This window comes from Chlorocebus sabaeus, chromosome 24 (genome assembly GCF_047675955.1).
Source record: "Chlorocebus sabaeus isolate Y175 chromosome 24, mChlSab1.0.hap1, whole genome shotgun sequence".
Classification (NCBI taxonomy): Eukaryota; Metazoa; Chordata; class Mammalia; order Primates; family Cercopithecidae; genus Chlorocebus; species Chlorocebus sabaeus.
In genome coordinates this window covers 35,999,401-36,506,485 of record NC_132927.1, presented here as the reverse complement: position 1 = coordinate 36,506,485, position 507,085 = coordinate 35,999,401, and the positions used below count along the sequence as shown (strand labels likewise).

Below are 507,085 nucleotides of genomic sequence, written 5' to 3'. Positions count from 1 at the left end.
TCCTCAAAACTATAAATGCGGCCCTAATTTTTTTTTTTTTAGTTCTTGGCTCTTGGCTATCCTAGAAATGATAACTTTGTATTTAAGTATTTAGGTTTTCAGATCATAATAGAAAAATAATTACTGTGTGAATATTAAAGCCAAAGTTGTATTTATTTATTTATTTTTAAGATATTCTGTTCAGAGGAAAAGTGTAGTTTGTTGAAAGCGTGTGGAAGAAAACCCGGGATATACATATACTTGTCTTCAAGGACTTAATTTGCAGGTAGACCCTTTCATAGTTTGGTGTCTTCACGATTTGATAGAATATGGGAAAATGTGCTGTTGGTCCATCCTAAGTTTTTCTCATTGAAGCTCACTTATTGCGGGTCAGAGTACCACATTAAGCATCTTGGAAGCACCAGTTACCGCTAAGAAGTCTGTTTCATGTGGTTAAGAGTAGAGGCTCCAGAGTCAGGAACTCTGGGTTGAAACCCTGGCACCACTGCTCACTACTTGTGTGATCTTGAGGTTATGTAATTTCTCTAGTGCTCAGTTTCTGCATATCTTGTAAAATAAGGCAAACAATAGAACTTAACCCACAGAGAGTTATGTCATTGGATTAAATCAAATAATTGTAAATTGCTTAGCAGAGTAAATGGCACAGCATAAATGCTTCGTAAGGATGAGCTATTATCTTTATGTAGAGAGTGTATTTATGCTTGTTCTTCTCATGGCCTTTGCGTATGACCCAACCAGAATTAACATGTTTATTGTTGAAATATCTGCTGTTTTTCAAATATATTTGAACATCACACTTTCTTAGAATAAAATTAGTAGAGCATATGGTACAAGCCCTTTGGTTAGCTGTGTATAAAATATTCATTCAGCATTTATTGAAATAGTGAAGGGAATAGTGGTTCCTATTTGTCAGGAACTACACTAATTGCTATAGAAAGTCAAATAAAACATGATCCTTAAGGAATTTATCAAAATGTAACTTGGACATCAAGGATATAACTATTGTGAAAAATCTGGAACTGCTGCTTCAGCCAGAGAAGATGTTTAGTCAGGCATTATCATGACATACATGTTATTGTGTAATGGTAATGCCCGTTTTCAGTTCATACCCAAGTTACTTCTCTTGCTAAAAAACAAAACAAAAACAAAACCCACCCCATAAACCCTCACTCTGCCCTGTTCCCAGAGACCACTGGCCAGAAGTCTCTGAAAATAATCAGAGCTGCAGCACTAAGTATGGGCTAAAGGGGAGGCAAAATCAGGCCCACAGTTCCGGGTGCCTTTAAAGAAGCACAGGAGGAATGATAGCTTTGGGAAGAAAGATAATGAATCTACTTTGAGACCTGTGTGTAAGGGATTGATGGGATATGCAGGTGCCTATGACCAGCTGGAAATACAGAATACGACCTATATTACATATTGACCTTGGGAGAGAAGTTAAGACATAGAATATTCTATAATTTTTTTTTAAAAAAAGATAGTTGCAGTAATAAGATTGGAAAAGAATGCCAAAGTTTATATCTTAATGGGACAAGAAGAAAACTGAAGGACTATAAAATAAAAAGATTGACTTGTTATATGGCTTATTGAAAGTCACTGTATCATAGATCATGATATGCATCAAAGATCATGTGAAAGGGCACGTGGTGGGTAGAAATTTTAGAGTGTCTCAGCATGTTCGTGAGATTTGGGTTGGGCAAGTTGAGAGTTATCAGAATATTGAAGACAGGAAGTACCCAATGGTTAATTACAGTGTTTCATATTGAAATTTCCTTTAATATAGAAACTTTCATATCCCATAAACATTCATAAATAGAACCATCAAATAAACAATATATAATGTAATCATAGCTTTGCCATTGATTGGTCTCAAGCTTTACTCTAAGATATAATATGTGTCTTTTAAATTCCAGTACTGAAAAATTTACAGTAATTACTGATGGGGAGTGTATGATAAAGATAGTTTCAAATTTTGGTTATGATAAAGAATTTTGAGTTTTCCTGTATAACTGTTAAATTTCACTATTATTCCACATCAATAACTTCACAGATGAGACTTCATTTTAGAGGTGTTCCAGTGGGTATTATTTTGGAACATTGTAACTACTGGAAACTTATTTTGGATAATCGTTTAAAAAAACAGGTGTTTAAGAAAGAACACAGTAGAATTATTAGTGGACTGGAGATCAGTAAATTGGAATATTTAAAAAGCAAGACTTTAATTTTTTAAATTATGTTACAATTTGTAAAAATTTTAACTTCACAGAAAGATCAAATTTTAATGGTAACAAAACTGTAAATGTCTGTCATGCTGGACCCCATTCACTTCAGTATGGATGGCACCAGGTTCAAGAGGCCAAATAGAGACCCAGAGCCAGCAAATGAGATACTGGGTTTGTTGAAGGGAACTTATGTACAGAGCAGTACAGTGGCAGTGGGCTGGACAGGAGAAGTGCCACCATGTGCAGAAAGCATGCAGTTTAGATAGTGCTTGCACTTAACACCCTCCCCCTAGCAACCTCCATCTGGCAACCTTCATTTGACCCAAAACAAAGGACCTCAATCTTCTGTAAGGCCCGTGTTCCACAGGATGGGATGGGGCTCAGATGTTCTCATAGATAAGGATGAATCTCTGGGTTGGCCATGATGGGAAGACCGAACCTACATTGAGGTGTGTCTGCCATACAGGGTCATTCTCAGGATATGTTTATGTTTTGCTGTCTGGTGTGTCTGCCATACACCATCCACAGGCATACTTAACAATTTGATTCTACAAAAATTAAATTACACACATCTGAATTAAGTACAATCATTCTCCTTTATTTTTGCAAACATTATTGATAGTTGATGATGCATATTTCATAGTCTTTCTCCCAGCATTTTACACTAGATTGGAGCATCAGTTAACTTACTGACAGTAACCAAGGATATGATGCCTTATTAATTTCTAAAGCTATAACTGAAGTTAGCAACCTCAAGTAGATGCCCCTTTCCTGGCATTTGCCTGCCAAGTTCTCCATTTATAAATGTACTAACCATTTAGAATTTTGTGAATATTATCTTCACTTTCCTTTTGAATGAATATGTAAATGGAAGTGCCATGTGCAAATTAACTGAGAGAATTTCTACTGAGTAGGAAAGTTATGATTACATAAGAGTAGGGGGGAAAAGTTAGGTGTAATTTGCCTAATGTTGGAGGAAAGCCTGTTGACCCCTCTGCAATCTTTCCAGCCTCATTATACTGTTGAGTGGAAAAGTCCACATTTGTTACAATTACTTCCTGCAGTTTACATTGTGATGCTCTCTTTAGGTTAATATATTTTAAAACACAAAAACTAGAGGGTACTCATATTAAATAATTATTTTTGGGAAATGAAACCACATTTAGCAAATACAGTTTATGCATAAAATAACAAAAACCAGTTTTGGTGGGATGGTAGATTAGAGGTACATTTTTGAAACTTAGCTTGGCTGTGTTTAACAAAATTTAAAATGCAGTTCCCTTGACACAGAATTTCATTTAAATGTATTGAACCTATTCCTTATTGAAGACTGTTCAGTGTTTTTGCTATTACAGGTGTTTGTACTAGAAAATTTGTAATATCAAAAAAGCACAAAACAGTCTTCAATAGGGGACTGATTATATAAAAAGATTATGTAAAAAGGAGATACATTGGCATGTACATCTATGCAAAGATGTCCAACTTACATTAATTAAAACAATTAAAAATTATGATTTGCATCGTATGATTTTATGTTAAACTGGATGTAAGCATGAGCATGTTTTATATATGCATATTTCTGAAGGACATATAAGAAACAACAGACCTTAACCTCAAGAGATTAACTGGGATTTGACTGGAGGGGGAACTTTCACATTTTACCTTATACTCTTTTGTGCTGTTAATACATTTTTAAATAATATATATTATTTTATAATCTTTAAATAATAAAAAAATTAAAAACAAAAGCCTTAAATTAGCTGCAATACTCCTACCCTCCAAAAAACTCACTAAGCCGTTAAGTGATTTAGCCACTGTATAACAAGTATAGAGGTGTAGTGGATTTTTGTTTTTATAATAGTACCTTTATCCAGAATATATTTGGAAAAATCGTTGTTTTTCTGAATAAAGAAATTAAAGTATTGTTGCTTTCATAGGACGAGAAGTGCCATATTATTTTTTAAAGTTGTATTACAGTTGAAAATTACTGTAATTTATTTGGTATATTGGTAAATTTTGAGCTTTGATAATCAGACAGTGGGATACTAGACTGCTGTAGTATTAGATTAATAGGTCATCTTTTGAAATCTTTAAAATTAGTTCATTTTATATAGTAAATGAGAACATTTACTGAATTTATGTATACATTCTGAAGCTTGTTTGATTTTTTCAAATGTCTGTAAAATATAAATTTTAGCATATGTGTCAAAATATATTAGTGTATATATACAGATACGTATATCTACAAAAATTTGTACAAATGTAAAGTATATGTTGTATATAACATGCAAAATAAAATATACTCTATTTTGTTGAATCAGCAATGACTAAGTATTACTGTAGGAAATTTTTAGATGTGGTTTCTTTTTAACAATATAGTTTTGAAGTGTAATCATTTTAATAACATTTATGCTGGTACTTTAAAATATTTTTATTTTACCAGAGCTGTGTTTTAGACTCTTAGTTTAAATTAAAACCAATATATAGAAATAAATATTAGAATAATTATTAATCCCATGGAATTTAAAAAATTCTGTTATTTATGAATTCCAAGCCAAATATCTGATTCATGTCTTTATTACGTATCAGTTTTACTCCTATAAGACTTTGTAATTGGTAGAAAATTCATACACATTTAAAGAGCAGTATGCACAAAAGAGATGCATATACTAGTAGAGATAACCATATAGTAAGAAACAATGGATTGTTTTTATTTGTGACTTTTATATAAAACTAGCCTATGGATCATTTTCCCTGTGAACTTTTTCCCTGATAATTTTTCTCTTGACATCATAATAATGAAAATAATAAAATTTTAGAGGCAAGCTTTAAGAGCATGTATGCCCTGCCTAATACAGCTAATAAAACCAAAAAACTTACCCGTACTATATACTGCAAAAATTCAATGACAGTTTTTTTATTTTGAGTGGTCGAATTCGTGTAGAAGCATACACCCTGAATTGCACAATTCAGTATCCCTGGGCAACTTGTTTCTGTATCATTCATATTCCCAAATGTACTCTGGGCTATAAGAGTGGGCTGTGAAAACCTAAAAGTTATATTTACTCTTATGAAAAGACTTCCTTTTTTTATGTTTGCCTTCTTTCCCCATGTACAAATTCTTTAAAAATACGGTACATCTTAAAAGTACTAACCTGAATATAGTGTGGACTCTTCTAGAATTTTTATTCCACTTTCTTCTGATGCACAGAATGAATAGTATTTGCTTTATGAGTCAGTAAATAATCTTTAAGAACAAGGAAGGCCTGAAGCCCATTTCCCCTCCTTTTGATTATATCCAAATACCCCGTCCACTGATGCCTCCTTCCAAAGACAATGGAATGATTCCTTCCTTTCATAAGCAAAAGCAGCCCTACTTAAGAACACTCTGAAATATGTTGTCCTCTTTGCATGATCTCCATTTACTAGACCAGTGATTTTCCTCATTCCTCGTCAAAGCATGAACTCAATAACTGATTAAGAAAACAGTGTTCTTAGTGTGAAAGAAAAAGATAATGATGTTCATAAGGTGATGGAAAGCATATTTAACAAGAAATAATGAGATCTGAATTACCATTTGAGCTCTGCAAGAAACTTGATAATTTTCTTTTGGGCAAGTCAGTCTCTAGGTTTCCTTTTCTCCTCAGTGATATTAAGGATCGGTCTGTCTCTAAATTTTCATATAACTGTATATTTCTACTTCTATATTATTTTTCTGTTAGTTTTATCATGCTATTGGTGGAAATAAAGATAGTCTATACAATTTTATTTTTTATGCAAATACATTTTTAAAAGTGCATAAATTTTTTAAATAACATACTTAAACATAAGAGTGAACTTTATGCTAAGCAGACCTAAACAAAACATGATTATCATTAGAAAACTAACTCTCTTTACTTCAGTATTGACCGCTTTTCTTGGGACAGTGATTTCTGTGAATATTAGCATCAGGTAATGTGTCACCTTAATCAGTATTCATTAAGTACCAACAGTTTACCTTCTGAGGGCTCTTTCTTTAAGGTCAGTTAAGTAAAAATGTTAAAGCCAGTTATTATGAGGATTTCTGCCATGTAATAGTCAAATTATTTTATACTTTGCCTCTTTTTGATTAAAAGTAGTAGTCAAAGATGTTGAAGCCCTCAAAGGTGATTTTGAACATGAAGTGCTGGAGCTACCCAGGCAGCAATCAGAAACAATTAGGAAAAATGTACCAAATGCTTCATTCTTTCTCTAGGCTGCATGGCAAATTACATTTAATATTTCAGGCTTGTTGCATTTTAAAATAAGGCCTCCAACTAAGCAATTTTCAAGACAACTCCAATCAAAAGATATTTCTTAAAATTTTCTTATTGCTATAGAAATGAAAAGAGTGATTGTCTATGTTGATTAGCCTTGAAGATTGCTTTGGGAAAAATTTGATAATTCTAGTACCATTACCATTATAATTTACAATCTGTAAAGAATTGAATACTACATTGACTACCAGGATAGTTTAAGGCTTCCTTTTTATCTCCTCATTTTATTCTACCACCTTAACATAAAGAAATCCTTGTAATATGTATTTAATGCATATATAATTTATTTTTATCATGATTCTTGAAAATTATTCTCAATTAGATCAAACAAAAATCAGCCATAGAACATAATAAATATGCCTGAAATATTTACTGATGCCTACTATGTGCCAAATTTTGTGCTAATCAACTTGGCAGATAGAGATGAAAAAGAAGCTTTCAGCTTAATGGGTAGGAAATTCACAATAAAAAGAAACGAACAAAATAAGAAAAATTTAGAGCCAATTGCATTTCAGTTATGATGAGTTGTATATGGTTGATACAATTTCATTTTCTTATACCAAATGCTAAATAGAGGTTACAGTTACCTGATATGGCAAAACCTGGCAAGTTAGAAAAGTGCTCCCATAATAATGCTTTTATGGTTAGAAAGAAAAATTATAATGGAATGAAATTACATTACACTTGGCAATGTATAGAAAAATGTTTAAATACCAAGAAAGACCTTTATTCTGGCAAGGAGATTCATTTCTTATGGACCTTCTGATTCAAAGACCAAGTTTTTAATTATTTTAAATAGTTTTAAAATAGCTAAAATGTACCAGCTGTCTTAAACTAGAAAACAAAATAAGATTCAGTGATAGTGAGGATTCAGTAACATGGCATTCTCATTTATTCACTCATGAACTGAATTAGTGAACATTTATTGTGTGTTTACTAGGTGATAGACAATTTGTTAGAGGACTAGTGATGAAAGAGTACCAGTACCTCTTGTTATGGGCCCCACTGGTGAGAGTGCTGAAGTAATACACATCTATATGATCACTTTGAAAATAAATGTATTCATATTTATCAGCAACTCTAAAAATGTGCATACTTTTAACTGATTAATACTTTTCTGTGCAAAGGATTCAAAAGAAGTAAAGATTCATGTACATATGTATTTATTGCATGTTTCTAATATTAGAAAATTGGAAGCAACTTGAATGTTCTATAGTTTAATGATTAAGAAAATTATAGTATTTCCCGTTGGTTGACTATAACATAAACATTAGGATGATAATTATAATGGCTTTGTAATGCCATGGAAAATGCTTAGATACATAATATGAAGAAAATCAAAATTTTATAAACTATTAAAATTCTATGAAAATATACAAATGACAAAACTTGGAATTTTACAAAATGATAGTTGTATTTGCATGGAGGTGTTCCAGATGATCATCTCATTGTGTTTTTGAAATATCATGTACTATTTAACAATGGTTAATAAAATATTTTAATGTATAAAAGTCCCGAATGGCATACAACCTTTATGCATTGCTGATGAGAATGTAAAGTGGTGTAGCTGCTGTGGAAAACAATATGATGACTTCTCAAAAAGTTAAACATAAAATTACCATATGATCCAGCAGTTCCACTTCTAAGATACCCAAAAGAATTAAAAGCAGGAACTCTAATAGATACTCATAGCAGCATTATTCACAATAGCCAAGAGGCAGAAGTAAACCAAGTATTCATTAACAGGTAAATGGATATGCAAAATGTATATACATACAATGGAATATTATTTAGCCTTAATAAGGAAGGAAGTTCTGACACGTGTTGCAACATGGATGATAAACATGTTTTTTTTTTTTTTTTTTTGAGACAGGGTCTTGCTCTGTTGCCCAGGCTGGAGTGCAATGGTGGGATGCTCACTGCAGCCTCGACCTCCTGGGCTCAAGCAGTCCTCCCACCACAGCTTTCCAAAGTCCTGGTGTTATAGGCATGAGCCACTGTGCTCAGCCCTGGATGAACCTTGACAACATTATTCTAAGTGAAATAAGGTATTCACAAAATTATTGTACAAATATTGTATGATTACACTTATATGATGTATCTAGAGTAGTCAAATACATAAAGACGGAAATTAAAATGGTGGTTTCCAGGGCCTTGGGGAAGGAAGGATGGGGAGTTATTGTTTGATGGTTACAGAATCTCAGTTTTGCAAGATAAAATGAGGCCTGGAGATGGGTAATAGTGATGGTTGCATATCAATGTGAATGTACTAAATGCCACTAAACTGTGCACTTAAAAATAGTTAAGATGGTAAATTTTATGTGTATTTTATCACAATTTGAAAAATAAAGGTTAAAATGGTAGATTTTATGTTTAGTGTATTTTGCTATAATAACAAAAATTTTTTAAAGTAGTTCAGAAGCTGTGGATGGATTTCTATATATGTATCAGAAGTTGAAAAGGGGACAATTTATAGAGTAAGAGTATAATAATAGTACAATGAAAAAAAATGCATAAAGCAGTTTCAAAAAGAATTCCAAAGATAAATATCACCAAATTATATTCTGTGTTAAACTGAAATGCGTGATTTGAAATGTTTTGCGCAAGTATTTCTCCTGCCTTTTTTTGTCTAAGCTCATGACTATAGATGGTAGTATAAAATGTATTGTTAGACTGAAATGAACTTTGAATGTTGTCACAATTTTAGAGGTGAAAGAGATGCTTGCTATATCAGAGTTCTCTAGAGGGCCAGGACTAATAGTATAGATGTATATATAAAGCAGAGTTTATTAAGGAGTATTGACTCACAAGATCACAAGGTGAAATCCCAGAATAGGCCATCTGCAAGCTGAGGGGCAAGGAAGCCAGTCCAAGTCCCAAAACCTCAAAAGTAGGGAAGCCGACAGTGCAGTCTTCAGTCTGTGGCCGAAGGTGTAAGTCTAAGAGTCCAAAAGCTGAAGAACTTGGAGTCCAATGTTTGAGGGCAGGAAGCATCCAGCACAGGAGAGAGACAAAGGCAGGAAGACTCCACCAGTCTAGCCACACTGGCAGCTTATTAGATGGTGGCCACCCAGATTGAGGGTGAGTCTACCTCTCCCAGTCCACTGATTCAAATGTTAATCTCCTTTGGCAACACCCTCCTGGACACACCCAAGAACAATACTTTGCATCCTTCAATCCAATTAAGTTGACAGTATTAACCACCACACTTGCTTTAGAGGTAAGACACCACAGGTTCAGATAAATTAAGATTATATGGATACATAGTGAGAGATCTGTCTAGAATGGATCCTTTGACTTTTATTACAGTATTATTTAGACTTTGTATTAAGCAGGCTAGATTCTAATCTTTTAAAAAATAATGAAACATTCAATTATTTCTTCTCTATTAGGAAATTCCTATATTTTTTAATTTAAAAAATTTATTTCAATAGTTTTGGGGGTAAAGGTAGTTTTGTTACATGGATAAGTTCTTTAGTGGTAAAGGAAATTCTTAAACATGAATTTCCTGTGGTATAGTTTACAGCTATGTCTTTTACTCATGCTTTTGATGTTTTTTATATTCTCAAGGAATTGTTAACTTCACAGCTGTCTTCTCAAAGCATTGTTCCTTTGATTCTAAGAGAGGTTGCATTGTCTTAGCTTTTAAAAATAATCTACATTATGAATTGTTGTTCAAATATCTTTCCTATCCCACTCTTATCTTGAACTGTATTTCTTCAAATATTTGTAACTGTGGGACTCAAATGATACTGACCTTATTATCTCCTAGATCTTATGCATTGCACAAAGTCAGAATACTTGGTTGCAAGTGACCGAAATTCAACTCCTCCAAAAAGGATTTATTGGTTCATGTAATTGGAAAGTGCAAGAGTGCATCTTAAGGCAAGAGTGCATCTGGAAACTCAAATGCTGCTGTCAAGACTGTCTCTTCAACTCTTTGTTTGCATTGCTTTATTCTTCTAGAGTCTCTCCTAGTGGCAGACAAATGGCTGCCAGATAAACTCAAATCTCCCAGTTAAGCAATCGCAATGGAGGAAATAAACCAAATAACTCTCTACTGTTGTCCATATCTCAATTTCAGGTTCTGTGTACATGCTCCTATGATTAGCAGCCCCAGCACTAATGCATAGAGGAGATATTTCCCAAAGGATTCTGAAGAAAGGGGGGTGGGAACATTGGGCAGAAAAGAAGAACAATTCCCATAGTCTATTATACCAATGTTTCCCCACTTCATAGTGAAGCAACTTTTTAAAAACTTCTGGCTACATTACAAATCAATGTTTCTGTCCATTTAAAATCATTTAATGTACTACATAACGTCTCTTTTTAGCTGTGCAGCATTTGAATCCCTGTCCTTTCTGGAATTTGCCACTGTGAGAGTCTTAGTGGGAAGGCAGGCCACATCCCCCATCACAGATGTTAAAAAATACATATGCTTTTATTTATTTTTTTGCTGTGAAGGTATTATTATTGTTATATTTTTTATTATACTTTAGTTCTGGTGCAGGTTTGTTACATAGGTATACATGTGCCATGGTGGTTTGCTGCACCCATCAACCCATCATCTACATTAGATATTTCTCCTAATGCTATCCCTTGCCCACCACCCCACAACAGGCCCCAGTGTGTGATGCTTCCCTCCCTGTGTCCATGTGTTCTTATTATTCAGTGCCAACTTATGAGTGAGAAAATATGGTGTTTGGTTTTCTGTTCCTGTGTAAGTTTGCTGAGAAGGATGGTTTCCAGTTTCATCCATGTCTCTGCAAAGGACATGAACTCATCCTTTTTTAAGACTGCATAGTATTCCATGGTATACATGTGCCACATTTTCTTTATCAACTCTGTCAGTGATGGACATTTGGGTTGGTTCCAAGTCTTTGCTATTGTGAACAGTGCTGCAGTAAACATACATGTGCACATGTCTTTATAACAGAATGATTTATAATCCTTTGGGAATATACCCAGTAATGGAATTGCTGGGTCAAATGGTATTTCTGGTTCTAGATCCTTGAAGAATTGCCACACTGTCTTCCACAATGGTTTAACTAATTTACTCTCCCACCAAAAGTGTAAAAGCATTCTTATTTCTCCACATCCTCTCAAGCATCTGTTGTTTCCTGACTTTTTAATGATCACCATTCTAACTGGCATGAGATGGTATCTCACTGTGGTTTTGATTTGCATTTCTCTAATGACCAGTGATGATGAACTTTTTTTCATATGTTTGTTGGCTGCATAAATGTCTTCTTTTGAGAAGTGTCTGTTCATATCCTTCACCCACTTTCTGATGGGGTTGTTTTTTTCTTGTAAATTTTTGTAAGTTCCTTGTAGATTCTGGATATTAGCCCTTTGTCAGATGGATAGATTGCAAAAATTTTCTCCCATTCTGTAGGTTCCCTGTTTACACTGATGATAGTTTCTCTTGCTGTGCAGAAACTCTTTAATTTAATTAGATCCCATTAGTCAATTTTGGCTTTTGTTGCCATTGCTTTTGGTTTTTAAGTCATGAAGTCTTTGCCCATGCCTATGCCCTGAATGGTACTGCCTAGGTTTTCTTCTAGGGTTTTTATGGTTTTAGGTCCTATGTTTAAGTCTTTAATCCATCTTGAGTTAATTTTTGTATAAGGTGTAAGGAAGGGGTCCAGTTTTAGTTTTCTGCATATGGCTAGCCAGTTTTCCCAACACTGTTTATTAGATAGGGAATCCTTTCCCCCATTGCTTGTTTTTGTCCGGTTTGTCAAAGATCAGATGGTTGTAGATGTGTGATGTTATTTCTGAGGCCTCTGTTCTGTTCCATTGGTCTATATATCTGTTTTGGTACCAGTACCTTGCTGTTTTGGTTACTGTAGCATTGTAGCATAGTTTGAAGTCAGGTAGCATGTTGCCTCCAGCTTTGTTCTTTTGGCTTAGGATTGTCTTGGTTATACAGGCTCTTTTTTGGTTCCATATTAAGTTTAAAGTAGATTTTATAATTCTTTGAAGAAAGTCAATGGTGGCTTGATAGGGATAGCATTGAATCTACAAATTACTTTGGGCAGTATGACCACTTTCATGATATTGATTCTTCCTATCCATGAACATGGAATATTTTTCCATTTGTTTGTGTCCTCTCTTATTTCCTTGAGCAGTGGTTTGTAGTTCTACCTGAAGAGGTTCTTCATATCCCTTGTAAGTTGTATTCCTAGGTATTTTATTCTCTTTGTAGCAATTGTGAATGGGAGTTCACTCATGATTTGGCTCCCTGTTTGTCTATTGTTGGTGTATAGGAATGCTTGTGATTTTTGCACATTGATTTCATATCCTGAGACTTTGCTGAAGTTGTTTATCAGCTTAAGGAGATTTTGGGCTGAGACAATGGGGTTTTCTAAATATACAATCATGTCATCTGCAACCAGAGACAATTTGACTTCCTCTGTTTCTATTTGAATATCCTTTATTTCTTTCTCCTGTCAGATTGTCCTGGCCAGAACTTCCAATACTATGTTGAATAGGAGTGGTGAGAAATGGCATCCTTGTCTTGTGCTGGTTTTCAAAGGGAATGCTTCCAGCTTTTGCCCATTCAGTATGATACTGGCTTTGGGTTTGTTATAAATAACTCTTATTATTTTGAGATACGTTCATTCCATCAATACCTAGTTTATTGAGAGCTTTTAGCATGAAGGGCTGTTGAATTTTATCGAAGGCCTTTTCTGCACCTATTGAGATATTCATGTGGTTTTTGTCATTGTTCTGTTTTGTGATGGATTATGTTTATTGATTTGCATATCTTGAACCAGCCTTGCATCCCAGTGATGAAGCTGACTTGAACATGGTGGATAAGCTTTTTGATGTGCTGCTGGATTCGGATTGCCAGTATTTTATTGAGGATTTTTGCATCAATGTTCATAGGGATATTGGTGTGAAATTTTCTTTTTTTGTTGTGTCTCTGCCAGGTTTTGGTATCAAGATGATGCTAGCCTCATAAAATGAGTTAGGGAGCAGTCCTTCTTTTTCTGTTGTTTGGAATAGTTTCAGAAGGAATGATACGAGTTCCTCTTTGTACTTCTGGTACAATTTGGCGGTGAATCTGTCTTGTCCTGGGCTCTTTTTGGTTGGTAGGCTATTACTGCCTCAATTTCAGAACTTTTTGGTCTATTCAGGGATTCAACTTCTTCCTGGTTTAGTCTAGGGAGGGTGTATGTGTCCACGAGTTTATCCTAGATTTTCTGGTTTATTTACATAGAAGGGTTTATAGTTTTCTCTGATGGTAGTGTGTATCTCTGTGGGATCAGTGTTGATATCCCCTTTATCATTTTTTATTGTGTCTGTTTGATTCTTCTCTCTTTTCTTCTTTACTAGTCTAGTTAGCGGTCTATTTTGTTGATCTTTTCAAGAAACCAGCTCCTGGATTCATTGATTTTTGAAGGGTTTTTCATGTCTCTATCTCCTTCAGTTCTGATCTTAGTTATTTCTTGTCTTCTGCTAACTTTTGAATTTGTTTGCTTTTGCTTCTCTAGTTCTTTTAATTGTCCTGTTAGAGTATCAATTTTAGATCTTTCCTGCTTTCTCTTATGCACATTTAGTGCTATAAATTTCCCTCTAAACACTGCTTTAGCTGTGTCCCTGAGATTCTGGTACCTTGTGTCTTTGTCCTCATGGATTTCGAGGAGCTTATTTATTTCTGCATTAATTTCGTTATTTACCCAGTAGTATTCAGGAACAGGTTGTACAGTTTCCATGTTGTTGTGCAGTTTTGAGTGAGTTTCTTAATCCTGAGTTCTAGTTTGGTTACACTGTGGTCTGAGAGACTGTTTGTTATGATTTCTGTTCTTTTGCATTTGCTGAGGAGTGCTTTATTTCCATTTATGTGGTCAATTTTAGAATGAGTGCAGTGTGGTTCTGAGAAGACTGTACATTCTGTTGATTTGAGGTGGAGAGTTCTGTAGATGTCTGTTAGGTCTGCTTGGTCCACAGTTGAGTTCAAGTCATAAATATCCTTCTTAGTTTTCTGTCTCATTGATCTGTCTAATATTGACAGTGGGGTGTTACAGTCTCCCACTATTATTGTGTGGGAGTCTAATTCTCTTTTTAGGTTCATAAGAACAGCTTGCTTTATGAATCTGGGTGCTCCTGTATTGGGTGCATATATATTTAGGATAGATAGCTCTTGTTGTTGCATTGATCCCTTTACCATTGTGTAATGTGATTGTCTTTTTTGATCTTTGTTGGTTTAAAGTCTCTTTTATCAGATACTAGGATTGCAACCCCTGCTTTTTTTTTGCTTTCCATTTGCTTGGTAAATATTCCTCCATCCCTTTATTTTGAGCCTATGTGTGTCTCTGTCTGTAAGATGGGTCTCCTGAATATAGCACACCAATGGGTCTTGACTCTTTATCCAGTTTACCAGGCTGTGTCTATTAATTGGGGCACTTAGCCCATTTACATTTAAGGTTAGTATTTTTATGTATGAATTTGATCCTGTCATCATGATGCTAGCTTGTTATTTTGCTCACTAGTTGATGCAGTCCCTTCATAGTATCAGTAATCTTTACAATTTGGTATGATTTTGCAGTGGCTGGTACAGGTTTTTTCCTTTCTGTATTTAGTGCTTCCTTCAGGACCTCTTATAAGGCAGGCTTGGTGTTTACAAAATCTCTCAGCATTGAGGCTTGAGTAGGTAAACAAAGCAGCCAGGAAGCTTCAACTGGGTGGAATCCACCACAGCTCAAGGAGGCCTGCCTGCCTCTGTAGGCTCCACCTCTGGGAATAGGGCATAGCTGAACAAAAGGCAGCAGAAACTTCTGCAGACGTCAACATCCCTGTCTGACAGCTTTGAAGAGAGTAGTGGTTCTCCCAGCACGGAGTTTGAGATCTGAGAATGGACAGACTGCCGCCTAAAGTGGGTCCTTAACCCCCCGAGCAGCAAGGCTGGATCAACGTATGCAAATCAGTAAATGTAATCCATCATGTAAACAGAACCAAAAACAAAAACCACATGATTATCTCAATAGATGCAGAAAAGGCCTTTGACAAAATTCAGCAGCCCTTCATGCTAAAAACTCACAATAAAGTAGGTATTGATGGGACATATCTCAAAATAATAAGAGCTATTTATGACAAACCCACAGCTAATATCATACTGAATGGGCAAAAACTGGAAGCATTCCGTTGGAAAACTGGCACTAGACAGGGATGCCCTCTCTCACCACTCCTATTCAACATAGTGTTGGAAGTGCTGGCCAGGGAAATCAGGCAGAAGAAAGAAATAAAGGGTATTCAGTTAGGAAAAGAAGAAGTCAAATTGTCCCTGTTTGCAGATGACATGATTGTATATTTAGAAAACCCCATTGTCTCAGCCCAAAATCTCCTTAAAGTGATAAACAACTTCAGCAAAGTCTCAGAATACAAAATCAATGCCTAAAAATCACAAGAATTCCTATACACCAATAACAAACAGAGAGCCAAATCATGAGTGAACTCTCCTTCAAAACTGCTTCAAAGAGAATAAAATACCTAGGAATCCAACTTACAAGGGATGTGAAGGACCTCTTCAAGGAGAACTACAAACCACTACTCAACGAAATAAAAGAGGACACAAACAAATGGAAGAACATTCCATGCTCATGAATAGGAAGAATCAATATTGTGAAAATAGCCATACTGCCCAAGGTAATTTATAGATTTAATGCCATCCCCATCAAGCTACCAATGACTTTCTTCACAGAATTGGAAAAAACTACTTTGAAGTTCCAATGGAATCAAAAAAGAGCCCACATTGCCAAGACAATCATAAGCCAAAAGAACAAAGCTGGAGTCATCATGCTACCTGTCTTCAAACTATACTACAAGGCTACAGTAACCAAAACAGCATGGTACTGGTACCAAAACAGAGGTACAGACCAATGGAACAGAACAGAGCCCTCAGAAATAATACCACACATCTACACCATCTGATCTTTGACAAACCTAACAAAAATGAGAAATGGGGAAAGGATTCCCTATTTAACAAATGGTGTTGGGAAAACTGGCTAGCCATATGTAGAAAGCTGAAACTGGATCCCTTCCTTACACCTTATACAAAAATTAATTCAAGGTGAATTAAAGACTTAAATGTTAGACCTAAAACCATAAAAACCCTGGAAGAAAACCTAGGTAATACCATTCAGGACATAGGCATGGGCAAGGACTTCATGTCTAAAACACCAAAAACAATGGCAACAAAAGCCAAAATTGACAAGTGGGATCTAATTAAACTAAAGAGCTTCTGCACAGCAAAAGAAACTACCATCAGAGTGAACAGGCAACCTACAGAGTGGGAGAAAAGTTTTTCAATCTACCAATCTGACAAAGGGCTAATATCTAGAATCTACAAAGAACTTAAACTTACAAGAAAAAAAATCAAACAACCCCATCAAAAAGTGGGTGAAGGATATGAACAGACACTTCTCAAAAGAAGACATTTATGTAGCCAACAGACACATAAAAAAATGCTCATCATCACCGGCCATCAGAGAATTGCAAATCAAAACCACAAGGTGATACCATCTCACACCAGTTAGAATGTCGATCATTAAAAAATCAGGAAACAACAGGTGCTGGAGAGGATGTGGAGAAATAGGAATACTTTTACACTGTTGGTGGGACTGTAAATTAGTTAAACCATTGTGGAAGACAGTGTGGCAATTCCTCAAGGATCTAGAACTAGAAATATCATTTGACTCAGTTATCCCATTACTGGGTATATTCCCAAAGGATTATAAATCATGCTGCTATAAAGACACATGCACACGTATGTTTATTGTGGCACTATTCACAATAGCAAAGACTTGGAACCAACCCAAATGTCCATCAATGATGGACTGAATGAAGAAAATGTGGCACATATACACCATGGAATACTATGCAGCCATAAAAAAAGGATGAGTTCATGTCCTTTGTAGGGATGTGGATGAAACTGGAAACCATTCTGAGCAAACTATCGCAAGGACAGAAAACCAAACACCACGTGTTCTCACTCATAGGTGGGAATTGAACAATGAGAACACTTGGACACAGGATGGGAAACATCACACACCAGGGCCTGTTGTGGGGTGAGGGCATGGGGGAGGGATAGCATTAGGAGATAAACTTACTATAAATGATGGAGTTAATGGGTGCAGCCCACCAACATGGCAGATGAATACATATGTAACAAACTTGCACATTGTGCACATGTACCCTGGAACTTAAAGTATAATAATAAAAACTAAAAATAAATTAAAAAATAAAAATTTCTCAGCATTTGCTCGTCTGTAAAGGATTTTATTTCTTCTCCGCTTATGAAGCTTAGTTTGACTGAATCTGAAATTCTGAGTTGAAAATTCTTTTCTTTAAGAATGTTGAATATTGCCCCCCCCCCCCCACCCCTTTCTTCTGGCTTGTAGGATTTCTGTAGAGAGACCTGCTGTTAGTCCGATGGGCTTCCCTTTGTGCTGGCTGCCCTTAACATTTTTTCATTTCAGTCATGGTGAATCTGACAATTATGTGTTTTGGGGCTGCTTTTCTTTGTGGTGTACTCTGTATTTCCTGAATTTGAATGTTGACCTGTCTTGCTAGGTTGGGGAAGTTCTCATGAATCATATCCTGAAGGGCGTTTTCTAACTTGGTTCCATTCTCCCCATCACTTTCATGTATACCAGTCAAATGTAGGTTTGGTCTTTTCACATAGTCCCATATTTCTTGTAGGCTTTGTTCATTCCTTTTTATTCTTTTCCCTCTAATCTTGTCTTCATGCTTTATTTCATTAAGTTGATCTTCGATCTCTAATATCCTTTCTTCTGCTTGAACAATTTGACTATTGATACATGCGTATGCTTCACAAAGTTCTTGTGCTGTGTTTTTCAGCTCCATCAGGTCATTTATGTTCTTCTCTAAACGGTTATTTAGTTAGCAATTCCTCTAACTTTTTTTCAGGGTTTTTTGCTTCCCTGCATTGGGTTATAACATGCTTCTTTAGCTCAGATGAGTTTGTTATTACCCACCTTCTGAAGCCTACTTCTGTCAATTCGTCAAACTCATTTTCTGTCCAGTTTTGTTCCCTTGCTGGCAAGGAGTTGTGATCCTTTGGAGGAGAAGTGTTCTGGTTTTGGGAATTTTCAGCCTTTTTGTGCTGTTTTTCCCTCATCTTCGTGGATTTAGCTACCTTTGGTCTTTATCTACCTTTGGTCTTTGATGTTGGTAACCTTCAGAGGGAGTTTCTTTTTGTTGTTGATGATGCTATTCCTGTTTGTTTGTTAGTTTTCCTTCTAACAGTCACACCCCTCTGCTGCAGGTCTGTTGGAGTTTGCTGGAGGTCCACTACAGACCCTGTTTGCCTGGATATCACCAGCGGAGGCTGCAGAACAGCAAACATTGCTGCCTGTTCCTTTCTTTGGAGGCTTCATCCCAGAGGGGCACCTGCCAGATGCCAGCCAGAGCTCTCCTGTATGGGGTGTCTGTCTACCCCTGCTGGGAAGTGTCTCCCAGTCAGGAAGCACAGGGGTCAGGAACCCACTTGAGGAAGCAGTCTGTCCCCTTAGCAGAGCTTGAGCACCATCCTGGGAGATCTGCTGCTCTCTTCAGAGCCAGCAGGCAGGAATGTTTAAGTCTGCTGAAGCTGCGCCCACCTCGCCCCTTCCCTCAGGTACTCTCTCCCAGGGAGATGGGAGTTTTATCTATAAGCCTCTGACTGGGGCTGCTGCCTCTCTTTCAGAGATTCCCTGTCCAGAGAGGAGACAGTCCGGCTACAGCAGCTTTGCTGAGCTGCGGTGGGCTCTGCCCAGTTCGAACTCCTGGCAGCTTTGTTTACACTGTGAGGGAAAAACTGCCTACTCAATCCTCAGTAATGGTGTACGCCACTCTCCCCACCAAGCTCGAGTGTTCCAGGTTGACTTTAGATTGCTGCGCTGGCAGCGAGAATTTTAAGCCAGTGGATCTTAACTTGCTGGGATTCATCAGGGTGGAATCCACTGAGCTAGACCACTTGGCTCCCTGGCTTCAGCCCCCTTTCCAGGGAAGTGAACGGTTCTGTCTTGCTCTCATTCCAGGCACCACTGGGATATGAAAAAATAACTCCTGCAGCTAGCTAGGTGTCTGCCCAAACAGCCTCCCAGTTTTGTGCTTGAAAGCCAGGCCCCTGGTGGCATAGACACCCAAGGGAATCTCCTGGTCTGCGGGTTGCAAAGACTGTGGAAAAGGCCTGTATCTGAGCTGGAATGCACCGTTCCTCAAGGCACAGTCCCTCAAGGCTTCCCTTGGCTAGGGGAGGGAGTTCCCTGACCCCTGTGCTTCCCGGGTGAGGCAACGCCCCACCCTGCTTCTGCTTGCCTTCCATGACTGCATATACTAACTAGTCCCAGTGAGATGAGGCAGGTACCTCAGTTGGAAATGCAGTAATCACCCACTTTCTGTGTTGATCTTGCTGGGAGCTACAGACTGGAGCTGTTCCTATTTGGCCATCTTTCCAGCCACCCCCTGCTTTTCTTTAATAACTAAAGTTGTGGCGGGCAACCTAAGTTTAGCCATCTCATTCCTGGGCCTTTCAATGTAGAACATGGGAAGCAAAGAAGCAGGAATATTTAGAATTCATTTTGATGGCAACAGGAACATCAAGGCCTTATTGCACTCATCTAGTGGCACCCATGCCTGGGGCAGTAGCATGGCACTGGCACCATAATTAAGGTGATCCTGTGGCATGATACTATCTGGGGTATTGGCCGCTACGCTCCCCTTGTTCTTATTCTATGAGCCTGGTTTCCCAGCCTTTCTGTTCTGTGAAGTATCATATGAGCTATATTCCAGAGTAATTTTCTTTTGCTTGCAACAAAAACCACTGTGTGATACACTCCGCTAATAATTTTTAGCCAAGATATTTTGAGGTACAATTATTTTCTCTAAGATGCTAATAATTGGTGAATATAAGTATGATTTCTTTTTCATCTTAAATGTATTTAACAGCTTCAAATTCTAGAGTTTATTCTTTCATGACCCCCTTTTTATACTGACATTAAACCACTTCCAGTGACTTTCTTTTATGATTCATTCAGAACCAATTGCTGCCTTCATTTTGCCATTATCTAGTTTATGCTCTTCCATAAAATCTACTTTTGTTCTTTGCTTTTTCATTTCTCATTAAGTTGTATCTTTCTGCTATAATTTTAGTACCAAAGTCCTTCAAATCTCTTTTCTGGGAACATTTCTGTATCAGTTAGGATTAGGTTGTACTTCTTGTAACAGAGAAACCATAATAACAATGGTTTAGTAAGATATAAACTTATTTCTTGCCATATAAGTTAATTATTCCAGGGTTAGAATGGCGGTTCTGTGGACTAGTGGGACAGTCCCATTTATTATGCTGTCATCTCTAAGGTTTTTTTCCTCCTGGTCCAGCCAGACTTCCTCCATCATAATCTTGTTCCAAGCTACAGTATGAATAGAAGGGAACTTTTTCTTCCTTTCCTTTTTAAGACTTCCAGTAAGTTTCCATATAACACTACCACATATAAGTCATTTGCCAAAACAAAGGGCCACATTTAACTGCAAGAGAAGCACTATTCCTAGCTAATAATCAGGGTTCTTTTACTAAGGGAGAATGACAGAACAGGCCTGGGAGGCAATTGACTGTTTCCTCCACAATTTCGACTTCTTTTGACTATCTCTAAGTAATTTACCATCTTTCTAGATAAAACAGTTTATTTTGTGTTTTAGGACTACTTTGTAAATTTTTAGTTCAACTAATAAAAGTTTAGTTCAACTAGTAACAATTTGGAACAAAAATAGTGGTCTTAATGCGATACATATTTTATTTAATAATTATACAGTTTTTATCATATTGTTACACTCATTCTAATTGCCTGAATAAAGTGGTTTTCTTACAAAAATTCCTTAGTTATTTTCAAGATATGATGGCTTCAAAATGAGTTAAGTTCTTACTTATAATAGGATTGTGTATTTTTAAAGTAAACTAACATATTACTTTTAGATTGTGATATGAAAATAAAATATGGAAGATTCCTAAGACTTTCCAGAACTTGTTAAGAATGTGTGAAATAAAGTGATGGTTGGGCTCCCTCCCCTATAGTTTTGCTTCTACACCAGTAAAATAACAACTTGAATCAGGAACACTTTCAATAATTTATATTTCAAAATTTAAATTCTTGTTTTTAAAGAAATAATTTTGAACATGCAGAAAAGTTTTAAATATGGTGATTGCCGGGCGCGGTGGCTCACGCCTGTAATCCCAGCACTTTGGGAGGCGGAGATGGGCGGATCACGAGGTCAGGAGATCGAGACCATCCTGGCTAACCCGGTGAAACCCCGTCTCTACTAAAAAAATACAAAAAACTAGCCGGGCGAGATGGCGGGCGCCTGTAGTCCCAGCTACTCGGGAGGCTGAGGCAGGAGAATGGCGTAAACCCGGAGGCGGATCTTACAGTGAGCTGAGATCCGGCCACTGCACTCCAGCCTGGGCGACAGAGCCAGACTGTCTCAAAAAAAAAAAAAAAAAAAAAAGGTGATTTCCTCACCCAGCTTTTCCTAATGTTAACATTTTATATAGCAATGATTGAAACTAAGCAATTAACAATTATACTGTTAACAAATCTATAGACTTTATTTGAATTTCAACAGTTTTCCCACTAATACCCTTTTTCTGGTTCAAGATCCAATCCAAGATCTTGTGTATTATACTTAGTTGTCATGTTTCTTAGTTTCTTCCAATATGACTTCCTCAGTCCTTATCATGCAATGCCCTTGATCCTTTTAGAGACTTACTGGCCAATTATATTGTAGAATGTCTCTTAGTTTTGGTTTGTCTGATATTTTCTCATGATCAGATCGTTCTCATTCTCATGATCATGTGGTATTTTTGGCAGGAATGCTACAGAATGATTTTGTGCCCTTATCAGCGCATCATATCAGGATATTGATATATCTTATTTTTGGTGATATTAAATTTGATCTCTTGGTTAAGGTGTTTATCAGTTTTTTCCACTGCACAGTTACTATATTTTCTATTTGTAATTAAAAAGTATCTTGTAGGGAAATTCTTAAGAGACCATGCAAATACCCTGTTTATACTGTCATCTACTAATTTTAGTATCCATAGATGATTCTTAACCACAGCAATTATTACTTTGGTGTTTTCCATAGTCATCAATATTCTTTACATGTTTATTGAATGCAGAAGAAAATTATGTTCATAAAAAACATCTATAAATGTGAACTTGAGGAAATTCTTTTGATCAGTAGGGTTAAAGATACAGCCAAGAAGTTCTGTGAAAGTTACAGGGAAAAATGTGTTTAAATGTTAAATTATTTGTGGCATTTAACTTCAGTTGAGAAGAACACAGTTATATGATCCAGCTATCTCTATTTATTTGTGGGGTATGATTCTTGATGGGACCAAAGAACTCCAGTGTTCTAATCCCACTCTTCTCTTTGTTCAGAATAAATCTTCTTGTCCCATAGCCAGGTATAGGGAGTGCTATCTAAGCAACGATAAACTAGAACTCTCTCAATCCCAGTTGTTTTGTTTTGCTTTGCTTTTTTATGAAACTAAAAATATAGCTCCCACAATTCAAGTCTGTTTCCATGTTGCACATCACAACTCTAACCTGTCGTTAACATCTTGCTGTAAAAGAAAGAGGTGTCAGGTGTCTAGGCCTAAACCAGAAGACTAATGGATTATAAAAGAAAACAATTAGACATTTCAGTTGTACATTGCTAGTTTTTCCATTTTAATTTAAAATATAATTCCCCAGTATCATACATTTGTATCATATAGGTTTTGTATGTACAAGGGTATCAGCAGGAAACAAGTGGCGGAGTCAAATGGGGCCATTGAGGAGTTTAGTGAAGGGACTAGACTACTTCAAAAGTGTGGATAGAATTAAGGAAACAGACCAGGATTAGTGAAGCATTTTATTTTTTATTTTTTGAGACAGAGTCTCGCTCTGTCACCTGGCTAATTTTTGTATTTTTGGTAGAGTTGGGGTTTCATGTTTGCCAGGCCATTCTCGAACGCCTGGCCTCAAGTGACACGCCTGCCTTGGCCTCCTAAAGTGCTGAGATTACAGCTGTGAGCCACCATGCCCTGACAGGTGAAGCATCTGAACTTGCAATGCCTGTAGGCCTGAAGGTGTAAGAGAGAGTTCACCAGAACCAAGATACTTTAGGAAAGCCCAATAGAAGCTAGAGTTCTTGTAGAATACAGCTGCTACTAAAGCCCAAATCTCACTCTTTTACTGTTCAATCTACTTCTAGTGTCTTGATTGGCTACAGCCAACTGCCAGCTAGAGGGACAAATGACCCTAAGTGATGTTGTCCTTAAAGGTGAGTCTTTAGAGTCACCGAGCAGGAGGAGAAAGATGGAGAGTAGATCTGGAAGGACAAATGGAGGCTATCTAGCAAATTGTATTTCAGAAAAAGTGCAGTTGATTATATTTCTGGCTGTAGTTTTTCTTACGTTTGGCCTCCTTCATTGAGGTTATGTGACGTGTTTCTGAAGACTTTTTCATTCTTTGTTTTATCTTTTTTTGTGATGGAATCTTGCTCTGTCTTGCCCAGGCTGGAGTGCAGTGGCTCGATCTCGGCTCACTGCAACCTCCACCTCCTGAGCTAGCAATTCTCCTGCCTCAGCTTCCTGAGTAGCTGGGATTACAGGTGCCTACCCACCACAATGCCCAGCTAATTTTTGTATTTTTAGTAGAGATGGGGTTTTGCCATGTTGGCCAGGCTAGTCTTGAACTCCTCAAGTGATCTGCCCGCCTTGGCCTCTTGAAGTGCTGGGATTACAGGCCTGAGTCATGGCGCCCGGCCCATAATTGAACTATTAAAGGATGACAATTATGTGACTGACATTCTCATAGTTATACTTCTTGTGAGTTAACAACTGCCCAATGTGTTAGCATTAACACATGTTTGGGCTTTAGTTTTATTGTATCATTTCAATGTATAGAGTTTAGCATGTTTCCATAAATATAATCATATCTTCATTCAAAACATAATTTAACAATATAGTAATGGCTCCATTAATATTGGAATCTTCAACTAACTAAAAAAGTTATTTCAGCATCATAATAATTGAAGGGACACACAAAAAAAGTACGTATAAGGGAATTTGGCCTTAAGCAACTGCCAAGGTTATAGCAGAAGTTCAGAACACATTCTATACACTATAAATCATTGAAAATAAAATTTTGTTTAATGTATTCTAGTTGTTAAAGCAGGAAAATACATCAATGCATTTAAGAACAATTTCCCCAAAATGTATAAAATAAGCCTGATTGATTACAGCTAATTTAAAAATTAAACCATTTTATCTATTTGTACATTTGCACCTTTGCCACTAAACCTAAACTAGCCTTTTTTCTTTCCTAAATGGTAGGAAGTTTCATATAGTGTACTGATTACTATAGACTAGAATATTAAGTTGTTGCAACTACGTGAGATCTACATGTATTTCTACTTCCATGTATATATGTGTATGTTTGTAAAATTCACATATTTATACTGTGCTGTTTAAAAACCCCAATTGTGGCAGTGTAAATACTGCTTTGTTGCTAATCATGGCTTAATACCTAAAACAGGACAGAGTCCTTCACAAGGTAACCAGGGAAATATGCCAATTTTGACTTCATTGCCATCCTATTGAATGACTGTATTCATTCTCTTTAGATTTAAAGCTCCCCATTCAACACTCTTTATAGAATTCCAGCTTGCTTTTTCACCTATCTTTTAACAGTTTAACATAGATGGCTGGATCAAGTCCATTGTTCCAATTGTATGAACCTTAAAAAGCTCTGCAGTATTTTACTCTTTCCATTGTATCTGGCTTCCCTGAGTGCTCCACTCACTGCATTTTACTCGTACTCTGATTTCTAAACCCATTTATGCCTGAGTCTTTCTGAAGACACTTGTTTGTCTGGGAGCTCAAATTGACTTATCCTCATTCTATTTCCTTAACTAAAAATGCACCATTAAGGTTGATTGAACTCTTTTAAAGCACTTCATATAAAATCAAAGGCCATAGGAAAGTAGGCTACCAGTGTTTGTAAATACCTGTTTTAAACCAAATTGATAGGGGAATAAGAAATAATTAGAAACTTTAAAATGTTATATATATATATATGTTTTATATATATATGTATTTTATTTTTTTGCTGATTAGTCTTTTTTGGTTGTTCTTTGAGAGACACACTTGTAAAACATTCTGAGAGGGAAGGGAGAGGAAGAGCTATGCTATAATTAAAGATGGAACAAATAGTAGAGCCAAACCACTAAAATTACTGAAAACATTTTCTAGAAAAAATAATGTTCTACAATAAGCAAGAAGAAAAACGTGCAGCGCTTGATTAAAATCTACAGCTTTTAAATCACTCCAACCCCACTGGAAACAAACAAACGAAAATCATATCACCATATCTTTTTTCTATTTAAACTATAGTCATTGTTATTTTTGTGGTTTACAACAATAGTAAGATTATCACTAATTCTTTTCCTATTTATAATGTTTAAAATTAACTGCTGGTATAAAATATCTTTAAACATTTAGAAGTCAATTACAATTATAAAATTAAAAACCAAATGAAAATATAGAATGCTATTTGTTAAAAATTCTTCGCATCCATTTCTATTTTAATGTTTGATCAAAATGTAACTATTTTGAAAAGACAGACTATGTTATCTCAATGGATTTTTATTCAGAGCATGAAGAAATACTGTTATTTTAAATATTAGAAAAAATCTGTTCTAATTTAAAATTTAGCATTTCAGAATCTATGGAATCTTATATGGAAAATGACAGTGTTGATAAACTCGCTTTTTGATTTACCTAAAATAGCATATAGTTGAGGTAGTGCTTAATAAAATATAAAAGACAAATAATTTGACTTCAGCTAACTAATACCTTCAAAGCTACTTCTAAGTTCCTTTGAATACGCTATTCTATTTTTTTTCCTTTTGAATACGCTATTTTATTTTTATATAACATTGTATGTCTTTGCTATTAAATCATTCATTTTATCTTAATTTTTAGGAAAAATTATTACCAAAACAAAAATCTTAAGATAAAAGTGCATAAATTAAGTCTGGGAAATATCTTTTGAGTAGTTTACAAAACAATTTTATTCACAATGGAAAGAAAAACAGTAATAGTAGAATGGTATAATTTATATATTTGTAAAATAAAAACTTGTAGAAATAATATTACTAATAAAATAGCTGTGGTATTTCTTACTGACCTAGTAGTTCTAAAAGGCAACTGACAATTTAAACCACAATTCAGCACAGGTTTTTCTTCAAAACTACTTCAATAATGGAGAAGGGAGAAATATGTAGAAAAATGAACAAGTAGTTAGCACTTGCAGGTGGTCTAGAAGCTCTAAGTTTTATAACAAGGCATCAGAAAAACCAGCCAGTTTCTAGCCTGTAACCAAAATGATTTGGTTAGCTTCACTGAATAACCAAAGGAATTTGGCCATAAGTGCTTGCTTCTACTAATATAATATTATAATAATCTTACCTCCCTTTATGTAAGTAATATTTAATTGAAGCCAAGAGCCTAGAGCATGACTAAGAGTGAGATGTAATGTTTTAAAACATTAAACACTTTTCATAATGTACGATAGCTTATAAAGAGTGAAATGGTATGTTACTTAAATATAAGGGTTATTTTTAAACTAGTCAGGAGTGCCTGCAAACACACGTACATAATGCACACTGGATATTCTAGGCAAAAATATATTTACAATCAGTTAATTTTGTGTCAATAGTCAGAAAAATCTAAGACTAGAAAAATTAGAAGTAAATGGCCAGGCATGGTGGCTCATGCCTATAATCCCAGCACTTTGCGGGAGCCGAGGTAGGAGGATTGCATGAAGCCAGGAGTTTGAGACCAGCCTGGGCAACATAGTGAGACCCCATCTGTATAAAACATTTTTTAAAAAGAGAAGTAAATAATAAAGTTCATATTGGACAATTAATCGTGGTTAATTTTATATATAGAAATCAGACTAATTTGACACTGTCTATATTCAGTTCAGCTTTGGAGGCTTCTAATCTATAAAGTGCCTTAATTTCTAGATTACCAGGTTGTTTGTGGAATTGTCTTTAATGAAAACAAGTTATATAATCATACATTTGACTACTTGCAAAATAAATCAAGACATTTGCTGGGAGCAAAGACATAATAACTTTACTAGATAAATTATACATTTTATCTAAGTGAAATATCTTGATGAATAGTTTACAGTCTTTTACAGTTTCTTTTTCTTTTTTTTTTTTTTTTGAGATGGAGTCTCGCTCTGTCACCCAGGCTGGAGTGCAGTGGTGCCATCTCAGCTCACTGCAATCTGTGCCTCCCTGGTTCAAGCAATTCTCCTGCCTTAGCCTCCTGAGTAGCTGGGATTACAGGTGTGTGCCACCATTCCAAGTTAATTTTTGTATTTTTCGTAGAGATGGGACTTTGCCTTGTTGGCCAGGCTGGTCTTGAACTCGTGACCTCAGGTGATCTGCCCGCCTTGGCCTCCCAAAGTGCTGGGATTACAGGCGTGAGCCACTGCACCTGACATGATGGTATAATCCCAGCTACTCGGAAATTTAGATGAATTTTCTTTTTTTTTTGAGATGGAGTCTCGCTCAATTCGTCTGCCTCAGCCTCCCTAGTAGCTAGGACTACAGGCGCGCACCACCACGCCTGGCTAATTTTTGTATTTTTAGTAGAGATGGGGTTTCATCATATTGGCCAGGCTGATCTTGAACTTCTGACTTTGTGATCTGCCTGCCTGCCTCGGCCTCCCAAAGTGTGGGATTACAGGTGTGAGCCACCACACCCGGCTCAGATGAAATTTAATTAACAATTTATAAGAATTATAAATAGCTCAAAATTTAACAATGTGTACATAAAAATCACATGAAGATCTCAAATATATTAAAAGTCCATAGGAAATATGGCTAAGAGAAAATATGCCAAAATGGTAAGTGAATACAGTGTAAGTTATGTTTTTTCTGCTTTATGTATTTCTATTCTGAACATTTTCCTGCAGTGAAACCTATTACATTTATTTTCCCACTTAGTTATTTTAAGACACTTTCCATTATAAAAGTAACATATTTTCAGCATTTAATGTATATGTAATCATAAAAGAAAAATACAGATGTGCCAATTTAGTAATAAATAGTGAAGAGTAGACTGTCACAACACTGTAATGAAAGCAGTTGTCAAAACTAAAGGGCAACAAAGACATCTTCTGGACATCTTAAGAACTGCACAGTTGTTTTTAAACAAAAGATCCTATTTCCATCTAAGTGTAATAGTTGTTTAAAAACCACACATTACGAAGAGCAAAATCAATCTGTAATTGGGTTTGAAATTTTAAATATTACATGATTAAATTATAGACATACAACATTTAAAAAATAAAAATACAAAATTGTTGCATAGACATTGGAATTATATCATCTCCAAAATACCTTTAAAACTATTTCCAGACAGATTATAAAGTCTACATATTTTAGTTAAAGTAATTTATTTTCGTGTAAGAAAAGTATAAAATATTATGAAACTACATGTACTGTTGAACCAATAACTTTAACATTTTAAATAGAATACTTCATGAATCATGGAGCTCATTTACATCAAAATATGACTGGCAATTTGGTTATCAATTTAAATAACTGTAACGAGCAAATTCATAACCACATTTGATTAATTTGTGATATGTCCTAGTACTATGCAATGTAATAGTTTAGAAAAGTTCTTTTTGGTGAAATATAATTATCGAAGGTCATATTTTTAAATGTGTCCACTCAGTTTGGATACGTGTTCTCTTCAACCTGAAACTACTTGTAAAATTATATCACTGTAGGTGTAATTAGTGATTTGTATATGAAATTGGGCTCTTTTTTTATTCTTAGAGCATGAAGGACTGGTTGCACCCATAGTTAGCCACATTTAGAAACTACTATTGATCCACAATTTGCATCTCTAAACAGTTTTGAGGGCAGATCTGGTTTGAGGGTATTTTATTAAAAAAATACAGTCCTAAAAACCAATCTGCAGTTCAACTAGCAAAACTCATCTTGCTTTAGTAATAGTTGCGTTTGGTAAGAAATGTGCTTTAGTTTTATGTAATCTCAAATGAATAGATACTCTACAAATGAAAGTATGCCTATTTCCTAAAGTTATCTTTTCTTAGTATCTTCCTATGACATGCCATAATGACATTTCATGACTAAATGTTTCTAATACCAGAACTAAGCATTCAGTTCTCTGGACTTTGTTTCATGTCACTTTTATCTTTTCAGATTGTTGTCTGATGTAATAGTTCATGATTTTTATGATATAGAAATTTAAACAAATAACTGAAGATAACCATAAAGAAAGTTTAAGAGAGGTGATATTAAATCAAGTTCATGAAGGGTAATAGATTATCTTCATATGGAACTGAAGTGCTTCAGTAACTTAAGTAACATGATTATCTTTTTTTTCTTTTTTTAACTGACCACTGTCAGCTAGTTTTTGTACAACTACTAAACAGTTAAGTTTCTTGGTGTATGCTCATTTCTCTTTAGGCAGTTACATTCGATTTGATCTTGGAAAGTTGCTCCCAGAAATTCTGCAAGAAGTAAGATTTAATTAGTCGAATAGTGGTGACTTAATTTTGTAATGGATCAGCTAACTTAAGGTAATTCTGCAATAAATAATTTCTGTGTTTTAGATGTGTGCAATTTCAAAAAGATAAAATGATCCCAGTGGTGGCTCACGCCTGTAATCTCAGCACTTTGGGAGACTGAGGCAGGTGGATCACCTGAGGTCAGGAGTTCAAGACCAGCCTGGCCAACATGGTGAAACCCTGTCTCTACTAAAAATTGGCCGGGCATGGCGGCACATGCCTGTAATCCCGGCTACTCAGTAGGCTGAGGCAGGAGAATTGCTTGAACCCAAGAGGTGGAGGTTGCAGTGAGCCAAGATTGTGCCATTGTACTCCAGCCTGGAAAACAAGAGTGAAACTTTGTCTCAAAACAAACAAACAAACAAACAAAAACTGTGGACTCAGTGGGACATGGCTGATTACATCAGGAAGAGTCAGTGCAGCAAGAGCTAGATCTGCTGCTGGAGTAGGTCATTTTAACAGATGAGCAGGAGCATGGATGCCAGGAAAATGGGGGACAGGTGGACTCTAAGAAGTCAAGTGTTGAGCAGAAGAGTGTATTCTTAATGAGAACTAGCAAGGTTCTTAGGCTTTGAGCTGGGCTCTAAGGCTAGATTCAGACTGGAGAAGGAGGCAAGTAGGAATTTTAAAGAAAAATTGGAAGAATTTACAAAATTCTTAGCCTTCACGATTTCAGAGAGTTGAATTTATCTGCTGTTTAAAGCGAACTGCTTTGCAAATTCAGTGAGCAGAGTTGGTAGAGGATACAATTAAAGTAGTTCCCATGTAGCTATTTCATTGTTCCCTCACTAGTGAGCACTAGTACTCTGAATTATTTGACCTTCATAGCCATTTCTCAGCCTTTTTCAATTATTATGTAAATATACCGGACTTTGGGAACGGTTTGGTGAATGTGGTAATTAAGAAGCCTTATGCTATCTGACAGTTTTTTTCTAGTTCCCAGAGTAAATATATAAGAGTACATAACAATATTTCTTGTTTTTATACATGACTAGCAAATATGGAGAGTACTTTTTTAATGATGAGAAATATTAAGACACAGAGAAAATAGCTTTACCTTCTCTCATCTTGGTTGCTCTGGTATGTTTGTACAGTCGGAGATGCAATATTCTGATGTGATAAAACAGATGGAGAGATACCTATCCCTCTGAGTTGCTGGAAAGCTATTTCTGCATGGATGCTCCGAGGATTATTTGTCAGAATCCCAGCATTCTTGTTTTTTTTGTCTGAAATTAGAAATTTGAAATTTGAAAAATTAAAATTATGAAACAGTGAGAAACATTAACATAAGCATTAAGCAATATAGTCTGGTTGTCCTTCAGCTGAATATATGCTATACATGTTTCATAAAGTGAGTTTAAAATTTCAAATAAAAATATAGAATTAGAATGTATTTTTAGCATTTGATGTGGCTTAAATTTCTGTGAGGTAGTGAATCAGTTTGATTTTTCCTAGATAATATTTTAAACATATAAATATCCAGACCTGCATGCTATAATAAATGTGCAGATAAAGTGATTATACTTTTAAAAATTGGGGCAGCACAGTCAAAAAATAGGGAAGAGATTGCAGGACTTTTTCAGCACATAACAAATCTTGAAGAAAGTAGCAGGCATACCTCGAAAATATTGTGGGTGTGGTTCCAGACCATTGCGATAAAGTGAGTCACATACATTTTTTTGGTTTCCCAGGACATACAAAAGTTATGTTTACAACTATAGTGTAGTCTATTAAGTGTGCAGAAGCATTATGTTTAAAAAAAAACACTGTACATACCTTAATTTAAAAATACTTTATTGCTAAAAAATGCTAATGAACATGTGAACCTTCAGCGAGTTGTAATCTTTTTGCTGTTGGAGGGTCTTGTCTCAGTGTTGTTGGCTGCTGACCAATCAGGGTGGTGGCTGCTGAAGGCTGGGATGACTGTGGCAATTTCTTAACATAATACAACAATGAAGTTTGCTGCATAGATCAACTCTTCCCTTCATGAAAGATTTCTGTGTACAACGTGATGTTTGATAGCACTTTCCCCACAGTAGTTCTTTCAAAATTGGAGTCAGTTCTCTCAAACTCTGCCACTGCTCCATCAACTAAGTTTGTAATATTCTAAATCCTTTGTTGTCATTTCTACAGTGTTCACAGCATTTCACCAGGAGTAAATTCCATCTCAAGAAACCACTTTCTTTGCTCATCCATACGAAGCAACTCCTCATCCATTCAAGTTTGATCATGAGATTGCAGCAATTCAGTCACATCTTCAGGCTCCACTTCTAGTTCTCTTGCTGTTTCCACACATCTGCAGTTACTTCCTTCACTGAAGTCCTGAACCCCTCAAAGTCATCCAAACTCCCATTAGGGTTGCTATTTTGACGTCCTCTCATGAATTAAAAATGTTTTTAATGGCATCTAAAATGGTGAATCCTTTCCAGAAGGTCTTCAATTTACCTTGCCCATATCCATCAGAGGAATCACTATTTTATTTTGTTTTATTTTATTTTATTTTATTTTTTGAGACAGAGTCTTGCTCTGTCGCCCAGGCTGGAGTGCAGTGGCGTGATCTTGGCTCACTGCAAGCTCTGCCTTCCGGGTTCACGCCATTCTTCTTCCTCAGCCTCCTGAGTAGCTGGGACTACAGGTGCCCACCACCTCGCCTGGCTAATTTTTTTGTATTTTTAGTAGAGATGGGGTTTCACCATGTTAGCCAGGATGGTCTCGATCTCCTGACCTTGTGATCGGCCTCGGTCTCCCAAAGTGCTGGGATTGCAAGCGTGAGCCACCACTCCCGGCCAGGAATCACTATCTATGGTAGTTAGAACAGCCTTACAAAATATATTTCTTAAATCATAATACTTGAAATTACTCCTTGATCTATTGGCTGCAGCATGGATGTTGTGTTAGCAGGCATGAAATCAACATTCATCTCTTTGTACTTCTCCATCAGAGTTAGTAGGTGACTAGGTGCATTGTCAGTGAGCAGTAGTCTTCAGAAAGCAATCTTTTTCTCAGCACTAGGTCTCAATAGTCAGCTAAAATACTTAGTAAACCATGCTGTAAACAGATGTGCTGTTATTCAAGCTTTGTACATTGATAGAGCATAGATTGATAGAGCATAGACACAGTAGATTTAACATAATTCTTAAGAGCCCTAGGAGTTTTACAATGGTTGAGCAATGGTTTATTTAAGTTGAGCAATGTATTCAACTTAAAGTCACCAGCTGCACTAGCCCCTAACAAGACAGTCAGACTGTCCTTTGAGGCTTTGAAGCCAGACATTGACTTCTCCTTTCTAGCTATGAAGGTCCTAGATGACATCTTCTTCTGCAAAGCTGTTTCATTTACATTGAAAATCTCTTTTTTAGTGTAGCCACTTTCATCAATGATCCTAGCTAGATCTTCTGGATAACTTGCAGCCGCTTCTATATCAGCACTTGCTGCTTCACCTTACACTTTCATGTTGTCTGATACAATAGTTCATGATTCTTTCCTTAAACCTCATGAAGCAGCCTTTGCTAGCTTCAAATGTCTCTTCTGCAGCTTTCTCACCACTTTCAGCCTTCATAGACTTGAAGAGAGTTAGGGTCTCTGGATTAGGCTTTGGCTTAAGGGAATGTTGTGGCTGGTTGATATCTTATCCAGACCACTTTATCCATATAAGCAATAAGATTGTTTCAATCTCTTATCATCCATGTGTTCCTTGGAGTCGCATTTTTAATTTCCTTCAAGAATTTTTCCTTTGCATTCACAGCTTGGCTATCTATTTGATACAAAAGGCCTAACTTTCATCTTGTCTTGGCTTTCAACATGGCTTCCTCACTAAGCTTAATCATTTCTAGCTTTTGATTTAAAGTGAGAGATGAGAGATTCTTCCTTCCTTAGAGGTCATTGTAGGGTTATTAATTGACTTAAAAAGATTACTGATCACAGATCACCATAACAAATATAATAATAATGAAAAAGTTTGAAATAGTAAGAGAATTACCAAAATGTGATAAAGACACAAAGTGAGCACATGTTGTTGGAAACATGGCATCAATAGACTTGCTTGATGCAGGGTTGTCACAAACTTACAATTTGTAAAAAACTCAGTATCTGTGAAATGCAATAAGACAAAGTATGCTTTTACCTGAGAAGTAAGTTAGTATCTGAGAAGTAAGTTATGAAGATGAATTCAGGGTTAAACTATTAAAAAATGTAAAAAGATAATGACATTCCTGAAGATGACTTTGTTCTGTTAACGAGGTAATAACAATTTGGTATGCCCAATTTTACTGTAGACAAAAGCATAACAATCTTTGTTGTAGACAAAAGCATAACAGTCTTCATTGTTATTAAAACCTGGAAGTCATAATGACATATAAGTATGAAAAATGAGACAAAATATAACATCTTAATGGAGTAAATTATGCTGGTTTGTTTTTCACTGGGTTTCTTTAAAAAACTTTAATCACATGGAACAATCTGCTATTTTTTTATAGTAGGCTCTTAGATCATTTTATAATTATTGTGATGTTCAGTTTTATTGTCTAAGAGTGGTCTGAGGTCAAATGAGAAGTCAGAAGGAATGGAAGAGGTAAGCCCTCAGAGAAGGAGTAGTTACCCCAATTTTGCCAAAATGATAACCAGAAAAGATGTGGAATTAGGGAACAGGCTTATTCTAAACTTGAACTAAAACTTATACAGCAGAATAAACCGCTTCCATGCTTGTTCTTTTAATATACTCCCTGTTTTGAAACTCCACCTCTTGAAGCTCTTCTCTAGTATTTGCTTAATGAATATTTTCTAATGATTTCAAGAGGAAAGTGAGATCTCTCTGCAAAATATCCTTTGTACCCCAGGATTCTGTTATGCTTTTACACCTCTGATTTCCACTTTTAGCAGGATGCACTAATGAACTGCTTTTAGTAGTTGTTTGCTCTGACATCCATGAAATGAGATAAAAGCTTTGGAAAGATATGTCAGGAAATAACTGTTCAAGTATCACAAAGTTCACATTGCAAGTAAGCAAATGTTTAGTTACAACATACTAGTAGCTGAGTACAAAAAAAGCTATAATAAAACTAAAAATAATAAAACTATAATCTCTGAAATCAAAATGGCCACAGGAAACTTGAGCAAACATGCAATTTTAGGAAATGTAAGTGAAAAGGAATTTTAAGTAATATTAGAAATTAAAGTGATATTTTTATTTCAAATGAAGTGATTCTTTTACATTCTATCTGAAATTCTTTGTCAAAATACCTTCAACTTCAGGAGTTATAGTGACGTCAGATCCCAAGCAATGGCTGAATCCACTAGGCAGAATTACATTTGTTACCTTTATGGGAGGAGTTTTCACTTGGCCAAATGATCTGCCATCCATAGGACAGTGGGTAACAGGAATAAGCTACATAATAAAATAAAAGTTAATAACATCTCATCTCCAAAACTCAGATCAATAGGCTTAATCCTTATAATAAGTCCGAGTTGACAATCAACATTTTTTTTTTTTAGTCAGGAGCTACCTGCTTGCCTAAACTCAGAATTGGTACTAGGTAAAACCTGTAAAATCAGCAGAGCTTTTTGGGGAGTAAACCTCCCTCAGAACCTTGTGTTCTTTTTTTTTTTTTCAGACTGCATTGCACCATCATTAGAATCTAGTGCTTAACAGCAACTCGCCCTTTCCAAAGAGTCTTAACAAGGTAAGTATGGAACTAAGAACATAAGAATTAAAACTTCCCCATTGTAATGCTTTTTCTTTTTTTGTGTGAATAGAATTTCTGGAAGGTAAAAGTTATTTTTTGAAATCTTTATATTTTTCACATTACCTAATCAGATGACTTGCAGTTAGTTTTCAGAAAAAACAGTAAATATAATGGGAGTTAAGAAAGGCATCTTATGATAATCAATTTTAGTGAATGTAGTAAAACTCTCTAAATAGTATTTACATTTCACACCTGCTGAGGATTAAGGGACTTTTGTAAGAATTTCAGGAATCAGCAAATAGAGGAGAAAAATATTTTAGGCAGGAGACTCTTGCTTCCCCTAGAAATGTATGCCTTCTCTCCTTTCGTTAAGACTGACCTTGTTTATACGTGTGAATTCTGAACATACGATTCAGCTTATTTAGAGATGGAGGCCTTTTCTGTAAAATTACCTATTTAATCTCATACTTCAGTAAGTGTTACCAAGAATGCTGCTTTATAATGAATGCTAAGGTATTAGTCCTTTTACTAAAGCTGGTCAGTCCTAAATTCCCTAATGAATTCCTTTCTGGGAGTTTCTTCCCATCACTAATCTAGAATGCTGTCAAATTTTCTTCTGAAATTAAACCCCCAAAATATTTTGGTTTAAAAGAACTTTAGATTTCATTTATTTCCTCCATATTTGCTGTTAAAAAGAAAGGTCAGTAGCAACTAAGACAAAGACAAACACATTTGACTGATAAACTTCAGAAGTTTTCTGGACTTGAGTCTCCTGAACAGCTAGTTAAAAGAAATAATGGCTTGATTTTGTTCTAGTCCTGAAAATAATTAGTGTTGAATCTAAAAAAAATTCTCTAAAATAAAGATTTCAAATACCCCCTTTATTTTACTAACCATATATAGACAAATAAAAAATAATTTTAATGAAGTATTTACATACAGAATAACTAAGTGGAAAGATGGTTAAATTCCTATGTATAGCACTGATTTAAATAGCAAGAATATGTATCTAGAATAACTGAAGATGATATCATAGTACTGTAAGGGGAAAATCTGAGTTCACTATATGATAAATAGAAAAGAATAGCCAACAAACAAACCCCTTAGTAAAGTATTAATTATTGGTTGAATTTTGAGTTATGCCAAATTAAATGCTAAATTAAACCAATGTTTAAAGAATTTTATATGAAAACTGCGATCGTCAAAGTTCTAAGTGGTTATTTTATGTCTTTTCAATTTAGCCTGCATTACCTTAAAACAGAATTTATGGATTTTTATATGGTAATTTCATAGGTCTTTCACTGGAGCCCTCACATAAGTGGTATGGCAGGAAGAATAATGCCCCTCCCCCAAAGATATCTACATCCTAATTCCCAAAACTTGTGAACCTTGCCTTACATGGCAAAGTACTTTGCAGGTGTGATTAAGGGTTTTGAGATGGGGAAATTATCCTGAATTATCGAGGTAGAAGGAGGCAGAAGGTCAGAGAGAAGGGGAAGTGATCATGGAAGCAGAGGTCTAAGTGATGGCATTGCTGGATGACAGCCAAGAGCCAAAGAATGCAGATGGCCTCTAGACGCTGGTAATGGCAAAGAGTAAACTCTCTCCTAGAGCTTCCAGAAAAAATGCAGCCCTGCCAATCTTTTTTTTTTTTTTTTCCCAAGACAGGGTCTTGCTTTTTTACCCAGGCTGGAGTGCATTGGCACGATCTTGGCTCACTGCAACCATCACCTCCCAGGCTCAAGAAATCCTCCCACCTTAGCCTCCTGAGTAGCTGGTACTACAGACATGTGCCATCATGCCTGGCTAATTCTTTTTTTTTTTTGTAGAGACAGGGTTTTGCCATGTTGCCCAGGCTGCACTCGAACTCATGGGCTCAAGTGATCCACCTGCCTCAGCTTCCCAGAGTGGTGGGATTATAGGCATGAGCCGCCAAGCCTGGCCCCTGCAAGTATTTTTAATTTTAGTCCTTTAATACCGGTTTTCAGACTCCTGACTTTCAAAACTGTAAGATAGTATGTTATTTTAAGCCACTAAATTTGTGGCAATTTGTTGTAGTAGCAATATGAAACTAATACAGGTGGCATACATTTTTCAAGAAGTGACCTGCTTCAGGAATATAAAAAAGGGAAAAGGAAAGAAATCATCTTAAATCACTGAACTAAATTTTATTTGACCATTTGCTCTCTTTTGAAAGACTGGGGCCTGTGACAAGGATTTGAGTAGATGGCATTAAATGATGCACTTTTTTTGTTACATCATATAGATCAATGGCTAAATTTCTTTTTGGAAACCATAGTTTTTAGAAAAAAATTTGTAGATATAGTCCATAAATGAATCAATTTCCTTTGCCTAAACTAAATAATCTTTTTAAAACATTGTACAACTTTTTAAGTCACACAAGTCTCTGTAGTCACTTTGACCTATAATAGAAGCCCTTTGGTTAATCAAAAAATGTCAAGATTAATTTTAAAAGAGTTAATAAAAAAGTAAGGGGGCTGGGTGCAGTGGCTCAAGCCTGTAATCCCAGCACTTTGGGAGGTCAAGGTGAGTGGACCGCCCAAGGTCGGGAGTTTGCGACTAGCCTGGCCAACATGGTGAAACCTCATCTCTACTAAAAATACAAAAATTAGCCTGGTATGGTGGCACATGCCTGTAGTCCCAGCTACTCGGGAGGCTGAGGCAGGAGAATCAATTGAACTTGGGAGGCAGAGGTTATAGTGAGCCAAGATCATGCCACTGCACTCCAGCCTGGGCAACAGCGCGAGACTTCGTCTAAAAAAATAAAATAAAATAAAAAATAGGGGAATCATTGTCTAATTGATATTCATCTTAAAAATATATGTAAAAGTACATGCATTCATCAATCTTTTGATGAAGGACCAAGGCTTTTTCTGTAGGCAAGGGTCCCTTGATTGGTATTTTTTATGTGATTGTTTTTGGAGACATCATAATCTTATTTTGTCTACAATTTCCAGTTTTGGTTTCTTTAAAGTAGTGAGAATTTAAAGGCATGTGGAAAAGATCCGAACTTTGAATTTGTCTAGCTTTTAAAAATAATTTCCTTACATGTTTTCTCTGCATCTTTATCATTTTCTTCATATTTTGTTTTTTTCTCCCACATCTAATTTGATCCTATGGGAGAGGGTGTTGGAAGGGGTGAGGAGACAGAGAGTGCTCTTTATCCAGACTTTCCAAAGTATTCCATTTGGTTTTCATAGACAAATAGAAATAATAATTTAAAATTTGCACTTAGAGTTCCTGTTTTTGTTTAAAATAAAAAGAACTGACATACAGTTAGCTCTTGATAAGTATATGAATGTACTGCTGAAGGCAGAAGTGGACTAGAGAGGAGCCTACAAGTATCAAAAGTTGAGTGTGTTCTAGAATTGGGAGTGTCACTGGAATTCATCTGGTGAGTTCAGTGAAAGTCCGTTAGAGCGTGTATGGTAGTCCTATCTCTTTCCTATTCAGTATAATGTTTTTAAAGTCACCTCTGTTCATGGACTCTAATGTCCTTGGTTTCTGGTTTTCACTTACATCAGAGATTCATTTATATTCTCTACTGTGGTCCAGGTCTTCATAACATCTCTCTTGGATTATTTTAAAAGCCTCTTAGCTGGTTTCCCTTCCCCTTCCAGCCTCTTTTTTCCTCAAACCACAGCATTCTAACAATGTGACCTCTCTGTTCAAAAACCATAGATTTTCTGTGTTAAATTTAGTCTTTAGAAGATGGTCATGAAGAAACTAGGTGGTCAAAGACAGAATTTTCAAATGACATGCTTTTATTATTTCTTCTCTCTTTTAATCTCTTTCCTACCATGATCAGATACATTTTAGGGCTCCTGAGTAAAAAGCCCAATTATCCTGACAAAACACACAGATAGAGGGACACATCTCCTTTCTTAGATAAACTACACAATCCAGAGAGTTGAGTTCAGAATTCCTTCCTTCCCTTTCTGTGTGCCTAAATGGAAATAGTTTTATTGTTAGTTTCTATTTATGAAAGTGATATGTTATAGTTTCCTATGTTCTAGCATCATGTGACGTATTGAGCATACAAATATTAAATAACTTCCCTTATGTCAGAGTATGAAGTATGCTATTAAGAAAAGGATGTTCCCTGACTTATATATGTATCTGTGTGTATGTGTGTGTGTGCACGCATGCTCTGTTCACCAAATCAAGCTGCCTTTGATAGTAATCACTAAATAGATACTAAGATCATCCTCATCAAAAACACCATAGGTTTAAACATTTGAATCAAAAGATATAATAAAATGTTCATTTACTAATAATTAATGTGCTTCAGAAGGAAAATTGTAAATAATATAATTATTACCGAATTTTTCTTTGCTTGTAGTTCAGCGAGGTGAAATTCAGCTTTTGCCCTATCATCTGAATTCACAGGACTTCCATCTAACATCTGTAAGTTAGGCAGTCGAAATATGAGCATGTGGCGATGTAGCATTTTTCTACAAATCTGAATAAAGTTAAACATAACAATTTATTCCCACAAAACTTTTATTTCAAAGATTAACCTGTATAGAGAAGGAAATTTAACATAGGCAACAAAGAGGACAAATAATAGCTAACTTATAGTAATAGATGCTACAGATAATGAGCTACCTTTTTGAAAAATTACTCAATTTCCTATTATGTCAAATAAAGAATTCTTTTTTAAATTATGACTACCATTTAGAGGTTCAGCCTCCTTTTATAGTAACAGTATTGTTCACTAACTACAGGCAATACAAACTCATGAATAGGATTACATTAGGGAAGTTCACTTAAAAGTAACTATTTTGAAACTTATATTTTCCCACGGGCACTATCTAATTAATTCAACACACACCTACTGAACTATATGATCCATCTCTTCATAGTATCAACCTACTCTAAAAATTTGAGAGGGATATAACAAAGTTGGCTTGAGGTTGTTAACTTCAGAAGGGTCTGCTTGCAAGGATAGCTGTTGCTGGTGTTAGGTATTTGGTGTTTTGTGAGTGTTCCCACCATTCCTTAATTGATAAGGGGAGTTTACTGTGTCTGGACTATTAATACGAACAATATGATTTATGCTCTACCTCATTTCTTTCTGGGGTCTGGAATTTTGGTACATGATAGGAAGAGGGTGCCTGTGTAGCCATCCCCCAACAAAATCATTGAATGCTGAGTCTCTAATGGACTGCCTTGGGCAAAAACATAACATACAAGTTGCAGCATTTTTCTCGCTGTGTGAAGAGTGTGCTCTGTGTGACTCCTTGTGGAAGAGAAGGAGCATAAGAAAGCCTGCCCATGGATTCCTCCAGAATCTCCCTGTGTCTCCTTCCCTTATCATCTGGCTGTGTATCCTTATTATGTCACTGTAATAAGTCTTAGCCATGTGTACAATTATATGTTGAGTCCCATGAGTCCCCCTAGCAAATCTGTGATCATGAGGGTGATCTTCGGGATTGCTGACACAGATAGTATGCAGCAAACAAAAAGAAATAGAATAAGAAAGAAACTATCCAGAAAGTATGAATAAACTATCTTAAAAAAAAGAATATAGTAGATTATATATACAGTAATAGAGAAAGATTGCTAATACATAAAATCGAGTTAAAAAAAAATTTGATTGGATTCTAGACCACAAAGCAGAATTCATAAATACCAAGAAATTTATGTTTTCCTCTGATTGTTTTCTCTGACTAAATTATGATAACATTAGAAATAAACGACGATAACTAGAAATTCTCTATAGATTTGAAATTAATATAGACACTCACGTCTCCCTCAGTAACTCATGAGTTAAAGAAGAAATGCTTTGGGAAGTAGATTTTAAGAAATAAGAAGCAGTAAAATATTACATATCAAAACTTTTAGGATGTTGCTAAAGCAGCAGTTTATAACCTAAAATGTATTGACTGATTCTGAAAAGAAACTGAAAATTAATGAGCTAGGTATCCTACTTAAGACTGACTTCCTTCCTTCCTTCCTTCCTTCCTTCCTTCCTTCCTTCCTTCCGTCCCTCCCTCCCTCCCTTTCATTTTCTTTCTTTCTTTCTTTTAAAGAGATAGGGTCTCACCCTGTTGCCCAGGCTGAAGTGCAGTGATACAGTCACAGGTCACTGTAACCTCGAATTTCTGGACTCCAGTGATTCTCCCACCTCAACCTCCCAAGTAGCTAGATCTACAGCTGCACACCACCACACCTGGCTAATTTTGAAATTTTTTGTGGAGACAAATCTTGCTATGTTGTCTAGGCTGGTCTCAAACTCCTGCCCTCAAGAGATCCTCCTGTCTCACCATCCCCCCAAAAATAATTTTTTTGAAAAGCAAACTCAAATAAAGTAAAAGAAGGTAATAATAAAGAGTGGAAATTAATGAGATAGAAAACAAAATAATAACACACTTGATGAAGCCAAAATATGGCTCTTTAAATAAACTATTACAATAGACAAGCCTGTAGCAGGATTCATCAACAATAAAAAAGAGAAAGAAAAATGGACAATTTTAGGTATTAAAAAGGTGACAAAAACATGAATATGATGAACATTTCAAAAATTCACAAGAGGGTTTTGGTTCCAAAATGGTAGCAAAGAGGCAAGCTGGCTTCTCACTCCCAATAAAAAACAGAAAACAAATATACAGTGCTGAGATCTTCACCAGCAACAACCCAGAGCTCAAGAATGAGGATAAGACAGTTCCCGGGGCCACAGAGAAGTGGAAAAACTCTTAGTAGATGGCAGGAGAACCAGCCTTCCACATACATGATGCCTCTTGCCCCCCTACCCCTCCACGGAATCCTGCCAGACACCAACTGCGTAGAAAATCTGCCCTTAACTCATGGTTTATACCCTGGAAAAAGTAAAATGGAGGTGATCAGTCAGCTTCTCCATCTTCTTGGGCTCCCTAGCAGGAGACCTGTCATTGTGTTAACCTGTGGGTAGCATCATGACTGCCTGAAGGGAGAAATATCTCTGAGAATAGGCAGAGACAAACAGGGGAGGCAAGACTACCATCCCCAGCCCAGAAACTCTGCTCTGTAACTTGGCCAAAGTAGATGCCAAATAAAAGTGGCTGCAGGAGGTACATTCCCCTGGTCCCCCGTCACAAGCTCCTAAAAAGCCTTCCCACACAGTCAGGATAATCCCTTTGGGATGCCCCTCATTTGAGATAGGCAGTGCTCTGACCAGTTACTAGAGCTGAGGTGAACTTGGCCTTAAAGTGCCACCCCACCCAGAACCAAAAGGCAGGCAGCAACCTAACAGTGAAGATTTGCTAAACAAATATATTTAATAAAAAGCAAAACAAGCTGGACAGAGAAAACTGGAATAAATAACTAATATTTCAATGCAAAGACATAGATGTATACTCACAAGAAACAATAGTAGACAGGGACCCATGACCTCCCCAAAAGGATAAAGCAAAAATCCAGTGACTGACCCTAAATAGATGGTGATTTGTGAGCTTCTGACCAATAATTCAAAATACTAATTTTAAGAAAATTCAGTAGTCTCCAAGATAACTCAGAAAAGCAATTTGGAAATTTATCAGAAAAATTTAACAAAGGAATTGAAATAATTAAAAAATATCAAATAGAAATCTTAGAACTAAGAAATAAATTTGCTGAACTGAAAACCTCTTTAGAGGCTCTCAACATCAGAATAACCAAGCAGAGGAAAGAATCAATGAGTTCAAAGACTTGCTATTTGAAAATTTACAGGGGTGGGGCAGGGCAGGGGAAGGAATGAAAAGGAATGAAGACCATGTACGAGATATAGAAAATTGCCTCAAAAGACCAAATCTAGATACTCAGGAGGCTGAAGCAGGAGAATTATTTGAACCTGGGAGGTGGAAGTTGCAGTAAGCCAAGATCGCACCACTGCACTCCAGCCTGAGTGACAGAGCCAGACTCCATCTCAAAAAAAAAAAAACCAAAAGAAAACCAAAAAAACCCCCCAAAAAAACCAAAAAACAAAAATCCCAAAATGAAAACATGTAAATTGAAAGAAAGTTAAAATTTAGGGGGCCAGAGAATAGAGTTGTGTAGAATTTTTGTGTGTTTTTTTCCTTTGTTTCTGTTCTTTTTTTTTTTTTTCCTAGGTTTTTTGTTGTTTGTTTTGTTTTTGTTTTTGTTTTTTGAGACAGAGTTTTGCCTTTGTTGCCCAGGCTGGAGTGCAATGGCATGATCTCAGCTCACTGCAACCTCTGCCTCCAGGGTTCAAGTGATTCTTCTGCCTTAGCCTCCCAAGTACCTGGGATTACAGGCATGTGCCACTATGCCTGGCTAATTTTGTATTTTTAGTAGAGACAGGGTTTCTTCATGTTGGGTCAGGGTGGTCTTGAACTCCTGATGTCAGGAGATCCACTTGCCTCATCGTCCCAAAGTTCTGGGATTACAGGTGTGAGCCACCACACCCGGTCATTCCTATTATTTATCTTCTCAGATAAGTTGTCATCTGTTTAAAATAACTTGTTATATGTATAATTTTTTTAAGCTTATGGTAACCACAATGCAAAAACCTATAGCAGATTCATTAAAAATAAAAGCAACAAATTAAAACACTTAACTAAAAAAGAAGAAAATCACTTATCCACAAAGGAAGACAGTAAAAAAGGAAGGAGTTACAAAACAATGAAAGCAAGCAACAAAATGGCAGTAGTAAGTTCTTAATATGAATAATAACACTGACTGTAAATGATCTCAGTGTTCCAATTAAAAGGCATACAATGGTGGAAAGGATATAGAAAAAAGACCTGAATGTGGGCCAAGATGGCTGATAAGAAGCAGCTGCGGTCTGCAGCACTCACAGAGAAGAGTGAAAGCAGTGAGTGAACTCAGCACCTTCAACTGAAATATCCAGGTTCTCACACTGGGACTGACTAGGCAATCAACTGAATCCATGGAGAACAAAGAAAAGCAGGGTGGGGTGACAGCCTACATGGGAGTGGCACAGAGCCAAATGAACCCCCATCCCCAGCCAAGAGAAGCAGTGAGTGTGCCATCATGCCCACGAAACCACGCTTCTCCCATGGATCTTTGCAACCCACAGATGGGGAGATCCCCTTGTGAGCTCATGTCTCCAGGGCTTTGGGTCTGATACACAGAGCAGTGTGGAGTCTTGGCAGAGTAGCTACTTAGGCACAGAGACCCAGGAGTTTTATATACTCCAGAGTCGGGATTCTGGCAAGGCAGCAGATCTGTCTGTACATTCCCCTAGGAAGGGGGCTGAATCCAGGGAGCCAAGCAGTGTCAGTCTGCAGGCCTCAGTTTCATGGCACCTCGTAAGTTAAGACCCACTGGCTTAGAATTCCAGCCAGCCAAGGGCAATAGGCTGAGTCTGCCTGAAACCAGAGGCAGTTCCTGGGGGAAGGGTGAGTCTGCCTGAAACCAGAGGCAGCTTGGGAAGGGGTGGCGGCCATTTTTGTGGTTTGGTCAACTTAGCGTTCCAGCCCGCCATCTCTGGAGAGTCCAGGTGGTCTGGACGAGGAGGGTTCCCCCCAACTGCAACACACCTGCTTTGCCAGATGATGCTCAGACTGCTTCTTTAAGGGGCACCCTGATCCATTCTTCCTGACTGGGTGGGACCCCCTTGTGGGGGGCCTTGAGTCACTCCAGCCAGGCTTACGTATAAGCACTGAACCCTGATCTCTCCTTGGGATGGAGCTCCTGTGGAGAGAGGCAGCCAGTGTCTCTGTTGTTTGGTTGACTCAGCTTTTCCAGCCTGCTGGCTCTGGAGAGTCCAGGAGGTCCAGACAAGGAAGAGTCTCTCACCAATGCAGCACACTGGCTGTACCAAAAGCAGCCAGACTATTCCTGTAAGTGCGTCCCTGATCCTGTTCCTCCTGACTGGGTGAGACATCCCAACAGGGTTCTCCAGACACCTCCTACAGGTGCGTTTGGGCCAGCAACAGGTCAGTACCACCCTGGGATGGAGCTTACAGAGGAAGGAGCAGGTTGCCATCTTTGCTGTTTTGCAGCCTTCACTGGATATACCTCCAGGTATGGGAAAAATGGAGGCAATTAGGGTCTGGAGTGCACCCCCAGCAAACTGCAGCAGCCCTATGGTTCCTAAAAATTAGTGGCCTGATTGTTAAGAACAGACAGACAACAACATCAACAAAAATGACCCCACAAAAGCCCCACTCAAAGGTCAGCAGTCTCAAAGATCGAAGTAGATAAGCCCCTAGAAAAGAGAAAAAAATCAACGCAAAAACATTGAAAACACAAAAAGCCAAAGTGCCTCTTCTCCTACAAATGATCACAACACTAAATAACCAGCAAGGGCACAGAACTGGGCAGAGGCTGAGATGGCTGAATTGATAGAAGTAGGCTTCAGAAGGTAATAACGAACTTCGCTGAGCTAAAGGAGCATGTTGTAACCCAATGCAAAGAAGCTAAGAAACATAATAAAACAATACAGGAGCTGATAATCAGAATAGTCAGTTTAGAGAGAAACGTAACTGACCTGATAGAGCTGAAAAACACAACATGAGAACTTTACAATGCAATCACAAGTATCAATAGCAGAATAGACCAGGCAGTGAAAGGATCTCAGAGCTTGAGAACTATCTTTCTGAAATAAGACAGGGCCAGGCATGGTGGCTCATGCCTGTAATCTCAGCACTTTGGGAGGCCAAGGAGGGTGGATCACCTGAGGTCAGGAGTTCGAGACCAGCCTGGCCAACATGGTGAAACCTGTCTCTACTAAAAATACAAAAATTAGCTGGGTATGGTGGTTTTGCCTGTAATCCCAGCTACTCAGGAGGCTGAGGCAGGAGAATCGCTTGAACCCAGGAGGTGGAGGTTGCACTGAGCCAAGATTGTGCCACTGCACTCCAGCCTAGGTGACAGAGTGAGACTCTGTCTCGAATAAAATAAAATAAAATGACAGAAAAGATTAGAAAGAAAAGAATAAAAAGGCATGAACAAAACCTCCCAGAAATATGGGATTATATAAAAAGATTGAACCTATGACTGACTGGGGTATCTGAAGGAGATGGGGAGACTGGAACCAAGTTAGAAAATATACTTCAGGATATTATCTAGGAGAACTTCCCCAACCTAGCAAGACAGGCTAACATTCAAATTTAGGAAATTCAGAGAACCCCAGTAAGATACTCCATGAAAAGATTAACCCCAAGACACATAATCATTAGATTCTCCAAGGTCAAAATGAAAGAAAAAATGTTAAGAGCAGCCAGAGAAAAAGACAAGGTCACCTACAAAGGGAAGCCCATCAGACTAACAGCATACCTTTCAACAGAAATCCTACAGACCAGAAGAGATTGGGGGCCAATCTTCAACAATCTTAAATAAAAGAATTTCCAACCTAGAATTTCATATCTGGCCAAACTAAGTTTCATAAGCAAAGGAGAAATGAGATCCTTTGCAGACAAGCAAATGCAGAGGGAACTGTCACCACCAGGCCTGCCTTGCAAGAGCTCCTGAAGAAAGCACTAAATATGCAAAGGAAAAAACCATTATCAGCTACTCCAAAAACACACTGAAGTACACAGACCAGTGGCACTATGAAGTAACCACATAAACAAGTCTGCAAAATAACCAGCCAGCATCATGATGACAGAATCAAATTCACACATAACAATACTAACCTTAGACATAAATGGTCTAGATGTCCCAATTAAAAGACACAGAATGGCAAGCTGGATAAAGAACCAAGACCCATCGGTATGCTGTCTTTAAGAGATCCATCTCACATGCAAAGACACACATAGGCTCAAAACAAAGGAATGAAGGATAATTTACCAAGCATATGGAAAACAGAAAAAAGCAGGTGTCACAATCCTAGCTTCTGACAAAACAGACTTTAAAAGAACAAAGATAAAAAAATGACAAAGAAGAGCATTACATAATGGTAAAGGGTTCAATTCAGCAAGAAGAGCTAACTATCCTAAATATATAGTCATACAATACAGGAGCACCCAGATTCATAGCAGTTCTTAGAGACCTATAAAGAGACTTAGACTCCCACACAATAATAGTGGGAGATTTTAACACTCCACTGACAGTTTTAGATCACTGAGACAGAAAATTAAAAAAGATATTCAGGACCTGAACTCAGCTCTGGATTAAGTGGATCTGATAGATACCTACAGAACTCTCCAGCCCCCAACAACAATATATACATTCTCATTGCCTCATGGCACTTACTCAAAAATTAATCACATAATTGGAAGTCAAACACTACTCAGCAAATGCAAAAGGACTGAAATAATAACAGTCTCTCAAATCACAATACAATCAAATTAGAATTTAAGATTAAGAACTTCACTCAAAACCACACAACTACATGGAAATTGAGCAACTTGCTCCTGAATGACTGCTGGGTAAATAATAAAATTAAGGCAGAAATCAAGAAGTTATTTGAAAGGTATCAGAATCCCTGGGGGCAGATAAAGCAGTGTTAAGAGGGGAATTTATAGCACTAAATGCCTACATCGAAAAGTTAGAAAGATCTCAAGTTAACAACCTAACCTCACAACCAAAAGAACTAGAAACCAAGAGCAAACAGACCCCAAAGCTAGCAGAAGACAATAAATAACTGAGATCAGAGCAGAACTGAAGGAGGAAAGAGACATGAAAATCCCTTAAAAAAATCAAGAAATCCAGGTGGTGTTTTTTTGAAAAAATTAATAAAACAGACTGCTAACTAGACTAGTAAAGAAGAAAAGACAGAAGAATCAAATAAACACAATCTGAAATTATAAGGGGAATATCACCACTGACCCCACAAAAATACAAACAACCATCAGAGAATACTATGAACACCTCTGTGCACACGAACTAGAAAATCTAGAAGAAATGGATAAATTCCCGGATATGTACACCCTCCCAAGACTGAACCAGGAAGAAATTGAATCCCTGAATAGGCCAATAGTGAGTCCTGAAATTGAGACAGTAATTGATAGCCTAACAACAACAAAAAAAGTCCAGGAGCAGACAACTTTACAGCTTAATTCCAGAGGTACAAAGAACAACTGGTACCATTTCTACTGAAATTATTCCAAAAAAATAGAAAAGGAGGGTCTCCTCCCTAACTCATTTTATGAGGCCAGCATCATCCTAATACCAAAATCTGGCAGAGATACAACAACAACAAAAAAACTTCAGGCCAGTATCTCTGATGATTGTTGATGCAAAAATCCTCAATAAAATGCTGGCAAACCAAATCCAGCAGCACATCAAAAGGCTTATCCATCATGATCAAGTTGGCTTCATCCCTGTGATTCAAGGTTGGTTCAACACATGCAAATCAATAAATGTGGCTGATCACATGCAAAGAACTAAAGACAAAAATCACATAATTATTTCAATAGATGTAGGACAGGCCTTTGATAAAATTCAGCATCCCTTCATGTTAAAAATTCTCAATAAACTAGTTATTGAAGGAATATACCTCAAAATAATAAGAGCCATATATTATAATCTCCCAACCAATATCATACTGAATGGGTAAAAGCTGGAAGCATTTCCCTTGAAAACTGACACAAGACAAGTTATCATGTCTCTATCCTCCTTCAGTCTCTCACCACACCTATTCAACATAGTATTGGAAGTTCGGGCCAGAGCAATCAGGCAAAAGAGAAGAAATAAATGGTATCAAATAGGAAGAGAGGAATTCCAATTATCTTTGTTAGCAGATGACATGATCCTGTATCTAGAAAAACCTGATAATCTCAGCCCGAAACCTTCTTAAGTTGATAAGCAACTTCAGCAAAGTCTTGGGATACAAAATCAATGTGCAAAAAAGCTAGCATTCCTATACACCAACAGCAGGCAAGCAGAGAGCCAAATCATGAATGGAACTCCCAATCACAATTGTTTCAAAAAGAATAAAGTACCTAGAAATACAGCTAACAAGGAATATGAAGGACCTCTTCAAGGAGAGCTACAAACCACTGCTCAGGGAAATCAGAGAGGACACAAACAAATGGAAAAACATTGCATGCTCATGGATAGGAAGAATCAATATCATGAAAATGGCCATATCACCAAAAGTAATTTATAGATTCAGTGTTCTTCCTGTTAAACTGCCATTGACATTCTTCACAGAATTAGAGGAAACTATTTTTTTAAAGAGCCCAAATAATTAAGACAATCCTAAGGAAAAAGAACAAAGCTGGAGGCATCATGCTACTTGACTTCAAACTATACCACAAGGCTACACTAACCTAAACAGCATGGTATGGTACAAAACAGGCACACAGACCAATGGAACAGAATAGAGAACTCAGAAATGAGACTGCACACCTACAACCATCTGATCTTTGACAAACCCAACAAAAGCAAGCAATGGGGAAAGGATTCCCTATTTAATAAATGGTGCTTGAAGAACTGGCTATCTCATACGCAGAAAATGGACACTGGATGCCTTCCTTACACTTTATACAAAAGTTAACACAAGATGGATTAAAAACTTCAATGTAAAATCCAAAACTATAAAAACCCTGGAAGATAATCTAGGCCATAACATTCAGGACATAGGCACAGGCAATGATTTCGTGACAAATATGCCAAAAGCAATTGCAACAAAAGCAAAAATTGGCAAATGGGGTCTAATTAAACTAAGGAGCTTCTGCATGGCAAAAGAAACTATCACCAGAGTGCACAGACAACCTACAGAATGGGAGAAAATTTCTGCAATCTATCCATCTGACCAAGGTCTGATATCCAGAGTCTACAAGGAACTTAAACAAATTTACAAGAAAAAAGCAAACAACTTTATTAAAAAGTGGGCAAAGGACTGGGCTATTCTTTTATGGGAGGCTATTTCACAGCCTCTATTTCATTACTTGTTATTGGGTTTGTTGAGGTTCTCTATTTCTTCGTGATTCGATCTTTGTAGGTTGTATGCATTCAAGAAGACATTATCCATGTCTTCTAGGTTTTCCAATTTATTAGAGTATAGTTCATAATACTCTCAATAATTCTTTGTATTTGAGGTCTCAGTTATTACATCTTCTTTTTCATTTTTGATTTTATTTGTTTAGGTCTTCTCTTTTTCTTAGTCTAGCTAAAGGTTTGTCAATTTTGTTTATATTTTGAAAAAACAACTTTTTGTTTTGTTGATCTTCTGTTTTTTAGCCTGAATTTCATTTATTTCTGCTCTGATATTTATTATTTCTTTCCTTCTACTAATTTAGGGCTTGGCTTGTTCTTGCATTTCGTGTTGCGTAAGGCACACCATTAGGGTGTTTATTTTTGAACAGAGTGGTGCCCACTACAGCTCAAGGAAGCCTCTGTAGACTCCACCTCTGGAGGCAGGGCATAGCTGAACAAAAAGGCAGCAGAAACTTCTGCAGAATTAAACGTCCCTGTCTGACAGCTATGAATAGAGTAGTGCTTCTCCCAGCATGGAATTTGAGATCTGAGAATGGACAGACTGCCCCTTCAAGTGGGTGCCTGACCCCTGAGTAGCCTAACTGGGAGGCACATCCCAGTAGGGGCCGACTGACACCTATTACAGCCGGGTGCCCCTCTGAAGCTGTATGATCATTCCTCCAAAGGAAGGATCAGGCAGCAACATTTTCCGTTCTGCAATATTTGCTGTTCTGCAGCCTCCACTGGTGATACCCAGGCAAACAGGATCTGGAGCGGACCTCCAGCAAACTCCAACAGACCTGAAGCTGAGGGTAGTGACTGTTAGAAGGAAAACTAACAAACAGAAAGGACATCCACACCAAAACCCCATCTGTACATCACCATCATCAAAGACCAAAGGTACATAAAACCACAAAGATGTGGAGAAACCAGAGCAGAAAACCTGAAAATTCTAAAAATCAGAGTGCCTCTTCTCCTCCAAAGGAACGCAGCTCCTCGCCAGCAATGGAACAAAGCTGGAAGGAGAATGACTTTGATGAGTTGAGAGAAGAATGCTTCAGACGATTGGTAATAACAAACTTCTCTGAGCTAAAGGAGGATGTTCGAAGCCATTGCAAAGAAGCTAAAAACCTTGAAAACAGATTAGACGAATGGCTAACTAGAATAAACAGTATAGAGAAGTCCTTAAAATACCTGATGGAGCTGAAAACCATGGCACGAGAACTATGTGACACATGCACAAGCTTCAGTAGCCAATTTGATCAAATGGAAGAAAGGGTATCAGTGATTGAAGATCAAATGTATGAAATGAAGTGAGAAGTTTAGAGAAAAAAGAGTAAAAAGAAACGAACAAAGCCTCCAAAAAATATGGGACTATGTGAAAAGACCAAATCTACGTCCAATTGGTGTACCTGAAAGTGACAGGGAGAATGGAACCAAGTTGGAAAACACTCTTCAGGATATTATCCAGGAGAACTTCCCCAACCTAGCGAGGCAGGCCAACATTCAAATTCAGGAAATACAGAGAATGCCATAAACACACTCCTCAAGAAGAGCAACTCCAAGACACATAATTGCCAGATTCACTGAAGTTGAAATGAAGGAAAAAATGTTAAGGGCAGCCAAGAGAAAGGTCAGGTTACCCACAAAGGGAAGCCCATCAGATTAAAAGTGGATCCCTTGGCAGAAACTCTAGGAGCCAGAAGAGAGTGGGGGCCAATAGTCAACATTCTTAAAGAAAATAATTTTCAACCCAGAATTTCATATCCAGCCAAACTAAGCTTCATAAGTGAAGGAGAAATAAAATCCTTTACAGACAAGCAAATGCTTAGAGATTTTGTCACCACCAGCTCTGCCTTACAAGAGCTCCTGAAGGAAGCACTAAACATGGAAAGGAACAACTGGTACCAGCTACTGCAAAAAAAAATGCCAAATTGTAAAGACCATCAATGCCAGGAAGAAATGGCATCAACTAACGAGCAAAATAACCAGCTAACATCATAATGAGAGGATCAAATTCACACATAACAATATGAACCTTAAATGTAAATGGGCTAAATGCTCCAATTAAAAGACACAGATGCTCAAATTGGATAAAGAGTCAAGACCCATTGGTGTGCTGTATTCAGGAGACCCATCTCATGGGCAGAGACACACATAGGCTCAAAATAAGGGGATGGAGGAAGATCTACCAAGCAAATGGAAAAAAAGAGAAAAAAAAACAGGGGTTGCAATCCTAGTCTCTGATAAAACAAACTTTAAACCAACAAAGAACAGAAGAGACAAAGAAGGTCATTATATAATGGTAAAGAGATCAATTCAACAAGAAGAGCTAACTATCCTAAATATATATGCCCCCAATACTGGAGCACCCAGATTCATAAAGCAAGTCCTTAGAGACCTACAAAGAGACTTATACTCTCACACAATAATAATGGGAGACTTTAACACCCCATTATCAACATTAGAGAGATCAACGAGACAGAAAGTTAACAAGGATATCCAGGAATTGAACTCAGCTCTGCACCAAGCAGATCTAATAGACATGGAACTTTCCATCCCAAATCAACAGAATATACATTCTTCTCAGCACCACATCACACTTATTCCAAAATTGACCACATCATTGGAAGTAAAGCACTCCTCAGCAAATGTAAAAGAACAGAAATTATAACAAACTCTCTCTCAGACCACAGAGCAATCAAACTAGAACTCAGGATTAAGAAATTTACTCAAAACCGCTCAACTACATGGAAACTGAACAACCTGCTCCTGAATGACTACTGGGTGCATAACAAAATGGAGGCAGAAATACAGATGTTCTTTGAAACCAATGAGAACAAAGAAACAACATACCAGAACCTTTGAGACACATTTAAAGCAGTGTGTACAGGGAAATTTATAGCATTAAATGTCCACAAGAGAAAGCAGGAAAGATCTAAAATACACACCCTAACATCACAATTAAAGGAACTGGAGAAGAAAGCAAACACATTCAAAAGCTAGCAGAAGGCAAGAAATAACTAAGATCACAGCAGAACCGAAGGAGACAGAGACACAAAAAACCCTGCAGAAAATCAGTGAATCCAGGAACTGGTTTTTTCAGAAGATCAACAAAATTGATAGACTGCTAGCAAGACTAATAAAGAAGAAAATAGAGAAGAATCAACTAGATGCAATAAAAAATGATAAAGGGGATATCACCACCAATCCCACAGAAATACAAACTACCATTAGAGAATACTATAAACACCTCTATGCAAATAAAATAGAAAATCTAGAAGAAATGGATAAATTCCTGGACACATACACCCTCCCAAGACTAAATCAGGAAGAATTTGAATCCCTGAATAGACCAATAGCAGGCTCTGAAATTGAGGCAATAATTAATAGCCTACCAAACAAAAAAGGTCCAGGACTAGATGAATTCACAGTAAAATTCTACCAGAGGTGCAAGGAGGAGCTGGTACCATTCCTTCTGAAACTATTCCAGTCAATAGAAATAGAAGGAATCCTCCTTAACTCATTCCATGAGGCCAACATCATCCTGATACCAAAGCCTGGCAGAGACACAACAAAAAAAGGGAATTTTAGACCAATATCCCTGATGAACATCGATGCAAAAATCCTCAATAAAATACTGGCAAAGCGAATCCAGCAGCACTTCAAAAAGCTTCTCCACCACGATCAAGTGGGCTTCATCCCTGGGATGCAAGGCTGGTTCAATATACGCAAATCAATAAACATAATCCAGCATATAAACAGAACCAAAGACAAAAACCACACGATTATCTCAATAGATGCAGAAAAGGCCTTTGAGAAAATTCAACAGCCTTCATGCTAAAAACTGTCAATAAACTAGGTATTGATGGGACATATCTCAAAATAATAAGAGCTATTTATGACAAACCCACAGCCAATATCATACTGAATGGGCAAAAACTGGAAGCATTCCCTTTGAAAACTGGCACAAGACAGGGATGCCCTCTCTCACCACTCCTATTCAACATAGTGTTGGAAGTGCTGGCCAGGGCAATCAGGCAGAAGAAAGAAATAAAGGGTAGTCAGTTAGGAAAAGAGGAAGTCAAATTGTCCCTGTTTGCAGATGACATGATTGTATATTTAGAAAACCCCATTGTCTCAGCCCAAAATCTCCTTAAGCTGATAAACAACTTCAGCAAAGTCTCAGGATACAAAATCAATGTGTAAAAATCACAAGCATTCCTATACACCAAAAACAGACAAACAGAGAGCCAAATCATGAGTGAACTCTCCTTCAAAATTGCTTCAAAGAGAATAAAATACCTAGGAATCCAACTTACAAGGGATGTGAAGGACCTCTTCAAGGAGAACTACAAACCACTACTCAACGAAATAAAAGAGGACACAAACAAATGGAAGAACATTCCATGCTCATGGATAGGAAGAATCAGTATTGTGAAAATGGCCATACTGCCCAAGGTAATTTATAGATTCAATGCCATCCCCATCAAGCTACCAATAACTTTCTTCACAGAATTGGAAAAAACTACTTTAAAGTTCATATGGAACCAAAAAAGAACCCACATTGCCAAGACAATCCTAAGCCAAAAGAACAAAGCTGGAGGCATCATGCTACCTGACTTCAAACTATACTACAAGGCTACAGTAACCAAAACAGCATGGTGCTGGTACCAAAACACACATATAGACCAATGGAACAGAATAGAGCCCCCGGAAATAATACCACACATCTACAGTCATCTGATCTTTGACAAACCTGACAAAAACAAGAAATGGGGAAAGGATTCCCTATTTAATAAATGGTGCTGGGAAAACTGGCTAGCCACATGTAGAAAGCTGAATCTGGATCCCTTCCTTACATCTAATACAAAAATTAATTCAGATGGATTAAAGACTTAAATGTTAGGCCTAAAACCATAAAAACCCTAGAAGAAACCCTAGGTAATACCATTCAGGCCATAGGCATGGACAAGGACTTCATGACTAAAACACCAAAAGCAATGGCAACAAAAGCCAAAATTGACAAATGGGATCTATTTAAACTAAACAGCTTCTGCACAGAAAAAAAAAACTACCATCAGAGTGAACAGGCAACCTACAGAATGGGAGAAAATTTTTACAATCTACCCATCTGAGAAAGCGCTAATATCCAGAATCTACAAAGAACTTAAGCAAATTTACAAGAAAAAATCAAACAACCCCATGAAAAAGTGGGCAAAGGATATGAACAGACACTTCTCAAAAGAAGACATTTATGCAGCCAACAGACACATGAAAAAATGCTCATCATCACTGGCCATCAGAGAAACACAAATCAAAACCACAATGAGATACCATCTCACACCAGTTAGAATGGTGATCATTAAAAAGTTAGGAAACAACAGATGCTGGAGAGGATGTGGAGAAATAGGAATGCTTTTACACTGTTGGTGGGACTGTAAACTAGTTCAACCATTGTAGAAGATAGTGTGGCGATTCCTCAAAGATCTAGAACTAGAAATACCATTTGACTCAGCCATCCCATTACTGGGGATATACCTAAAGGATTATAAATTATGCTGCTATGAAGACACATGCACACGTATGTTTATTGAGGCACTACTCACAATAGCAAAGACTTGGAACCAACCCAAATGTCCATCAATGATAGACTGGATTAAGAAAATATGGCACATATACACCATGGAATACTATGCAGCCATAAAAAAGGATGAGTTTGTGTCCTTTGTAGGGACATGGATGAAGCTGGAAACCATCATTCTGAGCAAAGTATCACAAGGACAGAAAACCAAACACCGCATGTTCTCATTCATAGGTGGGAATTGAACAATGAGAACATTCGGACACAGGATGGGGAACATCACACACCAGGGCCCGTCGTGAGGTGTGGGGAAGGAGGAGGGATAGCATTAGGAGATATACCTAATGTAAATGATGAGTTAACGGGTGCAGCACATCAACATGGCACATGTATACATGTGTAACAAACTTGCACGTTGTGCACATGTACCCTAGAACTTAAAGTGTATATATATATATATATATATATATATATATATATATATATATAAAAAATAAAGTACATGATGCCACAGAAGGCAAAAAAAATAAAGAGGCAAAGAGTAACTTTACAGCAGAAAAATCTGGCAAACACCACTTCAATCAAGTGATCACAGTTAATAGGACAAATTAAAATTGTATGACAGATACATGGAGAATGCAATATCCACCTTTGCAATATCCCTCCCCAAAATGCACAACCTGAGTCTAATCATAAGATGTCATCAGATGAACCCAACTTGAAGGATGTTCTACAGATTAACTGTTCCATAATCTTCAAAAGTGTCAAAGTCATCAAAGTGAAGGAATCATCATGTCCCTTTGGCTTCTCTGGTCTGTAAGATTCCTCAGTCTGGAAGAGGAATCTTCTAGACTGGAAGAGCTAAAGGTACATGACCACTAATGTCTCTTAGCAATGCATGATCCTGGCTGAATACTTTTGCTATAACAGACATTATGAGAACAATAGGTGAACCCTGAGTTGAGGCTGAGGATAAAGTGTTGCTATGGACTGAATGCTGATGTGCCCCCAAAATTCATATATTAAAGCCCTAACCCCTAATGTAATGGTATTATTAGGAGTTGGAGTCTTGGGAGGTGATTAGGTTTAGATGAGGTCATCAGGATGGGGTCCTTATGATGGGACCAGTACCCTTATAGAAAAATATAGTAGAGACCAGGAGTTTTTGTGCCCTCTTCACACCCAACCCTTCCCACCAGAGCCATGTGAGGATACAGCAAGACAACTATCTGCAAGCCAGGAAGATGGTCCTCACCAGGAACTGGATCAGTTGGCCCTTTGATCTTGTACTTTCAGCCTCCAGAACTGTGAGAAATAAATATCTGTTGTTAAAAAAAAAAAAGACAATACTACCCAGAGCAATTTACATATTCAATGCAATCCCTATCAATATACCTAAAACATTCTTCACAAAAATTAAAAAAAAAAAATCCTAAAATATTCCCGAATAGCCAAAGCAATCCTGAGCAAAAAGAACAAAACTGGAGGCATCACACAATGTGACTTCAAATTTTATTACAAAGCTATAGTAACCAAAAACCCATGGAGCTGGCATTAAAAAAAGACACATAGACGAACGTGACAGAATAGATAACCCAGATATAAATCCATGCATTTACAGTCAACTCATCTTCGACAAAAACACCAAGAACTTACAGTGAGAAAATGACAGTCTCGTTAATAAATAGTTCTGGGAAAAGTGGATAACTCTGTATAGGAGAATGAAAATTGACTTCTATCTCTCACCATATACAAAAATCAAATCCAGATGGATTGAAGACTTGAATCTAAGACCTTAAACTATGAAACTACTAGAGGAAAGCATTGCTGAAATCCTCCAAGACATTTATTTGGGCAAACACTGTGTAAGACATCAAAAGCACAGGCAACCAAAGCAAAAATGGATAAATGGGATTACGTCAAACTGAAAAGCTTCCGTACAGCAAAGTAAATAATCAACCAAGTAAAGCTACAACCCACAGAATGGGAGAAAATATTTGCAGTCAATCCATCTGACAAGGGATTAATAACCAGAACACATAAGAGTGCAAACAACAGCCAAAAATAAATAAATAATTAAATTTAAAAACTGGCAAAAGATCTGAACAGACATTTCTCAAAAGAAGACATACAAATGGCCAACAGGTTTACAAAAAAAAAAAAAAAAAAATGCTCAAAGTCACTAATAATCAGAGAAATGCAAACCAAACCACAATGTGGTATCATTTTACCCCAGTTAAAATGGCTGACATCAAAACTACAGGCAATAACAGATGCTGGTAAGGATGTGGAGAAAGGGGAACCTGTGCACACTATTGGTGGGAATGTAAATTACCATTATGGTAAACAGTATGGAGGTTCCTTAAAAAACTCACAATAGAACTTCCATCTTTTCCAGCCATTCCACTACCGGGTATGTATCTAAAAGAAAGGAAATCAATACATCAAAGAGATACCTGTACTCCTATGTTTATTGCAGCATTATTCATAATAGCCAAAATATGGAATCAACCTAAGTGCCTATCAGCAGATGAATGGATAAATAAAATATGGTATATCTACACAATGGAACATTATTCAGCAATAAAAAGAATGAAATCCTGTTATTTGCAGCAATATGGATGGAATTGGAAACCATTATGTTAAGTAAAATAAGCCAGGCACAGAAAAACAAATATCATATGCCCTCACTCATATGTGGGAGCTAAAAATGTGGATCTAATGAAGATGAAGACTAGATTGGTGGTTACCAGAGTCTGGGAAGGGGAGCGGGGATGAGAGATGGGAATGAAAGGAACAATAAAGAATATAAATATATTTATTTACACTAAACTGGACATTTAAAAATGTAAATATGGTAAATTGTATATGTATATTTTACATCAATACGAATTTTAAAAAATAAATGAAAACAATTCATGAAAGTACTATGAGAGCAATACATTAAAATTTTACAGGCCAGGCACGGTGGCTCACGCCTGTAATCCCAGCACTTTGGGAGGCAGAGGCAGGCAGATCATGAGGTCAGGAGATTAAAGTCATCCTGGCCAACATGGTGAAACTCTGTCTCTACTAAAAATACAAAAAATTAGCCAGACATGAAGGCACACATGTAATCTCAGCTACTTGAGAGACTGAGGAAGGAGAATTGCTTGAACCCTGGAGGCAGAGGCTGCAGTGAGCCGAGATCGTGCCACTGCACTCCATCTTGGGTGACAGAGACAGACTCTGTCTCAAAAAAAAAAGAAAAAAAAATTACATAAAAAGGGCAATTTTCTAGATAATATAACTTCTCAGAATAGCTGTTTTAAGAAATACAAACGTGACTAGCTTCATCGCCATTAAAGAATTTAAGTAGTTTAAAAATATTTAAAAATATTAAAAATATTTAAAAATACCTCAAAAAATATTAAGCCCAGAGAGTTCTAGAGATAAGGTTTAATTATCCTTCCAGAAGTATATGAGACATTGCATATAAAAACTCCATAGATTGGAGAAAGAGGGAATGCTCCCAAATTATTTTATGAAGCAAGTAAAACTTTGAGAGAGTTGAAAAGAATACTAAAAGAAGATAAAATTATAGGATAATTTTACTTATTTCCATGGATACAGATATGCTACATAAAATATTAGCAAATTGAATCCAATAAAATATAAAACATGACCAAGAAGTATTCATCCCAGAAATTTCAAGATGGTTTAACACTAGTCTATTATTGTAATTTACCATATTAACAGATTAAAGAGAAAAAGTATATTACCAATTACTGAAAAAGCAATGCCCATTCAAGACAAAACTGGTAGGAAACTGGAACTAGAATTTCCTTAAGCTGTTAAAGGTTATCTTCCCATAACCTACTGCAAACATCATATTAAGTAGTGACAACTTTAAAGGATTCTTTTGAAGTTAGTAACTTACTATAAGTACTTCTAATGGTACTTCTAATTCAACATTGTACTAGAGGTCCTAGATAGCATGCTAAGAGAAGCAAAGGAAATTAAAAATGTGAGAACTGGAAAGAAATGATAGTCATATTTGCAGATAATAGTCTACAGAGAAAATCCAAAAAAAATTACAAACCATTATAATTAAAAAGAGGGTTCAGCAAGGGTCCTAGATAAAAAGCAATATACAAAAATCAGAATGTATACACTCTAGCAACAAACAATTAGGAAAATAAAGACACTATTTTAAAAAGCAATTAAAACAACAATAAATCTAACCAAAGATGATTAAAATCTTTATGGAGAAAATTACAAATATTTATTCAAAGACATGAAATAAATGGAGTGATATTTATGTTAATGAATGTGAAGGCTGACTACTATAAATATTAGGGGATACTGTTTATTGCTATTTTCTTCTTGGTGGAAGTAGCTCTATGATGTGGCCCTCCTGGGTTTTCTCAAACCCTTCACTTCCTCTCTACTAGGGGAAGTTGAGTGATTTAGCTCCCTTCTTGGGAAAAGAGTGTTCTCGAAGAATGTGTTCTTCTCTCCAAGAGTAGCTCTCCTCTTATGTGGAAAAAGCTCAGTGTAGTACTTTCTATATCTGGGTGATCATGACTGACTATTTCTGAAATCTGATAACATGCCCCTTTGATTTCTCACTAAGCTAAGCTGATATTTTTGCCTCTCCATTGTCATATTACTCAATCTGTTTAGAAATTAGGTGAACAAAATCTCTAAGCATTTGCTTATCTGTAAAGGATTTTATTTCTCCTTCACTTATGAAACTTAGTTTGGCTGGATATAAAATTCTGGGTTTAAAATTCTTTTCTTTAAGAATGTTGAATATTGGCCCCCACTCTCTTCTGGCTTGAAGAGTTTCTGCCGAGAGATCTGCTGTTAGTCTGATGGGCTTCCCTTTGTGGGTAACCCGACCTTTCTCTCTGGCTGCCCTTAAGATTTTTTCCTTCATTTCAACTTTGGTGAATCTGGCAATTATGTGTCTTGGAGTTGCTCCTCTAGGCCTGCCTTACAAGAGACCCTGAAGGAAGCACTAAACATGGAAAGGAACAACCGGTACCAGCCATTGCAAAAACATGCCAAAATGTAAAGACCATCAAGGCTAGGAAGAAACTGCATCAACTAACGAGCGAAATAACCAGTTAATATCATAATGGCAGGATCAAGTTCACACATAACAATCTTAACCTTAAATGTAAATGGACTAAATGCTCCAATTAAAAGACACAGACTGGCAAACTGGATAAAGAGTCAAGACCCATCAGTCTGCTGTATTCAGGAGACCCATCTCACACACAGAGACATACATAGGCTCAAAATAAAGGGATGGAGGAAGATTTACCAAGCAAATGGAGAACAAAAAAAGCGAGGGTTGCAATACTAGTCTCTGATAAAACAGACTTTAAACCATCAAAGATCAAAAGAGACAAAGAAGGCCATTACATAATGGTAAAGGGATCAATTCAACAGGAAGAGCTAACTATCCTAAATATATATGCACCCAATACAGGAGCACCCAGATTCATAAAGCAAGTCCTTAGAGACTTACAAAGAGACTTAGACTCCCATACAATAATAATGGGAGACTTCAACACTCCACTGTCAACATTAGACAGATCAAAGAGACAGAAAGTTAACAAGGATATCCAGGAATTGAACTCATCTCTGCAGCAAGCAGACCTAAGAGACATCTATAGAACTCTCCACCCCAAATCAACAGAATATACATTCTTCTCAGCACCACATCGTACTTACTCCAAAATTAACCACGTAATTGGAAGTAAAGCACTCCTCAGCAAATGTACAAGAACAGAAATTATAACAAACTGTCTCTCAGACCACAGTGCAATCAAACTAGAACTCAGGACTAAGAAACTCAATCAAAACCGCTCAACTACATGGAAACTGAACAACCTGCCCCTGAATGACTACTGGGTACATAACGAAATGAAGGCAGAAATAAAGATGTTCTTTGAAACCAATGAGAACAAAGATACAACATACCAGAATCTCTGGGACACATTTAAAGCAGTGTGTAGAGGGGAATTTATAGCACTAAATGCCCACAAGAGAAAGCAGGAAAGATCTAAAATTGACACTCTAACATCGCAATTAAAAGAATTAGAGAAGCAAGAGCAAACACATTCGAAAGCTAGCAGAAGGCAAGAAATAACTAAAATCAGAGCAGAACTGAAGGAGATAGAGACACAAAAAACCCTCCAAAAAATCAATGAATCCAGGAGTTGGTTTTTTGAAAAGATCAACAAAATTGACAGACCGCTGGCAAGACTAATAAAGAAGAAAAGAGAGAAGAATCAAATCGGCGCAATTAAAAATGATAAAGGGGATATCACCACCGACCCCACAGAAATACAAACTACCATCAGAGAATACTATAAACACCTCTACGCAAAAAAACTGGAAAATCTAGAAGAAATGGATAATTTCCTGGACACTTACACTCTTCCAAGACTAAACCAGGAAGAAGTTGAATCCCTGAATAGACCAATAGCAGGCTCTGAAATTGAGGCAATAATTAATAGCCTACCAACCAAAAAAAGTCCAGGACCAGATGGATTCACAGCTGAATTCTACCAGAGGTACAAGGAGGAGTTGGTACCATTCCTTCTGAAACTATTCCAATCAATAGAAAAAGAGGGAATCCTCCCTAACTCATTTTATGAGGCCAACATCATCCTGATACCAAAGCCTGGCAGAGACACAACAAAAAAAGAGAATTTTAGACCAATATCCCTGATGAACATCGATGCAAAAATCCTCAATAAAATACTGGCAAACCGGATTCAGCAACACATCAAAAAGCTTATCCACCATGATCAAGTGGGCTTCATCCCTGGGATGCAAGGCTGGTTCAACATTCGCAAATCAATAAACATAATCCAGCATATAAACAGAACCAAAGACAAGAACCACATCATTATCTCAATAGATGCAGAAAAGGCTTTTGACAAAATTCAGCAGCCCTTAATGCTAAAAACGTTCAATAAATTCGGTATTGATGGAACGTACCTCAAAATAATAAGAGCTATTTATGACAAACCCACAGCCAATATCATACTGAATGGGCAAAAACTGGAAAAATTCCCTTTGAAAACTGGCACAAGACAGGGATGCCCTCTCTCACCACTCCTATTCAACATAGTGTTGGAAGTTCTGGCTAGGGCAATCAGGCAAGAGAAAGAAATGAAGGGGATTCAGTTAGGAAAAGAAGAAGTTAAATTGTCCCTGTTTGCAGATGACATGATTGTATATTTAGAAAACCCCATTGTCTCAGCCCAAAATCTCCTTAAGCTGATCAGCAACTTCAGCAAAGTCTCAGGATACAAAATTAATGTGCAAAAATCACAAGCATTCTTATACACCAGTAACAGACAAACAGAGAGCCAAATCAGGAATGAACTTCCATTCACAATTGCTTCAAAGAGAATAAAATACCTAGGAATCCAACTTACAAGGGATGTAAAGGACCTCTTCAAGGAGAACTACAAACCACTGCTCAGTGAAATCAAAGAGGACACAAACAAATGGAAGAACATACCATGCTCATGGATAGGAAGAATCAATATCGTGAAAATGGCCATACTGCCCAAGGTAATTTGTAGATTCAATGCCATCCCCATCAAGCTACCAATGAGCTTCTTCACAGAATTGGAAAAAACTGCTTTAAAGTTCATATGGAAACAAAAAAGAGCCTGCATCTCCAAGACAATCCTAAGTCAAAAGAACAAAGCTGGAGGCATCACGCTACCTGACTTCAAACTATACTACAAGGCTACAGTAACCAAAACAGCATGGTACTGGTACCAAAACAGAGATATAGACCAATGGAACAGAACAGAGTCCTTAAAAATAATACCACGCATCTACAGCCATCTGATCTTTGACAAACCTGAGAGAAACAAGAAATGGGGAAAGGATTCCCTATTTAATAAATGGTGCTGGGAAAATTGGCTAGCCATAAGTAGAAAGCTGAAACTGGATCCTTTCCTTACTCCTTATACGAAAATTAATTCAAGATGGATTAGAGACTTAAATGTCAGACCTAATACCATAAAAATCCTAGAGGAAAACCTAGGTAGTACCATTCAGGACATAGGCATGGGCAAAGACTTCATGTCTAAAACACCAAAAGCAACGGCAGCAAAAGCCAAAATTGACAAATGGGATCTCATTAAACTAAAGAGCTTCTGCACAGCAAAAGAAACTACCATCAGAGTGAACAGGCAACCTACAGAATGGGAGAAAATTTTTGCAATCTACTCATCTGACAAAGGGCTAATATCTAGAACCTACAAAGAACTCAAACAAATTTACAAGAAAAAAACAAACAACCCCATCCAAAAGTGGGCAAAGGATATGAACAGACATTTCTCAAAAGAAGACATTCATACAGCCAACAGACACATGAAAAAATGCTCATCATCACTGGCCATCAGAGAAATGCAAATCAAAACCACAATGAGATACCATCTCACACCAGTTAGAATGGCGATCATGAAAAAGTCAGGAAACAACAGATGCTGGAGAGGATGTGGAGAAATAGGAACACTTTTACACTGTTGGTGGGATTGTAAACTAGTTCAACCATTATGGAAAACAGTATGGCGATTCCTCAAGGATCTAGAACTAGATGTACCATATGACCCAGCCATCCCATTACTGGGTATATACCCAAAGGATTATAAATTATGCTGCTATAAAGACACATGCACACGTATGTTTATTGCAGCACTATTCACAATAGCAAAGACTTGGAATCAACCCAAATGTCCATCAGTGACAGATTGGATTAAAAAAATGTGGCACATATACACCATGGAATACTATGCAGCCATAAAAAAGGATGAGTTCGTGTCCTTTGTAGGGACATGGATGCAGCTGGAAACCATCATTCTTAGCAAACTATCACAAGAACAGAAAACCAATCACCGCATGTTCTCACTCATAGGTGGGAACTGAACAATGAGATCACTTGGACTCGGCAAGGGGGACATCACACACCGGGGCCTATCATGGGAAGGGGGGAGGGGGGAGGGATTGCATTGGGAGTTATACCTGATGTAAATGACGAGTTGATGGGTGCAGCACACCAACATGGCACAAGTATACATATGCAACAAACCTGCACGTTATGCACATGTACCCTACAACTTAAAGTATAATAATAATAAATAAATTAAAAAAAAAAAAAAAGAAATTAGGTGAACAAGGGTGCTACTTATTGGGTCCCCTCAAAGATTCCAACAAGAAAGGTTGCAACCTTCTCCCCAAATTAATTTATAAATTGAATGCCATTCCAATTAAAATATCAACAAGATTCTCATGTAACTTGACGGGTTGGCTCCTAAAATTTATAGAAAAGTGTAAAGGGCCAAGAATAGCCAAGGCAGTGAAGAAAGAGAAAGAAATAATGAGAAAGAGAAGGAGGTAAAAGAGGAAGAATTAGAGGTGCTTATTCTACCAGACATCAAGGCTTACTACAAAATGTTAATTAATTAACACTATATAATATTGGCACAGGGTTAGAAAAATAGGCCAAGGAATATAATGTGGAAACCTGAAACAGACCTTATTTATACATGACAATGACAGTTTGCATTGTAATCAGTTGGAAGAAGTCAATACATTTGGGCTGGGATAACTGGCTATGCATACAGAAACATAAAATTAAATCCCTTTCTAATACCATATAAAAATAAATTTTATAAAACTACCAGTAAATTAACTAATAAATTAGAATGGTAACATACTCACTGGATTGCCGTACACTGTAAGCTCCCTGAGAGTAGAGATAACATCAAGTTTTTCCAGTTCTGTGATATCCTATTCAAAAGTTAATCAGTTATTATTTGGTTAGACTCAACATCTTCAAATGTAGACTCATTTGAAGTAATTATAAGTGTTAGATTGCAGCTAGCTCATGATTGAATTCTCTGAAGTGAGCTTGAGTGACAGTGACAGTCTTCTGTATTCTTGAATAAAGGCAGATCTGTGTACTGTAGATTTCAAATACATGACTGGCAAAGATAACAGTCTAACATGGAAAATTGGATATATAGCAGCACTTGTAAGAAAAGACCAAATTTTTTCTCAGAATTATGATTTATTCTAGGACTCACATTATATTTGGTTAATTCCTCCAGCACATTGACAAAAAAGTATGGAAAAGGTGAACCAAATCTAAAAGTTTTAAAGGTACATAACTAAACACAACCTTAACAATAAAAGAATGTGTGCTATTGAGTGGATTGCATCTTGATATACTTGCTGGGAATATATATAGCTGAAAAACTATCTCTCATGTTAAATAATTTGCCTTCTCCATTGCATGGCATTATTTATTAGCTTCCATTTAACATTGGTGAAAGTTTGCAAATATATTTTAGTTTTTGCAAAATTATTTCTAAAATGTTATTTCTGACAAACTTTAGTCAACAAGCTCAGCCTAAAGTTGTTGCTAGTTCGTGTAACACAACAAAGTTATTGACATGCCTGTATTCCTTTGTGGAATTACAAGTGGACATATAGCAAATTCTTCTAGTATATGTAAAAATATTTAGACCTATTTTAGATCATTTGGAAGTGAATTTGATTTTTAAAATGACCGATCTTTACTATTTTAATTTGGGAGTATCATAAAGGAGGGCTTTGAAAAATCTGTAAATCTATAGAGATATTGTGCATTTTTACCCACAGGCAGTTTCTGTCTGTGGAACCAAGGCCTGATCGGTAATCACGGACATGTGAAAAGTCTTACATTATTTTCTCAAATTAAACCAAACATAACAGTAGTCACTAGTGAAATATTCCTAATCAAAATTTCTGTTTTCACAGAAAATGTTAATATGGGAAATAGACTATTAAATTTGTAGAAGATAATGATGGCATAAACTTTTAAAGAGACATCAGGGAAACTAATATGTCCATAATTGGGGGGAGAGGGCTGATGGCTTCCCATTTTTAATATGCAGCATTATTTTTTACAGTAGTGTGCTGCTACTGGCTCACAAAAAGTCAGCTGGTAAATTTTTAGGAATTTTGTGAGATGGTGTGTTAGCCTGAAATTGGCTATGACAGAAGAAATTATACCATAGAAATTGGCAAACGTTACTCATTAGGGATTTTTTTCCTCTTGGAGAGCCAGTTGTTAAGCATTAACCAGGATACCAATAGTAGTTACAATGTCAGCGTAAGTACTTAAGGCAATCATAATAATAATTGTGCCTGGATTGGGGCCTTCACTGAGGACAGGAAATAGCAATAGACTATTCTTGGGGTTCTTTTCAGCTTCAGGTGATTAATTATATGTTTAAAAGTAGACAGAGTAGCTAGATGCCTGGTAGGGGAATCATTTAGACACAGGGATCAAACAGGACTATAAAGGTGAATTAAATAATGAATCTTTCAATTGTGTTTGTGTGATTCTTTCTTTAGAAGCAAGACTATAGACAACAATTTGCTAAATCTATATTATTGGACATGATGGCTAAGTAAAAAGCATCACACCAGAATCAAGGGTATGTATTATATTTTATCAAGGATATAGCTTCTGAAGGATGTTAAAGTAGGCCAACGAGGGACTGCATATACCTTCACTTGAAATATTGTTCCTTTGTTAATTTTTCTAGGCTTTCTCCCTTCTACCAATTTTTATTAACCCAAAGTTATCTGATTGTCCCTTTGTTGAAATTAATGCTGGTATCAGCCTGCCCATATTGGTATGAATCTAGAGACAGAATCTCTCTCAAAAATAAAATTTGAAAGGAGAGTTCAGAAGTTTGAAGAAAATATGTTTTCAGTAGAATTCAACAGAATTTCCAACATAACCTTTCTATTCCTCTGAGTTCATTTTTTCCCCATCTAAATGTATAGTCACATTAAGGTACTATAATATTAATGGTTAGAATAAGCTTAAAGGCAAAATGATCTATCTAAATTCAATGGAAAATACCATTTCAAGGATAAAAATAAAACAAATAAGGGATGGTCATTAAATAATAATACTTCTTCATTCAATGATATGTAGAATCTCTCATGATATATAAGTTGTCATTTAGCTATATTAGATTTTGTTAATAAATAAGCTTGACTAAGTATAGTTGTTATACCAGCTGATCTCTATCGATTCATTTGCTTAAGAGGGATAGAGGAGTAGAGAGTAGGGACACTCTTGTGGAAAAGCAGGCTACCAGGTCTAATCTGGTAACTGGACATCCTGTCAAATAAAGCAATGATACTTGCTAGGAAGAAGGTCCTCATTTATGATATTGTCTTAGCGGTCCTCATTTATAATATTCTCTTAGCAGATCTTCTTGGTTAAGGACTGCCTATAATAAATAAACCTAGAATCTATAGAATTATAAGGCATGGATCCCTGTAAAATGTCACATAATTTCAAGTTTAAAATGGAGATGGTTCGTAAATGAAACATACTCCCTTATTGTATAAGATCACCTCATGGAATCTCACTTGAAGACCTCACATTTTATTCTAAGCTCGATGGTGTGTGTGATGTGGGAAGGAAGGGCCTGAGAAGGCACTAGGCATGTCCTGGGCCCTGTGTGTCCTTGAAATTATTTATAAAGCTCGATACTAGGTAAGATCTCTGATAAGTGTTGAGTCTGATTTGACAGTCTTTTTTGTTAACTCAATTGCTATCACTGGGAAGATCTCCATAGAAGGGCAATTTTCCTAATTTAGATTTCTTCTTGATAAATCTTAGGAAGAATCATCCCCAGTTTTGGCAGGCTTTTCTCAGATGAATGTTTGAATCTGTATAAATTAGTTGTATACTATTTTTATCTGTATGTACATTCCCTAATTGCTTTGTAGAAAGGGGCATGGCTCATGATTTCCTTCTAACCTTGTCCAGGGCTTTTAAAAAATCACCCCCAGAAAAGGCTTCCTGAACTCTATAGCAAGTAGAGCCACAAACGTTTATGGAGGATGTATTATGTACTGGGTACTATGCTGTATACTGATACAAATGTAGACAAGACAGACTTGCTGCCTGCCCTTGGCGGTTAGTCCAGAGTTCAGTCTGTCTTTGAGGCTATCTTAGAGGTATTGGCAGAAGTAGAAAAGCTGGTAAAAGGAGAGCTAAGAGACCACCACAGAAATGCTGAGAGAAATGTGAGGGCTGTATAAGGTTATGTCTTCAACTCTTATCTGTATGCTATCTCAGGAGAGAGTCTGAGCGGTTCAGTTGGGGCGGTGACCTAAAAGTAACAGGTTAAATTCTCAGCAGGTAAAACTAAGCCAGGATCCTATCTAAGGAAGCCTTGAGTGGGGAGAGATATAACATTAAAGCCGAGTCAAAGTCCATTATCAGGAGTTGATTCAAATGCTGGGTAGAACAAGTACATATGATAAGTTTAAGGGGCCAAAGAAGTCCAGAATCAAGATTCAGAAACAACTTGGATCAAGAGCAGTCAAGGAACAAATGAGAACTCTCAGAGAGGACTGCTGAGAAGAGCCTTAGGACATGTAGAACTAACCTTTGTTAATGAGCTTGTGCATGTGGCTTTGTCCAGTTCTTAAGTCTAGAAGTAGGGTGAATATTTCTGCATCACAGACTATTTCTATGCCTTGAAATATAGATGGTATATAAATGATAAATAACATGCTAGCAACATTTTCATTGATGTTCTTGGAAGCTTTATGTTCAGAACTCAGAGAAACTAAAGCTTGTAAATCCCATAATAAAAAAATAATAGTTACCTGGATTTTATTATATCCTAGGAAGAGTTTCTCTAGTTTTACCAAAGATTGTAATTTGCCCAGTTCTCGCAGTCTGTTTTCCTCCAAGTGAAGTGCCAATAAAGAACTTGGTTTGGCAAAAGCACTGTCATTAAATGATCGGATGCGGTTATGATCCACTACCAATTCCTGAAGGACTACTAAGTTGTCAAGCCCTTCCACTTGGCTGATTTCATTACCTAAAAAGAAAGAAGTCATGATATATCAAGTGAGCCCAAACTTCCTGAATTAAAGGATATCTACTTACATATAAATATCTTTTAATCAGATGATTTTTCGAAAGAAGTAAAGGATTCAAGAAACTTATTTCCAAAGAGAAATTGAAATGTAATTTACAGGAAGGTAGCATCATCATAAAATAATATTTGCTAAAATTTCTCATTTGTGAATTTGAAAGATCAGGATGTGATGTACACAATGTACTGAAATGATCTAATATGTCTGTTCAGTAATTGTTAAAATAGTTGGTATTGACAAAAGTAGATACAGAAAAGTGCTGCAAAACATATGCTTCCTGAGTATATTATTACTCTAATAGACATTACAATAGTATATTTAATTATTTCTTAAAATAGACTAATTTGTTGTATTATGTTAGAAGAACACCATTAATTATGCTGTTCTTTCTCATATTTTTGCACTGCAACCATATTAAACACATCAAAGTTCATTTAATTCTTCAAAACTCTAAACTCTTATTTATAACCTATGATTTCTCTCTATTGTAGCTATCAATAGCTATATAAATAGTAATGATAACTTATATGAAGACTTTTCACTTTACAAATTTTTTTATATGTACAGTATTTTCTATCAGAGTCTCAAAATACTAGAGGGGAAATATTTTATCTCTTTTTTCTAATCAGAAAATTGAGGGTCAGAGAAATTAAGTGGCTTTCTCAAAGACATAAAAATGGCAATATCAGGCCTAACTTAGACTTTTTACATTTTAAGCTCAATTATCTTTCTAGTATGCCACACTACGTTTCATTCAATATTCATTCTCCTTGATATTATGTGCTGAATTGTGTCCCCCTGAAATTAATATGTGAAAATCCTAACCTCCAGTACCTCAAAATGTGACTGTATTTGGAGACAGGGTCTTTAAAAGATAATTAACGTTAAAATGAGGTCATTGGGATGAGCGTTAATTTAATATGACTAGTGTCCTCATAATAACTGGCGTAAAGACAGACACGTAGACCAATGGAAAAGAATAGACAACCCAGAAATAAATCCACACATTTACGGTCAACTCTTTTTTAATAAAGGTGCTAAGAACATACATTGGGGAAAAGACAGTCTCTTCAATAAATGGTGTGGGGAAAACTGGATATCCCTATGCAGAAGAAATGAAAATTGACCCCTATCTCTTATCATATACAAAAATCAAATCAAAATGGACTTGGCAAAGATTTCCTGTGTAATACGTCAAAAGCACAGGCAGCCAAAGTAAAAATAGACAAATGGGATTGCATCAAGCTAAAAAGCTCCTGAACAGCAAAGGAAACCATCAACAAAGTGAAGAGATAGCTCACAGAATGGGAGAAAGTATTTATAAACTACCCATCTGACAAGGGATTAATAACCAGAATATATAAGGAGCCCAAACAACTCAACAGGAAAAAGGAAATGCATAGACATTTCTCAAAAGAAGAAATACAAATGGTCAATGGGTATATGGAAAAATGCTCAGCATTACTAATCATAAGGGAAATACAAATGAGATATCATCTCACCCCTGTTAAAATGGCTTTTATCAAAAAGACAGGTAATAATAAATGCTGACAGGGATACAGAGAAAGGGGTAGAATGTCTTCAAAGCTCTTTTCAGCCTTTCACTCATCTTTCTGTGTGCTTACTTCCTAAGTAAGCACATACATTTATGACTTCACCTTTCACTTCCATTGTGATCATTCTAAAATAATATATCTCTAGTCCTGACTTGTGGTCCAGTACTATTGCTAGAAAAACTTTCTTGTTTTTTTGAGACGGAGTCTCGCTCTGTTGCCCAGGCTGGAGGGCAGTGGCGGGATCTCGGCTCACTGCAAGCTCTGCCTCCCGGGTTCATGCCGTTCTTCTGCCTCAGCCTCCCAAGTAGCTGGGACTACAGGCGCCCGCCACCACGCCTGGCTAATTTTTTGTATTTTTTAGTAGAGACGGGGTTTCACCGTGTTAGCCAGGATGGTCTTGATCTCCTGACCTTGTGATCCGCCCGCCTCGGCCTCCCAAAGTGCTGGGATTACAGGCGTGAGCCACTGCGCCCAGCCAACTTTCTATTTTTAATGCATCAAAATTGTTACAACACAAACTGATCTTTCTCTACTCTCAAATAAGCAACATTTCCCAATGACTTTAGCTTTAGTACCTCCTCTTGCCCAATCTCCCAATGAAATTATAAAAACATCTGGGACAGTTTTTCTCCTTATTTTACATCTAATTAGCCACTAAGTCTTAATATTTCTTCTGCCTTAATATTTTAAACAGCCTTTTGGACTCACCTCTTACCACTCCCACTGCCAGCACTCTAGTCTATGCCCTTATTATGTCATTCAAGCTGGATAGAAACTGCATGTGCTTTGAAGGTAGATAGATCTAGGTTTGACTTGGTACCATAACACATACTGGTGCAAACTTGGCAAATTATTAAACCACACTGAATGTCACTTTTTTCTTTTGTAAAATACATGTAACAATCCTTACCATGTAGAGTTGCTGTGAAGATTAAATATGACAATGATGTAGACAAACACCTTACCCATTGACTCCACAAATGGCAGCTGTTATTGTCAGAGTAAACTGCCCTACTTCCTGCATAAGGCTGCCCTACTCTAATTTGCCATGCTAGCCATGGCATCAGAACACACTCCTCCCTTACATTATTCGATTGAAATAGACCTTCCAGGGTTAGGTTGTCTGCTTTTTTGTATGTCAATGTATCTTTTAAAAGATCTAGGCAGGGAGTGGTGGCTCATGCCTGTAATCCCACCATTTGGGGAGGCTGAGGTGAAAGGATCTCTTAAGGCCAGGAGTTTGAGACCAGCCTGAGAAACAAATTGAGACCCCATATCTACAAAAAAAGAGAGAAAAATAAAAAAATTAGCCAGGCATGGTGGCACAAGCCTATAGTCCCAGCTACACAGGAGGCTGAGGTAGGAGGATCACTTGGGCTCCAGAGGTTGAAGCTGCAGTGAGCTATGATCGTGCCAATGCACTCCAGCCTGGGTGATAGAGAGAAACCCGTTCTCAAAAAATAATAATAAATAATAAAATAAAAAATAAAACAAAAAACAAACCAAAAAAACACACGAAAACAAATACCAATCTGTCATAGCCATAAAAAAGAATGAACTCATGCCCTCCCTCTACAGCAGCCTGGATGGAGCTGGAGGCCATTATCCTCAGTGAACTAACTCAGAAACAGAAAATCAAATACTGCATGTTCTTATCTACATGTGGGAGCTAAGCAGTAAGTTCACAGTAAGTACACTCCAACAATAAGTACACTGCAAAAAGGGGGAGAATGGGAGTAGGGGTGAGGGTTGAAAAATTAGCTATTGGATACTATATTCACTATTCAGGCGATAGGTACGCTAGCAGCCCAATTCCCACCAGAACATAATACCATGTTAACAAAAATACACATGTACCTCTTGAATCTAAAATAATTTTTTTTTAAAAAAAGATCTGTCGTTGTGCTTAATTTCTTGGTTTTAAGGCCAAGTCTCCGGGTTCTTGATCCAAATCACAAGTGCTTTTGATAGATGCATTCAAATTTTTAAAAATATGGTCTAGAAAATCCTGTCTTTGAGAAGTTACTGTACTCAGATCAACTACCTCAGTATCTCCCCACATGTCCCACTGATGGATATACCTGCCTTTCTCCTATGCCATTAAAAATTATTGTTAGACTAATGTCCCAAGCCCTGTGTTTTTCTCATGCTACTTTTCTTAAAGTTTCAAGCTCCTACCTATTATGGACTATATCCTGTACAAATTTCTCTGCTTGACTTTCCCTACTTTGGTCCTGCTCTATATTTTCAACCTCAATTTTTCACTATTATACAAAATTTAAAAATTACTAATTGTTGGTGGGAGTGTAAATTAGTTCAAACATTGTGGAAGACAGTGTCGCAATTCCTCAAGGATCTAGAACCAGAAATAGCGTTTGGCCCAGCAACCCCATTACTGGGCATATCCCCAAACAATTATAAACCATTCTAATATAAAGACACATGCACACATATGTTTATTGCAGCACTATTCACAATAGCAAAGACTTGAAACCAACCCAAATGCCCATCCGTGTTAGACCGGATAAAGAAAATGTGGCACATATACACCATGGAATACTATGCAGCCATAAAAAAGAATGAGTTCATGTCCTTTGCAGGGACATAGATGAAGCTGGAAACCATCATTCTCAGCAAACTAGCACAGGAACAGAAAACCAAACACTGCATGTTCTCACTAATAAGTGGGAGAGAACAATGGGAACACAAGGACACAGGGAGAGGAACATTACACATTGGGGCCTGTCAGGGAGTAGGGGGGCAAGGGAAGGGAAAGCATTAGGAGAAATACCTAATGTAGATGACAGGTTGATGAGTGCAGCAAACCACCATGGCACGTGCATACCTATGTAACAAACCTGCACATTCTGCACATGTATCACAGAAATTGAAGTATAATTTAAAAATTACTGTAAAGTAATGAGGCTTATTTAAATAAAAACTAAATAACATGATCTCATATATTGAAATGAGGATTATTTATCAAATTGATCATGTTTAGAGGATTTATAACTCTCTTAGAAAAGTGCATATTCTTTGTTCTCATCAGGTTGTTCCCTTTTCAAGTGGTGGCCCACAGACACCACAGTCATGTCCTGTGACTCTTTTCCTCCTTTCCCCTGCTTGCAAAGCACTCAGTAATGCTCACCTTCAGTCTAGATTCTATCACTCATTTAAAGAGCTCTATACATGTTGACGAGCTAATCTTTTAATTTCTCTTTTCTCTGAACTTCTGTTGCACTTAAGTTAATAATATGTAGTCTGAACTTAATTCATCTTTGTCTCAGTACATCTCCACAGATAGATCTTAAACTACTTAGATCAAGGATTTCAATGATACATAATTATAATAACATAGTACCTCCATATCTTTCATAGTACTTATGACAATTCTGAGTTTAATAAATACTTGTGAATTACCCACTAGTTTTTTTTATTGTTTTTTAAGTTGAATACTATATACAAGTAAATTATGATGTAATACTGTCTATATTCTCAGAATACCGCATTGACCTTTGAAAATGGTTTCTAAAAGTATGTAAGTAGCCAGGTAAAATTCATTTGTGATTACTAAAATATTTTTGTCTGTGAATCTGTTTGAGTAAATACTGATGCTTATATTTGCTTATCAAAACAGAATGATGATAAAATCAGTTTTTAAAAATAAAGGCTTATACAATAACAGTATTTCTACTTACCCTGTAGAAAGAGGAATTTTAAATTTCTTAGTCTGTTAAGTTGTAGCTGGATCAAATTACAAATTCCATTGTAGCCCAAATGAAGAACTTCTAAACTGTGCATTATTGGAGGCAAATTTTCACTGTTCATTATGTCTCTGAAACACATAGGTAAGTTTGAGGCCATAAACTTAACTTCAAACCATGTATATTATAAAAAGACAGTTCGGTATGTGTTTACTATAAACTGAAGTTAAGAAAATATAAATTTATTAATATATCAGAATTAAGCTATAATACATAGTCTGTTTATATTTTATATAATATTCTTTAAAAAGAATGGTCTAGAATAAAGAAGTACATAAGGTGTTACAATGAAATCAATAGAAAATGCAATCAGGCAAGAAAAAAATGCATCCAGATTGGAAAGGAATAAATAAAACTGTCTTTATTTTCAGATGACATGATCCTATATTTAGAAAATCCTAAAAGATCCACCAAAAAACTACTTGAAGCAATAAAGGAGTTTAGCAAGGTCACAGGATAAAAGATTAATATATAAAAATCAACTGAATTTTCTACCTACTAGCAATAAAAAATCTGAAAATGAAATTAAGCAAAAATTCTTTTTCACAAAGTATAAAAAAGAATAAAATACTTCAGCATAAATTAATAAAAAGTGGAAAATCTGTACACAGAAAACTACAAAACATTACTGAGAGAAATTAACAAAGATCCAAATAAATAGAGAAATATTCCATGTGTATGGATTAGAAGATTCCATATTACTAAAATGGCAATTCTTCCAAATTGATCAACAGATTCATTTAATACAATCTCTATCAAAAGCCCAGAAGACATCCCCCCTACTCACTGTGAATAACCATCTTGTCCTAAAATTTTTAAAGAAATGTAAAGAATCTAGAATAGTCAAAACAATCTTTTAAAAGAACAAAGTTGGAGAGCTTAAATCACTGATTTTAAAATTTTTTATAAAACCACAGTAATCAAACCAGTCTAGTACTGGCACAAAAGGACAGACATACAGATCAGTGGAACAGAACTGAGTACAGAAATAAACCCTTACATTTATGCTCAACTGATTTTTAGCAAAGGTGCCAAACAATTAAATAGAGGAGAGTGTTCTAATAAAATGGTGCTCAGACAACTGATATCCATATATCCACATACAAACCATATATACAACCATATATCCACATACAAAAACAGATTTAGACCTCACTCCTACCTCACAACATACACAAACATTTAACTCAAAACAGATCATAGGACTAGATGTAAGAGTGAAAACATAAAACTTTTTAAAGAAAACAAGAGAACATCTTTGTGACCTTAGGTTAGGCAAAGAATTATTACATATAACACCTAAATTGCAATCTGTAAGAGAAAAGTTGATAAATTAGACTTTATCAAAATTAAAATTCCTTCAAAGACATCATTTAAGAAAATGAAAAGAGAAGCCACAGATTGAGAGACAATGTCTGTAAATCATTTATTTAATAAAGGGCTTACACCCAGTATAAAGACACTTAATAATGAAAAGCCAAGCAACCTAATTAAACAATTAGGTTTTTTAGGTTTTAGATTTGAATAGAGATTTTACCAAAGAAGATATATGAATGATTAATAAGCATATGAAAAACTGCTCAACACTATTTGTCATTAGGAAAATACAAATTAAAACCACAATGAGATACCACTTCGAATGTATTAGAATGGCTATACTATAAAAGACAGGCAAGCACTGGCAGAGATGTGCAGGAATTAGAATTTTCATATGCTGCTGGTGATAATGAAAAATGGTGCAACCATTTGGGAAAACAGTTTAGCAGTTTCTTAAATAGCTAAATGTTAAGTTACCATATGACCCAACCATTCCATGCATAGGTATCTACCCAAAATAAACACAATGAAAATATGAGTGCACACAAATACTTGTACACAAGTGTTTAAAGCAATGTTATTCAAACCAGTCAAAAAGTAGAAACAATCCAAATTTCCATCAACTGATGAATAAACATTATGTAACATATCCATATAGTCATATCCATAGTGAAATAGCCAATATATTCAGCAATAAAAATGAGTGAACTACTAACACATCCTATAATGTGAATGAACCTTGAAAACATGCTGAGTGTAAGAAGCCAGAGGCAAAAGACCACCTATTTTATAGTTCCATTTATATGCAATGTCTAGAAAAATACAATTCTAGAAAACAGATTAGAGGTTGTTTGGGACTAGAGGTGGGAAAGGAAATTGACTATAAATAGACATGAAGGATCTTTTTGGTGAGATGGAAAATGTTATGAAATTATATTGCAGTTATTATTATACAACTATAAATTTAGTAAAATTATTGAATTATACATTTAATATAAGTAAACATGATACATAAACTGCCACTTCAATAAAACTATTAGAAAAATCAAATATGAATAGGATCCAAAAAAGTATGTATATAAATGAAATGTTCATAGTAGCTTTAATCATAATAGCCTAAAATTAGGAACAACCAAAATGTTCATCAATGATAAAAGCATAAATAACTTGTCATATAATACATATAATAGAATACTATTTGGCAATAAAATGAAATAAATTACTGACACTTGCAACAAAATGAATGAATCTCAAAAGCATTATGCTAAGTAAAAGAAGCCAGACACAAAAACTACTTACTACATAATTCCAATTATATGAAATTCTAGAAAAAGGTGAAATTACAGCAAGAGAGCAGATTAGTGGTTGTTGCCAGGTGCCAGGGTGTCAGGGGAGGGATTACAAATGAACTTTTTGGAATGGGAATACTTTGTATTTTGATTGTGGTAGAGGTTTTATGATTGAATACATTTGTCAAAATTCATTAAACTTTACACTTAAATTGGTCAATTTTGTTGCATGGAAATTATACTTCGATAGAGGTAATAAAAAGCACAAGGAATGTTCTTTATTGGGAAAACTGGAATGAAAGTATTCTGATTTGGAGATACACATTATAAATATATATATCATATATATGATATGTATTATATGATATGATATATATATGTTCTATCAAAATATGTAAGGAGGTGGAAGGTTTGTCTTCATTTTTTGCGTAAAGTATATATTCCATTGGTGCTGAGTCATTAAGTGACCAGATAAATAATTTAGAAATAAAAGCAAAACAAATGCTTAAAAAAAAAACCCATTTCCATGCTACTGTGTATAGGGTTCCTTTGTGGGTTGATAAAAATGTTTATGATGAATAAACTAAAAATTGCTAAATTGTACACACAGGGTGAGTTTTATGGTATGTGAATTGTACCTCAATTTTTAAAAAAGAAACCCAAGGTCACCAAACATGCAGTACAAGGCCTTTTGTTTGTTTGTTTTTTGTTTTTTTCCCTTTGTTCACAATACAGGTTTGAAATGGAGAAGGCAGGGAATAAACAATGAGAGAAATATTTTGAGTACCTTTTTATTTATGAAGTTTATTTTTGGCATGTAGCTATAAATAAAATAGGTATTACAATAAGCTAAATGTTATGTACTGGAATGTGTTACTGCTATCATTAATGTGATTAACTGCTTTTAAAATTCCCAGCCAAAATTAGTTATAATCATAAAAATAAAGAATACTACCTGTTTGTTTTTGAAATTCCTTGCTGTCCATAGCCACTTGAAGGCACTTTCTGGTACAGTAGTTGTCTATTGGTTAAGTGAGTCTGAGGCTTTAGTCTGGGCATGATTGATTCAATATGATTATAGTTGAGGCATAAGACCTACAGAAAGAATATCTTTTTAATCAGAAATCCTGGAAATTATTAAAAATTGTATGGATAAAACTTGGCATATACCACATAATTTAATAATATATTAGTGCTAAAACAACAAATGTTTATATCCTAAATAATCTAGACTTAGTTTTGAATGTGTTTTTAATCTGACATTCTGGGAAATTACAATACTTCACATGGAGACTCTAGAAAGCTCCTCAGCTTTCTCAATCTGTACTCCTGATTTCTCCAAACCTGACAAGGATGAAATAATTTTTAGTCGAAGAGACAGCTATTTATCTATGTTTAAAAGGCCTTAGTAGATGGCTGAGTCAAGGAAATAATAAAGGAGGCAATAAGGCCATTTAAAGAACCTAGAAACTTCTTTCCATATCTGCCTTCAATCCCATCTCTGACTACAGAGGAAAATTTACTACATATGTGACAATCACATAAAACTAAGGTCAAAGCAAAATCACTTTGGAAGGTAATAGTTTTTTTCTTGCTTAGTAAAAAAACAAACAAAAAAAACCCAAAGAAAATTTAGGAATAATTTATCTACTTTAATAATGTGGAAATATCATTTAATCCAAAGTAAAGAAGATAAAAACTTGCACTGGAAACCTTGAAAGAAAGAAAAATTTGTGAATGACTCACCTTCACATTAGGTAGATAGATTAATCCACTGAATGAAGTAAGATTATTGTTCTGTAGATTCACATTACATACATTTCTAAATTGGTCGACTGGAATCAAATCCACTGTTCTGAATTTAGACAAATACAGTTACTATTTTAATAGGACAGGAAAATATAGGAAAAGGTGAGTTCCTTCACATATAGCCACCAAAGACATAAAAAAAAGTCTCACCTGACAAATATAAAAATAATTACTTTAATGTAAAATGAATTGGTTAAATGATTAGCTGAATATACATTTTGGTTGGGTACATATGCAAGAAAGTGACATAGAATTTGGTTGCTTTCAAAAAAAATCTATTACCATATAAACATAGCACTATTATAGAAGAAACTTGTAAAAGAGACATTCCACTTTCTTTATAAATTCACATATATGTTCATGAAATCATAGTGAAGTTGATATAGTAAATCATAAGATTTTCAGGTTATAAACTTCAGATGATATATATGAAGCAGGTCATTTCTAAAATACCAGGAAGTGGCTAGGGATGGGAAAGGAAAGGAAAAGCAGGTGAGGGCTTTGAAAATAAGAGTTTCTGTGAGATCTTCTGGAAACCTTTATTGCATTCCACCCTGTGTGAACATTTTGGTAATTAAACAGAATGCTTGATTCACAGTCCATAGCTATATCTTCATTTGAGCCATGACAGAGAAGAGCATAAAACTACATCCCTTTCCCTAACCAGTTCTCTAAACAAATCCTAAACTTGAAGTTACAATTATGACATACTTTTACCCATTAATAAGTTATTCATTCATTCAACATAATTTCATTAGTATTTCCTAAGTGCAGTGAATGTGTTTGGAAAGGCTACAAGAAAGATGAAAGAAACGTTTCAGCCCCCAAGAAGAGGGAGCCAGAAAAATGAAAATAAAGAGGAGAATTGCTATGATAGAGTTAGCATCTCTATCATACCAATGTAATGGCATTTCGGGGAAATAAAATCTGTAGCATGGAGCAGAAAGATCTTGAGATGATATTTGGAGCATTTGTAGGTATTTGTCGAGCAAATTAGCAGAAAAGAGTTCTAGGCAGTGCAACAGGTACAAACAAAGGCAGAAACAAACATGAAAAAATATCTTATGATTGAGATTCAGTAACTAGAATATTTCAGAATTCCTGAAATATGAAGTGTCATGGGCAGTAAAGAAAAGGACTACAATAGATAATAATGGACAGATAATAAAGGGTCTTTTATGCCATACAAAGGAATTTTTAATTTTAGGCTGGGCACAGTGGCTCACACCTGAAATCCCAGCACTTTGGGAGACTGAGGCAGGTGAACCACTTGAGCCCATGATCGGAGACCAGCCTGGCAAGATGGCATAAATGCTGTCTCCACAAAAAATACAAAGAAAATTTGCCATGCTTGGTGGCATGTGCCTATAGTAGGAGGATCGATTGAGCCTGCAAGGTTGAAGCTGCAGTGAGCCATTTTTTGAGACCCCATCTTAAAAAACACGCATTACTTAGCATGAACCTTTGCAGTAGAGTAGATAATTTTATGAGTTATTGATTATATTTATATAAGATGTATACATTTATAAGCTTCAGAAAAATGATAATTATATAATGTAATTATAATGTAAAAAGGCATATAATAAAATGATTGTACCTAATGGATGATGAAGTCCAATTTAGTTCTTGCATTTGCATGAAGTTGGAATGCCCTTGTCGTTCTGCAATCATGTCAGAAGTAAGTCTACCACCAAACAAATCTTTTGCATTCTCAGTCTCTGGTGGTTCCTATATGAAGGCATTTACAAAATGATGTCCTGTCTTACAGATGACTAAATTATGTAGTTCTCTGATTTCAGGTAAAAGTTCAGTGGACTTATTTTTCCAGATTCCTCCTACTAAGTATAACTAAATCCTGTGCATTATATATAAAACAAACATATGCAGGGCAAGGTGGCTAATACCTATAATCCCAGCACATTGGGAGGCCAAGGTGGGAGGATTGCCTGAGTCCAGGAGTTCGAGATGAGGCTGGGCAACAAAGTGAGACCCTGTCTCTACAAAAGCAAAATAGAATTAGTTAAGCACAGTGGCACATGCCTGTGTATGTAGCTATGTGGGAGGCTGAGGCCAGAGAATGTCTTGAGCACAGGAGTTCAGAGGCTGCAGTGAGCTATGATCATGCCACTGGATTCCAGTCTGAGTGACAGAGTGAGACCCTGTCTCTAAAAAATTTTTTAATTAAAAAAATTAAAACCAAACATATGAATACTAAAAGATGCGGAGAAGGCAGCAGACCAGGTAGGTACCTCAGGACCTGAGGAATGACACCCTGGATTTTCTTTTTGCCTCACCTTCTCTACTGGGTGCTAGAGAAGCTAGAAACCCAGAAATGACAATAAGAAAAAAACAAGACAAAGTACACAAAAAGCCTACTGTCTCTAGTCAAAGGATCAGGAAAGGGGAAGCCTAGCACAGCAGAAAACTTTAGACAATAACAAGCCTACTCCTGCTAAACCCTACAGAATAAACTGTGGCCCCAACTTCATGCCCACAAGTAAAAGCAGAATGGGCTGCTTAGACTTTAACCTGTGCTCATTTGTAACAAGGCACTTCTCCATTATCCACCTGCTGAGTGGGAACCTGGACTTTCATCCCCTGTCAGCAGTAACACATGGCCCCACTCCCTACCTGCAAGTGTTATTGTAGATAACATGCGGAGTCTGGATTCCCACTTCTACCCACTCATAATGAGTTATCTGTGGAGCATCAATTAGGTGTTCCTGTCTCTCCCAGCCAGGATGAATCAGTGGAGGGAAATAGTAACAAGGAGTTCCTTCCTTCCCAGCCCGAGTAAATCAATGGAAGTCTGGTGGGGAGCATGAACTCCTACTCTAGCCTAGCAGTTAATGAACAGCACACCTCCAGGTTGTCAACAGAGGCCACATGGAGGAACTTGGACTTCTATCTCCCACCTGACAGCAACGAAGTGGTTCCCCATCTTCTCACTGGTATAGTGTCAAGGGGAGGCTTGCTAAAATAGAAATAAGACCCACATAATACCCCAAATGTCCAGAATAAAATAAAAAATATGTCATGCTAAGAACCAATAACATCTCAACTTGAATGTGAAAAGACAATCGACAGATGCCAACTTTGAAATGATACAAATATTTTTAATTGTCTGACAGGCATTTCAAAGCAGTCAAAGGAAAAATGCTCAACAAGCGATTATGAACATACTTGAAACAAATGAGAAAACAGAAACCTTTAGCAAAGAGATAAGTGATAGCAAAGCAATAGAAGATATGAAGAATGAAATGAAAATTTTAGAATTGAAAAATACTATAAACAAATAAATGCAATGGATAGGGACTCAATAGCAGAATGGAGAGAAAAGAGAAAAAAATAACTTAACTTGAAGACAGAACAATAGAAATTACCCAGTATGAACAAAAGAGAGAAAATAGACCCATAAATAAATGAGCCTCACTTTACCAAGACAGACATATCCTGTACTTGCGGAACCATACAAAAGATTTAATATTAGTATCACTAGATTCATAGAAAAAGGAGAGAAATAATGTGAGGCTGAAAAAGTATTTGAAGAAATTATAACCAAAAATCTTCCAAATTTGGCAAAAGACATAAACCAAGAAGCTAAGAATCTAATCAAACCTCAGATGGGAAAAAAACCCAAATCCATGCAAGGACACGTAATAATAATCAGAATCAAATTTCTAAAAACTAATGACAGAGAAAAAAGGCATGAAAACAATGACAGAGGAATTAAATCTTACCTGTGAGGGAAAAACAATGTAAGTGACAGCAGATTTCTAATCACAAAGCATGGAAACCAGAGGATGTGGCACAACATTTTCAAGTGGTGAAAGAGAAACATCAACCCAGAATTGTATACCCAGGGAAAATATCATTCAGAAATAAAAAGAGAAAGCAAGACATTCTCAAAGGAAGGAAAACTAAGCAAACTGTTACCAGCAGACCTACCTTAAGAAATGACTAAAGAAAGTTCTTGAAATGGAAAGAAAAAAAAAGGAATCTTGGAATGCCAGGAAAGAGGAAAGCACAATGGAAAGAGTATTAATAAACTTCCCTTCTTTTCTTGATTTTTCTAAATTATCTTTGATTAGTTGATGTAAAAAAAAACCTATAATATTGTCTCATTGGTTCTCAATGTATATAGTGAAAATATAAACAGGGGAGAAGAAATAGACTGAAAGGAAAGTAACATTTCTACCCTTTACTCAAACTGGTAAAATGTCAACCCTAACAGACTATAATAAAGTATGTATATGCATTGTAATACTTAGAACAACCACTAAAAAAACTATATGGAGAGATACACCAAAAAACACTATGGATAAATAAAAATAGATTTTCAAAATGTGTTCAAGAAGCTCACGGGAAGGCACAAAAAAAGAAAACAGAAGAAAGATAAACAAAGGAAACAAATATAAAACAAGAAAACAAAGTGGCAGACTTAGGCCCTAACAGGTCAGTTAACTATATTAAATATAAATGGCCTTTGTTCATCAATTAAAATATAAAAATTAGCTAAAAGATAACATGATCCAACTGTATGTTGTCAACAAGAAACTCACTTCAAATATAATATATGCAGGTTGAAAGTAAAAGAACAGAAAAAGATATCCTATACATTAATCAAGAGAAAGCAGGAGTGGCTTCATTAACCTCAGATAAAGTAAACTTTGAAGCAAAGGAAATTACCAGAGTCAGAGGGGACATTACCTACTGATAAAAGGGTCAGTCCACCAAGAAGACATAACAGTCTTAAATGTGTATGTACCAACAACAGAGCTGTAAAATATTTGAAGCTAGAGTCCCCCATTATTTTAGCCAATGATGTAGGTATTGCTGTGAAGGAATTTTGTAGACATAATTAAAGCTCCTAGCAAGCTGACTTTCAATAAGGAGATCATCTTGAACAATCTGGATGGGCGTGATTCAAACAATTGCAAGGCTTTAAAAGCAGAGGTGAGGTTCCTGAAAGCATTTTCCTGAAGAAAATCCACTCATGGACAGCAGCTTTCATCTATGCCTGTGAGCCCCAGCCTGCCCATAATCTTCGCTTCCTGATGGCCTGTCCTATGGATTTCCGACTTGTTTAAGCAGTCCCCTCCATTATTAAATATTCCTTGATATCTATATATCTATATTTAGACATAGATATCTCTATATGTATATCTGTCTTACTAGTTCTGTTTCTCTTGTTGAATCTTCAATAATAAAATCTCAAAATAAGTTTTAAAAACATTAATTCAGCCTTAGAAATACCATTGCTTTTGTGTTTTTCATAATTATACAAGCAACATATGATTAGTGTCCTCCTAAATCAGGGATTGGTAAATGTTTTCTACAGTTTTTCTGTAAAGAGTCAGTCAATATTTTAGCCTTTGGGAACACTAGCTTCTCTGTTACTATTTAATTTTGCCACTGCAGTGTGAAAGCAGTCATAGACTATATATAAACAAACAGTCATGGATGTGTTCCAATAAACTTTTATTTACAAAAATAAGTGGCAGGTCACATTTGGCCCAAGGGCTATTGTTGACAATCTATTTCAGACAAATGGTTTGAACTTGATCTAAATAAAACTGGTAAGTCATTTGATCTACTTTTACTCAAACTCCCTTCTTTTTTTCTACTTTGTTAAAACTTCATATCTAAATTGAGAATATGTATCCTTAATGCAAAAAATAATTTTTTAAAAATAAAAGTATGTGGGAACAAAAGATAAAATGAAAACACAACTACCCAAATCGTTCTTTGGTTCCTCCTAGTCTATGCCCTCCCTGGGTTTCTACTCCCACTCCAAAGACAATGTAATTATATATCTAGAGAGTGTTGGACAGAGAGTGAGGCTCATGTGCCCATGATTTACCATTAAACAGTCATATAATTTGGAAGAAGTCATGTAATTTCTCTAGAGTTGCTTGTGTTCATACATAAAATAAAAGATTTTGACTATGCCATTTCCAAAGTCTATTTATATCTCAGACACTCTAGCATTATATATTACTGTATTACCTACCTCTGCACCCACTTTTCATGACTTCTTTTTCTACATATGTTTAATAAATGCAAGTATTAGAGCCTCACTTAGATTTCTTTACTTTCTCTACTCTCTTTCATTAGACAATATTGCATATGCTTTTGGTCTTAACTGTTAACTCTCTTCAAATTACATTCAAGTCCAAACATATGTAAAGTAAATTTTCATATGCAAATTTAATCCTGTGATTTCAACTGCCTGCTTGACATCTCCAGTCAGATGATCTCCATATAAAACTAAAGTCCAATACTAATCATCTTACACCCCCAAATTGCTTTTCTTCCTATATTCATATTCTGTTATGGTGTCTTTTATTGGCATAGACTCAAACCTTGTAGACATCTTTCAGTCTTCCTTTCCCTTGCCCTTCAAATCCAATGCATTCCCATTACCTTGCATTTAAAATCTAAATTCTTCAGTCTAGTCTTCAAGATGTCCAATTATTAATTCATACATTTATATTCTGCCTCATTCCACAAATAATTTGTGGCAGCTTACAGGAAACACATATAATCAAAGAGTAAAATGCAAATCAAACATAATGAAAATCAAGCTCACTAGGATTAGTGACAAAAAGACTATAAGATCCTATAGGGTTTATATTATTGAATCATAAATTTGGTCCTGAGCTTTTAGGTAAAGCGAAAAGGAATATAATTAAATAATACTCATTGATATGGATTGGCTCTGTGTTCCCACCAAAATCTCATCTTGAATTGTAATAATCCCCTCCTGTTTTGGGAGGGACCCAGTGGGAGCTCAGTGAATCACAGGGTGGGTTTTTCCTGTGCTGTTCTCATGATAGTGAATAAGTCTCATGAAATCTGATACTTTTATAAAGGGGAGTTCCCCTGCACAGGCTGTCTTGCCTGCCACCATGTAAGACCTGCCTTTGCTCTTCCTTCATCTGCCATGATTGTGAAGCCTTCCCAGCCATGTGGGACTGTGAGTCCATTAAACTTCTTTCCTTTATAAATTACACAGTCTCAGGTACGTCTTTATTGGCAGCATGAGAACAGACTAATGCAGTAAATTGTAGAGTCATGTGCTGCTGTAAAGATACCCAAAAATGTGAAAGAGACTTTGGAACTGGGTAACAGGCAGAGGTTGGAACAGTTTGGAGGGCTTAGAAGAAGATGGGAAAATGTGGGAAAGTTTGTAACTTCCTAGAGACTTGTTGAATGGTTTTGGCCAAAATGCTGATAGCGATATGGACAATAAGGTCCAGGCTGAGGTAGTCTCAGATGGAGAATAAGGAACCTGTTGGGAACTGGATTAAAGGTCACTCTTGCTATGCAAAAAGATTGGTGAGATTTTGCCACTGCCCTAGAGATCTGTGAAACTTTGAACTTAAGAGAGATGATTTAGGATATCTGGTGAAAAATTTCTAAGTAGCAAAGTGTTCAAGAGGAAGCAAAGCATAAAAGTCTGAAAAATTTGCAGCCTGATGATGCAGTAGAAAAGAAAAACCCATTTTCTGGGGAGAAATTCAAGCTAGCTACACAAATCTGCATAAGTAACAAGGTGCCAAATGCAAATCACCAAGAGAATGGGGAAAATGTCTCCAGGGCATGTCAGAGACCTTCATGGCAGCCACTCCCATCACAGGCCTGGAGGCCTAGGAGGGAAAAAATGATTTCCTGGAGCAGTCCAGGGCCCTAATACTGTATGCAGCTTGGGGACTTGGTACCCTGTGTCCCAGTCACTCCAGTCATGGCTAAAAGGGGCCAATGTATAGCTCAAGCCATGGCTTCATACGGTGCAAGCCCCAAGTCTTGGCAGCTTTGAAATGGTGTTGGTCTTGTGGGTACACAGAAGTCAAGAACTGAGGTTTGGGAACCTCTGCCTAGATTTCAGAGGGTGTATGGAAATGCCTAGATGTCCAGGCAGAAGCCTGCTGCCCTCTGCTAGTGCAGTGCCAAAAAGAAATGTGGGGTGGGAGACCCCACACAGAGTCCCCACTGGGGCACTGCCTATTGGAGCTATGAGGAGAGGACCACCATCTTTCAGACCCCAGAATGGTAGATCCACCCACAGCTTGCACTGTGCAACTGGAAAAGCCACAGACACTCAATGCCAGCCTGTGAAAGCAGCTGGGAGGGAGGCTGTATCCAGCAAAGCCACAGGAGTGGAGCTGACTAAGGCTGTGGGAGCCCACCTCTTGCATCAGCATGACCTGGATGTGAGACATGGAGTCAAAGGAGATCATTTCAGAGCTTTAAGACTTGGCTGCCTCACTGGATTTTGGACTTGCATGGGGCCTGTAGCCCCTTTGTTTTGGCCAATTTCTCCCATTTGGAATGGGTGTATTTACCCGATGCCTGTACCCACATAGTATCTAGAAAGTAACTAACTTGCTTTTGATTTTACAGGCTCATAGGCAGAACGGACTTGACTTGTCTCAGCTCACACTTTGGACTGTGGAATTTTGAACTAATGCTGAAATGAGTTGGGGGACCGTTGGGAAGGCATGATTGGTTTTGAAATGTTAGATCATGAGATTTGGGAGGGGCCAGGGGTGGTATGATATGGTTTGGCTCTGTGTTCCCACCCAAATCTCACCCTGAATTGTAATAATCCCCACGTGTCATGGGAGGGACCCAGTGGGAGGTAATTGAATCATGGGGTTGTGTTTTTCTTATGCTGTCTCATGATAGTGAATAAGTCTTATGAGATCAGATGGTTTTATAAAGGGGAGTTCCCCTGCACATGTTCTCTTGCCTGCTGCTATGACTTTGCTCTTCCTTTGTCTTCCATTATGATTGTGAGGCCTCCCTAGCCATGTGGAACTGTAAGTCGATTAAACCTCTTTCCTTTATACATTGCCCAGTCTTGGGTATGTCTTTTTAGTAGCGTGAGTTGAGACTAATACACTCATTGTCAGTAAGCAGAACATAACTTTTCCTTGGGGTAAATGTTTTTCTTACATTTATTTCTATAAGTGCTTTCTCATGTGGCCCTTCAAATGAGGTCACAGAGAGATAGGACAGATAAGATCCTCAACACCTTTAGAGTAAATGCAGTACTGGTCTCATAGGAGTATTTTAAAAAACATTCTTCAGTGAAAGCTAACAACTAAATAAAGCCCAGAATACAAGGTTCTAGGGAATTTGTATGTGTTGGAGTGAGAAAGTTTTAGTGACCCATTCTGAGGAGGGTCCAGAAAACAGAAGGGCTAGGATTAGTAATCTTCTGGGAGTACCTCAGAATACTAAATGATCATGAACTATCTTTCAATTTTCTAGAAAATTTGATGTGTTTTCTTCTCTGATAGGAGCTAGGCAACATTACACAGGGAAACCTTTTACTCTTTACACATTTGTCACGCATTTACCCTGTTATGTGGAAAACAGGAGCCCTATGAATTTGCTCGTTATAGAATCCAAGTATCCAAATGTTGCTTTCACATTCAGTCCTAGGGTCTGTGTCTGTTTTTCTTTACAGCTTACTTAGTAATGTTGACATACCACGTTTGTTGGTTCAAATATATTTTTATTAATTATTAATATTAGCAACTATATTTTCACTGAAAATAGAAAGCTGCTTTTAGGCTTAAGAGGATGGTGAAGCTCCAGTGCATAATTTTTCTATCTTGCCCCATAAAATTGTGTTCTTTACCTTTTAGGCACTGAATTCAATGGGTTCTATTGTAAGCAGCACAACCCTCCCCTTCCACCACAATTCGGACAATTAAGAATTGACCAGATGACAAAATTTAAAAACCCAGATCTAAAATAAGCTTTGGAGACTTAGATTACAAGTATAATAAATTTGGCTATCATGCTAGTGATAAAGCAATGTTCAAAATGACCATGTCCTGTGAATATGTGACTGCAGCTTAGACCAAATGTTATGAGTCATAAAACAACTTACAATTGATATCCCATCCAAAGCTTTCAGTTCTGGAAGATGAAATATTACAAACAACCGGTAGTTTTCTTGATTCCATATAATAATGTTTCCACACATGTCTAGAATGACCAAGTTGCATAAACCCTAGGTAATAAAATACATATATTTATCTATATGTATATTTAAAGCACTCTAGTAAGAGGTTAGCCATCCTCAAATTTTAATATTGGAATTATATTAGCTATCTTTCCATGGGATTTCAGTGCTTTTAAGTACTTTTTTTTTTTTTTTAAAGACATGGTCTTATGCTGTTGCTCAGGCTGGAGTGCAGTGGTCAGATCATAGCTCATTGCAACCTCAAACTCCTAGGCTCAAGTGATCCTCCCACCATGGCCTCCCAAAGTGCTGAAAATTATAGGCATAAGCCATCATACCCAGCCTAAGTACACTTTTAAGAGCAAGCGTTACCCTTTCAGACCACTAAGGTATAATTCTGTGCAATATTTCAATGGTCTATGTTATAAAATCAGAGTCTCTTTTAGGATACTAGTGCCAAACGTATTATCTATTAATGGTAAGGGCTTAGAGGGAACTTTGCTATGTTCAAGACAAATACACTTTATTTATGGAATAATGGCTTAATAAATGGATGTATGTGTCTATATAGATATAACAGGAATAAAAGACACTGCTTTTTGAAAAGCGATGAAACTGAACTGCTTCTACTTTCTGAGAGGGTAGTAGAATTCATCCTAAGGGAAATGTGCTGTTTTATTAGACAAGACACTTTGATATGCCTTTGTTGTGAAGGAAGGGTCTTGGTAGGTATGGAAGGAGAGGTGAAGACAAGAGGGAGTAAAACTACTGTGCATCATAATGTGAAATGGCTTATTGTGTTGCTGGTGTTGTTGATTAGGTTGCCTCCCTAGCTCTATAAGTAGTAATTATATTGGGGGAATAGAATGGGGAGAAGTCTGAACTAAGAAAAGACAGGAAATGGACACAAGTTTTTGGTAGGAGATAAAGTCCTAGTAATATTGTATCAGCAAAAGGAGAGGCCAGTGTAAGACCCATAGTGTTAGAAAATGGCCACTGAACTTTAGAAACAATGAAGTCAAACATGACATTTGAAGTCGATTCTTGTTCTGTGCTATAGAAACCCTCTGTTTTGTTCAAACCTTTAGTAAATCCTATTACACAATAGCCTTAAATTAGTGGTTTCTTTGGGGGAATTAAAGAAAGCAAATCTGAGCAAAGGTGACCGAATTTGAGCCACTGCTAAGAGAACAGTGAGAGATCATCAAGAATTGTACTGAGAACGGGAGAATGCTAAAGAATCCCTGGAAATATGAAGAAGGCACTAGTTAGGAAGAATAGGTTTGGTTTATCATACTTGAGTATTAAAAAAAGTTACCCCAGAAGGATAGCAAATGGGGACATTATGTATACACAGATATATATTTGTATGTATACAAAATTGAATGCAAATACATTTTAATAACCTTGTTATTCTTATTTTTATTTTCTTTATATTTTCCAAATTCTGTGCAGTAAACATGCATTACTTTCATAATATAAATAAACAATACATATTTTAAAAAACAAAAAAATTACTACCCCAGATGATTACCTTTAAATTGTACATCTCCTGATTGACAGCAATATAGTTATTGCTTATGTATAACTCAACAAGAGTAAAAGATTTTTGTAAACCACTCAATGAAGTGATTCTGTTGTTCTCAAGAGAAAGGGAGTGAAGATGAAGCATATTATCAAAGGTATGCTGTTCCAAACCAGTGAGAAGATTATTATTTATGCTGAGGCGAGTTAATTTAGTCATCTTGGAAATACCTAGAAAAATAAGCAAATTCAAGAAAAGATTCAGGTAACACTAAAGGGTTAATTTAAAAAATAACTGGCTGGTCATTTTATTGTAATCAAATAGCTAGGCTCAAATGGCTTTAAAGATTGTGTAATACTAACCATATTGCTTTTCCCTTTGTTTTGGAAGAATATAATCTTGTATATAAGCCTCATCTCAAACATTAAATTCAAATTTTGTATTTCTAAGTAGATTCCTTCTTCTTAGGAGTTAAGGAAAGGCATTACATGAACATATTGAATTTCTCTTTCAAATAACCTTAAAATGATGTAATTAATTAAGATTTTCACCATTTTGAAAACAAAAAGCTCTACACAAAGCTGAAAATAATCACCAGCCCTCATTTTTAAACATTAAGGGGAAGGAACCACATTCTGGAAAGTGCATCCTTTGTATTAAAATGAACGATTTAGCCTACTTTTACTTTCATATGCCTAAAAGTACTCTAAGATGGAAGTTTAGAAAATAGGACCAGTCTAACTCCTGCATACATTATGTACTGCAAGCACTTTATAAGTATAGCCAGGCTGGTGCAGTTGAAAGACAAGAACTTCGGAATCTTAGTTGGCTTCAAATGTATCACTACTAGGTTTGTGGTGATACATAAATTATGTAACTGCTGAGCCTTAATTTCCTCATCCAAGGAGTTATGAAACTCCATACTTCCAAGGAGTTATGAAATTAAATGGAATAATGTTTGGAAAGTATCAAATAATTATCTGTGGTCCCTTTCACATTAGTTCCTATTGTGGGACTGTACAGTGTTGAAGGTGAATCAATCCAGGGCAAGACAGGATCAAAGCCATCAGAGCAAAAATCATTAAATGGATATGGAACCTACCCATGTGTGAAAAAAAAGGAGAAACTCCTGTTAAAGTTTAGAGGGGTAGCTATCTTCTCCAAAATGTAGGCGTAAGAAAAATACAGATTGGAAGATTCTTCTGTTTATTAAGTTTATGGAAGGAAATGAAAAGGAAATAGGGTTTTTAATTGTTATGTACAAAGCAAAACTAATACCCAGCTGTAGGGGAATGGGAGACTGGTGATAGTTCTAGACACAGGTGCCTGAGCTACCCCTAAGTTTACTCTACTGAAATCTACAGAAGAGAGGCCTGTGAATCTGTGTCTTCAATAAGTATCCCAAGTGATTCTCATGATCAAGAAAGTTTTAGAAACATATTGTTAACAACCATTAAAATGAAATATTTAACAAATGTTATGTATGCTTTCTTAGATATATTTAATACTTGCTTTTATATATATAATTTTTTGAAATCAAATCTTCTGTTTTATGAAAAATGTAGTATATACACATGCTAAAAATAATCCAATTCAAAAATGAATAAAGTATAAATTCCCTTTCCCAGCCATGATTTCTAATTCTTACCTTCTCTCCTTGACAAACACAACCATGTTACCAAAATGCACATACAGAAATATTCTTTATTCAGATAAGTGTATGTGTGTATACACATATACATATTTCTCTTTTCAATCAAATAGTGCACACTTGTGGAAATATTTTTTAATTTCTAGGAGTTAGTTACTCTTTTGAGTAGATGGAGAGGGAGAATAAGAGAAAGTTGGTAGCAAGTCATGGAAAGCTTCCTTCAATTTCTTTCTAATGAAGGTAAGAATAAAATAAAGCTGGGGAGGAGTCAGAAAATACTTGACTTGGTAGTATATATTCTGGGACACGTTCTCTAAACTCATGATATTTAGCTGTTGATAAGCATAAATCCAAATGAAGAGAAGAATCTAAGAAGCGTGGAAGGAGAAAGGGAGGAAAAGTCTTTTTTATTCTCTCTGGTTCAGAAAAATATGTTTTAACACTGAACTTTAAACAGTCAAATAAAATATGTTATATTGGTATCATTATTATTAAGATATTACTAAAGCTGCTTAATTGGACTTGTATGTGGATCCATGGAAAAGGTTACATATAGTATATTTTATTTTCAACCTCTAATGAGTATAATTTTCATTTTTTGTTGAAGTATTCAAATTTCCAAATATAACCTTAATTTTATATTTTTAAAACAGAACTAGTCTGCTTCATCTTTTTCAAAAGCATACCTCATTCATTTGTGCATTCAACTTTACAGACGTTAATGACTAACTAGTTGGTATGTGCTAGTGTTTGGTAACAGATTATAAACTAGCACAGAGGAGAGGAGAGAGAAGGCACAGGAGATAAAGTCAGCTTGCCGGGCTCATATAAAGTAAAATAGTCACAAATTCCATGAATAGGTATGAACTTGTTTTAATTTTTTATTTATCTTTTATTTTTTAATTGGACAGATAATATTGTATCTATTTATCTTGTACAACATGATGTTTTGAAGTATATATATATATTGTAGAATGGTCCAATATAGCTAACTAATAGTTGTATTACCTCACGCAGGTATTTAGAATACTCTGCCACAAAACTTAACTTTCCTAGAGATCTTCCTCTTCAGAAACTCTGTTCTCAGGGTTATTTTTTGCTTTGTTGTTTAGACATCCATATTTTGAGACTTCAAAGTTCTTAAGTACCTTACCTTCTATCTTTGAGATGCAGTTTCCATCTAATGTGAGCTCTTCCAAGTTAATACAGGATTCCAGACCCTCCATTTTAGTGAGATTATTATTGCTGAATGATGCCCATTTCAAATTTTCCAATTTTTCTAAATTTGTGATTTCAAAAAGATGTTGTCCATCTAAATTTAAGGCAGTTATCTGTAGAATAATTTACATTATATGTTATTTCTAAATCTTATAAATAAATTCAGTTAATGTTAGTAACATTTTAAAAAGCTAATGAAATAATTCAAATGTGATAAGTAGGTATCAAAAGAATTCCTTCAGGAATATTATGAAGCTATTAGTTTACAGAAAAGTAAAATTTGACAAGATTATAACTCCAAGAAGGACTTATATGGTATTAAGGACACTGTGATGAGCTAGAGTCCCATTGCAGTAATGGACTTGTCCCCAGCTGCTGGGAGTGCTTCTGGCAGAGAGCCTTCAGCTGTCAGTCCCCTGCAGGGACTGCCTTGCTGTAGACAGCTGCCAAGATCACGCTCCTTCCCAGGTTGGCCCTCAGCCAGTGATGGAGGCATATAAAGGCCTGACCATCTCAACCCAACTTAGGACAAATTTAAAGGGCCATTCTGGCTCCTCTAACTCTGGAACTGCCTGTGGGTCAGCCAAGGCTGTCACTGGGCCTTCATTTGCAGCTCAATATCTATATATATCTTGTAATAAAAGTAATGCGAGTAATATCTCCCATTTTCAAGGAGCAGCTTCACTTAGCCCAGTTTCTATGTTTGGCAAGAGGTATAAGGACACCTAATGTAGCAAGAAGCTGCTAGTGTTCTATGACCTTTTCCCTTATCCTTGGCTGAATTCTGACCAGCTCCCCTACTCCCTTGTCAGGATACCTGACTCTTGCTGTCCAAATTTTGGCTTGATCTCTGGCTCTGAGTCTTTAATGTTTGCTTGCCTATTCTGACATGTTATCAGAATCCAGAATTAGAATGGCCCTTTAAATTTGTCCTTCAGTTTTAGTGCACCTTTATCTTAAATTTCCAATTCTGTGGCAAGCGCAGTCAAGGCCCAGCCCATCTGACACAGCCACTCATGACTTGACCTCCCTGTTTTTTATTTTTTGGAATATGACAAATGTATTACTTTTTTCTAATAATAACAATGTCTTTCTTATTTTTATTTTTTCCAACTCTATTGAAGTATAATTGACAATTTAAAATTACATATATTAAAGATGTATAACTTGATACAAGCATACATTATAAATTAAAAACTGCATGATCTCAATTATATATGAACTCTAAAACAGTCAAACTCATAGGAGAGAGTAGAATAGTGGTTGCCAGGGGCTGGGGGCAATGGGAAATGGGCAGATGTTGGTCAAGAGGTACAAAGTTTCAGTTATGCACAACGAATACTTTCTAGAGACCCTAATGTACAACACTAAAGTTAATGATAACTTTAATGACTAAAGGTAAGGACTAAAGTTAACGATACGGTATTGTATACTTGAAATTTTCCAAGAGGTAGATCTTAAGTGTTTCTTCCCTATTTTAATTAATCTCTTCCAGCTTTCTGTCCCTTACCTATCTGTGCCTTCTTTATGATACACAGACCAACAATGACTTAAAAATAGATTTAAATTAAACTTTATATTAAGTTTAGTAGAATTAACCTTTACCTTCAAGTACCAGTTTCCACTCGGATGTAAATGAGGTCCTAACTTTGAAATCTGCGTCAGAATTTTGGCAGAAGGCCATATACTAAGTATCCGTGGTCTCTCCTCTTTAGTACTAGAATGCCGTAAGAGAGATAACTAATAAAATTTAAAAAATACAATGAAAAAAGGAAACAGTATACAGAGGTTAGTTGATACATAGCTAAAATTATTGTTTCCAGGGAAGATGAGTGGCCCAATAAATAATTTTAAAATGTAACATTTCCTTTGCCTTAAATTGTTTTCAATATCCAGACATACTTTAATTACATTGTTTCTTGTTTTAGCAAATATGGAACCATTACAAGATCATATTTATAAGATTGTAAAAGGATTACTATAATATGAACACCCATATAATCCACCCATGAAACTAGCTTAAGAGCTAGAATATTATGAATAGATTACAAGCATCCCGTGGGCCCGATCCTAAGTCCTTTTCTCTCCTTCTCTGTAGAAGTGATCATTATTTCAAATGTTTTGTCCACCATTCACTTGCTTTCTTTATAATCCTATGTCTGTGTCCATAAGCAATATATAATTTAGTTTTGCACATATTTGAACTTCCTGTAAATTGAATAATATGTATGTATTCTTCTATGACTTGCCTTTTTTGTTCAATATCATATTCATCAGATTCATCTAAGCTTCTGTATGTAGCTGTAGTTCATTCATATGTCCTGTGTATAGTATTCCCTTAATGACTCTCCTGTCAATTAACATTGGAGTTGATTCAGTTTTTGCTATTATAAACACTGTTGTCATGAATATTCTTGTGCATGTTTCCTGGTACATACATGCAAGAGTTTCTTTAGAGTATATGCACAGAAGTAAAGTAAAATTGCTGGGTTGTAGAACACACACACACACACACACAAATATACATCAGCTTTACTGAATAATGTCAATTTGTTTTCCAGAGTGGTTGTACCACTTCAGAAAAATTACACTTTCACTGCATATTCTTGCAACAGCTTGGTATTGTCAGACTTTAAAGTTTTTGCTCATCTATAAAACTGGCAAAAATTGGTAGGTCATTACGGTTTTAATGTTCATTTTCTTGAATACTAATGTGGTGGAGCATCTTTTCCTAAGTTAATTGGCTGTTCTGATTTCCTCTCCAGTGAAGTGTATGTTCAGATCTTTGGCGCATTTTTCTGTTTGGCTGGTTGTCTTTTTCCTTATATATTCTGGATATATAAAGAATATCTTTGGACAGTTGTGTTGCAAATTTCTTTTCCCAGTATGTAGCTTGTCTTTTCACTTTCTTTGAAAAAAGATATATTAATTTTAATGTAGACATGTCCAATTATTTATGGTTTATGCTCTTTGTTTCTTGCCTACTAAATTATTCACAAATTCAAAGTCGTAATGATAATCCCTGATATTTTCTTCAAAAATTTTTGGTTTTGCCTTTTACAATAAAGTCCTTAATGCCTTTTATTGAATAATCTCCCTGATCTGCAAAGGCAGTTCTGTTATTTATAAAGTTTCCACAGTCTATATTAGGTCTTTATTCTGTTCCGTTGGTCTACTTGTCTAGCTCTGTGCCGATACCACATTGTCTTAAAGGATTTTAGCAGGATTTGATTTCTTTTAAAAAAACTAATTTTCTTAATTTCAATTTTAATTTTAGATTCAGGGGGTACATGTGGAGGTTTGTTACAAGGATACATTGCATAATGTTGAGGTTTGGGGTAGGATTGAAGCCATCATCCAGGTAGTGGGCATAGTACCCAATAGGTAATTTTTCAGCCCTGCCCATCTCCCTCCTCCCTGTTGTATTCCCCAATGTGTATTGTTCCCATATTTATGTTCATGTGTACCCAACGTTTAGCTCCCGCTTATAAGTGATAACGTGGTATTTGGTTTTCTGTTTCTGTGTTAATTCGCTTAGGATAATGGTCTTCAGCTGCATCCATGTTGCTGCGAAGAACATGATTTCATTCTTTTTTATGGCTGCGTAGCATTCCATGGTGTACATTTACCATGTTTTCTTTATCCAATCCACCACTGACGGGCACCTAGGTTGATTCTGTGATTTGACGATTGTGAATAGTGCTGCAATGAACATATTAATGCATGTGTCTTTTTAGTAGAACGAGTAATTTTCTTTTGGTTATAGCCCCAGAAATGGGATTGCTGAGTGGAATGGTAGTTCTATTTTTAGTTCTTTTCTTAGGGTAAATTCCCAACTCTTCTTTAGGATTGTGAATTTTTTATCAATAAAAAGTTTCTTTTCAAAATTTTGAATAGATCCAAAATTAAACATTACATTGCTTAAGGAATTAATATTCTGATACTCCACAAAAAGTAAACAGCTGGAAAACTAGAGTAGATATATTTAGGATGTTGAAGCTACTTTGGCTAAAGTACAGCATTCTTAATATGGATAACAAAGATATTTCCCCTCCTTCCATGTTAATGGATTTTGTTCTTTTCAGCCAAACAAATACAATGTTAATATTAAGTAGATAGATAATTCACTAAATGCTTTCTGAAAGCGTCTCAGCTTACCTTATCCTCAGAAAGTTGCTTATTTTCATGTAGGCTCTAGAAAGGGCTTCGGTGAGTTCAGGTGACTGGTAAAAAAGCAGTTACTCTCAAGGTATTTTTGGTGTAGTGTTCATGGATAATCAAGAGAATCCATACAACAATTTGGTATTTAAATGAGATACATTTAAACAGAAAAAAATCAAGTGGTATGATTGCTCTATATTAATTTTTTATCAATAGGCTAAGAGGGAATATAAAATCTTAATGACAGAAAAAGAGTATGCAAAATATTATTTGTATGTTCTAAATAGCCCAATGAATAGTAAACAGTAAAATCCAACCTGAGTAATCCTTGTTCCAGCAATAAATTTCATAGCTGCTGTTGCTTCTTCTTCAGAAATGAAGACTCCATTTAAACGGGTAAGAGTCTTTAATCTGCCAATAACACTCAGCCTCAATGTGGCTGGCTTGGGAAAAACAAAAAAAAATTTTTTGATTAATTATTAAATATGTTATGGCATGAAAATGAGTGTTTTCATGTCTTTCCATATAATTCAAAATCATACATTTCCTTGTTCATGACATATACCTAAAAATAAAAGCTTAATTATTTAAATAATAGTTGAAATTATATTTAATGATTAATCTATTTGTTTGAAGGTTGGTGATTCTACTCTGATGAGGGAGGGAAATTCCATAAGCTATTGAAAAGTGAAAAGTGTTAAAAGAACAACTGTAGTGACTCCTGTTTATCTAGATCAGCAGTAAGCTAGTCATCTCCCTGTGTGATTCAATACGGATCTTTAGCCTTTGACAATCCAATTTGGCAACAGGGAGATAGCTGTAGTGTGATCATCCAGGAAATATGCTTTGGCAAAGGAAAAATATTATTCACTTTTACTGAGCAAAAAAGAAGAAATACAGCAATATAAACTTAGTAATATGGTCAATTTAATAGAACCAGTTGTGCTTTAGTTTCCTTTTTAAAGGCTGAACACAACCTGATTACATCTTTTAAGGGCAGAGAAAGGAAGATTCTTGACTTTATAATCTTGGGACTTACTTTAAATACTTGAAGATATACTTAAGTATAGTCATGGAATATGGAAATTACCTAGCATTAACCTACATATTTTTGTAATGAGAAAAAATAATGTTCAGATTGCCTTTTTATAAGAGAACATAAGACTTTATAATGCAGGTTTATGAGGGGAGGGGATTTCTGGACTTAAAATTGAAAACAAGTAATGAATAATGCAAAATGCAAAATAAAATTGTAAAACATGTTGCTCAACCACAGATTAGGATATATTATAAATCAAATTATGTTTCTTCCTTAATAGTATGCCCCTCTCACTGTATTATATTATTCTTGGTTCCTATGCCTCATTAAAATACAGTTCCAGCACACTGAACTATATAAAATCTCTGGAGGTTTGCAAATGGCAATGACATCAATGACTCAAAGCAATAATGTTCTCAATCTATTAGAGGTTACAAAAAATCTGATATGAAATTATAGTCTGTTCTTATAGTAACATCTGATTCATTTGATCAGTATATTAAATCCAATTTATGAATGACTTCCACGAAGGAAGTCTAGAAAAATGAAGATACTTTGCCTATCTCTGGCTATTACTGAATAGTAAAGTTAGTAGGGAAATGGCTCTGAAATAAAAATGTTTGCTTTTTAGTAACATGTCTGTGGCGTACCTTTTGCCATGGATTATGTTGAATATCAAGAGTGAGAAGGCTTGTGGTGTGTTTGCATAACATATTTATTTCATCGCCAGATTTTTTCAGTTGATTCCAGCTCAAGTCTAAGTGCTTCAGTTTCATCAGACCTCTAAATCCCTCAAGGGTTATCACATGGTTATGGCTGGCATCCAAATATTCAAGGTTATACTGCAACACATATAAATAAAAGTTATGCTAAGAGAATCATAATTTGTATTTACAAAATAGTTTCTCTGTGGTTCTTTACATACTTAACACACTTCTTGCTAATTCTCACAGGACATATAAACAGTAGTTATGTTGCAATGATGGTATCAACATATGTATTTGTCTAAAGAGCCACAGGTATTTTGTTTTAGTAATTCTCTTTTAATTCATATTTTACCCTTGTAACATAGAGTGGCAATGTCTGTTTTCATAGCAGAGGAGACATAAAGAAACCATCAAGATAATTTATCCCCAACAAACAAAACATACTTTTTAATATATAGGCTTCTGGTTTATACGGTTGAGCCCCATAGCCTGCTTTAAAAAGGTTCATCTTCAGAGTTAGAAACTAAACCTATTAACTCAATACTAATAATTTTCTTTTTAAAAAGTGCATACTTTTAAATAATAATTTTCTTAAATCATAAAAGTAACACATGTTCCTTGTTGGAAATTTGGAAAATATAGCAAATACATGAAAAGAAAAAATAGAAAACATATATAATCCCATTGCTCAGAAAGAGCCACTAAAAGCACTGTTTTTTATTATATGCACATATTTTTTCTTATGTAAAACATACATAATTTTGTATCCTTTTAACATTTTTCCACATTATTAGATCTTCTTAAAGATGATTTTTTTATGACTGCATAATATTTAACTATGTGATCATAATTTTAAAAAACATTTTAATATAGATCTTTATGTTTCTAATTGTTGGCAACTCAGCAACAAACATCCATGAGAGTTATTCTCCAATTGCAGCTCCAAACTATTTTTCAGAACAGGTTTTTGGAAACAGAATCACTGGTTCTTAGACTTTCTGTATTGTTAATACTCTTGATAAATACTGCCAAGTAGATTTCAAGGAAGTTTTACCAACATTTTCTTCCAACAGTAGACTAAGAGAATGCTCATTTTCTCAAATACTCACTGATCCACCTGCCTTGTTTTAATTTACATTATTACTGGTGAAGTTGAACGTTTTTCTATGTGTTTATACTGGTCATTTTAAAATTCTTTGTTTATTGCCTTTCTTATCTTTGGCTATTTATCTATTCATATCTTCATCTTATTTGTTTGTAAGAAATCTCTGAGACTTTAATTTGTTATGTTTGATTTTTCTACAACTTAATTCAAACAACTCTTTAAATTCAGAATAGAATTAGTGATTCTTTTATAAGGTATAATTCTCATTGTTGGGATAGAACTTCTTATAGTGGTTCAGGTTTCAAGAGTTGAATCAAAACCTAAAAAAATTTCTGAACTAAACAATTACTGACTTTTTATTATCAGAAGCAAGCATCAGCAAAACAAAACAAAAACTATTGCTTACTATAATCATTTCTTGAACAAAAGGATATTTGGCAGTAAAAAACTATTAAGGCCATAACTTAAAAAAAAAAAAAAAAAAAAAAAAAACACCTTTAAGTAAAGTAAATTAGGCTTTATAAAAATTTACTACGTGGCCCTTCTGTTCCCAATTTTCATCATAAGCTGATGAAAACTTGTCCCACATTGTAGCACCTGCCTATAGACCAGCATTTGGGAACTACACATCATAAAAAAATAACTGTCTTCTGCCTGGGCACAGTGGCTCACGCCTGTAATCCCAGGACTTTGGGAGGCTGAGGCGGGTGGATCACGAGGTCAAGAAATCGAGACCATCTGGCCAATATGGTGAAACCCTGTCTCTACTAAGAATACAAAAATTAGCTGGGCGTCGTGGTGCATGCCTGTAGTCCCAGATACTCAGGAGGCTGAGGCAGGAGAATCGCTTGAACCCAGGAGGTGGAGGTTGCAGTGAGCCAAGATCATGCCACTGCACTGCAACCTGGCTACAGAGCAACATTCCGTCTCAAAAATAAAATAAAATAAAACAAAAAAAACCTGTCTTCTTCCATCCCTTGAAAATGGGGGGGAGGGAAATCTTTATTTCTGTATCTTCAGGACATAAAACAGATTCCAGGAACTCATTGAATATTCATGAAACAGTATTTCAGTTTTGCGATAGCATTTTGTTTTAATATTTCTTGTGCTTCAGTTTAAAAATCTCTCTTAAGTTACAGTACAGTACAGTCCAACTTACAAAGATTAAAACTCAAAACACCTCTTAAATTTTCTTGGGATACTGGTTTATTCTCTAAGTGTAGGTTAGCTATCTGTAGACATCAGGAACAACCTCGCAACAGATTTCTCATTCAGAAAGATAATACATTGAGTATTATTTCAATAAAAAATTAGAATTGTAAATTAGAATTGTAATTTTTATCTAGATCAAGGTTGCAAATAGCCATTTACATTTGTCTTTCCCTAGTCAACACTAATTATGGTGGAGCTATTTTCAGAGAAAACATCTCTATTTCCTTCTCCCAGATATTCTCTTTTCCTGATAGTGCTGGTAAGTGAATGACAGACATGCAGCTTATTACATTTCAATTTACCTTATGTGGATATCTTGTTTAGATTTTTGAAAAATTCCATAAAACTATATGGTGTATTTATTTTCTATGACTTATGAATTCCAGTTCTTCCACTGCATAAAGAAAGCCTTAGTTTGAATACACTGATACATAAGGCAAGGCCAGGAATGATGAACACTGTAACAGCAATACATTTACCTTCTACAACCTAGTAGAACCAGCTTACCTCACTGATACGAGAAGCATGCAAGAAGGACATAGAAATTGTCCCTTTTAGTACACACTTAAGGAAAATGACAGTAAAGATGAGTATCCCACAGCAAATTTAAAAACTTAAAAAATAGGAATTATAAGTGAGTGATTAAATTAGATCATAACCTTTTACAATACTGGAATAAATATAATAGTAAACATGCATATAAAACCAAGTATTAGCGAATATAGAGGCAGAGGCAACAAAAGTTTTCAAATGCTGTGAATCCACACGTAAAAACAGAGCAAATAGATAAAACCAAATTTTCATGGACAACGTTTATAAGAAAACTACATGACAAGGTTGCTCTATAGGCTCCAAAAGAAGTTGGTAGCGATAAACCACCACCAACACAAGACCTGCATGGTATTCATGTGGGAGAAGAAGGAAGTGTCAGGGCAGCATCTAATGGACCTGAAAACAGGAGAGCCCCAAAATAGTCAACAAATATTCACTGGAATGCGTGGAGACCAATTTACAGCAATTGAAATAGGGAGGGGTTTTGCTCTCTTCAATACCAAATGAGTACATGGGATCCACAGTAAAAAGGTCTGAAGGGGCCTGGTACAGTGGCTCTTGTAATCCCAGCACTTTGGGAGGCTGAGGCAGGAGAATTGCTTGAGACCAGGAGTTTGAGACCAGCCTAGGCAACATAGTGAAACCCCATCTCTACAAAATTGTTTTTTAAAAATCAGCAGGGTGTGGTGGCATGCACCTGTAGTTCCAGCTACCCAGGAGGCTGAGCAGGGGGATCACTTGAGGCCAGGAAGTTGAGGCTACAGTGCACTCTATGATTATGCCATTGCATTCCAGCCTAGGTGACAGAGAGAGACCCTGTCTAAAAATGAAGAAAGAAAAAGAAAAAAGAAAGGTCTGAAGAAAGCAGTCCCTGGAGCAGTCTAGCCCCTATGAATCTAAAAACCATTCCACTAGGACTCTCTTCAAGACAGAATCCTTCTCATAGAAGAAACTGCTGGGGCTAAACTCAAAATTAAACAGGATAAGGACAAGAGAGGTGAATAAAAAAGAAGGTCTAGGCTGGGCGCAGTGGCTCACGCCTGTAATCCCAGCACTTTGGGAGGTCAAGGCAGGCAGATCACCTGAGGTTGGGAGTTCGAGACCAGCCTGACCAACATGGAGAAACCTCATCTCTACTAAAAATACAAAATGAGCTGAGCATGGTGGTGTGCACCTGTAATCCCATCTACTCGGGAGGCCAAGGCAGGAGAATCACTTGAATCCAGGAGGCAGATGCTGCGGTGAGCTGAGATTGCGCCATTGCACTCCAGCCTGGGCAACAAGAGCAAAACTCCATCTCAAAAAAAAAAAAAAAAAAAAAAAAGAAGGAAAGAAAAAGGCCTAAAGTGGAGGATTGGAGTAGAGCCAAAAAAATCTCAGAAAGTAAGCATTACAATTTTTAAACAGTACATATAAACAACAGAAGAAGAAGATCTGTGAAGGTAGGAAAACTTTCCTACCTCATTTTAAAAGTTAAGAAAAACTAATTTCATTTGCAAATGAGCAGAGAAAAGTACGGAGGTCAAATTCAAGACAAAGCTATGGTGGGAGTGTGGAGAGGGGGAAGACAGAGGTTAATATTGCTGCTAGCAAAAAAAGTACACCAGAAAAATATGCTCAAGAAACATATCATGACTATTAACCTACCATTTTAAAACAAACAAAAAGATATAAAGAATAATATGAGACATAAAATAACAGTGTAAATCTTGATTACAAAAATTTAAAAACTGTTTTAAAAGTGGAGTGAAAGGACCCAGAAAAAATGAAATAAAATAATAAAATAATTTAAGAAAGACTAAATTAGTCATATCCAAGAGTGAATAAAAAATAGATAACACTTTGAAAAGAAATACAAGGTGAAAAAGTGAAAAAAAATTAAGATAAGAAATGAATGAAGAGACAAAAAGGATTGAAGAGAAAGTGACAAATACTGATGATAAAGAAGATTTCACATATGGATAATGGGAGTCCCTGAAGACGAAGACAAAAGCGAGAAAATAGAAAAATTGCTAAAAAAAATTCACATTTAAAACATCTTTCCTGAAAGAAAAAATGATTTTAAACTACATATTGGAAGATCATACTGTGAATCTGAAAAAACAACCCAGAACAACCAACACCAAGACAAATGCTAATAAACTTATTAGATTTTAAAGAAAATTTAAAAAGTTATTTGGCCATCTAGAAGGAAGAAAAGTTTGTGATTTATAAAGGGTAAAAAAAAATCATACATTCTCATCAGACTTTCTACAACACTTTGTGATAGAACAAAATGAAGTAACATTTAAGATGCCCCAAAAAATAAATTGTGAGCCAAAGATTTTATATCTAGCCAAACCACCTTTCAAGTATAAACGACATAGCTAAACTGTTATTAACATTCAGTAATGGAAGGGGTATTATTCCTATAAGCCCTTCCTGATGATCTATAATAGGATATATTTCAGACAACCAAAATGTTTAGAGAGATACCAAAATAAAGACTGGTGATGAGAAGTAAATATACAATTACCAATGAATTAAAAGAGAGAGTATACAGAGCATAAGGCTACATGCAATGACAATATAGTTATAGTACAATTATTTTAATTATTTTTTAAAATGGGGAAGAATGGGAAGAACATACACAAACTTTTTAGAAAATCTTTCCAGTAAATGATATTGATAATAGTATAAGTACTATCATTATGACACTGTTATGTGTACGATAGTAGATAAAACAATGAGTAATTATTAAATATTCTATCATCTTGTATCCTTAAGAATCAGGATTCTTGGTATGAGAAAAGTATACATATGTAAGTAATAGAGAAGAAATTAAAAGCTTTGTGGTCTTGAACCTGAATTGGAAGTATAAAAAATTCATGAGGTTATTTATACACACACATGCATGCATGCATGCAACACACATGCACACATATATTCATATTCTCTCCAACAAGTTCAGTCCAGTGAAAAGACCTAGAAATGATGACCAATTGCATTGTGTTTCTGAAGGACCACTTCTGTCTAAAAGAAACTAAAGTTTCTTGAAGACATGGCTGATACCATGTCTGCAACAGAAAATATATAAGATGTGTATGGAACATCTTTTTATACCAATGTCAAATAAGCTATCAAAGACTATTAGGGTCATGGCAAAAGAAGTTAACTTTGAAAAGCTCTCACTGGTTGAAGATGAGACAATCTGAGCTTCAAACATGATAAAAAATTACAATGGATTGAATATAAGCAAATATGGTGAAGTCCCTGCATTCATACTGTTATTAAAACAAGAGTTGCTCACTTTGGGAAATGATAGGGAACCAATTCACTATCTTGAAAATTGGTGGATAAGCATCTATTCTGTACTTTCCATGTGAATGCTACTACTGGGAAATAATAGATAATGAGAAATGTCTCTTTGTAAAAGTATTCCAAATAATAAATGAAATAATGATAGAATAAAATTATCACCATTTTGTAATCCCCAACGGCATTAAGTAATAATGGCTTTTGGCATCATAAAAGTGAGACAAGGAGATATCATGTGTCTCCTACAGTCTTGTCAAACATTAGTTTTGCCAGAAAAATGGAACCTGGGTCTGATCCTATCTCTGGATCCACCTGCCCATTTGCAGGAAATATAGAAAATGGAACGTATTTGGGGGGGGGCAGAGCAAGATGGCCGAATAGGAGCAGCTCCAGTCTCCAACTCCCAGCGCAAGCGACACAGAAGACTGGTGATTTCTGCATTTTCAACTGAGGTACTGGGTTCATCTCACTAGGGAGTGCCGGACAATCGGTGCTGGTCAGCTGCTGCAGCCCGACCAGCGAGAGCTGAAGCAGGGTGAGGCATCGCCTCACCTGGGAAGCGCAAGGGGGAAGGGAATTCCTTTTCCTAGCCAGGGGAACTGAGACACACAACACCTGGAAAATCGGGTAACTCCCACCCCAATACTGCGCTTTAAGCAAACGGGCACACCAGGAGATTGTATCCCACACCTGGCAGGGAGGGTCCCATGCCCACGGAGCCTCCCTCATTGCTAGCACAGCAGTCTGCGATCTAACCGCAAGGCAGCAGCGAGGCTGGGGGAGGGGCGCCCGCCATTGCTGAGGCTTACGTAGGTAAACAAAGCTGCTGGGAAGCTCGAACTGGGTGGAGCTCACAGCAGCTCAAGGAAACCTGCCTGTCTCTGTAGACTCCACCTCTGGGGACAGGGCACAACTAAACAACAACAAAAGCAGCAGAAACCTCTGCAGACGCAAATGACTCTGTCTGACAGCTTTGAAGAGAGCAGTGGATCTCCCAACACGGAGGTTGAGATCTGAGAAGGGACAGACTGCCTGTTCAAGTGCGTCCCTGACCCCTGAGTAGCCTAACTGGGAGATATCCCCCACTAGGGGCAGTCTGACACCCCACACCTCACAGGGTGGAGTACACGCCTGAGAGGAAGCTTCCAAAGCGAGAATCAGACAGGCACACTCACTGTTCAGCAATATTCTATCTTCTGCAGCCTCTGCTGCTGATACCCAGGCAAACAGGGTCTGGAATGGACCTCAAGCAATCTCCAACAGACCTACAGCTGAGGGTCCTGACTGTTAGAAGGAAAACTATCAAACAGGAAGGACACCTACACCAAAACCCCATCAGTACGTCACCATCATCAAAGACCAGAGGCAGATAAAACCACAAAGATGGGGAAAAAGCAGGGCAGAAAAGCTGGAAGTTCAAAAAATAAGAGCACATCTCTCCCGGCAAAGGAGCGCAGCTCATCGCCAGCAATGGATCAAAGCTGGACGGAGAATGACTTTGATGAGATGAGAGAAGAAGGCTTCAGTCCATCAAACTTCTCAGAGCTAAAGGAGGAATTACGTACCCAGCGCAAAGAAACTAAAAATCTTGAAAAAAAAGTAGAAGAATTGATAGCTAGAGTAATTAATGCAGAGTCATAAACGAAATGAAAGAGATGAAAACCATGACACGAGAAATATGTGACGAATGCACAAGCTTCAGTAACCGACTCGATCAACTGGAAGAAAGAGTATCAGCGATTGAGGATCAAATGAATGAAATGAAGCGAGAAGAGAAACCAAAAGAAAAAAGAAGAAAAAGAAATGAACAAAGCCTGCAAGAAGTATGGGATTATGTGAAAAGACCAAATCTACGTCTGATTGGTGTGCCTGAAAGTGACGGGGAAAATGGAACCAAGTTGGAAAACACTCTGCAGGATATCATCCAGGAGAACTTCCCCAACCTAGTAGGGCAGGCCAACATTCAAATCCAGGAAATATAGAGAACACCACAAAGATACTCCTCAAGAAGAGCAACTCCAAGAAACATAATTGTCAGATTCACCAAAGTTGAAATGAAGGAAAAAATCTCAAGGGCAGCCAGAGAGAAAGGTCGGGTTACCCACAAAGGGAAGCCCATCAGACTAACAGCAGATCTCTCGGCAGAAACTCTACAAGCCAGAAGAGAGTGGGGGCCAATATTCAACATTCTTAAAGAAAAGAATTTTAAACCCAGAATTTCATATCCAGCCAAACTAAGTTTCATAAGTGAAGGAGAAATAAAATCCTTTACAGATAAGCAAATGCTTAGAGATTTTGTCACCACTAGGCCTGCCTTACAAGAGACCCTGAAGGAAGCACTAAACATGGAAAGGAACAACCGGTACCAGCCATTGCAAAAACATGCCAAAATGTAAAGACCATTGAGGCTAGGAATAAACTGCATCAATTAACGAGCAAAATAACCAGTTAATATCATAATGGCAGGATCAAGTTCACACATAACAATCTTAACCTTAAATGTAAATGGACTAAATGCTCCAATTAAAAGACACAGACTGGCAAACTGGATAAAGAGTCAAGACCCATCAGTCTGCTGTATTCAGGAGACCCATCTCACATGCAGAGACATACATAGGCTCAAAATAAAGGGATGGAGGAAGATTTACCAAGCAAATGGAGAACAAAAAAAAGCAGGGGTTGCAATACTAGTCTCTGATAAAATAGACTTTAAACCATCAAAGATCAAAAGAGACAAAGAAGGCCATTACATAATGGTAAAGGGATCAATTCATCAGGAAGAGATAACTATCCTAAATATATATGCACCCAATACAGGAGCACCCAGATTCATAAAGCAAGTCCTTACAGACTTACAAAGAGACTTAGACTTCCATAACAATAATAATGGGAGACTTCAACACTCCACTGTCAACATTAGACAGATCAAAGAGACAGAAAGTTAACAAGGATATCCAGGAATTGAACTTATCTCTGCAGCAAGCAGACCTAAGAGACATCTATAGAACTCTCCACCCCAAATCAACAGAATATACATTCTTCTCAGCACCACATTGCACTTATTCCAAAATTGACCACATAATTGGAAGTAAAGCACTCCTCAGCAAATGTACAAGAACAGAAATGATAACAAACTGTCTCTCAGACCACAGTGCAATCAAACTAGAACTCAGGACTAAGAAACTCAATCAAAACCGCTCAACTACATGGAAACTGAACAACCCACTCCTGAATGACTACTGGGTACATAACGAAATGAAGGCAGAAATACAGATGTTCTTTGAAACCAATGAGAACAAAGATACAACATACCAGAATCTCTGGGACACATTTAAAGCAGTGTGTAGAGGGAAATTTATAGCACTAAATGCCCACAAGAGAAAGCAGGAAGGATCTAAAATTGACACTCTAACATCACAATTAAAAGAACTAGAGAAGCAAGAGCAAACACATTCAAAAGCTAGTAGAAGGCAAGAAATAACTAAGATCAGAGCAGAACTGAAGGAGATAGAGACACAAAAAACCCTCCAAAAAATCAATGAATCCAGGAGTTGGTTTTTTGAAAAGATCAACAAAATTTATAGACTGCTAGCAAGACTAATAAAGAAGAAAAGAGAGAAGAATCAAATAGACACAATAAAAAATGATAAAGGGGATATCACCACCGACCCCACAGAAATACAAACTACCATCAGAGAATACTATAAACACCTCTATGCAAATAAACTAGAAAATCTAGAAGAAATGGATAATTTCCTGGACACTTACACTCTTCCAAGACTAAACCAGGAAGAAGTTGAATCCCTGAATAGACCAATAGCAGGCTCTGAAATTGAGGCAATAATTAATAGCCTACCAACCAAAAAAAGTCCAGGACCAGATGGATTCACAGCTGAATTCTACCAGAGGTACAAGGAGGAGCTGGTACCATTCCTTCTGAAACTATTCCAATCAATAGAAAAAGAGGGAATCCTCCCTAACTCATTTTATGAGGCCAACATCATCCTGATACCAAAGCCTGGCAGAGACACAACAAAAAAAGAGAATTTTAGACCAATATCCCTGATGAACATCGATGCAAAAATCCTCAATAAAATACTGGCAAACCGGATTCAGCAGCACATCAAAAAGCTTATCCACCATGATCAAGTGGGCTTCATCCCTGGGATGCAAGGCTGGTTCAATATACGCAAATCAATAAACATAATCCAGCATATAAACAGAACCAAAGACAAAAACCACATGATTATCTCAATAGATGCAGAAAAGGCTTTTGACAAAATTCAACAGCCCTTAATGCTAAAAACGCTCAATAAATTCGGTATTGGTGGAACGTACCTCAAAATAATAAGAGCTATTTATGACAAACCCACAGCCAATATCATACTGAATGGGCAAAAACTGGAAAAATTCCCTTTGAAAACTGGCACAAGACAGGGATGCCCTCTCTCACCACTCCTATTCAACATAGTGTTGGAAGTTCTGGCTAGGGCAATCAGGCAAGAGAAAGAAATCAAGGGTATTCAGTTAGGAAAAGAAGTCGTCAAATTGTCCCTCTTTGCAGATGACATGATTGTATATTTAGAAAACCCCATTGTCTCAGCCCAAAATCTCCTTAAGCTGATAAGCAACTTCAGCAAAGTCTCAGGATACAAAATTAATGTGCAAAAATCACAAGCATTCTTATACACCAGTAACAGACAAACAGAGAGCCAAATCAGGAATGAACTTCCATTCACAATCGCTTCAAAGAGAATAAAATATCTAGGAACCCAACTTACAAGGGATGTAAAGGACCTCTTCAAGGAGAACTACAAACCACTGCTTAGTGAAATAAAAGAGGACACAAACAAATGGAAGAACATACCATGCTCAGGGATAGGAAGAATCAATATCGTGAAAATGGCCAAACTGCCTAAGCTTATTTATAGATTCAGTGCCATCCCCATCAAGGTACCAATGAGTTTCTTCACAGAATTGGAAAAAACTGCTTTAAAGTTCATATGGAACCAAAAAAGAGCCCGCATCTCCAAGACAATCCTAAGTCAAAAGAACAAAGCTGGAGGCATCACGCTACCTGACTTCAAACTATACTACAAGGCTACAGTAACCAAAACAGCATGGTACTGGTAACAAAACACACATATAGACCAATGGAACAGAACAGAGCTCTCAGAAATAATACCACACATCTACAGCCATGTGATCTTTGACAAACCTGACAAAAACAAGAAATGGGGAAAGGATTCCCTATTTAATAAATGGTGCTGGGAAAATTGTCTAGCCATAAGTAGAAAGCTGAAACTGGATCCTTTCCTTACTCCTTATACGAAAATTAATTCAAGATGGATTAGAGACTTAAATGTTAGACCTAATACCATAAAAATCCTAGAAGAAAACCTAGGTAGTACCATTCAGGACATAAGCATGGGCAAAGACTTCATGTCTAAAACACCAAAAGCAACAGCAGCAAAAGCCAAAATTGACAAATGGGATCTAATTAAACTAAAGAGCTTCTGCACAGCAAAAGAAACTACCATCAGAGTGAACAGGCAACCTACAGAATGGGAGAAAATTTTTGCAATCTACTCATCTGACAAAGGGCTAATATCCAGAACCTACAAAGAACTCAAACAAATTTACAAGAAAAAAACAAACAACCCCATCAAAAAGTGGGCAAAGGATATGAACAGACATTTCTCAAAAGAAGACATTCATACAGCCAACAGACACATGAAAAAATGCTCATCATCACTGGCCATCAGAGAAATGCAAATCAAAACCACAATGAGATACCATCTCACACCAGTTACAATGGCGATTATTAAAAAGTCAGGAAACAACAGGTGCTGGTGCTGGAGAGGATATGGAGAAATAGGAACACTTTTACACTGTTGGTGGGATTGTAAACTAGTTCAACCACTATGGAAAACAGTATGGCGATTCCTCAAAGATCTAGAACTAGATGTACCATATGACCCAGCCATCCCATTACTGGGGATATACCCAAAGGATTATAAATCATGCTGCTATAAAGACACATGCACACGTATGTTTATTGCGGCACTATTCACAATAGCAAAGACTTGGAATCAACCCAAATGTCCATCAGTGACAGACTGGATTAAGAAAATGTGGCACATATACACCATGGAATACTATGCAGCCATAAAAAAGGATGAGTTTGTGCCCTTTGTAGGGAGATGGATGCAGCTGGAAACCATCATTCTTACCAAACTATCACAAGAACAGAAAACCAAACACCACCTGTTCTCACTCATAGGTGGGAACTGAACAATGAGATCATTTGGACTCGGGAAGGGGAACATCACACACCGGGGCCTATCATGGGGAGGGGGGAGGCGGAGGGATTGCATTGGGAGTTATACCTGATGTAAATGACGAGTTGATGGGTGCTGATGAGTTGATGGGTGCAGCACACCAACATGGCACAAGTATACATATGTAACAAACCTGCACGTTATGCACATGTACCCTAGAACTTAAAGTATAATAATAATAATAATAATAATAATAATAAAGAAAATGGAACGTATTTAGGGATGTATCTTAAGTAAGCAAATCCCAGGCTGCTGGAAACTCTTTTGGTCAAAAGGCTCAAGTATTTCTAGAGATAAAATATGGGAAATGGAACGGAAATCTATCAATTAAAAGCGACTTAAAAGACAGAGTACAAAGATGTTAAGGTTGATCTCTGGGTGGTGAGAATGATTTGTCGTTGGCCTTCTGTTTTTATACAATGCATATAAACTTCCACTGTAATGATAACAAATTGTTACAAATAATGTAACTGGTTGCCAAAAGCAACAAAAAAAAGTGTAGTACATTTTTTTTAAATGGCAAAACCAAACTATTGTGCTAGGGATGTACATTTGGGTGACTGAACTATCAGAAAAAAATCCAGGGAGACGATTACTGCAGAGGTTAGGATAATATTGTGGAGAGAGAAAGGCATGGGGCACATAGAAGAGGCTTTTGCCCTAGGTGGCAAAATTGTATTTCTTGATCTGGGTACTGATTACAAGCATTTTCACCTTACAACAATGTACTAAGTCACATATGTATAGCATGTAATTCTCTGTATCTGTGTTTTATTTTATAACAAAAAGATGAAAAAATACACATAGACATCAATGTAGAGTTTCTCCTCTCTCTGGCTACCTCTAATAACCTTATAGTCATTTTTAGAGATTTGACATTTGAAAAGTCTATAGCTAGCCACCTTTACTCATCCTAAAATTTGAAAATACTACTTTGGCATAAAATTTACCCAGTTACCTTATCTGTAAAATGACTATGGTAATTTTACAGATAATTTTACAGTTCACCTTTAATATAAAAATTATTTTCATTATCACGAAAATAATTTTTATATTAAAGGTGAACAACACTACCACATAGCAAAATAAATGCTGGGCAGCTGGCTAAGCTCACTCTCCATCTAAAGTGTCTTGAATTAGTTTACTCTTTAAATCTGTGCCTAAGCAAAATTATAATAACTGTCATAACCTTTGGAAGTGCTGGCAAATAAATAGAAAAAAATAAAAATACCAAAAATCTACATACAGTCCTGAGACCTCTTTTAAAATACCTTTTCCTTCAGTTGCATACTGAATCCAGACTATCAGGGATTCTATTTACTTAAAAGGGCTTGGGCATATCAAAAGAAAAAGGAAGTGAGTTTAACACTAAATCTAAACCTAATGCCGTTAAGTAAAAGAAACAGCTCCCATTACAATGGTAGAAGAAATAATGTAAACGCTTTGATATAGTTGCAAGGAGCTGGAATAGAGAATGAATAAGAGCTGAAAATGATGATATATTCTGAAGAGATAAGTGAGTGACCAGGAACCCATGTAAGTAGGGGATGCTGGGTTGAAGTTCTGGAACCACATATGTAATTATTTTCGTTATATGATACATAACAAAATAAAAGCCAGACAAGATCCATGCCTATGTGTACATGTGCTTTCCTGTATTGTCCTATGATACACAAGAAGGCAAACACAAATTCAACAAAATCTATGAATGTGATATTCAGGTAAAAGGGCAAGACAGAAAGAAAGATAAATAATAACCTGGATGAGCAGATGGGAGGAACTGACCATGTTAAGATGTAAAGTGGTGAACTATAAAATGAAAAAGAAATAGGGAATCATGAGAAAGAAAGAAGAGTGGGAAAACAAGAGTAGAAAAAAATGGAAATTACACCAAAGTACATTTTAAAAACAAATTTGAGAAGTTATTTTAATATATTCTTTTAAAAGTAGATAGAAATGAGATATGACCACTGGTATGGATTTGGTTTGCAAACAAAAGTTCAACCCAAGACCTGTTTTAGAGAAAGTAACATAATACAGTATATGTATTTAGGCTGATTTAGGCTGCATAATCTTGTAAATGGTAGATATGAAGCCATAATTACAAAAATAATTTATCCATTAATTATTTTATTTTACATTAATATTTTCAAAAGGACTCTTCTTTTTTCAAATACTTATTCCAATTTATCATTTGTCCTCTGACTTCATGATCTTTTTTCTGCACCAAAATTTTTTCTTTTTATTTTATAGCTGTTCCTTTGGGAGCAGGCCTAACTCCTGGGCAGTGTGCCCAGAGTCAGCACAGTTTTTAAAAAATATTAAATTGGATATATGGGGGTCAGGCAGCACCCAAGATGGCCGAATAGAACAGCTCCAGCCTCCAGCTCCCAGCGTGAGTGACACAGAAGATGGGTGATTTCTGCATTTTCAACTGAGGTGCAGACCGACACCTCACACCTCACACGGCTGGGTACACCTCTGAGACAAAGCTTCCAGAGCAAGAATCAGACAGCAACACTCACTGTTCAGCAATATTCTATCTTCTGCAGCCTCTGCTGCTGATACCCAGGCAAACAGCGTCTAGAGTGGACCTCAAGCAAACTCCAACAGACCTGCAGCTGAGGGTCTTGACTGTTAGAAGGAAAACTAACAAACAGAAAGAACACCCACACCGAAACCCCATCAGTATGTCACCATCATCAAAGACCAAAGGCAGATAAAACCACAAAGATGGGGAAAAGCAGTGCAGAAAAGCTGGAAATTCAAAAAATCAGAGCGCATCTCCTCCTCCAAAGGAACGCAGCTCATCGCCAGCAATGGAACAAAGCTGGATGGAAAATGACTTTGATGAGTTGAGAGAAAAAGGCTTCAGTCAATCAAACTTCTCAGAGCTAAAGAAGGAACTAGATAACCAGCGCAAAGAAACTAAAAACCTTGAAAAAAAGAATGGATGAATGGATAACTAGAATAATCAATGTGGAGAAGACCATAAAAGAACTGATAAAGATGAAAATGATGAAAACCATGACACGAGAACTACATGACAAATGCACAAGCTTCAGTAACCAACTCGATCTACTGGAAGAAAGAGTATCAGTGACTGAAGATCAAATGAATGAAATGAAGCGAGAAGAGAAGTGTAAAGAAAAAAGAGTAAAAAGAAATGAACAAAGCCTCCAAGAAATATGGGATTATGTGAAAAGACCAAATCTACATCTGATTGGTGTGCCTGAAAGTGACGGGGAAAATGGAACCAAGTTGGAAAACACCCTGCAGGATATCATCCAGGAGAACTTCCCCAACCTAGTAAGGCAGGCCAACATTCAAATTCAGGAAATACAGAGAACGCCACAAAGATACTCCTCAAGAAGAGCAACTCCAAGAAACATAATTGTCAGATTCACCAAAGTTGAAATGAAGGAAAAAATGTTAAGGGCAGCCAGAGAGAAAGGTAGGGTTACCCAAAAAGGGAAGCCCATCAGACTAACAGCAGATCTCTCGGCAGAAACTCTCCAAGCCAGAAGAGAGTGGGGGCCAATAGTCAACATTCTTAAATAAAATAATTTTCAACCCAGAATTTCATATCCAGCCAAACTAAGCTTCATAAATGAAGGAGAAATAAAATTCTTTACAGCCAAGGAAATGCTTAGAGATTTTGTCACCACCAGGCCTGCCCTACAAGAGATCCTGAAGGAAGCACTAAACATGGAAAGGAACAACTGGTACCAGCCATTGCAAAAACATGCCAAAATGTAAAGACCACCGATGCTAGGAAGAAACTGCATCAACTAACGAGCAAAAGAAGGAGCTAATATCATGATGACAGCATCAAGTTCACACATAACAATATTAACCTTAAATGTAAATAGACTAAATAGTCCAATTAAAAGACACAGACTGGCAAATTGGATAAAGAGTCAAGACCCATAGCTTGCTGTATTCAGGAGACCCATCTAACATTCAGAGAAACACATGGGCTCAAAATAAAGGGATGGAAGAAGATCTACCAAGCAAATGGAAAACAAAAAAAAAGCAGGGGTTGCAATCCCAGTCTCTGATAAAACACACTTTAAACCATCAAAGATCAAAAGAGACAAAGAAGGCCATTACATAATGGTAAAGGGATCAAGTCATCAGGAAGAGCTAACTGTCCGAAATATATATGCACCCAATACAGGAGCACCCAGATTCATAAAGCAAGTCCTTACAGACTTACAAAGAGACTTAGACTCCCATACAATAATAATGGGAGACTTCAACACCCCACTGTCAACATTAGACAGACCAACGAGACAGAAAGTTAACAAGGATATCCAGGAATTGAACTCAACTCTGCACCAAGCAGATGACCTAATAGACATCTACAGAACTTTCCACCCCAAATCAACAGAATATACATTCTTCTCAGCACCACATCGCACTTACTCCAAAATTGACCACATAGTTGGAAGTAAAGCACTCCTCAGCAAATGTAAAGAACAGAATTTATAACAAACTCTCTCTCAGACCACAGTGCAGTCAAACTAGAACTCAGGACTAAGAAACTCAATCAAAACCGCTCAACTACATGGAAACTGAACAACCCACTCCTGAATGACTACTGGGTACATAACGAAATGAAGGCAGAAATACAGATGTTCTTTGAAACCAATGAGAACAAAGATACAACATACCAGAATCTCTGGGACACATTTAAAGCAGTGTGTAGAGGGAAATTTATAGCATTAAATGCCCACAAGAGAAAGCAGGAAAGATCTAAAATTGACACCCTAACATCACAATTGAAAGAACTAGCGAAGCAAGAGCAAACACATTCAAAAGCTAGCAGAAGGCAAGAAATAACTAAGATCAGAGCAGAACTGAAGGAGATAGAGACACAAAAAACCCTCCAAAAAATCAATGAATCCAGGAGTTGGTTTTTTGAAAAGATCAACAAAATTTATAGACTGCTAGCAAGACTAATAAAGAAGAAAAGAGAGAAGAATCAAATAGACACAATAAAAAATGATAAAGGGGATATCACCACCGACCCCACAGAAATACAAACTACCATCAGAGAATACTATACATACCTCTATGCAAATAAACTAGAAAACCGAGAAGAAATGGGTAATTTCCTGGACACTTACACTCTCCCAAGACTAAACCAGGAAGAAGTTGAATCCCTGAATAGACCAAGAGCAGGCTCTGAAATTGAGGCAATAATTAATAGCCTACCAACCAAAAAAGGTCAAGGAATAGATGAATTCACAGGAAAATCCTACCAGAGGTACAAGGAGGAGCTGGTACCATTCCTTCTGAAACTATTCCAGTCAATAGAAATAGAAGGAATCCTCCTTAACTCATTCCACGAGGCCAACATCATCCTGATACCAAAGCCTGGCAGAGACACAACAAAAAAAGAGAATTTTAGACCAATATCCCTGATGAACATCGATGCAAAAATCCTCAATAAAATACTGGCAAAGCAAATCCAGCAGCACTTCAAAAAGCCTCTCCACCACGATCAAGTGGGCTTCATCCCTGGGATGCAAGTCTGGTTCAATATATGCAAATCAATAAACATAATCCAGCATATAAACAGAACCAAAGACAAAAACCACATGATTATCTCAATAGATGCAGAAAAGGCCTTTGACAAAATTCAACAGCCCTTCATGCTAAAAACTGTCAATAAACTAGGTATTGATGGGACATATCTCAAAATAATAAGAGCTATTTATGACAAACCCACAGCCCATATCATACTGAATGGGCAAAAACTGGAAGCATTCCCTTTGAAAACTGGCACAAGACAGGGATGCCCTCTCTCACCACTCCTATTCAACGTAGTGTTGGAAGTGCTGGCCAGGGCAATCAGGCAGAAGAAAGAAATAAAGGGTATTCAGTTAGGAAAAGAGGAAGTCAAATTGTCCCTGTTTGCAGATGACATGATTGTATATTTAGAAAACCCCATCGTCTCAGCCGAAAATCTCCTTAAGCTGATAAACAACTTCAGCAAAGTCTCAGGATACAAAATCAATGTGTAAAAATCACAAGCATTCCTATACACCAATAACAGACAAACAGAGAGCCAAATCATGAGTGAACTCTCCTTCAAAATTGCTTCAAAGAGAATAAAATACCTAGGAATCCAACTTACAAGGGATGTGAAGGACCTCTTCAAGGAGAACTACAAACCACTACTCAACGAAATAAAAGAGGACACAAACAAATGGAAGAACATTCCATGCTCATGGATAGGAAGAATCAATATTGTGAGAATGGCCATACTGCCCATGGTAATTTATAGTTTCAATGCCATCCCCATCAAGCTACCAATGACTTTCTTCACAGAATTGGAAAAAACTACTTTAAAGTTCATATGGAACCAAAAGAGAACCCACATTGCCAAGACAATTGTAAGCCAAAAGAACAAAGCTGGAGGCATCATGCTACCTGACTTCAAACTATACTACAAGGCTACAGTAACCAAAACAGCATGGTACTGATACCAAAACACACATATAGACCAATGGAACAGAATAGAGCCCCCGGAAATAATACCACACATCTACAGCCATCTGATCTTTGACAAACCTGACAAAAACAAGAAATGGGGAAAGGATTCCCTATTTAATAAATGGTGCTGGGAAAATTGGCTAGCCATAAGTAGAAAGCTGAAACTGGATCCTTTCCTTACTCCTTATACGAAAATTAATTCAAGATGGATAAGAGACTTAAACGTTAGACCTAAAACCATAAAAACCATAGAAGAAAACCTAGGTAATACTATTCAGGACATAAGCATGGGCAAAGACTTCATGTCTAAAACACTAAAAGCAATGGCAACAAAAGTCAAAATTGACAAATGGGATCTAATTAAACTAAAGAGCTTCTGCACAGCAAAAGAAACTACCATCAGAGTTAACAGGCAACCTACAGAATGGGAGAAAATTTTTGCAATCTACTCATCTGACAAAGGGCTAATATCTAGAACCTACAAAGAACTCAAACAAATTTACAAGGAAAAAAAAAAACAACCCCGTCAAAAAGTGGGCAAAGGATATGAAGGATATGAACAGACACTTCTCAAAAGAAGACATTCATACAGCCAACAGACACATGAAAAAATGCTCATCATCACTGGCCATCTGAGAAATGCAAATCAAAACCACAATGAGATACCATCTCACACCAGTTAGAATGTCAATCATTACAAAATCAGGAAACAACAGGTGCTGGAGAGGATGTGGAGAAATAGGAACACTTTTACACTGTTGGTGGGACTGTAAACTAGTTCAACCATTGTGGAAAACAGTGTGGCGATTCCTCAAGGATCTAGAACTAGATGTACCATTTGACCCAGCCATCCCATTACTGGGGATATACCCAAAGGATTATAAATCATGCTGCTATAAAGACACATGCACATATATGTTTATTGCAGCACTATTCACAATAGCAAAGGCTTGGAATCAACCCAAATGTCCATCAGTGACAGACTGGATTAAGAAAATGTGGCACATATACGTCAGGAATACTATGCAGCCATAAAAAAGTATGAGTTCGTGTCCTTTGTAGGGACATGGATGCAGCTGGAAACCATCATTCTCAGCAAACTGTCACAAGAACAGAAAACCAAACACCGCCTGTTCTCACTCATAGGTGGGAATTGAAAATGAGATCACTTGGACACAGGAAGGGGAACATCACACACCAGGGCCTATTGTGGGGAGGGGGTGGGGGGAGGGATAGCATTAGGAGATATACCTAATGTAAATGACCAGTTAATGGGTGCAACACACCAACATGGCACATATATACATATGTAACAAACCTGCACATTGTGCACATGTACCCTAGAACTTAAAGTATAATAATGAAAAAAAAAATTAAATTGGCAGACGTTCAAGGTGTATAATGTAATGATTTTATATAGCTGTGTAATGATTACCGCAATCAAATTAACACATCCATCACCACCCTTGCTGTGCATTAGATACCTAGAACTTGTCTAATTTATACTAAAAGTTTATACCCTTTGACCAATATCTCCCCATTTCCCCTAGCCCTTAGACCCTGATAACCACCATTCTACTTTCTGCTTCTATGAGTTTCATTTTTTTAGATTCCAAGGAACAGTTCTTACCAAGTGGTATACATCATCTAAACAGGTAAATTCATTAAAGCTAATATTTAGTTTTCGAAGTCCTGTTAACTTGGAGAGATCTCTCAATTTACTCAAGCTGTTTCCATGTAGATTCAGACTCTGAAGTAAAATAAAATATACATTAAAAAATAATACAGTTTACGTTCTACATCAAACTGAAGTGTGGATATCTAAAATGTTTAGAACAATTATTTGAGTCAGTATACTACAAAATATATGTTATTTTAAATAACATTAAGAAACTGTCAAAAAGAAAAAAATCTATCATGTTAAAAGATAGTTTGTAATAGTATCACTAGACCTGGTTCTTGATTAATATGATTTCTCACTTGGTCTAAGTTTATCAGCAATTGGCATGAAATTCTTTTTAGAAAACAAATATATGTGTTAAGATATTTATTAGGGTAGATCTATTTCTCAGGCTAACCAGTGAACAATGGAGACCATAAAAATTTGGGGTATCAGGTAGGATACCTCATGGAAGAGAGATAGCAGGAAAATGTATGAGGGCACCAAACCAAAGAAGAAAGGCTGAGGGTGTTGAAGTAGGAGGACAGAAGGTCAAAGGAGGAGGTGGGAGATTGTTTAAGACAACACCTATATCAGAATTTGGCCCAGACTTTTCTTGTCTATTTCATTCTAGGCTATATAAAAACAAATGTTATTATACATTTATACTAAAGGAGAGATCCTGATGCCTATATGGTTTTCTGTCTTTCTACCATTATGAGTGATATCAAGTGAAGACTGTATTCATGTATAGCTCACAAAATAAACAAGGGTACAAGAAAATGTATTAATGCAACTGACTACAGTATCAAGTATCTATCTCCCAGCTGTCTTCATTCACCACCACCATTATGCCTTATATTGTGGACATAACAAAATTCCTAGAAGGGAGAAACAATTAAATTTCTAATAGCTGTCAAAATTAGCTAAAATTGTTAAGGGCCAATTTATGCAGACTAGTGATTTTACAAGTCACATATGGGTATCATCCATGATATATTCTACAGAACCCTTACATTTAACCTGTCCGCAACTGAATTTATCTTCCCTATGTGTCTGATACAGAGCTTCACTATCTAACATACTGTTGATCATCCCCTTTCCCTCTTTTCTTTATACATTTGATTGTAGAACTGTTTCTCAAACAGGCCACACCATTATATCACCACTATCAGTGCCTTAGCAGACTTAGGCAGTGTTAGTGGTGATATAATAGTGCAGCTGGTTTTCTGGTTATCCAGAGAAGAAATGAATGGATTTTTCTTTTGGATAGTGCAATAGTTTTCTACTGAATTTCTATACCACCAGTCTGATTTCAGTTAATTCCATTCATAAGCTATCAAAGTTAGGGTCTTTAAAGAGAGTCTGTTCCTTAAACACAAGAATCTAAACTTTAAAATTTGGTTTCCAAAATCCATCCTAATTTGGCTACAACCTCATACTCTTCCAGCCCTGGCTTCAAGTGTCTTTCTTGAATTCCAACCTACATCTTTACCCTCCACCACTGTAACACTATATTCTTGGCATACTAAATTTTTCAGTGTTCCCTGAAGACATCTGGATCTTTCAAAACCATGTTTCTACAGGTAAGAATATTTTATCTGTCTGGAAGATGTAAACAACTAAATTTCTCATGTCCTTCAGAAATCCACTCAAAGCTCACCTCTTTCTATAAATCTCTCCCAGTAACCCTGTGCTTCCTACATGTGTTCACATATCTATTTCCTCCACTAAATTGATGTTTTTGATGCAGGTAAACTAATTTCTTACTAAAATAGTAAATCTAGATATTATAGTGCAGAAATAACAATTTCTCAGTACTGTCAGCCAGAAGATTGCTCTTATTATACTGCACATTTACAGACACAGGACAGGGCCTCTGTTGCATAACTCTAGAGGCATCCTACTCCCCTTATATTGAGTTCTATTCAGTTATATAATGAATGGCACTCAGAGGGTACACTAAAGAGAATATAATGTGAATTTTGCCTTCTGGAGTTGTGCAATATTGCAATAGTAGAGTACAGAGAGTCTGGTTGGAAGGCTGGGGTAATAGTCTAGGTCAGAAATTGTAGTAGTTTGGATAGAGTGGTAGCAGCAGATCTGAAATGAACACATCTAAAAGTCAGACATGGAAGTAGGTCTAATATCTCAATAGAATTGTCTCAGCATAAAGTAAGTCACTTTAATAAGTAACCTGATTTCTGTTGATTAATTTTGTAAAGATCCCATATTCTACGTTGATTAATTCTAGAAGCTTATTAAAAACTTATCTGCCTTTATCTTATTAAAGAGAGCTGACTGGTTATTCAGGAATAAAATCCCTTGCTAATTGGAAGGCCACCTCAAATGGCTATTGAGCACTTGAAATGTGACTAGTCTTAATGTGCTCAGAGTGTAAATATACTTCAGAATTAAGAGTTAGGATGAAATTACCTCATTAATGAATATTCATACTGGTTCCATGTTAACATGCTAATATTTTAGATATGCAAGTGCTATAGTTTGAATGTGTCCCCCAAAAGTTCATGTGTTGGAAACTTAATCCTTCTGCCTTCATGAATGGATCAATGTCACTTTCAGAGGAGTGGGTCTATTATCCTGGGAGTAAAATTTGTTATAAAACCAGCTCTACCTGGATCTGTTGCTCTTGCCTTATTGCCATGTGATGCCCACTGCCATTTTATGACACTGCAAGAGGCCCTCACCAGATGCAGGCACCATGCTCTTGGATGTCCCAGCCTCCAGAACGATGAGCTAAAAAAACTTATTTTCTTTATAAATTACTCACTCTGTGGTATTTTGTTTTAGAAATAGAAAACAAACTAAGATATTTCAGTTAAATAAAATGTATTATTAAAATTAATTTTACTTTTTAAAAATACTTTTAAAAACAGCCACTAGAGAAGTAAAAATTACATATGTGGTTCACATTATATTACTACTAGAGAGCACTGTTTTAATCCATATAGAAAAAGAGAAATGGGCACTTTAGGTAGCATTGTACCTGGCATCATCAGACAGGCAGTTTAGTATCTTTTGACTTCACATGCTAGATTCCGATTCCAAATTCAAGATTTCTGTTTCAAAGCTGTATTCCTCACAATACTCACCACAATATGACTGTAAACGCTAGTTTTTGCAAGGGAAAGTATTGTTTTATCATCCAAACTAATCAGTTTTGGTCGGGCCTTGATTCTGGGCTCCATTTTTATAACTTCATCATCAAATTTCAAATCCTTGGAAAATACTGATCCTTCTGGGTTTTTTTTACTTTCTTCTAGAATAACATTGTTGAATACAGAAAATAAAGAGGGTGACTTGACCTAAAAAATGTATTAAAAATATTGCAAAATCAGTTGCTGTATTTATCATTTTGAAAAAACAAACAGGCTATGTAGAAAAGATGAGTTGACATTTTTAGTTATACAGTCATATCTGTGATTATCAGAATCACATTAGGACATCTATGAGAACAGATTAAAATTGTAGGCTACGCATGGTGTATCTATTCCCACCCACTGAAAATTTCTTAAAACTGGCAAAAGATAATTTTAAAATATTTCATAACAGTGAAGAGGGTACCTACAAAGGTCTAGAAATTGTGACACATAAATCAGAAAGGACTGAATTGACAGGTAAATAGGATCAGAAATGTAACCTCTGGCTAAAGAATATGCAGGAGATAAACACTTTTAAAATCAGATCCAGAGAAACTTGAACAAAGAGCAATTAGTTACCTTAATTATCAGGTAATTCAGTAATTATGATAAGAATTGTGGATGAATGAGCAAGAGCCACATAAACAAACAGAACTGGTTCTAGAAGAAACGAAAATACTTCATCAGAGAATTTTTAAAAATCTAGGACAATAAAGTATCTGTGATAAAAGAATAAGCTGCTATGGAAAAGAAAAGGACATACACTTTGAAGCTAAAATAAAAACAATTATTAAAATAAAAATTTAGTAAATACCCTGAGAAACAAGTGGATATGGTAGCAGATCAAATTAGCAATGCTGAAGCTAAGATTGAGAAAATATTTCAAAACAAATAATTTAAAAATAGAGTATAAAGTAGAAGAGAAAAAATTAAAAGGCATGAAGGAACATCCAATATTTAACTAATAGGGGTGTTCCAGAGGGCCTAATAGAGAATGGTAGAGAAGAAATAACCAAGGAACTAAGAGAAGCAAGCTTTCCAGAAGAGAAGAAAGAATGGAATCATCACATCAAAAGAGCTCATAAAGTGGCAAGCAGGAGGATGATGATAGGTCTTTGCTGACATCATTGAATGGTCACAACTGCCAGGTATTGCCCATCTCTTGACTTGTTATGTGAGTTAAATGAACTTCTATCTGCTTACTGTTTGTCTAGGTTTCTGTATCTTTTGCTAAAGGCATACTTGACTAATATAATCCTATTCATTATAGCAATATAACATATAAATGCCCAGAACTAAACTTAACAAGAAATGTTGGAGACCTATATAAAGAAAACTGTAAGACAGGACCTGAGTAAATGGAGTAGATAGACTATCATGTTCCTAGAACAAGAAGTCCAATACTGCAAAGTAGTCAGTTCACACCAAATTAAGTTTTAAATTCAATATAATTTCAATCATATTTTAATAGGATTTTAAAATAGAGCTTGACAAGCTGTTCTAAATTTTATTTGGAAAAAGATACTGTTTAAGAATAGTCAAAAACAGTTTAAAAAGATGAGTGGGGACAGAGGAAGGGGATTTGCCCTATCACATATCAAGATATATGAAGTTTGTAATAACCAAAACAAATATGATAGTGATCCAAAATTAGATGAAAGAGCTCGATGGAACAGAATAGATTCATATAGACAGATTCCTAATATATGCAAGTAATTTTAATATAAAGATTGTATTTCAAAATAGAGCAGAAAAAGTAATGCCTAAATAAGTATTTATTCATTTAAAAAATTGACCACTTTTCTACCTCACACACCATAAAACAATTTCTAGATGGATTTAAAAAGTTAAAGGCTTTAAAACAAGTTATGTAAGTATTGTAAGAAAATAAAGAATATTTATTACAGGCTTTTTGAAATAAGACATAAAATTCAGAATCCATACAGGATAAGATTGAGAGAGCTGAACTCTTAAAAATTAACTTGTGAATTACAAATTAAAATGACAAGTTTTTTCTTACAATTAAAATTAAAAGGCAAGTGACAGAAAATATTTGCAACATATATAAGATAAATGATTTTTAATTTTTTTAATTTTTAAAATTTTTTGTAGAGACAAGGTCTCACTATGTTGCCCAGGCTAGTCTCAAACTCCTGGGCTCAAGTAATCCTCTCACCTTGAACTCCTGGGATTATAGGTGTGAGCCACCATGCCTGGGCTAAGATAAAGTACTAATATCCAGAATGTATGTAAGGATTTTCACAATGAATACAAGAAAGACAGAGTTTAATAGAAAATGGTCAAAATATATAACAGTTGGTTCATACAACTCTAAATAACTTTAAGCATATGAAAGAATAAAATATCTTGTTTTTTGCCTGCCATACTGGCCAAAAGAGACTGATAATATCTTGTGTTGGCAAATGTAATGAGGCATGCACTGTCAAACACACTTGGAAATTTGTAAAACAGTCAAGTCTTTGTGGAGAGAATTTGGCAAAATCTAACAAAATTTAAGATGCATATATCCTTTGACTCTCCAAGTTTTACAAATCTATCCTGTAGAGAAACTTCCATATTTGTATAAAGATACATCCACAATGATGTTCACTGAAATATTATTTTAAATAATAAATATGGACACAATCTATCAACAGGGGACTAGTTAAATAAATTAGTATTACTGAATAATATACAGCCACCAAAATAATAAAATACCCATCTATATGTACTACAGTGGAAATATGTTCAAAACATACTGTTAAAGGCAAAAAAAATCACAGAATACTTAGACCTTATTTCTACTATGTCAAATGGCATCTGTTATTATATATGCAAATGCATAGAAAAAGGATTGAAAGCAAACCCATAAAACTGTTAACAGTGCATTCCCTGGTGAAGGAGAATGGCAGGCAGTGAGGGCAAAATGTTCATGTTTATTCTTCAATGTAGTTTCAATGTATTTTGAATATTCAAAGTAGACTCAATCTTTTCCAGTGAGAGTACAGCCATATATTAATCATTTGATTATTTGCCTAAAAAATATTAGTTGTCATAATGACTTGTTTTGAAAATTAAGTTATTCACAAAATAACAATTATACACACAGGCACATAATATAAACTTGACATAGCATTATTTGACTTCAAATTACCACTCTGTTCCCATTTAAGGAATTCTAGTCTTTAAAAATATGTAACAATTCATACCATTGTAATATACTCAAATTCAACAACGTATTCTGGCAAAACAAGGTCATGATCAAAGACAAACCACTTGCACTGCCGAACACTGCAATCACAGTTTCTTTGTCCCATGACAGAATCTAGAGTAAAAACAAAAGAAGCAAAGCAAACACATTGCCTCAAATTGAAAGATACTTTTTCATTCTTACATAGATTAATAAACAACAAACTCAATAAGTTGCAACAGTTATGTTACTGAAGATTTTTTCTTTCATTTTTAATAAATAACAAAGTCAGTAAGTTGCAACAGTTATATTATTGAGGATTTTTTCTTTCATCTTTTCCACTCTAGCTTTTTAGTTATATAAATATTTACTAGTCATCCTTTTACTACATAGACTAGTAGTGCTTAATTTTATTCATATCCTTTTCCTTTTCATACTTTTTAACTTTTCTATTCCATGTGTGGCCATGTAATTTTGACAAACGTATTTCTCTAAAACTCTTGTTAAAAGTTGGGTGGTTTTTTAATTCTTTGAAAATGAACACACACACACACACACACAAATAGATAATTACATTAAAATTTGCCAGATTATCTACCCACACCCACACATAAATGTCTTTAAGGTAGGAAACATAAAAATTATTAGTGGCTAGTAACAGATTTTTGTAGAAAATTCTACAAACTTTGTTAAGTAGAAATAAAACTGTGAGTATCCGTAATAAACACAAACATTTTTCATTCAGAGAAATGAAACCACATTAATCTTTATGACAGACATACTTAGTAAATATTTCCGAGGAATGAACACTGAATTAACCATTGGGTAGTTGGATTGACTGATGGATTCTTTTTCATGGGCCTGAGCACTCTGGCCAAGGAAAACTTTTGTAATGAGGAGGATGCCTAAATATAAAAAAAAGAAGCAATTCTTAAGAATAATTAACTTTAATAATTTTCCAACATAACCTTCTTTATTGGCTTAAAGACTAATCTGTATGTATGTTCTGTAAACACAGAGATGCTGGCTGTCTTGTTTGCTACTGTATAGCGCATAGCACATTGCTCGATCCAAAATAGATGCTCAACAAATATTTATTGAATAAATGAAATGATTATAAATAAGGTGGTGTGTGATTATATCAAGCAAAGCTTTACAGAAGAGGGAAGAGGAAAGAACACATTAATTTGGCAAGGTTTTTTTAGTTAAAAATAAATTTTTGTTGTTGTTAACTGGGTAAAAGTTCAGTAGCACCTAGCACATAGCCTAGATGGTAGGAGACACTCGATATATGTCTACTTAATGAATAAACATTTCATTTCCCTTTAGATTCTTAAGGATCCTTAGGATTCATTAAATCCTAAAGTCAAGAATCTAAAAACATAATTTATAATCATAACACATAAAACATTCAAATAAATTTTGTTTGCTTTTACTATGTACAAGATATAAAATGTAAATTAGGAGAACCTAATTGTTTTGGAAAACATTCCAGAAGGATCTAGCAGAACATTATGAGGTATTCTTAATATGAAAATGGAGAAGAATGATAAAGAACGAAAGGTTTTTTTCAAGTAAGGAGTTAAGGAGTTCCTTCTAGACTAAATAACCTGCTTAATTTTATAATTATTATTAACTGAATAAAAAACTGCAAAACACATATAGTTTAGTTCAGAATGATTCACCTTAGCATTCTGGAACCTAGAATGTCATTCTTATAGAATTAAGTTAACACAATTTCTTTAGTACCGTGGTCTCCAACCTTTTTGGCACCAGGGACTGGTTTCATGGAAGACAATTTTCCCGCAGACTGGGGATGGGAGGATGGTTTCAGGATTATTCAAGTGTATTATATTTATTGTGTACTTTATTTCTATTATTATTACATTGTAACATATAATGAAATAATTATACAACTCACCATAATGTAGAATCAGTGGGAGCCCTGAGCTTGTTTTCCTGCATCTAGATGGTCCCGTCTGGGGGTGATGGGAGACAAGTGACATATTATGAGGCATTAGGTTCTCATAAGGAGCACACAACCCAGATCCCTCGCATGTGCAGTTCACAATAGGGTTTGCGCCCCTATAAGAATCTAATGCTGCCACTGATGTGACAGGAGGTGGAGCTCATGCGGTAATGCGAATGATGGGGAGTGGCTGTAAATAAAGATGAAGCTTTGCTCACTTGCCCCCTGCTCACCTCCTGCTGTGTGGCCAGGTTCCTAATAGGCCACAAACTGCAACCAGTCGGAGGCCAGGGGTTGGAGACCCTGCTTTAGTAGGTTGGATGGTTGAGACTAAAGAATAGGTGTTCCTTACTCCCTGACCTGATCTATTCTCCATATTACACATTCTTTGGTACTATGCATTAATACTATATGTTTATAGCTCCTATATGATACTATGATTTTATATTTGTGGTTATTAATATTTATAAGCACCATAAAGATGAAACTGCCTAGTTTGCATAGACTGTATCCCTTCCGGTGCCTAACACACAATAAGCATTCAATAAATACTTGTGGAACTAAAGAATGTGCAGTGGAAGAGGGTGAGGCAAGAAGGACATGATAAGCTGTAGTCTTTTTACCCAATCCGTGGGACCAGGGCATCTTTCCCAGAAGTGTACTATAAATTGGTTTCTGTACTTATATTTCTACATATTCAAGCTGCAAATGAAGTACTAGTAACTATGAGTAAGTTGTCAAAAATTTGTCTTACAAGTTATAAAGCAATCCATACACTTTCCAATTTGTCTTTAGCTAATTTTAACCTAAACCCAGGTTTTCTTATCATCTTACATTATGATGATTCAGGACAAATCAGGCCTACCTTCCAAAGTACTTTATATAATTATTATATAATTATCACATATATGGGCCAAATTCTTTTTTCTGTGAATTTGGTGTGTGTTTGTGTTATATAATATGTATATTATATATGTAATATATATGCTGAGTTTTTGAGAGACAACATAATGAACAAAAGCAGACTGTGAAAAATGTCCTTGAAAAGTTGAATTAAATATCTGAGTAACAAATGTTCCTCTTAATGCTGACATAATAATCACTCAGTAAGTATCTGTTAAAAGTGTGGCTAAATTAATGATGAGAAAGTCATGTATTACTACACTGGTAAATATGAAATAAAATGGTTTGAAGAACATCTCCTTGGTTGATGAAACCAAGTATCATAAATGATATGAAGATAATTAATGAATTTGAAGACTTAGAACTTAAAAGTTCAGAAACATGGAATATTTGTATTTACCATGTCTGAAGAGCTCATGCTTAAGAGAGTTTTTCTTCTCATCTTTGTGCTTTTGCTGTAAAAATTCAATTCTGGGACACTCACTTATACTTAAACTGTTAGAAAGAATGACAGCTTCTTTTTTGAGAGGCAACTGCAAAGAAAAAACCAAGTCTGAGTATTTTTATAAAATTGACAATACTTCAACTTCAATACAGAGGGTTTATTATTTTATGTTTATGTGTCTGGGCAAAGAAATCTGCAGGCCAGACTCACTGAAAAGAAATAGATAACCTTCATGTGCAACTTCATTTGGCAAAGCCATTTATATATCTTAAATTCATATGCAAATAGGTTAATAAAAGGTGATGCAGAACAAAAATTGTTCCTGGAAAAGCAGCCACAGTCAAGACTGACAACACTATGCGAAGCAAGAGCAATAGCTTTCAATGGGTACTCCACTAGTAATCTTGCTAACTCCAAAAAGAAAATCTAATGGAATGAGGTATTATATCAGTGAAGATTCTTATTTGTACTATAATTTTTTGGTCTAATAATCTACATTGTTTTCCAGAAACAAAACACTTTTCATGTGCTAAGCCATGGAAGTCCTAGTTTGTATTGTGACTAACTTTATTTCTTGAAAGTATTCTATCAGTAATGTTCACATTACCTGCTTGCCATGAAAACAGCTCTAATAACCAAAAATCTCTATTTTTAGATTTTAGTAGTAAGAAAACTAGAGCTAAAAGAGATTATACGATCTCTCCAAGGACAGAACTAGTAATTGGCAAAGTCATGATTTGAACTCAGGTCTATTTGTCCTTGTCACAATCTCAAAGGTTTGAAATTACTATTTGTTTAACATTAATAGCCAAATTACTTAGAATTATGTCTTATCTGTAAATGCCAAATTACTATTTTTTTTATTGAAATCTGCAATCCAAAGAAATTCTTAAAAAATAAATACAGTCAGCCTTCCATGTCCACAGTTCCCACATCTGAGGATTCAACCAACCATGGACTGAAAATATTTAGGAAAAAAATGCAATACAAAATAATACAAATAGTAAACAATGCAGTATAACAACTATTTAAATAGTATTCTTATTGCATTATAAGTAGTCTAGAGGAGTTTTAGAGTACACAGGAGGATATGTGTAGGTTATATGCAAATACTGCACCATTTTATATAATGAACTTGTGTATTTGCAGATTTTGGTATCTGCATGAGTCCTGGAACCAATCTCCCGGAGATACTGACGGATGACTATACTCTAATAGGGCTTATCTGACCACAAATTCCACACCCCAGTAAGTAACCTTCTTAGACTTTCAATGAACATCACTAAATATCCATTTGATATAACCCATGTGCATGACATTGTAAGGTTACAGTATAGTCTTGGTCCTCAGTTAAGAAAGGCAAAGATAGAAACTCTACACGATAATTAAAAAAATACAAGGCATCACAAGATGTGTCAAATAAGATATACTTTCTAACTGAAGGGATTAGGAAGGAGTTTATAGAGGTAATGAAATCATGGGTAGGCTTTGAAGATTGGACATAATTCAAATAATCAGAAATTTAAAATGAAATTATATTTTAAGAGGAGGAAAACATATGAAGGTATGCAAATAGGTGTGATTGCTATCCATCTATCTAACATCCATTCCTTCACTAGATTTCTACTAAGAATCTACTCTATAAATACAGATCCTGCGCTTACAAACTGGTAGAAAAATGCACACAAATGATTATACTTAAATAAAACAAATGTGTTACAATAAAAATTCTCGGTTGATCACCACTTAACTAACACTTAACCAGTTTGCAGGATTAACCAGTATTTTCTGTTGTCTATATAACTCATAGTATGATGGCCGTTCAGGGATAAAATGGAACTTTTAAAAACACGGATGTACTTCTACTGTATCCAGCTGTGTTGTATGCTTACCAAGAGTCAGTTAATTTTGTTCCCAGACTTGCTTATGCCAGTTGTAGTTGTTATGAAATTACATATATTATTTAAAGCTATAAAATAGAAGAGGAGTTGTTTCTTTGAACAATTTTGGAAAAATGAGTAAAATTCAATAGAAGATAATCATTAAAAACTTCTGGCAAGGCATGTGTAGACAAAGCAAATGCAAAAGTTTGGGGTAGTAGGGGGAATCAGACAAACTAGAAGGATTCTTACATTCAAGTTACTTTGCAAGAATCTTTAAGGGCATGCTCAACTTTAAGGAAACCAAAACTAATATGAAACATGGTTATGGCTGATACAAGAAAGACTAGTAAGAGTTCCAATTTCATAGTCAAAGCGTTTGGCCCTACATAGAAGATTGACACGAATGTAAATTTATGTTTTACGTTATATTAAAGGATTTGTTAAGTAAACGATTTGTTTACAGTTCTCCATTTTAACTGACTTTTTGGGTTAACCTGCAAACTAGGTAAAAGGGCACCTACTGTTTGAAAATTCAGGAAAAGTCACACAAAGGAAGAAGCCCTTGAGCTGGGACTGCAATGATCAGTAAGTCTGTTACAAGGAAAAAATAGAAAACAGCATTTCATCAAAGGGAGATATGAGCTGTACTTAGGAGAATCACAAGTAGACTACATACTTCACTGGGGCACTTGGCATATTTGGTAATAGGGAGATAGGTTGAAGCTAGATTGTGAGGGTTGTCAGAGGCCTTCAATGCCAGGCAGAGGAATGTGGACATCATCATTATATGTAATGGGAAGCTACTGAAAGTTTCTCATCATGGACACAGTGCAATGTGCACTATGAAAATCATGTTTTAAGAAAGATTAATTTGTTTGTACTGTGAAAAATGGAAGAACTAGGGGGCATGACCAAGGGCAATGTTGCCTATTAGGAAACAATGGCAAAGATTAGAAGGAAAGTTCTAAGGGTTGAAAGTGGTGGCAGACAATGGGATTAGGGAGAGAAGTGAAGAACCACTGGAGAATTATTAGATGTGGGGATAATGGAAAAGGGAGGGGTTGAACATAATTCCAAGACTTTGAGCATGTTCAGTGAAGGAAATGACAGTATTGTTATAGAAATTAGGAAAGAAGACCAGGAGAGAGCTGCTTATGGGAAAAAGATTAAAGGCTGGTTTTAAAATTAGAGATGACACAAACAAATGGAAAAACATTCCATGCTCGTGGACAGGAAGAATCAATATTGTTAAAATGGTCATACTCCCCAAAGCAATTTATAGAGTCAATGCTATTCCTATCAAACTACCAGTGACATTCTTCACAGAACTAGAAAAAACTATTTTACAACTCAGTTGGAACCAAACGAGAGCCCAAATAGCCAAGCCAATCCTAAGCGAAAAGAACAATGCTGGAGGCATCACACCATCCAACTTCAAACTACACTACAGTTCTACAGTAAGAAAACAGCATGGCACTGGCACAAAAACAGACACATAGACCAATGGAACAGAATAAGAAGCCTGGAAATAAGGGAGCACACCTACAACCATTTCATTTTCAACAAAGCTGACAAAAACAAGCAATAGGGACAGGAACCCCTATTCAATAAATGGTGCTGGGATAACTGGCTAGCCATATGCAGAAGATTGAATCTGGGTCCCTTTCTTACACCATATATGAAAAATCAGCTCAAGATGGAATTAAATGTAAGGACTTAAATGTAAAACCCGGAACTGTAAAAACCCTCACACAACCTAGACAATACCATTCTGGACACAGGAATGGGCAAAGACTACATGAGGAAGACATCGAAAGCAATTGCAACAAAAGCAAAAATTGAAAAATGGGATCTAATTAAACTTAAGAACTTCTGCATAGCAAAAGAAACAACAGAGTAAACAGACAATCTACATAATGGGAGAAAATTTTTGTAAGCACACATCCAACAAAGGTCTAATATCCAGATCTATAAGGAAATTAAACACATTTACAAAAGATAAAATCACCCCATTGAGAAAATTTTTGCAATCTACTCATCTGACAAAGGGCTAATATCCAGAACCTACAAAGAACTCAAACAAATTTACAAGAAAAAAACAACCCCATCAAAAAGTGGGCAAAGGATATGAACAGACATTTCTCAAAAGAAGACATTCATACAGCCAACAGATACATGAAAAAATGCTCATCATCACTGGCCATCAGAGAAATGCAAATCAAAACCACAATGAGATACCATCTCACACCAGTTAGAATGGCGATCATGAAAAAGTCAGGAAACAATAGGTGCTGGAGAGGATGTGGAGAAACAGGAACACTTTTACACTGTTGGTGGGATTGTAAACTAGTTCAACCATTATGGAAAACAGTATGGCGATTCCTCAAGGATCTAGAACTAGAAGTACCATATGACCCAGCCATCCCATTACTGGGGATATACCCAAAGGATTATAAATCATGCTGCTATAAAGACACATGCACACGTATGTTTATTGCGGCACTATTCACAATAGCAAAGACTTGGAATCAACCCAAATGTCCATCAGTGACAGACTGGATTAAGAAAATGTGGCACATATACACCATGGAATACTATGCAGCCATAAAAAAGGATGAGTTTGTGTCCTTTGTAGGGACATGGATGCGGCTGGAGACCGTCATTCTTAGCAACTATCACAAGAACAGAAAACCAAACACCGCATGTTCTCACTCATAGGTGGGGACTGAACAATGAGATCACTTGGACTCGGGAAGGGGGACATCACACACCGGGGCCTATCATGGGGAGGGGGGAGGAGGGAGGGATTGCATTGGGAGTTATACCTGATGTAAATGACGAGTTGATGGGTGCTGATGAGTTGATGGGTGCAGCACACCAACATGGCACAAGTATACATATGTAACAAACCTGCACATTATGCACATGTACCCTAGAACTTAAAGTATAATAATAATAAAAAATAAAAAATAAAAAAATCACCCCATTAAAAAGTGGGCAAAGGATATGAACAGACACTTTGCAAAAGAAGACATACATGTGGTCAATAAGCATAACAAAAAAAGCTCATCCTCACTGATCATTAGAGAAATGCAAATCAAAACCACAATGAGACACCATCTAATTCAGTCAGAATGGCTATTATTAAAAAGTCAAAAAATAACAGAGGCTGGCAAGGCTGAGGAGAAAAAGGAATGCTTATACATTTTTGGTGGAAGTGTAAATTGGTTCAACCATTGTGAAGAACAGTGTGACGATTCCTCAGAGACCTAAAAACAGAACTACCATTTGACCCAGCAATCCCATTACTGGGTATATACCTAAAGGAATATAAATCGTTCTGTCATAAAGACACATGCATACATACGTTCGTTGCAAACTATTCACAATAGCAAAGACATGGAATCAACATAAATGCTCAGACTGGATAAATAAAATGTGATACATATACACCATGGAATACTATGCAGCCTTTCTAGGAACATGGATGGAGCTGGAAGCCATTGTCCTGAGCTGGAAGCCATTTTCCTTAGCAAACTCACACAGGAACAAAAACCCAAAATACTACATTTTCTCACTAATAAGTGGGAGCTAAATGATGAGAACACATGAACACAGAAAGAGGAAAAACAGATACTGGGGTCTACTGGAGGGAGGAGGGTAGGAGGAAGGAGAAGAGCCGGAAAAATAACTAATGGGTACTAGGCTTAATACCTGGGTGACAAAATAATCTGTACAACATACCCCCATGACACAAGTTTATCTAAATAACAAACCTACACATGTAACCCTGAATTTACAGTTTTAAAAGGCTGGTTTTAGACATACTGTATAAGAGAATAAAGTATATTAACCATGCAGGAATGGCAGCTGTAGGTGTCACAGCAGAGAGGAAGAGATAGCCTAACTGAAGATGTACATTTTGGAGAAACCATAAGGGAATATGTGATAGTCTTTGCGTTTATTGACCAAGTCCTTGATTACAAACAATTTGATAGGGAATGAAATCAAGCTATGTGAGCAGATTTACTCACATACTCTCCCACCCTTACTACTGAACGCTTCATCCTGAAGTGACAGAAAGAACTCCTTCCTCTTCCAACTAGAAAGTGGACTTAACCTTAGATATGTTTGTTAGTCAAATAGTTTCTTCTTCCCTACTACAGCCAGCCCTCTGCCTGTAGATACTGCCAACCTTAGCCAAACCTCTCTTCTAAACTGCTTACAAAGCTGTCTTTTAAATCAGAGCCCATCTCTTAAACAATGCAGAACATAAATATTTATCCTGACCCATTATGTACACATCATAGCACAGAAATGTAGCTCATCTCATCTTTTACATGCTACACGCTGATGTTTCTCCCATTTCTAGGATCTTAACAATGACAGTAATTGACGGTGTGTGAAGAAAAAAAGGGAAGATCAGGAGACTTTAACCTGTGTTATTCTCATGTTTAGAGGCAAAATGGGGAACAAAAAGGAAGGAAATAACAATCAGAAAAATAGGAGGATAACAATAGTATAATATCACGGATGCCAAAGGAGAGTTTCAAAAAGGAGAAGGCAATCAATAGTGTCAAATGTTTCAGACAATAATAAAAATTCAAAAATAAAAATATTTAAAACTTTCAAAATAAAATATCAAAAACTTTCCTGGTGCCAGGCATTGGTCCAAGAGATTTTTTTTGGTAAATCTTATTATCTTATTTAATCTAATATGTCCAAAATACTATCAAGTCAACATGTATTCAATATAAAAATTATAGTGTTTTTTTCCATACTCAGTCTTTAAAAACAGTGCTTGTTTTAAACTTTCAGTATACTCAATTTGAACTAGCCACATTTCAAATGCTTAATAGTTACATGTGGGTGGTGGCTACTCTTTTGGACAGAGCAGCACAGAGAGCTGTGGGAGAATTAAAGGAGATGGTTCATTCTTTTAGGAGATGCAGAAGATGAAGTACTCAGCAGAGGGGCTGGTAGGTGGAAAACACAGAAGTGTTAGCCTCATCCTTCCCTCACCCTCTCCTGATAATGGTTCATAGTTCTCTGGACTGAATGTGAGCAATTCACTCTGCCTTGTAAAACCCTGAATTCCTCACCTCTTTCTTACTTCTCCGTAAAGTACAATGAGAGCACTCTCACCACCACCCTGCAACAGAGTACCAACCTCTACGGCCTGAGCTGCTGCAATAACTCCCCCACATAGTGCCTTGTCATCTGCTTCTACTCCCACCAACCCATTCCCCATTGAGTGTATGGAATGCTTTTTTGGGGGGTGATTTTTTTTATTGTGGCAAAATACACACAAGATAGAATGTCCCATTTTAGCCATTTTCAAGCATACAATTCAGTGGCATTAGGTACATTCACATTGTTGTGCAACCATCACCACCATCCATTTCCAGAACTTTTTCATTATTCCAAACAAACTCTGTACCCATTAAACAGTAACTCCCTACCCCCTCCTCTCCCAGAGCCTCTGGTAACCTCTATTCTACTTTCTGTCTTTGAATTTGCCTATTCTAGGTACTCCACATACATGGAATCTTACAATCTTTTTCCATTTTCGTCTGGCTTATTATTTCACTAGCATAATGTTTCCAAGGTTCTTCCATGTTGTAGGATGTTTCAGAATTTCATTTCTTTTTATGACTGAATAGCATTCCATTGTATGTATATTCCACTTTTGTTTATCCATGCATCTGTTGATGCATATTTGCATTGTTTCTCGTTTTTTGGCTATTTGAATAGTGATGTCATGAACACTGATGTACAAATATCCAAGAACTTTTTAATGCATTATCTCACTAAATCCTAACAACTCTGCAAAATAGATATTATTATCTTCATTTTACAGATAGGAAGAAACAGATGAACAGAGAGGTGAAGTCACATAGCTGCTGAGGAGTGAAATCGGGATCCAAATGCAGCAATATTATCATTTTATGTGTGTCATGATGTGAAAAGGATTGGGAAGCGCTGCTCTACACCAGTGTGCTACAGCTGCCTCGTGAAGACGGTGGAGGTCTGAGAAAGATTGGTTGGGTACTTGGGGCATCAGAAGTTACCAATGATAAAGCAAGATCAGCAGCAAGATGGGGATAGTGAAGTAGAGAATAAAGAAATGGTAGCAGTAAAAAGAAAGTGAAAACAGGACAATAGCTACAAAGTACAGTGGAGTTAAGTGACTGAATTGTTTCAAGGTGAAGACTCTGGAGAGTTTACAACAGATTAAATATGTATAGCCAATTTAAAAAGCAGATTTCAAAACCATCAACAAGAAGATCACAACATAAAAATAAGATGCCTAGAAGGATTAAGTAGGGTCAGACAGTAGTAATTGATAGACTTACTTTAGTATAATCCAAAGAGGAAAGATGCTATACTTTCCATAATAACACTAAGCTTTTTGTGAAACAGCAGTAGAAGTTTACTATAAATATGGATAAAAGGATTGGGAATCATGGTTAACCAGTGGCAGAGCTCCACTTGCTAGGAAGAAAGCATTATTCTAAATGACATTCTATGCTACCTTGCTTGTTTCACTCTCTTTGAATCCTTTTTCAAGTATTTGTAGAAGATGCTTTTTCTTCACTGTAACTTCAGGATCAAAAACATAAAAAAGGCATTCCAGCATCCTTCGGTAGCTCCTTAAGAATAAGTGAAACAGAAGAAGTTTGAGGATTGATTTCACAAAAGCTTAGCCGTAGATAAGATAACCATATGTCCTGCCAGGGATATTTCTCATTTACATGCAATGTTCTAGTGTCATTATTAATAGCTCCCCTGCCTTCAACCTCAAAAACAGGCTCTATGTGGATAAATTATGAGGTCATCCTAGCCATGGGAAATGCATAAAAAGGAAACATTTACTAACAAGGTATATGTGTATTTTTAATGCTGTAAACTTTTAAAATAGAAATTTTACAAATACGGTCAAACTTTTTAAAGTTGTTCCATAAAGAATTCAACTTCTTACTCTGAATCATGCATATCTTCATTCTCCAAAAACTTTTGAAATTTCTCTTCGAATTTTAATCTCAGAATACGGTTGTTAACTTTAATGATGCGTTTTACTTTTACTCCTGTAATACCATATGTTCTGAAGTCCCAGGCACAAAAACGTGACAGAATTAATTCATAGCAGAAATTAAACCTATGTGGGCATACAGAATATACATGGAGAGAATAACAGATTTTCCTTAAAATGTTTAAGAACAGAAGATTACATATGATAAAAGCTATGGCTCATATTTTGCGTTTTTTTGCTAAAGATACTATAATCATATAGTGGCTCTGTTTATCTATTCATTTATTGCACATTTGTTCTGCCTGGAAGACACGTTGGTTGAGCAATCCTCACTTTCTGAAACATGTTCTTTCTTAGCTTCAGGGAAACTACACACGCCTTCCTCTTATTGGCTGCTCTTTCATAGTTTTCTTTGCTGGGTCTTCTCAGATAGACTTTTAGATGTTGAACTGCCCAGGGATCAGCCTTTGGCCTTCCTCTTGTTTCCATGAACTAGGTGATTTCACGTGGTTCCTTGGTTGTATATACATCCTGATAAATTACAACATTTTATTTCTAGTCTTGATCTCTACCCAACTTAGCTGGTTATACCCGGACTTGAATATCTACCTACCTACTTGATATGTCCATCTGCATATTAAATAGGTGACTCCAACTTAACATAACTAACACTGCACCCCAAACCTGCTCCTCTGAGTATTTTCCATCTCAGTATATGGCACCACCATTTAACTGGTAGCTTAAGTCAAAACCGTAGGAATAATCCTCTCCTTTCTTCCTTACCAGTATCCAAATCTTTTTTGTTTGTTTGTTTTTGTTTTTGTTTTTGAGACGGAGTCTCGCTCTGTCGCCCAGGCTAGAGGGCAGTGGCGCGATCTCCGCTCACTGCAAGCTCCGCCTCCCGGGTTCACGCCATTCTCCTGCCTCAGCCTCCCGAGTAGCTGGGACTACAGGCGTCCACCACCACGCCCGGCTAGTTTTTTATATTTTTAGTAGAGACGGGGTTTCACCGTGTTAGCCAGGATGGTCTCAATCTCCTGACCTAGTGATCCGCCTGCCTCAGCCTCCCAAAACGCTGGGATTACAGCCGTGAGCCACCGCGCCCGGCCCCAGTATCTAATTCTTTAGGAAGTTCACCTGGCTCTACATCTAGAATCCATCCTGAATATGATCATGTTTTATCATCACCACTGTTACCATCCTAATCCAAATCACCACGATCTCTCATTGGACTACTGAAATAACTTCCTGACTATGAATACGGATATGAAAGAGGCAATGTCTGCTCTAATGAAGCCTAAACAAGTAAAGCCAGAAATAAAATTTCTAAACTGATAAGCGCTCTGAAGAGAAGCTTGGGGTAAGGAATGCAAAGGGGACCTACTTAAGATAGGGCCTTGGGGAAGACCTTTCAGAGACGTTAAGATATTTGATCTGAAAATTGGAGGAGCAGCAGCAGGAGCCAGCTGTGTGAAGAACACTGAAGTGCTTGTTTGCTCTCTGCTGCCCTCACCTGGCCATACGCATAAAATTCCAGTCCTGTCTAGCACAGAACCTAGATTAAGATGAGATTGAAAAATGGATCATCTTGAGAAGGAAGTAAATGATCTTATAAGGAATACATTTGCCTTTAATGAAAGATCTAGGTCCTCACCTACATAATCAACCAGGATCTGAAATGGGTGTGAGCTAAAGTCACAGAGGTGAGCTTCCTGATGGGTAGCCTCTCCTTGAGCCTAAGAGCAAGCTCCTAACTTAGGGCATCTATATTTCTCACAAGCAAATACTTAATCAATGCAGCCAGGATCTTATAAATTACTTCTCCCTTAGAGTTGAAAAGACAGCTGCCTAAATCAAACTAATCTCAGAGGAGCTCACAGTCTGGTAGAGAAGACAGATATGAATAGTGTTGCAATCAAGCATGATGCCTGCTAACCAGTTCAGAGGACCTACTAAAACAGCCACATTATCATCTGAGGTGGGGAAGCTAGTGCCCCTCCTATAGAGGGATCATTCGCTGGGCCTAAATCTGTCAAGTTTCCCCTAAATAACATGTCCTGGAAGCTTTCTGCACTCTGATAGAAACTAGGGCTGCAGGTGTTTTAGATAAAGCTTTTGCTATATAGTGGATATTGGGCTTGAGGTGTCTCATGAATGGGTGGAAGGAATGAATAGGCAATATCTAGCTTCTAGGCTGGTCCCCCAGGAAGGCAGGAGCTATGAAGTGTGATTTTTTCATGGAGATTTTATGTTGCCCAGGAATTCAACCGCTGAGCAATGATGAAGTAAGGGTGAGGTATGCAAAAGCATTCTGGGTGAAGGAAGCAGAACAAACAAAACCACTTATGTGGTGGAGTACTGCATTTGCTTCAAGAGCAGTGTGGTACACAGTTCAGCTGACTTTAAAAGATCTGAACAGAAGTTATGATAGTCTAAAACCATACAGTAGAGAACACTGATCCCTCACTGTAAGTGAAGAGTCTGCCAATAAAACAAAACAAAAGCTTTTGCAGCTATTTGTTGCCTTCCAAATTACATTCAGACTCTTTACCTACAGTAGAGGATTCATTATTCTCCACTGTATGGTCTCTAAACTAATCATAACTCCTGTTCAAATGCTTTAGAATCAGCAGAACTGTGTACCTTATCCTCATTCATTCAGCGGGACTTGACGGTATAAACATTCACAATGATATGTATCAATGACTAATATATTCAGTTACACAAAAATATGCCTACAAATTTTGTTAATATACAATAATGTGCTCATTTAGCAAATGTAGGATACATATGTTTTTAAATGTTTGACGCTTAATCTATTAAAATATACTTTATAATCCTAGATAAGGGTTTAATAAATATTTTTACAGGCTTACTGACTTAAATCAACATCATAACAGTTTCAAAACCCTATAAAACAAAAAGTTTCTGCTTCTGTAGCTCCTTGAGATAGTATAGCATGAAATCTTTATAAAGAGGCAGATTAATTACTGAAAGTCATTATATACATCAAAGCAAAACTGTTGAGTATCTATAAAGTGATATGGAAGCTTCAACTAGTAAATATATACTGGGCTATTAATCCAGCCCCATGCTAGATGTTATGACTTGTAAGACACACAAAACATCATATCTTCCCCAAAGGAACTTACAGAGTCACTTATATATTGTTTCGTGGTATTTTAAAGGTTTTTAAAGTTGTAAATAGACTGTATAACCAAGTTGACAGCTTCTCAGGCACAAGGACAGCATCTTTTATGCTTTGGAGTCCCTACTTGATAAATGTTGTCTGATGTCAATGGGTACCTCAATTGGCAACACATCAGTAAATAATATGAATCTATAATAATGAAGGTATAGTAGCAATAATCCACTCAACTAGCATGTCTCTATAAAATAAGATTTTTTAAAACTGGAAAATATAATAATTTTATTTCATAAAAGAAGTGAAGCTAAGAGATAATGACATTCAATTAGAAACATGCAGTGTTTTGTTGTTGTTAAAGACATAAAGGTAATTTTAACAGAAAATCTTTCAGTCCTAGTTCTACTAAAATACATTTTATTTAAATACTGAATCCTTAGCCTTAAAAATATTAATAAGTCAATGTTTAAATAAAACAACTAGAAATGTAGCCTAGCAATTTAAAGCACTTAGTAGTTATTTCTTTGCATAAAAGATCAGAGGAAAAGTAGCCAAACTTGCAGTATGCTAAAACTAAAAAACAGTCCTTTAAATTCTGCTAACATATATTTGATTTATTCCTTAAAATAAATCAAGGTTACCCTTTTTAAAACCAAGTAAACAGGTTAATGCTAATCAAAATCCATCAAATCCACCTAATTTACTATCAGGCTGACATAGTTATCTAAATGACTTTTTGGTCATTTTGCTTTTACATTTTTTTTTCACTAATCCACTTGTCGCAAAGAGCTTTCTTTGCAATAAGTTAAAAAGAAACAGAAATAAGTTTTAAAAATCCTGCTTAGGGCTGGGCACAGTGGCTCATGCCCGTGATCCCAGCACTTTGGGAGGCCGAGGTAGGAAGATCACTTGGGCCAGGAGTTTGAGACCAGCCTGGCCAACATGGCAAAAACCCATCTCCACTAAAAATACAAAAATTAGCAGGTGTGGTGGCATGCACCTATAATCTCAGCTACTCGGGAGTCTGAGGTAGGAGAATCGCTTGAACCTGGGAGGCAGAGGTTGCAGGGAGCTGAGATCAGGCCACTGCACTCCAGTCTGGGGAACACAGCGAGACTCTATCTCAAAAAAAAAAAAAAAAAAAAAAATTCCTGTTTAGGTTGAGTGAATATAAATGTGCACCCAGGAGAGACACACCATTCAGTTTTTGCACTTGAAAAGTCAAGGCCTTTACTTGTTTACATGGGAACTGGATGAATACCTTTTATATCTTTGTATATAAAAATCAAATAATGTGGTTAAGCAAACAGTAGTAACTGCTGGGCAAATGGATGTACTAATACAAAGGAAAGTATTTTAAAAGACCTCTTTTTCCCCTGCAAAGAGCTTCTTACGCTTTTCCACCAGAGTTCTCCCAAGACCTTTGAGAAGCTTTTACTCACAGAGGTGAGAGAAAAGCCATGTCTAATAGAAATCAGGGGACTTGGTTTAAAGTAACCCATAACAATGACAGTTTTTTTTCTAAAAAGTTAGTGTAAGTTTTACATTCTACACTATAAAAAGTAGTATTTATTTTGACATTGACTTCAAGTAAAATCATGCTCCAGGGTTATGTGCCAACTCCGTTCTATAGTTTGATATGTCTCCTGGTGTATTTCCATGTACCCAGTTCCTACTGTGGCTCTAGAGCAATCTTTCTGTTTCACAGGCTCTTCAATTCTGGAAAAAAATGACTCAGAAATGTGAAAGTCATACTTAACAATATTTTTCTTCATGACTTTTTTTTTAAAGGGTAATTTTAAATTGTGCCCCTCTAATTGAAGCAACACAACCACTTCCTAGTATCTACTAGTAGGCCTTGGTTCTAAAGCCTGGCTGTCTCATTTCTGCTTGAATCTGGTGTCTCTCCACTTTTGCTGATACAAGCTTTTGACCTGAATTCCTGATATAAGCATATACTTTATCCTAACATGTAGTGTTCTTGTGCATCCCTACTGTAGCTATCTCTAAACAGTGGGTTCCACTCTGATCACAGACCTACAGAAGATTTGCTAGACAGTCTGCTCCCATGTTGGCAACCTGCTGTTGCCAGTCCTGCTTTGGCATTCTTGCTCTGTTCCAGTTTCTCAACCAATATTCAGAAACATGCACTCTATCCAGTCCAGAAACAAACAGTATAAACATATGAAAAATTCAAACTTGATTATAAACTTTTTTTTTCTAAATTATATTCTGCTCTTGGGCTAAGGAAAATTGGGTAAAAAGCAATGATAAATCATTAGGATGTCTTCAAGGCTGGCTCATGATAATGGCATAAACAGAAATGTATAGGTGGAAAGTAGGTAATTTTCAATTTTCAATAGATGCCTGCCAATTTTTAATAGATGAATATTCTGCATGAGAGATGTTTCAAAAATGGGACATTCTAGGATTTTACAAGTTGATATTCTGGTTGATGATCCTAAGTACTTAAATTATTTTTAAAGCTATACTAAATTTCTAACAGATTTACCAGTCATCAGATCGAGTGCCTTCTTCAAAATGGAAATTTCCCACAGTCTCTAACTCAGTTAACAAAAGTGGGATCAATAAGCCATGACTTTTCTTCTTTTGTTTTACTTCAATATGATAAATTGCTTCAATTCTGTTGGAGAGAAAAATACATACAGCTATTAGAATGATCTACAAATCACAACATTAAAACTTATGATAGACTTTTTTTTAACTGATGTTAAAACACAAGGCTTCCTTTCAATGGATAAAGAAAATTTCGTGTTAACAGTTAAACCATGTAAAGGATATTCTATTTTTGGCAATTAAAATCACTTTTAATTTTGCTACTCTCAGAATATGCGAAGGCTAGAAGACTATCCTTGCTCTACCACTTACAGCTTTCAGCTCTCAGACATGTCACTTGGACTTTTTATGCCTCAGTTTTCTTAGTAAAATGGCAATATTCATAGTCCTTATTTCTAAAATGGCTGTTTTATATATATGCAAAATACATGTAAAGATCTTAGCAAAGAGTCTGGCACAAAATAAAAACCCAATACATGTTACCATCATTTTTAGTATTATCACAGGGCACACTAATTTATCCACTTAGTGCCTTAGTAAATAAAAAAATTCACAGTCCTTGCTAAGCCTTCTTGCTTTACATTTCGAATTGATAATTGAGACTGAACTTGTTTCTACTGTGTGTGGGCTTTGCCAGGTCTCATCTAATTGGTGAGTTTATGCACCAGCAGAGGCTCTATTGTGTTTAGTTTGCAGACACTAGAGCAGTGATATGACAGGAAGCCACTGGGAGGAAGCTTACTGTTCCTAATTAAGAACTGCCTCTGCAAAAAAAACTGTATGCCAGCTTTTAACCCATGATGATTATAAGTACTAGGAACTAGTACTAAGAATATAATTCATGCTTTACTTCATACTGTAATTGTTCACACTCCTGAAGAAGGGAACTAGGGTCAATGATGGCCCAAAACATTCTGATTCTCTCGGTTTCAAATCTGAACAACTAGATAATTAATTAAACATACTCATCTAGTTTTTTGTTCCAGAATGTTACCCTTTCATTCAAGGCACTTAGTTTGGTCAATATCTTCTGTTGAAGACTTGGTTCTTCAGTGACAGTTTCACAACTCTTCAATGTTTCAGGATCAGTTACTTTACTGTTATTGGATCCATCACTGTGCCCTTTGCCCGAGCCCTTGAGTTCAGCCAGTTCTCGTTCCAACTGTGGAAAACATCGCATCAGAGAGCAAAATAAAAATAAAACATGGTCTAGGCAAAGTCAGAATTCAGATATTAATTTTTAATGGGATCTATTAAACAAATGTCTAATTTAAATGAACAAAGTGGAAATCTAGGTAATAAACAGGCTAAATTTCATAAAAGCATGCCAAACATGTGATTTCAACTTGGGTGCAAATTCAGTCAGCCAGTTTCTCTTGACCAAGTGCCAACCCTAACCACTTCAAACATAGCAGTCTCTCAACTGAAAATAAGCAAAGCAACAGATTTTCAAATAGTTTTAATAAGTTTGCCTCTATTAAAGCCAAAGTAAAATTAAAATAAATACTGGTTTTAGTACAAATATTTAAAATTCAAATAATGTAATTTTTAACACACCTACTTTTCAATTTTTAAGTATTTTTCAACCATTTTGGTGTTCGGGAAAAAAATAACTAGTAGAAATACACAAAAGCATATATATAGGGGTGCATATTTTTCCTTTTGTCTTAGTCTCTTACATGACTCAGCACTGGTCTTACAAGACAGCACTGGTCTTAAGATTTTGTTATTTTGGGGTTTTTACATTTATTGTAATGAACTTTTTGCATTAATGTAGATATTTAAAAATGCTGCATTGAATATTATTTATCTTGATTACTAAGGTTTTTGGGTACTCCCTTAAATTCTGGGCCCACAGCAAGAACCTCTTTTGTCTAACTCTAATCTCAGCCTTATGTAATTTAAAGATAAATTGTACTGAGGAGGGGGGCCAAGATGGCTGAATAGGAACATCTCTGGTCTGCAGCTTCCAGTGAGACCAATGCAGAAGGCAGGTGATTACTGCATTTCCAACTGCGGTACCTGTTCATCTCATGGGGACTGGTTAGACAGTGGGTCCAACCCATGAATGGTGAGCAGAAGCAGGATGGGGTGTCACATCACCAAGGAAGTGCAAGGAGCAGGGACCTCCCTTCCCCAGCCAAGGGAGGCCATGAGGGACTCTGCTATCCAGCCAGGTTACTATGCTTGTCCCACTATTTTTGCAATCTGCAGATCAGGAGATTCCCTCTTGTGCCTACGCCACCAGGGCTCTTGGTTTCAAGCACAAAACTGGGCAGCTGTTTGGGCAGACACTGAGCTAGCTGCAGGAGTTTTTTTGTTTTGTTTTGTTTTGTTTTGTTTTGTTTTGAGACATGGTCTTGCTCTGTCGCCCAGGCTGAAGTGCAGTGGCATGATCTCAGCTTGCCGCAAGCTCCGCCTCCTGGGTTCATGCCATTCTCCTGCCTCAGTCTCCTGAGTAGCTGGGACTACAGGCGCCCGCCATGGAACTCCTGCGAGATAGAATCATTCACTCCCCTGCAAAGGGGACTGAAGCCAGGGAGCCAAGTGGTCTCGCTCAGTGGGTCCCACTGCCATGGAGCCCAGCAAGCTAAGAACCACTGGCTTGAAATTCCTGCTGCCAGCACAGCAGTCTGAAGTCGACCTGGGTTGATTGAGATTGGTTGGGGCAGGGGTGTCTGCCATTATTGGGGCTTTAGTAGGTGGTTTTTCCCTGACAGTGCTAAGGAGGTTGGGAGGTCTTGGCTGGGTGGCAAAGCGGCTGTGGTCAGACTGCTTCTCTAGATTCCTCCTCGCTAGGCAGGGCATCTCTGAAGGAATGGTAACAGCCCCAGTAAGGGGCTTACAAACAAAACTCCCACTTCCCTGGGACAGAGCACCTGGTGGAAGGGGTGGCTGTGGGCACAGCTTCAGCAGATTTAATCGTTCCTGCCTACCAGCTCTGAAGACAGCAGCTAATCCTGACAAGAGAGATTCTCCCAGCACAGTGCACCAGCTCTGCTAAGGGACAGACTGCCTGCTCAAGTGGGTTCCTGACCCCCATGCCTCCTGACTGGAAGACACCTCCCAACAGGGTCGACATACACCTCATACAGGAGAGCTCTGGCTGGCATCAGGTCAGTGCTCCTCCAGGATGAAGCTTCCAGAGGAAGGAGCAGGCAGCAATCTTTACTATTCTGCAGCCTCCACTGGTGATACCCAAATGAACAGGGTCTGGAGTAGACCTCTAGCAAACTGTAGCAGACCTGCATAAGAGAGGCCTGTTAGAAGAAAAACTAACAAACAGAAAGCAACAACATCAAGATCAACATAAGGACCCTCACACAAAAACCCCATCCGAAGGTCATCAGCCTCAAAGATCAAAGGTAGATAAATCCATGAAGATGAGGAAAAACCAGCACAAAAACGCTGAAAATTCCAAAAACCAGAATGCCTCTTCTCTTCCAAATGATTGCAACTCCTCTCCAGCAAGGGCATAAAACTGAACAGAGAATGAGACTGATGAATTAACAGAAGTAGGCTTCAAAAGGTGGGTGATAACAAACTCCTTTGAGCTAAAGGAGGAAGTTCTAACCCAATGCAAGGAAGCTAAGAACATTGATGAAAGGTTACAGGAACTGCTAACTAGAATAACCAGTTTAGAGAACATAAATGACCTGATGGAGCTGAAAAACACAGCACAAGAACTTCGTGAAGCATACACAAGTATCCATAGCTGAAACTGATCAAGCAGAAGAAAGGATGTCAGAGATTGAAGATCAACTTACTGAAATAAGGCATGAAGACAAGATTAGAGCAAAAAGATGAAAAGGAATGAACAAAGCCTCCAATAAGTATGGGATTATGTGAAAATATCAAATCTCTGATTTATTGGGGTCCCTGAAAGTGATGGGGAAAATGGAACCAAGCTGGAAAACACACTTCAGGATATTATCCAGGAGAACTTCCCCACCCTAGCAAGACAGGTTAACATTCAAATTCAGGAAATACAGAGAACACCATTAAGATACTCCTTGAGAAGAGCAACCCCAAGACACATAATTGTGAGATTCTCCAACACTGAAACAAAACAAAGTAAAATATGTTAAGAGCAGCCAGAGAGAAAGGTCAGGTTACCTACAAAGGGAAGCCCATCAGACTAACAGCAGACCTCTCAGCAGAAACCCTACAAGCCAGAACAGAGTGAGGGCCAATATTCAACATTCTTAAAGAAAAGAATTTTCAACCCAGAATTTCATATCCAGCCAAACTAACCTTCATAAGTGAAGGAGAAATAAAATCCTTTACAGAGAAGCAAATGTTGAGGGATTCTGTCACCACCAGGCCTACCTTACAAGAGCTCCTGAAGGAAGCACTAAATAGAGAAAGGAAAAACTGGTACCATCCACAGCAAAAACATACCAAAATATAAAGACCAATGACACCATGAAGAAACTGCATAAATTAATGTGCAAAATAACCAGCTAGCATCATGATGACAGGATCAAATTCACACATAATAATATTAATCTTAAATGTAAATGGGCTAAATGCCCCAATTAAAAGGCACAGACTGGCAAATTGGATAAAGATTAAAGACCCATTGGTGTGCTGTATTCAGGAGACCCATCTCATGTGCAAAGACACACATAGGTTCAAAATAAAGGAATGGAGGAATATTTACCAAGCAAATGGAAAGCAAAAAAAAAAAAAAAAAAAAAAAAAAAGGAGTTGCAATCCTAGTCTCTGATAAAAGAGACTTTACACCAACAAAGATCAAAAAAGACAAAGAAGGGTATCACATAATGGTAAAGGGATCAATGCAACAAGAAGAGCTAACTATCCTAAATATATATGCACCCAATACAGGAGCACCCGGATTCATAAAATAAGTTCTTAGAGATCTACAAAGAGACTTAGACACTCACACGATAATACTGGGAGACCTTAACACCCCACTGTCAATATTAGACAGATCAACAAGACAGGAAGTTAACAAGGATATTCAGGACTTGAACTTAGCTCTGTACCAAGCAGACATAATAGACATCTACAGAACTCTCCACCCCAAATCAAGAATATATATTCTTCTCAGCACCACATAGCATATATTCTAAAATCAACCACATAATTGGAAGTAATATACTCCTTAGCAAATGCAAATGAATAGAAATCATAACAAACGGTCCCTCAGACCACAGTGCAATTAAATTAGGACTCAGGATTAAGTAACTCACTTAAAACCCACACAACAATATGGAAATTGACAACCTGCTCCTGAATAATACTGGGAAAACAACAAAATTAAGGCAGAAATAAAATAGTTATTTGAAACCAATGAGAACAAAGAGACAATGTACCAGAATATCTGGGACACAGCTACAGCAGTGTTAAGAGGGAAATTTATAGCACTAAATGCTCACAACAGAAAGCTGGAAAGATCTAAAATCGACACCCTAACTTCACAATTAAGAGAACTATAGAAGCAAGAGCAAACAAATTCAAAAGCTAGCAGAAGACAAATAACTAAGATTAGAGCAAAACTGAAGGAGGTAGAGATATGAAAAACCCTTCAAAAAGTCAATGAATGCCAGAGCTGGTTTTTTGAAAAGATCAGCAAAATAGATGAACCACTAGCTAGACTAGTAAAGAAGAAAAGAGAGAAGAATCAAATAGACACAATAAAAATGATAAAGGGATATCACCATTGATCCCAAAGAAATACAAACTACCATCAGAGAATACTGCAAACACCTTTACACAAATAAACTAGAAAATCTAGCAGAAATGGATAAATTCCTGGACACATACACCCTCCCAAGACTAAATCAGAACAAAGTTGAATCCCTGAATAGACCAATAACAAGTTCTGAAATTCAGGCAGTAATTAATATCCTACCAATCAAAAAAAGCCCAGGACCAGATGGATTGACAGCCACCTATCAGAGGTACAAAGAGGAGCTGGTACCATTCCTTCTGAAATTATTCCAAACAATAGAAAAAGAAGGACTCCTCCATAACTCATTTTATGAGGCCAGTATCATCCTGATACCAAAAGCTGGCAGAGATACAACAGAAAAAGAAAATTTCAGGCCAGTATCCCTGATGAACATCCATGAAAAATCCTCAATAAAATGCTGGCAAATCAAATCCAGCAGCACATCAAAAAGGTTATCCACCATGATCAAGTCAGCTCATCCCTGGGATGGAAGGCTGGTTCAACATAAGCAAATCAATAAACGTAATCCATCACATAAACAGAACCAATGACAAAACCCACGATTATCTCAATAGATGCAGAAAAGGCCTTTGATAAAATTCAACAGCCCTTCATGTTAAAAACTCTCAAAAAAACTAGGTATTGCTGGAACATATCTCAAAATAATAAAAGCTATTTATGACAAACCCACAGCCAGTATCATACTGAATGGGTGAAAGCTGGAAACATTGCAGAAGACAAAAATGCCCCCTCTCACCACTCCTATTCAAAATAGTATTGGAAGTTCTGTTCAGGGAAATCAGGCAAGAGAAAAAAATAAAGGTATTCAAATAGGAAGACAGGAAGTCAAATTGTCTCTGTTTGCAGATGACATGATTGTATATTTAGAAAATCCCACAATCTCAGCCCAAAACTCCTTAAGCTGATAAGCAACTTCAGCAAAGTCCCAGTATACAAAATCAATGTGCAAAATCACAACCATTCCTAAACACCAATAATAGATAAGCAAAGAGCCAAATCATGAGTGAACTCCCATTCACAATTGCTAGAAAGAGAATAAATCACCTAGGAATACAACTTACAAGGGACATGAAGGACCTTTTCAAGAACTACAAACCACTGCTCAAGGAAATAAGGGAGGACACAAACAAATGGAAAAACATTCCATGCTTATGGATAGTAAGAATCAATATCGTGAAAATGGTCATACTCCCCAAAGAAATTTATAGATTCAATGCTATTCCATCAAGCTACCATTGACTTTCTTCACAGAATTAGAAAAAACTACTTTAAATTTCATATGGAACCAAAAAGGAGCCTGTATAGCCAAGACAATTCTAAGCAAGAAGAATAAAGCTCAAGGCATCACACTACCTGACTTCAAACTATACTACAAGGCTACAGTAACCAGAACAGCATGATACTGTTACCAAAACAGATATATAGACCAATGGAACAGAACAGAGACCTCAGAAATAACACATTTCTTCAATCATCTGATCTTTGACTAACCTGACAAAAACAAGAAATGGGGAAGGGATTCCCTATTTAATAAATGGTGCTGAGAAAACTGGCTAGCCATATGCAGAAAACAGAAACTGGACCCGTTCCTTACACCTTACACAAAACGTAACTCAAGATGGCTCAAAGACTTAAATGTAAAACCCAAACCCATAAAAACCCTAGAAGAAAATCTAGGCAATACCATGCAGGACATAAGCATGGGCAAAGACTTCATGACTAAAACACTAAAAGCAACGGCAACAAAAGTCAAAACTGACAAATGGGATCTAATCAAACTAAAGAGCTTCTGCACAGCAAAAGAAACTATCATCAGATTGAACAGGCCACCTACAGAATGGGAGAAAATTTTTGCAAGATACCCATCTGACAAAGGTCTAATATCCAGAATCTACAAGGAATTTAAACAAATTTACGAGAAAAAAACAACCCCATCAAAATGTGGTCGAAGGATACGAACAGACACTTCTCAAAAGAAGACATTTATGCTGCCAACAGACGTATGAAGAAAAGCTCATCATCACTGGTCATTAGAGAAATGCAAATCAAAACCACGATGAGATACCATCTCATGCCAGTTAGAATGGCGATTATTAAAAAGTCAGGAAACAACAGATGCTGGAGAGGATGTGGAGAAATAAGAACGCTTTTACACTGTTGGTGGGAGTGTAAATTAGTTCAACCATTGTGAAAGACAGTGTGACGATTCCTCAAAGATCTAGAACCAGAAATACTATTTGACCCAGCAATCCCATTGCTGGGTATACACCCAAAGGATTATAAATCATTCTACTATAAAGACATATGCACACATATGTTTATTGCAGCACTATTTACAATAGCAAAGGCTTGGAACCAACCCAAATGCCCATCAGTGACAGACTGGATAAAGAAAACATGGCACGTATACACCATGGAGTATTATGCAGCCATTAAAAAGAATGAGTTCATGTCCTTTGCAGGGACATGAATGAAGCTGGAAGCCATCATTCTCAGCAAACTAACACAGGAACAGAAAGCCAAACACCATATTTTCTCACTCACAAGTGGGAGTTGAACAATGAGAACACATGGACACAGGGAGAGGAACATCACATACCAGGGCCTGTTGTGGGGTGGGGGGCGAGGGGAGGGAGAGCATTAGGACAAATACCTAACACATGTGGGGCTTAAAACCTAGATGACAGGTTGATAGGTGCAGCAAACCATCATGTCAAATGTATACCTATGTAACATTTGCATGTTTTGCACATGTATCCTGGAATTTAAAGTAAAATAAAAGCAACAACAACAACAGATAAACTGTACTCTATAAGGGCAAGTGTATATAAGTGGAAATTTACTAGTTATCTGTACTCCTCTATAATAGATATATCCAGGTATTAGAAAAGAGATTAAGCATATTCATTAAAATGTATATATTTGTATATATCTATAGCCATTATTTTTCTCATTTGCAGATTTTACTTAATACATGCATTTGCACATGAAAATAGCAGATATAAAGTGATATCCATATATTGATCTCTTGTGATTTTTATTGAAATCTTTTTATTATTAATTTTAATTTTAATTAAATTTTATTAATGTTTTACTTTAAGAATATTTTTCTGATTATAATAAGAACTGCTCTCTTTAAAAAAGCATTAAATGTATTTCAAAACTTTGGTTTTTAATATTAATAGCTACACACTATCTTGAGTGTATAACTCTTCTTATTAAACAGTTTCCAATTTTTAAATTATTAATAGTGCAATGATATATAAATATTTATATATATATCCTTTTATATACATATTTACAATGGAGTGCTAGAAGCAGATTTACTGGGTCAAAAACTCGGCTTTTTTAGGCTGTTATACATATGATCAAAGTTACACTTCCATAAGTGGTATCTAGTGTGTCACATCCGTCTTCACCAGCCTGAGTACTGTCATGTGTCATACTTTGACAGTTTATAGGTAAAATGGTTTCTTGGTATCTTAATTAACATTTGGAAATTAATCATCAAATTGAGTTCTTTCAAATGCTTCTTAGTCATTTTTATTTCTACTTTTGCAAAATTCTAGTTTACATACCTTGCTCAATTTTTCTATTTAGACATTTACCTTTTATTTTATTTTACATATGAGCACCTTTTTATACTAAGGATATTGACCCTTTGTCCATCATGTTTGTTGAAGACACTTTTCAGTTTCATTTTTTGTTTACATTTATTAATGATGATTTTAAATACAAAAGCATTTCACTGGTTTTTAAAAAATCAAATCTACATTTTATTCCTTTGTGATTTCTAGTGTTTCTTTAATTTAGCAGGCTGAGATCAGATAAATATATCCATCTATATATTTATTCTTCAAGTTTTCATGTTTTGATTTTTACATTTAATTCTTTTTTTCCTACTGGTATTTACATTTGGTAAAGTGCAAATGAAGGATCCAACTCTCCAGCTCCCAAATAGTTTGACTACTTTTCTAACACCATTTGTTGAATAATCCATTATTTCTTCATACTGAAAAAAATACCAGAATTATTATATATACAAGATTCTGTTTTGAGTTAAATAATGCTTACTTTTTCAGGGTCTACTTTTAGTAAAAGAAATCCAATTTATTCTAAATAAAAATGCATGCATATTACTAAAATATAGCTTGACTTAAAATTCCCACTTTGTTGTATACCTTAATATTATTAGTAAAGGGTTTTTTTTTTTTTAGCACCTTAAACAAGCAAATGAATTTTGAGCACAGCCTGCTGGCATCTAATAAAAATGCAGCTGAAATAAGTCTAACATTGTAACACTCTAACTCATATTAAAATACATAGTTTTTTTTAACAAAATTCATAATTTAATAAGCCTACACCTTTTTTGAATTGCAGACTTCTAAGCACAGAATGCAGCTTAGTTAAGTACTTGGAATCAAGACTTTTTTGGAGCAAGCTTAACTTGAAATTCAGTAGTAATTACGTGTGTGTGTGTGTGTGTGTATTATATACATAATTTAAAATATATTGCTTGCTATCTTATCTAACAGTTTTCTTAAGATATGGCCACTGGAATTTTACATTACTAAATCTTACGGTTTTCTTCACAAAGCTGAATAATTTTATTCGTTCTTCTGGCAACTTTTGTAATTTGCATTTTCGATCATTCAGTTTTTCAAGGTCTTCATTAAGATGCCTCTGAAGAGTTTTTATACGCATATTGTAATACATTATTTTTTTCATTGCTGTGGTCTAAAAGTAAGAAAGAAAACAACATAAAAATTAGCTAAAACAAATTATAGGCAATTGTTAGTGGTATTATATAAGTACAGTATGTTCTATATAACAATTTAGATGATTTGCATGCTCAGGTACTAATAAAGATGATAGCTGGAGTGACAATGGCTACACAGAGTTCTATATTTAAACTTAATAAAAAATATGAAATTCCAAAGATTTTCTTCGTGAGGCATAAAGTGTGAGGCAAATTCACATTTATTTCCAGGATAACAACATAAAGAGACTACAGATAAAATGTAATGTATAAAATAGTACAGGTAATGAGGCAGTACAATTAGAGCAAACATATAACTCATTATTCCTATTTGATTAACTCAGGGAATAAAAGAAATTAATAAGAATTAAAAGCAAATATTACATTACTCAATTCATTTTTTAAAAGCATGGCTAAGGAATATAATTTTTTTTCAAATTTATAAAAGAATGTTCATTAGGCTAAGCAAATTACTAAATGTCTATCAAATCCATTTATCTTGCATTCCTTAATAACAATGCATCATTCAGTTATTAATAAATTTATCATGATAAATTGATTAAATCCATAATTAAGAAATGCACCAGCTAAATGGTACTTGAGAGTTATGTTAGTTAAAAAGAACTATCTGAGAAGACCATAAACAAATTTGAGGCATTATAAAAAATCTGACATGGTTTTGTTTACCTGAAATAATGAAAGCAAATAAGCTGGAAGACTTTTACACTCTTAGACATGTATTTTCTACAGATGCAGTCTTTTCTTATGAAATTTATTTAGTATGGAGTAGATAATCAAGATCCTAATGTAATTTTCTGGCATAAAAGGCAGAATAGAAACAAATACATAGTATGATGAGAGGCCAAAAGAATTCTGTTTCCCCATGCATATTATGAAGTACTGCAACTGAAATCACCAAATTCCCCTGCCAAAAATAAGACAATCATAACAAAGAACAGTCAAGAAAAAAATTTGTTTTAGGATCATGATAAACTGATTAAATATCTTTTATAAACAAAAGCTTAATTTCTGAAGTGCAACTGAGTTAAAAGAAAAAATTGTAACTTAAGAAATGGGAAATGGTGTTTCTTGATTTTTTTTTTTCCTATTTGGAGACAATAGGAAATCCAATACAAAATTCTGTGGGTCAGTTACAGCTAAAAATAATTCTAATAAATTCTTAAATCTAAAACAATAGGATATCTACATACAGAAGAATGAAACTAGTCCCCTATCTCTCAACATATACAAAAATCAACTCAAAAAATGGACTTAAATGTAAAACTTGAAACCATAAAACTACTAGAAGAAACAAGAGAAAATGTTTCAGGACATTGATCTAGGCAAGGATTTTATGACTAATACTTCAAAAGCATGGGCAACAAAAACATAAATAGACAAATGGTACTACATTAAACTAAAAAGCTTCTGCACAGCAAAAGGAAACAATCAACAGAGTGAAGAGACAAACTATGGAAGGGAGAAAATATTTGCAAACTACTCATCCAATAAGGATCTCATATCCAGAATATACAAGGAACTCAAACAACTCAACAGCAAAACAAAAAACAAAAAAAAACCCAAACACATACACACACAAATGAAACATGCACACACACACACACACACACACACACACAAATAATCCAACCAGAAGGTGGGCAAAGGAACTGCATAGACATTTCTCAAAAGATATCATACAAATAGCCACTAGGTATATGAAAAAATGCTCATCACTAACTAACCATCAAGGAAATGCAAATAAAAATCACAATATAATCTCATCCAGTTGAAATGGCTATTATCAAAAAGACAGAAAAAAAAAAAAAAAGAGATGCTGGTGAGGATGCAGAGCAAAGGGAACTCTTTTTTTTTTTTGAGATGGAGTCTCACTCTGTCGCTCAGGCTGAAGTGCAGTGGCGCAATATCGGCTCACTGCAACCTCTGCCTTGTGGGTTCAAGCAATTCTCCTGCCTCAGCCTCCCGAGTAGCTGTGATTAGAGGCACCTGCCACCACACCCGGCTAATGTGTATTGTATTTTTAGTAGAGATGGGGTTTCACCATGTTGGCCGGGCTGGTTGCAAACTGCTGACCTCAAGTGATCCGCTCACCTGGGCCCAAAAAAGGGAACTCTTATATGCTGTTAGTAGAAATGTAAATTAGTACAGCCATTATGAAAAACAGGATGGAGTTTTCTCAAAAAATTAAAAGCAGAACTTCCAAAGGATTCAGCAACCTCACTCCTGGGTATTTATCCAAAACAAAGGAAATCAGTGTATCCAAGGGATACCTGCACCCCCACGTTTACTGCAGCACTATTCACAATAGCTAAGATTTAGAATTAACCTAAATGCCATCAATAGGTGAATGGATAAAGAAAATGTAATATATGTATATATTACACACACACACGTGTATACACATAACGGAATACTATTTAACTATAAAAAAGAATGAAACCCTGTCATTTGTGGCAATATGGTTGAGCCTGAAGGACATTATGTTAAGCGAAATAAGTCAGGCACAGAAAAATAAAGACTGCATGTTATCACTCATGTATGAGAACTAAAAACATTTTTTGAGCTCATGGAAGTAGAGAGCAGAATTGTAGCTATTGGAGGCTGTAGGCGAGGTAGTCGGGAGGAGAGAATGGGGAGAAAGGTTGGTTAAGGGTACAAAATTACAGCTAGATAGGAAGAATAAATTCTGGTGTTCTGTAGCACTGCAGGGTGAATATGGTTAACTATAATGTGTATATTTTCAAAAATCTGGAAGAAGGGATTTTGAATGTTCACAACAGAAAGAATAAATGTTTGAGGAGATTAATATGCTAATTACCCTTATTTGATCATTATATATAGAATTATTATGCATCAATTGTAAATAAAAGGGAGAAAATAACACAACAAAAGAACATGGGATGGAGTTAATTTGGTCAGATAAAATACAGGATGCCAAATTAAATGTGAATTTCAGATAAACAACAAATAATGTTTTAATATACATAATACTAAACTTACTTATACTTATTTAATTATACTAAAACATCTTTATTGTTTATCTAAAATTTAAATTTAACTTGGAATCCCCTAGGTGGGGTAAATAAAAGATTAAAACATACTAGTTTTATTTTAATTTTTTTGAATAAGCAATATATTCACATTGCAAAAACCAAAAAAATTGATTTATACAATGAAAAGTCTGCTTCCCACTTATGTTTCCCATCTTCTCAATTGCCCCATCTTCTGCAGAAAATGACTGACTTTAGTGTCTAGTAAATCTTACCATAGTTTCAACTTTTTCTAATTTATTAAGAATGTACCTATATCTTCATATAGAAACAAAAATTATGATATTTTACTATTTCTAAACTTTTTCAAAATCACTTAGTACATCATAACAATAAATAAGAGTTGTCAATGAACGGGTTTTTTTTTGTCCTTGTTTGAGAGTATATAGTAAGATTTTGGGGAAGGAGGGAAGACTATTTTATAAACTGTAACTCTATAGCCAATCAACTTTGTAGGCTGACCACATGCAACTTGCTTTTTGTATTCGGACTTTAAAAAATTAATGTCAAAGTCACTTTCAAAGACTTTGGTAGAATTCTACACCTGTCAAAACAAACTTTTAAGAAAAAGAAATTGGACTAGTTATAATGCTAAATTCAGCTGCATGTTTGTACTAAGACAAAATTTGATCCCTTTGCATCTTAGGTGGCCAAAAAAGAATTCAAAGTCATAAACTGAATTATATTCAACTATAGTTTCATAGCACTTATTTTTATACTACTTAACAATTAAAATGGGCTTTTATGTACATTAACTCATTGGCTCCCCCAAACAACCCTGTGCTGAAAAGCAGATACTATTTTCATCATCTTCGTTTCAGTTCAGAAAACTGAGCTTCAGTAGTAGCACATGCAGTTGGGGGCTTGAATCCAAGTCTTCGGATTTGAACCCATATGTTCTTCCCTCTGTCTCACACTAACTCTTTGGTGGTCCTCCTGGTAGGTTCTGACTTTACCTGCCACTTGTAGTTTACACAAACTAGGTCACAGTCATAGGTGAAAATCTGAAGAATCAATAGCACTCTGTTCAAGAATTTATCACAAAGAACTGCCACAACTTGTCTTCTTATGCATAGTAAGGAAAAAAGCATTTTAGAAATCTGTATCGATCCATAAATTAAAAATACTTTGAATTTGAAAATCATTTTGTCTGAATCTAAAGTTGGACTATAGTACATATCTTATTTGTGCCTTAAAAGGTAAAGGGAGGGTAAATATTTTACAATAAGAAAATGAAATATAATTACTTAATTTAAGATGTTAGAAACTGTCTAACAATTCCTTTTTTGTTGTTGTTCTTTATGCTACTCCTGACATTTACAAGACTGAACCAAATGTATGAGAATCTCAGTCAGAATGTCAGAAGAACCTGCCTCTCTTAGTTCTCCTTTTCAGTCTCCTCTGTAGGTTCCTTCTCATCTACCCAACATTTAGCACCCAAGTGACACACTTTCTCTTCCACACCATTCCCTTGGTGACTCATCCAGTCCACAGCTTTAAGTACCAACTTTCTGCTTTCAGTTCTCATATTTTAATTTATACCCCCAATCTGGGGAACTCTCCCACATAGGAGACTCATATGGATATCCAACTACTTACTGAGCATGTCCCCTTAGGATATTCAAAAAATTGTTCAAACTTTACATGCCTAAAATTATCGTGATTCTAAAATAATGATTTTTCCTTCTAAACCTACTCCTCCCCTACTCCTCCCATACTCTTCCTCATGTCGTCAAATAGCAACTTACTCTTTGAATTGCTCCAGTCAATATCTTGGAATTATTCTCTACTTCTTTCCTCTGTACTTAATATCCAATCCATCAGTAAACCCAGATAGGTTCCATCTTGTAACTGCTACCAGAATCCAACTTCTTACCACTTTCTCTGTGAACACCATGCATTGAACCATCCACATTGCTCATCTAAGTTACTGGAATAATCTCCTAACTGGTCTCTCTGCTTTCAACTTTCTCCCTCTAATTGTCTATTCTTAATACATTATTCAAAAGGATCCCTTTAAACCATAAGTCATCTTAGTCCCACCTCTGATCAGAATTTTCCAGTGGATCCCATCTCACTCAAAATAAAGACCAAAGTCCTTACAACAGTCTACAGTCTCACATAATCTGGCCTCCACCACTCCTGTCTTCATCTGTTACTTCTCTTCCCCCGATGTCCTCAGCTACTTAAACTTTCAGATAATCACAAACTATCTTTAATTAGATTAAAATCTACCTAATCCTTGGTCGACTACCATAAACCATAGATATTTTCTAATTTTGATATGTAATATTCCAAAGGAGAAGTGGTTGTTACATTTCTGTTATTTAAGCTTTAATTTATATATACATGGCACTAGTCTAATTATTTTTGACACTTATTTTTTTCAATTTCCTTCTTGTTTTGTAGATTAGAAGCAATATTACTTCATTATTTCACCTTCCAGTACTGTCATCAAAATTAAGATTCTAGTATTAATATTATTATTTATATACTTTTATGTGTAATATCCAGTTCACTAGGGCAAAAGTAGACTTGGCAACAAGAACTGAACTGATAATCCTACCTACCATATGTGGACATGGCCAGAAAGAAGCCTAACTAATAAACTAACTAATAAAACAGAAATCACAGATGCCTGATTACGGATGTACTTACATCTGCCAGTTCCTTGATTTGCTTTGCTGACACATCCAATGTGTCAAATCTTTGAAGGCAAGGCAAATGATATAATACATGTGTGGAATAATTACACAGAAGACAAACTGGATTGGTTTTATATTGAGGATCATTCAGACATAAATCCTTTAAGCAAGGCAGCCTGGTTAAGTTCGTGAGCTCCTAAAACACCAGCAAAGATAATGTTCAATTAATTGTGACTGTCATTTCTAAAGGCAGTATTTGAACACTTAAGATCAGCCATACTCTAATGCATTCTAATTATGTGCTTAAATACATTAAAGTGATTTAGATGCCTAAAATGTTTCTCTCTATTGAAAAACAAGCTAAATTCCCGAAGAAAATAGCAACAATAATTAAACAATACGCTATACCACTATGCCTTTTAAATATTTACTAAATCATGTATTCCAGCTGGAACATTGAAGCCAGTGATGCGAGCACATTTGTTCATTAATATGTTGCCTCCCCTACACGGCCCCTCTTGCTAATTGCCCCCAGGATACCTGTAGGTCTCTGCTTTCCTCACTCCTATTTCCTATACTTATCACCTAGAAACACTCCTGTCCATCCTCCCTGCTTCCAGATCTGCTCTACTCATTAAAGGCTATGGGATCCCCTGTTCATTACAAACAATCATCATGGAATTCCTGATTTTTGGGTTTTTTTTTTGTTTTGTTTTTTCCATTAAGTACCTGTTTTACCTATTATGGTCAACTGAAGTCTAACTTTCCTTGAGGGCCTCAGTTCTCTCACAACCTATGGATGAGGAAGGATTGATATGCACTCTCAGACCAATGTTTCTCCTTAACATATTTTTTCCTGATGTTTAAGTCATTATTTATACTTTCCTTTATTTGTCATCTGGCTCTTGATTAACTCTTCCATCCTGCCTCTTCCTGTTTAAACCCTAATATTTTATGATTTAGTCATATTGAACCAGTTGAAGTTTTGGAATGTGCCAAGCCCTATCTTGTCCTTAGACCTTTACTCATGCTGCTCCTTTTGAGTGGCCTGAACTTCACCCCAGTTTCACCTTTTAATCTGTCAGGGCCCAACCCCAGTGTCATATTCCCTGGGAGCCTTGTTTCATCCCCCAATGTTGGGATAGATGTTCCTCCTAAGAGCTCTTTTAGCTACTGAGCTTAGTTTTGGTATGGACTTTATCATACCCTATTGCCAATTGCTTGTATCTATAAGCCAAGGGTCTATATGGGCTTTGGCCCCCCAATCTGCAAAAAAAGAATGTTATTTACATTTTTACGTATTGAAAAAGAAGAAGAATATGCAGTAGAGGCCACATGTGGCCCACAGAGCCTGAAATACTTTCTATTTGGCTTTTTTTTGTTGTCATTACAGAAAACGTTTGCTATCCCTGCAATAAACTTGTGGAGAACACGGTTTGTGTCTTGTTTAACATTGTATTCCCAACACTCAGCACTCAGAACACAGCAGGCACTAAATAAATATGTAAAGTAAATTGATTACTTTCAACCAACTTTGAGGATATCCTCATACTTTCTCATTAGCAGGATGGTGCCTGAGGTAGGAGGGTACTGTGGTGGGGTCAAACGTGAAAGGATGCAATTCTAGCTAGAAAAATCAGAATCAGGGTTAAGGGAAATCCAAAGGAAGAACCAGGAAGCATTAGTTCTAAAGTTACAGTAAAAAGGGAATGGAAAAGAGAATAGTGAAGTCAGGTTGCTGGAAACAAGAGTAATACAGGTTGAGGTGGTTAATATATTTCCAAACTCTCTCTGGACAAGTGAGAATGTGGCTCACTGGTCTGACCTGAGGCTTGGGCTGAGCCTATGTGGGGAGGAGGACTAAGCAGAGTTGCTCTAAAAGGAAAATTTATGGACAGAGCTGTTCAGAGAATTATTTGGTCAAATTCTGCAGGGGCAAGAAGGTAAACCATTTGGCAGCCTTTGATTACTGGGTTGCTATGTTTCATTTGACCATAGTAGATGGTGGGTATAAATGAGCTGGTAGATGGTGGGTATAAACTCTGAATTCCTACACAGAAATCCCCCAACTACATGCCAAATTCAGATGACACTGGAGTCCATGAAGGCACAAAGTCTCACTGAAAATTAGTGCTCTGGTGCCTGGTATGGTTGGAAGGTGGGCACAGAATTTATTCAGTCACCACCAGGATAGGATAGTTATCTTCTTAGAGTAGGAGGAAAGGTTAGAGATAAAAATCTAAGATAATAGTGTTCCAGGAACATTTCTAATATGAAGATAGTAAAAGCTCCTGTGAATCAGGTTCAATGTTTTCATGACAGTCATAATGCCATAAAAAGCCTTTTTAAACATTATGACACACAATGAATTTTTATAATAATCCTGTTATCACCATTTTTAAAATAAAGATACTGAAATACAGCACGTCAGTGTAATTAAAGTAATGGTAATAAAATAATAAGAACAATGGATCTGTTGAGTCCTTACTATGTGCTGGTCACTGTTTGGGTACTTTACATTGTTATTTCACCTAAACTTCATGTTCCACTGTATTATGCTGCCTCTAGTGTGAGGCAGAGCTAGACCTGAGAGGTCTTTCTGCCTATGCAGCCACAGCTTATAACCACCACAAGGGTGCCATGGCTAGCCAGGTAAGATAAACTTCCCTATAGTTTCTTGGCAGGGCAATGCCTTATTTTCCCAGAATCCTGCACTTATCTTCTTCAGCCTTATGTCATATTTGCTTCCCTTGCTGTGTTCCAGTCACAGAGGATTTCTAGTTCGTAGAATCTGCCATACCCCTTTCAACCACCTTGAGCCTTCACACATGCTTTAACTTTTGCCTGGAAGGGTCTTTGCCTGGGCAACTCCTACTCACGTCTGATATCATTAGCTGCAACATTAGCTCCTCAAGGGTGTCTTGTCCTGATATCCCAAACAAGGCTAGGTCTCCCTTTTATATGTTCCCACAGCACTCTGAATTTAACGTTCATAGCTCTCTCTGATCTCTTCTGGAATTTTAGCCTATTTTAAGTATAAAAGCTTTATCCACATTTCACATTATTTTCTTGGAATAGATTCCTAAAAGAGGAATTGATAGATTAAAGGATAGAAGCCTGTTTAAAGGACTTGGTACACATTATCTAAATGCTTTCTAGAAAAGTTCTATCATTTTAAATGATTACCAATGTCATATAAATGCCCATCTTATCCTAATCTTTCTAACACAGAGTATCATGTTTATCAAATGTTGACTATATAAAATATTATCAATTACAATTATATCTTCTTCTTTTTTTTGAAACCTAGTCTCGCTCTGTTACCCAGGCTGTAGTGCAATGGTGCAATCTCAGCTCACTGCAACCTCTGCCTCCCAGGTTCAAGAGATTCTCCTGCTCCAGCCTCCTGAGTAACTGGGATTACAGGCGCCCACCACCACACCTGGCTTTTTTTTTTTTTTTTTTTTTGGATTTTTAGTAGAAACAAGGTTTCACCATGTTGGCCAGACTGGTCTCGAACTCCTGACCTCAAGCGATCCGCCTGCCTTGGCCTCTCAAAGTGATAGGATTACAGGCATGAGCCACTATGTCCAGCTTTATATCACGTTTTATTTTTCATTTTATTCATTCTTAGTAGGATTGAAAATTATTTTATGAATCTACTAGTCATGTGGAGTTCAATTCTATGAATTATCTGCTCACTTATCCTTTATTCTACTGGGTATCTTAGATTATTTGTTTCTAATTGATTTAAAAGAGCTCTTTTCAAAGAAAGAATTATTTCAAAGGTTTTTTTGTGTTTGTTTTAATTTTATGATGTGTTTACCAGGCTGAAAATTAGAATTTCCATATAGTAAGTATGATTTAAAGATTTAGTATAGTATCTTAAACTGGCAGAACTAGAAGGGGAAAGATACACGTGTGCATGTGTGTTCATGCATGCACGCGCACACACACACACAATCCTGTTATCTATCTTACTGCCTGTCCCTGTCACAACTGTTACCACCCTCTGAGTGTCTCTGGTTTCTATCATGGCTTATTTTCCACATGTTTAATCTGATCTCCTATCTGATGGCCTCAATGTTGGTAGAGACAATTTGCCATGGCCCTAAGCATTGCTTCACACTCTTGCTTGTTATGCCAAGATTGTAAGGTATTGACTGCTCTTTACCCATTTCTCAGTGTTGTGTGTGCAGATCTTCACCTGGAGGGCCCCACTAGTACTCTAAACTCAACATATCCAGAACCAGACACATTCCCTTCCCCTCACCCCCACAAAACTAGCCATTATTTTTCTGATTTGTATATTTTTTGAGCTTGCTAAGAACTGTAATCACAGATTCATTTTGGACTCTCTAGCACTTCACATTCTACTAGCTGTGAAATTCTGCAAATTCAACAACCATAATGTCTCTTGCATCTATTTCTTCCTCGTCTTTCCTCCTCCTTCTCTTCTTCTTCTTTTCTTCTTTTTTCTCTTAACACTCCAATTCGTAGTCTCACAATCTCTCATTTAGATTATTCCTGAAATCTCCTGACTGGGTTTTCTTCTTCTAGCTGTTCCAAGTCAATAAACACTAACTCCAGATCACTATCCCTAAAGAACATTTCTGATCATATCACTTTCTTGCTCAAAAATTTTACAGCTCTCTGTTGTCTATAAAATACAGTCTATATTCGAGACCCAATTGACCTTTCTAGTTAACTTCCAATATTGCTATATATACTCTATATTCCAGTCAAATGACAATGCTGGTGTTATTCAAATATACCCCTTGATTTCTCACTTCTCTGTGTTTGTACATATTGTTTTCCCCTTCTTAGAATGCCCACGCCCTACTACCCAGAAGATCCTCCCACCAATGCTTGTTCAAATTCTGTTGACACTTCAAAGTTCTTATCAAATATTTCCTCTTGAATTTGACTAATAGAATTTTGTTTACATATCTTTTTAAGGGACTTAATCTGCCTCATTCTATAGCTTTTTGGTATTTTTATATTTTTGCCTGAGTAGAATAATGCCTACTTTAATACTTATGAACTCAAAGTTATTTCTATAGTAAATTTACCTTTCTTCAATATTTTCTAGAGGATGTGTTCGAATATGCACCTTCAATCTTACACTGTCAAAATTACAAATGTCACCTTTTAACCAACATTATATGTGATAAATATTAAGTCCCTTTATTTGGTTGTTTCTCTTTCATTCATGTTCTTCACAAATGTTTATTGAGATTTACTACATGTCCAACACTATGTTAAGGATTGTGGATATAGCAATGAAGAGAACAGGCAAAGTTCCTGTACTCAGAGAGCTGGTATTCTAGTAAGGGATGTGCCAAGAGGAAAAACAAAACAGTGGCACAGTGATAGCGAGTGCTGCAGGTTGGGGAGGGTTGTGAGGGTTTTCCTATTACACCTAAATTGGGAAGGAAAGGTGTCACTTAGAACATAATATTTTGACAAAGACCTGAAATAAACGAGGAAATGAGCCATGCAGGTATATGAGGAAAGAAAATTCCAGCAAGTGCAAAGGCCCTAAGATTACTGTGTGCTAGGTATATTCAGACTAGTGTGGCTGAAACTGGACAAACGAAGGAGAGAGTGGTAGACGCTGTAGTCAAAGCGACAGGTTGAGGGTGGTGGGGTGGCTAGATTAGGTAGTCTTATGGCCCATTGTAAGAAATGTCTTCTACTCTGAAAGAGATGAGAAGCCAAGGGAAGGTTTTAAGCAGAAGGGTGATTTTTATCTGACAGATTTTTAAAGGTTCCATCAGGCTTCTGTGTGGAGAACAGATCTATAGTAGGGAAAGGACAAACAGGAAAATTGTTAGGAAGCTTTTCCATTAATGCAGGTTAGAGATCATAGTGTCTTGAATCAGCCTGGTAGTGATGCAGGTGGTAAGAAGTGATCAGACTCTGGACATATTCTGAAGGTGCACCCGATTGTACTTGCTGATGGATAGGATGAGGGTATGAAGGAATAAGAAGAGTCAAAAATGACTATAAGGATTTTGGCTTAAGTTACTGGAAGAATGGAAACTCCATTTAGAGAGGTGAGGAAGACTGCAGGAGAAGGTCTGGTAGAGGAAAAATTAGTTTGCATTAAGATATGTGTACAGTTCTGGAGAGCTGTCAAGGAAAGTAAAGGTACTAGTTTAGAGTAATCAGTAGACAAAGGGTATTTAAAGTCTTAAGGCATGATGAGACTATTTAGAGAATAAATGCAGACAGAAATGAGAAAAGATGTCAGTACTGACCAAGGGAAGTCCATATCTTACATGCTAGGAGAGGATGAAAGAACAGAAACTGAAGAGATGTAGCCAGAAAGACTGGAAGAAAACTAAGAGAAAATGGTATCCTAAGAGCCAGGTAAATAGTTATTTGTTGGGTTTCAATAGTGTCAGATCATTAAGGCCAATGTGGTCAGATGACTTTCAAATTTCCTGGAGCATCAGCCCAAAATAATGAACTTATTCCTTAATGGGGGACTTTTTAGTACAGTTTCTGCAACACAATGGTTCATGATTCAGGATGATAAGTAAAAATTATTCCACTTAAACATACCTTGAAAGAACATACTAGGTTACCAGAAAGGTTTAATCTTTCCAGTTGTTCATTGGAGTCAAGACATCGGCCTTTAAAAAATAAGATGAAAAGAATTAAATTTATTATTTTACCTTCTGTTTATATTCTGTCATACTATTGAGTTGTATGTAGCCATCATTTCTTGCATATAAACAGACTGATGATACCATTGTATAATTAGTAATCACTGATTAATGAGTAATATTTTCACAGGTTTCAATATGCTTTGCAAATATATCACAGAAAAAAGCCTAAAACAAAAAAAAATCTAAGCATATACTTTTTATATTGATAAAAAATGATTATAGCATTATCTCAGATTCCAAATGAAATAGTACATACCAATGCTATTTATTAGATTTCCAGCAAGGTTGAGATCTTTTAAATTCTTCAAAGTTTGCAAACCCTAAAAATTTAGACAACATATAATTTAGAACAAATAATTAAAATTAACATTTTCAAATCATCTCTGATTAATCTGGTTAGTTCTCCAGGTGCTCCGAGCACAGGGTACTTTGTGCATCACAAGCACAGAAGGAAATGAGTGCCTCCAAGAAGCCACCTTTGTTCTCTATACTGGAACTTAGAATTATTGGAGGAGGGAACAGGAAGCGGAGTAGAGAGGAAAAAAAGGAGGAGTAGGAGGAAAAGAATATATCACACAGAGTATATTTATAATCTTAGGCAAGTTATGTAACTTCTCTAAACCTCTTTTTTTTTTTAACCTTCAAAGACAGAATAACAATGCCTTACCTTTTAGGCTTGTAAAGAGTAAAGAAAGTAATGTATACAATATCCTCTGTACCTTATAAAATGCTATATACATGTTAGTTCTTTTTGACAACAATAATTGTACTAGTCATGAATAGTTTGGCCTTTAACCACAATATGATCTTGAACATTGCGGTTTAAACTCTACTGTAGTAATTGGTTTTACATATAGATAATTGAAATTATTATCTTACCTCAATATTTTTAATTGTATTGTGGTTCAGCCAAAGAACCTTCAATTTGATTAATTTCTCTAAATTTTCTATTTTGGAAATTTTATTAAAATATAAATATAGTTTTTCCAAATTTCTACATTTCTGAAGACCTTCAATTTTCTGTAAAGAAAAGGAGACTGAATAGTGTTAGTTTAGGTTTTGCTATTAATCCTTCCAATAAAGTAGGTTTCTAAGTATATTTTCTTTTAAATATCATATTTTATTACAAAATCAACATCCAGCAAAATGAACTGTTTTAAAAGAAAAAAATATATTCCATGTTTTCCACTTAAATACAACTATTTTCAATTTTGCATGTTCTCTTTAAATTTTAATCAACTCTATATCTATTTATATATGGTTATGATTATAATTATTATATATAATCATATATTTCTATATGGTTATGATTATAATCATATATAAATGATTATGATTATATGGTTATGATTTTTTTAAATTTATTTATTATTATTATTATACTTTAAGTTCTAGGGTACATGTGCATAATGTGCAGGTTTGTTACATATGTATACTTGTGCTATGTTGGTGTGCTGCACCCATCAACTCATCAGCACCCACCAACTCGTCATTTACATCAGGTATAACTCCCAATGCAATCCCTCCTCCCTCCCCCCTCCCCATGATAGGCCCCGGTGTGTGATGTTCCCCTTCCTGAGTCCAAGTGATCTCATTGTTCAGTTCCCACCTATGAGTGAGAACATGCGGTGTTTGGTTTTCTGTTCTTGTGATAGTTTGCTAAGAATGATGGTCTCCAGCCGCATCCATGTCCCTACAAAGGACACAAACTCATCCTTTTTTATGGCTGCATAGTACTCCATGGTGTATATGTGCCACATTTTCTTAATCCAGTCTGTCACTGATAGACATTTGGGTTGATTCCAAATCTTTGCTATTGTGAATAGTGCCACAATAAACATACGTGTGCATGTGTCTTTATAACAGCATGATTTATAATCCTTTGGGTATATACCAGTAATGGATGTAAGCACATTATAATCCTAATGCACATACAATTTTGTGGGACTCTTTTTAAATTAAGACTAAAATGTTTTCATAATCCTTCAAATTATATTTAATAATCATGGAATATTTCATTAAGTTTATAATTGTCTGAAAAATTACCTGATGTATAGCATATTTATGTTTCAAGTTTTTAGTTATAAATAATGCTGCAACAAGTAGCTTCATGCATATGGTTGTTTTCTGCTGTTGAGTTACTTTTCTAGGATAAAATCTTAGAGTAGGGACTTCTAAGTCAAAACGTATGCCCCGTACGTTTCTGTGATGGCTCTTGATGTTTTGCAATATTTCTTTTCAAAATAGATGTTATAATTTCAACATAACCAACAGTGTCTAAGTGGACCAATTTTATTACTAAGTAATACTGGCTATGATTTGATTTGATTACTAAAAAGTAGAATATGTTTATGTTTTAATTCCTTATTTCTGCTTTTCCTTTGCACAAATCAATTTATTTATTTATTGAACTTTTATTTTAAGTTCAGGGGTGCACATGCAGGTTTGTTATTTAGGTAAATTTCTGTCATGGGGGTTTGTTGTACAGATTACTTTGTCACCCAGGTATTAAGCATAGTACCCGTTAGTTATTTTTCCTGATCCTTCTCCCACCCTCCACCTTCAGTAGGCCCCAGAGTCTGTTGTTCCCCTTTATGTGTCCATACGTTATCATCATTTAGCTCCCACTTCTAAGTGAGAACAGGTGGTATTTGGTTTTCTGTTCCTGTGTTAGTTTGCTAAGGACAATGGCCTCCAGCTCCATCCATGTTCCTGCAAAAGACATTATCTTATTCTTTTTTATGGCTGCATGGTATTCCATGGTGTATACATAGCACAGTTTCTTTATCCAGTCTACTACTGACGGGCATTTAGGTTGATTCCATGTCTTTGCCAGTGAATACTGCTGTAATGAACATACACATGCATTTGTGTTTATGACAGAATTGTTTATATTACTTTGGTTATATACCCAGTAATGGAATTGCTGGGTTGAATGGTATTTCTGTTTTTAGGTCTTTGAAGAATCATCACACTGTTTTCCACAATGGTTGAACTAATTTACACTTCTAATAGTGTATAAGCATTCCTTTTTCTCCACAACCTTGCCAGCATCTGTTATTTTTTTGACTTTTTAGTAATAGCCATTCTTAGTGTGAGATAGTATCTCACCGTGATTTTGATTTGCATTTCTCTAATGATCATTTATTTTAAACTTTTTTTCTTATGCTTGTTAGCCACATGTATGTCTTCTTTTGCAAAGCATCTGTTCATGTCCTTTGCCCACTTTTTAATGGGGTTGTTTGTTTTTTTCTTGTAAATTTGTTTAGGTTCCTTGTAGAGGCTGGGTATTAGACCTTTGTCAGATGCACAGTTTGCAAAAATTTTCTCCCATTCTGTAGATTGTCTGTTAACTCTGTTGAAAGTTTCTTTTGCTCTGCAGAAGCTCTTTAGTTTAATTAGATCCCATTTGTCCATTTTTGCTTTTGTTGCAACTGCTTTTGGTGTCGTCATGAAATCTTTGCCTGTTCTTATGTCCAGAATGATATTGCCTAGGTGGTGTTCCAGCATTTTTATATTGGGTTTTACATTTAAGTCCTTAATGCATCTTGAGTTTAATTTTGTATATGGTATAAGGAAGAAGTACAGTTTCAATCTTCTGTATATGGCTATCCAGTTATCCCAGCACCATATATTGAATAGATGATCCTTTTCCCATTGCTTGTTTTTGTCATCTTTGTCAAAGATCAGATAGTTGTAGGTGTGTGGTCTTATTTCTGGGTTCTTTATTCTGTTCCATTGGTCTATGTGTCTGTTTTGTACCAGCAACTTGCTGTTTTGATTTGATTTGCTTTGATTACTAAAAAGGAGAATATGTTTATGTTTTAATTCCTCATTTTTATTTTTTCATTTGTACAAATCAATTTCTATCCTTTGCTCATTTATCTGTCTTAACCCATGCCTTATGCATATATTTCAATGAATTATTTTTCTAAAGCCAAAGAATTCAGAATAAAATACTCTGTGTAAGGTTTTATGTTTACACTTACCTCTATGCAGCACTCAGCAATCCAAAGTTCTTTAAGTTGTAAACAAGGCTCTAACCCTGAAATTTCTTTTATATCTTGAGCAACAATGGTAAGACTAGTTAAATTAGGAAATAATGATAATCCGACTATACGAGGATACCCTAAGAAAAACATCTCCAACTTTGATGTATCTGATCCTTCTTGTCCAACCATCTCATAAGATAAGCCATTGCACAAACACTGTTTTAAAGGAAAGAAATTTGGTCATTACCTGTTTTAAATAATCAAAAGATTACTTTTACCATTAGAAATTATAAATTGTCAACTGCACTGATGCCATTTTTGTAATCTCACGAGAGAAAGTTATATCACATATATGATTATTCTCTGCTTCCAAAAGTCACTAGGTAGAGGAAATCACTAAGTAACCCTTCCAGCTCTAGAAAGGAGCATAAAAACTTTCCATTTTCTATTACTGCAAATGTTATAAAAAGAAATTTGACTTTGACTCACCAGTTCTTTAATTATTTCTTCTTGGTTTAGATTTTCACTTTCAATCATCTTCCGTTAAAAATAGTGATCATAACATTATAACTGTTAAGGAAAATGAAAAAATGAAATAAATATTAAAGTCATTGTCATTCAAAGTTGAAATAGACCTTAAAGCTACTAAGGTTGAACCACCCAACTGTAGTTTGAAATCTTCACATAGTACATTACCAAGTATCTGTATAAACTCTGAGGGGGTTTTCTGTTAGGATGTTATTTTTTATTTTAATTTTAAATCTCTCTTTCCATAATTCCTTCCCTTTTGTTGTCAGTATCCCTCCTTGGTATAAATTTTTTTCCACACGATGAGCCTTCAATACTTGAAGAAAATGGTCATCTCTCATCCACACTCTTACCTTACTCACAGTTGAAGTTGTTAGTTCTCTCACTATATACTCATGTTTCTCTCATTTGAACAGGCTCTGGTTGTCCTTTGTATTACACTGTGTGTCTAAAAGTGAACACAGTTCTCTAAATATACTTAGACTGCAAAGAGAAGAATCCATAGGGCTTAGCAACATATTTGGCATAGTAATAAATGCTTATTTACATAAATACTCCAACTTCTCCTTCATTCTAGAGAATATGAACCAATTAATACTCAAGTAGCTTCAATAAAACTTAATCCAACTTTCATAATTTGTAATATTTTCTGAATATTATTCCAGATATATACTATCTAAAAAATATAAGAATCCTGCTTTTAATATAATGACCTGACAAGGAGAGATGTATATAATGGTATACAGCATAACCCCTTTCTTTACAACAGCAACTCCCCCATAGGCATGTGTGTATATATGTAAATGCATGTATGTGTATAATTATTGTCAGGAGAAAATATGGAAAGATATATACTAAGTTGTTAATATGAGTTTCCTTAGATGCAGGTGAAAGTTGTTGTGGCTAGAATATAAATGTAAAGCTGGATGGGGATAGATCCAGGCAAAAATGGAAAAGAAAAAATGATACTTTTTAAAAAGCATGTTTAGAATTGCCTAGTTTGAGTGTACAGACATTTATTATTTCTACCATGGGTACACATTTGGACTGTTTCCAGTTGGGGGTTAAATAGTGCTTCTCTGAACATTTTGTCATACAGGTCATAGCTACAGATTTCTTTGAGATTTCTACCTAAAAGTGGAATGAGAAACAAACAATTATTGTTATTTGCAACATGAGTGAGTTTCACGTAAACAAATGCTGAACAAAAGAAGAGACACGCAATGAGTAATACTGTATGACTCAATTCATGTAAGATAAACAAACTATAGTATTAGAAGTTAGGATATTGGCTACCTTTCAGGGAGGAGCAACTAAGAGGAGGCAAAAGAGGGGCTTCTAGAGTGCTCATAATGATGTATTTTTTGATCTAGGTGCTGGTTATGTTCAATTTGAAAATAAAGTTAGATACCTAAGATGTGTGTGATTTCTGTATGTATGTTATACTTTAATGAAATTCTACCTAAATTTTTATTTTAAAAGCATTTATATGCTCATTTTTATTCATTTATACAAAATTATGTACATGTGTTGGCATATACATAAATTGTTAAGAAAAACAGATGATGATTTGAGTCCGTGTATTGACCTATCTTCCCTCCCCAAATCCCACTAGAATGACTACAGAAATATGAAAACAAGAAAAGAATATAGCAGTGCTACAGAGAGCAATGATTGCCAGAAATATTGAGAAAGGTCTTTAAAAATGACACAGACAACATCAGATTGAGAAAAAAAGCCCATCAACACAAACCAGAGTCTGTTCTCACACTGCCAATAAAGACATGCCCGAGGCCGGGTAATTTATAAAGGAAAGAGGTTTAATTGACCCACAGTTTCACATGGCTGGGGAGGCCTCAGGAAACTTATAATTGTGGCAGAAGGGGAAGCAAACCACCCTTCTTCACAAGGCAGCAAGAGGCGGGATGAGAGCTGAGTGAAGGGGGAAGCCCCTTGTAGAACCATGAGATCTTGTGAGAATTCACTATCACAAGAACTCATGGGGGAAAGTGCCCCCATGATTCAATTATCTCTCCCTAGTCTCGCCCTTGAAATGTGGGGATTATTACAATTCAAGATGAAATTTTGGGTGGGGGCACAGCCAAACCATATTACAGACCAAAATTTAAGGGAAAGAAGTTTCACAAAACGATTCTTAAAAATCTTCAAATTGAAAGCAGAAGTGGTTGGGAAAGGGGTAGCTGTGTATTATACATAAGGGACCAAATCAAAGGAGTTTGAGAAATGTACCAGAAAATTGCACACAATCTGTATTTGTACTCATGCTTTGTAAATTAAGGACATTGCCCTACCATGATGAATGCTATGGTTTAAATGTGTCCCCTTCAAACTTCAGGTGTTGCCAATATGATAGTATTAAGAGGTGGGCCCTTAAGAGGTAATTTGGTCATGAGGGTTCCTACCCTTCCAAATGGCATTAGGTGCCCATTAGCTGCCCATTTAAAGGGCTTGATGGAGAAAGTTCATCCCTTTTTTGCCCTTCTGACTTGGCCATGTGAGTACATACTGTTCCTTCCCTCCAGAAGAGGCAGACTTCAAGACATCATCTTAGAAGCAGACACCAGATGCTAATGCCTTGATATTGGACTTACTAGCCTCTAGAATTGTGAGAAATAAATTTGTGTTGTTTTTAAATTGCCCAGTTTCAGGTATTTTATTATAGCAGCGCAAAATGGACTAAGACACTGAGTCAAGAAGGAGGGACGGGACCCCAGCTAGCACCACAAAGAAAAACACAGTCAGTAAATTATCCTAATACATTGGACTCTGTTCATTCATTCACTCATTGTTAATATTCATATTGAAGGCATAAGACAGAACCCCAGACAGAGAATGACAGGGGTGGGAGAAAAGAGAAGATCAAGACCTTATCAGATGATAATGTGGAATGTGGGCAAAGAAATGAAGGATATAAGGGAGTGTGAGTGTGAGCCATGCGGGAATGTAGAGAAAATGCATACAGGCGAAGGAAACAGCAAATGAAAAAAAAAAAAAAAAAAGCTGGGGCGAGGGGCAGTGAGAGTATACGTGGCATATTTGCAGAATAGCAAGGAAAATTATGTGTCTGGAGTACATTGAGAGAAATAAATAATGGTAGGATGTGAGGTCAAAGAGGTATTTCAGGGTCAAATCATGTGCTATCTTGTAGACCAGGATTTTGGATTTTATTATGGTAAGATGAAAAGCTATATGAAGATTTTGAATGGAAGAGTAACATGAACTGTCATAAGTATTAAAAAGATCACTCTGGCTACTATGTTTAAAATAGATTGTAGGGTTTGGAGCAAAAGCAGGGAGACTAGTTAATGGGCAGTTGTAATAATGTAAGTGGGAGAGGATGGTGATTGGAGTAGGGTGGTGGTAGTGGCAGTGGGGACAGTGGTCAGATGATGGGTCTATATTGAAGGAAATGCTGTGCATTCCTTCCCTGCTTCCTATTGGCAATTGTGTCTTTATTCCATTCTTGGACAACCTCAGGATATTACAGCATAGGCTGCAAGAGAAGCCAGTCAAGAAAGCAACCTGAAAGAATTTGGAAGCTCCATCAAAGGCCCACATATAGATGCAGGCCACAGTCTTACCTCTCCAGATTTATTTGAATGGTGCACCAAGTTTAAAAAGTGTTTTAGAGCACCTCTACTCATGGGAAGAGAAACCCTTATATACTGGATTAAAGTCTGTGATTACCAAAGGATAGCCTAGCTGCCCACCACGATACAAAGGACAAAGGCTTCCCTTCAACGCTCTAAATTCACCAAATGGTGTTCTAAGTTATCTTGCCTTTGTCCAGGATATCTATTGTAGAAGGAATTAAATCATTCTCTTTGTTATATTCGAAATGATCACATACGCTGGGACCTAATTGTATTGGACTTTCTAATCTGTGTTTTTCCTTAGCTCTGTCTATTCCTGCACCAGTATCTGTTTTTGTTTGTTTGTTTGTTTGTTTTTTAAGACGGAGTCTTGCTCTGTCGCCCAGACTGGAGTGCAGTGGCGCGATCATGGTTCACTCTTAGCTTCACCTCCAGGTTCACGCCATTCTCCTGCCTCAGCCTCCCGAGTAGCTGGGACTACAGGTGCCTGCCACCACGCCCAGCTAATTTTTTTTTGTATTTATAGTAGAGACGGGGTTTCACAGTGTTAGACAGGATGGTCTCCATTTTCTGACCTCGTGATCCACCCACCTCGGCTTCCTAAAGTGCTGGGAGGTGTGAGCCACCACACCCTGCCATATCTGTTTTAATTACTGTGATTTATATTGAAAATTCCCACCTCATGTTCTTTTTTGGCAGTTTCCTGGATATTCTTCCATATTTTTTTCCAAATAAAATTTATGATTATTTTGTATTTAGTCTTAAAAAATTCAGTTGGGATTTTGATTGAGGTTGCATTGTAAAGATTAATGTAGGGAGAACTTCCATATTACAGTTTTGAGTAATCCTCAAGAACAAGGTATAGCTCTCCATTTATTTAAGGAGACTACTTTTTCTTGGAAGAAACATACGCCCATTTGGGATACAAATCTTACCTCTCACTTCAACTTATTTTCTCTTCATCAATGCCCTTATTTAGCAGAAAATCTTATTCTAATTCAACAGCTAATTAGAAAAATACAATTTAATTATAAAAACCCCAAATTCTATAAGTTGCATAACTATTTCTGAATTGCAAAGATGCTAGACCTTCCTGGTACTTACAAGTCTTGTATGCTTTCTCCAGTCACAAATGGACTCAAGGGTTCCAGATGAAGTTACTGAATTCATCAAGAGGTGAATGTCCTGTTGGCCAGCTTGTAACCACTCTCCTGCTCTTTGAAGCTCTTTCAGGGCCGGCCCATTTAAGAGGCTAAAGGTCTTCTCTAGTTCCCCCACAAAACCAGAAGCCACCAGGAACTTCTATAGCTTTTACACCTCAAACTGCATATCTTGGATTAATCTTTCCACTTGGGATTGCTGCTGGAAAATTTCACCTAACCAGCATGGAGTTGAAGTCACTACAAATGTATGACCTCTAACTTCCGTTAGATCTTCAGCAACAAGTATTTTATATTTTCCTCTCCTAGGAGAGTGGGACTAGAGACTCAAGATTCATGACACTACTGACTATTCTAAACTTTCACCACTCTTTTCAAGGTCTTTCTCTCTGTCTCAATAGATGATCTTGACCCCATTTTCATAGAGAACAGTGGTGCTATCAAATGTGTGTTTCTTATTTCCTTCCCCTCAAACATGTATTTTTCTTTCCATTCTGACTCCTGTCTTAGTAGGTGTTCTTCCTTTTGTCCAAAACAAATCCCTTTTCCTATGTATTGATCCTGTCCTTATCTGTCTCTTTCAGAATACTGCTGTCAAATTTTCCTCTTTCATTTATCCCCAAATTTCCTTCTCAAGGATCTCTTTTATTTCTGTATATAAATATTAGGTCTTTCCTATATTAAAAAGTCTCTCCTATGTTCTTCTATAAATAGCTGTTTTTAGATACCTTTATGGTAAACCTTTTAGATAATCATTAGCAACACGTCACTACCTGCATTCAGTCCTGTATTCACTGCCGTCTGGACTGAGGACACCTCAAGACACTACAGCATATTTTTACCAAGGTCAACAATAACCTTCTAATTGCCAAAGACAGTGGACATGTTTCAGTTCTCAACTTGACCCTGACATGGCATCTGACAATGCTGATGACTCTCTCCTTTAAGTTTTCTTCTTTGGTTCAACTTTTCTCCTTGGCTTCTCTCTACTTGTTATTTCAAAGCCACTTGGTGCCTTTTTTTTTTTTTTTTTTTTTTTTTTTTTTGAGGCAGAGTCTTACTCTGTCGCCCAGGCTGGAGTGCAGTGGCACAATCTTGGCTCAATCCAACCTCTGCCTCCCGAGTTCAAGTGATTCTTCTGCCTCAGCCTCCCAAGTAGCTGGGACTACAGGCGCGTGCCACCACGCCTGGCTAATTTTTATATTTTTAGTAGAGACGGGGTTTCACCATATTGGCCAAGCTAATCTCGAACTCCTGACCTTGTGATCCACCTGCCTCGGCTTCCCAAAGTGCTGGGATCACAGGTGTGAGCCACTGCACCCAGCTTACTTTGTGCTTTTCAAACCAATTATTTTCTTCATGGTGAAAAATCCTTCTTTTCTGTGCAAAAAAAAAGAAAAAAAATCCAACTGCCCACATGAAAAAGCTCCATCTGAATGTGCCAAAGGCATCTCAAATTCAGTGTGTCACTGTGTTCGAAACTGAACTCATTATATTTTCCAACCAGCCTCCTTCTCCTAATGTATGCCTTCTCTTGAAAAACACCACCACCATTCTTCTATTGGTTGAGCTATTATCCTCAACCAATCTTTGACTCTATCCCGCTAGGTTCATTCACTCATTAAATCCTTCTGCACATACCTCTTAAAAGTCTGACCACAATTTTTTCCTTCTCCTCATTCCAATTGCTTCTGCCTTGGTTCAGGCCCTCATCACCTCACCTTAACTGGATGTCCTCCCTATAGTCTGTCTTCCCTCAAGTCCATCCTCTGCACTACTGTGACAGCCTCCTGAAAGGTAAATCTGCTCATACTTTACCCCTTTGGAAGCTATTCACGGTTTCCATGCTCTGACTCCTGCCTACCTCACATGCTCATCAACCACAACCTCCACAGAGGACCCTAGGTTCAGGCCACAACTATCGTTCTCTGGAACTGAATGGGATGTTTCCGTACTTTGGCATGGGCTGTTTCCTCTCCCTAAAATGTCCTTTTTCCTTGGCTGTATGGCATACTCCCTACTTCCCTAAAGATTTAAATCAACACTCTTCTCTCTGAAGACTTTCATTCTCTCTGGTAGTATTATAAGCATTCCCTTTCTTGTGATTCTGGTTGCACATACTCCATGTATAGCACTTGTCACACTGTAAAGCAGTGTTTACGGGCCTTTCTTCCCTACTAGGTTACATGTTCATTGAGGGCAGAAACTATGAACCTATCACAACTTCACTGCCTGGCATATGCTAGGTGTTAAAAAAAAATTGTTTAATGGGTTAATTGTCATGCCACAGGCATATGGTATAATTTAAAGACATAATTGTTCTCCATGACCAGAGTACAATGATAAAGGACCATGTTTCTGTCTGCCATGAGCGTTGGTTAGGGTGTTATTCTGAGAAAACTCTTTTTTTTTTTTTCTGCCCAGTAGAAGTCCTGTATGGGTCAAATTATTTCCTCGTTTGGGTATAAAAGGATCAGAATCCATCAGTTATCACTGATGGTCCAAATAAACCCCCTACACTCTTTGGACGAGCAGTGTCAGGTTTGGTCAGGGAGCATTTGGTTCTCCCAGCCCGGAACCTTAACTGGTGCAGTAAAGGCTGCATAGCTGGCTGTAGGCCACCCTCCCTTTCCTTCTCTCGAACTTTGTTCTGGTACCCTGACTGCCTCAACAACGCCACCTCACTGTCTTTCACCATTATCATCACCATTGCACCATTACGGAGTTCCCTTGACCTCAACTTTGCTTCACTGGCGTCTTCCTCTTGGTATGGCTTGGAAGGAAAAAGAGGGGATCAAAGACTCCCGGGGCCCTGCTTACAGGTGATGTACGCCCAAAGGCCACCAGGTGACGGATTCTGACCTTATCAAGAGAGAGGATGGATTCCAGGGCAATCCGATTCAAGTCAGAGTCCACTCTGACTTCCCAATCCCTGTCTTGCAGCAGCAGGCAGGAAACCCTCTCCCGCCCCAGGCCTGGTGTGTACAGACTGCCTGTGGCGGTTGCCTCGGTAACCGGCTCTCCACCTCCCGCGACCTCCGGGTGGGGAGGGGGAAAAAAGGGGCGGGGAAAGCGGAGGCCGACCCGGGTCTGCATCACGTGGGGGCGGCCTACAACCAATCAGCAGAAGCAGGGGTCCAACCGGAAGACTCCCCGCTGGGGCTCCATGGGGAAACAGCGGGAGCCACTCCCTCGCAGGCTTCTGTGTAACTGCGCTTATCTTTTCGCGTGCTTTCGCCAGTTCGCGGAACGTGACTGAAAGCAACGCGTTATGGGCAAGGTGGCGCAGACCTATTCCTTGCCTCTTCCAGTCTCGCTCTCTCTCACTGAATATCTTTGGCTCTCGGGTCCTGGAAACCCGGAGCCTCTCTGACCTTGAGCCCTGAGGGCGTGGCGCTGTGATGTCACAAGGTGGCGTGACAGCCGAGACGAGCCCCGACCACCAGCGCGGCATCCTTCCCGCGGTCAAAGGTGGCTGACCGCAGCCGGAAGTCGCTGTGCGCCCGGCGAGCCGCGTAGAAGGACGGCGCCGGCAAACGAACGCCCAGTGCGGTCCGGAGAGGAGAGGGGCCTTACAAGGGTCTTCTAGTCTTTCTCGGACAGGCTTTTGAGTGCCTTTTAAGCATTCCAAAATGTTCAGGAGACAACAGCTATTTACAAAATAAAGTAGAATTAAAAGAGGGGAAAGGGGAGACTTTTCAGAGTGGGCAGAGAGGCTGAGAAATGAACTTAGTAAAAGGCAAACCAAAGCAACCGCAGGTCTCGTGTCGTTCTCTAGATCTGCGCTGTCCAGTAGGATAAGCCGCTAACCACAGACTGGCGGGGCCCACGATCGCTTGAAATGTGGCTAGTCCAAATTGACATGTACTGTAAGGTACGCATTGTAATTTGAAGGCTTAATATGAAAAAAATAAACTCTTTCGTTATTAATCTTCATATTGATTATATGTTGAAATATTTTTGATACCTTGGGTTAAATAAAAAATATTGTTAAAATTATTGTTTCTATTTTGAAAATGAGGGTGTTAGAAAAATTTTAAATTGCATGTATGACTTGAATTATGTTTCTTTTGGACAGTGTTGCTCTCTTTTATGTGGTTCAGTCGGTTTGTGTAGAATAGTTGTGATGTTCAGTTAATGCAAAATATTGTCTGTAGTGCTCTTTTCTGTCACCAGATGGCCACCTCATTAAATAGACTGTAATTCTGAACTGCTTTCCCAAGAAAAAGTTCAGATTTTAGAAATATTCTCATTTAACAATTGTCAACAATTTCAGCATATTTACCCTTATTCAGTTAACTTTATCTGTAACATAGACCGTTCGTAAAGATACATAAACATAGAAAAATTAACTGGTTTTCCCTCTACATTCTTATTTCACAGAACATTGTTTCTGTCATTAATAGATAATTAGAAATAAGCTAATTAAAATTATTTGTGGCTTAGGAGTTTCAAACTAATGCCAGAAAAGTCAGATTCATAGTTTTTACTTTTACTATTTTCTTCTCTGAAATGTAGTTGAAGAAGGTGACCTGCTTTGGGAGAATTTTCTTCATAAAGACGAGTTAGAACATAATAGTTGAGATTTCTACAATTTTAGACATAGAAATTTGATCAGAAACCAGTTGAGTGTATTATCTACACTATTTCTTATTTCGAGGGGTCCAGCTCTTGGATGAAAGTATAGACATTATCAAAGAATATTTTTAGAAATCTAGTGGGATTTTCCTGAGCAGTAAAAGACTAGGAGAGAGCTAACAGTTTTCTTTACATGACATAAACAAGTAATTTTAAGATTATTATTATTCTAGGTAAAGTTCAAGGATTTGGCCGGTCAGCAATTAAGTCTGAGTTCTTGTGTAACTGTAGACTTAATAACCATTGGTGACTTGCCAAAAGAAAGCCTTTGTCCACAGGGTAAGTCTTAAAAGAATCGTCTGCTGTTCACATATTCAAAATGTTATTTGATGCAAAAGATGCTTACAGTTAAAAGCCATAGAAGCAATGCAAAAAGAGTGATCATTTTTGTTAATCTCCTTTTGTCACTTTAAAGTAGTTTTATTATAAGGTTTTATGTCTGAACAAAAAATGATGGAAATTGAAACTACTAAAGAGTCAAGCAAATTAAGTCATCATCTGATTGAAATGAGACTTCATTTCATTCACCTCTGATCATACTCCTAGACAAAAGCCAAGCCATATTAATTTAAATTTGTTTATTTATGGTAAAGGCGTATTAAAGCTAAAAACAATTGGAAAGAGATATTATACCACTAGTTATAGCAAAGTTACTATATCATATCCTGAAATAAAGAATCACTTAACGAAAGAGGTGACTTTGCAGACCCAAATAAGAAAATCTTGAATTACATAGTTATTTGTTAATTATAACCTTTTAAATAGATTGTTAAATTTGTTTTTCAAAACAGCCCTATCCTTATTGGTAGAGAACTATGGAGAAATCTAACTTCAATTCTCCCTTTTAATAGTGCCTTTACTTCCAGAGAACCAAGTCTGGAGGTTTTAAATGCTAATTCAATTTTTATATTTGTGTAGACATTTGATCCTTATGTAAATGAGTCCTTTCCAGCTAATGATTTTATCTGTAAAGTTTTACTGTTTCACATTTAAATTTGATATATCATAAAAATCACAAATGCAGCACTACTTAGGGTTTACTTTGGCACTGGAAGAAATAATTATGTGGTGCTTATAAAGTCATCAACAGAGCCCCTGTTGTTATTGATGCCTAGCAGCGAATATGTATTAAGATGCAATTAAAAGTTAGGGGTTGCTCTGAAGTAAAGTTTTAATTAGACCAACAGAATGCTATTTCTATTGGGTCTATCTAAAAATGCTAAATAGCCTTTGTCCCTGATTTGCTGATATGTAATTAACGCACAAGCTTTTCTTAAAAGGCAGCCAGAATGGAATTTTAAGAAGGCATTTTGGCTGTTTCAGATACATTTGTATTTAGCTGTAAGGCAACAAATTGAGGATAATAAATTTAAGCAAGGGTGGTAGTCTTAATTCCTTGGGGAGCTCACCGGTTCTTTGTGTCGGAGAAGTCTTTCCTCTCTTCCTCTTTTACTTTCTCTCCCTTAGACCTTAGGCTTATAACGTTGATTATATTTCTCAGGTTGAAGCACATCTTCATCACCGGTCTATACAAGAGCGTTCTCTTATTTTTTCTCCAGTTTTTTTTATCCAGCCCCCACCCTTATCCCAACCATATTTAATGTTTCTTACATACTTTTAGTTATGTATTTATCTTTGAAAAACAGGCAGTGTTATTTGTGTGTCTATTTTTAATTTTCATAAGTGGTATCACGCTATAAATTTTTTTCTGATCCTTTTTTATTCCATGCTATTTTAAGATCAATCCATGTTTTTATATATTCTTCTAGTTCATAGATTCCTATTGTCAGCTATGAGAGCTAGCTGGGATGCCAGTAGGAATATAGCACATTTTCCACTGTGTACTCTAGCTCCGTGTCTCTTTTGCTGGAGGTGAAGGGTAGAGCTAAATGGAGGGAATAAGTGGAAGCAGAATGCCACAGGACTGATTACCTTTAGATGGCTCTAGAAAGTAATCTTCAGGGTGTTTTGTTTTTGTTTTTGCTTTGTTTTTTTGGCGTGCAAGAATGGTGTGTATGTTGAAAGGTTGTCAAATCATTAGTTAGGGTCTCCTGAGAAGTAGACAAGATTAGATTTGCAAAAGATATAGTGGGCAAAGGAGCAGAAGGTAGGAAGAGTCTTCTAGACCACAGTGCAAATCTGATACCTGAGAAAGGAGGGAAGGAAGGAAGGATTGGATAGAGAGAACCTCAGACTATGGTGCAGTTCAAAGAAATGTTCTGCCAGGTTGGTGGGGAGCCCTTGAGCCAAAGTCACCTGTTGGAGGAGTTCTGCATCTAACTTGTATTGTGTTTCCTTAGTGTCCATTGTCAGTCACTGAATGCTTTGCTCTGCTCCCTGACACATTGGAAGCTGTCCCAGAGATCTTCCCTGTACAGATCAAAGCAAAGAGTTTGCCTTTTGATTCACGGGAGCAATATATGTGGAGGCTATATTTTCTGTTTTCTGTGCAGTGCTTTGTTTTAGGGGAAGGAATTAGTGAATCGATATGATGAGATAGATGGATTAGTCAGTTGTCTTAGGAAATGTAGCAAAAGAAATATGCATCCAGGTTAGTATATTCTGTCTGACAGTTGACCTGTGGATGATGAGCAGCAAACAGGTCATTACAAATATGGAAAAGTTTGAACAAGTGCTTCTTCAAATAAAAAAAAAAAATGAAGGCCATAATTAGAAATAAAGTGTAACTTATGGAGGAAGAATACTTTTTTAAGACAGGCAACAGTTGGGATAGATGAAGTTTGGTTTAAGTAATAAATGCACTATCCTGTGAGGGAGTCAAACAGTTTAACAATATATTGGCATCTTGGGAAGGGACTAGGAGCATTATACAATTAATAATGATCATTTTAAGCCTGGGCAACATAGTGACATCCTATCTCTAACAAAATGAAATACAAAAATGAGCCAGGTATGTTTGCACGTGCCTGTGGTCCCAGCTACTCAGGAAGGCTGAGGCAGGTGGATCACTTGAGCCCAGGAGTTTGAGGTTACAGTGAGCTGTGATTATGCCACTGCACTTCAGCCTGAGCAACAAAGCAATACCCTGTTCTAAAAAACAAACAAAACAATAATCATCTTAAAGGAGCATTTGGGAGTTGAGAAGGAGTATGTTTTATTCCATTTGAGTTGCTATAACAAAATATCATAGACTGGGTAGCTTATAAACAACAGACATTTTCTCACACTTCTGGAGGCTGGGAAGTCCAAAATCAGAGTGCCAGCCTGGTCACAGATTCTTGTGAGGGCCCTCTCCTGAGTTGCAGACTGCTGACTTCTTTCTGTGTTTTCACCTAGGAGAAAGGGTAAATGTGCTCCTTTGGGCCTCTTTTATGAGGGCACTAATCCCTGTGGAAGGTTCTGCCCTCATGATCTAATCGCCTCCCCAAACACCCCACCTTATAATCACCTGGGGGGTTAGTATTGCAATGTATGAATTTGGGGGAGACACAAATATTCAGCCCATAGCATTCCACCCCTGACCCTCCAAAATTTATGTCCTTCTTACATGCAAAATACATTCATTCCATCCCCAAAACCGCCAGAGTCTTAACTCACCCCAGCATCAATTTAAATCTAAAGTCCAGAGACTCATTTAAGTATCTAAATCAGATGGGTGAGACTCAAGGTATATTTCATCCTGAGACAAATTTCTCTCCAGTTGTGAACCTGTTAAATCAAGCAAGCTATGTGCTTTCAAAATGTAACAAGACGGACTAGAATAGATGTTCCCATTGCAAAAGTGAGAAATATGAATGAAGAAATAGGCCCCAAGTTCAAAACCCAACAGGGCAAACAACATTAAGTCTCAAGGCTTGAGAATAATGGAGGCAGGAGTTGGGCACTTGAGAATTAAGATGGCCCAGCCCCATGGCTTTGTTGGACACTGCCCATGCTGTAGCTCTCATGGTTGGAATCACTTGCCTGCTGCTTTCCCAGGCCAGAGTTGCACATCGGTGGCTCTACCAATCTGGGGTTCTAGGGTACCCTAACATCTCCTCTGGGCATTGCCATAGTGGGGGCTTTTTGTGTATTTTTGGAGGCCCTCAGTCTAGAGCTCCTGACAACTAACCCATCCATTCAGCAACTGCGAAATTGTATTCTCAGTGTAGGTGCACCTTTGTCTGGAAAATGTGGCATTCTTAATGAGGTTCTAATGGCTAGGAGTGGGGAAGGATGAATAGGGAACAATAGGAAAGGAAGCGTAAAGAACACTGTTTGCCTAGAGCAGCGATTGCGTGGCCCTTGAAGTCAAATCTAACCTGCCACCTGATTTTTAACAAAGTTTTTATTGGAACACAGCCACATCCATTTGTTTGCACATTTTAATGGCAGAGTTAAGTAGTTGCATAACAGAAACCATATTGCCTGCAAAGCCTAATGTTTATTGTCTGGACCTTTAGAGAAAGTTTGCCAACCCTAGATCTAAAGCAGCGCAGAATGCAGAAAACCAGTAGCCAATTTATGAGCTTTACCTAGGAATGTCCACAGCTAAAGGCTTAAAGGGCCAGCATTCAGGGTGGTTCCCCAGTCCGAATATGTTATTCTTCTACTCAACAAATACTTCCCACTTATAATTTTAGACTATGGAAATATAGCAGTGAACAAATAAACAATTCTTGGAGTTTCATTTTATTGAAGGACCTTCAATTCCAAACTTCTTTTTCAATCCTGTTATCACTAGCTTCCAGATTAAAGGTACTCAGACAGAAAGCTGAGGCCTCGTGATCTAATCACCTCCCCAAACACCCCACCTGAGGTGAGGTCACACATATGCTTATCATGCCAGGTGAGGGGAGGAAAGATCTGGTGGGAGGAGCCTTTAGGTTTCCCATGTGGGAGAGAAGCAAAGGGACAGATAATTACCAAAGGGAAATTGGGTACTACACTGGGTTGAATAGTATCTCCCCAAAATATATATCCACCTGGAACTCCAGAATGTTACCATATTTGGAAATAGGGTATTTAAAGATGTAATCCATCAAGATGAGGTGATCTTAGATTGAGGTGGGCTCTAAATCCAATGACTGGTGTCTTTGTAAGAAGACAGTGTGAAGACACAGACCACAGAGGGAAGAAGGTCACGTGATGACAAGAGGCAGAGATTTGGACTGATGGCAACTGCAAGCCAAAGAATACTAAGGATTGCCAGTCACAACCAAAAGTTGAAAGAGGCTAAGAAGGATTCTTCCTGAGAGCCTTCAGAAGGAGCATGGCCTGCCAACACCTTGATTTTGAATTTCTAGCCTCCTGAACTATGAGAAAATAAATTTCTGTTGTTTTAAATCCCAGTTTGCAGTAATTTGTTATAGCAGCCCTAGGAAATGAGTACAGGTACTGTTAGGGAGGGGAAAGTATTTTACCCCAAATTATACATACAGCAAGTGATCCAGAGCAGGACTTGACAACCAAAAGCTAGAAATAAGATTCAAGTTGAGGGACAAAGCCAAGAATTTGGAGAATTGGGCAGTGACAAGAAAAGGGGGAAGTGCAGGTCAGGAAAAGCAAGAAGGGTGTCAGCAGTTGCCACAAACGGCCATTGGGCAGAGGTAGGGAATGTCGAGAAAAGGATTCTTGAGTGGTACTACACATTTTCATGCCTTATCTTATTTACACTTAATGTATGTATTGCCATTATTCCTATTTTACAAACAGGGAAACTAAGTAACTTGCACAAGGTCATGCCAATAGTGGCAGAGTAGAGTTCAGGCCTTCTGACTTGAGAGCCAGACTCTCAACCAGAAAATATTTGACTGCTTCCAGTGAATAAGTCTGTTTGCCACTTTTTGACCTCAGGATATTGTAAAGACTCCCCTGTAGGATTCTTCCTTCTAATTTAATAAGTTGCAGCGTCTGTTTAACAGTTGTTAAAAATCAGATAATAGGAACCATAGATTTTTAGTATAAGGAAAAGTTGCAGAATTAGGATGCAAGCAGGACTAGAGAATCTGTGGCATTTTTAAAACATCAAATTGATGAGGAACAATTCCAGTTTAGGCTGTCTAAGTCAGGGCCCTGATAACCTGGAAAGCACCTTTGTAGAAATGGAAAATGTCTGGAAATGCACAGCTTATGGACAGCACCTCTGAGCAAAGGAAAGGAGACTCCTCCTGACAAAGATCAGGTTGCATGAAGAGGGAGTGCTGGATGCGGTTTAGTGGGCCCCCTTTGCCAGTGCCCTTTTACAGTATTCAGACTCTACTCCATGGGCTGTAGTCCTGTCCAACGTGAAATAGAGGAAGGTGACTACTGCTAACTACTGCAGGGCTCATTAGGGCTTCTGACAACCTAAGAAGAATGTGTATGGGAAAGCCCTTGAGTAGTACAGTTTAGGCCAGAGGTAGCCCCAGAATTCACAGGGCTTTCCACATGGACTCTTTAGGTGGGATTTAAGACTGGCAGAAGGAAGGAGTAAGGTTTGGGAGGCTGGCATCTATGACAACGAAGCTGACCAGCTGCTTTTGGCTCTAATGGCACCTTTCATGCCTTCTCTTTCCATAAATGTAATATTTTTTATCCATGAATGTGTATGCTATATATATACCTTGATATACGTATTCTTTAATAAAATAGTCAAAAAAAAATGTGAGCGTTCTTCTACATCAGTCTAGATTTATTTTGTTTTTCTCATTTCCAGCTTCTAATAGTTAAGTAGCTCCTGTCACTTCACAGTTATAACTAATAAGTAGAAGAGTAAACACAATCTGAAATCATTTTTACAGTGATATATGTGGCTCTCAGATGCTCTTCTTTCTTGTTTGTCTGGCATTTACCCAGAGGGAAAGGAGTGGGGATAGTTACAATGGCCGTGGGGGCTGAACTTCCACTTGTAGGTCCCTCTTTCTACTCCTTGGCTGGCCAAACTTTTCTGCCCACCTCTGGCATAAGATTAAGTAGTATTAACCCACAATCCTTACACACCCTTACTACCCATTGACTTTCTTAGTCCCTATCCCAACTAGTCCAGCTCATGTACTTCTCTCTGTTCTTACCACCACTGTCTTAGTTCAGGATGCAACATCTTTTGCAACTGCCTTTAAACTATTTGCAAAAGCCACTAATCTCTTCCCACTAGATTACTATTATTTCCTAAAAACCAAATCTGATAAAGACATGCTTTAATATACTTCTATTGGTATATTATTGCACATAGTATACTATCAAATATAGAACATAATTATTTGCATGTTCATTCTTTTGTACATTCATTCATTTAGCAAATATTTAGTGAACTTCTCTGCATGCCAAGCACTATTCTAGGCACTAGGAATACAGCAGTAAACAGAACAGGTAAAAATGTCTGTTTTTATGTAATTTACATTCTAATGGAGAGATGATAATAAATTATATGTAGCAAGCTGGATAATGATAAGTGCTAAAAACAAAAGTAAAGCAGAGAAAGATAGGAAGTGTGTCTATGTTTGTGTAACTTTAAATTGGATGTCCAGGAGGAAAGGCCACAATCAGGAGATGATACTTGAGTAATAACTGGGAAGAGGTTAAGTATGAACCATAATGATATCTGAGGGAAGAGCAGACAGGAAGAAGGAAAAGCAAGTGCAAAACCTCTGTAACAGAATAGAGAACACATAAATAAACCCAAATTCTTACAGCCAACTGATCTTCAACAAAGCCAGCAAAAACATAAAGTGGGGAAAGAACACCCTTTTCAACACATGGTGCTGGGATAATTGGCTAGCCACATGTAGGAGTATTAAACTGGGTCCTCATCTTTCACCATATACAAAAACCAACTCAAGATGGATTAAGGACTTAAACCTAAGCCCTGAAACTATAAAAATTCTAGAAGATAACATTGGAAAAACACATCTAGACATTGGCTTGGGCAAAGGATTTCATGACCAAGAACCCAAAAGCAAAGGTAATAAAAACAAAGATAAACAGCTGTAACCTAATTAAACTAAAGGGCTTTTGCATGGCAAAAGGAACAGTCAGCAGAGTAAACAGACAACCCACAGAGTGGGAGAAAATCTTCACAATCTGGATATTTGACCAAGGACTAATATCCAGAATCTACAATGAACTCAAATCAGTAAGAAAAAAAAAAACACAATCCCATCAAAAAGTGGGCTAAGGACATGAATGGAAAATTCCCAAAAGAAGATATATAAATGGCCAACAAACATATGAAAAAATGCTCAACATCACTAATGATCAGGGAAATGCAAATCAAAACCACAATGCAATACAACCTTACTCCTGCAAGAATGGCCATAATCAAAAAATCAGAAAACAGTAGATGTTGACATGGATATGGTGAACAGGTAACACTTCTACACTGCTGGTGGGAATGTAAACAAGTTACTATGGAAAACAGTGTGGAGATTCCTTAAAGAACTAAAAGTAGAACTATCATTGGATCCAGCAATCCCACTACTGGGTGTCTACCCAGAGGAAAAGAAGTCATTACTCGAAAAAGAAACTTGCACTTGCATATTTATAGCAGCACAATTCACAATTGCAAAATCATGGAACTAACCCAAATGTCTATCAATCAATGAGTGGATAAAAAACTGTGAGAGATATATATATAAAATAATCACTGTGATATATATATTATACATACAATAAACACACACGTAATCACATATGTATAATCACAGTTATATATATCAGTTATATATATCACAGTTATATATATGTGTGTGTGTATATATATATGATAGGATACTATGCAGCCATAAAAAGGAATGAATTAACAGCATTTGCAGTGACCTGGATGAGATTGGAGACTTTTATTCTAAGTGATGTAACTCAGGAATGGAAAACCAAACATCATTGTATGGTCTCACTGACAGGTGGGAGATAAGCTGTGAGGACACAAAGGCATAAGAATGATATAATGGACTTTGGGGCCTTGAGGGGACAAGTGGGAAGGGGATGAGAGATAAAAGACTACAAATATGATGCAGTGTGTACATGGGTGATGGGTGCACCAAAATCTCACAAATCACCACTAAAGAACTTATTCATGTAACAAAAAACAAAAACAAAAACAAAAAAAACTATGTAATAGGAATGTGCCAGAGCAGCAAGTTTTCAAGTCACAGGAGAGTAGGTCAGAGAAGAAATTGGAGGCCAGATCACATAGCTACTTATAGGCTGTCATATGGCTCTTATACGGATTTTATCTTTTACTCTGAGGGCAACTGGGAGTTACTGGAAGATTTTTGAGAAGAGGAATGACTTTATCTGACTTGACTTTCAAATGATTGCTCTGACTTGTGTGCAAAGGACAGTTAGAAGCAGGGCAATAGCAGAAGAAGAGTTATGAGTAGAGTGGTCATGTAATGTCATTTAAGTGGGACATCTTTTAAAAGAAAGGAAAGCACTGGGCGGGCACAGTGGCTCAAGCCTGTAGTCCCAGGACTTTGGGAGGCCGAGGCAGGCAGATCACCTGAGGTCAGGAGTTCGAGAGCAGCCTGGCTAACATGGTGAAACCCTGTTTCTACTAAAAATACAAAAAATTAGGCAGGTGTGGTGGTACGCACCTGTAATCCCTGCTACTCGGGAGGCTGAGGCAGGAGAATCAATTGAACCTGGGAGGCAGAGGTTGCAGTGAACCAAGATCACGCTATTGCAACAAGAGCAAAACTCTGTCTCAAAAAAAAAAAAAAAAAAAAAAAAAAAAAAAAAAAAAAAAGAAGAAGAAGAAGAAAGGAAGAAAGGAAAGCACTAATCCAGGACAAAAAGCAAAAACAGGGACTTTACAGGGCAACCAAGATATGTAGTCATCCTAGGTCATGAGGCTATTGTAATACTTGAGTTCTTGGTAGCTTGGATGAAGATGGTAACAGCAGAGGAGGTGAGAGGTGTTTGGATTCTGCATCTATTTTGAAGATACTGTCAGCAGGTTTTATGAGGCTTTTGTTGGGAGGTGTGAAAGAAAGAGGATTCTAAGGCTTTGGTCAGAGCAATTGGAAAAACGAGTTGGCATTTTCCAAAATGGGAAAGCTGTAAAGGGAACAGGGTTTAGTGAGTGGGATGACAGTAGAGCTTGCTCTCAGATACGTTAGGTTTGAGATTCTATTTGGAATGCAAGTGGAGATGTTAAGTAGGAAGTTGAACTTACGAGTCCGGAGTTCATGGGAGAGTTCCAGGCTGGAAATATAAATTTGGGTTCATTAATATAAAGATTAATGAAACTGGATGAAATTGCCAAAAGAATGAGTGTGGGTAGAAAAGAGAAGAGGTTGAAGACTGAATTCTGGGGAACTTGAATATTTAAAGGTCAGAGAGATAAGGAACCAGTGAAGACTGAGTCCTAGCCAGAAAGGTGAGATAAAATCCAGGAAAGTGTGGTGTTCTAGAAGCCAAATGAAGAAAATTGAGTGATAATAGGTCAAGGAAGATGAGAACTAAGAATTGAGGTTACTGATGCTGCTGAAAAGAACAGTTTCTATAGAGGGGATTCAAGAAGAATGGAAGAAGATAAATTGGAGACCATGGGTATTAAAGGCAGCTCTTTCAGGGAGATTTGCTGTAAAGGAGGAGGAGAAATGGGGCAGATGCTGGAGAGGAGTAGGGTCATGGGGGTATTTTTTAATATGGAAGAATAAGAAGATGCTTTTATGCTAATGGGAGTGATCCAATAGGGAACAAAAATTATTCAGTATAGACGGATAGTTTTTGGAGCAATGTCCTTGCGGAATTGACAGAAGATAGGTGTGCACAGGACACAGGGTTAGCTTTATTTCAGAGCTTGGACAGGAGACAGGACAGTCAATGGGCACAGAAGCAGATAGGTAGATATATGTGGTGGTGGTGGTGGTGGTGGTGGTGGTGGTGGTGTGTAGAAGCCCTCTTCTTGTGGCCTTAGTTTTCTCAGTGAAGTAGAAAGCAAGGTCATCTGAGAGTAAGAATGTTAAAGAAGGTGGAGGTTTGATGACAGAAGAAAAAGTGTAATTTAATGGTCCAGGAAAATGGGAGAATGAATGGACTAGGTCAATAGAATATGATTGCCTGGCTGCATTACTCTCTAGTGAGTTTAACGATCAGGAATGTAAGGTGAGACCACTCAATATGGTTATGATTTTTCTCCACCCACCTTTAGCTGTGTGTATGACTAGTACAGAGGACTGGGAGAGTTAGATTTAACCAAGGATGGGATTTAACCAAATGTATGCAGCCAAGTAGAAAAGGGGCAGAAGTGTTGAGGATGTAACCATGTGGAGGTCAATAATGGCCTTGCAATTTAAGCTAGGAAGGAATGTGACTTCATGAGGAAAGTAAGAAAGTAACCTGGGTTGATCAGTGGATGATACATAACCAGTGAAGACAGTTGTTTTGGTCTGTTTAGTGTTGCTGTAAAACAATACCTGAGGCTGGGTAATTTATAAATAAAAGAAGTTTATTTGGCTCATGGTTCTGCAGGCTGTATGAGAAGCATGGTGCCCTTATCTGCTTCTGGTGAGGGCCTCAGGCTGCTCATGGTGTAAGGCACAGTAGAGCTGGCATGTGCAGAGACCACGTGGTGAGAGAGCAGCAAGAAGGAGCATGGAGGTTCTAGGCTCTTTTTTAACAATCAGTTCTCTTGGGAACTAATAGAGAACTCACTCACCTTCCCCCGCAGGGAAGGCATTAATCTATTCATGAAAGGTCTACCCCGTGACCCAAACACTTCACATTAGGCCCCACCTCCAACACTGGGGATCAAATTTTAACATGAGATTTGGAGGAGACAAACTATAGCAGTCACACAAGAAAACCCAAATTCTGAGCATTTCATAAGTCAAAGGCCTAATTACCTGTCTTACTTCCTCATCTCCTACATCCCACTTTGCAGAAATTCCTTCATTCACACCAAACTCATAATTTTCAGAGCATTCCAAGGCTTTTCACCACACTACCCTTTCGTATCCACTAGTCTCTAGGCCTCAATGCTTTTCTTTTTCCCTTTCCCACCAGCTTATCTCTATATCTCCTTTTCAACTATCTCCTCTTTTTCAAAACTTTCTCTCAATAGACCCCTGCAGGGTAAGCCTTTTTCCCTTCCCAACTTGTCCACTCAGATCTTGACTTATGCTTCCATAGAGCCCATAGGGTCAGTCTCTTGAACCAGGCTGTGAGCTCTTTAATGAGTCAGGTCCATGTGTTATTCATACTTGCATTTCTGTGGCATTTAGCAAAATAGAAACCTAAAAATAATGGCTTAATGAATAAGTGAGTGAATGGATACTATCAGGGTGCATTATCACCAGCTCAGTTTAGACCAACATTTTGCAAACCTGTCTGATTATTTAATCACTTGTAACTTGTAGAAATTTGTTTAAGTTTCTAAGAATATAACCCAGAGAATATCATTCAGTAGATTTAGACAGAGATTTATAAACTTATGTTTTAAGAAGTTCCCCAGATGTGTTTAGTAATCAGTCCTATTTAAAATACCCTGGCTAATTATTAACCTTTAACTAGAAGCTGATTCAATGAAGAAGAAATTAGCCTCTTTATCCTTTAGCTTTACTTAGAAAAATTCAAGTATCCTTGATAAAAATGTTCATTTTCCCTCTGTTCTTTTTTCCCCCAAAGCTGGTAAATGACTTTACAGTAAGATGTCCTAATTGACAATGTGTAACTTCTAGGAGTCCTCTTATGGTACAATTTCCAGCTGTGTGACAAATTTGTGAAAGAGGGGTATGTGTGTGTCTCTGTGTGTGTGTGTGTGTGAGAGAGAGAGAGAGAATTTGTTTATTAGTCTAGATTTTTTCGAAGTTAAGGGAAGAAAACCCAATTCAAAAAAGTTTAAGACATTTTTAAAAAACCCATTGACTTTCATAAGCAACAGGTTAATTTCCAGGAGTAGGACTGGCTTTGGATAAAACTGTAGATCCAGGATTTATTCAAGTGAAATATTAGGACTCAGAAGGTTTCCATCATTCTGATTTATTTTTTGGCTTTATTTTTGGAAAGGAACATCTCCAGGTAGTTCCAGGATTACATTCTGCCTTTTTTTAAACCCTAAAGGAAAGAGGATGCCCTTTTCCCAGTAGTTCTAGGATTCAGGCTGGTTGGTCTAATATGGGTCAGATACTCAATAGAATGCTCTGATTGACCTGGGCTGAGGGGTGGGGTCAGTCCCATCAGAATCCCATGTACTATAAGAGGAAGAGGGTGAATTTCATGAAGGAGAACTAAGGTGTTCTCACCAGAAATGCAGAGTGCTAGGAAGGCAAAAACAGCAGATGTCCACTGTAGCCAGCCTTACTTAAACCACAATATGTAGGGAGGGTGTTACCCCACAGACCCCTAAACCAGTAGTACTGCTTTGACTTTGTACCACAGAGATTTATCCTCATTCTTTTTCTATCTGTAGCATTTTACTATAAAATATTTGAGAAATTAACAGAGTCAATGTGAGACTTCATTGGCCCACATTTCTTGACTTGGAGAAGCTAATCTACTATAAGACTAAAAATACTGGGGATTTTCTTCTGTTTTCATCTGTTTGTGCCCCGGATGAGTAGTGGGAGGGAGCAATTTTGCCTAAGTGAATCTCCTGCACAAACCCAAACTTTCTCTCCTGTGGGCTGTTGCAAGTTCTAGTGGGAGTAAAGAATGTTAGTGAGCCCTTTTCTCTACAGATTTACAGTCATATTTTCCCAATGGCTTTTTCAGTAATAGAGCTGATTTTTAAAAATCTCCATTTATCTGCCTCATGTCTTATTCCCAGTTGGTTTCAAGCTTGGAGGGAAAAAAGTGGGGGTGGGGGGCTATTATTTGCTTTCTAAAGTCTGACTCTGTACTTGAGTTAACTGTATTTTTATATAATCCAAATGTTGAAACTTGAAATGCATAATGACATTCAAAAAACCAGAATATTCCATTAGTCAAAATAATGAATTCCTTTTTCATTTGGAAAAAGTAAAACTTTGCAATACTTTACTGCACACCCATTTCTTAGATGTATACAAAAATGTATCTGTAGAAATTAGAGCCAGCCTACATAGAAACACTTGCTTTACAAACCATGGCTCATTTGTATATCTGTGCACTTGACAAGAAGTCTTGGGAAAGAGATGCATCACTGTTATTAAATATAGAGAACTTTGAAACAATTATTAATGTGGCTAGCCCCATTTTGCTAGCTATACCAGAATGATCATTACATGAGCCAATCTGCAAATCCTGCCATTGAGAAATAGAATTTAATTGTGCAAATACGAGATGAACTTAGCCAAGCAGACTACTAAATTCCAAATAACTTTAGATAACCTTCTTAAATCAGACCCATGACATCAAAAATAAGAACGCCATTAATGCCCTTGAAAATAATAGTAAATACAATAAAAGCTTATTTTATATATGTATAATAGAATATATCATATGTATTTGCATTTGTATATATGTATTTATATATACATATAAGAATTTTACTTAATATAGTAGATTTTGTATTAATTATCATAGTTTTAAAATTGTGTTTTGGGGACGTTGTACACTAATTTAATTTTTATCTTAAAACAATTACACTTAAAATCATCCAAGATACACTTTCTTTGGAAGATATATTAACAATCTTCTATTCTGATTTTAAAAATACCTGCTGTCAGGACATTCACTCCATGCCTAACCTAAATCTGGAATGCTATAGTGTCTGCCTTCTTTGTTCTTTTTGATCTTCAGTGAAGACAGCTACTGACTTGATATCTATATTAAAAAGTTTATATTCTAGATCAATGTTGTTCCATAGAAATAATTCTAGATGTTTTATTAGCCACATTAAAAGTAAAGATAGATGAGGTTAGTTTTAACAAATATTTTAACCCAACAAAAGACAATATTATTTCAACATATAATAAATATAAACAGTTACTAATGAGCTATTTTAGTCTTTTTTTCATACTAAGCCTTCAAAATACAGTGTGTATTTTATACTTACAACACACCTAAATTCAGTCTAGCCACATTTGAGGTGCTAAAGACACATGTGGCTACCATATTCAAGTATGCAGTTCTAGGTAATTGTTTTTAATTTTTTCATTTAGAATTTAAATTAATATTTGGTTTTAATTTGGTAACAGAAAACCAGAAATAATCATGACTTTATAGAGATAGAAGTTTATTTATATCTAATACAAAGTTGGGAGGTAGTAGTCTGGGTTAGCAAGGTGTCAGGAACCCAGACTTTTAAAAAAAATTCTTGTTGCTTTGCTACGTGTGTCCTCTATTAGGAAGGTCACCTTATGGTTCAGCTCAAGTCATCACATCTGCATTTCAGCCAGCCAGCAAAGAGGGGTAAAGGAAAGGAGGAAATTTCATATATAAGCGTGTTCCATGAGCCAGAACTTAGTCACAAATCCACAGATAACTGCAAGAGAGGCTGGAAATTTTAATGTTAATTTAAGGCAGCCCTATTTTCATTTTTTAAATGGAGGTTTTATTACTACAGAAGAAATGGAAATGGATAATGAGGGAGAAACTAGTAGTCCTCATTTCAATAGGGTCTTTGAAAACTTGATCGATTTTTGAGGAGGTTGCCTTACATATACCTGTCACTGTTTGGAGGTGAAATGAGACATCTCTAGGGTTATACCCACGTTAGAATTAACCCATGAATGTGTTAGTTTGTGGTGAATCTGCTGATATTTAACATTTCCACAAGCTAGAGAATTCATGTGACCTTCAAACTATGATAATGAGGATGACTGGAGCTATGCTTGTGTAATATTCAGAGGGATTTCTGCCACAGAAGAAAGGTCTCCTCAATCTTGGTTTATAACTGGATCCTCTGACATGACTTTTTTGTCTTCAGACATGCAAACATTTAAATGCTTAGTTTAAAAATATGTGTTGCCGTGTGTCCAAGAATGTTACCCTGTTGAATTGAGAGCTATCTTCTGGTGAAACAACTGGCTAAGTGGAGGGTAGACTCCATTTTCTTTCTTTCTTTTTCTTCTTCTTCTTTTTTTTTTTTTTTTTTTTGATGGATTGCTTTGTTTAACCATTTTGTTAGGTATCTTTTTTTCCTTCCTAAATATCTTCAAATGCCCAGAAGGCAAAGGCCTGTGTTTTATTGCTTTCGTGTTTTCCAGACACAACTTTAGTACAGCATTGGAATAAATAGATACTGAATATCTCTAATTAAATGTACTACTATGTTAAAGCTATGAAATCTAAGGCAAATATCCAAGGGCTACTATTAAAGATGGTACAAAAAACTCAAAGCTATACTCTTCCTGCTTTTCTTCAAAGCCAGTTTTTCTACACTCTAAAGATATATCTGTTAGGTTTTGAAGGGAAGGGGAGGGTTAAAGAAAGCGAGAGAGAGTTGGCAGCTCTTTGGTAATGCAGATTTTTTTTCCAGCACAAGACCTGCAGAGATGAGGGAAACCAGTTTTTCTGTCTCCCAAGATATTCTGTTATGTTTTGAAGGAAAAGCAAGGGTTAAAGAAAGACAAAGAAAGAGTTGTTAGCTCTTCAGCAATACAAGTTTTATTTCCAGCACAAGACCTGTGGAGGTGGGGGACCCACTTAATGCCAGAGCTCACTGCTGCTTCCAGGCTGGGGTAATTTATAGGTCTAGGGGAGGGAAACAGCGGTCTGGGTGGTCTGGCTTTCTGCCCAGCAGGATATTGATAAGATGTTCTTATGATCAGGTGGTTTGGCCCTTTTTCTGGTGGGATGTGATAGGATGTTCCTTGGACCTTTGCTCAGCGGGATATGATAGGGACGTTCCTTCAGTTGGGACTTTGCCTCGCAGAGTATGATAAGGATGTTCCTGTGCCCTGTGGTCAGTTGGTCGTGGCCCAAACCCCTGTGGAATGTTTCACTCTGACCAAGACTGCGAAATGGCAAGGGGCTTACAAAATGGTGCAGTTTGGACTAACACTGTCCTAACAGTTGAAATAAAAGTCCTCTCATTCTCCCTCCCTCAATCAATCTTCTTAATTTCTGGTCCAACAAAAATCATCACTGTCCTCAGAAAATTACTTAAATTGTGTGAAGACTTGAAGACTGGTGATAAGCAAATGAGTTTCCAGCTCGGTTTTATGGCATCTCAGAGTGACTTCTATAAACTAAACAGGTGTAGTAAAATTTTCAAAATAAATTCTTTTTATTTGATTTTAATTTAGTAAATGAACACATTAGTACACCGTGGGCTTTTTGGTTTGTTTGAGAAAGGGAAGGCAGAGAAACCAATGAGGGAAAGTAAAATGGCATACAAGTAAATCAATGGGAAAGATTCACTCTGTCAGTCTGAGCCTCACCGTTATCTTCTCCGCTAGACTGGGCAGCTCCCAGTTGCAGGGCCCCTCTCTCAGTTCTCTCCGGGCCTCAGGTCTCAGGAGTGCTCCTTCCATGTAGTGGTTACTCAACAAGTGTGAGTTGTGAAATGACAGAACAGTTATGACTCTTATTCGGTATAGAGACCCTAGGAAATAACCCCTGAAATGATGCCAATTTCCTTTTACTAATCAAAGCTGGTTGAGTTACAAAAGATACTTGAGCAAAAATGATTTTAAAGAAATCACTGTCGCCCTTCCCACACGAAACTCTTTTTCACAAGTTTAATCATGGTTACAATTCTCATTTAGAACTATTTCAGCAGCCCCTTGATGGAGTTCAAAGGGAAAGTAAACTTTAGAAGACTTTAGGCTTTTCTAAAGTTGTAGATCAGAGAATGGAGAGGAGAAAACAAACGAGATGATTGCACATGAGATCTTTGTGTTCTTCAGTTGTAGATATGTCTCATTCCCCCAGGTGCACTTTATATCTTTAATTCCTCACTTATCATTTTTACTTATTCCTAATTCAACTGAATTGCTTATTTAATTCATCTGTAATCCTTGTTTTGAATGCCTCAATTCTTTAGATTGTCATTTAGAATTTTCCAACTGGATGTTCCATTTAATGAAATAAAAGTTTATTTCCTCAAGACTTCCTAAACATTCTTTATTTTGCTCACTGATTTTCTTCCTGTTGGTGGTTTCTACCTCTAATTTAAATGAGTTGCTAAGCATTAATAGTTTTGTTAGAGCCACGAATACAGGGAGTCAAGTGTGAGCTACAACGTATCTTGATGAATAGCCATGAGTGACTGACAGGTATGTCTCATCACAAGTTATTGGGGTTTTTTGGCGATAATAATATCGAAGCATATTTAATGATAGCTTTTAATTTAGAGTTTCACCACAAAGATCTTTTGATTAGAAACAGCTATTCTTAAACTTTCTGGTTTCCTTCATACTCTTAAAAATTACTGAGGACCCCAAGAAGTTTTTGTTTATGTGAGTTACAACAATTGATGTTAATCATATTAAAAATTAAAATTCAGAAATTTAAAACATTTATTAATTTTGAAATAATAATAAACTCATTGCATGTTAACACAAAAACATGTTTTTATAAAGATACTCATATCTTATAAAACAAAACTGTAGTGAGGAACATGACGTGGTTTTACATTTTTAAAAAAAAACAAATGTCTGACTTAAGGGAAATCATTTAGGATTCGCATACTGCTTTCGCAATCAATCTGTTACAAAATCTCAGATCATGTAGCTTCTGGAAACCTCCACTATGCAGTTGTGAGCAATGACAGTGAAAAAGCAAATAACATCAATATTATTGGAAAAGCTCACAAACCCTGAAAGTCACTAGCCATACACTGAGAACTACTTGTCTAGAACAATATTTGGTTCATGAGGGGAAATTGTATAATATTCATAATTGAGAGTGAATCAGTGTGGAACTATAGGACTAGAAGGCGTCCTATTAGTTATTGGAACATAGTTTAAAAATATATCTTAAAATAATTTACTGTTTAAATTGTAGTAGAAATTAGTTTAAAAATTCTAAAAAACATCACATATTTGACATTATTGAGTGGCAAAAATACAAGGATATATATACATCGAGAAGCACTTTAAAAAATAACAGTCTTTAGAAGTTACCATTTGTGTCCTTGCTACTTGAACTAGTTTCTACCATCTTATTACCTGATCAAGTCATCATGGTACAGTAGAAAGAGCTCAAAAGTGTGAGTTCTAACTTCCAATTTGTCTGGTTTTATGGATTTGGGCAAATTACTTCACTCCCCAAAGTTTCAGTGTCCTCATTTGTGAAACGGGAGTAAAAGTACCTACACGGCAGAATTGTAAGGTAGGGGAATGGGGGAGCCATGAGTATAAGGATTAAGCTCCCACCTCAATATTTAGCACAGATTTTGACGGACACCAATATTGAATTCCACCTAGAAACAGGTGGGGGCAGTGGTGAACTGCGTGAGTAGGGAGGCACTGACAAATCTTAGCTGCAAATAGCCGCAAAGACCCTAGTGAAAGAGTATCAGGCCCCTGGACGTGGTGGCTCATGCCCCTAATTCCATCACTTTGGAAGGCTGAAGCAGGAGGATCCCTAAGTCCAGGAGTTCAAGATCAGCCTGGGCAACATAGTGAGACTCTGCCTCTGCAAAAAATAAAAAAATATTAACTGACATTGTGGCACACACCTGTGGTTTCAGTTACTAGGTAGGCTAAAATGGGAGGATTGCTTGAGCCTGGAAGGTCAAGGCTGTAGTGAGCTGTGATGTACCACTGCACCCTAGCGTGGGTGACAGAGCAAGACCCTGTCTCAAATAAAATTACAATAAAATATCAGGCCAAATCCAAGCTTGATGCAGCAGTGGCATCAGAAGACCAGACAAATCAGAGTAACTATGAGGTAAAGAGATACAGAAGCCAGAAACCAGGGTGAGCACAGGAACCAAAGCCAAAGAGCAAGCTACCATGTCACAGAAGGGAGAGTCAGATCAAGGCCAGGAACCAGGAGTAGGTTAGGTCCAGGAGGGGGTACAAAGAATCCTGAGAGAGAAATCTCGGGCCCTGGGTGAACTTGATGAGGAGTGAAGCACTAGGAAGTGGTAGCCTTGGCTAGTCACATAGGCCTAGGCTGATCCAAAGGACAATCAAGAAAGGGGCAGGTTGGGCCTCTTCCCACACTTCTACCCAGGCATCAGATAGATCTGGCCTGGGCAAAGTGAATACTCCCCCTGCTTCAGCCCCTCTCACCTCTTCATCTTGTAACAGAAGTGCTCTTTCCTGTGGAGAACTCATTCCAGACGAAAAAAGTAAGGCTGACTCCACCTAGGGTGACCAGACTTCCTGGTTTGCTTGGAACTGAGGGGGTTTCCTGGGACCTAGGACTTTCAGTTTTAAAACTGGATGAATCCCAGGCAAACTGGGATAAGCTTGTCACCCTGCCTTATACTATAACTGCCCCTACCCTAAATGAGTGCACATATGCCCCGAGTTGGGCTGATGGAGAGGCTCCCCAGGACATTCGTCTCCGAGCTGTCAGCAAAGATGGTTCTATTACTTCTGGCTGGACTAAGTCAGTGGGATAGATGTTATCTGTCAACTGTCATTTCATTGACTACAGGAAGAATGTCTGTCTGAGAGATGAATATAAATCCCTATCTCTGATGAGCATCTCAATCCTGCTGAACCTGAAGCAAGGACTGCCCAGGAAACTTTCAGCGACATGAGCTTATGAATTCTTTCTTCTGAAATTTGGATTTGGTTTCTGGCCTGGCTTAATATAGTGGGTACTTTGAATAGAAGGCAGATATAAATCATGGTGTATACTTACAGGCATTTAGCTACCAGAAGACTCCCTCACTTCATGAGACATTATAGCTCACTGGGTTAAAAGCTGTAATACAGGACTGCCTAAATGACAAACTCCTCTGCTTTGATCAATATCACACAATTGCCTATCTTATGGTGGTTTGATGTGTGTGTCAATATGGCCTTCTTTTTCTGTGTTAGCTTGTTCTTTGAATTCTTCTGTTCCTTGAATTCAGTGCCTTCTTTCTGCCCTAAACTGTCCTCAGTGTCTCTTCATTCCTCTGTCTCACCTCTTCTAACACCATACCTTGCTCTAAATACCCAATCACATTTCCTCTGGCTGCCTGCTAGTATTAAATACTCCCAGCTCTGCCATTCTTTCTGGGTTCCTAGCTACAAAGAGTTCTCTCTGCCCTGTCTAACTATATATGGCAGCAGGAGGGACTTAGAACCAATGAGTGGACACTTGGCCTAATCTTTGGGTGATTGGATGTTGTTCTCAGTTGCAAAAGCCTGTTGTTGTCATTATTGTAAACATGGTCCTCTTCCAAATAATGCTTTCAGGATTTGTGTTGCTTTAATGTTCAAGAACTTTCCATCACATATGACATAACTGACTGGGTAATTGAGTAGGGTTAGGGGATAGAGTGTGGAGAATTTGCAGAATAAGTTTGTGAAAATGCTGAGTCAGAGCTGAGTTAGGAAGGATGCTGCCACAGCTACAGTTTTCAAATTTTACTGCATATAAAAATAACTTGAGGTGCTTATTTAAATTGCATGTTCCTGAGCCCATCTCCAGTGAATCTGATTCAGTAGCTCTGGAGTTGAGCCCAGGAGTAATCATGTTAAACAAGAACTTCAAGTGATTCTGATGTAATTTGGTCCCCAGACCATACTTAGAGAGACGTTCCTCCACCCTGTGTTTAGGAACTATGCTTGGGGGAGGAAAGACCCTGAAAGTCAGGATGTGTTAGAATAAATGCAGGATAGATCATCTTTGAGTTTTTTTTTTTTTTTTTTTTAATGCCTTTTGAGTGTTTTGGAATGCTGGGCTTGCTTTCCTTAAGCAGTTTGGTAAACTTGGAAGTCAGGATAGGGAAATATGGTGGAAACTACATATACGTTCCATGTCTATCCCATAATATTCCACACACCCCAAAAGTGTTAAGGACTGTTGAAACTCAGTGGCCTGCACAATCACACATATCACGGAATGTCTTGAGCGGGGGTTATTCTGGATAATTGACCTTTACAGTCTTATATTTTAAATTATTCAACTCAGCAAAGAGCCAGCATTGCTAGCAGCAATTTCGGGTTATAAGGGAGAGTGGGTCAGGTGCCTGAAGTTGTGAGGCAATCGTCTGGAATATGATGCATACTCCAATATGTATCAAAAGATGCATATCCTCAGTTGGAGCACTGTCATAGACTGGTTCGAAGGAAGTCTCAGGGTACCTGGATCTCTTATTCTGGGATGGATGGAAATATCCCATCAGAAATGCAGCTCTTAGCACCAGGATGATAGTGTCTAGTGTACTGGAAGTGTTGGTAATAGTGTCTAGTGTACTGGAAGTGTTGGTAAACATATCTCAGGAAGGCTTTGCTTGGCTGCTGGCTTCTGGGTAGAGTCCAGGAATCCCACAGGCCTTACTAGGTGAGCAAAATGCTAGCTCTGGGACAGACTAAAAATTCTGAGACCTATAGGAAAATTGTGGGATATATGATACATTCAGTGTGACAGTCTTTTGCTGAAACTAAATATTTATCATAAGTAGTTTATTCTCAAGGTTGGTTACCAATGGTTTCAACACCAGTGGAGCAACAAAGGCTGCTGCTGTGTTTGATTCCTAAGGATATATACACATAGAGTGCAATGGGCATGGAGCATCAAGGAATATTTTTAACACGATAACATTGGGAGAAACATTGAGTAAAAATATATATGATCATTGGTTATCAGCCCAGGTTTATAGTTCTTGAGGCTGCTGAGGTTGGTAGAATCTGTTAGGGGAACTGTAGGGTGATAGATACAGGTGCTGGTGGCTCAGGATGAGACAGACTTTGCTAAGGACCTCAAAATTGACCAAAGCTGATTTTTTTTCTGCTCCCTCTCTCCACTTGGGACTTGTAAATGGCATAGTGACTGGCTGTCCAAATGTAAAGAGGAAGAGAAAACTGGAGTCTGGCCAGCCTAAGTGTATCAATTTAAGTTAGTCCCTAAGGAGATCATCAACTCCAAGAATAATTATGTAGACACCTGAGCTGGCATTTAATGGGTGTTGAATCAGCTTCAAACAACGGGTGTTGAATCAGCTTCAATCAGTAGGCACAGTCATCTGGACAGAATCTTAATTATCTCCACTTAGGTGGCCCAAATGGACTGACTGTTCAGAACTTCCCGAAACTCATTATCTAGGTGGCTTTCTTCCATTCCAAACTTAGTGCACCACATTAAATAAGCAATCTAGGCCAAGACTAAGATATGGCTCTACTATCACCACTGAAGCTTTCAGACCCAGCCATCACCCCTGGGCATCCTTCAAAATCAACCCCAGTTTAGCTGTGGAGGATTCTCCATAGCAGTCAAGCAGGAGACTGTATTTATTATCACTGGAGTTTTAAAATTCTATATCTCTCTTTCACAGTGGTTTTTGAGGAAGCCCAAACTTCAAGCCACCTGAGGTGAAGTGATTTGAAATGTAGGCCAAAGATTTTAGCTAAAGCTACAGTCATGCCAAGAGGTTGGACAAAGTCTTTTGTTTCTTTCAAATATCTTTGGAAGGATGAAGGGGAGTATTATAAGAGGATCAAGAGAAGAATGCGATAGACCTCAGTTTTCAAAATACTTGAGTGCTGTGACCTTCATCCTGCATGGCCTTGGACTGGGAGCTGTTTTCCTCTGTGCGTATTGGTGTTAATGGGTAGAGATGGCATGGACTGACAGTCTGAGACGTTAATCTCAGAGCCTGCAGGTGCCACAGCTGCACAACGGTCTCTATCCTGTGTGTAATGGCCATAGGGAGCAGAAAGCTCAGGAGTGGAGAGTTAGTGACTCAGACTTATTGGGGAAGCAGGGGAGAATACTTGCAGGTGAAAAGAGGTTGATGAGGCAAGGCCAAGTCATCAGGGTTGAAGCCGTATCTAAGGGAGAAACCAGGAAAGACAGGGATAAGGAGCCAAAGTCTAAGCCACACCATCTCCAGAAGGTCAAAGGACCCAGAATATCACAAGACCTAGAGGTGCCTGCTGGAAACCCTGGGCTGATATCCCAGGGCTTATAAGGAGGAGCAGTGTCCCTTGGAGGAGTTAGGCTAAGGGTTCTGTGATCCTGCTTAGTCTAAAGGATCCCCAATGTGTCTTGTTCTTATGAAATTCTTCATACTTCATTCATTTATTCAGTCATCATATACTAAGTATCTACTATATGCCAGTTACCTCTATAAAATATGCATGCAAATTAGTGAGATAAAAGGACATCTGAGAACTCAATGATACCCTGTATGTGTTTAACACAACATACAGGAAGAAGTTCATTTGTACAGGACCAGAATAACTCTTAATCAACATGTATCAGTCTTCACAATGCTCTTTTACAATAGTGCTCCTGGCAGCACGCCCAGCAGGTCTGCCTAGCACTGCTTTTTCTTGTCATTTTGTAGCCAAGCTGTACATCATTGCCTTTGGCTGTGTATCCATTGATTTTATGCAGTTTCTTCAGCCTGCAATTACTTCAATTTTTTTTTTTTTGTTCATGTCAGAGTAGCTACTTAAAATCTTGCAGCCGTTTGTGCTTTATGTGTGTTCTGCTCAGGTGCTATAAGATAATTTAGTTCTCAGGAGCCCAGCTTGCTGCAAATATGTAAAGATGCCTTTCGTTAATGGTGTTTGAAATACTGGCATTGCCAAACAGGCTTGATCGTCAAATATTTAATACTGGATCAAAATCGTCTTGAAGAGACACTAAAAACTTTATTTTTAGAAAAATTTAGAACTGTTAATTGAGAGTGTTGTGTCAGGCATTGTGCTGAATACTTTACATAATAATAATACATAGTATTTATTAAACCCTGTATATCAGACACTACATTAAGTGCTTTCCATTATTTCACTCAACCTTCACAACAGTCCTGTGAAGAACATGCTATTATTCTGATCTTGCAGATGAGAAAACTGAGGTATAGAGAGTAGTTTACCTAAGGTCTCACAGCTAGACAGTGGTAGAGCTGGTATTAAAACCCAAGCAGTCTGTTTGCAGAGCTCATGCTCATAACCCTATGTTATGGTTTATTTATGCTACGGCTCATTTTATGTGACCTTCACAACAGTACTGTAAGGTCTACATTGTGACTACTCTTTAACCAGCTATTTTATTATTATAGATTTTATCAGAAACTGAGGCTTTGGGGAATAATTTACCTAAATTGAGTAGGTTGAATAGTCGCAATCTGAACCCAGGAAGCTGGTTGTCACAATTCTCTTCTGCTAAACTATTCTCTAGCAAGTGGTGCAACAGGTTTTCAAATCTTGCCTGACTTCAGAATTCCTAGCCAATCCAATACTAGTCCATCTGGAAAGTCAATCTCACATGGTTTTCTTTGTCAGTTTGTTTTGGTTAATGATTTTTACTAAGATCTAGAAGTAGTGGGATTGCTACTGTGGCTGTTTAAACATTAAACTCCACTGGTGTCACTGAGAACTTTTAGAAATAGAATATCTTAAAATGCTTTGTGTATGTTCAAGTTGATTATTCATTTCATTATTATTTTCTTCTGTAGAGAACACATTAGAATGCTTTGGATAAAGCGCATTCAGAAAGCTCTTTAATCATATTGGAATTCTCCATTTGAAGATTTAGAACCTAAAAGATCTGAGTAAGAATGTACTGTAAAGTTATAATGGGGAAGTCAATTGGGAAAAGCAATACAAATTACATACAATAGACTTACATGCAACCTTTCTTCTTCTCCTGAAACCCCATCCTTGCCGGCTTCATGCTTTGCAGATGACTCTGCCTTATGAAAATCATAAGCCATAGAACACAAACCTCCCTCATCTTCAGCTTGAACTTTTTCTCAGTCTTCATCTGTCTTGTGTTTTTTTCCATCTATGGAAAAGAATTAATTTTTCTACATCCAAAATTTAATCCTTACCCTCAAATGCTCGTACCAGGTATGAGGTCCCACAGTGAGACTAGATGGGATAGGGCATTTTCCTAGCTAAGATGGGAGTTGCCAAATTTCAAAGGGTTACTGTGAGATGTGGACCAAGAGGGAGACCAAAGTCATCACTGGAGACAAGTATCAAGCATCTATTGCACAGAGAGCTTTCAAAGCTATGGGGAAGGAGTCAGAATCTAGGATCTAAGAAAGGCAGAAACATATCAGAATGTGTTCATATGAAATGGCTTAGGATCTAGGCAAGGACAAAGGGAGTGAGTTGGTACCTGCTTCTTTTTGGTGATGAGTATGTGAGATGAGGAAAATCATGTGCTTGTTCCACTCTTATCCACTGGCTTCATCGATTATCTCCTCTTTCTTGAATCTACAGTTTTCCCCTTTCCATTGTATTCTCACCCTCACCCCTTTAGGCTATACACTTTCCTCTCCCTTTCCAAAAACCCACTTTACCCCTTTAGATCTTCCAGCAGGTGTCATCTTTTCCCCACTCCACACTCCCCAACCCCCAAAGGCTACAGTCAATGGTTTTGATCAGTCATGATGCTCATGAGGCTCTTTGTGGCATTAAACATTATTGAACATGCCCACTTTTAAAACTCTTCCCCTCGTGGTGCCTTCCTCCTGCTTCTTTGGGTGTCTTTTCTTTCTTCCGTTTCTTTGGGTTTTTAAATATGTATTTTTATAAGGATATGTTATTGGTCTGCTTCTCAGCTCTGTCTGTACTGTCTTTTCTCTGGCAGACTCATCTAATTTTATGATTTGGATTCTTCTCTCTACCCAGGTGACTCCTAAATCTGAATTACCAGCTTTGACATTGATCTCCCTTTTCTCCCTTTCACATTTCTAGTGGCCAGCTAGCTACTTGCACCTAAGCATCTCATCTGCATTAAGTTCTACATGGATAAACATACACTCATTATTTTTCTACAACCAGTTTCTCTTCATGTTTTTTATTTATGTTAATAATATTTATGAACTCCTAGTCTTCTAAATTCTAGACCTTTGGGTCAAGATTTACTCTTCCTGAATTCAGTCAGGTACCAAGTTCTGTTGATTGAAATATTCCTAATATTTATCTCTCCTTTTGATTATTATTTCTTCTTTCCCAATGAACTTCATCAAAAATAACTTCAAGTAGCCTGCGAGCTGACCTCCTTACCATTAGTTTTCTTTTCCTCCAATCCATTTTAATTAATTGATTCTATCAATTTCCAGATAATATCTGTTATATCTCTCATTCAAACTCTTCTCCACAAACAAGTTAAACACCCTAATCTAGCATCCTAGGTTCTTCACATTTGACCCAACAGATTTTTCTATTTTTATTTCCCACTTTGCATACCCTTTGCTGTAGAAAAAAATAAACTGACTTACTCTTCTCTGTAAATGCCTCAGAATTTCTCTCTCCCATGCCTTTGCTGTTCCTTTAGACCAGAGTGAGCTCTATTCATCAACTCCTTATGTACAGATCCTACATCATTCAAAACCTAATCTGATACCTCTCATCCCATGAAGGTTTTCTTGATGTCTTTAGGTGGCAGTAATCTCTATAGTTTCTGACCTGCCATTGCACTTTTTCTCTGAGTTTTTCCTAATTCTTATAACTTTCTAATTTGCATTTCAATTATTTACAGACACATTTTATCTCCATGGTTTCACTGTAAACATCTTGAAAAATGGTTCAGACTCTGATTCATTTTTGTATTCCCAAAGTGTCTTGTGTAAATATTTGAACAAAGTTGATAAGACTCACCAAATATTACACAAACTTACTTAATTCCCCAGCATTCCTTGCTGTTCAATTCAGGGCACATGATTAGTCTTGGTGAGTAGTTTATAAAAGTTATGTGTAACACTTCCAGTTTGAGGTATTTTGGAACAGAGGAGAATTATCCCCTCTTTCATCCCTCTTCCCCTTCTACAACACTGTGTGTTCCAGATGGCCTGTCTACAAGTTGGTGGAGTTTCTACAAGCCTGAGTCCCTGATTGCCCCTGTGGATCAGAGCTCTCCCTGAACTTTACTAGATGTGAGTCTAAGTGAAAAATTCCATTATGTTAAGCCACCAAAATCTCAGTGTTAATATGTTACTGCAGCATAGGCTATCCTAAGCTGACTAACAGAGGAGATATCCAATAAATTTATGAATATGATCAAATGGCAATTGCATTGCTGGAACTGTTCAAGAAACTTGATCTACAGTTGTTAGGAAGTTACAGTTTCATAGCTGAACATCCCAAAAGAACAATATCATCAGATTATAAGTGGTCTACCATTTGATTACAAATCTTACAAACCTGTTGCCTTAAAAAATTTATTTGGTAATCTATTATGCATGTAGTTTCCTGTTTTGTTTTCAAGTAGTGGAATTTAAATTTAGGCACTAGAGCTGCATTTCTCATTAAAAGGTATAAATGGGGTTTTCTTGACATAGTCAAATGCATAATCTTTATTGTCATTGGCTTACTGACAGACAGTAGTGTTGCTTTCATGAATTGATTCTTGATGTCTAAGATGACCTTACAGGTATAATTTGTAAGCAAAATGTATTCATATTTAAAGAATGCTGGCTGATTGAGACATCTTTAGTGTAATTTATTTTTTCTTCAAGAATTCAAGAAAGAAGGAAAAGTTTAAATAAACTTATTCACAACCTAGAGATAACTTCGGTTACCCTATTACAGTCTTCAAGGATTATTGAGCATGTTTACAGTTTGTCAAAATGTATTCAGCCCTGAGGAAGTTGAAACATTTTCCTCTGGCTCTCAAGGGCTTGTGATTGCAGTTTCCCAGACTGTTTTCCTTGCAGAGTGTGAAGTGCTTTGGATATAGCCTCCTCCCCTTACCAAAATCTAAACACAGCTTAGTACAGCTGCCTGATAATTTATTATGAGATATTAATACTATGAATGCTGAGTTACCTTTCCTGAGCAGCCTGCCATTTATAACAGTACCAATCTACCAAATCTATAAAGTCAAAATGTTAATTTCCATGACAAATGACAGGCTAGAGTAGGGGCAACATTTGGCACAGAGATCCTTCTACAGTCCCCAAAATTAAGTTGCACAGGAAGCCATGACTGTTTAAAAACAATATTATTCCAGAGGGTCATCTAGCTGTTCCTGCAGATCAATTGTTGCCCTACATAGCTGGCCTAGCATTTTCGAAACAGAAAGCTAGCCTCTGGACTGAGGTTCTAATATGCTGTGCCCATTTCAAAGAGACAAAGTTCAAGGTTCTCTTTCCTTTTTATTTCTTGAAATTAAATGAAACAGACCCAAAGTGTTTCTGCTTATTACTGACTGTGCTATGTCTCCTGGACTATCTTCATGCTAAAGACTTTTGTTTGGAACTTTCTGCTACCATCAGGACTTTCACAGAGGCTGTTTTCCCACTTGTGATAGGCTTATCCTGATTTATCACTGTCTTATACCTGTAACCAGATAGGGCCACTGTGGGACAGATGACCAACTATTCAGTACAACTCATAAGGGCATGCAAGCACAGAGTTTGAGTGGTCCTATCTGCTCTATGATACCAGTGGCCAAATTATAACATATTCCGTATGTATTATGGTGCAGATGGAATTATAAACACATCTTGACTCTGCCCTTTTATATCAGTATTTACCCCAGCTTTCATTGGCACTCTAAACTTAAGCTTCAACCAAGTATTGTTTCAGGTCCCCATTTACACTCCAGTCTCTAAATGTGGATGGAAAGGCAGCTTTATGGATAAAGGGATCCAAGAAAGAGGAGGAAGAAAAAAATCATACTTTGGACTGGCCTAACTCCAAAGAAGCTCTAGGGACCTAGGAGTTTCTATCATATTTGTTAGGCCCAAAGATGAGAGAGGCCATGTCACTTGACAAAGACTACGAACTCTTAGACGATGGTATGGCATTTTCGCCTGGAGAGGTTGGAGCCGTATAAATAAGGTCAGAGCCCTTTAAATTGGAATTAACCCCATAAAGTATGGGATTTTAACCACCAGTCTGAGGTTTCAACTACTGCAGTTTAAAGTTAGATGAAAACTGTTTTTTTTTTCCATGTTAACTCAGAACTGCCCAGGGTTCTGCCTGCCACACAGGACATCGGTATCGTTTCTATCCCTGGTCTTGATGCTGGTGTTTTGCTTTAAAATCTGCATACTTTGGATATGGCCTGTGATCACAAATCTTGACTATCTTTGTAGTTTATTGTGAGCTTTGCTAAGGTAGGCTCTTGTTAATGGCATACTGCATAAAAACTGAAAAAGTGATTACAATAGTTTAAGATTTTTAAATTGGGGATCATGAGACATAGCCAGAAGACTTAGACTTTAGTAACAGGTATATTAAGCATGTGACTTTGGGGAAGTCTCTGAATTTTTCTGATAAGAATCTAGCTTTTCTTATCCCTGAGCAATAAAATATGAAAAATATTTGCAACATAAATGCCAATATTCAATACAAAGAACCTTTAAAAATATAAGAGGAAAATAATACTTGATTGGGACAGTAAGCATAGAACACAAAAGGCAACTCACAAAGTAAGAAAGACAAATTACCCACATGATATACATGAATTAATTAAAAATGGATCAAAGGCCTAAATGTAGACCTAAAACTGCAAAACTCTTAGAAGAAAACATTGGTGTAAATCCTAAACGTTGGTGAGATTAGGCAATTTTTTAAAGATATGACACCAAGCCTATAAGCAACAAAAGAGAAAATGGGCAAGTGAGACTTCATAAAAAATTAAACAGTCTTGTGCTCCAAAGGACACCATCAAGAAAATGAAAAGACAGCCCACAGAATGAGAAAGAAATTGCAAATCATGTATCTGCTAAGGAATTTATATCCAGAATATATATTTTAAAAAACCTTTTATAACTCAATAATACAAAGACAAGTCAATTTAAAAATAGGCAAAGTACCTTTGGAGAATAGACATTTCTCCAAAGAAAATATACAAATGGCGAAAAAGAATGTGAAAAGATACTCAAATCATTAGTAGTCAGGGAAATGCAAATCAAAACCACAATAGATACTACTTCACACCCACTAAGTTATCTTTAAAAAGACAGAAAATAACAAGTGTTGGCAAGGAGGTGGAATAATTAGAACCTTCATACACTAACAGTGGGATTTTTAAATGGTACAATTGATTTGGAAAACAGTCTGGCAGTTCCTCAAATGGTTAAACATGAGGTCTCCATACAACACAGCAATTCTTATCCTAGATTTATGCCCAAGAGAAAAGAAAACATGCCCACAAAAAACTCATGTATACATAGCAGCATTGTTTGTAATATCCAAAAAGTGGGAAAACCTAAATGTCCATCAATTCATGAGTGAATAAACAAATTGTGGTGTAATCATACAATGGAGTATTATTCATCAGTAAAAAGAAAGGGAACACTGATACATGTTACAACATGGATGAACCTTGAAAACATCATGATAAGTGAAAAAATAAATTGTCTGATTCCATTTATGTGAAATGTCCACAGTAGGCACATCTATGGAGACAGTAGATTAGTGATTGCCTAGGACTGGACTTGGGGTTTTGAGGTTAGAGAATGACTCTTAATGGGTATGAGTTTCTTTTTGGAGTGATGAAAATGTTTTAAAATTAATGGTGGTGATGATTGTATAACTCTAAGAATATACTAAAAATCATTAAATTTAAAGTATATGCTTTAAATTGTATAATATATAAGTTCTCTCAATAATACTGTTATTAAAAATACAAGTTAACAAGAAACTCATGAAAAAGCTTCCAATTCATTGGTCATTAAATAAACAAAAATTAAAATTAGCATGAGACACCATATGTCTCATCAAATTATGAATGAAAAGTGCATGTGTTAAATGCAATATATATGTGTATATACTCTGTAAACTGCAAAGGAGTATTTATAAGCAATTTACTTCTATCATATCTATTTTGGTTCTGCTTCTCAAGCTCAGAATATCTTAGACATTTTTATTGTGAGCCCAAAGCATGGATAATTCAAATTACAGATTTCCTAATTAATGTTTTTTTCTGCCCAAAGAAATAAAAAATATTTACAGTTTTACAGAAATGTACAAATAAGTAAAGAAAGAGGAAACTGGGTTCAATGAAAAGTGGCCAACTTTCTTCTTCCCACCCCCTGCTGGAGGACATTAGAAGCATCTATGCTTTATCCCCTCAGATGGCAGATTAAATAACAGCAGCCATTCTCCATAGACAGAAGGAGCCTGGTGTGTTCCAAATGTGTTGTGTGGCATTTATGAGTGCTGTAGTGATGTCCTGGAGAAAACACAGCTGTCTCATGCACCAGCCTGTAGCCTCTATAAATTAGTGTCAATCTAAATATTCTTTCCTTGCATTGGGAAATGGAGAACTCTTCTCTGTATCAAATTCAAGAGCTTCCACACACTGTAGAAAGTGAAAACTACGTTACAAAATGATTTGGATGCTACACAGACAAATTAAGCCCTAAACGAACTCCACATAGATTGATTTCAGAGAAATTTGAGGCACCAGAATGAGTTTCATCTTAAGTCAAACATTTATCTTGCTAAGTCATGGGAGTGATTCCACCATTGCATTCTCTCTTAAAAGGTTCAAAAGTAGGCCCTTAGCTTGGATGCTGATAAGCTTAAATATAAGCCAGAGAAGGAAAATATTTGGCATATGTTGTTGCTTGACTCCTTCACTTACCTGAATGTAGCTATTACTTATCCTTCTAGACACATCTATGGAATCTGAATATGGCCCAAGATTCTTTCTTAACACAGCCTTCTCAGCATTCATTACTAATTAGTCAATGAACCCTGTTTGCCTTTCCTGTTATAGGTTATTCAAAGTTGAAATGTATGTGTATATATTTTTGACCCAACTACTTAAAATAACTTTAAAAGTATATTTGTCTTTATATAAGGTTTACCTTTTGGAATATAGGAATTGTAAGTAGAAACAGTCCAGTGGTTACTCAATATAGGGGAACATTCCTCATCTAATTTGCTTTAAGTGCCTGAAGTGGTTACCATTGACTCTTTGTAACAAATGTAAATACCCAAGCAGAACTTTTAGCATTATAAGCCATTTCCTAGAAATGATTTAGCATGTGCTATTATCATCTTAATTAATAATATGCTTTACATATGTCAACCCATTTAGTACTCTCCTAAAGCCCCTGCAGAATGTACTGTTAAAATCTCCAGGGAGAGGCTGGGGGTGGTGGCTCATGCCTGTAATCCCAGCGCTTTGGGGGACTGAGGCAGGTGGATCACTTGAAGTCAGGAGTTCGAGACCAGCCTGGCCAACATGGTGAAATCCCACCTCTACCAAAAATACAAAAATTAGCCAGGTGTGGTGGCACATGCCTGTAATCCCAGCTGCTCAGGAGGCTGAGGTAGGAGAATCGTCTGAACCTGGGAGGCAGAGGTTGCAGTGCAATTCCGCCACTGCACTCTAGCCTTGGCAACAGAGCGAGACTCCATCTCAAAATAAACAAACAAACAAATAAATAAATAAAATCTCCAGGGAGAAAAGGCAGAGCAAGATGGCTGAATAGAAGCCTCCAGCGATTGTTGCACCTCCCACAGGAACACCATGTTGAACAACTATCCACATGAAAAAGCAACTTTATAAGAACCAAAAATCAGGTGAGTGACCACAGTACCTGCCTTTAACATGATATTAGGGAAAGAGGCTCTGAAGAGGGCAGGAATGACAGTCTCAAATTGCCTACACCAACTCTCCCCAATTCCCTTGGAGTGGCCACATGGTGTAGAGAGAGAATCTTTGCATTTAGGAGAGATAGCACAGTGATTGTGGAACTTTGCTTTGGAACTCACTGCTGCCCTGTCACAGCAGAAAGCAATCTGGGGCAGAATTTAGCTAGGGCCCATGGAGGAAGTATTTAGGCCAGCCCCAGCCAGAGGTGAATCGTCCATCCCAGTGGTCAGAACCTGAGGTCTAGGAAGCCGTGCCACCATGCACTAAAGAGCTCTGGGATCCTGAATAAATTTGAAAGGCAGCCTAGGCCACAAGGACTTGCAGTTTCTGGGCAAGTCCTAGTGCTGTGCAGGGCTCAGATGCATATGACCCAGTGAGACACAAGCCAGGGTGGCCAAGGGATGGCTTACATCACCCTTTCTCCAATCCTAGGCAGCATGGTTTGCAGCTCTAGGAGAGACTCCTTCCTTCTGCTTGAAGAGAAAATGGAGAGTAAAGAGGACTTTGTCTTGCAACTTGGATACCAGCTCAGCAACAGTAGAATAAGGCATCAGGCAGAGTCCTGAGGCCCCAGTTCCAGGTCCTAACTCCTGGACAACATTTCTAGACACACCTTGGGCCAGAAGGGAACTCACTGCCTTGAGGGGAAGAACCCAATCCTGGCAGGATTTATCATTTGCTGACTAAAAAGCCCTCGGTCCTGAATAGTCATCAGTGGTATCCAGGTAGTAGTCACTATGGGCCTTGGGTGAAACTCAGAGCTATGCTGGCTTCAGGTGTGATCCAGCATATTCCAAGCTGCTGTGGCCATAGGGAGAGACTGCTTCTGCATGAGGAAAGAAGAGGGAAGAGTAAAGGGGATTTTGTCTTGCAGCTTTGGTACCAGTTTGGGTACCAGCTTGACCACAATGGGGTAGAGCACCAAATATCTCCTGGGGTTCCTGCCTCTAGGCCTTGTTTTCTGTATGGTACTTTGGGACATACCCTCAGCCACAGGAGCGCCCACTTCCCTGAAGGGATAGACTCAGTACTGGCAGCATTCACCTCAGACTGAACTAAGAGCCCTTGGACCTTCAGTGAACACAGGTGGTAGCCAGGCAGTACTTGCCATGGGCCACTGGTGGTGATGGCCATGGGGATGGTCTCCTCTGCTTGAGGAAAGGGTAAGGAAGAGTGGAAAGGGCTTTTTCTTGCAGCTTGGGAGCCACCTTATGTGCAGCAGAATAGAGCACTGGGTAGATTCCTAAGGATCCCAACTCCAGGCCCTGGCTCCCAGATGACATCTCTGGACTTTTCCAGGACTGGGGGAACTCACTGCCCTGAAGGAAAGGACACAAGCCTGGCTGGATTTGCCACCTGCTGATTGTAGAGCCGTTGGTCCTTGAGTGAACATAGGTGGTAACCAAGTGGTGGTCACTGCAGGCCTTAGACAAGAGACAGTGTTGTGCTGACTTCAAGTCTGATCCAGTACAATCCCAGTGGTGATGACCACAGGGTGCTTTTATCACCCCTCTCCCAGCTCCAGGCATCTCATCACAGAGAGAGAGACTCTGTAAAGTAAGGGAAGACAATAAGAGTATCTCCTTGGTAATTCAGGGACTTCTCTCAGATCTTACCCAAGTTCAGCAAGGCAGTATATCTATGAGTCTGCAAGAGCCATAGCATTACTGGGTTTGGGGTGCCTCCTAATGCAGATATGGCTGCAGTGACCAAAGACTTAGATTACAATGCCTAAGTCCCTCTGAATACCTGGAAAGTCTTCCCAAGAAGGATGGGTACAAACAAGCTGAGACTGTGAATATAAATATTTAACTCTTCAATTTCAAAACAACATACATCCACAAGCATGAGGACAATCCATGAGCTCATGAGATGAACTAAATAAGTCACCAGTAACCAACCTTGGAGAGACAGAGATGGGCGGTCTTTCAGACAGAGAATTTAGAATAGCTGTTTTGAGGAAGCTCAACAAAATTCAAAGTAACACAGAGAAAGAATTCAGAATTCTATCAGACAAGTTTAACAAAGTCATTGAAACAAACTTTAAAAAATAGAAATTCTGGAGCAGAAAACATAATTGACATACTGAAGAGTACATCAGAGTCTCTCAACAACAGAACTGATCAAGCAGAAGAAACAATTAGTGAGTCTGAAGATGGGCTGTTTGAAAATACACAGAGAAGACAAGAGAAGAAATAATGAAAAGAATGAAACATGCCTACAAAATCTAGAAAACAGCCTCAAAAGGACAAATCTAAGAGTTATTGGCCTTAAGGAGGAGATAGAGAGAGAGATAGGGGTAGAAAATTTATTCAAAGAGGTAATAACAGAGAACTTCCCAAATTTAGAGAAAGATATCAATATTCAAGTACAAGAAGATTATAGAACACCAAGCAGATTTGACCCAAATAAGACTGCCTCAAGACATTTAATAACCAAACTCCCAAAGGTCAAGGATATAGGATTGTAAGAGCAGCAAGAGAAAAAAAAAACATGCAAAAGAGTTCCAATACATCTGGCATTAGACTTCTCAGTGAAAATCTTACAGGCTAGGAGAGAGTGGCAAGACATATTTAAAGTGCTGAAGGTAAAACAACTTTTATCCTAGAATAATATATCCAGCAAAAATATCCTTCAGACATAAAGGAGAAATACAAATGTTCCCAGAAAAAACAAAAGCTGAGGTGTTTCATCAACACCAGACCTGTCCTAGAAGAAATGCTAAAGGAAGTTCTTTAATTTGAAAAAAGTCAACTGAAGGTACAATACTCACTGGTAGTAGTAAGTACACAGAAAAACACAGTATATTGTAACTCTATAACTGTGGTGTGTAAACTACTCATATCTTGAGTGCAGATACTAAAAGATAAACCAATAAAAAATAATTACAATAATTTTTCAAGACCTAGTCAGTACAATAAGATATAAATAGAAACAACAAAAAGTTAAAAAGCAGGGGGATGAAGTTAAAGTATAGTTTCTGTTAGTTTTCTCCTCGCTTGTCTGTTTACACAATCAGTGTTAGATTTTCATTGGTAAAAAATAATGGGTTATAAGATAGTATTCACAAGCTTCATGGTAACCTCAAATCTAAAAACACATGACACACACAAACAAAAGCAAGAATTTAAGGCATACCACCTGAGAAAGCCACCTTCACTGAATGGAAGACAGGAAGAAAGGAAGGAAGGAAGAAAAGACCACAAAACAAGCAGAAAACAAATAAAATGCAGGAGTAAGTTCTTACTTATCACGAATAACACTGAATGTAAATGAACTAAACTCTCCAATCAAAACCACTTCAATACAGTGGTTGAATGGATTAAAAACCAAGACCCAATAATCTGTTGCCTACAAGAAACACTTCCCCTATAAAGAACTACATAGACTGAAAGCGAAGGGACAGAGAAAGGTATTTTATGTGAATGGAAACACACACAAAAAAGCAGAAGCTATACTTATACCAGATAAAATAGATTTAAACATGATAACTATAAAAAGAGACAAAGAAGATCATTATATAATGATAAAGGAGTTAATTTGGCAAGGGGATATAACAATTATAAATATATTTGCACCCAACACTGCACCCAAATATATATAGCAAATATTAATTGAGCTAAAGAGAGGGACAAACCACAATACAATGATAGCTCTAGACATGAACACTCCACTTTCAGCATTGGACAGAACATATAGATAGATAATCACAAAAGAAATATCAGACTTTATCTGCACTATAGACCTAATAGATATTTACAGAATATTTAACAAATGGCTGTAAAATATACATTCTTCTCCTTAGCATATAGATCATTCTCAGGAATAGACCATATGTTAAGCCACAAAACAAGTCTCTAAAATTTCAAAAAAATTGAAATCATGTCAATGATTTCTTCTAATTTCTTTATTGAAATTCAGAATGAAAAAAATGTCTTAAACTACATGAAAATGGAAACACAATGTACCAAAACCTATGGAATACACTGAAAGCAGTATTAAGAGGAAAGTTTATGCAATAAGCCGTACATCAAAAAACTAGAAAAACTTCAAATGAGCCACATAATAATGCATCTTAAAGAATTAGAAAACCAAGAGCAGATCAAACCCAAAGTTAGTAGAAGAAATAACAAATATCAGAGCAGAAATAAATGAAATGGAAACAAACAAACAAAAATAAATGAAATGAAAAGTTGGGTTTTTTTGAAAAGATAAATTGACAAAGCTTTAGACAGACGAATAAAAAAGAGAGAAGACCAAATAAATCAGAGATGCAAAAGGAAACATTATAACTAATACCTCAGAAATGCAAAGGAACATTAGAGACTACTATGAGCAACTATATGCCAATTAATTAGAAAATCTAAAAGAAATGGGTAAATTCATAGACACATACAACCTACCAAGATTGAACCATAAAGAAATCTAAACATGAATAAACTAATAACAAGTAATGAGATCAAAGTTGTAATAAAAATCTCCAAGCAAGAAAAGCCTGATGCATTAATTGCTGAATTTTACCAAACATTTAAAGAAGAACTAATACTAAACCTCATACTATTACAAAAAATAGAAGAGGAGGGAATACTTCCAAACTCATTCTGCCTGGCTAGTATTACCTTGATATCCGAACCAAACAAAGACATATCAAATTAAGAAAACTACAGGCCAATATCCCTGATGAACATTGATGTAAAAATCATAAACAAAATACTAGCAAACTGAATTCAACAACATGTTAAAAAGATCATTAATCATGACCAAGTGGGATTTATCTCACAGATGCAAGGATGGTTCAACATATGCAAATCAATCAGTGCAGCACATTGTATCAACAGAATGAAGGGCAAATACCATATGATCATTTCAGTTGATACCAAGAAAGCATTTGGTAAAATTCAACAATTCAACATCCCTTTGTGGTAAAAACTCTCAAGAAACTGGATATTGAAGGAACATACCTCAACACAATAAAAGCCATATATGACAGACCCAAAACTAGTATCATACTGAATTGGGTGAAAACTGAGAGCCTTTTCCCCAAGATCTGAAACATTATAATGATGTCCACTTTCACCACTGCTATTCAACATAGTAGTGGAAGTCTTTGCTGGAGCAAACAGATAAGAGAAAGAAATAAAGGGCATCCAAACTGGAACAGAATTTGTCAAATTATCCCTGTTTTGCAGATGAGATGATCTTATATTTGAAAAAATGTAAATTTTCCACCAGAAAACTCTGAGAATTGATAAACAAATTCCATAAAGTTGCAGGATACAATATCAACATACAAAATCAGTAGCATTTCCTTTTTTTCTTTTTTTTTTGAGATGGAGTCTCACTCTGTCCCCCAGGCTGGAGTGCTGTGGTGCAACCTCAGCTCACTGCAAACTCTGCCTCCCAGGTTCACACCATTCTCCTGCCTCAGCCTCCCGAGTAGCTGGGACTACAGGCACCCACCACCACGCCCGGATAATTTTTTGTATTTTTAGTAGAGACGGGGTTTCACCGTGTTAGCCAGGGTGGTCTCGATCTGCCCGCCTCAGCCTCCCAAAGTGCTGGGATTATAGGCGTGAGCCACCGCCACTTGTCCATTTTTGCTTTGGTTGCCTGTGCTTATGGGTTATTACTCTAGAAATCTTTGCCCAGACCAGTATCCTGCAGAGTTTCCCCAGTGCTTCAATGTTTTCCTGTTTTTGTTTGTTTGTTGGGTATATACCCAAAAGAAGGCAAAAGTATATTGAAGAGCTATCTGCACTCCAATGTTTATCGCATCACTATGTTAGTCACACTAGCCAAGATTTGCAAGCAACTCATGTGTTCATCAAGAGACAAATGGATAAAGAAAATGTGGTACGTATACACAATGGACTATTATTTATATGTGGACAAATGGGATCACATCAAGTTAAAAATCTTCTGCACAGCAAAAGAAACAACAAAGTGAAGAGATAACACACAGAATAAGAGAAAAAAATTGCAAATTATCCATCTGACAAGGGATTAATAACCATAATATATAAGGAGCTCAAATAACTCTATAAGAAAAAATATAAAAATGGGCAAAATATCTAAATAGACATTACTCAAAAGAAGACATACAAATAAATACCAAACAGACATGTGAAAAGGTGCTCAATATCATTAAAAAGGTACTCAATATCATTTTTATGATCTCATTCATAAAAAAGAATGAGATCTTGTCATTTGCACAACATGGATGGAACTGGAGGACATTTGTTAAGTGATATAAGCCAGGCACAGAAAGACAAACTTCTTATGTTCTCACTTATTTGTGGTAAATTAAAATTAAAACCGTTGAATTCATGGAGATAGAGAGTAGAAGGATGTTTCTCAGAGGCCAGGAAGTATAGTGCTGGGAGGTTGGTGGGGGCCTGAGGGGCACGGAGGTGAGACAGTTAATGGCAGATATAAAAATATAGTTAGATACGAGTGAATAAGATCTAGTATTCACTAATACAGCAGGGTGCCTACAGTCAACAATAATTTATTTTATATTTCAAAGCAACAAAAAGATTATAATTGGATTGTTTGTAACACAAAGAAAGGTTAAATGCTTGAGGTGATGGATACCTCATTTACCATGATGTGATTATTATCCATTGTATGCCTGTATTAAAATATCTCATATACCCCATAAATATATACACCTACTATGTACCCACCCACAAAAACTAAAAAAAAAATCTCCAGGTTACAGCTGGGATGTAGATGTGTTAAGTAACTTTAATAGTGAGGCTGGAAAGAATTTCATCTTGGTTACAGTTTGTTACTTGCGGCGCTCTTCCTGCATGTCCCCACACCCTGTTTCCCCATGATACACGGTTTGGACTAAGTTAAGAAGCTAGTGCTAAATAAATGCTCCTCATTCCTTCTTTTCAAATGATGAACAAAACTTCTTTTCCTGAAAACAAAAGCTGAAAACAAAACCTGACAGTTCTTTTGTCTCAACTCTTCTTACTCAAAAGCATTTTAGAGTAATTCATAACTTAGAGCAACTTGTAAGCCCCAGAATCCCATTGCCAACTGTGTGTTTTGCCCATAAATCTTCAAATTAGTCAGGCTTTGTCAGTTCAGAAGGGTGCAAGTCATTTCAAGTCATAGCATAAACCTGAAAATTTCTTTCCCCAAATAGATAATTTGTATACATCCAAAGGTGGAGTCTAATAAGGAAAGTTAGTAATGAAAATTGCTAACACTGAAATCTTATGTCATCTCTTTTCAGCAGTGTAAAATAGAATACTTTATCAAAATGGAGCTGTCAATAATGGTCAATTTCCTTTAACAACTACACTCGAAATAGATTTAACTGGCTATTTCCTTCACATGTTCTCAATGAGAGTATTGAGCAGTATGAAAGAAATATGACAAATAATTAGAATCATATCCCAAAACTTCCTATCTATTTAATCATAAGGAAAAAAGAGACTTGCTTAAGCCTCCTAGTTTTTTAATGATGACTTTAATTTATGTTTCTCAGAGAAACAAAAGAATATACTTCCTATTATTTTGTATGTAACTCCTTTGCATAGCAATTCTCAAATACTAGTATTCATCAATAACCACTTTAAGGTTATATCATTAGAATTGTCTATGTTCTTGTCTTGTTATTAGTAATAAAACCATGATAAATTCCCGTCTAGTATTTCTGAAGCTTTAGGGAATACTAAGTAATAGATTGGAAAAAAGCTTACAAGTGCCCTCTAATTACAAGACAGGATTAAGCTCCACGGAAAGACAGCAGTGGAATAAGCTTTTCAACTTAACGGTTTCTTAAATACGCTCTTGTTTTCCCATGGAAAGATATTTAAAAATCATTATGATTCATGATAACCAATTATTTTGTTGTTTTTGGATGAGATTATTTTTATAGCTTTATTGAGGTATAACTGACAACACATTAAATTGTTCATATTTACAGTAAACAGTAAGTTTATTATTTTGACATATGTATGCACCTGTGAAGCTATAACCACAATGTAGATAGTGAACATTTCCATCATGAGAGATAATTTTGAGTATATCAAAAATGTAAAATTTTGGTGACCATCAGATTTCCAGGGATATCTGGCTTTAGGAGGCCATATTTATTGTTTAGTGAATGATTTTTCTCTAATTTATTGTCATCTGTTGAACATTAGTGCACTAGCAGAACAAAACATTAGGCAGACTCTGGGCTTTTTCATTTTAGCATTATTGAGGAGCACCTGAATGGTCCTGAAGTTGGCCTTTGAATATACCAATGGACAGGTATGAAATCCTCAAGATAAGCATGGTGGCCTAGAGTCCCACAGTCTCACAGTGTGCTGTACCGTCTGCGCCCTCCTTTTCTAGAGAAGAAACAGTGGATAAACCTATTCCTTCACCCTGTGTGTTGTGGTGAATCTTAGGTTTTAAAGGCACATTATTTTATTATTATATAAACAACTAGGGAACCAATAAAACAAGACATTTGAAAAGATGGGTCTTCATATAGGCATAATACATGATAAGGCAAGTCACTTTCCTCCTCTGAGTTTGGGTTTATTTGCTATCTTCCATTTTATCGCAGTGAACTGTAAAGAAAAAGATGCAAGCTTATGGAATGTCCAACTTCTGAAATACAACAGACTGCACAGACAGCGTATGATTAGGATGGCCTTGGCGCAGTGTTTCTGAAAGGAAATGTACAGCTTTTGTCCTGCCTATTGATATCCTGTTTGCACTCAGGGCTGGTCAAGGTGAGATGTGTTAAGCTTTTTTTGGAGGCCGTCCTGATAAGTCATTCCTTTACTCCCCTATTTTCAGGCCCATTCTGGAAACGCAGGATTTAACCTCGGGGTTGCAGCTTCCCTGGTCTCCATCTGCCATCAGAACCCATCTCCACCCCTTCCCCGCTCAGACCTGTGTCCCCTCCACAACTCACACTGCTCACACTCAGAACTGTGGCCCTGAGTTCTCTAGTTTTCCCTCTTTGCCTCGGGACCCAGGACACCAGTCGGGGCTAACTTTCTGAGTTGGGAAGGCGACGCTGCTGGTGGCTGCTTCCACCTGCTGGTTCTTCCTTTTTATTCCTCCCCAAAAGACAGGAAGATTCGAGTGGATTTGGCACATCCCCTAACTGGGGCCTGCCATTTGCAGGTCGGGGGCTGACGTGCCCAGGAGGACCCGGACCAAGCAGGCCATTTTCACCTGCGTAATAACAGGCTTGGGAGTAGCGAAGCGGCGGTGGCAGCAGCTACTGGAGTAGGAGGAGGAGCGCAGGCAGCGGCCGCGGCGGGGCCGGAGGAAGAGGAGGGGGGAGAAGGAGGAGCTGAAGCGGGAAGAACGGCAGGCAGCGGCTCGGCAGAGTTGCAGCAGAGGCGGCGGTGGCGCTGAGACACCGCAGCTTTCCCGAGCGCCGAGTCCCTCCGGGGACAGCAGCAGGGAGCGCCCGCGCAGCTACCGAGCCTCGGCCCAGCCAAGCCGCCGTCGCCGCGCCGGGGGACCGCCAGCCATGGCCGCGCCGCCGGATCCGCAGGACGAGCTGCTGCCGCTGGCCGGCCCCGGGTCCCAGTGGCTCAGGGACCGGGGGGAGGGGGAGGACGAAGCGGTGACGCCGAAAGGGGCCACGCCAGCGCCGCAGGCTGGGGAGCCCAGCCCGGGGTTGGGCGCCAGGGCCCGGGAAGCGGCGCCGCGGGAACCCGGCTGGGGCGCCGCCCGGCAGTCGCCCGTTGCCATGGAAACTGCATCCACAGGTAAGGCGGGCGCCGCTGCCCCTCAAATGGCGTCGGGGACCCGGGCCCCCCAGTCAGTCCCCTTCTGCGCGGCTCTCCTGGGCACCTGCCTCGCGCTTTCTGCCTTGAGCGCCAACCCCACCCCCGCGTCGCCACGGGCGACTGGGAATATTCGCGGGCTGGTAGAAAACAACAATTTCATTTTTCCCAAAGGCTCAGAAGTAGTCAAGATGCTTTTATTTCATTCATGATTATTTCCGCTTTAAAAATTGTTCTCATCGACAAACCGCAGCATTCTGACTGCTGGCGAGTCTGGATACAAGTTTCTCCCTCCTGCCAGGGGGCTCCGAGCTGTAGGGCCCGTTTGACAGGTTGTGGGGATTTTGGGGGCGTGTTTGCGCGCAGTGTGCGCGCCGGCTACAGGAGATGCTGACAACCCAGCGGCAGGCAGGCCCTCGACCCCCGGACCCGGCTCTGTCCAGGGCAGAGATGTGGCTGTAACTGCCCCTTACCCTTGCCCTCCACCAATCGCCACCATACCCTACTCCCCCCACATCCCTTCACCTTTTCCCCCGCAGAAAACAAATCCCAGGGAGTTTGTCCCTAATTCGGAAGGCACAGCTTTGCAAGGGTGCTGTGGCTGCCCCCGCCCAAAACCTGTATTTCGTCGCTGCCCGGATGGCCCCACCTTGCAGGGAGCATTGAAACTTGGAAGTCCGAAATGTGGCGGACCTGGCTGTGGGTTGTAGGGCTTGGGGGGTGGTGAGTGGACGTAGCACAGTTTACCAGCAGTCTGACCCGCCTGCCCCGCCCCCCGCCCCAGGAAATTGCCCTAGGTTTGGCCTTTCTTCGCCTGACGCCCTATTCGAAGTTTGAGCGCGCCAGTGTCCAACGGGAGCCCAGGCCTCTGGCGCATCCTGGTCAAAGAATCCAGGAAGCGCACTTTGAGGCTGCCGGCCTGGTTAACCCTGTTTCCAGGGAGAGGAAAGTGGATGCTGTGTGGTGCTCTTTCCTGAGAAAGCTTTGCTGTGGTGGAGTGGGAGTTGTGTAGTTTTGGCAATGTAGAGCTAGAAGGCCTGGGGTGGTGGGTGCTCCCAGAGGAGGGGAAGGGGAGTGTGACTGGTGTGTGTGCTCTTGGTGGTTGATTTAAAGAAACCCCTTTTTGTAAGCTTCTCTTAAGGGTTATGTGGAATGCCTAAGGTAATCGTAGTTAACCGCCCTGGTACAAAAGATCTAAGCTGGGGAAAAGAGGTTTGGAGAATGCGTTGAATAAAATTTGTCAATATCCTGAAGGGAAGAGAAAAAGTGGAGACCCTATATAAGAAAAAAGAAAAAGAAAGAAAGAAAAATACTCAAAAACCCCAATGCCGAACGCCAATGGTTTATGTTAATTATTATATCCCTGGGGGTGGGGGAGGATTTAAGTCTAAGAATGGCTGCGCAGTCTCTCCTTCAACTTCTGCATCCTAATGGAAACAAAACTCTTTGTAGTTGCAAAAGAAGATGGCAAATGATAATAGACAAAGAAAGGTAGTTTTTGTCTTTACCATTCTTTGCTGAGGCTAGACTGCTCATAGTTCAGAATCTTTATCCACTGTAATCAGAGTAAATCGTTTCTTTATGAAACATTACCCACCTCCTATTAATGCCACCAAGATTATGTGAACTAGAAAAGGGAAGCTAAGTGCCCCATGTTCAGTAACATATCCACAAAAGTTATTATATAGGAAATGCTTAGAATATATATTTGTGGGGTACAGTGTGATGTTTTGATATATGTCTGCATTGTCAAATGATTAGCTAATTAACAAATCCATCATCTCATGTACTTATTTTTTGTGGTAAAATCATTTAAAATTTACTCTTTTAGCAATTTCAAAATGTATAGTGCATTGTTACAGAAAAGTGGCTGTAATAAACAACAATGCATTTGGCATTTTTAGTATTATTATTATAGAAATACCTTGCTTTATTGAATGTGTTTGGGGTTTTCTATCCTAGGCAACAAATATAGTAATAAAATCAAACATGATACTACGTTTGGATAGGAGAAGAATGAAGAAAGATGGAAGGAACACATTTTGCATATTTATATAGAAATTTTTTAGTTTATGATTGTGGCTTGAAGGAATTTCTGATATAGTTGTTGATTAGTTAATGTCTTAAATCTCTATGTTTCTCGTTAAGTAGACTGGATGTGCTGCTATAAGAGACTCAAATGCCAGAAATGATATATAAATAAATAGCTAGATCTTAAAATTCCAGAGAAATCTTGTCCAGCTTCCTGGTCTGTTATTTTGGCAGTTCTATTGCTATAAGCAAAGTTAGCAGGTCAGCCCTCAATTGTATCAGAGACGCCTATTAAGCGCACTACTTTACACTGTATTTCTTAATTTACTTTTTTTTTTTTTGGCTTATACACAGAAATTTATTTTTTCACAGTGTTAGAAGCTGAGAAATCTAAGATCAAGGTAGAAATGGTGTCTGGTGAAGGTCTGCTTCCTGGTCCATACACATCTGTCTTTTCACTGTGTCCCCACATGGCAGAAGAGTGCTTTTTTTTTTTTTCTTTTTTTTTTTTTAAAGAGTGGTGCTTTTTGGGACTCAACTCAAACTAAGAACTAACTTAGACTTTGAGTGTGATGCACTGTAAACAGAGTTTGTTTCTTTTTCAGATGGAAATTTAAGACAGATATTGATGTTTTAAAAACTGTTTTTCTGAAAAACATCACCAATCATGCCATCTGGACAGATATTCTGTTATTTATTTTTATACATCGATGGTAATTAAAATTCTTCCAGGAACATTTCCAAAAATATTTCTCAGCAGTGTCCTGGAATGAATATATGTTTAAACATCATTAAAACTGCACCATAAAACTCCATCCATCCTCTATTTTCAGGTATTCTCATTGCTTCTGTCCCTTTTGTGGCGTGGAAATAGTCTCAACAAAATAACACTGTCTTCTAAAATTACAACTTCATTTCTAAATTGATAATGGACATGTGAAATTATGTCTGTTGACAAGGGAACATTTAATAATACACCGTGGTAGCTACAGCATGTTAGTGTTAATCATACAAGTACCATCATCTAATAACTTTATACAAAGAATGTTAAGAGCAACTGTTTTGTTTTTTCATGATCAGTTATTTTATTCCTGGAAACTATTCAAAAGGAGCATACAATAACAAAAGGAAAAAAGAATGGTCCTTTGTTTAAAGAAAGAATTTTAAAAAGAACATTTGAACAAAATGAAATAGAAGTTAACTCATTGCATGCTTTGGAAATTAACTCATTGACTGCTTAATATATGGAAAGCAAAATCAAGAACATGATGGAGAATGGTCAGGAAAAATCAGTCCAATATGATTTGCTGCAGTGATATCAATTTATAGATAATTTGACTTAAATTTCAAGATAATTACAAAAAGCATTTTCCAATTTACTTTCCCATGGACCATATTCTTTATATGTCTGCATTTTTCAAATGCTAAATGTAATGCTGTATTGGAAAAACTATTCTCAGTCTGTCATGATTTAAATAACTTTCAGAAGGTTTCATATACCCTGTGTTTATTCTATTTAATATAACAAATCTAAAGAACTATAACACATTGCCAGTCATCTTCTAAATTCCATTTGGAGGCTAGATTAACTGTCTTCACTTTTGGATGTGTTTGACAGATGTGTGGACATTTTTTATTTGGAGTCATTTCCAGGTAATCCCCTTCAGAAGGTATAAATTTCAATCTTCTTTCTTTTGAGAAAGCTACAGTTCTATTGAAATGGTAAGGAACATTACACTTTGCTATTACTATTTTTAAAGAAACATATAAGATGAATAAACAAGTTTGGAAAACGAATGCAGTTTATTTCTCTGGGCATATCCTCTAGATACAATCAATACCATTTCTATAAGTAAGTACAATATATATTCTTTAATATAGGGAATTCAAATTAGGTTAAATTAAAATTTAGAGATGCTTACATACTTTAAAAATACATTGATAAATATTATAAAGGCTTTCAGCTTAACTTTCCCTTCATGAACTTACTGTTCCAACAAAACCACCCTGCTCATTGCCTTGCTCATAGGCTCTCCTCTCTCCTCTTTTTTACTTCTGATTCTGAGGGTTGAGAGAAGGGTTGTTGGTTATCTTGCCCATTTTATTGTCTATCCCTGGGAGCATGGATTACAGGGATTACAGAAAGCTTTTATTATCTTTTGTAAAGTGAGAAACCATTGCGGTTCAATTCAACTTAGTAGACATATTAAATGCCTCCTTTGTGTAAGGATCTGTGCTAAACACAGGTCGGTCATGGCTTCCTAAAACATGTGCACCTTTCTGATTCACAGTATTTACTTTAGCCAAATAGTTCCTTTCGTGTTATTTTTCATTTTCTTCATTCCCAAGTTATTGCTGGAAGCTTGACTAGAAGGGAATTATAATAATCTAACCCCATGGGCACAAGGGTATGAGTTAGTGTTCTGAGATCAACACAGGATAAGTAAATATGAGCACAGCTTGCTCAGACTGTGAAAGACAAAATCTGCCTTTTTGTCTAGCTGTGAAAAAGAAAATCTTTCTCTCCCTTTATTTCTATCATCTATCTCATTCTCTACATCTTCAAAGAAATAACTGGCTAAATGTTACATCAAGATCTTTGGATTTGTTAGTTGTGATTTTATTAAACAATTAGATTATTTCAGTGGTGACTAAGGGAGCTTTGAAAACGATGCTGGAAAATTTAGAGAGCAGTGAAAATAAAAGACATTTCAAGAGACTAATATATCTATATAGGAATGCTGCGCACTAAAGTCATTATAAAGAACATGGTCCAAAAATGAAAGACAACCAGTTTTGTTTGGTTAAATAACATTTAAGGGCAAGGAGAACGGTGAGAAGAGTGCGAGCCAGAGAGGCCCACTGTTTGTGGAAGATGCTGTGGTATTAGGATATGAGAAAAGGGAGGGAAGAGCTTCTCAATTCTTATTTGAGCTCCCTAATTTAAAATGGACAGTGATTGTTAAGTTGGAAAATTGAAACATACAGAAAGAGATACCTGGATCCCAGGATAAGTAAACAGAAGGTAAAATCTTGTATTACTACTTTGATGAGATCAGTTCTTCACATCCAACTACTTTACATCTCATGGAATTGAATGAGTGTACTGAGCAGCTTTAAATTCATTCCCAGTATCTTTGGAGAATAAGACTAGGGCTAGAAAAGCTGAATTTGATAAGTGATTTTCAAAAAGGGGAAAATGGTGGATTCTTAAAACTTATAAACCAGTATGTTTGACACTGATTGCTGGTAGAATCTAAGAATGTGTTATTATGCTAAATATTCATAGACTCTTAGAAAAGAGTGAAAATGTTGTTCAGAAATTCCCTCTAGTTCACTAAAACATAATGCCTGTACAACATTATTTCCCTCTTTTTCAGATTTTGAATTACCAACACGCATGTAGCACTTCCTATTTCTAGGAACTTACAAAATGCTCAACTTACATAAAGATATAGAAAGCATGTTCTTTAATTTATAAACTGCACAAAATTTCAAAGGATAGCTGATATGCTACAGGGTAGCATTGCTATGAAAAAGAATCTTGATTTTAATGTTTATTCAAAAGCAACAAGATAAATCTGTTTATTAAAATTATTTTTGCCCCAATTTAAAAATTTGGGGAGGGTAGAAAATACATATACATGGTATTAAAATCTAAAAGGTACAAAGGGGTAAGCAGAGAAAAGGAAGTCTTCACACCTTACCTTTCAACAGTCCATTGCTCCTCTCCAGAGGTAACCATTGTAATCAGTTTCAGCAAGAGAGCATTACTTATGATTATACTACTATTTATTGAACTCTTGCTATATGTCAGGCATTGTCTAAGCACTGAGGATTATAGTACAGAAAAGGACAGATAAAAGCCTTTCATCCATAAAATATACTTTTTTTCTTGATAGGGGCAAGGAGAGAGTAAGGAAGGGCAACAGAGACCAGAACATCTATATCAAGGTATTATGAAAAAGGTCAAAACAGAGTAATGGGAATGAGAGGGTTAGTCAAAGAAGACCTCTTTGATAAGGTATCTTTAAAGCAGAGACTTGAAGAAAGTGACATAACAGTCATGCAGATGTCTGAGAGAAGAACATTTTGGGCAGAGGGAATATCCGTTGCAAAGGTCCTTGGTGGGAGTGTGCCTAGCACATTCAAGGAACCACAGGAAGAGCCATGAGGTGGAGTAAGCAAGGGGAGAATGATAGAGGATGAGCAAAGGGTCAGAGGTAGAGTAGAATGGATAAATTAGGTCCTGTAGGCCCTTATAACAGCTTTGAATATTACTCTGAGTGTGATGAGAGCCACAGGAATGGGAGAGGTGTTAAATAGAGAAGGAACATATTTAGAGTTCAGTTTTAAGTTTAATGACTCACTCTAGTCTCTGTATTGAGAATCTAACATGGGGTTGGTGGTGGTTGGTGTGGAGCAAGAATGACCTACTAGTAGGCCATTGCAATAATCTGAGAAAGAAATCATGGTGGCTTGCACCAGAGTAACAGCATTGGAAGAGGTGAAAAGTGGTTGGATTCTGGATATTTTCTGAATGTATATAATGTGTTAGAAAGAACACAAGGGACGTGCCGTGATTTTTGTCCTGAGTAAACACAAGAATGGACTTGTTATTAGCTGGGGTTGAGAAGACTTTAGGAAGAGCAAGTTTTAGGGAAAAACCAGGAGTTTGGTTTTACAAATGTTAATTTTTGAATGTCTGTTTGATGTCCAAGTGGAGATGTCAAGTAAGCAGTGTAGAGTGGGGCTGGGGAGTGATCTGACCTGCATGTATACATTGGGAGTTGTTGGTATAGAGATGAGATCACCAAGGGAGTGAGTGTTGACAGTGACGAGGTCAAGGAGTCCTGGGTAACTCAAATATTCAGAGGTCTTTCAAAGAAAACTGAGTAAAAGTGGGCAATGAAGTAGGAAAACTGAAAGACTCCAGAAGAAAAGATCGTTGGAGGAGTCCAGAAGAAAGGTGAAAATAGGAGTGAAACAGTCACCTGTGTGATTACTGACATCACAATGAACAATGACAGATCCTGGGAGTTACAGTAAACCAGACGCTAATGTATATCTTTTTTTTTTTTTTTTTTGAGACGAAGTCTCGCTCTGCCGCCCAGGCTGGAGTGCAGTGGCCGGATCTCCGCTCACTGCAAGCTCCGCCTCCCGGGTTTACGCCATTCTCCTGCCTCAGCCTCCCGAGTAGCTGGGACTACAGGCGTCCGCCACCTCGCCCGGCTAGTTTTTTTTAGTTTTTTTTGTATTTTTTAGTAGAGATGGGGTTTCACCGTGTTAGCCAGGATGGTCTTGATCTCCTGACCTCATGATCTGCCTGTCTCGGCCTCCCAAAGTGCTGGGATTACAGGCTTGAGCCACCGCGCCCGGCTTGCTAATGTATATCTTTAGGAAGGGACATAATGGCCTAGGATTCTGCCTAGGGGCTTTTAGAGGGAAACAGTGGCCTGTAACATTATAGATGTAAAATCTTGACATCTATAAGTTCTGAAATTTCTGTTTAATATGTATAGAACGTAGGAGATGCAACTTAAAATAGATCATGGTGGGGGTTGGGAATTTTGAGGATTATAATTAGCTAAATATGAGCTAGTGGTATGGTGAAATTACTAAAATATCTTATGTAATTTCAGGTAGTATTAATAGAAAGTCTCAGGTGCACATTATACGAGGTAATAGCTCCCCTATATTCTGTTCTAGGCAGGCCAAATTTGGAGTCTCATACTAAAGGGTAGTTGCCGTGCTTTGAGAGACATTGACGAGCTGTAATACAGTGAGAGCAGGGCAATTGGGAGGCTTTTGGAAAACATGACATTTGAGAGATAGTTAAAGAAATTAAGAATTTTTATCCAAAAGAAAAGAATGGAGATCTGAATGTTAAATACTAGAAGAACTTTCACGAAGCAAAGGAAGAAGACTTGACCTGGCTGATTTCACAGAGCAAAATTAGAACTAGTGATTTGGAGAACTAGATTTCTTCTGAATGAAAGAAAATATTCTAATAATTAGAACTTATCAGAAAAGAGAGATTCTCTCCCAGTTAATGACATTCAAGCAAAAGCCAGGTTGCTGTTTTAATGGGGGAAATGCAGAAAGAAAGTCATTGGTTACACTAAGATGTTTATATCTTCCTAAAAGACAATAGTGCCCCTAACTTGACATTGTTATTGTTACATTATTACTTGTATTAGTCCATTTTCACACTGCTGATAAAGAGATAACCCAAGAGTGGGCAATTTACAAAGAAAAAGGTTCAGTGGACTTACAGTTCCATATGGTTGGAGAGGCCTCATAATCATGGCAGAAGGCAAGGAGGAGCAAGTCATGTCTTACGTGGATGGCAGTAGGCAAAGAGATTGGGCAGGGAAAATCCCCCTTATAATACCATCAGATCTTGTGAGACTTATTCACTATCATGAGAATAGCATGAGAAAGACCTGCGCCATGATTCAATTACATCCCGCCAGGTTCCTCCCACAACACGTGGGAATTCAAGATGAGATTTGGGTGCGGACGCAGCCAAACCATATCATTCTGCCCCTGGCCCTTCCCAAATCTCATGTCCTTACATTTCAAAACCAATCATGCCTTCCCAACAGTCCCTCAAAGTCTTAACTCGTTTCAGTATTAACTCAAAATTTTATAGTCCAATATCTCATCTGAGACAAGGCAAATATCTTCTGCCTATAAGCCTGTAAAATCAAAAACAACTTAGTTACTCCCTAGATACAATGGGGGTACAGGTATTGGGTAAATATAGCCATTTTAAATGGGAGAAATTGGCCAAAACAAAGGGGCTACAGTCCCCATGCATGTCTGAAATCCAGCAGGGCAGTCAAATCTTAAAGCTTCAAAATGATCTCCTTTGACTTCGTGTCTCACTGATGCAGGAAGTGGGTTCCCATGGTCTTGGGTATCCAGGTCACACTGATGCAGGAGGTGGGTTCCCGTGGTCTTGGGAAGCTCTGCCCCTGTGGCTTTTCAGGGTACAGACTCCCTCCTGGCTCCTTTCATAGGCTGGCATTGAGTGCCTGTGGCTTTTCCAGGCACATGGTGCAAGCTGTCAGTGGATCTGCTATTCTGGGGTCTGGAGGACAGTGGCCCTCTTCTCACAGTTCTACTATGTGGTACCCCAGTAGGGAGCCTGTGTGGGGATCTGACCCTACATTTGTCTTTTGCACTTCCCTAGTAGAGGTTCTCCCTGAGAGCCCCATCCCTGCAGCAAACTTCTGCCTGGACATCCAGGTACTTGCATACATCCTCTGAAATCTAGGCAGAGGTTCCCAAACCTCAATTCTTGATTTCTGTGAACTTGAAGGCTCAGTACCACATGGAAGCTGCCAAGGCTTGGGGCTTGCACCCTCTGAAGTCACGGCTTCAGCTTGTTGGCCCCTTTCAGCCATGGCTGGAGTGGCTAAGAAGCAGAGCATCAAGTCCCTAGGCTGCACACAGCACGGGACCCTGGACTCACCTGGGAAATCATTTTCTCCTAGGCCTTGGGGCCTGTGATGGGAGGGGCTACTGTGAAGACCTCTGACATGCCCTGGAGACATTTTCCCCATTGTCTTGGGGATTCACATTTGGCTCCTCATTACTTATGCAAATCTCTGCTTCTGACTTGAATTTGTCCTCAGAAAATGGGGTTTTCTATTGCATTATATTAGGCTGCAAATTTTCCGAACTTTTATGCTCTGTTTCCCTTATAAAACTGATTGCTTTTCATAGCACCCTGGTCACATCTTGAATGCTTTGCTGCTTAGAAATTTATTCTGCTAGATACCCTAAATCATCTCTCTCAAGTTCGAAGTTTCACAAATCTCTAGGGCAAGGGCAAAATGTTGTCAGTCTCTTTGCTAAAGCATAACAAGAGTTATGCATAACCTTTGCTCCAGTTCCCAACAAGTTCCTCATTTCCATCTGAGACCACCTCATTCTGGACCTTATTGTCCATATTGCTATCAGGCTTTGGTCAAAGCCGTTTAACAAGTCTCCAGGAAGTTCCAAACTTTCCCACATTTTTCTGTCTTCTTCTGAGTCCCCCAAACTGTTCCAACCTCTGCCTGTTACCCACTTTCAAGGTTGCTTCCACATTTTCTGGTATGTTTTCAGCAGCACCCCACTCTACTGGTATCAATTTACTCTATTAGTCAGTTTTCACACTGCTGATAAAGACATACCTGAGACTGGGCAATTTAGAAAAGAAAGAGGTTTAATGGACTTACAGTTCCACATGGCTGGAGAGGCCTCATGATCATGGTGGAAGGCAAGGAGGAGCAAGTCATGTCTTACGTGGATGGCAGTAGGCAAAGAGAGAGATTGGGTAGGGAAACTCCCCTTTATAATGCCGTCAGATCTCATGAGACTTATTTGCTATCACAAGAGCAGCACCAGAAAGACCTGCCCCATGATTCATTTACCTCCCACTGGGTCCCTCCCACAACACGTGGGAATTCAAGATGAGATTTGGGTGGGGACACAGCCAAGCCATATCATTATTTTAAAATTATTACATATTTCTCAAAAATGAACCCCACACTAATGAAACTGGAAACGGTGTCCATCACAAAAACCATAGTTATCCCAAATTGACTACTTAAAATGTGCTTTTCACAGAATTGTGGCCTTTTAAAAATCCTCCTCTAGTTCTCCATTGTCAAGAAGACTCCATAATGTGACATATTTGCTTCTTAAGAACTACATAATTTTATCCAGTTTTGGATTATTAACATAAATATAAAATATGCTATCTGCAAGTATCTCTTTTATTCTTTTTGCTGAACTATCTTCTTCATTTTTTACTGAATCTAGTTTCATAAATATTCAACATATTCTAAAATGTTTTGGAAATTCATTAAATAATTTTGTAATGCTAAAAGCATCATAAGATCCTTTCCTTCTTTCTCTGCCTCACTATCTATATATTTATGGCAGATTATTCATTGGAAAACCATGTTTCCTGGGTTGCTTACTGAATTAAATTTTTAGCTGGAAGAATTCTCCATTCCAATTTCCACGTCCAATCCCCAAATGCCTTTTCTAATTCATCTATTGCATGAGATTTTTTTGTAAAATCAGTTATAGACCAAATTCTTGCTTTCTGAATTTTGAAAATTTGTTGAATGTCACATTCTCCAAAATTCCTAGAATTTTTTTTTATGCATAGCAAATCATTGGCTTTCTTTTTGTTTTTTTTTTTTAAACTACTCTTGAACAACAGAAAATTATATATATTTGAATGATTCCTGATCTAGTTGATAAGCAAAGGAATAGAAAACAATGTCATGTCTGCCTTTGGCATGAATTTTTCAACTCACTCTGAAAAAATCAGGGCTTCTCAAAATACGGTCTGTAAACTACCTGCTCCAATATCACGTGGGGTGACCACAGACCTCATCCTAGGGAAACAAGCCTACCAGGTGGATATTAAAGCTATAAGAAGCACTGATTTATTGGCTTTCCTGCTCATGCTTGGCATTTTGTAGGAGACGTGGGGAATAGAGGAGCATGAGCCATGTCCCCTTTCCCCGTTTCCTCCTGGGCTTATTACCATCCAGTTGGGAGATATGGCGGACTCCCACAAAGCAAAGATGAATAACTCAGGTCAGCATGCAGCTTGTTGCTTGGATGGATGGTAGAAACTATATGTGTGATAGGAATTTCATGACTGTATGGGTTCCAATGTACCTGGTCTCTTGAAGGATGGATAGAATTGGAAGGGGGCAGAAGTGAGCAGAAAGGCAGTCTGAGTATGGGGATGATGACAAGGAAGTGAGCAATGATGAGCCCAGTTTCATAGCTCATCCAGATGAGGAGAAAGAAGATTCTGGGGGGCTTGACGGCTACACAGAACTCTAGTCTCCTTTTCTATGGATTCTGGGATCTTTGCAGGCTTATATGTAAGGGAAGTAATATCACAGAGCTATGTTAAGGAAGATTAGTCTGACAGTAGAACAGAAGATGAATTCAATGAGGATAATCCTAAAACCTGTGAGTTTTGCTGGAAGAAAGCCAACCCAGTAACATCAATTTCAGGGCCTTGAATAAGTAGCCATGGGAATAAAGAGGGAGGTATATGGGAAGAAAGATGAGAGGCTTCACAGGAACAGTCAACAGGACTTTGTGACTAACAGACATGATCTGGGGACGAGGGGAGGAATAAATCAAAAATGACTACAGTTTTGTGCCCTATGGCTGGGAGAATGTTATGCTATAAAGGGTGGGAGGGGGAACTGGCTAGAGGAGTGAGGATAATGAATTCACTTTTAGTCATATGAGGCTTGAAATAATGACAAGCCATTTGAATGGAAATTTCTACTTGGCAACTGTAGATAAAGAAATGGATTTTGTAGGTGAAAACAGGATTGTTGATACGGATTTAGAAAATTAGAAGAGAAGCCATAGCGATTATGTAGTATGGAAAGGACAGAGGGCCAGAGACAGAGGAAATGCTCCTTTCCCCTCATTTAAAAAGCTTAAAGCTTTAGCTTTAAGCTCCCTGAGCCTCAGATTCTATAGCAGGTATATATGGTATTAGATCCTGTGGAGTGCCTGGCAATCATATGGTAACTACAGGTACTCCTGTTATTATAGTATCACAAAAGCCAAGATGACATGGTACAGAATGAGCCCTGACTGAGAAATCAGATTTATCTAGCCTTGGCTTTGGTACCTAATATCATGTCAATGTGGGCAAGTCATATGACTGCTTTATGTATCAGTTTCTTCATATATGACATAACATGAACACAATACCGTTCTGGCTGTCTTACAGGGTTATATGAAGATAAAATGAGATAACGTAAGAAGATGTATGGAAATGGCAAATAACTCTGTATCTGTGAGGTACTATTAATAGGAAGCCTGGTCAGCAGTGTCAGATGCTGAATAAAATGAAGATTGAGAAAGAACCTCAGCCTTAGATGTTTTACTATAAAATGCTTGCTGTGCCCAGCTGGACCTCAGCCAAATAGCAATGGGGAAGGACAGTAGAGCCAGGAAGGATGGGGGTGGAGATAAGTCAGTTTTGGTAATCCACATGGGAAGATATTTTGGAGGAGGGCAGTAGGAGTGGTGATCTGCTGCATTTCCCATGTCCTGATGAATGATCTGTGAGTACAGGGCTGAGGTGTGCCCATGGGGACCAGCTGGAATGAGAGAGGACAGCAGATGGAGTCTATTCTGATTCTCCTGTTCAGTGGAAGGGCAATAAGCCTAGGAAGCTGTCCCAGGTGTGTGTGGGAGTTGGTCTGGAAGAGGCTGCTTCTCTTACTAGAGAAGGCAACACAGTGAAAGCTAGCTCCTGCTACCCCCAAGTACAGGGCTAAATCAACTGGCCCTGTGGGCTTGTGAGAATCTGCAGGCTAGTCTTATAACTCAGTAGATTAATGTCTTACATAAAAGCATGATTGCTCTAGAAAGATGGGGTATGTATCCCTTCTGCTAAATACAGCTAAAAATCCTGGACATTTCATGTGAAATAAATAGAAAGGGTCTCTGAAAGGTGAATGAAGAGAAGGCGGCAGACTTATTAGAGACCATGGGACCTGTGGAAGGACACAGCAGTAGGTTCTCGGGGTTTTCTGTTTTCATCCTATATCTCAGGCTGGATACTGGAGAAGCCAGCAAGCAGAAAATGCCAATGGGCACAGACAAAAAACACCCACAAAAAAATGAGTGTTTCTAGCGAAAGGATCAGAAAAGGGCAACCTAGCAGGATAGAAAACTTTTAGACAATAATCACTCTATCCAGCCAAACACCATGAAATAAACTGAGGTCCCACCTCCATGCCCACCGCAGAAGCTAAGGAGGGAGATTCGCCTGCCAGCTAATATGGTGTTAGAGGAAGCCTAGAGGAGAGTCAGGAGTTTCACCACTGCTCAATGATGAGACTGAGTGGAAAACGTGGACTTCTATTTAAGTAAGATACATAGTCTCAAGATATAATGCCAAAAATGTCCAGGTTTTAATGGAAAATTACAAGAACCAGTAGGATATGAACTTGAATGACAAAAGACAATCGACACCAAATTAACACAGATGGTAGAATTATCTGAGAAGGATTTTAATGTAGCCATCACAAAAATTATTCAACAATTGCAAACACACTTGAAATAAATAATAAAATAGAGAGTCCCCAGCAGAGAAATAGAAAGTCCCAGCAAAGAAATAGAAAGTCTCACCAAAGAAGGAAAAGCTGTGAAGAACTAAATTGAAATTTTAGAACTAAGAAATACAGTAATCGAGATAATTTTTATAAAAGCCTCAGTAGATGGGTTCAACGAAAGCAGAGTGAAGAGGAAAGAAGAAAGTGTTAGTGAATTTGAAGAGAAACAATAGAAATGACCAATCTCAACAACAGAAAGAAAACAGAGAGAAAATAAAAGGGAATAAATAATAAAATCCCTGTTCTCTGCAGCACAGGAATGTTTATAGGACGTGTTCCCTTTTTCAAATGTTCATTGAGTATTCATATTAATAAGGTACAGTGAAAACAGACTGACAGCTGTATTGCCTCATGTTTGCTAAATGCATAAAATCTAAACTATGTTGGTGCAGATGTGGGCTTCAGGGAAAATAACCATATAGTGCTACTTTTAGTTGTTGAGATGTTTTCCACATTTACAGTACTTACTGATTTCCGATCTGTTCTTATATGCACACATAAGCTAAGTTACTTATGAAAAAAGCATTTCTATAGGATTTACAATGTGTTCTGGGCTCTTTACATTTAATCCTATCCTTAATCTCAGTGAAGTAGGTATGATTATTTACCCCATTTTACAAGTAAGCAAACTGAGATAGAGAGATATTGAGTGACCTGCCTATGATGATACAACTAGTAAGTGATAGCACCCAGATTTGATGAACCTTGGCAGTCTGGATCTAGGGTTCACGCTCTTAATTACCTCACTCTGTTGCCTGTTTTAGGCTTTTCTTGTGCAGCATCTATTTTTTTTTTTTTTTTTTTTTTGAGACAGAGTCTTGCTCTGTCACCCAGGCTGTAGTGCAGTGGCACAATCTTGGCTCATCGCAACCTCCACCTCCTGGGTTCAAGCAATTCTCATGCCTCAGCCTCCTGAGTAGCTGGGATTACAGGCAGGTGCCACCATACCCAGCTAATTTTTGTATTTTTTGTAGAGATGGGGTTTCACCATGTTGCCTAGGATGGTCTTGATCTCCTGACCTTGTGATCTGCCCGCCTTGACTTCCCAAAGTGATAGGATTACAGGTGTGAGCCACTGTGCCCAGCCGCAGCGTCTATTTTATGATCTGTGCAGTAAAAGTTGCATATTAAATAAGGAATTAGCTTGCATGAAAATCTATCTGAACTACGGTGAGCATAAATCTGAATGGGAAAGACAGTGGTTAAAACTTGGGTTGACAGAACTTGAGAATCCTTAAGAACCTCAGCCAAGGCCGGGCGCGGTGGCTCAAGCCTGTAATCCCAGCACTTTGGGAGGCCGAGATGGGCAAATCACGAGGTCAGGAGATCGAGACCATCCTGGCTAACATGGTGAAACCCCGTCTCTACTAAAAAATACAAAAAACTAGCTGGGCGTGGTGGCAGGTGCCTGTAATCCCAGCTACTCGGGAGGCTGAGGCAGGAGAATGGCGTGAACCCGGGAGGCGGAGCTTGCAGTGAGCTGAGATCCAGCCATTGCACTCCAGCCTGGGCGACAGAGCGAGACTCCGTCTCAAAAAAAAAAAAAAAAAAAAAAAAAAAAAGAACCTCAGCCAAAAGCAACAATTAATTGCATTTAAAAAGTAAAAGTTTTACTGGGTGCTGTGGCTCACACCTGTAATCCCAGCACTTTGGGAGGCTGAGGTGTGCGGATCACCTGAGGTCAAGAGTTCAAGATCAGCCAGTGTAGTGAAACCTCATCTCTACTGAAAATACAAAAATTAGCCAGAGGTGGTGGTTCATGCCTGTAGTCTGAAGCAGGAGAATGGCTTGAACCCGGGAGGTGGAGATTGCAGTGAGCCAAGATTGTGCCACTGCACTCCAGCCTGGGCAACAGAGCTAGACTCTGTCTCAAAAAAAAAAAAAAAAAAAAAAAGGAAAAGTTTAATAGGGATAATTGCAAAACTCTGCAATAGCATCCCCAAACTAACTGCATGGATAGACTGGGAGGGCCATGCATGGTGGAACTGCAACATAAATAGAGAAAAAACAGGGATTTTTAGTTAACTTTAAGTCAGTAGAGTGAAGCAGCTGTTCCTGACATGATAAATGTTAGTCTCGTTAACTCGAGATGCCCAGAACAAGTAGGAGAGAGCTGCAAATACTTGTTTCAACCCTCAAGGTGGGAGGGTTGGAACATGTGCAGGTCTGGGCAGAGTTCTGGGTGCACTGAATGATGGGGTAGAAGTCATAGTAGAAACCTTGACTATGGTTGAAAGAGCTGAGGATTTACAGACTGCTTGAAAGAAGATAGGATGGGTTATGACAGCTGTCTAAAAATACATGAAGGGTTGTCAAGTGGCATAGGGTCTGGGCATGTTTATGTGACTCTGGCAGATGGAGCTGTGGTCAGTGAGAAGTTACAGGGAAAGAGTTAGAGCCCAGTATTCATCAAAGCTATGAAAATAGCCTAGACTGCCTCATATGGTAGTGAGTTTTTTGTTACTGGAGATGTGTAGCAGAGTTGGGTTGATCATGTCTGTGACAGAGGGGTTATAATAGAGAACATACATTAGATTAGTAATTTAACAAATCTTTTCATGATCGCAGACCCCCACTGGAAAATCTGTAGAAACACCCACAAATTCTGGAATTTTTCAGAGGCTTTTTATGGATGGGGAAATGAAATAACTTTCTAACTCTTAGAAATTAATGATTCCAGATACTCTTATAGAGATCACTGTTTACACAGGGGCAATAGTTTTATCGTTCAATAAAATCTCAATCATCCATTTTTTTATTCAACAAGTATTTATTGAGCATTTACTATATATATGTCCACAGACAAAATGTGCAGTTGGGTAGATAACACAAATACATAATAAGAATATATAGATAAATTCAGTAAAATAACAATATGGTCAGACTATGAGGAATAGCAGTCTAAATCAGGCAAAAGGTCTGCATTCCATAAATTTTGATGTATTAATTTCAAGAATATACTCTAGCAGAATTTGTGGCTCTCAGAGGATTACTATGGAGAACAGAGAGAAAGAGAGAGGATTTGGAGATTCCATATTGGATTCCAGTCATGGCTCTACGAGTAAACAGTAGCTAATCTCAGCCTCTGAGAAGGGCTTAATGATGGGTCTATGTGAATATTCATTGCCCAGGTAAGTGATGCATCATCATTTGTATATTCACTGAGTCTGTGTACACTTCAGTCACTGCCAAAGTTTCTGGAACCAAATGTTGTTTTAAGTAGATTAGACAACAGTCTTTTACCATTATTATTAGGAAGTGTTTGGGGTGGGACTAGGAGAAGATGTTAATTCTCCCTCTAAAAACATCAGCCATCTAATGCCACCCTCAATAAATATGTGTTCTTTAATGTGGACAATCATTTTTTCTCAATTTTATGTAAAGTATGCATATAATGTTTTTAAAAATCTGCTCTACTTTTATTTATGTATGAACATACCATCAAAGTAAAATCAGAGTGCTTCTCATGCAAATGCAGCTTCAAAATAAGTCAACTGACTTCTATAACTAGATTGTAGCCCCTATGTAGAAAATTTGGAGTTGCCACTACTTACTATACTATCAATTTGTTTAGCAAACCTTTTATTGTAGATAACACAAGAGTAAATTGCAACCTATTGTGTTTGAATTACCAGAATTGAACTTCTGTGAGTTTCTTTTAAATTGAATCCATGGTGTTAGAGAACTGTTCCTATTTTACCAAAAGTCTGGAAAGAGCAAATGCCTAATATTGCTTTCTAGAAATTGTACAATATTTTAAAACCGAGCAGTTTCTGTTTACAGTTTGGATGTTTGCATATAAATGCTCAGAAATAAGAATTGGTTTATTCTTTTTTTTTTTTTTTTCTGAGACGGAGTCTTGCTCTGTTGCCAGGCTGGAGTGCAGTGGTGTGATCTTGGCCCACTGCAATCTCTGCCTCCCAGGTTCAAGCGATTCCCTTTGCCTCAGCATCCCGAATAGCTGGGACTATAGGCGCGTGCCACCACACCCAGCTAATTTTTGTATTTAGTAGAGGCGGGGTTTCACCGTGTTGGCCAGGATGGTCTCGATCTCTTGACCTTGTGATCCGCCCGCCTCGGCCTCCCAAAGTGCTGAGATTACAGGCATGAGCCACCGCACCTGGCCAAATTGGTTTATTCTTATAAATAACATTAAGGAACAAAAAAAAAATCATATTTTAAAGAAGTACAGAAGTAATATACTTTCTAGAGAAATAAGCCCCAGACAACCCCTGTTTTGAAAGTAAGTGTGCTATCGAGGCTCTTTGTGTTTTATTATTTTTTAAGTATACTAATCTGCTCTGTGCTTATTTAACCCCTATGTGGTATAGTAACTCCCAGGAACATGGGTTTCTAAGAGGAGTCTTTAACAATCTGTTAAAATGAAATTCTCTGCCATTCTATCAGACAGGAGACATCAAGGTCAACCTTTAAGTGTATTATTTAACACATAATGATTATGTTTCCTAACAGTAATGATTGTGTTTCCACTGTGATCATTTGTGTGACAATGTCGCACAACGTTTATTTAAAGATATTGAATGATATGCTCCATGTATTATCACATCAATATGAACCTTTTTTTTTTTTTTTTTTGAGACGGAGTCTCGCTCTGTCGCCCAGGCTGGAGTGCAGTGGCCGGATCTCAGCTCACTGCAAGCTCCGCCTCCCGGGTTCACGCCATTCTCCTGCCTCAGTCTGCCGAGTAGCTGGGACTACAGGCGCCCGCCACCTCGCCCGGCTAGTTTTTTGTATTTTTTTTAGTACAGACGGGGTTTCACCGGGTTAGCCAGGATGGTCTCGATCTCCTGACCTCGTGATCCGCCCGTCTCGGCCTCCCAAAGTATGAATCTTTTGAAGCATTATTTTCTGTTTAGAAAAGGGAAAGTTGGTACATAGGTTGATCACAACAGCCTGGAGTTTTTTTGTTTTTATTTTTTCTATGAATGACGCTGCGCTGCAGGGGGAAAACAATCAGTAGACAACTGTGTATAATAAAACTGAAAATTCAGTCAACTTTCTTAGTGAAATAGAAATGCTCAACTCCACAGCCTCGTTTTAAAATTGTAAAAACAGTGATAAAAGAAACTTTTGCAAGAGAAAAAAACCTACCCATGATCCCACCCGCTTTGCACATTCTCAGTGCCCGTGTGATGGTTTGAGGATTCAGTGGGCTTCTTTGAAGTGCTTGGAACAGTGTTTGAGACATAGTAAGGACTGTATAAATATTTGCTATTTTTATTGTTATGCTCTATCAGTTGTTGTTTATTTGCATAATAACCACTAACTTCTTTCAAGTGGTTGGAACACTGACATCATTTATTGAGTGATCCCCATTTTACATTTGTAGATTCTGAGAGAGGGCAAAGCCACATCTCTGACTCCCAAGTCTCATGCTCTCTTTATTATACTCCCTGGCTTTCTGTCTTCGAAATGTATATGGTCCCCAATTTAAAATAGCTTAAGATTTCTAACTTTACAATGGTGCAAAAGCAATATGCATCCAGTAGAAACTGTACTTCATGTACCCATAGAACCATTCTGTCTTTCACTTTCAGCACAGTACTTAATAAATTACATGAGGTTTTCCACACTTTATTATAAAATAGGCTTTGTGTTAGATTATTTTTCCCAACTGCAGACTAATGTAAATGTTCTGAGCATGTTTAATCTAGATGAGGCTAAGCTATAATGTTTGAGATACATTGTGTTTTCAACATATGATATTTTAAATTTATGACTGGTTTATGAGGATGTAACCCCATTATAAGTTGAGGAGTGCCTGTATAACATAAGGAAAAATAAAACTGTCCTACAAGACAACAAAGCCAGGACATGGAATTCAGCTTTACTTTGCAAAGAGGGAAGAAAGTAATGAGTGTCAGCTGAAGAGACAGGAGAAGAGACACCAGAAGCGGAAGTGAGGGTGAAGAGAGGAGCAATGGGGCTGGGAAGAGGTGGTGGTGAAAGGAGAGGCTTGGCCCCTGGAATGGACACAAACAGACAAAAGAGAAGAGGAAGTGGAGGAATTCAGAAAAGAGGAAAGAGAGTTAACAAAGAGAGAAGTACACAGAGAGGGGGAAGCCCTTTGAGGAAGCAAAAGAAAAAAAAAGGAATGGATTTGTAAAGAAGAGGAAAAGAGAAGTGGATAAGAAGACTTTCCTAAATTCTAGAACCTAGAGTAAGTGAGAGTGGGAGTTCTTGGCTTTACTTCCCTTAGAAATTGTAATTCATGTGTTTATGATTGCTTAGATCTTTAAACCAGGAGAAACTTCTATAAGTGGGGTGACTCCAGCAGGCCCCTGGGGCTCAGGGGTAGGAACCATTCTTGGGGTTCTGTGCAGGGCCACCCAAAGCTTTCTCACCCCCAGCTGAATGAAATCAAGCAGTGGGCTGAGTCAGGCCTGTGGGCTGAAATGTTCCTTCCTCGGTCTGGGGATTTTCCAAAAGACTCACATTAACTTTATCTAAATGGAGAAGAATTTAGCTGAGGGTTTTCCCTCAGATATAAGGGTGTATTTATATACTTTTTCTCTTCTGCATGACTAGCCCGGAGATTTGCAAATGCAGTGTTTGGATAGCAATATCAGGGAGTTAATTGGTTTCTCTTTTACCATGCTCAAATATTAAAATGTACTCTATACTTTGGGGAAAAGAGAGTAGTTAAGGAAAAGAGAGGAAATAGATAAAAGTGAAAGAAGTTGACATGTATTTAGCACCTAGTGCTAGGCAGGCAGGCACTGTGATAAACACTTTATATACCTTATTAGATTAGGTTTATGATCTAATGGCCTATTGAATATATAGCAGAGTATTGAACTATGATTTGGTTAATCTAAGTAGGGGTAACAACTAATTTGCATAATTCTATTGTTTCCAACTAAGGCCATAAACTACATATAGAAAAGGAGTCTTCCAGCAAGGTCCTGCTAAGTTGATCGGGGGATGAGATATTGGGGTTCAAGTTATAGCTGGTAACAAATGTGCATTTTCAGGAAAGTAAACCACATATTCTTCCTGGGGGGTGGGGACTATTGAAATAGATAGCTAAGAATTTGGAGTCCTTCCTGCCTTTTGTCAGTGATGATTTGTGTACATGGACTTCGTACTGTATCAAGTGAATTAATGTTTGATTTCCTTGTCTAGGCAGAAATTCCCTTGAGGTAGAGGTTATGTCTCCAATAGTCTCTATAATTCCTTGCAGACAGCCAAGCATATAGGTACCAGAGTTTTATAATTTGGTGATGTATTTTTTTCTTTGGTTACATAAAATAGTCTTAATACCATATTGGGATCATAGCACATTTTCAAAAGCTTTCAAAGTTCACAGAATCAATGACTATTCAAAGCCTTTAGAAGCAGGATTTGGATCTTTTATGTATGACTCATATGGCCAATCTTAAATCAATTACAGTGTAAATTCTTGCTCCTATTTATATGAGTTATAAGAATAATCAGCAAAAACCTTCATATGTTATATCACTTTGAATTTCTTTAAAAACTCTAGCATGCTAACTTAAAAAATAAAACAATTCTTGACAGTTATGATTAAAACTATGATGATAAATGAATTCTGTTAACATTTTAAAAATTAATTGGATGAATGTCCTTGATACAGCATTCAATTATCTTGAGAATTTATATAATAAAAGGCAGTAGTTTGTGCTGAGATTAGTTTGACACAATTGCCATTAACAACTCCTCCTTCTTAGCACCTAGCAGTGCACCTGGCTCAGTCCTCAAAAAGGCGATGCTGCATTCAGGTGGCGACCATTACGAGTTAGATCCTAATTTTCTGTTGATAAAAGGCACAATCATGGTGAATTGATGTTTCATTAGTTTGTGGAGAGGAAGACTTGATGGCCTCTTCAACTCTAGGCCTTCAAAATCTGAGGCGTTACTCAGATGAAAGATGAAAGTGGTTGCTAAGATGAAGGAGGCTTTAACGAAGTGGGGCTTAGAAGCAGGTTTGGGCCTGGTGAGAAAAATTATTTCAGGTCTCCAACAGAGTGGCCTGGCTAAAAGTCTTCACGTGGGATCTGTAAACAAATTCGGGCCCTGGGCCCAATTCCTGACTGCTGGGCTGGGCGATCTGTGCCAGCTTCCTCTGCAGTCTCTTCATATGCAGGAAACGCTGTGGGTTCAGGTGTTAGAGCTATTCCAAAAAGCATGTAGCATGAAGCAGGGAGTTCTCCAGCACTGGAAGGGTCCAAGCAGAGACTTCATGACCACTTACCGGGGAGGTTTAGAAGGAGACATACTTTTTTAAGTGGGAAGTCAGTCGAACTTGATCACTTCAAATGTTCTTTATATTCCTTTTGTCAGGATTCCATGATTTTATGATAGAAAGTAGATAATTGTTTTGCACTAAGTCCTGTGAATGACTATAAAATGACGCACATTTTAAATATTGGGGTTTTACACCTTTAGCTAAAACTTGTATGAGCCCACATAAGCAAAACAAAACAGCAACAATGTAAATTAACAAGTAATTTTAACACTTAAAAGGATTTTCCATTGTTATATTTATGGACATGCTCAGATAAAACATCTGATTAGTCAAATGGAAACATTGGTTAATCACTATGTACTTTAAAATACTCTTGGTAGATAAAAATATTGTATAATGTAGTGCTTATAGAGAACAATGCTGAAGAGATGGGGACTGTTTTTCATTGTTACAGACTTGCCTGCCAGATATTATTATGCTACATTTGTGTGGATATAAAGGATTAAGAAATTATTTCCTCAAGAAAGTTATAGTCTAATGAAGGAGATAAAGAAACAATGATATTTTATGTGAAGAAATATGATAGAAGTATGTACATGATCTACATCAAGCATCTAAGCAGAAGGGAAAGTCAGAAAAAGCTTTTTACTGGAAAAGGTTCTGGAAATGAGTTTTAAAGCATGAGAAATTAGCAAGATGAAGCATGGGGAAGGCTATTCAGAGAGGACAGCACCACTTAAAACTGTTATTTCTCCCTTTTCGACTTCTTCAATGAGGAATTTTGTTTTTCCTCTCAGACACTCAGTTTCTAGAATGGTGATGAAGGGGTACAGAGCTCTTCATTTGCATTTATCTTTAAGCCTTCAGGTTATTCCTGGTTCTCAAGCAAAATCGGTGTCATCAAAGTGACTGCTTCTCTGAGAGTACATATGGCTGTCAGAGTTGGACAGACTGTGCATCTCAAACAGGTGTGCAGACACCTGGCTACAAACCAAAGGGCACTTGGAGCCAAACTACGCAAAGTCCCTTTTCTCCATTAGTAAGCCATTCAAAACACTGTTTTATTACAAATAAATGTATGCATCAAGGAGTAAAAGCACACGTAGTTTTAAAATGTGATGCTTTATAAACTCCCTGTGTCATGGGCGTAGGCTACGTCCAAAGGCCCTTGGGATACACACTTACTCTTCTTTTCCATTATGCTTACTTGGTAACCATTGAGAAACACTAAACAGAAAAGTGTCTGGGTGGGGACTCTGAGGTGAATACTGAGACTGCAGAAACAAAGTGACAGATGAGTGTGGATGTGTGTGGTACACACGTGTGTGTGTACACACATACGTGCATACACCAACTCTGATCCATGGGCTGTGGCTGCACAGATATGGGTGCTGGGATGAGAAGAGTGCTGTGGAAAGAATGCCTGGCTTAATGAGTGATGTCTGCTGTAGGTGAGCAATGAGGAGGGACACAAGCAGCAGATGGACCAGGATTTATCTTCTCAGTTCATTCTGTTTCTTCTTCCACAAAAAAGCACCACTGGGGTAAGGAAGAAGTCACAGCTCAGCTCTGGTACTGGTTCTTTTCTTGCATCATCCTCATTCTGTAACACTGTTAACCTTATCTTCAATTCCTACCTGATTGATATCCTATAATGACCCACCTACCCCTGGCTGACTGCTTACAGACATCAGGGTTGTTATTACTGTTTTTCTGCAATTGTTCTGAGCTCAGATTTTTAAATACAGAGACTTCATCAACTGTACGTTTAGAGTTCAAGCTTCTGCTGTTCCTCATCTACTATAGTGCAGATATGTGTGATGCTGGAATTTAGGATATATATATTTTTTTCTCCTCTAGCATGTTCTATGTAGAATTGTCCATGGCAGCTGCCTGGCCTTTGAACGATGTCATATGCTGGAAAACTGTGGTGGGGGTTTGGGGGAGTCTTCTAGGGAAAGTGTTCAGTGGGTCCAAAGGAATAGACTTGTAAAGCTGGCATAATCAGATATTGACAAGTACTAGTTCTATACGTGACTAGATCTTCCTGGGGAAGGGGTAGCTGAGAATGGAATGGCAGACAGGCCATAGTAGGAACTTTAGATTTTATTCTCTGTTAACAATAGAGAGTAATTTGGTATTTTTGGTGATATAAAAGCCCTCTCAGATTTATGTTTATAAAGCACTCTAGCAATGTGGAAGGTTGTAGTAGAGTATGGTGAGGCATGAGCAGTTAAAGAGACTTCCACAATTAGACACAGTGAGGCCGAAACTGTGGCAGTGGAGAGCAAGAGGGATTGGGAAATACAGTGGTTAGAACTTGGAGTGAAGAAGACTTAAGAATTATTTAAGTTTCCGGCTCAGACATGTGGGTGGATAGTGATGTTGTTAAGTGAGATGCGGATACAGGAAGAGAAGATCAATGTAAAAACACTTTCAAAGATAATAGCACTCCATTGCAAGTGTAATGTATTAATATTAAAATCATATTCACTGAACTTACCTTTTAGTTTAATGGTTATAAAGAGTATTGATTAAACAGATACAGAGAAACCATTAGGAATCAAAAGCTAGTGCTTTTGCAACACTGTACAAAAGATGCAAACTATGAACCCTTTAGATTTTAAATTTTTGATTGCTGCAGGAAATCTACAACGTCAAGTTCATTTATAAAGCGATTAAATTTTACTTTGATTATAGGTTTTACTTTATTAGCACTTTATGATGTGGAGAAACATTAACTAGTTCTACTGGTTGGCTGTAAGTTGATTGCACAGTTGCATTCTTATAATTTCATTATTTGTAATCCGTAAATATTAAGTGAAATTTTAAAGTCTTAACTAGAGCAGAAAATAAAGTTTGCCAAGAGCTAGTAAGATGTATTAGAAAGACCCCGATCATCTATTAACTCATTTAATAATTTATTAAATAAAACAATGGAAGATTTATCTATGTTTTCCCTAAGTGGTTATCTTTTTTAAAAGATATTTTTAATTGTGACAAAGTGCATATAACGTAATATGTGACATCTTAATCATTTTTTAAGTGTATAGTTTGTGGTGTTAACAACACACCCGCTGTTGTGCAACCATGGTGACCATCCATCTCTAGAACTCACTCTGTAACTATTAAACATTAACCCTGCATCTCTCCCTACCTTCCTGCGCCTGGCAACCAAACCACCATTTTACTTAAGGTCTTCATAAATTTGACTACTCTAGGACAACTCATTATTTAAGCAAAAGGGAATAATATAGGTTCTCTAGAACCTCTTGTTGGTTCTGTGTTGGCTTACACGTAGCTAACTATATTATCAGAATAACCTTTTAAAGGTTTTAAAATAGCAGAGTGCATTGGCAAGCGAGCTTTCAAGACAGCAAGAAAAAATTAGCTGAATTCATCCTTTTATCAGAAGCCCACTCCCCGCTAACTAACCCACACCTGTGATAAGGACATGCGTTCGTTCATAAGGGCAATCACCTCTTTAAGGTTCCACTTCTTAATATAGTCACAATGACAGTTAAATTTCAACATGAGTTTGGGAGCGTACATTCAAACCATAGCACATTTATCCCCCTTCTATACCTGAGGCTGTGTTTATAAGGCCTGTGCCTCCAAGAAAAACCTTTTCTTGTTCTTTTGCCTAGAAAGGACTCACTCCTCCATTGCTAAACCAGCCTGTATTCTTGCAAAGAGGCAGGGAGCAAGGGAATCCCAAGAGAATGCCGAGATTCTCGCAGCAGCCTTTCTCATGGAGCAAATTAAGGACGAATACAAATCATTTTGGGATTTTGACCTAAATCTTAACCCATTTATTTTCTTAATATAAATCTCTTTTTTCCGCTAGTGCCTTTAAAATGTTTATTAAAAAACACTATGCTACAATTGTTGCTTGCTAAATTGAAGGCTTTGAAAACAAATGACATTAGTGACAAAACTCCCAATGGCTGTATCATTTATGAACATTTTCTGAAGTTCATCAAGACATTTATAGGACACAGGCTTTATGAGTTCTGTGTTTCTTCCAGTGTCTTACTTTAGATAAATTGCGCTCACATTTCTCCCACTCTTTCACAAATGCGCTTTTCAAATCACGTGTGCGTTCCTTTTTCAACTTTTTTTTAGCTTGTCTTTCCAAGTGTGTGCAGTTACACAAGCTTAGCAGATGTTAGTAACAGGTATATAAGTTGAATAACAATAATAGCTATAATGTATTAAACATCATTTACCTGTCAGACTGATTCTGTGATTTAACTTAATTATACCGTTTAATCTTTTTAAAAATACTGAGATGTAATTCACACCCAGAAAAGGAAACAAATCTCAGTTGTACAGTTTGGTGGATATACACCTTGTAACTACCCAGATCAGGGCAGATCAAAAAAGAACATTTCTGTCAGTAGGGAGCTTCGTTCATACCGCTCCTCCTAGTCAATCTCCTATTCCCAGAGGCAACCATTATTCTGGCTTCTATCACCACAGAGTGGCTCTGCCTGTCTTTGGACAGCATAGAAAGGAAATAATTTTGTGTTTCTCTTCTTTTGCTCAATATAATGCTTTGCTAAACATTATTGTGTGTATTGAGAGTTTTAAAAATTACTGTGCAATATTCTACAATATAAATATATCACAATTTGTTTATCCATTCACTTGTCAATGGAAATTTGGGACTTTTTTAAAGCTATTATGAATACAACTGCTATGAACATTCTTGAACATATTTTGTGAACCTGTGGAAACATTTCTCTTGAGTATGTACCTAGGAGTATAGCTTGAAGGCTATAGGGTAGGCTAATGATTAGTTTTATTAGAAGCTCCTAAACAGTTTTCCAAAGTGCCTATACCATTTTGCATTCTTATTTATAGTATATGAAAGTTTTAGTTGTTTTCCATCCTCACCAGTACTGATCAGACTCTAATTTCAGACAGTCTAGTGGACGTGCAGTGGAATCTCAATCCTCCCCACCAATGAGGTGTTCCAAGATGTAATTTACATTTAATAAAATGCACTCATTTTAAGTGTATAGTTTGATGTGTTTGCAAAGGTGTTTAAAACCATGTAACTATTAATACCACCCCAATCCATTTTTAGGTATAAATGTTCTATAAGTGCCAATTAGGTTAAGTTAATAGATAGTGGTTTTCATATTTTCTCTATCAACCGTTTGCAACTGGGCTCCTCAGATAATTAAGCCCGAGTGCCCTAAGACGTGCATTGTATGGATCTAGAATGGTGCTAGCTATGTCCATCTTTAGGGAAAATTGAAAAAAAAGTCATTCAAATTATTTTCCAAGTGCTGAAATTTCTCCCACAAATCCAGTTCTCGAGGCTGTTCTAGATTCTTGCTTTTTGTCTATTTATTTTGTCTATTATTGAGAGAGGGATTTCTAAATATCTAATTATGATTGTGCATTTTTCTGTTTGTTCCATTAGTTTCCTTAGGTTTCCTTCATAGAATTCAAGTTTTGTTATTAGATGCATATACGTTTATGAATGTTCTTCCTGGTAAATTGACTCTTGCATGATTATAAAATTATGCTAACACTCGTTATTGTGACGTGTACCTGCTCTACTTGCTTTCTTTTTTCTTTTCTTTTTTAAAATATTTTTCAAGATAGAGTCCTCCTGCTCTCTCACCCAGGTTGGAGTGCAGTGGCCTGATCTTGGCCCACTGCAACCTCCACCTCCTGGGTTCAAGCGATTTTCTTGCCTCAGCTTCCTGAATAGCTGGGACTACAGGCGCGCACCACCATGCCCAGCTAATTTTTGTATTTTTAGTAGAGATGGGGTTTCGCCATGTTGTTGGCCAGCTGGTCTCGGACTCCTGACCTCAGGTGATCCACCCGCCTCGGCCTCCCAAAGTGCTGGGATTGTAGACGTAAGCCACTGCCCCGGCCTTGCTTTCCTATGCTTATTGTTTGCAGGTGTATTTTTGTCTACTCTTTAACTTTCTATCTATCTAAATCAATATTTATAAAGCATATCTCCTATCAACAGTCTTCTAGAGTCTGCTGGGTGTTTATTTTTTTTCTTTTTCTTTTTTTTTGATGGAGTCTTGCTCTGTTTCCCAGGCTGGAGTGCAGTGGCGCAATCTTGGCTCACTGCAACCTCTGCCTCCTGGATTGAAGTGATTCTCCTGCCTCAGCCTCCTGAGTAGCTGGGATTACAGGCTTAGGCCACCATGCCTGGTTAATTTTTGTATTTTTGTATTTATTTTATCAGAGACAGGGCTTCACCATGTTGGCCAGGCTGGTCTCAAACTCTTGACCTCAAGTGATCTGCCCACCTCAGCCTCCCAAAGTTCTAGGATTATAGGTGTAAGCCACGGCGCCTGGTCGAGTCTTGCAGTTTTATCCAGTCTGACAATTTCTTCCTTTTAATTGGAGTGTTTAAACATTTATATTTGTGTAATTATAGATATGACTGGGCTTAAATTACCATTTTTCATTCTTATTTGTCTCATCTAGGTTTTATTCCTTTGTTACTTGCATCTTCTGTCTTTTCAGCTAAAAAAAGGATTTTTTACTTTCTGTTTTACTTCATCTATTGTCTTTTTAGTGGTCCTTAACCTATCAAATTCTATTCAGAGCTGATATTCAGCACTTTTCACTATTTCATCTTCACTTCTGCTTATAAGGTATATATTATTATCCAGACTTTTTAAATAGATGAGAAAATGGAGATCCAAAGAGGGTGAGCTGCTGAAAGTCACGTATGGAAAGGGATGAAGCAAAGATGCCACTTGAAGAATGCTAATTACTTAAATGACCCTGATGATACTTAATTCAGTGGTTCTCTCTATATGGTCATTGCTTGTGCAAATTACTTTTGTGAATGGCATGAAAAAGTATTTGTGCTAAGGACTTGGTGAAATTTCCATGTAAGTTATCATCAAAAGCTCCTAATAAAAGAATTTGGCATCTCAGAGCCTACCAGTTTGGCTGCTTTCTCATGAAAAATTTCTTTAATTATGAGAAAATATTATTGCTAAGTTTCCCCAAAAGGGCACATCCATGAAAGACGAATTACAGTGGGAAAATGTTGAATGTTTTGAACAAGAGAGATGGGAGAATATTTTAGTTTTGGAATTATTATACAAGTGAATGTCTGAAGTGATATAGGATATAGGGTAACAAACATTTCTTGATCATGTAGTATATACTAAGTGCTTTTCAGATACATTGCATTTACTCCTACGACAACCATACGTGGTAGATACTTCTTTATCTCTAACTTGTAGATGAGGAGATTGAGGCACAGAGAATATGAGATTGTGCCCAGGATCACACAACTGAAAAAAGCTAGTCACTTGAAAGCATGTGCTCTCAGCCACTATACAAATTGATGGTGGAGCACACAGGGTGGCTTTCCATTTACAGCTCCTCTGGACTGTATTTTATGTAAGCCTCACTCACATCAACTTTCTGAGTGGATAAATGTGATTCTTGTTTTTATGGATGGGAAAAAAGAGACAGTGGCCATGAGCTTACCAACATCCAACTTCGCTATCAATAAAAGTCTGCTGAGTCCAGGTCTCCTCCAGTGACCAGGATAGACCCATCCTAAAATGGAATAGAATCAGAAGTAGAAGAACTGCATTGAATGAAGGGCAAAGCATATGATGGGCTCCGAAGGCCGAAAGTGGAAGAGTATGAAAGTGAGTCTGGAAATCTGTCTGGAAAAGTTTGGGACAAAGGAAAAAAAGGAAAAGGTGGAGAGAAAAGTTAATTATGGAACACCAAGAATTGAGGTAATCTTAGAACAGAGAGGACAGGTTGATTTTATGAGACAGAAGAGAAGCAATTTAAATGATTTTTTTCTGCATGTGTAATACTAAAAACATATTTTTAATTACTCTTTATATGAATGATAATTCTACCAAGGAAATTCATTGTCTAAAATGAATTAGATATATGAGAGAGAGAAAAAACACCTGAGTTGTCTCTATAGGTCAATTTGAGTTGGTTATATTTTAGTCCAAATTTATGGAAAAGATTTCCTGCATCAGAATTGGAATGGTTAAAGGTTTTGAATCACTTTTGATTTATTTCAACTGATTTTTCACATATAGATTAATACTTTGCAAAACCAGAATATATTTTGCTAATGGGCAAAACTTTTGCTTTTTTGAACTTTTTCTTTTCTCAAACTAAAACAAGTAGATTAGAGAGTGCCAAAGGATAATAGTCAAACAGTTAACCTGCGATCCTCAGGAGAGTAGGATCTGGATCAAAGGAGGAAGATTATCAATTCTTAATATCCCTTTGGGTTGTTTGACAGGTTGCAATAGGCATGCATGACTTTGAAATAACAATGATTATACAGTAGTAATAATAAATGAAAGTCATTATGTATTGTATGAGCTGAAGCTAAAGACAGGCTAATGAGTGTTTTAAATGTTTTTAAAGGAAGATAGGGTTCCTGTAACCAAAAGTTACTATTTTTTTTTTAAATTATACTTTAAGTTCTAGGGTACATGTGCACACTGTGCAGGTTTGACACATATATATACATGTACCATACTGGTATGCTGCACCCATTAACTCATCATTTACATTAGGTATATCTCCTAATGCTATCCCTCTCCCCTACCCCCTCCCCACAATAGGACCTGGTGTGTGATGCTCCCCTTCCTGTGTCCACCTGATCTCATTGTTCAATTCCCACCTATGAGTGAGAATATGCGGTATTTGGTTTTCTGTTCTTGCGATAGTTTGCTGGGAATGATGGTTTCCAGCTGCATCCATGTCCCTACAAAGGACACGAACTCATCCTTTTTTATGGCTGCATAGTATTCCATGGTGTATATGTGCCACATTTTCTTAATCCAGTCTGTCACTGATGGACATTTGGGTTGATTCCAAGTCTTTGCTATTGTGAATAGTGCCGCAGTAAACATACGTGTGCTTGTGTCTTTATAGCAGCATGATTTATAATCCTTTGGGTATATACCCAGTAATGGGATGGCTGGGTCAAATGGTATTTCTAGTTCTAGATCCTTGAGGAATCGCCACACTGTTTTCCACAATGGTTGAACTAGTTTACAGTCCCACCAACAGTGTATAAGTGTTCCTATTTCTCCACATCCTCTCCAGCACCTGTTGTTTCCTGACTTTTTAATGATTGCCATTCTAACTGGTGTGAGACGGTATCTCATTGTGGTTTTGATTTGCATTTCTCTGATGACGAGTGATGATGAGCATTTTTTCATGTGTCTGTTGGCTGTATGAATGCCTTCTTTTGAGAAGTGTCTGTTCATATCCTTTGCCCACTTTTTGATGGGGTTGTTTTTTTCTTGTAAATTTGATTGAGTTATTTATAGGTTCTGGATATTAGCCCTTTGTCAGATGAGTAGATTGCAAACATTTTCTCCCATTCTGTAGGTTGCCTGTTCACTCTGATGGTAGTTTCTTGTGCTGTGCAGAAGCTCTTTAGTTTAATTAGATCCCATTTGTCAATTTTGGCTTTTGTTGCCGTTGCTTTTGGTGTTTTAGACATGAAGTCTTTGCCCATGCTTATGTCCTGAATGGTACTACCTAGGTTTTCTTCTAGGATTTTTATGGTATTAGGTCTAACATTTAAGTCTCTAATCCATCTTGAATTAATTTTCATATAAGGAGTAAGGAAAGGATCCAGTTTCAGCTTTCTACTTATGGCTAGCCAATTTTCCCAGCACCATTTATTAAATAGGGAATCCTTTCCCCATTTCTTGTTTTTGTCAGGTTTGTCAAAGATCAGATGGCTGTAGATGTGTGGTATTATTTCTGAGGGCTCTGTTCTGTTCCATTGGTCGGTATCTCTGTTTTGGTACCAGTACCATGCTGTTTTGGTTACTGTAGCCTTGTAGTATAGTTTGAAGTCAGGTAGCATGATGCCTCCAGCTTTGTTCTTTTGGCTTAGGATTGTCTTGGCAATGTGGGGTCTTTTATGGTTCCATATGAACTTTAAAACAGTTTTTTCCTATTCTGTGAAGAAAGTTATTGGTAGCTTAATGGGGATGGCATTGAATCTGTAAATTACCTTGGGCAGTATGGCCATTTTATAGTAATATAGAACTTTGATTTATAGTTTAAACTGAGTTACATCTGCATATATTTGTTAGGAACATGAAAAAATAGTAGAAAGCAAAAAAAAAAAAAATTCTAAAGATTATCTATTCAAATGAATTCACTTGGTAATCTAATTCTATTGATCATTTGAAGCCTTTCTTTTTGATTCATAATGAAGAATTTCAACTTGAGAAATCTGCAAGATTTTGCTAGTAAAATAGTTTTGGGACAGCGTCTCTTTATTTTTGTCTGATGCTGTTTCCCTATGAAACTTTGTAATATATACTATACTGGACAGTCAGCAGAAAGGGCAAAATAAATAAAACTGGACCATTCTGGAGGGAAATTGAAACATTTGAAACAAGCAGAGACAAATTCATAGGACATTTTGTAGGACAGAAATACAACTCTATTTCAATGATCTTAATCTTCTCAATTATGTGGTGCCTTTAATGACCAAAATATTACATATGGTTTTTTGTGCCCTCTTAATTTTCACATGGTATTAACTCTTATGGTTGTGTTACCTACAGTTATGTACCCTGGAGAACTTCAGTAGATGAAGTAAATTGATATTTTGGTATGTATCCTTTATATCTTAATATACAGACATATATACATGTGTGCCAAAAACATTTGGGATCATCTTCTACGTACTGTGTAGTGGCTTAATTTGTTTTCAGTTTTCTGGTATTTTCAACATCTTCTGACATCATTAACTATTTTTCATCTTCATGGTTTTAAAGTTTGCCTAGTATTCCATCCTATAGATGTACTACAATCATCAAGTTTCGTATTACTGAGCCTTCAGATTTTTCCTGTTTGAAAAAAATTATAATACCCCGGATATGGAACATTCCTATACGTGGTTGGTTGTGCACTTTTCTACTTATTTCCTGTGAATTCCTGGAAGTTCTGGGTCAAAAGATATGAATGTTCTTCAAGCTTTTGATGCAAATTGTCAATTCTTTCAGAAAGGTTGAACTGACCTTTACAGCAGCATAGATGCAGCTGAAGGCCATTATCTTAAACCTAAGAATTAATGCAGGAACAGAAAACCAAATACTGTGTGTTCCCACTTCTAAGTGGGAGCTAACCTTTGGGTACACATGGACATAAAGAAAGGAACAATCGACACTGAGTCCTACTAGAGGGGAGAGAGAGGGATAGGGCCAAAGGCCGAAAAACTACCTATTGGGTACTTATGCTCACTACCCTGAGTGATGGGATCATTTGTACCCCAAACCTCAGTGTCACACATTATACCCATGTAACAAACCTGCACATGTACCCCCTGAATCTAAAATAAAAATAGGCATTATTTTAAAAAGACCCCAGAACCCCCAAATCAAGGCAAGACCCTCCACCAGCAAAAAGATTATGACTTGCTGAAGACTCAGATGTTCATTAGCATTTTTTCAACAATAAAGTGTTTTTAATTAAGGTTAAAAAAAGGGTTGACCTGATACATATTCCCAGCAGTATGGTATGAGATTGCCTGTTCTAAAAAAAATGGATATTATTATTAAAATAATTTTTATCAATTTGATGGTCAAGAACATATTATTTATTTGATTACATATGAAATCAGTTTTTTTAATGTCTACTGCCATTTGCATTTACTTATGAATTCTTAGTTCAGATCACTTACTTGAATATCTACTGGAGTGTTTCTCTTGATAAAAGTTCTTTACATTTTAAAGATATTAACTTTTCTGTTATTTACATTTATATATATTTATCAGTTTGTTATTTGATGTTTTTAATGGTGTTGACATAGTAGAAATATTGTATGTGGGTGTGTGTTCAAATCTATTATTGATTTCCTTTCTGTTTCTTCCTTTAGTTTTATGTTTAAAAATCTCAGTTTGAGGTTAAACAAACTCACATTTTTTCTATTTCTCTTAAATATTTTATTTTTTTACATTTTACCATTTAATCAATTTTGAATTTGTTTTGGTTAATGAATGTAGAAACCCATGGTTTTTTCAAATTAACCTGGTTATCATCAACACCATTTACTGATTATTTATTATCATGTAATTTGAATTACTATCTTTACAATCTACTAAATATTTGCTTTCGTTTAAGTCTGTTTCTCTTTTTTTTTTTTTTTTTTTTTTTGAGATGGAGTCTCACTCTGTCGCCCAGGCTGGAGTGCAGTGGCGCAGTCTCGGCTCACTGCAAGCTCCGCCTCCCGGGTTCACGCCATTCTCCTGCCTCAGCCTCCGGAGTAGCTGGGACTACAGGCGCCCGCCACCACGCCTGGCTAATTTTTTGTATTTTTAGTAGACACAGGGTTTCACCGTGTTAGCCAGGATGGTCTCGATCTCCTGACCTTGTGATCCGCCCGTCTCGGCCTCCCAAAGTGCTGGGATTACAGGCGTGAGCCACCGCACCGCGCCCGTTTAAGTCTGTTTCCAAGCTACCTACTCTGTTACATTGATCTGTTTAGTGCTATACTATAGTATACTCGTTGTATACTATTTTAATTACTGTAGCTTGATGATATGTTTTATTACAAGGTAGTCTTATTTCTCCTTTTAAAAATATATATATATATTTTATATATATATATATATTTATATATACACCTGACCATACTTACCGCTTATTCTTCTGTGTGGCAAAGTATTTTTCTTAGGCTACAAATACAAAAAGTCAGCAAAGCATTTTATTAAAATTTCAGGGGCATGATATGCTCTCAGTATATTCATAAAACATGTCTTTTTATGCTTTTCGGAAGAGTTTGACAGCTTTTATCACATAGGTTCTGTAATTTCTCCCTCTTTACTCCCTTCCTTTTCAGCTAGAACCTTTTGGATTGGTTTGTCTAAGCACCCCTGCGATGTGTCACCCCGCTCAGCATTGGCTTTCTTCCTCCTTGACCCATCTTTGCCTATTGAAGTGTGATTTCAGGACCCTGTTTCCCGCCTTCTCTCTCACTACTCCCCAACACACCCTTTGCCCTGTCATTCTAATTCCTTGCTGGTCCTCAAAAATGCATTTTTGCTTTCCTGCTGCCACCATTTTGTTCATACGATTTTAAAAATCTGGGATGTCCCTCATCCTGTTTTCGTCAATTTTTTCTAATAGCAACAGATTTTAGCCCATCCGTAGATGAAAGCAAGAAAGCCAAAACCTCTGAAAACCATGACTTACAAAGAAGTTATAAGAACTGGAAAAATTAGTTGTGTGATGTGGGGAGTTCCTTAATCTCTCCTCATCTCTGTAATGGGGACAATGGGACCAACCTCATGGGATTGTCAGAATGGTTCAGTGGGATGATGCGTGTAAAGCCTTTGGCAGCATGCCTGGTACATGTGAATGCCGAAAATGTTAACTGCGGTGGTAGGCAGCGTAGTGGCTCCCAAAGGTGTCCACGTCTAATCCCTGGAACCTGTGAATATGTTACCTTATCTGGCAAAGGGACTTTGCAGGTGGCTTAAGTTTAGGATCCTGAGTTGAAAAGATTAGCCTCAATTATCCAGGTGGGCCCAGTGCAATCACAAGGGTCCTTCTAAGAGTGAGGAAGGAGAGTCGGAGTGAGAGGAAATGTGATGATGGAAGCGGAATTGAAGTGATCGGAGGGAAGAGTAGAGCCAAAGACCTGGAAAAAGGCAAGAAAGCAGTTCTCCTCTAGAACCTCCAGAAGGAGTGCAACCCTGCCAACACCTTGATTTCAGCCCAGTGAGACCCATGTCAGACTTTGGACTTACACAGTTGTAATATAATAAATTTGTGTTGTTTTAAACCCCTACATTTGTGGTAATATGTTATAGCAGCAATAGAAAAATAATACACTTGTTATCATTAATTTTATCACCATGATCATAATTATTATGAAACCTAGAAAAGAGAAGCCTTAGGACATAATCACAGCCTTAACATAATTAATTAATTTTCTGGTTGGTTCAGGGGATAGAACCAAAATCAATGGTTAGAAGTTACATGGTGCTTGAAATGCTCTCTCTTTCTCTCTCTATATAATAGGTATATAGAAATACATACATAGAGGACATATATTAATAGAATATATATCTGATAGTAGAATAAAATAGCAAATTACCAGTATATTAGAGGAATCATGCAATGATGACCTCTTATTAGATAAACTGTGCATGTATCCCATAAAGGGTCAGACTAGATTTTGGTCTTTGGTTTGGTGAACCATCCCCCAGAACCTACCTCTAATGGCTCCCCTCTCATTGTTATGATACCGTCATGATCTCTTGGACTCTCTCTCTCTGCTTTGTCCTCATTATTCTTAATTGTTCCACTTCTATGATATTCATCACATATGTCCTTTGGTTAAATATTAAGATTCCAAGACTCTTGGGTTAAATATTAAGATTCCAAAATACTACTACTCAGGGCAGTAGTATTTTGCACACTTAGTAACTTACCCATGGCTTGGCATGGTTTCTTGAACTCACCAAGCATATGTTGAAAAAAATTCATCACTGTTCAAGTGTGTAAAATACTGAAATTGCTATTCATTTTCTCTTGAGTTGATTCACAGGATCAGAGAACTTTTCTGCAATTGTTTAAATGTTGGTTCAGAATTTTATTGATGACATCATGAAATGTAGGGTAGGCGGATAGTGCCTATGGAAAGGAGTGAACCTTTCTCCACTTCCCCTTGTGCTTAAAAACAATTGCTTGCTTCCTATTACCATATGCTTTCCATTTATCTTTTATGTGATTTGAAGTCAGTGTGTTCTCCTGGAAACCTGAATTCTATTTTTGAGCAGTACCACTCTTAGACCATTTCAAAAAGGGACCCTAATTTGAGTCCTGCTTTTAAGAGGGTTCTGCATATCACACTGAGAGATAAATACCTCTAAAAAAATTTTCCCATCTTGTAAAAGTTATTTTTTTTCAAGTTTAGGAACCAGGTGAGCAAATGACCAGGACTACCTGAGCCTGCAGGCATAGACAAGGATGTAGATGTGAGAGTGCAGGAGTCCACCGAGAGGAAGAAGAAAGTTTCAGCCTCTGTCTTAGACACCAGCGGGTGCCTAGGCAGATAGAGCTTCCCAGATAACTACACTCCGGTCCTCTGCTCTGCCCAAGCAGCGTAGTTTTGGGAGGCCATCTGGAAATCCTGTGTCTGGAAAGTGAGGCCTCAAGGAGACCCAGCTTCCATCCTGTCCCAGTATTTTCATGTCCTTCTTCAGGCTTGTGAGTGACAGGGCTTCCCCGGGAATGGGGGTTCTTAGCCTCAGGCTTGTGTTAGGGCCTTGGAGGAAGTGAAGGCTGGACTGGGGTACAGCTTGATTGATCTCTTCAATATATTAGATATTTGCTGTGGGCCTCTATTTGTGCTCTTGCCCTGGGCCCTGCAAATGCTACAGGAGGGCCTGCTCCAGACTCTGTCAGTTTCTAACTTTTTTTAACTGGCCTTAAGTAAATAATTTTATGTATAAAATGCAGATACTATTTTTATTATATTTTGTCCAGTTTGATCACTATTGAATCCTAGTGCCCACAACAGTACCTGGAACAGAGAAGGTGCTGAACAAAGTTTTGCTGCATAAATGAATGAAATTATTATTGTCTTTTAAAAAAGTTTTATTGAAGTAAAATCAACATAAAATAAACTACACATATTTAAAGGGTACAATAAATTTGACATGTGTACAGACCTGTGAAGCCATTACCACAGTCAAGAAATGAACACATCCATCACTCACAAGTTTCACTGGGCCTGCCCTCTCCCTGCCCCTTTTCTGTCACTTTTCGTTAGTTTCCTTGATTTTTATATAAATAGAATCATACCATGTATGCTGTTTTTTTTTTTTTGTCTAGCTTCTTTCACCCCACATAATTATTCTGATATTCATTCATGTTGTTGGGTGTATCAGCATTTCATTCCTTTTTATTGCTGAGGGGTACTGCATTGTATGGATACATCACAGTGTGTTTACTCATTCACCTGGTGATAGTCATTGGGGTTGTTTCCAATTTGGGATATTACAAATGAAGCTGTTAACATTATATACCAGTGTTTGTATTAACATCTGCTTTCAATTTTCTTGAATTAATACTTGGGAGTAGAATGGCTGGATCATAAAGTAGGTATACATTTAACCTTCCAAGAAACTGCCAAACTGCTTTCTAAAGTGACTGTACTATTTTACATTCCCACCAGTATACAGGAGTTCAATTTCTTCACATCCTTACCAAGATTTGCTATTGTCAGTCCTTTTGATTTTGACCATTCTAATAGGCATGTAGTGGCATTTCACTATGGTTTTAACTTGACTTTCCCTAATGAATCATGATTTTGAATTTTTTCTTTGCTATTTGCTTTTTCTGTGCTACTAATGCCATATATCTTCTTTGCTAGCCATATATCTTCTTTCATGAGATATCTGTTCAAAACTGTTGCCCATTTCACTATTAGATTTTTCTGTGCCACTTGCTTTTTCTGTGCTACAAATGCCATATATCTTCTTTGCTAGCCATATGTCTTCTTGGGTATCTGTTCAAAACTGTTGCCCATTTCACTATCAGATTTTTTCTTATTATTGAGTTTTAATAGTGCTTCGTGTATTTTGCACACAAGTCCTTTATCAGGTATATGATGCGCAAATATTTCTCCCAGTCTGTGGCTTGTCTTTTCATTCTCTTAACAGTCTGTTTTAAATCGGACAAGTTTTAATTTTTGATCAAGTTCAATTTATCAATTCATTCTTTTATGTAATGTGCTTTTGGTGTTGTACCTAAGAAATCTTTGCCTAACCAAAGATGACAAAGGTTTTTCCCTGTGTTTTCTTCTAGAAATTTTGTAGTTTCAGGTTTTATACGTAGGCCCATGTTTTAAGTTAATTTTTGTGTATGATGTGAGATATGGATATAAATTCATCCTTTTTTTTCCTTTTTGCATTTGGATATTCATTTTTTTCCAGCATTATATTTTGGAAGACTATCCTTTCTCCAATGAATTGTGTTTATTGAAAATCAGTTGTCCATTTATGTGGGAGTCCAGTTATGGATTCTCTATTCTGTTCCATTGATCTTTCTATCTTTAGGCAAACACCATATGCTCTTGATAATTCTAGCTTTATAAGTTTTGAAATTAGGTAGTAATAGCCCTCCAAGTTGGTTTTTCTTAAGGAAATGATTTTTAAATCAAGGGAAAACTGTGAATTATTGGTTGTTTAGAAGAATCTTGCAACGTTTCAGAGATAGCTTTTGCTTTGGGGAGTAATATGACTGTGTGACCTTTCTTACTGTTTGTGCACTGAATAAATGGAAATTGCCGTATCGTTTACTACAGCCTGCATATTCTCTAAAATTAGTGTACACAAAGAAGGGAACAATAGACACCAGGGCCTACTTGAGGGTGGAGGGCGGGAGGAGGGTGAGGATTGAAAAACAACCTATTGGTTACTATGCCCATTACCTGGGGGACAAAATTATATGTACACCAAACTCCCAAGACACACAATTTATCCATGTAACAAACCTGCATATGTACCCCGTAAATATAAAATAAAATTTGGAAAGAAAAAAAAATTTTTCCAAATAAAATTGATGTGTAAGTCATGTCAGTTTTTCACAATTATTTAATATTTTCCTATAATTGAGTTTTATATATTACTGCATTGAACATTTGTCAATCACCATTAGACAGTCAAAATTTATTTTTTGTTTTTCATTATTTCTGTCCCTCTTAGACTTACATCTCCCATAGGAATTCATTTGGATATAAATGTCCCATTTTCAGACATATATCTCTGAGTTATAAACCGTTTCTCTAGTCTTGTAAGTTCTGCTTCTTGGAAAATATTTATTCAGGCTTCAGTTTAGCAGTTAACCCAGATGTATCTTATCATTATTTTTTCTCCTGAGGCCCCATTGCCATATTCCCTTCCAGACATGCTGGTGTACCTCAATTATAAAGATGCTTCCTGATGTGTGATCATTTTAGAATGCTTTCTTGATTTGCTGTGTATAGTTCTTTTCTTGACACCCTACACTCTAAGGGAAGCAGGAGAAAAGGAAATGGATTCAATGACCATTTATGGCCTCTGGGAATTCATAAATAAATAAGGCACAATCTTCATGCTGGAAGAGCACATGGACTCCATAAGGAGGAAACAGTAATTATAATATAGGGCACTGAGGAATGATAGGGGTGTTTGCAACATGCTGAAGCAGTGAGGAGAGGAGGGAGTTTCCATGACCAACAACAAGATCGTAAATCTCCAGAACCTGTCTAAGGCAGAGGTCATTGTAGAGCCTTCACAGAATAAGAAGTAATAGAAATAATGAAAAAAAAAAAAAAAGATGTAGGGAACTTTATTTTTTCTTAAAATCTTGGAGCTCATGCAACCAAATTGTTCTTCAATATGGAAGGGAGGGTTGGTTATTTGTTTATCATACTCTATCTCATTCCCACAGATACAAGGATCTGAAGACAATGTGTACTTCCTTACACTGGGCCTTCATTTTTTTTGGTCCATATACTTAATTTTGGTAGTATAACCTACCAAAATACATATCCAAACTTAGAGTTGGGGGAGGTGTTTAATGACCCTTTTAAGATCCTTGTAACCCTAAATTCAGATTATAATTTGTTCCATCGCTGCCCCTGTGGTGCTTGGCATGTATTGTGACTCTCCAAAGCCCATGGTCTTCAGTCTAAGTCCGTTTTACCAGAGTGTGGAGCGATCATCAGTGTGATGCTAGAGACACGTTGCCTCAAACTGCCTTGACTAGGAGGGCCGTCTTCTGTGCCACAGAGAGTGAGGGGGAAACAAGGCAGAGTGTCGGCTGGTAAGCTCGTGAATGTTCTCCAGAGAGACAGAACCAATAGGATGTGTGTGTGTGTGTGTATATATATATATGGATTATATGTGTATATATACACACACACACACATATATATATAGATCCTGCCCTACTGCCATGTTCTGGGACTGCCAAGAGAGCAACAGGTAGAATGAAAAAGAGATGTAGGACACTTTCTTTTTTCTTAAAGTCTTTTCTTGAAATTCATATTATACATATACACACATACATATGGAGAGAGAGAGAGAAATATTGATTTATTGTAAGAAATTAGCTCACACACAGTTATGGAGGCCGATAAGTCCTGAGATCTGCAGGATGAGTTGGCAAAACCTGAAGACCTGGCAGATCTGATGATGTAGTTCCAGTCTGAAGGTTGGCCAGCTTGAGCCCCCAAGAGAGCCAGTGTTTCAGTTTGTGTCCACAAGCATGAAAAAGCCAGTGTCTCAGGTTGAAGTCAGTTAGGCAGAAGAAATCCTTTCTTACTTGAGGGAGGGTCAGCCTCTTTGTTCTGTTCAGGCCTTCAACTGATTGGATGAGGCCCACCACATTAGGGAGGGGGATGTCCTTTACTCAGTCTACTGATTTAAACGTTAATCACATCCAAAAACATCTTCATAGAAACACCAAGAATAATGTCTGAGTAGGTATCTGGGCACCCCCTGGCCTAGTCAAGTTGATACATAAAATTAACCACCACAGATGGGTTGAGGAGGTATGTCCTTCTTTCAAGTGTAGATGAAGAGAACTGGATTTTTCTAATGTCCAGAAGCTAGCAAAGTAATAATTTAAATTTTTTTCTTTTGACTCATAACTGATACCTTTAACTTTTATCTTTAAACTCATACTCATTGGGAAACTGATCTAAAACATACTTATATCTTTTCATGAACAGAGCTGAGAATTTGGAGCATTGCTTCTCTGTCTTCCTCTTAGATTAATACTAGTAATACCAACAATGATAATATAGATAATAATTGTTTAGCCTTTGTCACATGCTAGGCACTGTTCTCAAGGCTTTACATATGTTAATTCATTTACTCCTTAAAACCACCCTATGAACTAGATCCATTACCATCCTTATTTTGCAGATCAGAAAATTAAGGCACAGAGATGTTAAGTACGTACTGAAGGTCACGTTGCTAATTAGGGACAGAACCGTTATTCAAGCACGAAAGATCTGGCTCTTAATTTGAAAAGGCCTCAGAGATGACCTGAGATAATCTCCTGATTTTAAAGATGAAGAAAAGGAGGCTTAGAAAAGGTAAACTATTTGCTCAGAGTCACATAACCTGTAGGAGGCATCTCTCTAATAGGCATCCTGGTTCTTTCCCATGATGCTGCCCTGACTATAGTCACTTTACTTTTGGGCTCCTCAGTCCTCATTCATCACTTTCCCTGTTGCTACCCAGATAGAGACTTCCCTAAGCTTCCTTGACTTTATGAAGGATGCTAACGTTGCAGACTTTGTGAGTGAGAGCATTGGTTTCATTGTGGCTTGCTGTTTGATAATCTTCTTACAGAATGCACTTGAAGAATCAGCACAGAACATTTTTAATGTTGGCACTGAAGATCTTTGGCCACTTTAAAATTCAGATTCATATCCGATGTAGTTGGGATTACTTTCCAACCAGCATTATCCACAATGATTCATATTCTGTGTAATGCCTTCAGGAAGGAATTGTAACAGCAGGGTGCTGTTGGTGGGCAGAGGGCTAAACAATGGAGAGAAGGCCGCATAGTTATTCCGCAGCTAACCAGTTTGGGTGACTATGTTCTAGATTAAATGCATTTCAGAGTTTACCTTGTTGTTATAAGAAAGTCACACAAGACTACACACATGCCCCCCAAAAATACATGCTATTTTTTAAAATGAAAAACTCTCAAACCCCAGTGACTCAGCATACAGTTTGTGTCTTTGGGTACAAAATTCATTAATGCTATTTGAGAAATATTTTTAGTTTTTCTCTGGGTACATTCCTGTCCCTTAGAAGTTAGGTATGGCCATATGATTTGGTTTGGCTAATGAAACAGGAGTGGAAATGTTGTGTGCCTCTTCAGGGTAAAAGTTTTAAGAGTGAGTGTGTGCGTCACCACATTTCCTTCCTCTTGCTTTGCGGAAGCACAGGAGTGGGGCCTCCCTCTGGCTGCTCCATGTGTGAGAACTGTGGAGAGCAGAGTCCCCAAGCCAACCTGCCTGGACAGGGAGCATGAGCAGGAAATGAAAGGTTGTTTGGTCCCCTGCCCTCCACCTATGTCTAGCTGTCTTCCATCTATCTATTTATATTTTTAAGTATAGATTTACAGGAAGTTGCAAAAATAATAGAGAAAAATCCCATATAGCCTTCTTCAGTACTTCCCCCATGGGTGTAACTTACATAACTATAAAATATTTAAGTCACTGAGATTTTGGGGTCACCTCAGCATTAACTATTCTATTTTGACTAATAGAGGTGTTTTTTTAAATGCATACCTTAATTACAGGAGCATGAAACTCTTCAAACCCCCATCACATTTTGATTGCCCCTGCTTTTGTGCAACAGCATGTTTTTCCCTGTTGTAGCTTCTCACATATATTTCTATTGTTCATCTGCCAGATCACAAGCTCCCTAAGAGAGTACATCTTATTCATCTTTAAATCCCTCCCAAAACATTGTTGTAGAAGGCACTTTAAAATGTTAATTAATGAATGATGTATTGCTGTGTAGTTGCTAGCCTTTTAGGTATAAAGGATGGGAAATAAGCAGCTCATCTGGAGACTTAGAGGGGTTAAGTGTCCTAAAGTCCATCATTATTCAGCTGCTTCAGTATTGAGCAGTGGGATCATCCAAGGATATGGTGGAAGTCTGGGAGGTTGAATAATAATAATAATATTTGGCAGAAGTATGGCAGGCAGAGAGAGAGATTCCATTAGGCATAGAATTAATTCTACCTTGCATTTACAGGCCACATTCCTTCCTTATTTGCCAAACTATAGACTTTCAGTGCCTTCGAAAATTTATCTATGAGTATATGTATCTTTTGAGTTAAGATTTTCATTTCTGAAATCATGTTACTTCCCTCTCCTCCACTATGAGATTTTTGTAGCCAACTACCTTTGGGAGAAAAATCATACCCCAGTTGAAGTTGAAGTCAGCAGTGCATGTTCCCCTGTGGCCAGGTGTTTTATGATGGGGACACTTTCGTAAGGACCTCTGTAGTGGGCTATTACCTGAGACAAAAACTAGAAAACAATTGGACCACTGACATCTGGTTTTAGGGCTGCCCATTTTTCTTATGCTGCTGGGATGTAAATAGAAGTCTGCAACCTTCCCTCTGGGCCCCATAATACCAGCTCATCCCCACCGATCTCTTCTTTCAGATCTCTGTCCAGTCTTCCCTCTGTACTCTAGCTGGCGTTCTCCACAATCCTCTTAAGGTGGGCTTTGTCCAACCCAGAAATGAGCACAGCACTCTAGAGACTGAACATTGTAAATCCCTGGCTTCTGTTCAGGATTTACACTGGTCTCAGGCTGTCTCTTCCTCTCTCCATTCTAATGATGTATGGTTAACCTAGTACTTCAATATTGAGAGAATAATTAGATCATGGAGTAGTTGTGATCATATTTGTTTAATTTTTTTTTTTTTTTTTTTTGAGACGGAGTCTCGCTTTGTCGCCCAGGCTGGAGTGCAGTGGCGCCATCTCCACTCACTGCAAGCTCCGCCTCCCGGGTTGACACCATTCTCCTGCCTCAGCCTCCCGAGTAGCTGGGACTACAGGTGCCCGCCACCACGCCTGGCTAATTTTTGTATTTTTAGTAGAGACGGGGTTTCACCATGTTAGCCAGGATGGTCTTGATCTCCTGACCTCGTGATCCGCCCACCTCGGCCTCCCAAAGTGCTGGGATTACAGGCGTGAGCCACCGCACCTGGCCATATTTGTTAATTCTTTGGCTTTCCTTTGAGAATAAAAACTGAAGACAAATATTTGAAGGTCTTCAGAAGATGATTTCAAAGATACACAGAGGGAATGTCAGTGTCAGAAGAAATGATTCTGAATTATCATTCAAGATGTAAGATTGCACTTGCTAAGCCACATTCCAATATAAGGTGAATAAAAGTAAACAAGCCTCACCTGAACTCATTTCCTGGGAGATAGATAGGGTGGTAACTTATTTTGTCTTATATCATAGCTCATAAAACACAGAAGCATTCTGCTTATCTTCTTGTATGGGAGAACTTAAATTAGATACCACAGATGAGTAGAAACAAACTGTACATAGGCTGCAGCTTCTGGGAGTATATCTTACAGAAATATTTGAAATCAAAAGACATGCCCTGAATGCAGATATATCCAGAGTGAAAATAGGAGAGTTTGACTACAAAGCGTAGATAAGAATATCATCTGGTGTCAGGCAGGGCTATTATAAGTCACTTGGGTTGGCTGCCCTGAGCCTTTTGTTGAAAGCAAGATAGAAACTGGCTTGAGGAGGCCGAGCGAATTGTTTGTGAAGGATAGGCAATTACCGAGGATTTCTCCTGGGACAGGGCTGCCTGATTTATTATCAGTTACAGCTTAATAGTCCTTGGAGCTGATGCAAAGAGTTAGGGACTCTATTGTTTTCTAAATAATGTTTCCATGACTAGTTGCTAGGATTGGGTAGGAGCAAAGTGTGGGCTGAGGAGTGACTGGGTGGGCAAAATACAATGATCTGCCCACGTTGTTATGGCAGCCAACAGGAGGGCAAACCCAGTGAGAAAATGAACCCAAGTGATGCAAAGAAAGAAACTGCAGTAAGAACCACATACGGCCAGGTGCGGTGGCTCATGCCTGTAATCCCAGCACTTTGGGAGGCTGAGGCAGGTGGATCACGAGGTCAGGAGATCGAGACCATCTTGGCTAACATGGTGAAACCCCATCTCTACTAAAAATACAAAAAATTAGCCGGGCATGGTGGTGGGCACCCGTAGTCCCAGCTACTCAGGAGGCTGAGGCAGGGGAATGGCGTGGACCTGGGAAGTGGAGCTTGTAGTGAGCGGAGATCACACCACTGCACTCCAGCCCGGGTGACAGAGCGAGACTCCATCACACACACACGCACAACAACAACAACAACAACAACAAAACACACATATATACATGTCCTTGTTGGCTATAGATTTAGTGTCCTCAAACTGTCACCTGGCTGGATGCTTCTTGTCATCCAGCTACCAGCCCAAATGCTGCCTCCGGGGCTACCCATTCTAAATACTCTGCTTCCACCCTCCATCTCTCTCTAACAGTCAAGTCTATTTTATTTCATTTTTTTGCACTCATCACTGCTGATATTATATTTTAGTTATTTTTTATTGTCTTCCTTACACTAGGATGTAATAACCATGAAATCAGGGCTCTTTCCTTTTTCCATGATATCCTAGAGACTGGTATAGAGCCTGGCACAGAGTAGGTACTCAATAAACATTTTCTAGATGAAAAACTGTGTGCTGCCTGGGGAGAAACACTATTTTCTTCATATTTAAAGTTTGAATTTCTGGCTAAAAACATTTGTTTAGCAGAAGTGCGCCACTGTGAAGCAATGAGATTATCCTTGCGATCTTTGTGTTTCTCATAGCTTGTTCACAGGAGCCATTAGTCAATGCAAAGTCAGGGGGAGGAATTCTGGGGCTTCCAATGAGCTTCTGTAAGTGATGGTCACATAACCAGACTGGGACTGGAAATATGGCAGTCTGAATATGGAGGTGACATAGACATAGCTCACTGGAATCCAGGACAACAATCAGTAACAGGTATGAAGTGCTTACAATGTGCCAACTGTTCTGCTGAGTGTTTTATATACAGTGTCATTTCACTTCCACAACTACATAATGAGATAAATTTTATCACTTAACCCATTTTATTGATGAGGAAACAGGCACAGAGAGTTTAACTTACCAAAGGTTATCTAGCTGTTTAGTGGTAGAGCTGGTCTTCAAATGCACTTCATAGGATCATGCTGAAAAGTACTAAGATCATTAGTCTGAAGTGTTTAGTTTGTGCTCAGTATAGTTTGTGCTCAGCAACTGTGTCCTCTCTCTCTTTCTTTTTTCTTGTTAGTGCTTTTCTAAACTCCTGATATTGTGGTTTCTTGCTTTCCCATGGACTGCTCTTTTTGATTGGGTGTTGAGGAAATATCAGTATTCTATGATATGTTTAATAGTGCAAAACATGCACGTGCAAATAGAAAAGTCAATACTAATGAATGAAATGTCTGAACTAGGGTACTGGGAATGGGTACCACAAACTGTTAGGTCCCTACTCATACCATTCCTGGAGTGAGTGGCCTGTGATGAGATTACAGGCTCCTGGTCTGAGTTCAGTCACTAAGTAACTTTGAGAGCTTGGGTAATGCCATTTAGTTTCTACGGCATACCCAAGGTCTGTTTTATTTTCTCTAAAATGGAGGGTAAGATGGGGCACTGAGGAAGGTAAACTCTAAAATTCTGTGTAACTCGAAGAACACACAGTGACACTATTCCTTGGCCACTGTGCTTTGTGTGGACTCCGTGGTTTGATGCAGCACTGGGCTGGCCTTCCAGCAGGGGTGCTTCTGGAAGAAGGCCCTGCTGCGGCCAGCTGCAAGTCCAGAAGGCTGGGACACAGCCGCCTTCCTCTCATGCTGCTGGCTACACCACAGGCAGCTGCCCCTCAGGCTGATAAAACTTTGATAAAACAGAAAACACATTGTAACTATTTTTAAAACTATTTTATGGCAACTTGCCCTGAATCAGAGCATTTTCCTGGATACCTCAGGCTGCAGGAAAGGGCTGGGAGAAGAAGCAGAGTTGTCATTGCCTAAACCGTATTAGGGCTGGTAAGCAAAGGCTATAGGCCAGGTAACCCAGAGGTCAGATACAAGATGGTGAGCTAAGGTTCTCAGATGGGGGTGGGGAAGCAGTTTTTCTTCCCAGGGGAAATTTGTCAATGCCTAGAGACATCTTTAATAGACATGACTCAGGGGTGCTATTGGCATCTAGTGGGTAGAGGCTAGGGATGTTGGTAAAGATTCTGCAATGCACAGGATAGCTCTCTAGAACAAGTTAATTTCACGTGTACACTATAGTATTATTAACTGGAGTCACTATGCTTTACATTAGATTTCCAAAACATATTTATCTTATAACTGAAAGGTTTTACCCTTTGACCAGCATCTCTCCATTTCCTCCCTCTCCCAGCCCCTGACAACCACCATTCTACTCTGTTTCTATGAGTTCAGCTTTTTAAGATTCCACATATAAGTGAAGTCATGCAGTATATGTCTTTCTCTGCCTGACTTTTTTCACTTAGCATAATGCTCTCAAGGTTCATCCAATGAGAATATTAACTCTAATGACAACTTGAAATTGGAGATCTATATTTTTTAGTTGGCAAATAAGACATTAAAAAGTAAAATGCATTGTAGTAGCTTTTTAAACTAGATGTCAACCCTTTTTGTGGCTGCAGTACCTAAAACTATTTGGGAAAAAAACCCAGTGACTTCTTGAATAAAAGTGAAGGACTCCAGCATGGGAGCTGTCACCACATTTTTCTTCAGGTGTCGCTTGGCCAAAGGGAAGCAAGGGGAGTATTTTCCTGTAAAACAGATTTCTAGAGTCACATGAATATAAACATTTGCAGGGTAAACACTGTATAATATCTTACTTTTCTGAAGATCACTTTTTGGGCACTTTTAGGAAATGATTGTGAATCAAAGAGTGAACTCTCCACCCTCTACACATTTTAACCACCAAAATCATTGTCACAGAATTCAGAAAATAAAGCTACAGTATTAGCAGAGGCCCATAGGCCCTCTTTCACAAGTATTTATTTTATAAAGCCATCCATGCAGTAAGAACAAGCAAAATTAAGATAATAAAGAACATGGTAGAATGAGAGAAAGTATTTTCAATCATTTCATCAAGTTTATGTTTATTATAATACATAAAACATAATAGGAGTACTTACAAATCTGAAAGAACACTAAATTGACAATGGATAAGTAGACATTATAGTTATCATCTATTGAATCTTTACTACATTCAGGTATTGGGTTCAGCATTTTAAGAACATTATTTCATTGATTCTTAAATAACACTGCAGAGGTGGGTATGTTTGACATATGAGGAAACTTAAGCTTAGAGAAGGTAAATAATTGGTTCAAAATGACATACCAGAAAGAAAACCCAGTAAATTGGCATTTGAAACTATTTAATAACAAAATGAACAAAATCTCTGAGAAATATTGGATTATGTAAAGATACGAAGCCTGCAACTCATTGGTCTCCCTAAAAGAGATGGAGAGCAAGCAACTTGAGAAACATTGTTGAGGATATTGTCCACCAAAATTTCCCAAACCTTGCTAGAGAGATTGACATGGAAATTCAGAGAACCCCTGTGAAATATTATATAAGACAACCATCCCCAAGACACATACTCATCAGATTTTCCAAAGTAAATGTGAAAGAAAAAACCTCAAAGGCAGCTAGAGAGAAGGAGCAGGCCATGTACAAAGGGGACTTAATCAGGCTAACAGTGGACCTTTCGGGAGCAACTTTGTAAGCCAGAAGAGATCGGGGGCCTATATTCAGCATCCTTAAGGAAAAGAAATTCCAACCAAGAATTTTACCCACCAGACTAAGCTTCATAAGTGAAGGAGAAATAAAATCCTTTTTAGCCAAGCAAATGCTAAGGGAATTTATTACCACACAACTGCCTTATAAGAGGTCCTTAAGGGAGTGCTAAACATGAAAATGAAAGACCGATATCTACCACCACAAAAACACATGCAGTGACACCCATAGGCTCACAGTAAAAGGATGGAGAAAGAACCGTCAAGCAAAAGGGAAACAAAAAAGAGCAGGGGTTTCTGTTCTTATTTCTGACAAAATGGTCTTTAAACCAACGATGATAAAAAAAAAAAAAAAAATAGGGGACAAAGAAGGACATTACATAATGGCAAAGGGCTCAACCCAGCAAGAAGACTTAACTCTTCTAAATGTATATGCACCTAACATTGGAGCATCTACATTCATGAAACAGGTTCTTAGAGATCTGTGCAGAGAATTAGATCACTACACAATAATGGTGGGAGTCTTCAACTCTTCAGTGACAACAGTGTTAGATAGATCACTGAGGTAGAAAAGTAAAAAAGATATTTGGGACCTAAACACGACACTTGACCAAATGGACTTAATAGACATCTACAGAATACTCCACCCAACAGCAACAGAATATACATTCTTCTCATCAACACACAGCACATACTCTAAGATGGACCACACCCTTGGCCGTAAAGCAATTTTCAGCAAGTTTAAAAAAAAATTATACCAAACTTACTCTTGGACCACAGCACAATAAAAATAGAAATCAATACCAAGAAGATCACTCAGAGTCATACAATTACAGCAAAATTAAACAACCTGCTCCTGAATGACTTTCAGGTAAAGAATGAAATTAAGGCAAAAATTAAAAAAGTTATTTGAAACTAATGAAAACAAAGGTACAAACTTACCAGAGTCTCTGGGATATAGCTAAAGCAATGTTAAGAGGAAAGTTTATAGCACTAAATGCCTACATCAATAAGTTGGAAAAATCTCAAAATTCACAAGGTAACATCACACCTAAAGGAACTAGAACAACATGGGCAAACCAACCCCAAAGCTTGCAGAAGAAAAGAAATAACCAAAGTCAGAGTGAGAGGTGACAACATGCTAGCAGCGCTCGCTCTCGATGCCTCCTCGGCCTTGGCGTCCACTCTGGCTGGGGGCTCCAGGAGCCCTTCAGCCCACTGATGCACTGTGGGAGCTCCTCTCTGGGCTGACCGAGGCTGGAGCCGGCTCCCTCTGCTTGCAGGGAGGTGTGGAGGGAGAGGTGCGGGTGGGAACCTGGGCTGTGCACAGCACTTGCGGGCCAGCGTGAGCTCCAGCCCCGGGCAGTGAGGGGTTTAGCACCTGGGCCAGCAGCTGCAGAGGGTGTGCCAGTCCCCCAGCACTGCCGGCCTGCCCGCACCATGCTCGAATTCTCACTGGGCCTCAGCTGCCTGCCTGTGGGGCAGGCCTTACGACCTGCAGCCCACCATGGCCGAGCCACCTGCCCCTGTGGGCTTCCATGCGGCCCTAGCCTCCAGGATGGGTGCTGCCACCTGCTCCCCAGTGACCAGTCCCATTGACCGCCCAAGGGCTGAGGAGTGCAGGCACGGGACTGGCCCAGTCATGGGATCCACTAGGGGAAGCAAGCTGAGCTCCTGAGTCTGGTGGGGACTTGGAGAACTTTTAGGTCTAGCTAAAGGATTGTAAATGCACCCATCATCACTCTGTGTCTACCTCAAGTTTTGTAAACGGACCAATCAGCTCTCTGTAAAACGGACCAATTAGCTCTCTGTAAAATGGGCCAATCAGCTCTCTGTAACATGGGCCAATCAACTCCCTGTAAAATGAGCCAATCAGCAGGATGTGGGTAGGGTCAGATTAGGGAATAAAAAGCAGGCTGCCCGGGCCAACAGCGGCAACTTGGTGTGGTCCCCTTACACACTGTGGAAGCTTTGTTCTTTCCATCTTTGCAATAAATCTTGCTGCTGCTCACTGTTTGGGTCCGAGCCGCCTTTTTGAGCTGTAACACTCACCGCGAAGGTCTGCAGCTTCACTCCTGAAGGCAGCGAGACCACGAGCCCACCAGAAGGAAGAAACTCCGGACACATCTGAGTATCTGAAGGAACACACTCTGGATACACCATCTTTAAGAACTGTAACACTCACCGCGAGGGTCCGCAGCTTCATACTTGAAGTCAGTGAGACCGAGAACCCACCAATTCCAGACACAAGAGTAGAACTGAATGAAATTGATATGTGAAAATTGATGTAAAAGAACAACGAAACTGCATGTTTGTTCTTTGAAATATTAAACAAGATTGATAGACTGCTAGCTAGATTAATAAAGAACAAAAGAGAGAAGATCCAACCAAACACATCAGAAATAACAAAAGTAACATTACTACCAACCCCACAGAAATACAGGAAGCCCTCAGAGACTACTACAAACACCTCTGTGTACACAAACTAGAAAACCCAGAAGAAATGTATAAATTCCTGGAAACATACAACCTCCCAAGATTGAACCAGGAAGAAATTGAAATCCTGAACAGACCATTAACAAGTTTCAAAATTGAATCAACAATAAGAAACCTACCAACCAGAAAAAGCTCCAGGCCAGAAAAAGCTCACAGCCAAATTCTACCAGATATACAAAGAAGAGTTGGTACCAATCCTGTTGAGATTATTCCAAGAAACTGAGGAGGAGGAACTCCTCCCTCACTCACTCTATGAGGCCAACATTATTCTGACATGAAAACCTGGCAGAGACACAATGAATAAAGAAAAATTCAGGCCAATATCCTTGTTGAACATAGACGCAAAAATCCTCAACAAAATACTAGCAAATTAAACCCAGGAGCAGATCAAAAAGCAAATCCACTATGATGAAGTAGGCTTTACTCCTGAGATGCAAGGCTGGTTCAACATATGCCAATCAATAAATGTGATTTCTCACATAAACAGAACTAAAAAGAAAAACTACAGAATCATCTCGATAGATACAAAAGGCGGCTTTCAATAAAATTCAACATCCCTTCATGTTAAAAACCCTCAACAAACTGGGCATCGAAAGAACATACCTCGAGATAGTAAGAGCCATCTATGACAAACCTACAGTCAACATCATACTGAACAGGCAAAAGCTGGAAGCATTCCCCTTGGGATCTAGAATGAGACAAGGATGCCCACTGTCTTCATTCCTTTTCAACATACTGTTGGAAGTCCTACCCAGAGCAGTCAGGCAAGTGAAAGACATAAAGTACATCCAAATAGGAAGAGAGGAAGTGAAACTGTCTTTGCAGATTATATGATTCTATACTTAGAAAACCCTATAATGTGTATCCAAAGGCTCCAAGAACTGATAAACAACTTTAGTAAAGTTTCAGGATACAAACTAGAAACAATGTACAAAAATCAGGAGCATTTCTGTAGACCAACAACATCCAAGCTGAGAGCCAAATCAAGAATGAAATCCCATTCACAATATCCACAAAAGGAATAAAATACCTAGGAATACAGCTAACCAGGGAGGTAAAATATCTTTACAATGAGAACTGCAAAACACTGTTCGAAGAAATCAGAGATGACATACGCAAATGGAAAAACATTTCGTGAGGCCGGGCGCGGTGGCTCAAGCCTGTAATCCCAGCACTTTGGGAGGCCGAGGCGGGCGGATCACGAGGTCAGGAGATCGAGACCATCCTGGCTAACACAGTGAAACCCCGTCTCTACTAAAAATACAAGAAAACTAGCCGGGCGAGGTGGCGGGCGCCTGTAGTCCCAGCTACCCGGGAGGCTGAGGCAGGAGAATGGCATAAACCCGGGAGGCGGAGCTTGCAGTGAGCCGAGATCACGCCACTGCACTCCAGCCTGGGGCACAGAGCGAGACTCTGTCTCAAAAAAAAAAAAAAAAAAAAAAAAAAAAAAAAAAAAAAAAAAAGAAAAACATTTCGTGATCATGCATAGAAAGAATCAATGTTGTTAAAATGACTATACTGCCCAGAGCAATTTACAGATAGATTCAGTGCTATTCCTATCAAACTACCAATGTAATTTTTCACAGAATTAGAAAAAAAACTGTTCTTAAGTTAATATAGAACCAAAAGGAGCCCAAATAGCCAAAGCAATCTTAAGCAAAAAGAATAAAGCCAGAGGCATCACACTACCCAACTTCAATCTCTGCTACAAGACTACAGTAAACAAAACAGCGTAGTATTGGTACAAAAACAGACACAGACCAATGGAACATATTAGAGAACCCTAAAATAAAGCTGCATCCCTACAACCATCTGATCTTTGACAAAGTTGACAATAGCATATGATAAGGTTTGGCTACGTCCCCACTCAAAGCTCATCTTGAATTGTAGTTCCCATTATCGCCACATGTCATGTGAGGGACCCCTGGGAGGTAATTGCTAATACAACATGCAATGGGGAAAGTACTCTATTCAATAAATGGTACTGGGATAACTGGTTGATTGTATGCAGAAGATTGAAAGCACCAGCCCCTTCCTTTTGCCATATACAAAAATCAACTCAAAGTGAATTAAAGACTTAAGTGTAAGACCGAAAACTATAAAAACCTAGAAGAAAACCAAGAAAATACCCTTCTGGGCATATGTCTTCACCAAGATTTCATGACAACGTCTCCAAAAGCAATTGCAACAAAAACAGAAATAGGTAAGTGGGACCTAATTAAAGTAAAAAGCTTCTGCACAGCAAAAGAAACTATCAATAAACGGACAACCTATAGAATGAGAGAAAGTATTCGCAAGCTATGCATCTGACAAGGTCTAATATCCAGAATCTCTAAGGAGCATAAACAAATCAACAAGCAAAAAAATAACCCCATTAAAAAGTAGGCAAAGGACGTGAATAGACACTTCTCAAAAGAAAACATAGATGTGGCCAACAGGCATATGGAAAATTTAACGTTACCAATCATCAGAGAAATGCAAATCAAAACCACAATGAGATGCCATCTCACACTAGTCAGAATGGCTATTACTAAAGAGTCAAAAAATAACAGATGTTGGTGAGGTTGCAGATAAAAGGAAATGCTTATACCCTGCTAGTGGGATGTAAATTAGCTCAACCACTGTGGAAAGGAGTGTGGAGAATTCTCAAATAACTTAAAACAGAGCTACCGTTTGATCCAGCAATCCCATTACTGGGTATATACTCAAAGAAATATAAATCCTCCTACCATAAAGACACACACACTCATATGTTCATTGTAGTACTATTCGCAATAACAAAGACATGGAATTAATCTAGATTGAATAAAACATCAATTTTAATATTTATTCAATTGAATAAAAATATATTAAGTAATAATTAAACATTTTGAATTAATATTGAAATAAATATTTATTAAGCCTCTGACTCAAAGAAATATAAATCCTCCTACCATAAAGACACACACACTCATATGTTCATTGTAGTACTATTCGCAATAACAAAGACATGGAATTAATCTAGATTGAATAAAACATCAATTTTAATATTTATTCAATTGAATAAAAATATATTAAGTAATAATTAAACATTTTGAATTAATATTGAAATAAATATTTATTAAGCCTCTGACTCTGTCTCAGGCACTGTGTGAGTGCTGGAGATACAGAGTTGAATGGGATTCCATTCTTGTTTCCTAGGAGTCCCCTGGGGATTGGAGAAGGCAGGTGGTTCGCCTTGTTACCGTGTGGTCAGCTTTCTAGTGGTAGAGAAATGGACAAAGTGTTAGTGGAGATGGGTGAGAGTGGATAGAGGCCTCCAGAAAAATGGTTATGCCCACCAGTGGTGGACTGGATAAAGAAAATAAAGTACACACACACCATGGAATACTATGCAGCCATAAAAAAGAACAAAATCATGTCCTTTGCAGCAACATGGATGCAGCTTGAGGCTATTATCCTAAGTGAATTAACACAGAAAGCCAAATACTGCATGTTCTTACTGATAGACAGGAGCTAAACATTGAATGCACATGAACACAAACATGGGAACAACAGACACTGGGGCCTACTTGAGTGGGGAATGAGGGAGGAGGGTAAGGGTTGAAAAACTACCTATCAAGTACTATGTCCACTACCTGGATGACAAAAACATTTATACACCAAACCCCAGTGACACACAATTTACTCATGTAACAAACTTGCACATGTACCCCTGAACCTAAAATTATAGAAGTTGAAGAAAAAAAGAAAACTATTTGATCTCACAATAAGGAAACAAGTGTTACGCACTGGTTTATATCTATTTAACTAGCAAAAATAGAGAAGACCACACAATGTGCTGCCAGCAAAGCTGTGGACAAATGGGTGCACTTTGACATCATGCATGGCAGGACACTAGGCTGGCGCGATGGTCCAAGAGCCATGGAAATGTTTATACTCTTCATCCAGCAGACTCGCTCTTCAAAATCGTTCTTAGAAAAACATCAAAGGGAGATGATGTGTAGATAGATGGATGCTTTAGTATATCAACAATTTCCCATTAATAAGGAAGTGGTGGAGGACATTGAAGCATGTTTATTACGAGGGCTACATGACAGTCTTTACAAAGAGAGTAATGAAGACTGTCTTCTTCAGGACACCCCCTTTGTTAGGATCATGGACGGCAGGGCTATTTTGATAGACATTGGAAGAGACCATAGGGCAGCTTGATGACTTTTGAAGAAGCTGATCCAGGTTGGTCTTGTTTTGTGTCTTTTTTGGAAAAGCAGTTTTCCCCCTGTCAAGCATCATCTTGGTCAGATCCTCCTGTAGAGAGTCTCATGGCATCCTTTATTTTTTCTTCTTAGCACTTACCACAGTTTGCAATGACATTTTCATTTTCCTTACTACTAGTTAATGTTATTTCCCCCACTAGACTATAAGAGGTCCTGTGAGAACTGGGACCATCGCTCTCATAATCCCAGTGTTTGGCTTGGTGCCAGTCACACATAGGCTCTTAGTAACAATTTCCTGAATAAGTCGGGGGAATAAAAAGGTGCATTAAATATTTTTCAAGATGCCCTCTCTTATTCTCTTGTAGGTTCACCAGGCACTATTTGTCATGCCTAGATTTACCATTAAGATGTACATAAGACAACCCTTATTGGTACTGTGTGTTTTATTTTATTTAATTAATAATTAATTGATTTTGAGACAGGGTCTCTTTCTGTCACCCAGGCTGGAATACAGTGATGCGATCTTGGCTCACTGCAACCTCTGCCTCTCAGGCTCAGGCGATCCTCCCGCCTCAGCCTTCCGAGTAGCTGGGACCACAGGAACGTGCCACCACATCCAGATAATATTGTATTTTTTGTAGAGGTGGGATTTTGCCACGTTGCCCAGGCTGACCTTGAACTTGTGGACTCAAGCGATTCATCAGCCTTGGCCTCCTAAAGTGCTGGGATTACAGGCATGAGCCACTGTGCCCGGCTAGTTCTGGGTATTTTATAACTTGATCCTCCCCGCTTCTCATCCCCGAATGCCATCTTAATTTTATCTTGGATGTTGATCACAGCCTGATTTCCTGGTTTGAATCCTCCATCTCAAAACTCATTTCTACATGCGATAAATATTTATTAAGCCTCTTACTCTGTCTCAGGCGCTGTGTGAGTGCTGGAGATACAGAGCTAAATAGGATTCCATTATTGTTTCCTAGGAGCTCTCTGGGAATTGGAGAAGGCAGGCAATTAGCCTTGTTACCATGTGATTAACTCTAGTGGTAGAGAAATGGACAAAGTACTAGTGGAGATGGGTGAGAGTGGACAGAGGCCTCCAGGGAAATTATTATTTTGTTCTTTACTAAAGGTGTGTATCCATTCATTAATCACCTGAGTAACTAATGTGTGTGTTTGTGTGTGTGTGCATGTGTGTGTGTTTGTATACCTTAGTCTCTAAAAGTATGCATGTAGCAGTACAGATAATCATAAAAGAAACAGGAAATAAGGATCCTAAACTCAAGTGTTAGGGAGAGAGAAATTGTGCTTCTGTGTATTTGGTGATGTTGAATAAACTATGTGGTGTAGGGATTAATCAAGGAAGGCTGCATGAAGGCACTTCATATCTTGGTTGAAGAGCAGGTGGTATAAGTGGTTGGCATTTGTGATTGGTTAGCAGGAATAATACCCTGAGCAAAGGCATGAAGGGTGGGACAAGTGAACTACATAGGAAACAGCAGATTCATTGGGCAACTGGGGACAGTTGCAGATATACAAGGGCCCAGTGAGACCTTCAAGGGATGGAAATCAGTAATACGGGAAGGAAAAATGGACTCTAGGAAGGGAGGTCAGGTATTGAAAAGGCTGACCGCAGGATCCAAGTTGGGAAGGGAGGAGTGCGAAATCAGTTCTCCAATAGGACAGGAGAAGGCCTGAAGGTTGGAGAACTGGGATGAGCCGGGCACCTTTGTGTTCCTGTGAGGTCACAGAGAAGAAGTGCCTTCTACAGAAGTACCTGGCTCAATGGAAATGGGTCATTAGGCAATGAGCTTTTGGTGAGACTAAGAGAGTAGGAGTTGAGGAGGTGAGGACAGCATAAATTACCACCTAAGAATCTTGTGAAGAGAATGCAATAGAGAGATCATGGCAACTGTAGGAGTATTTAGGATTCAGGAGGAGATTTTTAAAGTCTGGGAGAGATTTAAGCATGAGAGGGAAAGGGGATGAGCAGTGAAGTGACAGCTCCAAGGAAGTGACAAAAGGAGGGCTCCTGTGCACAGGGACACTTGCACTGTGTGCTGTGGGCCCTCAAATGCTCTGCTTCACTTCTTCCAGAGCTATCACCTTCCAAGTAGAAACCCCAAGAGGGGAAATTCTATTTTTGTTTCAAGTTATAGAATGGAGCTTTACACAGTGCAGGAGGGCATTATTAGGATGGTCATCAATGCCTATGATAGTAACTCAAAGAAAAAGCTTTCTGAAATGAAAACATTTTTCAGAGTAAATAGGAGCCGTCTTTTTCCAAGTGATTGCATCTCAGCTGTAATATATTACATGCCTTGTTTGGAGTAAATGAATAATGCACAAGACTGTGAGTCTTGAGCAATATAAAATAGCTTGAACACACTGTTGTGAACAATATATAATCTTGGCTTTAAGTTTTACTACTATTTCTGCTGTTTTAACAAAGTGGCTGATTCTAACTACTGCAGAGCAAAAAGCCCAAAAATATTATATATGAGAAAATCACACTGAACATAAATCAGGGTAACTTTTCCTTATAAGGATAAAATTATCCCAGAGAGAATTTGGCTGTCCTTCTCAGCTGTGAACATTTATACATTCTGTGTACATTTCCTTGTTTGGGTTGCTTGTAGTAGCCTAAAATCATGAAGGTTGATTTACATGAGTGAATGAATGAGATCATTTGAAGATTAACTTTCAGCATTTCTAATCAGAGTTTTCTCAAAGAATATGTTGAAGTTGGCACCAGTCCGTTTTGTTGAAGCCATAGATGACCAGATACACTATTGTTTGCAAAAATGAGTTAATGGATTAAAAAATGTGAGAGTGACAGAACTTGGAAGAATGTCATTTAGCTTTTCCTTTTCATAGTCTGCCTTTCCAGAGAAGCTGCCAACTTGATCTCTTCAGAGCCTGCGCTTTCAGATGCAGAGTAGACTCCACTATACAACTGCCCTGACTCCAGTCTAGGAAATGGTTGACATCAGCCCTCACTGCCAATATGCAACCGCTGTCTATCAATTGAACTTTTTGCTCACTTTACTACAGTGACTCTTGTGGATGCCCAACTTTCAGCGTCTGCCTTGATATAAATCTAGTAAGAGCCTTCCTGCTCTTGACCACCCTGGATCTTATTCCCCAGGTGCCTAGCCCTGGGGTATTTGTTCTGCTAATGTGTGTTCTGCCTTCTTTCCCTCACTTTTCCCTCTTCTGCCAGCCTGGAATGTGGACATGATGTCTGAGGGTACAGCAACCATTTTGTGTGCATGAAGGCAAATCTGTAAGTCAAATAAGGGTTTGTGGAAAGGCAGGACTCTGGGTTTCACAGGAGTCCCAGCCTGGGACTACCTACTCCTAGACATCTTTCTCATGAGAAAATTTAACTCTTTAAGGTGTTTCTGATAACATTCAGTTGAATACAGTTCCAACTGTTTTATCTCCTCTTCAATTCCAGCAGTGGTCTCTCAAACTTTTTTGCTAATGACATCTATCAGTAAAAAAATTGAACACATCATATTTATATACATTCATTTGTATTTTATTTATTTATAAACTATCCACATGTTCTAATAGTATCTTGGAAATAGAGAAAAAAAGTAATAAAAGTAAAATACATTAAAACTAATTTTATATTTTATTCTATTTATTACTGATATGGAGTCTTTTTTTTACTCTCAGTACTGAGGAAAATAGAGCAATGTGAATGTGATTCAATGTACTTTCAATTTATTTTTCAAATCACACTCTTTTTTTTTCAGAATTACACTTTGTGATAGAATGATCTGAAAGTCTGTCTTTTAGGTTAGTTCAGCTATATGCTTGGTTTTATTGGCAGTCAAATTTTAAAAAGCAGTCTTACAAAGATACACATATTCAAATGGAATAAGTAAATGATTGGCTGAACTTATTAAGTCTACATAGTCGTTTTTCAATCCCATCCATCAATAATACAAAAGTATTTTTTAATTGAATTTGGCCAGTAAACTTTATTTCCCCTGATGACTTTCCCCACATACTAATTGGGAGTGATGCTTTTAATACATTTAACAATTGGCTTCATATCCTTTGCCCACTTTTTGATGGGGTTGTTTGTTTTTTTCTTGTAAATTTGTTTGAGTTCTTTGTAGGTTCTGGATATTAGCCCTTTGTCAGATGAGTAGATTGCAAAAATTTTCTCCCATTCTGTAGGTTGCCTGTTCACTCTGATGGTAGTTTCTTTTGCTGTGCAGAAGCTCTTTAGTTTAATGAGATCCCATTTATCAATTTTGGCTTTTGCTGCCGTTGCTTTTGCTGTTTTAGACATGAAGTCTTTGCCCATGCCTATGTCCTGAATGGTACTACCTAGGTTTTCCTCTAGGATTTTTATGGTATTAGGTCTAACATTTAAGTCTCTAATCCATCTTGAATTAATTTTCGTATAAGGAGTAAGGAAAGGATCCAGTTTCAGCTTTCTACTTATGGCTAGCCAATTTTCCCAGCACCATTTATTAAATAGGGAATCCTTTCCCCATTTCTTGTTTCTCTCAGGTTTGTCAAAGATCAGATGGCTGTAGATGTGTGGTATTATTTCTGAGGACTCTGTTCTGTTCCATTGGTCTATATCTCTGTTTTGGTACCAGTACCATGCTGTTTTGGTTACTGTAGCCTTGTAGTATAGTTTGAAGTCAGGTAGTGTGATGCCTCCAGCTTTGTTCTTTTGACTTAGGATTGTCTTGGAGAACACATGCACACGTATGTTTATTGCAGCACTATTCACAATAGCAAAGACTTGGAATCAACCCAAATGTCCATCAGTGACAGATTGGATTAAGAAAATGTGGCACATATACACCATGGAATACTATGCAGCCATAAGAAAGGATGAGTTTGTGTCCTTTGTAGGGACATGGATGCAGCTGGAAACCATCATTCTCAGCAAACTATCACAAGAACAGAAAACCAAACACCGCATGTTCTCACTCATAGGCGGGAACTGAACAATGAGATCACTTGGACTCGGGAAGGGGAACATCACACACCGGGGCCTATCATGGGGAGGGGGGAGGGGGGAGGGATTGCATTGGGAGTTATACCTGATGTAAATGACGAGTTGATGGGTGCAGCACACCAACATGGCACAAGTATACATATGTAGCAAACCTGCACGTTGTGCACATATACCCTACAACTTGAAGTTTAATAATAATAAATAAATTAAAAAATAAAAATAAAAAATAAAAACAATTGGCTTCAAAACTCATAGAAACTTCTTATGTGGAAGATTTTTAGATGGATTAGAAAATCCAGTTTCCAATTTAATGTGTGCAGATATGAGAGTTTTTATATATGACACACATCAGCAAAAAATTATCTAATAATGAAATCATTTCCAACTGTTCATTTTCAAAATGTTCCACAACTCAAGTTTCTTTTAGAAAGCCCTTACTTTGTCCCTGTTGGTTAAAATGTGACCTTTACAATGAAGGGAGAGTGCGCATATGTTTATTTTTATTTATCTACTCAATAGCTTATTACAGAGGCATTTGTTTTTATTCTAGGAGAGGTCAGCACATTTAGGTTACTTTTTTTTTTGTAAAAGAAAAATAGGTAGTAACTCAACTTAAAGTTCAGCAATTCTTTTATTTACTTTGTATTGAGATAATCAGCAAACCTTGATAAGATACAGATCTTGGCCACTCTCCATCTCATTGCAAACTATTGAAAGATTGTGCTATATTTTAATGTGTTGTTTTTGTACTTTTAAGTGCAATAAGTTCTGCTATGAAGCTTGTTTGAGAATGTGTGTTCATTCCAATGCATTTGATATATTAGGGAATAGTTTTAGCATAACACAAATTTTGTGTTTGCTTATGCACACTTTCGTACGTGAGAAACACTAAGTGAAACTAGGTGAATGGAGAAAATAGCTGAATTGACCAACATGGGAATACACAAGACACATGTGCACACCCATCACATACCCATCAAATGTCTACCAGCTACTTCAATTTACCATGTTATGTTTGCGTGTGTTATGAACCATGCTTGTTCACATCTGGTGAACTTATCATACAATTTCAGATAACCCTCCTTCACCATTACACAATAACCTACAAGCTGCAACACTTGTAATACTTATTTTCACAAGCCTTCAGACCTTTTTCAAGGTACAGTGCCAAGTTTATTATATATTTATGTGTTTCTTAACCATTTAACACATGTAAAACCCCTTCTCTTTTTATGAAATTTCTACCTTTTTTAAAAAAAAAATCCATCACTGACGAAGTTTCTGAATGTTATACCTTTTACCCCCATTTTCCCCTAAAATGCCCTGTGGTTTTAATTGTAATTTTGCATAGGGTGGTGTGGTGATTTTTAGGAACGCATATGTTATTTTATAGCAGAACTGACTGCACATTGAGGACCTCCAGCAGCTGTTTGTGCAATCCTGGCTCTTGGCTTTAACTTCTTTGTAGCAATGGTTTGCTTCTGAAGATTCAGTGAATGGGTTTCACAGTGAGGTGCTATCACACCTCAGTATGAATAGCACAGTGAGGTGCTTATTCAGTGAATGCTATTTCACAGTGAGGGAAGGCACTAACCTTCCCTCCTTTCCTCCTTCCTAACTAAAGAAGTATTTACATTGGTTCTGATTTAATTAGTCTGGAAAGGAATTAGTCTGGCTATGAGCATTTTTAAAATGTACCCAGTTAATGCTTATGTGTGCAGTTAGGATTGAGAACCACTGCTTCAGTTGTTCACATAATGTAGCTCTTTGGATATTTTATCACTAAAACAGATACTAGCAAATACCATAGGCGGAGACATGTTGAAACTCCAGTGTTTTCTCTTAATTTTGTAGCAAACCTCCCACATTGTATAATTTATACTAATATGAGTCTTTCCAAATATGCGGTGATATTTTTAAATGCATCTTCCAACAATATTTGTTGCATCAAGGCATATAGAACTTTAAGCAGCCCTGAAAAAAACTGTAATGTTTGATTCCCTGTTAGATGTCCAGTTTTTAAATGCCTTGCCAGTTGTGATGACCTGACACCATTATTAGCTGATATTTCAAGAATCAATATGTACTTACAATGCAGTACACACTTATCAGCAGGAGATATAGATCTATATTTCAGTTAACAGGAAAACTAATTTCTGTGGTCAGATCTGATTAAATTGTCATTGATTTTAGCTTGTAATGTGGCTGATGAAATGATCAGACTAGAAGTGTCAGTTCATTTTGGGGTCACTTGCTTGTGTTTGCCTCATTAGGGCTATCATCAACCTATGGTTTCTTTGCTGGTAATCTTTTTAAGCCGCTTGCCCATTTGTGACAGTTGGACTAATACAACTTGGTGATACAGTCTGCAAATATTCCTACTGTGTATCCATAGACTGCAATTCTACAATATGCTAAAAGTTCACCAGTGATTGAGGAGGTTCACCCTTCCCCTGGGAATCCCTGAGCATCAAAAATACAGATCAAGTGAGGGAGTCTGTGCCAATCCATATATTTGATATTAACAATTTTTTAAATAAGACACATATATAGAAGTTCTAGTATATTTCTTCCTGCACCACAATGGATTGCTTTGTTTGCTTCTCTTTGGAGAAAACTTGGCTGCAGCTACGATCCAGGATCCTTTAATAAAGGGTCTCTAGGGTCTGGCCTCTACCTACTGCTCCAACTATGTTTGGGGTCAATCCTAGGTTCACACTTGATGCTTCAGCGTCAGGGACTTGTTTAGTTCTCTACACGCAACATGTTATCTTGCTGCCATGGCTGTACTTGTCCTTGTCCTCTTCACCTCGCTGACGCCTATGAATACTGAAGATTCTGTTCAGATATCATCAATTCCTGGAAACTTTCTTTGAGTGTTCCTCCCCATCAATTTCACAATATTCCCATACACATTAAGCATATTTTTATCACTCCAGGTACCACATTGTTTTATAATTTTTTTATCACTTTTAATCTCCTAAAAGACCATGAACTCCTTGATGTGGAGAAGTGAATGCCCAAAACTGTGAAGGGTCTTAGATTTTACCCTGCCTGCAAGCTAACAATTAGCCTACCATAGTTTAATGGATGCTGGTAGAAGACGGAAGTCTCCTGAATCAGAAACAGAGAACTTTATTACTTCTACAGTAGGCATATATACTTCATGTTTGCAGCAGTTTCTCTTAACCCCAAATACTATGCAGGCAATAGAACAGCCCACATGGACGCTGCACACACAGCGGGTTTGTGACACAGCCAAGGAACCCTGAGCTTAGGAAAACCTCCCATCTTCTCAGAGGGTGCTAGTGAACCTGACCAACCTTTGCTTCAGAAAGAAACATTATCATATCCAGATTGGGAAACAAACCTGCCTCTTGCCTGGGAAGAAGACACTCTCTCTACCTTCCAAGATGGTTTGCTATACAAACATTCTTCAAAAGATAGTCCAGATCAAAGCAGTCAATGCCTTTTCATAAGGTATATGGGAATTGCAAGAGACCCAGGGAAAATAATCTCCCAACATGAGTCTTTTCTTTCTCTTGCATCTAGCGCAGGGCTAGGAACGTAGTGGGTAGTCTAAATATTTGTTGAGAGATGACTGAATACAGCTGGAAATTTTTAAAAAACTTTGAGAGGAAATTTAAAAGTGCTTATTACAGAAGTTTTCCCTTCAAAATCCTTGAACAGAGACCAAATTTTTTTTAATATAAAAAAGCACAAAAATCAGCTTGAAGCACTCTTATTACCTCACTAGGGCATCTGGGGGTTCTATCATGTCTTTGGCATTGATGAAGTCCTCAGTCTTTGTTCAACTGCTTTGCGCTTGTGGGCCCAAGGTAGGAGACTTTCACACGGAAAGTCCTGTGACTAGACTTCCAAAAGCCTTTGGGACTCTGTTATTTCCTGTGCAATGGATACATTAAAGCTAAATACTGAATGTTGATGCTTACAACGAGGAAAGACAGTTAGCAGATTAATTAGCCTTCTGTTTACCTTTATATTTCACTGAGCCATTAATTTGTATAATTATGGCCTTTTGCCTTGTCTCAGTGATATTAGCGTAAGAAAGTATTTGCTGAGCCTGAGTCCCTGGTGTGAAATGTTGGGAAATTCCAACATACTTCGAGAGAGGAAGCACACTTTTATTTTTATGAGTGTCAATCTAAAAACAAAATGACACTAGAAAGAATTATCTCTAAATATATTGAGTTTATAAAGAAATAATAATCATAATCTAGGATGCATGGAATGGCAAGCCACCAGTGTGATCAGTGAGGGAAGATTAAGGGGAGCTTTTATTAGCAAAAAGAGATTTACATAGGATATACAAGTCTTAGAAACAGACTTCATTGGTTCCAGAGGTTCAAAAGCTAGAGTTGTTATTAGTTCATTGGTGGAGATATTGTTACGGGACAAGTTTTCTTCTCAGAGCATTTTATCTGACTTATGACAGTCTTAAAGACTGTCTAGTGATAAGCCTTATGAAAGCAAAAGATGAGTGAAGGATGCAAAAGTGTTGTTAGAAAGTCCTTGGAAACAGTTTGTGTTAGTCCATTCCCAAATTGCTATAAAGAAATACCTAAGACTGGATAATTAATAAATAAAAGAGGTTTAATTCGCTCATGGTTTTGTAAACTATATAGGAAGCATGATGCTGGTATCTGCTTGGCTTCTGGGGAGCCCTCGGGAAACCTGCAATCATGGAGGAAGGCAAAGGGGAAGCAAGGCCTCTCACGTGGTGGCAGTAGGAGCAAGAGAGAGAGAGTAGGGGGAGGTGCCACACACTTTTAAATGACCAGATCGCATGAGAACTCATTCACTATCGTGAGGACAGTATCATGAAGATGCTGCTAAACTATTTATGAGAAATCCACCCTCATGTTCTAATCACCTCCCACCAGGCCCCACCGCCAACATTAAGGATTACAATTTGATATGAGACTTGGGTGGGGACACAGATCCAAACCATATCACAGTTCTTACTGCAGTCTTGTAAATGTGAGCCTCCTCTTCTTCAGGGTTCCTAGCCCTGTTTTGTCTGGGTCTGACAAAAGTGAGTTCATCTTGGTATCTGCAACTTTCACAAAAGTAATAACCAGTTAATAATGTGCTTGTCAACATAAATAATCAAAAGGGTCAGAATCCCATTTAAAGAGAGCTTATTCAAGTGCAAAAGGTTTGAGGATGAGCCCACTGAGAAGCACAGATTCCAAAGAATGGAAATCAGCTTTCCGAAGTGTAGAAGTTTGGGATTATTTATATAGATAAAGAGAATCTTAATAGAATTTCAACATCTTTCTATGTAAGACTTAATGCATAGTTACAACAATCTGATTTGTTAAGGTGGTCTTTTTCTTTAGGAAAGGTATATTTCACAGACCACACTGAAGATGTAACAGTTACGGGGTTTGGGGCATTATTTGGTCTGAGTTAAGTACAGAACAATAAAGTAAGCAGTTAATCTATAACAAAGATCCATGACTGAAAGGGAGAAGACCTGGTCTCTGGTCTCTCTTAGTCATTTACAGAATAAGAACAATGAGGAAGAGAGTTAATTTATAATCTAAGAAGCACAATTGCAAACATCCTGTATGACTCCCTTGGCTTAATAAATTTAGAGGGTCCTGAATTTTTATCTTTTACATACTTGATGTATATTTTATACTTTAGAGTATATTGAAACAACAGGACCCACAGGGTTTAAACGAAAACAATTTTATTTTTATCCTCAGCACTTTCTCATCCACTTTGTGGAATTATTTCTTCCTTCTTTTTGGATGAATACTGGAATAAATTCCATAACTTGTCTGGTCATTCTTCAAAATGTCCTCTGGCTACCTCGAGTGCAAAAACAGTTACATTTTATGGTTAAAATGTTATATCCCTTGTAAACTCTATCCCAGTTTTATCTAAAGTTAAAGCTTTTCCTTACGATGACTCAGGGTTACTCCCTGTGGGAGACCTCAGTGAAAAAGAGGAGCCAGACATCTTTTATGTTAACTCTGCCATGTGCTAGAAGCATCCTATGAGCTTCTAGAGTTGAGGTGGTGGTGGGGAGAGGGAAATTCAGAAAGGTTTCCCTTGAATGGCACTGATGTGAAAGGCTGTAGACTTCCTCTGAGTGAGGGAGATGTTTGAATCTTTTATGGGGCATTATGAATTCTTTGTGGATTATACTCATTCCTAAAGAGCTTTCCTCCGCAGTTCCTTTGCATCTCTAGTGGATTTTCACATCCTGCCTCATTTTGCTGAAGTATTCTAGCAGTTCTAGACTGACCTATAGAATTGCGTCTAATTTGACCCTGGGTCAACTTTCCTTTGGTTATAGTAGGTAGAATGCATGTACTTTCCAAATTCAGCTCTTCACTCTGCAGCCACATGCCACCTCACTGTCACCACCCACAGTGCTTCCTAGAAAGCCCTCTAATTTGACTTGAAAGTCATACTGACACCTTCCGTCATTGAAAAATACCTTTCAATTTCTTTCATTCTCTCAGCCTCTCCAACTTTAACACTTTTATCACATTGAATGAGTTAGGGGTAAAGAGTTACAAAATTAGTTTTCCCATTTCCTTTGGAATATGGAAGTGCTAGTCTACTCTTTTTTCCTCAGCCTTTTGGGGCCTCAGCTAAATCTGAGATTTAAAATTCCATTAAAAAAAGTTGCTTTACTATTTGCAATTGCAAAGACAAGGTACCAACCTAATGGCCCGTTATGGTAGACTGGATAAAGAAAATGTGGTACATGTACACCATGGAATACTATGCAGCCATAAATAAAGAATGAGATCCTGTCCTTTACAGGAACATGGATGGAGCTGGAGACTGTTATCCTTAGAAAACTGATGCAGGAACAGAAAACCAAATACTACATGTTCTCACTTATAAGTAAAAGCTAAATAATGAGAATACATGGACACATGGAGGGGAACAACAGACACTGGGGCTTACCTGAAGGTGGAGGGTGGGAGGAGAGAGATCAGGAAAAATAACTAATGGGTACTAGGCTTAATACCTGCATGATGAAATAATCTTTATGATAAACCCTCATGACACAAGTTTACCTATATAACAAACCTGCATATGTACTCCAGACCTTAAAATGTAAGTTAAAAAAATGTAGCTTTGAAAGGTAAAATATGAAAATATATTCTAATTTATGTCCATTTTTTTCTGCTGGATTATAGTCAGACTTTTAAAAATAAAATAAAATAAACCAATGATATTTCTGTACATCAAAATTGAGAAGATGTATGACAATGAGAAGCAAAAGAAATATAATTTAATGGGATTTTATTCACAATTGTATGAAGTCAAACATACATTATTTTTTTTTTTTTTTGAGAAGGAGTCTCGCCCTGTTGCCAGGCTGGAGTGCAGTGGCGCAATCTCGCCTCATAACCTCCGCCTCCCAGGATCAAGTGATTCTCCTGCCTCAACCTCCCAAGTAGCTGGGACTACAGGTGTGCACCACCATGCCCAGCTCAGTTTTGTATTTTTAGTGGAGGCAGGGTTTCACCAGTTGGCCAGGATGATCTCTGTCTCTTGACCTCATGATCCACCCACCTCAGCCTCCCAAAGTGCGGGGATTACAGGCATGAGCCACCGCGCCCAGCCATATGATTATTTATGTTTGCAATTCATATCATTCATAAGAGACATCCTTTGGTCCCAATTTTGTGAAAGTCGTTCAAATAGGATTGAATTCAGTAAACAAAATGAAAGGCAGTCTTTCTTTACCTTTGGTTTGTGCTCTTCCCTTTTTGGAACTTCATTCATGTAATTTGGGAAATAACCTAATAATGTAAAATTTATAATATTTTCTTTAATTGTAAAAATCAGAGGTTATCTGGGAAATCTAGCTGATGGATAATAAAGACTTTCATGAAAGAAACTTTTTTGACAATATTTTTTAGGTCAAACTTCTGTGGAACAATCAAGGTTTATGACACTAATAAGCCTTTCAGGAAAAGATTTGTTTTATGTGTGTAATTATTAATTTGAGCATCAGAGATTTTAGTTTTAAACTGTTACATGCTCCTAATGTTTAATTCTTTGATATAAATAAGGGCCTTGGAGGGGGGCAAGTGGGCTGCCATGTCAGTGGTTCAGTCCCAATCGGAATATTCAGGGGCAGAGACCTGGCCAGACATAGCTATGTTCTCAGGTGCTCCAGACTGGTCACAGCTCTCTCTTCCCTTGTTAAGCCTGTGAACCTGAATTCTATGTCAGAAACTGTTTTGAAATTCAATGGTAGAGCAGTGAAGAAGGAAAGGTCCCTATTATGGAGTTCACATTCTAGTGGGGATGGAAGAGTATAATAAACAATGTCAGATTGTGAAAAGTATCAAAACAACCAGAAGAGGGGGTAGAAACTAGGATTTGGGGATGCGATTTTAGATGGAGTGATCAAGGAAGGCCTCCCTGTGGAAGGGACTTTTGAATGAAGGAAAGCATTGAGCCACACCAATACTTTGGTGAAGAGTATTCCAGGTAGCTGGGAAGAAATGCAGAGTCCTCAAGACAGGAACGTGTTTGGTGTGTTTGAATATCACCCCATGTGAATCATTCCTTTGCCTTCTCTTTGTGAAGACATTACTTAAGATCTGTGACCTGCTTGGAGAAGAGGGTAGGTAGAAAGTCACCATCTGCAAAATTCTCACTTTAACCTAAATACCATAATATCTTTCAGTTCGACATTAAGCACTAAACTAAACAGACTAATTCATGCCAAAATACTAGTCACTTGACCAATTCACCTTTCCTCATGATCATGACCGCTAAAGCATTTTGTATTCCCTTGGAATACAAAATTCACTTCCCATGCAGTTTTGCCAGAGACTGGCTTTCTAGTTTTTCATTGCTTTTTGTAGTAATTCTGATGACCATCACTCATAGCAACCACTTATCAACATACTTTGTGAACCCAGGATGTGAACAATCTTTCATGTCCTCGGTGACTTCTTCAGACTCTAGGATTCACCAAATGGGTGAGTATTCTGTAATTCTATTTAAAATAAATTATGAGACAAGTTTTAAAAATATATTTTAAAAATACTGTTAGATACAAATATGAATATAGATTTACAATCACTGTGGCATTAAGGGTTTCTATCAGTAATTTTGCAGTGAAGGCACCAGGAGAACACTACCTCAGGTGACCAAGGTTAATATCACCAGCAATGTCATGTCAGTGTCACCATATGGTGAGAATGGCACTGTCCTCTATGGTATTCATCCCCCTTATGTATATCCCCAGTCTAATAATGAGGAAGGAAACACAATACAAATCCTAACTGAGGGACATTCTACAATATACCTGACCAGTACTTCTCAAAACTATTAAGCTTATAAAAAACAAGGACAGTTGGAGAAACTGTCATAGCCAAGAGAAGCCTAAGGAGACATGACAATTAAATGTAATGGGGTGTCCTGGATGGGATCCTGGAAGACAGAAAGAATATTAGGTAAAAACTGAGGAAATATGAATAAAGTATGGACTTTAGTTCATAATAATATGTCACTACTGATCTATTAATTATAACAAACAGACCATGTAAGATGTTAACAAGAGAGGAAACTGATGTACAGCATGTGGGAATGCTTTATACAATTTCCACAAATTTTCTGTAAACCAAACCTGTTCTAAAATTAAAAGTTTAAACATAAATAAATAAATAAATAAAACCCTAAATCACATTTAGACAATTAAGTATAGGATACTGTGGCCTCAGGTTTCTGAATCTTCAAGTTGAGAGGCCTAAACCACCCACCTGCATACTGCCTCATTTGCTATTTGCTGCTGTTTTTCCTTGGGTCACAGGTAGCGCAGCTCAGGAAAGGAAAGTGCGATTTAGAATGAAAAGCAAAGTGTAATGTATCCAGGCAGAAAGAGCCGGATGACGGATAGAAGTGGGTCACATTAATACTTTTACCTCTGGCTTCTCCGAGGCAGTAAATGATGCTGATTTCCCAGGTAAGAAAATTCTGGGGGATCTAACACCCTTATGAATTATATGGGAGATAAGAACCTGCAAAGAAGATTGTATTTAAGTTGAATAATTCAGGCCAGAGTAGATTTGGGTGGCCTGAATTATCTGGGTAGTTGCCCTAATTCTTTGCTTTGACTGTGGAGACTTGGCTTTTGAGGGAAGTAGGTCATTCATTCCCCGAGATACTAGTTCCCCTCCTGAAGGATGAAAACTTACTTAAATGTGTGGAAACTTTTCACATCTGGATTGAATTCTTAGCTTGTAAAGATATTTGTTCAATTGTGACCTCCGTGAGAGTCAGAGCAAGTCATAAGCAGCTTGGTGTTGTGTACGGAACCAACTCTCCCTGTCTAATCACAGCTCCAGGGACTCTGATTACAGGTGTACTCTTTCTAGCTGTGTTTAGTCAAATAAGAATAGGAGGCATCCTGTCAGTTTGATTTCATTTAGATAGAGAGCTGTTTTTTGCATGGCCTGTGTGCTTATCCCAGTGCAAATGGCAAATGACTTTTTAAAATCAGTTTCACCAAGAGGATGGTGGATTGTTGTGTGGGCTTTTTTTTTTCTTTCCTCAGTGAAAGCTGAGAAAATTAAATGTTATCTGTAAATTCTCTGTTTCTCTTCTTTGTATAAGTCATCTCTTCTAGAGAGGTATTTACATTTTATTGTTACCTTTAGATAGGCAAAAGACTGGTACCTGGCCTGGCTTTGGCTTAGTAAGATTGTGACATCATTCTGATTAAAGAAAAATATTTGTTTACAATTAAAATTAGTTGCCATTTTAGCAAGTGAGATTTTGGTTTAGGTCATAGTCAGAGATCGGGAAGACAAAACCTGTGATGCTTCCTCAGTGGTAAAATTCTTGAGCAATCCCAGAAGCTTTCTTTGCTGTGGCTGCTTGAATATTGCAAATGGTAACTAAAGAAAATCTTAAGTGCTAAATATATAAATTCTAAATACATTACTAAATTCCAAATGCTATTTCATATAAAATCACATCAAAATATTAATTGTGAATAATGCGTGTTAATGGCCAAAATTTGAATTAAAGGTTGTTTTCTAATAATCATTCAAGTTAATGGAAATTCAGATACTCCGACAGCTCAGATCAGATACACTATAAATGAAAATCACATCCCCCCAGTGTTTAATGACACAGAGAAAGTCATATCACTCTGTTGTAGCCTAGTGTCATGTATTTTTCTGGTACGGTATAGATTAGGATTCAGGAAGTCTTTGGCTTAACCTGAAATTCTGCATGTCAGGCAAGCTCCAGATGATGCTGTTGCTGCTGGACCACAGATCACAGTTTGAATAGCAGTGTTCCAGCCCCTTCCTCTGAAAAAGTCACAGTTCTTTTTATCTAGGTTTTAATTACATTTTTATGACTTGGTTTTTACTAATAAGTAAATAGAGCCAAAGAGAAAAATTAGCTCATTTTATACAGATTTTATTTAACATTAGTAACTCTCCCAGTTGCTTCAAAACCTTCAGGTGTACACAGTGTTCACAATTTCCTCCATCACATTAACTGGAACACAACTGAGATGAGATATTTCCATACTGAAATACACTTGGGGAGTAATTCATAAGGTGGAAAGACATATTAATGTGTCTGAGAAGTGTGATGAATTCTGTTTGACCCCAAACGTATTTGACTGGGATACTTTTTTCCTGTGTTACCCATGAACACAGGTTTTTACATGGAACAGTATAGGAAGAACTGAAAATGGTGGAATTTTCTCTAAGTATAGAAGACTTTAGCTTATCATAGTCCATCTTCTAATAATATATCTCTCATGTACACTGTTATAATCTTATAAGAGTATGCTTCCATTCCTCCCTCATATCTTTGGTGCTTTTGTTAAGAATACAGTCTTGCTATTGTTCCTTCAGCCAGTTATCTGTAGTTGCATATATCTGAAATTTCATAATTTATCTTCTTCCTGAAGAACTATCTATAACTTTTCTCTCATCGCCTAGCTGCTGATAATGATTCTCCTTGCTATGGTTTGTCTGAAATGATGGCTTTATTATGCCATTATTTTTGAGATATGTTTTTGCTGAGTATAGAATTTTGTATTGACAGTTAACTATTTTTTCTTTCAATATGCCAAATATGCTATTCGGTTGTCTTCTGGCTTGCATAATTTCTGGTAAGAAGGCTGCTGTAGTTCTTATCTTTCCTCCCCTGTCTGTAATAATTCTTTTTTCTTGTCTTGAAGATTTTGTCTGTATCTTTAGTTCTCAGCAGACTGACTATGGTGTATCTAGATATGTTGGTTTAAAAAAACTTATTTTACCTGCTTGGAGTCTCCTAGGGTTCTTGAGTCTGTGATTTTTTGTCTTGATTAATTTTGGAAAGTTCTCAGCCATTATCATTTAAAATATTTTTCTGCCTTATTTTTGGTCTACCTTGTATTTCTGAGATTCTAGTTACATGTATGTTGCCTGTTTGATGTTGTCCCAGAGAGCTTGGATGCTGTGTTTTGTTTTTTCCTCCCCCATTCTTTTACTATATGTGTTCAGCTTGGTCAATTTCTAGTTATTTATCTTTTAGTTCATTTATTCTTTCCTCAGTTGTGTCCAGTAAGCTGATGAGCTTTTTGAAGGACTTTTTTTTTTTTTTTTTACCTTTTTTATTTCTAGCATTTACATTAGAATATTTAAAAAATCTTTCACCCCTCTGGTGAAATTTCCTTTCTGTTTGTTAATCTTTTATATTTTCTACTAGATCTTTTATTATATTAATCATAGTTATTTTAATCTCTCTGTATGATATTTCTGACATCTGTGTCATCTCTGAGTCTGGTTCTACTGATTACTTTATCTATTGGCAATGTTCTATGTTTAAAGAATTATTTTAAGATTTATTTTTGGCTGGGCACGGTGGCTCACACCTGTAATCCCAGCACTTTGGGAGGCTGAGGCGGGCGGATCACAAGGTCAGGAGATTGAAACCATCCTGGCTAACATGGTGAAACCCTGTCTCCACTAAAAATATAAAAAATTAGCTGGGCATGGTGGCGGGTGCCTGTAGTCCCAGCTACTCAGGAGGCTGAGGCAGGAGCATGGTGTGAACCTGGGAGGCGGAGCATGCAGTGAGTTGAGATTGCGCCACTGCACTCCAGCCTGGGTGACAGAAGGAGACTCTGACTCAAAACAAAAACAACAACAACAATAACAAAAGGATGTATTTTTGTGTTTCCTTTTAGTTTTGAATAAATGCCAAACATCAAAGAATAATAGAGAAAGAGGCAAATAGCATTTATGCCCAGAAATGAGCGTACCCTAATCTTATGTAAGGCTGTTAGTGTGGGGGTTTGAGTCTGTGTCTGGTTGAACTAGGCTGGGGTTTTGTTTCTAAAGTTGCCTTCAATGCCTCACAGGCTTCAAATTCCTCTCACAATGGGTTACTGTTACCTTCTGCCTCTGTGGTCATATAATGCCAAAAGGCTTATCTCAATTTTCCCGCCTCACTCTCAGCTTCCAGCAGGCTCCGTATATCTGTGCCATGGAGGGGTTCTCTTTCCTTGCCCATCTTTCACCAGTAAATTAATTTTGCTTATTACTTTGTGCAAGGCTTGTGGGGGTGGAGATAGGAATTCTCCCCATCTAGCTTTAGTTTTAGGCAAGTTCTGTGTGTCTAGATCTTAAAGGGAGGTCTTTTTCCGTGTTCCAGCCCTTCTACCCCTTTGTCTATCAAACTCTGCCTTGTGTCTCTGGAAGCTCTTGAAAAGTACAGAATCCTCTCTCCCAGCCAACCCCAGCCCAGTGACTTACAGCTTTTTTTCCTGTAAGGAGAAAAAAAGAGAGAAGAGTCTGTCAAAGTGTGCAGTATTTTTTTTTTTTTTTTTTTTGAGATGGAGTCTTGCTCCTCGCCCAGGCTGGAGTGTAGTGGCGCGATCTTGGCTCACTGCAAGCTCTGCCCCCCAGGTTCATGGCATTCTCCTGTCTCAGCCTCCCGAGTAGCTAGGACTACAGGCGCTCGCCACCACGCCTGGCTAATTTTTTATATTTTTAGCAGAGACGGGGTTTCCCCGTGTTAGCCAGGATGATCTCGATCTCCTGACCTCGTGATCCGCCCGCCTCGGCCTCCCAAAGTGCTGGGATTACAGGCATGAGCCACTGCGCCCGGCCAGTGGGCAGTATTTTATGTTTGCCTCAACTGGCAGCTGGTCACGACCTGAATGCCTGTGCCACCAAGGGACACTCCCTGCTCTCCTGCCCTTTTCCAAATATTTCTTGTGAGCACCCAGTGGGAGTCCATGGAGAAGAATGTGAACTCCCCATGTGTCTGGGGTACCCAGTTATTCTAAGATTATGCATTAGCCCACATTTAAATTTGATTTATTCCATTATGGTGGCTGTCTCTTCCATGCTCTATCAAAGGTGAAAGAATTCATGTGTCCCATCTCTCCAGGGAGGACTTTGACTTTGAAATTCGGTTCTCTTGGTTGCTTTATTACCTCAATTCTCTGATGGCCCTAAGAAAATTGAAGATTTTATAGATTATCCACATTTGTCTCAATGTTAAAAGGAGAGTGATGTTCTCCGGAAGCTTTCTACTTCTTAAGAAGCAGAATTCCCTCCTACATGATTATGATGATGCGTGGAATTTGATGAGTATGGCTTGCCTGTTTGTTCTCATTCTATAAGGTATTTTGTTTTTATTCAGATTAAGTGTACTATCCCTTGGCCTCTTTTCTGAATGTCCTTTTAAAGAATTTTAAATCCTTTTCTTTCATGTCAAATCATGAGGTAACACCCTAACTTACATGAAGCAAATCACATGTTTAAAATAATACTACACTTGTTTGTGCAACCAAGTCATAATTTACTTGACGTCATTGGAGAGAAATGAATTAATACATTATTAGAAAAATTCAGAACAATTGCTTGAAAAATCTGACAATAGTTTTTCAAGAGACCTTAGCAAATCACTCACTGTTATGGGGATGCTAAGAATCCTATATCATTTTAATAGTTTGAGTCACTTTTTAAGTCACCAATATTTGAAATAAATTTTTATCTGTAAATTTATTAACTTCAACACTGTGGTAAACAGAATAATGTCTCCCCACCCCCATCCCTGCTGTCACCAAATGACATCCATATCCTAATCCCTGAAACCTGTGAATATGTTGCATTGTATGGCAAAAGAGATTTTGCAGAAGTGATTAAGCTAAGAATATTAAAATGTCAAGATTATCCAGGTAGGCCCAGTGTAATCACAAGAGTCCTTAGATGAGGGAGGCAGGAAGATCAGAGTCAGGGAAGAGGATGTGACCAGGGAAGCAGAGATCCTAATCAGAGAGAGAGAGAGAGATTGGGAGATGTTATGATGCTGACTTTGAAGATGGAGAATGGGGCACAAGCCAAGGAATGTAGGCAGCTGCCTTTTCTCTTAGAGCCTCCTAAAGAACCCATGCTGCTAACCCCTTGATTTTAGGACTTTTGAATTCCATAACTGTAAGGTAATAAATTGGTGTTGTTTAAGCCACTAAATTTGTGATAATTTGTTACAGTTACAGTAGCAATAGGAAATTAATATACAAGTTGATGTAACTTGTATTAAGTTACAAACTGATGTAATTTGCCCAAATTCATGCAGTTAGTCAGTGGTGAGCTACATTTGAACTCTGAGGCGTATACCTCCAAATCTTAGAATAATACTGTACTTGTTTGTGTAGCCGAATGATAATTTGCTTGACCTCATTGGAGATAAGTGAATTAACACATTTTTAGAAAAATTCAGACACATCAATTGCTTGAAAAACATAGTACAGTCTATCTCTGAAATAAGGAGTGTTATATCCATTTGCCTAGGATAAGAGGACGCTAAGAATCATGACTCTGCTCATTCTGTGAAAATGGATAACTTTTTTATGAATCTATATCCGCTAAAATCACAAAACAAAATCCATTAAGCCCCTCAAGTGATATTATAAAGGACCAATGTCAGTATTGCTAACTAAACTTGTATTTGACTAAAAGGCTTTTAAAATGTTGACATCACTGGGTCAACATTTCTTATGTTATGAAGACAAGTTGGATTTTAGCCTTTCAAACACTGTAAACACTGTTCCTGGATAGTGTTAACAAGGATGACAGTAGCCAAAAATAATGAAACCAGCAGAATTTTATCTTTAATATGACTCTGGTACCTCTACTTCTTTATAAGGAACGAGTAAATATAATACTTTAAACCAAAGAAGTAATTCTAGTAATGGGACTTTCAGAACCTGAGTCTGGTCACAAGGCAGATATTTAGTAGCATTCAGATGTTTTGGTATATCGCCAATGTCCTGCCATATAGGTAGCCGCCTCTTTGACTATGCTGAGAAGCATCCCTGGAGTATTCTTTTTACTAAATAGTAGGTTCTGGTTTCCGATTGCTCAATGGACTTTTGAATAACTAAAGAGAAAGCTCTCCCTATAGCTCTACAGAATAGAAGACTGCTAGATATTGCAGTGCCTTTTCTGAATCAGAATCCACTGGTTCCCCACTTTGACTCTTTTCAAAGCTGATTTTTAAATGGCATAGGTTGCATTTGCAGTACACGTAACCCACTGGAATTAGGGAAACCAAGATTGTTGTTGGACAGGGGAATTTTTCCTATGTTATTATCCCATACTCTCTGTGCTTATAGAAGTTGCTCAAAAATGGTGTACAGTGGTGATGATGAAGATTAGTTTTGCATTTAGCAATAGTTTGTTACATAGAATAAGAAACTCAAACTGCTTCATAGAAAATAAATAATAAATCTTCCAAAGGAATCATCTGTGGAAGCAAAGAGCTTATATTAATTCCAACAATGATGGAAGGAAAAGTTCTGAAAATTCAAGTGATCCATTTGGAATTTGAATAAGTTATTCATAGATTATAATAATTTTCACTGAGTTCATATATAACCTTAACATACCTGATCTTTTATTGATTAACTCAACACACTTTTATTGAACCCCTGCTTTGCATGAGGCACTATTTTAGGCACTGTGGATATGAAGATAGACAGGGTAAAATCACTGCCTTCAGGGACCCACAGTCTAGTTGGTGAAAGAGATCAGTAAATTAACAAGTGGAAATAACATGATGAACGCAACCAGAGAATAATTTCTTTGGAGAAAATTGGAAGGAGTACCTCTACTGTTCACAGAGGTTGGGGTAAACTGTCTTCACAATAAAGGTGAAATCTGAGTTGAATTTTGAAGAATGAGTTCATTAGACCAGGAGGAGATGAGTAATTCCAGAGTGAGGTAGGAGTTTATGCAAAGCTACGAAGATGCGAGACAGCATAGAATGTTCATGCGATTACAAGTATTGATGTAAAAGGGTATAGAGTGTTACAGTAAAGTGTAAGTAAATAAGAGCCAATATATCATTAAAGTCCTATATTCTTGCAAAGAAGTAGGGGTATTTTCCTGCAGGCAGTGGAGTCACTGAAGGTTTTAAATAACAACAAAAAATGATATGAACAGTGCTATATTGATACATAGCTTTTAACACAAGACTAAATGCAGTCATGCATTAAGTATGGGGCTATGTTCTGAGAAATTGGTCATTAGGCAATTTTGTCATCATGTGAACATCACAGAGTATACTTACCCAAACCTAGATGGTATAGTTCGCTACATACCTAGGCTATATGACATAGCCTATTGCTCCTGGGCCACAAACCTGTGTAGCATGTTACTATATTGAATACTGTAGACAGTCATAAAATACTGATAAGTATCTGTGTATCTAAATATGGAATGGTACAGTTAAAAACATGGTATTATAATCTTATGGGACCACTGCTGTATATTTGGTTCATAGTTGACCAAAACGTCTTTATGGGACATGTGATTGTGTATCGTTGGGGCAGAGACCTTATCTCATTCTGTTTTATCTGCCCTAGTACCTCTCGTGGTACTTAGGACATAGTTGGTGATTAATGAGTAATTTTTGGATAATGTAGATTATTCCAATGATCATATTTAATATAAAGCCCAATTCTGGCCGTTTCCTCATCCCCAAAACATATTACTTTCCTGAGGAGAAGTTTTACTGGGGCATCGAGATGAGAAAATGTCTAAAATTCGTCTTCTGTGACATTAATCAGAAACAATTACATGTATATACATCTAAATCTGTCAGTCTAGATACCAATGTGCTACATACGTACCAAATATCAATGTCAAGGTTTGCCCCTTATCTTTTAATGAACATCTTAATGAGATGTTTGTTTTAAAACTCTACAGGTGAGTGCAACTTCCTTGGTACTGGGAACTTGTTCACACTAAATATGTAGATGAACACTAGCAGATAATACAGATAGATATTTTGATTTTTAATTTTTTATTTTTACTTTTATAAATAGAGATGGGGTCTCACTATGTTGCCCAGGCTGGTCTTGAACTCCTGGGCTCAAGTGATCCTCCTGCCTTGGCCTCCTGCAGTGTTAGGATTACAGGCGTGAGCCACTGCACCCGGCCCAGATAGACTTTATGTATTAAAAAAGTTCAGCATTCTGGCTAGTGTTGCCATTGCCCACATTAGTTTTTAACATTAATCTAGTTATTTTGAAATTGTTAAAAAACCAAAGTATCTCCTCATTAGCTGGTCTTAGAGAATGATTGCTCATACTTGTTATGCTACTATTTTTTTTAATCTTTAATGTCATCAAGTGAAAACAGTTTGGACAAATTCCAGTTTTGTCCTATCAAAGATTAAAATGAGTCACAGAATATTGAAATTAGCCAGAGTTGAACTTCAGCTGATATGCACACAAACATACACACAATATGGAATTATTTTCATGTAGAACTCAGCAGATGGGATTCTGCTAAATTGGGGTGGATATTAAATAGGTTTAGAAGAACACATGGAAATGACTTGGTAGATCATGGAAGATAGATTATTGCACCCAAATCAAACAATCTGTGTAAAGCTCAAGGTACATAAGCTGCTAGGTTTCCTCTAGTATCTATTCCTTCCTTCTCCTGTAGTGGAAAAACTTTTTTGCTAGACATTTGGATACCTAGATAAAAGCAACGTATCTCAGACTCCCATTTAGCAGAATATGGCCATATAACCATCCTCTGGTCAATAGAATATGACTACAAGTGATGTATGCTACTTCTGAATTGTTCCCTTAAAAGAAAAGCGTATGTCCTTTCCTTTCTCTTTTTCCTTTCTCTCATCCTTTAACCAAGAACAAGGGTTTGGTGATGAACCACCTTCAACCATACAGATGACAGCACATCCTGGGTGTGACAAGGCAACAAGATGGAAAGAACCTTGCTCTCAACACCATGGAGCAGACATGGATCTTTATTACAGTAACTAAAACTTTAATATAGTTGGGAAGCAGGAGGAAGATGTTTCAGCCAAGTGCTTTGTGTTGCACCTAACAGAAACTCAATTCAGAATGTTCAAAACAAAAAAGACATCTATTAGTTGATGAAACTGAAAATTCTAGACGTAGACAGGCTTTGGAGGTGATTTGATCCAGTGGCTTAGAGTATTTTCAAGTTTGTGATGCTTTTTGTCTATAATTCCTTCCATCTGCCTTCCTCTGTAAGTTAACAATATACTTGGGTTATATGTGTTTCTGTTAACACCCAAGGGGACAGAAAACTTGTTCTTCAACCAGTGAGTAAAGAGGGTTTAATTTCAATTGGAACAATTTTAAGTCACATGTCTATACCTGAATTAATCATTATGGCCAAGATAATACCATAAACTTACTGACTTATCTTTGTGATATTAGTAATTTTGGTAAAGGAGATGGTACCATTCTGATCAACTTAAGCCTGTCAGCATCGCTGGGACTAGAAGAAGGGTCAGTCTAACTCAAGATTCATGGCTGATACTCAGTGGGAGAGGAGTGTAATGGGTGCTGGGAGGCATCTAGACAATGTTCACTATTGAAGATGAGGTGATCTAAGGAAAGAGCATGGGGACTTATGTGTTACAGGAGTGTAGTATATGCACTGTTGCGTGGGGGCAATGTGCTTAGGGTTGGATGGAGCTACTACTGACAGTGTTTGAAAGTCAGGGTCGGAATTTTGTATATATGAGTTGGGGATTTGGGCTGAGGCTTTGCTGAACATGATTTTTGATAGTAGGACAATAGCGAGTGTGTATTAGTATAACAACTCTTAAAAGAGTCTAAAGGAGTAAAGAAATAGGAATGTGTATCTGGTTAGCTTTTTGTTCTCATCACTGTGTGTGTGTGCATGTGTGTGTGGTTGTGTGTGTGTGTGTGGTGTGTGTGTGTGTGTGTGTGCGCCTGTAATTGACAAGGTAATAGAATTTTTATGCATTCTATGATAAAAGACCCTGGCATAGGGAATGAAACACACACATGCACGTACTTACACACAGTAATTAGTTTTTTACTAGATTTCTAAGATTACAAATTGGATATTTTTGTTGCCATTGCTCTTGTTTTGATTTTACTTTGGAACGGAGTGTGGTGCTTCTGTACTTAAGAAAAAAGGTTGCATTTAGAATTCATCCCCACCTTTTATTCTAAGGACAGCTAAAAGTAAAGGTGGAGACCATAGTCACATGTCCTGAGTCACCTGCCTGTGCCTAGGATAGAACTCTGCTTAAGTCCCTCAGCAGGATGAATATCACTGGGTAATCAGTTTCTAGAAAAAAGTGTTAGTTTTGTCTGGAACAAAGTAAAATGCTACATATTGAGTTCAAAATGTGTACTGGATGTTAATTAATAAAGGCAGCTATGTGAATGCCAGGTCTCTGTTTCTCTGTAGAATATGATGTATGTTCTTCAGATTTTGCTAGTTTCAGTAATTTGTTCATAAGGCTGTTATGGTTTGACCTTGGGACCCGAGCGTATTAATTGCTCAAAACAGTATTTTTAGAGCCTTTAAAAAAAAATCAGGCTAAGTTTGTCACATGATTTCAGGGAAGTTTTCATTGCTGTATTACCTTGCTATTGGCACATGAAGTAATACAGATCATTTCAACTTAGCATGACACAGTGAAATAGCAGCTTTTCTGTTCATTCTGAGGGGCACATACACAAAATTGCTTTTTAATAATTCCCCTCACTAAGAAAAATATTTACTAGAACTCCTAGTAAATCTAGAAAGAATTATTGACTATTTTTTGTTTCCTACTAGTATTTTCTGAAGCATCCTGTTTTACAATGTGCTTTTGAGCTGGTCGAGGTGATAATATTTACCATTAAGTGTGACTGGGTTAAAGTACATAGACCTTGGCATTTCTAATGAAATTGGAATGACAGTCAATACCAAAAGCATGAAATGGACGATTTTGACTCCTTTTTCACAATTGAGCCATTGAGAGTATTGTTGATGTTGGCCCTCCTTTAAATCCCTGATGATACTAAGGCAGATGTTATCTTGGCATTTTTAAAAATAAACAATTAAAGCATACCCAGTTGAATGTGGCCACTTTTCTATTTGGCTTTCCCATTTACTTACACAAGCATGCACACACATCCATGCATGTTAGTCAGAACGTGTGTGTGTGTGTGTGTGTGTGTGTGTGTGTGTGTGAAGTCTTTTCTCTTTTCTCTCAGATTGAATTGATACTCTGATGTTTTCACTATTGAAGAGAAAAACTTACTTAGAGCTGCTTCTGGGAGGACAGTCCTTACCTGAAATCCACTTCCAGGATAAGATGATGAAGTGAAGCGAAATCACAAAATTTCCCTCTCCCAAAACCCAATGACATGCTCAAAGACAGAATAAATTTAAAACCCTTTAAAAAGTATGCTGGCAGCCATCAAATAATGGCAGCAGTACAGCCCTGTGCTATGTAGCAGCCAGAGAGAGAAGCATAAGACTCCAGTCCAGGAACCTCCATGACTCCTAATTCCAATCCCTTACTTTCTGCTCCCTTGAGGTAGGGGAGGGGGCAGGAGAATGTGAGTAGACAAAATCCTAAGAAGTCTCCCATTCCTCCTCGATGTAGAGAGAAGCAATCTGTTGTGTATCAGGCAGCCCTGGGGAAGGATTTGGAAAGCTCCCCCTATGCCCTCAGTGTCTCCTCAGAGGACAAAAAAACATCCAGGCTAACCTTTATAAAACTGACCAGGTGGAAAGAAAGCTGAGAGGGAATAAGGTGTGACTATAATTACCCAGAGCAAATTATGCTCAGCACTAATTGGTGATTTAGCTGAGTGGAGGACAAAGGATACAGTAAAGTAAATGATGGAGGTAAGGGCCTACAGGAAGAGGTACATGGAGGGTTCGGTTGTTAGTCCATAGTAGGATGTGAGTGTGGCAGAATGCACATCTTTGGCCTCTGTCTGTGAGGAGGAGAGTGGGGTCCACTGCTGGCTAGAGGAGGGTGAAACAGTGGGAATAGGCACCTTAGTCTTTCTGAATGAAGTTTCCTTGGCTTTACCCCAAATTGGGATAATGAGACTAACACCCCTTGTCATAAGGGGAATGAGACAATGTGCACCTGGGTGTAGCACAGAAAGGAGAGCAGCGTGCAGGTCTCTGCCACCCATAGCTGCCTATAGTGCCAGCTAAACTCGCCCCTGGAGGGAACCTGAAATTCTCAACTCTCAGACTGAACATACAAGAAGATGAAGAGGTGTCAGATAATATGGAGGAGAGCTGGGGAACATTATATTGTCTTGACAGAACTGTTCAGGTTAACCATGAGCAAGGAAAAGAAAACGTGGAAACTAGGATAAAGAATAAAGGAGCAAGAAGGGAAAACAAAAGAGAGGAGAACAGAATACTAAGGAGAGATGAATTTATTTTGGAAGAAAACGACCTATGGAAATGGAAATATCTTACCTCAATGATTGCTTTTCGCTATAAAGAAATTTAAAAGAACATGAAAAAAGGAAAATAAAGACAAAATTATAAGGCTATCAAATGAGATAAAAAAGGGAAATGCCAGAGCTAAAGAAATGAATTGAGGACCAAAATGATATTGTTACCAAAGTGATAGATAATTAGAAATAGATAGGAGAAGATAGGCATGAAGAAAACCTGAAATGACTTAGAAGAAAGGCTTCAAATAACCAGTGAACATAAAAGATACTGAGTTAAACATAAGAAGGTAATAGATACGAAACTCAAAGATGATACAGCCAAAGAAAAATCAGTATATCTGGGATAGGAAATAGAACAAATGAAAAAGAAAAGATATTAAAAAGAAATTACTGGAAGGGGAACATCACACACCGGGGCCTATTATGGGGAGCAGGGAGGTGGGAGGGATGGCACTGGGAGTTATACCTGATGTAAATGACGAGTTGATGGGTGCTGATGAGTTGACAAGTTAATGGGTGCAGCACACCAACATGGCATAAGTATACATATGTAACAAACCTGCACGTTGTGCACAGGTACCCTAGAACTTAAAGTATAATAAAAATAAAAATAAAAAAAAGAAATTACAAAAAAATCTTGAAGTAACTGATTTTACACATCAAAAGAGTAAACTTCGTGCTAGGAAAATTTGATACAGAAACTTCAATGCCAAGACACATATTCTCTGGTTAAGCTTTGAAGCCAGAGAATGAATTCTTCAGGCATCTTTCACACACAAAGCCAAATCCCCTAGAAGAGGAAAATTCAAGCTTCTATCAGAATTTTCTAAGGCAGCAATCAAAGCCAAAAGACAATAAGGCAAAGTGGAGAAAAATTATGAATAAAAAGTGGCACAAGAATTTCATATTATTATTAGTTCTCAATTTAAACATAAAAAAAGGAACACAAACTTCTGTTGCTACCATTCAGAAATGACTACTACTATCAACGTGTTGCCACATTTCCCACTACTTTTTTCCTAGGGGTGTGTGTGAGTGTTTGTGTGTGCATGTGACGTACGTAATGAATGAATAGATTGTTACCACTTAAAAAGTTACAGAATTACAGATTAGTTAAAATCTCCCAAGATGCACAACTAGACTCTAAGTTTAGTTTGTATATAATTCCATTTTCATTTTTATACTTTCATATGAAATTACCTATAAATCCATGTAAAATTTTGTGTATTTTTAACGTATTGTGCTGTATACATAATTTTGCAACTTGCTTTATTTCCTGACAAAATTTTTAGATTTGTCTTTTTTGATACCTATCAATGTTCTTTATTCTTTTTAATACGTATTTTATTACATTATACGTAGATATTTAGATTGCTTCTAGTTTTGTTAGTTTGACAAATAAAACTGCAATGGACATCCTAGGTGTCTCCTCGTGCACAAATATAAATGTTCCTCTAAGGTAAACATTAGATGTAGAAGTTGTGAATTACAGGATTTATAAATGTTCTTGGTCTCAAGCATGTTGTTATACCCAGCCAAATTGTTGATGTCTAAGGAGGACAGAATATTTTCAGACGTGCAAAATTTTGAAGCATATAGTTCCTAGAAAAGCATCGTTTCAGTGAGGCTTTCAAGCTCATTTGCATGAAAGTTTACAGATTATTCATTATAATTAATTTTGTTTTCCTTTGTCAATTATTTTAAAGGATAAAAACACCCAATCATTTTAATAGATGCCAAAGAAGCACTTGATAGAATTCAGTCTTTTAAAAAAGGAAGTAGTAACTTTTACCAGAATAGGAATGGATGATGGACTAATGTTAAAAAATAAACATATATCATACAACATTATATGTTCTCCCATTAGAATCATGAACAAATGCCATCTATTTTTATTACTTAGCATTTTCCTGTTGGCAAATGTACTTAGACCAAAGAAAGAAATAAAGGAGGATGTAAAATACTGTATATCAAGAAAACTTGAGAGAATCAAACTAAAAAAAAATCAAAATGTTAAAAGAACATGGTAAGATGAATGGTTACATAATTAAGTTTAAAGAAATAAATAATAGAAAATATGAAGGAAGAGCATACTTTTAATGATAATCAAATGATTAAAATATGTAGGGAAAAATTAACAATATTACATAATATACAAAAGGTTTTTGAAAAATTAAAAATCTGCCAAGTGACATAAAAGTAGACTTACATAAATTTGTGCCTTATTCTTGAATAGGAAAATTATAAAATAAAGATGTTAATTTTTCCTAAATTGACCTCTAAATAAATACCAACTGAAATCAATGCATCCTTATTGGAACTTGACAAGTTCCTCTGGAAAAATAAACCCATATAAATTGCCAGAAGATTACAGGAAGAGTAGAATGATAACCTATCAAGGTATGAAAATAAATTAGGAAGCTATAATAACCCAGACAGCTTAGAGCTGAGAAAGAAATAGATCAATTGAAAGAATAAACATTCTTGTGAATGCAAATTCATGTAAACATTGGGTATTTAAAAATGAAGCATTTCAAATTAGTATTAAAAACAATCTGATAAATTACCAATGTATTTAACTGACAGAAAGAACAAATCCCTTCAAAATCAAGAACTAAACAAAAAATATGAACAGGAACTTCATAGAAAAATAAATACAAATGCCAAACTAACATGAAAAACAAATATTATGATTATCTCATTCATAATCAAAGGAATGCCAAAACAATGAGATGCTGCTTTTTGCATATCTGATGGCAACATTTTCAGTGTTTGCTGATTCTCAGTGTTGGCCAAGGTAGACGGAAGCAGGAACTCTCATGCTGTTGGTAGGAGTGCAAATCAGTGCATTCTTTTTCTAAAAGAAAATTTGGCAGGAATTCTGAAAAGAAAAAAAACCCCAACATACCATTCAGTTCAGCAGCCCCATTGCTGGAAATCTGCCTCTTGATAAACTTGCAAAATACATCAATTTATGTCTACAAGGATATTTATTAGAGCATTGTTACAAAATTCCGGGAAAAAAGTTAAATGTCCACTGACAGCAGTCCGGTTAAAAAATCAAAGTACAATGAAATACCTGTGAATCATTACAGAGAATGAGACAGATCAATAACTGCACATGTGAAGAGCTCAAAGATGTATTTATTGGGGAAAAGGGTAAGAAAGATCCCATCTAGTGCAATCCTTTATCAATACAGTGTAGGAGGTTTAAACACAGGTATAGGGAAAGAAAAAGGTATAGAAATCGATTTAGGCTAATGTATGCATAAAATAATTCACTGAAAGATACACAAGAATGAACAATGGGTAGTCGGAAGGGAGGGGAACCATTTTTCATTCCATCTTATGCCTTTTGTCCTGTTTGAAGTTTTAACTTTGTGCACGTAGAAGTGTTATACAAATCACCCAGTCTACATGAGACCCCAGACAAAACAGCCCTGCCACCAGCCTCTTCCCCACCTCCCAGCATTGTAATTCGGGCCACTTTTGACACAAGGTCCCCACCATTTTCTCCCTGTGAGGTGAATACAATTTTCCCACATTCATGGCCATTTCTTTAGTTCTGACTTCACACTGGCAAGTAAAAGCTGCGTAGAAGAAAGACAGAGATCCAGGCCTGCACTTCTGCTGCTAATACTAGCATCACTGACATCTAGTAAATGCTCACCAAGTGCTGACGAAGGGGGTGGAGAGAACGTTGTGTGAAGCACTTCATGTCTCTGGTCTCAGTTATTCCTCACACGGACCTATGAGACTGGTACTATTTTCACAGCCATTTGACAAGAGGGTAGACTGAAGATTATAGAGATGTGGTTGCTTGCCCAGGACTCTACATCTACTAAGAAGCAAGTCAAGGATTCAAGCCCTAGTGAGCCCCCACCGCAGCAGGAGAGCTTTTGACAGCTGTTACACCACCTCCATAGCTCCCCTAGTGGGGCTCAGCTCCACAGTGACTCACAGAGGGCTTCCTGGGCCAGTGCAAATCATCTTTTATAACATTATTTTCTTGATGGGGAGATGTGTTTCAGGTTCAAAACAGGGACTCAAAATAGACTTTGGGAAATGAAGCTCCTGTTTTATAAGCTGAAGACCATCTGAACTTAATGTTTATTTCTCTTCAGTAATACCTGTATAGCAGAAGTTCCTTAGGTACTTTTCTGTCCCTTGATTGCTTTTCTCAAATACTTTCTGATTGCTCAATTGTATATTCATTAGGACTACTTTTGGTACTTCAAAGTTATATTTTTGGTATTACTCATTCTGTTGCAGTTCCGTTACTAAGTTCTGACATGGTGACTCTTACATCTAAATACAGTCCCAGGCAAGCCAATATTTTCTTCTCTCACAATGGTATGTTGCTCAGACAGCAAAGGTGAAATCATTGGCCAGAAGTTTATGCCAATGATGACATAATTATTAGCCTGCATATTCATCAGATTCTTTGAACAGAAATTAATGATAACTTTTCCATAGGTTATACATTTTTGCCTCTTTGTCTTTTTCCTTCTTCCCCATCCTCCCTCTTTATCCTATACTTTTACTCTCTCTCAAAACTCTTTCTGCCCTTTTTCAAAATGAAAAATCTGAAAAGGGTCTTGCCAAGACCAGTTGTAATCGTCTCCATTACTAATAGCAATAATAATACTAACACTTATTGGGTGTCCATAAGCCATGCATTGTTGCAGGTACTTTATATTCAGTATCATTTATTTCTTCACATAAAAGAAAGGTAGAGGAGCTCAGGCCTGCACTTCTGCTGCTACTGGTATTTCTAGCAGTCACTGCCACTTACTGAGTGCTGTGTAGTGGTTCCAGTCACTCCATTTCACAGGTGAATTAAGGCTCTAAAAGTTGCCCCCAAAGTCACATAATAGTAAACAATGTCACTTGAATTCAAACCTAGGCCTATCTGACTGCAAAACCTCTGCTGTTTCCATGGACTTCTGTTTGCAACTGGACCATCTTGGTGGTTTGGTAATGTCTAGCAAGGTGCTTTTCCCTTTTTCTACTCTATGCTGCCTGTGGTCCTCACTGGGACGTTGACTTCTATGAGCTGTTGATGGGCTCTTCTACCTCTAAGTGGCTTCTTTCTATACCCTCCTGTTTTCTGATTAGAGGAGAGAATTTAGGTGCCTTGTGGCCAAAATGAGAAAGCACAGAGAAGACTTGGAAAGAAGAAGGAACTGCTTTTATAGATGGCTCCGTTGTCTTGTGACTGTTGGGGTTTCAACCTTTAAAGCCTTGCTGAGATTAACTCTCTCTCAAGAGAGAACAGTGAGGACTCTAATCCTGGAGTCAGAGTCAAATAATAACACCATATTAATCTTCATGGGTGAATGGAAGGGTGGAAAGGGCAGGGGTGTGGAGTGAGGCAAGCTCGTTCACCCAGCCTCTGGGGGAATATAATTCCAGCTCCATTGCTTAAGAACCACATGGCTTTAAGCAAGTTGTTTTACCTTTTTCAGTGGCAGTTTTAAAAATCTGTTTAATGCAAATAACAATAGTTATAGCATAGAGGGTGTGGTGGATACTAAATAATAAAGTATGATTTCTTCAAGCAAAAATATTGGCCATTTGATATGCAAGCCAGATTAATTCTGGGAGATATGTTAATTTGCTTAAATAAGTTTCCAAACAGATGAGAAAGAAACAAATGTATTTAGGTAGAGACAAAGTACCAGATGACAAAATTTACCTTGGCATTCAGATCTGGTAAGTTTTATTTTTGTTGTAATTTTTCTTATGGGTTTTAGTAATGTATTTACATTATTAGGCACTCAACCAATGCAAAATATCACTTTTTTAAGAGGAGAAAAATAAAAATAAATGACGCAGAAAGAAGTCAGATGAAACAGCTTGAGCACTGATGAGTTTCATGAATTAGATTAACATAAATGATTGGAAGACACATTAATTTGTGAATGGAAAAGGTGTCCAAGGTAATACCTACAGCATTAGGAGTAGTTGAAACCCAGCCTTTTGGAACACAAGCTGGGATATTTACAGTTGTAAGACAGAGACCTCTGTCCATTTGAAGCAACTACTGTGGGATGTATCCAGTGAAGTAAGCTCTGTATCATCTCTACATTGTTGCAGGATCTATGAAAAGAAGTTAAATTGGAAATAAAATGTGACAAACAGAGGCTGGGAAGGTCAAGATCAAGGCAGATTTGGTGTCTGGTGAGGACCCATTTCCTGATTCATAGATGGTGCCTTCTCACTGCATCCTCACATTGTAGAAGGGACTAGCTAGCTCTCAGTGGTCTCTTTAAAAGGTCACTAATCCCATTCATGAAGCTACCTTTATCATGATCTCATCACCTTCCAAAGGCCCTACCTCCTAATACCATCTGCTTGGGAATTAGGATTTCAACATATGAACGTTGGAGACACACAGCCATACAGATCATAGGATCATATCTTCATGAAATGTTTATCTTTTGTTCCAGAAATATTTCAAAAGCTGTCTGTAATATATTTTTGAAGTAATTCTTGTCTAACTTATTCACTTTAATTTTTTGCAATTTTGTAATTTTAATCAAAGCAAATACCCAGGGAATTCAATATACAAGAAAAGTAAATTTTAAGTTGTAGTTACTTTGGGATTTCTTATCATTTGTAAACATCTCAATGGCAAATAATAATGGGAATATGGAAAAAAGGGTACATGGAAACTATTCATGATTACTTGGAAGGAAAAAGTATTGGCCAGAATGGAATATTTTATGGCCACTAAAATGACAAGTGGTGTGAACCATGTCAGAACATGGGGCTGGGTTTTGAGAGTAACATTGAGTAGAAATAGCAGACACTGAAAATTATATCCTAATTAGAACAAGGCAAACCATATTTTAAGTTTATGTTCCACTTAACTGTTCTGTTCCAATTGTTGTTGCTGAATAGATTCATATTCATATATGCATATTCAGCAACAACAATTGTAACAGAACAGTAAGTGGAACATAAACAGTCAATGACTGACACTTTGGAGATTTTTGTTTCTCTAATAGAATTAAATTCTGTAATAAAGTTATTTTAAAACAAAGAAAATGGCCCAAGAGGTGTTGCTCTGTTTTTTTGTTCAGTGAACAAGCAGAAGGGAGCTGGCTGAGTGATGGGGAGCATGGGCCCTGGCATCAGGGAGACCTGGGTTTGGATCCTAGGCCCACTTTTGGTGCAGACAATTCCATTTCCTTATCTGCAAAATAGGGATAAGACACCAGTTGCACATGGTTGTTGGGGTACTAAACAAGATGGTGGAAGTAAAAGGATTCTTTATGATTATGATATAATTATTACATGTTATTACATACTGATAAACATGCCTTCCATGCAGGTGTCATGCCCTGGAGTGGCATCCAGTGATAGTACTATAGGGAGAAGGGTGATGGAATCAGAATTTGGGGGGCTTCCTCTCCTTCCAAGACAGGTGTTTCCACTTCTAAGATCGTATCCATTGCTGTTACAAGGTGCAGTTGCAGTGAATAAACATTTATGGAACTAATGATATTGGGACACCTTCCTATATTTACCTTGCTCTCTATGATACAATTGGATTCACTACTACCAAAATGAACTTACGTTGTGGCAATCCACAGCCTTCTCAGTCCTTTATTTGTGAGAAGCAATGAGAAGAAACAAAAAGAAATGAAGTTGCCTTAAATAGGAAAGAAAAAAGAAAAACAAAACAAAACAAAAAAATGGTCTATGACGTCTGAGATTTGCCCTAGACCTTGTCTCTTGCTTTCTGTAGCTTCTTAATTCACTTAAAGTGATTATGCTCCATATTTTTTCTTGAGTTTGATAACCACCAGCTTTGATTTCCTCTGGAATGGTTGGCACCATCAGGTAATGCTTTCTTCTGTTAAATGGTTTTCTTTCCCCTAGCATCCTCTCAATTTCATGACAATTGGATATAAGTCCAAGATGATATTAATTTTTGCTAATATTTGACATATATCCTCATTTGCTAATTTGAATTTCTTTGTTTTTATGGCTGTTCACATGCTAGGAAGGTTAGGTTTCAGTATAAACATTGTATTTCCTAAGAACCCTCCATAAACCTCAGGATGGAATTCAGTAACTCCTCTCTACCCTTTGTGGCACCCAAAAATACCTGTTTTACAGCACAAATCACAGTGACCTCTAACTGTCCACCGGTTCAGCTTCCCACTAGCCTGGGAGTTTCCTTAGGATGGGACCATGGCTTTTCACCCTTTATCCTCAGCACTTACTCAGTGCCTGGCACAGTGGTAAATGAGGGATCAAGGCCAGAATGTGCAGGAAATACCAATTAGTGTAGAGTGATCTATGATTTTTCTTTCAAGTCCTGGTAGAACTTCAGCGTAGGAAGGGAAACTTGATGATTCTGGGCTTAAGTTCCTGCCCTGCTATTGACTAGTGATGTAATCCTTGCTAAATCATTTAATACCTGTGCCTTAATGTTCTCCTCTGAGATTGCAGGGTGAAAGTGGGGGGAGTAAGAAAAGCCATGAGGTTATGAGCAGTAATTTCAAAAGTAAGCAACATATAGACAATTTAAATGTGTATGCAGAGAGCTGGGCCAGGACCAGGGAAGCAGTAAGTTCTCTAAAAGAGGGTCAGGCAAATTCTTAGAATCACTCAGCAGTGTGGTGAAAGTGTTCCAAAATGCCATGAAAATGCCCAGAAAATGAATATAATGTACCAGGAGGAGAGTATGATTTTCCTCACATGCTAAGAATCATTTTCCATTGTCTACTGCTTGGAATAAGAATGTTGGGACTCTTGTCACCTTTGCTGGCTCCTGCTCCTCGGTCTACACCTGAAATGGAGATTTGGTTCATTGGAATTCTGCCTTCCCCCTCTGCAGGATCTCCCCGTGACCTGTGCGTGGTCATGGTCCACCTGCCAACATCACACTGAGGTTTCTCACATTGATTTCTCTAGCCCAGTGAGCATGTTTAAAGTATGTTTCCCAGGCAGTTTAAGGGATCTTAAATATTAATAGAATTTATTTTCTACCCCGCCAAACCTTTTTCTCCCCTTCACATGACAGAAGGTTATACTACCATCCACCCAGTTGGCCTTGCCCTAAACTCTGGGATTACCCCAGACTCCTCCCTCACTCTTAGCTTTCACACTCCACCTGTATCAAATCCTATTGGTTTCTTTTTCTTGAACAACTCCTGTATCTACTCCTCTCCATCCCCACTGCAAGAGCCCTTATTAACTGCTTCCCTGGTCCTGGTCCTTATTACTGCTCTCCTGGACTACTGCTATGTCCTCTTCTATTCTAATCTTCCAGTTTCCAAACTCCCCTGCCCCTCATCTGTCTACCACACTTCCAGAGTGACTTTTCTGAAATCAGGTCAGATCTCCCTTGATTAAAGTCTTTCAGTGACTCCCCATTGCTATAGCATAATATCTGAAGTTCTTATATTGCATATGAGGTCCTCCCCAACCTGACCCTGTTCTCCCTCTCCAGCCTCATAAGCTGTGTTCCTGCACCTACAGTCTGTTTGCTTGGTCTCAGGGTCCTCACTCTCATGTTCTTCCATCCCTTTGCTCCCAGGGTTTCTTCCACCTTAATTCCCTTATTACTAGTCTATTTGGTAAGCACTTGCTTATATTTTAAGATTCATTGCCTTTCAGTACAACTGCCCACCCTTTTCTCCATATGCCTACTGTATGCTGCACAAATATCCTAACTTGTGTAATATTTTACTTGACTTATTTATTTACAAAATTCCTTCACTCAAATAGACTAGGAGGCTCTGAAAGAACTATGACTTGTTTTATTCCAGTGTCTGGCACAGAACAAAGCATGCAGTGAGCACTCAATAAATATTGGACGAATGCATGAATAGATATGGTCTCAAGCTCTATCATTTACTGTGACTTGGACAAATCATTTAGCCCACAAAATAGCGCTTCTTTATCTTTAGAAAACAGAGTTTAAAATATCTGTAGCACAGGACTTTGTGGGAATTAATGAAAGCCATTCATTAATTCAACACATAGCTTACAATATGCCATGATGATAAAAAGCATACATGGTTCCTGCTGTCATGAAGCATACGATATAGTTAGAGAGAAATTAAAACAATCACAAAAATAAACGTAAAATTACAACTGTGATTGCTTCAAAGCAAAGCCATGTGACGCCAAGAGAATCCATGATAGAGGTATTGACCTGGTCAAAGAAGTCAAGGAAGCCTTCCTTCAGGAGATGATGAGTGAGCAAAGATCTGGAGGATGAGAAGGAGCTACTGGGGAAGGGGAAGGGGAAGGAAAGCATTTTTTAGGCAGGGACAGCACATGCAAAAGCTCATTAGAAAACAGCACATTCAGGGAACGTAAAGCAGGACAGTGTGCCTTGGATGCAGGGAACAAGAGTGAATGTGGTACAAAAAGAAGCTAAAGAGACACATAGAGGCTGCATCATGCCACCCTGGATTGGCACAGGAGAGACACAAAGTAAATATCAGTGTGTGTGTGTGTGGGGGGGTTGTTTTTTGTTGTTGTTTGTTTGTTTGTTTTGTCTTGACTTGCCTCCGTTTTTGATTTCTGAAGACTTAGAAAGAAAATGGAGGGAAAAAGGTGATTATGTTTTGCTGGAAATACAGTGTCAATCTCATGAAACACCCACACCTTCCCCAAGAAAGGAGGAACATCCCTTTGGTCCTAAGGAACTCCTGAAAAAAGGGGGAAAAAGGGGAAAAAGGGCTGGGATTCAGGGCCCAGCATTAAAACTTCCTTTGGAGGAGATCCTGGGTTTGAATCCCAGCGGGGCCTGGCTTTCTGTACATTCCACGTTTTGTAAAACTTCCTTTAGCTGAACTGAAGAAGACATCGTAAACTTCCAGTTTACTCTAGAAAGAGATTGTTTGGAAGGAGTGCCACCAAGTCAATGTCCAAAGGGAAAAAGGGACCATCAGTAGGTACCAGTCATGATAGAAAGGCATTTAGACAGGAAAGCCACAAGGTCAGCACACACTTAAAAAGATACATTGCTAAAATGGTATGTGTGTAGCCTTGTTGCATCTTTAGTGAATATAATGTGGTCTATTTCCCATTGATGAATAACTATTATTGAGAGAAGAGGAAGTGTTGAGGGGTACAAAGTCTGTGGGCGAAGAAGAAAGACAGTCAAACACAAAAGCAAGCAGACTCCCAGGGATTTTAGAATATGCTTCTAAACCAAGAGAAGATGATGAATCATCATGCCTATGATGATGGTGTGTACCATTTGCTCTTCTCCAATAACATGGTATCAGACCAAAGACAGTGCAAGGTAGAGAGTCTCATACTCTTCTGCAGTATGGCCAGAATTTTATTACTGAGATTTCCATGCCTGAAGGACCACATCTGCTCATGCTGACATGTTCAGTCTTCCTAGGTAAGAGACATGTTACTCCGTGATGAACGCTTGCCTGTTGTAGCCTTTCAGTGATGGCAGGTGGATTATTTTTAGTTTAAGTGCTGTAACTCAATAAATAATTTAGAATATCTATGGGAGTTTCAGAGTACCAATTAATCTCACTCATGTCCCTCTGAGTTCTGAGCCAATCCAGTCAGATTGAAGCCTACATTGTTGCTTTATTTCTGGTAAACTGAGTTGGAAAGCCAGCCTGGACTTCTGGTAAAATAGGTTTTTTACGCCTCCTCCTGAAATAAATTTTTCATCTGGTCCCCAGCAGAGCCTCCTACTGGATGAAGGAAAGGAGTGACGTGAAGCTCCAAAGGAGCATCAGAGAGGGTAAGAGGCAGGCCACAGGGAAGACCCCACACAGCACAGGAAGGCTCAGCCTCTTCTGGTTGAGAACAAATGAGATGGAGAGAAGGGCTAAAAATCTCTCACCATTTTCAAGATGAACAAAGTTCCTATTTTTGACTCTCTTAGCCCATTTCATGTTGCTATATTAGAATGCTACAGGTTGGGTAACCTATAAAGAGAAAAATTTATTTTCCATAGTTGTAGAGGCTGGGAAGTCCAAGGATGAGGCCTGCACTTGGTGAAGGCTTTGCTGCATCATGGCATGGTGGAAGGCAGAAGGACAAGAGAGCATAAGAGAGCAAGAGAGCAAAATAGGGCCAAAGTTGTTCTTATAGCAAGCCCACTATCACAATAACTAACCCACTTCCACTATAACATTAATCCATTCATGAAGGCACGGCCCTCATGACCTAATCCACCTCTTACTAGGCCCCAGCTCCCAACAGTGTTGCATTGGGACTTCAGTTTCCAACACATGAACTTTGAGGGACACGTTCAAGGTCCATAGCAATGAACTTTGTCAGGAAGAGGAAGAGAAGAAGACAATGGCTCAGCAACATCGTAATGTTGGCACAAGGTATTTATTCTCAAAGATACAATAGGCTTTTGACTACAGAGCAAAAAGTGATAGAAAATGACTAGGAAAGTGCTAGAAATGCCCTAAACTTGATTATAATATGACATTAATTGAATCATATTTATTTCATTTTAAAATTATTAGATATTATTTATACTGATTGATCTCTGCTACCCTTAATTTAAAACTTCTTATTCCTGGTTGTGAGAGGAACAGTTCAGACTTCAAATGGCTTCTCTTTTTTATTTCAGTTAATAGAGACAACTTTCTGCTGTATGAAAGAGTGATCTTTTTAACAAATCAGATGACCAGTCCACAATTGTTATTGCTTCTCTGCAGAATGTATTAAAATGTACATGGAATAGAAGATGTACTTGTAAAATATAGAGTACAGAGTGTTTTATTTTTGGTCTGGAGATGTATCATCTTATTTTTCAGTTCAATTTCTGTTACTGTGTGATCTTACTCTCACTATGCATCAATTTTCTCTTCTGTTAAATGGAAATAATTAATAGTACCTGACTCATGGGGTCATTATAAGGATTGAGTGAGCTGATACTTGTAGAGGATTTAAACAGTATATGACACATGGTAAGCAGTTTATAAGTATTAACTATCACCACCATTATGCAGTGAAGAAAGCTTCCAGGAAAGATACATCATGTTCAGAATACCGGCGCACGATTTGTGTAAGCTACAGTAATTCTAGCTGCTACAAAAAAGGTCAAAAATGTATAATTCCTCAATTAGAATACAGGCTTATTTCTTACTCTCACATAAAGTCTAGAATTTGTGTTCCTAATTAGCAGGCAGCTGGCCTCAAAAGGTGATTCAGGGACCCAGGGCCCTTTCATATTTGGGTTCTAATACTGTCTGTAATATGAGATTTTCAAGGTTTTATGGGACAGTGACATTCAGCCAGTAGACAGAAGATGAGAAGTGTCTGAGATACTGCCCTCTTAACTCAGTCTTGACGTGGCACTCATCACCTTTACAAGAGCAGTTCTCATGGCCCCACCTAAGAAGAGAGCTGGGAAATGTACTCCCTGGCTGGACAACTACATCCCGACTATACCTTATAATATGGCAGAGTGGCATGAATAGGTGGCTGGGTAGCCATCTCTGCCATAGATGTGAAGGAGGTTTCTGTCTGTTACTGCAACAGTTTTCCCCTGAAATGTTAATCCAATCAAGCATTGTAGAAGTGGTTACTTGGATGTTTTTGCCTCTTCACTTAATGAGAAAAAGATAGTACTTTAATCATCAAGAAATTGTTCAGAAGAGTGACTTCTGATCATGTGGTCTCCTTGGGGAGATATTTATGAGTTGGCTGTTGGCTGGTTTTACCATACCACTCCTCAGTATCAACTGTAGTCGCGGTGACTTATTGTGACTAGATTTATTCACATTGATAATGGCTTATTTAGAAAGGAACATTAAGAATACACATATAAATATGAGATTCCAAATGAAAATTACTTATATTTCATTGGCTTCATGTGCTTTTATTTAAGGCTTTTAGAGAGGAGAAAGCAAAGTAAAGAACTGGACTACTTTGAACTGATTTTGATCAGTGTGGAGTGAAATTGCCAAGTAGCTTTCAGTCATATTTTTGGCCTGCATTATTTGCCTAATTACTTCAGCTCTCAATTTTGCCCATGTTGACACAGCTAGAACAGCAGGCAACACAACTGAAACTGCGGAGGTTAAAAGAAACCAACCCTTCAGAGCCAAATTATAATAATCTATACAGTGTTATGTAGATTATAAATCATCTTTACACTTTAATTCAGAGTCGAGTCCACATTCTTATAAGTGGAATGTAAAATGTTTTAGGGGAAAACTTCAGCATGTTAAACAGTTTACTAAGAGACTCACATTCTTTGTCATAGAAAAATAAAGAGCTGTGCCATCATTAACTCAGCAGTTGCATTATGTTTTAATTCTGCTACTTAAAGCATCTCTTTCATGTAAGTGGAACTGTCAGTTCACTATAGACACTCTTTACCATAATGTGGATACTTGCCCAGATTTGTAAATCTGGCATTCTGTTTCACAAATGTGGATGCAGCTTTATCCTAAGTTTTCAGTAATGGATAAATAATGAACTGTATTCACATGAAGGACAGAAAAGAAGGCATATATGAATGAAATGTCCAGATAATCTAAAATCTTCATTTTAGTCACTATGTTTCCCTTTCTGAAAGGGTCAAAAATGAAGAGGATGGGTTGAATATTTATTTCTTTTTCTGTCTCGTGTCTTTTTCTTTAATCTTCTCTTCTTTAAGATAATTAATGAGATAGTAAAAACCAGGGTAGAAGAAAGACAGTAAGCTTTTAAAAAGCCAAAATAAATCAGCTCTTGAATAATTGAAAAGAGGCAGTGTACCGCATACACTTTTAACATCGTGCTCTTGCCCCCATTAAATCTCAGATACAGGGTTATGAGTTGGTAACTCAGGTGGGGAAACTGTCTTTAGGAGATTCTTAACTTGATGGAAAGACTGTATCTGATTCTCAATTATGGAAAATTGAGCTTTCAGAAGATCCTTAAAGGCTTAATGGAAATTAGAATATTTGTCATCTGTAAATAAATATTGCTGTGGTTAAAAATAAGTTCTGTCTTTTTTGTGCTGATTTATTTATCAGAAACTAACTTTTTAAAGGCATCAGAAGATATATAATAGACATATAATACTTCTTCATTTATTCTTGGAACCACAACAGTGAATTACATGACATAGTACTATCTTCAGTTTTTTCCTTATTAGACTTAATAAGATAGTATTTTCACTATAATGAGAAATAAATGATGAGAATTTTTTTTCTAATGTAACTAACTGGGCATAGTGATACTTCATAACGAATGAGTTTGAATAGCCTTTGAAAATTACTCATAGATTTAGATTTTACTGTCTTTGGGGTTCTTTGATAAGAAGCTACTTCAAATAAAATGTTTAATGAAGTACTTTAAGGTAAGGAATTATACCCTTAATTAACAAGTTTGCCATTATATTAATTTATAGCAAACCATCTGAAATTAATTGCTCTGCAGTTTTACTGTAGCTTTATTCATTGGAAACAGAATGCAGCATAAGCTGGGCATAATTTGAACCTCATCTAAGAGAATGCAAAGAATAGTGGACAGAAGGATTGCATTATAAGGCTGGGCCATTTACTGGACTTCGTTCACAGGGACTAGAGACATAGCTATAGGATTTTATAAGTATTACATCATTTAATTTTTTCTAAGCTCTAAATTTCGCACCTCTAAAATGGCCAAAAAAAACTCAGTCATTTTTTGAGTAGTCATGATTTTATTAATGGGCTGCCTAAGGTGTTTGAGAATCTTAGATGCTAAACAATGAAGGACAAAGACTATCAGCCTCATTCATCTTGGGGGATGAGTGTTTTCTACAGCCCAGGCTCTCCCTAAAGCAGAAACGCAATACCCTAAAAGATGTGCATCATAGTTTTATGATTTAGCATCATTTTAGCTAAGGAATCAGCCAGGAGCAATGATTTCCTTTTACTGTATTTCCATTGTTTTGTTTTTGTTTTTGTTTTTTTTTGTTGTTGTTTTTTATTGTTGTTTTTTTTTTTTTTTTATTGGGGAGAAAGAGGAAGGAATTGGGCTGTCACATAACTTAATCTGGAAAGATATAAACTGTTGTTTTGACCTTCTTTCGCTTCCTCTGTAGCACTCAAATTACCTAATAGCATGCTGAGCACACTAAAGGCAGTTAAATGTACTTGCACATGAATTGAACAATGGAATTGGAATATAATTAGAACATTTGTAAAGAAAAGTGACTAAGAAGTAGAAAAAAATCTATGGGAGATAACATAATACATTCAAATTTAAAATCATTTCAGGATCTTTCTAAAAGATGTTTAAACAACAGGTTGATTAATTTCCTTTTGTTTTTTAAAAGCCAATTGCATTATATAAAAACAAACAGATGTTTAAAATATTGTGTAGACAGAACACCAATTGATTAAAAATTTTATTTTTCAGTCACTAGCATGTATTCTTAGTCTCCAGATATAAAAAGTTATTTCAGTGCTATGGTCTTCAAATGTTCTATTTGTTCAGCTTTTATTAACTTTTTTAGTGTGCATATTATCAGAAGTAATTACAAAAGACATGCAATAAATAATGAATAGTATAGTGGAGTCTAAAATAAAATGGTTATTTGACAATTTAAATGCAGACATTTCTTCTTACCGTGTATCCGATTGTCTAATAACTTTTAAAAGCACAATGCAAAATGGCATGAATCCATACATGAGTAATTCTTCTGGGAATGCTGTCTCATATCCACAGGAAGCATAATTGGGATGACATAAAAGCCTTCTATTTACTGATAAGGATAATTGAACACGAAGCACTTCTGTGAGATTTTCACCATATGGGAGGAGTTACTCCTTTCCACAGCTTATTTGAAATTTATAGTGGATACATTCTCAGTGAAAGAATATCTTTATGACTTCCAGCAGCCATTTGGCATTTATTATGAAGTATTTTCATGGCTGAAGATATAGTTTTCTGTTGCTAATATGCCTCACACATTGCCATGTGTATGTGGGATGTGGGAGTTTAATAAATACTATTTGATGATAAGACTTAATTTAGGCATGGCATTTTATGAAAGCTTGTTATTCACATGCCTCTGTGGTGCTCACAGATGCACTTGAGTTTTGGTTTTGTAAAAGTTAAGAAGCCAAGTTGACACCTTAAAAAGCAACGCCTGCACTTCTTGCACACATTTCAGACTGATGGGTTTACCAGCAACTCTGCTTATTCTTAGCCAACCCATTGGGTTAGAAGTCTGCTGATGACCCCTGTTGAGGCCTGAGGTTTCATTTGATTCCATGGCCACAAGTAGCTTCTTGGTCTGATCCAACTGTTTTGCAAATATGAGACCAAAATGTCCACTGGGAGTGAAAATATGAATGGGCCCTCACAAATCCGTCATGGTTACAGAGAGATAATACAGATCATGTTCAAAATACAGATCATGTTGATGAGGGATGACTTTGATATAGAAAGGAAAGCTCATGCCATTTCAGAATTTTTTTTTTTTTTTTTTTTTTTTTTTTTTTTTTTGAGACGGAGTCTCACTCTGTCACCAAGACTGGAGTGCAGTGGCGTGATCTCGGCTCACTGCAACCTCCGTCTCTTGGGTTCAAGCAATTCTCTGCCTCAGCTTCCTGAATAGCTGGGATTGAGATGCCAGCCGCCATGCCCAGCTAATTTTTTTGTATTTTTAGTAGAGATGGGGTTTCACCATCTTGACCAGGTTGGTATTGAACTCCTGACCTCGTCGTGATCCACCCACCTCGGCCTCCCAAAATGCTGGGATTACAGGCATGAGCCACTGCGCCCAGCCAACAGAATTCTTAAATAAAGTATTTAAGGTTAGTAAAGCCTTCAGGAAAATGAGCCTGGTTTGAAAATCTAAATATTTATTTTCATTTTTGAATACCTGTAATTAATTTGATCAATATCAATTCTAATTAATTTCTGGGTTTTGAAAATAAGCAATGCAAAAATACATATACACATAAATGCATATATAAAGCTTTACCATAACATTAAGGTTCTTAATGATAAATTCTGGGAAAGAACCACAGAAATGAGTAGAGTTCTGAGAATACTGAACTCGCCTTACTGCAAATCTGATGCATTTCCAAAGTCCAGACTTCTAAACAAAATGAAATCATGCATTAGTCTTTGAAATCCTAAGTTCTGTGTTCTTTTTTTTTTTTTTTTTGAGACAGAGTTTCGCTCTCGTTCCCCAGACTGGGGTGCAATGGCACAATCTCGGCTCACTGCAACCTTCACCTCCCAGGTTCAAGCGATTCTCCTGCTTCAGCCTCCTGAGTAGCTGGGATTACAAGCGTGCGCCACTATGCCCAACTAATTTTTGTATTTTTAGTAGTTATGGGGTTTCGCCATGTTGACCAGGCTGGTCTCGAACTCCTGGCCTCAGGTCATCTGCCCACCTCGGCCTCCCAAAGTGCTGGGATTACAGGCATGAGCCACCACGCCTGGCCCCCAAAGTTCTATGTTCTTTTGGCTTTGGGTTTATTTATTTTATTACGTTCCCATATGTAGTGTCAACTATACCTGACATTTTTCTTAAGAGTCAGACTTCCTATGGCTTTGCTCATTCCGTGTTCTCTGCCTGGGAAAGGTAGAGTTCCTTATCTCTTTTTGCCATTCTATCCACCCATAAAACACTAGTTTCTCTGGGAGATTCTTCCTTGTCCCACAAGTAAGAAAAGAGGCTCTCTCCCTTGTGTTCTCACAGCACTTTCTCCTTCCTGTATCTTCCGTTCATTGTCTTTCATCACAGCTATCGACAATGTACTGTAAACTCCTGGAGGGCAGCAGACTGCCTTACTCACCTTGCAATCAAGGTGAACTGATGTTATCAGGAATTGGGTAGACTGTTGTGTGATAAAGGCAAAGAGAAATACCCTTTTATCTTAATTCTATTTCAGTTTACTCTTAATGCAAAACAAAGTCTACATGGCAGGTCTTGTAAGACTGTATTTTAGTTTTCTATACTTTCTCAGATTCTTCTACCATGGGTCTGGTTTTACAAGGGGCAGAGTTTGCTCCTTCAGGGTTTCCAACACGGTTCTCAGGATTTATTCTGGAATTCTAGAGGCAAAACAACTCATTGCTGGGGAAAGTATCCATGAAAAATTTATGTCATTTATAATGAGGCTTAGTGGTAAATATTTTTATATTCATATTGTGTAGCTAGTACTTTAAGCCTCAGAAATGCTTGCTATGCATTGATACTTTATTCAAGTGCCAAACCAAAAAGTATCTTTCTCAAAGTGCGTATGCTAATAGTATTTTGAAAAACACCCTAACATAAATTGCAGTGCAGAATGACATGACCTCATGTAAAAGACTTTCTAACTATCATACTTTTCATGTAACATTTACTAGATGCCCTAGAGAGAAATTTCATTCTTTTTAGTAATGAACACTTTTTAAAAAAATCAAGCAGTATTACATAATGATTAAGACCAACTGCTTTAGAATTCAATGACCTAGTCTTGAATTCTTCTTCAGCTACTTATAGGGTGACTAACTCATCCTAGTTTGTCCAGGACACTCCCAGTTTAAGCACTGAAGGTCCCACATCCTACAGAATCCTTTGGTCCTGGGCAACCTGAGGTGATTGGTCACCTTAGAAAGGTAATACCTTGCTCAAGCCACTGACTTTTCCCTAATTCTCAACTTCCTCAACTACAAAATGGGAATAATATTGCCTGTCTCATAGGGTTGTTTTAAAGCTTAAATGATTTAATTCATGTACAGCTATTATCAGAGTGCTTAGCATATAGAAACGTTAAATAAATGTAGCTATTGTCATCCTTATTATTAGCCAGTAGAATTTTTTTTAACAGCGAGATACGTGGAGTTAAATGGAAGGAAAAGGACAGAGCCGTATTAGCATGTTAGTGGAAAGATTCTAATAAGGTTATCCCAGGGCTAAGCCTCCCCTCTTTCCATCCCTGAGTCATTAATAAGGTAGAAACTGGGGTGGGGAGTGGAGGTGCAGAGGATGTTTAGCCTTCTAGACACAATCCAGAGCTCTGTGGTAGCAACGACCAGATCAAGAGCCAGGATGCATTCAGCGTTCTAGGGGCAGAGTCACATCCCAGTTACCTTCAGTTGCCTGGCCCACACAAGGGCAAGGAAGAGTATCTAAATCCTGATTTCAGTCACTGGATCATTACCACATCCTTAGAAGAGCTGTCTTAAAAGGTAACAAACTCCTGTCTTTGTGTTGCCAAAGAAAAGTCTATAACCAGATAATGTCATTAATAGGGAATTTATTTTAAACATTTGTCAAGTTGTTCTTTGTAAATGTGGTCACTCAATAAAATATATTGAACTCTTATTATAAGTGCTGGGTACTGTGCTAGGAATACAGAGATAACAGGACCATTCTTTCCCTCAAGTATCTCCCAATCTCAATCATGTCAATTAGTAAATAAGTGGAAATTCTAAAGTAGACATTTGGTAATACCATAAGAATTATGAAGACAAGCTGAACCTAGTAAAAATATAACAAACTTGATAGTTTTCAGTGTTGTTATTTAGCTTCATTCATCTAATGTATCAGTAGTCACTGACAGATAGTGTGACTATAATGCAAGGTAAACCACTGTTCAGTAAGGTTGTCACTGGCTGGTTAACTGAAATATGTAGCTTTTCACATAAAGGCAACAGCTGTGGCAGATTCAGAGCGATCAGATACTATGCCAGGGCTTTTATGCAAGTGTATAATATTTGCACTCTGGCCCATTGCAAGGGTAAGAAGAACAAAACAATGAAAACATAGGAAGGGAGAAAGAACTAAAGGAAGGCACTATAGGGAAATCTTAAATGTTGCATATTCTCTCTTTTTATCCTTTAGGTCTTGGTTTAAATGTCACCTCCTTATAGAGTCCTGAGCATCTTATCTAAAGTAACCCACCCCTCTCCACTGATAACTTTTTATTCTTTCTGCTGTCTACTTGTTTCCTTCAAATCACTTGTAATTCTCAGTCGTTTTATTTGCATGCTGTATTGGTTAGGCTAAGCTGCCATAACATAGAAGTACAAAAATAGAATGGCTCACGCAAGTAAAAGTGTCTCTCTGATTTATCAGTCCAGAGGTAGGTGAGTGGTCACGTGTCTATACCAGGAGATCCTTCAGGGCTCCATATTCCTTCTACTTAACACCCCTTTGGGTATTGCCTTCAACTGCATTGTCAGAACTGGTTCAACAAGACCATGTTCACAGTTTAGCCCATGGGGAGGGTAAAGAAAGAGTGAAGGTCAACCAGTTTCTTCTTTAAGCATGTGATCCAGAAGCAACACATATTGCTTTGATTCAAAACACAGTCACATGTCCACACCTAGGAGGAAGTTGGGAAGCATGGTCTTCAGCTGGCTGACCATGTGCTAAAATTCCTTGGCAGGAAAGGTGGCAAGGGTGGGGAGAGGACTTACTAAAGGGAAGAAAGGCAGGAGAGGCACTGGGGGACAATTTAGCAGGCTCTGCTATGCCTGCATAATTATGTTTTTGGTTTTGCTGTTGTTGTTGTTGCTGTTGTTTGGTTCTGTCCTCCATGGGACTGGAGACTATTTATCTGTTTCATTCCTTGTTAAATCCCCAGCACCTGGAATAAGTAAGTACCTACCACATAGTAGGTGCTCAGTGCCTACTGATGTACTGGGATGAATGGAGTTAAATAACTAAACACTGAAACTATCAAGTTTGTTTTATCATTATTATATTTGTCTTGTCTTCACAATTCTCATAATGTTACCAAATATCCACTTTAGGATTTCCACTTATTTACTTATTGGCATGACTGAGACTTTAAGCACCTAGCATGGTGACTGGCACATAGCAGGTATTCAACACTCTTTCCTTCCATTTCTTCTAGTCTGGAAGAAAATATCCATATACAGGATATAAAAATATGATAAGAAATAATATTGAAACTGTTATCTTGCCATTCAAGGAAGAAATCTGAAGCATTATCACTTAAAAATACTCTTAAACCTTATCATGGGGTCATCTGATAAACAATAACCAGCATCTAGGAGACAACTGGATAGCTCTGTTTGAACCTCTAGTTTCTTCCCCAAATATAAGAGCAGCTACCTTACCAGCTTACAGTTAAGTAGAAAATAATATGTTGAACAATACATATGAGTTTGGGGCAGAAATAATAAAAACAAAGGTAAAATAGAAAATATTCCTTGACTCTGGCCTGTTTCTACACACTTAGGACAGGAAAATTTGCTTCTCTGTTTTCTGTCCAGCTGCTCTTTTCAATAAGCATTTATTTTGAAAACTACTTTGTGTTGAGGTACAGATTAAATTCTAGGTAATTGTTAGTGAATTTTTCTTTTTTTTTTTTTTTTTGACGGAGTCTCACTCTGTCACCCAGGCTGGAGTGCATTGACATGATCTCCGCTCACTGCAACCTCCACCTCCCGGGGTCAAGCAATACTCCTGCCTCAGCCTCCCAAGTAGTTGGGACTACAGGTGTGTACCACTAAGCCCAGCTAATTTTTGTATTTTTAGTAGAGATGGGGTTTCACCATATTGGCCAGGCTGATCTCGAACTCCTGACCTCGGGTGATCCACCCTCCTAGGCCTCCCAAAGAGCTGGGATTACAGGCATGAGCCACCATGCCCAGCCGAGTTTTTTTTTTTTTAAAGCATCAAATGCAACTGACTTTTGTTTGTGGCCCATTCTGTTCATTCAGTCCTTAACTAGTACAAAGCACAATCTTTAGGAGTCATGATTAGAGGATGCCAAACACCAGATGTTGGAGATAATGTCTTACAGATTATTTTTAGGCATTAAAAAAAAAAAAAAAAAACCATGAGCATTTAATACTTATACTGAATTATTGACATAGTAATTGGTTGCTGGTTCCTTTCCAGAACACATTTGGTTTTGGCTTCTGCTTACATTTTATAAAATCTTACAGAACAAAGAAATGCAGTATCTTTTGCAAGCTCTTACTTATTTATGGTTTTACCTAGACCATTTTAGCTCACATACTAGCTTGTTTATGATGTCTGTTTTGCCTTCAAACATGACAGATTCATGTCAGACTACTGAAAAAGGATGACTGTAAGCTAGTATCCAAAATTTAGATGGAATATATAGAAATTCAAATAACTGTCTGAATTTGTTTGGCTGAACATCAAAGCATCGACACTTCTGTCCTTGGAAATTCATGACCTATTCTTTAGCCTGTATAAATTCTCCACATCCTTCAAGATGGAGAGGTCTCTTAAATCTCTTCAAGTCTGTGAAACTTCCCTAACCAGGCACTTCTGCAGTAAAAGGACTTTTGTTTGAACTCATCTTTTCCAGTCTCTTTAAAGGTGACCCTGTTGGGGAGCCTAGAGCTCCAGGCTATACTTAAATGCACTATTTTTTCGTAGTATCTACTTGAAGCTCTTTTTACCTTAGTCTTTGCATTATTGAATCCTACTCCTTTGTTTTTTTTCTCCTAGTTCTTCCAGTTTAACACAAAGAACAGCATTTTACGAGGCAACTGTAAAATACTGCAAAGTAAAAAATGAAGTAAAAAGACATTTTAAAATATTTTACATCTCTGGACTTCAATGATTTTATCGAAAAATCATGTACTCAAAAGATATTCATTGCAGCAGTGTTTAGAATAGCAAAAGAATTGCTGACAACATAAAGAGGAATGCTTAAATGAATTGTAGAACATTCATTTCATGGAATATTGACTTTTAAAAATATAAGGTAGATCTTTGTCTACTGAAATGTAAGTATGGCCCTGGTACAGTGTAGGAGGTGGAAAGCAAATGTTGAAGATAATTATCCCATTCATATAAAAGATAATAAAATGTCTGAAACTCTCCAAATAATATCTGTTGTGGTTTCTGAGGAATAGGGGTAGAAATAGGGAATTTTTCTCTTAAACTTATATACTTCTATTTTTAAAAAAATGTTGTAGTGATTATTTGTAATGTTTAAAATTTCTCAAATGCATTTGGTGTAACCCCCGAACCTGAATGCTATCATTTTGGAAAGTCTTTATTGGACTACTTGTTCCCAGTCACTTCTATGCTCTAAAACAGTCACTGGATCCTTGTTTCCCACAACTTTCTAATACCCTCACAGTGACTTCATAACCCTCACCACTCCCTCTAGCCTGAGTTACTATGGCTCCCTCAGCTCTCGTATTTGTGTAGGAATTCCTTCCCACTCATTACTTCACCTTTGGTTTTGCTATTAGTTCTGCCCCTAAAATGGCTTCCTGAGATTTCCCTCTGCCTGTCAAAAATCATATGTATTTTCAAGGCCCCAGTGCAAGTCTTACTTTTCTCACAAGAGCAAACCAAATTCCTAAAAGCAATGTATTTTTTTTTGTCCTCACCTAGGTAGGTTGCACCAGGAGAATTAGTATTTTAACCATTCCTTAGAATGTACAGTTGATTAAAATTTTGTGTTAATGTCACAAATTGTGCATCTTTTAAATTTATTGCTTATAATGTATTTCCCTTTTTCTTCCTGGAGATAAAAGAAAAGAGAGAAGAAAATAAATCTTGATGTAGTTTCCTGACTGAGCATTCAGAGTCACTTGGATCAATATTCCCAAACTCCGGCTCATCAACAGCTGAATTATTGTCTTGCTTTAAACACAGAGTTTACCTCGGCTTATAGATCAGATAGCTCAGAGGAGCAAAATGAATGCTGCTATTGATAAAGGACATTCATCTTTCTTGTCATTTTCCTTGATTAGTATGGCTACCTCTGGAGCACGTCTTCTCTACACTCAGTATAATAACTTTTATGCTATATTCTGATTTTGAGTACACGGGGAGAGAGAGAGAGTTAAAGTCAAAGGGTTTGCCTTTGAGTCTACCAAGTGGTATGTCCTGAATTCCAGGTTTATGCTGTTTGTCCCAAGATGTTATTCACATTTTCTATTTTTATAAATTACATTCCAGTATGAGATTATGTTTGTAATGAGGAATGCTCAGAATACAAAAGTAAATTTCAAATGTCTCATGAGCAGCAGAACATGTGAGTTAGATTTTGAAAACTTGAACAAGAAGGCAAGGCATACTCTGTTTAAAGGCAAAATAGTGGCTAATGATAATTACATTTCAAAATAAAAACATTGTCCTTTGCACAAGTTCCTCAAAAAAGTATTAAGCCCATGAGTTTTTGAACTCAGAAAAATTTGTTTTACACACACACTTTCTTGACACAATCCCTTAAAAAATTTTATAAGAAATGAATATTGATCAGCTGTTGAATTAACTTGAGCAGAGATTCTTTCTACTTTACTGCTTCATTAGTTGTGATGTGATAGCAAATTCAGATCCATCTAGTTTAGCTTGAGAAGCCTGCCACAAACCATCCAGTCTCCTTTAATCATCACAAAAATTCCAAGAATAGTGCGGATAGCATCAGCTTTGGAGTCATATTGCCCTAAATCTGAGTTCTGTTTCTGCCGCTTCTGGCTGTCTTCCTAATAACAAGTTCGTTAACCTCTCTGAGCTTCAGTTTCTTCATCAGTAGTATGGGTGTGGTTAAACAAAAGGTCTTATAGACTGTTAAAGCATGAAATGAGATCATGTATTTAATGCTCTCATTTAGCACGTAGTGAGCATATATTTTAAATGTTAGTTGTTGTTATCCTCCTTTTGCAAGTGGGGACATCGGGCCTTCCTATAAGTTTAATGACTTATTAAAGGTCAGTGATTTGATGGGGATGTCCAACCCCAGACCAGTAATTCGATGGGGATGTCCAACTCCAGGACTCTGATGCCTGTGATTTTTCCACAATGGAATGCTGTAACCATGAAGCATACCACACCATACACCATGCTATGCCCTGCTGCATCATCCCATGCTCCTTGTCACATCACGCCACACACGGCACACACACCCTACTGCATACCATGTCATGCCACACCACACCACATACCACATACCACATCACACCACATTGTCTGCCATGTCATGTTCCTAACAGCATTACCCCTTTAGTAATCATCCTCATTTGCTTGCTCTATGTGCTTCCCAAAGGATACCACTTTCCATGATATTGCTTTAGATCCCAGAGACCCATGTTCAATTACCAACACTGGCACAAAATCCAAGGAGTTCAGCAGAGGATGCAGGCCTCTGGCACACGTCTGTGACCACCAGAGGAAGGGCACCTTTCTTTTTTACCAAGACATGGCATGGGCTGGCTGTACCCCTACAAGGGATGGTCCTGTGCTGTGTGGCCCTGAATTTCCCTTAATAAAACACATTCTATTGAGAAACCCCAACTCTGGCTTTAGCTTGATCTCTGGATTATTCCAGACTGTGGTAAATTCCCTTTCTAGGGTCTTCTTCAGTCTATTTTCAATGATGGATATATTAGTCTGTTCTCATGCTGCTAATAAAGATATACCTGAGACTTGGTAATTTATAAAGGAAAGAGATTTAATTGACTCACAGTTACACATGGCTGGAGAGGCCTCACAATCATAGCAGAAGGCGAATGAGGAGCAAAGTCCCATCTTACATGGTGGTAGGCAAGAGAAGGACTGAGCAAAATGGGGAAAGCCCCTTATAAAACCATCAGATCTCATGAGACTTATTCACTACCACGAGAACAGTATGGGGGAAACTGCCCCCATGATTTAATTATCTCCACCTGGCCCTGCCCTTGAGACATAGGGATCGTTACAATTCAAGGTGAGATTTGGGTGGGGACACAGCCAAACCGTATCAGGGTCTAAGACAATTAGCATGAAAATTCTTTGCTTCTGACTTTAATGTCTTTCAAATTTATGAGATACACCCAGTGCAGTGGCTAAAAGTGCGTTCTGAAATGATGCAGTTGTTTAAAAACACTGATAACTTATGTACTGGCATGTTTTAGTTGGCCACAAATGCAACATGGCTAATAATGTGGGTAGCGGCTATAAAAATCTGTGAATAAAAATAGGAAATTTAAGTCAAGGGACTCAACACTAGGAGAGGAAATAGTCTCACTGCCCCTCTGTATCATTATTGTCCCTCTGAATCATTCTGTATCATTAGGTCCAGGTCATATTTTAGAGGGACCAGGGTGAACTACCGTGTATTCTCTGGTTGGAACTAGCACGATGAGTCTGGAAACATATTCACTGATTTGTTCCATAAGTACTTACCAAACAAAAATCTAGATGTCAGGGGTGTGCTGAGCACCAGGGAAAAGTGAAGCACATGGTTCAGCTCATGTTTCTTATGAGCTCACAGTGCAGGGAAAACAAAACATGTGAAGAAGAGGATGAAGAAGGTTCTAATCTGAACCTTGAGAACCTAAGACAGGCCATAGCTGTCTTCAAATGTTTGAAGCTCTGTCATGTGGAAGAAGGAAGCTAGACTGGAGGTTCCCATCATAATTTGTGTAACACTCGTACTATCATCCTATATTGTTTTCTTTTTGTTTGTTTTTAAATGAAATTAAAGTTTTAAAGAGTAATACATTGATTTGGTTGAAAAAGGAAAATAATTTTTAAAAAATCTCCCTTCCACTTCCGGTCTCCTATCCCACCTCCATGGTGAATAATTGGTTTCTTGTGTATTCTCTCAAGTGTTTTCTTTGTGCAGATATGAACAAATACAAACATATATTCTTATTCCTCTTTTTCTTACATGAGAGTTAGTATTCTATATATCTGCATCTAGATATCTATAACTATAAATCTATACACACATATTCTGCAACTCACTTTTTCACTTAATATTTATCTGGAAATCTTCAATACATGGAGATTGTCTTCACTCTTGTACAGCTACACAGTGTTCTATGTATAGAAATACATTGTTTAGCTAGGCTTTGTTGATGGATATTTGATTCCAATTTTTTTTCAACTTACACTACAACATATGACCTTTTATGTATTCATTTTGTACATGGGCAAATGTGTCTATGGACTAATTCCTGTAAGAAGGTTGCTGGTTCCAGAGCAAATACATTTGTAATCTGGATAGGAATTCCCAAATTGCCTCCCATTGGGGTTATGGCGTATTGTACTCCTCCCAGCCTCCTCCTAATATGAGAATGCCTGTTGCCCTCCAACCTCACTAAAGAGTGTGTTGCCAAACTTCTTTGAATTTTTTCCAAACTGATAAGGAAGAAATGTCATTTCAGGGATTTTTCAATTTGCATTTTTATGTTCCAGGGTCATACATCTTTTTCCCTGCATAGTGTTTGTTTATATCCTCTTTTTTTTTTTTTAATGGAGCGATAGTCTTTTTATTCCTGATTTCTAGGAACTCTTTATATATTAGGGGAATTTCCCCTTATGTGCCGTATTGCTTTTTAATTATTTGTTGAGGTGTCTGTTTTCACCAATAGATGAAGACAAAACCGGGACTAAAGCCTAGAAGCAACAGTGAGATATTTTGGGGTTCAATTTTAAAAATAATAATGAGCCCTTAATAAGTGTCATGTATGACTTTCAGTGCTTTGATTCTACTATCTCATTTAGTCTCCACCATAATTCTTTGAAATGGCTATTATTATAAACAGATGAGACAGAAGCACAAAGATATTAGGTAATCTGTCCAGGGTCACACAGCTAGTAAATGGGGGAGTCAGTATTCAAAGCCATGCATTTGAACCCAGGACCCAGGCTGGTAATTACAACATTTATTAAGTGTGCAGAGCAAGCAATAAGATCACATTAATGGAAATGTTTAAAATAAGGTTGGGAGATGGATACTTCTGAGTCTTGTGCATAAGATCCTAAGATTGGGAAGGCCTTGCATTAGATGACCTGAAGAAGCTCTTCCAATCCTTCTTTGTTTTTTTCTGACCATGCCATGCCTGACCAAAAAGACGAATCAGGATATATGATGTACCATATGGGACCTGTCTGCTCCCATTATGATCCATCAGCAGTACTGCAACCCACCCAGCATCACTTCTGCTGCATCCAATGGTACCTGAGCTTCCATTTACAAACAATGATTTTGTAATAGACTTTCGGGGCACACTAGGTTACTAAGCCTATGTACATATGAGAGTGTCCTTCATTTTGGTGCTTTGCACATAGTAAGCATTCAGAAATTTTTTTCATTGAATTAACACATGATTGATGGTAAAGCTTATTCCAAAGGCTCTTGAATGTGACTCAATTAGATGGCAACATGGAGGTAATAATCCAATCAGTAATTGCTTTGCACAGACTGTGCAAAGATATGAAGATGTATATGAAATGTTTCTTAACAAGTATATAGAAAAAGACAACTCACAACAAAGGCAGGAAAGCCAATGAGTCCCAGATGAATGGTCATGACCCTTGGGGTGGAGATGAAGAAAACACTGAGGAGTGGGGTAACAGGAAAAAACCTCCTAGAGGAGGCAGGACTTCACCAGAGATGTTATTTGGATTTGGAAAGAGCGATTTGGAAAGAGCGAAGGAGCCTTTCAATTGGGGAGAAGAGCTTGAGCAGAGGCACTGAAGTAGAAAATCTTACATTATGTTTGTGGGCTTAAGCAGTTGTGTTTTTTGTGCAGTCTCAGAAATAAAACCCTAGAGGCAGGCTGGGACCCTGCTGAAGCGGATCCTGAATTCTATGCCAAGGGATGGGCAAAGATGGTCACAGAAAGCTTTGAAATAGAGAAGTGACGTGGTAATAGTGCTGCTTTGGGGAGATGAATGTGTCAGCCATGTGCAGAGTAGTGCAGGGTGAAAAGAGGTGAGGCTGGAAGCTGGAGAACACTTAGGAAACAATCACAGTACTCCTGAGAGGTGATAAGTGTCTCTCTAGGGAGGTAGCCATGGAATGGAAAGAAAACTATAAAAAGAATTATGGGTGATTCCAAATATATGACATTTTGGACTAGGCAAAATTGTGGAGACAGTAAAATGATTGGTGGTTGCTGGGGTTAGGAAGGAGGAAAGGATGAATAGGCAGTACACAGGAATTTGGTGGAAGTGAAAATATTCTATATAATACTGTTATGGTGTATGTATGTCATTATACTTTTGTTCAAACCCAGAATGTACACCACCAAGAGTAAACTTTAATGTAAACTACAGACTTTGGGTGATGACATGTTGTTGTAGATTCATCAGTTGTAAGAAATATACCATGTGTCTTAGTCAGTTAGGGCTGCTGTAACAAAACACCATAAACTAGGTGGCTTATAAGCGGCAAACATTTATTTCTTACAGTTTTGGAATCTAGAAAGTCTAAGATCAAGGCACTGGTAGATTCAGTGTCAGGTGAGGGCCCACTTTCTGGTTCATAGATGGCATCTCCTCTCTGCATCCTCAAGTAGAAGAGACAAAGGTGCTCCCTTGGGTCTCTTTTATAAGGGCACTAATCCCACTTATGAGGGCTCTGTATTAGTCCGTTTTCATACTGCTAATAAAGACATACCCAAGACTGGATAATTTATAAAGGAAAGAGGTTTAATTGACTCACAGTTCTAAATGGCTGGGAAGGCCTCACAGTCATGGCAGAAGACAAAGGAAGAGCAAAAGGATGTCTTACATGGTGGCAGGCAACAAAGAGAGAATGAGGACCAAGCGAAAGGGGTTTCCATCAGATCTCATGAAACCATCAGATCTCATGAAACGTATTCACTACCATGAGGACAGTATGGGGGAAACTGCCCACACGTTTCAATTATCTCCTACCAGATCCCTCCCAAACATGCGGGAATCATGGGAGCTACAATTCAAGATGAGATTTGGGTGGGGACACATCCAAACCATATGATCTTCTCACCTCCCAAAGGTCCCATCTCCTAATACTATCGTCTTTGGGGTTAGGATATTAACACAGGAATTTTAGGGCAACACAGACATGCAGACCACAGCAGCTTGTGTGGAGGCAGAGGCATATGGGAAATCTCTGTACCTTCCTTGAAATTTTGCTGTGAACTTAAATCTGCTCAAAAAATAGTAAGAATAAAGTCTTTTTTTAAAAAAGAAAGGGCTGGGTGCAGTGGCTCATACCTGTAGTCCCAGGTACCTGGGAAACTGAGGCGAGAGAATTGCTTAAACTCGGGAGGTCAAGGCTGCTGGAGTTGTGATGGTACCACTGCACTCTAGCCTGGGCAACAGAGACAAAAAAAAAAAAAAAAAAAAGAATTATGGGGACTGGCTAGATAATTCTATGTGGGGGGAGGGAGCAAAAGAGCTATTGAAGTGCAAACGAATTTATAATACACATTTTTTGCTATTATCCATGTTATACATAGATTTGAGGGAATCTGACCAAGAACAGTTATTTTTCTCTTTAGAAATCAGAGAGCACAATTCTATCAGCAAATGATAAATAGAAAGATGTTTGAGGATAGCCCCTGTTTCAGTTCCGACGGTAATTATTTACATAGTAAAGGTAACTTAGAGCCCTCTCTGATTGGAAACATTAGGAGCAGAATACATTTAAATTTAAATTAGTTAGGTGAATTGGAAGTTAGTGGTGGTGGTTACATAACTATTAGTATACAAACACTACTGAATTGTACACTTTAAAAGAGTGAAATTTATGGTATATGAAATACATATCAATGAACCTATTCTTCAAAACAGCAAAGGAATGTCTATATAGGATTTTAGGCATCTTTTCTTAAGATCTAAGTAAATTATAAATAAGTATTCACCTCCACCATTTCCCTAAAAAAGATTCTTTCTCAAATAAGACCACAGAATCACATTTCCATCTTTCCATCTTTAAACAGCAGGCAGAAACAAATAAACAAGATCCAAAACATGATTCCAGGCTTATCAGAACTTTCACCATCATTTCATCTCAGTGCTCTGCAATTTTATGCTTTCCAAGGTACTACTGAGGACTCTGAAAAAGATTTAGACCCTAGTCTGTCTGCTAAAGCAATTATTTTTCCTTTAAGAGAATTTTTTGCTAAAGTGAAAACATCCTAGGCAATGCAAATCTTGGCCCTTCATAGAGAAGAGAACAACTTGCTGAATCATTTTTATTAAATATTAATTTTGCAAAACCAAAAGCGAAAGTTATTATTCTGGCAGACAAGCTTTAAATAAGGCAGTGAGTTGAGGAAAGAGTAGTTAGTCATATTCTTAAACCCCCAAACATGTTCATCAGCTTTGGCTTAGTCTTTTGCTAGAGAATGCAGGCTCTTTTTATTTTTAACTCTCTTAACTAACCATACAGATAAAACTGATTGAAAATGGGTGTACCTGGATTTCTCAGTACCCATTTGTCATGTTAAATCACAGTCCACTTAATTTGAGAAAGAGAATGTTTTCTAAGTGACGTAGAGCTTCCTAGAGTCTCCCTGGCATATTCATCCCTCATGGAGGACTCTGTTGTCAAATGTATCACAGCCTCCAGACTGTGGGCCTGCTGAAAAGATGAGTGGGAGTGTTCAGGGAAAAAGCCTCCCAGCCTAACCTCTGTGCAGGCTGCTGCTATCCATCACATGGGCAGCTCAGGGCAGGGGATTCTGGGAAAGGTGAATGCAGATTTACTTTCGGCCATTGATTCTGGCTTTGAATTCTTGAATTTTAATATGCACCTCTCTCCGCACTGTCATTACAGTATTTTATTATGCCTACACTTTAAAAAAAATATTTCTCAATTTAATAGGACTAATGTCCTCTATACCTGTTAATATTGGCTCTATTCAAACAATAATTGGCATTTTTGTTTCACTAATTCCAGGGAGAAGGGTAAACCAGATGTTTGTCTAATGGAGCGTTTCTATCTCTGTTCTCAGAAAACCTTTTTGTATAATTTGTTATTTATTTTTCTTTCTGGCATTTTCTGTCTCCATTTCAGTGCAGTAAGAGGAGCTTTATAGAGTTGTGGAAGTACAACCTTAAACCATAAGCTCCTTATCTCAACCCTAGCAAGTCAGAATAGGCTCTATCCACAGGAAGAAGGCTCATCCGTAGGCACTTAACCCTCTCATTTCTTTTCTGTCTATAGTTTTGGTAAATTTCAGCTTTTTGTGCTCAAGTCAGTCATCATCACGGTCATGACAGGATCTATGTCCATTGAAAGTACTTAATGAACCACCACCTGCTCGTGGAGCTGTGAAGACAGCAGGGCCTTGGACTCTGGGGACTCAGCATCTAAGGCAGACCCCAGAGAGCATGGGTGTGGACTGGATACATGAAACTCCTTCTGGCCCAATCTACCATGAGAGGTATTAGAGATAAAGGAAGAAACTGATGAACAGATGGTAATATGTTGGAGATGAGTAGAGTTCTCCCTGAAAAATAGAGATAGTAAGAAAACCAACAGCTCTCATTTATTGAATGTGTACGATGTATCAGGCAAATATCTAAGGGCATTATCTCATTTAGTCCTCCTAGCAGCCCAATAAGGTGGGAATTATTATTGTCTTGTCTTAAAGATGAATAAACCAAGGCTCTAAGAGGCTAACTTGCGCAACGTCTCACAACTGCCAGTTAGTGGTAGAACCAGAATACAAACTGCTTAAGCTATGGATCACCAATTGAATGAACTCCATTCTGTGAGGATGAGTCAGCGTTAAGAACTATTAATAGAATTTTAGGATTAAAGCTTTTCCTTGAGAAAAGTAGAATCATCTTCAGCAAGTCATTGTTGTCATCCTATCCCTTAGTGTTGCCAGAGAATTTTTAAAATAAAACACCTACCCTTTATGAGATTACTGAATTTGTCTGCCTCATGATGAGTGTTTCTGACCTCTACATCGGTAGATGAAAAAGCTTCACTTTTATCAACACATATTGGGATTTAATGGCAATAGTTTCAGCTTCTTTTCATCCTTCTCCTACTTAGCTTTTGACTAGAAATAGTGGCCTGTGAATCCTTCAGTTTTTATTATAACTACTTTTTTGAAGTTAATATAAATTGAAATTTTGAAAATCAATGCCATTTTAAATGCATCCAGGTAACTGAATTAGCTGTGTCCTCCCAGAACAGCCACCTCCCAAGAGGGCATCTTGGTTAACACAGCAACTGTCAAGGTACATTTGCCTCTGTGTGAATTAGACCTCTAAATGGTCCAGGAAACAGCTGCAGAGAAATATCTGAGGAAATCAGATATTCCACAGAATCCTTGGTTATGTGGCCATTTCTAGTCTAGACAAGGCACTTTTATTTAGTGGATTTGTATTTAACAATATGGCAATGTGGATTCCTACCTGGGGCAAATGACTTGTGCTCTCTCAGTTCCCACATCTGCCAGCTCTGCAGGAAGTGCTGACAAGAATTAATTGGCTTTCCTGGGCCCTCAGGCTCAGTTCTGCTTCTCAGTTCCAACAATCCCCACAGGACCCTGCTCCAACATAATTTACTGTGTAGGAGGAGTTTCTGTTTACAAGAGTTCTAACTGATAGGCACCATATCACGTGTATATATTTTTAAATTCAGTAAGTTAGAACCTTGAGAATTTTTCAGGGTATTTAGCTCAATTTTTAAAAATGGGACATAACTACATTCAAAGTATTTGAACTATTCTTTGTTTTTATGATGATTCTAATACGATCCCATCTAAAAAGTGTGAAAAAAGTTTTAAAAATAAAATGTGTCATTTACGCAAATAACTTTGCTCCTCTTCTTTTCCTCTAGCTGGCAGTATTTTTAGAGCGTGGTAAAGGGGTCCTTCCAATTTCATACTGGGTTTTCTGAGCAAGACAGAGCTGGTAGGGTAGGAATGGGACTTCTTCCCAATTGTTGATTCTATTTATAGCCTCTCTAATAATATTTTATTTATGGAATAATGTAGATGTCATTTAGATTCTGTTCCCTCAATTATAACTGTACATCTTAGAAGCCCCTGTTCTCGGAGGCATCACCTTGGGGGAAATTATATTGATTCTGTTACACAGGAAAGCAGTAAGTCAAAAGGAAGTTGTGTCACACTACAGTGGTAGCCAATTAGTATAAAAATCATGGAAAGTTGGAAGGGAATTCTGCAGTTGTCTCATCCAACTTTCTACAAAGTACTGGTTTCTGTTTAGACAAACACTGGGTCTCTCTCTGCCTGCGTCTACCATGATCAGAATACTCTTGTTCTGAGAATACTGTTGCTCTATTTCATTGTTGGATAACTCACATTTTAGACTCTTTTTTGCATGATAGATTTAAAATGTCCTCTCTGTAATTTGCATTAATTAGTTGTAGCTTGTTCTCAGTAGCTGCATAGAATAAGCCCACTCATTAATGGATTGATTGAACAGTCCATTTATTTATATTCATTTCGAATTGGATGCTTACTATGTGCAATATAGTGTGCCAGACATAAGCATCAAACTCCAGGAGCTGACAGTTTGGAAGAAGGTAATATGGGCATATATAAACTGTATGTGAGACATGCTACATGAGCAGTATAAATTCAGTGCTATGAGAATGAAGAGGGAGAACAATAGGATGGGATCAGGTCCTGCAGGCATTGGTCAGTGCTGTGATCTGAACGTTTGTGCACCCCCGTCCCCCGCAAAAATTCATATGTTAAAATCCTAACCCCCAAGGCAATGATATTTGGAGGTTGGGCCTTTGGGAGGTGATTAAGCCACAAGGGCAGAGCTCTCATGAATGGGATTAGTGACCTTATAAAAGTGGCCCCATAGAGAATCCCACACCCTTTCTGCCATGTGAAGTTACAGCAAAAAGATGGCCATGTAGGAAGTGGGCCCTCACCAGACACTAAATCCAATGGCACCTTGATCTTGAACCTCCCAGCCTCCAGAATAAATTTCTGTTGTCTATAGTCTACATAGTTTATGGTCTTTTTGTTGCAACCGCCTAAATGGACTAAGACAGTCAGCATATTCATCATGGAGGTGGTGACATTTAAAGATCCTTATGTTTAATGGCTTGAGATTGAAAGGCAGAGGTTTGGATGAGGAGGTTGGAAGGATCCAGTGTTGAAGAAGTGTTGGGTAGTTTCTATTAGTGGAGATTAGAATTTGAAATGGAGAGTGGAAGACAGGGCTAGAAAAGCTGGTCAAGTGAGTGTGAGACTGTGAAGGGCTTTGTATGCCTGGAGTGGAGGGTGAGAGGAATGGTGGCAACAGGGCTGTGACCAGGTAGAAATCACATCGTCTCAAATGTCAGGCTGCAGAGTTTAAGAATTATCCAGCGAGGCAGTGCAGAGCCCAGGGGCTGGGCACTGAGCAAGTGACACTTGTGTTTAGTGAGATAACTCCGGTGGGGGGAGACAGTGGTCTAGAGGGATATGCAACAGGCCAAGCAGAGGTAATCAGAGCCAGGAGCCCTGTGGTGGCCTCTGTAGTGGGGGAATTGAGTGAGATTTGCATGATAATGACTGAGACACAGCCTTGGAAACCAAATAAACCACCTACTATGTCTTCTCCAGGTTCCCTTTCTCACTCCCCACCTCTCCAGACTATTCATTTGTATGGACAAACCCTTCCTCTCCTCACTTTCTGGTGAATAATTACTTATTAACACTTGCAAATGGTTCCAAATAACTGGTAGAGAATCCTAGGATCCAAATATCTGTAGTGAAATATCTATCTCAGGTTGATTTCCCTGCCTCCAGTGAGGTCTACATATAAGCTGAGCCCATATAATGAAAGAAGCTTTCATAATTGTTCAGGATAAATATGTGTGTGCACCCATGGATTTAAATTTAATAGTTTTTTTCTTTGGTGTTCTATCTGTCCTTAGGCAATAAGGACAATCTTTACTATTATTCCTTTTGTTACTGAGATTTTTTGGTCTAACTTGAACAGAGGGGCTACCATATACAAAAAAAAATAAAATAAAAAAGGTGTAATGAGAAGCCTAGCTGAGATGTATAGATTTGAACTGGTCTGTTGCTCACAAAATTAAGTCACTTGCTAAATGAAGTATCATTAGCAATTTGGGGGAATCTTCTAACCTGTCTTCTCACACAATACTGATATTTCTGCTTAATTCTAAACTTCAAAATTACTTTCCTTGGCCAGGTGAGGTGACTCATGCCAGTAATCCCAGCACTCTGGGAGGAGGCCAAGGCAGGAGGATCACTTGAGCCCAGGAGTTCAAGACAGGCCTTGGCAACACAGTGAGACCACATCTCTAAGAAAAATTGAAAACAAAATTAGCCAGTCATGCTGGTGCATGCCTGTAGTCCCAGTTACTTGGGAGGGTGAAGTATATGGATCTTTTGAGCTCTGTAGGTTGAGGCTGCAGTGAGCCAAGATCATGCCAAACTACACTCCATCCTGGGTGACAGAGCAAGACTCTTTCTCAAAAAAAAAAAAAAAAAAAAAAATATATATATATATATATGTGGCCCAGCGTGGTGGCTCATGCCTGTAATCCCAGCACTGGGGAGATCATGGTGGGAGGATCACCTGAGGTCAGGAGTTCGAGACCATCTGGCCAACATGGCAAAACCCTGTCTCTACCAAAAATACAAAAATTAGCTGAGTGTGGTGGCACATGCCTGTGATCCCAGCTACTCGGGAGGCTGAGGCAAGAGAATTGTTTGAACCTGGAAGGCAGAGGTTGCTGTGAGCCAAGATCGCTCCACTGCACTCCAGCCTGGGCAACAGAGTGAGACTCTGTCCTCCGCCCCCCAAAAAAATCACTTTCCCTTATTTTGCAAATATGTGTTGAGTACCTACTATTCATCTGGCCCTATTTTTGGTGCCTATATTGGTGAACAAAATAGTCAGAAGTTCCTGACCTTATGGAGTTTACCATGCTATGTGTGTGAATTTCCCTAGCAAGAGGAGACAATCAATGCATAATAAATATGTTAATTATACAGTATTTAAGAAGGAGATAAGCAATATGGGAAAAAGAAGAATCAGAGAAGGGTAGAGGAGAATAGGATTGCCAGGAGTGGGGAGGGGAAGGCAAGTTGCAATTTGAGATGGAAGGTTAGGGTCATTTTTCTTAAAACGATGACATTTGAGCAAAGATTTGGGGGTGAGAGAATTAGGGATATAGGTATCTGGGAGAAGAGAGTTCCAAGAAAAGGAAACAGGTAGTGCAGAGTGCTGAGGCAGGAAGGTGCTAGAACGGTGAAGAGTCTTTGTGCTTTTCCACTGCCCATAGAGAAACAATAGCTTGTGCAACCAAAAAGAAAGCTAGGAAAAGACAAAAGTTAAGTTTGTTTGTAATAATGCTGAGTAAACATTACCTGAAAAAAAAAAAAAAAAAAAAAAACCTCACAGACTGACCTAACCGGGGCAAAGGGCATTAGGGGAGGTGTCTTGGCTTCCAGGTTACTTGGGTGTGAATCCTGGTTCTGCCACTTACTGCCTGTGAGATCTTAGGTGAGTTATTTAACCCCTTTGTTTCTCAGTTTCCTCATCTGTAAAATGAGCCTAACAATATTGCCAGCCTTCTAGGATTGTTTTGATTATGAAATGTGTCGATATTAATGAAAAGTTTAGAACGATGCCTGACACATAGCAAGTACTGGCACGTTAGCTATTGACTTGTTACTGCCACTGTTTTGATTACTTTTATGTGTGTTGTTGCTCTAACCTATTCTTCAGGCGTGTCTTAAGAGCTTTGATATTGTACATGCTGTGTGTGTGTTTGTGTGTATGTGTGTGTGTGATGTGTTTGTATGTAGATGTAGAGAGTGTTGGACTTAATTTATACAATTGTAAAAATTAGGTTAAAAATCCCACTGCTTAGCGTATAGTGAGGCCTCAATAAATGTTGGTTTTCATCCCTTCTGGTAGAATTTTATAGCAAAGTAAAACAGTGGAGGGTTTTCCTTTTATGCTCACTGTGTTTTTTGTTTTTGTTTTTTTTTTGAGACGTGGTTTTGCTCTCGTTGCCCAGGCTGGAGTGCAATGGTGTGATCTCGGCTCACCGCAACCTCCTCCTCCCAGGTTCAAGCGATTCTCCTGCCTCAGCCTCCTGAGTAGCTGGGATTACAGGCATGCGCCAACACGCCCAGCTAATTTTCTATTTTTAGTAGAGATGGGGTTTCTCCATGTTGTCAGGCTGGTCTACGAACTCCCGACCTCAGGATTTCCGCCTGCCTTCGCCTACGAAAGTGCTGAGCCACCGCACCTGGCCTGTGCCCACTATTAATGAATATTTTGGCTGGTGTATTAGTAGAATTAGAGCCAGGTGAAAATATTCTATAGACTCAAACTTGGAAACCCATCTTACCCTTAGCACCACCAGTGGAATGAAGGAATTCCCGGTGGTCACTTTGAATATCACTGGATGGCAATGAATGGGCAGTAGGGGAGTAAAAGAGGAGGGAAACAAAACAAGGAGGAAAACTGAAGAAATAAACAGGGAAGCACACCATTAGGTGTTAGCTATCCTATTGTTGCAGTTACAATCCTGAGGTAGCCTAATTTCCACCTCTACTTAAAGAGCTGTTAATACTTTAGATACAAAGAGGGTTTCTTTTTAATAATACTGAGATCAAGTCACTGTGTGTTGAGGTGGTAGATGTTGAAAATAAATTTCCTAGTCTTATAGGATCTGTCCCCAACTTATGTGGTCCTGGCAGTTTATGTGAGCCTCTGGGGTCTGTTACTAGAAAAATACCAGAAATGTGGACTATCAGGGAGATGAGGAAATTTAACATGCTGGTTCTCTGAGGGAGCACCGAGGGAACTCCGAGGACTTGAGGAGAAAGGATGTCATGTCTCCACCAGGCAGGGGTGGGTGGGTGGGTTAGACAGGGAGAGAGAGCTGATGCCAAGCACCCACTCACTGTCTGCTGCTGCTTTGATTCATAGGTGTGGCAGGTGTTTCCAGTGCCATGGACCACACCTTCTCAACAACGTCAAAAGATGGGGAAGGATCATGTTACACATCTCTGATTTCTGACATCTGCTACCCACCTCAGGAGGATTCTACATATTTCACTGGAATTCTTCAGAAGGAAAATGGCCATGTCACCATTTCAGAGAGCCCTGAGGAGTTGGGTACACCCGGCCCCTCCTTAGCTGATGTGCCTGGGTTAGAGTCTCGTGGCTTATTTAGTTCTGATTCTGGAATAGAGATGACTCCTGCAGAGTCCACTGACGTGAACAAGATCTTAGCAGACCCTCTGGACGAGATGAAAGCAGAGGCCTATAAATACATTGACATAACCAGAGCTGAGGAGGTGAAGCACCAAGAACAACATCACCCCGAGTTGGAAGATAAAGACTTGGACTTTCAGAATAAGGACACTGACATCTCAGCGAAACCTGAAGGGGTCCGTGAACCTGGCAAACCAGCTCCTGTGGAGGGAAAAATCATCAAGGACCATTTATTTGAAGAATCCACATTTGCTCCCTACATAGATGATCTCTCTGAAGAACAGCGCAGGGCTCCTCAGATCACCACCCCTGTCAAAATCACACTGACGGAAATAGAACCTTCTGTTGAAACCACTACCCAAGAGAAGACCCCTGAGAAGCAAGATATATGTCTAAAACCAAGTCCTGACACAGTCCCCACTGTCACTGTCTCAGAGCCTGAAGATGACAGCCCAGGATCTATCACCCCTCCATCTTCTGGAACAGGTAAAGGCCCTGTTATTGCTTGACTTAGGAAAACCCAGCACATGGAAATCTCAATCCCTAAAACAAATATTAACGAATGACAATTTTCATTCAACATACTTTACTCTCTGGGCCCCTTAAATTTCATTTGGTTTAACTAGTTTAATTCATATTCAACGTTTTCAATTTGTTGCTGATTGTACAAAGGTTGCAATCTGGGATTTCTCCTAAAGTCCTATCAGGTTTTCTTTGTAAAATATTTTGTTCTTTCTTTGAGGGGAGATGTTAGGATGACATCCGGGAAACATTGAAATCCTCATGCAGCCTTGCTGTCCAGAGCAGAGAATGCAGTACTGCCTGCTTCTCAGTTAGCTTTCCGCTAGGATCTGGGTTGTCTTAGTCTATTTTGTGTTGCTTGTAACAGAATACCTAACACAGGGTAATGTATAAGAAACAAAATGTATTTCTTAACAGTTCTGGAAGCTGGGAAGTCCGAGGTCAAAGGGGCGCTTCTGGTAAAAGCTGTCTGGCTTGCTAGTGGGGACTCTCTGAAGGGTCCCAAGTGGGTGCAGGGTGTAACATGATGAGGGGGCTGAGCATGCTAACGTGTTGTGCTCAGGTCTCTCTTTTTCTTATAAAGCTACAAGTCACATTTCCATGATAATCCATTAATTCATTAACTCTTTAATCCATTACTCCATGAGTGGGTTAATCCATTCATGAAGGCAGAACCTTCATAGCTCAGTAGTTCACAGTCCATAGCCTCTCAAAGAGTCCACCTCTCAATACTGCCACATTGGGTATTAAGTTTAAAGATGAGTTTTGGAAGGGACATTCAAACTATAGCACAGGTCTCTTGGAGACATTATGAGGAGAGCACACTGGCTGTTCTCTCTAGACTTCCTGAAGCGCCTCAGCCGGGGCATTTAACACTCCTGTCCCTAGCTCTAAGTCTGTACACTTAAAGGGAAGGAAAAGGTGGACTTCTGGATCTTTTAGGGGTGGCACAGACAGGAAGAGGAAACCTGAACAAAGCAAACTCCTTCCTTCCCCTTTCAGTCTCAACACTGTCATTTTATATCTCTAGTTTATTGAGGTTCTGCATATAATTTTATTTTTGAAACCAAAAGATGTACTTCATTAAACTTTTTAAAGTTTAGACTTCATTAGGCTATGGTCTTTTTCAATTTGAACGTTCTCCTACTGTGACTCAAGGCAGGATATTAAACAGCACTCATGCATATTCTCTCAAACACAAAGCGGGCCTCTTATACCCCCTGGCTAAAGGCCAGAGAGGTGGCAGGAAACTCCTCACCCCACCCTGTGCCACCCTCTTCTCTCCAGCCTTTGAATCTCCACCTCTCTTGAATGCCCATGAGGCATGAGATGAAGAGGACAGTGACAGGTCCTCAAACCTCCCCCTGCCCCTGGTGACCGGCATTCTACCATATCCCAAAGAGCTTTGGTATGCATCTCAGGTGAAAGAGCTTCTAGTAAACTCTGAAAATGGAGCCAAAGCCTGTAGAGGAGGAGTGATTGCTCTAAACCCTGATGGTATAGTACAAATTCAAGTGTTGGAATAAAACAGAATTAATGAAAGTTCCTCCTATCTTCTTTCCCTATAGATTTTAGCATTAATTCCTTCTCCCCAAAGTTACTTCAGACTCATTCAACTATAAAGCTCCAAGTGTCTTAAAGATTCACTGCGCCAAGTCCCTGATTTTCAAATTCACTCAGCAGTCACTTTCTACTTACTTTCTTTTGGTTGGGTACTCTGCGAGGCCTGGGTGATGGGGAATTAACGAAAAATAAAAAACAAAGGAAAACCAGTCCCTGCCTCCAGGGGGCCAGACAACCAAGCAAACAGTCTCAGTCCAGTGTGCTTGGTGTTCTGAGAAAGGGAAATGTATGGTGCTGAGGAGCCCTGGAGTCCAGCAGCTCCCCGAGGTGAACTGCGACCACAGGTGACTCTCAGAGGAATAGGAGGAAACAAACAGGTTAAGGGAAGGGAAAGGTGCCCTTCCAGTGTGAGGAGCTGCATGGACATGGACTTGTGAGGGCCCAGTGAACTTAAGATGTAAATTGAGATTTGGGTAGTAATGACAAATCAGAAAACCAAGGCTCCAGGTGGGTTAGATACGACTTGCCCCTGCCTAAAACATGAGGTCAGAACACAGACGAGTTTCCAAGCTTCCTTGTATTCTTTCTGGCAATGCGTAGTAAAACTCTTCTATTATTTCCTGCCATGAAGATACTTGATGTTCTGAAGATGTAAGTTATATAGTCAGCTGTGTTTTACAGAGCTCCAGGGCTGTCCAGTAGTCAGTCCAGAAGAACTTCAGCCAGTCCTCAGGAATAGTGAAATGCCCTAGCACATATAGGTCTAGTTACACAGCACACGCTTCATGTAAAAATTACAGTTTGCAAAGACTTGACAAAGGATCCATTAATTTTTAGGGAATTTCCATTTTTAAGTAGCCGTGGCCCAATGGGGTTCTGGAGAAGGTTCAAGAGAAAACAAAGGCAGATCTGGCTCACATGACATTGGAGTTCTATGATGTTGGGTTGCCCACTTGACAGTATGGGGTTAGGACAATGGTTGTCTCTGCAGCTGCAGTCAAGTAAACATTCCAAGCAAGGCTTATTCAGGAAAGAGAGAACGGCCCATTACACATTCTTTCCTGTGTTCAGCGCCTCTCTCTATATACATCCCACATCAAAATACCAGAGTCATATGACAACAGATGAGAATGAAATTAACAGAAGGAATCAACTTCTCACCGAAGCCTTTCTCCCTGCCCTTTTTATCCTGTGAGGTTTCTGACCCCCTTCCCATCTTCTTGTGACCCCTGGCACCACGTGACACTGTGCCCATAGACATTAGAGGATGTGGGCTTTATTACATCTGTTGAGTCTTGGATCACTCTGCCATTTCCAGTGGCAACAGATAAAATAAAAATTGAGAATTACACATAATTGTACATAGAAACTGACGAAAAAGAAAGCATGTTAAGCAAAAAGTAGTTCTGTTTATCATTGTTTAAATATATTCCTTAAATAAGGAAATTATCAAATCTGGAGAATAACTGAAGAGAAATTCTAATTTAGGTTAGTTTTAGCCACAGATGCTAATGTTTAAGCAAGGTGTCTAATATATTTATATTTCTCCCAATTCCAATAGATTATTCCGTTTTGTAACGTTCTCCAACATACTTACCTATTTTCACTAAATAATATACACTGAGGTGGAGAGGCAAGAATTCTTACAGCTGAAATACTGGAAGTCTCTTTTAAGCCAAGATCAGTCACGAAAAAAGCGAAGCAATTTAGGAAAACATAATAAATGCCCTGATGCAGCATACATTGACCAGGAGCACCATGTTGTTTCTGACACAAACACCAAGAGGCATATTATGATGGTCCTGGGTGTTATGTGAGCTACTAGCTTCAAAAAGGACAATAATCAGGAAGTCATCCTTAAAACACCCCAGTTTCCCTCAAGAAGAAATGAGCAATTAAAAGTAAATCAATTTAAATTTGAAAACTACCATTGCTATTTCCTTGCATTGATAGGATCTGTGATTCTCCTACCCATTTTTAAAATTCATTCTTTTGTTCAAAAACTGTTTAGAGTGACTTCTATACATCAGACATGCACTGGCCACTGAGACATTGTAGTAAATAAGATGTACAAGGTCCCTGCCCTTGTAGAGCTTACCTGCTAGTCAGAGGAAACAAGCAATAAAAAAACAAACCCATAAATAAACAGTGTAATTTCACAGTGTGAGCACTATGAAGATTGATAGAGGGTTGGGTGTGAGGGGGCCAAGGACTGCCCCTCTAAGGAGATGACACGTGAACTGAAATCTGAATGAGGAGAAGGAGCCCACAGTTCAGAGAGGGGCTAGGAGGTACCTCAGGTGTGGGGGATTAGCAAATGCCCAGGCCCTGAGTCTGTATTATATGAGAACTGAAAGAGGGCCAATGACACAGGGGAGGAAGAGGGAAGTGGGGCAGAGAACACCACTGGACAGGTAGGCAGGGCCAAAATCATGGGGAAGGATTTTGGATTTTGTTCCAAATGTAATTGGAAACCATTGGAGGGTTTTAAGCTGAGAAGTGACATCATTTATTCATTCATCTATTTATTTTAAAAGTATGTGTTGGCCATTTACTCCACGTCAGGCATTATTCCATTACTGCCAGGACTCACGAGTGAGTGGTGCCTCACAAGAAAATCCTGGCTGCATGGAGCTTACAATCTAGTTGAGAAGACATACACACAAATAACCACATATATAATATCATATCAGTTAGTTATAATGGTTATGAAGAAAAATACAGCAAGGCAAAGTGTAAGGGAGTGGTGGCGGTGGGGGTGAGGAGAGGCTTCTTCGAGGTAACAGCTTGAGCAGAGACTGAATGGAGTGAGGGAGCAAGTCATGTAGCTATCTGAGGAAGCGAGGCCAGGCCGAGGGGCCTCCCAGTGCAAAGGCCCTGAGCTGGGAACATCTTGTCTGTTCCAGGAGCAGCTGGAAGGCCAGCATGGCTGGAGTAGCGGGGAGGAAGGGAAGTGTGGCAGGATCAGACTTGGGTTTTCAATCGATCCTTCTGGATGCTGCATGGAGAATGAGTCAGGAACAAAAGGAGTCCTAATACCAGCATCATTCACAGTTGGACACTAGTGTCTGCAACTTGCTATGTTCACCTGTCCTTTTATCCCTCTCAATTATATCATCATAATTATCATCAGCAGCAAACACATCACCCTGGGGTGCCTTTCTTACCCTCTCAATTTTCCTATTTTATCTGATAATTTTAGGTGACTGTTTCTGGCTTTGCAGTGTCAGTCTTGATACATAATAACCAGTATCTTAGACCGCCTTTGAAACTTGAAATTTTAGACAAAGATATGGAAACTTCTGTTTTGTCCTAACATTTTCCCTGATTACTCCTATCATTTTGTTAAAAATTTTAGTTTCCCTTAAGAACATAGGGCAGTATCCATAGGAGCTATAAGTCGCTTCTGACTTATGGTAAAGGTGGATTATTTTTAAGGTATCACCTTCACTTGCTCAAGATGGAACTCCTCAGACCCTTTTCTCCTCCACCCTGCAGCTGTCTGGAATCATCCTTACTCTTAAGTAAATAAAGCAAGACCCTGGACCTTCTTTTTCTGAATGCACTAACATAGTAGTTTTCAACTGGAGGTAGAATTGCCAGATAAAACACGAATAGGTATGCCCTATACTAAAATAATTTCATTGTTTAGCAGACAGTCAGATTTAACTGAGTGTCCTGTATTTTTATTTCCTAAATCTGCAGCCCTAACTGGAGGTGACTGTTAGAATCACACATGGAGTTACATCCAGACCTAGTTCCTCTAAGGCAGAATTTCTGAGGGCAGTTTTGAGCTACACACTTGAATAAGAGCCACTGTTGTACAAATTTGAGCTGTCTCTCACATGAGTGCTATTTATTGAGTACCTCCTGTGTGCCAGGCACTGTGCTGGGTGCAAGGATATGATAATGAACAAACACAACTTGGCTGTACTTTACTCCCAGGGCGCTTTCAGTCTGAGGTCAGGGAGAGTGGGGAAGGGTGCAAGGGCAAAGGTTAATGAATCATCACACAAACATACAAGGCTGCCTAGGGCCTCCCAGTTGTGCAGAATGAGTGGGCACCAGCCTGTCTCTCGAACAACGCAGCATCAGGCCAGCTGGCACAAGGGTGGGCTGCTCTGCCATGTGGCCTCCAGGAATATTGTGCAAGCAGGAGTTTCCTCAGTCTTAGCAGTTTGGGTGGTTAGACAGAGGCCTCTGCATGTGAAACCGGAAGGATGTGTGCCTCAGAAAGGGAAGAACCATCCAAGATAAGAATTTTCGAACCATCCAAGATAAGAATTTTCTTCCCTGTCCCATCAAGCAAGCTCATTGTTCCCCTGTTCATTTTATTCACTCAGGCTCACCATTTCTGAGTAGCTTTTGAAACCCCTCTTTTTCTCACTCACCACATGAATCAGACCCCAAGTCAATGATTTCTCTCTTTTCTCTTCTATTTTTCTCCTCTTTCTATCCTATGGCCACCACAACTCATACCCTACCTCCAGTTGTCATAATTCAACAATTGCACTATCCTGTTAATGGGTTATCCTCCTTCTACTTCCCTCTTTTTTTTTTTTTTTTTGAGACAGAGTCTCGCTCTGTTGCCCATGCTGGAGTGCAGTGGCATGATCTCGGCTCACTACAACCTCAGCCTCCCAGGTTCAAGTGTTTCTCATGCCTCAGCCTCCTGAGTAGCTGAGATTACAGGTCTCCGCCACTACGCCTGGCTAATTTTTGTATTTTTAGTAGAGACGGGGTTTTGCCATGTTGGCCAGGCTGGTCTCCCCCAAACTCCTGACCTCAGGTAATCTGCCCGCCTCAGCCTCCCAGAGTGCTGGGATTACAGGCGTGAACCGCTGTACCTGGCCTTCCCTCCCTTTTAAGCTCCTTCTAACCCTTCCAGGGTCCACTAATGCCTACATGATAAAAGACTGACTTTTTTTTTTCTTTTAAGCACAGGGGTACATGTGCAGGATGTGTAGGTTTGTCACATAGGTAAACACATGCCATGGTGTTTTGCTGCACAGATCATTCCATCACCTAGGAATTAAGCCCGGTACCCATTAACTATTCTTTCTGATGCTCTCCTTCCTCCCCCTTCACCCTCCGACAGGCCCCAGTGTGTGTTGTTCCCCCTCAACGTGTCCATGTGTTCTTATCATTCAGCTACCACTTATAAGTGAGAACGTGTGGTATTTGGTTTTCTGTTCCTGCATTAGTTTGGTAAGGATAATGGCCTCCAGCTGTATCCATGTCCCTGCAAAGAACATGATCCTGTTCCTTTTTATGGTTGTATAGTACTCCGTGGTGTATGTACCACATTTTCTTTATCCAGTCTATCACTGATGAGCATTTGGGTTGGTTCCATGTCTTTACTATTGTAAATAATGCCACAATAAACATATGTGTGCCTGTATCTTTATAATAGAATGATTCCTATTCCTTTGGGTATATACCCAGTAATGGGATTGCTGGGTCAAATTGTATTTCTGCCTCTAGGTCTTTGAGGAATTGCCACACTGTTTTCCACAATGGTTGAACTAATTTACACTCCCACTAACAGTGTAAAAGAGCTCCTTTTTCTCCACAACCTCTCCAGCATTTGTTGTTTTTTGACTTTTTGGTAATAGCCATTCCGACTTCTGTAAGATGGTACCTCATTGTAGTTTTGATTTACATTTATCTAGTTATAAGTGCTGTTGAGCTTTTATTCATGTTTGTTGTCTTCTTATATATCTTCTTTTGAGAAGTGTCTGTTCATGTCCTTTGCCCAATTTTTAATGAGGTTTTTTTTCTTGTAAATTGCTTAAATTCCTTGTAGATGCTGGATATTAAACCTTTGTCAGATGCATAGATTGCAAATATTTTCTCCCATTCTGTTCTGTTCACTCTGATGATAGTTTCTTTTGCTGTGCAGAGGCTTTTAGTTTAATTAGATCCCATTTGTCAATTTGAGCTTTTATTGCAATTGCTGTTGGTGTCTTTGTAATGAAATCTTTGCCCATGCCTATGTCCTGAATGGTATTGCCTAGATTTTCTTCTAGGATTTTTATAGTTTTGGGTTTTACATTTAAGTTTTTAATCCATCTTGAGTTGATTTTTGTGCATGTGCAAGGAAAGGGTCCAGTTTCAATTTTCTGTATGTTGCTAGCCAGTTATCCCAGCACTATTTATTAAATAGGGAATTCTTTCCCCATTGCTTGTTTTTGTAAGGTTAGTCAAAGATCAGATGGTTGTAGGTGGGTGGTCTTATTACTGGGTTCTCTATTCTGGTTCATTGGTCTATGTGCCTGTTCTTGTACTAGTACCATGCTGTTTTGGTTACTGTAGCCTTGTAGTATAGTTTGAAGTCAAGTAGCATAATGCCTCCAGCTTTGTCATTTGTCTTAGGATTGTCTTGGCTATTCTGGCTCTCTTTTGGTTCCAAATGAATTTTAAAATAGTTTTTTTCTAATTCTGTGAGGAATGTCAATGGTAGTTTAATGGGAATAGTGTTGAATCTACAAGTTGTTTTGGGGAGTATGGCCATTTTCACGATATTAATTCTTCATATCCATGAGCATGGAATGTTTTTCCATTTCTTTGTGTCATCTCTGATTTCTTTAAGCAGTTGTTTATAGTTCTCCTTGAAGAGGTCCTTCACATCCATTGTTAGCTGTATTCCTAGGTATTTTATTCTTTTTGTGGCAATTGTGAGTGGAAGTTCATTCATGATTTGGCTCTCTGCTTAACTGTTGTTGGTGTATAGGAATGCTAGCAATTTTTGCACATTGATTTCATATCCTGAGACTTTGCTGAAGTTGCTTATCAGCTTAAGAAGCTAATGGACTGAGAAAATGAGGTTTTCTAGATATAGAATCATGTCATCTGCAAACAAAGATAGTTGGACTTCCTTGCTTCCTATTTGAAAACAATTTATTTCTTTCTCTTGCCTGATTTCCCTGGCCAGAACTTCCAATACTATGTTGAATAGGAGTGGTGAGAGAGGGCATCCTTGTCTTGTGCTGCTTTTTAGTAGGAATGCTTCTAGCTTTTGCCTATTTAGTATGATATTGGCAGTGGGTTTGTCATATATGGCTCTTATTATTTTGAGGTATGTACCTTCAATACCTAGTTTATTTAGAGTTTTTAATATGAAGGAATGTTGAATTTAATTGAAGGCCTTTTCTGCATCTATTGAGATAATCATGTGGTTTTGTCTTTAGATCTGCTTATATGATTAATCACATGTTTTGATTTGCATATGTTGAACCAAAGTTGCATCCCAGGAATGAAACCTACTTGATGGTGGTGAATAAGCTTTTTGATGTGCTGCTGTATTCAGTTTGCCAGTATTTTATTGAGGATTATTGCATCAGTGTTCGTCAACAATATTGGCCTGAAGTTTTATTTTTTGTTGTATCTTTTCCAGGTTTTGGTATCAGGATGATGCTGGCCTCATAGAATGAGTTAGGGAGGAGTCCCTCCTTTTCAATTTCTCTGGAATAGTTTCAATAGAAATGGTACCAGCTCTTCTTTGTACCTCTGGTAGAATTCAGCTGTAAATATCCCTGGTCCTGGGCTTTTGGTTGGTTGGTAGGCTATTTATTGTTGTCTCAATTTCAGAACTTGTTATTGGTCTATTTAGGGATTCAATTTCTTCCTGGTTCAGTCTTTGCAGGGTGTATGTCTCCAGGAATTTATCCATTTCTTCTAGATTTTATAGTTTATGTGCATAGAGGTGTTTATAGTATTCTCTGATCATTGTTTGTATTTCTGTGGGGTCAATGGTGATATCTCCCTTATCATTTCAGATTGTGTTTATTTGATTCTTCTCTCATTTCTTCTGCATTGGTTGATTTAAAAAGAAATTAAATAGCTAATGGTGGATTTAAAAAGAAATTTAAAAAAAAACAGCTCCTAGATTTGTTTATTTTTAAAAGGTTTTTCATGTTTCTGCCTCCTTCAGTTCATCTTTGTTCTTGTCTTCTGCTAGCTTTGGGGTTTGTTTGCTCTTAGTTCTCTAGTTCTTTTAGTTGTGATGTTAGGTTGTTAACTTGAAATCTTTCTAGCTTTTTAATGTGGGCATTTAATGCTATAAATTTCCCTCTTAACACTGCTTTAGCTGCATCCCAGAGATTTTGGTATGTTGTCTCTTTGCTCTCCTTAATTTCAAAGAACCGCTTGATTTCTGCCTTAATTTTATTATTTACTCAAGAGATTCAGGAGCATGCTGTTCAGTTTCCATGTAGTTGTGTGGTTTTGAGTGAATTTCTTAATCTTGAGTTGTAATTTGATTGTGCTGTGGTCTGAGAGACTGTTTGTTATTATTTCATGTCTAATATTGTCATTGGGGTGTTAAAGTCTCCCACTGTTATTGTGTGAGAGTCTAAATCTCTTTGAAGGTCTCTAAGAACTTGCTTTATGAATCTGGGTGCCCACATGTTGTGTGCATATGTATTTAGGATAGTTGGCTCTTCTTACTGAATTGAACCCTTTACCATTATGTAATATCCTTCTTTATCTTTTTTGGTATTTGTTGGTTTAAAGTCTGTTTTGTCAGAAACTAGGAGTGCAACCCCTGCTTTATTCTATTTTCCATTTGCTTGGTAAATTTTCCTGCATCCCTTTATTTTGAGCCTATATGTGTCTTTGCATGTGAGATGGGGCTCTTGAAGACAGCATACCAATGGGTCTTTGTTCTTTATCCAGCTTGCCACTTTGTGTCTTTTAATTGGGGCATTTAGCCCATTTACATTTAAGGTTAGTACTGTTATGTGTGGGTTTGATTCTGTCATCACGATGCTAGCTGGTTATTTTTCAGACTTGTTTATGTGATTGCTTCATAGTGTCACTGGTCTGTATACTTCAATGTGTTTTTGTAGGGGCTGGTAATGGTTTTTACTTTCCATATTCAGTGTTTCCTTCAGGAACTCTGGCAAGGCAGACCTGGTGATAACTAATTCCCTCAGCATTCGCTGAAGGAAATAAGATCCATTTCCTTGTCTGAAATGGATCTTATTTCTCCTTTGCTTATGAAGCTTAGTTTGGCTGGATATGAACTTCTGGGATGGAAATTCTTTTCTTTAGGAGTGTTGAATATTGGCCCCCAATCTCTTCTAGCTTATAGCGTTTCTGCTGAGAGGTCCACTGTTAGTCTGATGGGCTTCCCTTTGTAGGTGTCCTGGCCTTTCTCTGTGGCTGCCCCTAACATTTTTTCTTTCATTTTGACCCTGGAAATTTTGATGATTATGTGTCTTGGGGATGATCTTTTCACTGATTATCTTGCTGGGGTCCTCTGCATTTCCTGAATTTGAGTGTTGGCCTGTCTTACTAGGTTGGGTAAATTCTCCTGGATAATATTCTGAAGTATGTTTTCCAGCTTGGTTCTATTCTCCCCATCTCTTTCAGGTACCCCCATTAGCTGTAGATTCAGTCTCTTTACATAATTCTATATTTCTCAGAGGTTTTGTTCATTCCTTTTCTTTCTTTTGTCTCTATTCTTGTCTGCCTGTCTTATTTCAGAAAGATACTCTTCAAGGTCTGAGATTCTTTTCTCTGCTTGGCCTATTTTGCTATTAATACTTGTGATTGCATTGTGAATTCCTTGTAGTGTGTTTTTCAGCTCTAGCTGGTTGGTTATGTTCCTGTCTAAACTGGCTATTTTGGCTGTCAGCTCCTGTATTGTTTTATCATGATTATTTACTTCTTTGTCAATGGTTACCACATGTTCCTTTAGTTCAGCAAAGTTTTTTTATTACCCACCATCTGAAGCCTACTTCTGTCATTTCAGCTGTCCCAGCCTCAGCCCAGTTCTGAGCTCTTGCTGGGAAGGTTTGCAGTCATTTGAAGGAGAAGGGGCACTCTAGCTTTTTGAGTTTTCAGGGGTTTTGCATTGATTCTTTCTCATTTTTGTGGGCTTAACTACCTTCAGTCTTTGAGGTTGCTGACTTTTGGATGGGGTTTTTATGGGTTTGTTATTGTTTTTGTTGTTGTTTTATGTTTGTTCTTCTTTTAACAATTTGTCCACTCCACGGTAGGACTGCTGCGGTTTTTTTGGGGTCCACTCCAGACCCTAGTTTTCTTGGTTTTTCCCATACCTGGAGGTATAAGCAGTGAAAGTTGGGAAACAGCAAAGATGGCAGCCTGCCTCTTCCTCTGGAAGCTCCGTCCCAGGGCAGTACTGACCTGTTGCCAGCCCAAATGTGCCGGTAGGTGGTGACTGGAGACCCTGGTTGGGAGTTCTCACCCAGTCAGGAGGAAGGGGATCAAGGGCACACTTAAAGAAGCAGTTTGGCTGCCTTTTGGTAGGGCAGCTGTGCTGTATCCCTTCAGCCCCAGTTGGTTTGGGCTTTCCAAGCCCCACAGGCTGGACCACCTGAGAACCCTGAATGGCCAAAGTGGCAGCCTGTCCTGTCCCTCAGGCACTTCACCCAGGGAGAACATGGACAAGGGTGAACAGAGACACCAGTTGGGAGGACCCACCCTGCAAGGAAGAGTGGATTGTGGTCCCACTTAAAGAAGCAGTCTGGCCATGCCTCGACAAAATAGCTATGTCATGGTGAGGAACTGCCTCTGCCCCGCCCAGGGGGGAGCCCCTCCCCTCCTCTGAGCACTCCATCCTAGGGAGAGATCAGAGCTCTGTCCTTAATATGTGCCAACAGATGTGGCTGGAGGGTCCAGCTGGGAGGTCCTGCCTAGTGCAGAAGAATGGGTGGCAGCCCTGCTTAAAGGAGCAGTCTGGCCAGCACGGTGGCTCATGCCTGTAATCCCAGCATTTGGGAGGCCAAGGTGGGCGGATCACTTGAGGTCAGGAGTTCTAAGACGAGTGTGGCCAACATGATGAAACCCTGTCTGTACTAAAAATACAAAAATTAGCCAGGTGCGGTAGGGCACCCCTGTAATCCCAGCTACTCTGGAGTCTGAAACAGTAGAATTGCTTGAACCTGGGAGGCGGAAGTTGCAGTGAGCAGGGATCGCACCACTGCACTCCAGCCTGGGCAGCAGAGCGAGACACTGTCTCAAAAGAAAGAAAGAAAAAAAAATCTGTCTGACCACAATCTGGCAAAGCCCCTGTGTTGTGCTGTTGGGGGAACCCTTCCTTCACTGGAACATTTGGACTCTCCAGAGCCCACAGGCTGGAATGGCTGAGTTGACCAAACTGCAGAGATGGTGACCCCCACTCCCACCGGGACTCCATCCAGTCTCAGGCAGGCTCTACCCTATTGCTGGTGGCTGACTGGAATTCCAAGCCAGTGGGCCTTATCTTGTGACATGCCATAGAAGTGGGGTCCACAAAATGGCACTGCTTAGCTCCCTGGATTCTGCCCTTTTCCTAGGGGTATGTGCGGACCTCCCACCTTGCGTAAGTAGCAGGCACATTTGTTGGGGGATCCTGGGGCTGGAGTATGCAAAGCTCCTGGGTCTCTGTGCATGCCTGAGCAGCTGCTCTGCTAAGACTCCACATAGGTCTGTGTGTCGGATCCAAGGCCCTGGTGGCATGGACTCATGAGGGGATCTCCTGATCTGAGAGTTGCAAAGATCCATGGAAGAAGCGTGGTTTTCCAGGATCACACAGTCACTCACTGCTTCCCTTGGCTGGGAGGCGGGGGGTTCCCTTGGCTTTGTGTTGCTCCTGGGTGGACTGTCACCCCGCCCTGCTTTTCTTTATTCTCCATGTGTTTTTTCCCTAATCAATCCCAGTGTGAGAACCTGGATATTTTAGTTGAAGGTACCATATTCATTTGCCCCTTTCGTTCCTCTCCATAAGTGCCAGGGACCGCAGCTGATTCTATTCGGCCATCTTGGCCCCTCCATATGCCTATTTCTTCAGGATTGACTTTTAAACTAGTTTTCAGGGCCTTCCATGACCAGGGGCCTGCTTCCGTTTTCAGTTACATCAACCCTACATCATTCCCAACAATACTCCAGTTAAACGTTTGACTTTGTCCTTCTTTGAGCAGACCCCTTCCTTTTTCACCTCCGTATCTTTGCTTTTGGAGTTCACTCTTGGACAATGCCTGCCTTTCAAGGTTCTATTTGTGTTCCAAGATCAATTCAAGTGCAGCTTCCTCAATGACCTCCTCTAAGTTCTTCTAGAACATTGTACAGCACAACTGCACCTAGCCCATTCTGTTTTGTTTTCTTCTTATTCTCTGGGAGAGGCAGGGAATACTGTGAGTCATAAACATAGTAATGGTAATTGGGACTTAGTGATGGTGGAAATGGGTAAACTCACCTTGAGATGGACTGGAGTGAGAAGAGAGCCTAGGGAAGAACTCTGGGGGAGACCAACGTTTCATATCTGGAAAGAGATGAGATCCAGGAGAGCTACGAGGAAAATCTGAAGAAAGTAGAGTTGCACACAACAAAGGAGGAGTGGGCAGTATGTCAAATACTGTTGAGAAGTCACATAAGATGAGAACTCAAAAGCGATTGGGAAGTTGCCAGTGAACTGAGACAAGCGGTAAGGGTACAATCCAGAGTGAAATAATGTGTTCACTAGAATTCAAGTAAATCCCAAAATCTTGGTGGCTTAACATAATAAAAGCATTACTTTTCACTTGTAATACAGACCAATGTTAGTTTTCCTGTAAGTTTAAATTGAAGGCCAAGCTTCCTTCTGTTTTTTTTTAAACAGCTTTATTGAGATATAATCCATATACTGTACAATTCATTTAAAGTGTACATTTCCATGGTTTTTAGTATATTCACAGAGTTGTGATCCATCACTGCAATAAATTTTAGAGCATTTTATTACCCCAAAAAGAAACCCTGCACCCCCTTTTCTCACCCTCCAAATCTCCTCACTCCCTACAACTACTAATCTACTTTCTTTCTCTATAAATTTACTTATTCTGGACATTTCATATGAATGCAGTGACATAATAAGTGGTCCTTTGTGACTGACTTATTTCACTGTTTTCAATATTTAGCCTTGTTGTAACACATATCAGTACTTCATTCCTTTTTATGTCTAAATAATATTCCAATGTATGGATATATTACATTTTTATTTATCCATTTATCAGTTGATGGATATTAAATTGTTTCTACCTTTTCTGGCCATTATGAATAATGCTGTTATGAACATTCATGTACAAGTTTTTTGTGTGGACATATACTTTCATTTCTCTTGGGTAGATATCTAGGAGTGGAATTACTGGGTCATATGACAACTCTATGTTTAAATGTTTAAGGAGCTGCCAGGCTTTTGTCCAAAGCAGTTACAACATTTTTCATTCCCACCAGCAGTGCGTAAAGGTTCCAATTTCTCTAAATCTTTGCCAGAACTTGTTTTTATCTGACTTTTTGATTATAGCCATCATAGTGGGTATGAAGTGGTATCTCACAGTAGTTTTGATTTGCATTTTTTTGGTGAATGGGCATATTTTCATGTGCATTTTGGCCATTTGTAAAGTGCCTTTGGAAACCTATCTATTGAAGTTCTTTGCCCATTTTTAATTGGCTTGGCTTTTATGATTGAGTCATAATAGTTTTTTATATATTCTAGATATGAGTCCCTTATCAAATATATGATTTGCAAATATTTTCTCCTGTTCTATTGATTGTGCTTTCACTTTCTTTATGGTATTCTCTGAAGCACAAAAGCACAGTATATTAATTTTTCTTTTGTTGCTTCTGTTTTTGGTGTCATATCTATGAAACGATTAAAAAATCCAAGGTCATGAAGATTTACTTCTATGTATTCTTCTAGAGTTTTATGATTTTAGCTCTTATATTTAGGCTACTGACCCATTTGAAGGAAATTTTAAAATGTGACATGAGGTAGGGGTTTAATTTCATTATTTTGCTTGTGGTTATCAAGTTCACTTTTCCTCTCCTTCTCATGTTCCAAAATATAACTTGCCACATCTCAGACTGCATCCCCCTTTTAAAAAGATGTAGCATGATATAGTGTAAAACACATGAAATAGACATGCATTCAAATTCAGGTCAAATAATTTCTAACCATCTAGTTATATCATCTAGGGTCCTAGCAGGAAAAAAGTGACACACTCAAAGGTTGTGACTGAAGAGAGTTTAAAGAAGGGGCTAATTACAGATGTGTAAAGATGACCAAGAAAACCAACAAATGATGCCAAAGCCTTAACATTAGGGAGGTGTTACTACCCCTAGACGGAAAGACCAAGAGGAAGGAACAGCATTCTTGAAGCCTGCTAAGAGCTGGAACTTCAGAAGCAGCGGGGGTATAAATAGCTCAACATCTCCTTCATCCCAACCCTCAGGCTTCCTATTGGCTAAAAACAACCAGGAACCAGAGGGACAGAAATCCTGGGTAAGCCTTCTATATAGGTCAGCCTCTCAGAGCACAGGAGAGGGCAGAGAAAGGAATGGATCCAAGCAGGCAAAGAGAGAAAACCACTACAGTGACCTTGGACAAGTAGCTTAATCTATTGTCCCTAGACCCTAAGTTCCATATGTAAAATGCCTGGCACCCAGCAGAAGATGCTGCTGCTACTAGCAGTGCTCTGGAGGTACAGAACATTTCCTAATTTACGCCACTCCTTATCTTCTTTCTCAGTGCTCTGGACAACTATTCAGAAGTAAACTGGTGAAGCTTTTACACTTTTCCGCTGTCTGAAATTGTATCAAACAACTACGTGTACAACTTATTAAGGAACTAACTCCTGTAAAAATAGAGTTGGGGATCATAAAATAAATTTTTAAAAACAAGAATCATATGAGAGATAATGAAGTAGTTGTTGTTTTAAAAAAAGGGGGGAACCCATAGATCATATCCTTCCTCTGCTTAAAGCCCTCCAATATCTTCTAATCTCACTCAGAATAAAAGCCCTATGAGATCCTACATGATCTGCCCCCACTCCCCATGTCACTGATCTCCTATTTCTTAACTCATTCACTTTGCCCAGACACAATGGCCTGCTTATGATACCTGGGAATCAGGGCAGCTCCCACCTCTGAGCCTTTGCACTGTATGTTTCCTCTGCATGGCGTGCTTTTCCTCTGGATATCTTCATGAGTCACTCTCTCACCTGCTTCAAGTGTTAAATGTAGGTTACTTTCTCAATGAGGCCTATACGGACTCCCCTGTTTAAAATTGCAAACTCATCTCCACCCTGACCCAGAACTTGTGTTTCCCTTACCCTACTCTACTTTTTTCCATAACACTTAACATCTTCTAACATACTATATACTTTACTTATTTACTATATATATTGTTTGTATATTGTGTTCCCTCCACTAGAGTATAAGCAGAGACTTTGTTACCTGTTTCATTCACTAATATATCCCAAGTGTGTAGAAAAGGGCCTAACACATATTAGGTTCTCAATAAATAACAGATGAATGAATACGGATAAAGAATAAAATCAATTCTGGTTCATAAAGAATTAGGAAAATCTAAAATGTTTTATCCATTGGTGTTCTCCCACAGTCCTAAAGCCACAGATCCCTCAAAGCTTTGGATAAATGCAACTAGTTATTGCTAACAAAAGGACCAGATCTCACTAAGACATTCTGAAATAAGGCCCTTCTGTATGGCAAGGGAAAACGAAGCTCTTGAACACTGTTGTCATGGTGATCCCAGGTCGTCTCATCTGCGGGAGAGAAAGCTCAGCAAGATTGCCAGTGTAGCCTTTAGGCCATCTGGATAAACATCAGGCAGAAGGCAGACATTCATCCAGGGGTCCAGGAGTGACTCTCAGGTTTTGTTCTTCTTGAGAGGAAGTGAAGAGAGAAGAAAGGGAAAGAATACAGTGGGCTGCCACTATGCGAAGCCTTGCAGGATAGTCCATTATGGCAATCTGCACAGCCTGCTTGGTGGAATTGGCAGAAGTGATCTCTTACATTGCTCCACTTAGTGGCAAAAAAAAAAAAAATACTGATTCTTATGGGAAATATAAAGCTCAGAAGTCAAGTTGTATCCAAGGCTCAAAATTACCTGTCTTTGTCTTGCTAAAGGAGAGGATGTAAACAGCAATGGACAGGGAATAATAGATGATTCTCAGATTTGTTGATATTGGTGGGCCCAATTAGAGAGAGCTGTATACATCAGATTATCTGATAAAATCTGTGAAATTGAAAAAGTTCCCTGAGAGAATGAATCAGAAATTAAAACGATGACTTGTATAATCTTCTCTGCATTGAAACAGGAAAACCAACTGAGATTCTGTTGCTAAGATATTGCTGGGTCATTTTTTAAAATAGCTAGCTGAAGATAGATAGGTCTGTAAAACACTGATTAATTGGGCCATAACAGTAATTAGCCTTTTACTTCAGGTGGCCTGTCTTTCCAGCATAGCCCTGGAAACAGATTATTTTTGTGCTAATGAGATATGTGTTTCTCAAGCAATGACAAAACATCTCCCCTAATGGAATTTTGTTTTATCCCTCCTCTCTCTGTCCATCTGTCTGTCCGTGTGTGTGCCTCCCTGGCTCTCCTTCGCTCTGTGGGACGACAGAACCATCTGCTGCAGAATCCCAGGGGAAAGGCAGCATCTCCGAGGATGAGCTGATCATCGCCATCAAAGAAGCAAAGGGATTATCATATGAAACCGCCGAGAGCCCACGGCCGGTGCGCCAGCTGGCCGACAGGCCCGAGGTCAAGGCCAGGTCCGGACCGCCAACCATCCCCAGCCCGCTGGACCACGAGGCTAGCAGCGCAGAGTCGGGGGATTCAGAGATTGAGCTGGTGTCCGAGGACCCCATGGCCGCGGAGGACGCGCTGCCCTCGGGCTACGTGAGCTTTGGCCACGTGGGCGGCCCACCGCCCTCGCCCGCCTCGCCATCCATCCAGTACAGCATCCTGAGGGAGGAGCGTGAGGCCGAGCTGGACAGCGAGCTTATCATCGAGTCGTGCGACGCCTCCTCGGCCTCGGAGGAGAGCCCCAAGCGGGAGCAGGACTCACCCCCGATGAAGCCCGGCGCACTGGACGCCATCCGGGAGGAGACAGGGGTCCGGGCCGAGGAGCGCGCGCCCAGCCGGCGGGGCCTGGCCGAGCCGGGTTCTTTCCTGGACTACCCCTCAGCTGAGCCCCAGCCTGTCCCCGAGCTGCCCCCTGGAGACGGAGTCCTGGAACCTGAGACGCCCATGTTGCCACGGAAGCCTGAGGAAGATGCAAGTTCCAACCAAAGTCCTGTGGCCACAAAGGGCTCTGGGCCTCTAGGTCCTGGCCCTCTGCCCCCACTGCTGTTTCTCAATAGGCAAAAAGGTAAAGGATCCGACTGCAACAGGGATGCTTGGTTAGTGTCCTCCCTCTGGGTGCTCTGAGCATTCAGCAGGGGTGGTTCTGGCTCAGCCCCGGAGTCATCCCCATGCTGATCAAACAGTTGATCAGAGAAGAGTTCCAAAGGGGATGGGAGGAGATGAGATAATTCAGATTTGCAGCTGGGACAGAAGTCGGTGGCAGAACCACGTGCTCAGGGCGACTCAGGACTGGCTGAACCCAGCCTCCCTAATAATGAGCGGTTTTGTGTTCACTCCAGGATCTCCTGAATGGAGTGCATGCGCCTGTCTTTCCATTCCAGGACTGGGTTTCCTTCCCCAGGAAAGCGGTGCTTTTCTTGTTATTGTCCAGGCTCTGCTCCAGTCCCCCTGCTCAGTCTCTGTAGGTGCTGGAACCCACCACTAGCATGTTCTATTTTGCCAGTCAGGCCTGTTTCTTAAGTGTGCAAAGTGGAGCTCAGCTCCATCCTTTCTCTTACCCAAGGGCAAGGGATTTGGACCTTGATAAGGTTTTTGTGTCCCAGTGAGTCAGGCAAGACAGAGACCACAGTTGGGTCCAGAGTTTTCTCTTGTCCCTAAGCAAGACTGAAGGTGATTCATTCATTTTTAAAGTCTCTTTTACTTAGAATGAATTTAATGTGGTCATTATGTTCTCCCTATGAAAAATTTTGAGGTGAGTCTTCAAACGCAAGAAAAAATGGAAGTCATTATTTGTTTTCCAGACACTATATGTGTACAAGAGATTCTTCCCCAAAAATCGTTCACCACACCTGATTGCAGTTGTCTTATGGAATTCAAGAAAGGAATTAGAGTCACATGACTAAGTGAGGTCCTGCTCATTCTATTTTTGTTAATGGGTGAGGTTAGAGAACTTCTACCCAGTTCCTGGGGAGAGAACACTCAGGTAGGACTTTAAAACAAACCCTAACAACTGTATTCAAGGTCCCCTCCCACCCCTCTCTTCTACTTTTCAGCTGAGCTGGGGCTCAGCTGAGGGGTAGTGCTTCCTTTAGAAGTGCTTTATTTGCCTTCGCCTTTTGGAGATAAGTGATTTCAAGGGTACACCCTCTTTCCTGTGCCTCTGCTAACTTCAATGATGTTAGCAGCAGTTAAAGTGCTTCATATAAAAATAGAGGACAAAAATCTTTCTCGTTATTTTAAATTGGAAGCTAGCTGCTAAATTCTTTAAAATTAACACATTGGAATAGAATGGAGGAACCTAGAGGACTGAAATAAAAAGATACATGGTTGCTGTGGCTCAGACACGTGGCATGGTGTGGGGGCTGATATAATTGACTCTTGATTTCCCAAATAACTCTTCTTAAAGAGATGAAAGCATATTTCGTGTGTGTGATAGGTAGGGAAGATATTTGAAGACAGATGTAACGGTGGAAATGTGTTTGTTGGGTCAATATTAAAACCATTTTGGATTTTTTTTGCTACTCTCCTGACGTGGTAGGAAAAGACCCTGCAGCTTGCAGGGAACCACAGGAAACAGTATTAACATGAACAACCTTCAGCCCCTTGGGGCCCCAAAACAGTCAAGCTTGAGTCATGCTGAGCATGTGTTCATGTCACTGTACTATAACAGGCATGTGTCTCCATTTTATCCCCTAACTAATGTTCCTGAGATAGTCCCCATGTACACAGTGCTGTTCAAATATGTTTATTCTCAAAAGTAAATAAATCTGAGAGCTAAAGAGAAAAGGGAACTTTGCATGCCCATTGAGAGACAAGGACAACAGCTGGCATGGACTGACCAGATGCCTGATGAAGAGCCGAGGAGATGGAAAACTGCAGCTGTGAATGCAAAGGCTTCAGAGTATCTTTTATGGCCAATTTGGTGTCATTTGAATCTCTGTACAAGTTGCCCCATATGGCTTGGACCCTGTGCTGCCAAGTTTAGAAGGTAGAGAGGAGGGAGTGGCAGCCTTTTCAAAAGATGAAGGCATGCCAGGGTGAATAATCTCCACTCTCTTCTGCACTGTGGGGTCCTTTGAAATCTAGTCTCCCACTGAAACTCACTGCTCCACTGCACTATCTATGAAGAGTCTAAAAGGCCATTCTGAGGCAGCCAAGAACTGGAGGTCCTGGGCAGGTGATTCAACAATGCCAGCAGGCAATTTGAGCTCTGAGGTTCTTTTTGGTCTCACTTGCTCTGTCTCAGCAGGTGAGAAAGGATCAGTGCTGCCCAGCCTCCCCCAGGCTGGTTTTTTTTTTTTTTTTTTTTGACAGAGTTTCGCTTTTATTGCCCAGGCTGGAGTGCAATGGCGTGATCATGGCTCACTGAACCTGACCTTAGGTGATCCGCCCGCCTTGGCCTCCCAAAGTGCTGGGATTACAGGTGTGAGCCACCACGCCCAGCCCCAGGCTATTCTTAATCACTGTTGGTGGACAGCAGGTTTGTGCTCATGCCAACTTGATTCCCGGCAGCAGTGAGGTCAGATCAGCTTCTGTGGTTTCCTGCTCTTATCCACTGAAGCTTCTGGCAGTATGCACGCATTTAAGTTTATGCATGCACAAGTATCCAGGGGATGAGCCATCCTGCTGATGCTGGACAGAGTTTCAGAAGAGCCTAGAAATATTTAGAATAATATTTAGGATAAGGTTTGACAAATATTTGATAGCATCATTGCATGTACCAAGGAGGAGCACCAGGGTAACTGGTGCATGGGCTCTAACAAGGCCTGCTTTTGGAGCTTTCTCACCTTTCAGAGATCTCTGCAGTTACTGCACTGGAGACAAAATGCAGCTCTTTCTTCATGCTTCAGTTTTCGTCCTTGTACACCCCTGAGCTCTTGCTGCCCTGTATTTCTGCTCCCCTACACCTTCTAGGATGACCTGTTATAAACATTAGATTCTAAAGCAGGTAGATATGTTTTACTTTCTACAAGGTTGGCCATAACTGTTAGGAATGTCCAAGTAAAAACCCAATTTAAAAATTCTCATAAAAGTGCTAATACTCAGTGTGATTAATCAGGATAGGTATGTGATATTTACCAAACCTAGTTGATTGTAGAATATTTTTTATTAGAGTGTGCCATTGGGTTCATATTCCAGGGGAACACCCTTTGGGAAATCATGGTATCTTTGCCCTTGAGCTTGTTTCCTGCATTCTGATTACTTATCATGCAACTCAAAAGTGTGTGGCTTGGACCAGCCACGTTGATATCATGTGGGAGGTTGTTAGAAGTGGGGAATCTCAGGCTCCTTCCAAGACCTACTGAATCAAGATCCCCTGTGCATAAGTGCATATGTGATTCTTACACCCTTTGAAACTTGGGAAACAGGGTTTTTTTGTTTGTTGTTTTTGTTTTTGAGATGGAGTCCCACTCTGTTGCCCAGGCTGGAGTACAGTGGTGCATCTCGGCTCACTGCAAGCTCCGCCTCCCAGGTTCATGCCATTCTCCTGCCTCAGCCTCCAGAGTAGCTGGGACTACAGGCGCCCGCCACCACGCCCGGCTAATTTTTTGTATTTTTTTTTTTAGTAGAGATGGGATTTTGCCATGTTAGCCAGGATGGTCTCCATCTCCTGACCTCGTGATCCGCCCACCTCGGCCTCTCAAAGTGCTGGGATTACAGGTGTGAGCCACCCCACCCAGCCAGGGAAGCAGGGTTTTAGATGATGGCAGTCTGCTTTCATATTCCTACCTGAAACCGACTCTCTTCTTGCCAAACAAATGACCTCTTTTCAGTCTCATCTTTCTTGTTCTCTCTTGTAATCTAATATCATACTGATGATCAGTCCTTAAAACGTTAATAATAAAGTAATGTATATTTGTTGTAATAAATTCAAGCTGTACGAAATGGCACAAAATTCAAAGTTAAAGAGTCTGGGCATGGTGGCCCACACCTGTAGCCCCAGCACTTTGGGAGGCCAAGGCAGGTGAATCCGTTGAGCCCAGGAGTTCAAGACCAGACTGGGCAACATGATGAAACTCCATCTCTACAAAAAACACAAAAATTAGTTGGGTGTGGTGGTGCAGGCCAGTAGTCCCGGCTTCTCAGGTGGCTGATATGGGAGGATCACTTGAGCCCAGGAGGTCGGGCCTGCAGTGAGCTATGATCATACCACTGCACTCCAGTCTGTGCAACAAAGAAAGACAAAGTTAAAAGTTCCCTACTCAACCCTCCCATCCCTAATTCTCAGACATCACTACAGGCCTTTGTATTGTTTTGTTTTTTGTTTTTTGTTTTTTTGTTTTTTTTATTGTTCTTGTTCTTTTCAGAGAATTTCTTTAAGTATTCAGGCATATATGGTTTTTCACTGAAAAAGTAACATTATATTGAACATACTGTTTTGTAACTTATTTCATTTAACAGTAAAGTTAGGGACAATATTGGCTCACATGGAAATTGTTCACTCCTTCTCAGAACTTTTGTCTCCCTTATCGTACTGATGTTTCTCTTTTTTGGTTCTCCTCTTACTCTCTGACCTCTTTTCTAATCTCTTTTGCTACCTCCCTTCCAGTTCCTCTGTGTTGTCCCTGAGTTCTGTCCTTGTCTTTCTTCCTCCCGCATATCCTTGCTGTCAAGGCTGCTGTCACCCATGCAGGTTTTCAGGCACTGCCTTATGTGTGACACTTCTCAAATCTCTTGCTTTGAAGAAGTCCTCTTTTCTAAACTCCAGGCTGATTTCCCTCACTGTGTATTGGACATCCCATAGACCTCCCAAATTCAGTCTGTCCATGTTAATTTGTCAAAATTTGCTCTTTTCCTTCCTCTGTTCCCTTCATGAGCAAATGAGGTGATGAACACTCAACCTCCAGGACTCTAACCCTCTTACAGTTCTAAGTTCTCATACCTTTTGAATACTGTTAGGAATTTATCCCATAGAAATGCTATAGCAAGTGGGCAAAAATATATAAATTATACACCTGTGTAAATAGAGTCAGAAAGATACATGTGAATATCTTTCCTACAGCATTTTTCATAGTAATGAGAAAGTTGGAGAAAATGCTCTACCAACGGGGAGTTGAGTAAAATGAATTTTCATTCATCCATCCACTGGAGAGGAACAAAATAATTTAAAAGAACTAAGTCTGGATCCAAGTAAAGACTCATTAGCCTGAGGCAAAGTTAAAGTTACTCAGTGCTGACCTGACTATAAATACTTCAGTAGAAGTCTTACAGTAGTGTTTGGTTATAAAATTATGACCCAAATGATCCAGAATATTCTTACTATTTGAAAAACTATTATCAAAATAAAAATACAAAAATGTAAAAATTCTCTTTTTGGAACCCTAAAGTATGCAACCAGTGACCCAGGTTGAGAAATATTTCTTTAAGCTGGCATGAACTTAAGTGTTGCTTGGGGACCAGGTACCTCAGAACCTTTTGGAGTGCTTGTTCAGAATTCAGATTCTCACTCTACCCCCACCTCAAAACTACGGAATGAGAATTGGCTGGGGCATAGATCTGCACTTTTAATAATGATCCTGAAGCTTGAGAATTTCTATTGTAAACAGATGAGCTAAGCAGCCCAGACCTTCTAAGAAAACATGTTGGTGAGCATGCCTTAGACATATCATGCTTTTAAATTAAAGATACTGAGGGGGACTCAGCTGTTTCTGTCTCTTTCTGTTAGAGAGGTACCTGTCCATGCTCTGGGAGGCAGGCCTCTGCAGCCTCCTCACCCATGGCCTCCTCTGTGTATAGCAGTTACAGCAGCTTGAGCCTGGAGGGCTCAGCCCCTTGTGGCAGGGAAAAGCCTGTCTTTTCCTTGGAGGGGTGATTCGTGGGATGGCTACCAGATGGAGGTCTTCTCAAATAGAATAGATTTTCATCTGTCCAGCATTTATGATGTTTGTTATTACTTTTCATTATTATACTAGGTATTACTTCTGTCCTGAAATATTTGGGAGGGAACCAAAATAAGTGTGACCCATTTACTTTCTTCTCATAATTCTAACAAAAAAAAAAAAAAAAAGAGTCATTATACTCTAGTCCTGTATGTATTCACTGTCATGACACTGTATTAATATACCAGGCTATAAAGATTCTTGGAAAGTCTCTTTCTTTCATGGTACAGATATTAGATTCCACTTGAGCTCTGTGCCCCTCCACTGAAGCTGCTGTTCTTTGTCAGCTTTCAACAAGATGGACCAGTAACTGCTGGATAAAGTGTGACTCCTGTGTTGGTGTATGCTATGCCATGGAAATACTTAGATGGAGACATTGATTTTCCACCTTAGACTATTTTTTTTTATTTGACAGGGTCTCACTCTGTCACTCAGGCTGGAGTGCAGTGGCACGATCTCAGCTCACTGCAACCTCTGCTCCCAGGGTCAAGCGATTCTCCTGCTTCAGCCTACTGAGTAGTTGGGACTACAGGCATGCACCACCATGCCTGGCTAATTTTTGTATTTTTTTGGTAGAGACAGGGTTTTGCTGTGTTGGCCAGGCTGGTCTTGAACTCCTGGCCTCAAGTGATCTGCCCACCTCGGCCTCCCAAAATGTTGGAATTATAGGCGTAAGCCACTGCAACCAGCCCACCTAGACTATTGAAAGCCACTAAGCTACTTTTGTGAGACTTTGCCCAGTGATAGAAGGAGCTCTTCTGGTCTAGGCAACCCTGGATGAGGCTGCCAGCAGCCAGCTGAATTCATGGCTTTTCCTTCTGAAGCTATCACAAAATTAGCTCTGTTCCAATTGCATATTGATCTGGGTGTTTTTTTAATGGTGGCTTCACTGAGTGGCGGGGTTTCCTTCTCAGCCTTGGAGAGATATTGCTGCCAATCTTGGTGGCCCCAGCACTTACTATTTCTAGGGACAGGTATTCTTGCCACTTCAATTCCAAGATGTGTATAAAGATCTAAAATGGTTATTGTACCTTTGTAATACTTTTAATACCAAATCTTTGGGACACAATAAACCTTCCTAGTAAATTTGGTTTGGGCATGCAGTAGGGCATTGATCAGCTCCTAAAATGGAATCAAGTCAACCTTAAACTTGCCTGTAGAGAGAGAACTCCCAGGCAGCAAACATTTTTATGCCTCCAAGAGATAATGCTCCTATTTATTAATAGATGGCAATCCTAATTCCCTATGCAAGCTCTTTTCTCCTCTGTTCCTCACATAGATCAACCTCACTTAAAATAATGGAGTTTGGAGGACATAATTCAGATACTTCTAATTCTCAGAGGCAACATGAGGTCAAGGAGATTCTCTACTCTCAAATGCTAACCCTATTTCCCTCTAAAGTCTGGGTAGGACCCTCATAGACATAGTTTCTGCACATCTAGATTCTATCTTTGTGACCCCACAAAACACTCCTGTAATACAAAAATATAATACATAAATTTCACTCAAGATTATGCCAGTCCCACCAAAGCACTACTTTACCTATTCATACATCCATCTTTCCTTTGATTCAACCAATATGGCATAGGATGTGACTGACACTAGAAATGTAGTGGCTACCAAAGCAGACTTGAATCTACCCCTCGTGGGGCTTACATTCTGGTGGAAGAGGGAGTAGAAATTAAGAAGAAAATCAACAGAGTGATGTGTAAGAGAGTACCTGGTGGTGGGTGGCACTTAGGAAGGTCAGAGAAGGCCTCTGAGAAGGAGGAAACTGAGAAGTCAGCTATGGCAAGAGCTGATTAAAGTAAGTTCCAGACAATAGAAAATGCAAAGACCAGAGACAGGAAAGTTCTGGGAGTATTCTATAAATGGAAAACAAGTTGATGTTGCTCGAATGTGGTAGGCAAGGGGAAGAATAGCAAGAAATGGAGGTGGAAGATTGGCAGTGCCCTTCCATGCACACACCATGGTGCTAAGCTTCAGAAAGGTTTTTAAAATAGAAAGTGACATGACCTCCTTTGCAGTTTTTAGAGGTCACATTGGCTGCTCTAGGGAGAAAGAGCTGAAGGAGGACAAGCAAGCATGGAAGCGGGAAGACAAATTAGGAAGCTCTTGCAGGCATGAGATGGCAATGACTTGGAGAGGTGGTAGCACTGGAGATGGAGGGAATGGATGGATTTGAGATATGTTTTGGCGATGGACTTAATAGGACCTACCGATGCTTTGGATTGGTGGTAGGGGTGACTTTATCCCCAATACCCCTCAAATTATATTTCAGTTTTTATCAACACAATGATTACAAAGAGATGCAAAAATATTTACAATGGGGAAAAATACCCCAAACTCTGATGCTGCTTCATTAGTCATTGAACTCATTTTTTTGTGTGTCTGCTTTTCGAAAAACTCATCCATTTGAATTATGATAGCACTGAAATGATCTCCCTATTTGAGCACTATATCTAGAGTATTTCCCTGGCCAAGCAATGAGTTTAATGTATTTAGGTGATGGTGATGTTCGGGTGGCTGAAACTGGAGCTGGAATGGTCCAATATGGTACCTGTGCAGGTTAAATAAGACCCCTAGTGAGATAAGTCGGGATTATGGTCAAGCAAGTTGGTTATTTAAAGTTAGATACATGCTTGCCTAGGGCCAAGAAATCACAAAAGCTTCAGAAAGTCTAAAGAACATCCCAAATATGAATCAAAATTATACTAACAGGCAAGGAAAAGTCAGCAGCCTGTCAGAGAGCAGAGGCTAAAGTTAGAGCGAAGGCAACTTTAAAGTAGATACTCAAACTGAGGCTTCAAGTTGGGGCAAGCACACTACTCAGTCTGGTTACTTCAGCTCAAGACTGCAGTTGGCCGTGGTCTCTCTTGGTGATTTACTCAGAGATTCCTAAGTTGCCCCATCTCTGTAATGGCGCTCCTGGGTTTTAAGTGACCTAGGTTGAAATGGTGGTCCTCTTGGCCGGGCAAAGCATTGATCCAGGACTTTTCTCTCTCCTTGTGGAAGTGGGTGTGAGTGGCAGGAAGAGCAGATTAGGGGCTCAGTGGAACTGTTCAGTTTTTCTAGATAGTGTTTCTCAAAGGGTAGTTGGTAAACCATTTATATCAGAAGCAGTTTGTTGAAATACAGAATTCCTGGGCCCACCCCAGGATTTCCTAGGGAGGGGCTAATGCATCTGCTTCATTAAGTAGCTCCCCAGTTAATTTTAGGTAGAGAACTTAAGAATCATTACTCTAGGGACTGTGTCAGGGCTGATCTCTCAACGTCCTCAGAATAATCTTTGGCAGGTTTTTCCTCCAGTGACTTAACTTTTTCCAAGGTCAGTTGGATTTTCTGTTTAGGCTTAGATGTTAGTTAAAATGGTTCTTGTGGGTAAATAGAATTTAGAGTGAAATGTATACTGTTTACACTTCTAGACTTCCACCTCCTTATGGGAGAGTGAAGGGGAGATCATGTAAACACAGCCTGGTCTTGCCAGCTCACTCCAGGGGATGCCACCTAACATCTCTCCACCCCACAATGCCACTAGAGCAAAGGCCCCAACAGTATATGGTGGGGACACAGAGGAGCTAACCATTTGTTGTTTCAGTAGTTTGGGATCTCCTGGGTCAGAGGAGTCCTCTGGATGATCTCTGTTCATAGCCTGGAAAATTTGTAGCAGGAGAGGGAGAGGAGTGGGGTTGAGTTGTAGTCTTCCACGCACAAATCAGGAGCAACCAGCATGACTTTATGAAACAAGATCAAACATTTCACTACCACTAATAGTAATCCAGTTCAAAGTTGCATATTCTGGTAAATATAACATTCTGGCTTAACTCTTCCCTTCTGGCAGGCACTTCATTTTCTTAAAACTCTTGACTGAGCACTGAAATCTTGAGAGATTTGTCTGCCTACAAAGCACTTGCAAAAGCAGAGTATGTGTCCCAAAACCTAATTCTTTCACTTCCAAATTCACTCTTGTTTACCTCTCCCTAACATCTCTAGAAGCTCAGTTTGATTCTACTTCTGAAAATGCGGAAAAAGTCAAGTAAAGTAGAAAGTTGCTTTTGTATTGATTGTCCCCACTCACTGTTAATGTCTATTGCCATCCAGTGGTTGCCATGAAAATATTCAACCTCTACTTTTTTGTTTGTTTGTTTGTTTGTTGAGACGGAGTCTTGCTCTGTTACCCGGGCTGGCGTGTAGTGGCGTGATCTCGGCTCACTGCAAGCTCCGCCTCCCGGGTTCACGCCATTCTTCTGCCTTAGCCTCCCTAGTAGCTGGGACTACAGGCGTCCACCACCGCGCCCGGCTAATTTTTGTTTTATTTTGTTTTAATAGAGATGAGGTTTCACCGTGTTAGCCAGGATGGTCTCCTGACCTCGTGATCCACCCGCCTCGGCCTCCCAAAGTGCTGGGATTACAGGTCAACCTCTACTTCTTAACCTCTTCTCACACCACCACACTTTGAAATTTACAATAAGATTTCTTGGTTTATGATGTAAGAACATATGTCTTTAAATGAATTTACAATGTTCACATGGCTGTACTGTTTATGTGGTGACTGATTATTTAAATTACCCTCCAAATTTTCCTTGAAACAAGCACAAGGACAGAGTTCCAAAAAACATTTCCGAAGGGGTAACTTAGTTTTCAGCAGAATTAATTGTAAGGCTACACCATTTGGCCTCTACCAAAACAAAAAATGTAATACATAGTTCATGTATTTATGAACTATGTAGAATTTATGAACTATGGTTCCCTACTAATTGGAGTTTTGAGTCAACATCTTCATTTCAAATTGAAGTCAAGGGTTGAGGTACAGTTGGTTGTTCTAGGTTATTTCTCAGATGTAGAAGAACCAGGATTTGAAATAAGAGCTACTCATTTTCAGCCAGTGTCTTTTTCCAACTAAATTGATTTCCAGGTACTTGGCCTCCTTATAAGCAAACCTAATGTTCTCTATGGTAAGTTTCTTTAGAATTTTGATATTTAAGATTTAATATCAAAAATGTATGTAGATGTAAAGAGTTTTATAATGCTATATAACATAGGCAGCTAGTTCAAGTGTTAGCATGGTCTGTAAGCTGGAAATTCACTCCAATCATTTGGAAAGCATTTAATTATTTTCTTTAGCTTAGCCAATTTATATTTGAATCTTTACATACAAACATGGTTTTCTTAAATGTTGAAAATAAACAAAATCATAAATAAATGATTCTAGAAAGTTTGGATATAAGTAAAATAGTCTAATTGTCAATTTATTCCTTTTATTTTCTTCCTCCTCTCTTTGTTGAGGTCCACTTTTTTTTTTTTTTTTTTTTTTTTGAGATGGAGTCTCACCGTGTTGCCCAGGCCAGTGTGCAGTGGCATGATGTTGGCTCACTCCAACCTCCACCTTCCAGGTTTAAGCAATTCTCTTGCCTCAGCCTCCCAAGTAGCTGGGATTACAGGTGCCCACGACCATGCCTGGCTAATTTTTGTATTATTAGTAGAGATGGGGTTTTACCATTTTGGCCAGGCTGGTCTCCAACTCCTGACCTCAAGTGATCCACCCACCTCTGCCTCCTAAAGTGCTGGGATTACAGGCATGAACCACCACACCAGGCCTAAGGTCCAGATTTTTAATGCCCTTTCTTAGTCCTCTGAAAACAGAATCCTGAAATTTAGAGAAGATTTTATATATTTCACCAAGACGTGCTATAGTTCCAAAGCCAAAAATCTTGGCTTTTAATGACTGATAAGTCCTCTTATGATTTACATTTTAGTTCTTATGGAGACGTCTTTTCCTCAGGGCCCACTACTCTGGCCAAAAACATAAAGGGACTTGTTGATGAGGAAAGTCTCAGAGCCAAACCTAGAGCCCGAGGGCAAAGTTCTCTGAGAAAGGGATACTTTTGGGGTTCCAGCCTTACTGTTCCTCTGTCAAATTGGAACTGAATTGCGTCTGGGACGAGACACAAGGTCATTCACCTGAACTATTAAGTTTTGTCTCTCCTGTTATATGTATTTGCCTCTGTAGTTTTTATCAGTGGTCCCCAACCCTTTTGGCACCAGGGACCAGTTTCATGGAAGACAGTTTTTCCATGGGGAGGTGGGAGGGTGGGATGGTTTCAGGATGAAACTGTTCCACCTCAAATCATCAGGCATTAGAGTCTCATAAGGAGCACACAACCTAGAACCCTTACTTGTGCAGTTTACAATAGGGTTCATACTCCTATGAGAATCTAATCTCCTAATGCCACTGCTGATTGCATAGGAGGTAGAGCTGAGGCAGAAATGCTCACTCACCCTCCGCTCCCCTCCTGCTGTGCGGCCCAGTTCCTAACAGACCACGGACCAGTACCGGTCCATGGCCAGGGGTTTGGGACCTGCTGGTTTATATGATACCCGTGTTGTAATAGGTAGAGGTTGGTAACTTTCCATCAAATTGATACTTGCTGTTCTGTAGTGTCCTTCTTGGGAAGTGGCTCTCAGTCAGGGACTGCATTTCCCAGTCTCCTTGCAGCCAGGTGAAGCTCTGAGTCTAATTATCAATAGAATGTGAGTGGAGGGGATATGGATCACATCTGGGAAGATGGCTGAGATGCAGTTGTGCCTTTTCCTCCTTCAAGGCTCTAGACCAAGGGGATGGCAAAGGAGAAGGAACCTGGGCTCCTAAATGACTACCTGGTGGAAAGCTACCTGCTAATGAACACTGACACTCATCTTTTAAATTAGCAGCAACAACAAAAAATTCCTTCCATGTTAAGCCACTGAAATTTTGGGGTTATTTATTACTGTGGCCAGCATTATTCTAATGGGATAACCCATGATGTAATATAAAATTCAGAAAGAAGATCTATAGTTAGAATGTATGTTGTGGCACATGTCCCATAACTTTATTCATCTTTTTTGTTCGTTTGTTTGTTTTTTTAGACAGCGTCTCACTCTGTCGCCTAGGCTGGAGTGCAATGGCGCAATCTCGGCTAACGGCAACTTCCACCTCCTGGGTTCAAGCGATTCTCCTGCCTCAGCCTCCCAAGTTTCTGGGATTACAGGCGCCCACCACCATGCCTGGCCAATTTTTTAATTTTTAGTAGAGACGGCGTTTCACTATGTTGGCCAGGCTGGCCTCAAACTCCTGACCTCGTGATCTGCCTGCCTCGGCCTCCCAAAGTGCTGGGATTACAGGTGTGACCCATCACACCTGGCCTATTAGTCTAATTTTTATAAGCATAATTTTATAAGTCTTGCTTCTTCTCTGTACCTTTCCCCTTTACACTGTCCTTTGCTGGTACTGTCCTTTGCTCAACTGCTAGAATTACTGGTATGGTAATTCTGGGCAAATTTTAAAAAGACAGTTCTGTCTTCAAGATGTTTTATTGCTTCTTCCTGAAATGTTGTCATAAAAACTATACAAATCTTTTATAACCACAAGGTGAGTAGCTGGCACCCTCTAAAAGCCAGGAGACACCTAGGAAAACTGAAGTCCCTCTCTAGGGCTAGCCTAGCAAACTCGGGAAATTGCTGATTCTCTCTGAATTGGGCGAAGGAGTGAGCTGCCTGAGGGTAAGACATGCCTGCGACTTTATGCAGTGTTTTCCTTAGTCCAAGTCCCCATTCTCAGCAGTAAGTGCTCTGAAGCTTGTCTGAATCTGGTCTAAACCAGAATGCCAAGTTATGAGTTACACTGGAAATGTATGAGGGGAACTTCATCCTAGTGGGGAGCTCAGCTCATTATTGCCTGGAGCAAAAAGAGATTGTTTTCATCGGAAATTTCCATCATGCTTTGGCATCCTGTGAAGCCATTCTGTTTTCAAAGGACTCGGAATCCTCAACTAGAATCAGAGCAGCTGCTCCCAACCCCATGCCTGCGGTCCTTTCCCCCACCAGTGGCCCCTTGTCTAGATTCCCTGCCTCAAGAAACTGTGTCCTTTTGATTGCATGTCCCTTTTCAGTGCGTTAAAAAATCATGCACCAGTTGAATCTGGGTCTTACCTTCTCCACTTACTACTAGCTGTGTGACTCTGGGCAAGTTAACCTGTCTGCATTTCAGTTTTTTTTTTTTGTCTGTTCAAAGGGGATAATAGTACCTACATCACAGGATTCTTGAGATGATTATTTGAGATAATTTAGGTAAAGTGCTTATCCTCTAATGTTGTTGCTATTTAAATATTTATTTTAATAATAATTATACAATGAGATGGGGCTTTGGGAGAATCTAATACAGTTACTCTTTTTTTTTTTTTTTTTTTTGAGATGGAGTTTCACTCTTGTCACCCAGGCTGGAGTGCAGTGGGGGCAATTTCAGCTGACTACAACCTCCACCACCTGGGTTCAAGCAATTCTCCTGCCTCAGCCTCCCAAGTAGCTGGGATTACAGGCGTGCCCCACGACACCCAACTAATTTTGTATTTTTAGTAGAGACAGGGTTTCGCCTTGTTGCCCAGGCTGGTCTCAAACTGCTGACCTCAGGTGATCAGCCTACCTTGGCCTCCCAAAGTGCTGGGATTGTAGGCGTGAGCCACCACGCCCAGCCCAGTTATTCATTTAATGCAGGAATATTTTCTGCAACATACTGTTTCATAACATTTTAGTTAGTAAGTTTGTAGGTTTTCTTCCTATTTTGCAGTTTGATTGACTGCTTTCCAACAATTTATCGGAAGTTGAATTGATCTCACTAATAAGCTCTTTCCAAAGTATATTGTGGGACAGGTTGCCTCTGGGGAGGTTTCCTAAAGCCAGCTGACCCAATTTGTCATTTTCTGTTGACTGTAGTTTTCAATAAATATATGCTTAGTTCCTCACCCATAATATCTCAAAATATAATATGTGGATATAACATCTGTAGATCAGTATTTTCTAGTATGCCTCAGCTGATTTAGAATGTCCAGCCAGGGTTGGATACCATTTAGCCCTATCTGTTGTATATAGATTTTTGTTATCATCTTTAGGCCTATGTATTTTGGGGCTCCCTCCACAATCCCCCTTTAGCCTCAGGTGTGTGCCTTACTCTTTTGACTCTGTTAGGCCATACTATAGTAACAAACCTCAAATTTTCAATGTCTTAGCTCAACAAACATTTATTTCTAGCTTTCAACTATTGCTGTTTGGTGGAGGCTTTCCTTTATTCAGCTACAAAGGGATCCAAGCTCCCTTTCTTCTGTGCCAGCTGAATCTCAACATATGGCTTCTCAGGTTGCTGTGCCAGAGGAAGAAAGAGCTGATACCAGCTCTTAAAAACTTCCCCTGGAAATGACACATGTCACTTTTGCCTATGGCTCATTGACCAGAATTTGTCACATGACTGTATGCATCTTGATGCATGGAGCACACTGGAAATTCGATGAGGTCCTTATCACGGACCTCTTGCACAATGATCTCTTGTCTTGATCTTCATAGCACTTATCATCACCCAGTACATGATGTGTGCCTTCCTTTATTTGTTTATTGCCTGTCTCTCCCAAGTAGACTTTAAGCTTTTTGAGATCACAGCCTTTTGTTCACTGCTATATCTCTAGTGCTTACAGTGATGCCTAGTGAATAGTGGGAACTTAATAAACATTTAATAAATAAGTGAATGGCAACTCCATACATGAAGGTGAAGCCACTGAAGTCTGTTGTGGGATTTTATTATATGTCAATGTGCTTTATAGTTTGTGTTCTTTTTCAAAAGCACATTTAAATGTTATTGAGTCCAATGAGAAGTTAAAGAATAATAGGCTAATTAAGAAGGGAACATTATATGTGGATCTCCTACTATTACTCATGAAAAGCATTTCTCTCTCAGTTGTTCATTCCTGGAGTGATCAGCCCAGGAGAGGGCAAATGTAGTCAGCAGAGAAGGATGCTTTCTGAGGTTCAGCTGACATAGTCAATAAAAGACTTGAGTTGGCAAAGCAGAAGGTGACATCACTGTGGGCCTGTGTTCAGCCTTTTCTTTACTGAGCTGAGCCTATCGAATTTGCACAAGACCAGTCTGTTGAAACTTTATAACCCCCATAAAATGGAAAACCTTCTGCAATGAATGCTTCTTCTCATTTTGAATACTGCAGAACCCAATTAAAAACAAGGTTTGTTATTAAGACTAGTATAGAGACAGGCAGTATTATGTTGTGATTAAGGCATGAGCTCTAGAATAAGAAAGATTCGGGTTTGAACCTGAGTCCAATACTTACCTTCCTGAAACTTCCCAAGCCTCATCTATAAAATGTGGCTAATAATTCCTACTTGCTGGAACTGTAATCAAATTTAAATTGAATAATACTTTTAAGGTGGTTAGGTTGGTAGAAGAAATGGCAAATTGTAAATGACAGCAATTATTTTCACATGCTATAATTGGATTGTTTTCCTGTACTAGATATGGCAACATCCCCAGGTTATAGTCAGTGATGGGGTTTACTCAGGGAGATGAGAGAATGTGAGGCCACACAGATGGGCTGTCTTTTGTGGATCAGCGCTGACCTGGGGCTTCCAAAGCTGGCTTTCTGGTGGGCCTGTAGCGCATGGCCATGGCAGGCCTGCTTTGCCCCTGAGCTCAGTTGGCAGCCCAACTCCTTTGGTGCACTCAGCATCTTTGTTCCCCAGCATGGGCTGCTTTTTCACCATCCAGTGTGGAGCTCACCTGTCACAGCCCACCTCAGGGACATTATTCCCCCCATGCTCAACATTTAGCTCAAGCCTCCAATTTTGGTCCTTTCAGTTGTGGCCGGGCTAGCAGGATCGATTCACAGAAAGAACCGTTAGGGGAACTTCTCTTTAAAAGGGACTGAATATTTGTCAAGCTTGGAGTGCTGCAGACTCCTCTCCTCTATTTTTAAAGTGAAACTTTACATGCAAAGAAGGTTCAGCCCTGGCTGGGCACAGTGGCTCATGCCTGTAATCCCAACACTTTGGGAGACCCAGCCAGGAGTTTGAGACCAGCCTTAGCAACATGACAAAACCTCATCTTTACCAAAATAATAATAATAATAATACAAAAAGTAGCTAGTTATGGTGGTGCACTTCTGTAGTCCCAAAATCTCAGAAGGCTGAGGTGGCAGGATCACTTGAGCCTGGGAGGATAAAGCTTCATGATCTGAGAAAAGAAAGAAAGAAAGAGAGAGAGAGGAAGGAAGGAAGGAAGGAGAGGGAGGGAAGGAGAGAGGGAGGAAGGAAAGAGAGAGAGAGAGAAAGAAAGAAAAAGAAAGAGAAAGAAAGGAAGGAAGGAAGGAAAGAAGGAAGGAGAGAGAGGAGGGGGGAGGAAAGAAAAAGAAAGAGAGAGAAACAGAAAGGAGGAAGGGAGGGAGAGAAGGGAGGGAGGGAGGAAGGAAGGAAGGAAGGAAGGAAGGAAGGAAGGAAGGAAGGAAGGAAGGAAGGAAGGAAGGAAGGAAAATAAAAGAAAAAGGGAGGTGTTCAGCCCTATGGCTATTTTTTATGGGAAGCTACCTTTGAACAATGAGAAACTTTAGGAATATTTGAAGTAGTATTTGTGGGTGAGGTTCAGTTACGTTCTTCCCGTGATAAATATGGAATCGCCTCTTTAGAGTAGATAGACAAATCTCTTAGGGTTTCCTCTGTTTCTTACATAAAATGCTTCAGATGACTGCCATTTCTCTCAAAAAGCTCTGTTGTTTTTGTTATATTCTTTCAGTTATCTGAACTGGGAAGTAAGCTTTGGTGTACTTCTAATTCAGGGCAGTTTTTTGTCTGCGTGGACCCCCATAGGCAGGCGGACTGGCACCACGAGGCAGGGGGCAAGATTCTCCTTATAGGGAAGTTTCTTGTAACAACTTGTTTGTTTGGTGCATTGTGCTTCATCTTTTTTATCCACTATTTACATGCTTTCTAAACTAGTTGTGCATCTGCTCGCTCCAGAAATCCATACAGTGTATTTCACAAGTACTAAGAAATGCCATCCATAAAGTAGAATATATTTTAATTATCCTTAAAGTAGACAAGATAAGGTTGTCCCTTCAAATACCTAACTCTTATCTATGATTTGAAATGAATATTCATAGCTCCATTTTTGAGACATTTTAAATAGATTATTATGCAAAGATGCATACATTGAGCAAACAAAATAGTATTATGAACTTGCATATATAGATAAAATTTAACAATTATTATCATTTTGTCATATTTGTTTTGTCTACTTTTGGGACAAGCATTTTAAAATTAAGTCACAGCCACCAAGACGTTTCACCCCTACATGCTTCGGTGTACATCTCTAAAAATAGGACATTTTCTTACATAACTATAGGTTCATTATTACATCTCACAAAACAAATACTTAACATCATCTAATGCCTAGTTCATATGCAGATTCTCCCAAGAATCCTCCAAATGTTTTTTCTTCCCCTTCAGTTGGTTAGTTTTAATTAACCAATGAGCAAAAATCTCTTAAACTTCTATTTTCCACTACATTAACTATAATAAGAATATGGAACAGTAGAAAGTTCTCTCAGTCTGTATGTTATGTGATGATCAGATGGATTTTCTTTTTTCCCAATATTTTCTTATGAAATTCCTCAAACATATAGAATAGTTGATAGAATTCTTCAGTGCATCCCTGTTTCCATGGTTCTATTTTTAATTTTCTTCCTGACTTCTTAGTAACTGGGACTTGATAGTCTCTACCCCTCAGATTCAGTGAGAAAGTAAATAAGCATTCTGTGGCTCCTTTTTAGGTGGAAGCCTTAAATAATATTTGCAAAGCAGATGGATGTAATTTCTTTGCATGCCTTACAAATCTTGGGAGTGTCGGCTCAACTTCTCAACTGGGTAGCTCGTGCCAGTCTATAAATATTATTGAGCCTGACTTTCAGTTGACAATACTTTACTGGGGCATCCCCAGAGAGCCAGGTGCTGACCTGTTGCCAGTGGAATCACCATGTGAGTTAAGAGAGAAAATGATGAGCCACCCTGTCTAATACTGAAGCAATTGGAACAAGCCGTGTGTTTACACCTTATGCAATGTCAGCTGTATTTCAACATTATCTGAAAATACCATGCAAAGGTATTTGGAAAGGAGAAAAACAAATCTGGTTTTTAAAAATGTCTGTCTGAGGGTTGCTGCCGTTGCTATGGAAATCAGAGAAGCAGATTTTCACGCTTTACCACACCGAGCTTGTTTTTGAACAGATTCCTGAGACTGTGGGCTTCCCCCCACCTCCTATTCTGAGTGGTTTTGTTAGATATAACCTTGCTTGAATAATATTAACATATTCCTGTGGGAAAGCACATTAGGTGCTAATGCTTGGAGTTGTTTTTAGCGGAATGATTTAACAATACCAGATTCATTTTTCATCTGTATGTTTTTAAATAGACTGGCTCCTATAATCAGCGTTAACATACAGCTCAGCTTGGAGCATAAGGAAATGTTAGTTTAATATTTTAGTGCCATCTGCTGTAAGTTTCATGGCATTCTACTCCATCTGACTTACTTGCAGCAATTCCCTATTTTTTTTCAGTTTTAGTAGAACACAGCAATCTCTTTTCAAATCTTTCCTACTGATTGGGTCCTGTTTCTTACTCCTGAATACTGGACGAGGCTGTTGTCAGAATGTTTCCTTGACTCTAGGTGTTCATCTCCTGAAGAATTCTGTTTCTGTGTGTGTGAGTGTGTGTGTGTGTGTGTGTGTGTGTGTGTGTGTGTGTGTGAAAGAGAGAGACAGAGGGAAAGAGAGGGAGAGAGAATTATCAAGCAGTTAACTCCTTCCTAGACCTTTCTTCCTCATTTCAAATGATGCTGACTCTTGGTAAGTGAACATTTGTAAATTCAGCAACATTACTATATCAACAACTATTGAGAACCCATTGCATGCCAGGCTGTTTTGTAGGCACTAGGGGAGAGAGTGGGGAAGAAAGCAGACTCCCTGCTCTCATGGAGCTTAATTAGTGGAAGAGACTAACAGTATACAAAAAAAAAACACATCATATAGTATCAGGCAGTGGAAAGTGCTGTGAATTCCAAAATAAAGCAGGCTAAAGAAAGCTATTTTAAATACAATCGTCAAAGAAGGCCTGACAGATGATAGAATTAGAATATTGGAATGGACATGTTAAGGTTGCTACAAGGACAACAAATGTGCCCTCTAACCCTGTGCCTCGAGGCTCTTGTTAAAGATAGACTCTTGTCGTTAGCTAATTAATTATATTTCAACATTAACCATGAACACTATATGGATAAAAAACAAATCTGTTCTTTAAAAGCCATCAGAGTTTCTGTTGTTGCTTTGGAACTAGATGGACCTTGGGCTTAACTCAGCTTGTTCTTCAGTTCTCAGGTCTTCAGAACTCAGCAGTTCTTCAGTTCAGCACATGGTTAGAACACCTATATGTGTCTGATTCTTAGTTGAGTTCCTTGGAGAGTAACAGACTTCTCCAGGAGTTGCTTTTAACGGTATATGCTTTACCAACCCTCAACCCATCAAGGGGATTGAATAATACATATAGAATATTTAAAGAATAACACCAGATACTATTGATTGACTTCAACTACAAATCCTGTCAATCCTAAGTGCTATTGGATTTCAGAGGAGGGAGAAGTGTTAAGATATCCAGCGCCCTTCTCTTTACCTACCCTCTTTAAAGGTCAGTTTGAGCAGAACATTGAGCATCACGGAGATTACTAATATTCCTTTCATTAGAAACAAAGAGATTCTGAAGTCAGGTAATTAGAATCAGGAAAAACCCATGTGAACTCTTCTGTGTTTATATGTCTGTGTTTGCTCACACATGTGCACACACTCACATGTGCACATGCTCCATACATTCATTCAGGAATCAAATCTTAGCCAACTACTACATGTGAGTTACTGGTCTGTGGCTGGAGAAGTGTAGGGAGAATGTTCCCCTCTAAAGGTTCAAGTCATTAAGTCTGTTGAAATAAACTGACAACAGACAGATTAACAGGAGAAAATGCGTTACAAGTGTTCATGGGAGCCGTGCAAAATATGAAACTTTAAAAAGGGTCAGATGCCTGATGCTTAAATATTCTTTTCCTAGGGGAGAGGTAAAGGGGGGGATGTAGGCTATTTTAGAGGAAGATTACATGGTTTTTAGGGGATTTTAGTGGCCCCAAAGAAGAGACAATAGCCTGGGACACAGTTCTTTTGGCCTCTGGGAGAGGTGATGACAAGTTATGGGAAGGTGAGGGGCAGAATGACACTGCAAACAAAGTTTGTCTTATTATGCAGGTAAAGAATAGTTGAGAGAATAGGTGAAATGTCAGTCAGGTGTGGTGCCATGAGCATGGAGACTTCCTCTCCTGCAATATGAGTTAACCTTCTGTGCCCAATGTAGATTCAATGGAGGAAGGCCACAACAATTGCATTCCTTCTGGATGAACTTCCCTTAGTCAGGTAAGATAATTTCAGAGGCAGCCCCTTTCTGTGCCTTGAAAGGAAAATCTGGAGGTGAGGGGTGAGGCAGGAGAAGGTCAGAGAGAGACTTTGGCTCTGAGGCCTTTCAGTCTCCTTTGTTCAAAGCACTCAGCATGCCAAAGGGCCATATTTTGGGGTATCATTTTCTGAGCACCAACAGAAGCTAATGTGAGTAAGACACAGTGCTTGCCTGGAAGGCATTTGTAGGGACATACATACAAACAGATAGGTGTAATAAAGTGTTATAAGGGCAATGAAAGCAAGCAATGCTTAGCCTAGCCTTGTCTGTGTTAATGATTTATGTTGTGATGTTTGAGATGTATGACTCTTTTAATTTTTCTATGCCTGTTTTCTCATATCTTCAAAAAATCTGGGACAGGGAGAAGCATTAGCAAAATAATGACTCTTAGCCTTCTTACTTTAGGGAGAAAGGTTGGGTTGTCCTAAAGTAATGACAATATTTGTTTTGGCTTACTGGGATGTGAGGCACATAAAAAGAATCATTGCTTTAATAGCTTGAGTACCATTATCAGATGCTGTAGCGGTAGCTAGCACACCAGTGGGAGAGAAGCTAGTCATAAGTGCATTTCTTCCCTGTTTTCCTGTTTACACACTGTACTTGGAGTTACTGGATAACTTTAGAGACTCATTAGTCCTCTGTACAATTAAACGTAAATGCTCATCTTAGTAGAGGTTGATCAAAAGGTAGCTGCAAAGTTGGGGTAGGGAGTAGAGGGACAGGCAACTATATGAACTCCTAAGTATGCATAGACTTCCGTGGGTTTGTTCCTGGGAGCCTGTGGCAGCCTGCATGGAAGCAAAAGTAAAATTGAGTTTGGGAATAGGGGGAGGTTGTTGAATGTCTTATTTCACCTCCACTCTCAAAAGTGCTTTCAATAAGGTGCTTCTAGGCACAAAGGAAAGATTTAAATCTGTCATATTTCCCTTATGATATATAAAATTTTTTTCCAGTTGAGCACCACTTTTCAGAGCCAGGAAAATATTTTTGAGCTAACTAAAAGCTGTAAAAGCTGCTTTTTGCTTAATGTTTATAATGATATCCAGCTCTCTGATTACCCTCTTCTCCTTTCCCCCAACCCAGTATGTTCAGTTGTCTATCGTCTGTGGCACCACCTTTGGGAGAGGTGGGTTTTCTTCCTGATCACAGTGTACGGGAATCAGCTACAGCAGCAAGTCCAATTCCAAGACCAGCACTGGCTCCCCCCAGATGCTTTCACTGCCATTTTCATACCCTTCTCTCCTCTTTGCTCTCTCAGTGACTGGCAATTTGATTGTTTCTCCAATTTCCTTTTACTTCTGTCTGCACAGCACAATGCTGAATTCAGAAAATGAGAACTCAGCCATCACTTTATTCTGATGTAGGGGCACCCTGTCAATGGAAACGTGGACTAGTGTGTAGGTTCTAGTGACTCTGGGCCTTTGAAGTGCCAAAAGCTCGCTATTTTTGGTGTCAGCAGGTTTTCAGAGCTCTGAGAATTTCTGTTTCCCCTTCCCCTGATGGCAGACCATATTGTATCTACTGCTCTTTCACTCCATCCTCACAAAGACATAAGGAGAAGTTTGCCAAGGGGGAACATCGTTCAATATTGAATGGGATTTCTGAGCAATGTTGCATAATCTTCTTAGTCAATTTTTGAACCTAGCAGAGCTTTGACTATTCATGGCAGGGGGTGGGGGGTTGTTCTTGAAGGGACTAGAATTAAAATTATTATGCTTGGACTGCGAGTCCCTGGAGGACAAATTGTGCAAATATTTGCAGGAGCATGTTGCTAGGCCAAGATCGTAACTTTCGTCAGACTCTCAGTGGGATCTGTGACTCCAAAAATAGGTTTAAGGTTAAAAGGGGAAGAGAAAACACTGGATTTGATAATTTCAAGAGCTCCATACTGCTGAAAAACCTGAATCTGTGATTTCCTGCAATATTATCATCCTTCCCTCAGAAGGAAGAAAAATACAATATAATTACCTTTGTTTTTTCAGGGGCTTCCAACTGTGGAATCACATTGCTGATGAGTAGGACTCAGCCTGGAACACTCCTGTTCACTGCATAGTATCTGACTGAGCAGTGTGCCATTTAAATAATGGTCATATGAGCATTGGCTAACAACCAAAATTTCAGTTCCATCATTCCATATAGATAGATAGATAGCTGGCTTACTTATATAACAAATATTTCTTGTTACATCTTATATATCAGGCACTGTTTGAGGCACTTGAGATACTTCAGTGAACAAAACAAAGATTGTGCTCCTACAGAACTTACATTCTTGTTAGGGGAGAAAGACAAGAACAATAAACATAATGTGTTAGTCTGTTTTTGCATTGCTACAAAGAAATACCTGAAGCTGGGTAATTTATAAAGAAAAGAGGTTTTATTGACTCATGGTTCTGCAGGCTTTACAGGAAGCATAGTGCTGGCATCTCATTCTGGTGAGGCCTCAGGAAGCTTCCAATCAGAAGATGAAGGACAGCAGGCATGTCAAATGGCAAGAGTGGGAGCAAGAGAGTGAGGTGGGAGGTGCCACACTCTTTTAAACAACCAGATCTCATGTGAACTCAGAGTGAGAACTCATTGATCACTAAGGGGATGGTGCTAAACCATTCATGAGGGTTTCCCCCATGATCCAATCATCTCCCACCCTGGGCTCCACCTCCAACATTGGGAATCACATTTCAACATGAGATTTGGAGGTGACAAATATCCAAATGATATCACATAATATATATGCAAATTATATAGTATGCGAGAAAGTGATAAGACTCTGGGGAGGAAAAGAAAAAGTAGAAAGAGTTAGAGGCATCAAGAATGTGGTAGAGGGAGGGACAGGTCACAATATTATATCAGGTGGTCAAGGGAGAGAGAACTCATTGAAGAAGGTGAGAGTGGAGCAAAGATTTAAGGAAGGCAAATAACTTAGGTAAGCAGCTATGGGGTGGAAGAGCAGCCTAGGAGGAAGAAACAGCTGCAGTAAAGGCCCTAAAGTGGGAGTTATCTGATGTGTTCGCAGAACTGCAAGGAGGCCAGGGTGGCTGGAAGGGAGAGTCACCGGAAAGGAGGTCAGCAAAGCAAGAAGAGGCCTCATGACTCTCACTGGAGTGCAATGGGACCCCCATGGGGTAAAAGCAGAGGAGTGAGCTCCTCTGATGTGAGCACTCACTCTGGTTGCCATGTAGACTGGAGGGACCAGGGCAGAAGTAAGAAGACCCATCAGAGGCTCTTCAGGAACACTAGTGGGAGATGGTGGTGGAACAGGGTTGTAGTAGTGGCAGTAGTGAAAAATGGTCAGGTTTTGGAAACATTTTGAAGGTAGAACTCACAAGATTTCCTGATCAACTGGATGTGGGGCCAGAGAAGAAACAGGGATGACTCCACGGTTTTTGGTTTCAGCAGCCCTAGAAAATGGATGGGTAAAGCCTTGCAACTGAATGAAATCATAAGGGAATGGGTGCAGTCGTAAAGAGAACCAAGGGCTGGCAATGATAAAACTTTATATATCAAAATATATTAAAATATAGTTTAAAAGTTGTAGCCAAATAAGCAATCATAAGATGAGTAGCTTATGAAAACATTTATCTTCAGTTATTTAGGACAGATGTGTAAATCATAAGTAAGTTTTGAAGAGGAAGCAACCTTGACATATTGTACAGTGTACTCACGGGGAGTCCTGCTGGCACAGACTTTCCAGTGCAGGGCAGCACTCTGGGAAGGCAATTAAAGGCCCTGATTTAATTATTGATTAATCAATGCTTTATCAAAAAGCATTTTTGTTACTATAACCTCCATTGTTAATTATTTTCTAAAATATGTTAATATTCTTATCTAAGCAAAACTGGTAAAAAATTGTATGGTTGGTGACAAGATTTACAGGAGCCTCAGGATCTCAATTCTGAATATAATTTTTTTAATAAAAGGAGAATTTTGTTTTATCTGAAAGCCATCTTAGAGAACATTTACTCCAATTCAGTAATTTTACAGTTAGGGTAAGTGTGGCACACATAACTATGTAAGAATCTGAAACAGGAGTCAGCAAACTATATCCAATTTGTGTTTGTTCATTTGTTTTTATACAGCTTTATTGAGATATAGTTCACATGCCATAAAATTAACCCTTTTAAAGTGTACAATTCAGTACCTTCACAGAGTTGTGCAACCATCACTATTATCTAGCTTCAAAAAATTTCATCACCCCAAAAAGAAACCCCATGCCCCTCCATGTTCATTCCCCCTTCCCTCTTTCCCACAGTCCCTGGCAACCACGAATCTACTTTCTATTTCTATAGATTTGCCTATTACAGACACAGTTTACATTTCCTGTTAATGGAATCATAAAATGTGTGGCCTTTTGTGTCTGGCTTCTTTCACTTAGCATAATGTAATATAATATTTTAAGGGTTCATCCATGTTGTAGCATGTATCAGTACTTCCTTCCTTTTTATGGAAAAATAATATTCCATTGTATGGATATACCACATTTTATTTATCCACTCATCATTTGGTGGACATTTGAGTTGTTTCCATTGCCAGCTATTAGGAATAATGCTGCTATGACCATTCATGTACAGGTTTTTATGAGGACACATGCTCTCATTTATCTTGGGTATATAGCTAAGAGTGAACTTGCTGGATAATAAGATAACTCTACATTTAACATTTTGAGAAGCTACCAAATCGTTTCCAAAGTGGCTGCACCATTTTACAATCTCAGTAGCCATATGTGAGAATTCCAATTTCTCCACATCCTCACACTTTTTAATTTTAGCCATTCTGGTGGTTTTGATTTGCATTTTAATGATGACTAATGGTGTTGAGCATCTTTTTATGTGCTCATCAGTCATTGGTCTTCTTTGCAGAAATGTTTATTAAAATGATTTGTCCATTTTTACATTGGGTGGATTTTCTTTTTACTGTTGAACTATAGAGTTCTTTCTATGTTCTATGTACATGCTCCTTATCAGATACATGATTTCCAAATATTTTACCTTGTTCTGTGGATTGTGTTTTCACTTTCTTGATGGTGTCCTTTGATAAATAAAAGTTTTTAATTTTTATGAAGTTACACTTATCTATTTTTATTTTGCTGCTTCTATTTTGGTGTCACATCAAAGAAACCAGTATGACCTAATCCAGGTTAACCAAGATTCATTTATTTGTTTTCATCTAAGAGTTTTAAAGTTTTAGCTCTTACATTTAGGTCTTTGATTCATTTTGAGTTAATTTTTGTATGTGGTATGAAATAGAAGCCCAACTTTTGCGTATAGATAGACAGTTGTCTCAGTACTGTTTGTTAAAAAGGCTGTTCTTTTCCCAATATATTGTCTTGTCACCCTGGTCAAAAATTAATTGGCCATAAATGTAAGGGTCTGTTTCTAGACAGTTAGTTTTGTTATATTGATTTATTGTCTAGACTTACGCTAGTATTATCCTATCTTGACTATTGTAGCTTTGTAGTAAGTGGAATCTGGAAGTGCAAGTCCTCCAATTTGGTCTTATTTCTCAATATTGTTTTGACTATTCTGGGTCTCTTTTATTTCCATATGAATTTTAGAATTAGCTTGTCAGTTTCTGAAAGACACTTAGCTTGTACCTTGTACCTTGATAGGAACTGCATTGAATTTGTAGTTTGAGGAGTACTGCCATCTTAAATATCGCCTTCCAATTCATGAACATAAGAAATCTTTTCATTTATTTAGGCCCTATTTAATTTATTTCAACAACATGTTGTAGTTGTCATTGTACAAGTCTTGCACTTTTAAAATAAATTTATTCCTGATTATTTTATTCTTTTTGATGCTATCATGCCACCGCCTGTTTTTTAAAATAAAATTTTATCAGGATGCAGCCATATTCATTTTCTCACATATTTTCTTTGACTTGTTTTGTGCTACAAGGGTAGAGCTGAGTAGGTGCAAATGAGACCATATGGCCAACAAAGCTGAAAAATGTTTACTGTTTGGCCCTTGACAGAAAGAGTTTGCTGATCTCTGGTCTAGAACATAATTTGTTGGCAGGAAAGGCTGATTCTTTTCTTTTTCTTCCTTAGAGATGCTGTGTGGTAAGATAGAAGAATAATCAGTGTTAATATATTTGATGTTGAGAGACATAAATAAGATTGGATGGCACGAGTTTTGGAGTAAGTGAGACCTAGGTTCAAACTCTGGACCATCGCTTTCCATTTGGTCTCTCTGAAATTCTGTTTCTCCTCCTTGAAATTTTGGTTCCTTTTCTTATGAGGGAAGAAAGTGACTTGTTATGGTCATATATAACAGCCAGTGGCAGAACTGGACTCAAACTTCTCCTTTTTGTCCATTGTCATTTCCATTGCTTGAAAGTTAAATCTCTGGCCAAGAGCTACAGTCTAAATATTGCTCCTTCCCCATCCTCCACACTAAATCCTTAACATCAACTTGTTAGATGTGTCTTTATGGTACCATTTGTTTATACCATTTGGGCTTTTTTTCCATAAAAATTTAAGTGCAGGCCGGGCGTGGTGGCTCACGCCTGTAATCCCAGCACTTTGGGAGGCCGAGGCGGGCAGATCATGAGGTCAGGAGATCGAGACCATCTTGGCTAACACAGTGAAACCCTGTCTCTACTAAAAAAATAAAAATAAATAAAACACTAGCCAGGCGTGGTGGCAGGCACTTGTAGTCCCAGCTACTCCGGAGGCTGAGGCAGGAGAACGGCATGAACCTGGGAGGCGGAGGTTGCAGTGAGCCAAGATCGCACCACTGCACTCCAGCCTGGGTGACAGAGCGAGACTCCGTCTCAAAAAAAAAAAAAAAAAAAAAAAAAATTTAGGTGCAGAAAAATATGTTACTCAATATTAGATGGAACAAGTTTTGTTTTGTTTCTTTTCCTCTTATGAAAAAGGTAAGTGATTTCATTTCTAGTAAAGGTATTCTAGTTTGACTCATAAATTTGCAGGACACATTTTTTTCTTTATTAACTTTTATTTTTATTTTATTTTATTTTTTATTTCCATAGGTTGTTGGGAAACGGGGGTGTTTGACTACGTAAGCACTTTAGTGGTGATTTGTGAAATTTTGGTGCACCCATCACTCTAGCAATATACCCTACACTCAAAGGATAAAAGACACATTCGTATTAACCATGATGACATAGAAAAGTGCAGCAGTTTCAGCCACCAAAATTATATTTCCAGCAACATCTATTTTGTTGATATAGTTGACAACAAGCTTCCAGCTGGAACAGATTCAAATGGGTTTCCTCTTGCTCAATATTTGAATCTACTCCAGAAAATGATGGCTAGACTAAAAGGAATCAAAATATGACTTAGCAACTCCAGTTGTATAGGTAAAATGCAGACTGCCAATTACAACTAAAAGTTCAGAAATGCTTTAGAAGTGTAACCTTGTAGTGAAATTACCTGGCACTTAAACCTTAAGTCTAGTGCTTACAGCAAGATAGAGGTGTTTTTCAGGCACATTTTTAGCTTGATTCTTAATGCCTTAGGTATTAGCCCATTTTTGTGCTGCTGATAAAGACATACCTGAGACTGGGCAGTTTACAAAAGACAAAGGTTTACTTGGACTTACAGTTCCACGTGGCTGGGGAAGCCTCACAATTGTGGCGGAATGCAAAGAAGAGCAAGTCATGTCTTACGTGGATGGCAGCAGGCAAAGAGAGAGCACTTGTGAGGGGAATTCCTCTTTTTAAAACCATCAGATCTCATGAGACTTACTCACTAGCACGAGCACAGGAAATACTTGCCCCCATGATTCAATTACCTCCTACCAGGCCCCTCCCACCGGGTCCCTTCTACAACATGTGGAAATTCAAGATGAGATTTGGGTGGGGACACAGCCAAACCATATCAGCTTATTTTTTAAATTAGCTACTGTAATCTATTTAAAAATGGCAGGCCACTATGACTATTCATTCCTTCCAATTGAACATAATATTAGAAAAGATCAAGTGTTGATAATCATGTTACCTGTTTGTAGAAATCAAGGAATCACCATTTATTTTTAACCTAACTGAACAAAAGGCTCAGAGTCAAAGAATTTCTGGGTTGGAGGGAACAAGTGTTTAAAAAATCTTATGAACATTCTCAGTACAGAGAATTCACCACCTTCCAAACTGACTTTTCATCCTTGGAAAGTTCTGACTATAAGAAATTTATCTCATATTGATGTTACTAATCCACTAATCCTGTTTTATCATGCAGGGCCATAACATAAAAAGATCACTGTCATATTAACCTTGAGTCTTCATTTTTCCAGACACTACATTACCATTGCTGTTTATCATCACAGAGTGCTTTTAAGTCCATTTATCCTTTTCTAAATGTTGTGCCCCTAAACAGTACATCTTTTTGAGAAGTATGTGAGTTGGATAGTGTAGTTTACAGCAAGAGCATGACTTCCCTCACTGTGCGCACCCCATTTCTACTGATTCAACCTGAAGATACATCACGTGTTTGTCAGCCACATCACACTGTTGACTTGTGTTAAGCTTACATCATCTAATACCCATAAGTCCTTACTTATTAATGTGCTAGGAATAAGCTATATATTTTTCTATTTCATAATATTATGGTTGGCACTTTGGCTGGAGGTAGTAGGCCTTGTATTTTGTCTCCATTAAATTTCATATTGTTAGGCTAACCCTATTTTTCTTGAAAGATTTGGGAGGATTCTATCACTCAATGTTTTTGCTGTCCCTGTTGCATTATCTTTAGGTATGATTACTCTCTTCCTACATATCAGTGATGAAAGATTTGAGAGCTCAAATCCTTTAACGGGCCACTGAAACTTCTTTCCAGATTTAAATTCAATTCTACAAACATATATTCAGCATTTACATTATAATGGACCATACTTAATTCAGTGATGAACAAGATATGGTGGTAATCTCAAGCCCATCGTTACTCTATAGTGGGAGAAAGACATCCAGAAATAACCATGTATAAAATATTAAGTATAATAACAAAGGTGTGAACAAGGAACACAAAGGAGAGGCCAGTAATTATCTGGGAGAAGTTAATGATGCATACCAAAATGAGGGATATCTAAGCCAAGTTTTGAAAGAGGAGATGTTTGTGAGAAGTACAAGAAGAGTCTGATTGTCATTTATTAATCAGCATTTATTCATAGGAAAATGAAATGTTATCTTCCTACTAGTTCTTCCCGAAGAGACAAATGGACCAAAAAAAAAAATGAGACTCTACAAGGATGAATAACATAAGCCAATTAAAACTAAACTCAGGAGTATGTAGTGGCTACTTGACAATGCCACAGCAATCACATTATTTCAGAATGGGTGACTACATTTAAAATATTTTCTAGATGTTGTGATTCTTGTTTTTTGTTTGGTTTTTTTTTCCATGAGAGCAGTTAGGAAGCTCTTACTAATATTTCGTAAATTTAGAGTTTAGGGACCAAGAATAGGAAATTCTGAAAAATTGTTTCCTATCCTGTTTACCTGAATCTCTGCTTTGTAAGAGACTCCTCCGTCTTGGAAGCATAACTCCTGTCCAGGTTAGATCCATCAACAGCTAGGTTATAGCAGCTTCCAACTTCTTCAACCAGTATTTGGGACCTGGGAGTCATAGTGGACTCCACACCCTGGTAGAAATTTAGAAGTATGTTGCTGACAACAATGGATTTGTCCCCCAGCCTGCCAGCCCTGCCCTTGGATCCTTTCATGCAGCTGTAGTAAATAGCATTTTCCATGTAGTATCTTTGCAAGGACAATCAATTCAGCAACAGACTTTCTCCTTTGAAAAAAAAAGTAATTAAAAGCCTCTATCTTCTCACAACAAAGACCTAGAATATAAAAGTACTTCTTCATTTATTGGGTTATGCTACTGACCTTTTAAGTGGTGTCTTAGTGCTGAGGATGATGAGTGACTTGGGCAGTAAACAATCTGAAGACACCAAGGTATTCTGCTGTGGGCCAAGTCATTCATTTAGTTGAGAGTGTTCCTTCCATTTAGCAGTGAGCCTGCAGCTTTTAAAAGCTAAGTCATTTGACCTGCTGCCTCAGCATAAAGGTACATGACCTTGTCTGCTGCCAGGCAGGTAAATGCAAGTATTAAATTGCCGTTGACAATAGAGAAGTTTAAGACTTAGCTGACTGTTGGAAACTTAGCTGAATAGTTTCTCCAACTTCAACAAAGTCACCTGCTAAATCTGTCTGTATATCCAGGGAAGTCACGAATAAAATGAGGGCCCTAAAAACACAAAATTTTCAAAACAACATATTTTATATATATGTAAAACTACATGCATATAAAAAATATTTGGGGCCAAATCAACATATCATTTGAATATTTTTCTATAGACTTTACAGACTATACAGACTTTACAGTATATAAAGTGCTAGAATCTTTCTGATATATATGTATATGTGTGTGTATCATATATGTATGTATATGTATATATAAATATAATATCAATATATAGCAAAATTGTGCTGATAGAATCAAAGGTAGATTTAGGGATTAATAAAGTCACATAATATTTATTGGAAAAATAAAGAATTATCCTTAATTTATATGGCTAAAAGAGATTGTAATGTTTTGTCACCTATTAAGTCAGTGAATTCTTTGACTTTTCCTAGTTTGTAACAAATAAATCCCAAATCTCAGGGGCTACAATGAGAAATAGTTTTTCTTCTGCACAATACATCAGGGTTTGGTTCTGCTGAAGTCTGTTGGGCTCTGCTTAGCTTGGCTTAGCTCCATGCGTGTTTTCATTTTGGAACCCAGGCTAAAGGAGCAGCCCTTGTCTAGGACATGCTGTCCTGATACAAGGATGGCACAAAAAGGCCCTAGCTAAGCCACACAGTCACATTTAGGCTTCTGCTCGAATGTGGTAAATGAGCATCATGTTCCCTCACTTCCCATTAGCCAAAGCCTGTGCCACAGCCAAGCCCAAAGCCAGTGGATGAGTAAGCAGGATGAAGGTTGTATAGTTGTTTGTTCACATCCTCATCTTCCTTTCCATCACTCTCTTATCATAAGCCTAGGGAGTGGTAAAGAGAATGTTCTTCCAAATGGAAAGCTCTGGGGTTACAGTCTGAGCTTGACTTTCCCTCCTGCCCACCACCTCACTACCTACCACCCTCAACCCATCACTCAACCGTGGCACCAAGTGCCGTTGCCTCTCTGGGAACCTCTCTCCACCCTGAAGGAGGACAGAATACTCTGGTGCTACTTTGAGAAGCTGGTATTGCTGTTTTTCTGTCTCCAGTGACCTATTTCAAGGAAATACAGGGAAAAGAAAACTAAGAAGCCCCATGCCATCTGTCCTTTGTCTGTGGCTGCCCAGTTTTCCTACACAAGGCTGCTGTTTGCCGTCCACACTGGAACCCAACCACTCTCTCGAATGGTTTCTATATGAGTTTCTGAGATCTGTCAGCCTCCTTTTTCTTTCTGTGGCTTCTGTAGGGTTAGATTTGGGGAGAGAACAAGTAGCCGGTGTAAACGACTTGTCAAACTACTTTATCAAGCTACTTTGAGTTGTATAACCAGTTATTTGCACATCCTAAGGATAAATTGATCTGTAATGTTGGAAACGTAGCAACAAATTTTGAATGGCACAGAAGGTAAATAGAAATTTTCTTTTTCAACCTGAGCTTTGAGGCTCTAAGACACCATATAGCACTTTTCTCAGTTTTGTAATTGATATGATTTAATGTTTTTGCACCACGCAAATTTTCAGAATTATTTCCAGAAGCCTACAATTCATGTTTCTTGAAAACAATATTTAATTATGCTTTGTCATATAAAATATATTGTGATAAATCTCTCTTGAAAAAGTGCCATGTATGTGTAAGTACATACACACACTTACGTATGTGATTTCTTCCTTCCATCTTAGAGTGTTTGTCAATTATTTATGCCCATTGGGAGCAGTTTTTCCCCTCTTCCCACATGCCTAGAACTGTGACTCTCCTTTCTTCCAGATGGGTAATCTGATGCTTTTAATTATTACACTAGCATTACTTTCACTAAGAGTTTATCATGAATCAATATTTTACTGAAGTTAAAAAAAAATCCTGATTTAGAAAACAAAGTAGTGAATGTCCAACTGAGGAGTAAGAGCTGAGTGATGAAATATTTGGCTAAAGAAGGAAAAGGCAATGAAGACCCTTTGCTGAAAGGTGGTATTTAGAATTAAAGTAAAATTTCAGAACCCAAATGGACTGTTTTTTAAGATACATCTCCTTTAAACTAAATTGAGGTGTGGACAAAGGTGAAAGGAACAAAAAAACTCAGCCTGATTCTGAGTAGGTCCAGCAGAAAACTCAATTCAGATGTGCTGCCATGAAGCAGGTTCACTTCCTTTTTTAGCTAAACACATTCATCTGCTGTGGCATAGACCAGCCTTTGGATTCTCAGGGATTCTTGTATTGGGTACATTTTTTCTGTAGTAGCATTGTCTCAAAGCATTATAAGGCAAAACTCAACCACAAGGAGAAAACTTTGGACAGCAGCATTCATACTGAATTGGACTTGGAGTCCAGATTTATAGCATACCTTGTACAAAAAAGTAAAAACCAGGAAGGAACAAAATAATGGCATTCACAGTGACCTGAATGGAATTGGAGACCATTATTCTAAGTGAAGTAACTCGGGAATGGAAAACCAAACATCGTGTATTCTCTCTCATAAGTGGGAGCTAAGCTATGAGGATGCAAAGGCATAAGAATGATACAGTGGACTTTGGGGTCTGATAGGACGGTGAGGGTGGGAAGGGGGTGAGGGATAAAAAGCCTACAAATTGGGTACAGTGTATACTGCTCGGGTGATGGGTGCACCAAAATCTCAGAAACTACCACTAAAGATCTTATTCATGTAACCAAACACCACCTGTTCCCCCAAAACCTGTGGAAATAAAAAAACACAAATAAAAAAGTAAAAACCAGGAGGCTTATTAAATTAAATGAACATAGAAATGTCTGCTAATATTATAGCAAATGCTGCAAAAGATAAATTGTGTAAAAAGTGATCTTTGCTTTTAACCAATACTGTCTTGTCAGTTTGGGCGGCTATAACAAAATACCATAGACTGGTTGGCTTACAAACAACTGAAATTTATTTCTCACAGCTCTGGAGGCTCAAAGTCCAAGATCAAGAGCAGAGGGAGAAAGCCAACTCTCATGTGTCTTTTATAAGGGGACTAAGCCCATTCATGTGGCCTCCATTTTCATGACCTAATATATCCCAAAGGCCCCACCTCCTAATATCATCACGATGGGGTTAAGATTTCCGCTTAAAAATTGGGAGAGGGGAGTAGTGGCAAATATTCAGCTGGTAGCAAATACATAATTATTGAAGGTGGTGACTCATTACTTCTTCATATGGCTAATCAGCTATCCCAGCACCTCTTAATGAATAGGGAGTTCTTTTCCCATTGCTTATTTTTGCCTTTTTAGTAGAATAATTTATTTTATATTTAAGATATATCAACCTTGTTGAATATCAGATGACTGTAGGTGTGCAGCTTTATTTCAGAGTTCTCTATTCTGTTCCTTTGTTCCATATGTCTATTTTTGTGCCAGTACCATGCTGTTTTGGTTACTATAGCCTTATAGTGTAGTTTGAAGTTGGGCAATGTGATGCCTCCAGCTTTATTCTTTTTGCTTAGGATTGCATTGGCTCTTCAGGCTCTATTTGGTTCCATATGAATTTTACAATCATTTTTTCTGGATCTATGAAAACTGTCATTGGTAGCTTGATAGGAATACTATTGAATCTATAGACTGCTTTGGGCAGTATGGCCATTTTGATGATATTGATTCTTCCAATCCATGAGCATGGAATACTTTCCCATTTTTTAATGTCATCCATAATTTCTTTCAGCAGTGTTTTGTAGTTCTCTTTGTGGAGATCTTTCACCTTTTTGGTTAGATGTGTTCCTAGGTATTTTGATTTTTTGCAGCAATTCTTGATTTGGCTCTCAGCTTGAATGTTATTGGCATATAGAAATGATACTGATTTTTGTACCTGGAATTTGTATCCTGAAACTTTACTGAAGTCATTTATCAGTTCCAGGAGTCTTTTGGCAGAGTCTTTAGGGTTTTCTAGGTATATAATCATATTGTCTACAAAGAGAGATAGTTTAACTTCCTTTTTCCTATTTGGATGTCTTTTATTTATTTCTTTTGCCTGTTTGCTCTGGTTAGCACTTCCAGTACTATGTTGGAGTGGTGAGAATGGGCATCCTTTTCTTGTTCCAGTTCTCAAGTGTAATGCTTCCAGCTTTGCCTGTTCAATATGATGTTGACTGTGTGTTTGTCATAGATGGCCCTTATTATTTTGAGGTATGTTCCTTTGATGCCTCTAGTTTTTTGAGGGTTTTTATCATAAAGCAATGTTGGATTTTATCCAAAGCTTTTTCTGTGTCTATTGAGATGATTAGATGGTTTTTGTTTTTAATTCTGTTTATGTAGTGAATCGTATTTATTAATTCACATATGTTAAATTAACCTTGTGTCCCAGGAATAAAATGATTTTAGGAATTAATTTTTGATGACCTGCTGGGTTTGGTTTGCTGTTATTTTGCTGAGGATTTTTGCATCTGTGTTCATCAGTAATATTTGGTCTATAGTTTTACTTTTTTGTTGTGTCTTTGCCAGCTTTTGATATCAGGGTGATGGTGCCCCCACAGAATGAGTTAGGGAGCAGTCCCTCCTCCTTGATGTTTTGGAATAGTTTCAGTAGAATTGGTACCAGCTGTTGTTCATATGTCTGGTAGGATGTGGGTGTGAATCAGTCTGGTCTGGGGCTTTGGTTGGTACATTTTTTTTATTACTAAATTCAACTTCAGAACTTGATATTGGTGTATTCAGGGTTTCAGTTTCTTCCTGATGCAGTCTTGGGAGATTGTGTGTTTTCAGAAATTTATCCGTTTCCTCTAGATGTTCTTGTTTGTGTGCATAGAGGTGTTCATAATAGTCTCTGAGGATTTGTTATATTTCTGTGGGATCAGCTGTAAACTTTGTTGCTTCTGATTGTGCTTATTTGGATCTTCTCTCTCTCTTTATTAATCTAGCTAGTGGTCTATCAATTTTGTTTATCTTTTCAAGAATCCAACTTTTGGGTTTGTTAGGTTTGCATGGATTTTTGGGTCTCAATTTTGTTCAGTTCTGCTCTGATTTTAGTTATTTCTTTTCTTCTTCTAGCTTTTGGGTTAGTTTGTTCTTGCTTTTCTGGTTCCTGTAGGTGAGATATTAGATTGTTAAGTTGATATCTCTCTTTTTGAGGTAGGCATTTAACACCATAAACTTTATTCTTAGTGCTGCTTTTGCTCCATTCCACAAATTTTGGTATGCTGCATCTCTGTTTTCATTTATTTCAAAAAAAATTTTTTTATTTATACCTTAATTTTATTGTTTACCCAAAAATCATTCAGGAGAAAGTTGTTTAATTTCCATGCAGTTATATGGTTTTGAGAGATCTTCTTGATATGTATTTTTATTTTTGCTGTACTGTGGTCCAGAAGTATGGGTGGTATGATTTAGATTTTTTTAATGTATTGAGACTTGCTTTATGGTTAAACGTGTGGTCAGTCTTGAAGTATGTTTCTTGTCCAGCTGAGAACAATATATATCCTGTGGTTGGTGGTTGGAGTATTCTGTAGATGTCTATTAGGCCTAATGGGTCAAATGTTGAATTTAAGCCCAGAATTTCTTTGTTAGTTTTCTGCCTCTATTATCTAATACTGTCAGTAGGGTTTTGAAGTCCCTTACTATTATTTATGTGGCTATCTAAGTCTTTTGTAGTTCTGGAAGTACTTATTTTATGAATCTGGGTGCTCCAATGTTGGGTGCATATGTATTTAGGATAGTTAAGTCTTCTAGTAGTTGAATTGAACCCTTTATAATTATGTAATGCTATTTTCGCCCTTGTTTATTCTTATATGATATAAGGATAGTGACCCACCTACCTCCACTCTTTGTTTTATACTTGCATGATAGATCTTTCTTCAACCCTTTCCTTTGATCCTATCTGTGTCAATATGTATGAGATGCGTCTCTTGAAGACAGCAGACTGATGTACTTTTTAAAATATTCAACTAGCCACTCTGTGCCTTTTAAGTGGGGTGTTTAGGCCATTTACATTCTAGGTTAAGGCTGGGTGTGGTGGGTCATGCCTGTAATCCCAGCACTTTGGGAGGCCAAGGCAGGAGTATAACTTGAGGTCAAGAGTTCAAGACCATCCTGTTCAACATAACAAGATCCCATCTCTACCAAAAAAAAAAAAGTAAATTACATTCAAGATTAATATTGATATGTGAAGTTTTGATCCTATCGTGAAGTTGTTAGCTGGTTGCTTTGTACTTTCTATTGTGTGGCTGCTTTATAGGGTCTGTGGGCTATATACTTAAGTTTATTTTGTGGTAACAGGTATCATTCTTTTGCTTTTATGTTTAGAACTCTCTCAAAGAGAAAAAATTATTTCTCCTTCACTTATGAAGCTCAGTTTCGTGGGATATGAAGTTCTTGGTTGGAATTTCTCTTCTCTAAGAATGCTAAAAATAGGCTTCCAATCTTTCCTGGTTTGTAAGGTTTCTGCTGAAAAGTCTGCTGTTAGGTGATGGGGTTCTCTTTGTACATGTTCTGACCCTTTTTTCTAGCTGGCTTTAAGATTTTTTCTTTAGTGTTGACCTTTGACAGTCTGGTGACTATATGCCTTCGTGATGTTTATTTAGTATCTCACAGGTGTTGTCTGGATTTCTTGTATCTAGGTATCTACCTCTCTAGCAAGATGGAGGAAATTTTCCTGAATTATTCCCCTAAATATGTTTTCTAGATTGTTGACTTTCTCTCTGACTCTCCAGGAATGCCATTAATTCATAGATTTGGTAACTTTACCTAATCCCATATTTCCAAAAGACTTTGTTCACTTTTAAAAATTCCTTTTTTTAAAATTTTTTTATTTTTGTCTGACTGTATTAGCTAAAAAGATTGGTCTTCACGCACTGAAATTCTTTCTTCTGCTTGGTCTGGTCTATTGATGAAGCTTTCAATTGTATTTTGAAATTTCTTAAATGAGTTTTTCAATTCTAGAAGTTTTGGGGTTTTTTTTAATGATGTTTATCTCTTTCTAACTTTCCTGGATTGCTTAAGAAGTTTCATTGTGTTGATTTGCAACCTTGTCCTGGATCTTTTTGAGCTTCCTTGCAACCATGCTTTTAATTCTTTACCTGTCATTTCTGAGTTTCCATTTTGGTTAGGGACCATAGCTGGAGAGCTAGTGTGATCTTTTGGTGGTGTAACTGCATTCACAGTTTTCATAGTGCTGGAATTCTTGCATTTGTTCCTTCTTATCTGGAAATGCTGGTGTTTCTGATTTTTGTTATTATTTTTGTGTGGTGGGGATTTTTTTCTTTTTCTGTCTTTCCCTATAATATTATTGTTGTTTTCTTACTTTCTCTTTCCCTTTCCCCTCCTCCCTGGGGGATGTGATTTTAGAGAAGGTTGGGTAGTGTCTTTTGGCTTTACTTCTATCGCCCTATGCACTTCTGTTGACAGGTCTTATATTAGGCTGTGTAGTTCAACCCACAAGCCAGTAGATGGTGCTTATGGGTAAGAGCTGTCTGTGGCCAATGTGGCTGGCTATATCCTTGTTTACTGGGAGTTCTCTGTTGCCTCAAGCAATGGGCTAGTTTATGGTGTGCACATTGGTCTGAGCTCCCTGCTCAGCCCCGGAAGGGTTGGGAAGGTGGCAGATGGGTGGGGCTGGACCAGGCAGGCTTCTTTACAGGCCCTCTGATGGCATGCATGAGCACTGGTGCCAAAGGAGAACACAGTGGGCAGCCACCAAGCAGCCAGAGGTGTGCCTAGTTTGGGAGCTGGGAAACCTCCTCTGCCTCAAGTTCTCTGCATGGTGATGGGGAGTGGCTGAAACTCCTAATCCAGGAGAGTGAGTGTTCCAGATGGCTGGAGAGCTGCCTGAAAATGGACCGTAGAGGACTCTACTGCACCAGAATCTCTGCACAAAGAGGGTGGGGTGGCTCTAGCTGCTAATTCAGGAGGACAGGTACTTTGAATGCCTAGAGATCTGCCTGGGCATGGAGTAGAGAGGGCCCCTGTGCACCAGGATCTCTGCCTACAATAGTGGGACAGCTCAGGCTTCTGTTCTACATGAGCAGGTGCTTGAGATTCCTGAATATCTGCTTGGGTGTAGAGCACAGAGGGTGCCCCTTTACCAATATTTCTGCACGGGAATGGTGGGGTGGTTCAGGCTGCCAATCTAGGCAAACAGGTTATCTGAATGCCTGGAGGTCTGCCTGGGCATGAAATAGAGAAGGCCCCCCCTTCACCAAGATCTCTGCACATGAGTGGCAGGGTGACTCAGCCTGCTGACCAAGCAAGCAGGTGCTCCAAATGATTGGAGATTTGCCTGGGCATGAAGTGAAGAGGGACCCCCTGCACCAGGATCTCTGTATAGGAATGATACGATGGGTCAGGATGCTAATCCAGGTAAGTGGGTGCTCTGAATGCCTGGAGATCTGCTTGGATGTGAAGTGGAAGGAACCTCTTTGCACCTGTATCTGCACTTTTGCACAGGAAAGATAGGGCAGCTTAGGCTGCTGAACTAGGTGAACAGATGCTCCAAATGCCTGGAGATCTACCTGGGCATAAAATGGAGAGAGCCCTGCTGTACCAGGATCTCTGCACAGGAAGGATGGGCTGACTCAAGCCACTAGTCTTTGGGAGCAGGTGCTCTGAATGCCTGGAGATCTGCCTACATGTAGAGCAGAGAGGGCGCCTCCATGCCATGATCTGTGCACAGGAAGGATAGGCTGGCTCCGACTACCGATCCAGGCAAGGGGGTGCTCTGAATTCCTGGAGATCTGCCTAGGCATGGAGTGGAGAGGGTCCTTCTGCACTGTGATCTATATCCATGAAGGGTAGGGTGGCTCAGACTGCTGGCACAGGCAAGCATATGCTCCAAATGCTTGGATTTCTGCCTGGGGATGGAGCAGAGAGGGCCCTGGCACCATGATCTCAGGGGAGCAGCCTGGGACACCCACCAATGACACATGCAGACTGGTTCCAGGTTGCCAAGCTATCCCTGGCTACAGGTCTCATCACCCAGGAGATGCAGCTGTAGCGGCTGTCCTCCCACCCCAGGCCTGCAATAGGAGAAAGCACAATTCCAGCACCTACTGCTGAGGCACTTTCCATAGCTCTGGCTGCAGAGGCCACTACCCAACTCCAGAGCAGACACTCCAGTCTCTGACCTAAGCATGCCTAAGTGGCCATGCTGCCAGGTCGCTAAAGAATGGCTGCCTTTTAATGTGCCTGAGTTAAAAATGGTGTCCTGTTCTTGGTTCCAGGCCTGGGAAAATGTCTACAGCTTTTCTCGGTGTCTTTCCCTCACAGCATTTCCAAGCCTTTCCCCAAGTTATCTCCAGGGCTTGGAGAAACATAATGCTCTTCCTTCACCTGGGTTGCTCAGATCCCAAGTGGAAAGGTGAGTCACAGAGGAGGCTCTCTGCTCCTCTCATGTGCTGGGGCTTCACTCACGTTTATCAGACAGACACTGTCACGAGGGCTGTTTGCCCACGTTTTCCTCCTAGAGATCTGGGGTGTCCCTCATAAATCTGGTGGATTCTCATTTACTTTGTGAATTAAAGCTTATCTTTATGCACTATTTTAATGCACTATCTTGCTATTTCCAACTGGCTGAGACATGCTTTAGCATTCACCATCTTGGAAAACAATGAATCCTTATACATTTTGAATATTAACTCCTTATCAGAGGTATAGTTTGCAGATATTTTCTCCTACTCTGTAGGTAGTCGCTTCATTCCGTTGACTGTTTCCTTTGCTATGCAGAAGTTTTATAAATTTGGTATCATTTCATTTTTCTGTTTTTGCTTGTGTTGCCTATACTTTTGAGGTCATATCCAAAAAAATCATTGCCCAGGCCAGTGTCACAGAACTTTCTCTCTAAATTTTCTTCTAGTAGTTTCATAGTTTCAAGTGTTATGTTTAAGTCTTTAATGTATTTTGACTGGATGTTTGTATATGGTGAGAGATAACAATTTAATTTCACTTTTCTTCGTGTGGCAATCCAGTTTTCCCAACACTATTTATTGAAGAGACCGTTCATTCCCTACTGTGTGTTCCTGGCACCTTTGTCAAAAATTGGTTGGCCATAAATGAATGGATTTATCTCTGGGCTTTCTATTCTGTTTCTATTCTACTCTGGGTTTATCTGTCTGTTTTTATGCCAGTACCATCCAGTTTTCGTTCCTATAGCTTAATAGTAGTACATTTTGAAGTTAGGTAGTGTGATGCCTGCAGCTTTGTTATTTTTGCTCAGGATTGCTTTAGCTATTTGGTCGCATACAGATTTTTGGATTGTTTTTTCTATTTCTTTGAAGAATGTCATTGGGATTTATACAGGGATTGTTTTGAATCTGTAGACTGCTTTGGGTAGGATGGACATTTTAACAATATTAAATCTTCTAATTCATGAATATGAGAGCTCTTTCCATTTATTTGTGTCTTTTTCAATTTCTTTCATCAATGTTTTACAGTTTTTAGTGTAGAGATATACATTTAACCTCCTTGGTTAAATTTATTCCTAATATGTTTTTTGTAGTTATTGTACAGGGGAATATTTTCTCGATTTATTTTTCAGATAATTCACTGTTAGTACGTAGAAATGCTACTCATTTTTGTATGTGATTTTGTATCCTGCAACTTTACTAAATTCATTTATTAGATCTAACAGTTTTTTAGATCTGAAGACTTTCCTATATACAAGTTAATGTTGTCTTCAAAGAGGGACAGCTTAGCTTCTTCCTTTCAGATTTGGATGCCTTTTATTTCTTCCTCTTTTCCTAATTGGTCTGGCTCAAACTTCTAGTACTATGTTGAACAGAAGTGGCAAGAGTGGTCATCTTTGTCTTGTTCCAGGTCTCAGAAGAAAAGCTCTCAACTTTTCCCATTTGGTATTATGTTAGCTGTGAGTTTGTCATATATGGCCTTTATTGTGTTGAGGTACATTCTTAATTGTTGAGAGTTTTATCATGAAAGGATATTAAGTTTTATTAAATGCTTTTTCTGCATCTATTAAAATTATCATAGGGGTTTTGTCCTTCATTCTGTTAATGTGATGTATTACATTTATTGATTTGCATATGTTGAACCATTCTTGCATCCCTGGAATGAATCCCACTTGATCATGGGATAAAGTTATTTTTTAAAGCTTCCACAGTGAGGAGAATAAAGAATGAAGAACAAGGAATGACAGGATGAGAATTAGGCAGATATTATATTTCTTGTCAGCAGCAATGTATGTGAGAAGACAGTACACAATGATTTCAGATTTCTGTGGAGAAACTATTTTGAACTTAGACTTCTATACCCACCCAAACTATTATTCATATAAGCAAAATCAAGATATTTTCTGACACTTAGACTTTGAAAGTTTATTGCTCAAGTACCCCATATAAAAAAATCTCAAGGAGGTAATCCTAACAAAAGTAAATTCAGGGAAGAGAATGGAATACAATATAAAACATAAGAAAGTGTAGTAGCTGAATATGACCTATAAAGCATGAAGAAAAGTGAAATTAGTAGAGAATTTATTGAATCTTTATGCTTACAGCTTTTTTTTGTTGAGTGGTAGGGGATTTAGTGATACAAGATCACAGTTTCCTTTTATTTGAGTCTAAACATGCTTCTTATTTTTATAGAAAATAATATCTAAGTCATGATAATACAATAATTCTATATATTGCCATAAATTTGAGAACCATCCTGTGGATAAAGTAGAGAAGTCCTAATTATAACTTTTGAAAAATATGTAAATTGTATAAATCTTGGCACTAAAACTAATGTGAAAAATCAGTAACTGGAAAGGATATAAATGATAGTGAAAATGCACTAAAGGTTTTTAATTTTATATAACAGGAACTACTTCAAATTACTAAATCTAGAAATAGTTACAAAACACATCATTTAACTAAATCATAGTAAGCACCATAAGTAAAAAAATAAAAAAGCAAGAAGAGTGAGGTGAAGGGAGGGAGAATTTAACTTTTAAAAAGCCTTATTCTAATTAAAATTAACAAAGTCTTTCTCTTTTTGTGATTACAACATTGCAAACAGAAAGTACACTGTATATACTTTGCTTGGTCATTAGAAAACTTTAAATGCAGAAGCTTTCTGAGCCTGTGAAAGTCGATCACTGAAATTACTACTTTTAAGACACTAACTCAAAGGGCAATCCTTGGTAATAAGAATCAGACAAACACTCTCAAAACACCAGAGTACTCTTCATGGTGAAGGGAGCTGGCTTTGGCAAGAACTAAAAAACAAAGAAAAGCAAATTAGATGGATCACCAGTTTTCTTTCATGGCAGACAAAAGCCCAAAACTCTTATCTGACCAATAAGGTCAACTACCTGAAACCAAAGATATTAAGGAAATAAGAGAGTAATTCTAAAGCAAGAGAAAGAAGCCCTTCAAGGGACCTACTGTGGAGATAGAATACTAAATACTCTAGGATCTAACCTTTCAGGAAATACAAATGAATAAACAGATTTGTAACTTGGCTCACCTGCTTTGAAAAACAAAGGAAGTTTTCAGAAGTTGTGGTAAAAAGCCATCATTGGTGACATTTAATTCTACAGTGAATGGATCTCAGGCAAGTATATTGCAAAGTGTTTTGAGACTGGCCAGAGACAAATTCTAACTAAGGTTTTTTTTTTTGTTTGTTTGTTTTTTCAATTTTCTAAAAGAAAGTTAAATAAAAACCAAAAGAAACCCTACTATTAAATGCCTACTGAATTGACATATAAAGATGTGTATTGAATCCACATCATTTCAAATCTGCAAAATGTATTTTCCATGTCAGTTATATTAGAAATGTGTATTTCACTTACCCTATCCCAGGATGATTTGGAAATATTTACATCAGAAAATAAGTCATTGTGTTAATACACAAAAATTAATACTATCTTCATACAACTTTAAATGGATTAATGTATTTTTTCAGCTATATAAAAGCAAAGAATTGATGCCAATTAAGTGATTTCCAATAGAAAGAGAACATGAGGTTGAGTTTGGAATAAGCTTCAGTATAGGACCAAAATAATGCCTTAGTAAGGAGAAATGGGATTGGCAGATTCATACATCAACCACAGTGAATGTCAGCAAGTATCTTGTGTCAGTTGACTTTTAAATATTAACCAAGAACCAAAATGTCACTCCCCTAGGTACAAGTCAAATTGCTTCTCCTTTCTCTTGCCTGCACTCTTAAATGCTGAATAACCTCATAAGTAAGATTTCTGTTAGGCAAATTACTGCGTGCAGATTAGGAACCACAGTTTCTGGAGTGGAGTTCAGTGGGACTAACTATATTCCCTATGATCAGTCACTTTAATCATAGAATTATGAGGAAACTCATAAATTATCGAATCATATCCTCAAAGCATTTTTAAGCAATGCTTAACCATGTGCTCTATAAGTATACATTTGAGTTTGTTCCCTAGAAACATAGAATTGTTTCTGTTTTATGAAGTGTCAAACATTACTCATTGGCAATTATGAGTTACTTTTATACTTGTTAAGTTTTATTGTTCTGTTAGTGTAACCAGAAACACTTCTGTTTGTTTCCATTGGTTCAGTACACATTTATTAAGCATCTACTTTTGCCAGAAGCTGGAGGATACAAAGATGACCATGAGTCAGTTCCTGCCCTCTAACAATTCAAAGGACACATAGGTGTAAACTTCAACGGCAGGAAAGGCAAATGGAATCCTTCTGTGGGGACAGAAGTAGTCTATCTACGCAGCAGCCAGCACAATGCATGGTATAATATTGGATGTGTAATAAATCTTCTTTGAATAAATAAAATAATCATGAGAAGATGTACCAGAAATAGTAATGCCATAAGGAAAGGAAGACAAATGGAGTTGAACCTTGAGCTAAGTCTTGAAATATGGAGCAGGTGAGAGAATTTCAGTTGAAGAAAAGAAGTACAGTCCCCAAAGGCTGAAATAGCATGTGGGTTCAGGGAATTAGGATAGTTCCATTTTTCTGGAAAGTATGTCAGTGGCAAAGCCGTGGGAGATGAAGATGGGTAGATGGGAAGGAGCCATATTAAGAGGCACATGCTGGATCTTCTAGCTTCTTAAAGGGTAGTACCGTGATCAGATTTATGTTTAGAAAGATTTCTCCATGAGAAGGACAGATTGGTAACCAAAAGGGTAGTTAGAAGATCATTTAAAAATCTAGTGAGCAGTGATGAGGGTCTAAACTATAAACTAAAGCTGTAGCAGCTGAGAGGATGAATTTGGGAGAGATTTGGAAAGTAGAAATCAAGGTCTGAGGGTAAGGGAAGGGAACAGTGAAACAGAAACAGGAATCTGGGATGATCCTTGTGTTCTGATTTGATTAGCTGGATGAAAAAGAAGGCTACTTAGTGGAACACCATCTGAGAAGGTGATACAGGGAAAATGAGTCCATAAATGCCTAGGAGACATTCAGGAAGATTTATTTAGTAAGCAGGTAGTGACCTGAACCTGGAACTCAAGAGTTAGGTCTAGGCTGGAGGTTCAGAGCTGTTGGTACTCATGTCTGGTGCTAACTATGAGCATGAGTGAGAGAGCCCAGCGGAGCATACAGAGTATTAGTGACACAGATTCATTATTTCCCAGTGTCTACTGCAGTATATGATTTGGGGATGGAATTGATATGACACTCATCATTAATAATCATTATTGGAGCTAGAAAAAAGGGTTGAAAAAAATGGTATGGAGAACACTTTGGCATTTTCAAATTACCATTTTTTAAGATTCAGAATTATTTACTTTTGAGAGACAGTTACTCATAGAATAAAACATATCAATCAAGAACCAAGTAAATTAAAAGCAAAGTAACTGACTTATTTTTGTTAGAGAAAATATATGTTCATATGTCTAAATTAAGAATTGTTGGTAGCAAATAATGCTTGGTAAGATTTTGATGGATTTGTACATGTGGAATTCTAAGATGTATTTAATAAATATGGAAATAATAAAATAGATTTGTAGTTTTATGAACACTTAGATGAAAAGAGAAGTAGAGAAAAAAGAGAAAATGGGAAATAGTGATAGACACACACACTATTAATATAGAAACTTATAAAAGACAAAATAACTGTACTCCATAGTTCAACCACTACTGTCAAAATTTCAACATATATTCTATTATTATGTCTGTACATATTTTTGTATACTTGTTATGTTGGCTATATAAATTCATGTACTTCTTTTTTTAACTTAACATGATATGATAAACATTTTCCCTATTTATTAAAAACTCTTCATAAATATGGTTTTTCATGACAGCATAAAGATGCCTATCACTTTTCAGTTACTTATTTACACATTCTCTATTGTTCAACATTTAGATTTTAGCTTTAAAAAACTTTAAATACCACTCCATTGAGTATCTTTGTTTATAAGGCTTTGTGTCCATTTCAAATTATTTTCTAGAGATAGATTTCTGGAAATAGAATTACAATACTAAAACATATGAACATTTTAAGACTCCTTTTGCCAAATTGTGTTTTAGAAAGATGATATCAATTTATACTTCCATCAGCTTTATGTGGCAATGCCTGGACACACTAAGTAATAAAGCATGCTATAAAGCCTTGTATTGGGGTTCATTGGGAAATTAGTAATTGGCACTAACCTTGTATTTTATTCAGTGAATTCACTGATTAGCTCAAATTAGTAAAGATAGCCTTATTGTAAACAATCATAACTATCTCCTTTTTAATTTAACTTTTATGCAAAATAACTTTAAAATGGAATTCAAAGCACATTTCCCTACATTTTGCATGGCTTCACTTGGAAATGCTTATCCAGAAGGAAAGAAATGCTTCTCTAACTGGTATGGAGGGAAAGAGGGATTGCTGTTTCCTTTTTAGTACAATTAAGCAACAATTGTCTATTTTGGAGTTTTATCACTTTTTTCAAAAACAAAGTATCCCATTTTTTCCCCAGAGCAAAGCTCTTAGAAGGCAATAGCTAAGAGCTATGTTACTAACATGATTGTTCTAGGAGGAGCACTGCTCAGCTCCCATGGCAACAGGTACCATGGAAATAGACACACTTTGTCAGAGGTATTGTAAATGCTATTGGGTATGAGGGCAGCAGTTGCAGTGAAATTTCATTGTTGCTATGTTGTAGAGGTTGCACAACATACCAAGCCTTATTTAGATTCTGTTCATAAGTCTGACCTAGATTTTTAAAAGAAGTTCTATTGTTTTAATAAGAAAAACAAACCCCAACCCCCAACCTATTAGACCTAAGATAAAATGAGAACAATTTGCAAGGTTCACTGTCATCTTAAGCAAGTCTGTATGGAAGCTCCGGGAAATTATATGATATTCCAGAGAACTGTGAACTTTGAAGTGTGTGTGGCAATAAGTGATAAGTTGAGTGTGAATAACTTAAATCCAGAAGTCATCCCCAGACTTCATTTGAGCTAAACAGTTCAGCTTCTTCTCATAGATCAGATCACTGTTAATTTTTGCAGTGACAATGATTAACAGTGAAATTATTAAGTGATTACTAATATTAACACCTGTTTTGTACTCTGCTGTTTTACTGCTCAACCCTTTTTAATAACCATGAAAAGGTACCTATGACTAGTACTATAAGCAGATTCATCCCACAGTTGGGGAAATTAAGGCATAGAGAAGAAATGAAGACCTCATGGTCTTAGCTGGAGAGAGGTAGAGTCTGGACTGAGAAAAGTTAGAGCCCCACTCTCCAGCCTTATTTTACAAACATTGATACAATGGCCAAGATGAAACCTAAGTCAAAGGGTGTATGGGTTATCATTGGTGGCTCTGTTTGTTTAATAGATAACTCAATTTAGCAGATAGGGCTGTATTATTATTTCATTTCAGAGCACCTGTGCAACTTCTGATGCTTAAGAGGGAAATTGAGAGTACTTCTCTAATTCATACCCAAGCCACCCTAACAATTACACATGATAATACTCGATACAAAATGTCAAGTTAGGGATTATCTTGGCCTTTTTCTACTAGCTTCCTACCTGTTCCCAGTCTTTTCCAGACACTGTCATCCCTCACAATCCAATCTCTCACTCTGCAAACCCCAGGAGCCAAGAGGATTCAGATGCTATCCCTTGCTTTTTGAAATCACAGTTGAACTCAAGAACCCAACACAGTTAGATACTAAGACCTTGCACCGGTATCTGTGGTCCTTAAACTTATATGTACATAAGAATTACCTGGATAGCCTGTTAAAAATGTACATTCCCAGCTTCCCATTCTGACTAAGTAAGCCTGGGGTGAGGCCCAGGAAGCTGCATTTTTAACCAGCTTCCTCAGTGCTTCTGAAGCAGGTGGTCTGTGGCCACACTTTGAGAAACCTGAAGAGCAGCATGTCAGTCTGTTAAAGTCTCTTCCACACCAGTAAGCCTAAGGACAATGGGGACAGTGGAGGTTGAGGAGGGGGCCGTAGTGAGAGGGGAGGCCCATGCCTCTGTGCCTGGGAGCCCAGCAAGGAACCTTCAGCTCTTGAGGTCCCAACATGTGCTGTGGCCCACGCTGGACCTTTGTACATGGGAAAAAGCAACCAGCTTTCAGAATTCACAAAGGATGAGGCACAAGGTAGAGAAACAGGGATGCCGCAATCTGCAATCTGAGCGCACTGGCCCCTGAGTCAGTAAGAGTTGTCCGTAGATACCTAAATGTTCAAATCAATTTTCTTCTCTCAGACAGTGGAATCCAGAACATGTATTAAAAAGAGACCACTTCCAGTCTGTAGGAAAAATGAAAAGTTTTGTAGCTTGTTGATGGCTTCTTGCTTGCTGTTAGGAAGGCCAGGCCAGAGAAGCTAAAATAATTGAGCTAGGCCATTTTAGCATTAGCATTCAACCTTAAATAAAACTCTGGAGAAAAGACCCCTTTTCACATTCCCCATGCACCCCTACCACCACTGCCCAAGCTTTGGCAGCCTTCCAAATCCTCCAGACCCCAGAACAGGGCTTGTCCCTGGGCTTGTTTTCCAGGGTTTACATGATGCCGTTGTTCCCTTCTTGGCAATTTAAGTGAAACTCCCTATCTCAGGCCACAGCGTGGTAGTCATTGTTGTAAATAGCGTTGACTATTTATTTTTCTAAAATGCCTAGAATAGCACTCAGATGCCAAGATCCTGGGAGTGGGAAAAGAATGTTATTTTTGTAAGAAAGACTATTTTAGGGGACTGTTCTAACATTAAGAGACAGAAATGGGCCATATGGTTTGCTAGGAAATTTCCTTGCAAAGCTCAAATCCACATTACTGCCTTTCATGAGTGGGGTAGTTAGCCACTTTCTCACTTTATTTTAAATGAGATCATGACTTCTGAGTTATTGACACCTTTGGAAGCTAGAAGGATGGGTAAGTGCCAAGTGCTTTGAATCTACTCAAAAGAAAGCCAACGTGCAATGATTTTCTATTTACCTGTAGAAGGCAGGTGCATGTCATCTTTGAAAAAATAATTACACCTGCTCCTTGCATCTCCCGCCTAAGGACCTGAATTTTTGTTTGTTTGTTTAGTGATCAAAAATCTCCAATATTAATATTAATCTTTCTGTTTGTTTTGTTTCCTTTACCATCATGCTCTATCCATTTACTGCAGTGTTTGACTCCTTGAGCTCCATTTCAAATCATAAATCTCTCCTCATGGCTCCTTAAAAAAGTGGATCTTTCTTGTGTCCCTACTTACTGTTTTTATTACCAGATTATAACCATGATTGTCTCATTGACCACAGCAATGGGGTACCAGCATCCCTGGAAAAAGATGTCTTGAATATCCTACAGCGAATATCGAATGGAGATAGCCTCTGCCTGCTCAAGGCTGAAAATCTGAGAAAAATCAAACTCATGTTGTTTTTTAAATTCAGAGATGTGACCACTGTGAATGTATTGCATCAACATAAGTCAAATATTGGTACCTATGAGTATAGAAGGATTCAAAGACTGGGGTTCTGGAGGAAGAGGGTCAGAAAGCATCAGGAGGAAGAGCAAGACTTGGAGACAACGCTGAGGTGGAAGCCAGCTCCCCTCACTTGGAAAGTGTGGGCTGGTGCACCCAACAGGAATGGAGCAGGGCGCACACAGAGATTTGGGGTGAGCTCTGCTTTCGTAAGTAGGGTGCACGGCCTATGATCAATCTGTTCCCATCATCTGAACTTATAATGCCTTCCCAGAAAACCTCTTTGGGCTACCATCATACCTCTTAGAGAACAAGCATATCTAAGCCTCATCACTTTTCAATGCTGTGGTTATTTCTCATATTTCCTGGATTTAAGAAGTAGTGGTTTACTATTTCTTCAGTGTTTAAGAATGACCTTAGAAACCTGTTAAAGTGCACATGCTCGGGCTTCATCCCCAGCAATTCTGATTTGATTAATTGGGGATGGATCCAGAAATTTTTATTTTTAGTGAGTGTACCGAATGATTTTAAAGAAGATAGTTAGGTCAGCAGAGCTACTCTTTGCTTCTTTTTACTTCCATCTTTCATGCTGTCCTGCCTCCTCTTTAATCAATACATACTATGCTTGTGCATGTGCCCTTTGTCCTCAAAAGTCTTTTCCAGTCATCGATTAGGTAGGCATCACCTCAGCCTGGGTTTCTTACATAATCTCATTAATGCTTCTTTGCTTCAAATTTTGACTTACCTTTCAGGCCATATAACTACTGATATTTAATTGAACCTGTTCTCTAATTGCCACCACTGCAGTTACAAATGATGATGATGATATTTTCAAGGTTATTTATATATCACAGAAAAGAACAGTAGCACTTGCTATATACTTAGAGCTTTCTGAGGATCAGCTATACACAGAAGACACTGACTCATTAATTTTTACAGCTTCTGTGCAAAAACTAGCTAAAATTGCTTTCCACTTCCAGTTGAAGACAATTAGTCATAAGTGTACATTCCAGCATTAATTTTTTTCCTATTAACTTTGATGCATAAGGTTTGTTTATTTATTTAATGGACATTTCTGGACTGTCTGCCATATGTCAGTCACTGTGCTAGGTACTAATGATACAGTGAAGAGCCTGCCCTCATGAAGCATCCAGGATAGTTGCAGAGCAAACAAGAAAACAAAAAGAATAATGATAGTATACACAGTGGCACCTAACACAGCATTAAATGGGGAGTGGGGTTTATCAGAGAGTTGTCTTGGAGGATTGAGAGTTGAGTAGGACGAAAGGTTTGAATGGAGGCTGAATATGTTGACCCCAGATCATGCCCTTAATAGCTGTTTGCATTTAAAACAGAATTACAGCCATTGTAAGAATTTATTTTCTTGTGTTTTGTATCTTAAATACAAAATTCAAATGAAAATGGATAATAAAAATAACCTGACTGGGATCCCTGGGTGTTGGAATTGGATCCCCCTGAGTTTCAACCCAAGCTCCACCACTTATACATGGTGTGACTTTAGACAAGTTACTTAACCTCTCCAAATCTTAGGCTCCTCATCTGTGAAGTAGAAATACTAATTTAATAATAATAATATATTATTACTAAATTATTAAAATTTTTTATTATTAAATTATTATAAAATATATTATAATATTAAAGTATTATTTATTTTTAGTTTATTTAATTGTGAGAGTTGAATGAAAGAACATACTGAACTAGATAATTTGGTATCTAGAACATAATAAGTGCTCAATAAATTATAGTGCCCCCCCTCAAGTCCTATAGGTCTCAAATAATTAATTTTTCTACTTTAACTGGTCTCCTGACCTCCAAATTAGCATTCCAGCTTCCTACTGAGCATTCTGACTTCTGTCTTTATATTCCCTGGCGTAAAAGACTCTCCACGTGCAGTCCAGTTTCTCCTTTCTCTCTTTCCTGCCTTCACCCCCATGCACACACGGTTTGTGTGACTTAGTTTATTCATCTGCCAAGACTTAGCTTAGACGCTATTTATTCCAGGAAACCTTCCCTGACCCTCTTTACCATATCTTGGCTAGCCACCACTCCTCTGTGCACCATAACTCACTGAGCTTCCTCCATCATGGTGCCTTTCACACCATTTGATAATGTGATAATGTGTGTGTGTGTGTGTGTGTGTGTGTATTCATCTGCATACCCCACTGGGCTGTATTGTCTTCATGTGTGACTTGCTTGCCCTTTTATCTCCAGCACCTAGAGGAGATAGGTGCTGGCTCCAATATATATTTTCAACAAGTATTTTTGAATAAATTGAGATATCAATTTCACCTAATTTTAGGTGAGGAGTGTACCTGATCCATATACACTAGCCTTATTATAATTTTTATAGATAACTCTGTCTTTTAATCTGTGCCACTTGCGATTTTTAGATACTTATTAACTTCTCTTTGCTACTTCTTCCTTTGCCATTTGCATCTTTCAATTCAGAATTATACAATGTCCAGGTTTTTTCTTTTTACAGTATAAAGCTCTGAACTCCTGATGAATCTTTCAATATGTTGAATAACATACACACACATACGGGCACACACATACAGCCTTTATGTTTGGTTTCTTTCTTTGAACGCCATTTGTTAAATAGTTCCTTTGGTTGTAATCCCTCTAGCTTTAGGTAAAGCCAGTTCAAAACATTTTTAGAGACTGGCAATTCGTAGCTCTCTTTAAAATATTTTTTCATCTCTCCAACTCTGTGCTTCTTAATCTGTACTGGAAACCAAACATTTGAAAGAAACTAATATCACCTGCATTGTGGCTGCTTCTTTGCCTTTCTGCTTCCCACCTTTTACTGTAGTTTATTCATCTTTATTTCTCTATCATCTAGCCCAGGCCTGGAGCACTAGGCACACCATCACTGCTTCTTAAATTAAAATTTGAAAAACTACCTAGTGCAAATATGTTTCCCACGGCTAGTAGATGACCCATATTGGTAGCTATCTGGCCTAGTTAAGCTGACATGGCCAATAAGGCTGCCATAGAGGTGTAACTTTGTCTTTAAAGTATTTATTCATTTCTGTTTCTCTTGTGGACTTCCAATATATGTAGAAAACAGGGACACTGAAAATGGAAACAGTTGGGGGAAGATTGAAGGGATATGGGTATGGTTATAAAAGGGTAACACAAGAAATTTTTGTGGCATTGCAACTGCTCAATATCTTTATTGTGGTGATAAAATTGTAAATAATTTAATAGACACTCACACAGATACTCACACATGAATACAAGTAAAACTAGGGATACATGAATAAGATTGGAGAATTGAATCAATGTCCATATCCTAGTTATAACATTGTATTACAATTTTGCAAAATGTTACTGATAGCAACAGGAGACAGACAAATTTCCTAGACAGACAGGGATAGTCCTCAGTGAAACCTGACCTTCAAGTGAAGGACAGTTTAAAGCCTAAAAACCAAGCTGCCGGTTCTCAATAGAGTCCACGACTGGAGTGAGGACCTGTATGCCCATCTTACCCTCCTCTCTCTCTATTGGTTCCTTCTGGATGATGCCTTTTAACCAGTCGAATGGTGCTTTTTCCAAAGACCACCTATGGACCAATCAGCATGCACTCTTCCATTCTGAGCCCATAAAAACCCCAGACTCAGCCCCATAGGGGGCTACCTGCCTTTGGGCCCCCGCTCACTGCCGAAGGGTCCCCTCTCGCAGTTGAGAGCTTTCCTTCTGTTGCTGAATAAAACTCTCTGCCTTACTCACTCTCTAGTATGTGAAGACATTATTCCTCTTGGTTGTGGGACAAGAACCTGGAACTCACCAAGCTGTGGGCAGCAGGAACAAGAGAGCTGTAACACACCCACATTCACCAAGCTGTGGGCACAAAAAAGCAAAGCCACTGGGTACCACTCCCTCCCACTTGCTGAGCAACAAGAGAGAAAAAGCTTCTGGGCACCACTCCCTCCCACTCACGGAACTACAAAAGCCACAGCATTTCTTGGGGTCTCAGACCGTGGCACTCCCCAAGCAAGAGCTATAACACAGCAGCTACAGAGATTTCCAGCTGGTAAAGTGGCACCAAAGGGATCCTGTAACATTACCATTGGAAGAAAGTGCACAAAGTATACAAGGGGTCTCTTAGCATTATACAAGTATTTCAATAAAAGTTTTCGTTTAAAAAATAAAAGTTAAAAAAGAGAGAAGCAGGAAACCAGTGTCATAAAGAAAAAGGGATAAATTATTTGACTTTGAGCTTCCTAGTTAAGCAAAGAAGTCAAGACAAAAAAGAAATGTCTTGTGTTCATTCATTCAGCAAATCATTCATTCAACAAATAATGAATACAATAAATAACCATCATCTAATAAAACATACAATCTGCTTGAGAAAGACAACACCTATCTCGATATTAATTTTGAAATTTGCCATATGATGTGTTCTTTATGTGGATTATTATGAAACTCAAAGCACCATAGTAAAAGGATAATAATTATCCTTGGAATATGAGTGTTTTAAAGTAACATCTTTTGAGATCCTACACTGGCTTTGTTCAAGCTGGGGTAACGTCATAGCACTTTACTTGCTATTATGGAGTGGCTTTTTACGTTGAGGTGCACTGTCTAATTTCACTGTCTGCTGAATGGACACCAGCAGCTATTTACTGAACACCATAATTGCTGGCTATTTACATATGTGTGGTGAGCAGTATCTCCTTTTTCCTGGTGACAAACCTGAGCTCAGAGAGGTCAAATGGCATCTACAGTAGTAAGGCTAATAAGTATCAAAGCCAGGGCACTCTTCCCTGCCTGTTGCTGTAGCTTAACCAGACTAGATTCACATCCCAGCGCCAAGAGAGAAGGCAAGGCTGATTTTAGAGACTTTCCACATTTGCGCTTCCAACTAATCGTGTCCCAGTCACTGTGGCATGGCCGGGCGTGGTGGCTCACGCCTGTAATCCCAGCACTTTGGGAGGTTGAGGCAGGTGGATCACAAGGTCAGGAGCTCAAGACCATCCTGGCTAACATGGTGAAACGCTGTCTCTACTGAAAATACAAAAAATTAGCCGGGCATGGTGGCGGGCACCTGCACTCCCAGCTACTCAGGAGGCTGAGGCAGGAGAATGGTGTGAACCCGGGAGGCAGAGCTTGCAGTGAGCCAAGATCATGCCACTGCACTCCAGCCTGGGTGACAGATTGAGACTCTGTCTCAAAAAAAAAAAAAAAAAAAAAAAATCACAGTGGCATTAGGTTGTATAGTGTCCATTTCAGGAAAGAGAAAAGCAGGAACTAAATGTCAGACATATAATATCAGGCTTTCTTGTTTTTATTTTGTGGGAAGTAGCCATACACTAAACAAAACAAAACATTAAACATACAGTATCATCTCTCTGCATTGAATTCTGGGCCCAGGTCCAGCTCTGTAGAGTGGACACATGGGGGAAGCTTAGAGCTGTTCCCGCCTAAGCATTGGCCTTTTCAGGTTCAAAAGCTTTAGATCCTTTGTGTGCCCTGGCCCCAGCTTCCCTGGTGCAGACAGTGGGTGGTTGTTAGAAAGTGTCAGTAGGTGGTAAGGTGTCCTAGTGCTCTGAAGCCAGGCAAACCTGGGTCTGAAACCTGATTCTGCCATTGAGGGGCTTTGGGAGGGTAGTCAAGTTACCTACTGTGAACCTCAGTTTATCCCTGGTAAAGTTGAGTATTAGCAGCCCTTCCTCGTAAGTCTCCTGTGAGGATGAAATAAAATAATCCATGTGAAACACTTAGTCCAGTGTCTATTACTTGATATATGTTAATAAATATGTGCAATTGTTGGTATCACTCATTCTTTTTAGTGTGGAATATTTTCTCTGGTCTTTGGTTTGTGTATGGGTTACAAGTAATTTTCACTTTATGTTATCTGACAGTTGCAAAAGAAAGAATGAGGAGAACTTCTTTAAGAACTCCTGATGGTGGGTCTATAACTAATAGGGTTTAAAATAAGAAGAAAGAATCCTTCTCCACAAATATGGGAAAGCTATAATTTTTTTAAAATGTTCAAACAGAGGAGAGGTTGACTCAACATTTTCTCTGTTTTTCCACAAGTATGACTTTTTGGTATGTGTCTTTACAAGACAAACTCTCTTTAAAAACCTTATATAACAACCCTCTCTCCTCCCCATGTACACTTCCATATGTACCCACACATAGACTGGGCCAGTATATGCTTCTGTAGAGTCCACCACTTAAAACCAACAGGACGGAGTGATGGATGCTCATAGTGGCATCAGTGAGGGCACTGCTATTAACTACATGTGGTAGCTCAGATTCAAAAGTCCTGAAAGGAATGTTGTGCATGCACACCTTTCCCAATTTACTCATATTTTAATGGGAATTGCTTTAAAAGACTTAGTTAATAACCATGTTGATGTTATAGAAGTAGTCCAAGGATACCTTCTGAAATGGCTCAAAATACAAATGCAAAAATACACTAGCCATCATGACACCTGGATGTCATTTACCTTCTTTGGGCATAATGAGTTACTACATTAACACTAATTTAGCCTGTTCTAGCACATTTTTCATCTTCAAGCGAATGAACAGACTGAAAGACTGCTGTATGCTATGGAGGTACTGACACATATAGTTGAAGGAGATTGGTTAAAACATACTGAATTGGTCAAATTTCTTTTCACTTCAAGTTTAACATCAGATGTGAGTTTTTCTGAATACATTTAGGTCCATGTTGCTATCTTCAAGACTTTTTAAAACCATCTTCACCTAAACTTAGATTACATTAAAGGAAAAATAAGAATATATTTGGAGCAGAGCTCTAACTTCATTTTATACTACAAGAGTAAATCTATGCTCAGAACACAGAAGTTGAATCAGGAAGTGACCCTAACTGTATTGTTGAGATCAACAGACTTATACAGTAGACTCCTCTGTCTACATATCCAGTTAACCAATGTCAAAAGCATTCCTGAAGTGTCAGTGGACAAAAACAGAGTCATTTACCAGAAATACCATTTGACCCAGCAATCCCATTACTGGGTATATACCCAAAGGAATATAAATCATTCTACTAGAAAGACACATGCACACGTATATTTATTGCAGCACTATTTACAGTAGCAAACACATGGAACCAAACCAAATGACCATTAATGATAGACTGGATAAAGAAAATGGGGTACATATACACCATGGAATACTATGCATCCATAAAAAGGAATGAGATCATATCCTTTACAGGGACACGGATGAAGCTGGAAGCCATTATCCTCAGCAAACACACAGAAACAGAAAACCAAACACCACATGTTCTCACTCATACGTGGGAGTTGAACAATGAGAACACATGGACACAGGGAGGGGAACAACACACACTGGGGCCTGTTGAGGAGTGGCGGGCAAGGGGAGGGAACCTAGGTGACAGTTCGATAGGTACAACAAACCAACATGGCACCCATATACCTATGAACCAAACATGCACGTTCTGCATATGTATCCTGGAACTTTAAAGTAAACAAACAAAAACAGGGTCATTATAAGCATCTATTCAGACTCATCTCACGAGTTTTTTCTGGGGGACTTGCTATAGCCATTATTATGAAAGAAAGAATACCTTTCTGGTCCTCGAAACTTCCAGATTCACTGTAACACAAATGACATCCTATACATTTAAAAAAAAAAAAAAAAAAAAAAAAACCTTAAATGATTGTTAACTAAGGATGGAGAGATATTGATATTCTAGGAAACATAGTGATTCAATCTTAGTGTTCTTGTTCTGTTCCTTTTGAGCTCCTATGGGTATGTGCTACATAATTTTAGAGTGGTTTGTCCTAGAGTGTGTCCCCCACAATAATCCACTATTCTTGTCCTTTATCTGTTTATGGTTTCTCTAACACAAAATCTCTCCTCTGAAACTTCAAAGTTTAAATCGTGACACACTGATTTTGTGGATTCCGGTTGAGTCTTGCTGAGAAGAAATTTCAGTGCTGCTTCAGCAGCTTCCTGGGCTTTCAGATTATTATTTTGTTAATTTCCTTCTAGATAAGTTAGGAGTGGTTTGCAAAATTGCATTTGTTTGCAAAAATTTACTACTGGTCTATAAATGTTTAATGAGATCGTTATTTTAAATCTAATTCTTGGTCCTTGCTTATTAATGCACATTCTGCAAAGGAAACTTTGAGTGGGGGACTTTACACCATCTCACTACTATTGCACTAGGCACTATTGCAAAATTCTTAGTATTTCCCTTCAATGATGATTTATTGAGAATGTTTCTATTATGTTGAAGTACTGGGCAAATTTTTGCAATAGCAACCCATTCATTTAGTTATTCTATTTGTCATTACACTCTTTCAAAGTGATCAATGATGACCTTCAAATAAAATGTTGGAAAATGTCTAACTCATTCATAGTGAGAGAAATAAGCAAAAAAATTGAGACAGAAGGTTTTGTTGCTCTGGAACAAGGAGTCTGCATATGAAGGGACCAGGGAAAAGGTACAACAGTGCTACTAAACCTCAGTCAGTGAGTTTAACAGTAAGAATGCTTTTGGCTACAAGTGACAGAAAATCTGTTCATCATCAATGTGAACCTTAAGGTTATTCACTATTTACTTAAAAAGAAGTTTAGACCGTATGTTGAACCAGCCTTGCATCCCGGGGATGAAGCCAACTTGATCGTGGTGGAAAAGCTTTTTGATGTGCTGCAGAATTCGGTTTGCCAATATTTTATTGAGGATTTTTGCATCAATGTTCATCAAGGATATTGACCTGAAATTTTCTTTTTTTGTTGTGTCTCTGCTTTGGTATCAGGATGATGCTAGCCTCATAAAATGAGTTAGGGAGGATTCCCTGTTTTCCTATTGATTGGAATACTTTCAGAAGGAATGCTACCAGCTCCTCTTTGTACCTCTGGTAGAATTCGGCTGTGAATCCGTCTGGTCCTGGACTTTTTTTGGTTGGTAGGCTATTAATTATTGCCTCAATTTCAGAGCCTGTTATTGGTCTATTCAGGGATTCAACTTCTTCCTGGTTTAGTCTTGGGAGGGTGTATGTGTCCAGGAATTTATCAATTTCTTCCAGATTTTAGTTTACTTGCATAGAGGTGTTTATAGTATTCTCTGATGGTAGTTTATATTTCTGTGGGATCGGTGGTGATATCCCCTTTATCATTTTTTATTGTGTCTATTTGATTCTTCTCTCTTTTCTTCTTTATTAGTCTTGCTAGCAGTCTATCAATTTTGCTGATCTTTTCAAAAAACCAGCTCCTGGATTCATTGATTTTTTGAAGGGTTTTTTGTGTCTCTATCTCCTTCAGTTCTGCTCTGATCTTAGTTATTTCTTGCCTTCTGCTAGCTTTTGAATGTGTTTGCTCTTGTGTCTCTAGTTGTTTTAATTGTGATGTTAAGGTGTCAATTTTAGATCTTTCCTGCTTTCTCTTGTGGGCATTTAGTGCTATAAATTTCTCTCTACACACTGCTTTAAATTGTCCCAGAGATTCTGGTATGTTGTGTCTTTGTTCTCATTGGTTTCAAAGAACATCTTTATTTCTGCCTTCATTTCGTTATGTACCCAATAGTCATTCAGGAGCAGGTTGTTCGGTTTCCATGTAGTTGACCGGTTTTGAGTGAGTTGCTTAATCCTGAGTTCTAGTTTGATTGCACTGTGGTCTGAGAGACAGTTTGTTATAATTTCTGTTCTTTTACATTTGCTGAGGAGTGCTTTACTTCCAACTATGTGGGCAATTTTGAAATAAGTGCTATGTGGTACAGAGAAGAATGTCTATTCTGTTGATTTTGGGTGGAGAGTTCTGTAGAGGTCTATTAGGTCTGCTTGGTGCAGAGCTGAGTTCAATTCCTAGATATCCTTGTTAACTTTCTGTCCCGTTGATCTGTCTAATGTTGACAGTAGAGTGTTAAACTCTCCCATTATTACTGTGTGGGAGTCTTAAGTCTCTTTGTGGGTCTCTAAGGACTTGCTTTATGAATCTGGGTGCTCCTGTATTCAGTGTGCAAATCAATAAATGTAATCCATCACATAAACAGAACCAAAGACAAAAAGCACATGATTATCTCAATAGATGCAGAAAAGGCCTTCAATATAATTCAACACCACTTCATGCTAAAAACTCTCAGTAAACTAGGTTTTGATGGAATGTATCTCAAAATAATAAGAGCTATTTATGACAGACCCACAGCCAATATCATACTGAATGGGCAAAAGCTGGAAGCACACCCTTTGAAAACCGGCACAAGACAAGGATGCCCTCTCTCACCACTCCTATTCAACATAGTGTTGGAAGTTCTGGCTAGGGCAGTCAGGCAAGAGAAGGAAATAAAGGGTAGTCAGTTAGGAAAAGAGGAAGTCAAATTGTCTCTGTTTGCAGATGACATGATTGTATATTTAGAAAACCCCATCGTCTCAGCCCAAAATCTCCTTAAGCTGATAAGCAACTTCAGCAAAATCTCAGGATACAAAATCAATGTGCAAAAATTGCAAGCATTTCTATACACCAATAACAGACAATCAGGGAGCCAAATCATGAGTGAACTCCCATTCACAATTGCTTCAAATAGAATAAAATACCTAGGAATCCAACTTACAAGGGATGTGAAGGACCTCATCGAGGCAAACTACAAACCACTGCTCAACAAAATAAGAGAGGACACAAATGGAAAAACATTCCATGCTCATGGATAGGAAGAATCAATATCATGAAAATGGCCATACTTCCCAAGGTAATTTACAGATTCAATGCCATCCCCTTCAAGCTACCATTGACTTTCTTCACAGAATTGGAAAAAACTACTTTAAAATTCATATGGAACCAAAAAAGAGAACACATTGCCAAGACAATCCTAAGCCAAAAGAACAAAGCTAGGGGCATCACGCTACCTGACTTCAAACTATACTACAAGGCTACAGTAACCAAAACAGCATGGCACTGGTACCAAAACAGAAATATAGATCAGTAGAACAGAACAGACCCCTCAGAAATAATACCACACATCTACAAACATCTGATATTTGACAAACCTGACAAAAACAAGAAATGTGGAAAGGATTCCCTATTTAATAAATGGTGTTGGGAAAACTGGCTAGCCATATGTAGAAAGCTGAATCTGGATCCCTTCCTTACACTTTATACAAAAAGTAATTCAAGATGGATTAAAGAGTTAAATGTTAGACCTAAAACCATAAAAACCCTAGAAGAAAACCTAGGCAATACCATTCAGGACATAGGCATGGGCAAGGACTTCATGACTAAAACACCAAAAGCAATGGCAACGAAAGCTAAATTGACAAATGGGATCTAATTAAACTAAAGAGCTTCTGTACAGCAAAAGAAACTACCATCAGAGTGAACAGGCAACCTACAGAATGGGAGAAATTGTTTACAATCTACCCATCTGACAAAGGGTTAATATCCAGAATCTACAAATAACTTAAACAAATTTACAAGAAAAAGTCAAACAACCCCATCAAAAAGTGGGCAAAAGATATGAACAGACACTTCTCAAAAGAAGATGTTTATGCAGCCAGCATGCATGAAAAAAATGCTCATTATCACTGGCCATCAGAGATATGCCAATCAAAACCACAATGAGATACCATCTCACACCAGTTAGAATGGCAATCATTAAAAAGTCAGGAAACAACAGGTGCTGAAGAGGATGTGGAGAAATAGGAACACTTTTACACTGTTGATGGGACTGTAAACCAATTGAATTATTGTGGAAGACAGTGTGGCGATTCCTCAAGGATCTGGAACTAGAAATACCATTTGACCCAGCCATCCCATTACTGGGCATATACCCAAAGGATTATAAATCATGCTGCCATAAAGGCACATGCACACATATGTTTATTGCAGCACCATTCACAATAGCAAAGACCTGGAACCAACACAAATGTCCAGCAATGATAGACTGGATTAAGAAAATGTGGCACATATATACCATGGAATACTATGCAGCCATGAAAAAGGATGAGTTCATGTCCTTTGTAGGGACATGGATGAAGCTAGAAACCATCATTCTGAGCAAACTATCACAAGGACATCAAACCAAACCCTGCATGTTGTCACTCAGAGGTGGGAATTGAACAATGAGAACACTTGGACACAGGGTGGGGAACATCACACACTGGGGCCTGTCGTAGGGTTGGGGGAGGGGGGAGGGATAGCATTAGGAGATATACCTAATGTAAATGATGAGTTAATAGGTGCAGCACAGCAACATGGCACATGTATACATATGTAACAAACCTGCATGTTGTGCACATGTACCCTAGAACTTAAAGTATAAAAAAATAAATAAAATAAAATAAAAAATAAAAATAAAAACCCTAAAAAAGAGAAAAGAAAATTTGTTACATGTAACAGAAGAAAATAAATATTAAACAAAATTTTAAAAAGTAGTTTAGAGCAAGGAGATCTCAGAAACGTCAGTGACTTGACAGAGCTATAGTGCCAGGGCACTAGATTTACAGAGTGATCATCATCTCCTCATGATCACAAGATGGCTGCAACAGTTCTAAGCATCATGTCCTCATAGAAAGCTTGGGGGCAGCCAGAGTGATTTCAGGTGCTTTTCATCAGGAAAAAAAAAAATTTCCCAGAAGCTCTCCCACATATTTTCTTTTATTTATTATTGCCTAAAACCTAGCTTCATTGCCACCCCTACCTGTACAGACTTTTGGAAAAGCAACTACATATACATATGTATGTTCTATAGTGGGGAAGATGCCATGAGAGGAGAGATTGAAATGACTACTACAGTGTGCCAACTACATTTTAGGGTATTCATTACATGCATTTTGCCTCCTTAAAAATATATATCATTTACTTTTATTTCTATTCTCATTCCAAATAAATATAACTATTCATAGCACAAAAAGAGAAAGAATTGTTCATCATAACAAGCTAGGACTTCCAATACAATGTTAAATAAGAGTAGTCATTCTTGCTTGGTTTCTGATCTTAGAGGCAAACATTCAGGAAAGCACTTTATCTTTTACCATTGAGAATAAAGGTCAAGTGTGGTGGCTCACACCTGTAATCCCAGCACTTTGAGAGATCGAGGAGGGAGGATCCCTTGAGCCCAGGAGTGCAAGATCAGCCTGGATAACATAGTGAGACCAGTCTCTACAAAAAAAAAAAAATAAAAATCAGTCCAGCATGGTGGTGTGCACCTGTAGTCCCAGCTACTCAGGAGGCTGAAGTGGGAGGATCACTTGAGCCCAGAAGGTTAAGGCTACAGTGAGTTGTGATCACACCACTGCACTCCAGCCTCGGTGACAGAGAAAAACTCTGTCTCAAAAACAAAATACAGAATGATGTCAGCTGTAGAATTTTCTATACGTTCTTTATCGTGTTAAGGGAGTTACCCACGATTCCTAGTATTCTGAAAGATTTTATCATGAATGACTGTTGGATTTTGTCAAATTATTTTTCCTCATCAATTGGTATGCTCATATGATTTTTCTCCTTTAGCTTATTGACACAGTAGATTACACTGATTGACTTTTGAATGCTGAACTAGCCTTGCATACCTGGAATAATTAAATAATTTTCCTTCATGAAAGCCTATGTGTACCAGTTTAAAAAACAAGCTATACACTGGGTGAAATATTTGTAAAGAGTCTATCTGACAAAGGATTTGTATCTACAATATATAAAGAATTTTCTTATTTTTATTTTTATTTTTTATTTTTTTAACTTTTTCTTTTTATTATTATTATTATTATACTTTAAGTTCTAGGGTACCTGTGCACAACATGCAGGTTTGTTACATATGTATACCTGTGCCATGTTGGTGTGCTGCACCCATTAACTCGTCAGCACCCATCAACTCGTCATTTACATCAGGTATAACTCCCAATGCCATCTTCCCCCCCCCCCCCAATAATAGGCCCCAGCGTGTGATGTTCCCCTTCCCGAGTCCAAGTGATCTCATTGTTCAATTCCCACCTATGAGTGAGAACATGTGGTGTTTGGTTTTCTGTTATTGCGATAGTTTGCTGAGAATGATGGTTTCCAGATGCATCCATGTCCCTACAAAGGACACAAATTCATCCTTTTTTATGGCTGCATAGTATTCCATGGTGTATGTGTGCCACATTTTCTTAATCCAGTCTGTCACTGATGGACATATGGGTTGATTCCAAGTCTTCGCTATTGTGAATAGTGCCGCAATAAACATATGTGTGCATGTGTCTTTATAGCAGCATGATTTATAATCCTTTGGGTATATACCCAGTAATAATGGGATGGCTGGGTCATATGGTATTTCTAGTTCTAGATGCTTGAGGAATCACCACGCTGTTTTCCACAATGGTTGAACCAGTTTACAATCCCACCAACAGTGTAAAAGTGTTCCTGTTTCTCCACATCCTCTCCAGCACCTGTTGTTTCCTGACTTTTTAATAAAGAATTTTCAAAACCTAACAGTAAAAAACAAAAACAGTTCAGTTAGAAAATAGGCAAGAGACATGAGCAGACATTTCACCAAAGAGGATATATAGATGTTAAGTAAGCATGAGAAATAACAACAGAGAAAATGTAAAGTAAAACCACAAGGAGACTAACAACATTAACAGAATGGCTAAAGTCATAAGCAGTGGCAACACTAAATGCTGACAAGAATGTGGAGACACTGGATCACTCATCCATTGCTGGTGGGAATATAAAGTTGTACAGCCACTTTGCAAAAAACTTGGATTGTTTCTATAATGAAACGTACAATTATCATATGACTCAGCAATTGCACTCTTTGGCATTTATCCCAGGGAAATAAGAACTTATGCTTGCACCAAAAAAACCATACACAGATGTTCAGAGCAGTTATATTTATAATAGTCAGAAGCTTTCTTCAGCAGGTGAATGATGAAACAACACATAGTACATCCATAATATGGAATGTTACTCAGAAAAAAATAAATAAAAAGTAACAAACTGTTGATACATGCAGGCCTCTCAAAATGTCAAAACATCATATGTTACAGAAAATACAAAACATATTTAATACACATAGGCATAGGTTTAAATAGTCTATGTTACTGATTTCTTAACTGAGTTATATTTCTCAAGACTGCATTAAATAAAAAATAATGTTAGTCACCTCAGATGAATTTAGTTTTACCATATTGTGGTTGTTTTGTGACTTTTTTTTATTACCCTTTAAGTAATGGGATACATATGCAGAACGTGCAGGTTTGTTACATAGGTATACATGTGCCATGGTGGTTTGCTGCACCCATCAACCCATCATCTACATTAGGTATTTCTTCTAATGCTATCGCTCCCCTTTCCCCCTACCACCTGACAGGCCCCAGTATGTGATGCTCCCCTCCCTGTGTCCATGTGTTCTCATCACCCAACTCCCACTTATCAGTGAGAAGACGTGGTGTTTGGTTTTCTGTTCCTGCATTAGTTTGCTGAGAATGATGGTTTCCAGCTTCATCCATGTCCCTGCAAAGGATATGAACTCATCCTTTTCTATGGCTGCATAGTATTCCATGGTGTATGTGTGCCACATTTTCTTTATCCAGTCTGTCATTGATGGGTTTTTGGGTTGGTTCCAAGTCTTTGCTATTGTGAATAGTGCTGCAGTAAACATACGTGTGCATGTGTCTTTATAGTAGAATGATCTATAATTCTTTGGGTATATACTCAGTAATGAGATTGCTGGGTCAAATGATGTTTCTGGTTTTAGATCCTTGAGGAATCGCCACACTGTTTTCCACAATGGTTGAACCAATTTACACTGCCATCGACAGTGTGAAAGCATTCCTATTTCTCCACATCCTCCCCAGCATGTGGTGTTTCCTGACATTTTAATGATCACCATTCTAACTGGCATAAGATGGTATCTCATTGGGGTTTTTATTTGCATTTACTTAATGACCAGGGATGATGACCTTTTTTTCATATGTTTGTTGGCTGCATAAATGTCTTCTTTTGAGAAGTGTCTGTTCATATCCTTTACCCACTTTTTGATGGGGTTGTTTTTCCTTGTAAATTTGTTTAAGTTCCTTGTAGATTCTGGATATTAGCCCTTTATGAGATGGATAGATGGCAAAAATTTTCTCCCATTCTGTAGGTTGCCTGTTCACACTCGTGATAGTTTCTTTGGCTGTACAGAAGCTCTTCGGTTTAATTAGATCCCATTTGTCAATTTTGGCTTTTGTTGCCATTGCTTTTTGTGCTTTAGTCATGAAGTCTTTGCCCATGCTTATGTCCTGAATGGTATTGCTAGGTTTTCTTCTAGAGTTTTTATGGTTTACTTCTTACATTTAAGTCTTTGCCCATGCCTGTGTCCTAGGTTTTCTTCTAGGGTCTTCATGGTTGTAGGTCTTACATTTAAGTCTTTAATCCATCTCAAGTTAACTTTTGTATAAGGTGTAAGGAAGGGGTCCAGTTTCAGTTATCTGCATATGGCGAGCCAGTTTTCCCAACACCATTTATTAAACAGGGAATCCTTTCCCCATTGCTTGTTTTTGTCAGGTTTGTTAAAGATCAGATGGTTGCAGATGTGTGGCATTATTCCTGAGGCCTCTGTTCTGTTCCATTAGTCTATGTATCTGTTTTTTGTACCAGTACCATGCTGTTTTGGTTACTGTAGCCTTGTAGTATAGTTTGAAGTCAGGCAGCGTGATGCCTCCAGCTTTGTTCTTTTTACTTAGGATTGTCTTGGTTATATGGGCTCTTTTTTTGTTCTATTTGAAATTTAAAATAGTTTTTTCTAATTCTGTGAAGAAAGTCAGTGGTAGCTTGATGGGGATAGCATTGAATCCATAAATTACTTTGGGCAGTATGGCCATATTCATGATATTGATTCTTCCTATCCATGAGCATGGAATGTTTTTCCATTTCTTTGTGTCCTCTCTTATTTTGTTGAGCAGTGGTTTGTAGTTCTTGAAGAGGTCCTTCACATCACTTGTAAGTTGTATTCCTAGGTATTTTATTCTCTTTAGAGCAATTGTGAATAGGAGTTCAATCATGATTTGGCTGTTTCTCTATTATTGGTGTATAAGAATGCTTGTGATTTTTGCACATTGATTTTTTTTTATCCTGAGATTTTACTGAAGTTGCCTATCAGCTTAAGGCAATTTTGGGCTGAGACGATGGGGTTTTCTAAATATACAATCATGTCATCTGCAAACAGAGACAATTTGACTTCCTCTTTTCCTAACTGAATACCCTTTATTTCCTTCTCTTGCCTGACTGCCATGGCCAGAACTTCCAACACTATATTGAATAAGAGTGTTGAGAGAGGGCATCCTTGTCTTGTGCCGGTTTTCAAAGGGAATGCTTCCAGCTTTTGCCCATTCAGTATGATATTGGCTGTGGGTCTGTCATAAATAGCTCTTATTATTTTGAGATATGTTCCATCAAAACCTGGTTTACTGAGTTTTTAGCATGAAGTGGTGTTGAATTATATCGAAGGCCTTTTCTGCTTCTTTTGAGATAATCATGTGGTTTTCGTCACTGGTTCTGTTTATGTGATGGATTACGTTTATTGATTTGCATATGTTGAACCAGCCTTGCATCCCAGGAATGAAGCTGACTTGATCATGGTGGATAAGATTTTTGATGTGCTGCTGGATTTGGTTTGCCAGTATTTTATTGAGGATTTTTGCATTGATGTTCATCAGGGATATTGACCTGAAATTTTCTTTTTTTGTTGTGTCTCTGCCAGGTTTTGGTATCAGGATGATGCTAGCCTCATGAAATGAGTTAGGGAGGAGTCCCTCTTTTTCTATTGTTTGGAATAGTTTCAGAAGGAATGCTACCAGCTCCTCTTTGTACACTCTGGTAGAATTCGACTGTGAATCTGTATGGTCCTGGGCCTTTTTTTTTTTTTTTTTTTTTTGGTTGGTAGGCTATTAATTACTGCCTCAATTTGATCATCTATCTAGTTCTGTCAATGAGTGTTGAACTCTCCCACTATTATTGTGTGGGAATCTAAGTCTCTTTGCAGGTCTCTTGAGAGCTTGCTTTGTGAATCTGGGTGTCCCTGTGTTGGGGGCATATATATTTAGGAGAGTTAGGTTTTCTTGTTGAATTGAACCCTTTACCATTATGTAATAGTCTTGTCTTTTTTGATTTTTGTTTGTTTAAAGTCTGTTTGTCTGAAATTGGGATTGCAACCCCTGCTTTTTCTGTTTTCCATTTGCTTGGTAGATTTTCCTCCATCCCTTTATTTTGAGCATAAGGGTGTCACTGCATGTGAGATGGGGCTCTTGAAGACAGCATACCATTGGGCCTTGCTTCTTTATCCAGCTTGCCACTACATGCCTTTTAAATGGGGCACAGAGTGACAAGCTGGATAAAGAAGCAAGACCCATTCAAGATTATTATTGATATGTGTGGATTTGATTTTGTCATTGCATTGTTATCTGTTTTTTATGCCAGCTTGTTTATGTGGTTGCTTTATAGTGTCACTGGCCTCTGTACTTAAGTGTTTTTTTTTTTTTTTTTATTGGCTGGTAATGGTCTTTCCTCTCCATATTTAGTGCTTGTAAGGCAGATCTGGTGGTAATGATCTCCCTCAGTATTTGCTTATCTGAAAAGGATCGTATTTCTTCTTCACTGAGGAAGCTTAGTTTGGCTGGATATGAAATTCTTAGTTGAAGATTTTCTTCATTAAGAATGTTGAATATAGACCCCCAATCTCTTCAGGCTTGTAGGGTTTCTGCTGAGAGGTTTCTGCTGAGAGGTTTCTGCTGAGAGGTGTGCTGTTAGCCTGATGGAGTTCCCTTTCTTTCTAGCTGCTTTTAACATTCTTTTATTTTGACCCTGGAAAGTCTGATTGTATATCTTGGTGATGATATTCTTATGGAGAATCTTGCAGAGGTTCTCTGTATTTCCTGAATTTGACTGTTGGCCTCTAGAGTGAGGTTGGGGAAGTTTTCACAGAAGATATCCTGAATTTTCCAAGTTGTTTGCTTTCCCCCCATCCCTTTCAGGAATGCCAGTGATTTATAGTTTTGGCCTCTTTATATAATCCCATATTTTTATTTGTTTTAGGGGTTTTATTTGTTCCTTTTCATAATTATTTCTTTATCTGTATATGACTATCTTGTTTCAGAGAGCCAGTCTTCAAGTTCTGAGATTTCTTCCTCAGTTTGGTCTATTTTGCTGTTAATTCTTGCGATTGCATTGTGAAAATCTTGCAGTTTGTTTTTTAGCTCTATCAGATCAGTTCAGTTCTTTTATACTCAGTATTTCATCTGTCAGCTTCTGTATCATTTTATTTTGATTCTTAGTTTTCTTGGATTGGATTTTGCCATTCTCCTGAACCTCAGTGATCTTTGTTCCTATCAGTATTCTGAATTTTCTTTCTGTTATTCCAGCCAACTCACCCTGGTTAAGAACCCTTGTTGGAAAACTAGTGTAGTCATTTGGAGGATATAAGACACTCTGGCCATCTGACTTGTCAGAGGTCTTGTGTTGGTTCTTTCTCATCTCTGCATTTAGGTGTTCTCTTAACTGTTGGGCTGCCTCTGATTGAAGCCATCAGGCAGGATCAGAGTGGTTGTGCTGGAGTGCTGGATTCCTGGGCCTGGTGACTCTACCCAGTGAAGAGAAGTGAGGACCAGGACCTGTGTGGAGAACAGTATGGATACTTTTCCATTAGGTGGATGCTCTGTGCTGGGGGTTCATACCAGTGCCTGGTCCCCATGGATTCTCCAGAGCCTGGAGACAACAAGGATGAGGGCTGTGAGAAAGCAAAGATGGCAACCCAACCCTCCGACTGGGAGCTCTGTCCCAGAGAGCCAAAGAACTGCTACTGGCTCAATAGCTCCAGTGGGGAAAGGCTGGAGACCCAGGCTGAGAGAACTTGCCCAGTAAGGAGATATGGGAACAGGGACTCATGTAACAGTCTGGCCACTTTTCCACTGGGCTGCTACAATATGCAGAAGGTCTGCTCCACTTTCTAATCACCTCAGATTTTCCAGCACCTGAAAGTATCAACAATCAAGACTGCAAAACAGCAAAGATGGCAGCATGCTCCTCCCTCTGGGAGCTCCATCCCAGGGAGGTATGGATCTGTTGCCAGCTTGAACACACTGGCGAGGGTAGTTGTAGATCTTGGTCAGGAGATTCTGCCCAGTGAAGAGAAACAGGGTCTAGGACCCATAGAAAAGGCAGTCTAGTTGCAGCTTCATAGAGCTGCTTTGCTGTGCTGGGGAACTGCCCCAAGTCCCTAGTTGTCTTGGACTTTCTAGAGCCCTGTGGCAAGAATAGCTAAGGCTGTGAAACAGCAAAGATGGTGGCCTGTTCCTCCCCCTGGGAGCTCCATTCTAGGGAGGCTTGGAAACACTGCCAGCTGGAAAACACTGGCAAAGGTGGCTGGTGACCCCAGTCAGGATGTCCCACCCAGTGAGGAGAAGCAAGGCCAGGGACCCATGGAAAGAGAAGTTGTCTGGCCACTTTTCTGTAGGGTGGCTGTACTGAAGGCAACAACAGCCAAGACTGGTTTTTAATAGTGGGTTCCTTTTATTTTATAGTTACAACAACAATCATATTTTCATACTTCTTTCTGAGTCAGTTTTGGTAAGTTATATTGGTAATAAAACATCTGTTTTCTCTAAATTTTCAATTTTATTGTCGTAACTATATAACATCTTGTGATTTAAAATACATTATGTGTAACTGTGTTCTTCTTTTCATCCTTAGTGTTTACTTCTGCCTTTTTTCAGTCAGTAATGTCAAAGTTTGCCTATTTATTGCATTTTCAAAACAAGCAGTTGGTTTAATTGATATTCTTCTTGTTGTGTTGTATTGTTACTTTTATTACTAGACTATTTTTAGAGTAGTTTTAGCTTCACATAAAAATTGAACAAAAAGTACAGAGACTTTCCATATAGTTCCTGCCCCATACATGTATAGCCTTCCCCATTGTTAACATCCCACACCAGCCGGGCGCGGTGGCTCAAGCCTGTAATCCCAGCACTTTGGGAGGCCGAGACGGGTGGATCACGAGGTCAGGAGATCGAGACCATCCTGGCTAACACAGTGAAACCCCGTCTCTACTAAAAAGTACAAAAAACTAGCCGGGCGAGGTGGCGGGTGCCTGTAGTCCCAGCTACTCGGGAGGCTGAGGCAGGAGAATGGCGTAAACCTGAGAGGCGGAGCTTGCAGTGAGCTGAGATCCGGCCACTGCACTCCAGCTGGGGCGACAGAGCGAGACTCCGTCTCAAAAAAAAAAAAAAAAAACAAACATCCCACACCAGAGTGGTACATTTCTTATCACTGATAAGCCTACATTGATACATCCTTGTTACCCATAGTCCAAAGTTTACATTATGGCTCACTCTTGGTGGTGTACATTCTGGGGGTTTGGACAAATTTATAATGACATATATCCACCATTATCATATTGTACAAAGTAGTTTCACTGCCTTAAAATTATCTGTGCTGCACCTATTCATTCCTCTCTCCCCCAACCCCAATCTTCTTACTGTCTCCCTAGTTTTGCCTTTTCCAGAATGCCATATAGCTGGAATCATATAGTATACAGACTTTTCATGTTGGCTTCTTTCACTTAGTAAAATATGCATTTAAGTATTCTTCATGCCTTTTCATGGCTTGGTAGCTCATCCCTTCTTAGCTCTTATATTCCATTGCCTGAATGTACTACAGTTTGTCCATTTTGGGCAATTATTTTAAAAGCTGCTATAAACATGTCTGTGCAGGTTTTTGTGTGCACATAATTGTTCCACTCCTTTGGGTAAATATCAAGAAGAAGAATTGCTGGATCATATGGTAGGAGTACTTGTAGTTTGGTAAGAAATTTGCAAACTGTCTTCCAAAGTGGCCGAACCATTTTGCATTCTCACCAGTAGATGCTCCACATCTTTGCCCAGCATTTGGTGTTGTCAGTGTTCTGGATTTTGGCCAGTCTATCCAGTGTGTAGTGGTATGTCATTGTTGTTTTAAATTGTATTTTCCTCTAACATAGAGGTGGCACAACTTTTCATACATTTATTTGCTATCCATATATCTTCTTTGATGAGGTGTTTATTAAGGTTTTGGGCCATTTTTCGTCAGAATTTTCATTTTCTTATTACTATTGGGTTGTAAGAGGTTTTTGTATATTTTTCATAAGTCTTTTATACAATATATGTTTTGCAATTATTTTCTCCCCGTCTGTGGTTTGTCTTTTCATTCTCTTGACAGTGTCTTTGACAGAGCAGAAATTTTTAATTGTAATGAAGTCAGCTTATCAGTTCTTTCTTTCATGGATTGTGCTTTGGCACTGTATTTAAAAAGTCATCACTAAACCCAAGGTAATGTAGATTGTCTCCTATGTTATCTTTTAGGAGTTTATAGCTCTGCATTTTATGTTCAGGTCTGTGAACAATTTTGAGGTTGTTTTTGTGAAGACTGTAAGGCCTGTGTCTGAATTGATTCTTTGTTTTGTTTTGTTGTTGCTTTTGGTTTTGTTTTGTTTTGGTTTTTGCATGTGGATGTCCAGTTGTTCCAGCACCATTTGCTGAGAACACTGTCTTTGCTTCATTGTATTGCCTTTGCTCCTTTGTCAAAGATCAGTTGACTAAATGTGTGTGTTTATTTCTGGATTATCTATTCTCTTCCATTGGTCTGTTTGTCTGTTTTTTCACCAATACCATACAGTCTTGAAGTCAAGTAGTGTCATCTTTAAACTTCATTCTCCTTCAGTATTGTTTTAGCTATCCTGAGTCTTTTGGTTTTCCACATAAACTGTAGAATTAGTTTGTGGATATTCATGAAGTAACATCCTGGAATTTGGATTGAGACTGCATTAAATCAGTAGATCAAATTGGGAAGAATTCATATCTTCACAGTATTGTCTTCCTGTCCATGAACACGGGATAGCTGTCTGTTTATCTCATTCTTCTTTGATTCCTTTCATGAGAGTCTTGTAGTTTTTCTTACATAGATTCAAATATCTTTTGTTCAATTTATACCTGAATATTTTGTGTTTTGGTGCTAATGTAAATGGCATTCTGTTTTAAATTTCAAATGTCATTTGTTCATTGCTGTTATATAGGAAAGCAATTGACTTTTAATTATTAACCTTGTATCCTGCTATATTATTATAATTGCTTACTAGTTCCAGGAGATTTTTTGTCAATTCTTTAGTATTTTCTATATTGTCAATCATGTCATCTTTAGACAAAGATAGCTTATTTTTTCCTTCCCAATCTGAATACCTGTATTTTCTTTTCTTGTCTTGTAGCATTAGCCAAGACTTCCATTACAATGGGGAGAGGTAGCAGTGAAAGAGGACATTCTTGCCTTATTCTTGATCTTAGTGGAAAATCTAGTTTGTCACTACTCTGTATGATGTTAGCTGTAGATTTTTTGTAGATATTCATTATCAAGTTGTGGAAGTTCCCTTCTATTCCTAAGATACTGACTTTTTTTTTTTTTTTATCATGAATGGGTGTTAGATTTAGCCAAATACTTTTTCTATATCTATATTATATGATCATGTCATTTTATCTTTTAGTCTATTGATACCATGGATTACATTGATTGATATTCAAATTTTGAAGCAGCCTTTCATGCCTGGGATAAATCCCACTTGGTTGTGGCATATTATTCTTTTTATGGATTGTTGATTTTGATTTCTTAATTTGTTATGATTTTTGCATCATGTTGACGAGAAATAATGGCCTGTAGTTTTCTTTCTTATAATGTTTTCATTTGATTTAGTATTAGGTTAATTTTGGCTTCATAGAAAGAGTTAGGAAGTATTACATCTACTCTATCTTTGGAAATAAAATGTAGAGAATTGGTATAATTTCTTCCTTAAGTATTTCGTAGAATTCACCAGTAAACCTATCTGGGTCTAGTGCTTTCTGTTTGGGAAACTTATTATTGACTCAATTTCTTTAATACAGATAGGCCTATTCAGATTGCGTATTTATTCTTGTGTGAGTTTTGTCAGACTGTCTTTCAATGAATTGATCCATTTCATCTAGGTTGCCAAATCTGTGAGTATAGAATTGTTCACAATATTCCTTTATCTTTTTAATGTACATGTGATCTGTTTTGATGTCCCCTCTACATTTATGATACTAGTAATTTGTGTTCCCTCTCTCACTCTCCTTTTCTTTTTTTCTTTTTTTTGAGATGAGGTCTCACTCTGTTACCCAGGCTGGAGTGCAGTGGCATGATCATAGCTCATTGCAGCCTTGAACTCTTGGGTTCCAGAAATCCCTCCACCTCACCCTCCCAAATAGCTAGGACTACAGGTGCACACCACCATGCCTTGATCATTTTTTATTTTTTGTAGAGACAGAGTCTCTCTAAGTTACCCAGCCTGGTCTCAAACTTCTGGCCTCAAGCAATCTTCCCACTTTGGCCTCCCAAACCGCTGGGATTACAGGAATGATCCACCATCCCTGGCCTTGTGTTCTCTCTTTTTTCTTAGACTGGCCAGAGGCTTATTGGCCTAAAACAATCACATTTCAAATGATATCTATAAGATCACTGAAACCACAGGTGGGCCTACCCTAACTAAAACTGCAACCCACCATAACTCAGCTTAATTTCTGATGGAAACTTGTCAATTCCTCAGTTGCTACTTACTAGTAGAAGGAGGAACTTTTCTGAAGGAAAATAGCATCAACTGTCAGTCTTTGTGATTCTTTTATACACAGTGCCCATCATGCTATAAGATACTATTAGACATATAAGAGGCAAAAACATGAGACCAACAATCAAGCAAAAAATGAGATGATAGAAGCAGACACATAAATGATCCAGATATTGGATACAGCAGATAAAGACTTCAAAATAACTATTGTAAATATGTGAAATAAAATTGATTAAAAAGATGAAGAATTTCAACAGAGATATGGAAACTATTTTAAAAAGTAAAATTACTAGAACTGAAAGGTAAAATTTCTGAAATTATGACTTAATTGACTATGTTTAATAAGACTTTGAACATAGAAGACAGAATTAGTAAACTCAAAGATAGCTCAATATCAAATATCCAAAGTGGTAGATAAAGGGAATAAAAATATAAAAAGAAAAGAGTATAAAAAACTTGTGAAACATTTTCAGAAGGTCTAAAATATGAAAAATTGCTTTCATAAAAGAGGAGAAAAGAAAATGGGTCTCAAGGAATATTTGAAGAAATATATGAGACGTTACTCAAAACTGATAAAAAGGCATCCATCCACAGACTTAAGAAGCTCAGTAAACCCCAAAGGAATAATAAAACTATCATAATCAAGCTGCATCAAACCAAAGCTAAAGAAAAAATGCTAAAAAACAGCCATAAAAGTTACTTTCTAAGAAGCAACAACAAGACTAATTACTGACCTTTCAACTGAAATTATGAAGTCTAGATGTTGGTGGAATGAAATATTTAAATTGCTGAAAGAAAAAAACTGCCAAATTAAACCTCTTTGCCCAATGAAACTATCATTCAAAAATGAAAATAAGATAAAGTTATTCTCAAACAAAAGTTGATACAAATACTTGCATGACTTGAGATAAAAGGAATAGTAAAGAAAATTCTTTGGACTGAAAGAAAACGATCTCAGATGGAAGGAATGATATGAATGGTATGACAGGAGGAGATGAAGAACACTGGAAAGGATAAATATGTGAGTAAATGTGAAAGATTATTAATTTTTGGACAACAAAAAAACTGTTGTATAATTTGGTGTTTATAGCACCAACAATATATAAAAACCCTAGCATAAAAGGGGACAGAGACTAAGGGAGTTTGATGTTGTAAGAAACTTGTACAGGAATTTGTAAATTTGCTAATTTAAGATTTGCTCCAACATATTAAGGATGAACATTGTAATTTGTATAATAATCACTCAAATGTTCAAAAAGAGGCCTGGCGTGGTGGCTCATGCCTGTAATCCCAGCACTTTGGGAGGCCAAGGCAGGTGGATCACCTGAGGTCGGGAGTTCAAGACCAGCCTGACCAACATGGTAAAACCCTGTCTCTACTAAAAATAGAAAAAATTAGCTGGGTGTGGTAGTGTGCACCTGTAATCCCAGCCACTCAGGAGGCTGAGGAAGGAGAATTGCTTGAACCCAGGAAGCGGAGGTAGCAGTAAGCCAAGATTGCACCACTGCACTCCAGCCTGGGTGACAGAGTAAAACTCTGTCTCAAAAATAAATAAATAAATAAATAAATAAAATGTTCAAAAAGATAAAACTATAAGCTCTTAGAGGAAATGATCTACAAAAATATACTTTATTAATTTCAAACAAGGCAAGAAAGGAAGAACAGGCCAGGCATGGCTACTCACACCTGTAATCCTAACACTTGGGAGGCCAAGATGGGTGGATCTCCCAAACCCAGGAGTTCCAGGCCAGCCTGGGTAACATGGCAAAACCCCATCTCTACAAAAAATACAAAAAAAAAAAAAAAATTAGCCAGGTGTGGTGGCACATGCTTGTAGTCCCCAGCTGCTTTGGAGGCTGAGGTGGGAGGATCACCCGAGCCCAGGTCAAGGCTGCAGTGAGCCATGATTGCACCACTGTACTTCAGTGTGGGCAACAGAGCAAGACCCTGTCTCAAAAGGAAGGAAAGGAAGGAAAGTGAAAATAAGCTTTCATTTGAAGGAGTTAGTAAAACAATAGTGAATTAAAGCAAAAGAAAAGAAATAAAGGAAAATAAAAGCAAACAAAATGGAATGAAATAGAAAGCAGATATACAATACATAAAAAGAAAAAAGTAAAAAAATTTATTATTTAAAATGAACTCATAATATTGAAAAATCTTCAAGATGATCAAGAAATAAAGAGAAAATAAAATTTAACAATATCAGAAATGAAAGAAGGGACATGCCTATGGCACCTCCATTTTGTTAAAAAACATAAGATGATATAAAAAATTTATGCCAAGAAACTGACAACATATTTTAAATGGACAAATTCAGGCTGGGCACAGTGGCTCACGCCTGTAATCCCAGCACTTTGGGAGGCTGAGGTGGGTGGATCACGAGGTCAAGAGATTGAGACCATCCTGGCCAACATGATGAAACCCAGTCTCTACTAAAAATACAAAAATTAGCTGTGCGTGGTGGTGCGCACCTGTAGTCCCAGCTACTCAAGAGGCTGAGGCAGGAGATCGCTTGAACCTGGAAGGTAGAGGCTGCAGTTAGCTGAGATCATGCCACTGCACTCCAGCCTGGTGACAGAGCAATATGCCATCTCAAAAAATAAATAAATAAATAAATAAGACAAATTCATTTGGAAATAAAAACCAAAACTAACATAAGAAGAAATTAAAAATTAGAATAATCCTAATATCTATTAAAGAAATCTATAATTACAAACTGTTTTACAAAGAAAAGTCCCAGCCGCGATGGGCTCGGTGGTGAATTCTTCCAAATATTCCAATATGAAATAATACCATCTTACATAAACTTTCAGAAAATACAGAATGAAGTAACATTTTCTAACTTGCTTTGTGAGGCCAGTATAAACTTAATTCAAAAATCTAAGCTATCACAAGATGAACAAGCATATTGCAAGAAAAGAAAATTGGAGGACGGTATGTCTTCAATATGGATAAAAAAAATCTACACAAAATATTAGCACATTGAATCCAAATTGAATACTGATGTATTAAAAGGATGTCACATAGGAGCTGTGTGAGGTTATTCTAGAAATGCAAGGTTTAACATTCAAAATTTGATGCATGTAATTTTTATATTAAGAAAATAAAGAAAAAAATCCATGTGGTCATCTCAAGAGCTTTAGAAAAAGTATTTGATAGAATTCAATATCTGTTCATAATAAAAACTCTCAGAAAACTGGAAAACAAAGGACACTTTATTAATCTTAATAAGGAGAGCTAAATACTCACAGCCAACATCATACTTGGTAGTAAAAATTTTGAGCACAGTTTTCCCTTCCCTTACTTCAGGAGTAAGACAAAGAATAATCTGTTATCACTTCTACTCATCATTATATTGGAGGTCATAGCCAGTGCAGTAAGACAAGGTAAAAGAGATAAAAGTACAAAGATTGGAAGGGAAAAAAAAAACAATTTTTATTCACAGAAGATATGATTACAAGCATACCTCATTTTATTGTACTTTGCAGATACTGCTTTTGTTTTTTTGTTGTTGTTTGTTTTTTAACAAATTGAAGGTTTGTGGCAACCCTGCATTGAGCAAGTCTATTAGCACCATCTTTTCAACAGCATCTGGTTACTTCATGTCTCTGTAACATTTTGGTGATTTTCACACTATTTTAAACTTTTTTCTAGTTATGACAACTGTTAGGGTGATCTGTGATCAGTGATCTTGATGTTACTGTTGTAATTATTTTAGGGTGCCACAAACCGCACCTATAGAAGATGGCTAACTTAATCAATAAATGTTGTGTGTGTCTGACTGCTCAACCAACTGGCCAGTCTCTAGTCTCTCTCCCTCTGCTCAGGTCTCTGTATTCCCTGAGACACTACAGTATTTCAGTTAGACCAATGAATAACCCCACAGTGGCTTCTAAGTGTTCAAGTGAAAGGAAGAGTCATATGTCTCTCACTTGAAATCAAAAGCTAGAAATGATTAATCTTAGTAAACAAAGCATGTTGAAAGCTAAGATAGGCCAAAAGCAAGACCAGTTATCCAAGTTGTAAATGAAAGGAAGGATTCTTGAAGGAAATGAAAAGTGCTATTTCAGTGAACACATGATAAGAAAGCAAAACAGCCTCATTGCTGATATGGAGAAAGTTTCAGTGGTCTGGTTAGAAAACCAAACCCACCGTAACGTTCCGTTAAGCCAAAACCTAATCTAGACGAAGGCCCTCACTCTTTAATTTTACGAAGGCTGAGAGAGGTGAGGAAGCTGCAGGAGAAAAGTTGAAAGCAGCAGAGGTTGGTGCGTGACAGTTAAGGAAAGAAGCCCTCTCCATGACATAAAAAAATGCCAGGTGAAGCAGCAAGTGCTAATGGAGAAGCTGCAGCAAGTTATTCCAAAGCTCATTGATGAAGGTGGACTACATTGCAGCTGGTGACTTTAAGTTGAAGACAATGTTAATTTACTATTCAGAACATCCTAGGGCCCTTAAGAATGATGCGAAATCTACTCTGCCTATGCTCAATACATTTAACAACAAAGCCTGGATAACAGAACATCTGCTTATAGCATAGTTTATGGAATATTTTAAGCTAACTGTTGAGAACTATTGTTCAGGAAAAATATATATATTCCTTTCAAAATATTACTGCTCATTGACCATGAACCTGGTCCCCTAAGAGGTCTAATAGAAATGTGCAAGGAAATGAATGTTTTCTTGCCTGCTAACACAACAACCATTCTGCAGCCCATGGATCACACAGTAATTTTGACCTTCAAGTCATATTTAAAAATACATTTTGTGGCTGAGCACAGTGGCTAAGGCCTGTAATCCCAGCATTTTGGGAAGCTGAAGGGGGTGGATCACCTGAAGTCAGGAGTTTGAGGCCATCCTGGCCAACATGGTGAAGCTCCGTCTCTACTAAAAATACCAAAATTAGCCAGGCATGGTGGCAGGTGCTTGTAGTCCCAGCTACTTGGGAGGCTGAGGCAGGAGAATCACTTGAACCCAGGAGGCGGAGGTTGCAGTGAGCCGAGATCGTGCTTCTGCACTCCAGCCTAGGTGACAAGAGTGAAACTCCATCTCGGGGAGGGGGGGAAAAGAAACATTTTGTAAGTCTATAGCTGCCATATTAAATGCTCTGGAAAGGATTCACCATTCTAAATGTCATTAAGAACATTCGTGATTCACGGGAGGAGGTCATCCTCCATAACCAGAGTTTGGAAAATGTTGATTGCAATCTTTATGGATGACTTTGAGAGGTCCAAGACTTCAGTGGAGGAAGTAACTGCAGATGTGAAAATAACAAAAGAACCAGAATTAGAAGTAGAGCCCAAAGATATGACTGAATTGGTGCAATATCAGGATCCAACTTGAATGGATGAGGAGTTGCTTTTTATGGGTGACCAAAGAAAGTGGTGTCTTGAGATGGAATTTACTCCTGGTGAAGATGCTGTGAACAGTGTTGAAATGACAACAAAAGATTTAGAATACTACAAACTTAGTTGAGAGAGCAGTGGCAGAATTTGAGAGGATTGACTCCAATTTTAAAAGAACTTTTACTGTAGGTAAAGTGCTGTCAAACAACATTGTGTGCTGCAGAAAAATCTTTAATGAAAGGAAGAGTCAGTCAGTGTGGCAAACTTCACTGCTGTCTTACTTTCAAAAATTGCTACAACCACTCCAACCTTCAATAGCCATGACCTTGGTCAGCAGCCACCAACATCAAGGCAAGACCCTCCACCAGCAAAAAGATTATTATGGATTACTGAAGGCTCAGAAGATTATTAGCAGTTTTATCAATAAAATATTTTTAAACCAAGGCATGTGAATTTTTTGTAATCATAATGCTATTGCACAATTAATAGACTACAGTATAGTGTAAACATAACCTTTATGTGCACTTGGAAACCCCCAACATCATGTGACTCACTTTACTGCAATATTCACTTCATTGTAGTGGTCTCAAACAGAACCCACAGTATCTCTAAGGTATGCCTGTGTGTGCATAGAAATTTTTAAAGAACCGTCAAACAGAGTTAATAAGTAAATTTAGCAAGGTCACTATATAATACTGTATTAACCTAGTGTGTTAGGCTGTTCTTTTGTTACTAAAAAGAAATACCTGAGACTGGATAATTTACAAAGAAAAAAGGTTTCATTGGCTCATGGATCTGCAGGCTGTACAAGTATGGCACCAATATCTGCTCAGTGTCTGGTGAAGGCCTCAGGAAGCTTACAATCATGGCAGAAGGTGAAGTGGGAGCAGGCACATCACATGGCAAGAGTGGAGCAAGGGAGCAGAGGGCAAGAGGGATGGTCCCAGACTTTTAAACAACCGCACCTCATATGAACTGAGTGAAAACTCACTTATCACCAAGGGGATGGTGCTAAACCATTCATGAGGGATCCACCTCCATGATCCAATCACCTCCCACTAGGCCCCACTTCCAACTTTGGGAATCACATTTTAACATAAAATTTGGAGGGGAAAAATATCCAAACCACATCACCTGGTATAGCATTTTTCATTTCCACTTTAAACTTTCCTATTTCAACTATGTACTCAGATTTTCTTTTGTAGGCATCCTATGGCTCGATTTTTTTCATCCAATCTGACAGTTTCCATCTTTCCAGCTGGCAGAAGTTAGATATATTTAGATGTATTTCCAATAATATAAGTCCTCAATGTCATAGGTTCTTGGAAACTATAGCTTGAAGTGAAAAGATGTATAGCAGGTTCTTCAATAATGTCATTTCATGCAAGGTAGGTTCACTATTAACACTGGTGAGAAAAAAAATCGTTCTGTTATATGTCTTTTTCCTTAAAGTTGCAGTTTCCAAGAACCTATCAACGATGTTAAGTGAGGACTCACGGCACTTCATTTTTTGCTTTCCATTTACCAGTTCTTTGTATTTTCTTCTTATTTTCCCCTTTCCTAATTTCTATTGTTTGATTGAATTTGTTAATTTTCTAGTTTATGCAATTTATTTATTTAGAAGTTATATGTTCTAATTATTTTCTTTTCAGGTTACAAATACTTATTATACAAATCTAAGTTGCCAAAGTCTACAGTTGGTATTTCTATTTTCCTCCTAAACAATGAAAGGACTGTAGAATGCTTTTACTCTTCCCACTCTTTTCCACCTGATGTTCTGTTTTTGTCTCCTCTTTTAGTTTTACCTTTCTTTTATAAATCCTCAAGCTAGCCATTAACAATTTTTATGTCCAGCATTTTTTTCATGCAACTCATTTCTAAGGTTCAATTTTCGTCTTCCTAAAGTGTCACCTTTGGTAGATTTTTCTTCAGGGTCTGCAATTAGTAAATTCTCTCATTGATTACATATTTGAAAAGGTCTGTTAGTCTTGCTGGGTATAGAATTCAAGATGATGATTACATTCCTTTGCTACTTTGAAGATATTATTTTCTCAAGCTATTATATTCTGGTTCTATTAAAGACTGCTTTGGTCTAACAGTTTCTCTGAGGTAATCTGCCTTTGATTTATGCTTGCTTTTAAGATTTTCTCCTTGTCTTTGATGCCTTACATGTTCACTATAATGTGGGTTAGGGTATTGATTTATTATTTGTCTTGCTAAAGGCTGACTGACTCTCATAACCCTAGAACTTATCAATTCTGGAAAACTGCAAATTTGGATAAATTATTCAAGTTCCCACGTTAGTCCACTTCTCAAAACCCTTCAGTGTCTCCCTCATTTACTGCCAGTATTACTACTCAGGCCTGGCATGATCTGGACCCTGCACATTTCTGTAATTAAGTTTCCCATTAATTCCATTTCTGTCTGACAGGAAATCCCCATGACTCAAACTGATGATGCTATTTCTTGTTCATAACTCAGCTTTCAACTTTACCTACCTCTAAAGCCTTTCCTGAAACCTGTTCTTCTCCCTAGCCACTCTCTGTTTTGTGTACCCACTCTTTCATGCTCATAGGTCTGTTAGTTGATTGTATTTATCTATTTATGTGTAAAATTTCCCCCCTCTAGACTCAAGTTCCCAGTGGGCAGCTCCCTTTGTATTTATGGAGACAGGTCCTTAGTATGGGCTCTGTAAATATTTGTAGATCAAATGAATAAATGAATCACGAAACGAGGGTAAACACTAACTCATAGGGATCTTGTAACAACTAAATATATACCACATGAAGAAGCACCTGGCAAATAACATGTGCTAATCTATTGTTTGAATCTCCATATTCATGCATTATTCTGCTACAGCGGGTTATGTACCAAACTGGTTGCCTTTTAAAATTTCCTTATTCCATATGGCACAGAGTTCTCAGTGTTCTTTGATCATAATGAAGTATATTTTTGGTTCTGTGCCTTTTATTCCAATTGCTATATTTCTCAGTACAAGAAAAAAGTGAAGATGCTTATATAGTTTACCAGTTATTACATTCTGTCATGAAAATGCAGTGCATCTGTGAATGTTCTTCTCCCATATATCTTAATGGCATCTCCTGCTCCTTTAGGTGTCTGCTCCAGGCCTTTGCTGACCCTCCTTACAAAATAGCAAATTTCTACCTCACCTCCACTCTGTCCTCTTTTATGTGCTTTATTTTTCCCATATACTTGTCCATAAATGAATATTACATATTTACCTTTTTGGTTATTATTTGCCCACACATACACACCAGCATATAAAGTAGGAACTTTGCTTTATGCCTAGAACAGTGTCCAGTACACAGCAGGTACTCAATAAATATTTGTTGAATAAATGTATCAATGCAGATGCCACTCTTTCCCATCAGTAAAATTCTAGTGCCAGAGGAGACAGACACAATAAAACCCCTCTGGGAATGCTAGCCTTCAGTATTCATCTTGACCTGGGATAAGATTACAAAACTTGACTATTTTGCTTTTCCTGAGAACAGACTGTCTAATGCATGATTTCATCCTGAAAAATAAAGAAATCACTTCCTCTCCTGGCAAGCACCTTAACCAAGTTCTAAGCTGGCTGCAGATAAAGCCCGTCTGTTCTCTACTGGTTTAAAGATAGTGGCAGTTCCTGCCTGCTTTTAGCAAGCTTTATTTTGCTTTCTGTTTTCTTTCACCACTTAAGGAAAATTTACATATCTTTTCTACCCATTTTATCATTTTGATCTTGGCAAGAGCTTTCAATTAATACTGTGTGAACAGTTGTGCAAAGAAAGCACCCACTTACAATGATTATGGGAAATAAATTCTTATTATTTCATAATGACAAACACCTAAAGCGTCCAGTTATTTGTATTATAATTTTGAGAGGTCCAGAGATGACAAATGACTTGCTGAGGGCCATGTAGCCAACTTTTACAATACAGGTGATTCCTGGTTTTCCACGAATAAGTTCATTTATGTTTCTCTTACCACTTACACATTAACCTAAAGCCTGCCAATTCTTACTTCACTAGTGTGAATCTGTCTGTGAAATAGCCACCTTACTTCCTCAACCTTCAACTATCAAACTGTTAGAGTGGGTTTTTTGTGTGCCATCCAACATCTTTCTCCACACTTAGCGTAAATGAAAATAATGTGGTCTTTCAGCTAAGCTGACATTCCAAGGACGGGGTCTCACTGTGTCACCCAGGCTGGAGTGCAGTGGTGCGATCACAACTCACTGTAGCCTCAACCTCCCTGGGTTCAGGTGATCCTCCCGAGTAGCTATGATTACAGGTGCATGCCACCATGCCTGGATAATTTTTTTTTTTGTATTTTTTTTTTTTTTTAGAGATGGGTTTTCACCATGTTGTCCGGGCTGGTCTTGAGCTCCTGGGCTCAAGCAATCCACTCACCTCAGCCTCCCAAAATGCTGGGATTACAGGAGTGAACCACTGCACCTGGCCCCAAGGTCAACTTTATGGTCAATGAAAATGCCTGGCCCAGGAAGTCTGACCTAATGTATCCTCCAATTTAAAGAGAGTTTGCTTCTCCCTGTTCCTTATTGGGAACATTGTGTATTCGCCATATATACTATACAGACTGTCAGATACGGCAGTTTCCCGTAATGTGGACACAATACTCATCACTAAAGGTACCTGCTGGCACCTTCGGGACTTAGGGCGGATAACTGGGGCTATCATTGGACTGGCAGTGCCTCCTAGTGGCCACAGCTCTAAAGATCTCCCTCCAACTGAAAAGCAGCCAGGGCAGCAAGAGCCCACCAGGCAACCCCTACGCTACCCTCTCCTTTCTTCTCAGTCTTGTCCCCATATCATGCAGTGAGAATTCGGTGCTGATCAGGCTGTCATCATATATACCAGTCTTTTCAGTATTTGACAGAATTCCCGAAAATGACGTGGCAATGAAAAAAATTGGGAGGAGGGAGGAAAGGTAGGGAATATAAATAGAAAAAAAAAAAAATCACGAAAATATCCTTAGAGTAGGTCATTGTGAAAAGTGCTTTGTAATAATGTGGTCATTGTTGTTCCTTCCCATCAACCCTGTGGGAGCTCTGACACCCCGTTAAGCTTCATTCGGTTTCTCCACAAGCTTGTATCCTGAAAAGAATACACACGATCCCAAAGATCGTATTTTAAAGTGTATATGCTTCATTAAAATGAAAGATGATAAATCATGTCTACAAGCATAACCTTGAGATTTCTGTCCTTAGGCCCTTGCTGGTGTGGGGTATGCAAATGTACATTTTGATCTGAGAAAGAACACCTCTAGGAACTGTAGAGGAATCGGGAAGGCTCCACTCCTCTATGAAAAAGACCCTGTAATGGATAAGGCCGTGCTACAACAAGATGAAGTGGAAAGTTTGTTCCTGCTCCCTCGGAACTCTTCCTTCTGTATGCTCCCATGATCTCCAAGGCATCCTCTGTCCTCATGCAGTGTCTTGTCTCCTCTAGGTACCTCTTCCAACACTACCTTCTTTTCTAGACAATGCCCACATTCCAGTCCTTTCTCTGTCCTATTTCTACCTTTTCTTCATCAAAATACATTTATCCCATCCATTCTCTCAGGGTCTTGATGTATGTTCCGATAAAGTAGTTTATGGTAAGATTTAAAAAGTAGGTCACCACCCATTGTTCTGTTCCTTCCTTAGACGTTTGCATTTTAACTGGGGACTCCTGACATCCTTGACTACCTGGGCTTGGAAACCAAAGCCTTATCTCCCAAATACACACCACCCACCTCCATTGCCCCCCAGTGGTCAATCCTAAAGATGACACTGTTGAGACAATGCCCTTTGCTTCCCTAAGTTCTGTCTGAACGTCCCCACAACTGATACCCTTGGATTGTCACTGCATTAACCAATGACTCCACATACCAGAGTCCAAGGGCTTTGGTCTGGGGTCTACAGGCACTGCATTCTGACATGGATTCCCTGAACCCACAAACAGAGGAGGGGGTAACCCAAGAAATACACCAGCCCTCTGGGACAGAGCAGTAGGATTTCCCTCCAATGATTGTTTCTTGCCAACAAAGGTTTGGATATCTGTGGAGTATTCCAAAAGAAGGAGAGAATCTGGCAATTCTTCGTAAGATTCTAGGCAATTAAAATTCATTGAGTCCAGATTTTTAAGAGGTAAGGGAGAAGTGAAAGGTAAACGGTGGCGACAATTGGGGAACATTATGCTGCAAGCCTGACATTTATGATGCCGTTGACTTGGTCTTGTCCAGCACGTTTCTTGGATTTCTCAGAAATTTCTAGAATATGCACCTCGCATATTCTGGGAGTCAAGAACTCCCAGGAACAGCCCAAGTCCCCCTCGTCTCACCCCCACCCTCAGCCTTTTTTCCCCTCCTCCCAAAGCTCCGACCCCCTGTCCGCGTCAGCGCCTTCCCGGCCAGAACCGCTTTACCCGTCTCCAGGGTAGCACCCTTGGGCAGCCCAGGCAACGCTGTCGCGTCGAGCGGCGCTCGCATCCCCATGCGCGCAGGCGGCTCCGGTGCCGCGCAGCGCTGATTCGCTGCCGGCCGCGCAGACTGCGGCGGCAGCGACGCTCCCGCCCCTCGCCGCGCGCCGCCTGGTGCAGGCTCAGTCTCTCCGCATCCGCGCGGCCACGGCGAGCCCAGCCGCAGCAGTCGGGCATCAGTGAGTGCACGCTCGGCGCCCGCGAAGAGAGACACGGCGAGCCCCCAAAGCCCGCACGATGCAGGCCACTGCCGATTCCACCAAGATGGACTGTGTGTGGAGCAACTGGAAAAGTCAGGGTATTCTCTTTATTTCAGTAGTGCATGCCTGAGGCGCACGGGAAACCCGGGACCCGGACTCATCCATTGTGCATCATTTCACCTGTGGGACCGGTGCATGCTTTATACCCCGGAGCTTTTCTGTTGGGGGATAGTAAACCTGTTATTTCAAGAATCAAAATGGATGGTGCTTGGTTGTTGTTTGTTTTCTTTTTTCTTTAACCCCACCCCCACCCCTTTGTTTTCTTATTGTAATGCTGGTATTTTAAATAATGCATCAGTCGCCTCCTCTGGGAGTTCTTTTGGGATCTGTGGATCATTCAGTACTTGTTTAATGTTTCCTAATCGCCGGAGTTAAAGTGCTTTCTTATTGTTTCATGCATCCCAGTGTATTTATTTCTGCCCTAAGGTTGAAATCTCCTGGCAGAACCACTAACTGAGAGGGCTGGAGTGCATCCTTTTAAGAGGGACACACCCATTTCAGGGTTATTATTTGTGATCACACAAAGGAGAGTAGAGATGCAGACTAGCTCTCGAAATCCTGAAAATATGATGGCGTAGTCACATATTAGGATGGTTCACTTTGAAATATTTGGGGTTTTTTTCTGTCATTGGAGTAACCTGTGACTAGTATTTATTAATAATAGGTATCTGTGAAATAAATGGAGGGAAAGAACGAAACAGTGCCGTGGCCCTTGGTATAACAGATTTATTTTGGAATAGTCCATATTAGCACTGGGTGTGGCTACCCTCCAGCCTCGTTTGGATTGCTTTTCAGCCATTTTTATTCAGCCTCACACTTCACACATCCATCTCTCCTTTGTTACATTAAAATTCACCTTGCTCAGTTACAGAGTATGAGGAGAAAGATAATTTGCAAGAATGAATTGTGTGTAGTAACTTGGGTGTTTGTCGGAGGTAGTGTGTCTTTTCATATTTAACAAAGATGGTTCTGAAGAAGGCGCGTTTAATTTAACCTGCAGGGTTTTGCAGCATCCCTCAGGAGACCAAGAATACTCTGGAGCAGCAGCTGATTCTGTAAAAACCTGGCATCTTCCCCCTTGTAATTTTATATCACAGGAAGGATAGGGCGTCCTTTCCTCTTTAATGCCCCTGTGGGGTTTTGCTTCGGTATATATTTTAAGAAAAAGTAAACATAAATCTCAGAATTAAAAGCCTACTTACCTTGCCTCTTGTTTGTTGGATTGGGTGGCAATGACATAAAATCCAATCGTCTACTTCAGATTATATGAGTGCTGGAAATACAGTTGTCAAAAGTAAATCGATGGAGCTGATAAATTTAAAAGCCAGTAAATAAGAAATGTATGGCAATTGAGGCTCAATGTTTTGAAGAATGATGACAATTACATGGAAGAGCATATGTTCAATATAGAAGGCAGCTGTGAAAATATTTTGTAACATTTTATTCTTGTTCTGTGTTTAGACCCATCCAGTTTATTTGATATACACACCTGACAAACAATTACAGCTTGATGTAATATCAAATTTAGTTGGACATAAACACTGGTTTTTAGACTAAGATTATGAGTTTCTAGTATTTTTAACAAAAGTAGATATTCAAAGACAGCAGGTTTTCTGTTCTATTTGTATAAGATATTCACAAAATCTTCTGAATTAAATATCTTAATCTATTTCATCACAATCTTATGCTTTTTGACTTGGTTGCCTCAGTTTATGTCTCCAAGGTTTAAAAAATCACATGGACTTTTATCATTAGAAATTAACACAAAATGTCATAGTTTCGCCATTGAAGACGAAATAATTTTTCATTTCTGAGATAGGGCTACTTGTGAAGATTAATTGAAGATCATTGAGAATCGTTTATACTCAGCGACCTTTGGTAGTCTTCAGTACCACTGATTTCCTTTTGTCAGATGGAACAAATCCATTATCTTGAAAATTGACTAGTAAGTAACTGGATGGGAGGACTTATGAGCACAAAAGAGAAATTGTAAGGAGTGAATTATTCCTTTTTTTTCTCCTCACTGTGAGAACTTTTAACCTTAACAGAGTCTACATTGAGGTGTTGTGGTGGTGGTGGTGGTGGTGTAGCATTTTTAGTGTATCCTCTTCCCTTTAGTTCCCTTATTATCAAAAACAGTTGTTCTTAACCCTGTCTGCCTGTTAGAATCACCTGGGAAGCTTTAAAAACCACAAAGGATGCCTGGGCCCCACCCCTTGCGATTCTGATTCAATTGAGCTGAGTATCCATATTTTTTAAAAAGCTCCTTAGGTAAGTTTAATATGCAACCACGGTTGAAGTCACTGGAATATTATTATTTTGTAGAGACGTTGTCTCGCTATGTTGCCCAGGCTGGTATCAAACTCCTGGCCTCAGGCAATCCTCCTGCCTCAGCCTCCCAAAGTGTTGGGATTACAGGCTTGAGTCACCATGCCCGGCCTGGTGTGTAATAATTCTTAGTGAGCCAAACCCATAGACCAGCAGAGGTCCAGGATACCAAAAAAAAAAAAATGCGTGTGATCTAGAAGCAGCTGTGAATGCAGTGGAAAAAAGTCAGTGCAGCATTGTTGATGATGTCCTCCAGAAGGATTAGGAGGGACAAGTTTTACTTGGAAAGGAAGTAAGCGAGCTTTCGGTTTTCTTCGTGTTATTAAATACTACATGGAGAAATTGCAGCAGATTGAATATTTCATGAAGACTCCACTGAAACTAATTATAGTGTTCTATAAACACTGTAGTGCACATGCAAGAGGAACCTTATCAACATATATAATTTCAGCTACAGAAAAGAATGTTTAAAGAAAGGGAGGCTAAAGTCCTCCTTATATATACCAAATCACACCAATTCTGCTTCCCAATTTTAAAAAGTTATACTACCACCAAGTATTGGTTAATAATCAAAGCACATTCTACTCAGTGAAAACAAAATGAGAATTAAATGACAACCTAATAAAACACCTGTATAGATAATAATCTTACAGATCAGTACCATCCTACTATTTACAGGACTCTTACTGAGTGGTTTGTTTGAATTACTGCATTTAGTCCCCACAAAACCTGTGCGGTGTAAGTTTTATTATTGTCCTCATTTGGAAGGGATGCGTGAGGCTTTGGTAAGGGCACACAGATAGTAATGCCAGAGGCTGGCTGCAAGCCTGCGCTGTCTCCAGAGACCCTCACTTCCCACTGCTCTACCTTCTGCCTCTGAGGTTGATGGCTTTTTCCTCAATGATTTTTCTAAAGGTTTAAATTATCTATGTAATGGTGATTCTATGGGCTTAATAACCCCTTCACATTTACAAGTCTTCATTTTGCACATGTCTTCTCATTTGAGCTTTTCAGTTTACTCTTGGACATGATGAGGCTCTGAAGTTAACTGACTTGCCCAAGGCTTTTTGGTAGCAAATTGTGTAGTAAAAGGTGATTGTCTTGGCTTCAAATCCATAACTCCTCCCATCTCAGCACTCACTGCCTATCTTACTAACGCTAAGTTAGAGAAAATGAACTCTCACCTACCTCATCTGAGATATTTCACAGACATTCTAATCTTTACAAATACAGCAAAATTTAGCAGCAAGGCCGTGATCTTGACCAGTTTATACCATGGTTGTCACTGTCATCACCACCATCATCAGTTCATCATTCTAAATTCTCTGTAAATATTAGCTATGTGCCAGTTGCTATCCTAAGCTCTTGTTACATACTTGCTTTAATTAAGCCTCCGTGAGACTTTTTTTGTTACTCTCATGTTATAAAGGAGGTAACTAAGGGATTTAAGAATGAGAGGGGCAGCAGTTTGCCCCAGGATGTAACTGGGTTCTGAACACAGTACATTCTGATCGTGAGGCCTATACTTTTAACACTTCTACTATACTACCCAAATCCAAATGATGTTATACTAGGGGAACAAAATTTGATAAGAACCATGCATTCACAGGATTCTGTTTGTTCTCTAAAGATCATTTTTTCTCCCCAGACTTCACTGTACTGAACAAATTCACCTGATACGATGCTTAGTCGTATATGGTGGATTGATACATGTGTGCCTGGGACTAAAGGTCACCTCCCACTTTACTCTGTGCGGCAGCATTTTGTAGTTACAGATTGCCAGAATGTAAGTTATTGATGAAAGATGAAACAGTTTCCAGAGAGCATAACCTAAAGGCAATCATTTTTTTACAAAATATTTTGAAACTTTTATGCTGGTCTACAGTGCTCATGGAAACACTTCAGGATAATCTATTTGAAAGGAGCTAGTCTGAAACGTTAAAGAGCTAAGCATTCCAGAACACACAGAGGAAATAATCTGTTTTAGCTACAGTAAATGAAAAAAAAATGCATGCCTTTGGGAATAGTATTTGGGAAAGACATTTTACACATACACATAAAGGCAGACTAATATCACCTTTTATCAAAATCAGCATTTTTAGACCCATTATTATTAAAATATTGCACAAATATTACAATGTAAGTATTAACATTTGCAAACTGCCTGGCTCTGAAGGTTCTTATGGGATCCAATGGGAAAACTGCCCTAGCTGGGGAGATGGGGTTTTTTTTCCCCCCTTAGTGAAACCAAACTCTTATTATGCAGATAATATCCCAAATGTAGGTAATCAATCACTCCATTGAAAAATAAAGTTCTTTTTCAAAATGTATTAACATTTTCAAGAGAAACTTTTTAAGGAAATATTTCGAGCTCTGGGAGGGGAATAATGGCTTTATTTTTTTCTAAAAATGAGGAAGGCACATTATGAACATTTTCATTTGTACAAAGAGAGGTTCAAATAAAGCCATTAATTACCCAAAATCCTACCACTCAAAGTTAATCATTGTTAAGATTTGCTGAATATTATCTAGATATTGCATAAAAATGAAACTAAAGGGCTAGGTAGGCAACAAAAACAGTGTTTATAAAGTAAGATTGAATATATTACAAAAAGTATTTAAAATAATTTAACAGAAGAAGTGGACATGAAATTGAAAGAATTGTGAAACTTCAGATACATGTTTCTTTATTATATGAGCTTTTCCTTCCTGGAAATTGAGAAAAAGACTATGATAAACATCAAAAGGTTTGAATCATTTTTAGTTACATGTTGCAGTTTTAGACCTACAGATGGACGCTCTGCAGTGTCCAACATTTTTTTTAAAGATGCATTATGGGTTAGAAAGGTTGACAAAAATGCTGATCTAAACTTACATCTTCAACTCTATTATTTTTCTCAGATTTCTGTGAATACTTCTTTCATTAAAAAACAATAATCCTACTGTTCCACGATAAAAGTATTATGATTACTATATATCAATAGGGATTATGGATGAAATCTTCCATTATAGTTACCAGGCCCTTCCTTCTTCATCATTTTTAAAAAGTCTCTCTTTCCCTCCTTCTCTCCCTGCCTTATATTTGAAATCATAATCTGTACACAATTATTTCTCATCCTTAGACCAGTTAATATGTTCTGGAACAGAATGTGAAAAAATTGATATATTTTAAATTACCTTATAATAGAATTAAATTCTAAAATCCACTGAATCCAACAAAACCAGATTTGTTATGAGTTAGGCCTTGAGTGGTTAGCTTTCAGAATAGCACTTTTTAAAATAATTAAATGTTTGTCACAGGCAAATTTCCCATCCTCCTCTTAAGTTGTGTGCATGTTTGCACCCATGTATTGTTGATACACTGTCACCTTTCTAGTTGTTATGAAAGTACAGTCCAGGCACAGTTGGCTCACGCCTGTAATCCCAGCACTTTGGGAGGCCGAGGTAGGTGGACCATCTGAGGTCAGGAGTTCGAGACCAGTGTGGACAACATTGTGAAACTTCATCTCTACTAAAAATACAAAAGTTAGTCAGGCGTGGTGACACATGCCTGTAGTCCTAGCTACTCGGGAGGCTGAGGCAGGAGAATTGCTTGAACCCAGGGGGCAGAGGTTGCAGTGAGCTGAGATCACGCCATTGCACTCCAGCCTGGGCAACAGAGCAAGACTCCGTCTCAAAAAAAAAAAAAAAAAAAAAAGACACACAGCCATTCAAAGAAATATGGCTGCCTCATAATTTGAAGGTTAGGAATTTGACATTAATGATTGTTTAAAAGCCATCTTCTGCCTAGGTGACAGTTAATAATTCTAACTACTTTAAAATCTTGATAATTAAAATTATATTCCAAACTTACAGCATATATTTCAAATTAGAAGATTGTTAGGAGTTTTAAAACTTAAAAGTATAGTGTTCTATTTTTCCAAAATATGTTTCAGCTGTGTCTTTAAGTTCAAGCCGAGCAAAGTTATTTTATTGTTTCATGAAATAAAATTCTAAATTCTTCCTTATTTTATATGTTGCCAAAGGAAAAAGCATAATTTCAGCATTACTCTTGAGCTCTTTGATAAAGCTGGTGTTAACGTTGAACAAATGAAACTCACAACTACAAGTTTTAATTTTTAGAATGTATCGCAGTTCTACCCATTTTACAAAGAAAATGCTTTAAATGTGGTCATATTTTATCTCCTTTCTTCAGAAATAGTTCACCAAACTGCAGATTGGCAAATTTCAAATTTGGTAATAATTGGCATCAAGAAGAACATGATATTTTATTGAATGGAACAGAGGTACAATGAGAAATCAATCCTTTTGTCTTTTATTTTTGCTGTTATCATCTTGGCCCAAATTTTAAATGTATTCATTTTTTAAAAAAGGAACCAACAGCTGTCTATCTCGTGGTCCTTTTCTATTCCACTACAATGATGGGTTTTAAGAAGGGGTGACATGATCTTAAGATTTTGTAGCTAATTATGGTTGATGACCAACAGACCAAATGAACAATTTGTATTTTGAGGAGGTCAAAAAGCTTAAAGAAAGAAAAAGTACATGAAGATAGTCATTCTTGAGTATCTCAAAATTCTTTCTTCATGCCTCAACTATCACATTCCCAAAGCCTGTCTTTTCCTCCCTGTGACCATCTCTTCCTTTGATCCCGGTTATCCTGTGAAGATCCCTCCAAGTGAGCCTTGGCTTTGCAAGAGGTCTAGGAGGAGGAGAAGCTTACCCAACTGTCTAAAATACTCAGGACCTGCTGTTTCACTTCCTGGGCAGGACTATCCCACCATGGTCACCACGGGTTTACACATCATTATGTTAACCTGACAGCTTGGAAAGAATGGGAATGTTCTAGTCCTAGTGGTTAGACCTAACAAACAGGAATCATATTCATTTCTAACCAAGGAAAATGTTAAGCCCTCCATAAGGATAAAGTAGTTTTTGCCTTCAGTCCATTCCGAGGAGGAGCCATTCAGGAATAGTGTAATTCCTTTTGTCTCTCATGGAAGAAAAGCAGCAGAGATTGCTGTTGGCTGTGGCTTTGACACTCAAATCCTTCATTTTCCTTTGTTCCACCGAAGCTCATTTAAAGTGGTGGATTAAATGCTATGCTCTTTTACTATCTATAGCAAGCACCAGGCTTAATGTGTCTTTCCTTTCAAAACATCCACAGAATTATTTAAGAGTCTAGAAATAGTGTTGGCATTTTTCTCTTGACAGTCACATAGGTTGTAGTTAGGAGGTGTGAGGGAAGGGCCTGGAAAATGAAATCATAGGTGTCTTACTAGCAAAAGTCCCTGCCAGCAGTTTTCCCTCTGGGCTCAGGGCTCCTAGATTACCATGTGAACCTTCAACTGATGTGGGATCCTATCTTGGTAAATGAAACTCATGAGTAGAAGATGTCATCTTTGAAGGTCTCTATGTTAAAGTATTTTATTACATCTACTTCTGTTTTCTTTCTCCAGTTTAATGTCAAACGAGGGAAGATTAAAATAGGAAAAATTACTTCTATTTTTTCTTGTTAACATTTTGTGGTGATATTTTGTTTCCTTCATGAAGATCAGTCAGAAAAAAACGGACTCTTAATCACTGCTTTGGACCCTGGGTTGGAAACAACTGAGGTTTGTCTAGCCTTCTTACTCTCTCCACAAAGTAGTCAATTATTGTAGTTAAATCATTGGAAGCTTGCTAAAAAGTAAATAAATTTCAACAGCATGTCATTTTTCTACAGTCCTTTTGTTGAAATGCTGATATTATTAATGAACAGGAACCTCTCACATTTTCTCACTTGGCATTTATTTATTTATTTATTTAGAGATGGACTGTTGCTCCGTTGTGCAGGCTGGAGTGCAGTGGCTTGATCTCGGCCCACCGCAACCTCTACCTCCCGGGTTCAAGTGATTCTCCTGCCTCAGCCTCCCAAGTAGCTGGGATCACAGGCATGTGCCACCATGCCCAGCTGATATATATATATATATATATATATATATATATATATATATTTTTTTTTTTTTTTAAGTAGAGGCAGGGTTTCACCATGTTGGCCAGGCTGCTCTCAAAACTCTTGACCTCAGGTGATCCGCCTGACACAGCCTCCCAGTGTGCTGGGGTTACAGGCGTGAGCCACTGGGCCTGGCCTCACTTGACCTTTGAAAAAGTAACATTAACTTGTCAGATAGCAAGTGGTGTAGTGCTGCCTGAAATATTTTCTGGACCAAAATGGAATAAAATTACACAGTTAAGAATATGGTACCATAATCCAAATAATTATGCACAATTTATTGCCATTTCATATTATCCACTTATATCACATTTTTTGCCTTATAAATAAAATATAAATAGCTGCACTACTTGTCTTTTCAGTTCATACATTTTTAATAAACTTTCTGAATACCGTAGCCACTATTGGGTCATTTGAATGCATTTAAAATATTTTTACCAAAACAAAAATTTGGACTATGGCAAAGGAGTTTCTAGAAATTTGACATAGGATTTAATTTCCACTTAGCTGTTAATTCAAACCTTGGATCACTTCTGTTATTCTTCTTTTGTTATTGATTGGATTCTAGAAATAAAGGGATCACTGGTTTCAACATTTGATGTTAGAATTCTTCAAATCTGCCACTTCACTTTTGGCCAAATTTATTCTAAGACAGTCCCAGGCAGGCTGCAGTGTGTGTGCTCATAGCTGTGGTTTGAGGACGATGATAATCACCAAGCCCAGTTCATTTCTCAGATTGACAGGACATACTGATCTCTCATTTCAAAGGCAATGTGTTTCTCCTCAGTTTTTAGCAAAGTAGCTTTAATTTTTACAACTGGCAAAGCAATATAGTAATATGCCTGCCCTAGTAAGTATTCTTAGTTAATGTATACTCAAATGTTGAAACTCTTGCCTGGCTTTTCTGCATTAGGAGGATATTAAAAAGAGAAAAGCTGATCATACTTTGTTATACCAGAAGACCACTAGGGGTAATTCATTCCAGTAACAGAGTTATATTTTTCTTACTTGGGTTCTAAGGAAACTTTATTCACATACCTACTTTTCTGGATTGGGTACTATAAAGCTTCCTACACAAGTTGATATCACTCTAAGCAAAATTAAAATGTGAAAAATCGACATTTACACAGCAGATTTGGAATGCAGAAATTCTCTACTCTGATCCATCACCTCCTACCCTTCCCGCTGAATCATCAGAACTTCGGGCCATTTCCTGGCACTCTGACCACACATGGCCATTGCCACTCTCCCATTTCCAGCCTGAACCCTAGGGTTGTTCATTTCATTTCTGTCCTCCTGGACCTTAGAGTCCTCTGATCATGCTCCTTTTGCCTCTTCACAGCCCTGGACCAGCCCCACCACCCGTTGATCAGAACATTCAGCACCTAATTCTACTGAATGGATCCCCAAGAAACCCTTGACTTTAACCAAGCCCTCTTCACTTTTTGGCAGTCCATTTATTCATTCCTTTTTGAAGCCTTATTGTATTTTTCTAAACCAGCACTATTTAATAGGAATATAAGCCACAAATATAAATATTCTAATAGCCACATTAAAAAGAAGAAACAGGTAAAATTCATTTTGATTATATATTGTATTAATAGATCAAAAGTATTAGCCTTTCAACATATCAATACAAAAAGCATTAATGAGATATTTTACATCCTTTTTTGTATTAAGTCTAAGATCCAGTATGTAGTTGACACTACAGAACTTCTCATTTGGGACTAGCCCTGTTTCACACACCCAGTAGCCTTATGTGATTCATGGGCTACTGTACTGGACAATGCAGGCCTTGACTTTTTGTACCCTCTTCAAGTCCCACCATTAATCTACTTAGTCTCGGGAACCTCATGACTCATTTTCCAAGGAAAATTCAAGTTAATTTCCCTCGCTATATTATTTTACCACTTGAGGTTATTTCCGTTCCACCTCAACACATATCTGTGGCCACACCTATAACTTCCCAAAATGTCCTTCTGTCTTTACCTGTCTCTTTTCTTCTTCCTTCTTTGAAAACAACTGTGATTAATCCCATTTTTTCCTTCCTTCGTGGAGACTTTGCTTCAGCAAATCTGTTTTCCAAAATCTTCACCCCTCCCTTCCCACTAACATTCCTGGGTTTTGCTCAACCTAAAGGTTTACTTGTTGCTACTACTCCCCAAACTACCATCTTTTTTATTACTTTGAACTTCCCCCCACCCAGCCCCTTACAATAAGGCTTCCATCCCCACTACTCCTAACACTGCCCCCTGCAAGGTTATGAATGACTTTCCTTTAAGTCTCCAAATCCAGTGGTCCTTTCTACATTTCCATTTCCTTGTTATGTCTACAGCATTCCACACTGTAGCTTACTTACCCCTTTCTTCTGGGAAATGTCCTTCTCCTTAGCTGCCATAACCTACACTATTGTGGTGTCCGTTCTAACAGGTGGACCTCTCTTTTCTATGGACCCACTTATTCCTTTGGTTTCATCCTAGACTGCATCCCTTAGCCTTCACCCCATTGGAGATTTCCTCCACTCTCACGGCTGCAGTCATCATATCCACGTAGAATACACCCAAAAGTAAATATTCAGCCTCCTGTACTAAATTTTAGCCCTGCATTTCCAATGGCCTACTGTACATATTCATCTGAATATCATTGGATATATGATATTAAGGACCATGTTAACTCAGGGCTACTGTGACAGAGCCTAAAGAGCAAGTCATTCAACTTCTAAGCTTTTAAAACAATTAGTAGTGTGTGCAGTTGTCAGCCTCATTTCATCTCTGATCTCATCTCTGCCCCAGGCTGTGTCAGAATGCCCTGCTTAGATGTCATCATGTCAGAATCCGGAGATTTAAAGACAAGTGTCAGTTTTTCCCCAAACCAGTTCACCCTCAGATTTCCTGTTTTTGGCAGTGATACTAATTACTCAATCACCCAGCTTTGAAATGTTGTTTTCACCCTTAATTAGCTCTTCCTCGTTTCTCCCACAGTTAGTCACCATTCTTGTCAACTAATCCTTTCTAATATTTCCTTTTATCCACCCCATCTCCTTAACAAATTGTCTGCCACACTCACATTCCACCCCACATCCTCTTTCTACGTCGATTCTAGTAGTATCTCTTCCGCAAATTCATCTTTTGCCACCTACAACAGTACAAGATGTGTTGGCATTGAGACAACATTTGTTAAAAGATTGTTCAGTCTTCTCAGCTAGACCTAAAGTTCCTTAAAAGCAGGATCCAGATTTTATGATTTCTTCATTCCTATGCTTACTTAGATAATAGGTGATCAATAACTTTTTAATACTGAAACGACTTTTTACCCAAAGAAATTTCTCTTAAAATATCTAGTTCTATAAAAGCAGTTTTAAATATAATCAGATTTCCCTAAACTAATTTTACATAACTTTTGGGGACATTTAACATGTAATGTGAGAGAGGCAACTATTTTGTTTTGGAAAAAGCATCAGATTTACGGTTTGATCCTGATTCTCCTATTAACTAGCCAAGATACAAGAGTAACCGCCCAAGGGGTTCACCTTGCCTGCTGCCTAGACGAGCTGATTCATCAAGACAGGGGAATTACAATAGAGAAAGAGTAAATCAAATTAGTCTCTCCGAGCATTCAGGGAGCCAAGTTTTTAAGGATAACTTTGTGGGTTGGGGGAAGTCAGTGAGCCAGAAGTGCTGATTGCTCAGGGATGAAATCATAGGGAGTCACAGCTGTCTTCTTGTGCTCAGTCAGTTCCTGGGTAGGGGCCACAAGATCAGATGAGCCAGTTTATTGATCTAGGTGGGGCCAGCTGATCCATCAAGTGCAGGGTCTACAAAATATCTCAAGCACTGATCTTAGGAGCAGTTTAGGGAGGGTCAGAATCTTGTAGCCTCCAGCTGCATGACTCCTAAACCACAATTTCTCATCTTATGGCTAATGTTAGTCTTACAAAGGCAATCTAGTTCCTAGGCAAGAAGGAGGTCTGCTTTGGGAAAGGGCTGTTACCATCTTGGTTTAAACTGTAAACCAAGTTTCTTCCAGAGTTAGTTCAGCCTACACCCAGGAATGAACAAAGACAGCCTGGAGTTTAGAAGCAAGATGGAGTTAGTTAAGTTAGATCTCTTTCGCTGTCTCAGTCATAATTTTGCAAAGGTGGTTTCAATCCTTCCCTTTGGGTTTTATAACACCTTAATCTTAAGGAGTAGGCTGTGAAGATGGGAAAAGACTGTTGACTGCTCTGGCTTCTTCCTGCTGACAGGGGATGAGTGGAAATGGGAGTGAACCCCAAGGTGAGAAGAGTGGAACTGCTTTACAACTATCTGAGTGTTTTCATATAGGCCTGGCTGGGATTTCAAGGCTTGCGTGGCAAAAACAGTACTCTTATTTATGGTTTTACTACAGTGTTTAAGTGAACAGCCTAGTATAAGGTAAATAATGAGTTCTAAGATGAGGAGTACAATTCACAGTTTTAAAAGCAAAGATTTGAAAGGGTTAGTTTGGGGACTTCTAACCCACAATGAATTTAGAATTTAGTTTAAACTGCAGGAAAAAAACTCAAGAACAGCTAACAACAGTGTATTATAGTTTCTCTTTTGAACTATAATTTTTCTCTCTCGTCACCATTTTTGTTAAAAACAAATTATGAGAGAAATGATTTGTTTATAAAATAAATTTTACTCTTACTGTACTTGGCCTGATTATTTGCATAAAGTACAGCAAGAGTAATTATTTTTCATGTAGGCTTTTTAAATTGGCTTTGATAGAACTCTGTTCCATGAAGAACTTTAGATAATACTTTTTAAAAGCCGAGCCCAGCAATAGGTTTGTACCCTTTAATACCTATGAGGTGGGAAAAAATTCCTCTTCTCTTGAGGTCCCAAGACAACTTGGGGTTCCTGGGCCTGTTATAAAATGACATTCTTTACTTACCACAGGTCAGGAACCTTGTACAGGGACTCTGTGGACAAGATATGAGACCAGATTCCCCAACGGGCTTTAATTGGCTTTATAAGTCAACTTTGATTCTTTAAAGGAAGCATGCCATTCCAGTTAAAGCCTTGGTAAAATAACCAGTTTCTCCATTTGTGTCCTGTTAGAAAAGAAAACAGATTCTTATTACACTTATGCAATTAACTATACTTCCATAAATTGATAATATTCACAAATAGTTTCCAAATTTTGGAGAAATTAGGTAGAGAGGAACAAATGTGCTCCAAATTTTGTTTACAGGAGTGTATTTTACTCACTTGTTAAAAGTTGCAAATAGCTCAAAAGAAATAGGTTCTCTTGACTCTGAAAACAAAAGGTTTAGCAATGTTTAACACATTAACTTTCCATGAGAGCCCTAAAAGTTTATTTTCCTCTCTTTCAATAGCACAATTTTTAGAGTTATTTGAGACTACACTTAAGAGTCTTATATCTGATTATAAACGGCCTTTTGAAAAGGATCAAAGCAAGACAAAATGTCTGTGGATGACAAAAGTCTATAGCCACTATTAAAGCTATAATTAACTAGGTATTTTGGTTACTTCTGTGGCATACAACAATTTTACATAACAATTATAATTATTAATAATGTACACTAAATTATATCAACATTATTGAAGTTTCCCATAATTTTGGAACACATACTAATAACATTTATATAAATAAAATCCAAAGTAAACCAAGCACCACTTACTCTTCTATTTGAAACATTTTCCTCTATTTTAATGTCACAATCTCCAGCATTGTTAATTAGAATCCTGCATTTAAGAGCACCTGTTAAATTTGATAGTTGATTATAAAACAATTTTTACCAAAACAAGACAATTGTCTGTGGATGATAAAAATATTTTAAGGCAGCCACAGTTAAAGACACGTATGACAAGAAAATTTCTTACTTCTGAGGCACACAGTCTGTTAACATAATAATTATTATGATTACTGATAGCATATACTAAGTTATATTAGAATTATAGGAGTTTCACATAATTTCAGAGCATATACCAATAACACATTTTCACAAATATAGACCAAAGAAAGCCAAACACCATTTCATATTTGACAATGCTTTCTGTATGATTTTTGTACTAAATAAGCCAAATGTTATTTTTGGACTTTAGAGGACCTAATATCTAAAATATTAGGTAAAAAAGAGATATAATTTATAATTTGATGTTGGAAAGTTTGTTAAATATCAAAGGTTTAAAACGCTGGTTATGACAAATTAGAATCCCAGGTTACCATAAGTAATTCATTTGGCCAAAATAATAACTCCAAAAATTCTTTAAAAAAGAAAAATCTTCACTCTGTTAGAGGAGACTTAGCTTTCCAAACAACATGCAATGAAGATAGCATGAGGCCAACTAAATCCATCTCTTCTCTTCTTTCTTTCCTCCTTTTATTCCCTGCCATTTACCCAAAGGAGAAAACAAAACCCTTTTATTATCTTTTAACATTACATAAAAATTGTCTTTAAAAGAGAGAAAAACATATTTCATGTTTGCATTAGTGCACCATTAATGTTAAAGCTAGTGTTTTTAGATAAAATTTTGTATCTTTATTCAGTTTTAATTAGTTTGACCATAGGGTAAGATTTTCACAAACCTTTTAGAACCCTTTACAATTTTCCGTTAAACAGCAGATCAATTTTCTAAGAAAGCCCTATTATTCAGACACATGGGCCCAGATTCAGGCCCCACATCAGTATGATTTTGATGTTTTTTGTTGTTGTTGTTTTGTTTGAGATGGAGTTTCACTCTTGTTGCCCAGGCTGGAGTGCAACGGTACAATATCTGCTCACCACAACCTCTGCCTCCCGGGTTCAAGTGATTCTCCTGCCTCAGCCTCCCGAGTAGCTGGGATCACAGGCATGCGCTACCACACTCAACTAATTTTGCATTTTTAGTAGAGACGGGGTTTCTCCACGTTGGTCAGGCTGGTCTCAAACCCCTGACCTCAGGTAATCTGCCAGTCTCGTCCTCCCAAAGTGCTGGGATTACAGGTATGAGCTGTCATGCCCAGCTGATTTTAATGTTTGAATCTAAGGAAAAAAGCTAAATAATTTCTTTTAAATATGAGCCAACTTGTTTATATCCACAGAATTTTTACAAGATTAACCCTTTACAAACGCTTTCACTTTGCTTAAGCCTTCAGTTTTGTTCTGTTACTCTTTTAGGTTCAGACAATTTTTAAAACCCTCTGAACTAGACAAAATTACATTCCCTTTAACAAAAGCTATATTCCCATGCCTTCTTACAATCTTTTACCAAAAACGCATTCCCCACATACCTTGTATGTAAAACTGTTTCTTCAGTGGTCCTCAACTTCATATTACAATGTTAACTCTTAGCAACTTTTATTTTTAGTGAAAAATCTGATAAGAGATTTTAATTATGTACTAAGGGTGGAGCCTAGGACATCAGACAGAAACGAAGATAAGATTGGACTCCTTTCCGTATGTCCCCAAGCCTTATCTATAATCTGCTCCAAAGGACGTAAATCGAACAATTTTCAAAAGTCAAAGAAACAGCTTGACCCTAAAGCATTTAGCAAATTTGATATTTGACCTTTATTTAGACCAAATGTCTACATTTTCAAGACATTTTATTTTGCCAATAATCTTTACAACTGTCTTTATTCCCAAAAGATTCCTAAAGTCACGTGAACAAAACGGCATTAAAGTTTCTATTTTTCTGACAAAATATTTGATTTAAGCACTTATGTTTCTAAGCCAATTAGAGCTTTTTTATATATAAACATACAACACATATAAATACACAGACAGGAGATTGAGCACTTGTGAAATTTTTCATTTGCCAGTTTCTTAATTGGATAACTGGCTTCAGGGTGGAGCCCTTGGAGGAGCAGGACCAGGAAAACATGAATTTCTAGGGCCAAATAAGCAGCATATAAGCAGCTGAAGGCAAAGACAGATCCCCAAAATTAAGGGTGCCATTTTATACTGGATCCTGGATCCCCAAAAGGAGGAAAATACTCAGGAGAAGACAGCGCAATGCTTCTACCCAGCATTTTATTGCAAGGCAAGGCAAAGTCAATCAGCCCATTTTGTAATCAGCCCATCTCTCCTGGGAGTCTTATCTCCCAGTGGGAGGTGGTGGGGACCTTTTCTTATCTTCCAAGTTGCCAAGAGCATGCTTCTCTGATCGAAGTGTGCAAAGCATTAAGTATCCCTCCATAACTACTATTAGCCATCCCTTATGTTTCCTACCTAATTTTCATAATATGAAGTGATTTCTGATACCCCCAAAACTCAAAACCATCAGATAACACGATTCAAAACAGAGCAGAGCCTTTAATTTTGAGAGGGATTTATGTGCTTTTAATTCCTGGGTTTTATGAGAAAAACAGAGGCTTTTTTTTCCAAAACAGGATCTGTGGTGCCTCCTCTGTTTTTCCCAATGAGTCCCAGGCTACCAGAAGTTATCTCAGGGCCTCTCGTGTGTGCATTAAGAGGAGCAAGACAAAAAAAATGGAGAAAAATAACACAGTCGACTGAGAAGAAAAAACCTTTTTCCAGAAAAACAAGTTCCAAGAAGAGAAAAACATAAAGACTTTTTAAATATATTTATAGGCCGGGCGCGGTGGCTCACACCTGTAATCCCAGCACTTTGGGAGGCCGAGGCAGGTGGATCACAAGATCAGGAGTTCAAGATCAGTCTGGCCAACATGGTGAAACCCTGTCTCTACTACAAATACAAAAAATTATGCAGGCGTGGTTGCGTGCACCTATAGTCCTAACTACTCGGGAGGCTGAGACAAGAGAATCACTTGAACCGAGGAGACAGAAGTTGCAGTGAGCTGAGATCATGCCACTGCACTCCAGCCTGGGTGACAGAATGAGACTCCATGTCAAAAAATGATAAATAAATAAATAAATAAATAGCTTGTTTATCCACTTTTAATTAAACTGACTTTGAACCATAGTGCTCTTTAAAAAAGAAATCCTTTCAAATCTCTTATTACCTGACATTAGCTATGCCAAGTAGCCAATATTTTTACCTTCTGAACTTTACCAAAGGTAACCTCCTCGGTGCTTCAAAGACGTGGTAAACAGTTTATTGTTTTACAAGATTTAGAATTTCCGCAAGGTAGTTCAAAGAAAGGAAAATTGAAGAGAGGAAATTAGAAGCTATGAATGGGGGGGAAAGAACTCAATAAATGGCAAAATTACACAAATAAACCAGAAAGGAATTATTCCAGAAGCCAACAATTGAACCCAGGCCACCATCAAAAGATAAAGCTGTAGCTACTGAGCTATGCAGCATTGAGCAGCTTCTATTGCTTTTCCCAGAAGGAGCCTAGAGAAGCCAATTTCAAGCTTGGAAAGCTTTTAACTGCCCAAGAAAAATTTTTAGGACTAACTATGACATGAACCCCAAAATTCCTGTCCTCTGGATGGTGGAAACCAAAAGAAAGTATCCCCACCTGGTCACAAGGTTAACCTCTTAAGGACACAAAACAAGACAGAGAAATTTTATACAGTATTGGTTTCAGGGACCTGTAGCAAAGTTTGTTAACTGACCAGCCTGCCAAGCTGGCTTGAAAAGCAGGCTTATAGGGGTTGTAAACCCACATTCTATATCCTGCGATATCCTTCTCTCCATTACAGAATACAGAAAGACAATTTTTTAGCACAAAGTACACAACATTTGCTACAGCCTAAGCCTAGTTTCACAAATCCTTTTTTCTATTAATCCAACCCTTGCAGAGAAGACCAATAGTTTACTGTTTTACCCAGATAGAGAAAGAGAGAGAGAGAGAGAGAGAGAGAGACCAGAAACTTGGCTGGTAAGAATTTCTTACTCTTTTTGCTGGCATACCAGGTTTCTGGGTCCCCTTTCTCTGCAGCTTCCAGAAGAATGGAGTAGCTTCTGATGACCCTGCTCACTTGTGCTATAGCAGTGGGGTTCCAGCCACTTTACAAGAGAAAATCACCCTTTACTGTTTTATGGAGCCACAGGCAAGATTCTTAATTTGCAAGATGCTGCCTAATAGGCTGCATGAGGAACCAAATTAACATTTTCCATCCTGGCAAAATACACATAACAAAACAGACATTAGTCACCTCTTCAGCACCCAGTATCGGCCTGGAAAAGCTCAAACTTTTTCCCTTTGGTCCCTGTTGTCTTTAATCCACTCCGGGTAAGGACAGATGACCTCCAAATGGTAATTCACAGTGGGGTCTCTGGGCAAGGCAAAAAGCAGATAGTCACCCCAAGAAGCCTGTTGAGCCTTCTTTAGGGCTCATGGAATGTGACCAAATAAGGATGGTTTTCTGAGTTAGTCCTGCTGGATTTCCATCAGCAACCCCCTCTGAGATCCCTTCCGCATATACAAAGACACACAAAGAGGAGATGGACAGAAGGCCTTCCAAATTAGATCCCTAACCAAGAACTCCAAGAGTATCCCTTCCAAACTATCCTCCTATTCTCTGTCTGAGAAACTTCCTCGAAATCTTCCTGATTGAGGAGAAGTCTCCCAAACCAGGACTCTTCATACTAGTTAGAAGCAACTGAGACCCCCCCAGGAGCCAAACAGACACCCTGCAATGAGGCTACAGACACAGACACCCCATGGTGGAGCTAGAAACAGACACTCCACAATGGGGCTACAGACACCCACCATAGGGCTACATTACCAGTCAGGAAAAGAAAGGAGGCATTGGCAGCACCTACGATACTCACCAATCTGGACACCCTGCAGTGGGGCTACAGACAGACACCCCACCATGGGACTACAGTCACGCTGTGATAAGGCAACAGTTAAGGGACATCTCCACAGGACTATTTCTCCATTGCAATTAAACCCATGCACATTGGGTCAGCAGTGCCACACCAGTTGAAAGAATACCAGAGTCAGCCCCCGGTCCAAGAGAACCAGGAGGCCACTTGGGCTGGCTTCTGGATCCATCACTGGAGAGGAGCCACTGAATCATAGGCAGGTAGTCACAAGAGCAATCCTGGATGAGCCCCCAAATTTGTAACTGCCCAAGGGGTTCACCTTGCCCGCTGTCTAGACAGAGCTAATTCATCAAGACAGGGGAATTGCAATAGAGAAAGAGTACTTCACACAGAGCCAGCTGTGTGGGAGAACCGAGTTTTATTATTACTCAAATCAGTCTCTCTGAGCATTCAGGGAGCCGAGTTTTTAAGGATAACTTTGTGGGTGGGGGAAAGCCAGTGAGCCAGGAGTGCTGATTGGTCAGAGATGAAATATAAGGAGTCAAAGCTGTCTTCTTGTGTTCAGTCAGTTCCTGGGTGGGGGCCACAAGATCAGATGAGCCAGTTTATTGATCTGAGTGGGACCAGCTTATCCATCGAGTGCAGGGTCTGCAAAATATCTCAAGCACTGAGCAGTTTAGGGAGGGTCAGAATCTTGTAGCCTCCTGCTGCATGACTCCTAAACCATAATTTCTCATCTTATGGCTAATGTTAGTCCTAAAAGGCAATCTAGTTCACAGACAAGAAGGAAGTGCGCTTTGGGAAAGGGCTGTTACCATCTTTGTTTAAACTATAAACTAAATTTCGCCTAAAGTTAGTTGAGCCTATGCCTAGGAATGAACAAGGACAGCTTGGAGGTTAGAAGCAAGATAGAGTTAGTTAAATTAGATCTCATTCACTGTCTCAGTCATAATTTTGCAAACGTGGTTTTACAAGTTTCTAAAGGTTTAGTTTCCTCACCTGTTACATACCTATATAATGGAGTTTATTTTGAGGTTTCAGTGAGATAACATATGAAAGTGCTTTGAACATTTCAGAATCAATGTAAATAGATAATCTTGTTACAAAGTATCCAGAATCAACAGCCTATTGTTTCAAGATAACAGTCCTTTTGTTAACCTCCTTCTTAGAAACCTCCTGCAATCTTAGCAAGCAATTGAAAAACCTGCTAAGAGATGACTCTACACCAAACTCATGTTACTTAGTTAATGCTTTCTGCCCACAGTTTCTTCAAGGAAAGTCCATGAAGTGCCTGGCATTCACAGACTTCTTGAGCAGGTGGCCTCGTGGTTGGAGATTTAGGAGGCTTCCCTAGAGGGCATGCCATTTCTACCAGGTATAAAACAATTCATTCAGAGGGGATTCACTTGAAAATAGCAAATTTTATCTTCTCTTTGTCTGAAAACTCCTTTCAGGCTCTTCTGAGCCCCTTCACATCTCACAAGTGGGTAAGCATCTTCCTTCACACTAAGGAGTGCCCCCTTCAGCACAAATCATGCTGTCTTATAATGTATTTGTTTCCAAATGTGTATGGGCATCATAAAACAGATTACCATTTATTTCTTATCCATTTGTGTGAGTGTGTGTTTGTTTTGTATAATTCACTTATTTTTATATCGCCACCACCCAGCACAAAGCCTGGCACTTAACTCCTGCTCAATAGATGAAAACAGATGTGTAAGAGGTAACATTTCAGTTAGTGGTGGATGCTTTAGTTTCCTTTTAATTCCCCTTTACCCCTCCCCTGCACAAAGAGAGTGAATACCTGGAGGCCCTGGACCCTCAAAGACCTTCAGCCCTGCTGCCCAGGCTTTAGACCTTTAGCCTAGGCTTACCCCTAATTTATTTTCCACAATCCATTCAACCCAGGAGCTGCTGGGCTTCTGTGGAGAGCCCCTGTTCTCCCACTCTGCCCTCTACTCTGAGTTCCAGGGTTTATTGCAGATTATGTCTTCCAAAAGATCCCTCTTCCCCACCTGAAAAGGATTATAGCTTTTGGTGCTTCATTCTAAACAAACTCTTCTAAAAGAAAAATCATTTGGTGAACTCATTCATATTTTGTTGTTAAGGACAAGCAAATCTTTAGTGCATTATTCTATTCTAGCATCTTTGCATTAAAAAAAAAAAAAAAGATGGCAACAATTACTTTGAGGATGGAAAACGGTTAGGCCAAAGGAATGAATTTCTAATGGTCAGACAGTGTCACTGGGGTTGGGATAGAGAGAAGAGAGAAGCTTTAGAGCACAGTCCCTTTTTTATTTTTTATTTTTGCTTCTGGAGACCTGTTTGTAGGACCAGTCCTACTCAGAAGAGAAAAAAATGTTTCATCCCCAAAACATGCTTGTGAGCCTCTTCTCTATTTCCTAAATGGCAGAACTGTTATAGAGGAAAGGGAACAAATTTTGCCCAACAAAGGTCTGCCTACTGGAGTCTTTCTGAGTTAATGTCCCTGATGGACCAGATAGTAGTGGTGGGTGGGGAGTTTGTGAGGAGTGAATTCTCTCTCCGGCTTCAGATTACTGGGAGTATCCTTAGCCTGTTATGAAAGCTCTTTTAGACCTGATTTATTCTCCATCCAGCCTGAGGTAAGTCTGTGGCCAAAGAAAGTGTTAGTACTTTACTCTGCAAAAATTCCTTATGTAACCTCTATTGCCTTGCATTGTCATGAGGGTGTGTGACTTTTTTGATACTGTTCTTTCAAGGTAATTACACAACCATGTAAGATGGGAGTAGCTCCCTGCTCTCTTCAACCTGGTCACTTCTATCTTCCTATGAGCAAATGACTGGAGTCTAATTCTGTAAACCAGGTGTCTGCAGGTACACTGCAGGTGAAGCTGGCAGTACAAAGCACTACCACTTACATTTGGTTATGAGATGGGAATTTTGCATCTTATTTTTCTTCCTTAAAATTGATTGGCATAACATTCTATAAAAACCATTTATCACATGCCCAGTTGGAGAATAAATTCACATAGTTAAATAAGGGTTTTATGCTTTTTTTTATATCCTGGGACTGGCATATTTAAAGTAGTTCCATTTTGCATGACATTTGAAGCACTATAACTACCTTTTTGCATGTAATTTTTTGTTTCTAAGTTGAAAGAGGGTAATAACTGAATGATGGATGCAATGTGGATTTTAAAGCTTGCATTTCAGATTTTTAAATCACAGAAGGTAAGCAACAAACCATGTTGAACAAAATGGTTTAATCCACATGTTAGCTCCAGGGTCTCTTTTTTCTTTTTGTTGTTGTTTTTTGTTGTTGTTGTTGTTGTTTTTTTGAGACAGAGTCTCACCCTGTCACCCAGGCTGGAGTTCAGTGGAGTGAAGTGGTACTTCCAGAGTCCTCTATATTTTCAAGTTTGTTTCAAAGCCACATAATTCAGGCCACTGTATGGATGGTGTAGCCCACGGGGCTACACCCATCGCGATATGGTCAATAGAGATTCAATAGTCTTTTCTTATATGTGAATTTGTGAATTATCCTCAAGGGTGGAAAAGATTCTTCCAAACCAAAGTAGAATGACAGTAAGTGCCCTTGGCATAGCCATGTGTCTGCTCACTTGTGTTTAGGAATCCAGATGCCAGGTAAGAACCCACAGCAACCACAGCTTGGTGGAGTGAGCCACAGTGGTTCATGTGATGGCACTGCAGGAGCTCAGTCGGGTGTGTTTTGTGTCTCCTTCTGCAGCTATTGACCTGCTATATTGGCGGGACATCAAGCAGACGGGCATCGTGTTTGGGAGTTTCCTGCTGCTGCTCTTCTCCCTGACCCAGTTCAGTGTGGTGAGCGTCGTGGCCTACCTGGCCCTGGCCGCACTCTCAGCCACCATCAGTTTCCGCATCTACAAGTCTGTTTTGCAAGCTGTGCAGAAAACCGACGAGGGCCACCCTTTCAAGTGAGTGCCTCGGCTGAGGAACCCTCACCCCCTGACCAGGGGCTTTTCCCCTCACCTCTGTTGCAGCTCACAGATGCACTTGAGTCATGTTTCTCTGAGACCCAAAAGACCTCTTAGAGTCTCCCCTAACACACTGTCTTTGAATAGCTAACATTTCCGGTGAATTTCTGAAACAAACCCGATTATTCTTATTCCAATACTTATTGCTTTGTTGAGTTTTTATACGTATTTACTACTAACAGTAATCATAATCCAACAATTACTTAATCCTCTCAGCAATATGAGAAAGGCACAGCAGGTATTTTCATCCCTATTTACAGGTGGGAACACTGAGGTTCTGAGAAGTGACGTGACATGCTCAAGGCCAGGTGGCCAGTAAATAGCACGAAACCAGAACTAGGGTATTTGGGTCTTTATTTCCATGCTCTCTCTAGAAGTTTAACACCAAAGGGCCAACCTTCTGGCGGGGGTGCAGGGTTCATGAACAGCCTTCTCATGTATCCTCCTCTACATTTTTATACTGGGGAAACCTGATTTGAATGCACCTTGAGGAGGAGGAAATACAAAAATAAAAGGGCAATCTACTAACTAAGAGGATATATGACATGTGGCAGAGGGAGGTGTTAGCACTGCCAGCTGCTATAACAAAATACCATAGACAGAGTGCCTTATAAACAACAGAAATCTATCTCTCACAGTTCTGGAGGCTGGGAAATCCAAGATCAAGATGCCAGCAGGGTAGGGTTCTGTTGAGGGCCCTCACCTGGGTTGCAGATTGCCAGGTCCTCACTGTGTCCTCACTTTTACTATGGGGCGGAGTGAACAAGCTCCCTTGGGCCTCTTTTCTAAGGGCACTAATCCCATTTATGAGGGCTGTGTGCTCTTGATCTAATCACATCCCCAAGGCCCCACCTGTTAACACTATCACATTGGGGGTTAAGATTTCAACATGAATTTGGGGAAGACATATTCAGTCCATAACTCTCCTGAAAACTCAAGGCAAATATTGCTTTACTCTTTTTAATCTCAATTCACAGAGTTAAGTAAGCACTTAAAGCACTCCAGAAATATCCTCTAGGTAGATAACAGGTGCTGTCTTAAAGCAGAGGGAAGGCAGGAAAGGAGAGAGGAAGGATGGACAACTGTAGAGGAGCTGGCCAAGCAGAGGAGGCTTAAGCTGGGATGATTTTTATATGTTTGTATTTTACATGTTTTTCCCACTCAACAGTTAAATTTAACCATTTGAACTAATGAAAAATGTCATTACTAAAAACACCACTCAGTAGAATCCATGAGTATTTTAATACGGCCCTGGTCACTTGAGTTTTCAGTGCTCTTTCTATAAACCTGGAAGTAAATCCCAGAATTTAAACATGAATTCTTAGAGTTCTGATGAGGAACAGTTGGCAGCTAGGATTTGGGGCTATCTCAACTACTTAAAAAAGGATAATTCATCTCCATGAAGTCATGTATGCAGAATTCAGCAAAAGAGCTGATTTGACACTGATTTTTTTTCTCTGGTCCCAGCTGGTTTCTCTGAATTTTCAGCCCACCCATGCTGTGTCTTAGGTAGCCAGAAACAGTCACAACGCTCCACTGAGAACCATGCTTTCTGTGTTCCCAGTGCACTGGAAGCAGGTGTGTGTGGTGCCCTGTGGCCCTCACTGGCTGGCATAACCCCCCAGAGATGACACCCGCCCTCACCCTCAGAGTGAGAGTAGGAACGCTTAGCTGTTACTGGGGTTTGGCAGCCTGTCTCATGATTCCCTCTGATGGAATTCTCTGTGGGGATGGTTTGTTGACAGGGCCTACTTGGAGCTTGAGATCACCCTTTCTCAGGAGCAGATTCAGAAGTACACGGACTGCCTGCAGTTCTACGTGAACAGCACACTTAAGGAACTGAGGAGGCTCTTCCTTGTCCAGGACCTGGTGGATTCCTTAAAAGTATAGTTGCTTAAACTGTTCACTTTACAGTCTTGACTGTTACTTTCCCTAAAGGTGTAATAATATACACTGCTACCTCAAGAAGAATAAAAAGCAAGTGCTAATTATATTCTAGAGTCAGAGTCAGAAGACCTCCAGTTGTATGGCACCATGAACCAGTCTAATCCGTTCATTGCGCCAGTGATGAAAATGTGGCTCAGACATTTGTCCAGGGTTGCCCAGTGAGTCACTAGCAGAGCTGGAATCAAACCCAGGTCACATAGCTCCTAGCTGTATAGTCTTTAAAACACACCAGATTCTCTCTTTAAACCATTTTTAGTTCCTCTGATAATTTCTCAAAATGAATATTGAGATAAAAAATCTAGATAGGGAATGTAAAAACCATATATACTTTTGCATTGAAAGAAACTCTAGATTCTACTAATATTAATAGTAAGACCTCCAAGTGTGCTTACATAGTTACAGCTGTGAGGCTGAGCCATCTGAAGGGTAGAGGTATGCCCAGCCCCTCACTTGATGAGGATCAGGGGCACCTGGGGCTCTCGCTGAATTTGCTGGGTTCCTTTGAACAAGTTGCTTTGGCCTCCTGGTGACTTACGTGTAGAATCAAAGTCAATCGTGATTCAGCACGGCCATAAGCAGAGCTGGGGAAGCCTAGGCAAAGTAGTCGTGAAGTTTCTGTGCTCCCACAGCACTTCCTACACACCCTGGCAGGGGCTTGTACCGGGAGCTGTCCGGTAACTGTTCAAAGAAGGGCAGAAGGAAAAATGTAAAATGTGGTCTTGACCCTCAAAATGCCTGACTGGAATAATGACTTGCCATATGATGATTGAAGAGAGATACCAGGGCAATTGTAATTACTTACCTTAGTGCTTTTAAGGCCATGGTTGTATTTGTAATGTAAAAATTGTGGGCCAGAACAGGGGTCAGCAAACCTTGTCCATAAAGAGACAGATGGTAGATATTTTAGGCTTTGCAAGCCACACCATCTGTGGTACCTTTTCAACTTTGCTATTGTAGCACAAAAGCAGAAAAAGACAGTACAAAAAGGAAGGGCTTGACTGTGTGCCCATAGACTTCTGAACACTGAAAATTTGATTCAATATCATTTCATATATTAGAAAATATTACTCTTGTTTTGATTTTATTTGAACATTTAAAAATGTAGAAACCTTTATTAACTTGTGGGCCTATACAAATACAGGTCAAGGGCCACAGCTTGCTAACCCCTGGCCTAGATTATTTCCTTGAGTCCCTCAAACCTTATAACAAAGTGATCCAAAGGGTTCCAAGAGAACTAAGGACTGGATCCCCTTTCATTGATTCTGTGATGAGCTTTCAACGCCTTTCATTGACTATTGAAATCATGATATACTCTGACTCAAATTCAAATTCTAAGTAAAAGTCAATGATATGAGACTCTTACTTGTCAGGAAGGGTTTTAGGAGTGCTGATAATGCTTTCGTTCTTCAGTTTGCAGTCCTGATGTGGCTCCTGACCTACGTTGGCGCTCTCTTCAATGGCCTGACCCTGCTGCTCATGGGTAAGAGCAGATGAGAGTGTATACGCCTTCCTTCACACCCTCTGTGAAAATGCTGCTTCCTAGGCTCTAAGGTTTTTATTTGTTTAAAGAGATTCCTAGGAACGAATGCCAGAGATCCCTGCGTGCAGAGCACTTCTCTTACCATCATAGTTCAATTAAAGAGTATAATATATATTATATACTAATAATGAATTCCTAAGTCTAAAAGTTTTTTTTTCTTCAAACATAACTGGCTTCTTTTTGGCTTATTTTTTTATATATATACACACATATATATATGTGTGTGTATATATATATATTTGGACCTGTTTACAGTGGCAGCTATAGATAGAGATTCATTTTCATCTTGGGAGGGGAGAGTTTATCCTAATTCTAGGGATAATTACAAAATACCTGTACAGGGCTCAGTGTCATTTTATTTTCCCTATGAACTGCCCTGTCATCTTTTATCTAGAATGCTGGATATTGCTTTTCAAAATAGGAGATAAAAAATAAAATAAAATGCTGGATATTCCAAATAATTCTATAATATCATATAACCATATTAAAATGTGTCTATAAGTGTATTCTTATTGATAACTCAGAATTTTAATACTATATTTGTTTTTCATCCCAGCTGTGGTTTCAATGTTTACTCTACCTGTAGTGTATGTTAAGCACCAGGTAAGTTCTATGTGTTGTCAAACAATGACATTAAATTTTCACCTCATCATCTTTGGATGTGCTCATTATTTTTTTTTCTTTGTGTAGGCACAGATTGACCAATATCTGGGACTTGTGAGGACTCACATAAATGCTGTTGTGGCAAAGTAAGTCACATAGTGCAATGCATAAAAAGAGAGACTCTCTTACACAGGCCTTTGAGTGGATTAGGGTAGGGGTAATGAGAAGATAGTAAAATGATAGACTGATTTATGATCATTCACTTACTGGAGTCATATGTTCATTCTCTTCTCAATTATATTATTTTAGAAAATAAGCATAAGATTTTTAACTCTCAATTAAATAAAACCGAGTGGTTTATTTCAGGTTTCATAGTAAGTTTTAATGAATGAATGATATTAACCTCTAAGGACTGGCCCATGTACAAGAACAAGATGCACTGGAGGAAAGAAGGAAACTTGATTCAAAAAAGTAAAATTAACAGTTTAATTCAAATAAAAACAATTAAGTTAACATTTTTAATCTTTTAAACAATGAATAGCCCTAATTTTTAAAATCATTAAAATTACTTTTAAAACTTTGAATTATTTTTAAAACTTTAAAAGACATAAAATGTTTGCCAACTAAGTACATCACAGCATTTTAACTCAACAACTGTGTGTATGTGTGTAATACCACTGCTTTTTAAACCTGAGTCTTAAGGCTTACTTTATGGCTCCCTGATACATTAGGAGATAGAGATTTCAGTTTTACATCTCCACAGCTAACATGGTCATTAAACTTAGGAGTTTTCCCTAATTCTTACATACTATTTTTAGGTATATAGTCAGCTAAAGTGATAGCTCTTATATTGAATTTTTATTCAATATTTTATTTTATTAAAAAGCTAGCCTAATCTTTAGCTACAAATATATGTCACCAAAGGACTAGACTTTTTCACAAAAACTCTATCTAATTATCTGATGATAATGTGGCTGGACCTAGGTGAGGGTCAGATTTAGAGAGAGGCATTTTAGGTAGTTAAAGATGTGTAATAACAAAATAAGAAAGGCTAATCACATTAAAGTTCCTCTGCTATTAGATTATATGTGATGTGCTTCAGTTCTCTCTGAAGTTTATAAACTTGTTTTTTACTGTGTATTATTTACGTTTTTCCTCTTAAAGTCATTAGGAACTCATAGAATTCTATGTTGAATTTAGATCTTTGAGAGATCTGTGACACATTTCAAAATGCCTGAACTTACGAGCTTTGACCCAGGTGTACCAATACCTAATGAAAATCAACACATTAAGCATAAAATAATCATTTTATGTTGTATTTAAAAATGGTAGCATAGCACAGTGTGAGACTTGGTGGTAGCCAAACCTGAGGAGCCTGTTTAAAAATATGAATTCTAAGACTCCACACAGACTTATAGAATTAAAATTTCTAGGATTGGTAACCTAGAATTTATATTTTAATGAACTCTCCAGGTGACTTTTTGGCAGCTAGAACTGTGTTCATAAACTATAGCAAAGAACACCAGAATAGGAGTTTGGAAACTGGAAGACAGAAGTTCTAGACCTACGTTGTCTAATACTTAGTTTGGGGATCACAAATCACACCTATTACTTTTTCATTTGGTTTGTTGGTTTAGTCCAAAAAGAGGAGTACCTGTTATTTTCTGGACACTTCATATGACAGGTACAGAGGGTATAAAGATAAATGAAATGATTTCAGCCCTAAAAGAGCTCTTAGCCCAGTGGTGCAGAGAAAATTATACAGAAATAACTATAATAAAATATAATAAGTACAATAAGTATAGTAGAGCTATATGAAATACTAAAGTTGGAGAGATGAGGAAACAATTGTTCCTTCCTGGACGGGATAGTGGAAAACTGTTAAGATAAGGTGGCATTCGACCTGGGCCTTGAAGGATGGGTAAACAGTCATTACGTGGATGATAAGGGGAAAGATGTTGCAAGAGGAAGAGGTAATAAAGCAAAGACAGAGAAGCATGAAAATGTAAATCTCTCCCCTCTCCAGGTTAGACTACATTCTTTCCTGGAAAGAATGTAGGAAGAGAGGCTGAGGCCAGGTGGTGAATGCTCTGTGGAGTTGTGACTCCAACCCAGCAGGAAATGGCCAGCCCTTGATGTTTTTAAGCAGGGGATTGATGTCATCAGTTTTTTAAAGATCACTATGGCAGTCTAGTGAGAAAAGAATTGGAGAGGGGAGAGACTAGAGATGTGGCCATGAGCTAGGAGGTTATCATAATTCAAACAAAAGTGACAAGGGCATGGCCTGGTTAAAATGGAGGAAAAAGAGAGATGGCAGAGAATATAAAGTATATACAATGTACTTGTTAAGTTACAATTGGAAATCAATGCTGTGAAAAAGAATGGAAAGGAAATGTTAGCTATGACTAATATGGCTTCTGTAATTGAGCTTCAGGCAGAGTTGGCTCTTAACTTCCTGGTAGCTAGGACAAAAAGAGAAACTAGGCAAGTTACATGGTTCTTCCTATCTATCAGAAAGGAGGAAATAACAATTCTTCAAAATAACCTGTTTTGCCTGGCACTACATTTTGAAGGAAATTTATTGGTGGGTTCTTAACTCTAAGGCCTCTTCAAACTCTGAAATTCTAATGCTACCTTAGAATAATTCCAGTGAAAGAACTTACACCATTTTAGTGGAACAGTTAAGAACATGATTGTTAGAATCAGATAGACTGAGTCCATTTCTGGCATTTTTAGCTGTATGGGCTCATCATAAATGTTATTTGACTCTATGAGCCTATTTCCTTATCTGTAAATTGGAATTGTTAATACCTCACAGGGTTCTTGGTGATCAAATGAGGTAATGTCTGTAAAGTATTCTTAGATGTTGGAAACCCTCGTCATCATCATCATCCTGTTACTGCTTAGAGATCAGTTCATGGGGCTTGGAGGTAGAGGACAGTCCCAGACTGAGCCAGTAGACCCCAGGGCCACCCTCTCCTCCATACTGAGTGACCCTGTCTAGGTCGTTTCACCTTTGTTTGTCTCAGTTTTCCAGCTTAAAATGGGGGTTAATAATACATAATAACACTTCTTAGAGTTTTGAAAATGAGAAAAAATGCCTCACATTTCAAAAGGCAAAATAAACACTGTAGAGGAAATTAAAACTTTGAGTAAGTGAGACCATAATAAGAAATCTGCTTTAAGTGAATACAATTCCCTATGTCTAGGTGAGTTATATTTTAGATGACAAAATAGCTTGTAATTTTACCTAGAAGCTCTCTTGGTGACCTTTGATAAATCTCCTGGAATAAAGGACATCCTGAAAACTAAAATTGGAAAGGAGCTGTCACAATCTTCAAATGAGAAGAAAGATTCTAGATGTTATATTTGATAAATTGAAGGCCTGATTTCAAGCAAAAATCCAGAATGAATTAGTAAAACTGTAGATATCAGAACAGATCATTGTATGTTCACTAAACCCTGAGATGAGATGGACTTCCCTAGCCAGTGAGTATTCTGATTTTAGTGCGGGTAGTCAACAAGTCTTCTTGGTGTCCTTGTGGAAAAACATGGAGATGTATGATCCAGATGACAGCACAGGTGGTAGAATTCTAGAAGGTTGAAATAGTAGACCCTAAAGATGTTCATTAATCCATCAAATATGTGTCTGGGGCAAGGTATGTGACACATGGCTCTGCCTTTGATCCCATTATTTTCAACCCCATTACTTCTCATGACTATGTGAAGACAAATCAATTATCTTTGTCAAAGTCCCAGATGATGTACAGCTTGAAGCGAAAGCAAATTCAGAAGATGGCAAGCTCAAGAATCAAAATGAATCAAGGGATCTTGAGTAAACACGAATGCTGAATTGAAATCAATAAAATGAAATTAATAAGGAAAGTGAAGTCCTACATTTAGGTTTCTAAAAAGTCAACTTTACAACTATAGAATGCGGGGAGGGATAGATGAGAGAGGGTAACAATAAGTGTGTATGTAAAAAATACCTCAGGGGTTTTTAATTGCTTGATTGGTCACAGCCAAATGTGAGTCAATGATGTGCTGAAGCATCTTTAAAAAATCAATGCAAGTTGAGTTGTTATTAGTAGGAGTACAAAGTCTAAATCAACAGAGGCAACAGTCATATTATATTCCACATTAGCCATCCCATATCTGTGTTCAGTTTCAGGGTTGGACATTTTAACAGATGCATTAATACATTGGAGTAATGCCCCAAAGATGACCAGGGTATTAGAAATGTGATAGTTAATGGGCAGTGAAGAGTAAACTTTGCTGGGGATGATTACCCTGGAAAAGAGATGACTTTAAAAGGACACCATAGCCATTCTCAAATACTTGGAGGTCTAACATTATAAAAAGAGTAGGATTTCTCTTTTTCTCTCAAGAGCAGTGAATGGAAATTTTAGAAGTTCTGAGATTTGATTGAAATATGGGGGAAAGAGTAATGATTAGAGTTGCCATCTGCCCCATGAAGGAGTGAGTACTCTGACATTCATTCAAGTATTCAAATAGAAGTTAGACGGCCACCATTGCACGTGTCCTCTCCTGGCTTCTCCTCCTCTTGTCTGCCTCCCTTCTGGTCCTGTGACCCCAAAGGTTATCTCATGTCTAGGGCTCCAAACTTGTGTCTCCAGCCCAGACCTCTTCAACTAAGCACCAGATCTATCTGCTTATTTATGTAAGATTTCTCTAAAGTGTCTCATAGACCTTTCAGATTCACTTAGCCACACATCTTGCAATCTTACCCCAGAACTTGTATTTCCTTCGGTCATCACCATCTTGGTAAATGGCATTTTTTGGCATTCAGGCCAAAAACCAAAGAAACTTCCTTGATTACTCTTCCTCTAATCCTAGCCTGTGCATTCAGTTCATGAACAGATCAAGTGGGTCCTGCAGCCTCATCTCTAAACTAACCCTGAGACTGTTCCCCTCTCTTCACTTCCATGTCTGCCATACAATCCAGGCATTGCCTTCTGGTATTTGGACTGCTGTGGGTTTCCTTCCCTCAATTCATTGCTTCTACTCCCATTTCCCCATTTTTTTTTCACACAGCTACCATCATGATGTTCTTACATTAAACAGATCACGTCACTCCCCTGCCTAAATTCATCAATGGCTTCCCATCACACAGGTTAGAATCTAAACTCCTTACCACATCCCACAAACTCCAACATCCACCATCTGGTCCCTGCCTGCCTTTCAGACCTCCCCTATCCATACCCCGAGCACACGAGCTTCTCGATTCCTTGCTGCCAGCTTGTCCTCTCTGTGATGCCTCTGCACTCATTACTCCCTCTTCCTGAAACACTTCACATCCAGATCTTGGCCTGATGGCCCCTTCCTGTCCTCTGAGGATCAGTTTCTCAGATGAATGGATTTAAAGGAGGTACTGCCCACCTTACCACTGTGCCCCTCACTGCCTGCCATACCACCTTGTTTTACTTTATAGCAGTTATCACCATCTGAACGTCTCTTGTCTTCTAGTTTGTTTCTGTCTCCTCAATTCCTACAGGAATGAAAACTCCATGAGAATAAGCATCTTTTCCCTTTTGTTGACCACCGAATTCCAGTACATGGAAGGGTACCTCGTGGCACAGAGGGAGGTCTCAATCAAAATCTGCACGATGAGCTCTGCACGATGAGCTCATAACTCTTCAAATTAACAAAACACTTCCAGTGTAAACCTGTCCTAAAATCATGCTGCTACATTGTGAGCATCACAGAATTTCAGGACCCTGGAGGTAGCTAGTCTATGCCCACATTTTAATGATGAGTATTTAGGACCAGGAAAGTCCCTTAGCTTGCTGGATGCCACATAGCTAATTAATAGAATAGCTGAGACTAGGACCCAGGTTTTTAAATTCCAGTTGTGGATAGTTAGACTACTCTGAGGGTGAACATGGGTTTCTTTTCCTATGTCCGACATAGGAACAGATGACATCCCTAGTTATATAACCATTCCTAGTTATGCTCATCTTCCTGGCATGGTCAGTAATAGCACTTTCTCTCTCTTTCTGAAGTGTCCCAGATGGGGGATAAATAATCACCCTAACTATATCATAGCTTCTGTAATCCTGAAATAAGTCAATATGTTCATCCACCTAAAAAGATCTAAAATATGTGGCTTTCTTCCGATTCTCTTTTTTGTTGTTGTTATTTTCATTATCCAGTTTTTACTTCCTTCTTACTGCTTTATACAAGAGTATTTACAGATGTACATACATAAAGACTATAATATCTTCTGGAATACTAAGCTCTTTGGTCACTTAGCTAATTAAAGCAACAACACATAAAATGATTTCATTAATAACACTTGTGATTTACTACCTTTTGATATTGTCTTTTTAGGATTCAGGCTAAAATCCCAGGCGCTAAGAGGCACGCTGAGTAAACTGATTTCCCACCGGGGACTGGACACAAACAGGAATGTCTGGAGTGGTAACAGCTCTCTTCTTACTCGTTACTGCAAATTGATTGTTCCCCTCCTCCCCCCAGTACCATAATCTTAGAGACAAACCTTAAAACAGCTGTTTTTAGGCTGTTCCTTGTATCTTAGGATATTTGAGTCACTTGTGTCAACCACTAAAGTATAGAGAAAAGTGTATTAGATGTGGTTTTTAATTTTGTGTTGCTAAAAAAAGTGCATGATGGTGAGAGCCCAAGTTCTCTTTCCCTCTTCGGTGTTCTTCTCTTCTCTGCAATGCTTCTGTAGATTCTAACGTTGCCTGTGGCTAGGCCTTTCCTGCCGAGTGCTCTGATGCAATAGTGGAAATCGCTTATATGTCCTTGGGTTGCTGGTTGGATTAATCTTTAATAACAATATATAGAATTGTAGACTGATGTTTTAGCATTTTTCCAACACACACAACGTAAAAATAAAAACAGTCGACCGTACTTATGGTAATCAGTTTTGTATAACTTAAAATAATTAAATAAATGAATAAACCCAAAACAAACATGCCGTAGTTTTATTGTATGGGATTGGTGGGCTGATTTACATGTATGGTTACTAAAAAGTACCAGCATGTTAACTTTATTACAATTTGTATTACTTTCTCTGTAGTTCCTAATGGATTCAGTTACGGACTCTGGATATTTGCACTTATGTACTTGATACTGAATGCATAAATAAATGTTACTAAATGTAGAACGTTCTCCCTCTCTTCTCATGCATGGTCCCACCAGAAAACACAAAAGCTTGAAGTGATGAAGTCACTCAATGACATTCTGGGAGGGCTGAGAGCAAGTGCTCACCTTATTTCTCTCCAGGACTGTGGAGTCAAACCCTAACCTGGCTTATGGTTTTTCTGGGTCATTAATAGAAAACTGAAAAGTGGTAAACTGTCAATCACTCTTCACATTGTACTCTGTGGGGTGGATGCAGATATTTAAGATAGTTTTAAAAAACTTGAAAGTGATATAAATCCTTACATAAACTGTACAGCAATATGCAACAAAACACGGGCAAAAACAATTGTAATTGCCATGAACTCACCCTTTTAGTAATTACTTATTAAGCACTGACTGTGTGCCAAGCACTAAGAATAGGGCTGTGAATAAGAGAGATGATAATTCCTGCCCTCACCATGTGAAGTCTTCTAATAATTCCTCACTGCTTTTTGTACAAGTCCAATTGCATATTTTGGTTCACTGCTACAATCAAACGTCAAAGACAAAGAGGTAGAAGTGAATGAAAGGAGTAGCAGTTGGAGAAAAAAAGGAATGATTGCTTATAAAAAGCTGCCTTTTACCAGTTTTACACATGGGTTCAGTGAATATTTGTGGAGTTATCCTTCTATACAAAGTGGTGTGAAGGTTACAAGGATCACTTGGCACTGTGCCAGCAGCCAGAAACTCTCGTCACTGTGCTGGGAGAGAGGACAGGTGGCTATGTGGAAATGCTAACTAAGCAAAGGGTAGCATAAAACAAGAGCCACTGGCCAGGCACAGTGGCTCATGCCTGTAATCCCAGCACTTTGGGAGGCCAAGGTGGGCGGATCACGAGGTCAGGAGTTCAAGACCAGCCTGATCAACATGGTGAAACCGCATCTCTACTAAAAATACAAAAATTAGCCGGGTATGGTGGCACCTGCCTGTAATCCCAGCTACTTAGGAGGCTGAGGCAGGAGAATCGCTTGAAACTGGGAGGCAGAGGTTGCAGTGAGCTGAGATCGCACCACTGCACTCCAGCCTGGGCACCAGAGTAAGACTTTGTCTCCAAAAAAAACAAGCCATGATGCAGGGTTTGAGCAACAGAAGATTCTCAGGGGCGGTGGATTTCAGAGCCGGGTCCTGGTTTGGTTTTTGCCAGATGAAGAAGGTCCAACCCGGATAAAGAAAGAACATGAGCTAAAGTGCAAAGATGTGGAGTGTGAGGCACATGCAGAGAATGGTGAGTTAAACAAGCTGAGATGGGTTGTAAAGTTCTTGGGGTGGGAATGATGGTGCCAGATAAGGCTGAAAAGGTGGGTTGAGATCACAATGGGAAGAAACTTGGATGCCTGTGCCAAGGAGTTTGGGCTTTATTCTCTACATCTCAGAGAGTCACATAGACACAACAAAGGTGCAAGATACTGAAGGCTAGATGAATAGAGTGATAATTGTAACCTAACTCCACCCAGGTGCCAAAAGACCCAGATCTTTACTAGAACAGCCACAGAAAGAATAGAAAGATGTTCACCTGTCCCTGATCCTTGATGTTAACCCAGCATCCCTGCCAAGCACCCACCATGGATAGGTGCAGCTAACAGATGGTGTGGAGGGAGATTGGACTGGAGCTGGTAACCAACTAGCTGTGGGGCTTCAAGATGAAAGCTGGCCTTCAAGATGAAAGCTGGCCTTGAGAGCCAGCTCTCAAGTGAGTGCCTCCTTGAATTTTGCACCCAAGGAAGCTCAGTTGCCTCACCCTAGCCCAGCACTAAGACTCGCTGATCAGCAGGGTGCAATGCCATTTTCCAGGACAGAGCCCAGAAGAGATGATTTGGGGAAGGAAGATAGTAAGCTGAGTTTGGTGCCTGATTTTTTTTTAACGGTTACTAGATTTAGAAGAGGGTTTTCTTTTTTCTTTATGTTTTTCAGCCTCCAACCTTTTAGACGAAGTTTCTTCTACATGGCTTTATTGTGTATAATTAATCTTCAATATCTGTATCTGCAGCATTGTCCCCATACTATATAGACCCAGAATTCCCTTCACAGGCAGCTGCTCATTAGGAAGGTCTAATTAGGAACTCTCTTTGCTGGCAGTGGTGGAGAAGATTCCTAAGGAAACTCCAGGCTTACAAAATGATAGGTATGGATGTAGATTTTTCACAAATGGAACATGGGGCACATTATACTCTGTTTCTACAGGGAGCATCAGCCCAGGTGATATTCAAGATGATGGAAGTAATGTGAACAGATGAGAAGAGGACCAAGAGCAGAGCCCCTGGAAAACCCAGAGTGAGTGAGGTGATTCTGAAAGCTGTGAACAGTAGAAAATTCTTACAGCCCATATATGGATGAGTGAAGGCAGTAGGAGCAGGTGAAGAAGCTGCAGTATTCTAAAGGATAAAGCACGACAGTTTCTATGTCCTCTGCTCTTTCCCCACCCATGTTAGTTTCCTAGGGTTGCTCTACCAAAGTACCAAAATCTGGGGTTTTGGGTTTTCTTGTTTTTGTTTTTGTTTTTTAAACTCTCAGCCTGGAGTGAAGTGGTGTAATCTCAGCTCACTGCAACCTCCACCTCCCAGATTCAAGTGATTCTTCTGCCTCAGCCTCCCAAGTAGCTGGGATTACAGGTGCATGCAACCACACCCGGCTAATTTTTATATTTTTAGTAGAGATAGGGTTTCACCATGTTGGCCAGGCTGGTCTCAAACTCCTGACCTCAAGTGATCCACCATCTCAGCCTCCTCCCAAAGTGCTAGGATTACCAGGCATGAACCATCATACCCAGTCTCAAAATCTGGGTTTCTTAAAACAATAGAAATTTATTCTGTCACTGTTCTAGAAGCTAGAAGTCCAAAATCAAGATGTTGACAGGGCCATGCTCTCTTTATCGGCTCTGAGGGAGAACCCTTCCTTGCCTCTTCTAATGTCTGCATTTGTCAGCCATCCTTGGTGCTCCCGACTTGCAGATGGGGTACTCCAGTCACTGGGTGCCTCCTCCCTGTGTATCTTCATATCATCTTCCCACTGTGTCCAAATTTCCCCTTTGAATAAGGACACCAGTCATAATGGAATAGGGCCCACCCTAAGGACCTCATTTTAACTTGATTATCTCTATAAAGACCCTGTTTCCAGTAAGGTCACATTCTGAGGTACAGAGGTTTGGGGCTTCAACATATCTGGTTTAGGGGTGGTGCACAGTTCCACCGCGCCACCACCTGATGGCTCATATGGGCCCTTATCCTACTATAAAGACTTCCTCCTGGTGCAGATCCCAGACCTATCTCTGCATTTTGTTTCTCCCTGTAGGGAATCACTGCTGAGTAGTCCCACAGCTTTCTACCTCACCCAAATGCATGTGGGGTGTGGTTGATTGCTGGGCCTTGCTTCAGAGATGTGAGGTTCCAGCAATCACCACATTGTCCGTGAACAGGGCTGCGCCGAGCATCAGAAGGTTAGCACTCTTCTGTGTGCAGAGATGCACGTTGGGCAGACAGAGGAGCCACCACTGGAGCTCACACCAAATGCGGTCATGGACCCTCTACTGATCCAGGCAGAAGGGCCACCTGCCTTCAGACGCTGACCCGCTTCCCTAGTGCTTGATATTGGCACCCTCCTCAAGCTCCTCAATCGGATTTTTATTGTATGATTTTATTTTTGTGGTTTATGATTTTAATTTCTCCTTAATTCAATACATTTATTAAATTCAATGTTACCAAATCCGTCTGGCTGACCACATTTTCTTTGATAAGTAAATTGAAATGCATTAATTTGCATTCTAGGCCATTATTGTCTTTGAAAGCAATTCTGCTAGAATCAGCTGTCTCTGGTTTCTTGTGGCACACTGCCACAATTACTACTTGAGACGGTCACTACAACAGTTACTGTTACTACTTGAGACCATCATTATAAGACTGAAGGAAGGGGGACAAACGTAGAAATAATAACAAAAAAACAAAAGAAATGGCTTTAAAGGAAGTTCCCAGGGGAAGAAGAAGAGGGTTCCCGGTTTCTAGTGAGCAAGAACAGCAGCCCTGAGCTTCTACAGCTCTTTGTATTTATTGAGTAGAAAGAGCAGAGAGGAGGAGCTAACAATTGGTCAGCTGCTTGATTGATCACAGGTTCATATTATTGCTAACAAGCTTCAGATTTGCCTAATCATAAGAAACACTTGTGCCTGGGTCATGACTGCCCTCAGCGTTCCTTCTGGGAGGCAGATGCAGTTTGTCAATTTAGCAACATTCTGCATTTATGAGAACAGTTTGCTGTTTACTCATATAGCCTTCAGTGGTATACTGACTTGATCACAACCCTCACTCTTTCGGCCTGCAACAGTTTCTCCCTAAAATGATAAAATGGTCCTTAAGAATTAACACTTCATCTTGGCCTGCTTTCTTTAAACATACAACTGCTCTAGATTTTGCTTTGTATGTTTGTGTTTTTATAAAACAAGAGAAGTCATCACTAAATTATGACAGAAGTCTAATTCTTAAGTGACTAATGGCAGCCTATGTCAAAATAATACTCATAAAAATTAAACAGTTCATATGAAGGGTGACTTTTTTCAACTTTTATTTCTAGCCATCTCTAACAGAAATGAGGTAGCCAATATAACAGAAGAGACATTAACCTTTTTAAAAAATATATTAAAACATTTTAAGTAACTAGCATTTTATAACAAAACTATCACATTGAATTATATCTTCCCCAAAGTGATTTTTTAATGATGCATTTGACATGTTAGAATCAAGATATTTAAGACTGCTTTTTAAAATGTATTATTAAAATTAAATTTAACTTGTTTTTTAATAAAATATGGTTTTAGCATCTCCCAGCCAGTTTTTAAATACTTAATAAGCTCAATGGAGGAAATGCTTAAGTTTGGCTTATAAATCAATGTAATGGTAAAATGTACTTCGTCAAAATTCAAGTAGTGAATAGATAATTCTCTTTTTTGTCAACGTTAAACCTTTGTTCCCTTGACTAATAAATCCAGGGCCAGTCAATAAAAAGGGTGTGTGTGTCGTGGAGACAGAGAGGAGTGAATAGGGAAGAGCATACAAAATGGGATACACAGATTTGCCTTCAGCTTTTGGAGCGGTGCTTCATCCTTTCAGCAAAACATTCCTCAGGAATACCTGGCCAGTCCCCACCCACAGTGCGTCTCCAAAGCTCTACACTTCCCTAAGACATGTTCCTGGAATGCTTTCTCACATCCCTGTGGTTCAAGAGGCACCTGCAACCACGTGGAAGCCCACTGCACTTCAAGCTCCCACTTCTCCCCTGTCAGGGAAGCTCCCCACTGGGAATAGAGTGTGAACGTATACCCTTCAGTGGAGATGGTTCAGAAGCCAGCTTCGCGAGCCAAGAATTTCTTTAATCACATATTTCATCTTAGAAGTTAATGTGAACTTGTCTGTCATTGCATAAGACATTTGCATTTACCTTAATTAGAAATTCTTCCCCATACTTCTGCATTAAGTTGATTCAAGGAGAATATACCATGTTTTTCTTTTTACACCAAATAGCCCTCGTTTGAGATAAATGGTCTTCAGTACTCCAGATGCCATGAAGGCAGTTTTGGCTGGGAGATGAAATAGGTTTTGACCCTTGAAAGGGGGCTGCACCATGACAGCAGACTTGGGAAGAACATGCTGCATCTTAGCCAAGCTTGGCTTTCTTCGTCTCAGAAACTCTGTGAGTGTCCATCCTCCAGAAAGGCAGGTGAAGCCTTTACTTCCAATTAGCTAGCAACAATAAAGGAAGGGTTTTATTATCAAATCTTTGTAACATCATCAGGGATGTTCCCAAAGGTGTACGGACAATGATTTTTACAATAGCAAATATTGAAAACAATCCTAATATGCCAAGTATCAAGCAATTGAATAAGTAAATTATAGACCTTCTAATGAAAGACCATATAGCCACTTAAATCATCTTGGGGAATCATATTCTGGCATGGAAAATTGTTCACAATATAGCACCGAGTGAAGAAGGTAAGCTACAAAAATAATATGAAATGCACAAGGAAACATTAATTAGTAAAATGAAGAAGTCAACATAGAATATATGAGGGCATACAACAAATATTGAATGTAATTATCTTTCCTCAGGGAGGACTTTGAAAGATCGTCCTTTCTCTTTGTGTGTGTGCTTTTTAAGGTTTTAGATTGTTTACATTTTATCTGTGGTGTCTTCTAATTTTTTTAAATTGAAATATTGTTCTAAACCCCATACCTATCAAAACCAAAGCTATGAAAATGAGTGAAAAATCACCCCGCAGTACATATTATTCTCTCATTTGGTCCTGTTTCTTGTTCAAATCAAAATTCAGATTTTTCTTACCTGCATCTCTGGTTCACACCTGCACCCATGCCTCTCTCTTTTCTGCTAATAGGTAAACTAACTGGTGGGTGTCGAAGGAGGATGGAATGTATATGTTTCAAAGCAAAGCTTATTCTCTTAACATTGTTAATTTGCTTTATATGACGAATAATAGTTCTAATTTCTTTCTACTTTATTTATTTATTTATTTATTTATTTATTTATTTATTTATTTATTTTGAGATGGAGTCTCACTCTGCCCCCCAGGCTGGAGTGCAGTGGCACGATCTTGGCTCACTGCAACCTCTGCCTCGCAGGTTCAAGCAATTCTCTGCTTCAGCCTCCTGAGTAGCTGGGATTACAGTCATCTGCCACCACACCTGGCTAATTTTTTGTATTTTTAGTAAAGATGGGGTTTCACCATCTTGGCCAGGCTGGTCTTGAACTCCTGACCTTATGATCCACTGGCCTTGGCCTCCCAAAGTTCTGGCAGGTGTGAGCCACTGCACCCAGCTGCCATTGTTATGTTTAAATTAAGTTCATTTTATTTTTTTCAATAACAGAAGTAATATATATTAATTACAGAAAATTTAAATGATGCAGATTCTCCTATTCAAAGAAAACCACCATTGGCATTTTAAATAATTTTTTTCTCCTAGAAAAAAATTATTTAAAATTATTTTAAAATAATTGAATTCATATTGTCTATATAATTTTTGAATTCTGCCTTTAAATTTAAAATAACAAATATATTTCATATACATTTTTCTATGGTATCTTTCTTACTCAAAATAATGTTGTATTAGATTTCTCAAACACACTGGATGTTTTTAAGGTATCAAAACTTTTAAATATAGGGGAAACATTCTAAGAATAAGTTCTCTTTTTTCTTATATTGTGAAATTTGGTGCCAGTTCTTGAATTACAATCTGCTAATTGCCCTTCATGTTTCTATTTGACCAGTCCTCTTATTTATAACCAAAATTTAAGAAAATGATAAAAATACTAATATTTGTGCTACGGATATATCTCAAGTCTTTCATTTTACTTAGTAATATTACATTTTAATTTAGCATGGTATTTGAAAGACTTTTAAAGCCCAAAACTTCTCTCAGATCAAACACGACAGGTATCTTATTGCTTATAACCATAAAAGGCACTGTGCTAAGTGTTTACATTTATTATTTCATTTCATCCTCAAATTAGGCCTATAGAAAGAGATATATCATTTTACATATAAATGAGCTTCTAGTTCAAATCTTGCCTAAGATCAGTCTCAAAGACAGAGGTTTGGATTTGAGAATGTTATTCAATCACATTAAGTTGCAAGTCAATTGAGAAACATGCCAAGGAGCCGGTCGAATGAAGATCAGATGACCAGTTCTGCTACAGATAAAGTTGCTTAACTATGGCCAGAGTGAGGCTTCCTCTGATTTCTGTGCCCTCAGCACTGAGTGGGGATGTGCACCTCACCCCTGCACTGGACGGAGCTCACAATACAAGGAAGCAGAGCAGCAGTGAGTCTGGGGACAGGCCAGGCTGACAGGGAGAGGGGATGAGGCCAGGCTTTCTCGATTCCCTCTCCAATATCACGCTTCTTCCTTTGAGAAGAATGAAGAAAGGGTAGAGGGAAGATACAAGTTTTGCCACCATTTGTTTTCCTCTTGAGAATGGATTGGAAGTACCTGTGTCCCACAGACAGAGACAGTAGATTTCAATCCAGGTCTTTTTATACCAAAAGTCAATGGACTTTACTTACAGCAGCCAACAATGATGACAAGACCTATTTATTCATTAAAAACATGCCATCTATGAGGACTTCTATTAGGCAACACTTTAAAAAATATAGTTTGGATAATATACTTTCCTTAAAAAGAAACAAAACGGAATTTTTTCTATTAAGGTTTGTGAATGCAATCCATCAATCAGAGCCTGGCAGGTAACAGCACACTCAAAAGAGTAATTGAATGGAGTTTAATGAAAAAGTAGGGCAGAGTTTAGGAAAACGAACCAGAGATGATGTGGTGCATGTGGTCTAGCAAGAGTGGGAGCCTCTACCACCCTTATACCTGAAGGAACAAAAGGAGGGAATGCTTGCTTAAACCAGAGAAAGTAGCAAGGGCTTCCTGACAGGAGCTGAGGTTCAGAGGAAGGCTGCAGACAGCTCTCTATGAAGATTACAGGGAGAAAGCCCAGGCAGTAAACAACCTTTTCACTCTTCTTACAGCCATCTCAGACACAGGCTCTATGTCCAAAAAGTTACTTTGAAAATTAAAAATTAAATACTACCACTCAGTTTGGTGGGGTGTTTTCTCCCCTCCATCAGGGCATACACTTGTCAGAAACTACTATGTTGTCTGTATTTTCTTTCTGATACTACTCACATATTGAGGGTTCAGCACAAATATAGCACCTCAGCATGCAAATTCTTATAAAGACAAGTTGCTCAACAATGACTATGATGCATCTAGTCTGAGATAACTATTGGATAAAATGGTGGCTCACGCCTGTAATCCCAGCACTTTGGGAGGCCGAGGCAGGTGGATCACGAGGTCAGGAGATCCAGACCATCGTGGCTAACGTGGTGAGACCCCGTCTACACTAAAAATAAAAATTTTTTAAAAATTAGCAGGGCGTGGTGGCGGGCGCCTGTAGTCCCAGTTACTCGGGAGGCTGAGGCAGGAGAATGGTGTGAACCTGGGAGACGGAGCTTGCAGTGAGCCGAGATCACGCCATTGCACTCCAGCCTGGGAGACAGAGTGAGACTCCGTCTCAAAAAAATAAATAAATAAATAAATAAATAGGCAGTATTGTTATTTTTTCATGGGGCATTCATAAGAATATCCAGAAACTCTGTAGTACTCATTCCATTCAATAAATATGTTTGAAGTATTCCTAACTTTAAAATTTTAAACTCTTAAATTCTTCTCAAAGATAACTTACCACACCATCATCTCTCAGTGGCAAAATGATCCTGTCTACCTTTTTGCTCAATAGAATATATAGTTCATGTTTTGTTTTTTTTCTTTTCTTCCCCTAAGTAGGAAAGAACATTCAAATGCTTGCTACTACAAAATATATTCCCAATAGAATAAGTGGAGTTTTCTTTAGGGACCTTTATGTCATGGTAGTTTATCTGTATGAGCCCACCTGTGCCCCCAGTTTATGATAGAATTGTAACCTCCATTGGGAAGAATAGTGCTAAACCAAGGGCATCCTCTTCTGGCTGTTACAGAATTTCTTACTAGATAAAATGCACTTACTTTTTTTCCCCTTTTTACAAAACTTTACTTTGATTTTTATTTTGCTCTTTAATTCTTTATTTGGGTTTTATATTACATATATCTAGCCAATTAACTAATTATATAGTTCAGCTACTTGATATATTAGTCAATAAGGTTATTTTGAGGATATTAGTCTAAAATTTCCTAGGAATCGTATAGCATCATTGAGCCAGTGACTGTGCCAGGCTCTTTACAAACATTATTTTTAACCTTCAGAAGTTCAAAATTCTATTGGTACTTTTATTTTTATTTTCCAAGTGCGGAAACAAAATCTCAACATAACTGGCGCAAGTTTCCACAGCCAGTAAATGAGCCCTGATTGTTTTTGAAGCTGGGCTCTTTCCACTGAGCCATACTGCCTTTCTAGTGTTTCCTGGCCCCTCTCCCTACAATCCCTAGCTCAGGAACAACACTTTCTCAGCGCGACTATTTGGTTGCAGGTAATAGAAACCCACTAAAGTATATTAACCATAAATGGGCATTTACTGGAAGAACACAACAGAGTCCAAAGGCTTAACTGCAGGGGATGCAGTATTTTTCTCAACACACAATTTTGCTGCTTTGACCTTTGTGGTTAAAGACGGAAGTGCTCAAATCCAGGCATTACCTAACAATTCTGCCATGAATAGAGGCAGAAAAGAAAGCACACAAATCTTAAGGAGCTTTATATAATGACTTAGTTTTATATACACATTCATCCTGAGCCAGAATACACATCTACATTGCAACAGGAAAAGAAGCTGTAACAGTTGGAGTCATGGTGACAATTCATTCTGTAACTCCGGAAGCTCATTTATCCAGCAGAGCTGAGAATCAGGAGTTCTTATTAACTAAAATCACAGTTAACTAAGATTTACCCCTTTAAAAATAGTAATTAGGCAATAATTCTGGTGCCATAAAATTTACTTAGAAGCAACCTTTATGTACAATTTAATCTGATGATTCAAAATGTCCTTCAGCATCTTATAATGGTAATGATCAGGAAGACCATTGTGAATGTCAGTTCTTGCCATACTGGCCTGGATACAAAAGTGGAGTGAAAGACCCTGTGGAAGTTGCTTTTTTCCCTACTATTTTTTTCTTTCTAATACCAGGCCTGAACTGCAGAAGATATTGAGCCCTATACTTTTTAAAATTCTGAACACATGAATCTTTTCTATTATCTTTTCAATAATATTGTAAATATCTATTATGTGCAAATGACTGTACTAGGTGCTGCAAGAGATGCAGATTTATGATGTGGCTTATTTTAACCCAAGCATTGTTTTAAACATTTTAACTACATTCATTGATTTAATTCTCATGATTAGCCTACAATGAAGGCCCAGTTTTACAGACCAGAAAACTGAGGCATAAAGTTTATAAAGATATTAAGTAAGAAGACTATTACACAGAAAACCATAAATCCACTCAGCCGGTGATAACTATCACCTAGGAAAAGTTGAACAAAGTGCTTTGAAAACTCCGAGATTATTGGGATAAAGGAAAAAAAGAATGGATGTTAGCTTTTGAGATGGGTTGACAATAGCAGTGTGATTTCAATAGGCAGAGAAACAATCTGCAATGCAGACTCTGAGTTTGAACAGGCTGAAATTTCACATGCTTGCATCATAGCCAAGTGAGAATGTTTAGTCTTCAGGATTAACACTTAGGGGAGAAGACGGGCAGGAGATGCAACTCGAGAGTTATTTGTGAAGATTTACTTCTATGCGAGAGGAGAGTTTAGAGAGTATAAAGAGACCAGGGTGGAGCGCAAGGAGAATGCCCTCTTTTAGGAAACAGAAGAAAGAAAACAAGGGAGCCAGTGAAGGCTGTGAAGAAGGAATAACCAGAATGAGAAAAGTAGAATGGCATGGTGTCTTGGGAGCCAATAAGGAGTGAGTTGCTAAAGACGGGTTGAGGGAGCTGGGCAAGGGTGTCAGATTCTGCAAGAAAGAAGATGGAGTTGAATGAGGCTTAAGCAAAGGCAATTAGAAGATGAGGAGGAGGCATTTTAGAACGCAGAGTAAAAGGATGCATTACAGCCAAGATATAGACCACGCTGTTAAGAAGTTTGGCAACGAAGGGAAGCAGGGGGATTCCATGGCAGGGGGTTTATGAGAGGCCTAGGTTTAGTAAGAGAATACTGGGCAGGAGGTCCGAGGAACACTTGGAAGACCTACGTGAGCAGGAGCTCATTGAGGAAGGTCCCTGAGAAGATGGGAGGGAATAGGAGTGAGAGCTGCAATTATTTATGTGTATTTTTACTTTCCCTAAAGAGCTCCAGAAATTCTTACCTGCATCCATATATGGAGGTCATTCAGTGACATTTTGTAAATTAATAAAAAAGAAAAGAAGATTTTTAAATCAAATGGAGAGTTTACCTACTCCAAAGATCTTACACTTTTTAAAAATAAGAACTAAATTAAAATAAGAAAAAATAAGGAAAATAAGAACATTGCTCCTTAAAGATCACAGTGTTGGAATTGTCTTTGAAAATTCTAAATGAGCATTTAAAAAAATAATCATTGCTACAAGGATGGCCCCTGAAACGTAATTTAAGATAATAATGATAAAATGAAATAAGGTACCTTTGCTAAATATGGCATTGGTTGTTTCAGGCCTAATTTAGTTTCTAATTACTCTGCAAATTCTCACTTGAAAAAAAAGTCATAATGCCTGTAAATTGATATCCTCTCCTACCATAAAATGTTACCTTAGGCAGAAACAAACTGATTTGTTACCAAGCAGCTGCCAGCAGGGAGCAGCCGGATCTGTTCACCAGTACCGTATTCACAGCAGTATTGTCTGAAGCACAAAATCCAGCTCCACAGTTTGGAATTCAGGCCCTTCACAGTGAAGTCACTACCCAAGTTTCTGGTTGGGCTTCTGCTTTTCCTCTCCAAGCACCTAACGCTCATTGGCTACACCTCCACGGCTCTGCCAACATCCTGTAGAATGCGGAGTGCCCTCCTCACCCCAGGCCCAACTCCCTGCCCCGGTTGAAGGGCCACAGGACAGCTCTGGCAGAGCAGGCAGTGCTCCAGACCTGGGTCGGAAGTCCTTCCATGCCACTGTTCAACTCTACGGCTGTGGGGTTAACCCCAAGGTTATTGAATCGCTCATTTAAGTATAATTTTCAAAAAATAGGATACTGATAATAATCACCCCAGAGAGTTGTGATAAAGTCATGGAAGCAAGTACATTTTGTAAAACTGTAAAATGCCTTGCAGTTATGGGCAGTAGTTATGGTACCGCACTTCTTATACGGAATTACACCTGGTTCTCAAGTGTGCTCCAAAATCCTCCCTTTTCCCACCTTCAAGGCCGTCTTCTTGGCAACAGGATACAAATCTCATCCACGTGTTTAGTCAAATGACTTATTAGACTATTTGATATGTAAGAAAGCCCCACACAGGCCGACTGGATTAAGTGAGAAAGTGAACCTCCCTCTAGGGAAAACAGCACTGCCCAAGCTCTTAGTCCCTGGAACAGCGAGGGCTCTAGAAAGGAGGATCCTGTGAGCGGAAGCAGCTGGCAGCTCCGATTTCTACTTCCTCTTTTTTTTTTTTTTTTTTTTTTTTTTTTTTTGAGACAGCGTTTTGCTCTTGTTGCCCAGGCTGGAGTGCCATGGCACGATCTCCACCTCTCAGGTTCGAGCCATTCTCCTGCCTCAGCCTCCCAAGTAGCTGGGGTTACAGGCGCACGCCACCATGCCCAGCTAATTTTTGAATTTTTAGTAGAGACGAGGTTTCACCATGTTGGCCAGGCAGGCCGCCTCCTCTTTCTCGCCTCTCTCTTCCTCAGCGGGGCCTCCCCTAGCGCCACCTATAGGTCTGTTTTGTATAATACATGCTCAGGACCCATCACACAGTAGGCACACAACTAACACGCCATCCAGTGACGATAGCATTGAAATAAAACCAATTTCCCACCTCTGTGACAGTGACTGTTGATTTAATTACAGAAATGTTCACTAAGGATTGAACAACTTAAGGCAGAAAGGGGAGTCGCATTTCTATTTCAGAAGAAATGCTTTTTATTTTCCGTTAGTAGAAGGAAAAGATGAAAAATACTTAGCCTGTGCTCTGTGGTAAGCACATCTTTATTCTGCTTAATCTTCAAAATCCCAACATGTAAAATCCCATTGTACAGATGAAGAATGGAGAATTGAGTTTAAGCCAGTCTAAAACCTCTAGCAAATAATGCAACCAATATATGCCCCAAACCTGTTTAGTCCCAAGAAATTCCTGGAGATAGATAAAAACAAAGAAAAAAAATGGAAAAGGGATCCTCTTAGTCAGTTGTGACAAACACTGATATGGTCTGTTCTTCCTCAGACATGCCTTGCTTTCCTTGTTTGGCATAACTCCATCAGAGGCACCAATCCATCTGTTTGCTTCTCTAACAATCTGGCACTACCTGGGGAACATAATCTTCCTGCCATTTTACCACAAAAATATCCATACGCTGGAGTCACTGTAGCTGAGAATTATAGCCTGACCACAGGACAGACACTTTAGAAGCTGTGAGAATCCCAAGGGATAGGAAATCTTTGTTGAATATATAAACCTCTTTCAGACCATCGAGAAGCAAAGCCTTAAACTTGAAGGCTTAAACTGGGGAAATCTTACCAGTACACAATGCAAGAGGACCAAGCCTTTGCAGCCCCAAGGAAGGATTCACCCAGCCAGCTAGGTGAGTCACCCAGCATCACAAAGGACTGATGCTGGGGTTCATAAATAATAGTTTGGAGAACATATGTATGGCTGACATCCAGTGGAAAAACCTCCAGCTCTTCTCAACCCTCTTCTCTCCTGCTGCCTCCCCAGAGAGGCTAGTATTCAGACTCTCACTGTCCTAACCCTTTTTTCTCTTTTTCTTTTTTCTTTTTCTTTTTTTTTTTTTTTTGAGATGGAGTCTAGCTCTGTTGCCCAGGCTGGAGTGCAATGACGTGATCTCGGCTCACTGCAAGCTCCACCTCCCGGGTTCGCGCCATTCTCCTGCCTCAGCCTCCTGAGTAGCTGGGACTACAGGCGCCTGTCACCACGCCCGACTAATTTTTTGTACTTTTAGTAGACGGGGTTTCACCATGTTAGCCAGGAGGATCTCGATCCCCTGACCTTGTGATCCACCCGCCTCGGCCCCCAAAGTGCCGGGATTACAGGTGTGAGCCACCGCACCCAGCCTCTAACCTGTTTTTCATGGGTGGCCTTGGGATCTAGCTGTAGCCGTTGAGACATAAAAGGAAGTATATGGGACTCTGAGAGGATTTTATTCCTTGAGGAAAAGGAAGAAGGGCTTCTACATGTGGCTCCTTTCCACTTCTTCCTGCCTTTGCACAAGGGTGGGATGTCTGGGGCTGCAGCAGCCATCTGTGACCATGAAACAACAAGCTTGATGATGAAATGACAACATGCACAAAGCACTGAAACATGCAACCGCTTTCTATATGTGAGATATTTGACCCGACTAACAAGAATGGAACCTTGCCTTGATCTAACACAGGGTCTAGGCCGGAGGAGTTTAGACTTTGCCTAGAGATACTAGATTTATGCAGAGATGCTCTAAGAGCAATATTAACATCAAATACGATATAGACCTCACATACAGAGACTGCAAACCTGCCCGAACACATGAGCATGTTCATTCCTGTGCAAGTTAGGGGCCCAACTCCAAGGAACAGTTGGGGTTCTTTCCCTGGCTCTAACAGCAGCAAGGGGTAAACAGAAACAAACTTGCTTTATGATAACTAAAAAGTCTATGTCAGCACCAGACTGGAAGATTCTCAATGTCATACTGGCTGTTCAGCAAAAGTTCTCTTTAAAATACCGACTGAAAGATAAATGTATCTGTTTGTGTTACCAAAGTAAAAATACATGAGAAAAGGACCTGCATTCTGGCCAAGTGAACACCATCTGTAAGTAGTGAAGGCTGAGAAACCTTTTTTTAAATGTCAATTATTTTTAAAGTTTCCTATGGCTGCTGTTACAAATTAACACAAATTTAGTGGCTTAAAACAGTACAAATATATTGTTTTAAGTAAAGCAAATTTAAAAGTAAAACAAAAATGTATTGTTTTACCATTTTGGAGGTCAGAAGTTCAAAATGAGTCTCTCCTAGTGAAAATCAAGATGTTAGCAAGGTTGCATTCTTTCTGGAGGCTCTAAGGGAGAATCTGTTTCCTTACCTTTTCTAGTTTCCAGAGACCACCTGCCTTCCTTGGTTCATGGTCCCCTTCCTCCATCTTAAAACTAGTGGCATAGCATCTCCAAATCTTTCTCTGACTTTGATATTGACTCTCCTGCCTCTGTCTTTCAGTTATAAGAACTCTTGTGGCCAGGTGTAGTGACTCACGCCTGTAATCCCAGCACTTTGGGAGGCCGAGGCAGGCGGATCACCTAAGTTCAGAAGTTCAAGACCAGCCTGGGAAACCCCATCTTTACTAAAAATACAACAATTAGCTGGGTGTGGTGGCGAGTGCCTGTAATCCCAGGTACTCAGGAGGCTGAGGCAGGAGAATCGCTTGAACCCAGGAGGTGGAGGTTGCAATGAGCCGAGATTGCACCACCACACTCCAGCCTGGGTGACAAGAGTGAGGCACCGTCTCAAAGAAAAAAAAAAAAAAAAAACTCTTATGATTACATTGGACCCACCTGTACAATCTAGGCTACTTTCCCCATCTTGGAGTTTACTGATTAACAATCTTACTTCCCTCTACAACTTTAGTTACCCTTTACCAGGTAACCTAATATATTCACAAGTCTCAGGAGTTAGGATGTGGACATTTTGGGGAGGCATTATTTTACCTACCACAGCTATAATTTCACTAACCAGGAATAACCACAGTTAATATTTTAGTAAACAATTCTTCTCAGACCGTTTTCTATGCATGTGCATATAGAGATATACCTATATACATCTCTGCAGATATACAGATTTGTAAAAATTAGATATTAATTGAATACTGTACATTTTTTTTCAACTTGCTTTTCCCACTTTATACATACGTATGTGCATGTACATGTAAATTTCTACCCATTATTCTGCATAGGTACCCTATTATTACTTTATCATTAGTGTTTTTTAAGTATCTACTATGTGCTCACTTAATTTAACCCTTTGAACAATCCTATGAACTGAGAACTCCTATCACCGTCACCACCCCCTTTAGAGCTGGGACACTGGCAGCATGAACTGGGAGGCTGTCTCAGGAGATACTCAATCCAATCAGTAGTGGAACGCATTTAAATCCACCAGAACCCAAGCTCTTAACCATATGGCGGATTGCCTCCTAGATTGTTCCACTGCATGGATGTCCCATAAATTACTTAACAACAGTGTCCTACTGTAGATCATTTGGGGTATTTTTCACTATTTAAAACAGGACTGTAATAAATGAGTTCACACCTATGTCCATGGACAAACCTGTGGTTATTTCTTTAAGAACAGTTCTTAGAAGAATTACTGTATGCCAAGGCTCCTTATACAAATTTCCAAATTGTCCTTCAGATAATATGCATATTCCCAGTATCGATATTTTGAAGTATTTATTATTCTTTTTAATCTTAATGTTATGAGGAAATGAGAGTATTATTTTTCTTTGAATGCTATTGAGGATAAATGTTCTTTCAATATGTTTCTTGGAATTTTTTCCTTTTATTAAGTGCTGATTCATGTTGTTTGCCTAGTTTTCTATTTCAGAATTAATAGTTTCTTTTGAAAAATTATGGTTGAATTTTGCACAGGGCATCCCACATAAAAGGAACCATGAGACAAGGTAGA

The 507,085-nt window shown here is 38.2% G+C and overlaps 2 protein-coding genes across 21 annotated transcripts; one reads left to right on the top strand and one right to left on the bottom strand.

The window, feature by feature from the left end:
• Positions 1-22,786: 22,786 nt before the first annotated feature.
• Positions 22,787-180,765, bottom strand: LRRC9 (leucine rich repeat containing 9). Of its 18 annotated transcripts, none has more exons than XM_073011042.1 (35): positions 177,377-180,764; positions 173,012-173,106; positions 172,620-172,700; positions 172,128-172,346; positions 169,018-169,158; positions 168,395-168,458; positions 168,032-168,102; positions 161,475-161,657; positions 155,568-155,723; positions 154,900-154,998; positions 146,233-146,429; positions 145,203-145,334; positions 139,495-139,671; positions 139,048-139,165; positions 130,585-130,717; positions 128,095-128,217; positions 127,332-127,447; positions 124,075-124,287; positions 120,932-121,051; positions 100,234-100,425; positions 98,862-98,987; positions 95,989-96,123; positions 94,319-94,496; positions 91,524-91,744; positions 89,915-90,037; positions 81,605-81,735; positions 79,945-80,053; positions 79,154-79,293; positions 75,527-75,663; positions 69,997-70,214; positions 66,031-66,099; positions 40,213-40,353; positions 35,428-35,572; positions 31,247-31,415; positions 22,787-30,507 (listed from the first exon to the last, which is right to left on the bottom strand). In XM_073011042.1, exons 3-35 carry the CDS (start codon positions 172,665-172,667, stop codon positions 30,426-30,428), a joined length of 4,626 nt encoding a protein of 1,541 aa, XP_072867143.1. In that variant the 5' UTR covers positions 172,668-172,700; positions 173,012-173,106; positions 177,377-180,764; the 3' UTR covers positions 22,787-30,425. The 18 variants fall into 18 exon arrangements, 15 of the variants coding, with proteins under 15 accessions (XP_072867143.1, XP_072867142.1, XP_037840001.2 ...); XM_073011041.1 differs by having other exon boundaries at positions 180,295-180,764; XM_037984073.2 differs by having other exon boundaries at positions 22,787-30,132; positions 180,295-180,764.
• Positions 180,766-224,645: 43,880 nt separating this feature from the next.
• RTN1 (reticulon 1) lies at positions 224,646-489,461 on the top strand. 3 transcript variants are annotated; one of them, XM_037984070.2, is made up of 9 exons: positions 224,646-225,284; positions 349,183-349,956; positions 367,965-368,714; positions 478,207-478,414; positions 480,220-480,358; positions 481,832-481,901; positions 482,518-482,564; positions 482,652-482,710; positions 488,916-489,461. In XM_037984070.2, the coding sequence occupies exons 1-9, from the start codon at positions 225,044-225,046 to the stop codon at positions 488,956-488,958; spliced, it is 2,331 nt and encodes a 776-aa protein (XP_037839998.2). In that variant the 5' UTR covers positions 224,646-225,043; the 3' UTR covers positions 488,959-489,461. The 3 variants fall into 3 exon arrangements, with proteins under 3 accessions (XP_037839998.2, XP_007985023.1, XP_037840000.1); XM_037984072.2 differs by lacking the exons at positions 224,646-225,284; positions 349,183-349,956; positions 367,965-368,714 and adding exons at positions 455,425-455,521; positions 475,741-475,851; XM_007986832.3 differs by lacking the exons at positions 224,646-225,284; positions 349,183-349,956; positions 367,965-368,714 and adding an exon at positions 455,343-455,521.
• The last annotated feature ends 17,624 nt before the right edge of the window (positions 489,462-507,085 follow it).

What these genes read in the sequence shown, in the direction of transcription:
- LRRC9 (XM_073011042.1), bottom strand. Translation starts at nt 172,667, where the DNA reads ATGATTGAAAGTGAAAATCTAAACCAAGAAGAAATAATTAAAGAACTG. An exon ending in ACCTAGTATGTTCTTTCAAG is followed by an intron (nt 161,658 to 168,031) that starts GTATGTTTAAGT and finishes CTGGTGTTTTAG; the next exon opens with GAGCTCACGAACTTAACCAG. An exon ending in GTGGAAACTGGTACTTGAAG is followed by an intron (nt 94,497 to 95,988) that starts GTAAAGGTTAAT and finishes ATTATTCTACAG; the next exon opens with ATAACTGCCTTAAATTTAGA.
- RTN1 (XM_037984070.2), top strand. Translation starts at nt 225,044, where the DNA reads ATGGCCGCGCCGCCGGATCCGCAGGACGAGCTGCTGCCGCTGGCCGGC. An exon ending in CCCTCCATCTTCTGGAACAG is followed by an intron (nt 349,957 to 367,964) that starts GTAAAGGCCCTG and finishes GTGGGACGACAG; the next exon opens with AACCATCTGCTGCAGAATCC. An exon ending in TAGTGTATGTTAAGCACCAG is followed by an intron (nt 482,565 to 482,651) that starts GTAAGTTCTATG and finishes TTCTTTGTGTAG; the next exon opens with GCACAGATTGACCAATATCT.